General features: G+C 38.2%; 36 protein-coding genes, 1 long non-coding RNA gene and 2 pseudogenes across 49 annotated transcripts in view; 11 read left to right on the plus strand and 28 right to left on the minus strand.

Annotated features, from left to right (window-relative positions):
* Positions 1–3,283: 3,283 nt before the first annotated feature.
* LOC139949956 (MFS-type transporter SLC18B1-like) lies at positions 3,284–22,499 on the minus strand. Of its 3 annotated transcripts, XM_071948549.1 has the most exons (14): positions 21,866–22,036; positions 17,010–17,414; positions 16,344–16,439; positions 13,379–13,452; positions 13,020–13,167; positions 11,976–12,044; positions 11,391–11,478; positions 10,826–10,962; positions 10,209–10,307; positions 9,933–10,024; positions 8,524–8,619; positions 6,205–6,279; positions 5,470–5,613; positions 3,284–4,832 (listed from the first exon to the last, which is right to left on the minus strand). In XM_071948549.1, exons 2-14 carry the CDS (start codon positions 17,370–17,372, stop codon positions 4,802–4,804), a joined length of 1,512 nt encoding a protein of 503 aa, XP_071804650.1. In that variant the 5' UTR covers positions 17,373–17,414; positions 21,866–22,036; the 3' UTR covers positions 3,284–4,801. The 3 variants fall into 3 exon arrangements, with proteins under 3 accessions (XP_071804650.1, XP_071804649.1, XP_071804648.1); XM_071948548.1 differs by lacking the exons at positions 3,284–4,832; positions 5,470–5,613; positions 21,866–22,036 and adding an exon at positions 22,420–22,499 and having other exon boundaries at positions 6,279–6,509; XM_071948547.1 differs by lacking the exons at positions 3,284–4,832; positions 5,470–5,613 and having other exon boundaries at positions 6,279–6,509.
* Positions 22,500–27,227: 4,728 nt separating this feature from the next.
* On the minus strand, positions 27,228–46,283 carry LOC139949822 (MFS-type transporter SLC18B1-like). Of its 2 annotated transcripts, none has more exons than XM_071948363.1 (14): positions 46,196–46,283; positions 37,016–37,571; positions 36,639–36,734; positions 35,580–35,653; positions 34,985–35,132; positions 34,644–34,712; positions 33,629–33,716; positions 32,399–32,535; positions 31,990–32,088; positions 31,489–31,580; positions 31,015–31,110; positions 29,181–29,255; positions 28,745–28,888; positions 27,228–28,304 (listed from the first exon to the last, which is right to left on the minus strand). In XM_071948363.1, exons 2-14 carry the CDS (start codon positions 37,529–37,531, stop codon positions 28,238–28,240), a joined length of 1,701 nt encoding a protein of 566 aa, XP_071804464.1. In that variant the 5' UTR covers positions 37,532–37,571; positions 46,196–46,283; the 3' UTR covers positions 27,228–28,237. The 2 variants fall into 2 exon arrangements, with proteins under 2 accessions (XP_071804464.1, XP_071804465.1); XM_071948364.1 differs by lacking the exon at positions 46,196–46,283 and adding an exon at positions 42,396–42,472.
* Positions 46,284–61,803: 15,520 nt separating this feature from the next.
* On the minus strand, positions 61,804–89,079 carry LOC139949626 (uncharacterized). Of its 2 annotated transcripts, XM_071948064.1 has the most exons (14): positions 88,599–89,079; positions 84,799–84,927; positions 82,992–83,064; positions 78,850–79,002; positions 77,546–77,635; positions 76,220–76,403; positions 71,789–71,907; positions 70,116–70,362; positions 69,385–69,564; positions 67,555–67,951; positions 66,724–66,879; positions 65,492–65,557; positions 64,120–64,170; positions 61,804–63,933 (listed from the first exon to the last, which is right to left on the minus strand). In XM_071948064.1, exons 1-14 carry the CDS (start codon positions 88,882–88,884, stop codon positions 63,590–63,592), a joined length of 2,475 nt encoding a protein of 824 aa, XP_071804165.1. In that variant the 5' UTR covers positions 88,885–89,079; the 3' UTR covers positions 61,804–63,589. The 2 variants fall into 2 exon arrangements, with proteins under 2 accessions (XP_071804165.1, XP_071804166.1); XM_071948065.1 differs by lacking the exon at positions 65,492–65,557.
* A 3,039-nt stretch (positions 89,080–92,118) lies between these two features.
* LOC139950155 (A disintegrin and metalloproteinase with thrombospondin motifs 6-like) lies at positions 92,119–97,203 on the minus strand. Its single transcript, XM_071948779.1, has 7 exons — positions 97,167–97,203; positions 94,691–94,797; positions 94,489–94,575; positions 93,528–93,652; positions 93,230–93,373; positions 92,756–92,893; positions 92,119–92,179 (listed from the first exon to the last, which is right to left on the minus strand). The coding sequence occupies exons 1-7, from the start codon at positions 97,201–97,203 to the stop codon at positions 92,119–92,121; spliced, it is 699 nt and encodes a 232-aa protein (XP_071804880.1).
* LOC139949890 (uncharacterized) lies at positions 97,009–106,455 on the minus strand. Its single transcript, XM_071948455.1, has 3 exons — positions 106,369–106,455; positions 100,381–102,998; positions 97,009–99,841 (listed from the first exon to the last, which is right to left on the minus strand). Exons 1-3 carry the CDS (start codon positions 106,436–106,438, stop codon positions 98,264–98,266), a joined length of 4,266 nt encoding a protein of 1,421 aa, XP_071804556.1. The 5' UTR covers positions 106,439–106,455; the 3' UTR covers positions 97,009–98,263.
* Positions 105,860–119,851, minus strand: LOC139949891 (protein adenylyltransferase SelO-like). Its single transcript, XM_071948457.1, has 10 exons — positions 119,290–119,851; positions 116,170–116,417; positions 115,608–115,672; positions 114,511–114,666; positions 113,789–113,944; positions 112,907–113,049; positions 112,219–112,432; positions 110,840–110,966; positions 110,032–110,251; positions 105,860–108,389 (listed from the first exon to the last, which is right to left on the minus strand). The coding sequence occupies exons 1-10, from the start codon at positions 119,618–119,620 to the stop codon at positions 108,187–108,189; spliced, it is 1,863 nt and encodes a 620-aa protein (XP_071804558.1). The 5' UTR covers positions 119,621–119,851; the 3' UTR covers positions 105,860–108,186.
* A 3,193-nt stretch (positions 119,852–123,044) lies between these two features.
* Positions 123,045–132,890, plus strand: LOC139949912 (epoxide hydrolase 1-like). 2 transcript variants are annotated; one of them, XM_071948481.1, is made up of 9 exons: positions 123,045–123,196; positions 125,828–126,074; positions 126,427–126,538; positions 126,919–127,090; positions 127,492–127,606; positions 129,053–129,182; positions 130,102–130,298; positions 130,601–130,826; positions 131,278–132,890. In XM_071948481.1, the coding sequence occupies exons 2-9, from the start codon at positions 125,873–125,875 to the stop codon at positions 131,495–131,497; spliced, it is 1,374 nt and encodes a 457-aa protein (XP_071804582.1). In that variant the 5' UTR covers positions 123,045–123,196; positions 125,828–125,872; the 3' UTR covers positions 131,498–132,890. The 2 variants fall into 2 exon arrangements, with proteins under 2 accessions (XP_071804582.1, XP_071804583.1); XM_071948482.1 differs by having other exon boundaries at positions 123,054–123,205.
* A 9,217-nt stretch (positions 132,891–142,107) lies between these two features.
* LOC139949933 (epoxide hydrolase 1-like) lies at positions 142,108–239,522 on the plus strand. 3 transcript variants are annotated; one of them, XM_071948516.1, is made up of 9 exons: positions 142,108–142,466; positions 225,801–226,093; positions 226,937–227,048; positions 227,765–227,936; positions 228,987–229,101; positions 230,855–230,984; positions 233,391–233,587; positions 234,661–234,886; positions 235,942–239,522. In XM_071948516.1, exons 2-9 carry the CDS (start codon positions 225,877–225,879, stop codon positions 236,165–236,167), a joined length of 1,395 nt encoding a protein of 464 aa, XP_071804617.1. In that variant the 5' UTR covers positions 142,108–142,466; positions 225,801–225,876; the 3' UTR covers positions 236,168–239,522. The 3 variants fall into 3 exon arrangements, with proteins under 3 accessions (XP_071804617.1, XP_071804619.1, XP_071804618.1); XM_071948518.1 differs by having other exon boundaries at positions 142,108–142,462; XM_071948517.1 differs by lacking the exon at positions 142,108–142,466 and adding an exon at positions 145,870–145,902.
* Positions 162,626–163,609, minus strand: LOC139950156 (neuromedin-U receptor 2-like). Its single transcript, XM_071948780.1, has one exon. The coding sequence runs from the start codon at positions 163,607–163,609 to the stop codon at positions 162,626–162,628; it is 984 nt and encodes a 327-aa protein (XP_071804881.1).
* On the minus strand, positions 166,071–167,051 carry LOC139950157 (neuropeptides capa receptor-like; annotated as a pseudogene).
* On the minus strand, positions 168,410–169,393 carry LOC139950158 (neuromedin-U receptor 2-like). Its single transcript, XM_071948781.1, has one exon. It carries the CDS (start codon positions 169,391–169,393, stop codon positions 168,410–168,412), a length of 984 nt encoding a protein of 327 aa, XP_071804882.1.
* Positions 177,600–178,583, minus strand: LOC139949531 (neuromedin-U receptor 2-like). The gene has a single exon (XM_071947906.1). The coding sequence runs from the start codon at positions 178,581–178,583 to the stop codon at positions 177,600–177,602; it is 984 nt and encodes a 327-aa protein (XP_071804007.1).
* On the minus strand, positions 179,910–180,713 carry LOC139949532 (G-protein coupled receptor 15-like). The gene has a single exon (XM_071947907.1). It carries the CDS (start codon positions 180,711–180,713, stop codon positions 179,910–179,912), a length of 804 nt encoding a protein of 267 aa, XP_071804008.1.
* LOC139949533 (neuromedin-U receptor 2-like) lies at positions 187,218–188,192 on the minus strand. The gene has a single exon (XM_071947909.1). The coding sequence runs from the start codon at positions 188,190–188,192 to the stop codon at positions 187,218–187,220; it is 975 nt and encodes a 324-aa protein (XP_071804010.1).
* On the minus strand, positions 190,446–191,324 carry LOC139949534 (neuromedin-U receptor 2-like). Its single transcript, XM_071947910.1, has one exon. The coding sequence runs from the start codon at positions 191,322–191,324 to the stop codon at positions 190,446–190,448; it is 879 nt and encodes a 292-aa protein (XP_071804011.1).
* On the minus strand, positions 196,667–197,641 carry LOC139949535 (neuromedin-U receptor 2-like). The gene has a single exon (XM_071947911.1). It carries the CDS (start codon positions 197,639–197,641, stop codon positions 196,667–196,669), a length of 975 nt encoding a protein of 324 aa, XP_071804012.1.
* Positions 199,895–200,878, minus strand: LOC139949536 (neuromedin-U receptor 2-like). Its single transcript, XM_071947912.1, has one exon. It carries the CDS (start codon positions 200,876–200,878, stop codon positions 199,895–199,897), a length of 984 nt encoding a protein of 327 aa, XP_071804013.1.
* LOC139949537 (neuromedin-U receptor 2-like) lies at positions 206,514–207,212 on the minus strand. Its single transcript, XM_071947913.1, has one exon. It carries the CDS (start codon positions 207,210–207,212, stop codon positions 206,514–206,516), a length of 699 nt encoding a protein of 232 aa, XP_071804014.1.
* On the minus strand, positions 210,745–211,722 carry LOC139949538 (neuromedin-U receptor 2-like). Its single transcript, XM_071947914.1, has one exon. It carries the CDS (start codon positions 211,720–211,722, stop codon positions 210,745–210,747), a length of 978 nt encoding a protein of 325 aa, XP_071804015.1.
* Positions 214,068–217,040, minus strand: LOC139949539 (neuromedin-U receptor 2-like). Its single transcript, XM_071947915.1, has 2 exons — positions 216,296–217,040; positions 214,068–214,093 (listed from the first exon to the last, which is right to left on the minus strand). The coding sequence occupies exons 1-2, from the start codon at positions 217,038–217,040 to the stop codon at positions 214,068–214,070; spliced, it is 771 nt and encodes a 256-aa protein (XP_071804016.1).
* A 230-nt stretch (positions 239,523–239,752) lies between the features above and the next one.
* LOC139949810 (uncharacterized) lies at positions 239,753–248,115 on the minus strand. The gene is made up of 6 exons (XM_071948351.1): positions 248,080–248,115; positions 245,739–245,838; positions 244,907–245,266; positions 243,584–243,919; positions 240,638–242,931; positions 239,753–240,337 (listed from the first exon to the last, which is right to left on the minus strand). Exons 2-6 carry the CDS (start codon positions 245,818–245,820, stop codon positions 240,050–240,052), a joined length of 3,360 nt encoding a protein of 1,119 aa, XP_071804452.1. The 5' UTR covers positions 245,821–245,838; positions 248,080–248,115; the 3' UTR covers positions 239,753–240,049.
* LOC139949811 (uncharacterized) lies at positions 245,898–246,614 on the plus strand (annotated as a pseudogene).
* Positions 248,116–251,383: 3,268 nt separating the features above from the next.
* LOC139949788 (F-box only protein 9-like) lies at positions 251,384–268,896 on the plus strand. The gene is made up of 12 exons (XM_071948330.1): positions 251,384–251,524; positions 253,040–253,562; positions 254,933–255,033; positions 255,638–255,695; positions 256,085–256,196; positions 258,793–258,916; positions 260,172–260,335; positions 261,924–262,123; positions 262,773–262,891; positions 264,169–264,285; positions 264,623–264,702; positions 265,159–268,896. The coding sequence occupies exons 1-12, from the start codon at positions 251,522–251,524 to the stop codon at positions 265,262–265,264; spliced, it is 1,707 nt and encodes a 568-aa protein (XP_071804431.1). The 5' UTR covers positions 251,384–251,521; the 3' UTR covers positions 265,265–268,896.
* A 36-nt stretch (positions 268,897–268,932) lies between these two features.
* On the minus strand, positions 268,933–271,173 carry LOC139949789 (uncharacterized). The gene is made up of 3 exons (XM_071948331.1): positions 271,052–271,173; positions 269,864–270,036; positions 268,933–269,681 (listed from the first exon to the last, which is right to left on the minus strand). Exons 2-3 carry the CDS (start codon positions 269,976–269,978, stop codon positions 269,149–269,151), a joined length of 648 nt encoding a protein of 215 aa, XP_071804432.1. The 5' UTR covers positions 269,979–270,036; positions 271,052–271,173; the 3' UTR covers positions 268,933–269,148.
* A 1,508-nt stretch (positions 271,174–272,681) lies between these two features.
* On the plus strand, positions 272,682–279,633 carry LOC139949565 (uncharacterized). Its single transcript, XM_071947957.1, has 2 exons — positions 272,682–272,955; positions 275,908–279,633. The coding sequence occupies exons 1-2, from the start codon at positions 272,770–272,772 to the stop codon at positions 277,045–277,047; spliced, it is 1,326 nt and encodes a 441-aa protein (XP_071804058.1). The 5' UTR covers positions 272,682–272,769; the 3' UTR covers positions 277,048–279,633.
* A 5,932-nt stretch (positions 279,634–285,565) lies between these two features.
* Positions 285,566–304,323, minus strand: LOC139949844 (succinate dehydrogenase [ubiquinone] flavoprotein subunit, mitochondrial-like). Its single transcript, XM_071948389.1, has 15 exons — positions 304,170–304,323; positions 299,658–299,738; positions 299,137–299,298; positions 298,304–298,359; positions 297,447–297,534; positions 296,507–296,671; positions 295,703–295,851; positions 295,222–295,346; positions 294,312–294,676; positions 293,422–293,619; positions 292,694–292,786; positions 291,729–291,827; positions 290,049–290,192; positions 288,809–288,922; positions 285,566–287,505 (listed from the first exon to the last, which is right to left on the minus strand). The coding sequence occupies exons 1-15, from the start codon at positions 304,224–304,226 to the stop codon at positions 287,419–287,421; spliced, it is 1,983 nt and encodes a 660-aa protein (XP_071804490.1). The 5' UTR covers positions 304,227–304,323; the 3' UTR covers positions 285,566–287,418.
* A 3,515-nt stretch (positions 304,324–307,838) lies between these two features.
* Positions 307,839–331,158, plus strand: LOC139949464 (uncharacterized). 2 transcript variants are annotated; one of them, XM_071947811.1, is made up of 18 exons: positions 307,839–308,251; positions 308,974–309,175; positions 309,700–309,820; positions 312,715–312,893; positions 313,040–313,109; positions 313,755–313,879; positions 314,570–314,953; positions 315,917–316,027; positions 316,892–317,003; positions 317,554–317,583; positions 318,723–318,942; positions 320,557–320,659; positions 325,067–325,157; positions 325,785–325,885; positions 326,507–326,647; positions 326,923–327,078; positions 327,951–328,140; positions 328,713–331,158. In XM_071947811.1, the coding sequence occupies exons 2-18, from the start codon at positions 309,009–309,011 to the stop codon at positions 328,827–328,829; spliced, it is 2,418 nt and encodes an 805-aa protein (XP_071803912.1). In that variant the 5' UTR covers positions 307,839–308,251; positions 308,974–309,008; the 3' UTR covers positions 328,830–331,158. The 2 variants fall into 2 exon arrangements, with proteins under 2 accessions (XP_071803912.1, XP_071803913.1); XM_071947812.1 differs by lacking the exon at positions 317,554–317,583.
* Positions 321,811–324,553, minus strand: LOC139949466 (uncharacterized). The gene is made up of 2 exons (XR_011787549.1): positions 324,023–324,553; positions 321,811–323,365 (listed from the first exon to the last, which is right to left on the minus strand). It is a non-coding gene; the product is annotated as an uncharacterized lncRNA (long non-coding RNA).
* A 136-nt stretch (positions 331,159–331,294) lies between the features above and the next one.
* LOC139949465 (large ribosomal subunit protein uL5) lies at positions 331,295–335,837 on the minus strand. Its single transcript, XM_071947813.1, has 5 exons — positions 335,798–335,837; positions 334,495–334,654; positions 333,063–333,169; positions 332,299–332,541; positions 331,295–331,502 (listed from the first exon to the last, which is right to left on the minus strand). The coding sequence occupies exons 1-5, from the start codon at positions 335,801–335,803 to the stop codon at positions 331,473–331,475; spliced, it is 546 nt and encodes a 181-aa protein (XP_071803914.1). The 5' UTR covers positions 335,804–335,837; the 3' UTR covers positions 331,295–331,472.
* A 230-nt stretch (positions 335,838–336,067) lies between these two features.
* On the plus strand, positions 336,068–353,005 carry LOC139949468 (dynein regulatory complex protein 1-like). Its single transcript, XM_071947816.1, has 17 exons — positions 336,068–336,265; positions 338,308–338,398; positions 338,739–338,851; positions 339,592–339,775; positions 340,104–340,241; positions 341,911–342,120; positions 342,519–342,658; positions 343,354–343,488; positions 343,839–343,988; positions 344,497–344,743; positions 345,155–345,244; positions 347,400–347,546; positions 348,155–348,280; positions 349,104–349,273; positions 349,870–349,926; positions 350,536–350,631; positions 351,060–353,005. The coding sequence occupies exons 1-17, from the start codon at positions 336,132–336,134 to the stop codon at positions 351,220–351,222; spliced, it is 2,391 nt and encodes a 796-aa protein (XP_071803917.1). The 5' UTR covers positions 336,068–336,131; the 3' UTR covers positions 351,223–353,005.
* A 594-nt stretch (positions 353,006–353,599) lies between these two features.
* On the minus strand, positions 353,600–386,744 carry LOC139949467 (E3 ubiquitin-protein ligase RNF19A-like). Its single transcript, XM_071947815.1, has 10 exons — positions 386,555–386,744; positions 380,694–381,687; positions 378,108–378,298; positions 377,463–377,607; positions 375,908–376,070; positions 365,656–365,764; positions 363,133–363,294; positions 360,295–360,508; positions 358,642–358,772; positions 353,600–358,182 (listed from the first exon to the last, which is right to left on the minus strand). Exons 2-10 carry the CDS (start codon positions 381,233–381,235, stop codon positions 357,503–357,505), a joined length of 2,337 nt encoding a protein of 778 aa, XP_071803916.1. The 5' UTR covers positions 381,236–381,687; positions 386,555–386,744; the 3' UTR covers positions 353,600–357,502.
* Positions 386,745–387,827: 1,083 nt separating this feature from the next.
* LOC139949703 (uncharacterized) lies at positions 387,828–396,610 on the plus strand. Of its 2 annotated transcripts, none has more exons than XM_071948188.1 (6): positions 387,828–387,951; positions 388,805–389,385; positions 389,825–389,943; positions 390,253–390,404; positions 392,676–392,918; positions 395,365–396,610. In XM_071948188.1, the coding sequence occupies exons 2-6, from the start codon at positions 389,039–389,041 to the stop codon at positions 395,461–395,463; spliced, it is 960 nt and encodes a 319-aa protein (XP_071804289.1). In that variant the 5' UTR covers positions 387,828–387,951; positions 388,805–389,038; the 3' UTR covers positions 395,464–396,610. The 2 variants fall into 2 exon arrangements, with proteins under 2 accessions (XP_071804289.1, XP_071804290.1); XM_071948189.1 differs by having other exon boundaries at positions 387,841–387,947.
* A 7,450-nt stretch (positions 396,611–404,060) lies between these two features.
* LOC139949901 (uncharacterized) lies at positions 404,061–411,652 on the plus strand. The gene is made up of 7 exons (XM_071948472.1): positions 404,061–404,199; positions 404,910–405,034; positions 406,089–406,161; positions 407,046–407,124; positions 409,364–409,479; positions 409,985–410,012; positions 410,554–411,652. The coding sequence occupies exons 1-7, from the start codon at positions 404,126–404,128 to the stop codon at positions 410,626–410,628; spliced, it is 570 nt and encodes a 189-aa protein (XP_071804573.1). The 5' UTR covers positions 404,061–404,125; the 3' UTR covers positions 410,629–411,652.
* Positions 411,653–425,056: 13,404 nt separating this feature from the next.
* Positions 425,057–450,199, minus strand: LOC139949705 (proton-coupled zinc antiporter SLC30A2-like). 3 transcript variants are annotated; one of them, XM_071948194.1, is made up of 9 exons: positions 449,909–450,197; positions 447,872–448,018; positions 436,435–436,644; positions 435,564–435,710; positions 431,947–432,100; positions 430,984–431,167; positions 428,095–428,200; positions 427,504–427,638; positions 425,057–426,976 (listed from the first exon to the last, which is right to left on the minus strand). In XM_071948194.1, the coding sequence occupies exons 3-9, from the start codon at positions 436,628–436,630 to the stop codon at positions 426,813–426,815; spliced, it is 1,086 nt and encodes a 361-aa protein (XP_071804295.1). In that variant the 5' UTR covers positions 436,631–436,644; positions 447,872–448,018; positions 449,909–450,197; the 3' UTR covers positions 425,057–426,812. The 3 variants fall into 3 exon arrangements, with proteins under 3 accessions (XP_071804295.1, XP_071804294.1, XP_071804296.1); XM_071948193.1 differs by lacking the exon at positions 447,872–448,018 and having other exon boundaries at positions 449,909–450,199; XM_071948195.1 differs by lacking the exons at positions 447,872–448,018; positions 449,909–450,197 and adding an exon at positions 440,541–440,560.
* An 8,315-nt stretch (positions 450,200–458,514) lies between these two features.
* Positions 458,515–485,826, plus strand: LOC139949704 (nicotinate phosphoribosyltransferase-like). Of its 2 annotated transcripts, none has more exons than XM_071948192.1 (14): positions 458,515–458,646; positions 462,568–462,841; positions 463,080–463,290; positions 464,163–464,293; positions 465,091–465,206; positions 466,797–466,987; positions 468,059–468,199; positions 468,523–468,607; positions 470,593–470,673; positions 470,805–470,907; positions 472,885–472,970; positions 473,571–473,642; positions 475,682–475,789; positions 483,444–485,826. In XM_071948192.1, exons 2-14 carry the CDS (start codon positions 462,571–462,573, stop codon positions 483,519–483,521), a joined length of 1,674 nt encoding a protein of 557 aa, XP_071804293.1. In that variant the 5' UTR covers positions 458,515–458,646; positions 462,568–462,570; the 3' UTR covers positions 483,522–485,826. The 2 variants fall into 2 exon arrangements, with proteins under 2 accessions (XP_071804293.1, XP_071804291.1); XM_071948190.1 differs by lacking the exon at positions 458,515–458,646 and adding an exon at positions 458,715–458,858.
* A 372-nt stretch (positions 485,827–486,198) lies between these two features.
* Positions 486,199–547,193, plus strand: part of LOC139949559 (E3 ubiquitin-protein ligase UBR5-like) — a 75,261-nt gene continuing 14,266 nt past the window's right edge. The window contains exons 1-41 of the mRNA XM_071947949.1: positions 486,199–486,357; positions 491,946–491,990; positions 492,349–492,430; positions 492,956–493,032; positions 493,467–493,586; positions 494,102–494,348; positions 494,741–494,837; positions 495,037–495,171; positions 495,706–495,923; positions 497,203–497,325; positions 497,829–497,939; positions 499,286–499,443; positions 500,097–500,208; positions 500,748–501,075; positions 501,696–501,826; positions 502,824–502,946; positions 505,133–505,244; positions 506,391–506,545; positions 516,639–516,836; positions 517,885–517,966; positions 518,424–518,549; positions 519,035–519,176; positions 520,823–520,992; positions 522,213–522,441; positions 526,150–526,522; positions 527,204–527,295; positions 528,657–528,803; positions 530,474–530,583; positions 532,613–532,739; positions 533,065–533,197; positions 534,081–534,238; positions 534,851–535,016; positions 535,920–536,093; positions 536,916–537,033; positions 537,491–537,649; positions 537,900–538,181; positions 538,597–538,850; positions 539,263–540,289; positions 540,905–541,649; positions 541,983–542,199; positions 546,842–547,097. Of these exons, the coding sequence (XP_071804050.1) occupies positions 486,296–486,357; positions 491,946–491,990; positions 492,349–492,430; positions 492,956–493,032; positions 493,467–493,586; positions 494,102–494,348; positions 494,741–494,837; positions 495,037–495,171; positions 495,706–495,923; positions 497,203–497,325; positions 497,829–497,939; positions 499,286–499,443; positions 500,097–500,208; positions 500,748–501,075; positions 501,696–501,826; positions 502,824–502,946; positions 505,133–505,244; positions 506,391–506,545; positions 516,639–516,836; positions 517,885–517,966; positions 518,424–518,549; positions 519,035–519,176; positions 520,823–520,992; positions 522,213–522,441; positions 526,150–526,522; positions 527,204–527,295; positions 528,657–528,803; positions 530,474–530,583; positions 532,613–532,739; positions 533,065–533,197; positions 534,081–534,238; positions 534,851–535,016; positions 535,920–536,093; positions 536,916–537,033; positions 537,491–537,649; positions 537,900–538,181; positions 538,597–538,850; positions 539,263–540,289; positions 540,905–541,649; positions 541,983–542,199; positions 546,842–547,097 (7,921 nt within the window). The 5' untranslated portion in view covers positions 486,199–486,295. The remainder of the gene's footprint in view (positions 486,358–491,945; positions 491,991–492,348; positions 492,431–492,955; positions 493,033–493,466; positions 493,587–494,101; positions 494,349–494,740; positions 494,838–495,036; positions 495,172–495,705; positions 495,924–497,202; positions 497,326–497,828; positions 497,940–499,285; positions 499,444–500,096; positions 500,209–500,747; positions 501,076–501,695; positions 501,827–502,823; positions 502,947–505,132; positions 505,245–506,390; positions 506,546–516,638; positions 516,837–517,884; positions 517,967–518,423; positions 518,550–519,034; positions 519,177–520,822; positions 520,993–522,212; positions 522,442–526,149; positions 526,523–527,203; positions 527,296–528,656; positions 528,804–530,473; positions 530,584–532,612; positions 532,740–533,064; positions 533,198–534,080; positions 534,239–534,850; positions 535,017–535,919; positions 536,094–536,915; positions 537,034–537,490; positions 537,650–537,899; positions 538,182–538,596; positions 538,851–539,262; positions 540,290–540,904; positions 541,650–541,982; positions 542,200–546,841; positions 547,098–547,193) is intronic.
* Positions 506,616–508,739, minus strand: LOC139949561 (E3 ubiquitin-protein ligase TRIM13-like). Its single transcript, XM_071947952.1, has 2 exons — positions 508,543–508,739; positions 506,616–508,187 (listed from the first exon to the last, which is right to left on the minus strand). Exon 2 carries the CDS (start codon positions 508,179–508,181, stop codon positions 507,114–507,116), a length of 1,068 nt encoding a protein of 355 aa, XP_071804053.1. The 5' UTR covers positions 508,182–508,187; positions 508,543–508,739; the 3' UTR covers positions 506,616–507,113.
* On the minus strand, positions 508,758–512,870 carry LOC139949563 (E3 ubiquitin-protein ligase TRIM56-like). Its single transcript, XM_071947954.1, has 2 exons — positions 512,708–512,870; positions 508,758–512,111 (listed from the first exon to the last, which is right to left on the minus strand). The coding sequence occupies exon 2, from the start codon at positions 512,105–512,107 to the stop codon at positions 511,094–511,096; it is 1,014 nt and encodes a 337-aa protein (XP_071804055.1). The 5' UTR covers positions 512,108–512,111; positions 512,708–512,870; the 3' UTR covers positions 508,758–511,093.
* On the minus strand, positions 513,537–515,868 carry LOC139949562 (E3 ubiquitin-protein ligase TRIM50-like). Its single transcript, XM_071947953.1, has one exon. The coding sequence runs from the start codon at positions 515,753–515,755 to the stop codon at positions 514,691–514,693; it is 1,065 nt and encodes a 354-aa protein (XP_071804054.1). The 5' UTR covers positions 515,756–515,868; the 3' UTR covers positions 513,537–514,690.

Raw genomic sequence — 547,193 nt, forward strand, 5'->3', positions numbered from 1 at the left:
ATTTGGAGTAATTACCAATAGTGTCAAGTTGTTATAGCGCCTGATCACACCGTATCGAAGCCCTCAATGTAGTACTTTTTCTTCAGGGATGAGGAGCTGTACGTTAAGAAAACAATATTAATATATGCTGGACCCACTGGTTGCAATCTGAAGGCTGATCTTATTTTGGGTAAAAACTGGAGCACAATTTTGGAGCCCAATTCTTGTTCCAATGGTCTAATCAGATGAATAGATGTTCACAGGACCCACACACTAAAGATTGAAGTGTTCTGAAAATGTACACCTGTGAAAACGTTATAGCGAAAATCAAAGGGTTAAGTTTGTTTGTGCACAGAGTAAGATGATGTTTTTATGCAAACTATATTGGGTTCCTATGACTGTTCTTTCAACCCACACCTTTTTTGTCGACATCTAAATTTACCCATCAATAAATTACTACTTTAAAAGAGTGTTGTAGGGTTGTTCAACAAACATGAAATCAGCTTAATTGATCCACACTCGTTTGTAGAGCTGGGATCCCCCCCCCCCCCCAGCTCAGCTCCGAGGTTGACGCACCGGGTGAAGGAAGGTGCGCTGGCACACCAGCCACGATTATCGTTCGGAGCGGAGATAATTATGGGTAACCATTTCGGCTTGCTTGTTATAAGCTTGATTTGTAAGGACAGTATACACCTTTATGTTGTCGACTCATATTTCGTTTGGCAAAGTGCGGAAATTTAAAATGACTCGGGGACAGACGTTGAATTTAGGAAAATACTGACGCACTTTCAAAATGGTGACGCCGGGAAAGTTGATGACAAATTCATACTTAAAGCATCGTCGGTGAGTGACGTTTGTGGTTGTTACTGTGTCAACCTACGTTGATTAGATGGTGTTACCGCAAATCGTTACTATACGCATTTCAACCATGCAAAGTTTCACCTACAAACTAGATTAGTTTCCATCTGTAAGGATGCTTTTTGTGTCAGATCAGATGTTGTGGTGCATTGTGTGAAGCGTTTAAATCCCTAAAATTATTTTACTGCGCCTCATCAGGTTTGCTAGGGTGGTACACATCCCTTCCACCACTCTTTCGGGGGGGGGGGGGTGCAAATCTGTCAACGATGGAGCATGCGTGAGAGAAGCCTTTACGGCTCGGGGTATGGGCCCGATTAAGGGCCCGGGAAAATTGTGCATTTGAGATGCTCTGTGATGTAATCTAGGGCAAATTTTGAGAGGGGATATTGTGCCATCCTTAGCCCACAGTATTAATCCCCATATAGGGACACAGGGTTTCGTCTTACACAGTGCAAAACTTGGGCTTCATGATAAAGGTGGTCAAAAAGGTGGGGGGGGGGGGCATTTGATATTGTGTCCCCCACCCTCCAAAAGGTGGGGGCATGTCCCCCTGCCCCCCCCCCCCCCCCCGATTGACGCACATGCCCTGGAATGACGTCAAAGCTATTCCAACGTACCGGTGTGGCGGTCTCGGAGCTCCGGCGGTCTCAGAGCTCCAGATTACCAAATACGGTAGTATTAAGTCATGACGTGCCTGCGCACACGTCCAAGCGAAAGTAGTCGATTTTAGCGCCGTGCCGAGTACACTCCCGTAGTAGACTTAGGGGAGTCGTTTATTGTCCCACGCGGTGAGATAGTCGAGTTGCAGCGGTGCTCTCCGCGCGCGAACTGCTGGTTGCGCAACTACTGCGCTGCCCGACTCCAGGCAGCTCGTAGTAGTCGCGCAACCAGCAGTTCGCTGCAACTCGACTATTTCACCATAAACGTGGCACCATAAACGACTTGTCCACAAGGCTACTCTCGTAGCTGTCATGGCGGCGCCCATATCGTGTGGTGAACGAGTGGAGCGTATGCGACAGTACTGTGAAAAAAAGTAATCACGTTTATAATAAGTATTTGAGGGGTGGGAATTACAAAGAAGGTTCTTCTGAAAGCCAGAAAAGGGTTTTGGGTTGCCCCTCGGAAAAGCACTCGTACGATAACAAAACAGGTCTCGAAGATTTATTCGTCGAGGTAGGGGGTGGGGACGGGGTCTCACGCCCGCAACGACAGCATGCTACGTCATCCCGGAGAGCTTGACACGCCAGAGATCTGAGACCGTGATTACTGCGTGCCGAAATCTCCGGTGACGTCACCCGGAGCTCTGAGACCGCCGGAGCGATGAGGCCGCCACACCGGGCTACATTTATAGGTACATGTTTTGGGTCTACATTTAGGTCAGGCTACATAATTAGGGCTTGGGCTACATTTAGGTGCCGCACAAGCGTCAGTTCAACAGGGGGGTTTGGTAGAAAGATTCCAAACAGACTATCAGAATTGTAGCGATAATAATAACTACGGAGCTCCAGGAGTGCCATCCCACATATTGAGATACCGACATAATTTATCTCATCAAGACGACTTATTTCGTGGTATCAGTTAACTTACCGACATATTTTATCTAGCTAAGTCAACTCATTCAAAACAATCAGTCGACTAAGCAACATAGTTTATCTCACCAAGTCGACTTAGATAAAACAAAAAGTCGACTAGCTGACATAATTTGTCTCGCCAAGTCGACTTACTGAGTGTACTAAGTCGACTTACTGACATTATTTGTCTCGCCAAGTCGACTTAGATCAAACAAAAAGTCGACTAGCTGACATAATTTGTCTCGCCAAGTCGACTTAGATCAAACAATAAGTCAACTTGCTGACATAATTTATTTCAACAAGTCGACTTACTGAGAGAAATAAGTCGACTTACTGACATAAATATGTCGGTATCTCAATATGTGGGATGACACTCCTGGAGCTCCGTACAAATGTGTACAGTGGAAACTCTTTTTTGCTACGGATGCAAGACATCAAACAACTGACGATTAAACTGGTTTCAGTCCGCACACCGTACGTACACGCAGGTGATCCTACCTAAACTTGCATCAGTCCTTGAAGACTATTTTTTTTGCTTCGGGAACATCGCAGGCGTCAATTTTCAGAGAGTTTGTTTTAGACAGCAAACCTTTTATCCAGTTTTTCTGGGTTGCGTACCTGCGTTATCCCCCATACTTATATGCAGGTAAAGTGCACTAAAAAACAACTAAAAAACAATGGGGATCTGCTAAGATATCAGGGGAAGAAAATAATTATGTTTATCCCATGGCGGGATAGATTATGGTAACCAAGGACTTGTACAAGACTAAAACAAGCTGATACAATGGTGAATAGTTACACTTCAAGTGGGTCGAATTTATTGCTTCTGTTACACCGGTGTGGCAGGAGATTCTGCCCCCCCCCCCCCCCCCCCAATATGGAAACAGTGTACATACAACTTTTTATGAAAGTTTTAACAAAGTTGTTTACCGAAAAATGGAATTAACAATAAACAGGTTAAATCTGTTAACACAAACCAAGACCATTGTAAGAAAAATAACCGAGTTATTATTGTTTTGTTTGTCTAGACAAACTGTAGTATCCTGGTGTCATGTGTTTTCAGTGGGATAACAGGAAAATTGTTCACAATCAAAAACTTTTTTTTTTAAATCATCTATCCAATTTTTTAACAATAACATTACACTTTATGGTGTGTTGATTTTTTTTAAAGTTTTGGTTTTACGTTGCGAGAGACAGTCCGCCATTAACAGTGCATATGCATGCACGACATTGGAGCAACGTCATATGTTTTCTCACCTTTCATTGGTTGGTATTTTATTGAATATTCAGAAGCTAGTATGGCGTGCAAAATAAATCAAAAGTATTATTCAATTACTACTTAACAAATTTAATTACATTTTTGTGCTAAGGCATAATGGCTACTATATATTAGAATCCAGAGATATCATAAGGCATGAAAGTAAAACACCCCACCCCCCTTGAAACACACACACTTCATAACAATCCGTTTTCCCCCATTTCAGACCAGTAATGTTTGGTTTCAGGAGATAAGAAACCAATCTATGATTTTTTCTCTTTATATAGACTTAATATTTATTACGCTTATCGGAATTTATTACAGCATGCAGTAAATAAAAAATAAAAAATTGTGTAATTTTCACTTAAAATATTTTAATATCCCTACATTTGCACACCATAGAATCCAAAATAGTAACCACCTCACGTGATCCATCTAGTGACTAAAGCAGAATGAAACTCAATCTAGCAGATAGTAATTTTGTTTTGAACTTTCGAGGTTGGATGATGTTTCTTTGACTCATTTGAATGTTGGCAAAATAATGCACTAGTGATTAGTACCAAAATCAATCATTTTATAAATGTTTGAGCATAACCAACGACAGGAAACTTTATTCTCAGCATGATTAAGCCTGATGAAAATACAGACCGTGAGTAAACTGCATCGCTTCTGTCACCGGTGCAGCTTGCACAATCTCGCGGTAAACGGGAATCAAAGTTGGGGACCGAAAACATAATTATGAGGGTCGATAACGTGTGACGCTACGGTATAGATAATCGGTTGTTGTAAAGCGCATTTTTTACATCCGAAGGGCGTCTCAAAGCGCTTAAACGTAAAGTATTTTCTGCAAAGGTATGTGGGACTACAATTGAATTCTGATGATATCTACTCCTTGTACAAAGCCCCATGTGATGTTTTACGTGGCGTATGCTGCCAATCCAGCCAGGAACACTGGGTGAACCCCCTTCTCTTTTCGACAAGTGTACTGGGTTTATTTACGTGCGTTACATAACACACGGAACCAACGGCTTTAGATCCCATCCGAAGTGCCTGTCAACCTTCAGTCAAGCGACAAGACATGAACCTTCTTCACTCTAGACAAGAGTGTTGCCCGTCATTCAGCGAGGCTAATAATTTAAAGTTCTCCCTTTCGGGGTTCACGCCTCCTAAAAAAAAAAAATCAATTAACACAATAAACAAGAAATCCAGATATAGCATTGATTGTGAACAATTTCTTACGCAGATAGAATTCTTAGTACTTCAGTATCTCTTGAATCATTCTGGGTGTCTTTGGGGTGGGTTTGTAATGCCTACCCTACGAGGTCCTTACTAGCCACTTCTTTGTTTTCATGGGACCTCATTTCAACAGAAAGTGCAAAAGGTGTCCTCAACGTAGGCCGAGATACCGACTATTGTAGTGTCCGTCTATGAACATTTATTGGATCTGGACCAATACAAGCGAAATTAACACGAAAGAAAGGAGCTGACTTCATCGTGAAACTCACCTATTTTTGAACAAAATCCGTTCAAATAATGGACTGATTTGGGGGGGGGGGGGGACCAACACAATGTATGTGGTTTTTGCCCATCGTTATCACTGCTATGATTGGCCGCACAGTTGAAGTAAAATCTTAGCGATTTGTTAAATCCAAACACATGCAGCACAGAACCCTAGCGGGTTTTCCCGCTAGTTATTGATAAGCGATTTGACAAATCTTCAAAAATTTGGGTTCAGAATGCACCACAGTTTCGAACATTCTTCTGCAAACACCCATTTTCTCACAGACAATATTCAATACCTACCCCTTTCCACAGCGGAATTCCCACAGTCCAAAGAAACAGATCACGAGCATGGTTGCTATGTAAACACCGGCAAGGACGGTCCCAGCTTTGTTAAATCCAAGATGGTCGGTTAATAGACCTCCCATAGGTGCACCGACCGTTACTCTGCAAATAAATTAAAATAAATACAAAACATAATAACATAAATAAGCAAAGACGAGCATTTTGGTTTTACTATTATTTGAAACTTTTTATACGCCGGTATCCCGCTGCTGCAAAAGTGGCACTCATATGGCGCTGCTGAACGAAACTAACCAACAAGCAATGAAAGTAGCATCACAAAAATAGTAAATACACTGCACAAATTGCTTCTTTATGTACATGAGTTTTTAAACTGTTCTTAAATATACAAAGTTTTGCATATTAGTGCAAGTATACCGAGTTTGAAAGATTCACAGTTTCAGGTAGGGAGTTCCACAGCCTGGGTGCTGCGCTCTGAAAACTTCTCTCCCCTTTTTTGATGATTTGTCGTTTTTTCCTGAATGAGTTTGTGTTTTTGACTATTATTGTAAGCCACGATGTCCTGGGGTATTTATATCTGCACAAGGTCATGGGACATCACCTTGTAGATAAATGAGCCTTCTTGTTGGCAACATCAATCTTGTCTTAAGCTGACAGTGTTGTAGCAGAAGTTATCAATCAACACCTCCACTTCAAGGTGGACTATATCAAAATAATTTTATGTCAAATACTAACCCTATTGAGGTTGACGAGAGCCAGAGTCCTGATATAACACCCATGTCTCCTAAACCTTGGGGTAGTCCATACCATCTATATAGAATACGAGCAAACATTTAAATAGTTGTACCATTGAAAGCAACAGGTCTCGAGCCAGAGTCCTGATATAACACCCATGTCTCCTAAACCTTGGGGTAGTCCATACCATCTATATAGAATACGAGCAAACATTTAAATAGTTGTACCATTGAAAGCAACAGGTCTCGAGCCAGAGTCCTGATATAACACTCATGTCTCCTAAACCTTGGGGTAGTCCATACCATCTATATAGAATACGAGCAAACATTTAACTACATGTAGTTGTATCTGCTTAAGCACAGAAAGAAGCATAGCACAACAAAATATGCTTACCAGAATAACGTTATTTCAGCCCAAAAGGTAGTTAACACTTTTTGACTTGTTCATTTCTGCTGCGCACAAAATTGTTAATCAAGTAGTGTTCTGCCTAATAAGCACCTCTATAATATGAAGATGGGGCCTGATATTTCTTTCATCAGCAGATGTTAATTGGTTTATATAACAATCGGTTCGACAGAAACATTTTTAACTTGTCTCCCAGTATAATCTACATGGGGTGGCTCTATGTTTCTCTGTTGTCTATATACATAATATTTATCATCACTGTTTTGCTATTATTAATTTTGGTTTTTACCCATATACACCAATGTGTGTTAGCACTGTATACTCAGTACTTTCTCGAGTCCTGTGAAAAAAATATCACAGGTATGTTACCTTGGTAGTCTAGTTGGTAAGACACTGCTCTAGAATTGCAAGGGTCGTGGGTTCGAATCCCACCCGAGTATACAGTGCTACACACATCGGTGTACGGGTAAAAAAAAATTAATATTCTTTATCCCCGATGCAAATTTAACATCTATTATATTTTGCTATTACTATTATTATTATTATTATTATTATTATTATAATTTTTTTTTTCTTTTTTTTTTTTTCAATTTGACAACTGCTTTGGTTGTTATTAAATTTTCGTTCACAATACTAATCTGTTAATTAACTATTCCTGGGGATGGGAACAGATAACTGACAACAAAACAGTCCAATTGTAAACTTAGTTTGTTATTCCATTATGTTATTTGGAATTCGTAACAGCTTAAAGCAGAAAAAAAACAGAAAACAGTAGGCCTACCACTTGCAAAAGTTCGAGTGGTTAAATTATTACACGTGAATAAATGAATTGCATTTTGCGTCATCGACGGTCGATCCTAGACCGCCACTTTTGACGCGGGCAAGGCTATCGTTTGGGAGGTTTATCTGCACGATACGCGTGAACGTGAACGTCAGAAAAAAATCGTGTCGTTTCTAGGTAACGTGAACACTTTGGACTTTTTGCATGTACATACCCAACGTAAAAGTAGTAACTTTACGTATGCTAAAAACGTGAGATTTTAATAGCACAAATTTGACGTTCATGTTCACGTTCACGTTCACGCATTTTGCTCATTGCGCAACCACCCTATAGACTGTGCAAGTCTCGCGCGCGCCGGAGCGAGAAAACACGACAACTGAATAACTTATTTTTTTTATGAATCAAATCTTCGCTTAAATCTTTTTATGAATGCCGAATCTGAACAACAAAAATACCCATTAGAGCTTGTTTAAATTAGTTTTAGCTTTTTAAACAAATACACAATTATCGGTTAAAGTCTATGTATAGACAAAAGTAAAACTCTGGGACAAGGATGTTTGTTTGATCTTAAAGTTTTGAAACCCCTTTTGTAAATCTACGCCCAAATGTGAAACTACGGAAAGCTGGTTTATACGCGGACGCACGATGGTCCGCAAGGGCGTTAGATAAACGCGTGACGCAGTTTAAAGAGGAAGCCGACGCCTACGCGACCAATGAAAAGGCTTTCTACCCCGCGCAACCAAAACAAGCGTCTGCGTAAGTTTCGTGATCGGAGATGGGCACAAATTCTTAATTTTTTACTAATAACCTGACCTGAGGTCAAGTTTTAATATCGGTTTTTCTTCGTTATTATGTTGACTTTATTTTTACTTTTACATATATTGTTAATTAGTATTACATTTTTAACAACATATGTCATTTTTATGGTTATAAACTATATTAAACTAAAGTAATGGACGAAACAAAATCTCCCCAACGTAAAACTCCATAAGGTTGGGACCACAATGGTCCCGGAAGTTCAAATCTGCGCGAGACTTGCACAGTCTATTGGCTGAGGGTTTTGTGCGCAGCGCGAATCATCCAATATGGCGGGTGATGACGTCATGTGCAGTTCACCTATTGTTTGAACTTACTGTGATGTGATGAACATATCAACGAGTGTAGGCATGGCAACCATAGCCATGGAGACAGCACCAATCACTATTGATGCAACAATAATGTACTTGTGCCTGCGATAAAAAAAAACAAGTGGGCGTCATCATCGGAAGATGTGTTCGCTACATACCAGCAGCCGATTTCACGATACGCTATAATAGGATTAATCCTATATCGAGTTAGGACGAGACCCGTCCTAACTTAGGATAAGTTCAATGCGTCCCAACGTCCATCGATACGGAACTGAACTCGTCCTAAAGTCATAAGATTAATCTTAAGTTAGGGGGAGTATGGTGAAATCGACGGCTGGTCATGACTTCACAACAAACTACATGCTAATAAATTCATATGAAAGGCACTGGACACTATTGGTAATGCTCCAAAATACATGGTAGTGTAACAGCTTACTAGGTAACGAACAATGGAGAGCTGTTGATAGTTTAAAACATTGTGAGAAACGGCTCCATCTGAACATGGAGGTAAAAATAGTAACGTAGTTTTTGGGAAACAGTGTAATTTCTCACTCAATAATAATATTTTAAAAACTTCAGCTGAAGCCTTTTATTAGGCATTTGAAAGCAGACAAAGTAATGCAACAGGGTGTTCTTTCATTCATTATTCTCTTGTAATTCGACCAATTGATCCAACATTTTGACATGTTTGTTATTTTATGCATAATGTTGGAATACACCAAGTGAGAACACTGGCCTTTGACAACTACCAAACGTGTTCAGTGCATGAGAAACGAGGTTTCTCATAATGTACTCTCTGTATTTTGACATTACACTTCGCCAAGGTCATCAAAGGAACACGTTGTCTTATATTGGTCGAGTCTTTGAAGAGTTGGTCTTTGATGAGCAAAATCAGCTTCTTACCCAACATTTACCGCGGTACAGTTGCTGACTGTATAAGCGTGAGTAACCTCTTGTCATAAATGCATGGTTAGAAAGATGTTTTAAGAGTAGAACACAATGATCCACACAAATATGCCTCGAAAGTGCATGGTTTTCCTTATACGTCGAGGACTTACAGGGCACGCCATTTTGTGGAGTCAAGTTTTTGACTCCATAACATGGCCCACCGTGTTAGTTCCCAAAGTAAAAGAAAAATCACGCGATTTTAAGGCACATTTACGTGGATCATTGTGTTGTACTTTTAAAACATCTTTCTTACCAAATGCATGTTATAACAAACGGTTCTAAACGCTTTTTATAAACCAACTCGACCGATACAAGGCAACGTGTCCCTTTAATGAGGCGTTCGCCGAATGCAATTGTGTGGTTTGTCGGGCCAGGGAGAGACTCTTTCAATCGTTGTGTTGTTCCATCATAACTGTAACTGTTTATCGAAGCTAAGCAAGAAAAGAACCAGAAGAGGTAAAACTTACGGATTTATATTTAGAAGTGGAGAAGGCCCGAGGAAAAAGAAAAACATCGCACAGCCAAAAGATCCAATTGAAATCAAAATCCTGGTATTTTTCTGAAATAAAATAAAAATGCGTACCAAGTAATGATCGGCAGTATTAGAGCATGCTGCATCTTATCAAGAAATAACAATAAACCATTTATTAACTTATTCATGTATTCATTTATTCATTATTATTAACACCGAGGCCAATAGAATTCTTGAAATAACATCCGCTAAACAGCAAGTTCCACCCTACCTTTTTATCTGCGATGTAGCCCCAGAAAATAGAAGCAATGGCATACGATCCACCAAAGAGACCAAACATACAACTGATTTCAACCACATCAAACTGAAGCTGTAAAAGTAACAAACGGAAAAGTAGATATTGATTTTTGTTTAATCCTTTGCTCCCTTTTTCAACCTTAAATTGATATGTATTAATTATGTTTGTACAATTAATAATATATTTGAAGCATTCCATGGTGAGGTATCAATATATATTTGGTTTGCGTAACACCATGTGTGTATCTACTTGCCAGATAGAGTTTGTTCTTAGAGAACTGTCTTGTTTTATTCTACAACCGCGGAGCAGATTTATCGGATGTTCGGGAGACTTCTAAGTTCTGAAAAGAACTGTGTGCTTTTAACTACTACCCGGGCGGAAGGTATAGAAAATTGGCTGGGACTACTACTTTTTAGCTTATAGGATCGTAATTAACTGCACTATACCGCGGAGTCCGTTCTCTATACATGTAATTGTTTATGCATCTGCAGAAGGTCGGGAGACGCACGTGTATGTGCGCTGCGCGTTTGTTTTGCTCACAGCCAAACTGTCCCTTCTTAAATCGAGCACTAAAATCCAATTCAACTGACCTCTTCAAGATGAAGTGCTAGTGTAGGGTCCATGAACCCATATGTGGAATTCACAATCAGTGACACACCCAAAGCAAGCCACATGGCAGGAAGCGTCAAGACTTTCTTAAATGAACCCGTATTTCGAGACTCACAAGCTGGAAAAAAAAAAATGAGATTATTGTAGATAAACTATTAAATCCAGAGAAACAAGGATGTGTATAGAGAAATAATGGGATGAATGAAACAGAGACACAATGAGATGTTGAGAAACAATGACATGTAAAACAATGAGATGGTGTAGAGAAACAATGACATGTCGAGAAACAATGAGATATAGAAAAAAACAAAGAAAATTTACCAAAGGATGCGAGGCGCTTAAGGAGATCAGAAATGCCAAAGTGATGGTGACAACAGCTACAGATTGGAAAACAGGTAAGTTATGAGACCCTTTTTAAAGGACAGTTTATTCAAAGTACAAGTCGAGACAACTAATGTACAGAAATGCCAACAAACACAGGAAGAAACTACATTAAATATAAAGACAGAGTTTTGTTTATAAACAACACAACATACAATATCTTACCATACTGTGGCATTATGGCAACGTTGATTACAACAACCAGTAAATCAAAACCTCCACAAATAAAGAACGGAAGTCTAAAACCACCAGCCTGTTGAAAAAAACATTTAATATATCATATTAATAATAATAACAGGAATTTAGAAACGCTCCCCATAACTATATCACAGCGCTACAAAAAAAAAAAAAATGAAAATGCGCAATAAATAAACAACATCTTATCGGAAGAGCCACAGCTAATAAATCACATAACACCTAATGTGTGTTAGCACTGTATACTCAGTATACCTTCCCGAATCCGGTGAAAAAATTTGAGCTCAATTGGTATATCCAAGTCGCGAGAAAATGATGAAAGAAAAAAAAACACTTGTTGGACGAATTTGTGTGCTTAATTCAAATAGGAAAGTTTGTTAGTTTTTTTAGTGAGGAACTAACCTCTTGATCAAAATCTATGCTACTTCAGAGGGAGTTGTTCTCACAATGTTTTATACTATCAACATTTCTCCAATGCTTGTTACCAAGTCAGTTTTTAAGTTAATATTTGTTTTGAGTAATTACCAAAGTCTTTAAGATTTAAACGCTACTCACCTGATACAATAAACCCCCAATAGCTGGACCAGCTGCAAAACCTATCCCAACCATCACCTCATTTACACTCTGAGAAAAAAAAATCCCACATAATATATATATATATATTCACGACTATTAATTCTGAAAATAGGAACTTTGATTGGCTGTAATTTTCCCACTTCTTTCCGGATCCTTCCCTTTCCCCTCTCTTGTTCTATGCCTCTGTAGAAGGTCCGGTTTGGATGAAAGCTAAGGCCATCTACCCGTACTCCTACATGACTGTAATTGTATCTTCCACTAATTGCTATTTTATTCTCTTTTTGCGCTTAGCATTTTGCATAAGGCGCCTTACAAATGTATGTTTTATTATTATTATTAACAATAAACCCCAAAAAATGAATTGAGACAATTTCAAGATTAGTCTTCTTGAGATGACGTAGTCTGTTTGTGCAATATAAAACATGTTAGAATATATCCACTAAAATGTTTACTTTCAGAGTTTGTATACTTTTAAGGTTTGAAAATCTTGTCAGTGATAAGACCTTAAACAAGTTAACACTTAGGAAACAACTTCCTAACTTTAAAGCCATTATACACTTTCGGTAAACAGTATTGTCCAAGTCCCACACTTCGTGTATCACAATTTATAATTATATAATATAACAAACCTGTGAAAATTAAGGCTCAATCGATCATCGGAGTCGGGAGAAAATAACGGGAAAACCCACTCTTGTTTCCGCGCGTTTCGCCGTGTCATGACATGTGTTTAAAATAAATCCGTAATTCTCGCTATCGAGAATTTGTTCATTGTTTTAATTTTTCTCAAAAAGTAAAGCATTTCATGGATCAATATTTCAAGAGAAGTCTTTCACCATTACCTTCTGTAAACCCTGTAAAGTACTAAGTGAACATGTGTCAAAATTTTTACAAGAATACAACTTTGTTTTGCTCTTTAAAGTCTCACTTCTAGAATGTTCAGACTATCTTTAGGAAGGTCAATCACTACAAAATCTTCTTCTTAGTATTTCAATAGACCTACAAATACTTTCGACAAAACCTTACCACCACAGTTCCTTTATCATCCGGGAAGGTATGAGCCAAAATGGCCGATGCAGATGTAAAACTAGCAGCAAGTCCTAAACCTTCAACAACCCTTAGCAGGAAACAGAATGCTGTAAATGTAGCTAGTGTTGGCATATCACCAACCAAACTGTTAAAAGTAAGACAATTCATTCAAGATGAGTAAATTCCTAAATAATGGATAGAGTCATCCAAAAGGAAAGTTAACAGTTTTTGCCAATTTTAAATCAATCTATTTGCTCATTTTTCTTGATATGAATAATTTCTAAAATTGTCACTCCTTAACAAAACAATACGGCGAATGAAAATTAATACAAGCCACGGTCAGAAGTATAGCTTACCCAAACATCATGTTGGACCCACCCGCAAGAAAGGAGCCAGCTATGAACATGAAACGAGCTCCAACAACAGGTAGCTGGTAACAAAAATACCAACAAATATCATACATTTATAAAAATCGTATTAGAGTACAAACTTTCGGGTGTTTGATTGCAATATAATAGAGTGGGGGTTGTTTGGATGAAATAGGCACTTTAAAGGCAGTGGACACTATTGTTAAAGTCACCTGGAAATAGAATTTTTATTTTTTCAAACATAAAAGTAGATGTTTAGTAACAATAAAACAATTTTTTTAGTAATTGTTTGTCACGATTTATATGTTTAAAAATTAGTTAAAGTTGTTTGGGGGTTGACTCCGCCTACCCCTTTTGTGACGTCAATCGAGGCAGACTTTGTCTTGATGCGTAGTGTAAACACACGCGCAAATAACATGCAAGTCCAAGTCAATGAGTTCGTACGTTTTGAAAAAGTTGTTTTCTTGCATTTGTATTGCTGCTGGATGCAGCAAAACAACTACAGATGGGGTCAGTCTGCATGGTTGGTCAGACTCACAAGAGCAATAGTGCCTAGTTGTTCGGTCCGACGTCTTTTTCAGCACTGTGCAGCATTTTCTCTTCAATATCGCGCCTCGATTGACGTCAGGAACAGCGCCCTCTCGGGTCGGGGCCTACTCTTAAATTTGTAAATAAGATAAGAACTAATTTTTTAGAACCTTAGTTAACTGTTTATTCACATTCCACTCATCAAAACACATAATATATGAGTGAGAAAAGCTTTATTCCGACAAAATACCAATTCCAGGTGACTTTAATCGTCAAAGACACACTGCAAATCTCGTTGGTCAAAAATTGCCCAACTTGTTTGCCCAACGTTGGTTCAAATATCAATTGGCTACATAATTGGGCATAATTTAACCAACAGTGGTTGGGCAATAACGTTTATCCAATAGTTGGGCGAACAGTTTGACAAAACAAGTTTGTCAAATCATTTTACCCAGAAGTTGGGTAATATTTTTTTGACCATTAGTTGGGCAAGTTTGTTTACCAGTGACTATGTTGGTTAAAATGTTACCCAATAATGTAGTCAGTTGATATTTGAACCAAAGTTGGGCAACCGTGTTGGGCAAAGGTTGTTACCCAACAAAAGTAGCAATGATTGAGTATTTTTGTTGGTTACTCCTTTATTCAATTGTTGGTTAGGCCAAAAAAAAAAAAAATACGTTGATCGTCCGGTTTTTTTTTCAAAAAGAGGAAGATGAGGGCCCTTTTTTTTAAACGTAAAATGATGCAACAAAAACTTCAGTTCGGAAAGGGCATCTAATTTGCGGTACTCTTTCCACATTGGATTCATCTGATATGTGCAGTATTTAATGTTTTCAGCCAGCCATTCCTCTTCTCTTCTGCTTCAACTTCTGCTTTGTTGTATCTGCTGGAATATGGGCAGCGTAGTATTTGTCGATCTGATGAGGTAAATAAATTTAGCATGTCAGAAGTAACCTGGTAAAAGAGTCAGCAATCAACAGTGTTCACTGCTTTTTTCTTTCTTTTTTGCTTGTTTTAAATTATAATTTCCAAATTATATTGGCTTTATATAATTTTGACGAGATAACTGAGCCCGATCAAAAAGTCTGGAACACAACGGATTCAATCTAACCCTTGCCTTTGGATCGTTAACGACAACGGACTGTGCAGCCATTTCCCCAACACGGGAGTAAACATCAAACTATGCACGGTGGGATCCGTCCTACGTTACTTCTGAAAACTAAACTGTGTCCCTACACATGAATCAGTGTATTCTATGGGTATACCTTTAAATATTGGTTGTTGTTAGCATCTTACCTATAATGTTTCAGAGAAGCACTCCATTCCCCAATCTTGAAGAGTATTTTTGACAGTCAGCCACCATGATGTTGCTTGTGTGTGTATGTGTAGGCCTACTATTACTACTACATAATACAGTACGAACGTTGTACTTGCAATAATAAAATGCGCACCGGGAACTTTGCCCAACAACCAGAAAGCTTTGAGCACAACACCATCGGTTACTGTGGTAATTTTGACCAACTTCTCGGGCAACTCTTGCCCAACTACAATAATATACACATTGGACCAATCAGTTAACCAATAATTTGGTTAACTTTGCCCAAGCGTGTTGGGCAACGGTTTTGTTTAACCAACGTCCATTATTTGTGACCAACAAATTAGTAATGCATTTTCCCAACACATTTTTTGACCAACAAATTTGCAGTGCATAGTCCGCACAGTTGGTGTACCTCAACATATGCATAAAAAAAACTGTGAAAAGTTGAGCTCAATCGGTCGTCAAAGTTGCGAGATAAAAATGAAAGAAAAAAACACCCTCGTCACACGAATATGTGTGCTTTCAGATGCTTGATTTCGAGACCTCAAATTCTAAATCTGAGGTCTCGAAATCAAATTCATGGTAAATAACTTTTTTCTCGCAAAACTACATTACTTTTTGAGTAATTACCAATAGTGTCCACTGGCTTTAAGCCCTTGTACATGCTAGGCCCCTCCCATTATTACCATCCATTCTTTATAGCATGGGGCCCGCAGGTATATCAATCTTATCGCAGCCCAAAACACTTGGGTGCTAAAACAGAGTGGAATGTTTGGATGGATGTGGTACTGCCCACTGTCAGCGTCATTTGTTTCGAAAGGGAAGGGGATTGGTTAATAAGTTTGCATTACTTTTAATCAAAAGGAAACTTACAAATACACCAATTACGAACTCTTTCCGTGTTACTGCAACGATCTTCTATGCTAGAGTAGTAGTCCCAGCCAAGTTTCTACCTTCCACCCAGGTAGCAGTTTAAAAACAGGAATTTCTTTCTCAGAACTAAGAAGTCCCCGGAAAATCCGAACAATATACTGCGCGACATTTCTATAAAGAACAAACTTTACCTGGCAAGTAAGTGTTTATACTGCAAACATTATTGAAACTTACAAACTTTCCACAGATTGGTGAACCAATACTCGATGCGAGAGAATACGCCGTGAACACAAAACCAATCACTGATTGTGACATCCCTTTGGCCTCAGCCTGCAATTTAAAACAAAATCGAGATGGATTATTTTACTCTGAAGAGAGAACAGTGTTTGATCGGTCCAACTATTTTGCTAAAATACTGACTTTAGTCAGTTTAGTCCCAGTGTGTCTTTCAAGGCCGGGAAGTTCATTGCTTCAAATACTGTTTAGATGTCGGCCAGTAACTCAAATGAACACTTTGCCATGGATCGGACGAGTTGGTCTATAAAAAGCGTTTGCAACCGTTTGTTATAAAATGCATATGGTTAGAAAGATGTTGTACAGGTAGAATGCGATGAAAATTGCGTGGTTTTCGTTTTACATCGTCGACTAACACGGTTAAAGCCGTTTAAGGGAGTCATTATTTACTCCCAGAAATGGGAGTCATTTTTGACTCCCATAAATGGCCGACCGTGATAGTTCGCGACGTAAAAGGAAAACCGTGCGATTCCGAGTGATACTTGTGTGGATCATTATATTCTACTTTTAAAACATCTTTCTGACCATATGCATTTCGTAACAAAGACCAACTCGACCGATCCAAGGAAACGTGTCCCTTCATTGAAATGTTTTTTCTTTACAAACCTCTATTGGAAAGAAGGCAGCCAGGATGGAAAATGACATAGTATTTGCTAATGTTGCTAGGATAATCAGAACCATGGACAGTTTTTGGTGTGTCGTGAGCTTGGGTTTCTCATCTTCATCATTGTCCATAGACTCATCAATACTGTCCTCATAACTCGGATCACTGTCACATGATGTGGGCGGTCCTTCAACTTTAGCCTCCTGCCATTGGCTATTGGTTTCTAGTAACTTCGCATCATCATTTATTATAAGTGACGTTTCTTGGATACTGTGTGCTGATTGAATTTCGCTATGATTGTCAGGAAACGATGTTGCTAACATGGGAGTGACTTCCTCACTTCCATTTAGGGGTTCGGTTTCCATTTTGTTTGATGTCTTCTGATGCAACACGGTTCTTTTCGTTATCTGGTTACAAAAAAATATAAAATAACAAGGTAAAAATTATATAAATGTCGCTTACCCAACATTAAAGACAGACAACTAGTTTGTCAACAAAACTGTGATTGATTTGGTTGCTTCATTTCACCTGCTTCTTGGTTTACATTTATTCATCTTAATCTTCCGGCTTGAACTTGAATTCAATGCATTTCTTTCGACTTTTTTGTGCTATTGGACATATATTTCTAGTGCGATGTCTGTCAACGAAGACAGCCCTGGCGCAAAAACAAGAACTCTGAATGACGTAAGACAACCAACAGCTAGTTAGGTTTCCAAAGACAAATACGATAATTAAGGTCTATATAAATCCAAGGTTTGGCACTAGATTTAAATTTTGTTTCAAAAATAAGCATCAACTTCGAGTTTAAACCAAACGGGTTCAAGCTTCGGATCGCGTTTGTTAAGTCTTTGGAACGCCAGCTGAGCTGATGACGTATCGAAGGACAAATTCAATAATTATGTGGTTTAGGAGTTATGATTGTTTCAAATTTTTATCTTCATCTTCTGGTTCGAGCTGGAAGTAAAGGTAAAATTTGGGGTAACATTCTGCTTTCCTTTTTTTTTAATTGTTACCCACTTTTATAATTATTTATAGCTTGTAAAAATCAAACAGTATGGTTGAGGATTTTTTTAAATGTATTTTTATTTGTTTATATTATGTTTTTTTCCTTCCGGTTGATTATGGTGCAATTATCATGTTCGTAGCATGTGTGGTTCTTTGGATACGATAATTTTAATATAAAAATTCAATTTGATGTAATGACGTCATTGATGACGTCATAACATTCAAGAAAGTTGTTGTTGCTATACACACTAATAGCAAGTTTTACGTCTTTACAAGCTTTAATTTATGAGCTGTTTTCGGTCTCGTTTGAGATTTTTGATGTGACGTTTCTATGGCGAAATTTCTGGAATGCTCATGAGCTAAACATCATATTAATGTAAATCACAATCTTATGTAATTACATCAACTTACGGTTTCTTATCCGTGGATGATCGCAGAAGCTAAACCGGCACAAACCTTGGCAAAACCAAACCCACAAAACACACAGCAATACAAAATGCTGTGCCGGCGTCTCAGTCGACGGTCACAAGGCCCCCTTGCTACACACACATGTTCACACTCCACTCTTATACCCTACTCGATCCTACCCCAATATATTACATAATATAAGAAAAGAGGGCGTTAATGACATGTGAAACCACGGCTTATACTACCAAATAATAGCAAGAGATTACTAGACACTCTGATCTAAGATATTGTGATAGCAGTAGTGAACAACCTATCCACTAGTGTAGACACCTAGCAGTAGTGAACACAATCTATCCACTAGTGTAGACACTCTGATGTGAACAACCTATCCACTAGTGTAGACACCTAGCAGTAGTGAACAATCTATCAACTAGTGTAGACACTCTGATGATCTAAGAGATTATAATTGCAGTATTGAACAACCTATCCACTAGTGTAGACACCTAGCAGTAGTGAACAACCTATCCACTAGTGTAGACACTCTGATCTAAGATATTGTAATAGCAGTAGTGAACAACCTATCCACTAGTGTAGACACTCTGATCTAAGATATTGTAATAGCAGTAGTGAACAACCTATCCTCTAGTGTAGACACTCTGATCTAAGATATTGTAATAGCAGTAGTGAACAACCTATCCACTAGTGTAGACACTCTGATCTAAGATATTGTAATAGCAGTAGTGAACAACCTATCCACTAGTGTAGACACTCTGATCTAAGATATTGTAATAGCAGTAGTGAACAACCTATCCTCTAGTGTAGACACTCTGATCTAAGATATTGTAATAGCAGTAGTGAACAACCTATCCACTAGTGTAGACACTCTGATCTAAGATATTGTAATAGCAGTAGTGAACAACCTATCCACTAGTGTAGACACTCTGATCTAAGATATTGTAATAGCAGTAGTGAACAACCTATCCTCTAGTGTAGACACTCTGATCTAAGATATTGTAATAGCAGTAGTGAACAACCTATCCACTAGTGTAGACACTCTGATCTAAGATATTGTAATAGCAGTAGTGAACAACCTATCCTCTAGTGTAGACACTCTGATCTAAGATATTGTAATAGCAGTAGTGAACAACCTATCCACTAGTGTAGACACTCTGATCTAAGATATTGTAATAGCAGTAGTGAACAACCTATCCACTAGTGTAGACACTCTGATCTAAGATATTGTAATAGCAGTAGTGAACAACCTATCCTCTAGTGTAGACACTCTGATCTAAGATATTGTAATAGCAGTAGTGAACAACCTATCCACTAGTGTAGACACTCTGATCTAAGATATTGTAATAGCAGTAGTGAACAACCTATCCACTAGTGTAGACACTCTGATCTAAGATATTGTAATAGCAGTAGTGAACAACCTATCCACTAGTGTAGACACTCTGATCTAAGATATTGTAATAGCAGTAGTGAACAACCTATCCACTAGTGTAGACACTCTGATCTAAGATATTGTAATAGCAGTAGTGAACAACCTATCCACTAGTGTAGACACTCTGATCTAAGATATTGTAATAGCAGTAGTGAACAACCTATCCTCTAGTGTAGACACTCTGATCTAAGATATTGTAATAGCAGTAGTGAACAACCTATCCACTAGTGTAGACACTCTGATGATCTAAGAGATTGTAATAGCAGTAGTGAACAACCTATCCACTAGTGTAGACACTCTGATCTAAGATATTGTAATAGCAGTAGTGAACAACCTATCCACTAGTGTAGACACTCTGATCTAAGATATTGTAATAGCAGTAGTGAACAACCTATCCACTAGTGTAGACACTCTGATGATCTAAGAGATTATAATAGCAGTAGTGAACAACCTATCCACTAGTGTAGACACTCTGATGATCTAAGAGATTATAATAGCAGTAGTGAACAACCTATCCACTAGTGTAGACACTCTGATCTAAGATATTGTAATAGCAGTAGTGAACAACCTATCCACTAGTGTAGACACTCTGATCTAAGATATTGTAATAGCAGTAGTGAACAACCTATCCACTAGTGTAGACACTCTGATCTAAGATATTGTAATAGCAGTAGTGAACAACCTATCCACTAGTGTAGACACTCTGATCTAAGATATTGTAATAGCAGTAGTGAACAACCTATCCACTAGTGTAGACACTCTGATCTAAGATATTGTAATAGCAGTAGTGAACAACTTATCCACTAGTCTAGACACCTAGCAGTAGTGAACAACCTATCCACGTGTAGACACTCTGATCTAAGAGAGGGGTAAAAGAAACCCTATCGACAATAAGTATACGAATAGGAGGTCATTGTGACACATATAGCCACTGGATGTATGTATACAATTATCTTCAAGTTCAAAGAAGCTTTACTTTGTCGGGGTACTTACCTCATAGTCGGGGTTGCATTATGAAAAAAAAAAATAGCACACACAACTCGAAAGACTAGTGTCAAGAGAGTTGTAGGTCACGCAGGTATTAGTACATGTACATGAAAGCAAAGGGCATTTATTATAGTACCCATGACAGTGTACCTGCGACCTATGCGTTAATATAAGCGTATTTGCCGGGCTTTATCTGCAGGGGTTTGGTGTGGTTTTTCATGCGTGATCTCGGTTCCAAATGGCTTCTGAAAAGTATTGGAAATGTAGCAGAACATTGAAATGAAGAGCATATCTGTCGTTTTGTAATGTATGAAGAAAAAAAAATCGGTGCAACTCAAATTCTAAAAAGAGAAATTTGTACGTACAAAACGGCTTCAAAAAGAAAGAAACCAAGTCCCCAAAACACGGCAAATTTTCCCGTTATGAATGTAGGCAACAGTCCACAATAAGTATATAATATGGACAGATTATCTCATATTCTTCCCGGAAATGTTGAAAACGAGACCGGATCGTTCCATAGTCCAGTTAGGATACAGCGATTTCCACCGGTAGTCCAAAAATCAACCATTAATTAGCATGGTTTTCCTGCACGGAGTAGTGATGTCTTGTTCGGGAACTATGACCGAATGAATTCTGCTCATTTTGATTTTCTGTCAAATAACGTTGTATCTTTAAAGACACTGCACACTATTGGTAACTGTCAAAGCCCAGTCTTCGCACTTTGTGTATCTCAACATAATATGCATAAAATAACAAACCTCTGAAAATTTAAGCTCGATTGGTCGTCGGAGTTGCGAGATAACTATGAAAGAAAAGAAAAAACACCTTGTCACACAAAGTTGTGTGCTTTCAGATGCTTGATTTCGAGACCTCAAATTCTAAATTTGAGGTCTCGAAATCAAATTGTGAAACATTACTTCTTTCTCGAAAACTATGTCAGGAAAGTTGATGACAAATTCATACTTAAAGCATCGTCGGTGAGTGACGTTCGTGGTTGTTACTGTGTCAACCTACCTTGATTAGATGGTGTTACCGCAAATCGTTACTATACGCATTTCAACTATGCAAAGTTTCACCTACAAACTAGATTAGTTTCCATCTGTAAGGATGCTTTTTGTGTCCGATCAGATGTTGTTTCTCTTCCAAGTGTTGTGGTGCATTGTGTGAAGCGTTTTAAATCCCTAAAATTCTTTTACTGCGCCTCATCAGGTTTGCTAGGCTGACAATTTGAACGACTATTACGTATGCAATGATAAATCCCAGCTCACATACGTTTTTCAAAAGCTTTCTGCTTGATTGAGTATTTCCAAAGAGCAATAGCCCAATTCGATTGGGACAAGGAGCGACGTTTGTCAACATGCAACCACAGTGAAACAGCCGTGCCGTAAACGACAGTGTCGAACCTGTACATACCAAAATGTGCAGGCCGATTATCGCCCATTATTTTTCGAACTGTTTTTATATCAAAAGTTTGCACTTAACGTCGCTCCTTTGTCGAAGTTAACTGATATTGTTCTAATTCTTTGAGTTCGACACGGCGATTTGACAACGTTTAGCAAAATGCTTACCTGATGTTAACCGCTGTGACTCCCGTTTGTATCTCCCTTATTACAATCCAAAGGTTAATTGGGATGCTATGGGTGCTCGGGTGAGCCCCTGACAAGAGCTAAAGGAGCGATCACTTACCGCTCACGTAGTAAGGTCATGCACCTGGGGACAGCCCACAAGTGACCCACTCCACAAGCACTAGTGGCTGACCCGGGTGAGCCCCTGTGAGAGGGGCGTCAATCCGTCTTGAAAGGTGGGGGGACATCACATTTACAGCGTGAATTTGTTTAGCCCGTAGATGCTCTCTGGTGCAATCTAGTGAATCTGAGGGGTGATGTTCCCCCCACTCAGATGTTGGAATTTAATGCCTATTTCAAGCTATGATGCACCTATTCTTGCTATCATGGTTATTGTACCTAAAAGCAACTCAAATATAGCTTCGCTATATCAATATTGTTTCTGCATTCTAATGCTCAGACGGCGTTTCATCCCTATCATCACCAGACCTAAGATACAAGTTTTATGGGGGCAAATCTGTCAGAATGGAACAGAACAAGGGCCCGCTTAAGGGCCCGGGAAAATTTTGCATTCTAGATGCTCTGTGGTGCAATCTTAGGCCAATAAGAGGCATACAGAACAGCACAGAACATCTGTAAAATGTGAGCAGCAGTAGAACCTTTTTGGTTGACAGCATTTTCAAGTGCCGATCTATGAACCAAGTTTTAGGGGGAATGCTGTCAGGGGGAATGCTAAACTGCGCCAATAAAGTATCTAAACACTTACAAATGGTCAGATATATCGGAACCTGAAATAGTATGCCAAAAAATAATTATTCATTTCTATTCACCGTTAATTTCTGCACATTTTGACACATCTTATGTTGCGCTACGATGTTGTTTGGTGGATTTATGGGCACTTGAGTGGCTTAAGGTCGAATTTCAAAAGTTGCAAAAGCCCCTATTCAAGCTAAATCGTTGTATTGTGACGAGTAAGATCAGCGTTTCTTTTGCACGCCCGTTATAAATGATTTGTTTGTCGCGTTTTGGATAAATCGGTTGCGATGAACATCAGCAATAATTGTCAGTAACCAAGCAAAGGGGTCAAAGATGGGAGGCATACAACAAAATGGGTTAAGAGCCAGAATCCCTGATTATGGTAAGACAGGGAAAGGTGTTTCAAGATAACAGGAAAGATGGCCATAACAGGAAAGATGGCTCAACTGACCAAACAGGAAAGAGGACGGATCGTTGGTTTGATAGAAGCCGGTATGTCGATTCGAGCTGCAGCTCATCAAGTTGGAACGTCACCAGCGACGGTCAGTAAAATGGTGGAATGGCTACCAAGCTCAGGGAAATGTGGACAACCTGCCAAGGAGTGGCCGCCCGAGTGTGACTTCTGCAGCAGAAGAAAGTGAACAAGTCCATCAAGCCTGACACCACTCTCGAGGGATTGCGACGCATCCTGATCAGGAAATGGCAGGGGATTGACCAGGGACAGATCAGATGTCTCGTTTGGAGTATGAGAAGACGACTCATTGCCGTTAACAGTGATGGAGGACACACCAAGTATTGAGGACAGGATATCAGCAGTTTTAGAGTTAAAGATACGGCCATAAATTTCATGGTCAAGTAAACGAAACGAGTTTGTGTCTTTTGTCTTGATTTTGTCTGTGTGTGAGGCTTGTGTGAGTTCCCTTCTGGATCGAATTGGGGTGATTAGGGGCTTTTGCAACTTTTGAAATTCGACCTAAGCCACTCAAGTGTCCATAAATCCACCAAACAACATCATAGCGCAACACAAGATGTGTCAAAATGTGCAGAAATTAACGGTGAATAGAAATGAATAATTATTCTTTGGCATACTAATTCAGGTTCCGATAAATCTGACTATTTTTAAGTGTTTAGATACTTTATTGGCGCAGTTTATATTAATGCCCATATAGGGACACAGGGTTTCGTCTTACACAGTGCAAAACTTGGGCTTCATGATTAAGGTGGTCAGAAAGGTGGGGGACATTTTATATTGTGTCCCCCACCCTCCAAAAGGTGGGGACATGTCCCCCTGTTCCCCCCCACCCGATTGACGCCCATGCCCTGGAATGACGTCAAAGCTATTCCAACGTACCGGTGTGGCGGTCTCGGAGCTCCGGCGGTCTCAGAGCTCCAGATTACCAAATACGGTAGTATTACGTCATGCCGTGCCTGCGCACACCAAGCGAAAGTAGTCGATTTTAGCGCCGTGCCGAGTACACTCCCGTAGTAGTCGCGCAACCAGCCGTTCGCTGCAACTCGACTATTTCACCGCGTGGGACCATAAACGACTTGTCCACAAGGCTACTCTCGTAGCTGTCATGGCGGCGCCCATATCGTGTGGTGAACGAGTTGAGCGTATGCGACAGTATTGTGAAAAAAAGTAATCACGTTTATAATAAGTATTTGAGGGGTGGGAATTACAAAGAAGGTTCTTCTGAAAGCCAGAAAAGGGCTTTGGGTTGCCCCTCGGAAAAGCACTCGTACGATAACAAAACAGGTCTCGAAGATTTATTCGTGGCGGTAGGGGGGGGGGGACACGGGGTCTCACGCCCGCAACGACAGCATGCTACGTCATCACGGAGAGCTTGACACGCCAGAGATCTGAGACCGTGATTACTGCGTGCCGAAATCTCCGGTGACGTCACCCGGAGCTCTGAGACCGCCGGAGCGATGAGGCCGCCACACCGGGCTACATTTATAGGTACATGTTTTGGGGCTACATTTAGGTCAGGCTACATAATTAGGGCTCGGGCTACATTTAGGTGCCGCACAAGCGTCAGTCCAAACAGACTATCAGAATTGTAGCGATAATAATAACAGCTTTCAGTGTTTAATTTGTAAACGCAAAGATGCTGGTAAATATAAATACTGCCCCATACAATGAAGCGGGTAAGCCTGATTTAAGGTAATCGCAGCTTCAAATGGAATGTTGCCAATGCCCCTATTGAAAACACTGTTGTATTGGGATAAGACTTTGACAAAGCATATTATGTTATTGACCTAAATAACGACACATTGAGTTTGAATGGTTGTAGCGTCCAGGCACACATGAGGAAAAAAAAAAAAAAAACGAGAAATACTCAGTTCAAAGGGTGATAATTCAAAGAATAACCATCTTTCCCCCTCACAGCCTAGTGAAAGCTAAAATTGAATTTTCTCATTCATCAAATAAGACATATAATAATAATACACGGCCCGGAATCTAGCCAAACATGTTGAGAAGAGAAGAGGAAGACATCTTTTGCAATAGGTGTTCCGCTAAAACAATGTTTAGTTGTATTCTGCTTTCCCCTTAAAAATGTACATTGATTGTGGTATTCTTTTTTAATTTTAACACCCTCCCTCTGTCTCTCTCAAAACAAAAACATGTATGCCCCGGGGGAGTGTAGTGGTGTAAAGTATTATGCTGTAGACATTACATAATTGACAAATAATAAAGTCACCCAAGCGTGCCAGTGGCAACTGTGCAAGCGGGCCAGCCACCAGGTAGTCTTGAGTCAGCTGCTAAGAAGTACATGCATTGAATCCCTTTTGAAACAATGGGCCAGATAAATAAAAACTAGCATTTGCTTTTACTAGTCTTTTACTTAAATCCTTATAAATAAAAGTAAGGCTTAATATTGCTAGTAATTGGTCGAACTAGTAGGTAAAATCAATGCTTGAGGGACTCTTCTTATTGAGATGTAAATAAAACCGACATTTTACTATTACCTGATAGTTTCACAAAATACTGGGCCGTATAAAGGCCAGCATTAACAAAATGTCGATAAGTTTAAGATCAGGCATGAAAATTTGCTCAAATCTCTATAAATAACCTTTTACTGGAAAAACACCATTTACTTGAACGGATTAGTAAGTGGTCGGAGAAAAGCACAATAGCGGGGTATTCAGGAGTATAACAATAGAGGCATGGACTCGCAGATCAATAGCGATTAACTGAAATGCAGGCGGGGCAGTTTCCACTTAGTCAAGTTGTTGATGGCGGCAGTGGCTATGAGGAAACAGCCTCTCCACGCCAGCGCTCCAGAGATTGGTTCTTTTAGAGCAATTAAAGTACACAACAAATTTATAAGTAACATTTGAAGTTGGATCATTAGGCCAAGGGAAAAATAACCCTTAAATACTGACCCGATACCGAGCCATATATGCAACACTGTTGTGTAAGTAAAATCTCAAGCTCCTCATGCAGTAGCTTGTAAGAATACAAGTAATTGCTACAGTATGTTAGTAAAATGTCGTTTTTATTTATATGTCTATAAGTGAAAGGTAATCCAGCGAGCAAAATGTTCATGCCTGATCTTTTACTTTTCAGTCTTCTTGCTAATGCTGAACCTTTAACTTGATAAGTAATTGCTAGTTTTTATTTATCCGGCCCAATGCTCTACACTGTTCAGTTTAAGTTAATTTGTTATCAATGATGGTGCCCTGATGTTTATAGGATTGCGCACTTTCAATATTATAACATTTCCAACATTTACAGGAATAACAGTCTGTTGACCATTTTTCATCCTGAAGTAAAAAAAGAAGAAAAAAAAAGTTATTTTGTTTTAATAACTATAATAATACAGCAAGCCAGTTCTCTATTAGAACAAACTCTACCTGGCAAGTAGATACACACATGCCTCAAACCCTATATAATAATTATACAAATAATAATAATAATAATTGCCCCCTGCCCCCAGTCCCCTACCCCCTGCCCCCTACCCATGCCCCCCTGCCCCCTTTTAATGTTGGTTCTGATTGCCGGTCTTCTGCGTTACAGTCAACATTGAGCGGGGGGGGGGACATTGTTTATTGTCAGTGTGAAGGGGGACAGGGCATGGTTTTATAATAACGTTAGGAATGGGCAGCCCAAGCATTTTGGCCGGGATGATAGTTTGATGGTATTGTGATGAGATGGTGTTGGTCATTTACATGTAGGTCGGTGAGGTGCCATGTACTCTCAACGTACAATACTGAAAAGCCATTCGTCTTGCAAAGATGCATTTGGTAGACAAGTCCTTTTTAATAGAGTGAAAGACGGGTACTTTCAACTCAACTTAGAGTGAGGTCCGTTCCAATTACATTTAAAAACAGTGACACAGATCGACTTTCACTCTCAAAAGAGCGAACTCGTACTAGAGAGTCAAATTTTACATGTTTAAATTAAGAAAGTATTATTCATTCATTCTCAGTGACGATAGTGTGCATCTGTAGCATCTTGTAAATACTCCAAACATTATGGAGCAGAATATTTGAAAGCTTATACTATGACAGCAGATCAAGAATGCTACGAATGGCACTGGGAAGACAATAGAGAGCCAATAGAGAATAGAGAAGCTCCCTCACCTGACACATTAAAAAAAAATACACAAACTTATACCTGGAGTGTTTAATATCAAAAGTAGAGCGCATTATAATAGTTAGATTCCGCGGCACCACACACCTGCAACCTATACATCCCTATATTGTGAGATTGATTGCAGTATTGAGCCGGATCCAGATCCAATAATATGTCCAACTCCCAGCTGCTCTACGCTGCCCTACCAAAGAGTATCTGTCAAGATCAGGGAGCGAAGGATGAGGCTTGCTGGCCACTGTGTCCGCCATCCATAGAGCTAGCTGTGAGCCCCCTAGTTCTTTGGGAACCCGTTGTTGGAAACAGAAGCAACGGCATGAGGAGAAAACAATGCTAGATCAGCTGAAGAAGGACGCAACACAACAGGAAACACCTGAGCTTAGGACGCTGATGCTGGACCGGGATGCGTGGAAGACGACCATCAGAGTATCCCGAAAAGACGTCGATCGGCTGAAGACATCCTCCCGCTTAACTGGTGAGTAGCACTGTCTCTGATTCTACATCTACGTGTAGACGTGTCGGGGGTACACGCCTCCTAAACAGAAGAAAGTTAGATTTAGAACTAGTCAAAGATAATTTTATTATGGTGTGTTGGTGTAACAAGAATCAGTCCAAACTAAATAACAAAATAATAGTAATACAAAATACCGATAAGTAACAAACTTGTAAAACAGTTTGAACCCCACCCCCCAAAAAAAAAAAAAAAACCCAGATTGGAATAAGTTTATAGCCTCTTCCTGAATTTAAATAAGTGTCACTTTTGAGTAGGCTTGATGAGATTTTGAAGCAGTAGAGCAGTTGGTCTAGATAGCTGTAACAAATGAAAATCAAAACCAGTTCCAACATTCCTAAAGAAACACAACATTTATTTCGTTCGTAAAAAAACCCTGTAGTCTTCAACAGCTTCGTGTAGGAAACAAATTGTTTGAATAAGCAAAAATAATTAAGTGGGTTTATCTAGACAATGTTACTAACCCCTTTCCACAGCGGAATTCCCACAGTCCAAAGAAACATATCACGAGCATGGTTGCTATGTAAACACCGGCAAGGACTGTCCCTGCATTGTCAAATCCAAGATGGTCGGTTAATACGCCCCCTAGGGGTGGACCAAGCATTGTTCTGTCAAACAAATAAAGAGCATGGTTACCATGGAAACATCCAGCATATTATGTGTTCTAAAAACTGCTTGTAGGGCAAAACTTCACAAAAATTGCTAAAACATTGTACCTGCTACAGATATGCGAAAAGCGTCCCCTGGAACTATTTAGTATTTGTTTTACTCCAACAACAACCATCGAGGTACTCTAACTTGATTAGAAAACCATAACAACCAGTGGTTTTACCACCAAAGAAAAAAAGTTCGTCAACACAACACTCAGATTAAGTTAAATAATAATAATAATATACCTACCCTATTGAGAATGCTGAGAACCAAAGTCCTGATATAACACTTGTGTTTCCCAAACCTTGGGATAGTCCATACCATCTGGAATAGGGGAAAATATATTAAGAGATCAATTTTATAGTATTAACTAAGGACAACAAAAAAAGTAACTCGGCTATTGTAAAAGCACCTATAATTTGAAAATGGTTACTCGTATTCTACAAATGAAAGTACCAGGAGACGCAAAATCTAATACGGTGATTTTGACACCTCGTTTGTAATAGTCGGTCGAGTATTGTTGTCGCGGTGTGTGCTTAAAGGTGCAAAGTGCCAATTTCCATGGTTGCAGTAACTCCTTTTGACAAGAACAGTTTTTCAAAATTCCCGCTATTGCTTAACGCTTTAACGCTGAATCAGAGAAAAGATCAATCATGTCAATTGGAGTTAATGCAACAATGGAAGTGGGCACTTTTCATCTGTAAGCACATACCGCAACAACAATACTCGACCGATTGTAGCAAACAAGGCGTCAAAATCACCGTAATAAAATTGTCCGCCTCCTGGTATTTTCATTGTTAGAATATGAGTAACAGTTTTAAAATTATAGGTGCTTTAAAGGCAGTGGACACTATTGGTAATTACTCAAAAAAATAATTAGCATAAAACTTCACTTGGTAATGAGTAATGGGGAGGTTGATAGTATAAAACATTGTGAGAAACGGCTCCCTCTGAAGTGACGTAGTTTTCGAGAAAGAAGTAATTTTCCACGAATTTGATTTCGAGACCTCAAGTTTAGAAATTTAGGTCTCGAAATCAACCATCTTAAACGCACACAACTTCGTGTGACAAGGATGTTTTTTTCTTTTATAAATATCTCGCAACTTCGACGACCAAGTGAGGTCAAATTTTCACAGGTTTGTTTCTTTATGCATATGATAAGATACACCAAGTGAGAAGACTGATCTTTGTCAATTACCAATTGTGTCCTCTGCCTTTAAAAACAGCCGAGTTAGTTTGTTGTCTTTATGAAGAAGACTTATAGTTAGCTATAAGAAAGGATGTTTAGTTACATCTCAACCATTCTCTTACTAGGCTAACTGAGGTGGTTTTGAGTTTCTCTGTTGTCAATTGTATTTTTTTGCCAGACTTTTTAGTTTAATAACAATTCATGAAGTGTGAAGCCCGAATTAAATTGTACACCCTGATATACTTATCTGTCAGAAGTTTTTCACTTTCGGTTTTTCACTTTCGGTTTTTTATTTATTTATTTATTTATTTATTTATTTATTTATTTATTTGTTTATTTATTTATTTATTTATTTATTTATTTATTTATTTATTTTTTTTTGGGGGGTGATTATTTCCAAACTTGAAAGTATTGGACGCTATTGGTAATTTCAAAACTGGCATACAAAGTTATTTGGGAACGAGCAATGGGGAGCTATATAGAAACATTGTGAGAAGTGGCTCCCTCTGAAGTGACGTAGCTTTTTAGAAAAGAGATCGAGGTAAATTCTCAACCAAATAATAAAAGACCGCAGCTGAGCCTTTTTAAAGCATATATTTGGGCTGGCAAAGTAATGCAACAAAGGTGTCGCTCCTTTCATTATTCTCTTGTAACTTCAATTGAGCCGAAATTTAACAGGTTTGTCATGTTATGCAAATGTTGATATGGACCAAGTGAGACTAATGGACTATAACAATTGTCAAAGGTGTCCAGTACCTTTAATGACTCCTGACTTGAACTCTAAGCCAATTATAATACCAGTTTAAATGTTCAAATTTTCTAAAACAAATTGATTGCTGTGGAAAATGTAAATATATAACTTTACTTTTAAAACATTAACTATATTGAACTTACTCAGCCGTAATGAACATATCAACCAGTGTAGGTATAACAAGTAATGCAATGGAGGAGGCTCCCAGAGCTATTGCGATACTAGCGAGGTACTTCTGCCTGTATTAATAACAAAAAGTAGTGACACTAAATCAGTATAGCAAACAGAAAAAAACTAGTCTCTTTTACATCGCGTTAAAACATGGTAAAACTGTTTTTTTCTCTTCTCTGAAACACTCCAAGTTAAAATTATGAAAACGTGACTTCAAACATTCCTAAGAGTACGTATGTAAAAGCAAGTCAATTTATTCGACCTTTCTTGCATTAATCGTTAAGAAAAAAAATGGCTCAATGAGACTCACAAAATCTTCTAATGAACCAATCAGTGGATCTAGCTTGTGTGAAGTGGGCGTGGCTTACAATGAAACACGTCTTACTTACAAACAGGATTGAAAGGCAGCTTGAAAAGAAACATGATATAATAGTTATTACACTTACGGAGTTATATTTAGAAGTGGGGATGGTCCGATGAAAAGAAAAAATATCGCACAACCAAACGCTCCAAGTGCAAGCATGATCCTGGTTGATTTCTGAAATGATAATAAATGTTTATGATCACACATTATGGTACATACCATGGCGAACTGTAATAAAAGCATTGCATTGGACGATAGGCCTACTTATTTCAGGCATAGACATCTTTGGTAATTATTGTCAAATACTAGCTGAGGTCTCGAATTCCATTCGAATGTTATTTTTATGAGAAATTACCTCTTTCTCGAAAACTACATTACTTCGGAGTGAGCCGTTTATCGCATCGTTTTATAATATCAGCAGCTCTCCACTGCTCGCTAACAAGTAAGTTTTTATGCTAACAATTATTTTGAGTATTTACCAATCGTGTTAAGGGCCTTTAAGGGTAGTTCAGAAAAGAAATGAGCTGAATTGATCCACACATTTTGTAGTTATTGAACAAAGTATGAAGCTATAGTACCTTACCATTTTATCTGCAATGTAGCCCCACACGAAAGAACTTAATCCATACACTGCACCAAATACAGTGAAAATTAAGCTGATTTCAACCACATCAAAATGAAGCTGTAAAAGTAACAATGTGAAAGGTAGAGTACATTAATACATCAATGACTCTGAATCTACACTTAGAAAACACTTCCTATATATTCCTGTGCACACACAAATGCTGCAGTTTTACAGTGTAAACCCATTAACATAAAACAAAAATTTGAAAACAATATTTGTATTTTTGGGGGGTCAAACTGTCTGAAAAGTAGGCTAGCTTTGCAAAAAAAGAAAAAAAAATGTGGGATCAAAGGAACCCAATTTGACCTCTTTAGTTTAAAGTGATAGAGTGGGGTCAAGAAACACAAATGAGAATAACCCAACTGACCTCTTTAAGATGAAGTGACAAAGTGGGGTCAATAACCCCAACAGCAACTGACCCAAGTGTAGATACAATCAATGCAAGCCATATCGCTGGAAGGGTTAAGACTTGCGTTAATGAACCCATCTCCTCAGTTTTACATTCTGTATGAAAACAAAGAGAGAAATTAAGTAGAAAATCATTTAAAACAAAGTGAAAATGAAGTAGAAGTTTTGTTTCACCTTTAAAAACCTGGAAAGTGATGAGATGAGCTGCATTGGCTCGGTTTCCTAAGTCACTAAAATTGTATAGTGACATCACACCTTGCTTGGCAATTATTAGATCGATTCCAATAAAAACCTTTAGTGTATTTACACTGCCATTTAATCAACCGTTAAATGAAGCATTAGTTTTACTCAGTGTGCGATGACTTCTAGAAAATACACGGTGCATGCTCATAGGCTACATTTGGTTAGTTTTGTTAATAATTGTTCGATTCCATTGTTTGGTATGTTGTTGTGTGGCTTGGTGAAAATGGTTTATTCCAACACCAACCAGGGTCATCCGAGAGCTGCTGTTGGTAGGTGAACATAATAGCTCCACCCCTAAGACATAGAGTTTGAGTGTCATGGGCAGGGTTGTTTACTCGCTGGATTGTTTACAACATAGACTTGTCCACTGTATCAAGGATATACAACTGTCTGTCGTTTAGTAATCACAGAGTTTGACCCACCTTACCCAACCGATGCAAATCGTAATTGGTCAGCCACCTTTAGAAGACACTGGCCACTATTGGTAATTGTCAAAGGCCAGTCTTCTCACTTGGTGTATCTAAACATATGCATTAAATAACAAACCCTTGGAAGTTTGAGCTCAATTGGCCGTCGTAGTTGCGTGATAACAATGAAAGAAAAAAACACCCTTGTCACACGGAGTTGTGTGCTTTCAGATGCTTGATTTCGAGACCTCAAAATTTAAATTCTAATTTATATTCTAATTTAAATTCTAAGTTAAAATTGAATTCTGAGGTCTTGAAATCTAATTCGTGGAGAATTACTTCTTTCTCGAAAACTATACGTTACTTCAGAGGGAGCCGTTTCTCATCATGTTTTATACAATCAAGAGCTTCCCATTACTCGTCACCAAGTAAGGTTTTGTGCTAATATTTTTTTTGAGTTCGAACCGAAAGTGTCCATTGCCTTTAAGGAAACACTGTTTTTTTCCAAACTGTTTACGTGCCTAGTATAATGATCTTACCTGGCTGGGGCATTGTGAACAAGTTCAGGGCAACGATCAATAAATCAAAGCCTCCGAGAACATAAAAGGGAAGTCCAAAACCTCCGGCCTGTTGACGAAACATAATTTTGTTATCACATCTAAAGGCAATGAATCAAATAATAGCACAGTAGTAGCTAAACGCCCCTGTATAAAGTAATACAAAACTGCATTCTAAAGCAACAAATCAATACATTTGTCTTAAAGAAGATCCCAGAGCGTGGGTTCGAGTCCCAGTCGTGACACTGAAAAGCACTGGACAGTTGGTAATCGTCCAAGACCAGTATTCTTACTTGATGTATCTCAACATATGCATACAAATAAATAACAAATCTGTGAAAAATTTAACTCTTTGTCATCGAAGTTGCGAGAAAACAATGAATGGAAAAAACACCCTTGTCACACAAGTTGTGTGATTCAGTGCTTGATTTAGACCTCAGCTGAGGTCTCGAATCAGTTTAAATGTTTTAGTGAGAACTACAAACATAACGTTATTTCAGAGGGAGTCGTTTCTGAAAATATATATTTTTGTTTTACTATCAATAGTTCTCCATTACTCTTTGAATATACCAAGTAAGTTTTTTTGCTAACAATTATTTTGAGTAATTGTCAAAGACCAGTCTTCTCACTTGGTGTATCCCAACATATCCATGAAATAACAAACATGTCAAAGTTTGAGCTCAATTAGTCATCAAAGTTGCGAGGTAATAATGAAAGAAGACAAAAAAACCACCACATTGTCTTTCCATAGTCACACGAAGTTCAGATGCTTTATTTCGAGACCTCAAATTCTAAATCTGAGGTCTCGAAATCAAATTCGTGGAAAATTATGTCTTTTGGCAGGGGTCTGGCAGCTGGTTGTACACATTCTTAAGATGACAATTTTTATACTTTTGTAAAACCTTGACAGCCCCTGTCCAACTTACACTTATTGTGCATTATGTCTAAAGAGTAATAGTAAAGTAATACTCAATAATAATGCATGATGGTTACTCACATTGTATAACAAACCTCCAAGAGCTGGCCCAACTGCGAACCCTATCCCAATCATCATCTCATTAATACTCTGTGGAATAAAACAGTTTCCCAATCATCATCTCATTAATACTCTGTGGAATAAAACAGTTTCCCAATCATCATCTCATTAATACTCTGTGGAATAAGACAGTTTTCATTCAAGTTATATTTAGTTTGTCTTGTCCAGCTGAGACCACATAAACGACGGCCATTAAAGACCTCATGTCCAATAACATTATTTTGACAGTTTTCACAATTTTTGTTTTTTAAGTTAAAGCTGAATTTATTTTATAAGATAAGACTTGTTGACTAAAACCTTACCACAACCGTTCCCACATTATCAGGGAACGTATGAGCCAATATGGCGGATGATGACGTTATACTCGCAGCCGCTCCCAATCCTTCAACAATCCGTAGCAGGAAACAGTAGACTGTAAATGAAGTATCGGTCGGCATGTCGCCAAGCAAACTGTAAAAGTAAACAAAATCTCATCAAGTGAAGAGAAAAACATACCGTGATTTTAAATTCTGTATCTAATCTATTTACAGCGCCCGCATCGCCAGTAACAAGAAACGTTCACAACCGTTTATACACTGGTCATAATAAAAGGTATAAATGCCCCCAACGTGACGCGCTCTCCACCAAACTGTCTGAGGTATTTATGAACTGAAATTCATAACTTTACTGAATCTGTGATACCTAAATTTTAAAGTTCAATTGACAAACAGTTGACCTTTCGTATTAAATAGTGATTCCTCAAGAATTAAAACACGGATCAATTAAAATACAAAGGTCATTCTTTTATATATTTTTTTATATGATATGCATTAAATTGTACTTTTGTCATTTGTGGAAATGTTTTTGCGAACATAAATGTGAATTTAATTGAATTGATTTATAAAGATGAAAGCTTACCCAAAGAGAAAGTTGGATCCACCAGCCATAAAGGAGCCAGCCAGAAACATAAACCGAGCTCCAATTAAAGGTAGCTGTAAACAAACAGACAAAGAAGTATTATCCATTCTACCGATCTTATCAAAGTCTAATATTTCGGTTTTTGGTTGCCATGAATTCGAATACTAAAAGTAATCTACCCCGAAAACGTTCACTTCTGAGTATGGGGCTTGGCATCTTTTTACAGACCAGGCTTCTGCACGTTGGGTTGAATTATTCACTGGTTGGAGTGTGGTTCTTATCAGTTGTGTTGTCAGTGGAAATTGGTTGTATTTTGGAATCTAAGCATCCACCCTGAAACCCATTTCCCCAAAGTATGCCATAAGCAAGTGACACTAAGCTATCGGGACTACTTGCGATGTGTAAAAAAAAAAATCGTTGAGCAGAGAAAAGCAGAGATAATGGGTTTATATTTCTTATAAGATTTCTCTCGATATGTTTGGGAGATTGTTATGATTCAAAGTTGCTTTCATACTGATATTTAACACCTTTTCCAAATACTTTATGAATAAGAACATGTGAAATTTTGTAGATATTGTTTTCATTAACTTTCAATGAGATAAAAGAGAAAACAAAAATGTTGGAAACTTCTCATTCTAAAATTAGTGTGCAGTATTGTCATAGGCAAACTTTGGTACACTTCAACAGTGTGTTGATATTGTCGAGTGTGTTCGATTGATTTGATGTTGTACCCGAATCACCCACTTTCAGAATGATGGTGTATCAATAATATAATGGAGTATTTTGAAGGATGTGGTATTGTGGCCTTATACACTATTCCCTTTTTTCCAACATGAGGCAAACACATAAATCTTATCAGAGTCCGAATGTTTTAGTGTTGGGTTGCCATAGAGTAGGTTAGTTTGATGGATTAAGCTTCGTCCCCCAGCCCATTCATTCTGAGCAAATGAGGTCAAGCAAACCATTCACATCCTAAGGGGAGAGGGTAGAATCACCAAGGTGTGTTACGTGGTTCCTGGATTTGCAACATGTTTAAAAGAGGGTATAGAAGAAACTTACAAACTTTCCACAAATTGGTGAAAATACACTGGATGAGAGAGCATAAATGGTGAAAACCAGCCCGATAACTGTTTGTGACATTCCTTTGGTCTTGGCCTGCCAACAAAAAGAAAAAAAAAAGTGACCACAAGGTCAAACAAACAAGTGTCATGGTAAAAAATGGAGATGATCGGATGCAGCATTAAAGACAGTGGACACTATATATTGGTCATTGCTCGAAATAATTGTTAGCATAAAAACTTACTTGGTAACGAGTAATGGAGAACTGCTGATAGTTAATAATTACTTTGACAAACGGCTCCCTCTAAAGTGACGTAGTTTTTAAGAAAGAAGTATTTTCTAACAGATTAATCAGGACTTTTAAAAAACGCACTAACCTCTATTGGGAAGAAGGCAACCAGAATGGAGAACGACATGAAGTTTGCAATTGATGCTATGGCGATGGCAAAAAGGGTCAATTTTTGATCAAAAGTTATTTTAGGTTTTTTCTTTCCCTCGTTTCCGACAGGATCCGCAACAATGTCTTCATTGTTCTGATAACTGTCACGTGGGGTGGGCGGTCCTTCAACTTGAGGCTCATTCCATTGGCTGTTGGTTTCCTGTGCATTCTTGTCATCTGTCTTTGGGAGTGACGTTTCTTTGATACTGTTTGCTGATTGGCTCCTGCTATGTTTGACAGGTGACGTTTCTTTGATACTGTTTGCTGATTGGCTCCTGCTATGTTTGACAGGTGACGTTTCTTTGATACTGTTTGCTGATTGGCTCCTGCTATGTTTGACAGGTGACGTTTCTTTGATACTGTTTGCTGATTGGCTCCTGCTATGATTGACAGGTGATTCTGTTGCTAAGATGAGAGGAGTCTCTTCAGTCTGATTTGCAGATCCATTTTCCATTTTGTTTTCGTCTTTCAAACTCTGAATGTTGGAATCGCAACTTAAAATGAAACAAAAAGCTCGATTAACAATTATACACTCCTTCAGATGACTAAAACTATGATTGATTGACTGTTTAATTTATTTGGATAAAAATACAGCAAGAATAAGCAAAAAATACATACACAATCACAGGGGAAATAATTGATTGGTTGTTTGACTTTATTCGATTCTTTAATCTGATCTTTTAATTGATAAAATGAAATATTTGTATCTATATGTTTCTTTAAAAATGTGATTAATTGTTGAAATATCACTCTACTCCATCTCAGGAGTATGTACAAACGTTAAACAATTTATTAAAATTGCAGGTGGAAACATTCATAATTTGAACCAATCGAGATTTTTGTTCAGTTCATGTAATATTGACAAAAACATCCACAGTTCACTCAACACTAGTTCCATTTCAAGCAACGTATACATTGTACTGACTGGCGGGAAGTCTAATATCAGCCGTTTGAGCACACTGGAAACGGTCGTTCAGGTGCAATGGGTTTATTTCACTGTAATGGCCGCCAAGGTCAAACTTAGGTTCCGACAAGGTATAACAAAAGTGGTTTTCTAGCCTTTGAGTGGTAACAGAAGTGAAGGATATACTACGTTGACTGAAATATCAGCCATTGTCAGGGAGGGAGGGTTGGACCATTAGAGCATACATATTTTGCACACAAAGTTGAGGGGATCGACCACAGTACAGGGGAACCATGATCATAGAGGGTATTCACGTGAGGTGGTATTTCGGGGTTGTTTTAACCTAGTTCTGGTCAGCTGAATGTTTTGTGCGTTTAGCCACGAGACCGGGGCCTGACGAGTGGAGCGTGTGCCAAGCACCTTCTATCCGTATTCATAAATATTACCTTTATTTGGTCAAACATACATAAACTGTTATATCTTTGTCAGTTACAAAAATATGTTTATTACACATTAAAGTAATTCTTGGTTATTTTAACAAAACAATGACAAAACAAACCATAAAGGCCTTAAAAGTTCCCCAAACCGTAAAAGGTGATTACAAATCTGCCTGAGCAGCTCTTTGAAATTTGGCACATAAAGGTTGTCAGTCTCTAATGTAAAAATATACGGCAAAACGAACCTAAAAGGAGGCTAAAATGTTTTACAAAACAACCGGAATGTGATGGTCAGGATCAACAGAAGTGTATAAAAATACTGCAGCTCGATAAAGCCTGTTGATCCAGTCAGATATTAATAGGAGACCAAAAAGACACGTATAAAACACTTGCTATAATGTGCTTATGATATTGTGCTCAGGGTCTAGCTGAAGCTGTATACCTGTTTACATTAGCAGCTAGCTGATCATATTGAATCTAGTTTATTACTTACAGTGAACAGTTTCAGCCCGAACCAGATATGCGGTGGATCAACCATCCAGCAAGTTATTTCTTATCGCATGGGATTGATCGCTCGATGTATTAAAACTTTACTTCGACTTGAACTAGTCCTTCCAACATTTCACTCTACCTGTTGACACATATTGTACGCAATCCAATGTGCCTTCATTTGATTACAACTCCATTCGGATTAACTTGAGCTTTTACGAAACGGTTGTCCTCTAAATTATAAATGGCAATTCTACTGCTTTCTTTCTTTGTGTGGGATTTGAAGCATAGCCTGGATAGGTATCATTAACCCACACCTATGACGTTATGCAATTGTTCAATCGCTCCATTTTGCACGAATGGCGCCATGGGTACAACACCTGTGCAAACGGGTCAAACTTGCCCAATACCACCAGTCTTGCAAGATAATAGAGTTACAATGATTGAAGTCATAGACCTATTTTCGACACAGTTTAGAGCTACGCATGTATTACGAAATGATTGCAAAGACTTTACACAAGAACAGCTATCGTTATGAGATGTTTAAATTTTGTTTTAGTGAACTACAATCTATAAGCCGGTCAAAAAAAGAAGATAATTCAATTTCATTTTAACCAGTACTTTTTTAAATGAATATATAATTCTAAAATTTATCACATACATAAAATGGTAAATGAGTTAACTGCCTAAAAAAAAATAAGCTTGCAAAGATACTTCTTTCATCATTACAGATTAAAAGGAATTTAATTGAAATTGTAGATTAATCTAACTTTTACTTACTTACTTATACTTACGATTGATGGGAGAAATTGTTTAGGCTTATGCCTTTGTGACCCCATATCCTATCATTGATTCCTTCCAATAGGCATCGAGCTCTTTCTTGAATGTTGACACTGTTTTGGCATTTACTACTTTGTGTGGGAGACTGTTCCAATCATTAATTATTCGCTGTGAAAAGAAGTTCCTTCTGCATGCAATGTTTTTGTTGAGAGTCGGCTTGTACAATTTAAGAGAGTGGCCCCCTCGTACTGGTGTTTCTAGCTGTATTAAAGAATTTCTTGCAGTCGACTTTCTCTAGTCCCTTGAGCAGCTTAAATGTTTCAATAAGGTCACCTCTTAGTCGTCTTTGTTCTAGTGTGTATAAGTTCAGGGCTTGAAGCCTTTCTGTGTAAGGGAGGCTTTTCAACTGTGGCACCAACTTGGTAGCTCTCCTCTGTACCTTTTCTAAAACTTGCTTGTCTTTCTTTAATCCAGGGTTCCAGACTTGAACACAATACTCCATGTGGCCATATAGGTCTTGTACAGAATTGAAAAGCTGTTGACATCTATGTACTTAAAGGATCTTCTCACGACTCGAAGACTGTTCATACCCTTTAGCGCAGCTTTCGTACATTGTGTGCTCTGCTTGAAGTCATTGGATATAAACACTCCAAGGTCTTTCTCTGTGTCAGTTGTGCCCAAGGTTGTCTCGCCCATGTATGGTGGCCCTGAAGGGACATCGCACATCGCAAATATCTTTGCAAATATTTGCGATGTCGCAAATATCTTTGCAAATATCTTTGCAGATATTTGCGATGTCGCGCAAATATCTTTGCAAATATTTGCGATGTCGCAAATATCTTTGCAAATATCTTTGCAGATATTTGCGATGTCGCAAATATCTTTGCAAATATCTTTGCAGATATTTGCGATGTCGCGCAAGTATCTTTGCAAATATTTGCGATGTCGCAAATATCTTTGCAAATATCTTTGCAGATATTTGCGATGTCGCAAATATCTTTGCAAATATCTTTGCAGATATTTGCGATGTCGCAAATACTTTGTCGCATACTTTGCATATTTGTGGCGAGAAAATTTTCAAGAGCCTAAAGGGTTGTTTGGGTTCCAGCCTTCATTCCATTAACATGTACACACGGGTTGATAGTCGGATACAGTCCGCGCGTGTTTTTTTTTTAGCGTTGACGAATCGAAGGCTCAGACTTGACGCTTCAGGCTTGGGATTTTCAGGATGCGGGTCAGTGAGGCTCAGGCTTCACAATAAACAACATGGCGACGAAATTGTTTCGAACGCTTCGGCTTCACTGGCTTAGGCTTCATGTGGCCCGCGTGGTGGATCATGGGGGAAATAATCAAATAATCAATGCTTGAGTATGATCAAATAATCAATGCTTGAGTACATGTATGATCAAATAATCAATGCAGCCCTCAACATTATAAATTGCAAAAATATAGCATTTATCAAACCATTTGGGTGATCATTGTGCAATGTATTTAAACAAAATTTATTTTTAGCTCTTGGGATTTAATGTTGGCTTAGAGAGTTTACTTTCTCTTACCCCCCCCCCCCCCCTTAGATATAAAAATCAATTGGTTAAAGGCAGTGGACACTATTGGTAATTGTCAAAGACTAGCCTTCACAGTTGGTGTATCTCAACATGCATAAAATAACAAACCTGTAAAAATTTGAGCTCAATCGGTCATCGAAGTTGCAAGATAATAACGAAAGAAAAATACACCCTTGTCACACGAAGTCGTGTGCGTTTAGATTGTTGATTTCAAGACCTCAAATTCTAAATATGAGGTCTCGAAATCAAATTCGTGGAAAATTACTTCATTCTCGAAAACTATGACACTTTAGAGGGAGCCGTTTCTCACAATGTTCGATACCATCAACCTCTCCCCATTACTCGTCACCAATAAAGGTTTTATGCTAATAATTATTTTGAGTAATGACCAATAGTGTCCGCTGCCTTCAACGTTCAAGGGGGGATTGACTTGGAAGTCTCTCGAACTCCAGATCACCATCTCAAAAGTGTGTCGGGTTAGCCTTACTTAGCCTTGCTAAGGCAGTCAAATTGTCACTCCGAAAAAACGCCACTGTAAAAACCCACCCGTATACATTGCACACTGCGTAAAATTAACCACATCGCACGACACAACGCCCCTGTACACGGCCTCCGCATGCGGTTAGTGGTATGAGTGCGAATGACTTGTGCACAGGTGTGCTACGACGAGTGTTCAGCAATGTGACAGTGTATACGGGTGGGTCGTGCAGTGTGATTACACACTACGCACAGTGTATACGGTTGGGTTTAGACCGTCGTCTTTTTCGGAGTGAATAATGCCACAGCCTTGATATTTATAGTATTCATTTTGGTTTTTACCCATATACACCGATGTGGTGTTAGCACTCTATCAATACTTACCGGAGTAAAAACCAAACTGAATACTCGTAACCTGGTGCAATTTTAATATCATATGCAGGTTCGGCTGCTAAAATTTAGGATTCGAACTGCCTTAGCTACTGGGCAAGACTGGGCAAACTCGGTGGTCTAGTTTAGCATAAAACTGCTCTAGAATTGCAAGGGTATGGATTCGAATCCCACCTGAGTAATTTGCCTGTGATTTTTGTTTTCACAGAACTCGGGTAAGTACTGAGTATACAGTGCTTATATAGGTAAAAACCAATTATGTGATTCATACCGTACCTGACAGATATGGGCAGTGTTCAAGTATCCTTTTGGTTTGCCCCTATTAGACTTGAACCTCGGTCTGGTGGCTTTCCTCACACCAAAGTCACTCTTCCAACTCTACATTGTACTTGTAGGCCTACATGATAAAAAAACCAATGAAAGTTGATACAAGTAAGAATGTTGATGAATGCCAATCCTCTTCTACAAAAAAGTTGGAATCCTTAATCCACAAGCAAAAGGTATTCTTCTAGCAAAGTCCCCCCACCCCAACACCCAACCCATATAGCCCTTGATAAGTTGATGCAGGTGTACATGTATCATTATTCATTCATTCATGGCTGATATTTAAATTTATGTAATCATGTAACCTTTTTTAAGTTGCCAAGAAATGTATTTCCCATCAGAAAACTCAAATTAATGACTAATAGCTGGTACATCAGTCAGAAGTAAACAATATGAAATATTTTTATTTAAAAAGTAGGCCTACATTACAACAAAACATTTCTTGAAAGAAAGGGAACAAAGCGAAATATTATTCATAAGTTACAACAGTGTTCAATGTAATAATTATATAAAACAAAATCGGTTCAGCTTAAACGAAACCGCAATATTTATAACTAATATCACTATCCAGCTCTCGGCCTGGGGATTATATTTAAATATTTATAAACAACTTTCGTTTTTAATCAGCAGACAAGGAATTTGATGTCTGCCAACGAAAAATAAAACCATAAACATGTTAAGAAGACAGGCCCTACTTTCACAAATATTATCCTGTCAATTAATTCCCGAATGTAGCTTATCTTCATCAGTAAATGTTGAGAATAAAACCAAAAGACAATTTTCACGAATTAGATGCAGCACTAAGTTTATCGGCCACACGTCATTTTTAACGCGAAGTAAATTATCATAAAAAAAATTACATTTTATATCAAAACTTACCTTATATCATTGATGCAAATTGTTCGCTTTCTCATGGGTGATATATCAGGTGAAGACTATTGTTATTAATAGCAAAACGCCCTCAAAAGAGCAAAATTTGTCAATTTTATTGAACGGTAACCGAGGATTTTAATGGCTGCCGCAAGAAAAAGTTTTATCATCACGAATCTGACGTCATGAAGCCCTTTAGGCTCTTGAAAAATTTCTCGCCACAAATATGCAAACTATGCGACAAAGTATGCGACAAGGTATGCGATGAAATGTGCGACATCACAAATATTTGCAAAGATAATTGCGACATCGCAAATATTTGCAAAGATATTTGCCAAAGATATTTGCGACATCGCAAATAATATTTGCAAAGATATTTGCAAAGATATTTGCGACATCGCAAATATCTGCAAAGATATTTGCGACATCGCAAATATTTGCAAAGATATTTGCGACATCGCAAATAATTATTTGCAAAGATATTTGCGACATCGCAAATATTTGCAAAGATATTTGCGATGTGCGATGTCCCTTCAGGGCCACCATACCCATGTGATAGTTGCAGTGTGGATTGCCTGATCAAATATGCATAGATTTGCATTTATCAGCATTAAAACGTAGCAGCCATTTTTCTGACCATTTCTGGAGGTTGTCTAAGTCGTCCTAAATCTTTGCTGCATCTTCTACTTTATTTACAGTACTGTATAATTTGGTATCATCAGCAAACATGTTGATGTTACTTTTCACATGGTCAGGTAGGTCGTTGACATACAAAATGAATAAGATGGGTCCCAGTACCGACACCTGGGGGACTCCGCTCCGCTCATTACATCAGTTGAAGAGTGTTCCTCAAAGTTATATTGAAAGTATAATCACGTAACACAGGAAGCACACTTTGGTCCCAAAGGTTATGTTCAGTGTCAGTGTTATCTTTATTGGTCTTCCACCTTCACATTTACTTCGAGTCGGGAACAACAACCTACGCAGTCACTTTCGCTTCGATCCATGATGCCACTGTCGAAAGAACGAGCGTTTTCCCTGTACCGTGTTCACGCACCACCAGAGTGGTGTTCACTGGAGTGACTGCAAGCTTTCGTAATACAATTTGACTTTAAAATTAAACGATATCGCGCCATTCGTGCAAAATAATGGAGCGATTTTAACAATAGCATGACGTCACAGGTGTGGCATAATTAATGCCCTCTGTGATACGCTATTTGTGGGTACGAATGGCGTGCACCTCGGGTAATATCCTATACTTAAATACCCACTAAGTCGCAGGAGACTTTTTAAAGGCAGTGAACACTATTGGTAATTACTCAAAATAATTATTAGCATAAAACCTTTCTTGGTGATCAGTAGTGGGGAGAGGTTGATGGTATAAAACATTGTGAGAGACGGCTCCCTCTGAAGTGCCATAGTTTTCGAGAAAGAAGTAATTTTCCACGAATTAGATTTCGAGACCTCAGATTTAGAACTTGAGGTCTTTCAAAAGGTGTTCGCTTTCTTGAGATATCACAAAGAAAGCCGGCTCGAATAATATCAACACAGAAAGAATAATCCCATACACAATCTAAGAAGCGTTACCGCAGTAACGCTATCCAGATTCAAATGTAGAGCCATAAAAACTTGTATCGCCAGCTGCTGAAGGCTTCGAACAAAAGGCTTTTACTGCCTTGATTTTATGAGTCAATTACCAAAAAGCTTTTACCTTTCCTTAAAGGAACACGTTGCCTTGGATCGGTCGAGTTCGATTGTAACCGCTTGTTATAAAATGCATATTATGGTTAGAAAGATGTTTTAATAGTATAATACAATGATCCAAACACATTTGCCACGAATTTGTGTGGTTTTCCTTTTACTTCGCGAACTAACACGGTCGGCCATTTATTTGAGTCAAAATTTTGACTCTCATAAATGGCCGACCGTGTTTGTCGACGATGTAAAAGGAAATCCGGGCAATTTCGAGTGATACTTGTGTGGATCATTATATTCTACTTTTAAAATATCTTTCTAATCATGTGCATTTTATAACAAACGGATACATACGCTTTCAAAGACCAACTCGACCGATCCTAGGCAACGTGTTCCTTTAAGGATTAAGGCCGACGGGTAAAGCCTTGTAGTTCTAGAAGTAGGTTCCAGCCAGACAATCATTCCAGTACAACAAGGCAGAAGAATCCTGGGTACTTTCTACATACATCGGGCCGATTGGCAGTCGTGCAGTCACTTATTTCTTGTATTTTGACGAAAGAACCGAGAATGCAGCTGAAACAATCCTTATCATTCAGAGGACTGTTATATACTATTATTGTAAGAACCCAGAACAGCTGTACCTATTTTGGCAAGGACTGTATAGGGTTTTCTCAAGACCCGCAATCCAACTTCAAAGTCAGGAATTTCCAGGAACACCAAAAGTTGCTTTCTATTAGTCAAGACCCGATTAATATTTCAAGCCGAGGCTGGGGCTCGGTCGCGTAAAATGTACCGTGCGGGTTTGTTTGTTTGTCTGTATGTGTGTTTTGTTTGTTTGTTGGGGTGTTTGTTTGTTTGTTTGTTGGGGTGTTTGTTTGTTTGTTTGTTTGTTTGTTTGTTTGTTTGTTTGTTTGTTTTATTTCCATACATACAACAAATAATTTCAGTTAATAAAAAGATGGCGATGAAAATCCTAAACCAAGTTATTATTATACACAGTCATGTTGAGTCACATATTGAATAAATACATGTAAGAATGTCTTTCGAGAGAAAGACAAAACCTCCATAGTGGAACACCTAAGACTGCTGTCAAATTACAAATACAATACCAGTGACCTATAATAACACATAATCTAAGAATAAATGGTTTAATTCTAGGGCGGCTTAAGCCCAACACAGACACTCACCACCGTCGTACTCCGTACAGCCACCTTTATAATGAACCAGACACCCACCGTCTACTTCATTCCGTCTAGCTGCCCTACCACTTTGAGCATGAACATAATAATGATTCGGAGTTCATGACTTCAAGGCTCTTAAAGAATCAAAACGTGGTACAAAAGATCATGGGCGCCCATGTGATCAAGTCACCCTTGACCTCGCGTATAAGCTACTTATATCACTCGTCAAGTGTTTTATTATTTATCTGCAGCCTAGATTTATCAAGTTGGGTTTTGAATTTCTTGTTGCATTGTATTGTACATTAGTAGGGCAGTCACGCACACTTCTAGTATTGGTGCCAGACGTTGCTATTCACTACTGCGACCCCCGCTCCACTTCTCCGGGCCACGCACTATAATTATACGATAGCGGGGGCTGTTGAAAACAGTCAGATCACCCCAAGCACGACACTCTAAACTTAACCAAATCAACCAAAATGTCTTGCATCACGGCTAGCACAAAGTGGATCGTTGTTTTGAAACCAAATAAATCAAGCCAAAAAATAAAATATTTTAAGAGATTAATGTTGAAGAAAATAAATAGTCAGCCGTCGGGGAGTTCATGAACTGTGACAAACGCAATACCTACCTCCGGCAGAGGGACTATTTATAAATCTGGTTGTTCTAAAAGTCGAGGGTCGAGGGGGTCGTGGGTCGTGGGTCGTGGGGGTCGAGGGGGTCGAGGGGGTTTTAGAACAACCCCTATAAATCATACTGCCCTATAGTTTGTGTTAAACATTTTTGTGCACTAGTAGTCTTTATATAGCACCATGGCTAGACACAGAGAACTGTGTCAATGAGACTGTGAACACTGAGTTACACAGCTTTAATTTCTGAATAAAGATTTTTTGCATGTAGTTTGGGGAAGGGCACACATTGCGTATATTTAGAACTAAGAACGTTTTAGGAAAGGTATAGAAATGGAAACGCGGCATGCCGAAGTTCTTTCAGAGAGAATAACTGCAGAATCGGGTTGTTTTAATATGTAGACTTGTGGACAAGTCGTTAATGGTCTGCCGCGGTGAGATAGTCAAAGTTGTGGCAGTGCTCTCGTGAGATCACTGCTCTCGCGCGAACTGCTGGTTGCCGACTTCTACTCCACATTTAATGGGACGGTAGTCTCGCGGGGTCAACAGTCTCCCGATAATACTGCGGGAATCGCGGGGAGATTCGGAACGAGTCGGAATGCTATCACCGCGACAGACATTATTAACGACTTGTACACAAGTCTACTTTAAATGAAGATAAGATCATTAGCCATTCATATTCTTTTAATAATAACTTCTAATTAATAATAATATTTCATTGATATCTTTCTCCCGGCCGATGCAAATGTACTCATCAGCCATGTTTGAAAACTTTCTAAGCAACTTTGGGATCAAACGACTCTTCCGAATCATCCCAACTTTTTCCCCCATTGGAAAGAAAACAAAGTTGAAAACTGGTTATGAAAATTGAGCGAGACCCCAGGGGACCAATCATCCCAGTTATATTGATTTATTATTATTATTATTATTATTATTATTATTATTATTATTATTATTATTATTATTATTATTATTATTATTATTATTATTATTATTATTATTATTATTATTATTATTATTATTATTATTATTATTATTATTATTATTATTATTATTATTATTATTATTATTATTATTATTATTATTATTATTATTATTATTATTATTATTATTATTATTATTATTATTATTATTATTATTATTATTATTATTATTATTATTATTATTATTATTATTATTATTATTATTATTATTATTATTATTATTATTATTATTATTATTATTATTATTATTATTATTATTATTATTATTATTATTATTATTATTATTATTATTATTATTATTATTATTATTATTATTATTATTATTATTATTATTATTATTATTATTATTATTATTATTATTATTATTATTATTATTATTATTATTATTATTATTATTATTATTATTATTATTATTATTATTATTATTATTATTATTATTATTATTATTATTATTATTATTATTATTATTATTATTATTATTATTATTATTATTATTATTATTATTATTATTATTATTATTATTATTATTATTATTATTATTATTATTATTATTATTATTATTATTATTATTATTATTATTATTATTATTATTATTATTATTATTATTATTATTATTATTATTATTATTATTATTATTATTATTATTATTATTATTATTATTATTATTATTATTATTATTATTATTATTATTATTATTATTATTATTATTATTATTATTATTATTATTATTATTATTATTATTATTATTATTATTATTATTATTATTATTATTATTATTATTATTATTATTATTATTATTATTATTATTATTATTATTATTATTATTATTATTATTATTATTATTATTATTATTATTATTATTATTATTATTATTATTTTTATTATTATTATTATTTTTATTATTATTATTATTATTATTATTATTATTATTATTATTATTATTATTATTATTATTATTATTATTATTATTATTATTATTATTATTATTATTATTATTATTATTATTATTATTATTATTATTATTATTATTATTATTATTATTATTATTATTATTATTATTATTATTATTATTATTATTAATATTTATTCATTAGACATTTCAAGTATTATAACACCCAGAGTCCGTCCAGTGAATAGGAAATGAATGTAAAACAAAAAAAATCTTGAAAAAAATGTTTCCTCCTCGCGACAATGCTCATTTTATAGAATAAACATCATTTCCGACCCAAGAGTTTTAAGAGCTGGGGAAAGAGGCTACAACACAAGGCTCTGTGGGCTACTAGAGTGTATTGGCAAGAACAGCAGTTCCATGGGTCTGCTTACCGTTAGCAAAGAATCGGCGCTTACGGAAGCAGTGCATCCTGCGCTTACGTTAAACGCATTTGACAGGGAAGTAGCAGGGAGTTTTGGGCTGTGCAAATGTACTCCACGTTGTTTTCTAGGCTACTAGGCATTATTTGCTTACAAAACTAGCGCATACTAATTCGGCGCTTGCCTTGCAAGCGGAGAATGGTGATCGTAAGCGCATACTTCGGCGGTAAGCAGAGCCATGAATTTGGGCTCCAGCCAAAAAGCTCGGGCACAGATTACGTAACTGTATTTGCAGATTGATTCCAATGCAAATTGATGGCAAGTTATTGGGGCCCTTGGAATAAGACGGCGGTAACCATGCGTAACTGATAGAAGAGCAATTCAAAGGAGATTCCACATTTCTAAAGATTCCCCTTTTCTTTATTTCTACATTGTTGTGCAGATAAAGAGTTTCAGCCACGTTTTCAAAGTACTAAAATAGGCTGTGAACATGGCCATTTGTACATTGTTGAGGGCTTGAGGGCAAGTAAAGAGTTTTCTGCACCATTTCCAAGGCACTCAATGAGTGAAGAGCATGGCCATTGTGTAACTGGACCAGTGCAGACAGACTTCAGCGGCACTGGGATTCGGACGACGCATTTTTATGAACGTTGCAGGTAAATTTACCACATCTTGTGCTATGTTTTCTGATGTTTTTGTTTGTGCCCTACCTCTTTTTATTTGACTCTTTCTTCGAATCCCAACCGAGAAAGAACTCGAGAAAGTACTGAGTATATACAGTGCTAACACACATCGGTGTATGCGTAAAAAATAAAATAAAAATGTTCTTTATCCTCGTTGCAAATGTAACATCTATTATTAAATCATTTTGCTTAACAGGTTTCTGCCAAGAATCATTGCAAGAACTGCTAATAGTATGAGAGAACTGGCTGCTGCTTAACAACATTGTAAGAAATGTAACCATACCGAGTTGAGAATCTATGGATTGTGCGGAAGCAGTGTGTGTTGGTTGTCTATGGATCTTGACGTAGAGTCGCCAATGGATCAAGGTAGGGGCAAAATGCTTTATCCGACCTCCACTTTTCAAGGAAGCTAGAGTGCGATCCATTTCCTTGTTGAATTTTTGTCTTCATTTCCATAAAAAAAGCACTTGAGCAGCTGAATCAAACCTGTTCAGATAGACAAATTAACGAAACCTTATCAGATTGTAGATTAAAGAAACCTTTTCAGGTTGAACTTTCAATGGATAGGATGGTCTAACATCATTTTTAAAACAACAATACTTTCATTGATGCTTCTTCAAAGTGCTCCGCAAAGTATTAAACAGAGCATATTAAACAGAGTGTCTGGGTTGTCACAGGCAGCCTGATTTCCGAATGCAGTTAATTATAAAATAAAGGCACTGCGTTAACTGTTTACCTTTCTAGAAGAAACAAAAAATAAATAAAAATGTTGACACCAAAATAAATGAGGTCGGATACCGCAATTTTGTCAAAGGAGACAAGACTGAGAAGCAAGTGAGAAGACTGCAAAAGGTAGCGACGATCTAACCCGTTCTGTTGCAGAGTCCCACCCCTTTTGTAACGCCCCACTTTGTCCACTACAAGACGTTCGACCAACTTGTTGATGTTGTCCCAATGAATAGCTTTAAAGGTGACGTCACTCTTGTCTCAGGCTTTTTCCTGATGTGCATATTGGTCGAAGCCAATGATGCTTTTTAGTTCGAAAACTATACACTTTTCTGGAAATTTCTTTGGGGTTGAAATCTTGAAGTCATCAGTTGTCATAATTAATTGTAATTGTAGTAATTTAGTAGTTCAAGCATGAGGTTAAGTGCCAAATACCACTATGAATTACAAAATGATTACTTTGTGTATCCATCTAAAAATGTTAAAATTGTTGGAGTTAATATTAAGTAAAACATAAAATATAGTCGAATTAGTTAATTATGCACTTCCCCTAAGAATACAATACTATTGTGTGCCGTTTTGAATAGACGACACCCATAACCAGGCACTAAAGAACAACAATCTATTTTTATTTTGAAAAAAAAAAAAAAATTACAAATTCAACTTATTCCTGTCAATCAGTGTTCATTACTTTGATTATGTGTTTTGATATAGGAGTACTTAAAAACATAACTTAGACAAGCTAAGTTAATATTTACATACTCCAAATATCAACGTAGAATCAATGTAAGCGCATTTTAATCTAATTAATAAAGTCCTTGTAATTCTGATATTAATTATTATTACTATACAAAGCTCTATTGAAGTTAATTCATTGCTTCCAGTCAAAAGGTTTTCTGTGTGATCTACATTCAATTGATAATTAATGTTTTGATTAAGGAATTTTAAATACACAATTTAGACAGAGGTTAAATTCGTATTTACATGCTCCTCAGTCAGCATTAAATCAATTCTGAATGTAGCTGAATTTAGCATAAACAAAAACATGTCCTTTAATTATTCTTAATTGTGAGTAATTTCCGCCAGAGTCCATTTTGTTTGCGTTGCGACTAACGAAAAAAAAAGAGAAATATAAAGAAAGGAAAATGAAAAGAAAAAGGAAGAAAAGCTGGACAGAAGGGGAATGACAAATGAGAGCAAGTAAACTCCTTCTTGAAGAAGCAGAGAGAATCCGCCATGAGACAGTCGACACCAGTGATATTGACCAGACCAACAGCGGACGAGCTGCCAATTACAAGAAAGGATAATACACAATTAAAAATATTCATATAGCTTATAAAAAAATAATATGTATATGTACAAGGTAAAGAATTAAAATAGTAACATCTTAGAAATAATATTGGAGCATACATTGAATATTAAATAAAATAAAATTGGGAACAGAAACAAATAAGCATGAATCAAAATATACTTAAATTATATTATAAAAACATATGCCTATATACATTTAATTATAAAAGAGAATAAACTATAAAAGACAAGGGAAATAAAATAACAGAAAAATAATAATACGAATAATTATAATAGGTTTGTATGAAAGGTAACAGAGTACAGGTCTAGAGTAAGATAGTCTTGGCCTAGATTTATCTTACATCCACTCTTCTAACAGATCCTTGGCTACTAGCTTAAAGGCAGAACTTAAATGTCTAGAGTAAGATAGTCTTGGCCTAGATATATCTAACCTTCAACTCTTCTAACATAATGATTCTTGGCTACTAGCTTAAAGGCAGAACTTAAATGTCTAGAGTAAGATAGTCTTGGCCTAGATATTATCTAACCTTCAACTCTTTTAACATAATGATTCTTGTCAACTAGCTTAACGGTAAAACTTAAAGGTCTAGAGTAAGATAGTCTCGGCCTAGATATATCAAACCTTCAACTCTTCTATCATAATGATTCTTGGCAACTAGCTTGAAGGTAAAACTTAAAGGTCTAGAGTAGATAGTCTCGGCCTAGATATATCTAACCTTCAACTCTTTTAACATAATGATTCTTGGCAACTAGCTTGAAGGTAAAACTTAAAGGTCTAGAGTAGATAGTCTCGGCCTAGATATATCTAACCTTCAACTCTTCTAACATAATGATTCTTGGCAACTAGCTTGAAGGTAAAACTTAAAGGTCTAGAGTAAGATAGTCTCGGCCTAGATATATCTAACCTTCAACTCTTTTAACATAATGATTCTTGGCAACTAGCTTGGAGGTAAAACTTAAAGGTCTAGAGTAAGATAGTCTCGGCCTAGATACATCTAACCTTCAACTCTTCTAACATAATGATTCTTGGCAACTAGCTTGAAGGTAAAACTTAAAGGTCTAGAGTAAGATAGTCTCGGCCTAGACATATCTAACCTTCCACTCTTCTAACGGGTTGTTGGCAACTAGCTTGAAGGTACAACTTAGGCCTAAAGGTCTAGAGTAAGATAGTTTCGGCCTAGATATATCTAACGTACCCTCCACTCTTGTAGTAGGTTGTTGGCAACTAGCTTAAAGGCAGAACTTAAAGGTCTAGAGTAAGATAGTCTCGGCCTAGATATATCTAACGTACCCTCCACTCTTGTAGTAGGTTGTTGGCAACTAGCTTAAAGGTAAAACTTAAAGGTCTAGAGTAAGATAGTCTCGGCCTAGATATATCTAACCTTCCACTCTTCTAACGGGTTGTTGGCAACTAGCTTGAAGGTACAACTTAGGACTAAAGGTCTAGAGTAAGATAGTCTTGGCCTAGATATATCTAACCTTCCACTCTTCTAGCAGGTTCTTGGCAACTAGCTTGAAGGTAAAACTTAAAGGTCTAGAGTAAGATAGTCTTGGCCTAGCCTTCAACTCTTCTAGTAGGTTGTTGGCAACTTACTTGAAGGCAGAACTTAAAGGTCTAGAGTAAGATAGTCTTGGCCTAGATATATCTAACCTTCCACTCTTCTAGAAGGTTCTTGGCAACTAGCTTAAAGGTGAAACTTAAAGGTCTAAAGTAAGATAGCCTTGGCCTAGATCTTACCTTCAACTCTTCTAGTAGGTTCTTGGCAACTTACTTGAAGGCAGAATTTACAGGTCTAGAGTTAGATAGTCTTGGCCTAGATATATCTTACCTTCAACTCTTCTAGTAGATTCTTGGCAACTAGCCTAAAGGCAGAACTGGAGCCGATGAAGACAAGGCTTCCTTTGATGAGATTGATGCGTGACCCGAGGCCAGAAAGGTATAGTGTGTTTGCAGCTGAGTTGAGGTACAAGATCAGGTAAATCACCTGCAGCCGATTTCACGAAACTTTACGCAACTGCGTACAATTTCGTGAGATCTGCTGCAGGTAAGTGAAGGAAAACAAACTCTTTACTCCACAACCAATTTTCTTGCAGCTTCTCACAATCATTGTTCCCACGTATTTTATAATGTTGGTTTGTTTTTCTACAGTCTGCATCAGTCTACGTTTGGCAGTCGATTGTGCACTGGAACCCGGAGGCTCCACTCTCATAATGTAAATGATTGAAAAAACACTCCTTGAAGAGCCATTATGAAGGACAACTCTTTTTTGAGTGGTCTTCCACTCTTTTAGATTGAAGTTTGCATCTTTTTGAGTGATATTTCACTCTGTCCTGGAGTGAAACCCCTCTTAAAGAGTTAAATAACCACCATTTTTTTTGAAGAGCCATATGAGGGACAGCTCGGAATGTAAAGAGTGGTGTTTTTCACTCTTTTACATTAGAGAGTAGGTGACAGGTAAAGGTTGTCAAGGTAATTTCATAATAAATCCCAGTTTGACTTTCATGTGATTTCAAATGCTCACCTTTTAATATAATTTTCTTCTCCAATCATAAGCAGATTGTGTTTTCCTCTGAAGATGATGAGCAAGTTTGTGAACTGAACTACTTCTACATGCGGGGCTAGATATTGAGCATTTTGGAGGAAACTTTCTCCATTTGATGTCCCTGGTGAGAGAGCAGAGGTCAGAAAGTTCAAATATTTGCAGCAAAGGTCAAGTATCAGGTCAAGGTATCAGTGGTGGATTTCACAAAGAGTTAAGAATAGTCCTAACTTAGGGGTAGTCCTGGGAGAAATTCAAACTTAAGGCTAGTCCTAAGTTAGGACGAGTAACTCTTCCTAATTCGAGATGAGACAAGTCTTAACTCTTTTTGAAATCCACCCCTGGTAAGTGAACGCAAATAACATTTCACTCAAAGGCTAAAAAACACGAATTTGTTTCAAACCAGTTTAGCATTTTTTTTATTTTTTTTATTTTTTTATTTTATTTAAGCCGATGTATTAGGAACTTCCCTGGGACACCTATGCCAATTTTGTTTAAACAAAATAAAAGGTGACAAGTGGTTGACCTCAGTTGATCCTAATGGCCCGAATAATAAAGAAAAATAGTATAATAACGATTCTAAGAGCGCAATTACAGAAAGTAAGTTGCACTTATCGAACCCATTATTACACCTCAACACTAAGTAGGTTATTTCAATCTTTAAAACTACATCAGCTCCCTATACCACATTTGCTGTCAAGTATGTAGCGCACTGAGCTAAATCAATCACACGAACCAATTCTTCGCTGATTGGCACACATTGATCCCTGGTTGGCGAGAAGCAAATCGTATCTGTATGCAAGTGTCTTGCTTGTGAACACGCCATGACCGGGATTCGAACCCAGCCCGTGATGGTTTATCATCAATGAGTATAGTCCAATGCAGACCATTACAAACTCTTTATTTTTGTCTTTCTTTTTTTGCAGTGAGAATAATGCGTTTCTTCTGAAGTTGATGAACTAATCTTTGAACTGAAATATTCACCATAAATGATCTTACTGCAGGGACTGAGATCATGCACAAATAATTGGTTTGTATCAAGTCAGGTAAGATATGAATAGCAAGAATCTACATACCTAATGGGACAATCACATAATCTTCACGTTTTACAGGATCATGGACAAAATTTGATAACTTCCTCTGTGTTATGTTTGGGGAAAAAATATGAAAAAGCATCGGCCGTTTTCATTAACTGTTGATTTTCTCAAAACAATTTCTAAAACATTTGGATAATGTTCCAGTTGTGATTCAAGGACAGCATTCAAGCACACTAGCCATCGGAGTTAAAGGAGAAAATGTTTTACACTGTATCCATTACTGACAGATTAACTCTCAAAGAAAAGGGACCCGACTATTTCTCCTTTCAGCTTTAGGCCGTGTCCGAATTGGCGACTTTGGCTACAGCTACGGCTAGATCAGCGCGTCTGTCAGTGTTGAAGAATAGCAGACGCGCGCGCCCTAGCCGTAGCTGTAGCCGAAGTTGCCAAATCGGACACGGCCTCAGTTTGGTTACATTGGTCGCAATGGAAGAAAAATGGCTGCACGTTTTCAAAGTTAAAATACTATGACTAATAAAATATTAAGGCTATTCCTTGAAACTATAGGGTGCGTTCGATTAGCTTACCCGGGTCGACCCCGCGGTGATTAATCAAACGATCACCCACCCCTTGTTGTGGTGACGTCATGAATGCACCTGGGGCCAACCCCAAGTGACCCACGTCACAAGCAGGGTACGTGGGGCTGACTTTGACATGGAAGTTATTTTATTTTGTACAGACTTCTGTTTGAATAAATCTTGTTTACATCGTCTGATGCATAATTATATGGACGTTGGTAATTACTCAAAATAATTATAAGCATAAAACCTTACTTGGTAACGAGTAATGGGGAGAGGTTGATGGTATAACACATTGTGGGATGGCTCACTCTGAAGTAACGTAGTTTTCGAGAAAGAAGTAATTTTCCACGAATTTGATTTCAAGACCTCAGATTTAGAATGTGAGGTCTCGAAATCAAGCATCTGAAAGCACACAAGTTCATCTGACAAGGGTGTTTATTTATTTCACAGTTATCTCGCAACTTCGACGACCAATTGAGCTCAAATTTGCACAAATCGGGTTTGTTTAATGCATATGTTGAGATACACCAAATGAGAAGACTGGTCTTTGACAATGACCAATAGTGTCCAGTGTCTTTAAGACAGTTTATAAACCTATAACTTGTTGTGACAACATTTCTTTGTTTCTCCTGCAGCTCGAGACGCTTTGATATTGAGTCTTACAGTGCTGGAAGGAATGACGTAATGGGCTTGGCCCAATTTCAAAGAGCTGCTAAGCACACAAATCTGCTCAGCATGAAATTTCTTCCTTTAAAATAGGATTACTAACAAAATTTCAATTTGTTGTGTATTGCTTGTTATTCAGCTGTTGCTTGCTTATCCTGAAAATCACGTGGGAATTTGGTTGGTCATCTTGTTTTTATCATAGAAGAAATTTCATGCTTAGCAAAATCTTTGTGTTTGGCAGCTCTATGAAATTGGGCCCTGATCTGTTTAAGGAAACCTTACTCAAGGAAGACTTTCTCAAGTTTCGCTCGTTGATTCTCCACAACGACGAGGGACTGTCTCAAGTTTAGCCAAAGCCCAGTGTTATAGAGCTGCTTAAACAGACAAGTTGATTAACAATGGTTTGCTTAGCAGAACTGAGCAGATTTTTTTTTTTAATGTACACTTGACATTGTAGGTATGTTGGTAACCTTTTTCTGGTGAGCACAAGTTTGTTGTTTTTATTGTGCTTGAGCAGCTCTTTGAAAATGAGTCCAGATGATTCACTTCAAAATGTTTGTTACTCGAGTCCATTTAAAAAAATGCAGTTATACAGAAAAGTTATTAAATGATTGACTTTGATGATATTCAATTAAAACATCATCGATTTCTGTATGCAATGTACAAACCCAGTTATTGTTAATGTCCGATGACGTCATGTTACAAACCCAGTTATTGTTGATGTCCGATGACGTCATGTTACAACCCCAGTTATTGTTGATGTCCGATGACGTCATGTTACAAACCCAGTTATTGTTGATGTCCGATGACGTCATGTTACAACCCCAGTTATTGTTGATGTCCGATGACGTCATGTTACAAACCCAGTTATTGTTGATGTCCGATGACGTCATGTTACAAACCCAGTTATTGTTGATGTCCGATGACGTCATGTTACAAACCCAGGTATTGTTGATGTCCGATGACGTCATGTTACAACCCCAGTTGTTGTTGATGTCCGATGACGTCATGTGCCAAATTCGGCTCTAAGTTAGTGTAAAATATAATGACATTGTGCACCATTTTGCACCAGTTGGATTACAGAAACTTAAAATTAAATCCCACTTTCATATGAACTGCCTTACACGAGTATGTTGAACATTTGGAGTAATTAGAAATACAACTTAAAGGCACTGGACACCATTGGTAATTACTATACAAAAAAAAAATAAGCATTACAACTTATTTGGTAACATGCAATGAATAACTGTTGATACTACATTGTGAAAACGCGCTCTCTCTTTAAGTAATATATTTTTTGAGAAAGAGGTAATTTCTCAACAACACAACAAGACTTCAGGCTTTAAGCTGTTTATATTGGCATCTCAAAGCACACAGATTCTGTGCAACATCGGTGTTTGTTTGGTGACACACTGAGTCCAAAATAATAATTGGTTTAATAGTTTGTGCATATGTTGGGATACACCGAATGAAATCAATGGTCTAAGACAATTACCAAACATGTACAGTGCCTTTATATGATTCAACTTTTCTGAATGACAGCATAGCCAACATCATGCACGTAAATCCGGGGGCGTTGGTTCAAATTCCGTTAAGGGTAATTTTTTTTCAATCTAAAATAATTGTAACAATTTACCCAGTCAGTTTCCCTTGTGGTTTTAGATTTGATATCTGAATAGTAAATAGGAAATTTAAAAGTTTGGAATAGACAGAATGCCTGTTTTGAAAGAGCCCGAAAGCAAGCATTTATCACATTCACTTCCAGTATAATCTTAACCCAAGTTCTAACCCAAACCATTACCTAACCACACAAAATAAAACATTCACTCACCTCACCTTAGCACATCCACCAATCGACCTCTACAGTGCACAAAAGAACCAAACCTTTTTTCTTTTCATTGTTTTCTTTTTATAAAAAACAGGCCTTTTATTTACTCTAATGTTTAGAATGTATTTATTGTACGACAAAAAGAAATTTATTCAGATTTTGGTCAACAATTGATATTTTGATCAAATTAAATCCAGCGTTTTGTTCAAACTTTGGTCAAAGATTTATAAAGACCACAAGGGGTAGGGGTCCAGCGTTTTGGTCAAAAATTGATAACAAATCACAAGGGGGTAAGCCCGGCACTTTAATTAAATTCTGGTCAAAAATTTACAAAAACCACAAGAGGTGAGCCCAGTGCTTTTGTTAATTTTTGGTCAAAAATTGATAAAACCATCGTTTTGATCAAATTCTTGTCAAAAAATGATAAAACCCACAAGGGGTGAGTCAAGCCTATTGATCAAACTGTTGTCAAAAATGTATAAAATAACAAATGGTTAGACCGGCACTTTTATTAAATTCTGGTCAACAATTTATAAAAACAAAGGGGTAAGTGCAGCGTTTTAATCAAATTTTGTTCAAAATTATAAAATCACAAGCGGTAAGCCCAGCGCTTTAATAAAGAAAATTGTCAAAAATTGATAAAAACCACAAGGGTAAATCCGGTGTTTTGATCAAACTTTGGTCAAAAATTAATAAAAATCACTAGGGGTAAACCCAGCGCTTTTATCAAATTTTTGTGAAAAATTTCGGAAGACCACACGGCTTAATCCGGAGTTTTGATAAATTTTTTCTCAAACAAATTATTAAAAAAAAAACATAGGTAAGCCTTTTGAACATTTTTTTGTAAATAATTGATAAAGACCGCAGGGGGTAGGTTGAATTTTTTTTTTTTAACCACAAGAAATAAGCGTTTTAATCAGAGTTTTGTCAAGAATTGAAATTTTGATCAAAATTAATTTGTGTCAAACATTTATAAAAATCACAAAGGGTATGCCAAGCACTTTTAACAAATTTTAGTCAAAAGTTGAAAACCCCACAAAGGATGTCGAGTGTTTTGATCAAACTTTTGTTAAAAGTTAAAAAAAAAAAACACAAGGAGTAACTCCAGCGTTTTGATCAAATTTTGGTCGAAAATTTACAAAAATCAAAAGGAATAAGCGTTTTGAGCAAATTGTTGTCAAGAATTGAGTGTTTTCATCAATTTTGCTCAACAAGTTTAAAAATCAAAAGGGGGTAAGTCCAGCGTTTTGATCAAAGTTTGGTCAACAATTTTTAAAATCACAAGGGGTAAGTCCAGCGTTTTGATAAAATTTTGGTCAAAAATTTTAAAAATTACAAGGGGCAAGTCCAGCGTTTTTATCAAATTTTTGTCAAAAATTAGTAAAAACCACAAGGGGTAATCCCAGCGTTTTGATCAAATTTTCGTAAAAAAATTGATAAAAACCGCAAAGGGTAACGTCAGCGTTTTATTCAAATTTGTGTCAAAAACCACAAGGAATAAGCGTTTTGATCAAATTGTGGTCAAACATTTATATTTTTATCAAATTTTTATCAAGAATTTATATTTTTATCAAGATTAATTTTTTTCAAAAGTTTATAAATATCACATTGGGCCCCATTGTTTTGATCAAATTTTGGTCAAAAACTGATGAAAACTACAAAGAGTAAGTCCTGTGTTTTTATCAAATTTTTGTCAAAAATATGAAAATCACAAGGGGTAAGTCCAGCGTTTTGATCAAAATTATGCCAAACAATTATGAAAACCACAAGGAATAAGCTTTTTTATCAAATTTTGGTCGAAAATTTATAAATCGATCAAATATTTAAAAAAAATTGTATGTCAAAAGTTTTTAAAAATCACAAGGGGTATGCCCAATGTTTCGATAAATTTTGGTCAAAAATTGATAAAAATCACAAGGGGTAAGTCCAGTATTTTGATCAAATTTTCGTAAAAATATTTTAAAAACCCAGTGTTTTGATAAATTTTTGGTCAAAACTTTGTAAAACCGCAAGGGGCTGGGTCAGCGTTTTGATCAAATTTATGTCAAAAACCACAAGGAATAAGCGTTTCGATCAAAAATTTTGTCAAAAATTTATAAAAATTCAAAGGGGGTAAGGCCAGGTTTTTGATCAAATTTTTGTCAAACTTTAATAAAAACCACAAGGGTTAAGTCCAGCGTTTTGATCAAGTTTTGGTCAAAACTTGATAACAACCACAAGGGGTAAGTCCAGCGATTTTACAAAAACCAAATTGGGGGTAAGCCCAGTGTTTTGATCAAAATTATGCCAAACAATTATAAAAACCACAAGGAATAAGCGTTTTTATTAAATTTCGATCGAAAATTTATAATTCGATCGAATTTTTATAAAAAAATTGTATGTCAAAAGATTTTCAAAATCACAAGGGGTATGCCCAATGTTTCAATACAATTTTGGTAAAAAATTGATAAAACCACACGGGGTAAGTCAAGCGTTATTATCAAACTATGGTCAAAGATTTATAAAAATCACAAGGGGTAAGCCCAGTGTTTTGAAAACAATTTGGTTAATAACTGATAAAGACCGCAGAGGGAAAGTCCGGCGTTTTAATCAAACTTTTGCCAAAATAAAGCTATAAAAACAAGGAATTAGCGTTTTCAAATTTTTGTCAAGAATTTATTTTTTGATCAAAATTAATTTTTGGCAAAAATTGATAAAAATAACAAGGGGTAAGTCCAGCATTTTGATCAAAATTTTCGTAAAAAAAAGTTTATAAAAAAAAACAGCGTTTTGATCAATTTTTGGTCAAAAATTTTTAAAAACCGCAAGGGGTTGGGTTAGCGTTTTAATCAAATTTATTTCAAAAACCACAAGAAATGAGCGTTTTGATCAAACTTTGGTCAAGAATTGATGTTTTTATCCAAAAAAAATTTTGTCAAGAGTTTTCAAAACAATTTGGTTAATAATTGATAAAGACCGCAGGGGGAAAGTCCAGCGTTTTAATCAAACTTTTGCCCCAAAATTATAAAAAACACAAGGAATAAGCTTTTTGATCAAATTTTGGTCAAAAACCGATTCTGATCAAAATCTTTTTTTTTTTTCAAAAATTAATAAAAATCACAAGGGGTATGCCCAATGTTTTGATCAATTTTTCGCCAAAAATTGATAAACGGTCAGCGTCTTGTTAACTTTGTTGTCACAATTTCATACAAATAAGTCCAGCGTTTTGATCTATGAAATTGGGCCAGGCTATGAGGGATAGGGAGCCACTGAAATTCAGAAGGCAATTGACAGACAGAATTTTCTACACAGTGTCAACAAACAAGTAGACAGTGGATACAGATTTATGTTTTGTTCCCAGTATGGTCGAATTTATTGACAGTTCTTTTTTACAATATAAGGGGAAAATTACAATGTATATAGGGCGTACACGGAGTGATTTAGCCACATTTTATTTAACATTAAGAAAATATTTCCTTATTGATGGAAATTGCGCAAATATCATAAAAGTGATGCATACCTTCCTAATGGAATTGAACTGCACCGATATGGCTGAACAGTAAAGCTACATTGTATTCAGCCAAGTAAGAATTAAGTCCCAGATAGTATTTTAGCAATACATGTACGGCTATCCCACCATTATGTCAGCCAAGTAAGAATAAGTCCCAATAGCTGTTCATGTACATTACAGCCAGCCCAGCCAAGTCACATTTAGCTATGGCTTTCGCTACAATGATTAAAGCCAGCCGAGTAAGAAAGTCACAATTAAAAGAAAAATGAAAGAGAAAAAAATGAAATAAAATAATAATTAAATTAAAAGATATCCAAGAAAATTTCAAAAGCAAATGAATAAAAGTCGCTGATATTTTACATAAGAAGCAAACACGGAAATCAAATTTATTTAAATAAAAAAGGGTCAACATAGTCTTCGAAGGAATGGAACACATTATTATCAATAATCATTCAAACATTCAAAACAACAATTCAACAATTGAGTTTGTAGACATAACATGTACACTGGAGACCTCAATGAAACTAATCCAAGGGTTCGTTTTTTTTTTCACTTGGAATAAGTAATAAGTAATTTTAATTATAATGATTAACACAAAGACATATCATTTGCATTGACACTTCCTTTTATGACATGTTTTACCGACTAGTTATAATCCAGAAATATTTCCCCTCCTTAGTAGTTCATCTGAAATCCATCACTTCATTCTTAAAGATGAAACTTCAAGTCAATTTAAAAAGACAACTCCTAAAATATTGTATGTACATTCAAATAATAACACAACCAATGTGAAAGAGGCAATGACCAGGGGCTATGACCAGGTGCAATGACAAAGGGCAACGACAAAGAGCAACTACAAGGGGCATAAAAGAGGTGCAATGACCAGGGGTAATGGCCAGAGTGGGCAGCGACCAGGGGCCATGACAAACGGGAAATTGTCAGGGGCCATGGTCAAAAGAAATGACCAGGGGCAACTACCTGCATTGACATATGCCCTATACAACTCATGGTGCCATCATCTCATATCAAAGTAAGACCAAACCCCAGTAACAGGAAAAATAAGTCTGGCAACTTCACAGTACAATGAAAATATATGCTTAATAATGCTACTTACATAGATGGGGCAAAACTTATATTTATTATCATGGAGCAAGTTCAGGGGCCAATTTCATAGAGCTGCTTAAGCAAACAAATTGCTTAGGCACGAAAATAGCTTGCTTATTATTTACACATGTTACTGGCCCAAACTTCATGCCATATACATTGCTTGTGACTGGTAGCTGCTGTTTACTTCGCATAACAATTGAGTGGAGTCTTGGCAGATAATCTGATTTTAAAGGCAAGGATTTGTTGCTTACGCAAATTTTCTGCTAAAGCAGCTCTATGAAGTTGGGCCCTGGTGAGCCACTACACTTGACCTGAAACTGTGACGGGTAGTTCTGGAATTGATCATAGTCGACCATGCTCACGTGCTTGATTCGATTTAGTCAATATCCCTGTGCTCCATGGTTTCTGTTAGTTCAATCCGCCTGTAGTCACCATCCGACTTGCTCCACGATGCAAATGTCCATCTATTAAATCATGATAATGGCCTAAATAAAGTCTCGATATTGAGACTTTAACTAGATGGGGGAGGAGGTGGAGGAGGTTGTCCAAGACCAGGGATTTGAGAAAGAGGGGGTGGGGGTTGACCGTAAGGCATTATCCCAGGCATAGGGGGTGGCGGACCCTGTGGGATTGGAGGCTGAAACTGGGGGAGAGGGGCTCCTTGGGGAGGCATAGCCATTGGGGGCGGAGACTGCATTGGAGGAGGGGGAGGTGCCCATTGAAGGGGAGGGGGTGGCACACTCAGAGATGCCTGGGTACCAGTTACTGGAGTGGTAACCGTGGAAACTTGCTGCTGCTGTAGAAGTTGTTGCCATGGTAACATTGATGATCCAATATTGGCTGTTGTTAATGCCACTATAAATAAAAAGACAAAAGACAACATGAATGACGACGATGATCAGGCAATTTACAAACTATTGAACAGAACTACATGTAAAGACAGTGTACTAATCAGGAGGGTTTAAAAAAGTAAACTATCATTAATGCCATTGCAGACAAAAACAAATAAACACAAAATATCCTGAAACAGAAGTAGGTTACCTGCAGCTTGTTGCCATGGGAGACTTGCAGCCGAAACATTCACACCTCCATCTGAAATCGAAGGAGAACAGTTTCAAGATAACAGCAAAGTCTATCCATTAAAAGACTGGACTATCTGACTATCTACAATGACACCACCCTGCGGCTGTTGCTATGAGTGTATGAGTGTTGCTATAAGTGTTGCTAAGAGCCTCCTACTATACACATATTGACTGGCAATGAGTTAACTAGTGTATGTCTATTCCCCCAAGGGACTTTTAGTGACCGGAAGAGGGGCCTATTTCCCAAGGCCCAAGGAATTAGGTCCCTCTTCTGGTCACTCACAGGCCCAGGGGAACAGACGTACACTAGCTACCGAAGTATGCCATTTAATATGTGTTTTATAACACAGTTCGGTCTTACATGTGAAATAAGAACAGAAATCTGGAAAAAAAAGGAAGTTTTGTACTTGCTGTTCACGGTTAAAGTCAAGAGAGGGTGCTGTAGCCAGGCAATATTTTCAAAGACCAGCGCCCGGTGGGTACTATTCCCGCAACACATGCGCGCGCGATCACTAGACAATATTAGTTCATCCCAGGTGACCGTGTTTCAGCCAACCAGAATACAGAGCAAGCAAGAGGTGTGTTATAAATTGTAATATACATGTATTCCAACATGGCGATGTAGCCACAGACACAGATGATAATTCATTCACAGTCTTGCCATCTAGACCTGTGTCTGAGAATCAACAAATCTTTTATGATACATGATTGCTAGTCAATGGAGTAGAACAAGTAGAAATTTATTAATCGTTTAGAGCTAATTTCTTTGGGGAAAACAAATTAACAGTATAACTTGTCTTGAAAAATCATTTCAGCACATGTATGTTTGACTACAAATCCAACAAGGAAGCAATAAATAATCATTGGAAAACAACTTGAACAAAACATCATTAGTATCATTTTGATGAGTTTTGAAACAGCAGGCCTGGAATTACATCTTTGAAAGAGCCATTTTTTATTGCCATTACGGCAATTCTACAGGGAAAAAATCCTATATAAGGGAAACTTTTAATAGGCCAACACAAGAGCAACAGACACCAATGCCTCTGTGGCTTTTTTAGTAAGTCCAGGCCTGAAACAGAATAAAAGTTATCCATTAACTTGCAAAGAAATAACATTTAAACAAATTAAAGATACAGCAAATAAAACATAATCCAAAAAACAATAACATCTTGTTCATTTAGCTCCCTGTAACAGGAGATAATTTTAACAGGGAAATCTTCAATGCATTGAACAAAATGAGCAGATTCAGATTGGTAAGAAAAAGAAGTGTTGGGGAACAAGGCAATACTTTAGCGGCAGGCACATGCATTTCATTAAACATGAGATACCTTGTGTGAAGCGTTGCCATGGTGGCGTGGTGACAGAGCCGGTACTCGTGGCCACCGGTCTCCCACCTAGGAAAGACATTGTAAGCTCAATTAAACCGCTCTACTGGGTAATCATTAAGAATACACTTGAAGGATTTGGTTCCGTTTCTCCCAACATGGCTCAGGCATAACATTTATACCACAGTCCAAAACACAAGAGTTTGGTTTTTGAGTATTACAACAGCGGAGTGCTATGGCTGCTTTTGGATATTGCCAAAAGGGCTAGGGTTTGCGACAAAACTTACACTCCTCACAAAGCAAATAATATTGTTACACTTAAAGGAACACGTTGCCTTGGATCGGACGAGTTGGTCAAAACAAAAGCGTTTGTAACCGTTTTTTATAAAATGCATATGGTTGGAAAGATGTTTTAAAAGTAGAATACAATAATCCACACAAGTTTGCCTCGAAATTGCGTGGTTTTCCCTCTACTGTGCGAACTAACATGGTCGGCCATTTATGGGAGTCAAAATTTTGACCCCCATAAATGGCCGATGTGTTAGTCGACGAGGTAAAAGGAAAACCACGCAATTTCGAGGCATGTTTGTGTGGATCATTGTATTCTACTTTTACAACATCTTTCTACCCATATGCATTTTATAAAAAACGGTTACAAACGCTTTTCAAAGACCAACTCGACCGATCCAAGGCAACGTGTTCCTTTAAACGTATCATACAGAATTGATAAAACTGACAAATAGTTTTCCGTTGTATGTAACCAACCATACATGTATACACGCAAAGCTTTATCGGTAAACAATGTAAAAGTACAGTTGACTCTCCCTACAACAAGCAGAAATGAGATGTGGGACTTCAGAATCTTCTTTGTGATTTTGTTTACTTTTTATAGCATTTCTTTGTTTTCTTCGGTTGTTTGCCTGTAGTTGTGCTTGTCCCTTGTCTTTTGTTTTTTGATGTGTAAACAAGGGTCCCCATTTAGGTGGCCTGTGTGCCTGTTCAGGGTTTCCCTTTCGCACCAATGTCGTTTTTTATGTATTTGTGCAATGAAGGTAATAAAATAAATAAAATAAAATAATAAAATAAGAACCTATAACAACAGCGAGAGCCAACTGTACATGTAGGTCTTAAGTGTGAAAACAGTTCAGCATCAGATTAAACCTACAAGAATAACACAAGAGTACTACCAGTGCCAACTTGTTTCTCAATCGGTCCTATAAGCTTGGAAGTCTTACCTGCACTTGTCTGTATCTGCCAGGGTGCAGTCGATGGTAATGGGGGTGGTGGTGGGTCACTACTCGGGGGTGGTGGAGGGGGGGCAGCCAGGAGAGAGGTAGGGGGTGGAGGTACCGGCATAGCTAAGGCTTGCATGTTGGCCAATGATTGGAGAGCTGTAGCATCAAACAAAAACAAAGTTCAAACATCAAACTTAAGTTTAGAATCATGACTTCAACGGTCTTCCAGGAATGAAGTAGAACAGTCAAATTTAGCCATTTTTGAGCATTTTAAGACAAAAACGCAGGTCGCGTGATTGTTCTAACCAAAAAGTGGTACAAACAATCACGTGACCTTTCGGGCTAGTTTTACTTTCAGCCGTCTAAAAGTAACTTACTTAACCAAATTTAAATCTTTTTTTTTACAAAATTATTTACGAATAATTGACGAAAAAGATTATGTATTCAAATTATCGCTACAAAATGTCAATAATGGTGAAAAATCTAACGTAAGATTCACATTCAAAGAGTCCGTGTAACGGAAGCTTGTTATGGCCGCTTTGGTTTTTTTAAATCATTTTTCGCTAAATACGTGACATTTTGATGATTTTTTTTACAGCAACCATCTATAAAAACATTATTTATGATTCTACATCCCTAAATTGCGTAAACAATGAGCCGGTGTGTCCCTTTAAAAACATAGTGTGTACATAGTGTGTATGCTTTCATAATTTTCAATATGTACCTGGGTAGACTCTTCAGGCTACATAGTCAAACAATTTTTTTTTCTTCCAAAGGCAAACAGATCGTCAATCAGACTAAAGAAGGAAGAATATCATGCCTGTTACTTACATGGCGTCATGGTAACCGGTGTTTCAGCTGCAGAATGTTGTGAAGCTGGTGGAGGGGGTGGCATCGCCCATGGTGGGTTCCCTCCACCCATACCACCCATACCAGGAGGGGGCATTGGCACGTTCATCATATTAGGAGGAGGTTGCATCATAGGGGGCGGTAACAACCCAGGAGGAGGTTGGTTCATATTGAACTGACCTGGTGGGCCAGGAGGTGGGGGGCCAGGGAAGTTGTTTTGTGGATGGCCTGGACCTGGTGGTCCGCCACCACCACCACCCCCAGGGGGGCCACGGTGGTGTGGAGGAGGGGGCATACCAAGGAGACTAGGGGGCTTGTTCTGCATTGGGGGTCCATGGTGATCTTTGTTCATCCATGGAGGCTGGAAATTTGGACCCATCTGAAATACAATGAGAGAATGAAATGAAAAGATTATTTGTGTTCAAGTATTTCGAGCGATGTGGCTTGGATGTATCTTGTGGTCAAGTCCATAACATAATCAGGCTTGTAAACCTAAAGCTATCAATGATTAGACTGGCTGATTGTTCTCCCTTGGCAGTAGTCTGCTGGCTAATGCTCAAATGCCAATTAAAAGAAACGAGGACCAGTCACAACTGGTCCAAATGAATAGTGCAGTGTAGAAAAGCACCGAGTTTATTTGAAATAAGGAATAGTTTTCAGTCACAAAGTGAAGACTCAATATTTCAAACATACAAACCAGTGAATGCTATAATGACAAGAGAATTATTATTATTGGTTTATTAAAAATCAAATGTAGCAGCCAAAAGGCTGAATTGTGTTTAGGTTTACAATATAAAAATACATTCAAACATCAAAAACCAGAAAATATACAATACGAGATTATAAAAATAGAGAAGATGTGACTATAAAATTTAAAAACTGTAAGTATATACATTACAAATATTTACACAATGAACACAAGTTATCTACAGGCCAGAACAATTATTGGTGATTGAGCAGCTCAACTAGGGAAGGGATGCAACTGTTTTTGAAATGGTTAGTCCTACATTTAATTGTACAAAGTTTATTGGAATTTCTCAGGTTATTGTTTCTGATTTACCAAAATTAACGAAGAGCTGCTCAAGTCTAACATCCATGGCAGGGAGGCCAAGCTGAGAATAAATTTCAGCAAAAGACTTAGTTTCACAGTAATCGTAGGACAAGATAATACGAAGAGCCTTGCGCTGCAACTTTTCAAGGCATCCAAGTTGAGACTTCGTGAGGCTTGAATACCAGACTGGGCAAGCATATTCAATAGTTGGTCTAACATACATAATATATACACTCAACAAATCATCAATAGAAGTGCAGCACCGTTTTAATTGGCGCAGAAGGTACAATTTATAGTTGAAGGCTTTGCACATTGAACTTATCTGGGTATCCCATTTAAGATTACTTTGTAGATGAACCCCAAGAATTTTCATACAGCTTGTGTTAGTGATGGCTGAATTACCAATATGGAAACTAGGTGGTACAGCTGGGGTGCGTTGGAAACAAATACTCAAAGCTTGACACTTGGGAGGATTGATTTTCATGTTGTTAGTGTCAGCCCACTGTTGGAGACAGTCTAATTCGTTTTGCAAACCAATAGCATTCTCAGAGTTTTTAAAAGACTGGCTAAGGGTCATGTCATCTACATACTTATAGTGAGTAACCTCTTGATGATCAGTGACAAAATCATTAAACATGACCAAAAAGGCGATCGGTCCAATTTTGGTACCTTGTGGTTTCCCAGTTTGAAAGTGTCCCATTATACCGCACTGCCTGTGAACGAGAAGATAAAAAACTACAAATCCATGGAGAATGACTTACCAGAGGTGGTGGATGATGCGGATGGTTCTGATTGCCTTGACCACCAGGAGGTGTCGATAGTAGAGGTCTAGGTCCCATATGATGCATTACACCATGACCATGACTAGATGGTGGCATACCACCAACTTTAGGATCAGACATTGGTGGTCCTTCTCCTAACTCTGCCATTAAGGACATGTACTACACCACAAGAAAACAAAAGAAAGGTAAATAAACAGATGGAACCAAACTGTATATCATAGGAAAGATTACACAATTCCCTTAACTGTGATAAACATTTTGCCATGTTCCCTCTCTCTCTTAACAGTCATTGCTATCAATTACTAGAGCTTCTTCCATTTGGTATGGCCATAGATCTTTTTCACATGCTGCACCGCTTCTTTGGAATAGTCTTCCTGTGCATATTTGCCAGGCTAGTTCTTTACAATGTTTTAAGTCTCTGTTAAAAACCCATTTGTTTGCAGCTGCTTATTTGTAATCTGCCTATTTACAATTTGTATTTTTTTCTCATTGTATATTTTATTGCTCCTTTTTATGTGCTTAGAGGCTTTTTGCATCATGCACTTTACAAATATCTCTACTATTATTATTAATATACAGGCTTTCCAGGAGTTAGGCACTAACAGTGTTTGTGTGTACCACAAAAAAACCTGTATTTAGGCAAATATGAGTTGAGAAAATATTTTATTTGCTAAACATCTTTAAGATGCCTAATAACTGTAATTTCATACCTCAGAGTCCATCTTGGCTTTCTCTGCTGCACTAGGACCTTGCATCCTAGGAGGAGGTCCATTAGGTCCACCCATCGGTCCTCCACCCATGGGGCCACCAGGTCCTCCACCACCCATTGGATTCTGACGACAGTCCTGGGCAATATGGCCAGTACCTCCACATATTGAACACTGTATGGTGCCTGTGATGTTTTGCTTCTCTGGGCATTGCCATGTACGATGAGTCAGGGCACCACAGTTAGAACATCTTGAAATGAAAACAAATTGAGTTGTTCTTGAAACTTTGCCCTCCCTCAGATCAAATTCCAGTGTTTGATAACAGTAAAGAATGATATTTTAACCATGCATAATCACCAATGACCATGATTATAAATTAAAGAAGGTAAAATTTAGTTTTGTGATACACTCCTTTTCCAAGAGAAAGTATTATTAGATATGAGTTACTACATGTCTTATGAAGGTACAAACAAAAATAAAAAATAATGAGTTTCCAACATCACATGAAAATGTTATGCAACTGTTTTTATATCTTTCCAGGGCACTTTTTGTGCAAAATACGATGGTCTATACATTTATGTACAACAAGTTTGTTGTTCATTCCTGAATGTTTGTATTATTCAATCAAAACAACATGGAATTTTTATCTTTTGATTTTTGTTTTTGATGTCCGATTACACCATGTTGAAGGTTTGCTTTAAAAGTGTAGAATAAATGCGATTTATACCATTTTAACGTGAGGTTAGTAAAATGTAATTTCTTCCACACTTTCATGAAGACTTTATCTATTGTACACTGAGTGGATTACAACACTCAATTCGACCTTATAGAGCCTCTTTAAAGTTTGCAGCAACATTTATTACGTTTGAAAGGCAGTCACACTTAAGCAGACAAAAAAATCTACCTTTTAAACATAATGCATTACATTTGAGATTACATGATGCTGTTTAGCCAACAATTTTCTGTTATCACGAGCCTTTTTGCATGCCTCTGCTTCACGCAAAGAGCAAAGATCTGGCTTATGAAAACAGATAATTCTGTAAACTGTATTTCGCCCATTAGCAAGGAATTTTAGCAGGTGCGTGTCTGACTCCATGTAACTAGGCATTCTTCGCTGCCACAGCAAGCGCAGATTTTTAACACTTGCCCTGTAAGCAAAGAACGGTAACTGCAAACACAGAATTCGGCGGTATTCAGAGACATGAAATTGGGCCCTGGTCTTAATGCGCCTCATAGGCAGAAAATATAACTCAACATTCTGCTAAGCGAAATTTGCATGAAACCAATCAAGAACAATATACAATGGAAACATCTAGTTGGCAAACTGATTCTGCTTAAAAGGCACTGGACACTATTGGCAACTGCTCAAAACAATTGTTAGCATAAAAACTTACTTGGTAACTAGCAATGGAGAACTGTTGCTGGTATAAAACATAGTGACAAACGGCTCCCTTTGAATAATGTGGTTTTTGAGAAAAAATGTAAATTGTCTCGCTCTAATTACGAGTCTAATAATGAAAGACTTCAACCTGAGGCCCTTTTTAATGCATCTGGAAGCACACAAATTTGTGCGACAAGTTTTTTTTCTTTCATTAATACTGGTCTTTGACAATTACCAATGACATGGTAATGACATTCTTTGTGCTTAGCAAATTGAGCAAGATACTTAAACAAACCTTGTGGTATCCTCATCTCTTAGTGTACCATTAAGACGAGCCAATTCTCGCAGCTGCATCCGTCTCAGATCGTTCTGACCTTCTGGTGTCTCAATCCCCTGTTTGATTATTTCACGGATCTACAACACAATCACCACGACGACGACAACACAAAGACCGGGTAACAACACCAGAGGGCAGCAAACAACATCCACATAGGAGGAGGCGGGGGAGAATGGTGCGAGAAAAAGAAAAGAAAAAAGGGGCACTATATGAGTACGCAAGCACAAACATTGACTTTGTATTTTAATTGACACCCAAGTACCTTGAGATATCAGCATCGCGGAGCGTACCGTTTAGAGAAGCAAGCTCGCGCAGTTGTGATCGTTTGAGCTCGTTGTGACCTTCAGGTGCTTGGATGCCATTGAAGACAATTTGTCGTATCTAGTGAGATATGGTCGACAAGGGGCGGAGTTACTGCGGAGGCAAAGGGGTTAGTACACGGCTGGGGTTGTGTATTATAGGTCATTGTGTTTACAGTATGAAAGCAAATGAAGCTGTTTCTATTGATCTTCTAAGGATTGATCCAGAGAGTCGTAGAGAATTAAATGGTTCATATTGAACCAAATCACTTTTTGTTGTCATTCTATCATCAATCTGACTCGCAGAGAAAAATTTGGTTTACATTAATCAAGGCCATCTGACATCATCATTCCATAAATCTCACTCTTATGGCATTTTCATTTCAAGTGTACTACAGTGCAGAACAATGTTAAGGCAAGGCGTGTGTGCCGAGACTTGCGCCAGGGCCAAATTTCATAGAGCTGCTAAAGCAGAAAATATTGCTTACAAATTTTCTGCTAAGCAAAATTAGCAGGATACCAGTCAGAAACGGTGCATGTGACATGGTATTTACGCTGGTAAATGCAGTCTGGTAAACCTGATTTTATTGTGCTAAGCTATTGTTCATGCTTAAGCAGCTCTATGAAATTGAGCCAAATGTCTTTACATGCATTTTGACTTGCAGATTATGAGCAGACAGTAGCCGTGTGTGAGGTCAGTGCAAGAGGTCAATGCACTGAGCTGCACAAAATTGCTGGACGTATTCATTCCCTGCAATGTGATGAAAACATGGTGCAAACATACAATGATCTTGGCTTTAATAGAGGCATGATAGAAACAAGCAGTGATTTGGGCCTATAGAGGGGTTTCGCATGCGAACGGATACGGCTAGTGCGACAGACATGTCATCATTATGTCATCATACGCTACTCGCTAAACGCTATATGTGCAGACGACACTGATATCCTGCTTGCTACACGTAAGTAGGTTATGGATAGCTAACTGTATGCATATCCATTCGCGTGCTAATGAAAGTCAAGGTCACTTTTATTGAAGTTTAAGACCAGATTCAGGCATGCAACTGCCCGTTGAAAAAAAAAGAGGAAAATTTTCAAAGGCACAACACAAGTGCGGAGCGAGGCAGCCGAAACGCCACGGGACATGATACCCACAATGGTACCCTAGAAAATGTTGAGGTTTATTATGCTCTTAGGTGCATTGTTAGCATGTACTAGGCTTATTTTACATGATTGTAGCTGTACACTGTTAATGCCAGGCATATATTAGGCTAAAAAAAAAAAAATAAAAAAAAAAAGTGTTTTTTTTTTCTGGTTTTTTTTTTTTTCACGTAAAAAAAACCCCCAAAAACGCGGAATTCCGCGGGAACGCGGAAGAGTTGCATGCCTGCAGATTTGTGACTGCAATTCATCTCAACTTTGAACATCTCCAACAGCAGAACAAAGATTTCTTACATTAAAAAAAGCTTCTGTATAATAACAACTGACAAGATTAAGGAATGAAGAGTTTTAATAATGGAAAATAGTGAATCTGGATCAACGGGTCGACCAAGGCAGATAACGAATGACTCTGTGATGAAGCTGACGCTGAGCTAAGAAGACCATCTGGAACATATAGGTCACTGAATGTTTATGATCTGAGACAAACTATATGATGTTGAAACGATTGGCATCAGTCACCATCAGAAAAATTATTTTGCAAGAGCAGAAACATTCCTACTTCTGCAATGCATTCACAACGGCCAGGGATTGATCTAATGCCCCTGTAAGCTTGCACATAAACACCTACTGCTGTTAACATCAAATGCTTTTTTTAGCAACTGGTCTTTGTTCATTGATGACATGAGCATAGCTTTGCTGGGGTCAACTCTTGTTCCACGATATTCACATGATTTCTCTGTTATAACTATATTTAATAGTGACCTAAGTGCTATTTTTCTGCTTGATCTCGATGGTTCTGCCACAGCGCAAGCAAAATGCACATCGTAGGTAAAATAAATAGGAGGAGTTTCAACCTATAATTTGTTTCAGATCAACATACATAGAATTGTCCATTTAAACCTTCTGGGTCTGACTTATATTTGACACTGGCTGGCCAATTTATACAAATTTGAATTGAACAGTAAACAAAATATGCAGGATGAAAGTACAGCAGTGAAAATACAATACAGCGCTAAATAAAAACTGTGCAGAAATGTTTGTTAGTGTAGGGGGTTTAAAACCTACATGTAAGCAGTAAAATGGTTTCAAATGGTTGGTTAACTCACTAGACAATGGTACAAAGAGTGGGAGGGTTATAATGAGGAATAATTAGGGTATGTTCAGACAGCATACTATTAGTCTAACTTAAAGTTAGACCCGAACCGGTTTAACTTTTACGAGCAGCAGGGGGTGATCGTAAAAATAAAACCCCTTTGCGTTCAGACAGCATCGACTTAAACCCGATCCGGTTTATCTTTGGTTTTAAGAGGTCAAAGAAAACGTGACCCCGTTACTCTAACATCCTCCTGTTTATTGTCCTGTTCATTGGTCACCGTGTGTTTACGTAATGGTCGCCTGTTGAGAGTTAAACTGGATGTGGTCTTTTTTATTCTGTCCACACACAGTGTTAAAAGATACACCCGAAGCGGTCTAAAGATAACCCCCCTCCCTGGACGGTTTATCTTTTGTGGGTTGAACTCAATTCGGACTAACTTTAGATCCGTTTAGACACACTGAGTTGAACTCGATCGAGTTGAACCATGAGTTAAACCAACTTTAGTACCGTGTCTGAACGCACCCTTAGATGAGATTAGTACATGAGGTTAATTACATCAGTGCAAAGCTGCCAACATTTGTGTCTTGTCATCTGACAATTGTCTGAAAGATTTGGAACAACACTCAGGGAGATATTTAAAACTCCATTCAACGTAATAGGGAAAAGGTTTCAATCATCAGGAACATCTTAGAATGTGTTCATCAGAACATGGAAAGAGTGCTTTACTTTTAAGAAAACTTTCTGCAGAATCAGGGAGAGTTGCATCTCTATCAGTGTGACAACTCATCACATTTAAAGAATAAAGTGTAAGATGTGAATAAACATGCAATATGATATTCTTGCCTGTATAGAATGGAATGAGAGATCATGCACAACAATGGTGAACTTTGGATTAAATCAGTGCAGAGCAAACAGCCTTTTTGAGGTACAGTGGCCACTCTAGGAGTGCACTGTTTGGTTTGGGTGCAAACAGACAAATTTACCCAAATCTTACAGCGTTAAACAGGCATGCAGCTACCCGTTGAAAAAAAAAAAGGAACATTTTCAAAGGCACAACGCAAGTGCGGAGCGAGGCAGCCAAAACGCCACAGGACATGAGACCCACAATGGTACCCTAGAAAATGTTGAGGTTTATTATGCTCCGAGGTGCATTGTTAGCATGTACTAGGCTTATTTTACATTAAAATCAAAATGCCTGGTTATAGTAATGTGTCCAACATATCTCAAAATGGCTTCTGCATACTGGATCTGGATGGATACTACGTAACACTCCTGGTGGAGTCAAGCACGTAGAGTAACAAGGATAGTCAATTTGAGCCTATACTATTCCTACTTAATCCCAACCTAATGCAACCCTACTGCATGCTTTGTTTGATTCTGTTCGATTAGAACTGCACTAGTAAATTGACTAGCTTTTAGACTCAGACATACCAACATATAACCTATCAGCAATAACCTATCATTCTGAAAGTTTGTATACTCAGCGCCTCGAGTACCTTGTTTGGTAGATACGTTCGCTATATTAGACTTTGATACTATTATTATAATCAGAGTCCATCAGTTTTGGAGCTGAGTAATACCATATTACTATTATTATTTTGTTTCCCTTACAAATGTGTGCAAGCATTGTATAATCAGTACTTTCCCCCCTAGGGTGTGTACAAAAATTAACATGCATTTACGACTCAAGAGGGATTAACCCATCCGTACTTACTTGAGACAAGACTAGTCTTTACTCTTTATGAAATCCTGGAAATTTAAATACTGAACCACAGACACCCCTCTGGCTCATACTACAGCCAATCAACAACTGTACTTGAGTAACCCAAACCCTACCTGATCAACAGCTTTCTTAACAGCTTCTGATGTATTAGCAGTCACCAATGCATGAAGAGGTTCATCTTCACCAGGTAATGGCTGACCATCTTTACGTCCAACTTTCCCTTCCTTGACAGAACCCTTGCCTCTAATCATCACCTTAGTGCCTGTATCTTTCTCTAGCTTCTTCAAGGTGTTTCCACTGAAAAACATCAATAAGCAAAGCTCATATTTACAAAAAGCACCCTTAAAGGCAGTGGACACTATTGGTAATAGTCAAAGACTAGCCTTCACAGTTGGTGTATCTCAACATATGCATAAAATAACTAACCTGTGAAAATTTGAGCTCAATCGGTCATCAAAGTTGCGAGATAATAATGAAAGAAGAAAACACCCTTGTCATACGAAGTTGTGTGCGTTTAGATGGTTGATTTCGAGACCTCAAGTTCTAAACTTGAGGTCTCGAAATCAAATTAGTAGAAAATTACTTCTTTCTCGAAAACTATGGCACTTCAGGGGGAGCCGTTTCTCACAATGTTTTATACCATCAACCTCTCCCCATTACTCGTTACCAAGTAAGGTTCTATGCTAATAATTATTTTGAGTAATTACCAATGGTGTCCACTGCCTTTAAGCAATACAAGTATACAGTACCAGCTGAACTTCCCAATTGAGCAATCTCAGGAATAGTGCAAACTCAAGAATTGAGAAACTCCAGAAATGAGCAAACTAAATAATTAAGCAAACTCAAGAATTGAGCAAACTTAGGAATTGAACAAACTCAAGATTTGAACAGAATTAAGAACTGAGCCAACTCATAAATTGAACAAACTCAGGAATTGAGAAAAATCAAGGATTGAGAAACTCGAGAAATGAGCAAACTAAATAATTGAGCAAACTCAAGAGTTGAGCAAACTTAGGAACTGAACAAACTCAAGATTTGAACAGAATAAAGAACTGAGCCAACTCATAAATTGAACAGACTTAGGAATTGAGCAGTCTCAAGATTTGAGAAAAATCAAGGATTGAGCAAACTCAAATTTAAGCTAATTCTAAGTAATCACTGAGACTACTTGTGAGATTTGCGACTGGTCAACAGGTGTTTTAATTGGTATTTGGTCAACAGACCACTGTAAATGGTGAACACTGATGACATTTCAACCCCAGCCGAGTATTTCTCTTGTTGTTTTTGAGAAAGACTCTGCTAAGATCAAAACGTTACGTCATTAAGTAAGCAGTTTGCTTACTTAATTCTATTTTCTCAAATGACATCACACGCGTAACATCAATGTGGTTGAAAGTGAAGGCTAAGAGTTTTTAGACTGGAGCAGAAAGTGAGTTTACCGTGGTCCGATGAGGAGTCCAACAAAGTTGATATCTGGGTGATCATCTTGTGGAATCATGACTCGATCACTCACTCGCTGAATAGGTGGCCTGTCAAAAAAGAATAACAACAATAACTAGACATAATTGCATTTATGAACAGATATGGTTAGTGCGATGGACGTCATAATTATGAGGTCATACGCCAGTACTCGTTTTCCGCTATACGCGCAGACGACACTGATATCCTGCTTGCTACACAGAAGAAGGTTACGGATAGCTAAACGTATGAGTATCATTAACCTACCTACGCCCCTATTAATAATAACAGTGGCTTGTTATAAAGCACTCGTATCCATTACTCAGTGACGCTCAAGGCTCTTTAACATTCAGTATTTTCCTAAGGTGTATATGTAGGGCTACATTTATTGAAGTAAGACGACTACTCCATTGATATAGCATCATGTAATGGTTTACAAGGTGCTGTGGCACAATATGCAACAAATCAAACTGGGAACACCTGGGCGAACTCTTTGTCTTTTCGATATATGCACTGTGTTCTTTTACGTATGTTTTTCCACATCACATCGGATAAAGGCTTTTCTGCCCATCTGAAGGACTAAGCAATCATGGTTGTGTCTTGCTTAATGACACAAGTGTCACGACCGGGAAGCGAACCAATACTTTGCTGATCAGAAACAACATACATGTAGTCATCAATTTAAATGAAAGCTCAATCCCAGCTACTGACCTGTTTTTAACAGATATTTTGTGTCTACTAAAATAACTTTTCATGTTTCTATTTTTTTGGTAAATTCTGTGTATTTTAAAGGAACACATTGCCTTGGATCGGTCGAGTTGGTCTTTGAAAAGCGTTTGTAACCGTTTTTTTTGAAATGCATATGGGTAGAAAGATGTTGTAAAAGTAGAATACAATGATCCACACAAACATGCCTCGAAATTGCGTGGTTTTCCTTTTACCTCGTCGACTAACACGTCGGCCATTTATGGGGGTCAAAATTTTGACCCCCATAAATGGCCGACCATGTTAGTTTGCACAGTAGAAGGAAAACCACGCAATTTCAAGGCAAACTTGTGTGGATCATTGTATTCTACTTTTAAAACATCTTTCCAACCATATGCATTTTATAAAAAACGGTTACAAACGCTTTTGTTTTGACCAACTCGTCCGATCCAAGGCAACGTGTTCCTTTAATAAAGCGTTTGTTTTGAAAAAGTAAATAAAAAAAGACAGTCAATCAATCATTTAGTCTTAATAATGTCTTGTAATCATTCCTACATTATTGATATGACCCAATCCTTACTTGTAGTCGGCAGGAGGCTTATACTCTGGGTTGACCAACATAGCGTCTTGAATGAGTATATGACGTTGCTCTTCTAGCTTCTTGCGAGTACGATACTCACGAGTATTGAGCCTCTTTCCTTCATGGTTATACACTGGCTCAGGAGACGGAGACCTGAGAGATAGATAATAAGAAGAACTGAACGTCAGATTATGTGATTAATGTCTCAAGTCAAAGCTTAAAGCCTGGGGTGCGTTCCACTCGCGCAAACGACTCGCAACTGTTCGCGCAAACGTTTTTTATCTTTTGAACGATTGGTGCGTATACGCGATGTCAATATGGCGGCGCCCTGAAATGAAGATGGCACGCACCATACGTAGTTTTTTTTTTTTACTTTATTTTGCTGCAATAGTCCTCTTTTTGACATCATTACATCAACTAATTGACTTTGTTATTCCAAATCTGCATTATCATCCACCGAAAATACAATGTAATTATGTTTGTAACAAAGAAATAATACCATATGCTTGTCCGCCATTTTAAAAATCACTCGCCAACACCTCAGAAGAATGTTCGCCTAAAGTTGCCAACGTTCGCCAACGGTGGCGGCGAACAACTCGTTCCACTTGAAATTGTTGGCGAACGTGCGCAACTGTTGGCAACGTTTGCCCGAGTGGAACGCACCCCTGGTTCATACTTTCTGCGAATGCAAATGCGACACCAATGTTGACGTCAACAATTCGCAAGAATATTTCACAGCAGTTGAGCTGTGCTCGACTCTTGCGAGTATTCGCAGCGAAAACAGAGTTGTGACGTCAAACTCACGTCACATTTGCATCGCATTCACATGAAGTATGAACCTTGCTCCAGTCTTACTGCCACTTCTTACATCAATTGCCTGGTTCTACAGTTTATAAACAAAGGAAGACAGAAAGGCAAAAGAAGGCCTTCCGTTTCCAATCTTCCTCAATCCTTCACCAAATGTATTATTTCACAAATCGTTAAGACACAACACCCAAGCATATCTGTAATAAAGAGACCAGCCAATTGAGCTAGCTGGAAACTTGTCCCATCGCACCTCATTATATCCCACCAACCAACTACTACACTATCAGAAGTAGTTTAGATAACCAATAAATTGTTGCTTTACTTCCACAACATCAGAAGTTAAGAAACAAAAGCCACCTAAAGTTTCTTGAAGTCAATATTTGAATACTCAACAACAAACAAAAGCCAAAAGTTAGAATATTAATATCTGCCTTCTGTCTAAGAAGAGTAAGCCCATACCCTTAAAACAAATTAATATTTGTTTGTAAATAAACTCTTTGTCTGAGAACAGCGTGGCCACATTTCATGGCACTGTAGACTTTAAACCACAGTAGCTAAGCTGACACATTATACATGTAGTAGGACTATATTGCATTTTGTGCTTTGTGAACCATTCAGTGCAAAATTACATAAAGGCTGTAAGCATGAAAGCCTGCTTAACAGAAAATGGTTATCAGCCAAAATTGAAATTGGGCCCTGGTTAATAATACTACTTGTATGCATTCAAAATCACAGCAGTAACCCTTGAAGTAGAAACTGGTAATGGTAAGCATACATGTAAGAGAGTATTTTCAGTCCATGTTTTGGCCCTTGGTCTAATTTCGTACAGCTCCTAAGCAAAAAATATTTGCTTAGCATTTTTCCTTGCTAAGCAGACTATTTGCAGGGCATCGGTGTACAATAATGTTAATTTAAAGAAATTTTGGCGGGTAAGCGACTCTGCTAGGCATTGTTTAAACATGTTAAAGGTGCCCAGCCAATGTTTTTGCTTACCATCTTGATCATTTTTGAACCTGTTTCAGACGTCATTAGTCACTAAAAATAAATGTACGACTGATAAATATTGAACAAGATAAACCTACATGTACACTACTTATTAAGGCAATTTTCTTGTGCTTAAAAAAGTTCCACTTCACACTTTTTTTTAATGAATTTTGTTAAAAGATTTTTTAGCAACTTCTTTCACTCAAAGTGGGTTGCCTCAATGTAAAAAAAAATGTTACTGGAATTCAGGAGAAAAATGGGTTAGACTTTCTCTCCACTGTCCATGCCGCCCTTAAAAAAGAACGGTTAATTCTTGTATGGAGATAAAAATTAGTTATTTGAGTTTTTGGTGGAGTCTGCTCTGTTGCAAAAGCTGCAGAACCACACAAACCTTGGTGGAAAAAAAAGTCAATTAGGAACTCTGAATCGTGGAAAATATATCGTTAAATTGATGGGGAGAGAAGAAGGTGGTCATTAAACATCTGATGTTGTAATACCAACCTCTTTCTTTGTCTGGGGAAAACAATTTTGTGAGAGATTTATAGCTTTTGCTGTGGGGGAACAGACCTTAGATGCACATAGTAGTAAGTTACATGTATGCTTACAGGAATCTAACATTTTGATGAAACTTTCAACAAAAATTGCATCTGAAAAATTGAATCTTGGCAATTGTGTTAAAGGTTTTTTTCTGCAACAAGTGATAATATAGTGTGGATTTTGTGTTGTACCATGATATCATTTTCTTTGACATTTCTTTAAATAAATATATTTTCATCTTAAAGACACTGTACACTATTGGTAATTGTCAAAGACGAGTCTTCACAGTTGGTGTATCTTAAGTAGTGTATCTCAACATATGCATAAAAATAACAAACCTGTGAAAATTTGAGCTCAATCGGTGGTCGAAGTTGCGAGATAATAATAGCAGAAAAAACACCTTGTCACACGGAGTTGTGTGCTTTCAGATGCTTGATTTCGGGACCTCTAATTCTAAACTTGAGGTCTTAAAATCAAATTCGTGGAAAATTACTTCTTTCTCGAAAACTACTCCACTTCAGAGGGAGCCATTTCTCACAATGTTTTATACTACCAACCTCTCTCTATTACTTGATACCAAGTAAGGTTTTATGCTAATGATTATTTTGAGCAATTGCCAATAGTGTCCACTGCCTTTGTCTCTCTTTGGTGATACTCCTAAAACTATGACCATAAATTTGACTTGGTAAGAAGGCCTGCCGGTGTTCAATAATCATTTTCAATGACATTTCTTTTTAATAGAGGGCCAAAAATCTTACTTTGTAAGAAGGCCTGTAGGTGTTGATAATACATAACACTTTAGGAAAAGATTCCCTTCTAAGGTCTATGGAATGTGGTTTTAATGTTTCACGCAGAATGATCTGCTTGGACCCGACATAACTGCTTCAAAAAAAAAAAAGTTTACTTTAAAGCCATTGGACCCTTTCGGTTCAGGAAAAAAACAAAATGTTTACAGATTTACAAATAACTTACAGGGTTTACAGAAGGTAGTGGTGAAAGACTTCTCTTGAAATATTATTCCATTAAATGCTTTACTTTTTGAGAAAACAGCAAAACAATATCAATTCACGTTAACGAGAATTACGGATTTATTTTAAACACTTGTCATGACACGGCGAAACGCGCGGAAACAGGGGTGGGTTTTCCCGTTATTTTCTCCCGACTCCGATGACCGATTGAGCCTAAATTTTCACAGGTTTGTTATTTGATATATAAGTTGTGATACATGAAGTGTGGGCCTTGGACAACACTGTATCGAAAGGGTCCAATGGCTTTAAAGCCATTATAACGTGCAGAATTGAGGGTGGGTTTTCTCGCTATTTTCTCTCGACTCCGATGACCGGTTCAGCCTAAGTTTTCACAGGTTGTTATTTTATATATAAGTGGGCCTTTGGACAATACTGTTTACCGAAAGTGACCAATGGCTTTAAGTCAAATTAGCAGGGTTATCAAACAGAGAACAATTTCCCTAGTATAGCAAAGTAATACTGCTTTACAAAATGTTTCAGTTGCTACTAAAAACAAATAGTTTGCAACTCAATGTTATCATTTATTGTGCATCAAAACAAGTTCAATCTGCTCTGCATAGATTAATAGTGCAGGACAAGGTTGCTCCCTGTTACATGTACATTATATACTTTATAAAAACATTTTTCCAACAGAACTCTGAAAATATGGTCAAAGCTCTGTAATAAAAAACAAGTTAAGCAAATTGACTGATGCATTAAATTCAGCCAATAACCAACAACAAAAGGAATGACCGAATTAAAAGTTGAGAAGGAAAAACAAATTGGTTACGCTCTGGTTAGACAAACCTATCCTCTTGCGTTGGAATCCCAAGGTCACCTGATCGCAGCTGTCTGCCTATCTCTTCGATCTGCAAGTGCACTGTGGAGGTTTGAATAAGGTTAGAAAAGGGAAATACACAATCAAGTCATCAAAATGCAAACTTCATCATATATTTTGAATACAAAAAAAAAATTAAAAAAATTACTGGAGTTTAACTAGACGCAGATTTCTGCCCCCAAGGCTTTTTCAAAACTGTGGGGCATTCCAGACTAATTTTGCAAGTTTTGACAAAGCCTGCAATTTTTTGATTAGTTTCTCGGAATGTTCAACTTCCTTTTGGTTCATCATAGCCTTAGTGTGCAGTATGCAGTATTTGAAATGGTTTTCATGATGTGTTGAGTTAGCTCTTAACATAAAAATTAAACACAATATTTTGCGTGTTAATTAATTTATTCGTATTGAGGTTTGTTGCGGGGCTACGTTGTTTTACAATCAAGAACACTGGCATGATATGCTACATGTAGCTTGGGGAAAACCCAGGGAAGGGTTTGTTAGTATTTGAACCCAACTGTCTTCCCGCAAAAGACACATGTGTCTTAAGTTCAATGTGTCAATTCCACAACCAATAAATCTTCTTGGCAAGCACGTCAACAGAAAATCATGGCCCAAGAATAGGGCCCCATAAACCAAATGATGGAATTCATGGCATGTATTTCACTCACAAATCATCCTTTGCAATTGGAAGAAAGTAGGAACATTACTGTGAGGGAAAGTTATTCAAGTTGCTTAAAAGTTAAATTACCTTCTTCCATAAATGCACAGTGGAAAGAATTCATGACAATTATAAAAGAACTTATGGAAGATTTATTTTTTATAAACTGGGGACAAAGTTCAGCAGCTGTTATTAATTAACATATCAATATACAATTTAAAGTTATTTTGTGCTACAAATGATCTCAACGTGGACAAATGAGCAAATTTACCTTTAAAATATTCATTGCAAAATAAAATTATACAACATCGTGAATGCAGCACATCAAACATGTCAAACAGAAATTAAGAGTTTTATGAGAAGAAAATACAATATACAAGACACAAATGAAAATACTATGGCCAAGGTTTGACAAAAATTGCCGTTTACTCATTAAAGGGCTGGTCTTTTGAAGATGGTTAAGATGAGGTCAAGTGAGGTCAAGAGAGATCAAGTTAGGCCAATTAGGCCCCTTAGCCTCCTTGTAATTGTTGCACTCATCATGCCACACACTTTGATCTCTTAATGAATTGTGTGTATTCAGCAGAATGCCTGTAAAATGCCTGTTAGGTTAAGTGGTTAACGTTATTTTACAATATTGAAGCACAAACCTCAACATACATGTACATTTAAGATTGGCACAAACAGAAAACAATCTTATTTCACCACTTGTAGCATACAGATCAATTTACCTAAACCTTACTGCCTTCAACCTGTTAAAATCCAACTTCATTTTATAATTGAACTGAGGACTGCATCAGCAAACTGGTTACACATGGTATCACGCAACATGTATCCACAACCATGACAACACAGTCCCGGCCTGATACTTCAGAGGCAACGAAGGCGATTGCCTCCATGCCCGCCTTTGTACCCTTGAAAAGCTCAAGAAGACATTTACAATTTCCTCATAGGGTGCCTTTCACCAAGGAGAAAATGCATTAGTACCCTTGCCCTTTCGAAAAACAAAGCATACAGGCTGGACAGTCCAAGAGCTACTTAATGGTGTCAGATTTTGAGTGGGGAAGGATCCTAGTAGACCGCTGAGGGGAATTGATTGATGATTTTTCAGCGTTACTTACTTAAGACTTGTTTCTCTTGGTCTTTATTGAGTCCTGATGGAATAACAGATGCCACTCCAACTGTCTTGGTTTCCTCTCCACCCCAACGACTTCTCTTTCGCTTCTTGTCTGGAGGCCAATTGGATGAATCTACATTTGTATAGACATAGAAAACGATTGCTATAACCAACTCTTGTGTAAACTTTCTTGTTTTAATTTTCCCAGATTAAGGGCAAGAATCACTCATTTTTAATACGCAATTTAAAAACTAAGTAGCTAGACGACCCCAGTGCTTTAAGAATGCTTCATCTAACGTCTTCTTTTTTAAAGTGCAAACTGAATTATCGGCCTTGTCCAAATGGTAGAAAACTCGAGCAATTGGTAACAAAATTTGACACTTTAGAAAGGTTAAAAATTGGTTAGGAAGTTTCTGCACGTAACCTTTTTTAATGACCATGAAATTAAATTAGTGCAGATAAACCAGGTAGACAGTGATTGACACACAGCCACAGATAAATCATTAGGCCTGGGCGAATTATTCGAATATCCGGTTAATGGCAAATAGGTTTTCCTATCCGTAACCGCGAATGCCTTTTTTTTTCTTAACCGGATATCCGCATAGGGCGCGAGTACCTATTTATAAACTGGATAGTTCTGTAATTACAACCAAGTAACCGGATATTCTTTAATATCCGAATATCTGCGGACGTCGGGCGACAACTGATATGACATGTATAAATGTTTTGTCTGAATCCTTATGAAACTTCTATTAAGACAGCATAAAACAGCATAAATTAAGTATTTTACTATGCTCACCTCCGTGAAGAGTTAAAACAATGACATTTCTGACATATTTTGTTCAAGATTTCAAAAGTTTTCCTTCACGTAGAGTCAATCACGATCAAAAGAAAAAGCAAGTCGCCATCTTTAAATTAGATCCGGTCATTTTTATGAATGAACCGAGTGACACTGTCTAAAACTAATACCAATCCGCCCATAAGATCTCATTCACAAACAAACAGCGCCCTCTAGCGGCAATTTTTTTTAAATTTTTTTATTTATTTATTTTTTTTTTTTTATAGCGCCCTCAAGCGGCGAAAAAAAAATATTCGAAAATCCGGTTAATTTCGAAAAGTTGGCCAGCGGTATCCGAATAACAAAATTTCACTATTCGCCCAGCACTATAAATCATGCAAGCAAAGCAAAACAAGATGACTTGGGTATGATGGATTATGAAATGACTAGTTTGGGTATGTCAACTTTTGAGCAAGGACCTACACGTAAAGCAAGTACAAATCCACCAACACCGACGTATTTTGGCCTAGCCCCATAAATCGGTCCAATCCACTCCGTATCCTTGGCCCCAACACCACTGATATCAAAACTTTTCGCTTCCTTGAAAAACCATCTGCAACGTTCTGCATCATGAAACTTACCGATCTAATGCTTCAGAAGTTGCAGATAGCACTACACTTGGAATCGTTCAAATAGGTATAAATTTTGCGTGTGAATTTTCTCAACTAATGCTCTTTTACCGCTAATGCCGATATGCCGATTGTCCCCCGACCGTGCGCAGATTTTTTTCCCAGGACAAATGTGTAGAACCATCTGCACACGTTCGTCCTGGGAAGAAAAGATACCCAATCCGTGCTTCCTGTACAAGCATACGTCTGAAACAAACTAATCCATGGGGTCATGAGATTGAGAGCATGACCCGGCCTATGTCCCAAATACGTATAGGCACTTTCATCAAATTGATTTCACATGTACCAAAACACACACACACACAGCCCCGAAAAAAAAAAACAAAATGTATTAAATCAAAACTCACATTTTGTACAACTCACAACTATGAGACTTGACAGCAGGCAGGAGCATTCTCTCCTCGTGCTTACATTTCAAAATCTGATGAATAGTTTCAGAGATATTGTAAAAAATAGAGAGCAACGACAGAAACCAGATGCTTGGCCTCGCGTGCAGCGCCCATTCGTTTGTGCATGACGTCACCTTTGAGCCCCGTGGACAACGAATTTCGGAAATCTTCGGAAAGCGCCGAAGAAGCCCGAAGAAGTTTTTTTGCGATGAGGGAGCACATGTTTACACAAAATGAGATAACGATTACATCATCGTGTAGCCAATAACATTCTGCACATGGTACATCTAGTCGCATAGCTTTTACCATGAACACCTATTTTTGTCGGCGTTTTCCATTTTTTGAATCAAGATTTCTTCCAGAGATAATTATCAAAATTGAATGTGACTTTGTCAGTGCTAATTCCCATACTTTTAAGATTAACTTGTGAAAATTTGGTGTAATTTGATTATGTATTCTTCTACCTCCGAGAGGTTTTGTTCAACCATTTCTTGCAAAGTTGTCCTAACTACGCACGAATGTACATGTACGTCGCAGACTGCAAACCTCCCCATTGGTAGAGGGCGCTCGTCATATAGTGCGCCCTCTTTTGCCATAGGCTGTGCGTTAAACTTGGCCGTGGCCGATATGAAGAAAAACATAACAATTGAACTTGAACATAGGTACGTTTTTTGCACGATCCACGCTCATTAAAAACAGTATATCTCTGCAACCAAACATCTGATTTCAAAATTTTAAATTGATTTTTACTCCTTATAATACACCTTAACAGACCACATCTTGTCAGAGAAAAAATAACCTGCATTTAATTTCACTGAAACTGCCTACTACGTAGTTGAATATTTGGTTTATTATTGTTCACTGAAACTGAACCAAAGTTTAGGGCTAGGCCTAGACCCAGTAACTGGGGCGCTGTACTCCTTTTCAACAATTTTTGACTTTATCTGTCGTACTAGCGCCCCAGGGAATGGCACAGAATTTTAACGAATACCCAGTTTTTCGCGACACCCAGCCACAAAAAATGCCTCAAAATGACAAAAAGACCAAACAAACTAGCTCAAAAATCGCCTACTCTATTCTCGATACGTCTAGGATGTAACATCAGGCATTTAATTGTACTCACGATCATTTTTTAAACTCCAAATCGATGATTTTTAACTCCGCATCGTGGAGCGATTGACAAGTCTGCGATTTTCGGATGTGTATGGTAACGAAACATGGCGTCGCATTGTGGGTGGATGTCCATCAACGGCTGTTTAATGCTACACTTTTTAGAGGCGTTGCAGCGAATGCTATACATTGTACACGGGGATGGGTACAGGCGCTGCAGCTAGCGAGTGCCCACGTGCGTTCAATCATGGGCAACGTAACTTACACGGTGCCGGGTTGTTGGAAAATTATCAGAAAGGGGGTGAAAGGTTCTCAGAAAGGGAATATTGTCTGAAAGAGGGGATTTTTCTGGTCATCGCCCCCCAAAAAAAAAGAAAAAAAAAAAGAAAAAAAAGGGGGAAAAATATGATAAATAAATAAAAACCGCTGTACTTCATCTAGGCCTACGATTTTTGTGCATGGTTAAATTGCTTCTTATAATGTTTAGTGCTGCCAGTGTCACTGTAGAATTTTTTTTTATTTATTTATCATCTTTTTTCCCCTTTTTTTCGTTTTTTCCTTCTTTTTTTTTGGGGGGGGGGGGCGATGACCAGAAAAATCCAGACCAGCAGACTTCATCCAGAACCATCCAGCTTCATCCAGCAGACTTCAGACCAGAAAAATCCCCTCTTTCAGACAATATTCCCATTTATAATTTAAAAATTAAACAATTAGGCCCCTAGTTGACTATTTTTGGATTTTGTTCTTTCACTTGAAAATAATGCAAATATATGATAACTTAATTAAATAATGTCGTGTACACGACGAGAGCTCCTTCATCCTCCATCCAACAACCTACCCATGGACTTGGCTGCATTTCCTGCATTTGGTGGTGCGGGTCTCTTCCCCATGATGTTCGCCGTCACTCGTGCCGCTGCTTCCCTCGCAGCATTCAGCATGGCGCTTTCACCGCCACCACCGCCACCCATTGGAGCCATTGGCATCTGCTGCTGCATCGGCATCTGCATTGGCATCGACATTTGCATACCAATCGGTCCAGTTATACCACCTCCTGGCACCTTCTGCCCTCGCAAAATAGGATGAAGGGCTCCAAGGGGTATACTGTTTGCTCCTGTACCTGCCATGTTTGTTAATGTCTAGTTGATAAATGGAATTAAATGGTCGAAAAACGACTTCACAATTTCAGCTTTTGTGTGGCTGAATCAACAAAATGGCGGACGCATATGAACTGCGCTTGGTACCCGTACGTCCGTGCACAAAGGGCGTTTATTGTGCAGACTGGGACCAGCGACATCATTAATCTACCAAGTTCTCCCCGTTGGTCAACTCGACCATAGCACTTTGGACAAGTCGTCATGATCCAAGACGCGAACAAATAATATGGAAAGCCAAATGGGGAAAATTTGTTTTAACAAAAACAATTATTATGCTAATCAATGTATAAAAAGTCTCTGAGATTTGTTACAACAAAAACCAGTAGTTTGCAGAGACAAACTTCATGAAGTTCTCTTCATTGAAATTGTGATAAGATTGCCACTGATACGTCTTTATTTTTATATTATTATTTAAAAAAAATCGGGGCATTTATTCAATCAGCCCGGTTGCCACCATATAGGCCTACTACGTTTTGAGTGCCACTTACATTAGATGGCGTTATCACACCCTCACTTCAAACAATACCTATAGTCTTGGTTCCAAGACCATTGGTGTTGCGCGGTCACACACAACCAACGTTCCGATTATGCACGGCAAAAACTGTCCACGCTTGTAATGAACGAACGCTAGCGGGCGCTCTGTTTCTCTGATTTACGGATCTCACCATGTCCTGGGCCCAATTTCATAGAGCTGCTTAAGCAAAAATTTTTGCTTACGCAAAAAATACATTGCTTATTAAAATCAGATTACCGGCCAAGACTCCACTCAATTGTAATGCTAAGTAAACAACAGCTTAATACTAGCCATAAGTAATGTATAATATGGCAGGAAATTTTGGCCAGTAAAATGTGTAAAATAAGCGAGCTATTTTCGTGCTTAAGCATTTTTTTGCTTAAGCAGCTCTATGAAATTGGCCCCTGTGCTCTAAAGCAGATTGTGTGTTTCTTCCTCGGTAAATTTCATGCCTACCTGCCGGCTGTCGTGAAAGTTGTCTTAAGATTCAAGGTTTCCACTTTAATTTAGCACAACATTTATTTCTATACATCATCATCAGAAAAAAGTACCATGCACAGCCAAATGAAAAGTGTGGCTTACTGGCTTGTAAAGAAACCTACAAAACGAGAACTAAAACAAACCAACAACTTTATACAATAAACATTTATTAACTTTGGACTTGTTTTTACTATAGTTTTGCATGATTCTTCTCGTAATACATCGATTGCCGGGATCTTCGAATCAATCGCGATTTTAGTTTTTGTATAAATCACAAGGAAATCACATTAAAACCATTGGACACATTCGGTAAACAGTATTGTCCACAGGCCCACACTTTATCACAACTAATATATATAAACTAACAAATCTGTGAAAATTTAGCCTCAATCGGTCATCGGAGTCGGGAGAAAATAACGGGAAAACCCACCCTTGTTTCCCCACGTTTCGCCGTGTCATGACATGTGTTTAAAATAAATCCGTAATTCTCGATATCGAGAATTGATAATTGTTATAATGTTTTCTCAAAAACTAAAACATGGAACAATATTTCAAGAGAAGTCTTTCACCATTACCTTCGTAAACCCTGTAAGTTTTTTGTAAATCTGTGAACTTTTTGTATAATGGCTTTATGTAGATAATTTTAAAAAGGGTAGTTTTTTGTTTCGTTGTTGAGCTGTTTTTATAAGGTGTTGGATAGTTCAGTATTGTTTCATTCACGTAACTGAATGGTGACTTTCAGTAAAGCATTTCGCTAAACTGACGAAGTAAAACATCGTGCATAATGGGATTTTCCTTATTTTTGAGAAGGCCTACCTTTTTGTTCTTAAAATTGATTTGTCAAAGAAAAATCCAACCCGTTTCCTCATAATACGCAAAATTTATAATGTTTATTCCCGAAGAACGGACGCGTCAAGGTATACTTCTTATACTGACGTCGTATTATTTACGAAATGAAAAAAAAGAGATTATGAGGTGTTACTTCTTGCGAAACCTATAGAATTACCGAACCCATAGGCCTAAAATAAAAGTCATAACTACCTCAGACAGTTTCGCTATTCCTATTGGTGGAGAGCGCGTCACGTGGGTGTGTATAAACCTTTGTTTATGACCAGTAAGAGTGTTGAAACATGGGCGTGACACGCCAGCTTGCACCTGTGCTTATAAGACAGTTTATTCATTCACATTGGTCGAGAGCAACGGCCGGGCCAGCATGTGCCACATCACGCGATACATGCGACGTGCACAGCATTCCCTTATGAGGAGTTGTTTACCCGAGGGCCTTACCATTAATTCATAACTGGAGGGATGTTCTGTTGAAATAAATCATTGAACAATTATTATTTTTGCATTTATTTTACTTTTTGACAAAAGGTGTTCATGTTTCTTGACCGAAAAGGTATTTATGAATGGGAATTAAAGTGTGTTGAATCGGTCGTCTCGGTAAAATTATCAAGAACCAGGCCTCGTTCGGTTTAAACCACTAGCTGAAAACCTCTTCACCACACATTGATTCCCTTATTAATACGCAAATTATGTGGACTGCATTCCATTCATCGGCTACTATTTCCTATCCCACTGTTAATCATCACGCCTTTGAGATTTGATCTGCTTCCATTCACATGTATCAAAGAAAAAAGTAAAGGTCATGTTCAGATTTGGAATTTCCCATCGTTTCCTATGGTGTACCAGTCCTGATTTCTTAAAAACTAAACGAATAATGTTTGCATGTTTATTAAAGATGATATTTCAGGTTTTTGGCCGATTTGACCCCAAAATTTTGATTTAAAAGTCAATAGGTATTATGATTGGGGTCAAGAAAGTTACAAGCTTTCATTTGAGCCAAAAAAAGTCTGCCAATTATTAGTAGCAGTGAAATAAAGTGCACAGAGTTAGTTTTTGTCGGGTCCCGACAATATAGCACGAGACAAATTTTTATGTGTTTTAAGGGAAACGTTTTAAATTTTTGTAATGGTTCCTGATCATTAAATGTAAAAGTTAAACTACTTTTCGTTAGAGCGGGTGATACTCTTTGAAATACCATTCACTCAAAAAAGTAAATTTTTTAATGTTTTGGGCTAAAAATCTGACATAGCATCTTTAAAAGGAAATGTTAGCATTGAGCATTGTGATGTTTTTGTCTGAAATAAAGGGTTTGTAGTTGTCAGAATACAATATTAGATAATGTTGACTTGAACGCTTTGCTATGTTTAGTTTGTCACTGGAATCAGATTCACCCCCGGAACGTCTTTGAAACAAGTTACTGTTGAACTATGGGGAAAAAAAACATCAGACATCAGTTTAATAATATCAATGAATAGTGGCTTCTTATCATACAATTTATTGTGGAGCTATACGTTTTTGAAATAATATGATTACCAATTCCTTTACAATTAAGTATGGTTTATAATTAAGTGTGGCGCAAAAGCAGACTATCAAACCAGGAACACTTGGGTGAACCCCTGCACTTTTCGATAAGTGCACTGGGATTTTTACGTGCATTACAACACACGGGACCAACTGCTTTACATCCCATCCAAAGGACGAAGCAATAATGGTAAAGTGTTTTGCTTGGACTTTGTGTCACGACCGGACTCGAACCCCAACTCTGCCGCAGAAACACTTTACGCTCTCGTATCCGCTCAGCCCGGACATGCCAAATTGGAAAAGCTAAGTCACTTGTAGAGTCTTCTAAGTACCAATCTGTACTCGGCGGTAATAGAAAATTAATAGCAAGACAAGTTATCAAAATAACAAAATATACCACGAAAGTAAATACATGCATTATATATTACATTGTCTTACTGCACACCAACAGTGATACGACCTGTCTGATCAACTTAATACTTCAAGAAGTTGAGCAGATAACTCTTGCTGCATTCTGACCATCCTAACGTCTCCATATTGTCTTGCATGTGATAACACATCAAGAAACCTTCCTCTGGACATGTGTTGCCATGGTGACCATCTTGACGCATACCGAGACTGAACACGAAGTTGTTGTCGAGAAAGATGTTGAAGTTATGTGTGAAATTGTACGTTGGAACTTTTCACAGAATGTTTTAAGCGTATTTCACTAGTTTTGTTTTGATTTGTTTTGTTGTTGATGTTTTATGATCCGATAAGAAATCTTCTGCAAATCAATCTGAGCACTACCGGGGAAAGGTATTGTTGTAAACATTTCTTATTGCATATCAAAATGTCAGTAACGCTGTAAACAATTCAACAAAAAATGAATGTCTTAATAACTGCTATTGCCCCCACCTTCTCTATTTTTTTCGTCTATTCGGGTATTTACCATAATGATAACATGTTACTGACCTACGACCTATCCCATGAGCTGTGGCGTAGATGGCGTCCAGGTTCAGAAATTCCACCAATAAACCTTGCATCTCTCTCGTACATGCTCGACCAATCAGAGCTATTCCCTTGGTGCCGTTACCATGGTAACCGTAGATGTCCCGGCTGCAATTACAAAGACCATTCAGTAGTTCCTAATTGTTTTGGCCTTGATAGTATTCACGATCGTAGTGAGGCATAATTCAAGATTTCAAAAAATATAATAACTATTCGAGATTTGTTTTGTCAAAAGGTAGTTAATAACCAATACCCAACATACCCACTGAGAAGTGTTGCGATGTCATGGTGTCTGGGATCCGCCTCGGCGATTGGGTTAGTCATGTTTTGCCACTGGCAGAAATCAAACAATGTCTGGTAGGCATCCCCAGTGCTCACCAAATCACCCTTTACAATACAAAAGTCATATGCGGAAACTTAAAGGCAGTGGACACTATTGGTAATTACTCAAAATAATTATCAGCATAAAACCTCACTTGGTAATGAGTAATGGGGAGAGGTTGATAGTATAAAACTTTATGAGAAACGGCACCCTCTGAAGTGACGTAGTTTTCGAGAAAGAAGTAATTTTCCACGAATTTGATTTCGATACCTCAGATTTAGAACTTGAGGTCTCGAAATCAACCATCTAAACGCACACAACTGCGTGTGACAAGGGTATTTCTTTCTTTCATTTATCTCGCAACTCCGATGACCAATCGAGCTCAAATTTTTCACAGGTTTTTTATTTTATGTATATGTTGAGATAGACCACTTGAGAAGACTGGTCTTTGACAATTACTAATAGTGTCCATTGTCTTTAATAAGAATAGTAATAATGTGTGAATGTCTTTTGTGTGGGTGTGTGCTCTGAGAAGGTTTGGTCTCGACGTTTCCAACAGCATAAACCCTCCTCTGCGCGTCTTCTTCTTCTTCTTCTTTTTATTATTAAAATACCACGTTTGATTTAAGTAAAAATCTGTTGCATAAACCAACCAACACCATCAAGACACCAAGTTGTTATGCTTCATGAAAGTTTATCCGTGCGGAACCCACACACAAAAACCGACTCTTGGCGCGTGTACAATTATTCTTGAAGTGAACTCACTGAAATAACATTTCATTAAATAGCGGCACAAAAGTGGATGTATTATTAATACGCCTACGTTATCATTTAGGGCTATACATGTTCGCTGGTTGGATAGTTTTCCTGACTACTCCATTGATAAAAGATGACGTCATACCGTGTTAGTAGTGAATATCTTCATGTTTACAACGACCAGCTGTAGCATATCACCAATCAGACTCCGCAAAGAAAGCACGTGAGAAACCTGTAAGCCGTTCGTAAAATAAATATTAGTGACCAAAGAAAAAAAACTTCAAACTTCGAAGATTTTCGAAAGAACAACTTAAAAGAAAGCATTATGCAAACATTATTATTATCGCATTCATTAGCGACAAGAGACTGTTTGCAGTTACCCCGTAGGTCGTAGAGGGCACATCCTCAACGTCATTCAGATGAAATTGTATCCGGTCATCCGCAGCGTAGTAATCTATGGTTTCAATAAGTGAACAATTAGGTAATGATCAGTGTGACTTCCGTAAGTGAAATAATGGCAAAGAAAGATCTACGGTCCGATTCTCTGCCAAGCGAACATTTTGATTTGAATTTCGATTGTAAAGACCCGATCGAAGCATTATCTCATGTCTACCCACCATGTACAAACAGCACATCATAGTTTTTGTAATGTTGTGTAAAATTGATTGTATGTTTTCTGTAAACAGAACCAGCTGCTAATTCATCAAAATCTTAACAAACAACCACAACCAAACAATACTGTTGAAACTGTAGGACCGACCCCTGTGTCCCGCATGGGCAATCCTGGGGGCAAAGGGTGACACCAATCTTAGAAGGGTGGTGGACACTAAATATATCAAATGCCCCCTCCCCCACCCCCTCCTCAAAATTGGCGGCCCCAGATTGCATCACGGAGCACCTTACGGGCCCGGACCGACCCCACACGCCGTAAAGGCTATTAACGCGCATGATCCATCGTTGGCACATTTGCAGCTCCCCCTTGCACACCCCACCCCATTTTCGAAGGTTGGGGACACAATGTTCCCTTGACCACCTTTATCATGAAACTCATGTCTTGCACTGTGTAATTAAGACCAAATCCTGTGCCCCAAACACTGTGTCCCGTCATTGCCATCAGTCCAGTGGGGGGGGGGGGGGGGGGGACGACGGGACCACACACGATGTTCCCCATCCCCAGGGTTGTTATAAGGGCACGTACGTACGTCACCTCCATACCTTTAGTTCTCAATTATATACAGTGACTCGCTGTCTCTGTTCGTCATTACCATTCTGCGGCCTCTATGGCTAGTTCGAGCGATATATGGATACTCCGCACCCAATGTTGTTATTAACTCGGTTGCATTTTACACCACATTCAATTGAGACGTTTCTGAGATTGTTTTCTTTTCCCGCAAACCTTGCGTACAAACATTGATAACAATCCCTATCATAGGGGCCTACCCATCTTGTTCATCAAAATCCGAAAAGGAAGGCTTATTGTTCTGTTTCGTTTGCCATTGGGTCTCTAAATGGCCTAAGATTACACCACATAGCATCTAGAATACAAACAAATTTCGGGTCCTTACGCGGGCCCGGACCCATGTCGTAAAGGCTTCACACTCGCACGCTCACTCTTTGACAAATTTGCCCCCTCAAACTTGTGTCATAGATCCGCACCTGAACTTGATGCTGTTAACTCATAAGGTTCTACTGCTGCTCACACTTTAAAGGCATGTTCTGTTCCATTCTTTTTGCCTATTATTGTCCTGCAAAGTCTAGATTGCACCACATCATCTAGTTTGCAAATCCTGGGCCCTAAGGTCCGAAGACCGTATAGTGTACGCATCACCCGATGCCACATGTGGTAGTTATAGATGTACCCTGATAACATAATTACTACATTTTTAGCATCTTACCCTGATATCGAATTGTTCTCAAATTGCAGTAAGAGCCAGCTGAAGATCCTTCTTGGATATCGCTGCTCTGGAAGTGACCTTTGACCTTTCTTGACTCGTATATAACTCAGGATAGATGACCTCATAACCAGTTCCTAAAGCCCCGCCCTAACAAATAGTATTGTTGATAAATCGATAGTATAATGATGATTAATGATTGGTGAATCGGCAGTTTTGGTTAATCAAGTATCGTTTCATTTCTGAAGCAGTATGAGTCACAGCTAAACACTGTTTGAGCTATGATATTCTGGAAGAACTGAAATATTTTTTACACAATTTAAATCCACTGGTCAGGACACGTTTGGTAATTGTCATTCTCACTTGGTGTATCCAATCCCAACATGCATACAAGAAAATGTGAAAATCTGGGCTCAATTTGTCATCAATTTTGCATTAGATTTTTGAAAGAAAAGTTCCCCTGTGGCATTACTTTGTTTGCTTTCAGATGCATATCGAGTTATTACCAATAGTGTCAAGTGCCAATTAGTCCCTTTAAAACATTAGTTTGCTCATGCTATTTTTGATGAGATTTTAATTGTAGGCCAACGGCAACACTTCCCCATCATGACCAAACGAATGGTTTCGAACTGTATTTTAAAAATATTTAAGCTCCAAAATTGATTGTTATATGAAAGTTGTTTAACAACTAAAAGTGCAACTAATCATAATAAATATTCAAGTCTGAAATGAAGATAATTCACAGAAACTTTCTTTTTAATTAGCAGGTGGTTTTTCTTGTTTAAATACACATATGAACATACTTGCATTAATTAACCGCAACCATAAATAGGTAATCACACTGATTCTTATCTTGTTATCTTTAGTATACTATATAGACCAAAAAACACCACAATAACCATTTTATTTTAAGTTAACATGTTTAGCTTACGTTGTTCCGGTGAGTTCACTCTTTCCATCGCCTCCATCGTTATTATTCCAAAGAAGGAAAACAAAATGAGACATTTGAAAAATTTCATCATTGATGCCATCCCTATAGGAATATCGCACTGTTCGTTTTATAAAAGAATCATGTGATACTTTTCTGGCAGTCAGTATTAACTTGTTATAAAGACACCTAGGTGTTTAAAAGCCAACCATCTACAAACTCAATTAATTTGATAACTAGATTACATTGTTTTTTTAAAGTTGCTGGTTGCAAATTACCAGCTATTCAATTCTGGTTATAATTGCATTGACCGTGAGGAGACGAAAAATGGCTTTAAGATAACTGTTAACTAGTGCGAAGGATGTTTCCAAATAATAACATTATTAGAAAGGTCGGTTTTAATAACAACAGAAGAGCTGCCTCGGCCTTTCAACTAAATGCCAAAGACCAGTTCATGTTACAGTATCTGTTTCTGTTCAGTACTGCACACAAACTACATTAACGGGATATCAATGGTGCAGGCGCGTGGAGTACATGAAATAACAACATTTAAATGATTACTCAGTTTGGTTATACCTATATACACCGATACATTTATTTTAATAGCAATGTGTACTCAGTACTCTCGAGTTTATTATCATGTGGAAAAAACAGTCACGGGAATATCGGGTGGGATTCGAACCAACGACCTTTGCAATTTTGAGCAGTGTCACCCCACCCGAGTAGGCGCCTGATATACAGTGTTTTTCTGTTAACTAGAGCAATTTATAAAATCACCGGACGGTTTCCACTAAAACCACCTGGGCTCAATTTCATAGAGCTGCCTAGCGGGCGATTTTGTGCTTACCGCTCGAAAATAGATGACGTCACAATGCAAATTTATGGTAAACGCAGCCCAATTTTTCTGCTAACCTGTGAAAGCAATAGTTACTGCTACAGTAAGCACGAACATTTGCTTTCCGTTAAGCAGCGGTATGAAATGAGGCCAATATACCATAAGTTTAGAGAAATTTACTGATTGATTAATACACGTTCCAAGATAATTTATACTCAAATACTTCAAATACGTATGTGACTTGTGCGGGGTTGTGTGCAATGATCTAGTTTGATTTTAGCATTGATTGGCCTTTGATCTGACCAATGACGTCATGCCATCCCGATTCATCACGTGACTCATGAGTATTTCTTGGTTTTGGTCTTGGAGGGGGAGGTTGTTTCATAGAAGGCAACGTCTTCTGGGTTGGATTCATGTTAATATCCGTATTGTTATCAGGAGTCTCGACAAGGTTTGGGTTACCAGTGGGTGTGCTGGCAGAGTCTTCCCTCTTTGGAAAAGAGCTGAATAGAGGAAGAACAGGCATCGTGGAGCGAGACTCGATCATTGTGACTTCTAGCTTAGAATGATCTCCATTGATTGCTTCTTGCAGTTGTGGCTTCGGGTTCATCGAATGGGGCTTCGGGGTCAGAGAGGGCTTTGGGTTCAGAGGAGGCTTTGGGTTCAGAGAGGGCTTTGGTGTCAAAAGGGGTAGAGGATTTGTACAAGATGACTTTGCATGATTGATTGGATTGAGGTAAGATCTTTCCTTGGTCTGGGCATCTCCTGTCTTACATTGCAGTTTAATACGAGGGGTAATAGGCGGCTTATCTAAACGAACTTTGCAGTTCGGTTCTGTTTCGGGCTCTTTCTCTAAGTTATGTATTGGACGTCGAGATGGTAACTGTTTTAATGGGATTGTTGCATCTTCATCGACATTCTGAACAGCATGAACACAATGGTTATTTTTCTGTGGAACAGACGTCTTTGAGTGCCCGGGAATTTTGAATGGCAAAAGTGGAATCTTGGGAAGTTGTTTTCCTGTTTCTTTACCATGGGGATGGACTGCACTTTTGCTCTTTGTTTCATCTTCAGTTGACTTTGAAGACGTAGGACCGTCTTGTGTGTTGTCTGCTTGAAGACATCTTCCGGCTATCACTTCTTCATATGCTGAGGATGCACGATATCTGGAGGGACCAGCTAAGGAACCCGTAGGACCGTCGTTTGTCGTCCTTACATTTTCAGCTGTTTCCAAAGACGGAGTGGTAGGTTTTGGAGGACGAAGACTTAATTTATGCCAAAATCTTATCTTGTCATCTCCGTTTTTGAGACATCTTCCAGGTATCACCTCTTCATATTCTGATGATGCACGACAGGCGGGAGAAAACGGCAAGGAGCCTTGCACATCTTCCTTATTTACTGGTACTGGAGGTTTTGTTTGTATCTTGTCTGTGTTTTGCTCAGAGGGCTGAGTATACTTCTCTTTGAGGCGTCTTAGGGCCATCTTGAATCTTGAAGACGTCTCGGAAGATGCTTCATAGCTGCTGTTGTTCGACGTCGAAGTACTCTGATAATCATTGGAGCTTGAGACATCACTGAGAGCAATCCCCGCACTGATGGTAGAGGTTGTGGTTCTGCTCTTACCTCTGCTTGTCAAGACGCTTGTCTTATTCATCAATGAGTCACGGATCGGTATTAACATCTTCTTCCAAAGCTTCTTTACTTGATCATTGAAGGTGAAGGAAAGGAAGATGAAGAATCCTTGGAGTGAGTTAAGGATGATGAAGATATACCAAAGAGCTTCTGCTCCTGAGAAGGCCGCAGAGAAACCAAACACCCAAGTGAATCCCATCAGACTGGCCATCTAAGAAAAGATAATAAGAGTGCCTTTTAACCATATTGTTTGTATGTTACCCTCACACCGATGTGGGTGATCAAAACCCAGATTCAAATCAACGCCCATGGCCAATCTTACCAATATAGACGACCGAGATTGAGATTGTCGGGTAGCTATTTTTCAGCAATCCTATAATCTGCCCAATATCTGACCATCTTTTTAAAATGCAACTCAACGTGAACTTGTACTTTGCCTCGATTTTTTTTTAACACCACTTTTATTTGAGTACATACATTATTTTGAAAGGTTTACATTGAAGGTGCATTCAGTAAGCCAGAACCAGGAACAATGGGGCGAACCCATTTTCTTAACTGTACGTGTGACTTGGATCTTCTACATGCATTACACAACGCACCGGCCCAATGGCTTTACGTCCTATCAGAATGATGAAGTCCGTCTACTGTCTCTGAGAGGTTTTTTGGATAGCACGTTGGTTTTTTTCAAAAGAAACCTTATTTTTCAAAAGTCACTAAAAATGTAGGATTTGTGTGAGAACTGTTACTTACCCTGACGTAAATGAAGAGCTCTTTGCGTCTCCGTTTTAGAAATGACGTATCGCGACCTTGATTAAACTGTGCTGCTGATTTACGATGTGATGAACGGATTGCCCAGACGGTCCGTGTAAAGAGAATGATGTTGATGACAAGAAACAGCGCCATAGGAGCTCCAAATACGACCAGATTGATTGACCCAGACTGAATCCAACAGGGCGCATCGTTGTTATACACCACTGCAATATCGGTGCAAGAGCAGAAGTGAATGATCAAACAAACTATCACTATAACCAATGGGACACCAAGAGCATATGTACAGCTTAAGATGTTGATGTTGCTAGTAACAGCAATCTTGCTACTTGAAGGGGATGGGTTCTTGGTAGCGAAAGTATGCCATAACAAGAAGGCAAGCACGTTGGTCCAAGTAAGACTCGCCAGCCATAGGAAATGTCCTGTCACTGCAACGGCCATACAAGCTTTACCATTCGCTGCTGCAACACCACCGAGGAGTAAAAGAGTTTGGGCGGCAATGAGTGACGTCACCATCCCCATGATTGCTTTCCTGGTTCGGCCATGAAGACTTGGAAAAACGAGATAAGTGACGAGCGAAACGCTTCCAGCAGCAACTGAAATGATGAGACCAACCGTACTGAGAATGTTTTGAGCGTTGTTAAAGTTAAAAAACCGAGTTCCGTTTTGAGGTAGTTTAGAGGCGCAGATACTTATTTGCCCGTCTTCGGTTCTTGTGAACTCATCAGGTCCAAGAATCTCCTCTGTTTGAAGAAAGATCAAGCTGCCGTTTGCATAATTCTCAAAGTCTTCTGTATCTTCATCAACCAGTGAGAATTGTGATTCATTCAGCTTGATGAGGGCTGGGCATGAGTTATTAGGAGCCTTGCTACATAGACCGATCTCAAGGCTCAGTTTCGTGAAGACAGATCCAAGTTTGCTGTACTGGATACGTAGGTTGTATTCCTGTAGTTTGTACCATGCATTGTGACTAGCATCAAATGCCCATACCGTCTGGTTGTTCACTCTGACTTGTGTTTCATTTTCCAGAGGAAGCCAGTCCGCCTGAGAGCAGAGTGTGACTCCATAAGGAGTCCCCTCTTTCCCATTACAGTACTGGACGAGTTGTAGACTTTGAAGTCCACATTGAGACTCGTCTGCCTCTACTGACTCAAGTTTAGTCTCGATGTCTTTGACAAGATAACCAATTGCCTGCCGTCGTGAGATGCTGGTGTCAATCTCAGTGTTATTTGTTTGTAGTTTCTCATCACTCTTTAAAACTTCGTCCACCAAAATCTTGAAAGCAAATTGACTTGAGTTGCCTGAGTAAGGATCATCATCTTCCTGAACAGAGCTCAAGTTTACACCTAGAAGGTCACGAATGCATCGTTTCTTGTTCTCGTATCCTGTTTCTGTGTTGGGTGAGTTACTAGTCAGGTTTGTAGTCTCCGATGAAATCGTGATCATTAAGAGGATACCAGGGCCTTGGTGACTGTCACCTAAGCAACGAAACGAGTTATCTGAGGCCGGCTTTGACCCAAGACTAGAGATTGTCTGAGGCTTATTATTGAGAGGTTCACATCTCTGCTCAGTTGCTACATACTCAAGCCCCTCCTCACACTGTGGACTAAGGCAGGTTTGGCTGAAGGGGTCGAAAAAGTCACCCTCTGAACATTGATCTGGGCTCCCGTCGGTTGGATTGAAGTTGAGTATGACAGACAGTGAGGTGAGTGGATGGCCTCCGAAATACGGGAACATCGCTTCCGGTGCATTCGCTACCGGTGCCATCGCTACCGGTACCACCAGTGAATCATCAGAAGTTTGAGGAACTATTTGTTCTAACGTAGGGAATATCTGGTCACTACTCAATTGATAAGCCGATCTTGGACATTCTAGGGAGTAGTTGTGTGATGAACCTTTACACGCAGCAAAGCATGCTGGATTTCTGTACAGTGAACCATCATCATGGAACTTAACAACAGCCGTGAAGTTCTGACATGAAGATAGGAGGCTCTGGGAACGAGGATGATGTTGTTGACAGGTTGTAATAAGAGAAGGGATACATGGTCTTCGTGTTGCTGGACCGCTAACATCCACTGCTGGCAGCTCCAAATAGTGATAGCATTCATTCCAAACCTTCCTGAGGAATACTGCGTACGAGGTATTCTTGGAAATAGGATTCGGGCAGGTTGCTTTCAGTTCCCAGGGAACGAGGTTGCTTGTAGAGCGGCTATGACAGAGGGCGCAATAGATGTTTCTGAACGTGATACCACTTGCATCAGTTACCGGTATCAAAGTCAGCGGGTTGGTGTTATCTGTGGACTCACAGTTCTCGTGAGTTGGCGAGACTTCAGCAGCATATGGACAATGGCTCACCATCCATAAGTCACGTGTTACAGAGATGCACTCAAACTGTGGTTTCTCTAGAGAGTCCAATACATCAGAACTCTCTATAGAACATACCGAAGCAAAATCCAGGCAACAGTCGTCGAAAAACTCGCATGCCCAGTCGCATTGACATACGCTGTTCTTAATCCAACTGGTTCCACATCCAATGTTCTGGCAAAGATGGAAGTCTCGGCAAAGTGTAACCGTAACATTGTCAGCTACTTTAAAGTTCTCTGTGGGGAGAATAAGTAAACTTGTGTTAGGTATAGCAACATGCTGATGCGATCCATTAATAACATTGAATTTAAAGATTATCTAAAAGTCTCCTGACGAAGACTAGAGAAAGCTAGTCGAACCGTTGAGACCAGTTTAAGAACTGACTCATCGGTAGTGCAGATAATTACGATCCTGTAAGCTAAATTGGTAGTCCAAGCCAATTGTTCTATATACTTCCACTAGTTAAAAAACAGGACCCTTTTTAGAACTGAGAAGTCTCCCGAACATCCGATAAATCTGGTTTGCGGTAATAAAGAAAGACAGTTCTCTAAAGAACTGGCAAAATGGTGTTACCGCAAACCAAATATATATTATCTAAAAGGGCGAACTATAAACAAAACCGACTGTTTTGCAAATAAGGTGAGATTATCAGGACTAGTTTTACATGAATCATAATTGGATGAAACTTTAAATAGAAAAAATAGCTATGGGTTTGCTCAAGATCTAGGCTAAAGCCTTATATTAGTCATGTCTATATTATACCTACAAAAAAAATACGAAGTCTAAAAATGTATACGTCAAACACATTTGTAGTCAATAGTATTAGAAAAAACCAGTAGAGGCTGTTGTGTCTAAAAAGGAGTTATGTCTATGAAAGTTGTTCAATGTTTTAGCTCATTCAACTGAACCACTGATTAACTTTTTAAGTTTTATCTTCGCATATGAATCTACATGTAAGAAGCAAATTTTGATTTGAGTTTCGACTCAGTACATCATTGCAATCAGGAGTTATGACCATTTAAAACCCTGCAGTAAGAGAGCCAGCCATGGTTTGCATGACACAATTAGCGTGTTTTGTTAATTACTCCCCTCATGAATGAAGTAGAAAGCTTTTTTTTTCTTGACTTCCTCCATTATACGAATGAGAAACATAATGGATAATTTGAGTGGCCTAACTTATCAGGTTTATCTGCTACGTCCATATCAAGTGGCACAGTTCCAAGGTTCTGGGGGACTTCCCCATAGACTTAATGTTGCAAGAAAAAATACTCAGCATACATGACATGTACCAACGTACTGCTGGGGGCAATTAAAATGCCAGGCAAGCTTGTCTGTCAACAGATATTAATTAGGCTTGATGGTGCCAGCTGGCAGGTCTCATGGTCTCACCGAAGCTTCCAAACAGTTATTTACTGTGGTCATGGGGTGAAGATTTTCTTTGTCTTTTTGAATTGAGCGTCTGAAGAGAACACTAAGGTCTTGTGTTAACCCTCTTTTTCAGTCAAGAATGAACTTAGCAAAGCAATGGGATGCCATGAGTAACAGAACGTTTTTACTTGCCATCCTCCTTCCATCCTCCTTCCACCACCCGCCCCCAATCCATGCCCCAATAATGCAGCAATAAATCCCCGTGTGTTGGGGTACATAGAGTAATGGTGCATTAGTGTGCCATGTTTTTCATGGCCCGCTCATCTGGGCCCAATTTCATGGCTCTGCTTACCGCCGACTCCTGCGCCTACGATCACGATTCCCCGCTTACGGCGCCGAATTTCTGCGCTAGCCTTGTATTTGAAGGTAGATTGCCTAGAACGTGGAGTACGCACGCGCAGACGCCAAAATTCACTGCTAACCCGTGAAATAGGCTTGCCGTAAGCACAGAATTCACTGCTTCCGTAAGCGCCGATTCTGAGCTTACGGTATAGCAGAGCCATGAAATTGGGCCCCGATGTGTTTTTGTCTGCTTACGTGGAACGCAGGGTTCCCTTAAAGTCACCTGGAAGTGGTATTATTTTTTTCAAAATAAAGCTTTTTGTCACTAATGTGTTTTGATGAGTGGAATGTGAATAAACAGTTAACTAAGGTTTAAAAAAAAAATCAGTTCTTATGTTATTTACAAATTTAAGAGTAGACCCCGACCCGAGAGGGCGCTGTTCATGACGTCAATCGAGGCAGACTTTGCCTGTAATCCGTAAACACAATTGTAAAGTACATGTACGGACCAAGTCGTGAGTTTGTACGTTTACAAAAAAATGTACCAACTCACGACGTGTACGTACATGTACTTTGCACTTGTGTTTACTATACGCATTGCAGGCAAAGTCTGCCTCGATTGACGTCACAAAAGGGGTAGGCGGAGTCAGCCCTCCAAACAACTTCATATTTTTTTTTACATACAAATCGTGAAAAACAATTACTAAAAAAATTGTTTTATTGTTCGTAAAAATCTACTCTTGTGTTTGAAAGGAAAAAAAAATATATTTCCAGGTGACTTTAAGGTTTTCATTCAACTCATTCAACTTGAACCAGTTTTGCACACTTTGAGTCTTTTTTCGGAGTGAATAATTCCACTGCTTTGAGCAGTTATGACAATTTAAGGTTGTCAATGTCTCAGCATGTTCAACTGGAATATGACAGTGACAGAGAGGTTGAATTTTGTTTATAAATTATTTCAAAACTTTAAGATTTTAATTTTAATTTTTTTTTTTTCCACATTATGTCAATTTTTGAGCCTGAAAAATAAATTTTACATTTTTGTTTTATCCCAAAAACTTCAACATTTGTCTTGATACATTTTTTCTTTTAATTGTTTTTTTACTTCAAAAACTTGCACATTATTCGAAAACATAGTCGAACATTTCCAAAAATGACTCGGCAATAACAATCTCACTTGGGCTTGTTTATAAACCCCCCAAAATAACTAAACTCAAAGACTTGTAATAAACTTAAACCAAAAACTTTAACATTTCAACTGAACGCGGACAGACGGACTCCGGACGGAAATTGTTATTACATATTACATAGGCTCGCACTGCTCGAGTTTCGGACTAGTTTTTGCATCAGTTTGACAGATATTCCCGGTCATATTGACCATAAAAGATTCCGACCATCATGGCACCTGGGAATGAATATATAGCAGCGCTGCTTCTCAAGTTGCCCCATCGACAAACACTTTTGAAACTGTCCAGCCGATTTGTTTAAAATCCTCATATTTATTGCCTTACAAACATTTTAAAATGTGCTAATAATTTTATGTTTAAGTGTGATAACTTATCGTCGTCTTAATTGGTTGTGATCGCTACCATCTGACACATTTTAATAATATTAAATTCAATTCAAGATTCTAAACTTTCTAAGGTACGCAGGTTTGGTTAATATACCCATGGATGTCCAATAAGCTGAAGCGAAAGGCCTGGTAGCCTTGTGAACTTACCAGTAGCCCCAGAAGCGAAAGGCCTGGTAGCCTTGTGAACTTACCAGTAGCCCCAGAAGCGAAAGGCCTGGTAGCCTTGTGAACTTACCAGTAGCCCCAGAAGCGAAAGGCCTGGTAGCCTTGTGAACTTACCAGTAGCCCCAGAAGCGAAAGGCCTGGTAGCCTTGTGAACTTACCAGTAGCCCCAGAAGCGGATAATTCACGATAGAGACAAAGAGACACTACACATAACATCAGCAGTCTCATGATGTACTCATAAGTCGTCTTAGTAGGGCCAGGTGAGTAGGGCGATAATTAAAAAGTCTCCAAAAACACTCGAATATAGTGAAGAGGAGGAATACACATGTAGGCAGTTCATGGTTCAACTACTTCTTGTCTGTGACGCAGTAGTGTAAAACTTATTACTTCCGTCTCAGCCACACCAGGATAGTGTTTACCGTTTCGGTTGACTATGGGGGTTTAACACACTGGATATATCACTACGCAGCAAAGGCTTAAAGTAGCAAAACCTTCAAAATATTATGTATTGCAAACAAGAGTTGCATCAGAATGGCCCTGTTTTTTCCTTCAGAATATATTGATGTCCGTTTACGTGTACTAGACCCAAAACTTTCAAGAGAACAATCAACTGATCAATCAATCAATCATAATAGATTAGTCAATGTTGCACAAATTACAGTAATACAAAGTGAATAACTCAGAATACAAAATGAACCTTAAGGCAGTGGAAACTATTGGTAATTACTCAACATAACTTTTAGCATAAAAACTTACTTGGTAACGAGTAATGGAGAGCTGTTGATAGTATAAAACATTGTGAAAAACGGTTCCCTCTGAAGTAACGTAGTTTTGTAGAAGTAATTTTTGCCACAAATTTGATTTCGAGATCTCAGAATCAGATTTTAAGGTCTCGAAATCAAGCTTCTGAAAGCACACAACTTCGTCTGACAATATTTTTTTTTATCATTCATCTCGCAACTTCGATGACCAATCGAGCTCAAATTTTCACAGGTTTGTTATTTTATGAATTTGTTGAGATACACCAAGTGGGAAGACTGTCTTTGATAACTACCAATAGTGTCCAGTGTCTTTAAACAAATAGCAACATCTAGGGTCCGGGGAGAAGCAACATGTTTTGTTCCCCAGCCTATGGACGGAAATACACAAAAGACAGGACATAACGGGTGAAAGAAATAATTTGCCATTGTTATTTCCATATTTATACAAAAAGTACATACAGTATTTCAGCATTGATTTACAAAACGAGTTTTCAGTTTTTTTGTAAAAATAAAAATCAGACCCGATTTATTTTGTTTTCATGCTTCGAACCACTTCACCTCTTTCCATAACGCTGCTAATTTATGCTATGAACCGTCAAGAGCAAGGTTACACAGTGCGATCATAAGCCATAACAATGAACAGGGACTTTCCCAGAGTTTTCTTGCATAACTAAACAAATGAAATAAAACATGCTTGACTAAAGAAGCTGTTTACGGTGCACTGCTGAGCATTATGTGTTGCCTCCGAAATAAAAGCATACCCTTGACATGGTTGTTGACTCAAAATACTCCATACAAACAAATTATAGTGCAGCAGAGTTCGTTGCTATATGCAGACATACATGTACACGGCCTCAAGGCCATCAAGGTATGGGTTACAATTTATTTTTCCAGGGGAAGTTAAACCACTAGCTTGAACAAGCAGACTGGCCCACTGTGGAGGTCGTTGACTCGGAGCAAACAGCGCCCTCTCTGCTTCATCCTGTCCTTTATAAGGGGTTTGGAAGCTTAGCATGTAGTGATTCTAGTGTTGAGTTATCTTTTTGTCTTAATAAAATCACTAGCTTGAACAGCTGACCTGGATCTTACTGGCTCACTGCGGAGGTCGTTCAGCAAACAGCACCCTCTCTGTTTCATCCTGTCCTTTATAAGGAGTCTGGAAGCTTAGCATGTAGTGATTCTAGTGTTGAGTTATCTTCTTGTCTTAATAAACCACTAGCTTGAACAGCTGACCCGGATCTTACTGGCCCACTGTGGAGGTCGTTGAGCAAACAGCGCCCTCTCTGCTTCGTCCTGTACTTTATATGGAGTCTTGAGAACAGTTTGAAGTAAGTGAAGTTTTGAATAATCTCCTCCTTCTGCTTTCTGGATGGCTTCATGTGCCATCCAGTTCCTTAGGATGTAGCGTGGATTCACAGCTGTGTTTAAAGGGAGAATACAAAATAATAAGATGTATTTCACAATAAGAAAAAGAAATTAACCCTCCTTGGGTTCTTGGGACACTTTCTTGAAGAACCAGAAGAATCTTCAATGAATTGTGAATTAGTTCATCGAGTCTTCCAACTTTCGAGTTTACTTTTAACATTTGACTCATATGTACACAAGTACATGTACATTTCGAGTGTGTACCATCTAAGGTTGACTATCTTGACTCGAACCCAAGCTGGTCGACCATTGGTTGACTATTGTGGTCGACCATTTGGAACCCCAGCCTCAAGACCATGGTTTCTTCCATGGTCCCGATAGCCCGTTCCATGCTAACATTATGTAAAGTGCTGAAAGGAACCAGTGACAATACAGCGAACATGTAGAAGGCATGGGAGTGTTGATTATCTAGGTACCGATGGTTGACTAGACTTCCAAACGAGTCGTTCGAGTGAGTGCATTATTGCGCATTACCATGCTGGTCAGTGGTCAATTGCAGTTCCACTAAAGGTGGGCCCCCAAAATCTTAATATAGGTTTTCTCGGTCAATTTCGGAAAATGAGCAGCCAATTTAACCACCAGCCTATCCTATTTCGCACGAAATCGAATGCTTCTGAAAAGGGTCAATCGATTTCTTTTTAAGACCATTCAAATGTACTTTTATGTCATTCGATTTAACAAAATAATCATTCAATTTAACAATTCATCGAAGTTGCATTCAAATTCGCCGGATTTTTTTTTGAGACGTGCGTTTAGTCATTCAATTTCATTTTGGGGCAGTCAATTCTGGAATTTGTGCAATCTTAAAAACGCTTGGTTAACTTATGTTTCCTTACGAATGTTAAGGCATGCGGTTCATTTTTCTGGCACTCTTGAACATAATATGCCAAGATGTCTGGCACGCCAACAGATTGGTGGTTCGCGATAATTTACAAACAAAAACATTACCATAAAAAACACATTCAAACACATTCAAATCAGGTCTTGCTCAGTAATCTCTCCCGAAAAAAAATAAATAAGACAAACAAACTTATGGGGCCCCAGGTAAAGTCTACTGGAAACATAAAATAAAGAAAATAAGGTTCGCTTGATTTAAACGTGAAGGTACGAAAAAGTTGCCTTTTAGAGTTTATCTGTTTATTCGTATTTCTTTAGTCGTATATTTATTTGAATCCTCGTTTAGGGAACTTGTTTACCTCTTTACGAAATTGAAAATGATTAAATCAGCAAAATCTCTAGTCGAAACAGCTTTGCTAAATTGAATGATGATTATGGTCATAAAAAAAGAATGAGTGCTAGGAATTTGAATGCCTCAAAACGAAATTGAATGACCGAATTCTGAATTTGAAACGCAGTAAAAACCGGAGAGGCAAAATAGGTTTAATTTGAACGCCTGAAAATTAAATTGGCTGCTCATTTTCCAAAATTGACAGAGAAAACCTATAGCATCAAAGTAAAGCATATCCAATTCCCAAACTTGAAAAAAAAAATTGAGCTAAAAAATGTAAGATGTGTTCACAACTGTAAACACATCACCTGATGAAAGCGGTGTCCATTTTAAAATAGTTTCCAAAAGAATTTTAAAAGTATAGAATTTTTTGTTAAAGCGTAGTTTCATTACAAACAAATATTTACCATTCATGATTTCTTCTCTATTTGTAAGTCTAGTCTCTCCTCCAGCCCTCCTAGCACGATCAGTATAGTCTTGTATCCAGTCTGAAAATCTCTCATGTTGTTGTAGATCTTTTAAGGCCCACAATGACTCCGGAATCTCGTTCTTGGAAAGGTTGTCAAGTGACAGCGCCCCCAACTGGTGGAATGTCATTGTGAAGTCTGCACTGGTGTCTTGCATGAGCTGCAGAGTGAAATGAAAGTCAGTTGCTGTTAGATGAAAGATAGGAACATTAAAAGGATCATTACAGGATAGCAAGGTTAATGGATTCAAATTTCACTCATTAAGTAAAATGCTTGTGACATTTGTTTACAGTTCTAGGGAAAGTACTGAGTTTACAGTGCTTACACACATCGATTTAAGGGACAAATTTTCAAAGGTAAAACCAAAAGTAATATTATTTATCCTGATGCAAATTTAACTTGTGCTATAACACACAAAAAACACCAGATCTTCAAGTAGCAAACAACACATTTATACAGAAAGAGGGATAAGTGATGTGGTGGTCAAGCAGATCAGAAATAACTCTGTTGGTGCTTCTTTTAATGTATCATGCCAGCCATTAATGTGTACATGTCTTTCTATATATTATTTTGGGGGAGGAAGAGGGGAGGGGTAAGGGTAGATGTACCCCCCCCCCCCCCCCCCCCCCCCCGCCGGTGTTTATGGTACATATCAACTTGTCTACAATTATTACAAGTAACAAAAAAGGGTGTTTTGGGAGATGAATTCTTCCGAGATCATCTCAATGTTATCTCATGGAATCCTTACCTTCAGAAAGAAACCAATGATGTATTCATCCACTTCTTCAACTCCAGTTAATCCAAGTTTTTTACGAAAGAGTTGCATAAAACAAATCTTGTAGATTCCTTGATATCCTTCTAGAATGTAACCCAGTCTAGAGAAGAGAAGATGAGGTTACTGACAGGTTTTTTGTGTATTGATCAAGGTTCTAGCGAGATCAGTTTTAGCAGTGGGCATTAAATCAAATTTAATTTCACCAGAGTGAGCAGATCAACACAATTATTCATACGAAGAAAAACTATAAGTAAATAGTAAACTTGCGGGTACAACCATTCTGCTCGTCTTTAGGAGAAGACATATACGAGCAGAACCTCTGTTCAAAACGTCAAGACCACACCGGCTCTTCTCAGAGCCAACACTCACACAAAAGAGATTTTCACATGGTCGTACCTGCAAGTTTACTATTTTTTTATAGTTTCCTGCACACCATGCTAAGCTTCAAACAATACTTACAATTATTCATGTTTAACCATGGGGCCATATTGACTATTGTCTGTTTGTGTTATGGGGCCATGCAGTAAGTTGACTGGCCTTTTGACTCGGTTCTTTCTCCGTGATATTTGATACTCCTTAAATCATTAGCTGTGTCTCAGATCAATGCGCAGTGGACAATATTTTATAAAATCTGTGCTGGGCAGCACAATGAATTTTGCTCAGAATGCTGGGCAAACATTAAGAGTCCTGGGCAAGCCCGCCCGCCCAGCACCTACAAAAAACATCTTATTTTGAGAATTATTTACTCAAAATAAGAATGTTTTTCTTGTTTCAAGAATACCATTTTTAGCAGTGTACCACCATGGCTACAACACTGGATTGATCTCTTGCACCCACGTCACAAACGGCCTTGCCTTGCTCACCATTTGGGGATCAACCAGGTAGCGTGTAAATACCACATCAACTTTTATTTGCACTACACTGTGTTAGATGAATAGGGTCAATATTGAGTTTAATCATTAATGTAACAAGCCAGTTGCGTGTTAGATTTTAATATTGTTTGGTACAGTGACAGGCTTGATAATAAGTTACTGTTTAAATTTGAACTTCCTTAGACTATAGAGACAGTTGCTTTGTCAAATAATTTGATACAAGCTTTAAGTTGCATACTTGTGTAAGAGACAGACAACACCAATACACAATTCTGAATAGATGTGTATAGCACAATGGTTCCAGGGTTTGCTCATCTGGAGGCTGCTATACAAAAGCTTGCCCCAAACCATTTGACATAGCAACTGTCTCTATAGTCTGAGGAATTCAAATGTAAGCGGTAACTTGTGACTAAGCAAGTCATTGTACAAGTCTTTACATAAGTCTAACTAAATATTTCCAAGCATAATTGTTTAACTCACTGTGATGACTGTTGCTTAGTAACCAGTGGTAACAGCGCAATTCTGAGTTTATTTAAATTGAAGTAAGCAACATCTGGTTGTTTCTCATAGCTGTAAAGTGCTTCATCGTCTGATGTGTTGGGAACAAACTCTGGTATGTAGGAGTCCAGAAATCCAAATGGACCATAGTCGATGGTTAGAGAAAGTAAACTGAAGTTATCCGTGTTCATAACTCCTGGAAAATGAAGTTAAATTCTGTAAAATGACATTGTATCATTTATGACATATGAGCATATTCGGACTTTGAGAATTGTGTTTTTGAGAAATGCAGAGAGTTTAGTTTTTAAAGGCAAGGGCACTAACTGCAAATACTCAAATATTTGTTAGCATCATAGAGATAAAGCTCTATGGTTAGCATACAAACTTTAGTGAGCAATGGAAAGCTGTTGAATGAATAAAACATTATGATGAGAAACCAAGCATCTGAAAGCACACAACTTTGTGTACAAGGGTGGTTTTTTCTTTCATTAATAATATCCCAACTTCGATGACCGATAATGTTCAAATTTTCACAGGTTCATTATTTTATCCATTGATCTCAACTTTCTACAGGTCTGTCAGTTTATGTACATGTATAATGTTGGATTACATAAAGTCATTACAATAAAGTCATTTGTATCTTAAACCACTCCGCCTTATGTAATCTTACCGTGTGCAAATCCAACAGACATCCATTTTGCAATCATACTAGCAGTCTCTGACACAACCTCAGAAAAGAAAGCTAAGTATCGATCAGCATCACTCATGTCTACTTCAGCAAAGTATTGCGCAATCAAAAAATCTGTTAACTTCCTAAAGAAAAACAATAAAGGACAAAGAACTGGTAAATCACTATAAAAAAAAAGATATAAAAAAAATAGGATACGTTTTAGGTGTGGGAAGAAAAACCCAATGGGTAACAATCAGGTAAAACCTGAAAAAACTAAACCAACAGGCAAAACTCAGGTCTGATGATGTGGGAATCGAAGTGAGTAAATCACTCAAAATTTATATATTTATTTTATTTATCAATTTCAGCGCAAGCGCTCATAACAGGTTGGTGACTTTGAAACAAGAAGAAATGCTTATTTTGGTTGCATGAATGTGGGAAGAAAACCCCAAACTTGGAAAACCCATGCAGGGCCCAATTTCATAGAGTTGCTCAAGCAGAAAATAATGCTAAGCAAAAATGATCAAAAAATAACTCCAATAACGGGGTGAATTGGAAACTAGGAGAATTGTTTAGTTTTAGATGTGAGAAAACCACGAAAACCCCAATGGGGGACAACCAGGTACATGTAAGATCTGAATATCAAATCAACAGACAAAACCCCTGTCCGTTGTCAACATAAAATAAGATGTTTTTTTGCATTTTAAATTTACAAAACAAAAAAGGGTCTATATTTTGGCATTTAACATTTTTTTTCAGTGTTAGTCTGTTTTGTTTTGTTTATCCACAATGATTTTTCCAACAAACGATTCATTTACTTGATTGCATCACAATTATCTTACATGTAAACTATTCCTTGTTTAAAACCAATTGAAGACTTACCTGAGAAGAGCAATCTCTTGATTCTTTGCCAAAATCTCTAAGGAACCAATACGGAACCAAGATGGCGCCAGTCTCAAGACAACTGCTGCCTTCTCTTGCTTGGGATGACCATCATAGAACTGATCTCTCCAGACAGGATCCGAACTTACAGATAGACTGAGTCAAGAAAAAACAAAAATTGAGTTGATAGTGTATTAGTTAAATGCCCAAGTCCATATCTCACTAAAGTTATTGAATAGGTTTTTGTATTTTATTTGTAGGGTGTCGTGGCCGAGCAGACAAGAGCCGTGACCGCAAACTTTGGTACTTCTGTACAGCAGTGTATGTTCAAGTCCCGGTCATGACACTTGTGTCCTCGAGCAAGACACTTAAATATAATTGCTTCTCTCCACCAAGGGGTAAATGGGAACCTGTGAGGGCAGACTGAGTAGCTCATATTTGTTGCACAGGTTGTATACTCGCCAGGGAGCTGAGATGGCCCAACGACCAGCAGTAATCATGTTAAAGGCACTTTGGCGTCATCTGCGCGTGCGCCGGCTTTGATGACAGTTGTCCATCAATTTTTACTACAGTTCTTGGGATGAATCTGCGTTGCGCTGAAAACCACAACGTCTGGCTGAAAAGTAACCGTCGCAGAACCATCCGTCATCGAAAACTCTCTAACGATGATTTGTACCTACACAACACTAGATATCAACCATTTGGAACTTAGGTACATGTACCTTACTGCTCGAGACGTTGGAATCCCAAGATGGTACATGGCTTCCGAACATAAGAATTCTCTGATTGATGATCTGAGAACTGCTCTACCATCACCACGTCTTGAATATGGAGTAAGTCCAGAACCCTTTAACTGTAACTCCCATCTCTCACCTTTACTGTAGAAATAATAAGTAAAGAGCTTTTATAAACAACATTTATTATTAAAATTTGTTAATTACAAAACTTGTTTATAGCGGCCAGCAGGTTTAATTACAAGGGAAACAAATAAACATTATATCAATGTATTTACTGTATGCGAGCATTTGAATTACCCTTTATTGGATCTAATAAAGATTGATTGAATTGAAATGAATTAAATATAAATTGGCCATTAAAGGCAGTGGACGCTATTGGTAATTACTCAAAATAATTATTAGCATAAAACCTTTCTTGGTGACGAGTATTGGGGAGAGGTTGGTATAAAACATTGTGAGAAACTGCTCCCTCTGATGAAGTGCCATAGTTTTCGAGAAAGAAGACATTTTCAAAGAATTTGATTTCGAGACCTCAGATTTAGAACTTGAGGTCTCGAAATCAACCATCTAAATGCACACAACTTCGTGTGACAAGGGTGTTTTCTTCGTTCAATTATTATCTTGCAACTTTGATGACCGATTGAGCTCAAATTTTCACAGGTTTGTTATTTTAATACACTAACTGTGAAGGCTAGTCTTTGACAATTACCAATAGTGTCCACTGCCTCTAATATTGTAATATAGACACTAACAAATAACTGCTCCAGAAGAGACTTCTCTAAACACATCATGCTCAATACTCAAACAAGCTTCTTGAAAGGGTTTCAAAAAGCCTTGGAATAAAACATGTTACAAAACTATTGAACAGCAAGTTTACGCCTACCCCTATAATGGTCTCAGTATCAATGAGGGTGCCCCCCCCCATAAAAGAAAAATAATAATAATAACAATAATAATAATAATAATAATAAATAAATAAATAAATAATACCATACTTGATCCTCATAGGATTGTGAAAACCTTGAGCAGCTTTTAAAAGAATTTGCAAAATGAATGTTAGAACCCATTTTTTCTAACTTTACCTATTGACATATTCTCCCAGCAATACTGCTCTACCATCCCCAAGCTGTCCTGACCAACTTCCAAACTGTAAGAAAAGCATGTCAAGGTCAAGAACAATTCGTTACAGAGACCGTGCTTTCGCCAAAGCTGCTCCTGCCCTATGGAACAAGCTCCCTGTCTCACTGAGCCAAAAAAAAAATCACTCAACAACTTCAAGAGGCAACTAAAAAAACACTTGTTCACTTAGACTTTCATTGGGTTTCATATTATAAGTTAAATTATGTTTATTCTTCATTTTCTATGGTATGTTTTTATTTTGTGTAGGCGCCTTGATCGGTTTTCTGGAGAAGTGCGCATTATAAATCCATATTATCATAATTATTATCAATAAATATCAATTTGTTGTGTAAACTTTTCAGCGACAAAGGCCAGAAGGCCAATCAAAGCAAAAGAGAATACTTCATGTACTGTATGCAAGAAGGCAGCTGAGACAAAAATATACACCCTAAGGAGTTCTTCAGAAAGGGCACACACATTGTTCATAAAAACAGTGAGGAAAGTGTAAACTTGAACTATACTGACCTGGTGACCTCCATAACGATGAGACAGCGGAACAGAGTTAGATAGGAAAGTGTTTCCAGTCACAAAGGCTGTGAAGAATTCTGAGTTGCAAGCATCTGGATGTAGATCTAAGATGCCGCTAGCTACTTCTTCAGACAATGCGATAATATGTGATCTTGTTTTCATTGGACTTGGGAAAACTTTAGAGAAGACGACATTGCTCACTTGGCGAATGTAGTTCTCCTCAATGTCATCTAATGGGAATGTTTCTAATAACAAAATATAGTATAAAAGTGTGAGACAAAAACAAGTTAGAGGTCAGGTGGCGGAGATCTAGTTTCATAGTTGCGATAACGTACATGTAACCCAGGTAACCCTCATCCCAACATCATAGGAAGGAGGGTGACAATATTACAACTTGTTTCATAAAGCACGTGGTAAGTTGCTTTTAAAACCAGAACTGGGTCTAATTTGATCACTCTGGTAATGTCAAAGTCACAGCGTAATCAAAAAATGCCTTTAATAATAATAATAATAATAATAATAATAATAATAATAATAATAATAATAATAATAATAATAATAATAATAATAATAATAATAATAATAATAATAATAATAATAATAAGGCTTGTAATGCACACATATCCACCCTGCTGGGTGTTCAAGGCGCAGTAAACCAAAACAAAACAAAACAAAAACACAACACAAAGAAAAACAGACACAACAAAATTAGTCATTGAAATTTGAAAACCTGTGACATAAGATAAGTTTTGAGAAGAGACTTGAATTTTGCGGTACAAAGACAAGATCGAAGATTAAGTGGTAGAGAGTTCCAGATGCGTGGCGCGGCTACAGAAAAAGACCTTTTACCCCATGAGTGTCGAGACTTGGGTTCAATGAGGAGAAGCATGGAACTTGATCGAAGATTCCTTGATGGAGTGTAAACTTGAAGCAGTTCAGAAATATAGTGGGGAGCCTTGCCATTTAGAGCTTTGTGGACAATGAGCATCAGCTTGAAGATGATTCGTTGAGAGATAGGGAGCCAGTGTAGTTGTTTCAGAATGGGGGTGATAGAACAGGATTTTCTAGACAGTGTCACAATGCGGGCAGCAGTATTTTGGAGCCGTTGAAGTCGGGAAATCTGGTTGTTAGGAAGACTGTAGAGAAGAGCATTGCCGTTGTCAAGACGAGAAGTAACAAATGCGTGAATGACCTTTTCAGTGGCACTTTTGTCAAAGTACTTGCGAATCTTTCCTATATTCCTGATGTGATATGATGATAAACGAACAATGTTGTTGATGTGTGGCTGTAGTGTCATCGATGAATCAAAAATAACCCCTAAGTTCCGAGCTTTCAGCGAGGGAGCTATCCGAGCATCACCGATGGAGATGTATGGCACTGAAACCTTAGTTAACTGTTGACGTGACCCAAATAAAAGGAACTCTGTCTTATCATCATTTAACTTCAGGAAGTTTTGTTGTGTCCAACATCGAATCTCTTGGATGCATTTCTCAAGTCTTGCAATAGATGCATTGGCGTTTTCTTGAGAAGATTTAAACGTGATGTATAGCTGAGTGTCGTCTGCGTACACATGGTAATTCAGATTAAATTTGAGGATGATGTCACGAGTCGGTAAAGTGTACAGCGTAAACCACTGCGGGCCGAGTACCGACCCCTGTGGCACAGAGTAGTTCAAAACAACAGGGTCGGATATTGCAGTGCCAATACATACATGCTGAGTTCTGTTGTGGAGATACGATTTGCACCATGCTAGGGCTGTGTCCTCTATGCCAAGGTGATTCTGGAGCCGAGAGAGAAGGATGTTATGATCAACAGTGTCAAAAGCAGCACTCAAGTCTAGCAGGACTAGTGCTGTAAGGTTACCATTGTCCATTGCAGAGAGAATATCGTTGCTCACACTGACTAGTGCAGCCTCGGTCCCATGGAAAGGCTTGTATGCTGACTGGAACACGTTGGACAGGTTGAAAGTATGAATGTGATCAGAAATACGTGATGACACTACTCGTTCGATGACTTTTCCAAGATATTTTAAGTTTGCAACCGGTCTGTAGTTTTTGAATATCTCCTTGTCCAGGTTTGGTTTCTTGATGAGCGGCCTGATGTAGGAAACTTTGAGGCTATCGGGGAAACAACCAGAACTGAGAGATTCGTTTACAAGCTTAGTGATGTCGGGTACAAATATATCAATGTTTTGCTTTATCATGGATGTTGATACTGGATCCAGCTCACAGGATTTTGAAAGAGATTTCATAATAACCCGTTGAATCTCAGCAACAGTGGCAGGCTCAAACACAGATAGTCTACACTTTGAGTGGAGTAGTGTGGAGTATGCACGCATACAAACCGAAATTGGGCCCTGGTTACTATAAAGTTTACATTAAGTTTACATTAATGTTACAACTGGAGACATCACAATAAATCATCTAAAACTAATATTATCTTCAAGTACGCGCTAATCCTCCAATCAGATTGGCAGAATGGAGTGGTGATAAAAAACTATATTGCACGGCTAATATCACTACCATGCATGCGTCTTGTGTGTTCTATGTCACGCGCCAAGTTTGCTTGAAGATAAATATGTTATCACACGCGCGCTCGTGGAAATACGGAAAATATAGCGCGTCTGCGTTCCATATCCAACTCGGCCTTCGGCCTCGTTGGATATGGGACGCAGAAGCGCTATATTTTTCCGTATTCCACTCGTGCTTGTGTGATAACTTATAATATTATGAGATTGGGCTCAAGGCCTAAGAAAGTTTCATATAGTTAATTCCATATAACTTTAAGTTTTTCCTTCGCATAATTACTGACTTGAGTAATTTGCTTAGTACACAACATAGAATTATAGAAGTATTGCGGGGGGGGGGGGGGGGGGGGCTAACATGAACATACAATTACAAGAAAACACTGACTCATTTACAGACTGATCTGCTAATTAAAATTTTATCATTTTTTATATTGATAATCTAAGTAAAGGGATTGGACTTTTATTTGGACAACTTATTATTATTTATTATTAAATTAGTTATTTTTTTTATTATTTAAGGGCACACTAAAAAAAATAGTTGTTTTGCATGCAATGCAAAAGACTGATAGTTGCAAACACCAACTTCTTACCAATAAGGAGCTGTCTTTCATCGAAGTGCCAATCACTAAATGTTGACACAAGAGCTACCCTTTGTTGTTGATTGGCTCTGCTGATATCATCGATGTCGTCTTCGTCGTGGTTTGCGTTTCTTGAAGACGATAGTTCACACGGTGTTTTTGAACTTGTTCCATGTGATACTTTCGTGTTTGGCTCATTTCTAGAATATTTGTCCTTTCCGTGTAAGTACTCATCGGTTTTACAATCCTCATGACGCGTACTTGTTACTGAAAATGCAATAAATATAACCCAAAAACACGTTTGTTTTGTGGCACAGTTTGTTGATTTCATGGGCGCCGCCATTTTAAACTAGTCTGACTAGTTCATACATGCTCAGAGAAAATCGAGCAGTCTGGATACAAGACATTTTAATTATTCAAGTCCAGATGAGGGCGCAATTTTCTCCGAGATCTGCCCGAAATGTGCGTTCGTTGAACCATGGAGGACTAACTTTATCCCGATCAAGTTAAGTTAAACAATTAACTGTCATCACAAATTAATGTCAGACCCAATCGTATTTTTGTAATAATTGCTGGTGCGTTCATTCGCTCCCCGGCCCGTCCGTGTCGACCCCGCGGTGATCATTTTTGGTGAGCCTCCGACAAGAGCTAGCTAACCGAACAATCACTCACCCTCTCGTGGTGACGTCGGCCCTGGATTCCGGAATGATCAAAGCTATTCAAATGTATCGGGGGCAGGCCTGGGGGTCGACCCAGGGAAGCTAATCGAACGCACCCTATAAGAACGCGCAACAATGTTGATCGCATGGTCCCCGCACGGTCCCGTTCGACCGTTCAAACCGCCCGACCCAAGTATTTTTGTAATGACCTTTTGAATGCTCTTTTCAGCTGACATTTTTTTGCAAAGTTTATAGGTTTTGAAAGATGTTTAAAAAAAGTTTTGATCTATGTTGGAAAAAAGAGAACAAATCTTCAAAATGTTTACTTTTTTGAGCTAGTTTTGTGTTCCTCACCTGCATGGTGCTGTTGCCAACGTGTTTAAAAAGTTGCCACTCTGCCAACGCGTAGCTTCTTAGTTGGTTTGCGATAACAAACTTTATCCAATTTGTGAAACTACCTGACTGATTACGGGTTGGATAAACATTGATTTGAGGTTATTACCGTGACGCAAAAACAACTTTTATGCATCGATGTAAAACATAAAAAAACATAACGCTATTACAACATCGCAGACTAATATTGGATCAATATTGGTTTTATCCAACGTTGCAGGCCTACATACTTCAAAAACATTACATTGACACAACGTTTGCAGACTGATGTTGAATCAACATTTATTCTTGGTTGTTATTATCCCGATGCAAAAACAATCTTTATCCAACGTTGTACTTACGACCAAAACATTACGTTGATACAACGTTAGCAGACTAATGTTGGATCTACGTCGATTTTTGGTTGTTATTATCCCGACGCAAAAACAACCTTTATCCAACGTTGTACTTACGTCAAAAACATTACATTGCTACAACGTTGGCAGACTGATGTTGGATCAACGTTGAGTTTTGGTTTATATTGTCGCAACCTTTATTCAACGTTTATGCAACGTCATAGAACAACCTAAAATCAACGTCGCAAATGTGACGTTGAAACAACGTTGCTTTATGGTACTTCAACGTTAACGCCAAATCAACCAATATCATACGTTGAAATAACGTTGTGTGCCCACTGGGAGGCCTATTATCGGCCTTCACTGAATGTCATCCATAGGAGTTAAATTTGTTTGACAAAACAAAACGTCAATCAAACCCTCTGTTTTAGTGATTGTGATGATTTCCATGTCAATTTGACCTTGTCAACAACACTATTAAAACAAGTTAAGTGTTAAAATCCATAATGTTGTTGGATATATTATGTGGCCTCAATTAAGTTAATTCGGCCTTTTTGATCGGTCGTGATGACTTTTGAAATGTTTTTCATAAACCACTGCCGAACCATCTAACCCTGACATGTCTATAAACTCACGGGCAGGCACACACTGTGCTCTCTCATATGGGGCGCCGTTTGTCCATTAATTGTTTGACACTTTTAAGGCATGTTTTTACCATGGTTTACAGAAATTAGATGTAAACCATAGAAACTGTTGCCAAATCCTGTTATGGTTTACATACCAGTAAAGTATTTGTTGTGTATAAGTTTATGGTTTACAAACCATGAACATACAAAAAACATTTACAAATCGTGGTTCATAAACCAAGAAAATTTACGCATCTTAAAAACATGGTTAATAAACCATAAAAACTGAAGCATGGTTTACAAACCATGAACATACAAAAAACATTTACAAATCGTGGTTCATAAACCAAGAAAATTTGCGCATCTTAAAAACATGGTTAATAAACCATAAAAACTGAAGCATCAAATTCATGGTTTACAAATCATGGTTTATAAACCATGAAAATTGAGACATCTAAAATACATGGTTTATAAACCATGAAAATTTACACATCTCAAACACGTTGTTTGTAAACCATAAAAAAATGTGCACTTACAAATTATGGTTTATAAATCATAAAAAATGTGCATTCACAAATCACGGTTTATACACCATAAAAAAATGTGCACTCACAAATCATGGTTTACAAACCATAAAATATGTGCACACGTTTATGGTTTGTAAACCATGATTTCTAAGTGCACGTTTTTTATGGTTTATAAACCATGATTTGTGAGTGCACACTTTTATGGTTTGTAAACCATGATTTCTGAGTGCACATATTTTATGGTTTGTAAACCATGATTTGTGAGTGCACATTTTTTTATGGTCTATAAACCATGATTTGTGAATGCACATTTTTTATGGTTTATAAACCATGATTTGTAAGTGCACATTTTTTTATGGTTTACAAACAACGTTTTTGAGATGTGTAAATTTTCATGGTTTATAAACCATGGTTTTTAAGAAGTCTCGATTTTCATGGTTTATAAACCATGTTTTTTAAGAAGTCTCGATTTTCATGGTTTATAAACCATGATCACAAACCATGATTTTATGGTTCTTTTTTTATGGTTTATTAACCATGATTTGTAAACCACGATTTTTATTCTTCAACTTTCATGGTTTGTAAACCATGATTTGTAAACCATGAATTTGATGCTTCAGTTTTTATGGTTTATTAACCATGTTTTTAAGATGCGTAAATTTTCTTGGTTTATGAACCACGATTTGTAAATATTTTTTGTATGTTCATGGTTTGTAAACCATAAACTTATACACAACCAATACTTTACTGGTATGTAAACCGTTAAAGGATTTGGCAACAGTTTGTATGGTTTACATCTAATTGCTGTAAACCATGGTAAGAACATGCCTTAAAAGTGTCAAACAATTAATGGACAAACGGCGCCCCATACTCTCACGGGGTCAGCTTTTTTCGAAAATGCGAGCGGCATGTGTAGTAGTGCTACACACATCGTATTGTGTGTATTGGAGTAATAGCGAAGGCCACTTCACTTTCGGCTGTGTGAAATCCAGCCATTGTAGCATATATCGAATTATAGTCAAATGCTGCGCTGAGTGGCAAAAAAATCTTTTGTTTGCCACCCATTCATGATATGATGACGAAATTGTTAAATAAACACAATGAGCGCAGCTGTTGAAATTCACTGGTGCAACTCCTACCTTCTAATACAAAAAATACACATGCTTCGGTTATCAGTTGGGCTAGATTTTGCTGGTAGATGTAAGCTGGCTGGGGGTCAAAGGTTCTTTGAAAGAAAAAATACTGAGTAGACTACAGTCGGTGTCCCGTAGAATCCCCAGTCATTGTGAATGGTGGTAGTCTCTAATGCACTGCACCCGGTGAGACCACACTACTGTCAAGCGTCTGTGAGCTCTCTTAAAAAAGCTGCCGATCAAAACGTGTGTGCGGTAGGGTTTTATTATACAATCTCTTGATTCACTCGTGGCCCCATAGTACTAGATGTAAAATTGTTATAATACTATTACTATTTAAGTAGCATAATTTTTAGGAATAGGAACGATATTATACTAGGGGTCAATGGATGGATATGGTATGTTCTTTTAGCGTATATAGCAACTGACTTAAGTTGAACGAACTTAAATATTCAAGGACAGGGCGCTTACATGTACCATGATGCGACACTTCTCATGAAGTTTCAATTGCCTCTTACTCGGGGGGATCCTAAGGAACACGTTTGCCTTGGATCGGATGAGTTGGTGTATAAAAAGCGTTTGTAACCGTTGGTTATGAAATGCATGGTTAAAAAATGTTGTAAAAGTAGAAAAAAAATGATCCACCGGTTGCTTCGAAACTGCGTGGTTTTCATTTTACTTTGCGAACTAACACGGTCGGCCATTTATGGGAGTCAAAAATTTGACTACCATAAATGGCCACTTATAGTCGACGAGGTTAAAGAAAAACCGTGCATTTTCGAGGCATGTTTGTGTGGATCATTGTTTTCTACTTTTATGACATCTTTCTCACTTCATTTCAGGTCAATAATACGTTTATTCCATATTATTTTTGTTGAAAAAAAAAAACAATTGTGAGAATTTTACTATCCATATGCATTTTAACACAAACAGTTACTGATACGCTTGTCAAAGACCAACTCGAATAATCCAGGGACGTATTAAGGGTGCTTGATTGGTGGAATGCACAAAGGCAAAGTGCTACCATAACTATTATTTGGAGAACTGTGCTGAAGACAAGACAACTGGAACTTTAAAAAATTGGTGATTTTAAGCCAGTTTCTTCTTCCGGGTCAACTTGAGCCGAAACGAGTCAACAAAACAGGACTCGGAATCCGGGTCAAATGTAACCCAAGTGTTTTTCGTGTGTATGTCTGCCTATAACGACATATGCAATCATGTGATGATTGGTACAGCAAGGCTATGTTCTTTTTTGTCCTGACCAGCGAGGGATTGTATGGTGTGAGAACTATAAGGTCCCGACAATGTGTACTTAGTTTGTGTGTAAAGTAAACGAAAACACAGATAGCATTCTCTCTTGCTTGTTTTCATTGTGTCTGGTTTTTTTGCATGATCATCAGACAGCAAATAACACATTTTACAGAAAACGATCTTTGAGTTGGAAGTTATTTACAGACATCTATTTGAATAGGTCTTGCTTATGTCGCATGATGCGTTTAAAGGTAAAAACAAATTGCGGAGGAAATGTTAGTTGTAATTAGGCTATAAAATCAATTCATTCTTAGGTTTAGAGATCATTTTAAACTTTAGGTATTCAAACAAACTATCTATGGTTGTAACATTTTATGCCAAAATTGAATTGTATAACATTTCTGAATCTACAAAAATACAAATCTACAAATCGACCTAATGTAGAGTCTTCCTCTTGGCCTTTGATCAAGAAAGACCCCGCTATGGTCGAAACGACAGGTCATTTAATACTGTTTATAAACGCCAGGTCATTTAATACTGTTTATAAACGCCAGGTCATTTAATACTGTTTATAAACGCCAGGTCATTTAATACTGTTTATAAACGCCAGGTCATTTAATACTGTTTATAAACGCCAGGTCATTTAATACTGTTTATAAACGCCAGGTCATTTAATACTGTTTATAAACGCCAGGTCATTTAATACTGTTTATAAACGCCAGGTCATTTAATACTGTTTATAAACGCCAGGTCATTTAATACTGTTTATAAACGCCAGGTCATTTAATACTGTTTATAAACGCCAGGTCATTTAATATTGTTTATAACATCGGGCCTTTATTGGTAAGCAGTCAGCTATTATTCGATTTTCTTCACTTCTGAAATTCTTAATGACTTTAACATCTTTTGACACAATGGGCGCTACCGTGATTTTATCAAATCTCCTTCATATCATCAACAAAGATGGACTGCGATAATGATTTAATTATTAATTTATTGAGTGGTTTTGTGATTTATGAATCCACTGTTCCCCACCCCTATAGGACCAATGAAACATGACAAACGTCGACAATAAAAGAGATAACAAACTAAATGTCTATAAATTTTAGCCAAACAGTATTGTACCTCAAAGTTATATTGAACTAATTAGGGAGTTATAACTTTAAATGAATACAAAACATTACGTCCAAGTTCGTTATATATGTTAAAAAGTTTTGGGGCTAAGACACTGGACACGTTTGGTAATTGTCAAAGACCAGTCTTCTCACTTGGTCTCAACAAATGCACAAAATAACAAACCTGTGAAAAATTGAGCTCAATTGGTCGTTGAAGTTGCGAGATGATAAAGAAAGAAAAAAACACACTTGTCACACGAAGTTGCGTGCTTTCAGATGCTTGATTTCGAGACCTCAAAATCTAATTCTGAGGTATCGGAATCAAATTCGTGGAAATTACTTCTTTCTCGAAAAATACGTTACTTCAGAGGGAGCCGTTTCTCACAATGTTTTATACTATCAACAGCTCCCCATCTTTACCAAGTAAGGTTTTGTGCTAATAACTATTTTGAGTAATTACCAATAGTGTACACTGCCTTTAAGTGATATTTTATTTTTTATAATACTTCAGATCTGTTTTGGTTTGGAAAGATAGTCTTCCACAACAACAACGACAATGGGATGGAAATTAGCAGTCAGTGCTCTACTGATTGGTGTATTAGTTGCCTACATGAGTGGCATCTTCAGCTCACCACCAAGTCCCCCTGAGATAGGGGATGGGTGGTGGGGACGAGGTGAAAGACCAAAGACCAAAGAGGATACATCCATCAGAAAGTTCAAGATCAATGTTACTGATGAAGACATGGACGATTTGAAAGGTGAGTTAGGGTCAAGTCACACTGCAGCGGTAACGAAAACTACGCACAGAGAACTCATTCTATTGGTTGAATTGCTCCGCACAGAATACGCACATCCACTCATTCAACCAATCGAGGGCGTGCATTTTTAACGTTCTCATTTTTTGTTCTCGTTTTTGTTCTCGTTTTTGTTCTCGTTATCGGGGCCTGTGTGACCGGGCCTTTATAATGATGAACAATCTATGCTTTGTACTGTATCGAGCTCATCTTGGCATATGTTTTAGTAGAGCAAAATAATTACCTGACGTTTCGACCCTGGCAGATCTTTCTTTTTACCTCAAACTGTTTCTGTTGCCCTTCTATCCTTATTCAGATCGTTTGAGAAAGACCCGATGGTTTGAGAGTGTTGAAGAAACCAAGTTTCATTTTGGTATCAAACCAGAATACATGAAGTCAATCCAGGAATACTGGCTCAACGAATACGAGTAAGTTTAATATCTTCAATCAATCAAGAACAGTTATTTATAAGCCGTAGATTGAAAACCTCTTCCGTATGACAATGGTATAAGCCTGGGAGGCCTTTACCCCTCCCCCACCCCCTCCCCTTATGCATTATTGTTCATGTAATTCTGCTGCTGGCAGCGAATTGAATAGAATTTTAATAAACCATTGGATTGAATTGAATTATGTTGGGATACACCAAGTGTATACTGGTCTTTGACAATTATTACCAAAGGTGTCCAGTGATAACAAGACAAGTAGTACTTGCACCTTGTTGGCATACAGGGGGAAATCAATTCTCGCTCAAAAACATGGTATAAGACACAATTTAAATAACTTAATTGTTCTATTTTCAAACAAACAGTTGGCGTAAACAAGAGAAGGTTCTGAACAAGTATCCACAGTTTAAGACAAATATTGAAGGAATTGATATCCACTTTGTACGAGCCACACCCAGTAAGCTGAAACCTGGACAGAAAGCAAAACCCATACTGATGGTGCATGGATGGCCAGGATCATTCTACGAGTTCAGTAAAGTATGTTGCTCATCGTTTCTAATCAGATATGTATTTTACGACCACAGAGTGTGCATATTTCGCGTAAAATCGTTAAGTTTTAACGTAATTTCACGCCCAACATGCAGATTCACAAGTGTTTGTTTTAAAACAGCATCATCTGTCAAAATTAGTTCTTAGAAACATTCTAAATAAAATCTTTCGGCAAATCATTGACACATGATTAAAAACAGCATATTGTTTATTTTTGTATACTATTTGACTTGTAAGTATAATGGTCGAAGTAGTCGAAATAAATGAGACGCCGCCACCAATTCACCACAACGAGGGCGCCCTTGCAATCAATCTCCGTTACACGTCACATCACTGGGATTCTTGTTATATGTTATTGTGTATCATTCTTGTATTTTGTTGCATCTTAGATCATTCCAATGTTAATCGACCCGACTAATCATGGTGGAACGGATGCGGACGTATTTGAAGTCATCTGCCCGTCTCTTCCCGGTTATGGCTTCTCTGAGGCTGCGCATAAGAAAGGTTCAATGTTGCATCTTATCTGGTCTCAGTTATTTAAAGGGAACGCAGGATTGGGCAATTTATAAGTTTAATATAAATACTTACATGCTTCGAAAAAATGTGGCTTTCCTTTTATATACTTTGTAAAGTAACACGAAGTCACTTGATAGGGCTAACACTGCTCCCCGAAATGGCGGACCGTGTTTTCAGCCGTGTACGGAACGGCGACATCGGCTACAGCTACGTCTAGATCGTGCGTGTTTGCCTAAAACTAACACTGGCAGATGCGCAAGATCTATAGCTGTCGCTCTAAGCCGAAGTCATTCTGCACACGACCTAAGTCACAAGTAAGAAGAGAATGACTTTAATTCGACCATACCAACTGTGTGGATCATAAATTAAATTCTACTTTAAAAAAAAGACCTTTCCAACCATTAATTCACCAGCGTGTTGTTATCATCACTGTAACGTGTCCCTTTAAAATCTATTAGACGCTTTATATAAGCCATCTGAGACAAATTTATTTATTCCAATTCTCGGTAATAATGGAAATGCAAATGCCATTTGAATATTGTTATGTAATGTGCCCTATAGACGATGTGACCTGTGTTTACATTCAAACCGCCCTCTGTTAACAAAACACTGCATACGTCATGTTTCGCCGGGCACTGAGTTGCGTAGTCATAGTAAGACTGCATACACTTTCTAGCTGGCTGCCAAAACACAAAGGTTTTGCCCGGCGGTATGCGCGCGAATCATGTTATGGTTTTCGTGTGACTTTAGAGGTCACATCGTCTATAGGATTATCAGTTCTCGTTGATGGGTGGTTTGTAGATAGCTTTTTGATAAGGGAAATATCCAAAACGGGAATATTGTTTGTGTCATTCAGACCTAATTCATCAAACAAGTTATTTCAAATTGATTTGTCTTAACGATCCCATTCCTCTAAAACCAGCTAAAGAGATCCAGAGACTTCAATAAAGGGGGTATAGCCTACTATATATACACTGCATCTTATGAAGCACCAAATTTTGCAATGCACAGAAGTATATGGAATAGATTTCCATGTTTTTATCTGCTTAGATTTATGACTTGGGATTCAACGAGGACAAAATTAGTAGAATTGTTTGAACCAACAACCTCAGTTTTACTTGCGGCGTCATACCAACTGAGCTATCTACCCCCTTTGTTGGCGCGGTCTCTGTTGTCTGTCGCTGTTCTGCGTCCCTGTGCAGTTGATTTTCTGATATCTGCCCTGGGGTGGATTTCACAAAGGTAGTCCTAACTTAGGACTAGTCCTAGGCAATGCTAAGAGATAGGACCAGTCCTAAGTTAGGACCAGTAACTCATCCTAACTAAGGACTGGTCCTATCACTTAGTATTGCCTAGGACTAGTCCTAAGTTAGGACTACCTTTGTGAAATCGACCCCAGATTTAAAGAGTTTTATTTTATATGTTGCACATTAGGTCTGAACGCGAAGGAAATAGGACGTATATTCCACAAGTTGATGACTCGATTGGAGTTTGACAATTACTACATTCAAGGAGGTGACTGGGGCGGTCTTATTGTTGACCTGATGGCTGGTATGTTTCCAAGGTAACGAGTAAACAAATACTTATCTAGTTCAAGTTATGTTGGTTAAGTCATGTGAGTGTGGGTTCGAATCCCGATCCTACTGTCCCGGCCGTTGCTCTCGACCAATAGGAATGAAGAAACTGTCTTATAAGCACAGGTGCAAGCTCGCGTGTCACGCCCATGTTTCAACACTTTTTACTGGTCATTATCAAAGGTTTAAACACCCCCACGTGACGGGCTCTCCACCAATAGGAATGGCAAAACTGTCTTAGGTATTTATGAATAATACTTAAACAAAACAGCCGTGTTAGATAAAACACTCCAGGGAATGTGCAAAAACTATAGGGTGTTTCATTGAATCTTCTTGGTATATTTAATTATTGACAACACCAACATGGAATTATTTATTCCCGTTACTGTAATTATCGTTGGTGAAATTAACACCATGTCGATGTTGTCACATATTATCAATTTAACACCCCATTTTTGCAGTGTGGTAGCATTAACTGCTCCTTTCGGTGCAACAACTACTTCATTAGATGCAATGAAGGGGACAAGCCAAGTCCATTATTATACAAGAAAGTAACGGGTGAACGAATCCGATTAACAAGAGAGGTGACAATGTTGAAGAAAAAAACCCAGAACAAATGTTGACCAGTGTGAAATTAAGATGGACTAGTGAAAAACTTATTGCCCCAATTTCATAAAGGACTACTTGATGTAAGCACAAACTGTGCTTACAAGAATTACCATCCAAACTGTACATTTTGTTACTGGTATCCTGCTCATTTCTGCTAAGCAGAACATTCTTAAGCAACATTTCCAGCTTAAGCAGCTCTATGAAATTGGGCCTGGTCCTGCTGGCTAGTAATACACTAAGGACGTTAAAGTCAAACCTTAATGATGAGTGTTTTGTTTCATTTCTTTCTTTTATTAATAGTCATATCCGAGGAATGCATAGTAACTTCATCACAGTGCAGCCGAGTTTGAGTCAGATGATTCTAGGCAAGATATTTCCCTCTATCGTGCTAGATGATGAAGCATACGCAAGGGCTTTGCCAAGTTTTGAAAGTCTTGGTTTTTGGTTGCAGGAGACGGGATACATGCATATCCAGGCCACCAAACCTGATACTGTTGGTAAGAAGTTTAAACCATTCAAAATTTAATTTTGGTTTTACTATAACGGTCGGCCATTTATGGGAGTCAAAATTTTGACTTCCATAAATGGCCGACCGTGTTATATGACGAGGTAAAAAGAACACCACGCAATTTCAAGGCATATTTGTGTAGATCATTGTATTCTACTTTTACGTCATCTTTCTAACCATGCACTTTATAACAAACGGTCACAAAACGCTTTTCAAAGACCAACTCGACCGATCCAAGGCAACGTGTTCCTTTAAATCATTCACACAGTTTTAACATTGACCTATATTCAGGACACGCCCTCACCGACTCCCCAGTTGGCCTCGCTGCTTACATCATTGAGAAGTTTTCTGTTTGGACCAATTACGATTGGATTGACTTAGACGACGGTGGACTGGATGGCTATTGGTCCAAAGATGATCTGCTAAATAACGTCATGATCTATTGGGTGTCAGGATGCATTACGTCATCATTGCGTCTGTACAAAGAGACCATTTCCAAGTCTTTTGAATTGGCCAAGTGAGTTGATATGATTTTTTAAAAGGAATTAAACAAAATACATCAATAAATAGTTTACTGCATGATGGGGGCTGTGTCGTCATGGTCAAAGCAGGCTTTTGGTTGTATAAGGATTAATATGTACTCCCTTCACATACCATAATAACAATAAAAAAGGCCGATTGTGAGACTTCTGAACGCTAGGTGGCAGCAGACTTACTAGGTAAACTGTCATTGTATGAGTAATTCTGAGCATGTACACATCCAAGAACAATGGATTAACATGGAAAGTCTGCTGCCACCTAGCGTCCCAAACATCTACCGTTCAGCTTCTGATAGTTCGGGGTGTTTATAAGATGGAGTTTACATTTGCATGGAAGACCGTAGCTCAGATTATTTATTGAGTCTGATAGGCTGTAATCGATGTAGACTAAAATGGAAATAATGTTCTTATACTTTTATTTATTTGCAGTTTCATAAACACAGTTCCCGTTGGTTTAGCGGATATACCCAATGAGTTGGGTAGATGTCAGCGTAATTGGGCGGCAACTCACTACACTGATATCGTTTCGTATAAGACGTACGTTCGAGGTGGTCACTTTACTGCCCTGGAGGTGCCGGAACTACTTGCCGAAGACATCCGGCAGTTTGTTCAGCAAGTGGAGATGCGTCCGCCGAAACAGACAGAGTAGCAAGGCCAATAGTACTTCACGTGAAATTAGTTTAGTTTGCTTTCACATTGTACTGAGCAAGGTTGCTGTAATTGAATAACAAATAATGTAATGCTCACTAGACATTGGAGTGTGAAACTTTTCAGTGACCAATACAAGTATCACTATTGATTTAATTGAAGTTGAATATTTCTGCTATAGGTATGGATCCCGTGTGACTTTCATTCAATCTAGCATACCTTGCTGAACGATGGTCACAGTTTTCACTCCCTAAAAGGCGGCGTACACCCGCATGTATAAGGTATTTGCGTACATATGCAAAACACATCATTTCCAACGGTAGTCAGAATTTCCGCCAGTCTTTGGGGCACAGGAGGCGGATGCATTTATTTATGTTGAACTAGTGGTAGCAATGGTGGTGGCGGTATGAGGGGCGGCGGAAGAGCGAGTAAACACAACCAATCAATTGCCAAGTCATCTATGACCAATCTATTGACTGCTAAACATACACTAAGGCGTACACCATTTCAATTACATCATCAATTCAGTTCAAGATCTTCCTTCCATTCTTAAACGTTTCTATCTTAACATGTTTAACCACGGGGTTGGGCTAAAATTATCAATAAGTAAATCCACTTAGCCCCCCCCCCCACATTTACCAATAATTGGGCTGTACGTGTAGTTCTGCAATTGAATTATATATTACAGTGCAAAGTTCATTGTTCATTATTTAGAACTGGGCGTACGCCAAGTGGAGTAATTAGTAACCATGTGACATTTATCAGATGGCGGCCTGCTGCACACTCATGGACGTTATGTTTAGGTTTCCGTACGTCCCTTACGTTTACGTTATGGTACAGAACAACTGAGACGAAAGCTGTTTTCTTGACATGTTTCAACTCATGCCTCAAAAACTGCAGTACCTCGGCAAGTAGTATTTAAAGGGAAACATTCGACCACCACTATCTTCAAACCGCGTAAGTTTAATGTAAATCTGTGGACATTGTGTTTTGTGTCATACAAAAAGTACCCGCAGCCTTTAATGGAAGAATGTAAGATTTGTAATTTTATGATGATTGCACCTTCAGTTTTAATCCACTTTCTTTCTCTTTTTTTTTATGGGAGGGAACACGACGCTTGTTCGTCTGATACTTTCTTTATAAAACGGCAATTCTCATAAAAAGTCATGACTGAAGTAAATTTAGTTTCTTTCTAGAATTTCCTGCTACATTGAAGGATACTCTATTTTAACATTGTCAATTTATGTTGAGACTCATCTGCACAGTTTCAGGTGGAGAGAATATTTCTATATATTAATGACAGTAAATTGGATGTAAAATTATTTTCTACATATTTGGACCAAACAAAACTTTTTGATTTTTAAAAGATAAAAATAAAAGAACATTACTCTGAATATCTATTGGTTTTGTTTGTGTTATAAGTCAACAACATGGGCGCTTTAATATGGTACGTAGAAAGATGGATCGAGTCCCAATGGAAATATAGTTTGAATACTTTAGATCAGTAGAAAAGGTTGAATATCAACTGAATAATTGATAATTGGGCACAACGCGTCAATCAATTGATCATCCCAGCTTGAGGGCAGTGGAAACTATAGGTAAATACTCTAAATAATTTTTAGCATAAAACCTTACGTGGTAACGAGTAATGGGAAGTAACGTAGTTTTCCGGAATGAAGTAATATTCCAGGAATTTGATTTCGAGACCTCTGAATCTGAAAGCACACCCGTGTGACAAGGGTATTTTTGTTCTTCCATTATTACCTCGTAACTTCGACGACCAATCGAGTTAAAATTTTCACGGGTGTCATATATTATTTTATGCATATGAGATACACCAAGTGAGAAGACTGGTCTTTGACAATTACCTATAGTGCCCATAACAGTGTCTTTAAATCTTCAGCGGCCCCTTGTATTTTGTGTAGTGTTGCTCCACAACATGACAATATTAAAAGAACCGCTTATGTAAACTGCACTGGGGAGCTGTTGATGTAGAACATTGTTATAGGATCGACCTCTTTAAAGGAGTTTAGCTTCAGAGAAAGAGGGAATTGTTCAACACAAACTCAAATTATTTTCGAAAGACAAAAGTGCGGCAATTAAAATAAGTCGGTGACACACGTCGAGTTTATTTATAATAATAGTTTTGCAGCACTTTAAGCATTTCAAAATGACAACGCTGGAAAACCATTGCTAAAGAATAATGTATTACATTAACTTGCTTAGTCACTATGTACAACTTGCATTTGAATTCCTCGGGTGCTATCCAATGGATTGGGGGGGGGGGCAAGCCTTTGCATAGCAACCATCAGATGAACAAACCCTGCATGGTACTACTGTGCCATACATATCCATTCAAAATGGTGTGTGGGTGTTCACCTCTTCCGTAAAACGCAAAAGCTTGCCCGTAGTCCTGTGTCATAGCAACTGTCTTGATAATCTGAGGAATTCAAATTTGAGTGGTTACTTGTGACCAAGCACGTCCTTGTATCAGACAGACAATATTTAAAGACCCTGGACACCTCTGGTAATTGTCAAAGACTAGTATTCTCACTTGGTGCATCTCAACATGCACAAAATAACAAACCTGGGAAAATTTGAACTCAATTGATTGTTGGGAGATAGTAAATTAAGAAAAACACCCTTGTTAACACGAAGTTGTGTGCTTTCAGATGCTTGATTTCGGGACCTAATAATCTAATTCTGTGATCTCGAAATCAAATTCAAATAAAATTATTTTAATGGAAAATTACTTCTTTATCCAAAACTACGTAACTTTAGAGGGAGCAATTTCTCACAATGTTTGATACTATGCTCTCCATTGCTTGTTACCAAGTAAGCTTTCATGCTTACAATTATTTTGATTATTTAGTGTCCATACAGTGCCTTTAAATATAACTCCCAAAATGACGTGTACGTGATCTTCGCAATATTGAGCTTACGATTGAGGTCGCCCATTTATGTAGCAGAGCTTTAATTCCCCTCATTGGTATTTTTCAAGGCAATACATGTACATCTGTTTTAAAGTCATCAAGCGGGGTACCATGAGATTACCAAAGATCAGTTACAAACGCTTAATTTCAAGTTGCTTACAAACGTGGCTTCCCAGACCAAGTTGGTAAGTTTTCATAGGTAGATAACCTCGACTCATAATACTCACTAAATATAAAGACCACATCAGCCTAGTCCTTGCATTGGCTGCCCATTGAATCTCGTATCATTATTTAAAATATTGTTGTTTGTCTTTCACTGTGTCCACGGTTCCGCACCTGAATATAATATCAGTCTCATTCAGCGCTATGTTCCCTCCAGGCGTCTTCGTTCTTTGGATTCCGGCTTATTTGCTGTGCCCAAAACGTGCACTAACTGGGGGGACAAGTCCTTTGCGCACGCTGGACCATTCCTGTGGAATCAGTTGCCAAAACACATTCGGGATAGTGGCACCGTGGACACTTTTAAAGACAAATTGAAATTTCATTTGTTTCAAACAGCTTTTCAGTAGTTTATTTCTTTTGTTTTCCCAATGTTCCCTCTTCCCTGTGTTGATTTGTTTCTGTTTTCTTCTTTTCATGCGCTTTGAGCACCTTTTTAGGTGGATACATGCGCAATATAAATTGTCCTTTTTATTATTATTATTATTATACGACCGAGGGGCTTCTATAAACCACGTTTCAGTAATAATATCAGTATGTATTTGTTATACTTTCTGTGAATGGTTCATTGAAAGTACAAACTCTAGTCATGTATAATTTATGTGACAACAGGAAAAATCCTTGGATATTTTTTTTCTTTTTCCACTTTGTTGTGAACGTCAATTTGGTTAATGGTTCTTTTGACTAATTTGGTTAATGGTTCTTTTGACTGTTCAGTTGACGAAACCCACTTTAAGGGAACATTACAAAATTGGTTTTTGCTAATAAAACAGTTGCTGGCAGTGATCACTTTATGTAATCCACCATAATATACAAAAACTGACAAACTTGTAGAAGTTTGAGATCGATCGGCCATCTGGGTCACGAGAGAAAAGTGAAGAACCGATTACAAGTTTTGCATTGCATCGATGCCAAAATAAAATGAATAAAACGCTCACTGAGCGATTAACTCCGAACGCGAAGTTAGATTATTTATTTCTCATAAAAAATGACATTTCAGACAGAAATATTTCAAGGGATGTTTTCAACTATCATAATCACTAGACCATGGAGGAATAAATTATTCCTAATTATTCTAATTTATTCCTCCATGATTAGACCGTATAACTTTTACGTAAATCTGTGATCTTCACAATTTTTGTTTCTTACCAATTCTGTAACGTTCCTTTAAAATTAAACCAATAATACAGGTTTCTTGCTGTAGAGCACCTGTCCAATCTTTTCACTGTGCTTTACTCAGCGTAGACCCATTTCTATAATTGGTGCTGAAAATGGGGCACAATGCTACTGTAGTCAATTCCTTGCTACCAGAATTAATTATGCCAAAGTATGTGGCCAGGTGTACGGTTTTTTTTTGTTCTCACTTCTTTTATTCTCACTGATGCATGACATAGATAACTTCACAGCCGCTTGACGATCAGCTCTTGTCCAACACGTACAACTGTATTCATTTATTCATGGAGGAAGGAACAAAAGGAACTCGAACGACCCGCAAAACCGCAGAGTAACAAAAGAATACCCTGGTTGAATCATTGGAGACAAGAATTGTGAATATACACGTTTTCATTTACCGTTTGTGGTGTTTCACTGAAACATCATGGCATATTTTTGCATTTTTTGTGATTTTCCGGTCACTAGCGGTGGTTCAAAATTTGGAGTATTAGCACACGAGGGTGGTTGGTATTCAATTGTGTTTTTCGATTTGGTGGGCACAAGTGTACACAATAAATTTTTATCAGGTCTCAAAAAAGTTTTTTTTCTGTGTTACATCCGTACGACATACGACACCATAGTTGAGTGAAGAACCAAGTGCGCACGCGCAAACTCACATACGCCAGGTCGCCCATTGTCTGTATAAGGTATGTGGGTGATTACGAGGTGTCGTTAAACGACCGCGGTACCACGGGTTCGACTTTTGAAGTCCCTTCGTTCGAGCTCCATCTCTTCTTCCTCCATGGTTAAAGGCAGTGGACACTTATTACTCAAAATAATAATTAGCATAAAGCCTTACTTGGTAACGAGTAATGGGGAGAGGTTGATTGTATAAAGCATTCTGAGAAACGGCTCCCTCTGCAAGTGACGTAGTTTTCGAGAAAGAAGTAGTTTTCCACGAATTTGATTTCGAGACCTCAAGTTTAGAATATGAGGTCTCGAAATCAAACATCAGAGAGCACACAACGTTGTGTGACAAGGGTGTTTTTTCTTTCATTGTTATCTCGCAAATTCGACAACCGATTGAGCTCAAATTTTCACAGGTTTGTTATTTTATGCATAATGTTGACAATTACCAATAGTGCCCACTGTCTTTTAAGGAACGTGGTAGCCCTCTATGTAATCCACCACACATAAACTGACAAACATGAAGACATTTGATTTCGATGGCCATCTGGGTCACAAGAAAATAGTGAAAAAACGATTTGGCATGACATCTCAAAGGGATAATTTCGACTATCATCATCATTAGACCATAAAGTAAGAATAGAACGTGTAATTTTTATTTAAATCTGCGATCTTAGACGAATTTTCGTATTATTACCATTATTCTGTGTTCAGTTAAAGTATATATGAACATAATAATGTGACTGTCTGCCCCCGTAATGAACATCTTTTTGGAACTCCTTGCCTGGTGCATGCTTCCAGACATCCTACCTATCCAAAATACGAGTATACAAAATGTACAACAAATTTTCTTATAATGTTGTCATTGCATGTTGACAAACATTGCCTCGCTATAAATAGGGTATTAAATCGTATGCAAAAGCTAAACGCTTTTTATAATGTTAGGTTAGAGGCATGTAATGTTTCCCATTCACACGAGGACTCTACCTATATGAAAATGAGTACATCGCAAGAACATTTCCCTTGCCACTAAAACTACCCCAAATGTAGTGACCCCGTTAGAGTCATGGGTCACTGTAGACCCATTAACATGGGCGCTCTACTGTTTGGTTTCGATATTTGTCACTGTAGACCCATTAACATGGGCGCTGTACTGTTTGGTTTCGATATTTGCCTATCTCGATCGAACAGCTCCCCATCAGTAAGTAGTTCTAGGATCACTGATAAAACAACACTCCATTCTCTGCAGTAGTGTTACGTTTTCTGCATTGGAACGGTTTTATCGGGATAAGGATCGTTACCACATCCATAATCGTATTGGATTCGTTATAAACTACAAATTACAAAAATTATGACATCAAAAATAGAAAAGCAAAACATGACTTATCTTACAAACATTGTAACCGATGTTACACAAAAAGAAAAAGTTAATATTAAAAAAGGGCAGATACATAGCTATATAATTATAAATAAGGATCTCATTATTCTACACAGGAGACGTGAGTCCGGTTTTCAACTCTTCACTCCCGCCAAGCTTATGGATGATGAACACAACGTGGGACCAGAACCTGACTGGGACCGAGCCAGACTACTCGGACATGCAGCCTAACTTTGATGACCTTAGCGTTATAGCAATAATCATGTTTGTGGTCATCTTCATTGGTCTGATAGGAAATAGTGCTGTTATATACATAGTGGTTTGCCATCGTGATATACACACTATTACAAACTACTTCTTTGCTAACTTAGCATTGGTGGATTTTATGTTTCTGCTGATCCACGCATTAACGACATCACTGGACAACATTGGTATTAAACTGTCTCTTTGGCTTAATTGCTGGCCTACATTCTATCTTCGATATGTAAGTATTAATGAAGTTCCATATCGTATTACAATTTTGATTAGTCTTCCTCATGATCTTTCTCACTGACGTCATATTTCTATATGTAGCATTGAGCAAGTTCGGGTGAGCGACTGCACCTGACCAGACACTGTGACGTAGCTCTCGAGTTGACAAAAGTCGACCATGCCCAAGTGCTGGTTCGCTATAGACCTTTATTACGGTGTGATCATCTTGATTTAACTCCATTCCAACTTTTTGTAACAAAGCTGAGGCTGGACGCAATACTTGTCTGAATGTTACAATGAATGTTAGCATTTGGAAACGGGGAACATGACCAAGATGGTGACAGCGTGCTAAAGTTCTATACACCTTTCATATTGGTGATAAAAAAGGACTTGGTTTGCAGCCGGCCGAATGTTAGTAAAACACTCAATCATACTCACAGATGTTTCAGCCAACTTCAACATTTTTTTGCAATTCAATTCAATTAGATATAATACATTCCATAATCAGTTGTTTTGCTTTCAACCAATTCAAACATAATGTCTAAATATTTTGCAACCTTGTTACAAACAGTAGCGATGTGTTTTTGATTTGCATTTATGGCTCTCCATAGTTTTCCAACCAGGGTTGGCAAGAACTCCGCTGTGACGATGCAAAAGAAAAGTCCATGTCAATCATCCTGTGATATGCTTAGTCTAGTTGGTCTAGTCGCAACCCGAACTTGCTCAGTGTTGGAGGTCTGTCATGTTTGAGTTCGATGCACCTGTATGAACAATACGCACGTGTAATGCCAACCAGCATTGCATTTTGCCACGTTGCGTTTACGTTGCGTTTTATACGCCTTGTGGTACGTGCTGTCAGCATAGAGCTTTATAGACCGTGACGTCATCAAACCTAGTCCATCTTAAACAGCCAATAAGGGATGATCTCAATATTCCAACTTTTACCTTTTTATGGCCAAAAAGACATCGTAGATACCGGTTAATAACCATTTTACTCTCAAAGTTTGCATTTAGTAATAAATAACACGAGTCAAAAATGCACCTGGTCGCGCGGCTTTTTCAGCCGAGAGTAAAAAACGGCTTATCAAATTATAATGACCCCTTGACGCTAGTGACGATTTTCCCCTAATTGGGTTTGAACACAGTTCTCCAGCTTTGGCAAACTGAGGGCGCTATTTTCCACATCAAATAGCCGCCACTGACGTCACGTTTCCTTGATCGCGCGGGTTACGTTTGTTTGACCCTGCGTTTTTCAGAAATTTGGCTTGGAGCGTTCTGGAAAAAACCCTCATTTTTACCATGTTTTAACGTGAGGTAAGAGACTCGTTATATTTTTTGTTTCCTATGGACTGCAACTACTATAGAAAACTGTACTATCTATATATTTGAGATCATCCTTTAGTATTGGCTGTTTAAAGGTAAACCGATGATGAAACAATGGAAATCGCACATATTTGTACGCCCAAGATTGGCCATGACCTCTAGACTAGGGTGCCCTACTCAAATGGTGTCACTTGCATCCACCCAGCTCACATGTTAACGTTGGCCCAACGTTCACGTTGGCAAACTTACACATATGTGGATGGGCCAACTTTGTCAAGTGACGTTGCGATGACGTTCCTTTTTCCATCGGGCCAACTTCGAGGACGTTGGGCCAGCGTTAGACCAACGTTGGTCCATCCCCGTAATGATGTCGGCCTTTTTGGGGGATGGTGACGTTTCTTTGCACGTCTCACGTTTTCTAGACGCTTGAGTTATACGTTGGGAAACGCAATATTTGTTGTCTGGGCAAACGTCGGCAGCTGATGTTATTGGCTTATTTTCAAACATTACCCCAACACTTGCCCAACGTACAAATAATCCAAAACAATTTTTATAAGGAGGCATCAATTTACATACATTACATATCAGCATTTGTATGAGGCGCCTTTCCCCAAGATTACAAAGCGCTTACAGAAGATGCAACAAAGAAGTCCAAACTCAAGATGTTCCAAATGTAAAGATTCCTGCTCATCTTTCTCTTTAATCCTCTTTGTCTATAGGTTGTTGGTGAAGTGACTTGTCTAACCTTGGCGTTATTGTCGTATGATAGATGGCGTGTGGTAGCCTATCCATTAGAAACGAGGAAACACGTTAACAGACGCAAAAACACCTTCTTCATTTGCATCCTCATTACATGGATTGGTAAGTGTCTGTATAAACTATAATGGCTTGCGGGCTGTGACTGGATTTGGCTATAAAGGCTTAATGTTTTATGAATATGCCTTGAGCCAATTACAGTCACAGTCAAAGTAAATCCCCTTGACTTTGACACTGCGAAAAACGGTATTAACGCCATGTTTTCATGTAGATATAAACAAAATAATGAATAAAAATTACACAATATGCTGTTAAAATAACACTAATTTCGTTAAAACCAATGGACCCTTCCCATGAAATATGCTAATCGTATTTACTCATGCGTACAGACCCTGTTGGTTGGCAAACGCCATAGAGTTGTGCACTAAGCAGACGCGCAATCGCGTCTGCGTCACGCACCCATTAGCCGTGTACAAAACAGCGCGATGTTCCCTTCAAACGTTAGTGCGCACGCGCTGTGTGCAATTTACATATTTCATGGGAAGGGTCTATTATTACATTGGTTTTATTTTACACCCTATGATTTGATTCTTGGATTGGTATCTAATACTTAATTTATGACAACAGCCATGGTGTTGCAGTGTAGAATCACAGGGATTATTCTAATATCGCCTGACATTCTTTTTGCAAAAGTAGTTTTCTCTGTCAGCAAACATACATGATTATTTAATATAAACCTCATGAGAAGGATGTGAAAGTAGAGCTCCATTATTCAAAGTGTACTATTTCATCAAGGACTATTGTTGTGTGTCTCATGGTTTTCTTTCGTTCTGTGTTTGGTATTACTGCGCCTTGAACATCCAGCAAGGTGGATATGTGCGCATTAAAATGTATAATATCATTATACAGTATAGTGGGCAACGATTAATAATTAATATACTGAATTGCGCTATATAAGCATTTCTTATTATTATTATGTTTAAAAAGAGGGTCCCAGGTCTCAAAACTTGTTAGATATTATTTTTCACTTGTACTGAAGTCATAAAACTTTGCCACCATTTTCACACTCCCATAAAAATGTCTGATTTGAAAACAAAATTACTGTCAAAATGCGGAAAAGGCGACCGTGAGTTCCAATCTACGTTTGAGTTGCTAACTACATGTTTATATGTACATGTACACGTATGATGAGCTGTTACATACGGAGGTCCAGTAGTACCATCCCACATACAGACGTATTGGTGAAAAAATTAAGTCGGTAACTGAACATGGATAGCACTGCTGGAGCTCCGTGGCAATAGCACGCACATTTTATTTTGAGCATTCTGTTGGACATAATTTTGTTATTTCCTTGTCCCTAATATTCCTTAGAGCACACCAGTTAGATTTCCCCTCTTCGGAAATCTTTAATTTTGTTTTCCCTTTTTGGTTTTGTTCTTGCGGTCCCCATGTAGTGATAAATCAAATTTTATATTAGAATCGACATATACACATACTTGGGTTATGACAAGCTTGTCTGATAGTGATCGATGTCATACTCTGCTACTACGAATTCACTGTATAATGGGCAAAGTACGCAATGTGGTGTCGGTGTCACCGATCTCAGCTCTCGGCTCTCAGCTCAGTGGATTTCAAATTGGAGTAATTAACGGAGTCTGGGCTCGCACTGCGTACATTATGTAAAGTGCAATACCTCCCCAAAAGTGTAGTTGCTTGGAGCATGCATGTTTGATACATCCAAGGTCAGATGGTAAGACGGACTTTGCAAGCAAGTACACATGTTATAGTAGGATGTATGCTAGTCTTGGTGCAAGATGTTTCTCGTTTCACGCACACCACGGCCAATTCACCGACAGCGCCCGCACCGACTCAAACGTCTTGCACCAAGACAAGGTGTATGCCCGCTATATGTGAGTGGAGATTCAATTGCCCGAAGCTAAATAAGTAGTTGCAGTGACCCACAGGAGATCCTTGGCCATCCTTGCTCTATGTACATTGACACATAACGACGGTGGACTAAGTGGGTGAGACTGTGCGACTTCAATCGGTAGGTAAGCAAAGACTAAGATATGACTTTATTCTATTTTAACATTTTGACTTTTAGCAATCAGTTGAAATGTCTATGAACTTGCAGACACAGTTTTCTGACTTCTTATGTTTTTACACTTTAATAATACGCAATGTTTTGCTCCGCCTGGGGTGTTGGTCAATGCTTCAACACAGAGGCGTATATGAGTGGACTGTGGGGGTCTTTAGGTATTATGTTTGTTTTTGCACAATACAAATACATATAAATAAATGGAACCTATTTACCTGGAATTGCCTCCTTTTCTGTAGATTTACGTTTCGTGTAAATTATTGTGTTTTGCCTTTAGATTTGTTAATTGTGTTGAGCTATAGGCTAGACTTCTGATAAGGCTACGTTATTATTATTACTACTTCAACAAGTATCGTCATTAAATATGTTGGCACATATTCAATTTACAGGTCTGTAGCAAAAAAGGTTGAATTGCAACGATTTTTGACAGATGTCTCGAAACGAAAAGCATAAACATTTTCTGATATTACCATGGACAAAACACAAGCATGAACAAAATGGTGTAAAAACCTTTTATCAAAGGTCACGATGCAGGTTAAGGTACACACATGGAGGTAGACATTCCCCCATGTCTTGGCCCAGCGTCTAAAAATTAGTGTAAACCCTACCCAGTGTACCGTAGTACCCAATAAAAAGGTACGGAAAGCTTAAAATGTATCAAATTAAAATAAAAGCACTATTATACCCGACACGTAGACCTACCCCTCCCCCCCCCCCCCCCCCCCATCACGATGGCCCCTCGACCTAGCCTATCAAGTATTGGTTATGTCGCTGGTAAAACGGGATGGGGTCATAGTTAATGTTGAGCGGGGCACAAATAATAACATGACCAGCAGTTAGCTTTATAGGTGGTTATTCATCAAGCGTCAAGCAACATACGTTAAACGTGTTTGTGTATGTCTAGTGTTATGCATAATGCACTTAATGTTACCGCCTATGTCTGGGGCCCTCAGAAGGTTTAGCGACTATCTGACTGCAATCCACAGTAACCTACATTCTTGTGTTCGTTCAAGCTCTTTGTCCATTGTTTGAGCCATCGATGAGTTGTCGAAATCAATTGACCAATTTAGTTCTATCTTGCCCTTAAATTCTAGTGTCCCCTCATTACCCATTGTAGCTTTTGTTTATGTGTATGCTGGTGTATGTAGGCTTAATCTACTTGTGCACTATTCTGATGCATTTAGGGTTGAGGGACCTGTGGGAAAAGTGTTGCGTGCGAACTGGACATTAAATCCAAAATAGAAATATTTACATTGTTAATTACGCGCGCAACATTAGCATTTTACAGTCTGTAATATCGAGATATCTCTATAATTAAATGAGGAGATATCTCTTCTTCTTCTTTTTTCATGGAGAAATTATTACCTCTAATATTAAAAGATTAATATTAAGACTGATGCTATAATTTGGACTAGACTAAAACTAGCTTGACTGACATTATTATTGTTTCCTGTGTTCATCTTTTTAAGTCAAAAGATTGAGGTACTTATCATTGTATTGCCTCTCCCATACCTGCTGCAAGCGTATGGTGGCACTCAACGTCACTAATCAGTTCACCTTCAACATACAGTTCCCTATTATTGTGGTTTGCATGTAATGACTGACATGTATTACATAATTCAACTGCATTTAATTGCCGTGGTAGACAGTTTTTAACAGGGCTAAGATTATCTGGGGGCGGGCGGGGCCTATGCCACCAATTATAATAATGAATCTGGCAGTGAGGTTAATAATTAATGTTACTTGCTCTACGAAGAAATTACCAACGGTTTCTTCACTGCGTTTCCCTTTAAAATGTGATGTAAATTATGTATAGTGTTCCAGACACAGTAGGCTAATTGCTTGCAGTTGTACACGTCCAAACTGGCATATTGAATAGTAATTAGAGAGAAATAAGTTGCAGTTTGTCGTTTGTAGAGATCGTTGGATGACACAGACTGTGTCAATCAATGAAGATTTTGTAATAATTATTTTTTTAGGGGGGGGGGGTGGGGCATTATCAGAAACTGGACAGCATCGTCTTATGTTCTAACGGCACTTTTCGAAATTGTGGAGCCTGACAAATACATAGCAGATTGAAAGGTTTTAAACTGAGCTCCAGACACATTTAATGAGTAAATGTGGACAGTTCTCACTGAGATTTGACATCATGAAAACCCAATTAAGGCGTAACTTGGTCACTAAAATCGAACAGGCTGTATCACTTTAAAGGCAGTGGACACTATTGGTAATTACCCAAAATAATTATTAGCATAAAACCTTACTTGGTGACGAGAAATGGGTAGAGGTTGATGGTATAAAACATTGTGAGAAACGGCACCCTCTGAAGTGACACAGTTTTCGAGAAAGACGTAATTTTCCACGAATTTGATTTCGAGACTTCAGATTTAAAACTTGAGGTCACGAAATGTACCACGCACACGTACAACTTCGTGTGACAAGGGTGTTTTTCTGTCATTATCTCGCAAGTTCGATGTTTGTTATTTTATGCATATGTTGAGATACAACCAAGTGTGAAGACTAGTTTTTGACAATTACCAATAGTGTCCACTGCCTTTAATCAGACAGTAATTACTGAACCAATTACAATGGTAGTGTACGGATTATAACTTCGATTATATATTAATAATTGTTTATTTTGATTTGTCCTTTGATTTTTACTTTTCACAGAACAAATTCGACCTTAAAGGCAGTGAACACAATTGGTAAATACTCAACACAGTTATTAGCATAAAACCTCACTTTGTCATGAGTTAAGGGGAGAGGTTGATAGTATAAAACTCTGTGTGAAACGGCCGCCCTCTGAAGTGACGTAGTTTTCGGGAACGAAGTAGTTTTCCCACGAATTCGAGACCTCAGATTTAGAATTTGAAGTCACGAAATCAAGCATCTGAAAGCACACAACTTTGTGTGACCAGGGTGTTTTATCTTTCATTATTATCTCGCAACTTCGATGACCAATTGAGCTCAAAACTTCACAGACCCGTTTATTATTTTATGCATGTTGAGATACACCAACAAGTGAGAAGACTGGTCTTTGACAATAATTACCAATAGTGTCCACTGTCTTTAACTTTTGTTGTGATCGTTAGTAGAAATTCGACTCAATATGACGTAAAAGGGCAATTAATTGTTTACACATCAATTGGTTAGATAATGCTGAAACAATCATGGAAATTGGTGCAAAAACAGCCGTCAACATCAGTGATGACTAAAACCCATAAAACCTCGCGAAAACTTCGTTACGCCACCTATCTTGTGCACAAAATAATTACCAGAGTTCACACATGCGCACAAAGTAAACTTTGCCACAGAACGTAGTTTGTATCCACACACACAGTACACCCAGTACACGTGTGAAGTTCACAGCCAGCACAATCTTTAATCAGGTGAGGCTACCAAACTTTCTCCGTTGTTTTAAACTTTTCATTTAATCATTTTAATTCATTCATATCAATCCATGCTTATGCTCATTACATCCGCAAACATCCATAGGTACTTTAAGGAATTTCATTGCTTAAAATGTGTAAAAATACAGTCTGAAAATTTGTGTGGGTCTCAAAATTGAAGTCGACGTTATGTTGCAGTACACTCGTGCACGCGTAGTCGTGTACTTGTAAATGTGCATGTAGGAGTTTATGTTCGTTGCTATAATGGACGGATGTATGTAAGACAATCAGTGTTAGAAATGAATAGTGTGTTTGTTGTGGGAAAATGTTGAGTTGGGCGCTTAATGATGTAGTTTTAACTTTGTGTGACTGTACTCATAATCCCCGTTGACCAAGTTATTCTGTGTCACTGCCATTAGGACCTACCAGAGTCTAGAGTTAATTGAGATTGTATAAGAAGACGAGGCTCAAACTGTATTAAAGTTAGTATGAGCAGAACTCTTTAATCCTGGTGACTTCACAACTCTCAATTCCTTCAAGGTCGCATTGAGAGGGGAAGGAACCGTCTAGCATTCTATTTAGTTAACCTGTACTACATACATCCTGTGAATATATTCTGTACATGAGAGTTGGAGAGCGGGCATAACCTCGCAGTGCGATCTTCACACCATAGCCGTATAAAGTCTTTAAGTCTGCATTGTACTTGGAAGATGTATTGCACTAATGCACTGCAGTTAATCCTATATTATACCAATGGATAAAATGAGTAGAATATCGGTAGGGTTTTCATGGCAGGTGTCTTGAATTATGCAACTCATGTGAATTTGTTTACATGTAAATGGCCGTAGTAGTTGGTGGTTCGAATGTACTGTTCTGTATTCCTCACTACTTCCTGCACAAACCTTCAACAGATCAATGTGTAGTTTAACCATATTGATTTTATTGTGACATCGCATGTTGTGAAATCAACCCCCCCCCCTAGAAATATTTGTTATTCGATGGAAACGAACTGCAAAATACAATTACACTTCGAAACGTTGGACAATCTTGTTAGCATGAGCAGTCAATGAACCACAGCGTTGTTGCAACCAACAAGTTCTCGATTTTAGCATCGAGAGAAAGCAGAGAAAAAAAAAACCTTCGTGATAAAAGGTTATAAGTACTCCTATTTTTCATTTCTTTTAAAAACTTTCTTTCTCAATTTTAAGCAAAACCTTGTCTAGATGTCAAATCCGTATCAATGTAGCGCTATCTGCTTGCAGAATACAAACATCATATTATGATTTAAGAAGAAATTCGATACACAGAATATTTTCATCGTGAATTGTGGTTTTAATGCGTTAGAGTTTTACGGTTTATAGTTTACAATGAATGAAATCATTCAATAATTTATTACCAAGATTTAAGTAACATTAAGGGTGAATCTATCATAGAGTTCTTTAACAATTACAAGTCTCTAACCCTTGGCAGCACTGCCCCTTGACTCTGGAATGATTTCCTAATACAGTGCTAGTCTTGATTAGTGACGTTCATTTTGTTAACGTAGTCACCGATATACTGTCCACGATTTACTGTCCACGGCACAAATTACTGGAGAATAAATAGTTTCACACAAGCATCCGACTTTTTCTTCCGTTCGTTTCACTGAAGTATAATTGTCAATCGACAGTTTCCTTTGCGTTTTTGTTGAACACTGCAAGATCTGTGGAGATGCAAAGGTTGGGTATAGTAGAGGTCAAACAAGGCAGTGATCCAAAGTATGGTCATCTTCCTCATCAGAATGGTTGGGCAAGTCTTGTAGCCCAATCTGACCAGATCGTCTTGTGATTGTACAGTTCTTCTCCGGAAGACGATCGGAGCATCTGGTCGAAACGTCGAGTTGAAACCAACAGTTCTTGTTCAGAACCACCACAATTCCTTTGGAGTATATCATGTTGTTACCGCTAACTTTATATTATAGTGTCCAGTTTGTGTTTTGAGGCAGTCGAGTCTTTTCCATCGAGCCTATGGGCCTTTTAGGCTAGAGGCTATATGCTTTCATCATCAGTGGGGTTATTCCCATTACAGGTAGAGGATGGTCCTCCTCAAGCTTTTCCATACAGAGTTCGATTCTGGTTTCTTCCGGAGATTTTGTTAGGTGTTGGACATGTTTTTTTTTTTTTTTTTGAAGACTTCTTGATTTTAGCCGTGCGGCTGGATGATGACATCCATGGATGGTTGGTTGGTATCGTTCACCACCATTAACGCTGCTTCGATCCCGATGTATTTTAGCCTTGCCCAGTCCCTCAGCGTGTCAGCCTCCCAAACACCTGTTGTTGCGCTCTCTACCGGTGACTAATCTAACCAAACAGCGTGACCAATCAAGACTAACACAGTGCATCAGCTACTCCTCTTCCGTGAAGCTTTTAAGAACTCTGAAAACTCAACTTTTTCAAAACTAAGCTAGGCCTACACGATGAATTGATTAATTATGTAGGCTCTGATCAGAACTGTGTTACATCCTTGAAGAGTACGATCGAGCGCAACTCTTCGTCAGTCTTCAAGTTTAACTTTTTTCAAATTGACGTAACAATTCTAATAATATTTAGAATGGTACGTCATCGAACGTTTTATGGTCAGTCTGTACAATTGTGTACTTGTAGTTTTTATAAGGGATGTTAAATTTGCATCAGGGGTAAAGAATACTAATGTTGGTTATACCCCATACATCGATGTGTGTTAGCACTGTATACTCAACTTCCCCGAGTCCTGTGAAAAAATATCACAGACATGTAATTTTAAGTTCATTCCCTATTTTGTTTGGTATTCAATCAAAACAACATAATAATTGTATTAAATTGTCAAAATGTACTCTTCGTTAGTATTCAAATGTAATATTTTTCAAAATCCAAAAACGTTCTATTGACGTAACATTTCTAATAATATTTATAGAATGGTACGTCATCGAACGTTTTATGGTCACTAAGTACATTTTAGTACATTTGATTTAAGTTCATTCCCTATTTGATATGGTATTCAACCAAAACAACATAGATTTTGACCTTTAGACAGGCAAGAACATTCCCCAAGGAAATGAACAGACCAATGTCCGATGACGTCCCGTTTGGAATTTCACTCTGAAAGACCTTCAAATTAAACTACAGTACACATTTTTTTGTTTTCATTTTGGTTAGAGACTTCAATTTTAACATCAGCTTATGAGAACTCTATCTTGGAAAATGAATGATCACAAAGTGGAACTTGACCTGAGAGCATTTCTTATAAAACGCTTGATATTCACTTTGGAAATTAATGGCAATGCAAACTGTTGCTTGGATGTCTACAGCAGCTCTAGATAGTATAAAGCATGTTGAGAAACACCTCACTTCTAGAAGTGTGATTATGTTAAAAGATATCAGCTTGATGTCTACAGCAGCTCTAGATAGTATAAAGCATGTTGAGAAACACCTCACTTCTAGAAGTGTGATTATGTTAAAAGATATCAACTTGATGTCTACAGCAGCTCTAGATAGTATAAAGCATGTTGAGAAACACTTCACTTCTAGAAGTGTGATTATGTTAAAAGATATCAACTTGATGTCTACAGCAGCTCTAGATAGTATAAAGCATGTTGAGAAACACCTCACTTCTAGAAGTGTGATTATGTTAAAAGATATCAACTTGATGTCTACAGCAGCTCTAGATAGTATAAAGCATGTTGAGAAACACCTCACTTCTAGAAGTGTGATTATTTTAAAAGATGTCAGCTTGATGTATACAGCAGCTTTTAGATAGTATAAAGCATCTTGAGAAACACCTCACTTCTAGAAGTGTGATTATGTTAAAAGATATCAGCTTGATGTCTACAGCAGCTTTTAGATAGTATAAAGCATCTTGAGAAACACCTCACTTCTAGAAGTGTGGTTATTTTAAAAGATGTCAGCTTGATGTATACAGCAGCTTTTAGATAGTATAAAGCATCTTGAGAAACACCTCACTTCTAGAAGTGTGATTATGTTAAAAGATATCAGCTTGATGTCTACAGCAGCTCTAGATAGTATAAAGCATCTTGAGAAACACCTCACTTCTAGAAGTGTGATTATGTTAAAAGATATCAGCTTGATGTCTACAGCAGCTCTAGGTAGTATAAAGCATCTTGAGAAACACCTCACTTCTAGAAGTGTGATTATGTTAAAAGATATCAGCTTGATGTCTACAGCAGCTTTAGATAGTATAAAGCATCTTGAGAAACACCTCACTTCTAGAAGTGTGATTATGTTAATAGATATCAGCTTGATGTCTACAGCAGCTCTAGATAGTATAAAGCATCTTGAGAAACACCTCACTTCTAGAAGTGTGATTATGTTAATAGATATCAGCTTGATGTCTACAGCAGCTTTAGATAGTATAAAGCATCTTGAGAAACACCTCACTTCTAGAAGTGTGATTATGTTAAAAGATATCAGCTTGATATGCACCAACATTTGAATCTGAGAAGCGCTACCGCATAACGTTTCTCAGTTTGTGTATTCCTATAAGGGATTCTTCCTGCGTGGACATCACTCTGGACTTTCGGCGATATCACAAAATCCGTGACAAACTTTTTACAGATTAGTTTGATGGTCTACATCTACATTTATATAGGATTATAGCAACCGAACTGTTCTAACAACCAGTAGTTATATATTCTATATTTTCAAATACTACTATATGTGGCTAGCCGGCTTAATAAATAGCAATCGTGGGTCCGATTTTATTTCTTAAAATTGTATGAACGATGACAATAATGTTTACCGGGTACCAACCGGCTGGTATCTAACGCGGGATAGTTACAATAGCTTTATTCCATAGCTTGACATGGCAACACTATATACATAAACTGACAAACCTGTAGAAGTTTGATCAGATAATGAAAACCGAGTACACATTTTGCATGACATCGATTTAAAAACAAATGAATAAAACGCTCAATGAGCGATAAACTTTAACTCCAAACAGGAAGATAGGTTTACATATTATTTCTAATCAAATGCGTTTAGGCAGAAATATTTTAAGGGATATTTATAATATCATTATCATCATTAAACTATGTAAGTTTTATGAAATCTGTGATCTTAGAGGGTTTTTTTCTTACCAATTCTGTAATGTCCCTTTAATGTATAATAATTAATATTTGTTGTGCATTACCTAAACAATTTTAAATAATAAGTGACTTTTTAACATGCCGAGATATTGTCTGGAGATATTTGGGTTCATTAATTACCCAGTATATTGATCTATTATTCCCTTAACTATTTATATTATTAATGGCTTCTTACATAACGCTCATCCGTCACCCTGTCACGCTCAAGACGCTTCAACGTTTGGTAATTTTCTGCAAGGTGTGTTAGAATGGTATCTACTCCGTTCAGTCAAAACACCATGTTATGATTGACAAGGTGCTGTGGCACAATGTGACAATTTTAGGGGCGTGGAAACACTCCCACTTTATCTCAAGGGAGCAAACAGGCAAAATTCAGTTTTACCTATTATAATTTGTGTGGTTTTTTTTTCCAAATAATTTTGAAAATCTTAAAGCTGTTTCACATATATAAAATTCATTTTTTAACTTTGATGTTTGTTTGTAGTTGCTGGGTACCTCTGAAAAAAACAGTGTTTCACTGAGAGGTCTCCCCAGGGTAAAGAAGAAATGCGTAAAATAAATAAATAAATCACATCTTTGACCTGATCCAGCTATTATATTATGTGGAACGGTCCATTCTAGGAAATTAATTAATTTTAGCCCCTAGACATCAGACATTGAAGATTTGTCGAGTTTTGTTGCTTAAAAGTGCAAGTAAATAATCAGTGATGTTTAATGTTGTATATGAAGAAAAATATCTTTATATACAAATGTTATCGAGTGCCAAAATGGTAGCTATAAACGATTATCATAGTATTTACTTGGTACAGATGAACTTGCTTTACCAAGAGCAGTTTTTACCGAGTGCCAAATGGCCGGTATGAACGATGTTCAAAGTACAGATGAACTTGAATAAACAATGAATGTAGTTTTACCGAGTGCCAAATGGCCGGTATGAACGATGTTCAAAGTACAGATGAACTTGAATAAACAATGAATGTAGTTTTACCGAGTGCCAAATGGCCGGTATGAACGATGTTCAAAGTACAGATGTACTTTAATAAACAATGAATGTAGTTTTACCGAGTGCCAAGTGGCTGGTATGAACGATGTTCATAGTAAAGATGAACTTGCGTTAACAATGGTAGTTTTTACCAATGGCCCAAACGGTTGGTATGAAATATGTTCAAAGTACAGATGAACTTGAAAAAACAATGAATGTAGTTTTACCGAGTGCCATAGCTGGTATCAGCGATGTACATAATAGTGTAGATGAACTTGCGTTAACAATGGTAGTTTTTACCGAGTGCCAATTGGCTGATATCAATGAGGTTCACTTCATAGTGAAGATGAACTTATATTAACAATGGTAGTTTTTACCGAGGTTTTTTTTTTTTTTGCCGGGTGCAATTCTAGGATTGTTTTTGCTTAGAGCAAATACATTTATATCAGCGACATTTTATATTTGTTTTACTTACTTCCGACGATGTACATATTAGTTTTTAACATAAGTGATTATAAACTTATATCAACATTGATATTTTAAATAATGCGTTCGATAAGCTTTCCTCGGTTGAACCTAGTATGGTCATCGGGTTTAGCCTCTTATAGCAACCGATCTAACTCCCTTTTCCCGCAACCAATGCATCTTGGGACAACCGACCGGAACCATTCCAAAGTGCGCGATAATTCCGAAACTTGCAGATTCACGAACATTGCAACGTAAATTGTTGTAATTTCAACGTTGCTGCAAAAGCATCAACGGAAACGAAAAACTTTAATAATCACAATTCGCTGGTGTAGGGGTGAAAATGTATGTCAAACTTACTCAAAGACCTCCGCTGAGTTAAAAACAAGAAACGTATCGTTGTGACGTCATGCACCTTTGTCAAGTCATCTTCTCCAAGTAGGGTACTTGGGTAAGATCCGAGTGAGCCCCAACAATGACGTAAATTCTACTCCAACCCACTGGGGTCAGACCATTGACCCGGGGAGCTTATCGAATGCACCATTATAGTTTTACATTAACGACTATAATATTAACGACGATATTGAATATGTAGTTTTACCAAGCGCAGACCACACAGTTTTTAATTGGTGCAGATAACTTTTTTTTTTTTTTTTCTTTTTTTTCAATAATATTTAATTTTACGATGTGCATTGTAAGTTTTGTCTGAAGCTTTGCATGTTGTGGGGAATAAGAAGAAATTATACATAAATAGTAAACTTGAATAAACGGTAAACTTGCGAGTACAACCATGTATTAATAGTTATTTTAGAATGAGATGTAAATTGTTTTACTCTTTGCTGATAAACATAATAACTTAACAGCACTTTATCACACCGATGGTGTCTCAAAGCGCTCAGTATTTATCTAACAAGTTATGTGGAGCTACAGTTTTGAAAGATGAGAACTATACTAGTTCTTTGCCCCACCATGCAATGGTTAACAATATATTATAACACCCCTTGCAAGTATTCTGCCTGCTCATTGGTTTAAAGCGCGTCACATGACATGTCTTAGTTTTGCCAGACGACGGCCGTGTGATAGTGCGTCGGTTTGCCATGCGCTAGTCCGACAGACTAGCACATGGCGTGCAGTACCCAGACGTCCTGTGCGTGTACGTGGGTTATAAATTAATAGTCTGTAACCACTTCGAATTGCACGACACTACATGCAACACAGTAAATAAAAGTGTATGCAATCTGTATTCGCGTCGTCCGTGGATTGTAGCATTCAGGTCTGTAACTTAATAATAACAGTACAGTATTTAGAAATGTTTGGGGTGTTATAAAAGAAATATTGACTGTTTTTACTCGTGCAATGGTTAAAAACTATGACTCCCGAGGTGATCCCCGTAGCGTTCTATTTTCCCTCGGCTTCGCCTCGGGAAAATAGAACGCTCCGGGGATCACCTCGGGAGTCATAGTTTTAACCATAGCACTCGAAGCAGTCAATATTTGTATACTAGCACAACATGCAATGGTTAAGTGTTCTGCTTGAGAAACAGGTGCCACGACCAGGACTCGAACCCACACTCTGCTGATTACAAACACCAGAGCTTGAGTCCGATGTTCTCATTTGCTCGGACACGACACGCCACCGACGCTAACAAGTGCAAACGATGTACATAGTTTTTACCTCATGCAGATAAACAGCTGTCACACTGATAATTAATATAAAGTTTTGCTAAACGCAGACATTGTACATGTGCATAGTTTCCAGTTTGTGCAGATAAACGTATATCAATGATGTAAATGAACTTATTCTTCAAGTAGGCTTGAATAATTGTTCTGGTTGGCCAATATAGTTTTGCCAAGTGCAGGCGACGTATACGGTTTTTACTCGGTGCAGATAAACTTACATCATCAGTGATATTTATTATATAGTTTTACAGAGTGCTGACGTTGTACGTATTGTACATGGACTTGTATCAACGATGTTTATAATACACTTGGTGAAGAATATATCAACATTGATGTTTATGATTAAGTTTAACAAAGTGTACACGATGTACACATCTTATACTTGGTGAAGATAGACTTATATTAACATTGGTGGTATGAAATAGTTCCACAAAGTGTACACCATGTACACATCTTATACTTGGTGAAGATATACTTATATTAACATTGATGTTTATGAAATAGTTTCACAAAGTGTACACCCTGTACACATCCTATACTTGGTGAAGATATACTTATATTAACATTGATGTTTATGAAATAGTTTCACAAAGTGTACACCCTGTACACATCCTATACTTGGTGAAGATATACTTATATTAACATTGATGTTTATGAAGTAGTTTCACAAAGTGTACACCCTGTACACATCCTATACTTGGTGAAGATATACTTATATTAACATTGATGTTTATGAAATAGTTCCACAAAGTGTACACCATGTACACATCTTATACTTGGTGAAGATATACTTATATTAACGTTGATGTTTATAAAATAGTTTGACAAAGTGAACACGATGCACACATCTTATCCTTGGTGAAGATATACTTATATTAACATTGATATTTATGACATAGTTTCACAAAGTGTACACCATGTACACATCCTATACTTGGTGAAGATATACTTATATTAACATTGGTGTTATGAAATAGTTTCACAAAGTGTACACCCTGTACACATCCTATACTTGGTGAAGATATACTCATATTAACATTGATGTTTATGAAATAGTTTGACAAAGTGAACACGATGCACACATCTTATCCTTGGTGAAGATATACTTATATTAACATTGATATTTATGACATAGTTTCACAAGGTGTACACCCTGTACACATCTTATACTTGGTGAAGATATACTTATATTAACATTGATGTTTATGAAATAGTTTCACAAAGTGTACACCATGTACACATCTTATACTTGGTGAAGATATACTTATATTAACATTGATAATTATGACATAGTTTCACAAGGTGTACACCCTGTACACATCTTATACTTGGTGAAGATATACTTATATTAACATTGATGTTTATGACATAGTTTCACAAGGTGTACACCCTGTACACATCTTATACTTGGTGAAGATATACTTATATTAACATTGATGTTTATGACATAGTTTCACAAGGTGTACACCCTGTACACATCTTATACTTGGTGAAGATATACTTATATTAACATTGATGTTTATGAAAAGTTTCACAAAGTGTACACCCTGTACACATCCTATACTTGGTGAAGATATACTTATATTAACATTGATGTTTATGAAAAGTTTCACAAGGTGTACACGATGTACACATTATATCCTTGGTGAAGATATACTTTGGTGTTTCTGAAATAGTTTCACCAAGTGCAGACGATGTGCACGTTTATGCTTAGTGAAGACGTACTTATATTAATATTAATGTTTATGAATTAAGCTCACAAAGTGTAGCAATGTACACATTTAAACTTGGTAAAGTAATACTTTGGTGTTTATGAAATAGTGCAGACGATGTGCACATTTTATACTTGGTGAAGATATACTTTATAAAATAGCTAGTTCAGACGATGTACATATTTTTAACGTGGTGAATGGAGACAAATTAATATCAATGATATTATTTAAGTTTTAAGTTTTACCAAGTGCAGACATTATTCCTAGTTTTACTTTGTGCAGATAACCTTAAAATATAAACGATGATATTAAAAAAAAAATTGTCAAGTGCAGACGATGAACACTTTTTTAATTTGCTGTAAACTTATATCATCGATGATGACATCAAACAGTTTTACCCAGTGTAGTTTTGCAGATAAAATTACCTCAATGATCAGAAGGTGTTGATTTAGATTTTTTTTTTCTTTTTTTTCTATTTTTTTTTATGACTTATTTGGAGCAAAAGCCAAATTAGAAAGTAACCAACGTGGTCATCTGGTAGGCCAATCAATTGGCTGCTGAGTAGAAAGGTAGCATTCTATGTGTATAAACATAACGATTACCAGTTGATTGACCCAGCAGAGGTTTTCCTACACGCGAAATACAGTAAATCACATTCAATACAAGAATTATATAAAATAACCACCTGTGAACCCAACTACATGGAGAAAATCACATAACACAGAGAGACTTGGCAAGGCTTGAAATGGAATCGTACGAAGTAACAAAAACCTGCTTGTCACCTGATCTCACTGCACTGTTCTCCAGCAGTTTTAGGAACCACACCACTAGGAACAGTATTCACAAGTGCTCTAATAAGACAGGGAACTAGGTTCAACTGCTTACAAACCAACCAAGAACACTGTGTGGAGCTCCTTACTGCAGATAAACTTATAATGATCAACGATTGTATGTCAAGTATAGTTTTACCGAGTGCACGCCTTGTAAATAATCTACCTAATAGCTTTTACTCGGGTGCAGATAGAAAATACCAGCTGTATGTAGTACTATTGTTTGTTGGTTTTTAGTGCATATAAGATGTTTTTTCTTTCTCCATGGATGTACATAGTTTTTACTTTGTGCAAATCAACTATACACCAATTATGATTACATTTCTACATCCATGGTTTAAGTGACTGCAGTCGACACGTACCATCATATCAACGTGGAAATTTAACAATAACCGGTAGTTTTTGCAGGCTGCAAAATAAGTCGATGTATATATGTGCAGCTAAACCTATCACTTGTAATATTTAGTATAGTTTTCAGCAAGTGCAGTTGAATAAGTAACTTAATTTAATAAGTAATTTAAACAAAGGGGGACGTAGTCTGTTATCCCGAGTGCCAGAGTAACAACAGTTGTTATAGGTTTGTTTTTGTTTTTTTGTTTTTTTTTTCTTTTCTTTGGGGGGGGGGGGGGGGGGTATCAATGCAAAGTTTCAATTATGCAAACAACAGTCTTGGCCTGACGTTTGCATAGCAACCGGTAGTTTTTACAGATTGCAAAATAGCTTGAATCATCAATGTATATAGTTTTACTAAGTGCAGCTAAACTTATCACTTATGATATTTAGTATAGTTTTCACCAAGTGCAGTTGAATAAGAGATTAAAACGATGGCACGTATAGTAGTCGGTTAAACCGAGCACCAAAGTAACAACTTTGGTTATAGAGGTTTTTTTTTTTTCCTTATCATAGTCCTTCTCAAAGGCTTAATGACAACACAACCAACGTGAACAGTAAGTGTAACATAAGCAGTGAAGTGGAAATATATGGGTGGAGCTAGAAATTACACCGACAAAAGCCAGGGTTAAACGATGAATAGCCAGAGCTGAAGAGCAGGCAGCAATCCCTTCATCTTGGGGAGTGTCTGTGTATAGAGAAGACACATCAGAAGTACCGATGATGGCTGTGTTTGGTACCTGCCTCTGTATACCTTTGATTTCAATATCAAATAAGTAAGGTATTCAGTGACATCCCATACAGTCAACATAAGATAACATTTTAGAAATTGCTGACTGAAACATTCAATGCACCTTTTTCTTGAATCAGCTATAATTTTTAAATTCTGCCTTGAACGTCTTGTTGAACTTGGTTGGACCTGTTACAGCGTGTACTACATGGGCATATGATGGCAATACAGGCTCTACGTAACTGTGTGTATTTGAATCCATATACAATTGGATTTATGGCAGAGTTGGATGTAATCAATATGGAAGCGATTTTAGAAAGGAATTGCGATAAAAGGTAACGACCACCAACGTAATTGGTGTAAACTATCAAGAGCCTTAACATTTGACCTGGCAGAATAAAAATGAAGAAGGCTCCTATCACGAAGCTGAGAGCTTGGGTGACTTTCTTGTGAGCTCGATACAGCTCTTGAGGTGGCCCCTGGACTCCTTGCTCTTCAAGATGTCGCGCTCCCGACTTTAAGTTGACCAAGATCTTGATGTACATGAAAGCCAGTACAATACAAGGCAATACAAACGTCGCGAATGTTTTCACTACTTGTTGTACAAGCAAACCTGGGTACCTGTCGTTTGTTGGTATTGTGCAGTTATCGGATGCGTACAGGATGATGTAGGCTATTGGTGACGGCAACTCACACAGAAGCGGTAACACCCAGGTAGAACACAACATAATGATGATCTTTCTTCTTGTCAAGAAACTCGAATGCTGGAATGGGTGAATGATCCCAATGTAACGTTCGAATGTTGCTAAAGTCAGACTCAATATTGAGCAAGAGAACAAACTTCTCTTCAAACAGTCAATGATGAAAAGGCAGTTGAAGTTGTAGATAAATGATGGATTGCAGTAGCCGTATACACCGATTTTGGAACGTAAATTAAGTCCAATGAAAAGTTCAAAGAAAGCCAAAACTGAAACGCAGGCGTCCACCGAAGAAAGGTTAAAAAGCAGGCAGTTGGTTACATTATGCATTGATTTAGTTTTTGCAATTGTGAAACACACAAGAAGATTCCCGATTACACCAACGCAACCCTCGGCCAGCTGTACATAACTTAGCTTTGAATTAATTTGTTCCATAGTTTCAAGTCAGTCGTACAGAGTCCCTTCTTGAGAATAAGTTATTGATGAAGCTTTGAAAATAGACGAAACATCTGCTTTCTTCAACATCTGTTGAGATTGAGAGTCATACAGAGAGCCTGGCAGGCCTTTATACAGATTCCTCCCCTAGATATGGTATGTACAGCCAGTACTGGTAACCTAACCACACTTTGTTTAGTTGACGTAATACTTAATTTATAAATATCAATTTTGAAAAACGCGTATCAAAAGAAGGTATAAAGGGAGTTTCAGAATCTTATTTATGAATAATTTGCTCATGGAAAACATGCAATTGCGAAATAGAAAAACAGGATAGCGTGTGGTCAATGACTAATTTCTTCGTCGCGCCCTTGTAAATAATATTGTTTGAGTTCGTTATTAGTTTTGGATCTACATTAATTGTTTTTGTATGTGAAGTTGCGGTCGAGTGGTATTATGTATTATATGCAAGAATAATATTTCCATTGTGATACATCGGAATCCCCCTTATTATTTTTATTATGAGCTTCCAGTCATTGGATCTAAAAATTACTCTCACAGTGGGTTTATGAGCACTAAAGCTGGACATAGCCAATCTTTCTCATACAAACAAAGTTTAACGTCTACGATTATGAATTTCGCAAAAAAATTATTAAAATTTATAAAGTTGCGATTCAGTTAGTAGACTATTGTGAAATGAACGGTAAGCTAGGTAGCTAATCAAACCTTGTGGTTCCAATCGATTAATAATAAAAAAAGTTTGGGGCTAATTATCCTTACTCGCAGCTAAGAGCTGAATTGCGAAGGTCGCGGGTTACAACGTGTTCAAGAAGCTGGCATGAAAGGGCGCCTTTGGCTGCCAGCCACATCAACCCATTATGACCACGTAGCACAGCCAAAGATCGAAAGCCAACCATCATGCTCTACAGCCACCAAACCAATGTGAAAAATAGGGGTTTTTTTACCCCCTTTTCGTTCTTTCACATTTTGTAAGGTATGAACGAAAGCCTTAGAGACAATGTTTGGTATATACTCGCAAACTAACTTTCCCATGCTGGGACTTTTTTCTCGCAGCAAACAACAACCGACAAGAACCACACGAAAGCCATACAGGGCATAATGGCGGGGTGCTGGGAATTATTCGTAAAGCACAATTTACGGCAATCGCGTTTTGGGTACACTTCAAACTGACTTGCATCTACGATAATAATTATAATAGTGTTCATCTCGTGTAGAATAGCTAGTACCAACTATTTGTTCATTGTTTATTGCGCTTTTTTTGTGACTGCCTGTTGTAACTGTTGATCTTAGTGGTGCTTTGTAAGACTTGTCGTGCAATGCAATTTTTTCTTTTTGGAGATCGTTAAAGTTTTCTTACAGTTTTTACTTTGTAAACAATAAACCTTTCTCAACGATGGTAATCGAAACAGTTTTAATGTGTGAATATTATGAATGGTGTCAATGATGATCTACAGTTTTTTACGTGGCACAGATTGTGTTGTATCAAATATGACATTTAATACAGTTTTACCAAGTGAATACATTGTAGAAAGCTGTCTAAACTTGGTGCAGACACAATTATATCAACGATGATATTTAATTTATATAGTTTTAAAAAGTGCTCGTTTTACTAAGTGCTCGTTAACCATGTGAGGTAGTTCACCTAGGAGACAGAAACTCGGGTGGTTGGAACTCTTAGCCTTGGCAGCCCACCTATAGAAGAAGGAAACCTCTGATTTAAAACCCTAGTGCCTCCAGAACTGTATGGGGTATCAACAGTAACCGAACACAGTCATCAGCGCTGGGCAGCAGCAGTGCGCTCGGACAGCAGTTTATCACTGGCATCACTGCGGAATGGGAGAGACTCGGACACCACCCATTCTATGTCAGAAAAACCACTAATAACATAGAAAAGTATGGGATAGTGTTAAATCCTGGTATCTTACCAGAGTTAATCACTTCAAGGATCTACAAGAATCAACTTTTCTGGTTTGGCCACAATGGGAATGAAAAACAACAGACTTCCAAAATGCATCCTACTTCAAACAGCAACTGAGAAACAATAGACGGGGTAGGACTCGGAAGAGCTTTGAAAATTACATCATCATTCTTCAGGGACGAAATTCAATCTATCAGAGACGGCCTCTCTTCTGCCACATCTGTTGCAGTTCCACGACCCGTCCTTGGACTCGTCCTTTAATTCCTATAGCTTGCGACGTAGAAATGGGTGGGATTATTTCATGTGGACCATGGAAAGGCAAGGTATCGCCGTTTTAGTTCTGCTTGACCTCAGTGCCGCTTTTGGCACGATTGAACACAATGTGTTACTTGCTCGGATGGAAGACCTACAGGTCTATTCCACTGAAGTGGTTCACATCATACCTGTCTGGAAGAACGCAACGTCTTCATATCAACAATCAGTTCTCGCAACCACGTGAGCTTCTGTCTGGTGATCCACAAGGGTAAGTCCTTGGGCCCCTGCTGTTTTTGATAAACACTCTTCCTCTTGAACAGATCATTCGTAAACATGGCTTGGATACACATGTACACATACGACACTCAGATTTACACTTATCTGCCCTGTCAAGTTTTCTGAGGTCCTCCAAAATGTGTCAAAAGTCGAAGACTGCATAACTAAGGTACAGGCCTGGATGTCAACTAGTTTTCTCAAACTCAACGCTGACAAGACCAAGGTAATGGCGATCGGTTTCAGAGCACAACTCGCAAAGTTCAATCTCCGATCAGTTAAAGTTGCAGGAGTCGACGTCTTAGTCGAAACCAAGCCAGTCAGAAATCTTGGAGTCATGTTTGACCCTGCAATGACCATGTCCGCGCAAGTTTCAAGCATCATCAGGGCTGCCAACTTCTACCTCACTGACATCGGCTGGGCCCGCAGACTACTGACTGTCGACGCAACCAAGCTTGCAGTGCACACTTTGGTCACTTCAAGACTCGACTACAGTCTTCTGATTGGAATCAGCCAAAAATAATCTCAAAAGGAGGCTAAACAATGATTAACGGACTGCAGCCATCATTCTCATGTTTAAGGCCTTTCATCAACAAGCCCCTCATTACATCATAGACATTCTGCAAGCTGGTGCTGAACGGAGACTCCTTCGGTCAAACAGCTCATGTTCACAATACTTTAGTGCCAAGAACAAGTCATATCACTTTTTGCTGATACAGTGGAGTCGATACACGTAGTTAATACTTAGTGCAAATCTTGTATCAACGATGGTATTTTGATATCTAGTTTACCGAATGCAGACAGTGTACATGGTCTTTACTTGGTGCGGATAAACTTTATTCAACATTGATATTTAGTACCACTGGCAGTCAATATAAATAGTTTGTACGTAAGCGATCATCTAAACAATGATATTGAATAGCAACTGGTAGTATTTACAAATTGCCAAATGTTTGATATCCATAGTTTTAGGTATAGTTTTCACCAAGTTCAGTTCAATAAAAGTAATTTAAACAAGGTTATGTACAGTAGTCTGTTATACCGAGCGCCAGAGTAACAACTTTGGTTATAGAGTTTTTTGGTGTGTTTTTTTAATGCCTGGTTTAAACGATGCAAACAAATAGTTAATTTCGACCCTCAAGACAATATTTAGGAAAACCATTTTGTGTTTTCGGAAACACATTCAATATTCAGTTCCTTGAGTATACTCATTTTAAATTCTGCCTGGGACGTGTTGTTGGACTTGGTTAGACCTGTTACAGCGTGTACTACATGGGCATAGGACGGCAATACAGGCGCTACGTAGCTGCGTGTATTTCAATCCATATACAACTGGATTTATGGCAGAGTTACATGAAATGAATATAGAGGTGATTTTATCAAGGCATTCCGATAAATCGTAATTATCACCAAAATAATTAGTGTAAATTATTAAGAATTTTGTGATTTGACCTGGCAGAATGAGAATGAAGAAGGCTGCTACGACAAAGCCGAGAGCTTGAGTGACTTTCTTGTGGGCTCGATGAAGCTCTTGAGGTGGCCCCTGGACTCCTTGCTCTTCAAGATGTCGAGCTCCTGATTTCAAATTGATCATGATCTTGATGTACATAAAAGCCAGTACAATACAAGGCAATACAAACGTCGCGATTGTTTTCACTACTTGTTGTACAAGCAAACCAGGGTACCTGTCGTTTGTTGGTATTATGCAGTTATCGGATGCGTACAGGATGATGTAGGTTATGGTTGACGGCAACTCACACAGAAGCGGTAACACCCAGGTAAAACACAGCAAAATAATGATCTTTCTTCTTGTCAAGAAACTCGAATGCTGGAATGGGTGAATTATCCCAATGTAGCGTTCGAATGTTGCTAAAGTCAGACTCAGTATTGAGCATGTATATAAACTTCTGACAAAGTAGCCGTACATGAAATGGCTGTTGAAGTTGAAGATGAATGATGGAGTGCAATATCCGAATATACCGATTTTGGAACGGAAATGAAGTCCAATGTAAAGCTCCAAGAAAGCCACGAGTGACACGCATGCGTCTGCCGAAGCCAAGTTGAAGAGAAGGCCGTTCGTTACATTATGCATTGATTTAGTTTTTGCAATTGTCAAACACACTAGAAGATTCCCGATTACACCAACGGAACCCTGTACCGTCATGACATACTGTAACACGACAAGGGCTTGTTCCATCGTGGCAAATGAATTTCAAATCTGCCGTGTAAGTTAAAATTATAACGGCCCAGTGCAGGAATCTAATTTCTGTTTGTGGAATGGGTGGAGTAACTCGAAGTCCCTGGTTGAGATTTAGTATTGGTAAAGATTTGGAACAAGATGAAACATCTGCTTTCTTCAAACTCTGAAGAGATTGAGAGTCATACAGAGAGCCTGGTCAGGCCTTTATACAGATTCTTCCCTAGATATGGTATGTACTGGTATCCTCAACACACGTTACATCGTTAGTTGACGTACTATAAATAGCAATTTTGAAAATTGCGTATCAAAAGAAGGTATAAAGGGAGCTTCAGATTCCTAACAATGAATAATAATGAAAAATGGAATTGCAAACTAGAAGAACAAGATGGCGTAATCAATGACTAATTTTGTTAATGTCTTGGTAAATAATCTTGTTAGAGTACGTATTAATTTTGGATCTACATTAATTGTTTTTGTATGCAAAGTTACAGTCGAGTAGTATTATAAATTACATGCAAGAATAAGGTTTGGATTGTATTACATCAGAATCGCTGCAAGGTGTAAATGATCCAAAATTGATTCTAATGGCCTGACGTTTCGATCCTAGCAGAGTTTTTATTGAATGCTACATGGCAAACAGACATGAACAGGGGGAACTATTAGTATAACATCAGCAGTGAAGTGGATTTGGATGGAGTTAGAAATAACACAGGAAAAGCCGGGGTAAACGATGAAAAGCCAGAGCTGAGGGGCAGGCAGCAATCCCTTCATCTTGGAAGTGTTGGTTTATAGAGAAGTTACACCAAAAGTACCGATGATGGCTGTGTTTGTGACCTGCTCCCGTATACTTGACATTTCAATAATATCGATACGGCGTTGACACCCCGTACAGTCAACAGGAAATAAGGTATCATTTTATATGTTTCATACTGAAATATTTACTGTACCATTCCTTGAATCGACTTTGTTTAAATTCTGCCTTGGCAGCTTGTTGAACTTGGTTGGACCTGTTACAGCGTGTACTACATGGGCATATGATGGCAATACAGGCTCTACGTAGCTGTGTGTATTTGAAACCATATACAAATGGATTTATGGCAGAGTTTGATGTTGTCAATATGGAAGCGATTTTACTTTCAGATAAATCGTAATTACCACCAAACGTGTCAGTGTAAACTATTAAGAGCCTTAAGATTTGACCTGGCAGAATGAGAATAGAGAAGGCTCCTATCACGAAACTAAGAGCTTGTGTGACTTTCTTTTGAGCTCGATAAAGCTCTTGAAGTGGCCCCTGGACTCCTTACTCTTCAAGATGTCGAGCTCCTGACTTCAAATTGATCATGATCTTGATGTACATGAAAGCCAATAAAATGCATGGCAATACAAACGTCGCGAATGATTTCACTACTTGTTGTACAAGCAAACCTGGGTACTTGTCGTTTGTTGGTATTGTGCAGTTATCGGATACGTACAGGATGATGTAGGTTATGGTTGACGGCAACTCGCACAGAAGCGGTAACACCCAGGTAGAACACAACATAATGATGATCTTTCTTCTTGTCAAGAAACTCGAGCATGTATAAAAACATCTCTTAAAGAAGTCGATGCTGAAATTGGAGGTGAAGTTGAAGATGAATGATGGAGTGCAGTATCCGAATATACCCATTTTGGAACGGAAACTAAGTCCAATGAAAAGTTCCAGGAAGGCCATAACTGAAACGCATGCGTCTACCGAAGCGAGGTTGAAGAGCAGGCAGTTGGTTACATTATGCATTGATTTAGTTTTTGCAATTGTGAAACGCACAAGAAGATTCCCGATTACACCAACGCAACCCTCGGCCAGCTGTACATAACTTAGCTTTGAATTAATTTGTTCCATAGTTTCAAGTCAGTCGTACAGAGTCCCTTCTTGAGAATAAGTTATTGATGAAGCTTTGAAAATAGACGAAACATCTGCTTTCTTCAACATCTGTTGAGATTGAGAGTCATACAGAGAGCCTGGCAGGCCTTTATACAGATTCCTCCCCTAGATATGGTATTTACAGGTAACCTAACCACGCGTTGCATAGTTGACGTAATACTACATTTATAAATATCAATTTGAAAGAAGGTATAACGGGAGCTTCAGATCCTTGACAATAAATAATTTGCTGATGGAAAAAAATAAAAATTGCAAACTAGAAGAACATACAGAAAAAAGCCAGGTTTAAACGATGAATAGCCATAGCTGAGGAGAAGGCTGCAATCCCTTCATCTAGGGGAATGTTTGTGTATAGAGAAGTGACACCAAAAATACCGATGATGGGTGTGATGGGAACCTGCTTCTGTATACCATAGATTTCAATCAATAAGTAAGGTCTGCGGTGACATCCCGTAAAGTCAACAATAACTAAGATAGCATTTTAGCATTTTCTGAATGAAACATTCACTGTACAGTTCCTTGAATCAACTATATTTTTTAAATTCTGCCTTGGACGTCTTGTTGAACTTGGTTGGACCTGGTACAGCGTGTACTACATGGGCATATGATGGCAATACAGGCTCTACGTAGCTGGGTGTATTTGAAACCATATACAATTGGATTTATGGCAGAGTTGGATGTTATCAATATGGAAGCGATTTTACTGAGGGTTTCAGATAAATCGTAATTACCACCAAACGTGTCAGTGTAAACTATTAAGAGCCTTAAGATTTGACCTGGCAGAATGAGAATAAAGAAGGCTCCTATCACGAAGCTAAGAGCTTAAGTGACTTTCTTGTGAGCTCGATAAAGCTCTTGAGGTGGCCCCTGGACTCCTTGCTCTTCAAGATGTCGAGCTCCCGACTTCAAGTTGATCATGATCTTGATGTACATGAAAGCCAGTACAATGCAAGGCATTACAAACGTCGCGATTGTTTTCACTACTCCTTGTATGAGCAAACCAGGGTACTTGTCATTTGTTGGTATTGTGCAGTTATCGGATACGTACAGCATTGTGAAGGCTACTACAAACGGTATCTCAGCAAGAAAGGGAGCGACCCAAACGGAACACAGCAAAATAATGATCTTTCTTCGTGTCAAGAAACTTGAATGCTGGAATGGGTGAATGATCCCAATGTAACGTTCCAATGTTGCTAAAGTCAGACTCAGTATTGAGCATGTAAACAAACTTTTCTCGAAGCACTTGATCATGAAATAGCTGTTGAAGTTGTGGATGAATGATGGAGTGCAGTATCCGTATACACCGATTTTGGAACGAAAATAAAGTCCAACGAATGGTTCCAAGAAAGCCATAACTGAAACGCAAACGTCTACCAAAGCCAGGTTAAAAAGCAAGCAGTTGGTTACATTATGCATTGATTTAGTTTTTGCAATTGTCAAACACACTAGAAGGTTCCCGATAAGACCAACGCAACCCTCAGCCAGCTGTACATATTGTAGCTTGGGATTAAGTTCCATAGTTTCAAATCTGTTCTAAAAAGTCCCTGGTTGAGATTTAGTATTGGTGAAGATTTTGAACAAGACGAAACATCTGCTTTCCTCAAACTTTGAAGAGATTTAGAGTCAAGCAGAGAGCCTGGTCGGGCCTTTATACAGATTCCTCCCCTTGGTGTGGTATGAACAGGCAACATAACCACGCGTTGGATCATTGGTTGACGTTATACCAAACTTATTAACAGCAATTATAATGAAAACCCTGTATCAAAACAAGTTATAAAGGTAGTTTTAGAATCTTAATCATGAATAATTTGCCGATAAAAAAAAAGCAAAACAGAAGTACAAGAAAGTGTGACCAGTGACTAATTCGTAATGTCTTGATAAATAATCTTGTTAGAGTACATTAATAATTTTTGTCTATATTAATTGTTTTTCTATGTAAAGTTACTGTCGAGTATTATTATAATTTTGTTTCTTGGTTAAAGCTTACCGTTAAATATTACCTGTTAAGTATTCAGTAATTTTAGCATACATAGGTAAATATATTTAAAATTATAAAGTCTGGTGAATGTCGGGTTTAATTTTCCTACCAAACCTTTACTGAAAACGAGCCGATCGTGTTGTTTCCTCCATTGTATTAAATCGGATCCCCTATAAAGTAACTGTTTACACTTTCTCCCATTCCCATCTCATTTAACCCCCTCTCCCTGATGTAAGAACAAAGGCCACTTAACAGGAAATAATATGCGATAATATTCATGGCCTAATGACTATAGTTACAAGGTTAATTACAAGAGACCACACGAACGCCATAATGCATATTGAAAGGGTTGCTTGCACAACATGGAAACCACAACAGTTAGCTATAATCGCGTTTTGGGAACGATCCAAAATAACCGGCATCAAGACTGGTAATAAAGGTAGTTTTTATCGTGTTCAGAGTACCTGGTATCAACTATTTACATATTTTTTACTTAGTAAGGCCTCATATTTGAATAATTATATCAACCATGACAGTAAAAATCATGTTCATAGTGATAAATCATGTTCATAGTGATAAATCATGTTCATAGTGATAAATCATGTTCATAGTGATAAATCATGTTCATAGTGATAAATCATGTTCATAGTGGTAAATCATGTTCATAGTGATAAATGTGATAATTGATAAGATATTGAAGGAGTGTCTACGAAAACGGCTTCACCATTTTGATTTATGTGGAATAATGAATACTTTTTTTACATCAATGTTTCTACAAGGTAGTTAATGTTATACTACTATAAAAACTCTTAACCCAATGTAGTCAGCAATTACTCTGAGGTCATTTCAGAATTTTTGACTGAAACATTCCATGTACAGTTCCTTGACTCGACTATTTTTAAGTTGTGACTTGAACGTCTTGTTGAACTTGGTTGGACCTGTTACAGCGTGTACTACATGGGCATATGAGGGCAATACAGGCTCTACGTAGCTGCGTGTATTTGAATCCATATACAATTGGATTTATGGCAGAGTTCGTCGTTATCATTGTGGCAGATATTTTTGCGCAAAGATTTGCTAAACGGTAATTACCACCAAATGTGTTTGTGTAAGTTACAGTGAGTTTTAAGATTTGACCTGGCAGAATGAGAATGAAGAAGGCTGCTACGACAAAGCCGAGAGCTTGAGTGACTTTCTTGTGGGCTCGATAAAGCTCTTGAGGTGGCCCCTGGACTCCTTGCTCTTCAAGATGTTGAGCTCCTGACTTCAAATTGATCATGATCTTGATGTACATGAAAGCCAATAAAATGCAAGGCAATGCAAACGTCGCGAATGATTTCACTACTTGTTGTACAAGCAAACCTGGGTACTTGTCGTTTGTTGGTATTGTGCAGTTATCGGATACGTACAGGATGATAAAGGCTACTGTAAACGGTATCTCAGTAAGAAAAGAAATCACCCAGACGGAACACAGCAAAATAATGATCTTTCTTCTTGTCAAGAAACTCGAATGCTGGAATGGGTGAATGATCCCAATGTAACGTTCGAATGTTGCTAAAGTCAGACTCAGTATTGAGCATGTAAAAGAACTTCTCTCAAAGCATTTGATGATGAAATGGCAGACGAAGTTGTAAATGAATGATGGGGTGCAATAACCGACTAACCCGATTCCGGGAAGGAAATAACGTCCAATGACAAGTTCCAAGGAGGCAATAACTGAAACGCAGGCGTCTACCGAAGCCAGGTTAAAAAGCAGGCAGTTTGTTACATTATGCATTGATTTAGTTTTTGCAATTGTCAAACACACTAGAAGATTCCCGATTACACCAACGCAACCCTGTGCCGTCATTACAGATGATAGCTTGGCATTCATTTCTTCCATAGTGACAAGTAAAAATCAACTCTGTTGTGATATTTAAACTTCAGACTACGGCCCAGTGCAGGAAACTATCAGCTTGTAGATTGTGTGGAGTAATAAAGTCCTTGGTTAAGATTTAGTATTGATGAAGGTTTTAAAATAAACGAAACATCTGCTTCCTTCAAACTCTGTTGAGATTTAGAGTCAACCAGAGAGCCTGGTCAGGCCTTTATACAGATTCCTCCCCTAGATATGGTATGTACAGGCAACGTAACCACATGTTGCATCGTCAGTTGACGCAATACCACATTACCATAAATAGCATTAGTGTAGCAAAAAGGTACCAAGGGAGTTACAGGATCCGATCAAAAAAATAATTTACGAAAGGACAACAATTAAATGTCAAAAACAAAAAAAAATTCCCTCTCAGTATGATCAATGACTAATTTTTAATGTATTGTGTGTTTACTAGTTTTTCTATGATATTTAATCTACTTTTAATTGCGTTTTGGGGGGAAAATCCAAGTTGAATTGAACAATAGCATTAATATAAGGATTATCGGCATGACTATTCCAAATACTTAATTTCGTCTGGGTTAAAACTTGCCGTGTTCTACTAATTGTTTAGTAACGACATGTTTGTGCATATTAATTGGTGGCTATTGTTGGAAGTCTGTTGAATGCTCGGTCTTATTCTTCTTCAAAACCTTTACTGAAACAACCCGCTCATGATGTTTCCACTGTATGAAATCGGATCCCCTTCAACGTAATTTGTTGACTTTCCCCATTTCGCCTCTCCTTTAAACCCCATCCACGCCAGCCAACCCCTCTTTTTAAGAACGAAGAACGCTTCAGAAAATGTCTGAAAACAAAGGCATATTCAGACGGACAGTTCAAAAAACAACATCAAAAGAGTCAGATTACAAAAAGCCACACCAAAGCCAACATGCATAATTATAGGATATAGAATGGGGTGCTCGAAAGATTGGTAAACTACATTAGCTAGATGCATGCAGTCGCATTTTGGGAACGATCCAAATTAACATGTATATCAAGGAACGTAGTTTTTATAGAGTGTAAAATAGCTGGTATCAAAGTAACCTTGTTGTTGTTTACTTAAGTAGGGCCCAATAGTTGAATGTTAATACCAACCATGACATTTGTTTAAGTGATACATTTGCTGACTGATCAATCCGTGTATTTTCTGCTAGACCGCTATATCAGTTTGCTTTATGTAACACAATCAACACTACTTTGAAGGCAATGTTCCTACAAGGCTGTTGATCTTACCAGGATTCGAACCTCCCCCCATGAAAAAAAACAATAGTTATGATATCATTTCAGAATGTTCTTCTTGAAACATTCTGTTTACACTTCCTTGAAGCGTTTTGACTTATCTCTACGTAGCTGGGTGTATTTGAATCCATATACAATTGGATTTATGGCAGAGTTCGTCATTATCACTGTGGATGAGACTTTATTGACAAAACCTGATAATGTTATATCACCACCAAACTGTCCAGTGTAAACTATAACGAACTTCAAGATTTGACCTGGCAGAATAAGAATGAAGAAGGCTCCTATCACGAAGCTAAGAGCTTGGGTGACTTTCTTGTGAGCTCGATAAAGCTCTTGCGGTGGCCCCTGGACTCCTTGCTCTTCAAGATGTCGAGCTCCCGACTTCAAATTGATCATGATCTTGATGTACAATGTACATGAAAGCCAGTACAATACAAGGCAATACAAACGTCGCGAATGATTTCACTACTTCTTGTACAAGCAAACCAGGGTACTTGTCGTTTGTTGGTATTGTGCAGTTATCGGATACGTACAGGATGATAAAGGCTACTGTAAACGGTATCTCAGTAAGAAAAGAAACCACCCAGACGGAACACAGCAAAATAATGATCTTTCTTCTTGTAAAGAAACTTGAATGCTGGAATGTGTGAACGATCCCAATGTAGCGTTCGAATGTTGCTAAAGTCAGACTCAGTACTGAGCATGTAAAAACACTTCTCACGAACCATGTCATGATGAAATGGCTGGCAAAGTTGTAGACGAATGATGGAGTGCAGTATCCATATGCAGTGATTTTGGAACCAAAATGACGTCCTAGGTATGGCTGTAAGAAAGCCATGAGTGAAACGAAAGCGTCTACCAAAGCCAGGTTGAAGAGAAGGCCGTTCGTTACATTGTGCATTGATTTAGTTTTTGCAATTGTCAAACACACAAGAAGATTTCCAACTATACCAACGGAACCCTGTGCCATCATTACATACGGTTGCACGACGATAGCTTGTTCCATAGTGAACCCAAAATGTTGTACTTCAGAAAAAGGCCAAGTGCAGGAAACTTACTACTGGTAGATTGTGTGGAGTAATACAAAGTCACCAGTCGAGATTTAGTAGTGATGAAGATTTTGAACAAGACGAATCATAATAATAATAATAGTAAACCGTTCTTTTAAAGCGCATTACACACGGAGTCCCAATGTGCTGTACAAAGTCAGAAAGAAAAAACAGACACAACTAGTTGGAGTTTAACAAGTGAGTTTTGAGAAGGCGTTTGAATTTATCCAGAGTTTTAGCGTCTTTGATGTTGCGGGGGAGTTTGTTCCAAAGAGTAGGAGAAGACGTAGAAAATGCACGCTGGCCGTAAGACTTAGTAGAAGCGGATGAACAGGCAAGTAGAGATTGTGATTGAGAGCGGAGATTTCGAGAAGGCTGGTATTTGTGAACAAGTTCTTGCAAGTATGTAGGTGCGTGGCCATGGATACAGCTGTATGTCAGAAGAAGGGTTTTGTAAGCAATCCGTTGTCTAACCGGAAGCCAGTGCAAGTCCGAGAAAATAGGTGAAATGTGGTCACACGTTTTGGATCGTGTGACCAATCTGGCTGCTGAGTTCTGAACTCGCTGAAGTTTGGAGATTCCGGAGTCAGGTAGACCGAGAAAAAGACTATTACAAAAATTAAGGCGGGATGTAATGAAGGCGTGAACCAGTTTTTCCGTGGTGGATTTGTCAAGAAGATTGCGAATTTGTCCAATTTTGTGTAATGCGAGGTACGAGGATTTGCAGATATTTTTCACATGGATGTCCGTTCGAAGATCGTTCTGAAAAGTGACACCGAGATCTCGTACTCTCTGAACCGGTTCTATTGGAAAACTGCCAATTGAGATAGGTGAAAGTGTGGTAGAGCTTCTGAAGCGAGATGTAATGTGAATGACCTCGGTCTTCTGTTCATTCAATTTTAGTTTGTTGGCGACAGACCATGCTCGTACGTCATTAAGGCAGTGTTCTAGCTGTGAGATGGTAGTTGGGCGATCTTGCTCGTTAGTGATGACGTATACCTGGGTGTCGTCGGCGTACAACATTCTATTGATATCATGGTCCTCGATGATGTCTTCGAGGGGGGATGTGTAGAGAGTGAAACATAACGGTCCCAAAACAGATCCTTGAGGAACACCGCAGAATGGCACTTGAGGGTTCGAAAGAGCACCATTAATGACGACACTCTGGGTGCGATTTTCTAGATAGGATTCAAACCAACCGATAGCGTGACCGGACACGCCGTATCTGTTCGTAAGACGCTGAAGCATGATGTTATGGTCGATCGTGTCGAAGGCAGATGAATAATCAAGGAGGACAAGAATAGCTTCTTGCCCCTTATCGGCTGCCAGGAGTAGGTCGTTTTGAACACGTAGAAGGGCAGTCTCAACACTATGATGTTTTCTGTAAGCGGACTGGAAGTGTCCATGAAGATTGTTGTCGGTGAGGTAATTTTGAAGTTGGGCAGCGGCTGCACGTTCTATTGTCTTTGAAAGAAACGACAGGTTTGCAATGGGCCTGTAGTTCTTGAGTTGTTCTGTGTCCAGGTTAGGTTTCTTAAGCAAGGGAGTGATGTGGGCATGTTTCATTGCTTCTGGGAAATGACCATGCAGCAGAGAATGATTGACGATATTCGTGATGATAGGAACGAGCTCGTCTAAACACATCTTCAAAATCCATGTGGGAATCGGATCAAGCCTGGATGTAGAAGAGGGGGAAGCAGCAATGATGTTTCTCACTGAGTTCTGTGAAAGTGGTTCAAACTGATGAACGGTAGTCATGCATGAGTCGAATACTGGTTTAGAAACTACGAGCTCAGGAGTTTCGTCAAGTTCTGTAGTTATGTTCCGCGTTTTCTGGACGAAGAACTTAGAGAAACGTTCAACAAGAGGTTCAGATGACAAATCGGCCGACGGGAGGGTTTTTGAAGAGGCTGGTGTGCATAATTTGTCAACCTTGCGAAAAAGTTGGCGGGAGTCACAGTCCTTCAGTTGGTTCCTGTGATATTCCGATTTAGTCTCGGTTATAAGTTGATTGTAGTGATAGCTCTGCTCTTTAAGTAGTTGTTTGTGCAGTTGTCTCTTTGCTTTGCGAATATCTTCATTGTACCAGGGAGCATGAGGGCATGATGAAATGGTACGCCAGATTTGAGGGGCATGCTTGTCCAGAAGATCTCCCAGACTGCTTTCTTCAAACTCGGAAGAGATTAAGAGTCAAGCAGAGAGCCTGGTCAGGCCTTTATACGGATTCCTCCCCTAGATTTGGTATGTACAAGCAACCTTACCACGCGTTGCATCGTTGGCTGACGTAATGCCAAATTAATTCAAAAGGTATGATAAGATATGATATTGATGTTCATGATATTCATTAAAAGGGTATTTTGAAAATTGTGAAGCATAACTAGATGTCAAGGGAGTTTAGGATCCGAGCAACAAATAATTTGCAATGTTGAGTACATTAATGGCATTGATGTATCGTAGTTATGTTTAATTGGAAAGTCAAGTTGAATGAACAATTTAAATCGTAGGCATACATATTCGGCTCGAATAATCGGCATGAATGTTCGGCATGGATACTCGTCTTGAATAATCTGCATGATCATTCAGTACAAATGATTGGCTTGAATATTCGGTTTTGTTTAGTCATTACGATAGAGGAAAGAAGAGCCAAAAGCCGAACCCATGGTACCGCGGTCGTTTAACGACACCTCGCATTCACACATACCTTACACAAACAATGGGCGACCTGGCGTCGTTGAGTTTGCGCGTGCGCGCTTGGTTCTTCACGCAACTATGGTATCTTATGTCGTATGGATACAATAAAGAAGAAAAAAACTGTTTTGAGATCTGATAAAAAAATATGTACGCGTTCGCCCACCAAAACGAAAAACACAATTGAATACCAACCACTCTTGTGTGCTTATACCCAAATTTTGAACCACCTCTAGTGACGGAAAGTCGCTAAAAATTTAAAAATATGCTATGATATTTCCATGTGAACACAACAAGCAGTAAATGAAGAAGTCAATCACAACTCACCTTTTACACTTCCGATTTTCATGTGGAAAAAAAAAACTACAGAACCGGCAAAAAATAACGCCTCAATCCCGCGAGTCACTCCCTTCAGGTACGGATCATCGTCGGATAGCATGGCTCGTTATAACAGACTGCACTCAGGCCAGGGAAATGCAAAGGGACCAACAAGAAATGGGTTCTCCAAGTGTGGACTAGGACCCCAGACTATGTACCACCTATTGAACGGTGGCTTGCTGCATATAACCCATATAGGGTGTAGGAACTTGCAGAGACCAATGACAATGTACTCCAAGTCGCCCAACATTGGCAAGAAGTTGTGTGATGACACGGAATGTTGATCTATCACTCCCAGGAACTTACAAAACTCAATGTTCCATCGGTGTCATAGCTTCCTAGTGGTCCATCTAGCGATCCAGAAAGTAAAAGCTTGCTTTAGGGAGTGTATACTTTCTTGAAGATTAACGCAACGACAGAGTTCCAAGACGAACATTCCTTTTGTTGTTACTTTCCACCTCTTACTCCCCCCCCCCCGTCGTAAATTGACCAGTTCTAACCATCATCTTCTTCAATTTCCAGATCAACGTCCTGGACAAGAATTGTGTTTGTGATTTTTAGGTTATCCTTGGATAATTGTGTGTAGTGCTGTTTTCTTTCTTGTGTTCTATTTTGGTCAGTCATATTGTATTGTCATATCTAAATGTGTTTGTATTTTGATTTTTTTATACGAATAAACTCAATCAATCAATCAAAAAACCGGTCATAGATGTCTACAGATGCCCCCCCCCCCCACCCACCAAGCCCCCAATCTCAGGGATCTCATTATCTGCTCAGACGTCCCTCGCATTATTGATACTGGTAATCTCGATATACCACAGGGTACTTTCAAATGTTCAAACATTTCCAACTGCATCGTCTGTAGACAACACATCAGAGACTCGGACTCCTTCACCAGCAACACCGATGGTACCAACCATAAGACAAAGCAGTCATGGACCTCACTAATCTCATGTATCTCATATCTTGTTAATTAATCTAAGGTTGCAACCAGAACTACACCGAAAAGGCGTTTCTACGGCCATAGATCAACATTGAACACTTTAAAGCTGAATACAGCTGTAAGACATCAATTCAATCTTCACAATCACTCTACTTCTGACATGATGGTACAGGGCAAATAAGGCACTAGGTAAACACACAGAGACTTTTCGTCTATAGAGAGAACCAGTGGATATTAGGCGCCTTTAGACCGTTCAACCCCGTGGTCTGAACATCAAGAAAAGGAACGGCTATAAAAACCTTTTATGTTTGCCCAATTTTTGTACACATAGATGTCCCAATGTTTACCCTGCCGCATTTATTAGTAATAACTTTTTTTTCCCTCTTCCCACATTATTTTGATATTGTCTTTCGTGTTTCCATCTTCTTGTGGTCAAACCAGTCCCTTTTTCCTCCCCCGTCTTTGTCTCTCTTTGCATTGCTAACCCCCTTTGCTTATTGCTGCTTTCCTTTGGACTCTCTCTTCCTCTTTCTAGTCATGTATTCTCACTTGATTGCTTGTTACACTTATACCTGTTTATGTTTGTTGTGTGATCATTTAGCCTTTGGGGAAGACTTTGCGAGGGTCAAAACGTCACAAGTCATTAAACTCTTTTGGTTTCTACCTCTCTCTTTTTCATTTATACCCTGAAGCCCTTTTGGTTGATAAGCAGTTTGCAACAGTTTATTTTATGTTCTAGCTTTTACTGAGTACAGATAATCTTGTATCAGTGGTGGTAGTTAGTTTTTACCGACATTAAAGTAGCTGGTTTTGACGATGTGTAAACTGTGTGCTTAGCAAATGCAGATAAAAAGAATTGTATCGTAGTAATATTCAATTGAGTTTCAACAAAGTGAACAAAATAGATCGTATTGCTGTCAAATGGCTGACATAACGGTGTACCTTAATGGTACCTAGTGCAGATTAACTATGTCAATGAATAGCGTTACAAAAACATATCCATAATGATGTAATGGCTGACCAATAAGTCTGTATTTCTTTTGATAAACAGCTTCATCAATTTGATTTCTGTGAGAAAAATTAATGCTACTTCGGGGGCAATGTTTCAACAGGGCAGTCTATCTTGCCAGAATTCGAACCCTTATATGTAAGGTATACGTTTGGTAATAACTCTGAAAATAAAACAAAATAAAGGAAAAAGTTCAACTTGAAAATTATTGTCTTTCCAAACTGAAAGATAGCATGAACAGCTGAAAATACGTTATCTTTCAATTTACAATAACATTTTCCAGCTATGAAAAATCACTTTAGTTTATTGTTAGCTGAGCAAACTGACGTTATACTCGATAATATTGCAAGAACTAAAAGATGCCTATATATTTTGTAAAACAATCATAAAATGTGACCAACCGTCTATTACGGAATTAGATAGATTAACTAGGGTTGTTACTAGTGAGAAATCCAGTTCATTGAAACTGTGTTACATAACCAATTGGGGAAGAAGTTTAAGTCAAGGAATAGACTCTTTAAGTGTAGATTCGTGAATACAATGTACTCGCCCTCGGCTCGTACATTCTATTCACGAATCTACACTTTCTCGTCCATTCTCCTTAACATAACATAAGGAAAAATTTACCTACCTGGAAATATTCACTCCGGACTTTCGGCGATATCTTCAAATTGTGAACAAACACATTATGAAATAAATGTTGAAAGTTAAACGGTTACTGTTTACAACATTTATACATGATTTAACCGATCAGTCGTTTCTAAAATCCAAATGCAAACCTTGATTTAAAATTACTATGAGAGCATTTCAGAATTAACTTTGTGGCAGAAACATTCAGTGTACAGCTCTTTGAATCGACTATTTTTAAGTTGTGCCTTGGACGTCTTGTTGAACTTGGTTGGACCTGTTAAAGCGTTTACTACAAGGGCATATGATGGCAATACAGGCTCTACGTAGCTGCGTGTATTTGAATCCATATACAATTGGATTTATGGCAGAGTTCGTCGTTATCACCATGGCAGAGATTCGAGCGCAAAAGCTTGCTAAACCGTAGTTTCCACCAAATGTGTTTGTGTACGTTATAGTGAGTTTCAAGATTTGACCTGGCAGAATGAGAATGAAGAAGGCTGCTACGACAAAGCCGAGAGCTTGGGTGACTTTCTTGTGAGCTCGATACAGCTCTTGAGGTGGCCCCTGGACTCCTTGCTCTTCAAGATGTTGAGCTCCTGACTTCAAATTGATCATGATCTTGATGTACATGAAAGCCAGTACAATACAAGGCAATGCAAACGTCGCGAATGATTTCACTACTTCTTGTACAAGCAAACCTGGGTACTTGTCGTTTGTTGGTATTGTGCAGTTATCGGATGCGTACAGGATGATAAAGGCTACTGTAAACGGTATCTCAGTAAGAAAAGAAATCACCCAGACGGAACACAGCAAAATAATGATCTTTCTTCTTGTCAAGAAACTCGAATGCTGGAATGGGTGAATGATCCCAATGTAACGTTCGAATGTTGCTAAAGTCAGACTCAGTATTGAGCATGTAAAAAAACTTCTCTCAAAGCATTTGATGATGAAATGGCAGACGAAGTTGTAGATGAATGATGGAGTGCAGTAACCGACGAACCCGATTCCGGGAAGGAAATAACGTCCAATGACAAGTTCCAAGGAGGCAATAACTGAAACGCAGGCGTCTACCGAAGCCAGGTTAAAAAGCAGGCAGTTTGTTACATTATGCATTGATTTAGTTTTTGCAATTGTCAAACACACTAGAAGATTCCCGATTACACCAACGGAACCCTGTGCCGTCATTACAGATGATAGCTTGGTATTCATTTCTTCCATAGTGACAAGTAAAAATCAACTCTGTTGTGATATTTAAACTTCAGACTACGGCCCAGTGCAGGAAACTATCAGCTTGTAGATTGTGTGGAGTAATAAAGTCCTTGGTTAAGATTTAGTATTGATGAAGGTTTTAAAATAAACGAAACATCTGCTTCCTTCAAACTCTGTTGAGATTTAGAGTCAACCATGGAGCCTGGTCAGGCCTTTATACAGATTCCTCCCCTAGATATGGTATATACAGGCAACGTAACCACATGTTGCATCGTCAGTTGACGCAATACTACATTACCATAAATAGCATTAGTGTAGCAAAAAGGTACCAAGGGAGTTACAGGATCCGATCAAAAAAATAATTTACGAAAGGACAACAATTAAATGGCAAAAACAAAAAAAAATTCCCTCTCAGTATGATCAATGACTAATTTTTAATGTATTGTGTGTTTACTAGTTTTTCTATGATATTTGATCTACTTTTAATTGCGTTTTGGGGGGAAAATCCAAGTTGAATTGAACAATAGCATTAATATAAGGATTATCGGCATGACTAGTCCAAATACTTAATTTTGTCTGGGTTAAAACTTGCCGTGTTCTACTAATTGTTTAGTAACGACATGTTTGTGCATATTAATTGGTGGCTATTGTTGGAAGTCTGTTGAATGCTCGGTCTTATTCTTCTTCAAAACCTTTACTAAAACAACCCGCTCATGATGTTTCCACTGTATGAAATCGGATCCCCTTCAACGTAATTTGTTGACTTTCCCCATTTCGCCTCTCCTTTAAACCCCATCCACGCCAGCCAACCCCTCTTTTTAAGAACGAAGAACGCTTCAGAAAATGTCTGAAAACAAAGGCATATTCTGACGGACAGTTCAAAAAACAACATCAAAAGAGTCATATTACAAAAAGCCACACCAAAGCCAACATGCATAATTATAGGATATAGAATGGGGTGCTGGAAAGATTGCTAAACTACATTAGCTAGATGCATGCAGTCGCATTTTGGGAACGATCCAAATTAACATGTATATCAAGGAACGTAGTTTTTATAGAGTGTAAATTAGCTGGTATCAAAGTAACCTTGTTGTTGAATGTTTATACCAACCATGACATTTGTTTAAGTGATACATTTGCTGACTGATAAACCCGTGTATTTTCTGCTAGACCGCTATATCAGTTTGATTTATGTAACACACTGAACACTACTTTGAAGGCAATGTTCCTACAAGGCTGTCAGTGTTGATCTTACCAGGATTCGAACCTTCCCCCCCCATGAAAAAAACAATAGTTATGATATCATTTCAGAATGTTCTTCTTGAAACATTCTGTTTACACTTCCTTGAAGCGTTTTGACTTAAATCTTAAAATTGTGCCTTGGACGTCTTGTTGAACTTGGTTGGACCTGTTACAGCGTGTACTACATGGGCATATGAGGGCAATACAGGCTCTACGTAGCTGCGTGTATTTGAATCCATATACAATTGGATTTATGGCAGAGTTCGTCATTATCACTGTGGATGAGACTTTATTGACAAAACCTGATAATGTTATATCACCACCAAACTGTCCAGTGTAAACTATAACGAACTTCAAGATTTGACCTGGTAGAATGAGAATGAAAAAGGCTCCTATCACGAAGCTAAGAGCTTGGGTGACTTTCTTGTGAGCTCGATACAGCTCTTGAGGTGGCCCATGGACTCCTTGCTCTTCAAGATGTCGAGCTCCTGACTTCAAATTGATCATGATCTTGATGTACATGAAAGCCAGTACAATACAAGGCAATACAAACGTCGCGATTGTTTTCACTACTTCTTGTATGAGCAAACCAGGGTACTTGTCGTTTGTTGGTATTGTGCAGTTATCGGATACGTACAGCATTGTGAAGGCTACTACAAACGGTATCTCAGCAAGAAATGGAGCGATCCAAACGGAACACAGCAAAATAATGATTTTTCTTCTTGTCAAGAAACTCGAATGCTGGAATGGGTGAATGATCCCAATGTAGCGTTCGAATGTTGCTAAAGTCAGACTCAGTATTGAGCATGTAAAAAAACTTCTCTCGAAGCACTTGATGATGAAAAAGCTGGTGAAGTTGTAGATGTATGATGGTATGCAGTAACCGACCACACCCATTTTGGAACCGAAATAATTGCCAATGGATGTTTCCGAACAAGCCATAAATGAAACACAGGCGTCTGCGAAAGCCAGATTGAAAAGCAGGCAGTTGGTTACATTATGCATTGATTTAGTTTTTGCAATTGTCAAACACACTAGAAGATTCCCGATAACTCCATTACATATCGTATGACGATGGTAGCTGGGTCCATAGTGAATTTCAATAGAGTTGCAAACTTCCGACAATAGCCCAGTGCACGAAACTAACTGCTTGTAGATTGTCAGGAGTAATATTAGTATAAGTCCCTGTTAAGATTGAGTTATTTGATGAAGATTTGAAAAAAGATAAAACAACTGCTTTCTTCAAACTCTGTTGAGATTGAGAGTCAACCAGAAAGCCTGATCGGGCCTTTATACAGATTCCTCCCCTAGATATGGTGTGTACTGGTATGCTCACCACACGTTGCATCGTTGGTTAACGTAAAAGTAATACCAAATTTATAAATAGCAATATTGAAGCATGTTCGCTAAAGACGGTACCAGGGGACTTACATGACTCATGTACAAGCAACCTAACCACGTGTTTCATCGTTAGATGACGTGATACCAAACTGATTTAATAGTAATGTTGAACTTGTGAAACGTAAGTTGGTGTCAAGGGAATTTCAGGGTCCGAGCAACAAACAATTTGCGACTTTGAGTACATTAATGCAACTGATGTACCTTAACTGTGTTTTTTGGAGTGGTTTTTTTTAAGTCAAGTTGAAGAAACAATTTTGAATGATAGGCATGAATCTTCGGCAAGAATGATCGGCATGAATATTCGACATGATTATTTGGCATGAATGTTCGGCATGAACACTCGGCTTGAATATTCTGCATGATCATTCAGTACGAACGATCGGCGTGAATATTTGGCTTGAATATTCGGTTTTGTTATGTGTTTTTTTGTATAGTTATCACCGATATCTTGATCGAATAATTTCACTCAGGAAGAATAATCCCGGACAGAAACACAGTTCGAGAAACGTTATTGCAGTAACATCACGATCCCTCATGCAGCCAGCTAGTTCATCTGTAGTGTCCATCCCTGTATCATCTTTCGTTGTCTTCACAATGTTCTTAACTGGCCTCCCATTGCTGGTTCTCCATGCTTTGGACCTGATCTACTTCGAGTGATGGGTCTTTTAGCTCAGTTCCAGTGCCATTTTAAGCATATTGGTGTAGCACCTATGGAGTGACTTTGTCTGTGCGTCTCTTTGACAGGTATGACCTCCAGATTGTCTTCTTATCCATAGCCATCCTTCAATACCCCCAGCGTCTGAAATCTTGCAGAAGTTGCCTTACTTCTCCCCGACTCCATTGTAGCCAGTAAAACTCTAGCAAGACAGACTGCACCCATTGCCGATTGACACCCACAATTCAATCAACCCTCGCGAGTCACTCCCTTCAGGTACGGATCATCCTCGGATAACATGGCTCGTTATAACAGACTGCACTCAGGCCAGGGAAATGCAAAGGGAACAACAAGAAATGGGTTCTCCAAGTGTGGACTAGGACCCCAGACTATGTACCACCTATTGAACGGTGGCTTGCTGCATATAACACATATAGGGTGTAGGAACTTGCAGAGACCAATGACAATGTACTCCAAGTTGGCCAACATGGGCAAGAAGTTGTGTGATGACACGGAATGTTGATCCATCACTCGCACAAGCTGATCAACTACATGAGTTATCACCATCTTCATGAGCCTATGCAGTCTGCATGTAAGCGCTTTCACAGCATCGAAACAGCACTCACTCTGGTTCATAAACGACATCATGTAGACCATGGAAATGCCAAGGTATCACCATTTTAGTTCTGCTTGACCTCAGTACACCTTTTGGCATGATCGACCACAATGTGTTACCAGCTCGGGTGGAAGAACTGCTGGGAGTGTAGGATGTTCCACTGAAGTGGTTCACATCATACCTGTCTGGAAAAACCCAACGTTTTCATATAAACAATCAGTTCTCGCAACGTCATGAGCTGATGTCTGGTGTTCCACAAGGGTCATCCTTGGTCCCCTGCTGTTTTTGATCCTGGAGTCATGTTTGGCCATGCGATGACCATGTCCGCACAAGTTTCAAGCATCATCAAGGCTGCCAACTTCACTGACATCACTGACATCGGCTGGGCCCGCAGACTACTGACTGTCGACGCAACCAAGCTTGCAGTGCACACTTTGGTCACTTCAAGACTCGACTGATTGGAGTAAGCCAAAATCTCAAAAGGAGGCTAAATATAGATTAACGAACTGCAGCTAGACTCATCACAAAGAAACGCAAGTTCGACTCTATCACCCCGGAACTCATCAAACTACACTGGCTCCCAATCCAACAAAGGATCGACTTCAAGGTCATCGTTCTCATGTGCAAGGCCTTACATCAACAAGCCTCTCATTACATCATGAACATTCTGCAAGTTGGTGCTGAACGGAGACTTCTTTTGTCATCAAATAGCTCATGTTCACCATACTTTGTAGTGCCAAGAACAAGTCACATCACTTTTGCTGATAGAGCCTTCTCGGTTAATGGACCCAAGCTCTGAAATCAACTTCCAAATCACACCAGGGACACAACATTCGACACATTCAAGGCACTTCTGAAAGCCCACTTGTTTCAGAAGGCCACCATCGGTGACTTTTTATTTCTTCTGTGCCTCAGCGCCTTTGAGCAATCTTTTTTTCGGCGCTAAACCAATTATTTATGATTGATTGATACAAAAACTCACACGCTCATCTCACGAACTAAATTTCCAAATCCTCCAAACAAACAAGGACGGCTACAAACAACCTCTCTACCCACGCACTTCCCCAAATGGAACAAATTACCACGAGAAGCAAAAATGGCCCAAGATTTCCCAGAACTTAAGATCATGCTAGAAAAGGGAACAATTTAGCAATACATGTAGGACTGCACGCCAACAGCCACATCTGAGGCGGTTTGTGCAGTAAAAATATCAAGATCAAGAAGGTCAAACGTCAAATCATTTAACTATTTTTTATTTTATGTTTGCATATACTCTGAGGCCATTTTGGTTGATAAGCCGTTTGCAACAACTTATTCTATGTTCAATCTTTCATTTAGTACAGATAATTATGTATCAGTGGTGATAAGTAGTTTTTACCTAGTTTAAAGCAGCTGGTATTGACGATGTATAAACTATTTACTGAGTAATTCAGATAAATAAATTTGCATTACAGTAGTATTCAAATAAGTGTTACAAAGTGAACAAAAATGAGATCGTATTGCTGTCAAACGGTGACATTAACGATGTACCTAGTTGGTACCTAGTGCAGATTAACTATATAGACGACTGGCGTTAAAATCATTTTAATATTGTTATTGGCTTTATTCTGCTAAACAGCTTCATCATTTTGATTTCTGTGAGAAATGTAATGTTACATTTGGGGCAATGTTTCAACAGGGCAGTTTCTTGGCAGTGTCGTGGCCGAGCCGTTAATAGCAACGATTTCAAACTCTGGTGTTTCTGATCAGCAGAGTGTGGGTACGAATCCCCAGCCGTGACACTTGTGTCCTTAAGCAATACACTTAAGCATTGCTTCGTCCTTCGGATGGGACGTCAAGCCCATGGTCCAATGTGATGTGTAAAGCATGTAAAAGAACCCAGTGCACTTATCGAAAAGAGAAGGGGTTCACCCCGGTGTACCTGGCTGTGGCTGCTGTATGCGCCGTAGCACCTTGTAAACCCTTATAAGGTGCTAACTAATTGGGTTTGAGAATCCATCACTGCAATAACTTATCTGTATGAAAGTTTGTATTAATATACTTAGAGCCTTGAGTACCTTGTTTGGTAGAAACGTTCGCTATAAGACTTCGATATTATTTATATTACCATGACTTCGAATCCCTTTAGGGAAGAAAGACGTTTCATTGGAAATAACTCTAAAAGTAAATGCCAGTACAATTTTTGGTATCAAGCATACGGCAGTTTTCGATAGTACAGGGCATTTTGAGAAACATCTCACTGCGAAGCATATAACCCATATAGGGTGTACTTGCAGAGACCAATGACAATGTACTCCAAGTTGCCCAACATTGGCAAGAAGTTGTGTGATGACACGGAATGTTGATCTATCACTCCCAGGAACTTACGAAACTCAATGTTCCATCGGTGTCATAGCTTCAGAAAGTAAAAGCTTGCTTTAGGGAGTGTATACTTTCTTGAAGATTAACGCAACGACAGAGTTCCAAGACGAACATTCCTTTTGTTGTTATTTTCCACCTCTTACTCCCCCCCCCCCCCCCCCCGTCGTAAATTGACCAGTTCTAACCATCATATTCTTCAATTTTCAGATCAACGTCCTGGACAAGAATTGTGTTTGTGATTTTTAGGTTATCCTTGGATAACTGTGTGTAGTGTTGTTTTCTTTCTTGTGTTCTATTTTGGTCCGTCATATTGTATTGTCATATCTAAATGTGTTTGTATTTTCATTTTTTTATACGAATAAACTCAATCAATCAATCAAAAAACCGGTCATAGATGTCTACAGATGCCCCCCCCCCACCAAGCCCCCAATCTCAGGGATCTCATTATCTGCTCAGACGTCCCTCGCATTATTGATACTGTTAATCTCGATATACCACAGGGTACTTTCAAATGTTCAAACATTTCCAACTGCATCGTCTGTAGACAACACATCAGAGACTCGGACTCCTTCACCAGCAACACCGATGGTACCAACCATAAGACAAAGCAGTCATGGACTTCACTAATCTCATGTATCTCATATCTTGTTAATTAATCTAAGGTTGCAACCAGAACTACACCGAAAAGGCGTTTCTACGGCCATAGATCAACATTGAACACTTTAAAGCTGAATACAGCTGTAAGACATCAATTCAATCTTCACAATCACTCTACTTCTGACATGATGGTACAGGGCAAATAAGGCACTAGGTAAACACACAGAGACTTTTCGTCTATAGAGAGAACCAGTGGATAATAGGCGCCTTTAGACCGTTCAACCCCGTGGTCTGAACATCAAGAAAAGGAACGGCTATAAAAACCTTTTATGTTTGCCCAATTTTTGTACACATAGATGTCCCAATGTTTACCCTGCCGCATTTATTAGTAATAACTTTTTTTCCCTCTTCCCACATTATTTTGATATTGTCTTTCGTGTTTCCATCTTCTTGTGGTCAAACCAGTCCCTTTTTCCTCCCCCGTCTTTGTCTCTCTTTGCATTGCTAACCCCCTTTGCTTATTGCTGCTTTCCTTTGGACACTCTCTTCCTCTTTCTAAGTCATGTATTCTCACTTGATTGCTTGTGACACTTATACCTGTTTATGTTTTTTGTGTTATCATTTAGCCTTTGGGGAAGACTTTACTGAGTACAGATAATCTTGTATCAGTGGTGGTAGTTAGTTTTTACCGACATTAAAGTAGCTGGTTTTGACGATGTGTAAACTGTGTGCTTAGTAAATGCAGATAAAAAGAATTGTATCGTAGTAATATTCAATTGAGTTTCAACAAAGTGAACAAAATAGATCGTATTGCTGTCAAATGGCTGACATAACGGTGTGCCTTAATGGTACCTAGTGCAGATTAACTATGTCAATGAATAGCGTTACAAAAACATATCCATAATGATGTAATGGCTGACCAATAAGTCTGTATTTCTTTTGATAAACAGCTTCATCAATTTGATTTCTGTGAGAAAAATTAATGCTACTTCGGGGGCAATGTTTCAACAGGGCAGTCTATCTTGCCAGAATTCGAACCCTTATAAGTAAGGTATACGTTTGGTAATAACTCTGAAAATTAAATAAAATAAAGGAAATAGTTCAACTTGAAAATTATTGTCTTTCCAAACTGAAAGATAGCATGAACAGCTGAAAATACGTTATCTTTCAATTTACAATAACATTTTCCAGCTATGAAAAATCACTTTAGTTTATTGTTAGCTGAGCAAACTGACGTTATACTCGATAATATTGCAAGAACTAAAAGATGCCTATATATTTTGTAAAACAATCATAAAATGTGACCAACTGTCTATTACGGAATTAGATAGATTAACTAGGGTTGTTACTAGTGAGAAATCCAGTTCATTGAAACTGTGTTACATAACCAATTGGGGAAGAAGTTTAAGTCAAGGAATAGACTCTTAAGTGTAGATTCGTGAATACAATGTACTCGCCCTCGGCTCGTACATTCTATTCACGAATCTACACTTTCTCGTCCATTCTCCTTAACATAACATAAGGAAAATTTTACCTACCTGGAAATATTCACTCCGGACTTTCGGCGATATCTCTAAATTGTGAACAAACACATTATGAAATAAATGTTGAAAGTTAAACGGTTACTGTTTACAACATTTATACATGATTTAACCGATCAGTCGTTTCTAAAATCCAAATGCAAACCTTGATTTAAAATTACTATGAGAGCATTTCAGAATTAACTTTGTGGCAGAAACATTCAGTGTACAGCTCTTTGAATCGACTATTTTTAAGTTGTGCCTTGGACGTCTTGTTGAACTTGGTTGGACCTGTTACAGCGTTTACTACAAGGGCATATGATGGCAATACAGGCTCTACGTAGCTGTGTGTATTTGAATCCATATACAATTGGATTTATGGCAGAGTTCGTCGTTATCACCATGGCAGAGATTCGAGCGCAAAAGCTTGCTAAACCGTAGTTTCCACCAAATGTGTTTGTGTAAGTTATAGTGAGTTTCAAGATTTGACCTGGCAGAATGAGAATGAAGAAGGCTGCTACGACAAAGCCGAGAGCTTGGGTGACTTTCTTGTGAGCTCGATACAGCTCTTGAGGTGGCCCCTGGACTCCTTGCTCTTCAAGATGTCGAGCTCCTGACTTCAAATTGATCATGATCTTGATGTACATGAAAGCCAGTACAATGCAAGGCAATACAAACGTCGCGAATGATTTCACTACTTCTTGTACAAGCAAACCTGGGTACTTGTCGTTTGTTGGTATTGTGCAGTTACCGGATACGTACAGGATGGTAAAGGCTACTGTCATCGGTATCTCAGTGAGAAAAGAAACCACCCAAACGGAACACAGCAAAATAATGATCTTTCTTCTTGTAAAGAAACTTGAATGCTGGAATGGGTGAATGATCCCAATGTAGCGTTCCAATGTTGCTAAAGTCAGACTCAGTATTGAGCATGTAAAAAAACTTCTCTCGAAGCATTTGATGATGAAATGGCACGCGAAGTTGTAGATGAATGATGGAGCGCAGTATCCGAATATCATAAATTTGGAGAGGAAATGTTCTCCAATAATTTTTTCCAAGAAGGCCATTAATGAAACACAGGCGTCCACCGAAGCCAAGTTAAAGAGCAGGCAGTTGGTTACATTATGCATTGATTTAGTTTTTGCAATTGTCAAACACACTAGAAGATTCCCGATTACACCAACGGAACCCTGCGCCGTCATTACAGATGATAGCTTGGCATTCATTTCTTCTATAGTGACAAGTAACAATCAACTCTGTTGTGATATTTAAACTTCAGACAAAGGCCCAAATGAAGTAAACTAACTGCTTGTAGATTATGTAGAGTAACACGAAGTCCCTGGTTGAGATTTGGTGTTAACAAAGATTGGAACAAGATGAAACATCTGCTTTCTTCAAACTCTGTTGAGATTGAGACTCAACCAGAGCGCCTGGCAGGCCTTTATACAGATTCCTCCCATCGAAATGGTATGTACTGGTAACATAACCACGCGTTGCATCGTTTATTGACGACCAAACTAATAATATCAAACTCATTAAAAAGGCATATTGAATCATGTGAAACAAAAGTAGGTGTCAAGGGAGTTTCAGAATCCGAGCAACAAATCATTTGCGATTAGGGAGTACATTAGGAATGGTCGGCTTAAATGTTAGGAAGATTATGCTGCACGAATGATCGGCGTGAATACTCGGCTGAAGTATCCTGGCCGGGATGTCGACAGGGCCTCGCAAAGTCTTCCGGAAAGTCAACGAGACAACACAACAAACGTAAACAGGTATGATATAAGTGTAACAAGCAATGAAGTGAGAATACATTAATAGAAAGAGGAAGAGGAAGAGAGAGTCAAAAGGAAAGCAGCATAGTGTGTCAAACGTTGACTTTTTATTTCTTCTGTGCCTCAGCGCCTTTGAGCAATCTTATTAGGCGCTACACCAATTATTTATGATTGATTGATACAAAAACTCACACGCTCATCTCACGAACTAAATTTCCAAATTCTCCAAACAAACAAGGACGGCTACAAACAACCTCTCTACCCACGCACTTCCCCAAATGGAACAAATTACCACCAGATGCAAAAATGGCCCAAGATTTCCCAGAACTTAAGATCATGCTAGAAAAAGGGAACAATTTAGCAATACATGTAGGACTGCACGCCAACAGCCACATCTGAGGCGGTTTGTGCAGTGAAAAATATCAAGATCAAGAAGGTCAAACGTCAAATCATTTAACTATTTTTTATTTTATGTTTGCATATACCCTGAGGCCATTTTGGTTGATAAGCCGTTTGCAACACAACTTGTTCTATGTTCAATCTTTCATTTAGTACAGATAATTATGTATCAGTGGTGATAAGTAGTTTTTACCTAGTTTAAAGCAGCTGGTATTGACGATGTATAAACTATTTACTGAGTAATGCAGATAAACAAATTTGCATCACAGTAGTATTCAAATAAGTTTTACAAAGTGAACAAAAATGAGATCGTATTGCTGTCAAACGGTGACATTAACGATGTACCTAGTTGGTACCTAGTACAGATTAAATATATAGACGACTGACGTTAAAATCATTTTAATATTGTTATTGGCTTTATTCTGCTAAACAGCTTCATCATTTTGATTTCTGTGAGAAATGTAATGATACTTTTGGGGCAATGTTTCAACAGGGCAGTGTCGTGGCCGAGCCGTTAAGAGCAACGATTTCAAACTCTGGTGTTTCTGATCAGCAGAGTGTGGGTACGAATCCCCAGCCGTGACACTTGTGTCCTTAAGCAATACACTTAAGCATTGCTTCGTCTTTCGGATGGGACGTCAAGCCAATGGTCCAATGTGATGTGTAAAGCATACAAAAGAACCCAGTGCACTTATCGAAAAGAGAAGGGGTTCACCCCGGTGTTCCTGGCTGTGGCTGCTGTATGCGCCGTAGCACCTTGTAAACCCTTATAAGGTGCTAACTAATTGGGTTTGAGAATCCATCACTGCAATAACTTATCTGTATGAAAGTTTGTATTAATATACTTAGAGCCTTGAGTACCTTGTTTGGTAGAAACGTTCGCTATAAGACTTCGATATTATTTATATTACCATGACTTCGAATCCCTTTAGGGAAGAAAGACGTTTCATTGGAAATAACTCTAAAAGTAAATGCCAATACAATTTTTGGGTATCAAGCATACGGCAGTTTTCGATAGTACAGGGCATTTTGAGAAACATCTCACTGCGAAGTATTTTGGTTTACGTAGGAAGATATCAGTCTGTATGATCCAAAATCTGAATCGAGGATGCGTACCGCTGGAACGTTTCTCAAACTATAACATAATAGCATTTTATTTTTTATTCATGATTAAAACAATTAGTCGCTTCTAAAAACAAAAGGTATACCTTGTCTTTAACCATACGATGTCAACAATATTTATGAGACCATTTCAGAATTTTCGGACAGGAATATTCCGTGTACAGTTCATTGAATCGACTTATTTTAAGTTGTGACTTGAACGTCTTGTTGAACTTGGTTGGACCTGTTACAGCGTGTACTACAAGGGCATATGATGGCAATACAGGCTCTTCGTAGCTGCGTGTATTTGAATCCATACACAATTGGATTTATGGCAGAGTTCGTCATTATCACTGTGGATGAGACTCTAGCGACAAAAGCTGATAATGCTAGATCACCACCAAACTGTCCAGTGTAAACTACAACGAGCTTCAAGATTTGACCTGGCAAAATGAGAATGAAGAAGGCTCCTATCACGAAGCTTAGAGCTTGGGTGACTTTCTTGTGAGCTCGATACAGCTCTTGCGGTGGCCCGTGGACTCCTTGCTCTTCAAGATGTTGAGCTCCTGACTTCAAATTGATCATGATCTTGATGTACATGAAAGCCAGTACAATGCAAGGCAATACAAACGTCGCGAATGATTTCACTACTTCTTGTACAAGCAAACCAGGGTACTTGTCGTTTGTTGGTAATGTGCAGTTATCGGATGCGTACAGGATGATAAAGGCTACTGTAAACGGTATCTCAGTGAGAAAAGAAACCACCCAGACGGAACACAGCAAAATAATGATCTTTCTTCTTGTAAAGAAACTTGAATGCTGGAATGGGTGAACGATCCCAATGTAGCGTTCCAATGTTGCTAAAGTCAGACTCAGTATTGAGCAAGTAAAAAAACTTCTCACGAACCATGCCATGATGAATAGGCAGACGAAGTTGTAGACGAATGATGGAGTGCAGTATCCATATGCAGTGATTTTGGAACTAAAATGATGTCCTAGGTATGGCTGTAAGGAAGCCATGAGTGAAACGAAAGCGTCTACCGAAGCCAGGTTGAAGAGAAGGCCGTTCGTTACATTATGCATTGATTTAGTTTTTGCAATTGTCAAACACACAAGAAGATTTCCAACTATACCAACGGAACCCTGTGCCGTCATTACATACGGTTGCACGACGATAGCTTGTTCCATAGTGAACCCAGAATGTTTTACTTCAGAAAAAGGCCAAGTGCAGGAAACTTACTACTGGTAGATTGTGTGGAGTAATACAAAGTCACAAGTTGAGATTCAGTAGTGATAAAGATTTTATACAAGACGAATCATCTGCTTTCTTCAAACTCGGAAGAGATTAAGAGTCAAGCAGAGAGCCTGGTCAGGCCTTTATACGGATTCCTCCCCTAGATTTGGTATGTACAAGCAACCTTACCACGCGTTGCATCGTTGGCTGACGTAATGCCAAATTAATTCAAAAGGTATGATAAGAAATGATATTGATGTTCATGATATTCATTAAAAGGGTATATTGAAAATTGTGAAGCAAAAGTAGATGTCAAGGGAGTTTCAGAATCTGAGCAACAACTAATTTGCGATGTTGAGTACATTAATGGCATTAATGTATCGTAGTTATGTTTAATTGGAAAATCAAGTTGAATGAACAATTTAAATCGTAGGCATACATATTCGGCTCGAATAATCGGCATGAATGTTCGGCATGAATACTCGGCTTGAATATTCTGCATGATCATTCAGTACGAGTGATCGGCTTGAATATTCGGTTTTGTTTAGTCATTACGATAGAGGAAGGAAGAGAAGGAGCTCGAACGAAGGGACTTCGAAAGCCGAACCCGTGGTACCGCGGTCGTTTAACGACACCTCACAATCACACGTACCTTACACAAACAATAGGCGACCTGGCGTCGTTGAGTTGGCGCGTGCGCACTTGGTTCTTCACGCAACTATGGTATCGTATGTCGTATGGATAAAATAAAGAAGAAAAATCTGTTTTGAGATCTGATTAGAAATGTGTACGCTGTCGCCCACCAAAACGAAAAACACAATTGAACCCCAACCACTCTTGTGTGCTAATACCTAAATTTTGAACCACCGCTAGTGACAGGAAAGTCGCTAAAAATGTAAAAATATGCTATGATATTTCCATGAAAACACCACAAGCAGTAAATGAAGAAGTCAATCACAACTCACCTTTTACACTTCCGATTTTCATGTGGAAAAACCCCTACAGAACCGGCAAAAAATAACGCCATCAATCCTCGCGAGTCACTCCCGTCAGGTACGGATCATCGTCGGATAACATGGCTCGTTATTACAGACTGAACTCAGGCCAGGGAAATGCAAAGGGAACAACAATAAATGGGTTCTCCAAGTGTGGACTAGGACCCCAGACTATGTACCACCTTTTGAACTGTGGCTTGCTGCATATAACCCTTATAGGGTGTAGGAACTTGCAGAGACCAATGACAATGTACTCCAAGTTGGCCAACATGGGCAAGAAGTTGTGTGATGACACGGAATGTTGATCTATCACTCCCAGGAACTTACGAAACGCAATGTTCCATCGGTGTCGTAGCTTCCTAGTGGTCCATCTAGCGATCCAGAAAGTAAAAGCTTGCTTTAGGGAGTGTATACTTTCTTGAAGACTAACGCAACGACAGAGTTCCAAGACGAACATTCCTTTTGTTGTTACTTTCCACCTCTTACTCCCCCCCCCCCCGTCGTAAATTGACCAGTTCTAACCATCATATTCTTCAATTTTCAGATCAACGTCCTGGACAAGAATTGTGTTTGATTTTTAGGTTATCCTTGGATAATTGTGTGTAGAATTATTTTCTTTCTTGTGTTCTATTTTGGTCAGTCATATTGTATTGTCATTTCTAAATGTGTTTGTATTTTGATTTGTTTTTTATACGAATAAACTCAATCAATCAATCAAACAACCGATAATAGATGCCTACAGATGCCCCCCCCCCCCCCCAAGCCCCCAGTCTCAGGGATCTCATTATCTGATAGTGATGGATTAACAGATGATGATGACCATGAAAATGAAGGAGGGGAGGAGGAGGAGGAGGAGGAGTTTCTTGAAGACGATAGTGATGAATCAACAGATGATAAGATTTATGAAAGCGAAGAAGTTGAGGAGGAGGAGGAGGAGGAGGAGGGATTCTGTGAAGACGATAGTGACGAATCAACTGATGATGACGATTTGAGGATGAAGAGAAGTCGGAGAAGGAAGATGACGATAGTAATTTATCAACAGACGATAGTGCTTATGAAAATGAAGAGGAGGACAGCGGGAGACGTCCAACGAAAACACTTAACTTTTCGATAAAGAATGCTACACTTATTATGTTTAAATGATGAAAGGTTTTTTCAATCCTACACGCCCAAGATTGTATTGTTTGAATAATAATTTCAGAACAGTATTATCAACGGAAATTTGTTAAAGCATAATATTATATCAACTGTAAATACTATGAGGGCTTTAATAAGTGAACTCGTCACACATAAAAAATAAAAATTAAATAAATTAATAAACAAAATTTAAAACAAATAACAAAACAAATATGCTGTTAATGTCTTTCCTTAAGTTTTCAAAATAGGCAGGCGCGGGTCGCTGGGGTCCAACCAATCACCTCCATGCGAACGCAGTTCAGTCGACAGATTTCAAAGTTCTTGTCATAAATGGGGGGGGGGGGGGTTATCATGTACAATTAATTTATGTATTGTGACGGTTATAAGCAGATGTTAATGGAGTGTTCTATACCGAATAAATGTGTTGTTGTTTTTTGGTCCAAAAAGTGATAACCTTTGTGTTTGTTTTTGTGTATACTTGTTTTCTCTGCAGTCCCTCTTGGCAAAGGTAAACAGACCCTGTCCGAGCGATGGTGGTACATGAAGTGGGCCTGGAGTTATATAAAACAAAGATAGCTCTACGGTATGGGGAACAAGAACTGACACGTTTGGCTGGTAGACCAATCAGTTGTGACGTCATATATTGACTACCAGATGGGTTAGTAATCAAGGGTCATCGCGTGTTGTGTACACGAAGTGAAGGCCACGGGCAATAATGGTTACAGATTAGGATAATATTAGATTCTATTGTCACACTTTACTCAATTACTATTAATTTAACGTTTAATCTTCACATAAAACGGGGGGGAGGGGGGTATGACAATTTTCAGAAACCTAGGATATACGCGGCAATTTAATAAGTCCGTACAGAGCATAGTATGGTACGTACACATAATTGGGTTTTCCGCTCGGGTCTTTGTTTGCCGGTCCGACAACTGAGGGCAAGTTCGAACACGATGAAAACGTAGCAGACGACAACAGAACTACTGGACTCGTACACTCTTGGTCGAGAGGTGTTATTTACGCTAGTTCTTTGGGTCGAAAAATGTGAAATTCATACTTGATTGAATTACTTAAAATTAAAAATAATAATAATAATATATCCAAGTTCATCAATGTGTCGTCTTACTGTGATGTCTTACACTTTGACCTCCCCGCTTGCTGTCTGTGCTTGTAAAAGAAGGGTATAAAAGGGGGGGGGGGTCTTCGTCACACCCCCATCAAGCATTCTACATACAACAACCCAAACGAGCCATGATCCACAAGACCTGTGGATCATGATCCACCTTAAAAAACAGGAGGTCAAATATGCCTTACATACTACATATCTCATATCTTGTAAATTAATCTAAGGTTGCAACAAGAACTACACCAGAGGCGTTTCTACGGCCATAGATCAACATTGAACACTTTAAAGCTGAATACAGCTGTAAGACATCAATTCAATCTTCACAATCACTCTACTTCTGACATGATGGTACAGGGCAAATAAGGCACTAGGTAAACACACAGAGACTTTTCGTCTGTAGAGAGAACCAGTGGATAATAGGCGCCTTCAGACCGTTCAACCCCATGGTCTGAACATCCAGAAAAGGAACGGCTAAAAACCTTTTATGTTTGCCCAATTTTTTTACACACAGATGTCCCAATGTTTACCCTGCCGCATTTACTAGTAATAACTTTTTCCCCCTCTTTCCACATTATTTTGATATTGTCTTTCGTGTTTCCATCTTCTTGTGGTCAAACTAGTCCCCTTTTCCTCCCCCGTCTTTGTCTCTCTATGCATTGTTAACCCCCCTTTGCTTATTGCTGCTTTCCTTTGGACTCTCTCTTCCTCTTTCTAGTCATGTATTCTCACTTGATTGCTTGTTACTCTTCTGTTTATGTTTGTTGTGTTATCATTTAGCCTTTGGGGAAGACTTTACTGAGTACAGATAATCTTGTATCAGTGGTGGTAGTTAGTTTTTACCGAAATTAAAGTAGCTGGTTTTGACGATGTGTAAACTGTGTGCTTAGTAAATGCAGATAAAAAGAATTGTATCGTAGTAATATTCAATTGAGTTTCAACAAAGTGAACAAAATAGATCGTATTGCTGTCAAATGGCTGACATAACGGTGTGCCTTAATGGTACCTAGTGCAGATTAACTATGTCAATGAATAGCGTTACAAAAACATATCCATAATGATGTAATGGCTGACCAATAAGTCTGTATTTCTTTTGATAAACAGCTTCATCAATTTGATTTATGTGAGAAAAATTAATGCTACTTCGGGGACAATGTTTCAACAGGGCAGTCTATCTTGCCAGAATTCGAACCCTTATAAGTAAGGTATACGTTTGGTAATAACTCTGAAAATTAAATAAAATAAAGGAAATAGTTCAACTTGAAAATTATTGTCTTTCCAAACTGAAAGATAGCATGAACAGCTGAAAATACGTTATCTTTCAATTTACAATAACATTTTCCAGCTATGAAAAATCACTTTAGTAGCACAATTTATTGTTAGCTGAGCAAACTGACGTTATACTCGATAATATTGCAAGAACTAAAAGATGCCTATATATTTTGTAAAACAATCATAAAATGTGACCAACCGTCTATTACGGAATTAGATAGATTAACTAGGGTTGTTACTAGTGAGAAATCCAGTTCATTGGAGCTGTGTTACATAACCAATTGGGGAAGAAGTTTAAGTCAAGGAATAGACTCTTAAGTGTAGATTCGTGAATACAATGTACTCGCCCTCGGCTCGTACATTCTATTCACGAATCTACACTTTCTCGTCCATTCTCCTTAACATAACATAAGGAAAATTTTACCTACCTGGAAATATTCACTCCGGACTTTCGGCGATATCTCTAAATTGTGAACAAACACATTATGAAATAAATGTTGAAAGTTAAACGGTTACTGTTTACAACATTTATACATGATTTAACCGATCAGTCGTTTCTAAAATCCAAATGCAAACCTTGATTTAAAATTACTATGAGAGCATTTCAGAATTAACTTTGTGGCAGAAACATTCAGTGTACAGCTCTTTGAATCGACTATTTTTAAGTTGTGCCTTGGACGTCTTGTTGAACTTGGTTGGACCTGTTACAGCGTTTACTACAAGGGCATATGATGGCAATACAGGCTCTACGTAGCTGTGTGTATTTGAATCCATATACAATTGGATTTATGGCAGAGTTCGTCGTTATCACCGTGGCAGAGATTCGAGCGCAAAAGCTTGCTAAACCGTAGTTTCCACCAAATGTGTTTGTGTAAGTTATAGTGAGTTTCAAGATTTGACCTGGCAGAATGAGAATGAAGAAGGCTGCTACGACAAAGCCGAGAGCTTGGGTGACTTTCTTGTGAGCTCGATACAGCTCTTGAGGTGGCCCCTGGACTCCTTGCTCTTCAAGATGTCGAGCTCCTGACTTCAAATTGATCATGATCTTGATGTACATGAAAGCCAGTACAATGCAAGGCAATACAAACGTCGCGAATGATTTCACTACTTCTTGTACAAGCAAACCGGGGTACTTGTCGTTTGTTGGTATTGTGCAGTTACCGGATACGTACAGGATGGTAAAGGCTACTGTCAACGGTATCTCAGTGAGAAAAGAAACCACCCAAACGGAACACAGCAAAATAATGATCTTTCTTCTTGTAAAGAAACTTGAATGCTGGAATGGGTGAATGATCCCAATGTAGCGTTCCAATGTTGCTAAAGTCAGACTCAGTATTGAGCATGTAAAAAAACTTCTCTCGAAGCATTTGATGATGAAATGGCACGCGAAGTTGTAGATGAATGATGGAGCGCAGTATCCGAATATCATAAATTTGGAGAGGAAATGTTCTCCAATAATTTTTTCCAAGAAGGCCATTAATGAAACACAGGCGTCCACCGAAGCCAGGTTAAAGAGCAGGCAGTTGGTTACATTATGCATTGATTTAGTTTTTGCAATTGTCAAACACACTAGAAGATTCCCGATTACACCAACGGAACCCTGCGCCGTCATTACAGATGATAGCTTGGCATTCATTTCTTCTATAGTGACAAGTAACAATCAACTCTGTTGTGATATTTAAACTTCAGACAAAGGCCCAAATGAAGTAAACTAACTGCTTGTAGATTATGTAGAGTAACACGAAGTCCCTGGTTGAGATTTGGTATTAACAAAGATTGGAACAAGATGAAACATCTGCTTTCTTCAAACTCTGTTGAGATTGAGACTCAACCAGAGCGCCTGGCAGGCCTTTATACAGATTCCTCCCATCGAAATGGTATGTACTGGTAACATAACCACGCGTTGCATCGTTTATTGACGACCAAACTAATAATATCAAACTCATTAAAAAGGCATATTGAATCATGTGAAACAAAAGTAGGTGTCAAGGGAGTTTCAGAATCCGAGCAACAAATCATTTGCGATTAGGGAGTACATTAGGAATGGTCGGCTTAAATGTTAGGAAGATTATGCTGCACGAATGATCGGCGTGAATACTCGGCTGAAGTATCCTGGCCGGGATGTCGACAGGGCCTCGCAAAGTCTTCCGGAAAGTCAACGAGACAACACAACAAACGTAAACAGGTATGATATAAGTGTAACAAGCAATGAAGTGAGAATACATTAATAGAAAGAGGAAGAGGAAGAGAGAGTCAAAAGGAAAGCAGCATAGTGTGTCAAACGTTGACTTTTTATTTCTTCTGTGCCTCAGCGCCTTTGAGCAATCTTATTAGGCGCTACACCAATTATTTATGATTGATTGATACAAAAACTCACACGCTCATCTCACGAACTAAATTTCCAAATCCTCCAAACAAACAAGGACGGCTACAAACAACCTCTCTACCCACGCACTTCCCCAAATGGAACAAATTAACACGAGAAGCAAAAATGGCCCAAGATTTCCCAGAACTTAAGATCATGCTAGAAAAAGGGAACAATTTAGCAATACATGTAGGACTGCACGCCAACAGCCACATCTGAGGCGGTTTGTGCAGTGAAAAATATCAAGATCAAGAAGGTCAAACGTCAAATCATTTAACTATTTTTTATTTTATGTTTGCATATACCCTGAGGCCATTTTGGTTGATAAGCCGTTTGCAACACAACTTGTTCTATGTTCAATCTTTCATTTAGTACAGATAATTATGTATCAGTGGTGATAAGTAGTTTTTGCCTAGTTTAAAGCAGCTGGTATTGACGATGTGTAAACTATTTACTGAGTAATGCAGATAAACAAATTTGCATCACAGTAGTATTCAAATAAGTTTTACAAAGTGAACAAAAATGAGATCGTATTGCTGTCAAACGGTGACATTAACGATGTACCTAGTTGGTACCTAGTACAGATTAAATATATAGACGACTGACGTTAAAATCATTTTAATATTGTTATTGGCTTTATTCTGCTAAACAGCTTCATCATTTTGATTTCTGTGAGAAATGTAATGTTACTTTTGGGGCAATTTTTCAACAGGGCAGTGTCGTGGCCGAGCCGTTAAGAGCAACGATTTCAAACTCTGGTGTTTCTGATCAGCAGAGTGTGGGTACGAATCCCCAGCCGTGACACTTGTGTCCTTAAGCAATACACTTAAGCATTGCTTCGTCTTTCGGATGGGACGTCAAGCCAATGGTCCAATGTGATGTGTAAAGCATACAAAAGAACCCAGTGCACTTATCGAAAAGAGAAGGGGTTCACCCCGGTGTTCCTGGCTGTGGCTGCTGTATGCGCTGTAGCACCTTGTAAACCCTTATAAGGTGCTAACTAATTGGGTTTGAGAATCCATCACTGCAATAACTTATCTGTATGAAAGTTTGTATTAATATACTTAGAGCCTTGAGTACCTTGTTTGGTAGAAACGTTCGCTATAAGACTTCGATATTATTTATATTACCATGACTTCGAATCCCTTTAGGGAAGAAAGACGTTTCATTGGAAATAACTCTAAAAGTAAATGCCAATACAATTTTTGGGTATCAAGCATACGGCAGTTTTCGATAGTACAGGGCATTTTGAGAAACATCTCACTGCGAAGTATTTTGGTTTACGTAGGAAGATATCAGTCTGTATGATCCAAAATCTGAATCGAGGATGCGTACCGCTGGAACGTTTCTCAAACTATAACATAATAGCATTTTATTTTTTATTCATGATTAAAACAATTAGTCGCTTCTAAAAACAAAAGGTATACCTTGTCTTTAACCATACGATGTCAACAATATTTATGAGACCATTTCAGAATTTTCGGACAGGAACATTCCGTGTACAGTTCATTGAATCGACTTATTTTAAGTTGTGACTTGAACGTCTTGTTGAACTTGGTTGGACCTGTTACAGCGTGTACTACAAGGGCATATGATGGCAATACAGGCTCTTCGTAGCTGCGTGTATTTGAATCCATACACAATTGGATTTATGGCAGAGTTCGTCATTATCACTGTGGATGAGACTCTAGCGACAAAAGCTGATAATGCTAGATCACCACCAAACTGTCCAGTGTAAACTACAACGAGCTTCAAGATTTGACCTGGCAAAATGAGAATGAAGAAGGCTCCTATCACGAAGCTAAGAGCTTGGGTGACTTTCTTGTGAGCTCGATACAGCTCTTGCGGTGGCCCGTGGACTCCTTGCTCTTCAAGATGTTGAGCTCCTGACTTCAAATTGATCATGATCTTGATGTACATGAAAGCCAGTACAATGCAAGGCAATACAAACGTCGCGAATGATTTCACTACTTCTTGTACAAGCAAACCAGGGTACTTGTCGTTTGTTGGTAATGTGCAGTTATCGGATGCGTACAGGATGATAAAGGCTACTGTAAACGGTATCTCAGTGAGAAAAGAAACCACCCAGACGGAACACAGCAAAATAATGATCTTTCTTCTTGTAAAGAAACTTGAATGCTGGAATGGGTGAATGATCCCAATGTAGCGTTCGAATGTTGCTAAAGTCAGACTCAGTATTGAGCAAGTAAAAAAACTTCTCACGAACCATGCCATGATGAAATGGCAGACGAAGTTGTAGACGAATGATGGAGTGCAGTATCCATATGCAGTGATTTTGGAACCAAAATGATGTCCTAGGTATGGCTGTAAGAAAGCCATGAGTGAAACGAAAGCGTCTACCGAAGCCAGGTTGAAGAGAAGGCCGTTCGTTACATTATGCATTGATTTAGTTTTTGCAATTGTCAAACACACAAGAAGATTTCCAACTATACCAACGGAACCCTGTGCCATCATTACATACGGTTGCACGACGATAGCTTGTTCCATAGTGAACCCAAAATGTTGTACTTCAGAAAAAGGCCAAGTGCAGGAAACTTACTACTTGTAGATTGTGTGGAGTAATACAAAGTCACAAGTTGAGATTTAGTAGTGATAAAGATTTTGAACAAGACGAATCATCTGCTTTCTTCAAACTCGGAAGAGATTAAGAGTCAAGCAGAGAGCCTGGTCAGGCCTTTATACGGATTCCTCCCCTAGATTTGGTATGTACAAGCAACCTTACCACGCGTTGCATCGTTGGCTGACGTAATGCCAAATTAATTCAAAAGGTATGATAAGATATGATATTGATGTTCATGATATTCATTAAAAGGGTATATTGAAACGTGTGAAGCAAAAGTAGATGTCAAGGGAGTTTCAGAATCTGAGCAACAACTAATTTGCGATGTTGAGTACATTAATGGCATTGATGTATCGTAGTTATGTTTAATTGGAAAGTCAAGTTGAATGAACAATTTAAATCGTAGGCATACATATTCGGCTCGAATAATCGGCATGAATGTTCGGCATGAATACTCGGCTTGAATATTCTGCATGATCATTCAGTACGAGTGATCGGCTTGAATATTCGGTTTTGTTTAGTCATAACGATAGAGGAAGGAAGAGAATGAGCTCGAACGAAGGGACTTCGAAAGCCGAACCCGTGGTACCGCGGTCGTTTAACGACACCTCACATTCACACGTACCTTACACAAACAATAGGCGACCTGGCGTCGTTGAGTTGGCGCGTGCGCACTTGGTTCTTCACGCAACTATGGTATCGTAAGTCGTATGGATATAATAAAGAAGAAAAAAACTGTTTTGAGATCTGATTAGAAATGTGTACGCTGTCGCCCACCAAAACGAAAAACAAAATTGAACCCCAACCACTCTTGTGTGCTAATACCTAAATTTTGAACCACCGCTAGTGACAGGAAAGTCGCTAAAAATGAAAAAATATGCTATGATATTTCCATGAAAACACCACAAGCAGTAAATGAAGAAGTCAATCACAACTCACCTTTTACACTTCCGATTTTCATGTGGAAAAACCCCTACAGAACCGGCAAAAAATAACGCCATCAATCCTCGCAAGTCACTCCCTTCAGGTACGGATCATCGTCGGATAACATGGCTCGTTATAACAGACTGCACTCAGGCCAGGGAAATCCAAAGGGACCAACAAGAAATGGGTTCTCCAAGTGTGGACTAGGACCCCAGACTATGTACCACCTATTGAACGGTGGCTTGCTGCATATAACCCATATAGGGTGTACTTGCAGAGACCAATGACAATGTACTCCAAGTTGCCCAACATTGGCAAGAAGTTGTGTGATGACACGGAATGTTGATCCATCACTCGCAGGAACTTACGAAACGCAATGTTCCATCGGTGTCGTAGCTTCCTAGTGGTCCATCTAGCGATCCAGAAAGTAAAAGCTTGCTTTGGGGAGTGTATACTTTCTTGAAGACTAACGCAACGACAGAGTTCCAAGACGAACATTCCTTTTGTTGTTACTTTCCACCTCTTACTCCCCCCCCCCCCCCGTCGTAAATTGACCAGTTCTAACCATCATATTCTTCAATTTTCAGATCAACGTCCTGGACAAGAATTGTGTTTGTGATTTTTAGGTTATCCTTGGATAATTGTTTGTAGAACTATTTTCTTTCTTGTGATCTATTTTGGTCAGTCATATTGTATTGTCATTTCTAAATGTGTTTGTATTTTGATTTTTTTTTTATACGAATAAACTCAATCAATCAATCAAACAACCGATAATAGATGCCTACAAATGCCCCCCCCCTAATCCCCCAGTCTCAGGGATCTCATTATCTGATAGTGATGGATTAACAGATGATGATGACCATGAAAATGAAGGAGGGGAGGAGGAGGAGGAGGAGGAGGAGTTTCTTGAAGACGATAGTGATGAATCAACAGATGATAAGATTTATGAAAGCGAAGAAGTTGAGGAGGAGGAGGAGGAGGGATTCTGTGAAGACGATAGTGACGAATCAACTGATGATGACGATTTGAGGATGAAGAGAAGTCGGAGAAGGAAGATGACGATAGTAATTTATCAACAGACGATAGTGCTTATGAAAATGAAGAGGAGGACAGCGGGAGACGTCCAACGAAAACACTTAACTTTCGATAAAGAATGCTAAACTTATTATGTTTAAATGATGAAAGGTTTTTTCAATCCTACACGCCCAAGATTGTATTGTTTGAATAATAATACAGAACAGTATTATCAACGGAAATTTGTTAAAGCATAATATTATATCAACTGTAAACACTATGAGGGCTTTAATAAGTGAACTCGTCACACATAAAAAAATAAAAATTAAATAAATTAATAAACAAAATTTAAAACAAATAACAAAACAAATATGCTGTTAATGTCCTTCCTTAAGTTTTCAAAATAGGCAGGCGCGGGTCGCTGGGGTCCAACCAATCACCTCCATGCGAACGCAGTTCAGTCGACAGATTTCAAAGTTCTTGTCGTAAATGGGGGGGGGGTTATCATGTACAATTAATTTATGTATTGTGACGGTTATAAGCAGATGTTAATGGAGTGTTCTATACCGAATAAATGTATTGTTGTTTTTGGGTCCAAAAAGTGATAACCTTTGTGTTTGTTTTTGTGTATAATTGTTTTCTCTGCAGTCCCTCTTGGCAAAGGTAAACAGACCCTGTCCGAGCGATCGTGGTACATGATGTGGGCCTGGAGTTATATAAAACAAAGATAGCTCTACGGTATGGGGAACAAGAACTGACACGTTTGGCTGGTAGACCAATCAGTTGTGACGTCATATATTGACTACCAGATGGGTTGGTGATCAAGGGTCATCGCGTGTTGTGTTCACGAAGTGAAGGCCACGGGCAATAATGGTTACAGATTAGGATAATATTAGATTCTATTGTCACACTTTACTCAATTACTATTAATTTAACGTTTAATCTTCACATAAAACGGGGGGGAGGGGGGGTATGACCATTTTCAGAAACCTAGGATATACGCGGCAATTTAATAAGTCCGTACAGAGCATAGTATGGTACGTACACATAATTGGGTTTTCCGCTCGGGTCTTTGTTTGCCGGTCCGACAACTGAGGGCAAGTTCGAACACGATGAAAACGTAGCAGACGACAACAGAACTACTGGACTCGTACACTCTTGGTCGAGAGGTGTTATTTACGCTAGTTCTTTGGGTCGAAAAATGTGAAATTCATACTTGATTGAATTATTTAAAATTAAAAATATAATAATAATATATCCAAGTTCATCAATGTGTCGTCTTACTGTGATGTCTTACACTTTGACCTCCCCGCTTGCTGTCTGTGCTTGTAAAAGAAGGGTATAAAAGGGGGGGGGGGTCTTCGTCACACCCCCATCAAGCATTCTACATACAACGACCCAAACGAGCCATGATCCACAAGACCTGTGGATCATGATCCACCTTAAAAAACAGGAGGTCAAATATGCCTTACATACTACATATCTCATATCTTGTAAATTAATCTAAGGTTGCAACAAGAACTACACCAAAGAGGCGTTTCTACGGCCATAGATCAACATTGAACACTTTAAAGCTGAATACAGCTGTAAGACATCAATTCAATCTTCACAATCACTCTACTTCTGACATGATGGTACAGGGCAAATAAGGCACTAGGTAAACACACAGAGACTTTTCGTCTGTAGAGAGAACCAGTGGATAATAGGCGCCTTCAGACCGTTCAACCCCATGGTCTGAACATCCAGAAAAGGAACGGCTAAAAACCTTTTATGTTTGCCCAATTTTTTTACACACAGATGTCCCAATGTTTACCCTGCCGCATTTACTAGTAATAACTTTTTCCCCCTCTTTCCACATTATTTTGATATTGTCTTTCGTGTTTCCATCTTCTTGTGGTCAAACTAGTCCCCTTTTCCTCCCCCGTCTTTGTCTCTCTATGCATTGTTAACCCCCCTTTGCTTATTGCTGCTTTCCTTTGGACTCTCTCTTCCTCTTTCTAGTCATGTATTCTCACTTGATTGCTTGTTACTCTTCTGTTTATGTTTGTTGTGTTGTCATGTAGCCTTTGGGGAAGACTTTGCGAGGGTCGAAACGTCAAGTCATTAAACCCTTTTGGTTTCTACCTCTCTTTTTTTCATTTATACCCTGAAGCCCTTTTGGTTGATAAGCAGTTTGCAACAGCTTATTTTATGTTCTAGCTTTTACTGAGTACAGATAATCTTGTATCAGTGGTGGTAGTTAGTTTTTACCGAAATTAAAGTAGCTGGTTTTGACGATGTGTAAACTGTGTGCTTAGCAAATGCAGATAAAAAGAATTGTATCGTAGTAATATTCAATTGAGTTTCAACAAAGTGAACAAATAATAGGTCGTTTTGCTGTCAAATGGTTGACATAACGGTGTACCTTAATGGTACCTAGTGCAGATTAACTATGTCAATGAATAGCGTTACAAAAACATATCCATAATGATGTAATGGCTGACCAATAAGTCTGTATTTCTTTTGATAAACAGGTTCATCAATTTGATTTATGTGAGAAAAATTAATGCTACTTCGGGGGCAACGTTTCAACAGGGCAGTCTATCTTGCCAGAATTCGAACCCTTATAAGTAAGGTATACGTTTGGTAATAACTCTGAAAATTAAATAAAATAAAGTAAATAGTTCAACTTGAAAATTATTGTCTTTCCAAACTGAAAGATAGCATGAACAGCTGAAAATACGTTATCTTTCAATTTACAATAACATTTTCCAGCTATGAAAAATCACTTTAGTAGCACAATTTATTGTTAGCTGAGCAAACTGACGTTATACTCGATAATATTGCAAGCACTAAAAGATGCCTATATATTTTGTAAAACAATCATGAAATGTGACCAACCGTCTATTACGGAATAAGATAGATTAACTAGGGTTGTTACTAGTGAGAAATCCAGTTCATTGAAACTGTGTTACATAACCAATTGGGGAAGAAGTTTAAGTCAAGGAATAGACTCTTTAAGTGTAGATTCGTGAATACAATGTACTCGCCTTCGGCTCGTACATTCTATTCACGAATCTACACTTTCTCGTCCATTCTCCTTAACATAACATAAGGAACAATTTACCTACCTGGAAATATTCACTCCGGACTTTCGGCGATATCTCCAAATGATGAACAAACACATAATGAAATAAATGTTGAAAGTTAAACGGTTACTGTTTACAACATTTATACATGATTTAACCGATCAGTCGTTTGTAAAATCCAAATGCATACCTTGATTTAAAATTACTATGAGAGCATTTCAGAATTAACTTTGTGGCAGAAACATTCAGTGTACAGCTCTTTGAATCGACTATTTTTAAATTGTGCCTTGGACGTCTTGTTGAACTTGGTTGGACCTGTTACAGCGTGTACTACAAGGGCATATGATGGCAATACAGGCTCTACGTAGCTGCGTGTATTTGAATCCATATACAAATGGATTTATAGCAGAGTCCGTCGTTATCACCGTGGCAGAGATTCGAGCAGAGATGCTAAACGGTAGTTTCCACCAAATGTGTTGGTGTAAGTTATAGTGAGTTTCAAGATTTGACCTGGCAGAACGAGAATGAAGAAGGCTGCTACGACAAAGCCGAGAGCTTAGGTGACTTTCTTATGAGCTCGATACAGCTCTTGAGGTGGCCCCTGGACTCCTTGCTCTTCAAGATGTCGAGCTCCTGACTTCAAATTGATCATGATCTTGATGTACATGAAAGCCAGTACAATACAAGGCAATACAAACGTCGCGAATGACTTCACTACTTCTTGTACAAGCAAACCAGGGTACTTGTCGTTTGTTGGTATTGTGCAGTTACCGGATACGTACAGGATGGTAAAAGCTACTGTCAACGGTATCTCAGTAAGAAAAGAAACCACCCAGACGGAACACAGCAAAATAATGATCTTTCTTCTTGTAAAGAAACTCGAATGCTGGAATGGGTGAATGATCCCAATGTAGCGTTCGAATGTTGCTAAAGTCAGACTCAATATTGAGCAAGTAAAAAAACTTCTCTCAAAGCATTTGATGATGAAATGGCAGACGAAGTTGTAAATGAATGATGGAGCGCAGTATCCGACTATCCTAAATTTGGAGAGGAAATGTTCTCCAACAATTTTTTCCAAGAAGGCCATTAATGAAACACAGGCGTCCACCGAAGCCAGGTTAAAGAGCAGGCAGTTGGTTACATTATGCATTGATTTAGTTTTTGCAATTGTCAAACACACTAGAAGATTCCCGATTACACCAACGGAACCCTGCGCCGTCATAAGAGATGATAGCTTGGCATGCAATTCTTCCATAGTGACAAGTAACAATCAACTCTGTTGTGATATTTAAACTTCAGACAAAGGCCCAAATGAAGGAAACTAACTGCTTGTAGATTATGTAGAGTAACACGAAGTCCCTGGTTGAGATTTGGTATTAACAAAGATTGGAACAAGAAGAAACATCTACTTTCTTCAAACTCTGTTGAGATTGAGACTCAACCAGAGCGCCTGGCAGGCCTTATACAGATTCCTCCCATCGAAATGGTATGTACTGGTAACATAACCACGCGTTGCATCGTTTATTGACGACCAAACTAATAATATCAAACTCATTAAAAAGGCATATTGAATCATGTGAAACAAAAGTAGGTGTCAAGGGAGTTTCAGGATCCGAGCAACAAATAATTTGCCATTAGGGAGTACATAAGTGCCATTGATCTACATTAACTGTTTTGTCAAGTTGATTAAACAATTAAAATGATGGAATTGAATATTTGGCAGGAATGGTCTGCTTAAATATTAGGAAGATTATACTGCACGAATGATCGGCGTGAATACTCGGCTGAAGTATCCTGGCCGGGATGTCGACGGGCCTCGCAAAGTCTTCCGGAAAGTCAACGTGACAACACAACACACGTAAACAGGTATAAGTGTAACAAGCAATGAAGTGAGAATACATTAATAGAAAGAGGAAGAGGAAGAGAGAGTCAAAAGGAAAGCAACATAGTGTGTCAAACATGCTGAATCAACTAAACTGGGAGGAACTGTTCGCAGAAACAAATCACGTGTAATATCTACAAAGAAGTTCTTGGTCTAACTCCAATCAATATCAGTCACCTGTAAGTTAAACAACATCCACACATACTCTTCAAATCCAGATCATGTCTGTCCTGAGGACAGAGCGTTTCTCTTTCTTCAGTGATTAAAAATTCAGTCTATCAGAGGCTCTTCCTTGGATTCCTTCACCACAACTTGCCACAAAGAAGCGGGTGGGATTATTTCAAAGTCTACCTTGCCCATCTATCTGGACACTCTTCTACCTATCAGTAGTTTGGTTAACTCATCTCTCAAATCAGGTGTGAGTTCTATCTTGTCATAAATTTGAAGAAACCAGCTTTAGATCACAACAATCTTAAGAACTACTGCCTTGTCACGTCAGCAACCTGACCTTTGTATTCAAAGTTCTTGAACGAGTTGTCGCCAGGCAGCTGACCAACTACATGAGTGATCACCATCTTCATGAGCCTATGCAGTCTGCCTATAAGCGATTTCACAGCATCGAAACAGCACTCCTTCGGGTTCATAAACGACATCATGTGGACCATGGAAAAGCAAAGTATCACCATTTTAGTTCTGCTTGACCTCAGTACCGCTTTTGACACGATCGACCACAATGTGTTACCAGCTCGAGTGGAAGAACTGCTGGGAGTGTAGGATGTTCCATTGAAGTGTTTCACATCATACCTGTCTGGAAGAACCCAACGTTTTCATATCAACAATCAGTTCTCGCAACCTCATGAGCTGATGTCTGGTGTTCCACAAGGGTCAGTCCTTAATTGATCCCTGCTGTTTTTGATCCTGGAGTCATGTTTGGCCATATGATGACCATGTCCACACAAGTTTCAAGCATCATCAGGGCTGCCAACTTCTACCTCACTGACATCGGCTGGGCCCGCAGACTACTGACTGTCGACGCAACCAAGCTTGCAGTGCACACTTTGGTCACTTCAAGACTCGACTGATTGGAGTAAGCCAAAATCTCAAAAGGAGGCTAAATATAGATTAACGAACTGCAGCTAGACTCATCACAAAGAAACGCAAGTTCGACTCTATCACCCCGGAACTCATCAAACTACACTGGCTCCCACTCCAACAAAGGATCGACTTCAAGGTCATCGTTCTCATGTTCAAGGCCTTACATCCACAAGCCCCTCATTACATCATGAACATTCTGGAAGTTGGTGCTAAACGGAGACTTCTTTTGTCATCAAATAGCTCATGTTCACCATACTTTGTAGTGCCAAGCACAAGTCACATCACTTTTCCTGATAGAGCCTTCTCGGTTAATGGACCCAACCTCTGAAATCAACTTCCAAATCACACCAAGGACGGTTACAACAAGGACGGCTACAAACAATCTTTCTACCCACGCACTTTCCCCAAATGGAACAAGTAACCACCAGGAGCAAAACTGGCCCAAGATTTCCCAGAAACTAAGATCATGCTAGAAAAGTGCAAAATTTAGAGGGTCAAACGTCAAGTAATTAAACTATTTAGGTTTTTACTGGTTCGTGAGCAGTTTGCAACAGCTTATTCTATGTTCAATCTTTCATTTAGTACAGATAATTATGTATCAGTGGTGATAAGTAGTTTTTACCTAGTTTAAAGCAGCTGGTATTGACGATGTGTAAACTATTTACTGAGTAATTCAGATAAATAAATTTGCATCACAGTAGTATTCAAATAAGTTTTACAAAGTGCACATAATAGATCGTATTGCTGCTAAACGGTGACATTAACGATGTACCTAGTTGGTACCTAGTGCAGATTAATTATTTCAACAAATGACGTTAAAATAATTTTAATGTTGACATTGGCTGACTGGTGAGTCTGTATGTTTTTTTCTGCTAAACAGCTTCATCAATTTGATTTCTGTGAGAAAATTAATGCTACTGCGGGGGCAATGTTTCAACATGGCAGTTTCTTGGAAGTGTCGTGGCCGAGCCGTTAAGAGCAACGAGTTCTAACTCTGGTGTTTCTGATCAGCAGAGTGTGGGTACGAATCCCCAGCCGTGACACTTGTGTCCTTAAGCAATACACTTAACCATTGCTTCGTCCTTCGGATGGGACATAAAGCCATTGGTTCCATATGTTGTGTAACACTTGTCAAAGAACCCAGTGCACTTATCGACAAGAAAAGGGGTTCGCCCCGGTGTTCTTGGCTGTGGCTGCTGAATGCGCAATAGCACCTTGTAAACCCTTATCAGATGCTCAACAATTGGGTCTGAGAATCCATCACTGCGATAACCTATCTTTCTACCTTGAGTACCTTGTTTGGTAGACACGTGCGCTATAAGACTTACTTAGGGACGAAATACATTTGGAAATAACTCTAAAAGTTAATGCCAATACAAACTTTTGGTATCAAGCATACGTCAGCTTTCGATAGTACAGGGCATTTTGAGAAACATCTCACTGCGAAGTCTTTTGGTTTACGTAGGAAGATATCAGTCTGTATGATCCAAAATCTGAATCGGGGATGCGTACCGCTGAAACGTTTCTCAAACTATAACATAACCAATATTCTACCTGCCTGCAAATATTCTTTCCGGATTTTCAGCGATATCTAAACAATTTAAACACCTTTTGAGATGAAAAGTTGACAGTTAAAAGTTTTGTAAACAACTACATGTTTTATACATGATTAAAACAGTTAGTCGCTTCTAAAAACAAAAGGTATACCTTGTCTTTAACCATAAGATGTCAACACTATTTATGAGACCATTTCAGAAGTTTCGGACAGGAACATTCCGTGTACAGTTCATTGAATCGACTTATTTTAAGTTCAGACTTGAACGTCTTGTTGAACTTGGTTGGACCTGTTGCAGCGTGTACTACAAGGGCATATGAGGGCAATACAGGCTCTACGTAGCTGCGTGTATTTGAATCCATACACAATTGGATTTATGGCAGAGTTCGTCATTATTACTGTGGATGAGAATTCAGAGACAAAAACTGCTAATTTTAGATAACCACCAAACTGTCCAGTGTAAACTATAACGAGCTTCAAGATTTGACCTGGCAGAATGAGAATGAAGAAGGCTGCTACGACGAAGCCGAGAGCTTGGGTGACTTTCTTGTGAGCTCGATAAAGCTCTTGAGGTGGCCCCTGGACTCCTTGCTCTTCAAGATGTCGAGCTCCTGACTTCAAATTGATCATGATCTTGATGTACATGAAAGCCAGTACAATGCAAGGCAATACAAACGTCGCGAATGATTTCACTACTTCTTGTACAAGCAAACCTGGGTACTTGTCGTTTGTTGGTATTGTGCAGTTATCGGAAACGTACAGGATGATAAAGGCTACTGTAAACGGTGTCTCAGTAAGAAAAGAAATCACCCAGACGGAACACAGCAAAATTATGATCTTTCTTCTTGTAAAGAAACTTGAATGCTGGAATGGGTGAATGATCCCAATGTAGCGTTCCAATGTTGCTAAAGTCAGACTCAGTATTGAGCATGTAAAAAAACTTCTCACGAACCATGTCATGATGAAATTGCAGGCAAAGTTGTAGACGACTGATGGAGTGCAGTATCCATGTGCAGTGATTTTGGAACCAAAATGACGTCCTAGGTATGGCTGTAAGAAACCCATGAGTGAAACGAAAGCGTCTACCGAAGCCAGGTTGAAGAGAAGGCCGTTCGTTACATTGTGCATTGATTTAGTTTTTGCAATTGTCAAACACACTAGAAGATTTCCAACTATACCAACGGAACCCGGTGCCATCATTACATACTGTTGCACGACGATAGCTTGTTCCATGGTGAACCCAGAATGTTTACTTCAGAAAAAGGCCAAGTGCAGGAAACTTACTACTTGTAGATTGTGTGGAGTAATACAAAGTCACAAGTTGAGATTTAGTAGTGATAAAGATTTTGAACAAGACGAATCATCTGCTTTCTTCAAACTCGGAAGAGATTAAGAGTCAAGCAGAGAGCCTGGTCAGGCCTTTATACGGATTCCTCCCAAGATTCAGTATGTACAAGCAACCTTACCACGCGTTGCATCGTTGGCTGACGTAATGCCAAATTAATTCAAAAGGTATGATAAGATATGATATTGATGTTCATGATATTCATTAAAAGGGTATATTGAAAATTGTGAAGCAAAAGTAGATGTCAAGGGAGTTTCAGAATCTGAGCAACAACTAATTTGCGATGTTGAGTACATTAATGACATTAATGTATCGTAGTTATGTTTAATTGGAAAGTTAAGTTAAATAAACAATTTCAATCGTAGGCGTAATTATTCGGCTCGAATAATCGGCATGAATGTTTGGCATGGATACTCGGCTTGAATAATCTGCAGAGGAAGGAGCTCGAACGAAGGGACTTCAAAAGCCGAACCCATAGTAACGCGGTCGTTTAAAGGGACACACCGGCCGAATTTGGCTTCTTGGGCTACAAAATAGACTAAGATATGACTTCAACGGTCTTCCAGGAATGAAGAAGAACAGTCCTTAAAAAATCATCAAATTTAGCCGTTTTTGAGCATTTTATAGACAAAAACGCAGGTCGCGTGATTGCTCTAACCAAAAAGTGGTAAAAACAATCACGTGACCTTCCGGGCTAGTTTTACTTTCAGCCGTCTAAAAGTAACTTACTTAACCAAATTGAAATAGTTTTTTTACAACATTATTAACGAATAATTGACGAAAAAGATCATGTATTCAAATTATCGCTACAACATGTAAATAATGGTGAAAAATCCAACGTAAGATTCACATTCAAAGAGTCCGTGTAACGGAAGCTTGTTATATGGCCGTCCCCCCCCCCCCCCCCATTTTTCGCTAAATTCGTGACATTTTGATGATTCTTTTTTACAGCAACCATCTATAAAAACATTATTTATGATTCTACCCCTAAATTGCGTAAATGGTGAGCCGGTGTGTCCCTTTAACGACACCTCGCATTCACACATACCTTACACAAACAATATGCGACCTGGCGTCGTTGAGTTTGCGCGTGCGCACTTGGATCTTCACGCAACTATGGTATCGTATGTCGTATGGATAAAATAAAGAAGAAAAATCTGTTTTGAGATCTAATAAAAAATGTGTACGCTGTCGCCCACCAAAACGAAAAACACAATTGAATCCCCTTCACTCTTGTGTGCTAATACCCACATTTTGAACCACCGCTAGTGACAGGAAAGTCGCTAAAAATGTAAAAATATGCTATGATATTTACATGAAAACACCACAAGCAGTAAATGAAGAAGTCCATCACAACTCACCTTTTACACTTCCGATTTTCATGTGGAAAAACCCCTACAGAACCGGCAAAAAATAACGCCATCAATCCTCGCGAGTCACTCCCTTCAGGTACGGATCATCGTCAGATAACATGGCTCGTTATAACAGACTGAACTCAGGCCAGGGAAATGCAAAGGGAACAACAAGAAATGGGTTCTCCAAGTGTGGACTAGGACCCCAGACTATGTACCACCTTTTGAACTGTGGCTTGCTGCATATAACACATATAGGGTGTAGGAACTTGCAGAGACCAATGACAATGTACTCCAAGTTGCCCAACATTGGCAAGAAGTTGTGTGATGACACGGAATGTTGATCCATCACTCACACAAGCTGATCAACTACATGAGTTATCACCATCTTCATGAGCCTATGCAGTCTGCATGTAAGCGCTTTCACAGCATCGAAACAGCACTCACTCTGGTTCATAAACGACATCATGTAGACCATGGAAATGCCAAAGTATCACCATTTTAGTTCTGCTTGACCTCAGTACCGCTTTTGACACGATCGACCACAATGTGTTACCAGCTCGAGTGGAGAAAAAATGCTGGGAGTGTAGGATGTTCCACTGAAGTGGTTCATATCATACCTGTCTTGAAGAACCCAACGTTTTCATATCAACAATCAGTTCTCGCAATATCATGAGCTGATGTCTGGTGTTCCACAAGGGTCAGTCCTTGATTGATCCCTGCTGTTTTTGATCCTGGAGTCATGTTTGGCCATATGGTGACCATGTCCGCACAAGTTTCAAGCATCATCAAGGCTGCCAACTTCACTGACATCACTGACATCGGCTGGGCCCGCACACTACTGACTGTCGACGCAACCAAGCTTGCAGTGCACACTTTGGTCACTTCAAGACTCGACTACAGTCTTCTGATTGGAGAAAGCCAAAATCTCAAAAGGAGGCTAAATATAGGTTAACGAACTGCAGCTAGACTCATCACAAAGAAACGCAAGTTCGACTCTATCACCCCGGAACTCATCAAACTACACTGGCTCCCAATCCAACAAAGGATCGACTTCAAAGTCATCGTTCTCATGTTCAAGGCCTTACATCCACAAGCCCCTCATTACATCATGAACATTCTGCAAGTTGGTGCTGAACGGAGCCTTTTTTTCAAATAGCTCATGTTCACCATACTTCGACACTTTCAAGGCACTTCTGAAAGCCCACTTGTTTCAGGAGGCCTACCATCGGTGACTTTGTATTTCTTCTGTCCCTCAGCGCCTTTGAGCAATCTTTTTTAGGCGCTAAACCAATTATTTATGATTGATTGATACAAAAACTCACACGCTCATCTCACGAACTAAATTTTCAAATCCTCCAAACAAACAAGGACGACTACAAACAACCTGTCTACCCAGGCACTTTCCCGAAAGGGAACAAATTACCACCAGAAGCAAAAATGGCCCAAGATTTCCCAGAACTTAAGATCATGCTAGAAAAAGGGAACAATATTTACCAATACATGTAGGACTGCACGCCAACAGCCACATCTGAGGCGGTTTGTGCAGTGAAAAATATCAAGATCAAGAAGGTCAAACGTCAAATCATTTAACTATTTTTTATTTTATGTTTACATATACTCTGAGGCTATTTTGGTTGATAAGCCGTTTGCAACAACTTATTCTATGTTCAATCTTTCATCTTTTAGTTTAAAGCAGCTGGTATTGACGATGTGTAAACTATTTACTGAGTAATGCACATAAATAAATTTGCATTACAGTAGTATTCAAATAAGTGTTACAAAGTGAACAAAAATGAGATCGTATTGCTGTCAAACGGTGACATTAACGATGTACCTAGTTGGTACCTATAGTGCAGATTAACTATATAGACGACTGACGTTAAAATCATTTTAATATTGCTATTGGCTGACTTGTAAGTCTGTATGCTTTTTTCTGCTAAACAGCTTCATCAATTTGATTTCTGTTAGAAAATTAATGCTACTGCGGGGGCAATGTTTCAACATGGCAGTTTCTTGGAAGTGTCGTGGCCGAGCCGTTAAGAGCAACGAGTTCTAACTTTGGTGTTTCTGATCAGCAGAGTGTGGGTTCGAATCCAAGCCGTGACACTTGTGTCCTTAAGCAAGACACTTTACCATTGCTTCGTCCTTCGGATGGGACATAAAGCCATTGGTCTCATGTGTTGTGTAACACTTGTCAAAGAACCCAGTGCACTTATCGACAAGAAAAGGGGTTCGCCCCGGTGTTCTTGGCTGTGGCTGCTGTATGCGCCGTAGCACCTTGTAAACCCTTATCAGATGCTCAACAACTGGGTCCGAGAATCCATCACTGCGATAACCTATCTTTCTAACTTGAGTACATTGTTTGGTAGATACGTGCGCTATAAGACTTACTTAGGGAAGAAATACGTTTGGAAATAACTCTAAAAGTTAATGCCAATACAAACTTTTGGTATCAAGCATACGTCAGCTTTCGATAGTACAGGGCATTTTGAGAAACATCTCACTGCGAAGTCTTTTGGTTTACGTAGGAAGATATCAGTCTGTATGATCCAAAATCTGAATCGGGGATGCGTACCGCTGGAACGTTTCTCAAACTATAACATAACCAATATTCTACCTGCCTGCATATATTCTCTCCGGATTTTCAGCGATATCTAAACAATTTAAACGCCTTTTGAGAAGAAAAGTTGACAGTTAAAAGTTTTGTAAACAACTACATGTTTTATACATGATTAAAACAGTTAGTCGCTTCTAAAAACAAAAGGTATACCTTGTCTTGAACCATAAGATGTCAATTATATTTATGAGACCATTTCAGACTTTTCGGGCAGAAACATTCCATGTACAGTTCATTGAATCGACTATTTTTAAGTTGTGCCTTGAACGTTTTGTTGAACTTGGTTGGACCTGTTACAGCGTGTACTACATGGGCATATGATGGCAATACAGGCTCTACGTAGCTGTGTGTATTTGAAACCATACACTATTGGGTTTATGGCAGAGTTTGTCGTAGTCGCTGTGGACGAGATTTTAGCGAGCAAATCTGATAAAACATAATTACCACCGAAGTAATTAGTGTAAACTATTAAAAGCTTTAAGATTTTACCTGGCAGAATGAGAATGAAGAAGGCTGCTACGACGAAACTGAGCGCTTGGGTGACTTTCTTGTGGGCTCGATAAAGCTCTTGAGGTGGCCCCTGGACTCCTTGCTCTTCAAGATGTCGAGCTCCTGATTTCAAATTGATCATGATCTTGATGTACATGAAAGCCAGTACAATACAAGGCAATACAAACGTCGCGAATGATTTCACTACTCCTTGTACAAGCAAACCAGGGTACTTGTCATTTGTTGGTATTGTGCAGTTATCGGATACGTACAGCATTGTGAAGGCTACTACAAACGGTATCTCAGCAAGAAAGGAAGCGACCCAAACGGAACACAGCAAAATAATGATCTTTCTTCTTGTCAAGAAACTTGAATGCTGGAATGGGTGAATGATCCCAATGTAACGTTCGAATGTTGCTAAGGTCAGACTCAGTATTGAGCATGTGAACAAACTCCCCTCGAAGCATTTGAGTATGAAATGGCAGGCGAAGTTGTAGATGAATGATGGAGTGCAGTAACCGACCAAACCCATCCTGGAACCGAAAAAACCGGCAAGGGATGTTTCCGAACAAGCCATAAATGAAACACAGGCGTCGGCGAAAGCCAAGTTGAAAAGCAGGCAGTTGGTTACATTATGCATTGATTTAGTTTTTGCAATTGTCAAACACACTAGAAGATTCCCGATAACTCCAATGAAACCCTCTGCCACCATTACATATGGTAGCACGACGGTAGGTGGTACCATACTGAACTTCAAGTGAGTTGTAAAATTTCAGACAACGGCCCAGTGCAGGAAACTAACTGCTTGTATATTGTGTGGAGTCCCTGCGTGAGATTTGGTATTTGATGAACACTTTGAACAGGACGAAACATCTGCTTTCTTTAAACTCTGAAGAGATTTAGAGTCAACCAGAGCGCCTGGTCAGGCCTTTGTATTCCTCCGCTAGATATGATATGTACAGGCAACATCACCACGCGTTGCATCGTTAGAAGACGTGATACCGAACTTATTAAAAAGCAATAATGAAAATTGTGAAACTTAAGTAAATGTCAAGGGAGTTTCAGAGTCTGAGCAACAAATAATTGAAAAGTCCAGTTGAATAAACAAGTTGAATGACAGGCATGAATACTCGGCATGGGTGTCCGGTTTGATTATTCATCGTTAGTTGACGTTTTTATAACAAACTTATTATTGAATAACAATATTGAAAATTGTGAAAAATAAGTAGGTGTCAAAGAATTTTAGGATCCGAGCAAGCAATAATTTCAGATTTTGAGTAGACTTATGTCATTTGATCTACCGTAATTGTTTTGGTGGAAAAGTCAAGTTGAATAAACAATATGAACGATAGGCCTGACCACCGCAGGATGATACGGCAAGAACGATCGGCATAAAAATGGACAGAATGTCCGGCATGAATGTTTATCAGACATGTCCGGCTTGAATATTCGGCATAACATTTTCATGAGTAGTCTCATGAATCTTCATCGATGGTACAGATCGCGCTAGGTTAATGGTCAACGAGTGGTTGTTCATTGCCGTGCGTATGCCATGCGCACAAGGTTAAATTGCGAATGACTCTTGTCATGTCATCTCAGGACGACTGGCAACTGAACGCACGTTATCATTTTGTAACTGGTCCACTATACAATTGTTGCACGCTGTGACGGGGTCCATGGCGTTTTGTACACCCGAGCTGGAAAATGGCACCCGAGGCGAAGCCGATGGGGCAATTTTCCACGATGCTGTAAAAAAACCTTTAGACCCCAAATCACAGCGTGCAACAATTGTTTTGTTATACCTTAATAACATGATTATTCCTCTTTTTAAATGTGTATTGTCATCTTCAAACATTATAACGACGGAGTATGCATAGTTTAATAAGCAGACGAGCAGTTGTTAAAATCAGGAACCATTCTTCACTGTTCCCTCGAACCCGTGGCCGCTTCTACTAAGCGCTGGAAATCAACCAACGGTGGAAACGATCAAGTCGATGTACACCGGTTAAAATCACTAGTGTTACCCGCCGCGCTGTGCAGCCATGGTCCATGCGTATTTGTTACACGGCACGTGACTGGTTCTCGTCCAATCAAACTTCACAATATGTATAACCGAGGTATAACACTCTTCACTGTACTATGAAACTTGCTAATGACTAGACAAAGATCGGGCAAACTTAGTTAAACTATGGTCAATGATAGTCCTTCTGCGAACTTGGCCAAGAATTTACGGCATGAATAATCAGCATGAATATTTGGCATGAATGTTCGGCTTGAGTACTGAGTGTGATTCTTCGGCGTGAGAACTTAGCAATAATGTTCGGTGTAAGGATTTGGCAGGAAGAATCGGCATAAATTATTGTCAAGAATGTTCAGCATGAATATTCGGCAAGAATGAATGACTTCTAATCTGGGAGAAAGTGTTTCTCTCCGGGTGATAACCTTAGCGATGGTGCCAATGTAAGTAATAATAATAATAACAAAAACATAAATAACAATTTAAGAACAAAAAAACAAAGGCTAAAAAGAACAAATCTAAGTAATTAATCATTAACAAACCTAAGAAATTAAAAACCAGCAATACAATTATAAAAACACACTAAAAAGTCTGGAAATGAACCATCCCTAAAACCTGGACCAGCCAGAAGCAAATTTAAGCAAACAAACTACAATATAGAGTAAACTTAAACCAAACTGCAACTAAAACCTGGAAGGCAGAACCAAATTTAATACTCAAGTGGGTCTAAGGATTTTGAAGGAAGCAAATACATTGCAATAATAATTAAATTAAAACGTAAACTTAACAGTAACCAAAACCTGGAAGGCAGTACAATCATTTTTAAGAAACAAGTGGGTTTTCAAACGGGTTTTGAAGGAAGCAATTGATGTGGACGAGGTAATTTCAGTCGGCAGGCAGTTCCAAAGTGAAGTGGCAGAGGGTGTATTGAACGGCCTCCCCCTCAACAGTGTACTGGTCCTGTATGGATGGGCTAACTTTCCCCTTTCTTTTCCTCACTTCCTCCTTTCCAACCGTACCTTCATCTCCTTCGTAATCATTCTCCATTGCTGGAAGCGGTTGACCACCACCTCAACAGTGTACTGGTCATGTATGGTACGGCTAACTCTCCCCTTTGCTTCATTCCTCACGTCCTCCCTTCCAACCGTACCTTCATCTCCTTCGTAATCATTCTCCAGTGTCTGGAAGCGGTTGACCACCACCTCAACAGAGTACTGGTCCTGTATGGTTGGGCTAACTTTCCCTTTTCTTTTCCTCACTTCCTCCTTTCCAACCGTACCTTCATCTCCTTCGTAATCATTCTCCATTGCTGGAAGCGGTTGACCATCACCTTGCCTCCACAGTGTACTGGTCATGTATGGTTAGGCTAACCCTCCCCTTTGCTTCATTCATCACGTCCTCTTTTCTAACCGTACCTTCATCTCCTTCGTAATCATTCCCCAGTTTACTGGTCCTGTAGCTCAGGTCGGGAAGTAAAGCACTTTCAGTCAAAGTCTTGTCTTTGGAGCTGGTTGAAAGTCGATAGCATCACCAACTTCTTTCTTTCAAGAAGGGGGCGCAGTGGACATGATACTGTAGTCAGACTTATCCCTATCGGAGAGGTTTAAGGACCTGTCGTCATACTGCCTCAAAGGGCCAGGATCTCGGTCAGTTGCTGATCTCCGGCAGACTTCTGCCGCTGAAAGCTGTAAAGGAATTAATATATATTCTTTTGCCTCAATATGCTTTTCATTGCCAAAACTAGTCATGGGGCGCCGCTTACTCCACCGTAATTTTCTTTACCATGCTATGACAAATAAATGTATGATAAATAGATCCATGCATGTTCCCCAATCTCTAATCATCTTACCGGAAGCATCACGGTACACACATGGCTCGTACAAGGGTTAAAAATGATTTACTGGTGAGGATGAATTTCCAATATGTTATTCTGCTTGTCCTTTTAGACCTGAGTGCAGCGTTCGATACTGTTGATCAATTGACACGTCTTCAGTCTAAATGTGGAGTCACTGACAAGGCCCTTGATTGGTTTTCGTCATATTTGTCAGATATAAGTCAACGTGTAACCATTCAAGGTACCTTATCAACTGTAGTGTTCCTCAGGGATCCTGCTTAGGACCATTTCTATTTTTTGTCTATGCCACTAAATTGTTTGACATCGTAGAGCATGATCTGCCTGATATCCATTGCTATGCCGATGACACTCAGCTGTATCTATCTTTTAGACCCGACGACGACAAATCTTGTCAAGCTGCTGTGACTATAATCACAGATTTCATTAGGGACATCAGGTAATAGTTGAAGTCACCTGGAAATAGAATTTTTTTCTTTCAAACATGAGAGTATATATGCTTACGAACAATAAAACAATTTTTTAGTAATTGTTTGTCACAATTTATATATTTAAAAAATATATAAAGTTGTTTGGGGGGCTGACTCCGCCTACCCCTTTTGTGACGTCAGTCGAGGCAGACTTTGTCTGCAATGCGTATAGTAAACACACGTGCATGTACATGTACGTCCAAGTCGTGAGTTGGTACGTTTCTAAAAGTTATTTTCTGCATTCAGCAGCAATACACCTGGTCGGCATTGCCGGAAAAAAAAAAAAAAAATCTTTTTTTGAAACATACAAACTCACGACTTGGTCCGTACATGTACTTTGCAATTGTGTTTACTCTACGCATTACAGGCAAAGTCTGCCTCGATTGACGTCACGAACAGCGCCCTCTCGGGTCGGGGTCTACTCTAAAATTTGTAAATAACACAAGAACTGATTTTTTAAAACCTTAGTTAACTGTTTATTCACATTCCACTCATCAAAAACATATATTAGTGACAAAAGCTTTATTTTGAAAAAAAAAATCCACTTCCAGGTGACTTTAAGGTTTAAGGGTTGCAATCATTTATCCGGGGTTTTCAATTTTAGATGAGGCTAAAAGCTTAGTTTCAAGAACCAACCTACTCAAACTTGAAGTGTAAAAAGGGTTGAGTTTTCAGTTAATGTATTCGGTTCGATTTCATCAAGCACCCTAGGGACTATATATTGTTTCGAGTATATTATTCAACTGTCTTTGTATGCCGTGAGGAGTTTATTCAGTTACATGCAGTCCAACGATAATTGGATCACGTTGGATTCAACCACGTGCATTCTGTGCTGACTGCGCATGATAAATGCGTACTTGCTTCATCCAAGCCATGTTTTACCAATGCATTGTGAGCCATCGATCACGCGCATTTAGTGATTCTGAAATTTTTAAAGGACCTGGGCCCAATATCATGGCTCTGCTTACCGTAAGCACAGAATCGGCGCTTACGGAAGCAGGGAATTCTGTGCTTACGGCAAGCGTATTTCACGGGTAAGCAGCTAATTTTGACTTCTGCGCGTGCGTACTCCACGTTACTAGGCATTCTATGCTTACAAGGCTAGCGCAGAATTTCGGCGCTTGTAAGTAAGCTGGGCATCGGTGATCGTAAGCGCAAAATTCGGAGGTAAGCAGAGCCATGAAATTGGGCCCTGGACGCGTTTGGTTATTAATCAAAATAATGATACTTAAAAACTTACTTGGTAACGAGTCGAGCTGTTGATAGTATAAAGCATTGTGAGAAACAGCTCCCTCTGAAGTAAGGTAGTTTTTGACAAAGAGGTGAATTCTCACTCAAAGAAAGACTTCTGGCTTGACGCCTTCCTCAGTCATCCTAAAACACATAACTTTTGTGTAACAAGGTTGTTTATTGTTTCATTTTTTTATTGCAACTTCGACGATCAATTTTTCGCAGATCCTGTTATTGGATGCATATGTTGGGATACACCAAGTGAGAGTACTGGTCTTTGTGACAGTTACAAAAACTGTCCAGTTTCTTTAGGTAAGAATGTCCACGCCTAGTTCAAAATAAAGCGGTGATAATCTCAAGCTTTAAAAATCAACTGAATAACCTGCTACTGTATTACAATCATCGCCAGATCGTCATCGGTACATACAATTGTCACTGAGATTTTTTTTCCATTATTTATTTTGAGCTGCCCTGAAAGGTGTGTTAAAATTTAAATTTTACTTTATATAAGTTTCACGTTGGGTTTAAATTGTTCGTGTGTTTTTGTGTTTTTTTTTCTTCATATTAAGCTTTATGTAATTTGACATCTGATGACGTCATCACGACGTCATTGATCAAGTAGCGCATTTGTGTAAATGTTCATGTATATGCCAAGTTTAGAAGTTCAATTCAGTTTCAATCTTGAGTTATGCTGAGGAGCAGAGTTTCAAGGCTTTACAAGATTGTATCTTTCGTAAGTTGCTAAAGTCAAACTTAGTATTACTGAGCTTGCTTAAAACCATTAGACACTTTCGGTCAACAGTGTTGTCCAAAGGCCCAAACTTCGTGTATCACAACTTAAATATGAAGTAACAAACCTGTGAAAAATTAGGCTCAATGGGTCATCGGAGTCGGGATAACGGAAAATAACGGAAAAACCCACGCTTGTTTCCGCACGTTTCGCCGCCTCATGACATGTGTTTAAAATAAATCCGTAATTCTCGATATCGAGAATTGATAATTGTTGTAATGTTTTCTCTAAAAGTAAAGCGTTTCATGGAGTAATATTCCATGAGAAGTTTTTCACCGTTACCATCTGTAAACCCTGTTTTAAATCTGTGAACTTTTTTCTTTTTTCTGTTCCGAACGTGTCCAATGGCTTTTAAAAAAACTCCTTCCCTCGAAACATTTGATAAGCTGTTAAATGAAGATGAAAGTTGGGTTGAAGTCTTCGAAACTACCGATATACCAGTGAATGGTAGCAATAATTAAAGCCAATTACGCAGGAATCTACCGAAGCCAGGTTAAAAAGCAGGCAGTTGGTTACATCATGCATTGATTAAGGTGTTTGCGATTGTCAAACATGTGGAGATTTCCGATAACACTAACGGAAACCTAGGGCCAAGTCAAAGTTTGTTCTTAATCTTGTTCATGGTTGCATGAGTGATATTCAAGTTTATCTTCAAGTACGCGCTAATCCTCCAATCAGATTGGCAGAATGGAGTGGTGATAAAAACCTTTATAACACCCCTTGCAAGTATTCTGCCTGCTCATTGGTTTAGAGCGCGTCACATGACATGTCTTAGTTTTGCTAGACGACGGCCGTGTGATAGTGCGTCGGTTTGCCATGCGCTAGTCCGAAGACTAGCACATGGCGTGCAGTACCCAGACGTCCGTTGCGTGTACGAGGATGATAAATTAATAGTCTGAGTCTGTAACCATTTCGGATTACACGACACTACATGCAACACAGTAAGTAAAAGTGTCTGCAATCTGTATTCGCGTCGTCCGTGGATTGTAGCATTCAGGTCTGTAACTTAACAATAATAGTACAGTATTTAGAAATGTTTGGGGTGTTATAAAACAAATATTGACTGCTTTTACTCGTGCAATGGTTAAAAACTATGACTCCCTCGGTGATCCCCGTAGCGTTCTATTTTCCCTCGGCTTCGCCTCGGGAAAATAGAACGCTCCGGGGATCACCTCGGGAGTCATAGTTTTAACCATAGCACTCGAAGCAGTCAATATTTGTATAATATTGCACGGCTAATATCACTACCATGCGTCTGGTGTGTTCTATGTCACGCGCAAAGTTTGCTTGAAGATAAATACGTTATCACACGCGCGCTCGTGGAAATACGGAAAATATAGCGCGTTGGATATGGGACGCAGAAGCGCTATATTTTTCCGTATTCCACTCGCGCTTGTGAGATAACTTATAATATATCGAGCAATATAGTATCCCTGTTTAAAAAAAAATAGATGAAAAATCTGCTTTGAAGAGATTTAGAGTCAACCAGAGAGCCTGGTCAGGCCTTTATACAGATTCCTCCCCTTGATATGGTATGTACAGGTAGCCTGACCACTTACTTGGTGGGAATAGTCTCGAATGATAAATTTTGAGTTTCGATTTGAGCTTGTGGTACCATGAGGTGCTCACGAACTTCAAGATTTGAGCCGGTTTACTTTCTGGCAGAGCAAATCTCAGTCTTTTATACACAATTCCCAGCGGAAAACGTTAATCAAGTTTATTTGAATTTAACATCCAAACTGTGGATTTTTTTTTTTTAAGGAGAGTATAATGTGAGATTTATTATGTTAAAAGATATAAATACAAAGAATCGCACTTTAATTGATTGATTATACTCTTTGTAATTCGCCGTGTACTGAAGTAAACAACTGTGTTAGGTTTATAATCTCATATCATCTATACTGTGTATTAAATTTGTGCATGTAACATTATGTTGATTATTAAATTATGGAAAAAGTAATTGTGATAGACAGGGTGAAATTGGAGACAAACTCGAATGGAAGGCCCACTCTGCTTTTACATATGAAAGTTAATTATTGAGGATACCGGTAAAGTTTACTTTAAAGATCCCTTAAAATAGTTTGAAGAAGTCCGTTCAGTGTCGTTCTCCGGATAGTTTATTTAAACCCAAGTATTCAACTTTAGAAAACAAAAAGAGAAATTGTTGTTTTGTTGTTTTTTTTTTTTTTTTTTTTTTTTTTTTTTTTTTTTTTTTTGGTACAGTGTTGTCAATAAACTAAAGGCAGTACGATTGGATGATTGGAACATACGCCACAGACTAGAGCGGGCGTTGCGCACATCTTTCTGGATGCGTCTAAGGCCCGTTTTTGTGATATGGGACTTGTCTACTTTTATGGTTAATCATGTTGGTTCAACAAAAGGTGTACTATTTTGCTAGGAAGCAGCTATGGGCACGAGGTTGTGTGTTACCACTTCCACTTCCGTGCATTTTTGGTGTTTGTCATCTCGTCATACGATCTCTCGGTTAACGATCCCTTCTATGCTAACGTATAACCATTTGGCGTGACTATTTATTCTGGTGATATTGTAATTTCCTATTTGTAATGCAACGTGTTTCATGGTTTAAAAGAAACCAAAGTCAGTGCATAGGGTCATTCCTTATAAGGTGTACTATTTTGCTAGGAAGCAGCTATGGGCACGAGGTTGTGTGTTACCACTTCCACTTCCGTGCATTTTTGGTGTTTGTCATCTCGTCATACGATCTCTCGGTTAACGATCCCTTCTATGCTAACGTATAACCATTTGGCGTGACTATTTATTCTGGTGATATTGTAATTTCCTGTTTGTAATGCAACGTGTTTCATGGTTTAAAAGAAACCAAAGTCAGTGCATAGGGTCATTCCTTATAAGGTGTACTATTTTGCTAGGAAGCAGCTATGGGCACGAGGTTGTGTGTTACCACTTCCACTTCCGTGCATTTTTGGTGTTTGTCATCTCGTCATACGATCTCTCGGTTAACGATCCCTTCTATGCTAACGTATAACCATTTGGCGTGACTATTTATTCTGGTGATATTGTAATTTCCTGTTTGTAATGCAACGTGTTTCATGGTTTAAAAGAAACCAAAGTCAGTGCATAGGGTCATTCCTTATAATAATGATTGAAATCTGTTTTCTGATTTGCAGAAGTTGAATTCGATTGACCAGTTTGAATCTAAGGACACGTTTTCAAGACAGACTCGTCCATTACACGCTGATTAACATGGCTTTAATGCTAGTAGCAGTCGGGGTGTTGTCTGCCGGGATTCTGATTGTGTATTTGAATGGTACTTTCAGACGTTCTTCCGGTCCCCCCCGTAACATAGTGCCAGTGTTAGATGGGTGGTGGGGACGAGGCAAAAAACCAGAGGAGGAGGAAGATGCGGCAATTAGGGAATTCAAGCTGGAGATATCTGATGAAGAATTGGAAGATCTTAATGGTGAGAGTCCTTCCTAGTTCAATGTACTTGTTTGTATTGTTGAATCACAGAGGCGTGTTGTTAACAAGACTGGAGAGCTGCGACATACTTAACTCCAGTGTTCATACTCGTTTTAGTCAAGCATAGTTTTAAAGGCAGTGGACACTATTGGTAATTACTCAAAATAATTATCAGCATAAAACCTTTCTTGGTGACGAGTAATGTGGAGAGGTTGATGGTATAAAATACTGTGAGAAACGGCTCCCTCTGAAGTGCCATAGTTTTCGAGAAAGAAGTAATTTTCCACGAATTTGATTTCGAGACCTCATAGAACTTGAGGTCTCGAAATCAACCATCTAAAAGCACACAACTTCGTGTGACAAGGATTATTTTTCTTTCATTATTATCTCGCAACTTCGTTGACCGATTGAGCTCAAATTTTCACAGGTTTGTTATTTTATGCATATGTTGAGATACACCAACTGTGAAGGCTAGTCTTTGACAATTGCCAATAGTGTCCAATGCCTTTAACCCAGTGACAATTTGGGCTTCATCTTTGCTTGAGTAAAATAAAGTGAAAAACCAAGCTCGGAAACCAGCATGTTAACAACATGTCCTTGTTGTGACAACCAATATCAGTTGCCTTGCGTTTTTCACATTCAGTTTTATTCAAAATATTACTTCATTTCAGAGGGAAATATGTCACAGAAGAATGGTTCTAGTATAAACTTCATAGTCTGTTTGAATTTAACAGCTGATGTTAATAGACGTTTTTAGAGTATAAGGTTCCATTTTTCTGTCGAATTTTATCGGCTTTCTGGGAAAAAAATGGAAGAGCAAACAAATATCTTGTTTTCTTGTTAGATCGTTTGAGAAAGGCCCGATGGTTTGAGAGTGTTGAAGAAACCAAGTTTCATTTTGGTATCAAACCAGAATACATGAAGTCAATCCAGGAATACTGGCTCAACGAATACGAGTAAGTACGATTTGAAACTGCCTCTAGCTACCGGGCAATAGTTGGTAAGACACTGCTCTGGAATTGCAAAGGTCGTGGGTTCGAATCCCACCCGAGTAACATGGGATATTTTTTTAAGGGAGTCAGGAAAGTACAACACACATCGGTGTATTTGAAAAAACCCAAAAATATAATATTTTTTATCCCCGATGCAAATTTTACATCTCTTATATTGAAGTATAATTATTTAGGCGGGGTTTGCTTTCGGTTCTGAAAAGAACCGATGGTTGAAAACTCAACGTTTCGATTCATACGCTCCGATTGTCTTCAGAATGTTAGGGCTAAGTCTAAAAGTGAAAAATAAGCAAAGATGTTATATGGAAATAAAGTCAGATTATGTGTTTTTTTCTTCTAATTTTGTCGATTCGATTTCTTGTAAAATTTTTGGTTCTGTTTTGGGGTTGTTCACTTCTTTAAAGACTAGCATGAACAACAACGAACATTTGGTGAGGTTCAATAGCAATGTTTTCTACCAATAAAGATATTGAGTTCCTATCACATTTAACAAGTTTGAATCGTTTAAAGGGCAGATATTTTGAACGCCCTCCTACGGTTCTTTTAAGAAAGTTTCGCAAAAAAACAACTGTTACGTCAGTGAAGTTAGGTCATAATTGTTATTTTCAGACGATCTGCATGACCCTATGCGTTACGATATAATTATTTGTGTTCGTTTTAAGTTGGCGTAAACAAGAGAAGCGTCTGAACAAGTATCCACAGTTTAAGACAAATATTGAAGGAATTGATATCCACTTTGTACGAGCCACACCCAGTAAGCTGAAACCTGGACAGAAAGCAAAACCAATAATGATGGTGCATGGATGGCCAGGATCGTTCTACGAGTTCTTTAAGGTAAAGGGCTTTATAAGAAAACATGTTCAGTCTCCAATTTAACATGCTAGATTTTTAGTATTTTTAAAAGCTTTTCTTGGTATGGACAAATAGGAAGAAGTTATTTATAAATAGCAAACTTGCGGGTACAACCATATTTAAATCTCTTTAGTGTGAGTGTTGGCTTTGACAAGAGCCGGTGTGTTTTTCTCCTGAAGACGAGCAGAGTATACTGTTCGAAAACGGCATTTTTAGAGTTAACACTCACACAAAATCAAGAGATTTACACATGGTTGTACACGCAATTTCACTTGCTTATGGTTTCATTCTGTGCTAGTGTTTCATGTTCTCATGTGAATGTGGAGACAATCACTGCGGTTTAATTCCAGTAATGTTAGCAGTTGAGTAATTTGTGCTTACCAGCCATATTCAATTCAGTCTCCTAGACATACAGGGCAGGTCACTGTCTCTACTCCACACGAGAGTGGGTGTCAGGAGTTTGTCATTTGTTAGTAGGAATCACAACGAACGAAGTATAGATTGTTAATCATACATAAAAAATTCTAAAATGGCCAATTATTTATCACTAAGACCTGGTTCATACTTCTTGTGAAGCAAATGTTCTTGTGTCACAATTTGAAGGGGACCACGTGCCGATTATTGCGTCACCAAAATTCGCTTCGAAAGTGTGAACAATAATACATTATTTATTTTAAATAACAAATTCTTAATATCGGGATCCTTTACTTAATGGGACATGACAGTGTGAGGATCACCAGTGACATTGTGATCACTCCTAAACAAAATAACAAATCAATACACACACCGAAAATATTGCTTTCTTGCATGCATAGTGCATACCCAAAGTTGACTTTGCACTGTGATTTTTAAAGAGTCATTAATAAATATAATTTAAAAAAAATAATAATAAATGAAATCTTATTGCTACGTATAGAACATACAGTTGCTCATTCTAGCACTTAATTACACCCCCATGTGATGACCAGTCTTTGAGAAACTAGAGTGCCTAAACTCACTAAATGAGTTTTTTATTTATATTTGACAACTCAGATTATTCCAATGTTAATCGACCCGACTAATCATGGAGGGACTGATGCGGACGTATTTGAAGTCATCTGCCCATCTCTTCCCGGGTACGGCTTCTCTGAGGCTGCGCATAAACAAGGTTGGTAGATAAAGTCAAAGGTTATTAATTCCAAACAGAAATAAGTCCTTCAAACAAACAGCCAATTAGAACCCACACGCGCAACACGGGAAGACGTTCAAATTCGAATCAAAAAAGGGTATCCTCTACAAACTAAATTCATGATTTTTTTAGTAACGGGGAGTACGCGCGCGCACAAGTATTGACGTTAATGCGGAATTCCACTCTTCCGTAAGCGTTAATTCTTCGCTTACGGTAAGCAGAGCCATGCAATATAGGCCATGTGATCAATCTTAGTGCTCTGTAGTCACTGTTGACCTTAGCGTTTCTGATCCATATCCGGACAGGCACCAGTTGTTGTAGTGTTGACAACCTATACTTATCAAAAACCAGGATCAAAAACAGCTTTCTGTTGGTCAATTTACTAAGCCTTGTTCGAAGAGCCCTACTCGCTCGCAATGTAAGTAAGCCTTCTACTGCGAATCAACTGCTTGTCATCAGCTCTCTCTTTGCTTAAAGGATTTGGGTATTTTTTGTAACACAAAACACACTGTCCACAAGGTTACATTAAACTTACACCGTTTGAAGATAATAATAGTAGAAAGCGTACCTTAAAATATTAGTTGCTGCTGAGGTGCTCTAGTTTTTTGAGAAATGAGTAAAACACTGTCGTGAAACTACGTTTTGACATGCTAAAATAAGCCGTCTCATGATCACTGAGACGAAAATTGTTTTCATGACATTGTTTTACTCATTTCTCAAACATTCCAGCACCTCAGCAAGTAATATTTTCAGGGCTGTGTTGCCTTGGATCGGACGAGTTGGTCTATAAAAAGCGTTTGAAACCGTTTGTTATGAAATGTATTTGGTTAGAAAGATGTTTTAAAAGTAGAATATAATGATCCACACAAGTATCTCTCAAAATTGCACGGTTTTCTTTTTACGTCGCGAACTATCACGGTCGGCCATTTATGGAATTTTGACTCCCATAAATGGCCGACCGTGTGATTGGACGAGGTGAGAAAAAAACACGCAATTTCGAGGCATAATTGTGTAGATCATCGTATTCTACTTTTACATCATCTTTCTAAACATATGCGTTTTATAATAAACGGTCACAAAAACGCTTTTCAAAGACCAACTCGACCGATCCAAAGCAACGTGTTCCTTTAATGTAAATCTGTGAACATTATGGGTTTTTTCTTACAAAAAGTACAAAGATCCTTTGAGATTTATAGCTGTTTGTTATGTTCTGTTATTATTTCGTTGGCATTGATCTGTATAAATAACTCATTACTGGTACGTTTTGCATTATCGGTTTGTTTTGTTTTGTTTCTTTGTCTTTGCTTATTCGTACTATTTCAGGGGCTGCTACCAACATGACTCGGCTTATTTGAACAGCCTCCTTACTCAAAGCTTAGAGTTTTAAGAACAATTGCAATATCATTATCATTGGCCATGCTTCCACTTTGCTTGTATTGTACTTTCATATTGTCCAATGATTCTGTCTTATCTTATTATGAGTACGGAAATAGATATTAGATTGAATTCAATTCAATTCAATTATAGAAGGTTGTATGGTAATACGCATTGACGTTCTGCAAATGCTATACATATATTATTGATTCATATAATTATTTAGAAGATAAACTACTTTCATATTATTTTTATTTTATTCTTATCACAGCATCCAACAGCGCAAGCGCCAATTAAAGGGTTGTATAAAGATTTGTATCGTGTTTAAAATGTAAACACGTATATTATAATGCCCTAGGTCTGAACGTGAGGGAGATTGGCCGTATTTTCCACAAGTTGATGCTTCGATTGGGGTTTGAAAGTTACTATCTTCAAGGAGGTGATTGGGGGTCTATGGTGATTGATCAGACGGCTGGAATGTTCCCAAAGTAAGACACTTATTTGTCTCATTTACTCATTCACTTAATCACTCAATCACTCACTCACTCATTCACTCACTCAATCAGTCGACCCAAGTTGTCACATTGCCGCATGTTTGAGTAGTCGGGCTTGATGTCTGCCAGGCCACATAACTCTATCCTGCCGTTCAACCGATTAGCCCATCCTTACTCCTGCGCGTCCTCAATCAGGGTCTTGAGCATGGAGTTGCTGGGTCTTCCAGGACCCCGCTTGCTTTGGGATGATGGACACCCACACGATGACTATTATTGTTGTCAAGACAGCATGTTTACTCTCATGTGAACTCATAAAACCGATTTAATGAAACTGGAAGGAAATGGATATTTGTACCACATCCTCGGTTGAATGGAAAGATTTGAGTTCACACATAGTTCACTTTGATCATTTGCTGTTTAAAACACCATGAGTCGGGAAGGTAAAGTGCATTCTGCTCTACCAGCCAGGCTCCTAAGGGGTCTTGTCAAAACTCATCCTGGACAGACCACAGGACGAGGCTCGTCCGATGTCACATTTTTGTCGGACGGGCCACAGGATGGGAGTTCATATGGAACAAGGTTCCACACGATGAAATGTGTATTCCCGTCCGATACGCAGTGCCCAAGGCACCCCACTGAGCGCTCTGCGGTTTCACTGGCTCATTAAACACTAACTAAACAAACCTGGGGTTTGCGGTTTGGGGCAAGTCTGGACTGACTGTTTGGAGGTCACTGTAGGAAAGATTATACTAGCATAGCTCATGTAAACCGTTAACAGTCATTGAAGCCCAGTGTGAAACCGCAAACTGGCCCTCGGGAGACCCCCTGCTTGTTTTCCAGTAGATAGCAATCTAAACGCTCTGCGGTTTGTAAAACAAATGATCTCTGGTGAAGGCCAGTCACTGCGAGCTCGTCCTATAGCCCGTCCGATAAAGTAATCACTACAAGGGCATTGAACATGGGACAGAAACCTGGTCCTGGACGGGCGCCCGTCCGTTGGCTGTCCAGGATGAGTTTTGACAAGGTCCCTAAGTGGATGATACCCATGCCTACACCCATCTGGCTGTCAAGGGGGTAACCCTGTTTCAGCCCCAGGAGTAGGTAGCAACGTTTCTCTGGTGTCAGTTGATTTAGTTGACAGCCCAAAATCAGTTAAGTGTAGCCCTCACATTAAAGTGGCCTTTTGGCCGTGTGACGTGAAGCGATATCTCATGAACAAGGTCACGTTATATAACCTCTTTCCTATCGTGTCACTTCCCGCTGCAGTAGAAAACCGGAACAGATTGAAACTAAAAACAGAATTTTCAGGAAGTATTTGGACTCAGATTTCACTCTGTGGTCTTGGTCTTTTTGATAAGCTTATATACCTACTGACTCAATCGAGCTTAGGCCATTATACGGTATTGGTCAAAGTACAACAAACATCATTATTATAACAAGATACTTTTTTGTGAAATCTTTTCGAAGAATATTTCATATTTGACAAAAAGTGTATATGAAACTTTAAAGAAAACACAACAGCTTATAAATTTAAGGCCAACTTGCAGATATGACATGACAATGTGCTGGCTTACTAATTAGGAATTGTGAAAATGTTTTATTATTTTATCCTGGCCAACACAACGGATTGAAGGCAGTGGACACTATTGGTAATTACTCAAAATAATTATTAGCATAAAACCTTTCTTGGTGACGGGTAATGTGGAGACGTTGATGGTATAAAACATTGTGAGAAACAGCTCCCTCTGAAGTGCCATAGTTTCCGAGAAAGAAGTAATTTTCCACGAATTTGATTTCGAGACCTCAGATTTAGAACTTGAGGTCTCGAAATCAACCATCTAAACGCACACAACTTCTTGTGAGAAGGGTGGTTTTTTCTTATTATTATCTCGCAACTTCGTTGACCGATTGAGCTCAAATTTTCACAGGGTTGTTAATTTATGCATATGTTGAGATACACCAACTGTGAAGGCTAGTCTTTGACAATTACAAATAGTGTCCACTATGCCACAGAACTTACAACAATTATCGGAAAGATGCAATCATATATGAATGTGTCAATAAAAGGGCCTTTTGGAATGTATGTTTAATATCCGATTTTTTTTTAAATGATTGACTTGAATAAAAAAGTAAGACGTCTTGAGATCCGGACGATGGACCAATACGTCAGGTCAAAGCTCGGCATGTACAATAATAAAAGACACATGTAAACAGTGAAATAACGCATTTTAGCCAGGTGGAACAAAACATACAATATGATTTAATATTGCATTTTAGGCAGGTGGTCCAGCTAGCTAGGTAAACAACATTTTATTAATACTGATCAATTCAGTTCTTATTTTGCTGTCAATTTAAAGTAGCATTTCGGGTTTTTTTTTTTTTTTTTTTTTTTTTAATTAGACACGTGCGTGGAATGCACAGTAATTTTTCTTCACAACTCGCTCCATTGAGTCAGGTGGTACTCGGCAAGCTGGTCCCGTCTCTTGTCCTAGATGACGAATCGTATGGTAAATTTCTTCCAAGTTGGAGTCGTATTGTTTTCGGGTTGAAGGAGTTTGGGTATCTACATTTGAATGCAACTAAACCAGACACTATCGGTAAGTCTATTCATGAACCTAATACTTCCATCGGACAATAATATTTTACAGTTTGAATTGTAGACTTTTGGAAGGTACTTTTTCACAGTTCTCGCCAGTTGTGTGCTTGCTCAGGCCAACGTTCGCAATACAGAGCATGTGTGCGCATAGCCTTGCTCAAGGCAGTCGCATTATTCGCTCCGAAAAGACGCCGCTGTAAACCCACCCGTATACCCTGTGCGTGGTGCGTGCGATCACACCGCATGACCCACCCGTATACACACTGTCACATCGTACGAATACTGTGCACACAAGTCATCCGCACTCGTACCACTAACTGCATGCGGAGGCCGTCAGGCCGACAGCCTTGTCGGGTCTGTAACTTCCGGGTTTAATGTGTTGTATTGAAAAATTTCCACATGTGGAAAAAATTAGGGGGGCTCTCGGATATGCTAGTATGCAGTCCATGAATATGTATATCTTTCGTCAGACCTATCAGACAACACAGGATGTGAGGCAAATGAATTATTCATTTTGACGTCCAATCACGCACGCCCATCATGCTCGCTGAGCGTCCGTGGTGGTGGTGTGTGACGTAGACATGTCTCGTCTTTCGCGGGCATTATGGTAATGAGCTGACCGTGGGAACTCTTCGCTTATTATAATGAGGTCTGTGGCTTCAACACAGACCCTAGAAGGCTGTCGCCTGACGGCCTCCGCATGCGGATAGTGTACGGGGGCATCGTGTCGTGCGATGTTACGCACAGTGAATACGGGTGGGTTTTTATACAGCGGCGGTCTTTTTTCGGAGTGAATATATCGACTTCCTTGAGCAAGGCTAGTGTGCGCACGCTCATAGCTGCACAAAACGGACCTTAATCTGCCACCAGCGTCTCAAAAGTCTCCCATTGGTAAACGAATGAATGTTTGATCTGACGTCATTGCTATTTATATTGTTAGATAATACGGATAATCGGTTGGGGTTGGGGTTGGTTTTGTTCACGTGGGCAAGCCGCAAATTAGTGTGTGTGTGTGTGTGTGTGCGCTACAAACGCCTGTATAGATGACATTTCATGTTTACATTTGACTTTCAGGACACGCCCTCACCGACTCCCCAGTTGGGCTCGCTGCTTACATCATTGAGAAGTTTTCTGTTTGGACCAATTACGATTGGATTGACTTGGACGACGGCGGACTGGATGGCTATTGGTCCAAAGATGATCTGCTAAATAACGTCATGATCTATTGGGTGTCAGGATGCATTACGTCATCATTGCGTCTGTACAAAGAGACCATTCCAAAATCGTCTGAGCTTAAAAAGTAAGTAAAGTATTTTGTTCTGATTTGCCATTGCTGAGATTGGAAACGTGTGGGTGACGCGCTACACACTACTCTCAGCCAATAGACCTTTATCACATGTGGGTGACGCGCTGCACACTACTCTCAGCCAATAGACCTTTATCACATGTGGGTGACGCGCTGCACACTACTCTCAGCCAATAGACCTTTATCACGTGTGGGTGACACGCTGCACACTACTCTCAGCCAATAGACCTTTATCACATGTGGGTGACGCGCTGCACACTACTCTCAGCCAATAGACCTTTATCACGGGTGGGTGACACGCTGCACACTACTCTCAGCCAATAGACCTTTATCACGTGTGGGTGACGCGCTGCACACTACTCTCAGCCAATAGACCTTTATCACGTGTGGGTGACGCGCTGCACACTACTCTCAGCCAATAGACCTTTATCACGTGTGGGTGACGCGCTGCACACTACTCTCATCAGCCAATAGACCTTTATCATCTTGCAGCCATCTTGAATTTCTCCCATTGAAATCAACATTTCCAAACTGAGGCTGGAAGAACAAAATAGTCTGGTTCTTATTTGCAAAAAGATGATTAGCATTCATTACTGTAATCTGATACGTGGAACGTGACCAATATGGAGGCAGCATGATAAAAGTCTAGAATATGTCTCCATTGACCTCAGTAAGGGCGTTTCTGAGCTTGTGACGTCATTTTCAATGAGTGTCGTAGAAACATCTACACTTTCTAAGTAACATTGATGAGCCAATTTCCCACACCTATTTAAAGTGTCTTCGAACAAAGTGTCGCAGTTCGAGCTGTTTGCTATACGCTTGTCGAAGTTCAAATCAAGATCAAATGAATTTACGCATAGTTAAAATTACCGTAATAAATCGAAGTAATCTTCTTTTAGGCCTGCCCACACAGAGAATATTCCAATATATTTTGTTCAAATGTGCTGAACAATAAATGTTGATAAAAATACAAGAAAATAGACAATACAAAATGCAATAATATGATGGTAGAACAATCCACTTTGATATGTTTCTTTATTTCTTTGCAGGTTCATAAACACCGTTCCAACTGGTTTGGCTGATCTTCCAAATGATCTTAACCGAAGCCAACGTAACTGGGCAGCCCGTCACTTCAGCAACATTATCACCTATCGAACCTACCCAACCGGCGGCCATTTTGCAGCATTAGAAGTCCCTGAGTTACTTGCAGAGGACGTCAGAAATTTTGTGCAAAAGGTAGAAGAACTTTACCCAGAAGTAATGTCGTCGGAGTAATAATTAAATGTGATTCAAAATATCGTGATTCTATGATAGAAAGGTTTGAAGCAAAATTAATGATCGTTTAGAGTGTATCCAATGGGGTTGGAAAAGGTTAACCGAGGCAATACTCATTATTTGTCAACAGATTTTGATTGTTTTCAATGTTAAAATAAATTTTTCAAATTCGTCATGCATTAGTTTCCAAGAGACATGACATTGATCATTATCTGACTGCGCCTTTTGGAACCAGTTTTTAATATAAGATTGTTTGAACGTGAAACCATAGAGGAAGGGTGAAACATGGCATACCAAACGGAAAGGCTCGTGGGGTCAAGGTCGTAAAGGGAAAGGTTGGTGGGGTCACCGACTAAGGGAAAGGCTCGTGAAGTTAGCTCGCGGGCCAAGGGAAATGCCCGTGGAGTCGAGCTCGTACCCAAGGGAAATGCCCGTGGAGTCGAGCTCGTACCCAAGGGAAAGGCTGGTAGTGGGGTCGAGCTTGTACCGAAGGGAAGTGCCCGTGGAGTCGAGTCCGTACCCAATTAGAGAAAGACCCCTGGGCTCAAGTTTGTTTTCTGTGTTTTACTTTAGAAGGAGCCCTCAAACTATACTGGTACAGATACTGCTTTTCAGAACCATTGGGTACGATCAATTTATACGATAAACTTGCAGTGACGTAAGCTTTATATGTGTTTGATTGGTCCGAGTTGACGTTTGACAGCTGCACATGCGGTCACCTGCATATGAATATAGGTGAAAGGTAAAGATGAACGGGAATTGGCCGATTATTTCTGTTATACTGACTGGAGCGGATTGGCGGCCATTTTGAAACACCAAAAAGATGCACATAGCGGGTAATCAAACTACAATGTATTTTTTACTTTAAAGAGTGCATTTTCTCACATAAACATATTGTTTTTCCCAGTACTTTTTTATATGCACACACTGTTGGTATATGACATTAGAAACAAATAAACAATCGCGAAAAATAGACAGCATGTCTTTCCACTAACATGGTAGAATCTATTATTGCAGTTTTTTCCCGCACAAGCAGTTATTTTGCTAAATAATTTCGGCTAAAAAAAATAGGATTGTATGCAGATATTTGCAGTTTTGGGTGTTTCAAAATGGCGTCCTTGGTGACTTCATTGAACGCACTCAACCCGCTATGAGATCAGTGGGATCGACTTACGCTATAGAGGCCACTCTCTGGCGTTATTTACGAGCCTCGAAGTGTGACGTCAGATGTTCAGTCTACCCCCTCAACCCACCACATCCCCCAAGCAAATTCATTTTACATCCCATACCTCTTGCCAGTGTGTATTTTAGGTGCACCATCACGGGTTTCAATGGTTCCTTGAAATCTATCCAAGATGGAAAATTGTTGCTCTTGGAAAAGTACTTTGTAATGTAAAAAAATGATCACGTAATGAAGTATAAACATCGTCCCTATTTGTTATGATTACACAAACTTATTTAATTTGATTTGTATGGTATACTTATACAATCATATATTATTCTAATCCATTTTAAATGAAACATTTTCTGAGTGTGCATTCTTCGTCCATTTTAAAGTGTTCACGTTGATTTAGGTTGACCTGTTATTATATTTGTAATAATACTTAATATAATGACTTGTGCTCAACTCTTGCGAAACAATAATTTGCTTCGAAAATAGCCTTTTGACGTCAGCATTTGGTATCGCATTCGCAGGAAGTATGAACCGGGCTGTAATGTGTGTAGATATAAAGCAACACAGATTGACGTTGTGCCGCTTATTAGAACTGCCGGTGGGGCATGTGACTCTGTGCCGCCCCCCCCCCCCCCCCACACACACACCACCACCCACCAATACAGCGAACTATGTACAAACTACTAATCTGATCGCGCGCTCTTTTGAATCCTCCTCCTATAGCCCGTGTTTCCCGATTTGGGTACAGAATCTCCGGTGGATATAATTCACTGGATACCAAAGTCCAGTGGAAATCTTCTTTTTTTGTGGGCTGGATGAGAAGGATTCAATAGAGGGCGCTATCAGAAGAAGTTTGTTCAAAGATCGCCGTATGTGGAACAGAATCTCCTACCACAACGTCCAGGCCTCCATATGCTTGCAGTTTTTATGACTGTGGCCTTTCAATTAAAGTTATGCAGACTGTTTTAAAATACTAAAGTTTAGCTGTGCACTTATTTATTTTAAGGCATTGGATACTATAGGTAATTACTCAAAATAATTATTAGCATAAAACCTTTCTTGGTCACGAGTAATGGGGAGAGGTTGATGGTATAAAACATTGTGAGAAACGGCTCCCTCTGAAGTGCCATAGTTTTCGAGAAAAAAGTAATTTTCCACGAATTTGATTTCGATACCTCAGATTTAGAATTTGATCGAAATCAACCATCTAACAACTTCGTGTGACAAGGGTGTTTTTTTCTTTCATTATTATCTCACAAATTCAAATACTCACAGGTTTGTTATTTTATGCATATGTTGAGATACACCAACTGTGAAGGCTAGTCTTTGACAATTACCAATAGTGTCCACTGCCTTTAAAACAAGCCCACTGTTATACGATCATGTACAAACATGTTTTTCAAATAAAATGTAAACTAATTATATAACAATACATGTAATCAGTACTCGCATTATTGTTCTCTGCTATACATTGTCGGTAATGAAATAACTATATAACTATGGTACATTATAACTGCATGCATCTTTAACTGTAATAACCATATATATTATCTTAATTAATTTAACATTTTGCCTGGGGAAGGAGCAAAACTAATGAAAATATTAACAATATGATGTCAAGAAGATTACTTGTTTCGGTGAACTTTTGCTTTTTGGACTAAACAAATTGTAAAAGGAGGTGATTACCATTTTCAAAAACTATTATTGTATGCCTTTCAAGGTTCTTCCCGATGGCACTGAAATCATAACAGTATCAGCTTTTTTTGAAGGTAGCTATTTTTTATAAAACTTGTGAATATCACCGAATTGTTGAATTGATTCACTGCAGCGGGCTGCATGCATATAACCATGATTAGAAGTTCATTCTTTCACTCATTCATTCAAAATGGTTTGTCGAAAATGCTTCTATTTAAAATGGGAAAATGGTTCGATAAGATCTCGCATCGCAGCAAAAGGCTCAATTGCAATTGGTTCACAGTAAAAAAAATAATAATAATGAAACGCCTGCATTAGAATTTTTAGAACTAATATCGGCAAATGCCAAATTATCATGAGAATGCTTTCGGACGCAGATGAATCTTTCATTCCTGACAGTTGAATGAAAAAATAATCATGACGAAATAAGCAACACTCACAATCACTTATAACAGTTCTCTAGTGTAGACATGTATTAAAAACATCTCGTCCACCCCCCCCCCCCCCCCCCCCCCCGCAGGCAGTCTCACAGGCTGCGCAGTCCTGCACCATGCGCATGTGCTGTATGCAGTATGTTTTCCCAATGGTGTTGGTTTGGGTGAGAGTCCAATCAAACTAATCAACGTTGGTGGCGTTACCCCCCCCCCACCCCCACTCCCCCCCCCCCCCCATCCTCCGGCCGTTTTGAACAAACTGACAATAAAATCAAGTTTAATGTAACCAAAGAATCCATTGTTGTTAGTGGCTTTTTACAGGCACCGGATACTGTTGGTAATTACTCAAAAGTAACGTAGTTTTCGAGAAAAAAAAGTAATTCTCCACAATTTTGATTTCAATACCTCAGAATTAGATTTTGAGCATCTGAAAGCACACAACTTCGTGTGACAACGGTGTTTTTCGACGACCCAAAAAAATGAGCTCAAATTTTCACAAGCTTGTTGTTTTATGCATATGTTGAGATACACCAAATGAGAAGACTGGTCTTTGACAATTACCAAAGCTGTCCAGTGTCTTTAAAGACGTGTTGTGTCTGTGTTGACGGAAGGGCCCGTCTTTGAATGACTCTGTGTCCCACTGACAACCAACTGATTAGTCTTCTTTCGTCTCGTCTGACGTTGCTTCTTTGAACGACTGTAATGCTCATTAAGAAGGTTATGTACCCGCTTTGTAAAGCAGAAACTGAGGAAGATCAAAACGCCTTGTGAAGAGTTTAAGATGACAAAGATGAAGATGACTGCGTATCCGTCTATGATTTGGATTAAGAATCCTAGTATCCAAGAGAGTCCCATTAGAACGCACAGCTGGAAAAGACAAAAGAAGATAAAATAATAGCAACATTAAAATTATAGGAGTGGCAAGATGGAGCTAAGCCGTATGACTGATTTTGAAAGGGCACATGCTGCAAAATTAAAGGCAAGGTATTTTTTGAACGGTTAGATTGCTTTAATCCTATTAATATAAATACAATAAAACACAGTGAAAATGTCATGTCAAAAGGTGGTAGCGTTTATGAAAGTCGCGGAACCTCCGTTACTGTGGTATTTTGGAATGACGGTTTGATTGCTATGTAAAAATAAAATTGTAAAACAAAAAGTCTTTACCCTGATGTAAACAAGGAGCTCCACTTTGACCTCTTGAAGTCGCGTCTCACTTCTTGCTGCACGAGTAGAGCTTCGAGTTCTTCTCAGAAAAACTACGGTGTATACGAAGAAACATATACTGAGAGCAAGTGTTAAGGCGACTGGGATACCAAATGCGTATAAGTTAACTAATGGACTTACTATGTAACACCTGGTCTGGTCTACGTATATTGGACCGGCACTGGTACACTGACAGAAGTGTAGTGTGATACATATAGCAACAATTACCAGTGGTACACCCCAGGCAAATAGCATATATAGAAGTAGTGGTTTCGTTGGTGACTCGTGGGTCTTATTGACCACTTTACTGCTGAGAGTTCGTGCAACATTGCACGACAAAACAGCCATCCACATGAACGCTGCCAGCCATGTGAAGTGGATTAGGGGGGCCGCGATGAGACACAGCGTTGGTACATCGAGTAATTGCCCCGAGAGTAAGAGGAGGAGATTTGCTATAGAGAGCGCACCCACAAGGTTCATGATGGACAGACCTGCCAAGTTGCGCAGTGGTGGTAGTAGGGAGTAAACGAGGAATGTTACAGCAAGAGCAATGACTGACAGAGTATAGAGTATATAGCTAAGGTATATCAATGCGAGGGCCGTAGCATTCTGTGGTTGTGGACCGGTCAGATAGTCAGCACAAATAACTGCACTTCCATCTGCAAGAAGAACGTACGCGTCGTGAGGTATAGAAACATCAGCTGGGATATACTTTAACACTATTTCATTCCCTTCTGCTGACAGCACAAACTCAGTTGAATTAAACGCCACGAATGAAGTGCATGTTAGTTTGATTTCAAGACAAGCCTCATCAATCCCATAGACATGGTAGTCATTCATTAAATTGTAATCAAACTGTCTAATACGAAATACGTCATTCCTGGTGACATAACCATGGAAAAGGTCAAGTCCACTGGTGTTAAAATCTTTACAAGTCTGCGCGGGAAGAATACTTTGTAGTTCTAAAAACAGAACAAACTGAGAAATATTACAAATACTAGATTTGTAACTCAAGATGACGCTCTGAATGCTATCCACGACTGTTTTGTTTCCTGCTAGAAAATTCACGGTAAGCAACTCTACTGTTGATGAGTTATTTAGTGTTGCGTCCCAAAAGACGATACCAAAAGTATCAACAAGAAATAACCGTAGACAATCCACCAAACCAACGTTGACTGTATTATTCGGGTTGAATGCAAACTCCTGACCTGCTACAGGTGCTGACGTTGAGGGCACTGTCTTTTCAACACACTCGTTTCCTTGGATTTCAAACCCAGAATTACAAGTCAACGCTCTGCAGCTACTGAGAAAAGGATCAAAGATCTCTCCCGTTGTACAGGAAACGATGTTATCGCTTAAAGTGTTATCGCTCTTAAAGTTAAAGAGCAAATCAAGAGTTAGAATGCCAGTAAAACTCTCACACGTTTCAAAACACCTTGACCATGGATCCGTGACGTCACATCTATCTACGCACAAGAAATAGTCACATGACTCTCTGAGTGTGAGAGTGACGTTATTGCACATTGCGCAATAAGGATTGCGATAATTGGTTATGGTTGAACCAATGACAGGCCGGTAAGCTAGAGGTCCAACATAGCTCAGACAACCCTGTTCCGTTTCGCTTTCACTAAACTCATCCAAACAAGTATTTATGGTAGGTGCTGAACACCTCCGAACTTCCCCTTCTATACGACCTGGAACTTGAACCATAAAGTCACCAGTAAATAAACCTGGAAGTTCAGTGTCATTAAAGTTTGGAACATAAGATTTTGCACCATACACGTTATAGGCTGCATGGACGGACCATGGTAGCATGTTATCATACGATTCTCCATTGCATATAGCACAGTATATATTCCTGTATTGATGTAGCGAGTCATTATTGTACACTGGTAGAGAGCCAATGATATCCTCTCCATTCCATGGCATTTTACATAAGTCTCTTATTCCGCTCTCTAACCAAGATTCTGGGCAAACACTGATTAAATAATACCCAACATGTTTTCCATAAAGGCTCGGCAACGCAACGCATTGGTACCACTCCACAGGGAGACCTTGTAGTGACGTAGGTGGGGGAAGTCCTTCCGGGTTACAGTTTATCTGGTAGTCATAGCAACAATCACCAAGAGCCTGGCAAAGTTGATCACAATGACATCCGATCCTAGGAGTGTTGTTTTCAATGGTTTGCGCACACTCAGTACCACAAACATCATTGATTCCACATAGTCCAACACGGAATCCAAACTCACTGGTTTCTATGGAAACATAATAATAATCAACATCTTAAGATCAGATTTATATATTTAAGAGTAAAGTTAAGAACTTGTTTAAAATGAAATAAAATAAATTAAATTCACTTCAATTCAATTCAATTCACTTTATTATTCCCTATGGGATATTCAAACAAAACGTATTCAGAGTTAATTTCTGTGAGATTTGATATCTAACATTGTCAAGTTCCATGACCCAGTTTTGGCCGATTTTATATTTTGAATTTTGTTCGTTATTTTTCACTTTATAAATACTATTTATTAAATTATTATTATTTTTATTTTTTGTCTCAATGAACTAAGACAGATCTTAGACCAGTTTTCACGAGGAGACATTGTTTTCTAAAGTCGGGGTGTGGTTTTTGGGGGCAAATCTGTATTTGCATAATGTCGTCACAAGACCATAAGCGCGCCCTCACTGTGGTAAATGAAAACCTATCATTGGCTAATAGTTGTGTGTGGAAAGACACGCTAGTCTGAACATCTGACGTCACACTGTGAGGCTCGTGAAAGCAAGTAGGTCCAACCTGTTTTTATCCTTGCGGATGAGATCAGGGTACCAGTCTACATGCACGCGTGCTATGTCCATTGTTTGACTGCATTGCATTGCATTGACAGTCAGTGATCTAGTTCTTACCTGTTCCACATGATATTCTTGGTATTATGCTGCATGTTGAACGCACCAAGCCCAACCCACACTCTATAAGATTAGTTTCATTTCCCACACATCCAACCTCGGATATGATCACTCTATCGGGAACATCTATAGGGTCTAGAGTGGAGACGTAGATGTTCTTGGTCTCAACAGCAAATGAGAAACCAAGATGGCGGCAGGCAGATTCAGTATCTCTATGATCCCATAGGTTACCAGCACACACAGAGCTCCATTGTTGACTGTTTGTACAACGTGCTTGCAGTGTGCCCGTAAATGAAGATATCGGGTTGGCCAGACGTAGCTCCAAATCACCGGGATCTATATATGACGACGATAAGTGAGAGCAAATTTCAATAACAATTCTAATATTTAATTACATTTACGATATTGAAATCTGTACAGACGTATCCTATCCACGTTTGCTTGGGCACTGGCCTGGTGACCAGTCTGTTTTCTTTGTCTTTTTCTTCCACTCTGTGCTTTTTAACATGTGTTCTGCGCCTTTGATCATTTTGTATGTGAGGGGCGCAATATAAATTTTAAATATTATTATTATTATTAGCCGACTGTATTATTAGCCGAAGCCCGAAGTCAAATTGTTTCTGTTATAGTACTGGATGAACCCCAAAGTGCCAAGAAGTCTGAGTGTTTTGCATGTAGTCTGCAACATTCATCTAGATGTGATCAGTTTTTTAAATCTAAGTATAAATTATTGGCGTAATTTGATACAAAAGACCTAAAGGAGAGGTATTGCAATTGTACTCATCTGAGTGTTAAAGGCAGTGGTAATTGGTAATTACTCAAAATAATTAATAGCATGTAACCTTTCTGACTACGAGTAATGGGGAGAGGTTGATGGTATAAAACATTGTGAGAAACAGCTCCCTCTGAAGAGACACAGTTTTCGAGAAAGAAGTAATTTTCCATGAATTTGATTTCGCGACCTCAGAATTAGAATTTGAGGTCTCGAAATCAAGCATCTGAAAGCGCACATTTTTTTCTTCTTTCATTATTATCTCGCAACTTCGACGACCGACTGAGCTCAAATTTTCACAGGTTGGTTATTTTATGCATTTTTATGTTGAGATACAATATCTGTGAAGACTAGCCTTTGACAATTACCAATAGTTGCCAGTGTCTTTAAAGTCATTTTAAACATTTTCGAGAAACAAAAGTGAGTTACCTACCTCTTCAGTAGACCAGTCAGAATATGAACATTTATTCATGAACGTTTATTAATGCTACTTAATTTTGCATCCAAAACTTCGAAAAGGAAAACTAATCCTGATATTTATATTTGAATACCTGATGTACAGCGCAACCAAACATCCTGACTGTGAGTGCATGTACTTCCGCCGAACCCTATCAGAGTGCAGTCTATCTCGTATGGTACTCTAGCTCCAATACAAGCACCAAAATTAACATCTTCAATTGGGCCCAAATCTGTACTTGGGTTGGTACTATCAAACTCAGCCGCAATGCCGAAATCACAAGCGACTTTGTATCCCATTCGAGCGCAGAGTGCAAAGGCGATAGTTGTATCTACGTCATCACTGCAGATAGTTGACCATGAGGCGTCCGGCTCCACTAAGTGTTTTACCTGTAAGCGGCCTTCAGTTGGGCTGCTGCCTCCAATTAGGCGGAACTCATCCGCTAATATCGAACCTGTTGATGTACATTTATTACTCTTCGATTACATAAAACATAAATGAACATTAAAAACATTTTTTTCAGCTGACAACCCTCAAACGTCTCTAAAATGCAATGCTGTGACGTCACAAAATTACGATTATAATTTTAAGTGGTTTAGAAGTTGCTTTGACTGCAGCCACAATGTGTAAACCGGTCTCTTGGAAAATAAAGTGAGACGGGTAAACAACTGAACAGCAACATTATTTATTCTATGTGTTTTGTCTGCATTACTCGAATGTTACAAGAACAGTTTCAGTGCAAACCGCCTGTCTGCAAGAGGCCTACCAAGAAAACTAGAAACGTTTGTAGCGAGTTGCTTTAATTTGTTTAAATAGAGTGATGTCCTCTGCTACTTGTAGGGTTTATCGCAGTTCAAAATGCAAAAAGGGTGATTTTACATGCTTATAATAGTCATTCATTGAATTACAAACTATGGTTAACTTACCTTGTGTTATTGTCGGTGGTATGACCTGAAGATCACATGACCTGGCTATCACCAGAATCAGAAAAATAATCCACTCAAACATTGTGACGAAAAGAATGTTCTGTTAGAAAAACAATTGGCAACAAAAACATTTAGGTACAAAGTGAGATCCAATATTATTCTATTCTATACACCAACATTCCCCAAGATGAAGGGATTGCTGCCTGCTCTTCAGCTCTGACTAAGAGTGGTCACACATCACCGCCCATTTCAGACATTGTATCCCTCATGCAACATGTTCTAACAAAAACAACTTTTCTTGCATGGGTAAGAATTTCCTACAGGTACAGGGCACTGCAATGGGCACACGTATGGCACCATCAATGGCGTGCCTTTTCATGAGCCATCTTGAACAGCGCATGTTGGCATCAGCACCTTGCCGTCCCTGGGTCTGGTGGCGCTATATCGATGACATCTTTTTCATCTGGACAAGCGATGAAGCAAGCCTCAAAGCTTTCATCAATCACATAAATTCCTTCCACAGGACCATCGAATTCACGAGCGAATACTCAACCAACTGTCTGGATGTCAAGGTTCTCAAGACGGATGAGGGTTTAATCACAGATCTCTTCGTTAAACCCACAGATAAACACCAATACCTACATTCCACTAGCTGTCACCCCCGACACTGCAAAACCAGCATAGCCTACAGTCAGGCCCTCAGACTCCGTCGAATCTGTTCTAATGATTCTGATTTTATCCACCACTCACAGGAACTTAAGAACCACCTTGTTTCCAGGGGTCATAGCTCTCTAGCAGTCCTCATCGAGCTATCCAGAAAGTCAAGGCTCGTTCTAGGGAGTCAGTACTTTCCAAAGGACCCAAGAAACAACAGAGTCCTACGAGGAGTTCCTTTTGTTGTCACTTTCCACCCCTCACTTCCTCTCATTCGTATTATAACCAGTTCTAGCCATCATATTCTTTACACACCCCCACCCCCTTTTTGTCCCCCTATTCATTGTTTACCCCCTGCTTTTTTCTGTATGCTTTCTAACCCCATTCATGTATTTCCACTTCACTGCTTATGTTTCACTTACCTATTCATGTTTGTTGTGTTGTCATTTAGCCTTCGAGAAAGACTCTGCTAGGGTCGAAACGTCAGGCCATTAACTATTTTTTGCATTACTCAATTAATTGAACATTAAAGATGTATGTCAGATTTTTGGCCGATTTGACCAAAAAGTTTTTTTGATGGGGGTCGAGAAAGTTACAAGCTTTCATTTGAGCCATTGCTCGAAAAAGTCCGCCAATTATTAGTAGCAGTGAAATAAAGTGCTCAAAATTAGTTTTTGTCGGTATCCCGACAATATATCACGTGACCAATTCTTGTGTGTTATATAAGAAACGTTTTAAATTTTTGTCAGGGTTCCTGATCATTACAAGTAAAAGTGAAACTTTTTTTCGTTAGAGCGGGTGATACTCTTTGAAATACCATTCACTCAAAAAATCAATTTTTTAATGTTTGAGGCCAAAAATCTGACATAGCATCTTTAACATTATTTTTATTGAATATTACGTAAAATTTATGTTTTCGATTACTACCAGAAACGCAATCCTTAACATATTTACCTTTTGTAAGCGATCGTAATTTGAATTAAAATATTGCCTTGATGTAATGGGTGATTTCAGGTTACGCGACATCAATATGGCGTGTTCACGGCAACACACTGCTCTGACGAATCGCCCTTATCCATTTGGACGTTTTGATTTCGCACCTACTACCTGTTGTATCAAGTGACTGGACTTCGCTGTGTCCAGTGTGTTTATAATTGACATAGCTAGGTCATGGTTGGGAAACGAGTCAGGGCATAATCAGCATAAAATAATATTTCATGACAAGAAGACTATTCAGTTTTCATTCAATCAATCATGAGGATTTCTTTGTGTTAATATCCGCCGACTGGTATCGGTAAACACCGCTGCCTGGCTAAGCCCATGTAACCTCCTTAAGGCCTCACTACTATGACTGCTATGTTTTGAAAGGATTTAATTTGAACATTTATCGTTTATGCATTGCTATATTTTATATCTGTTGTATAAATCATAACTACTTGGTGGTTCATAACTTAATATTTGAAGGGGGGGGGAAGTCGACATTGTAGTGGCGCCCATTATATACTTCGAGAAAACCCGTAACAAAAAAACGTCATCTTACTTTTAAAGATCACTACTGCAATGCGATAGAAAACGTGACAAAGTGTAATAAGAATATCACATATCACTTTAAAGAGAACGAGGTCCTCTTCCGAACGATATACAATTTGTTGTATAAATGGGTTTAAAACATAATTGCCAGGCTTACCTTAACTGACGGAGTAATGACGTTTGACGGATTAACGACTCTGTCTTTCGGGAGTAAACTAACTTATAGCGAATTTGACAACATGAACAACCCATAGTGGTTTTGTTGCAATTGCTGGTATGTGTTGACAGTTCACACTGAGTAATCAGTTGGCCTTGGTAACTATTTCCGTTCACGGCCCAATGAGTTTTGTTCTATTTCTACTAGTGTATACACCACTGCACTTATAGGTCTATGTACGCAGTCCATTTACGTCAATAAAGGTCAAGGTGATTATTAAGGCCCATCTTCTGTTTACCCAGATGTAGCATCACTACACATTCTATTATTATTTGTCTCAGATGTGTTGATTTCCCCGTAGTTTATATTGTTTCATTTTTAATATGAAAATAGCAAATAAACAATATGCGTGTTTCTTTTGCTTTGTTTTGGGGTAATTTTTTTGTGGTAATGTCAATCAAAATGTTCGTCATTATAGGGCCTGCATTTAAAAATCAAGTGTTATAGGAACACGTTGCCCTGGATCGGTCGAGTTGGTCTTTGAAAAGCGATTTTAACCGTTTTTTATAAAATGCATATGATTAGAGAGATATTTCAAAAGTAGAATACAATGATCCACACAAGTATCACTCAAAATTGCGTGTTTCTCCTTTTACCTCGTTTACTAACACGGTCGGCCATTTATGGTTTTGACTCCCATATTAGCCGGCCGTGTTAGTTCAATACGTAAAAGGAAAACCGTGCAATTTCGAGTAATACCTGTGTAGATCATTGTATTTTACTGTTAAAACATCTTTCTAACCATATTAATTTTATAATAAACGGTTACAAACGCTTCTCAAAGGCCAACTCGTCCGATCCCAGGCAACGTGTTCCTTTAACAATGCCAACTACTTTTTCGACTAAATTTGTACTTTCTGTAAGGGTAGCCTATATCATAATAGCCTTTATATCATGTAGTGATTTCACACCATGTTTACAAAAATAACCAATAACAAAAATAAGAGCTGGCTTTGAAAGAAGGCTATATCTTACACTGGGACGTATATTTATTTTTACAAAAACAAGCTAAAAAAAACGAGGCAAATCTCAAAACTTGTTGACTCATTTATGTGGCAATTACTACGAATATAGAATATCCCATTGAAGTGTGGTATCACGCCCTGCCATGAAGTCTACAATGTCGTTATTTTTAACCTTCGGAGCATGCAACCGACAAATGGGTAGTCTTGGCCCAAGACGATGGTGCTTGATTCTGGATAGTGTACTACGCGCGGTTGAATCGCCAAAGCGCGCCCGCCACGGTATGATTTAGTTACGTGGACGGCTCGAAATCTAGATAGCTTGCAGAGTGTAGTCTAGATTTCGAGCCGTCCATGTAACTAAATCATACCGTGGCGGGCGCGCTTTGGCGATTCAACCCATCAACCGCGCGTAGTACACTATCCAGAATCAAGCACCATCGTCTTGGGCCAAGACTAACAAATGGGGCGCGCAACTTGGACCAGCTTCATTTACAATTTTTTAACCACAAAAGATTATAGAGCGCCGCAAGATGCGGAACTCGGGCTGGAATGTGAAATCCCTCTGGACGCCATTTCGGCAAGTAACTCTTTTTATACAACAGTAGATCAGTGCAGACAATGACCATCCTATCAATGGGAAACAAAACATTCACTTGCTGGAATGGCGCCCATGCGTATTTCACGTTCCAACAATAGATAAAGCTTCAGTTCCGCATCTTGCGCCTTGTTGCGGCGCTCTATAATCTTTGCCACAACCTGTGTGGATTGATCAGCATCACACTCCACATCACACTTCCCCAAACTATTTCCTGTCTTCCTCGATCAGTAGACCATGAACCATGAAGGCATCCATGCATGAAACAAGTGTCAGCCACAGGGAGAAACCCCGTAGGATTCCGGTGTGGCGGTTTCAATCTTCCGCCGAGTTCAGTTTTCAGGACTCAGTACGGCACTAAAAATTTACTACTTTCGCTTGCAGCTGTGCGCAGGCGTCGCATGACGTAATGTTACCGTATTTGGTCATTCGGAAAACTGAACACGGCGGAAAGTTGAAACCGCCACACCGGCCAGTGAATGACCACTGCACATAAACTATGGGGCGCCGTCTGTCAATTAATTGTTTGGCATTTTAAGGCATGTTTTTACCATGGTTTATAGCAATTAGATGTAAACCATAGAAAGTGTTGCCAAATCCTTTTTATGGTTTACATACCAGTAGTATTTTGTGTGTGTAAGTTTATGGTTAACAAACCATGAACATGCAACAAACATTTATAAATCATGGTTCATAAACCATGGAAATTTTAGGCATCTTTAAAACATGGTTTATAAACCAGAAAAAAATGAAGCATCAAATTCATGGTTTACAAATCATGGTTTATAAACCATGAAAATTGGGTCATCTTAAAAACATGGTTTATATACCATAAAAATTTAAGCATGAAAATCATGGTTTATAAACCATAAAAATAGAAGCACGAAAATCATGGTTTAAAAATTATGGTTTATAACTTTCTATGGTTTACATCTAATTGCTATAAACCATGGTAAAAACATGCCTTAAAAATGCCAAACAATTAATTGACAGACGGCGCCCCATAATAAACAATACCATTTAATGTCATATGACAACACCGATTTACACTGCTCTCTCCTCTAAGTACCTTGAGACAAGTCGCCTACAGAATATTAGCGTTTCATGGTTTCACGGTGTAGCGAAACGTCTCTCTGTGGGGAGAGATGGGCTCCGACCGCCCCCCCCCCGCCCTGCCCCCCCCCCCCCCCACCCCCGGTCGCTACTTTTTTGTCCCCAACGACATTGCAATGATTTGGTAAAAGAGCAGGCCAATTTCAGTTATCTGACGTATTTTGACGGAAAGAGCCAATTTTGACGGAACTAGGAAACAAAATAATGCAATGTCGTTTGGGGGAAAAACATTTGCCCCGGCCTCACGTCTACGGTACATTTTAACAAGTATTCGTGATAGCAGAAGTGTCAGGTCTCTCTATCCCTACAAAGATAAACGACTTGTTTACAAGACTATTGTAATGTTCATCTTCGTTCTCATTATTAGGATCTTCTCATATCGTACCCTGCATAAGGGCTTCTGATGTCGGAGTTACCCTTATGGGAACGAGGGATGTCGGAGTTACCCTTATGGGAACGAGGATACAAACAAGCCAAGTTTAGTCAGGTCCCATGAAAATAATGCTTTAAAGAAGCACATCAATCAGTTGGGTACTATACTGCCTAAACAGTAGGTGTTATTATTGTCGTTTTGATGTCGTGTGCGTGATAAGAAGTGTGAGAAATATGGCTGCATTTTTGAGGTTTTTAGAGTTCTCCAACTGCATTGTCTGTTTTTCTGACAGAGATTGTACGGCTTGAAGTGGTCACGAGAGACCGCACGTTACAAATGGTGGGTGTTAAAGTCAAAATATTTACCTAAACTGGGAGTCGAACTTGAAAAATTAACAGCTTTGAGTTGACTTTGAATTAATTGACTTGATTGACTTGACTGTGTTCAATACTACAGATAACAGAGGGCGCTAGACTGGTATGGTAAATGGGGGTGTCATTACTTTTCCTTGACCCCTTGCCAAACTATAAAATAAAAATAATAAAGCGAAGTGTACCAAAACTTTTATTACCCAATTAACACTCACTGGCATACAATATGAATTAAACAATCGGATAACTTTCCGTATCCGTATTATTATATGATGTATGGCATGTATGGCGCCACCAGGGAGCTGTTTCTAACGATGTTCTGTTGTATACCACCAACCTCTCTCCATTACTTGTCACCAAGAAAGGTTTTATGCTAATAATTATGTTGAGTAATTACCAATAGTGTCCACTGCCTTTATTAAGACCAAGAGAGGCGTATGTTATTAACATTGTTATAAACAAGGCCAGGGGAATGTACTTGTGTAATTCTAGGCTTGCTGCGTTCCAAAGAAATTTTGTTTTGAAAATCGTGTCAGATTGTTTTGTTGCAAAGAAACTTAAGACTTGTATTGCTGTTATACCTTGATTTTTTTTATCTCTTTTGAGAAATAATTTTGTATGTCTTATCTTATGTCTTATTATGTCCATGACAAGCACCAAACTAACTACAAGTGCTGTACTCTTTAAAAGGAAATTGACAAACATGGTTTGTGGCCGCTTGTCAATGTCAGGTGTAATCCTTGATCCATTAAAATTAAAATCTGTAGTCAAGAATGACCACACAATCTGGAAAAGGGGAACTTTAGGGGGACTCTAGTACATTCCTTCTTTGAAGCTTAGCATTAGTACAAAACAGGTGTAAGGGACAATTCTACGAGGAAAATGTAAATTTTGTAGTGGAACTTTGCAAAGGGCACCACAGCAAAAACAATTGATGTCTGTGTCGTGGGTAATGATGAGGGTACCTTCTTACATGTAATATACAATGTGTATGATAATGATGTTGCAATTCAATTCTATTTAATTAAAAAAGCTTGAATAATCCTCGGTAGGTAATTACATCAGTTGGCCAGCTCCATATAAAAACATTAACAAATATGGCTATAAATATTGACAAAATACAATTATTTATAAAGTATAAAGATTATCTGACAAAATGAGCAAGCAGGTGTAAAAAATTGTTGAAACCACAGCAAAGTGAGTAGATATAAAAAAGACATTAATTGAACGACATTATTATGAACCACAAAACAAATTATAGGCCTACTACAGTGTAAACAGATAAGCAGTGGCGAACCAGACCTCCAAATAGCTGGATTCATAACTTCATTTAGTTAACACTATTAATTTGCCATTCTCCACAGATATTTTGCTTGTTTCACTCCCATGCTTATTGACATGAGTACTAGGTTTTATTTTGTACAAGTTTCATTTCCTTAAAAATGTATTTTGTCTCCTTTACCCTAACTGTGAATGCATTTAGGCTCAGGAAGAGCATTTCATCTGCCGAGAAACATTTCAGGAGGATCATGAAGAAGATGAGATTGATCTTCCTGATGATGAGACAAACCTGGAGAAACAACTGTCTAGTTTCCGTCAGCAGTGGAAAGAAGAACTAGCCGGTAGTCTGGACACAGTGACCAACGGTCAACCAAAGAAGAATGAAGAGGAAAATAAAGGGGTAGACCAGGTGGCTAGTGGTCAACCTAGGTTGAATGAAAAGCAAGGTCAGAGAAAAACCACTGGTCAGTCATTGGGAACCAGTGGTCATCAGGTAGAGAAAGAGCTGAAGATTGTCGGTGGTCAAGAAGAGCAGACCAGCACTGATAATAGATCTGCCAAATTGACAGCCAGCAGTTATCAGAGATCAGAGAAGGTAACAGCAGATGATGGCAGTCAACAGGTCTGCAGTGATGCGCAAGGTTCTATTACAGACAAGGTAGCCAGTCTTCAGGCTTCAGGTTCAAGTAATCTTTCCTTGCAGACCCCAGAGAGTCCAGTGAATGGTGAGTGGATTCAGAATATTTCCGTTCTTAATAGCACATATCACTGTGAGGTACCTACTTTCAGTATTTTCCTCCAAGGTATGTGGAGCTACGTGTTGAAGTTCGAGACCTACTCCTTTTACAGTACAAGGTGTTGTGGCACAATATGCTGCCAATCACACCAGGAACATCAAGACAAACCCTTTTCTTGTAACGATAAGTGCACTGGGTTCTTTTATGTGCATTACACAATACACGGGACCAGCGGCCTTGCGTCCCATCTGAAGGACAAAGCAACACTGGTTAAGTGTCCTGCTTAAAGGCACTGGACACTTTTCGTAATTACTCAAAATAATTGTGTAATGTTGCATAAAAACTTACTCGGCAACAAGCAATGGAGAGCTGTTGATGGTAAAAAACATTGTGAGAATCGGGCTCCTCTGGAGTAGCATTGTTTTCATAAATAAAAAAAGGTAATTTTTCACTAAAATATTAAAATACTTCAGGCCTGAAGACTTTTTTATGCATCTGAATACTGGTCTTTGACAATTACCAATAGTGTCCAGTGTCTTTAAGGACACAAGTGTCACAACCAGGACTCTGCTGATCAGAAACACCAGGGGCGGATTGCACCAAGCGGTCTTAAACCGGTCTATGCGCTATAGCCGGCCAACTTGAGACGCGCTTAAGACAGGTTTTAAATTAAGACCGATTGCAATAGCGCGGTCTTTAATTATAGCCAGTCTTAAATCTTAAGTCTGCTGTTAGCTGGCTGTAATCAGTGTTAGTTTTGTTTTTTTAAAGATGGCGCTGCATTTGTTAGTTGTAGACGATTTGATGCGACGAGCTCTACGAAGAGACCGAATATTTAGAGACAGGCTGCACCCATTAGAGGCATATCTGCATATGGTGATGATACATTGTATCGTAATGTTCCCAAGAGTGAAAATTATTGGATATCTGATGATGTTAACCTGAGCAATAAGAACAATGCCGTAGCGACAGTGCTGCAGATGTGCTAAGTATTATGGGACATTTGTTCGTATTTCATTACTTTCGCCGACTTATCTAAGACCGGCTTATTGCAACAGTCTTAATGACTGACTACATGTAAGCTAAGACCGTCTAAGGCAGATAGCCGGCTATAACTGACTGGTCTTAGACTGCTGACTAAGACCGTTTTATTGCAATCCGCCCCAGATCTTGAGTCCAGCACTCTTCCGCTCGGCCACACTAGCTACCAGTTTAATACTACCTTTAACAAGTCTTGACAGGTGTACATTTGTTTATCTTTACAGATAGCTCTTGATACCTTTTGTTGTATCATTGTCAACCTTGATACCCGGTGTTTGTGGGAGATTTTCTAACCCACTTGTGTCTTCTTGTTGTAGATGAATCTCCGTCAACCAAAACTAGGAGAGAAAGCGAGATGTCAGTAGCTGACATCGAGAAAGAGGATGACGATAGTGATCGAGAAAACATTGAGGCCAAGGTACATAAAATCTGTTCCGGTCAAGGACTTGTATTATTATGTTGATTGACAAGAATTAAGTATACACGGACATGGACAGGAATAGGACAACACAAACAAATAAACAATTGTGACATGGAAACATTTTTCTCTAGGTTCTCTGATTCTTCTCTTACTCTCTTCCTCAAATATACTCAGTAATCACAGGTACAATGTACTTACATTATTATATTGTATCTTGATGGGAAAATAAGTCGACCGTTTCCGTTGAGACCCAGATCAGCACTGACCGCCCTCTCCAGATCTTGTGGGAATCCAAGCCTGTGATTCCAGGATTGGCGCACAAGGTGCCTGGACTCCCAGGGGCTGGAGATGTTTTGCGGTCAGTGCTGCCTGTGAACTCCATGACCTTACAGTCAACCCTGCTCGTTACAAAACCTTGTCCTCTATCTTTATTCTTGATTGTGTTATTTCAAACCTTAGGATTCACATCACTGGTGAAGGACCTCCCTGAGGAACAGAAACTTCCAAAAGATGATCAAAAAGTCAATGACAATGTTGATGAGACACTTTGGCCAAGTCAAGATCTGTCTTTCAAGTTACATTTATATAATTTTTCTTTCAGGCAAAGGCTCTGTTCATCCAAGGTGTACATGCAGAGAGAAAAGGCAAACTGACAGAAGGTAATATATTCTTATTTGATATAAATGTGACGTGTCCTGGCCGAGCGTTCAATCCCACAGGACTCAAGCTCTTGTGTTTCTGATCAATCAGTAGAGTTTGGGTTTGAGTTCCTTTCTTGCCACTTTCTTGCCACGATTGGACGTCAAGCTGTTGGTCCAGCATGTAAAAGAACACAGTTACAGTTAACATTAAGAGAAGGGGTTCAAAAACTTCTAAAACGTCTAGAAATATTTTTAAGGACTTTCCGACGTCCATAGATAAAGAACTGTAAAAAACTAATTCTAATTAATGATGGTATTTTTCTGCTAATGAAATTAAGTGGATGAGACCTCACTTATGTTTTTTCAAACAGAGTTCTATGTAATTCTAACCCATGATCTTATTTCAGCCATCTGTAAATATCGTCACGCTATTCAGCTCATGCCTGATGTGGAGTCTAAGATCACTGATTATACCATCAACCGAGCCATGCAAGATGAAGATGATGATATTCAAGATGGGTAAGCCGAAATTAGGGTTTCCCTTAACCCTAACCCTAACTAACCATCAACCCTAACCATCAACCGAGCCATGCAAGATGAAGATGATGATATTCAAGATGGGTAAGCCGAAAATAGGGTTTCCCTTAACCCTAACCCTAACTAACCATCAACCCTAACCCTCAACCGAGCCATGCAAGATGAAGATGATGATATTCAAGACGGGTAAGCCAGATTAAGGGTTTACCTTAACCATGACCATAACCCTAACCCTAACCATCAACCCTAACCATCAATCGTTACCATCAGTCATGCCATGCAAGAGGAAGATGATGATATTCAAGACGGGTAAGGCGGATTAAGGGTTATCCCTAACCCTAACCTTAACCGTCTACCCTAACCATATACATTTACCCTAACCATAACCCTAACCATCAACCCTAATCATTAACCATGCCATGCAAGATGAAGATGATGATAATCAAGACGGGTAAGCCAGATTAAGGGTTTACCTTAACCTTGACCATAACCCTAACCATCAACCCTAACCATAAACTGTGCCATATAAGATGAAGATGATGATATTTAAGATAGGCCTGGGCGAATTATTCGAATATCCGGTTAATGGCGAATAGGTTTTCCTATCCGTAACCGCGAATGCCTTTTTTTTCTTAACCGGATATCCGCATAGGGCGCGAATACCTATTTACAAACCGGATAATTCTGTAATTACAACCGAGTAACCGGATATTCTTTAATATCCGAATATCCACGGACGTCGGGCGACAACTGATATGAATGTTTTGTCTGAATTCTTATGAGACTTCTATTAAAAGACAGCATAAAACAGCATAAATTAAGTATTTAACTATGCTTACCTCCGTGAAGAGTTAAAACAATGACATTTCACACGTAATTTGTTCAAAGATTACAAAAGTTTTCCTTCACGTAGAGTCAATCACGATCAAAACAAAAAGCAAATCGTCATCTTTAAATTAGATCCGGTCATTTTTATGAATGAACCGAGTGACACTGTCTAAAACTAATATCAATCCGCCCATATGATCTCATTCACAACGAACAGCGCCCTCTAGCGGCAACATTTTTTAAATAGTGCCCTCTTGCGGCGAAAAAGCTATTCGAATATCCGGTAATTTCAGATAGTCAGTTTGTATTCTGCTGTGTAGATTTGGTAGGGTTTTTTCAAACTCGATTTAGGAATTTTGGATACTTCTTAGTTCTGAAATTTATTGTCCTGTCCATTGATTACTACCTGAGTGAGCGGTAGGAAATCGGCTGGGTTGCTTCTCTTGCTTAGTGGATTAAGGAGACTTCTCGTTATTAACTTACCTACCACAGGGTGAGTTCCTAATGGGAGACTTTTTGAAAACACTGCCACTAGAGGGCAGCAGACCTACCAGGTAAGGGTGCACAACTCCTATAGCAAACAATGGTAAATGCTAAAAATTCAAAAATACTCAAAAAATATTTAGAAGTCTCTCAGCCTCTTGAAAAATAAATCACATACATTGTCATATAACTAAACTAGTGCTGGGCGAATAGTGAATTTTTGTTATTCGGATACCGCTGGCCAACTATCCGAAATTAACCGGATATTCGAATAGTTTTTTTTGCCGCTAGAGGGCGCTATTAAAAAAAAAAAAAATTAAAAATATTTTTTTTTTGCCGCTAGAGGGCGCTGTTCGTTTGTGAATGAGATCTTATGGGCGGATTGATATTAGTTTTAGACAGTGTCACTCGGTTCATTCATAAAAATGACCGGATCTAATTTAAAGATGGCGATTTGCTTTTTCTTTTGATCGTGATTGACTCTACGTGAAGGAAAACTTTTGTAATCTTTGAACAAATTACGTCAGAAATGTCATTGTTTTAACTCTTCACGGAGGTGAGCATAGTTAAATACTTAATATATGCTGTTTTATGCTGTCTTAATAGAAGTTTCATAAGAATTCAGACAAAATATTCATATCAGTTGTCGCCCGACGTCCGCGGATATTCGGATATTAAAGAATATCCGGTTACTCGGTTGTAATTACAGAATTATCCGGTTTGTAAATAGGTATTCGCGCCCTATGCGGATATCCGGTTAAGAAAAAAAAGGCATTCGCGGTTACGGATAGGAAAACCTATTCGCCATTAACCGGATATTCGAATAATTCGCCCAGGCCTAAACTAAACTTCAGATTTCTTCCAATTTTTGGTAGGTCAGCATTTTGGAATTTTTGCTAATTACCCTAGAAGAAACACTCCCAAAAACTCACACACACCACTTGTTATCCTTGGGGAACTTGCGTCCAGTACGTCCTGTTCCAGAACAGTTTGGTTTATGCTGGCATTGTGTTATGAAAAACAAAATACAGTTTGGCTAAATCTAAATACAAAATCAAAAACAAGCAAAACACAAGGTATTTGCTGTCAGTGACCGTCACTCATGCTTCTCCTATTCCTAAGTTGTTGACATTACCTGGTGAAGAGCGCCCTCTCTTGGTGATTGGCAGATAGTACCTAAAGTTTCCTATTGGACTCAACATTTTGCAACCTGCTCTAGCGATCGTCAAGAGAAAGTCAAATTGGATTATTTGTTTGCATTTTTCAGGTACCAAGATGATGACAGTGATAACGATACTCAAGATGATGGAATTGAGGACTTGGTATCGGAATTAAAGTCACTGACTACAAATGATATCAAGTCTCACTGTGATCCTAAGTTCCCTCAGTCGGTAAGAGCTAAATCCTTCTTCAATAGTTCCCTTGCAATAAGTCGCCACTCGCCAAAAAAAAACGCCGTCAATGAGGGCCAAAAAGTGCACTTACTGCAGCCTAAAACATAACATAACATAACATAACAACTAAAATTTATAAGGCGCAATTTAGCGCACTAGAAAGAAATTAACTTGGAAAAAGGTGAGTCTTAAGGACTTTACAAAAAGCAGAAAGAGTAGTGGATTCTTTAATGGCAGTTGGAAGATTGTTCCAAATTGTGAATTTTGTTTGCTCAGGGAACACTCAAGCGAGTGATGTCAAGTGTGGACAGTAAAGTGGTAATATAATGAGGTGTAGTTTTGTTAGAGCATTTATAAACGAGAATCTTAAAATGGATTCGTTCTCTAATTGGTAGCCAATGAAGTTCCCTAAGTGATGGGGTAATCTCTCAAGGGTGTGGAACATATTAAACGAGCTGCACTATTTTGTAATCTTTGAACTCTGTCCAATTCATATGACGTTGCACCAAATAAAAGGAGATTGCCATAGTCAATACAAGAGAGGACGAAAGGCGCCCTCGAGACCAAAAAAAGCACATTGACTGAGGCCAAAGGAAGCAAATCATTGGAAAATAGCAGTTCTTTGTGAAGAACACATTCACTTGACCTCAGCTTCCTGTAGCGTTTGCGTTATGCAGGGGGTCCATATCACAAGTCTTGGGTTGTTCATGGGAAATACAAAGGGAAAAACTTACACTGACAGCGGCTGTCAGGGTTTCCTTTAACTTCTTTTAGTGACTGGTCACTACCAGCACTAGCGTAATAGATAGTTTCTGTGCTATGTAAATGTATTTATGCTTATTGTTACCAGTTAGATTGTAATTTCACAAGTCCATCAGCTTTTTTACCTGTCCTAATGGTAAAGTATAATACTTGCATACAAATTTACTCAGTAATAATTAACTGAGAACTGGTTATAGTATAAAACGAGAAACGACTCTCTATGAAGAAACAAAGTTTTTGAGAAAGAGGTAATTTCTCATTAAAATGAATCAGAGAAAGACTTCTTAAAGCACATGTATTTGTGCAACAAGGGTGTTTTTTCTTTCTTTATTTTTTTGCAACTTCTAAGACGAATTTAGCCCAAGTATTCACATGTTTGTTATTTATGCACTATATGTTTGGATGTAAATAGTAAGAATACTGGTCCTTGACAATTCCCAACAGTGTCCAGTGCCTTCAAAAGTAAGCCCTGTTATTTTACATCTTTCAGAGTACACACATCTCATCACTGCCGATTGAGCTTCTTCTGTACATCTTTCGTTGGGTGGTGTCCAGTGACTTGGATTTGAGATCCCTGGAAGTACTTTCCTCTGTGTGTCGTGGATTTTATGTCTGTGCAAGAGACCCATCCCTGTGGCACAGAGCTTGTCTTAGGTAAGAGAAGAACTCTTCCTGAAGCAACAGGCAATGTTTGGAGTACAAGTAAAGGATTCATGGGGCATAGAGCTTGTCTTAGGTAAGAGGTTCCCCAACTAGAAGACCCTTCCTGATGCCACAGGCAATGTTTGGAGTACAAGTAAAGGATTCATGGGGCATAGAGCTTGTCTTAGGTAAGAGGTTCCCCAACTAGAAGACCCTTCCTGATGCAACAGGCAATGTTTAGAGTACAAGTAAAGGATTCATGGGGCATAGAGCTTGTCATAGGTAAGAGGTTCCCCAACTAGAAGACCATTCCTGATGCAACAGGCAATGTTTAGAGTAAGAGTAAAGGATTCATGGGGCAGAGAGCTTGTCTTAGGTAAGAGGTATCCCAACTAGAAGACCCTTCCTGATGCAACAAGCAATGTTTGGAGTACAAGTAATGGATTCATGGGGCATAGAGCTTGTCTTAGGTAAGAGGTTCCCCAACTAGAAGACCCTTCCTAATGCAACAGGCAATGTTTAGAGTACGAGTAATGGATTCATGGGGCAAAGAGCTTGTCTTAGGTAAGAGGTTCCCCAACTAGAAGACCCTTCCTGATGCAACAGGCAATGTTTAGAGTACGAGTAAAGGATTCATGGGGCAAAGAGCTTGTCTTAGGTAAGAGGTTCCCCAACTAGAAGACCCTTCCTAATGCAACAGGCAATGTTTAGAGTACGAGTAAAGGATTCATGGGGCAAAGAGCTTGTCTTAGGTAAGAGGTTCCCCAACTAGAAGACCCTTCCTGATGCAACAGGCAATGTTTAGAGTACGAGTAAAGGATTCATAGGGCAAAGAGCTTGTCTTAGGTAAGAGGTTCCCCACCAGTAGAAGACCCTTCCTAATGCAACAGGCAATGTTTAGAGTACGAGTAAATGATTCATGGGGCACAGAGCTTGTCTTAGGTAAGAGGTTCCCCACCAGAAGACCCTTCCTGATGCAACAGGCAATGTTTGGAGTACAAGTAAAGGATTCATGGGGCATAGAGCTTGTCTTAGGTAAGAGGTTCCCCAACTAGAAGACCCTTCCTGATGCAACAGGCAATGTGTAGAGTACGAGTAAATGATTCATGGGGCATAGAGCTTGTCTTAGGTAAGAGGTTCCCTAACTAGAAGACCCTTCCTGATGCAACAGGCAATGTTTAGAGTACGAGTAAATGATTCATGGGGCACAGAGCTTGTCTTAGGTAAGAGGTTCCCCACCAGTAGAAGACCCTTCCTAATACAACAGGCAATGTTTGGAGTACGAGTAAAGGATTCATGGGGCACAGAGCTTGTCTTAGGTAAGAGGTTACCTAACTAGAAGACCCTTCCTGATGCAACAGGCAATGTTTAGAGTACGAGTAAATGATTCATGGGGCACAGAGCTTGTCTTAGGTAAGAGGTTCCCCACCAGTAGAAGACCCTTCCTAATGCAACAGGCAATGTTTGGAGTACGAGTAAAGGATTCATGGGGCACAGAGCTTGTCTTAGGTAAGAGGTTCCCTAACTAGAAGCCCCTTCCTGATGCAACAGGCAACGTTTCACAAAGTACCTATTAATCCTTTTTCGTTTTTATTTGTAGTCTCTGGGGTCGGAATTGCTGCAAGACCAAAGACTACAGCAGCTGGCGGCAGATGTATCTGGAGCGCCCTCACCCTAACTTCAACGGTGTGTACATCACTAAGAATACGTACTTCAGACAAGGTGAAACAGACCTTGATGGGTTGTATCGACCTTGGCACATGGTGGAATATTATCGCTATGTCAGGATGTTTCCTGATGGTAAGTCATTAGCTGTGAATGAATTGAGGATCTGTGGCTAAAGGTAATGGCTACTGGGGCGGTAGTGATATATAAAGGATGGATGAGATCTAGCCAATAGCCAAAGCAGTAATAAGAGACATAGCCAAAGCTATAGATTTCATCATAGCAAACAAAATTCCCTTGAATATGTCAACATTTGTTATATTTTCTTTGTATCACTCTTGTTATATTGATTTTTTCCTTGGTGTTTCTTTGAGTGGTCGGGTTGGTGTAGCAGTATCTATCCTCACCTTTAATATCTAGGACCCCTGTTCAAACCCCTGTTCAGATCACGTCGGGGGCACTTTTCAGTCCCTACCTGACTGCATGGGTTTTCCCTGGATTATTTCTGTACGGTTTTTCTCTCACATCTAAAACTGAAACTTTCTTCCTTGTCTTCTCTCAATTGGGTTCTTGGCTAGTACAGTAATTTAGTTTGCTGTTCTGAGAGTCCTTGGCTTCACAACCAGAATAAATTAAATGAAATAAAAACCTTCTTCCCCCTAACCCCCCCCCCCCTTCTTTGTCATTTCCTTGTTTTGTCTATGTGCATTTCAGATGAATACTCATTTTAAAATCACTTGGCATTTTGTGAAATCTTAAGCCCTGACTTGATGTTTCATTACAGGTGTAATAATGATGTACAGTGCACCAGATGAGCCTAAACTGGTTGTCAGTAAAATCAAGAATAAGAATTCATCTCTGCCAGGCATTCTGATTGGACAGTATGGGATTGTAGATGACATGGTAAGCTCTATCAGGCATTCTGATTGGACAGTATGGGATTGTAGATGACATGATAAGCTCTGTCAGGCATTCTGATTGGACAGTTTAGGATTGTAGATGACATGGTAAGCTCTATCAGGCATTCAGATTGGACAGTATGGGATTGTAGATGACATGATAAGCTCTGTCAGGCATTCTGATTGGACAGTTTAGGATTGTAGATGACATGGTAAGCTCTATCAGGCATTCTGATTGGACAGTATGGGATTGTGGATGACATGGTAAGCTCTATCAGGCATTCTGATTGGACAGTATGGGATTGTAGATGACATGATAAGCACTATCAGGCATTCTGATTGGACAGTATGGGATTGTAGATGACATGGTAAGCTCTATCAGGCATTCTGATTGGACAGTATGGGATTGTAGATGACATGGTAAGCTGTATCAGGCATTCTGATTGGACAGTATGAGATTGTAGATGACATGATAAGCTCTACCAGGCATTCTGATTGGACAGTATGGGGTTTTAGTTGACTTAGTAACAGTGTTGTTGACTCGATTCAGTGACTTGGACTTGAGTCAAACTCAAGTCGCCATTTTTACTGACCTACTTGTGACTAGACTTGACATGTGCACAAACTACTTGAGAGTTGTGAATGGACTTGATTTTACGTCAATGCAATTATTGTTTAAAATGAATGTTGTAAAATCGAGTCTTCTGTATCAAAGATGCAAGTGGCGATACCAATGTTTTCGAGTGCTCTTGTTATAAGGCTGAATCTTAAATTTACCAGGATAACAGATTTTGTTATTGTGTTTAAGTTTGGCCTGATTTGACTGGCCAAAACTTGACTTAAAGGCAGTGGTGGACACTATTGGTAATTTGTCAAAATAATTATTAGCATAAAACTTTTCTTTGTGAAGAGTAATGGGGAGAGGTTGATGGTATAAAACATTGTGAGAAACGGCTCCCTCTGAAGTGCCATAGTTTTCGAGAAAGAAGTGATTTTCCACGAATTTGATTTCGAGACCTCGGATTCAGAACTTGAGGTCTCGAAATCAACCATCTAAACGCACACAACTTCGTGTGACAAGGGTGTTTTTTTCTTTCATTATTATCTCGCAAGTTTGATGATCGATTGAGCTCAAATTTTCACAGGTTTGATATTTTATGCATATGTTGAGATACACCAACTGTGACGGTTAGTCTTCGACAATTACCAATAGTGTCCACTGCCTTAAAGACTTGACTTGAGCAAAGTCTGTGATAAAGTGAAATTCTTTTGATGTTTCAGGTTACAGCAATACTTCGTAGAGAGAATACCATGGACTATGAATCTGGATTCAATCGCTACATCAGGTTCAAACGCAACAAGAATGTGAAAAATGACATCAGCTACACATTCCACTTGGTGAGTTATGAGAAAATGGTTATGACAGACATGATATTCTAATTCCTACTTAAATCTGAATTCCAAATTTTTGTTTGCCCTTGTGGAAAATCAGACAAATTGTGATTAAATAGCCTAAAAGGTCCATTGAAGGCTTCAACTTGTGTACATTTAGGTCAGCCCTCTTGTACTCCATCAAAGATTCCCACTGTTTTCCAAGGACCAAATAAAAAGTCTGTTATGAACAATGTAAACAAGATCATGTTTGAAGAAAAGAATAAAGGAGCATGAAGGAATGTTGGTTCTATGAAGAACCAGGTTTTGTGAGTAAACATTTGTTCCCTTTGTTTTTATACAGGAATTTAGTGTGCGATCTGCCGGCCATCATCCAAACTGCAAGTTAGAATGGAAGAGCTATCGGTGTCAAACCCACCACAGGTATCTATAAATGCGTTTTATTTATTTATTTCCTCAAAACCTTCAAAAATTGAGAAGATAAAAAGATAAAAGTACATCATTTTACAGTAAAAGGTTCAAAAACATGTAAATTAAAGAAACAGGATAACCCTGACACTCTCCGACGACCCCCAGACCATCTATGTTGATTTGGACGTAACGTTGCATCCCATTCCGATTAGCAAACCTAAGAATATTTTCTTCTTGTACAGAAGTGCCCCCCACTGCTCCCCCCCCCCCCCAAAAAAAAAAAAAAAATAGGAGTAGGTGGCAACTCGCCCCAGTCTGGTGGCAGTTGGGTCACCAGCCCAAATCAGTTAAGGGTAGCCCTCTTGTGATGTCAGGCGATCTATCATAAAACAACTCTTTTAAATTGTTATTATTTGTACTATTACTATGTTGCTGTCTTGCTAAAATTGTACTTGTTTCCCCCAACAGACCCACTGGTAATACCAGCGTTGCCGACTTTGAAGTAGATGGCTATAAACCACTCATATTCAGCCGAGTAAAGAGCTACACTGTCAACACAGACAAACCCATGTAGACTTTACAACAAGGAGTGTGTCAAGCTATGAGTTGTAGGGGCAGAGAGACGACCATGCTGAATCTACTCTACATAAGAAGTTTGTAAATGGCATAGGGGTTTAATCTAATTGTGATTTTCCTACTCTAAAAAATTTGTGCTATATCATCTTTGTGTATAAAGACTGTCAAACAAAGTTATAGCAAGAAAGTTTAAGAAAGAACAAATCCACACAGCCAAGTACAATGTAGGTAGATACACATGATGTTACCGCCAGCTGAATATACATTGATATTTTGTTCCTATTATTTAGTACAACTTTTCTTTATGCTGCTACTACCTTGTTTTTCTTCTCAACTAGCAACCAAATTAAGGCTCGAAGAAAAAAAATAGTCTGGTCCCTTTTCATGAAATGAGAAGTAGACATGCCAGTAAATGCCAGTTTTCCTTTGTCTGTACAGGAAACCTGACACACTGCATGTAGTGGTGAGGTTTATAATCTGCATAGAATCACCATATCAGTGAGTAACCAGAATACTGCGCATTTGTTCTTGCATTGTTGCAGAATATACTCGTTGGTAGAATTTCCATATCACTTGGCTTTGCCTCATGAAATAGAGTAGTCCAGATTTCACTTTATATTATGTGACAATACACACCCTAGATCCAATGGGCGTGTTCGATTAGCTTCCCCGGGTTGATCCCGGTCTGCCCCGGTACGTTCAAATAGCTTTTGCATCATTCCAGGGGCTCACCCGGGTCAGCCCCCAGTGCCCTGCTGGTGGAGTGGGTCACTTTTGGGCTGGCCCCAGGTGCATGACGTCATCATGAGAGGGTAGGTGATCCTACGATTAGCGCTTGTCATGGGCTCACCCGAGTGAGCACCGCAGATCGACACAGGGAAGCTAATCCAACGCACCCAATATATTGGCAGGATTTCATTCTAAACTCGGAGATAATTTTGCTTTGGTAATTTGTTAATTCTAGGAAATATTTTCGGAGACGTTTCATGGACTGAGAAAAGAGCCACTTAATTTTTTTTTTTTTTTTTTAAGTGAACTATTATCAGAAACTAATGACTGCTTTTAAGTTCATGGTTAGGTCATTGCAGATTTAAATAATAGTGTTAACATTGGATGTTCAAAGCGCACCCTTTAAGCAAAGGTTTTTTTAGATTCAATTCAAGTACTAACATTATTATTCAGGTTTAGATCATTGCTACTATTATATCAAATTCTTATACAGCATATTTCACAATAACTGTCTCAATAAGCTTTTAGTGCCCTGGTCATTGTTTTTAAACTAATCAGTTTGGGTTTTGAATGAACTTTTATCAGAGATTTTAGTTGTCAAATCATGATGCTCATGTGATAAATTGAACATTTTTTTTTTTAATTCTTATAGCAATTTCTAAAATAATTATTAAGTGCACAAGTTAGAAAGAAACAACTATTTTAAGAATAAATAAGTGACTTTGAAGCTTTTCCAGTTGTGGCTCAGAAGAAAAACTATTGTAGTAGTAAACTTGCGTAACTGTACAAGAATGTTTTTAATGATTCTGGGAGAATTGTGTGAACTAAGAACCGTTGTGGTCTTGACATTTATATCCTGCTCATCTTTAGGAAAATGCGAGACTGCTTCTACTGCTGATGATGCTTTGGTATTGAGTAGGGCTGAAAACTGTGCATCAGCCAAAATTCAATTAGGTTTACATTTTTGTGCCCCACTCATTTTGTGGTTAGCAGCTAAGCAGTATTTTCTGCTTAACACTTTAATTAAATTCTAAAGGCACAGTTCTTGTGGGCAAATATTTTTACTGGATTGTACTAGATTGCACTTCTTGATGACAACAGTCGAGTAAAGACATTATTTCTAACAGTGTAATCATGCACAATAATATTGTACTTTAAAGCTGTCTTACTTAGGGGACTGGATGCTAACAATACTAGTGGATAAATACACAGAACATTGTAGTGTTATTAATTTGTTTTTATTGGAAAATGGAAGTTAGTTACTCTTTAAAGCCATTATACACTTTCGGTAAACAGTATTGTCCAAGTCCCACACTTCGTGTATCACAACTTATATATAAAATAACAATCCTGTGGAAATTTAGGCTCAATCGGACATCGGAGTCGGGAGAAAATAACGGGAAAACCCACTCCTGTTTTCGCGCGTTTCGCCGTGTCATGACATGTGTTTATAACAAATCCGTAATTCTTGTTAACGAGAATTTATATTGTTTTACCGTTTTCTCAAAAAGTAAAGCATTTCATGGACTAATATTTCAAGAGAAGTCTTTCACCATTACCATCTGTAAACCCTGTAAATTATTTGTAAATCTGTGAACTTTTTTTTTTTTTCTGTACCGAAAGGGTCCAATGGCTTTAATAGTAAGTCCATTATGATGCATTGTTCATTTTAGCTAAGTAGAAACTTGTTGAGTATCAATTTGATTGCCTAATGAGCATCTCTATAAGATTGGACCTTGATTGAATAAATTGTTAAATTTAAAGAGACATTTCAATCCTGTTAAAAAAAACAAAATTGCAGAGCACACTGGCGCTTCTAAAATTAAACTTTTATAAAATTGTTGACATGTAATAATGTTTTCAGTAATATAATGTTTACGGTTACGATCAAAACATGTATTAACTGCAATCAAAATATAAATTTCAGGCAAGATTAAAGTATGGAAGTGTATATAATGAAATAAAAATGTAAAAAAAAACAAGATTGATGTGATTTTGTACTTTGCAAAAGTTTAAACAGAGCTAGCGGCCATAGTTAAATGGTTATTGTTCAAGCTTACATCCTCACTTTGCAAAGGGTACTTTCATTGAGAAATCTTAAGTCTATAGACATGATAGATGGGAAATACACCGATCCATTAGGCTCTGCCCACGTCGCAAGTGTGAGCAAGAACACGTGAGCCTCTCCAATGGTATTCTGCACAACTTGGCGCGCGCGCCAAGTATACGTGCACGCATGTCAGACTTTATAGTGTCGGACTTTTGGTTGTGCAATGGGTTGTGATTGGTCAATACGCAATGGGGCGGAGCTGAACGGACCAGAACAAGGGCAACAGATTGTGACAACTGTGTAATTCCAGTCCACTGCATTATCAAGCACCAGTCTCACCAATCCTCAGTCAAATTCATCTAACTTGTTGGATTAATGTTTTTATAAAATTTATTTTCACCCAAGGTTTTTTATTATTTTGTTCAGGTGTATCAAAACCCTTGCATATAAATCTGAATTCATAAATACCTCGGACAGTTTCGCTATTCCTATTGGTGGAGAGCGCGTCACGTGGGTGTGTATAAATGTGACGCGCGAGCTTGCACCTGTTCTTTTAAGACAGTTCATTCCTATTGGTCGAGAGCAACGGCTGAAACAGTTGTGCCACATCACGCGAGACGCGCACATCATTCCCTTATTAGGAGTTGTTTACCTTGTTTAAGTGAGGGCGGCGGAGGGCTTTACCATTTCATAGCTGGAGGGGTGTTGTGTTGAAAGAAATCATTGAATCATTATAATTTCTGCATTTATTTTACTTTTTTACCAAAACGTGTCGACGTTTTTGACCGAAAAGGTATTTATGAATGGGAATCAAAGTGTGTTGAATCGGTTTTCAACTAGTGGTTTAAACCCGCCGAGGCCTGGTTCTTGATAATTTACCTCGACTTTGTCTCGGTAAAATTATCAAGAACCAGGCCTCGTTGGGATTAAACCACTAGTTGATAACCTCTTCACGACACATTGATTCCCTTATTTAACTTATTCTTACTAATGCATAAGAATATCTTACTAAAAAATAAAAGATGTTTTCCTTATTTCATGCCATCTAAAATCAAGAAAAGGTCAAGCACACAATAAAGTATTGCCTTCTTTAAGTAGTGCAGTTATGTTTCATCCAGTTTCTTCACTCGGTCATAAATATTCTTATATTTCATAAGTTGAATTTGAGCTTTCCAGAAGTCCATGTAAACCCACATTAAACATCCTTGTTTTCCTCCGTCATGATTTACATCTCCACAATGTTTATCATTCCTTAGAATATCCTGCATTCCTTTATACAAACCTAGTTCCTTATCATAAGACTTAGAGTATGTTAAATCTTTCAGCTCTTTCTCAACTGGAAAGCGGTTCTCCCGACTTGTGAACATATTGCAGAAAATCTGTTGTCGCTCTTTGAGTAAGGGTCGGAGGTCATCTAACTCTAGCATCATCCTCTCAGTGATGAGTTCTTCTTGTCTCTGAATGTCCTCAATGGCAAGTTTCCTTTGGAACGATGTCATTCTATCACCAGTTTGCTCCAATGGCCCCCTTGGTGTGGCAGCGTTGTTTACTTGAGTTTCTGCCTCCTTTTTGTATTGCTCTTGCTTCTCAGAAAGTTGAGATAATTGAATGGATACCCGTCGCTCAGCTAACCAACCTGATAAAAGAATCAAAAGATAATCAAGGCACTGTACTCAATGTGGTTCTCTCCCACATAATCACTACTGGTATTACTTCCATTGTAATAGATTTCTAAATCTTGAACAAAATCTTTAATTAAAATCTTTAAAAAGAAGCAGACTGTATTCAAAATTATTTTATATATTGGTAATCATTTACCAATAAAAAAAGTGGATGCAGGAAGTAGAAGTGGCATGAGCTGTGAGGCAATGCGACTGATCCTCCTTGCGATTGGCTCTTCAGTTGGGGGGATGTTCAGATTATTCTCCTCCATGTTTGGTGCATAACATTCAGGCTCTTCCTCTTATTAAGTTAGAAGTCATCACCAAATCCTGATCAGAAAAAAAAAATTGAAGAAAAACATGATGGTTGGTTATGGGTAGGCCTAATTGCTTCTAGTTCTACCATAGAGTATAAAGTACTCTATGGTTCTACAGAGCTCCTCTCACAAGGTAGCCAAGTTATACTCCTAGAAAATAAGGCTCCCCTCGATTCCTAGAAGTAGCCAAGTTATACTTCTAGAAACTATAAGGGTCCCCCGTAATTTCTAGAAGTAGCCAAGTTATATCTTCTAGAAACTGTAGCTCCCCCGTAGTTTCTAGAAGTAACCAAGTTATACTTCTAGAAATTATATGGCTCCCCTCCAGTTTCTAGAAGTACTAACAAAGTTATACTTCTAGAAACTATAAGGCTCCCCTCAAGTTTCTAGAAGTAGCCAAGTTATTCTAGAAACTATAACATAAGGCTCCCCCGTAATTTCTAGAAGTAGCCAAGTTATATCTTCTAGAAACTGTAATTGGCTCCCCCGTAGTTTCTAGAAAGTAACCAAGTTATACTTCTAGAAACTGTAACGCTCCCCATAGTTTCTAGAATGGTAGTAGTAGAAAAGTAGCCAATTAATTTTTATAGTTCTTTCTGGAAATGGTTGAAATTGAAAAAAATAAAAAATAAAAAAATAAAAACATTGATTGGACCACAAAATTTGTGTTTGTATTATATATTGTGGTGAATATAACATCTCCACCTACATCTACGATGGTACTCAGCAAAGTACCCCGCCCGGCCCCATCCTCACACACACCGCCCACTTCCTAGCTAGAATAAACGAACTGACTGAAGTGTAGTTGCGATAACGTAACCCTCCTGCCGACGGCGTAGCCGGAGTGTTACGTTATCGCAACTAACTGAAGTGAGAGTGGGATGATTGAGGTTCGATCACTTGTCGTCAGGGCAGCGGAACGAAACTCTATTAAAGTTCCGACATAGAATTTCAAGCCTTCTAACACGATCCAAATAATCAATAATAATACAAGATATAAACAAGTTCAAAGATGTAAAAAAATTCACCAGTCCCGACGATAAACAAACGCCCCGTGGGTACATTCTGTTACCCCTTCGACTGCTGCATACCCCCTCTGTCGGCCCCCCCCCCATCCAATCAATTATCTATCCGCTAAAACGACACTTTTAATTGGTTATTTTGCCCAGCATTCTTACTTTTGAGCCAATGGGAACGGACTAGACAGTTTATGTGGAATGATACCAGCCCAAAGCTAGCCGCATATTGGGCCCTAATCCTTCGCGATCCATGTACATGTACTATGTAGTACAAGGTAGCGAGGTGTGTGTGTCATGGAGGAATAAATTCCTTGGCATTTTTATGGCGTTCCCCAAGTGCCGTCTTTTTACACACACACAAAACTACTGTTGATTCTTTTTTGCCGTCGCATTTTTTGCCTTAGGTTGCATTTTTTTTCTGTCGCAATAATGTTTGAAAAATGAAAACATTTTTGAAATTAAAATTTAATTTCAAAATTTGTGTTAATAATACATGACACCCGTACCCATAGAGCTATATAAAAGAACTTAGAGCTATATAAAAGAAAGGTCTTATAATATAGCTCTATGGATGACACCCTATCTCTCATTGCAATCAATGGTTTCCCTTTGAATTTCTATATTAAAGGGACACACCGGCCGAATTGGGCTATTTGGGCTACAAAATAGACTAAGATATGACTTCAATGGTCTTCCAGGAATGAAGAAGCAGTCCTTAAAAAAAATCATCAAATTTAGCCGTTTTTGAGCATTTTAAGACAAAAACGCAGGTCGCGTGATTGTTCTAACCAAAAAGTGGTACAAACAATCACGTGACCTTCCGGGCTAGTTTTACTTTCAGCCGTCTAAAAGTAACTTTTACTTAACCAAATTTAAATATTTTTTTACATGATTATTTACGAATAATAGACGAAAAAGATCATGTATTCAAGTTATCGCTACAAAATGTTAATAATGGTGAAAAATCTAACGTAAGATTCACATTCAAAGAGTCCGTGTAACGGAAGCTTGTTATATGGCCGCATTGTTTTTTTAAAATCATTTTTCGCTAAATACGTGACATTTTGATGATTTTTTTTACAGCAACTATCTAAAAAAACAATATTTATGATTCTACACCCCTAAATTGCGTAAACGGTGAGCCGGTGTGTCCCTTTAATGGATGTACACGTAGACCCACAATTAAATTTGTCCACTGTTCTTACATGGAGGTCCTCCATGGTTCTTACAATTAATGTGTGTTCGCAATATATATCTTGCTAATTAATTGCTGCATGTCTTTCTTGTTCGTTCCACTTTTTATTTCCTTCATTTCTTTAATTCTCTGTAAAAGTTTTGTTTAAGTTTCGATATCTCTCAGTTTGTATAGCTTCCTTTAAGTTTGCCACTACCTATTGCTTCGCTTCATCCATTGGTTTGGTGGGAGGCAGAAATTTCATCGCCTTGTACTGCATGGATATTGTTTTCCTGAATACGCAACCAAACGGCGGATGGGAATTATGGCCCAATATTCGGCTAGCTTCGGGGATGGTTCTCGAAATAAAGTCTAGTCCGCGCCTCTTCCTCTATATTGCGTAATGTCACTCGTTTACATTAAACGTCAATAGATGCTGGGCTACCAGACTCTTCGAGATATCTCGAGAACAAACTAGAAAAGTTTTTTGTCGAATAAAGTGCACTGGCCAGCTTGATTTTTCTCATAAAAGGTTATTGAAATCTAGTCCATCATGTCAAAGCATCGTATTTTTTCAGAGAGTCCGTTTAGTAGTTCTAATCGACCAATAACTATTGACGATCCGTTACCAGACGGCTGGGAAATGTTGATTGATCCAGAATCTCAATTTCCATTTTTCGTTGATCATCGAAATCACAGGACGAGTTGGAAAGATCCAAGGCGCGCCAAAGCGCTACAGGTAAATATCTACTCTAGTACTCTTTTTCTATTTTGAACAGAACTTTTAAGGGAACGGAAAAGTTTGATAATTAAAGGAGCTTCCTTATAAATACGACCATTGTTTTGTTCTTCTTCCTTTATAGTGCTGTTTTGTTAAGTTGTAAAAAAAATGGACTAATGTAATGGTGACGTGTATTAATTATTAAAATAAATGGGGAGTGGTTGATAGGCTACATTTACAAAATATTGTTTTGTGAGAAACGGCTCCCTCTGAACTGAAGTGCCAGAGTTTTCAAGAAAGAAGTGTTTTATTTTGGTTTCCACAAATTTGATTTCGAGACACCTCAGATTTAGAATTTGAGGTCTCGAAATCAAGCATCTGAATGCACACACTTCGTGTGACAAGGTAGTGACAGCTTTACACTGTTGGATGTCAATAAATAAATAAAATAAATAATATAGGTAACCCTCCTGCCGATGGCGGAGCCGGAGGTTTACGAAGCTTACTCGAGTGAAAAAGGCAAAATAGTTTAGTAAACAGATTTGCTCAATTTTTTACCACTTTCAAAAATCATGACACAAATTCTATGAACGCGAACTTAATCCTCAATGTCTCATGAATAACACTCAAAAACACAATTGTGAAAATATTTTGGAAAAATTGACAAAAACTTACCAGATCCCGGAGCGAAACAGTCACAAATTTCCCAGGTACCAGCCAATTCTATTGACGACCTGCCAAGCCGCGGCCAAGTTGGACTCATGTAGATTGACAGTGAGAGTCAGTTGGTGATGTGGAAATGGTCACTAGCAAGACGTCTGCTGTATCTGAGCTTCTAAAAGAAGGCTTTTACTGCTGTGAGAATAAGCCTTACGTGAGAAAGACACAAAGTGTGAAATATGGAAAAAAATTCCGTTTCCAAACTAAACCAGAGGCTGCGTTCAAAGTTATGAACAGCTCCAAAGTTAGGTGTGCTGTGTGTGTGAGACGCTGATCAGCAGGTAACTAATACAACCGCCTAAAAAGTCATCTAAGGGCTAAAGGACGCAAATTCTATGAGTTAAATTTCAAAGGCACTCCTTCAATTGAATTAACAGATTGCTATCAAGAAAGCTGAACAATATGCAGCAAGCAGCTCTCAATATAAAGTGCTCACCAATGCCGTGGCTTACCACTTGGCACGCGATATGAAGCCAATTTACACTGTTGAGGAGCCTGGCTTTGTACAAATGCTCAAGAAAATCGACAGCCGGTACGTCCTGCCTTCCCAGGAAACATTCTCTTCATCGATTATTCCAGACATGTACGAGGAGCTGCGTTCCGCCACCGTCGGCCCATTTACTGAGTTTGCCAAGGCATACGCATTGACAACACATCTATGGACGGCCCAAAACATGACACAATTTCTCAGCGTCACTTTCCATACGATAGATAATGACTGGGATTTGAAATCTACACCCTTGAGAATATCGAGTGCCTCCATCCCCACACAGCTGACTGTATCGCTTCGAGCTTACAGAGCGTCCTTGACGATTGGAATCTGAAATCGTCACACTTGTCGGCCATTACTACGGACAATACAGAGAATATGACAAAGGCTGTCAAAGACCTTGAATGGGGCACTGCCTGAATTTGGTTGTGAGGGCTGGCCTGGATACTCATAGCCATGTTCATACAGCGCTGGCAAGGTGTACAAAACTGGTGGAACTGGTGCACTGGAGTGCAAATGCCAGTAATTCACTAACTCAAAAACAAGAAATGCTCGACTTGCCTCGTAACAAGCTTATGGATGTTAAGAGGGTGGAATTCAACCCTGGATATGCTTGCCCGCATTGTGGAGCAACAGCAGGCCATATGTGCTATGCTCCTTGAACTCTAGCATCAAGAACTCACCATGCTCTCCACTGATGAACTCATAACTATCGAGCAACTTGTTAAGCCGGGTTCATACTTCCTGCGAATGCGAATGCGAAAATTTGACGTCCAGCCCTCCTTTCGCAGCGATATTTGCAAGTGAGTTGAACAAAGTTGAACTGCTGCGAATTATTCGTTGTGAATTTGTGACGTCAACATTCGTATCGCATTCGCATTCGCAGGAAGTATGAACCGGGCTTAACTCTTCTAATGAGGATATGACTGAATTCTTCAGCGGATCGCATGTCACAGTTTCTGCTTTTTTTCCTACTTTACATCGCTTAGAACAAAGTTTTAAAAAGGCAGAGGATGACACACAGGCAGTGGCTGCTTCGAAGCAGGCAATGCACAAGAAACTAACCGATATTTACCACCTTCACTGCGTGGAGGAAACTCTTCAGCTTTGCAGCTTTTTTGATCCCGGCTTTATAACTTTACCCTTTCTAGAAGACGAAAGCACTGTGATGGCAAGGATAATCCGGTGTGCTCGAGTGACAATCTGGTAAAACCCCTTTTACAAAATGGTTGGTCTGGTTCTTGCTCTATGGTCCAACCATGTGGCTATTTTCTGGGCCCAATGTCATGGGTCTGCTTACCATAAGCATAGAATTGGTGCTTGTTGAAGCAGGGAATCTTACCATAAGCATAGAATTGGTGCTTGTTGAAGCAGGGAATTCTGTGAACAAGGAATTTTGGCTCCAGGTTTCTAGGTGTTCTACGTTACTATAGGCATTTTATGTTTGTGGTGCTTGCACGTACATGTAAGCGAAGGCAGTAAGCAGAGCCATGAAATGGCCCTGGTGTTTTGGGGTATAAATGTTGTTTGTAACACTGGTTCCAACTGTTATAGAGGTATGTAAATGGATGAGTGCTTGTTGTCAATGTTCCATTTTTTTCTTTCTACCATGTCTACTGCTGATGTGTGGAACTGTTGAATCATGGAAACATTTTTCTCACAGACTTTTCTTTAATTTAATGTTTTTTGTTTTTTTTTTAACTGAAGTACATACATGTGTATTCACCATTTTGTTTTTGTTTTCATTTCATTTTTCTCAGGCCTTTATGGATTCAGCTATTGGAGGAGACAATTTCTTCAAAAGTTCATTTGAAAGTCAGAATCCATTTTTTCAAAGTCGGTTGGATCCAGGATGGGGTTCCAGTCAGCCAGCGGGATTTAGTCGTAGCCCCATGGGAAGCCCCTCAATGCAACGTCATTCTAATATCAGACGCTCTACAAGCCCTCAGCCTGCTGGGCGGTCTACCCCAACGCTAGACAGTCAGATGAATAGAATGCATGCCCAAGATGCTGCTCGAGCCTTCATGGAGGGTAGCATGCCTGGGCAACAGCAACAGGTGTATTCATCAAGTCCAAGAAGAAACGATGGATTCTCATCTCGTCAGCATGCCCCTGATCAAGGCAGACGAGCCCATCATGAAGAGAGTTATTCTAAACCAGAACGTGACTATAGTTCAGAAGGAGAGAGAGTTTACAATATACCAATCAGAGTAGAAGGGAGAGATTATTTAAACAGGCCGTCAAATTCACGACCTGGTGTATATCAAGAGCCGGGTCATAGTAGAGAGGAGTACTCAAGATCTCCGCCTCAAGGAATTCCTAAATCTGTCCCTGGTAACAATTATGAGCGTGATCCCCAAAGACATTCCAGGCAGGAGTATCGATACCAACAAGATCAGCCGCAGTCTCAATCAGAGCCGCGTCAAGACCCTCAGGTAACACCTCCAACGAATGTACAGCAACAAAGCAGCAACCAAGATACTAAGAGTCAAGAAGTAAAAGGTTCTCAAGAGAAGCAAGGCCAGAAATCACCATCTAAGAAGCCAACCACTGAGAAGAAAACTGACGGATTGGAGGAGAGGGGTGAAACGAAACAACCGACGGAGAATGTAAAAGATCCTCCAGAAGAATCCAAACCAGATCCTCCTCAAATTATGCGCATCCAAAACATCCTTAAGAAAATCTTGGCAATCTGTCAAGAAGTTGAGGACTTCCATGGTCGTCGTGGCACCAAGGATTACCTTCGGATTGAGGAGATGTTGATGAGACAAATGATTGAGTTGGATAATATTGACACTATGGGAGACGAACGTATCCGTGGTCAACGCAGAATGGCTGTTGTGACGGCACAGACTTTGTTATCAAGACTAGAGAAGAAGGCACTACCTGCTGATTTTTAGTTTAGGTCTTTGGTTTTCACTTTTGAGCAATAAGAATTGGTTTTGAAACTTCATAATAATGGTCTGGTTTTTTGCTAACTCTTTTTTTATCAACTACGCTCTATTTAATATTTTAATAAGTGATCAAAACTTTGATTTGCAACCTTATATAGAAGGTACATCTTTGTTTTAGTGAAGGGAAATAAACAACTTCATCACTCAGAAGTCATTTATTTCGATCTCCTACACTGTACCCACTGCTGATATTTTACTGACATTGTATAAACAATAATACGACAATCGCCTTGATGCCTGAGAAATGTTCTTGAAAGTACAAATAAATGGTAAATTCCCCTTGAGGTGCCCAGGCCCACTTTTAGAATTTCCTCATGGCACCTTCAACAATTGTCGTGGTGCCGTGTGACAAATTTTTAAAAACTCTCATAGAGTACCAATTACCTGAGAAAAATTGCCTTGGCCCTACAAGACCAAAGTTCAAGGCCTGGTGCCCTTTTCAATGTATAAAACTATCTTGCTCTTACAACATGTACAATAACCTTGGTTTGCTGTTGATCTACACAAGTTACTAAATCTACAACAAAAAGTGCACAAAGTTGTCTCATGTTTCGACCCCAGCAGAGTCTTTCTCAAAGGCTAAAAAAAGTTCATAATATTATTGTTTTTGCTGTTGACAATATCACTAAACATGCTAAATGCAATAGATATGTTCTCTACTTGCATCAAGTAAAATGCACATCATTGACTCAAAGGTTTTTACTGTAGTTAGAAATGTTAAATATATTCAAAGGTTTGTTAAAAGTTGTCGGCACAAAGTGTGACAAGTATGTATTTAATAGTTCAAGTGTCAATATAAAAAGAAGTACTGTTAGACTTGTCGAGGGTGAACCCAATATTGCAGATTAGAAGCACGGCGCACTTGTATGGTAGTTCTAAATTGCATCAACACTTTACAAAATAAATGTGTTTAAAGATAATGTGCTTCCTTCATCTGTAAAGAGTTTTATAGTGTCTGTAACAATACATGAATGGTGTTTTGGGGTTTTACAAGACTACAAAGTTGAGATGGGTGGAAAACACCAACTACATATAGGGTATCAAGAAACCGACCACCCTCGGTCAGTTACCCGGCAAAATTCCATCAACTACACCGAGCATCTGTCACTTTAAAAAAAAAAGCTGGATGTCGACCAGCGAAACTGTCAGCAGTAGCAATGTGTTTTCTGATCGTCTTGACTTTGTGGTCTTATTAATTAAGAGAGCAAAACAAATCCTTGGTGTGCTTTCTTCACTCAAAAGTTAAGCTCATTGAGCTGAATCATGCACATCATAGCAGTTGACTTAAAACAGATAATAATTAAAAAAGTGTTCTTCATTTACATAAACAATCAATACAGTTATTGTTTTCTGGTTAAATCTCAAATCTCTGCAAACTAAAATTGGAAGTATTGTAAAAGTTTTGTTTTGAAAAGATGAAACACTAAGCTTTAATGTGATCAATGGAGATGAGGTGATAAAAGCTTTATAGATTATGTAGAATTTGAAAATAGAGGAAGAATCGATGGTTGATGTTTTTACGCACTTTTCACATTTTGCTTTAAAATTTTGTATTGGATTATGATTTAAAATTCATTATTTTACCATCCAGTATAAAATATCCAACTGTTTACAAAACTCAGCATTGATAATCAGTTGTCAAATAATCATTGGGTTTTCCTCATAAACCCTTGGGTAAATTGTTCAAGGAATTGATTGTAACAAATTGATTGCCGATTCCCAGGTTGTATAATAAACTTGGGCGTGATCCCTGGCTACACGGCAGTTACAGGTTTAACAGCTTTGTCTTGGCACCCCAGAACAAAGATTGACAAATAGAGAGACAGCCAACATTTGGCTCAGCGCCTGCTTATTAATTCAGAGGTTTTAGGTTCAAGTGCTGCTCTCGCCATTTTTTCTTTATTCTATCAAGAATTATTTAAAATTTACCCATTCAGAATTTATTGTGACACAACCTGTAACGTAAAGAATAGAGACAGTAAAGGTTCACTGCTCAGTTGTCAAATGTACAGTCTATGAATTCTAAGGAAATAAGTTTATAAGTCAAAAGAGTGTATAACTTATTTTTGAAATATTAAGATGTTATTTATTCTATGACAAAGTGAAAATAATGTTTGTATGAATTAGGGCTCCAGGAATACAGGGAGGAATACAGTGTTATCGATTCAGTGGCATTAACGTATCATGGTATAGCATTAAAGGTAATTACATTGAGCTGTTTATATACTTTGTAGGCTGAACTTGTCAATCTTGATTTGGGTTTAACAAAACTTGTACTTGAGAGGATGGTTATTTCTTCAGAGTGTACACTTACGTTTTTCAGATCGTACCCCTCCACCTTGAAGTCATTGGCTGTCCATGATCCTTGGGGATGAGGTTGACGATCAGAAAAAACTACTGGTATTCTCTGAAGAAGTGGCACTAAATGTAATTGAGTTTGAACCAGGGACTTTAATAAAGATGATTGGATGTGCACATTATTATTAATGGTTTATTTAATCTGAATAAAAAACAACCAAAAGGTCGACAACATTCAAATTTACAAAGGTTTTACATTTACAGTCCATTACATCCATTTCTTAAGTACATTTAGTTTTCACAATGAAAGACTGAATTGTGCACACTTGTACTTCACTGTAGTATTATATTGTCCAAAGTGATTTCTGCAGTTTGAAATTAACAGTATTTTTAGGGCATGTCATGTTGGATAGATTCTTACAGGTGAATATTGTCTTATTTTGAATAATGCTTGAACTCTTCAAGTTACCGGAACACGTTGCCTTGGATCGGTCAAGTTGGTCTTTGAAAAGCGTTTGTTATAAACTGCATATGGGTGGAAAGATGTTTTAAAAGTAGAATACAATGATCCACACAAACATGCCTCGAAATTGCACGGTTTTCCTTTTATCTCGTCGACTAACACGGTCGGCCATTTATGAGAGTCAAATTTTCGACTCCCATAAATGTCCGACTGTGTTAGTTCACAAAATAAAAGGAAAACCACGCAATTTCGAGGCAAACTTGTGTGGATCGTTGTATTCTACTTCTAAAACATCTTTCCAACCATAGGCAGTTTATAACAAACGGTTACAAACGCTTTTTTATAGACCATGTCGTTCGATCCTAGGCAACGTGTTCCTTTAACTTCTATCACCATACATGCCGTAAGTCTTCCTGCAACCATCATAATTCCTGCCATGAATTTTCAACATCTAATCCCACAGATATGAATATTCAATATTCAATCATGTGGACTGATAAGCTGAATAACTCAAGATCATATTTCTACATGAGTCAAGTCAGTTCTAATTCTTTGTAAAATTATTCTGAATTAATTGATAGAATGTAAGACCAGAGGCCGATTTTACAAAGAGTTAGGATAAATCTTAATCGTGTATCAATTCATATTTTATTAAGGTGTGCATGATTTTACAATACAAATCACTATGGTGATACTGAATTTTAAAAATCAACCCCTGAGTCTGATTTCACATAGAGCTGAGATGGATAATATTGTTACTACAGTGTATTATAAATTAAGATCAATATGATGGCTCAGTCCTCACTGACCTTGAGCCTTCAGAAGTTATAAGATTAATTATTCACCTGTGCTGATATTATTCAGTAGCATAATGACAGTGTGTGAAACTTATAATAACATGTTAACTAAAGTCAAGGCCATGATACGAACAGCTGGTTTCAGAACCTTCAGAAAAAAAAGTATTCCTATTAAAGTTTTTTAATAATCTTTGGAGAAATAAACAAGTATTTAGTAAGACAGTGTTTTTAAAATGTCTCCTGCGCTACCAAAGTGTTTCTCCAAATTGCCTGTAAAATCAGCTCAATGGATAAGACCTTCCGTCAAATGGAAGATTGTGCAAATGAATTTGAGTTTATGTACAGTTTATGTATGCATGCATTGTATTCATGAAAAAAGATCTTTTTTTAAGGTTACATTTTTTAAATTAAACTATAAAGTTTGTCCAAATATATTTTTGTACAATATTGCTTGTACATTTGTGTATTTATGATAATTTAAGTTATAGGTTTGGAAACTATGTCTGCATGTAGGCGGCCTACTGTGGATGTCATTTTTTTCATAAAGTTTAACAAAACTGCGTGTGTACACGAGGCTCTGCTGAAATTCTGTAAGTTTTTCTTTTTATTTGAAAATGAGATCTAACAAATTGTATTCATGCCTTTTTCATTTACAATGTACAGTGCATTTACATTACTAGTTGATCTATGCAATTGGTAGAAGTGTGTGGTCAACTTGTACAGATTATAAATATGTAACTAAATAGATTTAAAGCATGCATGTCAAAAATGTTGACTAATCTGTAATTCAAGCCAGTGCCTATATTGTGTTACACAACCCATTTTGTTCAGCTGCATAAAGTAGGTTATGAACACACTACAGTGTTCCTGTATGTACTGTACATGTCATAATGGATGACTAGTGCATCGTTGATCATGATGATGATGATGATGATTTAAAGGGCGAGGCAACTTTTACATGCAACTTGTTGGCAACCAAGATCACTTCATACTACATGCCTGAATTACGTGCAGTTCACAGAGGCAACAGCCTCTGTTGCACCTACGTGTTACTTTAGGCCCAATTTTATAGATCTGCGTAACGGCTGATGCGATTTCCATTTTATAGCGCTGATCGGAAGCACACGCGAAAGCGTGCTAACCTTCCGGTGGTTACTGCACAAAAATGAATGACGTCACAATGCAAATCCATAGTGAACGCGCAATATGGCCTGCCTAAGTATTTTAAGCTATGAAATATGCTTACACCTTAATATTGATGCTACAGTAAGCATGAAATTTGCTTACCGTTAAGCAGCGCTATGAGATTGGGCCCTGGTCTTGCACTTGGTGCTGCTTCAAAAGTCTCCCATAAACTTTCAAATTTTCCTATGGAACTGCCCGTTGCAAAATGAAAATGGCCTTGCCCTCTCAAAGATGAAATTCAGGCCTGCCACATGAGTAATTAGTGCAATCAATGTTTTTTAAATCAACAAGAAAAGTATCTGAACATTGAGATGTGAATGCCTTTTCTTCTTGGCCATTGCCTGGGACTGGTTGCCTGTAAATTGCCTTGTGTGACATGACCCTAAAGCCTGTTCATGTGAATGCGATACAATTTTTGATGTCACAAATTAATTGCAATGAATAATTCACGTAAGTTGACTTGTGCTCAACTCCTGCCAAACATTCATTTTGAAAACAGCCCTGTAATATTCAAATTTGTATCGCATTTAAACAGCAAGGAAGTATGAACCGAGCTTATGTCTATGAAGAATTATCTTTTTAAGGTCAGACAATGTCCTTCAATTCCAGCTGCTCTAAACTTATCTTAAATGTTATCTTTGTATTCTTGAGCTCTTACTGTATGGTGGGATGAGCAATGAAGGTTGAATGGTTATGCCTTCAAAATGTGGTGATTAATTGATGATGGTTTTCACATCAAATTAAAATACATTATTTATCTGAGTGTTAAAAGGAGACAGTCTAAGCTGTCTTTGAGAATGTAAAAACAATGACTTCTTGGGAGGTGTTTTTGATTAAAAAACAAACAACTCATAATCCCCTTATATACATTTACAGAAATTTGATTGCAGTTACAGATTTAAAAAAGGATTTAGAATAAAATAAGAAAGAGACTTGAATAGGAGTTCACACAGCATAATATAAATAATATTGTAAAGGGGCAGTTTACTTTAATGCTGAATTTTATGACATAAATGCAAACTGCAAGTCTCTTGAAACAATCACAAACTAATGTTGTGTACATTGACATTTCAAACTTTGACAATATTGGAATTATATAACTTTGTATGTTTTCTTTTGAATTTATGATGGCCAGTAACTTAAATGTGCCGATTGCGTGAAATTAAAGAGTTTACATTTTTGTCTTGTGACTGTGGCAGGACTCATTACATTATTCTGTTATTACACATACAATGTAGTTGTCACACAAGCAGATGGAATACAGAATAATAGCGCTTCTGGGTCCCATATCCAACATGGTTGAATCCCTGGATGGGACACAGAGGCAATATATTTTGGCATCCCTGAGCATGTGAGGTTTATCTTTAAACAGCTTAAACTCTTTATACGTGAAGTTAACGTGAGGTTGACAATCCACCAGTTTGAATGATGGATTTAAGTTTTGCTTGAAGATAATGCCTTACAAGTTTATGATGCATGTTCTGACCAGTGTGGGTGAGAACTATAGTAGTGTATCAAGTATGCAACTACCTTGCTGAAGAATGAGCCTTCTGATTCTAAGTTGTAGGTTACTTCCGATGTAAAGACATTTGTTATTTGCAATATTCAGCATTTGGGCAATGTTTTTTTCTATGCCAGAAATCCTCTTTCATGGGCCTTTGAAGTGCACAATTTTATACACTGTAATTTGTTAGTATATAAGCATGGAATGTTCCAGTAAACAGTGCCATAAAATGGAGGCCCAGATATCTAGCAAATTGTTCTGCACTTTATAATTAAAGCATATTTCACAGGGTAGACGGGAATGTGTGCTTTGTGCATTGTGTGTGTACTTCATTCACAACGTTCCACAGACCCATGACAATAGGCCCTGGTAACCATGGTAACTTTTAGTGCATTATTATTGCTAGTATGTATTCAGTATTTGAATAATAAAGTACATGTATTCCTGAAAGTACATGTAGTGTTCAACTCAGAATGGTGGAGTCATTTCAGTGAGTTATTTTGGCTTTATTACAATGTATTGTATACAGATATCATAGGGCCTTGTCACACGATGCAACTGTTGTCAGGCAACTTGGAGGCAACCAACTGCAGCGCATGCTACAGGACCACTCTGGTAGCACATGACACATTTTTTGAACATTGTCTTACGATCAACAAGAAAAATACGTGAACATTGAAATGTGAATGCCTTTCCTTCTTGGAGATTGCCTGGAACTGGTTGCTTGTAAATTGCCTCGTCTGACATGGCCCTTAGAAATAACATTGCAATTTAACATCTATTAAATCGTTTTCAGTACTCGCTGCTAAACATCAGATTCAAACTGCCTGAAGCAACCAGGCAATCTCAGTGGTTTAGTTGGTATCACACTGCTCTAGAATTGCATAGGTCGTGGGTTCGAATCCCAACCGAGTATTATGCCTGTGACTTTTTTTCACAGAACTTGGGTACGTACCGTGTGTACAGTGCTATAACACATCAGTGTTTATGGGTAAAAATAGAAAATTAATATCTTAGAAGTGGTTTACAATACTTCAGTGACTCAGGGATGGTTTGTATTCACTCGTCCAATTCAATTAAGACATTTTAATTCTGGGGGTAACATTCTAAAGAACTGCCCTCATCATTCATTATCAATCATGTTCCCTGTCTGCTTATAATGATAACTGCATCTGTGAACAGACTAATAAACCATTGAGGCCCAGCTGTGACTTTGTCGCTGCTTGCTACATGTTTAAGTAAACCCTTACCTTATCTGTCATGGTATTTCATGTAGAGGATTTCTGAAGATGGGCGTTTGAACCAGTATCATAATTTCAAACACTCTCAACCCTTACCCTATCCCTTAGTCTAACCCCATGTCCTATCCCTTGTGACCCTAATCTTAACCCTAACTCTATCTATAATTCTATTCATTAACCTATCCCTGTCCCTACAACCCTATTCCTAACCCTAAACCTTACTGCGGTCTCGAAATCAAGCATCTGAAAGCAAACAACTTTGTGTGACCATGGTGTGACAAGGTTATTTTTTCTTTCATTAATATCTTGCAACTTCGACGACCGATTGAGCTCAAATTTTCACAGGTTTGTTATTCTATGCATATATTGAGATACACCAACTGTGAAGACTAGTCTTTGACATTACTAATAGTGTCTAGTGTCTTTAACCAAGTCAAAATCCTTTAAAAAAATCCATAACATTCCAACTGTGGTCAACATGGTAAATGTACAATAACAGGTTTTCCCAGTGGGTTGTAGGGTGGGGGGGTAGAAGTAAACAACGACACTGAACTTGTATATTTTTTTTCTTTCTTTCTAGTTTATTACAACCAGTAAAATTCAGTTACATTAATAACTAAGCTTTAGAATTACTTGTAAATACTATTGACCATTCCTTTAAAACCAATATTCCTACATGTATAATTCGTGTTAAGTATTCACCATTTTACTCAACGTTGGTGAAAGCATCTTATAAGAAGCACCTGGATTCATCCTGTAGAGGCTGTCCAGCTCAAGCTCTCTGACGACAGGAGCTGGAATCAACTTGTGAGAATATTTTAACTTGTTTGTTGTCTGTTTGGTAAATTCTTTCCCTCAAACATTCTAAAGAAATTCAAATTTTATACAAAATGTGTTTACACACAGTAACAACATCACACAATTCTAGTATTATTTAACTGTAATCTACATTAAATGAAGTGGGTTTTTGTTTGTAGTAGGTTTACAGTTGGTGAACGCCCTTGATCCAGTACAACGTTTTGTATACATGTAATACAGTTTTGCAAACATTCTATCACAGAGAATTACAGAGTAAGGAAAATTTCCTTAATACAGCCTGGTTACCAGCCACTGTAATGCAATGTATTCTGCATTCAACTGGTTCCCTGCTTGATTTAATGTTCTTTCAATAGGTATTGGCTACAACATCATTTACGATAAACAGCAATTTATCCTAAAAACAATGTCATTATTCATACAAATAAATCTGAAATTGCTATAATTATACAAAATCTACTTTGGGTCATGATAATCATCAAACTTCTTGATTTTTTCATTTTTAATTGATGTTAAAATTGCATCAAGAATAGAGAATACTATTTTGTTTCACCCATGCAACATTTTATGTAAAGCACTGTAAACTCAGTACCATGGATTGTTTTCAATGGACTTGGGAAGGTATTGAGAACACAGTGCTTATCCCTGTTAGGATAAAACAAAGAAATGTTTTGATTTTTGTTTTTAGAGTAAGATAGATGTACAGTTAGATGTCAGTCAGGTTTGAAAAATTATCAACAACAATTAGGTATTTACAGAAAGTTCTAAAATGATAAGCTTGACCATTTCCAATATTTAAACGTAGAATTTTAAGAACAGAAGAAAGTTGAGGGTATTGTAAAACAAAGTTTGAAAATAAGATTGATATCTTTAAATGTATTTGCAAAGAAACATAAACCATAATTGTATACACAGACAGAAATAACGATGCTTTATGCTGCAAATAAATTAAATGATAATTTTAAAGCTTTGCAAAGTATGGATTGGTTGCTTTGTTTACTGTTCAAGTTTGAATTCATAATCCACCCCCCTTTATACTGTGTTAGTCTCAGCTAGGCTCACCTGTAAGTGTATGATTTTGTAAATGCCACATGTTAAAGCAATGGGAATTAAAGTTCAGAAACATGTGCAAGAACAGCCTGCAAGACTTACACGATCTAGAGCAAGTCACAAATGATTCCTAAAATGTTGCTTAGAAATGTTATATCTGAACATCTTTTTATGAAACTTCCTTTCCTATAGCAGTCATCTACATCTAAGTTTAGTGTTTTAAACCAAAGAAAGATGGCATTTTAATTACAAAACTCTCCCGCATAAAAACCAAATTTAATATTTTGATTTTCACAATATTGACAAATTTGCATTCCCCATATCTACAACAGAAACTAATTCCCTTGCATTGGAAGTTTGCATCTCCACAACCATCCTTAGTAATTCATTGCAATTCTATTAGTCTAGGATCTTTCAATAATACGTAAAAACTTGTTCAAGTGAAAATAAAACACAATATGGTGAGTAAACAAGCCACTTTTAATCAAACATAAAACCAGGACAATATTTTGCTTATGGCGGTTCTGTGGTGAGTAATTCTTTTCTGCAAACACTTTTTGAGACAAGTTTACTTGAAACAGTAATAGTATTGATATAATTATTCATTTTGTAGCCGACCAACCAACCTGAAGGACACTTGGGCAGATCCCAAAAACATGATGTCCTGGCCTGAACCTTAAACTCCTACATTACCCTAGACTAGGCCGCCCTGGGCCCAATGTCATAAAACCTGTAAGCACAAAGAAGTGCTTACCACAGAACAATTTTGCTTAGCAGAAACTTGGTACCAGCTAAATTCCCCATCATTACACTGTTTCAACTGGTGCCCCACTCAATGCTTAACAGCTTAATGAAATTGGGCTCTGGCCTAAGCCCCCCTCCCCCCCCCCCCCCTGGTCTGGGGTCTGATATTGAAGTTGGCTACCCCATTTAAGCATGAACAAGAAGATCTGCAAATATCATTTAGTATGAGCGAACGGCTGGTGGGACTGTAGAGCAATCTTGTTGGTCCAGGGTCTTGTCTATAACTGGTCTGTACACCAAGTCAACCTACAGATACAACAAGAAGACAATATTAAACCTAGTTTACTTTACTTTACAAGTGGAAACAAGTTGGAGTATTGTTGTTAGCTGGTCAGAAGGCCTAGATCTGATTTTAGGATTACAGGCATTGTCTACAACAGCCTACATGTGTGTTGTCTGAAAGACTTAACGAACAATCCAACCCAGAAAATTGATGTTTGATTAAGACAAGAGGTTTTGTAAAGTACATTGCAAACAAAGACTCAAAATGCATAACAGGAAGTTCTTAAAGGAACACGTTGCCTTGGATCGGACGAGTTGGTCTATAAAAGGGTTTGAAACCGTTTGTTATGAAATGTATATGGTTAGAAAGATGTTTTAAAAGTAGAATATAATGATCCACACAAGTATCTCTCAAAATTGCACGGTTTTCTTTTAACGTCGCGAACTATCACGGTCGGCCATTTATGGGGGTCAAAATTTTGACTCCCATAAATGGCCGACCGTGTTATTGGATGAGGTAAAAAGAAAACCACGCAATTTCGAGGCATATTTGTGTAGATCATTGTATTCTACTTTTACATCATCTTTCTAACCATATGCATTTTATAATAAAGTGTCAAAAAACGCTTTTCAAAGACCAACTAGACCGATCCAAGGCAACGTGTTCCTTTAAAACATTGGCTAAAATGAGCTTAACTGAAATTTCTTGTCAATAGAAATCTTTAAAGTTTTCTTTGGTACGTGTGTTTACTGTTACCGAGTTTTGGGATCTGACAACTTTTTAACCAATAATGATGATAAATATACCAAAAGGAACTGAATGCACAACTGAATAACATGGATTGATGATAAATTTGCATCGGCGATAAAGAATATTCATTGTGGTTGTACCCATATATACACTCAGCACTTTCCCTGAGTTTTGTGAACAAAAATCACAGGCATGTAACTCGGGTGGGATTCAAACCCACGACCCTTGCAATTCTAGTGCAGTGTCATACCAACACGACCACATAGATTGCCCGGTAGCTAGAGGCAATACACGCTGCAAAAACATTGAATATTTGCTGTATTAATTGATTGATTATTGGATAGGATGGCTCCTTACCTTTCCTGTATCGACATTCATATTACTGAGTGTGTGTTTTTTCCAGTGTTCTCATTTCAACTGATTGATTGATTGATTATTTGCTTAATTGATTGATTGATTATTGAATAGAACGGCTCCTTACCTTTCCTGTATCGACATTCATATTACTGAGTGTGTGTTTACTCCAGTGTTCTTAACTGATTGATTGATTGCTTATTGAGTAGGACGACTTCTTACCTTTCCTGTATCCACATTCATATTACTGAGGGTGTGTTTTCTCCAGTGTTCTTCATATGTTTTAGGTGTCTGTCCTTCAACTGGTTTGCTGTAATCATATTCATCAATACGAGTCTAAAGGAAAGAAATGAAATCATTTTTATCAACACAAAACAAGTGAAGATGAAAGAATAAAATCGGCCTCGTCAATGTTTTATGCAAAATAATAAATCTCAGCACAATCTCATTGTACTTTAATACAAGTGAAGATGAAAGAATAAAATTAGCTTCGTAAATGCTTCATGGAAAATAATAATTTCCAGAACAATTTCATCATACTACAATGCTAGTCTAGATACAAATAAAATCAGCTTTGTCAGCGAGGTGTAGACATCTTTTCTTCCTAGCGCATCTCTCATCTTATCATACTCATCAATATGAGTGAAGATGAAAAAAATCAAATTAGCTTCGTCAACGCTTCATGCAAATAATAAGTCTCAGAAGGATTTCACCAAACTACAACAAGAGTCTAGATACAAATAAAATCAGCTTTGTCAGCAAGGTGTAGATTTCTTTTCTTCCTAGATCTTCAATTTGTGTATGTTTAAAAATGTTCATACCCTTCACAAAAGTGAGCAGTGCTCACCCAGTCATTTTCGACCCTCTAGGTCTCATATGAAAGTTGAGACCATAAGCTATCCATACATATAAACCTTTTCCCACAGAATCAAATATTTTATTATTCGGCAGCCATTTCAAAAGTGTATTTTTTTTTAGACACTCGGCAGTATGCTATTTTCTTTCCCATAATCACAATTGTAATGGGTCAAAAACTAATGAGGTCATAGCCCATGCACGTCTCAATGCGCATATTTGCGCAATGGATTCTAGGTTTAATGTAGTATAGTTACTTGTAAACTAAAACCAGGCATAATATTATGGCCTTGGGAAAACATAGGACTGTTTTATTGAGTACAAGGGCTGACTCTATGTACATGGTGTGTAGGCTTTCATAGACACTTCAGGTTATTTAATCACAATTTTACAGGTTTTTCCTAAGGGCGAAAAATCAGATATCAGACTGAAGAAGGATAAATGCCTGTACAACACAGCATCCATATTGAGACCTTGATTTTTGTTAATAGTGTTTTTTTATTTCCCAAGATGTACTGCGGTATACGTTTAAGAGATTTACCGTTTAAGATGGGACCAGTGTGTCACTCCTCACCCCTAAGCATATTCTACTTCTACAGACTCTTACCTTGAAATCTTCCCTTGCATGAGCTCCTCTGCTTTCCTTCCTTGCTTCAGCGCTGACCATCGTCTGGACAGAGTTCAACATCAAGTTCTGTAACTCCAAGGCCTCTATTAGATCTGTGTTCCACACAATACCACGATCGTACAACTAGACAACAATAAACAAAGAAAATTGTTAGATCAGTGTTTCACACAATACCACGTTCGTACAACTAGATAACAAAAAACAAAGAAAATTGTTAGATCTGTGTTTCACACAATACCACGATCGTACTAGACAGCAATTAACAAAGAAGATAGTTAGATCAGTGTTCCACACAATACCACGATCGTACAACTAGACAACAAAAAACAAAGAAAATTGTTAAATCAGTGTTCCACACAATACCACGATCGTACAACTAGACAGCAATTAACAAAGAAGATAGTTAGGTCAGTGTTCCACACAATACCACAATCGTACAACTAGACGACAAAGAATTAAAGAAGAATTTGAAGCTTTGCATGGTGTGAGTATTAATAGCTGAGGTTTTCTGTAGCATTATATGATTGTGAAATTCTCTTCTGAGTGATGTTGGTTCTGAAAAAACTGGTGGTTGACAACTCAACGTTTTGATCAGTCCGATCAAAGCGAGTTTAGTTATCAACCACTAGCCTTGCTCAAGGCAGTCGCATGCTTCGCTCCGAAAAGACGCAGCTGTAAACCCACCCGCCGTATACCCTGTGCATGGTGTGTGCGATCACACCGAATGACCCACCCGTATACACACTGTCACATCGCACGAATACTGTTCACACAAGTCATCGCACTCGTACACCACTAACCGCATGCGGAGGCCGTCAGGCCGACAGCCTTGTCGGATCTGTATCTTCCCTTTTTAATGTGTTGTATTGAAAAAATTCCAATAGTGGACGAAATTGGGGGGGCTCTAGGATATGCTAGTATGCAGCTCATGAATATGTATATCGTTCATCAGACCTATCAGACAACACAGGATGTGAGGCAAATGAATTATTCATTTTGACGTCCAATCACGCACTTCCCTTATCACGACCTTTGGACCCTATCATGCGTCCGTGGTGGTGGTGTGTGAGGTAAACATGTCTCGTCTTTCGCGGGCATTATGGTAATGAGCTGACCGTGGGAACTCTTCGCTTATTATAGTAATGAGGTCAGTGGCTTCAACACAGACCCTACAAGGCTGTCGGCCTGACGGCCTCCGCATGCGGATAGTTTACGGGGGCATCGTGTCGTGCGATGTTACGCACAGTGAATACGGGTGGGTTTTACGCACAGTGAATACGGGTGGGTTTTTATACAGCGGCGGTCTTTTTTCGGAGTGAATAATTCGACTGCCTTGAGCAAGGCTAATCAACCACCGGTTCTTTGCAGAACCAACATGACTCGAAGAGAGACTTCCACATTGTGCTACCACAAACCTCACCTAAAGAATTATAAACAAAGTCAGTGTTCTAAGCAATACAATGATTGTACAACGATCCAACAAAGTATTTACACAGGAGAGTTAGCAGAAACTGATTTTTATACCACATTCATAGATACATGTAGGTTGTACGACGTTCTTTATGATACCTCATTGGATGTTTCTATATCAATTTGTAGCAAACTAATCACTGTGAGTACAGGGTTGCAAGACACAAGAATGTAGTGTGAATGTAATACCTTCATATCTTGCATAGTGTCGTACGCATCACTAATAAGATCAACTCCTTCCTTGAGAGTCTCTCCAGTTCGGAATACTGCAGCATTGTTCTGCATTATCTGCAATTAATTAGGAGAAAAAAAACAATACCTCAAAACACAAATCGTTGTAATTAGGAGAAAAAACAATACCTCAAAACACAAATCGTTGTAATTAGGAGAAAAAAAACAATACCTCAAAACACAAATCGTTGTAATTAGGAGAAAAAACAATACCTCAAAACACAAATCATTGTAATCAGGGCATTGCAAATTGGAGAAAACAGTAGAATAAATAACATCAACCATGACTTAGTGCAACACGCCCTCGCTTTAGTGAAGATGTAACGATGTTGATGACACTAAACCAAGATGCTCTTTTAGAGCCAACTCTTCCCAAGATGGTATAAGTACTAGGTACAAACTGTTACTAATAGCCAAAGATGTAACATAAAGGTATTAACAGGATTGGTGGAGCTCACAAAATTAAATACTCACAGACAGTGTTTATGTTTTTTCTTGGGAAGAACCGCATAAATAAAATAACAAACCTGTGAAAATTGTAATTTTATATTACAAGAAACTTACTCTCTGCATGTTTAGTTTAACTATCAAGCAAGTGAGGGGTTTGTTTATTATGAATTATTCATGAAACTTACTCTCTGCATGTTGAGTCTGACTATCAAGCAAGTGAGGGGGTTTGTTTATTATGAATTATTCATGAAACTTACTCTCTGCATGTTGAGTCTGACTATCAAGCAAGTGAGGGGGTTTGTTTATTATGAATTATTCATAAAACTTACTCTCTGCATGTTGAGTCTGACTATCAAGCAAGTGAGGGGGTTTGTTTATTATGAATTATTCATAAAACTTACTCTCTGCATGTTGAGTCTGACTATCAAGCAAGTGAGGGGGTTTGTTTATTATGAATTATTCATGAAACTTACTCTCTGCATGTTGAGTCTAATATCAGCAACCTTCATGCTACCATCGGCGTAGCGGAGTTTATCAATGTTAGCTACAGAGGCTTCACCAGCATCCTACAATAAAACACAGAAAATTACATGAATAATTATGGGAAGGTCGTTGGTTCGAATCCCACCCAAGATTTGCCTGTGGATTTTTGGGAAAGCTCACTGAGTACCAATTGCTTAATACACACATCGGTGTGGGTAACAAGAGAATAAAACTAACATCTATAAACTTATTATGTCATTTTATCTTCCAGTACGCACTAATCCTGGAGGGTGGTATAAAAACATATATACTACTTCCTCTGTTTTTATTGCACAGTGGGTATTGCAAGTGTCAATGCGTCACGCTCCGTATATGGACAGTGCAAAAAATACATTCTAAACTTTGTGCGTGTGCATGCTGTTCATCGCAAAATAACGCTCTGAAATTTAAGCTTTGTGCGTTGCACGTGAGACTGGAAGATAAATTTGTTATAACACGTGCGCTCAAAGAATACCAAAAAAGTATAGCGCGTCTGCGTCCCATATCCAACTCGACCTTCGGCTTCATTGGATATGGGACGCAGAAGCGCTGTATTTTTCCGTATTCCACTCACGCTTGTGTGATAACTTATTATATAAAAAGCAATCTGTATATTATCATCAGCACTGAGAACTTAACTGAGGTTCGAGAGAGTCTGAGATGATTTTTCTCAACTTACCGGTTTAATGTCTGGCAGAGCTTCCCCTGGTTTATTGATCTCTGTAATGGTATGAGCACAGGCTCGACCAAACACCACAAGATCAAGAAGAGAGTTAGCTCCTAGTCGATTAGCTCCATGAACTGAAGCACAAGCTGCTTCACCACAAGCATATAGACCTGGGACTACATGATCCTCCTCATTCTCATACTTAATCACCTGTAAATAAACAAAGACAATTTAGTCCTCAGCACCAAGATCTAGAAGAGAGTTAGCTCCTAGTCGATTAGCTCCATGAACTGAAGCACAAGCTGCTTCACCACAAGCATATAGACCTGGGACTACATGATCCTCCTCATTCTCATACTTAACCACCTGTAAATAAACAAAGACAATTTAGTCCTCAGCACCATGATCTAGAAGAGAGTTAGCTCCTAGTCGATTAGCTCCATGAACTGAAGCACAAGCTGCTTCACCACAAGCATATAGACCTGGGACTACATGATCCTCCTCATTCTCATACTTAACCACCTGTAAATAAACAAAGACAATTTAGTCCTCAACACCAAGATCAAGAAGAGAGTTAGCTCCTAGATTGCAAATTTTTTTGTCAATCAGTAGTGTTTAAAGCTTTGCATGGTGTGGAGAAATAAGAAGGAACTATAAATAAATAGTAAACTGGCGGGTACAACCATGTGTACATCTCCTGAAGGCAGAAGGCAGAGTATACTGTTTGAAACGTCAAGACCAAAATGGCTCTTCTCAGAGCCAACACTCACTCATAAGAGATTTACACATGGTTGTACCTGCAAGTTTACTATTTATTTATAGTTCCTTCTTGTTTGTCAATCAGTTTAGGAGTGTTCAGTTTTATCAACATCACAAAGAGAAACTATCATTTAACTCCCTACCTGACCCCTGAAGTTGGTTGGTACTCCGCCCATGTTATAATGCACAGTTGGCAATACAGGTACGGGATCCCTGGTAACATCAACACCAGCAAAGATCTGAGCAGTTTCTGAGATTCCTGGAAGACGACTCGCTAACTGCTCAGGAGGAAGATGAGAAAGCTGGAGGTAAACATGATCCTTCTGAGGACCACAACCACGCCCTTCTCGAATCTCAATCGTCATTGAACGAGAGACAACATCACGAGATGCAAGATCTTTGGCTGTAGGAGCGTAACGTTCCATAAAACGTTCTCCTTCACTGTTAAGAAGGTAAGCTCCTTCACCACGGCAACCCTCGGTGATCAGACAACCAGCACCATAGATACCTTACGGAAAATCAGAATAACTTGAGTTAAAGTTTGATATGATTTGCAGTTTAAATTTGAAAGCTACAATTAACTCAATTAATAAAGTACAAGTGCATGCACAATATTATAATCTTTATTCAAACCGGAGGGAAACGATTCAAGGGGAGACTAAATCACAATTATTATGGTTAATAATCTGTTTCAGCTGTTGTTTAGTCTAGTTGGTTAGACATCTGCTCTCGATTGGTAAAGGTTGTGGGTTTGAATACAACTAGAGTATTATACGTATGTGATTTTGTTAACAGAACTCAAGAAAGTACTGAGTAGCGAGTATACAGTGTCGTTGTAAGGGTAAAAAAATAATAATAATATTTGAATTTAACAACTCAAACTAATAGCAGATTCATCTCAATAGGCCTTTTTTGAGATCTGGCGGACACAATAATACGACACAATTAGGTATATGGGTAAATTAGTCTGTAGACACCCAGATCACACGGTGTACTCCTAAAGTGTCGTACCATACCTCAAAAAGGCTAATGGAATGTGGTAAACCTTCTAACCTGTTGGATGGAACTGAACAAACTCCATATCTTCATTAGCGAGGCCAGCTCTGGTTAACATAGCAGTCCCATCACCAGTACAAGTATGAGCTGAGGTACAACTGAAATAGGCTCGGCCATAACCCCTGAAAATAAACACAAACAAATAATATAATGAATTCCATATCTTCATTAGCGAGGCCAGCTCTGGTTAACATAGCAGTCCCATCACCAGTACAGGTATGAGCTGAGGTACAACTGAAATAGGCTCGGCCATAACCCCTGAAAATAAGCAACACCTTGTAAGGGTTAACAAGGTGCTTTGGCACATTCAGCGACTACAAGAAACAACGAGGCAAAAGTGTAAAGGTTCTTTAACTTGCATTACAAAACACACAGGATCTCTGGCTTTCTGACCCAAGTGAAAGACAAAACAATAATGGTTGCTTTATCCCCAGTAGCTAAAATGGTATTCTTAGTCTACATACTCAGCTAGACTTACCCAGTAGCTAAGATGGTATTCTTAGATCTGATTCGATGAATAGTTCCATCTTCAAGACACAGAGCAGTCACCCCTCGGCATTCTCCGTCTTCCATTATCAAATCCAAGGCAAAATATTCAATGAAGTAGTTGCAATCATAGCGGAGGGACTGTAATCAAATGAGAAACAATTTGTTGAAAAGAAAAACTAAATAGATTTAGAACCTTATGTCCAGGCATTGACTATTTGATAGGTCAAAGAACTGTCAATCTTTAACATCCCCTACTCATAAAAGACCAACCACATGTTTTTTGTTTATGTTGTACTGAAGACTTCACAAGTAAAGTTTGCATGGGATTAACAAACCACCAGAAAATCCAACGTTTGGGCCGTTGGGTTAGGATTTGTACCATATTATATTATTTAGAGTTACCCTTGCACCGATGTATATTTTAAATCATATTACTCGAATGCGATATTAAGCATATTACTCGAATGGGATTCAAGTTTGCCAAGTATCAAGAGATAGTTTGAACAGTATGTTTAAGCAGTGGGTGCCAAAACAACTGAACATCTGTTATATCGTTGCGGTACCCACTGCCAAAACATATAGGATTCGAAATGCATCTAGCTACCGGACAATCTCGGTAGTCTAGTTGATAAGACACTGCTCTAGAATTGCAAGGGTCATGGGTTCAAATCCTCCCCCATCCCCCAAATAAGTGTTTGATTTTATAAAAGTGAGGATCATTCATCTCAAGAATTTCAATAATTTGATTAATGTCTATGCTTGTTTTTTCCACTAGGAGGAAATATTGACCAACCTGTCCATATAGAGTATGAAGAAGTGAATGTCCAGTTCTATCAGCCACAGCACAGCATCGATGGGCTTGACCACCTTTACCATAATCATAACTCTGACCACCAAACGCCCTCTGGTAGATCTTACCCTCCTCAGTACGACTGAAGGGCATGCCGTAATTCTCAAGCTGTTGACAAATTAGAATTATTAGTTTAAACAAAAGTGTATGATTACTGGTTCTTTCCAAATCAGTTAAAACACTTAACTGCATCCATTTCATGGTGTTTCAAAACACTTCTTTGGGATTGAATGCTAAGAATGTACTCCATAGTGCGAATTGATATACATGTACTGTCAGCTCATTTCAAAGCCAACACAGCTCATGAGAAAAATTTCAATGATGCTACCTCGAACTTCTATAGATTTTGAGGTGTTAAACCGTCAGTGCTTTAAAATACCGTGAGAAATACCATGCCACTACCACACAGCACACCTCTAGAGATTTAGAGTTGTCAAACTGCCAGCTCATGTCAGAGCCATTACGATTCATAAGAGGTAATTCCACAGTGGTACCACAAACCTCCCTAGAATTGTGACTTGTTACACCACCAGCTCTTATCAGAGCCAACACAACTTTAAAGACATTTTCAAAGTGCAACCTCAATACTCTCTCAGAGATGTTCCTGAACCTCTAAATTGTTCAGAATTGAATTGCAAATAATCTTGTCAGTGCAAAAGCGTCCACTAAAAACACTTATAATGTGCAAGCTTGAAATTGTTCAAACATTGTATCTTGCCAAAAATAGCCTGTTTGTACACACAAAAACAAGTACACGCCGAGATACAACCTTTTTTCACACAGTATTTCATGCCAGGTACATTGTTTTTGCCAAGTCCAGATAGAATGTTTTGCACTATTAAATGCAGTGATATGTTAACATTATTTGTTTATGTTAAATTACCTCAATAACAGCCTTAGGTGCCTCCTCTGTCATGTAGTGGATGGCATCTTGATCTCCCAACCAATCAGATCCCTTCACTGTGTCATACCTACAGAAATATGCAAATAAGTAAATACATGCAAAGTGATTTCTACAACTCTTAACCAATCAGATCCCTTCACTGTGTCATACCTACAGAAATATGCAAATATGTAAATACATGCAAAGTGATTTCTACAACTCCTGACCAATCAAGTCATACTCTTGAGTTTGGGAATGGCTCAAATTTTACAATACAATAGTTTGGAAAATATTTCAGGTCAGGCTTAGTATTTCATCTTTGAGAGGGTAGGCCATAGTCATAATTGCAAAGGCCAGCTCTACTGAAATATTTAAAAGTCTGTGGGAAACTTCCAAATCAAGGGACACTAAGGCCTAGAGCAGGGAAAACAGAGGCCATGGCTTCCTGGTAATTCCAGGCCTGTAAGATGGATCTATAGGATAAGTTTCCTGTCATTTAAAAAATACAAATAGTTAGCGGCCTGGCGTTTTGACCCGCGCAGAGTCAATCTCAAAGGTTACTTTCTAATTACACAAAACAACTGCAACTTGGAATACCCAACTACTACGTGTACATGTAATATCTACAATGTAGTATATGACAAAGATAATGTATTCACTCCAATGCAAGGTCTACAGATCTATTTAGACAATTTTCCAGATTGCAAAACTTGTTCAGTTGTTATCCTCTGGTTTCAATCATTATGTTGTAGACTAATAGTTTGGTTAATTGTGTTTTACACTTATGGCCAATGGCCAAATTACAGTAAAAATTACAATTTGTACATATTCAAATGTCATTCAATAACTCAACTTACATGTGCCATCTCCAGTTATCTGGTTCCATATTACCAAGAGCTGCATTTATACCACCCTGTAACAAACAAATAATGATAATGAATTTTTAAACTAGGGTGCTTATAAATCAAACTAGGTTTCAAAACATCACTTAAATTCAATTCAATTCAAACATCACTTAAATTAGGTTTTGTCTAGATCTCGAAAATACCCTGGGAAAAAAAACTATGATTTTGAATTGTGTACAATAAATGACGGAAAGTTTGTTTATACATGTGAAACAAGGAGAATTAACATTTCAGGCTGTGACCTACATGTGTAACTTGGTATATAAGGGAGCATGTCAAATGTCAGGCCTGTTCCCGGCACCTATGAATATTCCTGTCTAAGTGCCTGCAATCCAGTAGATGACCAGAATGGTCCATTGGACTAGGACATTGTATCAAACTACGTTAACATGAGACAGTATTACATGTGTGTTTGCTTTTTGACGTTACAATGTAATGTTCCGGCAGAATGTTCAAAGATTAATCAAACGATCCACTTAAAATGTGCACATTCTGACTTTTGAGATGCTCCGAACAGCATAGCTGTGGAAGTCTACATCTGGGCCCAGTTTCACAAATCCTGTCAGCACAAAACTTGCTCAGCACAGAAAAGTATTGCTTAATAGAAACAGGTTACCAGCCAAAATTACATGAAGTTTACATTGTTGTGACTGGTGCCTCACTTTATTTTTATTAGCAAAGAAATTGGTCTGGACCACAGCAGTATTTTCTGCTGAGCAGCTTTATGAAACTGGGCCTGATGATGCAGATGAATCAATATCCTTTTTAACAAATTAGAATCTTACCTGAGCAGCTACAGTGTGGGATCTTGTAGGAAACAGCTTAGAGATACAAGCAGTCTTGAATCCTTCATGAGCGAGACCAAACGCAGCCCTTAAGCCAGCTCCTCCTGCTCCAACCACAACAGCATCAAATGTATGGTCAACTACTGGGTAGTCCCTGGAAATCTAATCAACAAAAATACATCCTCCTTTGTTTCATTTTATTTATTAAATTTGCTGGTGAAGATAAATAGTACATTTATCAAATTGATACAAATTACAAGAAAAACAACAACAGAACAGCAATGTAGATGTTTAGCACTGTGATGGATTTCAGAAGAAGACAAATATGATTACTAGGTTGATCTTTCGATGTTTCATTAGAAATTAATATTTACACTCAAAAAACATCTTGATGTTTGACTTAAAATCAATTCTTCAAAACAAAGTGGTCTCTACATTACAGACTGTGAAAAAAATTTCACTGACATGTTACAAATTAGACCAAAAAAAAAACAGAGAAAAACTCAAATAAGTTTACTTACAGATCCTGTTTTAGCATCCCCTCCTGTCTGTCTTCCCTCTACTGTAAAATGGAACGGCCTTGCACCAAGTGGAGATGTGATCTGATGGTAAAAGAGCCATTGTTTTGTTTTAAATAACTTTGTAAATTGTGGTGACCATGAGAGTAAAAACCAAACTAAACCCATGGAGCAATAAGCTAGTTTATTGCTCTTCTGTGCAAAACTAACTAAAAAAAGATACTTAAAAAATTAAATTATAGAGAGGACTGCATATTACAATGGGGAAAATGTACAATACTGTGTAGGGCTGGAATAAATGCTCATAATGTTTGGAGGACCAGAAAATAATGTGCAACAAGATCAGAAGCATTTTGAGAAAAAAAAACTTTCTGGCATTCGCCAGCGCTTATCATGCGTTTAACTGTTTTTTATTGAACAAGCACAAAATTAACAGCAAAGAGAAGATTTATCTCAAGTTTCTACAGGGGTTTCAATTGAACTTCTTTTGTTAGTAATAAAAATCATTTCAGAATATTCTTGCTTTATGGAGAGAGAACAATCTTTAGAAAAGGGGGCATTATGAGTAATCAATGCAGAACATGTCAGTTAAGGATGGTTTTGAACTCTCATTCAGTCATTACCTACACTCATGTTCACATCATCCCAAGATTGTAGATGAAAGACCTGGTAATTTGGTGTCAGGACACTTTGTACCATGACACCCTTCTTACAAGACACTTCATACCTTCTCACAAGACACTTCTTACTTCTGCATGGTTTATGATTATTTTGTGCTTTGTGATCAGATGAATATACAATAATGGCAAATCAAAACAATTCTTATTTTTTTGTTGGGACCAAGGAGCCATTTTGACGATTGCGTGATTGTTTGACTAAAAAAAAAAAATTAAATACATGCGGAAGATGTTGTCCTTGGCGGACATTAACTTATAAAAAATATTAATATCAATTAAACCACAAGGGAAACTGACTGGGTAAATTTTGAAATGATTTTTGGGGTTGAACAAAGAATTGACTAGAGTGGGATTCGAACCAATGACCTACGGATTAACGTGCAGGCGCTGAGGCTATGGTCTTCAAGCAAAATCATGATAAACATGAATATATTATGACGAAATTGGGGTGGACCGACACAAGTGTAATCTGTGTGTTTCGTAAGGGGTCATGAACTTCTATTGAGTAAGTAGGTCGGAGTACGGTGGGAGAGGTCAATGGCGCGAGTGGCGGGTCTTTTTGACCACTCCAGTAGCAGCGGGCTTGTAGCAGGGCAGAGGCAGGCAGGCAACTGCCAATCCTGTGGTGGTTGGGCGGTGCCTGTGTGCATGCAGCGTCTGCATGCCACGGCTTGTTTCTCGGGCGAGGCCCGGGAAGCCAGTCAGTGTGATTTTGGTAAGCGATGGAGTAAGAAGTGTTATCTCAATCGGGAGTTGTGTGGCGGGCTGTGGAATACGGGATGGAAGTTTTGGTGCTGCGGTAAGTCCAACGGGACACGCTGCTGCCTCCGACCTAGCCCCATAAATCTGCACACATTCGTCCTGGGAAGAAAACATACTCAATCCGCGCTTCGTGTACAAACATATGGACACGCGTCTGGGAACTACAAAGAATGGTTCCCCAATCCGTGCTTTGTGTACAAACATACGGACACGCGTCTGGGAACTACAAAGAATAGTTCCCAGACGCGTGTCCGTATGTTTATATACACGAAGCGCGGATTGGGTATCTTTTCTTCCCGGGACGAACGTGTGCAGACGATTCCACACATTTGTCCTGGGAAAAAAATCTGCACACGGTCGGGGGACCATCGGCATATCGGCATGAGCGGTAAAAGAGCATTAGTCAGTTAGTTGAGAAAATTCACACGCAAAATTTACTTGATTTTTACTCAAAATCTGTGATACCTATGTGAACGATTCCAAGTATAGTGCTATCTGCAACTTCTGAAGTATTAGATAGGTAAGTTTCATGATGCGGAGAGTTTCAGATGGTTTTCCGAAAGGTTTTGATATCAGTGGTGCTGGGGCCAAGGATACGAAGTGGATTGGACCGATTTATGGGGCTACCTTCGACCCAACTTCTCCCTATTCCCTTTTTAAAATTTTATTTGTTTCACTTTTCAATACACGCTAAGAGCAAGCTTAAGAGTTAGGTGAACACATTCAGCCGGTTTATACTGCCAAGTGGCTCGTAGATAAGGCGCCAGAATTTTTTATTTCTTAGCTGCATGAGGAAAGGGTGTGGAGTGTGGCTAAAGATTCAGCTAGCCTTGGCCACACAAGTGGAGCTAAAAATATTGTGAATGAAATGAAGACAACTGCTGGCTGTAGAGTAATACACAGAGTCTCACAGAACACTTGCAGTCACTGCAGATATTTCTTCTACGTATCCTCCTCTTACCAGTTTTCACACTATTATGCCTTTTTCTTTGAATTGGGAAAAAAATAATGATGCCATATATCAACCGATGCCCTAATTATCTTCATTTGTTAATATGAAGTATGCAAACATATATTAAAACTTGATGGACATTGAAATGTTCACACTACACACCGATCTTCGATGACTTCAACTGACCCCATTTGTTTCGAGTTTTTCCTGTTTTCACGGCAAACAAGGAATTATGGTTTCCCGGTGAAGCCATACATGGAAGAATCATCTGCAGTGACTACAAGTGTTCTTTGAGACTCTGTGTATGACTCTATAGCCAGCAGTTGTCTTCATTTTATTCAAAATATTTTTAATGAAATTTTAAAAATTACCATGGTAATTTTCAAAAAATAACAAAAATAAATAATTTAATAAAAAGTGTGAATAATTATTGGCTTTCAAATCTGATTTTTATTTTTTTATTTTTTGTTTTTTTCCTTAAAATTTATAATAAAGCGTATAAATAAACAGTGATAATTGAATCAACAAGCTGATGTTTAAATTTTAATATTTATTATAATATTGATATGAGGGTTAAAAAAATAAAAATCTCCAAAAATATTAGAAAATGATATAAGGCACATGGCTTCTTTAAGCCTCTGTATTGTTTTTTTTCAGAATGCTCAGCAAAATATTCAGTCACATGATTTTATCATCATGAATTGTGAATTGAAATAGTGTTTGATGAAATTTTTTGGGTGGGCAAATATTTTTATATGGCCTCAACATTATGACATATTTTTGTACCTTGTAGAAATGACTAAAATACCAAACTTTTTGCATTTACAAGTGCAAATAACCAGTGGAGCCTTACGTGTTTCTAAGTTTTGATCAAGGGAGAGGAGACTCTTTGCTTGGCAAATAAAACCACAATTATTTTTATCTAGAGACTGTTTACATCGCGCACAGAGAGGTAAAAGATTTGCCACGATTTTAGGGACACCTCGAAAACAGGACCTCCTACGATATGGCTTCACCGGGAAACCATTCTTTCTCGTTTGCCTTGAAAACAGGAAAAACTCAAAACAAATGGGACCAGTTGAAGTCACTGAAGATCGGCGTGTGGAGTGAAAATTGCAATGTCCATCATCAAGTTTTAATTTATGTTTGCATACTTAATATGAATGTCGGACACTTCGTACCTTTGCCACTTCGTACCTTCGGGACACTTCGTACCGTAACCAAATTGGTCACTTCGTACCGTGGGCGGGGTACGAAGTGACCATCAGCTGAGTCACTTCGTACCTTCAGCCGAGTCACTTCGTACCTCCATTAAAATGTGTATTCCTCAATAATTTAATGTTCGTAGAGACAAAAAATTAATAACAGGCTATTTAATGAATTATAATTTTGTTTGAGTATGTGAATGTCATTTTTAATGTGAAACTAATATTTTGTATAAGTTAATTACCGCCAAGGACAACATCTTCCGCCAATATTTTTTACAAATATTTTAAAGTTAAACCATCATGCAATCGTCAAAATGGCTCCTTGGTGTCCCAACAAATAGTAACAGTTGGTTTGTTTTGCTTTTATTTCATAATCATCCGATCACAAAGCACAAAAAAAAATCATAAACGATGCAGAAATCACAAATTAGTACGAAGGTAGGAAGTGTCTCGTGAGAAGGTACGAAGTGACTCGTGAGAAGGTACGAAGTGACTCGTGAGAAGGTACGAAGTGTCTTGTAAGAAGGTACGAAGTGTCTTGTAAGAAGGTACGAAGTGTCCAAGGTACGAAGTGTCCAAAGTCACTTCGTACATTGAAAAGGTACGAAGTGTCCAGGGTACAAAGTGGCAAAGGTACGAAGTGTCATGACACCGCTACAAATGAAGACAATTAGGGCATCGGTTGATATATCGCATCATTATTTTTTTCCCAATTCAGAGAAAAAAGCATAATACCGTGAAAACTGGTAAGAGGAGAATATAATTTATTATATTTATAAAACTAAAAACAACAAAAATTATAAAAAGTTATAGGCCTAATAGTAATAATAATCACTTATAAAAATCATATAATGATATAGCGTCGATTAAAACTGACTAAAATTTAACGAAGCAATTCACATGGAGCAATACTTACCGATTTTGCAATTAACTTTGCAAAGGAGCGACGGGGTAACTTCAAAAGCGAAGCCATTCTTTTCAATACAATTTAGGCATAAATAAATAGATTCACTCTAAAACTAACTGCTTACGTGATGATTCCGTTCTGACTTTCTGTGTACGACCGATTTGTGCACAACTCAACCGTGCAACAAAACCTAGGCTGGTGCCGTAACCTTTGTCCTTACTATTGGGCGTAATCACATAGTGGTAAGACAAGGACTATGACTTTCTTACATAAAAATAAAAAAGACTGTATAGAGGGCGCTATTTCACCTTTTCATTACGTAAGTAAAAGTTTTTCAACTGATTTTTAATCAGTTGTGAAAAACTGTCATCGCAGGGGAAATGATCCAAAAGTATGTCCATCCTATGGCGGATGGCCACTTAACGTATCGCCATCGTGCCAACCGTTCTAGTTCGTTAATACCTTAGTAATTGTTTGCCTATGAGGTGGAAAGGGACATCCGTAAAGATGAGGTTTGCCTTTGTGGGCAGGAGATTGTGGTGTCCCCCCCCCACCCCCGCGCCCAGCCGGAGACTGTTCGGTCCCCCATGGTAAACTTTTGAATCGTCCTCCTCTGCCCAACTATTTCTATCTCCATGATATTATCTCCAATAGGGGGACAAATATCCGGCACAGAAGTTCATCTTTATCAGAGTCACCCACAAAAAAATGGTCAACAATACGTAATGCATTTTGCGATTTCGGCCTACCGAGCGACTTTGCATAACTTTTTAGTCACATTTCCGATCCAAAACAATAATATATAATAATAAAAACTTCCAAAATACTTTTTACCGCTTTTACCTCTTTTGATCAACCACGAAAACTCTCATAACTCAAACATTTTGTTTCTCTGTCGCTTTTCCTATTACACAGGTGACATCTACGGTGGGTCTGGGATTAAAAAAAAAACATAGATAAAACTTAAAAAGCGCAAACTCTGGAAGTGTCCCTCAGCCACGGCTTAACAAGCCACCTGGAAACAATACATGATGAAGTATTGGTAACTTCTCTTATGCCCTTTGCTAAGGGAATAAAAGGGTAGCGGCTAGTTCTTTCACGGCCGTTTAAAACAGGCAGGGTCGAATTGCCGTGTGATAAAGGCCCGAGCCGAAGGCCGTGAAAGAACTAGTAGCTACAAAAAGGCCTTTTATTCCCATTCATATTACCTTTTTGGTTATAAGGCGTAATAAAGTAAGAAACTCTGTAAAACTTTACGTTTCCGACGTGCTTGATGAGCTCTGTATGTTTCTACCTCCATGGCATGTACGTCCCGTGTGTTGCATGCCTATTTCCGACCGTTGGTGGAAGACGTTCTGGTTTTCCTTTCACACACAGCGCGGCCAACTCACCGACACAGCGCCTGCATCGCCCGTAACAAGAAACGTCTTGCATCAAGACTAGCGCGGAGTATCCGCTCACAATCGGTTGTAAACACTGGTCATTATCAAAGGTTTTAAACACCCACACGTGACGCACTCTCCACCAATAGGAATAGCGAAACTGTCTGAGGTATTTATGAATTAAATTTAATAACATGTTACAACAAAAGATGTGCTATAGTCATCTGCAGTACAAGGCTAGAATGGCTCCTCATTATCGGGCACGCCCTTCAGGCATCATTGCTTCTGACATTGCTTCTGTATGTTTGTCTGCTGTGTAGACCTACTTCGTAATGCAGGTAAAAACATTTCCCTGAGACACTGTTTTATTGTAACACTTATCAAAGTTTATAATCTAAGCCAAAATAATAACAAGTAATCTCTTAAAATAGTCAGGCATTTACGACGTATTGAAGTATACGAAATTTTCAAGAGATTATAATCACTCAAAACAATTATTAAGTAAGCTCTTCAAGAGATTATAATCAATTAAAACAATATTAAGTAAGCTCTTCAAGAGATTATCATCACTTATACGTGCATTTTGAACAAAATCGATTCAGTGAGTTGATTTCCACTCGCACTTGGAATAACTTTTATCGATCAGTCGATGGGGACGAGGTCGTAGTGGACCAAGCATCTCCATAAATTCGCAGCGGCTTAGCGGGGGGGGGGGGGAGGAGATAATTACTTATTTTTATTGCAACAATTATTCAGCTCCCCCGACCCCCACCCCCCCCCCCCCCCGATTAAAAAAAGATCCCTTTCACCCTCTTTTCCCTTGAGTAGGGTGGGGGGCCGGCTACTTGAACATTGTGAGTGTGGAAACACATGAAAAGGCGACAGGCGTTAAATTGAACATTGAAACTGGAAGTTTCAATCCCAAAAGTGCAGGTTTCAAACTAATTTTTGGGATGGGGGAAAGGGGGCACAAAGTGGGGCGTGTTTCTCACTCTTTTAGACTGAACGCGGGGGATGGTCGTGTAAGGGGAAAAATACATTTCATCCGGCAAAGAAAAAATTAATTATTGCGAATCGGCCTTTTTCCCCTTCATGCACTTTGTAGGTTTGCAGTTTGCACCTTTATAGCGGACATCTCTTTGTAATTGATGCCATACTTAGTGTCATCTCGACAACAAACTGAACAAACCTTGTGCTTGAACGGCACAGAACACATTAATAACTATTGGTAATAATCATTGTCAAACAAACAAGTTTAACTAGTTTGTCTCTTTGTGTATCCCAACATTATGCATGTTAAAAAGAAAATGTTGGCTCAATATTGGTTATGAGAGTATTATTGCAACAAAAACCGTCATTGTTTAGTTTGTGTGCTTTCAGCAGATGCATTAATGCTTCAGAGTGAAAAAAAGTGACCAAAAACTACGTCAAGTGAGGGAGCCGTGACCCAAAGTGTTTTATGATACACAATTATTACACCAACAAAAAATAATAGTGTCCATGTGAACTTTTTTGCATTTTTTTGCGGGACTTTTGTATTATTTATTCGATTTTTGTATTATTAAAGTTTGGTTATTTTTGTTTGTAGTTTTTGTTTTGTATTGAGGCGGAGCTGGCGTACCCCTCCCCGATTCGATTTATACGGGGCTTGAAGCAGAAAGTTGATACATGGGCCGGCTGGCGATAGATGATGATTAAAGAAAAGGGCGCTTAAATTTCAGACGAAGCTTGTTCACTCAGTCCGCCAAATAAGCCCGGACAGAATCTCCTGCCACATCGCATTATGTTCTAAATTCATCATGTCTTCGCCATCAAACCACCCAATCATGTAGACAGCTTCTTTACACCCCCCCCCCCCCCCCCCCTCCCCCAACGATCCGCCGACCTTCGAGTAGAAATAATCCGATTTGGGCCAGAGGATCAGCAGATGGTCGTATGTTCCTGATCCCGGATGCCATTCCTCCTTCCCGGATCTGTCACACACACTAGCACTCTACAGTTATTATTTGCAGTAACCAAGGAACGCTTTGGCTGGTAGATTAAACTTACTGCACCCCTCTGGAAAACTATGTATCCTCAAGTAACCATTACAAAACAGTAATAAACAGTGAAGTTATGTTTGATTGTATGCTACCGAATATTACTCACATAAATATTGTGATTTATTTTTGAGAAAATGTATTGACTCATACAAAACATATGATTTTATTCACATAGATGTAAGTTGTGCGCTTCATAGAAGGCACAGCCAACGTCCCAAATGCTTTTCAAGTAATCCATCGAGTCGCGAGCGTAAACTTCACTACACACGATTCTAAACATTGAAGACATATTGATTTATTATTGACGTCGATAAGAATGAATCCATGAAATGCACATCAAGAAGGATGATGAGTTTATTTTTCTCAACACTGTTCACTGTGACATTGTGAAAAACTTTGGACTTGTCTGGTGAAAACCGAGTTTGAAGCTCCAGAATATTGAAGTGTTTTCACCGTGACTGTGGCCTTATTTACGCCGTACATTTTGTCGTTCCACCCGCCCAGCTCTTCAGGTCGACTTGGTCAGCTCACCAGTGCCCCGTTGGACCGACGTGTGGGAATTTCGTTGCGACTAGCGAGGTTGTTTTTTTTGCATCGTTTACCAACTCTGGATCCTCAAAATGGTGTACCTGAAGCTGACTGCTTAGGATGCTTTGAATTTGATCGTGTGAGTAATTTTATCTTAGGATAAATAAAAAAGATCACATCAGTAATGACACTGACAGTTAATTACTTAATTTGACAAGTCATGACCATAAAAATGTACAGCATGGTAAAATGTAATTTTTATTTATTTTTACCTTAAAAAAAAAAGTTTCCTTGTTTAAATAATAAAGATGGTAAAATGGTTCGGTACCATTCGCCCCTTGATCGGAAATCAAAATTATGAAAAACTCAAATCCCTAAAGATCGCCTGGAAGTTAGACCTGGTAGTGGTAGTCAGTGCCACTGCTTCACTGCAAACGGAGTCCAACCTGGGCTACCATGGAAGGCATCTCCATGCTGGTTGTCCGTTAGTGAATGCTGCTGCCAGAGCAGAGATGTGATTTGTGCCCGCTGTCTCGCTGAATATGGAGGGATTCAGTGGGATTGTGGAAATACTGTGACATTATTTGTTTGCGTTTTCTCAACGAGTAGACATTTGAAAAGTTGTGATAACGTCCTCCTCCCGACGGCGAAGCTGAACCTTTCCGGCTTTGCCTTCGGGAGGAGGGTTACATTGTCGTAACAAACAAATGAACTTTTTATTGTATATTTCTTGATAATTTTGCATTTATAAATCAGCATTATGAAGAAAAAAAACTAACGAATATCATGCATCGATTAAGATTTTTTTCTACCTTGCAACTGAATAATTATTATTGTAATAATTTTGTGGTTATTTTCCAGTTGGAGGTGTGGATTTAACTTGACTGAACTTGAAGATGTGCCCAGCAAAGACACGTGACCCAAGGTCATATATCCAGCCCATTCCACTAGCTCTACCTTCAAATCAAGGGGAACAAATCTTGGCTCGCTCTGACACTCAATACAAGACAAATCGTACCTCAACAACTAATGATGAAATATTTAAGGCTAACTATGCAAGAAGGTATGTTCTAATAGATGTTAAATTTGCATCGGGGATAAAGAATATTAATTTTAATATATAGAATAAGGTATGTTCTGTACATCAGGTTCAAGCCAAAATTACATCTATTTTGTACATTTGTAATGTTTAGAAAAAAATTACACATTCATTCAAAAAATGCTAATCAAAATTCTCCAACAAAAGAATATTATACAGCCCTAAATGTTGTGCTTTCTTAGGCAATTAATTTGTGGAAATGTTTTCAAATAAATTATAAATAAACAAAAAATGTAAAGAAACTTGTCTGACAAGCATAAATGACGAGAATCTCCAAGCTTGGAACAATTGTCAATGATTATGTTTGTACAGGTAATACTGTTTCAACCACGTGATAAGTGTTACAAGGGAACATTGTATTTTCAATGCATTTATGCATCAATTGTACAAATTTAAGACTAAACAATTGTTATTTGTTAATGCACATTGGATGCTATTTCTTCAAGTGAACTTGTTCACCGAATTACTTATATTATTTCTTTTCTCAGGCTTCATCAGATAGGTGAGCAAGGGTACCGGTCTGTAAATCACAAACCTTATCAACTACTGGGAGAACCGCTTTATCTGGAAGAGAAGAAATTAATTCTACATTCACTTGGACAAAATGGGGTAAGTTTCGCACTGTCAAGACTTTCAAAATGTTGCAGAAAAAAAGAGTTGTTGAAGTATTGGGGTGATTATCATTATACATGTTATAATGCGATGATCCTAACTAGTCGGTTACCCTCCATCCTTTTTGAGGTGAGGATGGTGCGTTACAGTCATCGCAACTACATGTAGTAACTTACGCCCAAATGCACGTTATACCATTTTAACTACGATTAGACTGGCATCAATTATTTCTCAGTTGTTGAATGCCAAGGAAACCGGAAAACACCAGCCTGATCAGCCATAATTGACTCGGGACAGACTTTTACCTTTTTAATGGCACTGGACACTATTGGTAATTAGGCCTACTCAAAAAAATAACATAAATACTTACTTGGTAACAAGCAATTGGGAGCTGTTAATAGTGTAAAACACATCGTGAAAAAAGGCTCCCTCTGAAGTACTCAGCATAGTTTTTGAGAATGAGGTAACTTCTCACTCAAAAAATGAAATAATTAAACTGAAGCCTTTCACTATGAATCTTAAAGCACACAAAGTAATGCAACAAGGATGTTTTTCTTTCATTCTTCTCTTGCAAGTTTGATGACCAATTTAACCCAAATTTTCACAGATTTGTTATTTTATGCAAATGTTAGGATACACCAAGTGAGAATACTGGTCTGAGACAATGACTTAATGTGTCTGTCCAGTACCTTTGACATTGAAACTATGATAGATTGTACACTAGAGGAAGCACTCTTAATTTGAATTTAATTTTGAATACTGACTAGAAATATCTCCCCCGCCACTCAAAAAAATATAAAAATAAAATTAACATCCACGAAATTTAAAAAAAAAAAAATATCTGACAAATTTCCCAGCAGCAAATGGCATATGGTGTAATAATTAACCTACTTGATATTGGTATTGATATTGGAATATCTGAAGTGGGCATTCAGTAGCTCCGTGGTGGCTGGTTTATAAGTAGGCCAAGAGGCTAGAACCGTAGCAACAGTTGCACTTTGACTTTGTGGCAAATATTGGTTTTAATCTCACTTTAAAACTCAACTAATTTTTGTCTGCTTATTACAGAAAATAATTTATTACACTAAATCGATTTCAAAAAAATAAAACACAATTATGGAGATGTTTTTCTATGTAAATAAATTGCAAAAAGTGGCACTGCATTGCAATCAGTATCTTGTTGCCACCAACCTGAATTGTCGAACAATACTTTAGTTTTGATAGTAAAAAACAATTACCATGGTTTCATATTAACATTGTTTTTGGGAGGGGAGGGCTGGCTGGGCTAGAATTTGTAGTTTAGTATAAAGGCCAAACAGTTGAGTCTCTCACTAGAAAATTCAGGCACGATAAAATCTCCTTTTATCTGATTTCCAATTTGGTGGCCCTTTGTAAAAATTAGAAAAATTGTGATCAAAGATCCTGAAAATCTATTATAATAATTAAAGCATATTCCGTGTATACATGTGGGTCTGGCTTTGTACTCGATAAAATGTTCAACTTTTTCCCAGGGATTAAATCACCTAAAAATGAACCCCCTGTTTTTCTTTAAAGAAGAATGCTGGCGCCTCTTATTGTCCAATTGAGTCTAGAGATCTGTAGATTATTTGCATTTCTGCTTGGAATGAACAAACACTGCAGAATGCTTCGTCATTCAGAATGTTAATAAAGCACTCTCTATTGGAAACGCTGGATCTATGTTTGCTTAGTTGTGTACTTAGTGGAATCCGGCAAGCTATAATTCCAAATCCCATCTGAATAGATGCACAATGCGCCTTTGATTAGTGACCACCTGAGAGATTTAAAAGTAAATAATTGTAAGAACAGATTTCAAAAAATTCCTACGATTGACCAGATTTTTCAATGCATGAAGTTTTTTTCGTTCAACAGCTAATCCCTGCATACATTTTTTATACTTTTTTTATGACTGCCTGTATTCATGTATGTATGTTGTTTTTAGCCAAAGATATAAAGGAAAAACCCATTTTTGCTTTACTTGTTTTGCACAGACATGCCCTCACACTGCGAACTGAGAAGAACGGTTGTCCATTTCATGATTGGTTGGAGAAAATGTTTTGATCTGGGGTGCTGCCATTGCGGAAAAACATTTTACTTCTAAAAGAAACATTTGGACGAAGCAAAAGTAGCAAAAGGACTCCAGTCACTGATGTGAAAGTCTTTTATTGGTTTTTAATCTTATTCTGACAAACACAATTTTGTTGTGCTTAGCTGCAGCTGTTCTTTGAAATTGGGAACTGTACTTGGTGTAGTTTAATTTTGAAGGAAGCTTTTAGTTTCCGGCTATTGCTGTGAAGTTGATGAAAACTCAAGATGACCCTCAATGGAATAAAGTGCCCAATACAAGAAAATGTATTATTTCCAGCCAAAGTAATCTGGTTTTTGTTTATTAATAGAAACTTGATGTGGGATGGTAGGCAAAGATAGTTCACCCCAAGTATCCCTTTTCAACTGTACACACGGTGTAAACATAAAACTGTGTACATTGTACGGGACTTTAAATTTAAATGTTTTATTATAAAATACTCACAATCGCTATCTACTTTTATAAACTAGTATTTTTTTGTTCTTAAGGGGCTATTACTTTGGTTTATTTGAATTTCTAGGGTAGTATTTTTCATTCAACTTGGAGGCAACCAACTGCACTGAAATATGGCAAAAGGAACACAAGATACATTATAAAGCAGCACAAGATACATCCTTCTTGCTGTAAATTAAGATCCCTAAGAAAATAATGAGAAGCGATTATTTTTTTCATGTGAATAAGTTTTCCCATTGGAAATGCCCGGAACTGGTCCCATTTAATGTACATGTGGTCACATGACCTTTAATTGCACAGTAACTAATTCTTGTTATAATCTTGCTATCTTTAGGCCCAGTTTGAAGAGTCTTCAGGGAGTGGTTCTGATGAGGAAGGAGATGATGAGAAAGAAAAGAAGAAAGATTCCTCCTTGATGCAACAACCCGAACAAAAACCTCCTCCAAGAAAATTTGTCTTTCGTCGGAATCATAAGAACAAGAAATCATTGAGTAAAGAAATTGTATCTGCAAGGTATGGTCTTTTCAGTTTTCAAAGGTGCATTGACAAACTTTTATCACGGTTCAAGGCGACAACTATTTTGCAGCTGAGTTTTTTTAATTTAATTTACAAACTTAAATGACACAGTTCCTTTCATCATGTTTTATTATTTTGTACAGGAAAATGGTAAACTGGGTCAAACTCGGACATGGTGTATTTACAACAATAAGAAAAGAGGATGAAGACAGGGTATGTAATTGTCAAATGTAACACTAAACAAAACTGAAGGGAAATTGACTGGGTAAATTGTAAAATTTAGGGATGCCAAGAATAGTTGACTAGATCGGGATTTGAACCTGCTGCAACCTTTGGATTAATAATCTGGTGCTTTACCAGCTGAGTAACCCCTATGTTGACGGTCTCCCTCCATCTTTGCAAGTTGTTTTTGGGGCTGCCTGTCAGCGGCCATACAACCTGTAACTATTGCAGCCAGGATCACATCCAAGCAGGTTTATTTACAACCAGAGAACCAGTAGGAGAGGGATCCATTCAAGGGTTACAACGGTTGAAATGACTGATAAAAACAGTTTTTTCAACAAAGCCAAAATAAGACAAAATGTTCATGTTATGTAGTTGGTAACATTTGTCTACTAAAGAAAACATTGATGTGCTCAGCATTTAATATTAAGCTTGGAGAAACAAGTGTAACAATACCATTCATCTTGAGTTGAATAACAGATTTACTTCAAGCAATACCCAGAGTTTGAACAGCACAAAACACTTTGTGCAATAATGGGCCAAGCAATATTATACACCTCTTGTTGCTATGGGTCAAGGATTCAAGTTTGATTATAAGTTGGTTAGCGTGATGCTGTTTTTGCTTGTTTTGTTCAGATGAACGCAGAGGAAAATCAAAAATTACAAGAAGCAGAACGAAGAAGAAGAGAATGGCAACCTCCAAATGTAGATAGTTCAGATGGAGATACTGATGATGAATTAGCAAGGGATGAAGATCTAAGGTTAGGAAAACAGACAGAGAGACGGACAAACAAACTAATAATAATCTAATAGACTGATTTTGTCATATTGATAACTCAGATACATGTAGATAGAGATAATGAGTTGGTTGGCAAGGGATGAAGATCTAAGGTTAGGAAAACAAACGGAGAGACGGACAGACAGACTATAGACTGGTAATGTCATCTTGATAACTCATCAGAAATAGATAGAGAGATCATGAGTTGGTAAGGGATGAAGATCTAAGGTTAGGAAAACAGACAGACAGAGAGACGGACAAACAGACTATAGACTGGTTACGTCATGAGTTGGTAAGGGATGAAGATCTAAGGTTAGGAAAACAGACAGACAGAGAAACGGACGAACAGGAGAACAGACAGAGAGACGGACAAACAGACTATAGACTGGTTACGTCATCTTGATAACTCAGACAAACATGTAGATAGAGATAATGAGTTGACAAGGAAAAAAGATCCAAGGTTAGGTTAGGAAAACAAACAGAGAGACTCAGATATTGAACGAGCATTCCAAAAATTTGGATTTAAGTATGAACAAGAGACAAACACACAGATCTTAAAAACAGACAAACACAAAGATCTTTGAAGCAAACTTCTTTAACTCAAATTTGCATTTGGATTAATTTAAATCTTAATTCATGAATCTCATTAATAAGGAAGTGTCTTGACTTGCAGCATCTTCTTAACGCATTCAACCAATGATGGAAAGAAAGAGGTGTCTTTCTCCCGTCCTGAGACGCACCTGTACACTCCAGCCAGCATCGTTGTCCCTCCAGCTAGCACCGTTGTCCCTCCAGCCAGCACCCTTCCTCCATCCAGCACTGCCCTTCCTCCAACTGATCATCCTGATGTTACTGATGAGCACACAGATCCAATCTCAGCACTAGGTGTGGTCAGTGAGCAGAGTGGCACTGCTACTCCGGCTAAATCCATCTTAAGTTGCTCCTCACCGGTTATCAGAAGAAGACGAAAGAAGAAGAGTAGTGAACCACCGAGGCCGTATACACCAATAAGATCCAATATTAATGTGGAGAATGATGATGGAAGTAAAGCTAATAGGTAGGAAATATGAGATGAAAAAACATTGTTAATAGTGAACCACCGAGGCCTTATACACCAATCAGATCCAATATTAATGTGGAGAATGATGATGGAAGTAAAGCTAATAGGTAGGAAATATGAGATGAAAGAACATTGTTAATAGTGAACCACCGAGGCCTTATACACCAATCAGATCCAATATTAATGTGGAGAATGATGATGGAAGTAAAGCTAATAGGTAGGAGGCAAAATAAGATTTAAAACTTTAGTTTTATGGATTAGCATTTTGACTCTGCTGAAGATAAGCATAATTTTCTGTCTGAAATGTTGAGACCACAGCAGCTCTTTTAAGCCCCCTCCCAAAAGACATTTACACATGGTTGTCATGGTTGTACCCACAAGTGTACTAGTTATAGATAGTTCCTGTTTTCCACAACATGCAAAGCTTCAGTCATCACTTATTTAGATTGTCATTTATGTTTTACTCTCTTGCTTCAAAATTCATTGTACCAATTTTTCTGATTGATAACTCAGTTACAGACCACCTCAGCTTCTCAGCAAACCAACTTTGATTACCTTACAATTTGTATGCATCTTCATCAGTTTATACAGTTTGTCAAGTGTGCTTTCAGGCAATAGACCGATCCAGTAGGCTCCGCCCACGACGCACATGTGAGCCAAGAACATGTGGGGCTCTCCAACGCCTTTCTGCACAACTCTGCTGCGCGCGCCAAGATACGCGCACGCATGTCGGACCTTATTTGTCGGAACCTTCGTTACATTGTGATTGGTCAATACGTAATGGGGCGGAGCTTAGTGGATCGGTCTATTGCTGTGGTGCCCTTTGCAAAGTTCCAATCCAAATCCTTGAGATGCCCCTTACCAGAGCAAAATTGGTTTGCCCGTTCAAGAGTGGAGTTCAAGGCCTGTGCTTAACATTTTGATTGATTCAAATAACAGTCTTTTATGTTGTTTTGACAGGGATGCTATATTTCGTCAGCTGTGTGCAGTGAACTGGATCTTAGAAGCAATGATGACTGAACCACCTGCTGCTATGGAACCAATTACTAAATGCTGGACCATTAAATACAAGTAAGATAGTCCTCTTGATTAGAGCATAACTGACCTAAACGTTGAGTTGTCAACCACTGGTTCTTTTCAGGACCAATACTGCTCAAATGAGGTTTTCACATGGTGTTGTCGCAAACCTCTCTTAGTTATACTTCCACCATGCAAAGATTCAAATCCTACTAAGTAAATTATTGGACTTGGAAAGCAGTTAAGTATTAAGCTCTATGGTGGAACGCACCTCTGCTCAGCAAATATCTATCAATTACACCATTTTGGGAGTTGGTTCCTGTGTACACTTTTACTCCCAAAGTTGGGAACTGGATAGTTATGTGTAAGTACACTGTGTGTTGTACAATGGTTCAATATTGTACTTCTTAGTTTGTTTCAGTGACTAAACAGCACATTACCAGTTGGATTGAAATTTAGATTTCATATTATATAGTGATGTTTTGTATCACTGAACTAGTCAGCTGGACCTCTTGGAGAGATTGTGATTGGTCTTCATGGTGTTTTACCACAAAGTAGCATTTAGTCAGTTGGCCAATGTTGAGGGAAAATGCTAGGATCTATGGTATACAGCTGCATTTTCAAAAAAATTGATGCCTAGTCAAATGAACAAACTTAATCTCAACTTTAGATATTTGTTCAGAAATACATTATTTTAATTTGCCAACATAAGCTTTTGAAATGTAAATACTGAAGATGATTTGGATTTTCAATTTGCCCTGATTGTGGATAATAAGACCAGATTAAAAGGTTTTACCCAGGATTTGGTGAAGGGGTTTTCAAATTGTTCACTTAATGCAAATAACAGATAAAACAGGCACCCAGACACCCCCTGGCTAACACTGCGCTAGTATAAATGGCTTCTTTATACTTTTTCAGAGATTTACGGCAAAACACTTTTTGTAAGACGACTGTGAAAGAAAGGAAACGTGAGAAGCTTGTTGATACAAGATGGAATTCCTTTGTCAGTAATCCAGGAGCTGGTCATCTGGTAAGCTTTCTAGAAAACTTCAATGTCTCTTCTTATTTTCCTAAACACCTTTTTCTAAACAATTTTCTCTCAAAGAGACTTTTATTTCAGTGTTCTTTAGTTATTAACATAATTTTTTTACTCAAGTGTCAGACATAAACTAGAAACTGGAAAGCATAAACGCAGACCTTTGAAAGCTTTTGTTTTTAAAACATTTTTCACCAATTGCGTGATATTTTGATGATTTTTTTTACAACATTCATCTAAAAAGTATTTTCTATATTATTGTCTATGATTCCACATCACTAAATTATGTTAACGGTTAGCCAATTTTGTCTATTTAACTGACGTTCTTACTTTTAAAAATGAGGTACTGTTTTATGAATACTTTGTATTGTATTTATTTTGAAAACGCCAAATGTTTGATTCAGTGATTTACCAATGGGTAAGTTCCTTCTAGCTTTGGTTTATTCTCTGTCCGTCAATTGCTGCTTATACGGTTCATTGTAGATCGATTGAGTATTTTGTATTGATGTTTATTTGCTACTTGTTTTAAATGTTAATGCTTAAGACGGAAAGTTTGCCAAGTCTGGGTGGACAGGTAATAAATATAATGAAGAATAGACAGTTACACAATTACATGTGTTTAGCGGTGTTGTGTAGTTGTCTATCATTGTGTGCTGATTCTGCTGTGATATTTTGCTTTAATACAAGTTTGATACTACATGTATTTACAATGTGAAGTGTAAGAATGTGGAAATAAGAAGTTACTTGACATGTCTTGAGACGTTTTATTCTTCTAACCAAATAAAAATGTCATTATATATGCACTTTTGTTTTTAAGAGTGTTTATACTTATGTGAAAACGGAGCCAATTTTTGTGATGCAACAATTGGTACACGCTGTTTTTCCAATTTTGACGCAAGAAGATTGGCTTTGCTTCCGCTGTGGTGTAAAGTACAATTTATGACTCAGCTTTGGGCCTAGTAAGACCATAGAGAAAGACCTCAAATGTCTCTGCATGTGCTTCTTGAAGAACAATGATTTCAGAAACTTCTCCAGAGTTTGAAGCTGTGATTGGTATTCAGTAGAATCCAGAAACATGTAGTTTGTGTTATTACTAAAACATACTATTGTTGCTTATTGTTTTGACAGTAGTTAGCACGTTTCATACTTCACGCGGAAGCGAATGCAAAGCGAACTATTGGGATACAATAAAGTACGCTTAATTTTCGCAATGTGTGTGAAGTGTGAACCGTGTTTTAAGCTTTTAAATTCAGCACTTTCACTATTTGATTTGTTGGATGTTGCACTTTAAATTTAAAGGGGTGGATTTCACCAAGAGTTAAGACTAGTCTTTTATCTCGAGTTAGGACGAGTTACTCGTCCTTAACTTAGGACCAGCCATACGTTTTTTTATATCTCCTAGGAATAGTCCTATCTTTTTGTGAAATTGACTCCACAGGCATGCCAGGTAAGTTTCCATTGTGTACGCCATTCTGAGAATGCTCACATTTTCAAGAACGATGGATTTATCTGGTAAACTGCTATTACCTAGAGTCCCCAAAAGTCTCCCATTGCAATTACATTAACTTATTTGGCACATGACAATTAAAAAAGGACTAACAGTATAACATAATTATGTCCATTTTTGTAACTCTGTAAAAAGTTTGATACTTACAGCTGTACAATGTATGAGCTACATGTTTATGTGGTGTTAATTTTTCTACCATTTTTCAGAAAACTCGCAATAGTACCAAAACCTCGCAGTTTGGTCCGAACCTGACTGCCTCAATGTCCTATGGTCGAGGTACACGTCGTACGTCAGTCCAAGCATCCAGTGTGACTGCTCTACAAAAGACTGCATCTAATGTTGGATCAGTCAATCCTCTGAGTTCTGATAGTACACCAAGAAAAGAAGATGACGTGTCAGCTAGGAAGGAAGTAACGCCAGGAAAAGGTAAACTGGGTTTAATTCTTTGTTTGTTGTTTTCTTATTTGATTAAACATCCAACATCACTAGCCCCAATAACAGGATGGCTAGAAAACAAGAAGAAATGTTCAGTTTTAGATATGGGAGGAAAACCCCTGATGGGGGTAAACCCACACAATTAGGTAGGAACTGAAAACCCAATCCACATGCAAGACTCCGGTCTGAGTTGTGATTCGAAGAGGAAAGGTAAGAAAAGAAACCACTGAGCCAACCTGATCCCAGATCATTCTAAGGACATGAATGGGTAGAGACCTGAGCCCAACATGTCATGGGAGGATCGGAAAACCCCGATGGGGGAAAAGCCACACAATCAGGTAGGAACTGAAAACCCAATCCACATGCAAGACTCCGGTCTGAGGTGGGATTCGAAGAGGAAAGATAAGAAAAGAAACCACAGAGCCAACCTGATCCCAGATCATTCTAAGGAGATAAACGGGGGTAGAGACGGATGAGCCCAACATGTCATGGTTCTTGTCCAATTCTATGCCCAAGGGCATTGTGGTTAAGTCTTCACAAAACTCCTTCAAGAAAAAATGGCAATCATCAATCTGAGAAAAGTTTTCAGATCGAAGCACCAAGGCTATGGATCCTTACCTGAAACTGTTTAACTTTTAAACTCACATGGCTTATTCAGGAATACTTTAAAAACATATCTGTATAAAGAAGAGTTTTGTTGACTCCGTTTTCACTTATGTGATGCTACTTTTATTGATTGTTTTCAATTTGTTTTTACAGAGTAGTGCGCTAAGTAGCCTTGCTCAAGACAGTCGCATTATTTGCTCCGAAAAGACGCAGCTGTAAACCCACCCGCCGTATACCCTGTGCATGGTGTGTGCGATCACACCGAATGACCCACCCGTATACACACTGTCACATCGCACGAATACTGTTCACACAAGTCATCGCACTCGTACACCACTAACCGCATGCGGAGGCCGTCAGGCCGACAGCCTTGTCGGGTCTGTATCTTCCCGTTTTAATGTGTTGTATTGAAAAAATTCCAATAGTGGACGAAATTGGGGGGGCTCTAGGATATGCTAGTATGCAGCTCATGAATATGTATATCGTTCGTCAGACCTATCAGACAACACAGGATGTGAGGCAAATGAATTATTCATTTTGACGTCCAATCACGCACTTCCCTTATCACGACCTTTGGACCCTATCATGCGTCCGTGGTGGTGGTGTGTGAGGTAAACATGTCTCGTCTTTCGCGGGCATTATGGTAATGAGCTGACCGTGGGAACTCTTCGCTTATTATAGTAATGAGGTCAGTGGCTTCAACACAGATCCTACAAGGCTGTCGGCCTGACGGCCTCCGCATGCGGATAGTGTACGGGGGCATCGTGTCGTGCGATGTTACGCACAGTGAATACGGGTGGGTTTTATGCACAGTGAATACGGGTGGGTTTTTATACAGCGGCGGTCTTTTTTCAGAGTGAATAATTCGACTGCCTTGAGCAAGGCTATGCGCTAAGCACCACTTAAGGTCGATACCGGCACTTCTCAGATGTCCATTATTAGTATGATTATAATGAAATACAAAAACATTTAAAGATAAACTCATTTTCTATTTCATAGGTACATTGAAACTACTTGATGATATATATGAAAGTGCATCAATGGTCAGTAAGGTTGAAGAGATAGATGATGCAGCATCGAGACGGGGTGCTAGACGAGAGAGGTAACTATAATTCATTAAGAATTCATCTCTAGATCCAGTTTAAACTCCTTTTCAAAAAAATGTTTTTTTTGTAGTTGAATGAGCCACCAAATGACCGAGCTTACTATAATTTAACATTCTGAACTTCTAAGTTTTTTGTGTTGAGAATGTGATTCAGACTTTTGAGAAATCATTGCTACACACTGGAAGCTCCCAGGGATGAGGGGAGGGGATGGGAGTAATCTTCTTGTTAGTCTTGGCCCAAGACGATGGTGCTTGATTCTGGATAGTGTACTACGCGCGGTTGAATCGCCAAAGCGCGCCCGCCACGGTATGATTTAGTTACGTGGACGGCTCGAAATCTAGACTACACTCTGCAAGCTACCATCGTCTTGGCAATCATGCAGCGCTGCGTGCACTGTGGGCGTTGCCGTATTATGTTAATAAGGCCGTTGTCGAGGTTGTGTAATGCATATTCAACATGTGAACAACATGGCAGCGCCCAGCAGCATGAAATGAAGTCGGGCCACGGTCGGACGTACGGGACGAACGAGTGATACTATAATATGGTTTGCCTAGCCATACCATGGAGGAATTCCTCCATGGCCATACTTAACGAACGCAATGCAGGGATTTAAATTCTACATCCCCTTTTCCCAGAAAACCAATTAATAACTATTGTCGTTATTCTGAAGAATAGCTGACTACAGAATGTCTGAGAGAAAACTGACTAAGGAGGAATTAAGTAACAAAATGCTTCGTTACGTGTCGTGTTTGTTTTATGGTTTTATACTTCCCGAATGATTTGTCGTGGGCAGATCACATGAACCACAGACAGACGAACTACCCTCAGTGCATATATTACACCATGGAGGTACCTACATGATTATACTCACATGGAGGTAGAAACCTCCATGATACTACCGTATATAGTAGTTTTACTACAGCAAACACTATTCACTGTACAAGTACAATTTATTGTCGTTCTGAGGCATCGACTTATATGACTTTGCACATGTATTAAACTTTAGGGCTACTAATTGTGTCACAATCACATGAATACCTAATAGTCAGTACGTTATAATTAACAATGATGTATTGTGTCTTAAAACAATTGATACAGTTTAATTCAAATTATTTCTAAATAAAGGCCAACACAAATTACTTGTTCATAAAATTGATTTCTTTCTTTATTGCCAAACACAAATTCTTCACAGAACAGTGGCTATTAAAATGATCAGGTTTGTAACAGGCTATAACAACGATACCCCACAATTAAAGCCTGAGCGACTAGTGAAATTTGCTTCTCAACTATTCGTGCCTCAAATAGTCGCAACTTCAACACACTAGTCATTTTTCATGCCCCAAAATGCATTGCGACGTATTATTTGCTGCAGGTGCAATAGAGTAAAACTCACGCTGAAAGGATTTAAGGATTGTGTCACTTTATGTCTAGGGCTGGGCGACTAGTGCGACACAGTGTCAAACTTGTCGCACAGTCGAGATTATTAAAATCACAAGTCGTGTTGCGACTACTTTTTTTAATTCCTAATTGAATAATCGTGTACTCCAAAAATAGTAACAACTTCCTGTTTGGTGAACTGTCTATTGTATCGCTCACGACTATTCATGGCAACATAATTTACTTACGAAACACAGTCAGTGACACCAGTGACAATCCTTCAATCCTCTAAGCACGAAATTTACCATATTGCCCCTGCGGCAAACAAGTCATGACTAGTGTCGTAGTCATGACTTTTTGAGGTGTGACTAGTTGAGTAGTAACTTACACAAGTGGCCCAGGCTTACTGATGTCTGGTTGTGTTTCATAGGTAAATTATGTTGCCATGAAAAGTCGTGACTGTGAGCGACACAATTTTTTCAGCAAGCAGGAATAGGAGCAACTATTTTAGTTGTTGTGGTGGCTTGATTTACTGAGTAGGTGAATAATGGCAGTCGCAACTCGACTAAGCAATAACTAGTTGCGATTTCGACATCAATCGTAGTGCGTACCACTAATCGCCAATCACAGGCTTTCCCACAGCAGCATTTAAAGTGCACAGGTATCACAGCAGTTATACACAATACTGTTTGTACTATGTACCTGTATGAGCGGCTGAGCCTACGACCACTCTTCTACATTGTGGGGTGCAATGCAGTTTTCATCTGATTCTCTGTGTCTTAGATAGTTTATGGCAGTTGAAAGAGCATGTTGCTCATCTCGCCCAACTCTTCCACTTAGTTGTACATTTTCATCTTGGTGTTCAAAATAATGACAAACATCAACCCCAGTCCAAAAGCATCGGTTGCTAAGAGTATGCACACAGTTCCCACAGTGTTGAAAAAGCTATGTAAACTCATCTTGAAAGTCAATCTCTGTATTGGTATGGTATGATACATGTCGACAATAAATTGTGATACAGTGGTGGAACTTTGCAGCAAAATGTAGAGTACAGTTCTTCACATACGACAGTTAATATGATGTTCCATCTTTTCCTTTTCTCTTCTTGAGACTTCCTCTGCAAAACAGCAAAATATCTCTTCCACAATTATATACGCTTGAATCTTGATTCTGTCACAGATTTGTCTCTCTTGAATCAAGAACTCCATTCCTTAATTGCAGAGCAGTCGACTACCCATTCATCTGACAAGACGAGGCCTAAAAAGTATCAGTACTCCAAGGTGGGCATGCAGCAGTTCTCTAAAAGCCTTTCCTGGAAATGTGCCCTATCAGAAGAATGAAACAAATACAAATCATAGAATAAGTTCAGTGATTATATTGGGTCTTATTGTGCTAAACTTTTTCTGCATCAAACTTAATGTAAAATGTACATCTGTTTTGATTATAAATATTAAACCGTTGACCAGCGAGGGTTACGATTTACGATCATCAATCAACCCAACTATAGCAATTGCAAACAAGTGTTAATTGCTTGTGCACAGAAGAAAAATGCAAGTTAAAAAAAAAAAAGTCAGCCAATGAGATGAGCCATTTTCAAATCGAGGGATATGAATCTGTGTGCATTGAAGTGTTGGTGACTCAAGTCAGACAAATCCAATCTCACATAAAGCTGGGCTATGTTCGTTCCAAACCGAAACAAAACCAAGGAGTAGGCTCATACTTCCTTCGAATGCGAATGCGAAGTGTATTTTGGTGAAGCAATACTTTTACGAGCTGCCCTTCCATAAGTGAGACACAAGAAAATTGTGCTTCGCATCATGAAATAGCACTGCTATTTAGCAGGAAGGAGGTCTACCTACATAAATAACAACAAGTTTTGAAGTATTCAAACATGACAAACAATGACTACTTACAAATGTATGACTTTACGTTTTCTAATTCCATACAGATTCGATCAATATAAACAGATTCTCTCCACTCACCACTTTGTGACACTGACAGTTACATAATGACTTGGGATCCATGACTTGCTCAGTTGCAAACGTTGGTCGTATGTGGTATCATGCTCTAGTTCAGAGTTCCCTATAGTTTATTCACACCCGGACATCCTACCTCCATGGTCCAACTGCTGCCTGCATGCAGCAGACGAAGCACACGAGAACTGACGGAGTTTATCGCAAAACCAGACCGTCCGCAGAGAGGGCACTAGCTGGTATATTTTGACATAGTCGTTCATTAATTGCCATCTAGATAGCAGATCAATATAGCTTCGGCTCACTTGTTCATCTTTAACATTCATAATCGTGAATATTTCCTATTTTCTTACGATTTTTCCTCCACGACAAACACGGAGCTGCCAATGCCGTGTAATCATAACATGAATGACCCCGGGGTCAACTAAACATTATGTTAATTTATTACAACGATCGCACGCTGATTGGTTCTACAGAAAGCTGTAGAAGAAAACAATGAAAAAGTTAACACAGCGCTGCAGGATTGCCAAGACGATGGTAGCTTGCAGAGTGTAGTCTAGATTTCGAGCCGTCCACGTAACTAAATCATACCGTGGCGGGCGCGCTTTGGAGATTCAACCGCGCGTAGTACACTATCCAGAATCAAGCACCATCGTCTTGGGCCAAGACTATCTTCTTGTCCAAAGGGATACCATAGACAATTTTCATTTTTCTGAATAATATTTTAAACACTGTGGTTAAGTCACAGGGATTTTTTCCTCTAGACAAATAGAACACAATCAATCAATCAACTAATCAATCAATCAAAACAATGTATATATCGCCTGTTTTTATATCAAGATGCTTTGACACGAAAGACATACGTGTACATATATAAATCATGTTACTGACACAGAAAAATGGCGTATAGAAAAAATTAGCCTCTTCTTGAAAATATTCACATTTGGGGAAGTTTTTGATGTTTTTTAAAGAGGTTGTTGCATTACAATAGTGGCAAACTTTGAACATGCACACTAACCATAGGTTAATCTCCACATTCTTGTTGTTATTTAGGTCTCCCTCTGTTGCTAGTGATCGTAGTGGTGCTTTAAGTACAGGGTCATCAGGTCAACGAACTACGGTCAGCAAAACACCTACACTATCAGTAAGTGGCGTTTTCTATCATGTAATAGTCCTACAACTTAACTATGAATGCTGACGGTCTGAAAGAAATTGTAGAAATGGTACAGATAAAGTTAAGCTTTGCAGTGAAATTGGTGTTAAATTTTATTATAAAGCATGCTTTCTACTATTCGGAGTGACTGATCTCTGTTTTTTAACTTATCGCTAAGGGACAGAGTTTGTGATTTTGACAGTGGTTTCTAAATGCGCCACAGCATCTACCTTTTTAGAAGATGCAACGTTAAATGGGTGTCATCATTCTGAATATAGCACTGCTCTATAAACAACAATTCTTTTAGATAAACTTCCTATCAAGGGAAATTAGCAAACTTCCACTCCACAAGGGGATATAAACTCTAAGAAGCTGGCAACAGCCAATCTCTCTCATAATGTATGATTATGAATTGCACAAATCAAGAAATTATTAGTCATCAAGAAATTGTGATCGATCCTGTTGAAAAATTATAATGAGCACCGTATGCCCAGTGCTATAGTTCATTGAATGTCGGTCAGTACTGTTGATTTTTGTGTCTTCAGAATTAAAAGTTGATGTTGTGAGAAGACATGGATAATATAATTTCTAATCTTCTATTTTTGTTTTCATTAACAGAAGAAACACCTTGAAGAGAGAGATAAGAAAGTGATTAAACCGGCTGAAAAACAGATTCATACCTGGGTGGCATCGACCAATAGGAAGCTAAGAACTATGAGGTAGGTATAGTGGTTTGTAGGTCGGTATAGTGGTTGGTAGAAACTAAAGTGGGGATTCTAGGAATCCAGATTAAAGAATAAGAATGTTAGTTTGGAAAACTCTGGGTACAAACACGAATAATACAAACTCCAAACCCTTGTGCCTCAACTCTCAAACTTAGTTTAGCATAAATGCAGTCTACTCTTAGAAAAGGAGTGGAACAAAAGCATTTCTCTTGCTCAGCTTTAAAAAATGTAGAAATCAAAACAACTGGTTCATTTTGAAAAAGACATTCATCTTGTTTGATTATTTGATCAACCTATTGGAAGGTTACAGGAAACCTGCTGACAAACTTCAGTCCTTTGCAATCCAATGAACGACATAATTAGGGAATGTTGAATAATCTTCCAAAGAACATAAACAAAATCTCCCAAGCCATCTTTAAACTTCCCTATAAACCTTTCTTTTTGAGAGTTTATTGTACAGCACTATGGGCAACGTTGGATTGACGCCTTATAAATTTTTACAATTGACTGATTTGATTGATTGATTGATGCGTCATATTAATTGACATGTCCAGAGTTACCTCATTAGTTTCAAAAGCCAAATTCTCATGAGACATCTCTGTTTCTTATTGACAGTGCACCACCTAAGACAGAGTTCAAACCCATCTTCCCGAGTCAAAAACACGTTCATCTACCATCTGAGTTACGAAGTCGCTTCGCTGACGTCACTGAAGACAAAGCCCTTATGCTTCATGATAAACTAGAAGTCTTAGAGAAGTAAGTACTTTTATAAACCATGTCAAACTAAACCATAGATTATTAAGTTCATGCATAGAAAAGACTTTTTGTTGTTGTGTGGATTTGGTGGTCTAGTGTGGTAAAACATCTCGGCTCTGTCAATGCAAAGGTCGTGGGTTCGAATCCCACTCGATTGATTTGCCTGTGGATTTGTTTCGTCAGAACTCTGGGAAAGTACCGAGTTTACAGTGCTAACAACAAAAACAAATTATGGATTTGACTTTCCAACACTCACAATTTGTTAACATTCACAGGAAGAAACTTTGGCGAAGTGAAGAGAAGTTCCGAGCGATTCGGACCAATCTTCACATCAGTTCTCAACTAGACAGAATGAAAGAAGCAGCAAGAGATAATGAAGAGTCAGCTGAAGAAAAGATGAGGAAGAAACGAGTAGAGGAAGAAAGTAAATGGTAAGGAATCAATGAATAGAAAGAAATGTCGGCAATAAAAGCCTGCAGTATCCATAGATCACAAGAATCTTTAAGGCAGTGGGCATTTTACTGTTGGCTAGTCATTTACACCAAACGTTTCAACTATTTCAACTATTTCCTGGCATTTGTCGTGGTGTAATTTTACCCCCAATCATCAATTTTATCATTGGAATTCATATCTGATGACAGAAACGTTAATTCTGAGTTCTTGGTCGTTAAAGGATTTGGTTACTTTTTTAAACACAAAACATTATGTCCACAGATTTACATTAAACTTACCCAGTTTGAAGATAATGATGGAAGAAAGCTTCCCTCAAAATATTACTTGCTTCATAAGAAATAGTAAAACAATGTCACAAAAAGACTTTTCGTCTCAGTCAGTGAGACAAAAATTATTTTGCATGTAAAAATGTATCAATTGGTTGATGCGTTTTTACATGCTAAAACTAAGACTAAATAATTTTGGTGACAGTGTTTTACTATTAAAGTTCTCAAAAACTCTAAGGGAAGCTTTCTACTATCATTATTTACAAACTGTTTAAGTTTCATGTAAATCTGTGGACATTCTGTAAAAAGTACCCAGACCCTTTAAAGTTTGTTTTGTAAAAAGCCTAGTCCAATTAATAATCTTTCTTGTACTTGTAACAATTTCCACCCTGTTACTTTGTCGAAGTTTGATCAGAAAAACTAGCTGTTTTCCCCCTCCCTTTGATTTTTGAACTAGGTGTTTGCTATGTAAGCACTCACTACACACTCATTTACCTTTCTAGAATAAAATCGAAATGATGTTCATTTTGTACGAGTTGATCTTTAGGTACTTTTCTCAATAGATTCTTGATTAATTCCTTCAGGTTTCAGGAGCTAACATCTCGACTACCTTCCTATGTATTTGCTGATCGAGCCTGTACGGCCATCTTGGAGAAACTACAAAGCATGGGGATTATAGAGAGTCGTAAAATCACACCACAGAAGTTTCTGAATGTACTAACGGGTTTGAAGCCATGGGAACTGTGTCTGCCAGACGTCAGTGCAGCTGTAGAGGTAGGGGTTTATTGTATTAAGAATATCACATAACCAGGGGAATACTTGGTCCTTGGGAGCAAATGTTTGAACATTTTATGAAGGAAAATGTGCCGTCCTACATGTACACAAGTGTAGGCTTTAAGAGATGTGTCAGGCTATTTCTAAAAATCACCCTTTTTCCCTGATTTTATCAAGGGCAGACCAAAAAATAGAAAAATCAGAGTAGGAGGAATATGCCGGCACAATTATCAAGTTGTTTTTGTTCAGTGTTGGGGGTTACCCAATCAGTAAGGAGATGAGATTTCAAATGTTACTTATCACTTGATAAGAATAATTAGCAGAGTTCTTATAAAGTTCCCAATTTTTTAGACAGTAGACACTAGAACAAGACACTACTGAACAAATACAGAATCAGCAATTAATAAGTTATGAACTCTGAACAGTTTCTTAATATTCCACATTGAGTCAGACTGGCGGACTTCTAGAGTTTGTTTGATCGGTTGGGGACTGTTATAACCAAAGGCGCCCTGACCAAACATTATCTATGAGTTGAAACTTTAACTTCAAATTGTTTCTCTTTATTTCTGCAGTTTATTCGTGAGAGAGTGACGTTGATGTCAGTGGAGGATTTTGAGGCGTGGTATCAACATGAGATTCCTGGAATCATGAGATCACAAAGTGCTCCACCAAACACCTTCCCATCATGAGCAGATATACACTGGATGAACGTGTGATGTTACGAGGTGTGGTGCTAGCACAAGGTCATAGGGAGCTTGCCTTGGCCATTATTTGTCATTACTAAACTCTGATGAACTTGGATCATAAGTGACTACGCACACAATTTGGATGAGGATTTTACACAAGCGGCTGAATTAGATTAGTTGTATTATCTTTGTGTAAACACTCGATGTTGGTGCTAAACAGCGAGTCGCACTTTACTCTGAAATAATGCTTGTAAATTGCTCCGTTGTGTGACATGGCCTTTAAATTGGCTGACATTACCAGTTAGCATTCAAAACAATACTGGTAAAGAAATCAGGGATTGACGAGACTGACCTTTGCATTATTTGTTCAATTTGGTCAGAAAAATGATGTTATTACAGTGAGGATTCTTTGAATTCATACCTCGTTTGACTGTGCCAATAGCAAAGTATGTACATGTATTATAAGCTGTGTATTAGGCCTATTCTTTGCAACTTTTGCATTTAGGTTCTGTGCTATTCTTCAAATCATATCAGGTAAATTTTCAAGAACAAAGTATGTATTATGTGCTGTGTATTTAGGACTACTGTTTATATAAATGGGACTTGCATTTTGGTTTGGTGCCATTCTTTGAATTTCATCAGTCAATTGTACCAAGAACAGAGCATGTATTTATGTGCCGTTTTCAATATTGTGAATTATGTGCTATTGTATGAATCATACCGGTAAATTGTGCCAAGAACAAAGCATTTTGTGTGGTTTGTAAACAAAATATGACTCCTCTCATTGGTTCTGTGCAGTCCTTACTTCCAGAAGGATTTTGTTAAAACCTTACCCCCATTTAGCAACAATTGAATGCAAAAAATCCTGTTCTATCACCCCCATTCTGAAACAACTACACTGGCTCCCCATCTCTCAACGAATCATCTTCAAGCTGATGCTCATTGTCCACAAAGCTCTCAATGGCAAGGCTCCCCACTATATTTCTGAACTGCTTCAAGTTTACACTCCATCAAGGAATCTTCGATCAAGTTCCATGCTTCTCCTCACTGAACCCAAGTCTCGACACTCATGGGGTGACAGGTCTTTTTCTTCAGCCACGCCATGCATCTGGAACTCTCTACCACTTAATCTTCGATCTTGTCTTTGTACCACAAAATTCAAGTCTCTTCTCAAAACTTATCTTATGTCTGTGTTGTGTTTTGTTTTTGTTTTGTTTTTGGTTTTACTGCGCCTTGAACACCCAGCAGGGTGGATATGTGCGCATTACAAGTCTTATTATTATTATTTATTATTATTAAAATCTTGTGGGCTTAATGAAGTTGGTACTTAACATTCAGGTCATCATTCCTTCCAGCATTTTTAGTCAGCAAATTATTTAAATGCAACTGTGTTTTGTGTGCTCTGAAAGCCGCTATTGAGTAGTGAATTAAGATTGAGTGGAGTGTGTAGCTTCATGTCCCAAATTATTGGACATTACAATTGTTTTGTCACAGGAAAAATGTACACGTACAGTTTGTATACATGTACACGTACAGTTTGTATACATGTACATGTATATATATATATATATATATATAAAATAGCAATAGGTTCAGAAGTTTGTTAAAAAGATAACATTGTCTGCTTGTATTGCCTTAAACAGTCACATCACTGAACAATTAAAGGAACATTACAGAATTGGTTTTGCGAAAAAAAAAAGTTGCTGGCAGTGTAAGCACTATATGTAATCCACCATATACACCATAAACTGACAAACCTGTAGAAGTTTGAGCTCGATCGGCAATCTGGGTCATGAGAAAAGAGCGAAAAACTGATTGCAAATTTTGCATTGCATCGATGCCAATACAAAAATGAATAAAACGCTCACTGAGCAATAAACTCCAAATGCAAAATTAGATTATTTATTTTTCATCAAATATGAAAATTTTATGTAAGTCTGTGATCTTCACGGTTTTGGTTTCTTACCAATTCTATAACGTTCCTTTTAACAGTTTTTTATTGTCTTATACTGTATTATATTTTTTTGCAGACCAATAAACTTTAAGTATGCTTTTAAACAAACATTGCTTTGTAAAAATATCTGAATTATTGAGTCTTATATTTCTGCCTGAAAAAAAAATCCCTTTTTGTTTTACTCGCCATGTCAATTCTAACACATATCAAGCTTGTCAAACCTTTTTTTTTAACTTAAAAACATTCCCTCTTTGGGATTTTACAACCAGTAAAGGGACTTGACTTGCCTGCTGCTGTTTTCCATGCATTTGGCGACTGCTTGTTCCGAACCCTAAGCATGTTTCGATCGAAATCATTTCTGCAGAATTTTAGCAGTAGCAACATGACAATGTATCATTGTTAAACCTTTTCAATTCAGATGACTTTACCTCATATCTAATGATCTGAATGGCGCATAAGGGAATGCCAGGAATTGGAATCACTCTGTAAAAACTTCACACAAAAACAAAACGAGTTGACTGTCAACTGGCTACAAGTTGCATTTATTGTCAAATCGAAGCAGAAGTCATTACACTGTTAACTTATTAATGGTTGGTTTTATACAAATGTCCCCTTCCTGTGTGATGTAGAATGTAGGTCTAGTCTGGTACCTAGCAGTGTGCTACCTTGATCATGGTGATAATGTTATGTGTTTACTTTCCTGGGAGAAGGATACCATCGTACTGAAAGAAAAAAAACAAGGTGAAATTAATTACAGATTGAGCAAATTTTACAAAACCCAAGCTTTAGGCATATCTGAAGTTGTGGCTACTGCTTGGGCTACAACTGTTGGTAAGGGTGTTGATACTTCAAGCATGATGACACAACACTATAACTGTAGCCCTAGCTGTAACTGACAATTCAGACACAATTCAGACCTTTATGCCATAGACCTTATTTATCACAAATACCATTGCGCAAGCTCAGACTGTTGAATAAGGTGCATTGTGGGATGGACATGGATCAAATTTACTCACCAGCTAGACCACAATGCACCTAATTCCAAGCTTTACGCCCGCGCCCCAGTATTTGCAAAAAGGTCAATGGCACCAGAGTTGTGAGGACTTATTAAGTGGCATATTAACATAATTCTACAGAGATTTAGTCCATGTTCCTCAATTATAGACTGCAAATGGATCTGTTAAACCTATCTTTATTTTTCTTCACACATTAAATTAAAGTACCAGGGCAGGCATGTATGCTTTGTTTTTGAAAGGGTCAAGGGAACCAAGGCATTTTCTCCTTGGTAAAGAAAGGGCAAACCATGAAGAAATTGTCAAATTTCTACTGGCACTTTTCAAGGTCACAAAGGCAATGCCAGGGGGCATGGAGGCAATCACCTTTGTTGCCTCCAGTAAGTATTATTAGGCCTGCAAGGGTGGTTATAAAAATTTGGAAATAACAGTGAAAATAAAATAATGAAAACAAAGAGAGGGAGAGGGAAAACAAACAAAAACAAAAGAAAGAAAAGAGGCCAACCTTCTGTTGGAACCACTTCATGGCTTCTTCCTTGTCGACTCGATGCTTAGCTCCGACACGTCCCTGCTTGCGTCTCTTGTGTCTAACGTTGAATCCTGGTCGTCCAAGCACTACGTAGAAGTCCATACCGTAGATACCAATGCTAGGGTCATACTTGATACCAAGATCAATGTGTTCCTGGATGCCAAAACCAAAGTTGCCAGTACGGGAGAAATTGCCCTTCCTCAACTCGTACTCACGCACCTGATGTAAGAAAAGATAATTCTTAATAAACTATTTGGTCTGGTAAGAAAAGAGAAATCATCAGAAAGGATGCAGAATCTTGAAAGTCAAGCCAATATTACGAAACTCAAACATTCACAAAGAAGATTTACGATTGGACAGCTGTGGGCCTAATAGTGACCAGGTACACACTTTGTGCTTCTCCTTAAACAAAAATAGCTCTCTGATGAACAAAGTTTGCCTACATTAGCCCAAAAACTTTGTCTAGTCCAAGATTGTTGATCATTTTCAAAACATCCAGCAAAGTTTGCCTGAACTGAAGCTTTTGAACAATCATGACGACGTGTTGAAATGAAAAGCTCATCTAACAGGCCTTGGACTTCACTCTAGTAAAGGGAACTTTATGAGGGAAATGTGAATTTGTATTCAAGTTTTTAAAGGGCACCACAGCAAAAGCACAGGGCACCACAGCAAAAGCACAGGGCACCAGCACCACAGCAATAGCTGTGGGTGCCATGGGTCAATTCAAGGCTTGATCTTACCTTAAGTCCCTTCTCTAGGATCTCTTCAGCCTTGGAGCCTCTGACGGTGCAGTGAACGGCAATCTTCTCATTCCTACGGATACCGAAAGATCTCACGGTGTAACGGGCTGAAATAAAAGGATATAGCAGGAAGAGTTATGTCAAAGAAGACAAGATTCATAGGCAACTTGGAGTCTACACTACTGTCTATGCATGAAAAACAATATGGGAGTAGCGAAGAGACATTTTTATCCCTAGAAAATTTATGAAAACTCAAGACCTTAGACTTGGCTGTTGAAGAGGCACAGCAGTATTCCCTTGATAAGGGGTACTTCAATGAGGAAAAGTAAATTTGTATTGGAACTTTGCAAAGGCCAGAAATTGCCTTTTTTTCTTTGTTAATTGCCTCATGTGATATTTTCAAGTATGATAGAGTTCAGGAAACTCGAACCATCAACAAAACGTTAGTTCACCCGTTTTGAAATTACCATCAATCACAACTCATAAATTGGACCACAGTACAGAATGCCATGCTGCAAGTCCTGTGGGAAACTCACAAACCTTATTCTGTTGAGGAGAATCTATACTTGCTTTTATTTGTTTGATCTTTTTGTCATAATTTAGTTTATTTATTTTCCAATATTATCTTACTCAGGCACAAAGATAAAACGGTTTAAAGCACAAGTAATTTAAAGCTTAACAACTTACATGAACCCAGTTATAAAAGAAGTATGTAATGTTTCTCCTCAAAAGTAACACTGATACCACGAAGAGACATCAGTGGGTTGCACGAGGAGAGTTTATTATAGCACATTATTCATTAAAACAGGATCACAATCACAAATATATCATGGCCTGAACCAATGTGCAAAAACAAAGTATCAATGAAACAGTTAATGTTAGATTCCGTTTGTTTGTTTTTTTAGATGATTTTCCCATCAGGGAAACTCAACAAACTCCTTATTGGGAAAAACGCCAAGCTGGCATTTTCATAAACACTGCTTTTACGTTTCAAGATGATCAGAGCATACTGATTGAAATGCTCAGCTAGCTGACACACCACTTGCTCTTTTTAGAACCAAAACTCCTAAGAGATTACATAGAGTAAATGTCACCATTAAGCCCAGTTAATACTTCATGCAAATGTCAAGCAAATGTTTACATCAACACTCAATATTCACAGTGAATCTTTCCCAAAGAGGTGAGCACATCAAAGGCACAGGGCACAACTGCAAAGGAGAAATGTTTGGGACGCTAGGTGGCAGCAGACTTACCAGGTAAATCCATTGTTCTTGGTAATTTGCGCATGCTCAGAACCACGCAAACAATGGAACTTTACCTGGTTAGTCTGCTGCCACCTACCTAATGTTTCAAGGTCTCCTAGCCGTGGGCTATTTCGAGGCATGCCTTTGCATGAAGTAAGAACCAGACTTTTATTTCAAGATCCACAAACCTTTTGAGAAGACAGGGGTCTGTCCAGTCAGTTGTTCCAGAACCTTAGCAGCTCTAGTCAGTCTATCACCGCTCTCACCAACGCAGATATTCAGGCATAGTTTGCGAATGCGCAGCTCACGCATCACATTCTGCTTCTCCTTCTTCTCCTCACCTTGAGTCTGAATTCAAAACAAATTCAAACTGTTAATTAAAGTGAATTTTGTTCCTATCCAATACTTTTCAATAATCATACCAAAATAACCTGAACTGAAGAAACAACTTTATCTGTAAATTTATTTATTTCAATTGGGTTGCCAAATTGAAATAAAGTCATGTTTTTATTGCAGGAAATGCCTAATATGGATTTTGACCCATCTGAGAAAGCCATCAGTTAAATATACACTGCCTTTTCATTCAAGAGTGGTCTGTTCTTTTGTGACTGAAAATTAATTGTGCCATATTTGTGTGTTGGGCGCAACCTTTTCAGTTTTTTTTGCAAACTCCGTTTCTTTGCATGAAAATTTGCCCAGAATAGCTCCAGCGCAAAATTTGAACACCGCACGTTTCTTTGTCGTTCAACCATAATTCTTCCTACTTGTTGTGTGCATCTCGTTTTGATTTTTGTCCAAAGATTATGACAACAAATTGCTGCTGTTTACCCCATGAAAAATACAGTTCATTTCAATTTCGTGCCACGCAGACGACTCACAATTTTTGATCGTGTGACCTGTGGGTGGGCGGATTTAATTACAAATTCTGTGCGCGCAAATACTTTAAATTGGCTTCCGCATATAAGAAAAGGATTTCAAAGATTGCGCCCAACATCTGCAATCCAAAATTGTCTTCAATAATGATAGAAAGTTTGAACAGCAGACATGATTTTAAAAAACGTAAAAAAATTAATAAAATTAAAAATAAATACAGCCCTCCTTTCCCTCTCTAGCCTACGACAAACAATATCCCTGCTATTGCTATTCCCTTGTCCTAAAATCCCATATATGATAAAATGAAGCTATATTTATATTATTTACAAGTAACGTATCAAGTCGTTTTATTATAAGGAAGATCCATGTGATATCAAAATAAAAATAAGAGCTCATCCACATATGAAGTACACAGACAAGCAGCCAAAATGGTTACGTTCAAAACGTAGTAAAATACACAATAATGAAGAGTCACTACATCAACATTGAAACAAAAATAACAGATATATATCGATGGAATATGGTGTGTTCTTTCTAGCTTTTCATTTTTCCTATAGAACTTGACAAAATGTAGATTATGATAGATTTATTTTCCGTAGTTTTCCAAACTTTACTCACCGCCATGTTGGCTGTGCAAAAGAACGCATTGCATGCTGGGAAATTTATATTTCGACATTAGGCTTTTAACACATATAAAAACAAGGAATATATCGCAAGTATTTACATATAAATATAAACATTTACATACAATATTTATAATTTTCGCAAAATATTAAATATAAGTGCATTAAACACAGCAAATAATTTAAAATGATTTGTTAATAATTTGATAAAATGTTAAATTTTTATAAAGAGGCTGTCATGTAAACATACATAATTCACGTTAGCAACCTGAGGAATTAGAGTTTTGGGCACGGAAAGTGAATTCCGATTGTTTATTCCAAGACATTTTATGATAATTGAGTTAAAAATGAACGGTCACGATGAGGAAGAAGATACCGGCCCCTCGGTTGACTCCACGGACCCCGAAGAGCGTATTGCTGCACGCAGAATCAGGATATCAAAACGTGTGGAAATGGCAAGAAGGTGAGAAAACTTGTCACAATTCTTGAGATTGTTCATCATTCATGTTGTTGATGATAGAGGGCGCTGTTTAATGCCTAATGGCTCTTCTTTTATTCAAAATCTTTCTTCATAAATTAAGTCCATATAATGTTGCTTACATATTAATTAATAATGCACAACATGAAAAAATAATGCAATTTGAGTATTTTTACATAAAATAAAATTTAAAATCTAATTTTCTTATTCAAAAAGAGAAGCGTGTTTTTACAACTCACATCAGTCGTCAGATTTTTCCACGTCTACTCTAGACGAAGGCCGTGTCCGTTTGGACATGGCCTACGATTGAGAAGTTGAAATAACACTCACTACTCTGCTCTCCTGCTCTGGACTGATGATTCATCTCAGCCACTAGTATCAGTATCACTTGAATTTGACGCATTGACCATAATAGAGGGCGCTTTTTCCAGACACAGACAGCTAGCTAGGGCTCTATGCGTAGGCAGGGTTTGACTTAACATGTGCTACGCTGGTTGCTGTCGGTTGGCAATGACCACTACCTGGCGATGCTGACAAGCACGAAAGAAAATAAAGTCACTTCGACCTGTACAATAATCTAAATGCTCCATAATTTATATGAAAATAAAGTCACTTGGACCTGTACAATAATCTAAATGCTCCATAATTTATATGAAAATTTCATACCGGACCTCCCTTTTTCTTTTCATAAAGTGGCTGTCTAAAATGTAGTTGCGATAACGTAACCCTCCTGCCGACGGCGGAGCCGGAGGGTTACGAGTCACTTCAATCAAAAAAGGGCGAAATGGTCAAACACGTACAATTTCAACAGCTAGTCAACAGATTTGCTCAATTTTTACCACTTTCGAAAATCATGACATAAATTCTATGAACACGACCTTAATCCTCAATATCTAATGAATAACATTCAACACACTATTGAGAAAGTATTTTGAAATAAAGTATAAAAACTTACCAGATCCCGGAGTGAAACAGTCACAAATTTCCCAGGTTCTATTTTGAACCTGTCGCTTCGCCATTTTGTGACTTCCCGATGTTCATTGCTGTTGGACTAAACCATTCTGTAAAAGGGGTGTTATAAGGCAGCGCGGCAGTGCGTGTGCGCTGTCCGTTTACTATGCCCGGTGTTCACTCACTTAAAGCACTGCCGCACTGCAGCACCCCTTGTAACACCCCTTTTACAGAATGGTTTAGTCAAACTCGGCTGCGGCTCGGTCGGCAGGTCGTCAATTCAATTGGCTGGTACCTGCGGTTGGGTTCAGCGCTTGGGGTCAGCGCATGGTAACCAGCGACAGGTTCAAAAATAGAACCTGGGAAATTTGTGACTGTTTCGCTCCCGGAATCTGGTAAGTTTTTGTCCTTTTTTTCAAAATATTTTCTCAATTGTGTTTTTGAATGTTATTCATTAGACATTGAGGATTAAAGCCATTGGACCCTTTCGGTACAGAAAAAAAAAAAAAAGTTCACAGATTTACAAATAATTTACAGGGTTTACAGAAGGTAATGGTGAAAGACTTCTCTTGAAATATTAGTCCATGAAATGCTTTACTTTTTGAGAAAACGGTAAAACAATATAAATTCTCGTTAACGAGAATTACGGATTTGTTATTAACACATGTCATGACACGGCGAAACGCGCGAAAACAGGAGTGGGTTTTCCCGTTATTTTCTCCCGACTCCGATGTCCGATTGAGCCTAAATTTCCACAGGATTGTTATTTTATATATAAGTTGTGATACACGAAGTGTGGGACTTGGACAATACTGTTTACCGAAAGTGTATAATGGCTTTAAGTTCGTGTTCATAGAATTTGTGTCATTATTTTTTAAAGTGGTAAAAAATGAGCAAATCTGTTGACTAAAATATTTCGCCGTTTTTCGATTGAAGTGACTCGTAACCCTCCGGCTACGTTATCGCAACTATCTAAAATGTTACCATTATTGTTCATTTTCATTCACTCTTTTTTACTCAACCAAAAACAGTGTTACAATTTAATAGATGCCCATTATCTTTTCTTGTATCTTTAGGGAAGCAATGGGAGAAGATCCCAACTCCTTAAAGAAAGAAGACAAGGAAGAACAGAGCAAGAGCAAACGTCAAATAGAAGATAGTAGACAGGTAAGATAAGGATCAGATGAAGATGACTGATTTGTGAGTTAGTAGAATAAAGTCTTGTAAAATGACTTGCTTTAGTTTAGTCACAAGTTACATTTGAATTCCTCATACTATTGTGACAGTTGCTATCTCAAATGGTTTGGGGTTTGCTTCTGTATAGCAACCTCCAGATGAGCAAACCCTGGTACCATTGTGCCACACACATTTTATCTTATTTTTTGTATTTTTCCCCGTTAAATGTCATCTAAAAAGGATTGTCAAAGATATCTACCACAGATTGCCTCTTGAGATTTATTCAATATTCACAGTGACAACTAGAATATTTGTTCTGTTTTTATCTTAGCGTCTGACGAAACTAAAGACAGATGGTACGGAGCTAGTGTCCAATGTAAGAGTAGCAGCGGATGCAAGAGAGGCACACAGACGGACAGATGAAGAAGAAATACAAAGACAAAGGTAACCTTGACAACAGCAGAGATTTTGAACAAAGAGCTATTCAAATAGCTTTATTCCACATACTGCAACTTTTTGAAACCCCTTGCCTGGTGCCTCCATCCTACGATCTAGAACGATTTAAGAGGAATATCAATTACTACCTTCAGCTTTGCTGAGTTATTTTTATCTTAAATGTTGTATTCCCTTAGTATAGAGACTGGCTTTTAGCCTTGTGGGCAAACGTACAAAATAAGCACAAAAAAAGCAGGGGCTTCTTACATGTCTTATTAGGGTTTGAGGAAAGTACTTGAAACAAAATTGACTCAATAGAAAGAAAAGACAGTACTCTTTGTTAACCCAATTCACCTGACCTAACTCAAAAGTCTTGGCAGCGCCATTTTAGGAGTCAGTTCCCTTGTGTAGAGGAATAAAAAGGACTCACAATGCCTCCATCTTATCTTAAAGCAAAGATTCAACTGAAGATTCATAATACTTTTTGTAATGATAAAAAAAGCATGACACTTGGCTTTCAGTACAGGGGTCAATTTCACAAAGATAGTTCTAACTTAGGCATAGTCCTAGGAGTTATTGAAAACTTAAGGCTAGTCTTAAATTAGGTCGAGCAAATCAAACTAACTCGCGATAAGACATAGTCGTAACTCTTTGTGAAATCAACCCCAGGCATAGAACAACAAAAGCAACAAAATGCATTATGGCTGTGCAAGGTTTTTCTGAGCTGTTTTTTATCTTCATGTTTTCAGGAATGAGAAGCTTGAAGCAGAGGCTAAGGCAGGTCTAGAACGCTTTGAAGAGATCACTAAGAAATGGGAACAAGCCAACACACGAGATCTTCCAATGGAACTTCATGATTTACTGAAACAACAAAAGTCTCTCTCCGAGGCCATGATTGATGAAAAGAATAAACTTATTAACGACTTCCAGATGGTAAGATTCATTAACAGAATAATGAAGAATTCATTTCTTGAAAACCTTGACAAATTCTATCATTTTTTATTTGGGATAAGAGAACAATCAAAGGGTCCTCTCATCCCAAGTTTGGTTAACTTACATGTACATCTATGGTAATTAGGCACCATACCAATTATTGTGTTGAAATATTCAAGACAATTAAATTTCATAAAATGAAGGCACAATTTTTATCTATTATCCACTTTCTACAAGTGCCCTTTCTTTACACTGTGTTTACCTATAGAAGTGAAATAAGACTTCCATTTGTGATTTGTTGTGGTGCTTGGTTTGTTTCTTGTCTCAGGAATTGAAGAGTAAAGATGACCAGTATGTCAAGGACTTGAAGAAAGAAGCTGAAGACATTGATCTTATGATTGATAGAATGGAAGAGCAGATTAAGAACTTGACTAAGGCTTATCGAGATGAGCTCACTCAGATTGAGGTAATCATTAACATTCTCAATCTGAATTATATTAACATTCTCAATCTGAATTATATTAACATTCTCAATCTGAATTATATTAGCATTCTTAATCTGAATTATATAGTCAGCAAAACATCCCAATGCAAACATCGCACCAACTTTTTGTAGAGAAGGCAATGAAGAACTTCTAGTTTTAGATGTATGAAAAAAACCTATAGGGAAAACCCTCACAGTCAGGTACACGTAGGGACTGATTAACCCCAATCCACATGCAAGGCTCTGGTCCGGGTATCGAACCGGGGTCCACAGAGGTGAAAGGCAGTGACAGAAACCACTGAGCCAACCTGACTATCCATGTAATCCACTATTCTTTATCACAGGAAATCCTACTGATTTGTTTGTAAGCATTAATCAAGATGATTTTACCCTAACTTTGGTGATGGTAGATTGTGTGTTAAAATCTTAGCCAGGCTGGATGGTTATGTCCATCAACAAGCTAGAATATTGCAGGCCATTAAAGTCACCTGGAAGTGGTATTTTTTCATAATAAAGCTTTTGTCACTAATATATGTGTTTTGATGAGTGGAATGTGAATAAACAGTTAACTAAGGTTTTAAACAATCAGTTCTTTTGTTATTTACAAATTTAAGAGTAGACCCCGACCCGAGAGGGCGCTGTTCATGACGTCAATCGAGGCAGACTTTGCCTGTAATGCGTAGAGTAAACACAATTGCAAAGTACATGTACGGACCAAGTCGTGAGTTTGTACGTTTCAAAAAAAATTTTTTCCAGCAATGCCGACCAGGTGTATTGCTGCTGAATGCAGAAAAACACTTTTTGAAATGTACCAACTCACGACTTGGACGTACATGTACTTTGCACGTGTGTTTACTATACGCATTGCAGGCAAAGTCTGCCTCGATTGACGTCACAAAAGGGGTAGGCGGAGTCAGCCCCCAAAACAACTTTATATATTTTTTAAACATATAAATCGTGACAAACAATTTCTAAAAAAATTGTTTTATTGTTCGTAAGCATATACTCTTATGTTTGAAAGAAAAAAAATTCTATTTCCAGGTGACTTTAAAGCCATTGGACACTTTCTGAACAGAACAAAAAATTAAAAGTTCAGGTTTACAAATAACAGGGTTTACAGAAGGTAATGGTGAAACACTTCTCTTGAAACAATATACCATAAAATGCTTTACTTTTTGAGAAAACATTAAAACAAACATCAATTCTCGATATCAAGAATAACGGTTTTCCCGTTATTTTTTCCCGACTCCGATGACCAAGTGAGCCTAAATTTTCACAGGTTATACACGAAGTGTGGGCCTTTGGACAATACTGTTTACCAATGTTGTGCGATTGCTTTAAAGTGCGCAGTTTTGTTCCTTCACACAATATTTATTAAGCAACATTCTTGCGGGCCTTTCTCTATGATTCTTGTTACCAGGCATGCAACCTCTCCTCGGATGAGCTGATTTCCTCTTTTTTTTAATCTCAGTTTTACCATTCAAAATTGAAAAATACTATACAAAATCATTGACGTTTTGTTATTTCCTCTTTTTTGGTGAAGTTACAGTTGCATGCCTGTTAGTTACGTTGATACAGCTTTCTGTTTCTCCTTGAAGACACTGTGTTGCTTTTGTTTAAGACATTTTATTGCTTTCCTTTTGGAATTCAGAAATCATTTGAGACTGAGAGATTTGAACTCCTTGAAGGTAACCGGCGTAAATGGGATCAATCCATGATTGGACGTGGTGATCAAGAATTGGAATACATGAAACAGAGAGAAAGACGAGTTGAAGAATTTGAGAAACAACTTCAACATCTACGGATACAAGACGCTGATGAGTACAATATGGTGAAGATTAAACTGGAGACCGATGTACAGGTACAAGCATTTATCAATATAGAATACACTCATGCATTCAGGGAATCATTTGGAGGAATTAGGGTTCCAATGGAGGTACTTTAATACCTTGATTGTTGATCATTATGATTATATCAACATTGTCAGAAGAGGGGTCCCATCAAGGTCTACACCTCAAATGCCCCTTTTGAGAGTTTGTCTAAGTGCTTTAAACGAGTTGTTCCATTGTGGTTTACAAATATGTATTTATCAGATCATTTATTCTCATAAAGTGACTTTCCCATGGGGCTACCAAACCCTCCTTAGATCAACATTCCAGTTCAGATTGCACTTTTTAAATTTTGATGACATAATTAACAAAGCATGAACGATAGCTTATTATCATAAGTTGATTACAAATTGGTGTTTGTTTTGACCAGGTTTTAGAGCAGCAGCTTCAGCAAATGAAGGCAACCTATCAACTGAATCAAGAAAAACTGGAGTACAACTTTCAAGTCTTAAAGAAACGGGATGAAGAAAACACCATCACAAAGTCACAGCAGAAGCGCAAGATTACTAGGTCAGTGTGCGGCAACTGTCTTTGTTTTATTAATTTTGTGTTTTTACTCATATACACCGATGTGTGTTAGCACTGTATACTCAGTACTTATAGTTCTGTGAAAAAAAATCACAAGCATATTATACTCGAGTGGGATAGGAACCCACAACCTTTACATCTAGAACAGTATCATACCAACTAGACCATCGAAATTGCCCAGTAGTTAGAGGCAGTACAAATCCTATGTTTTAGCAGCGGGTACTGCAAACAATTTAATATCTTCGTTATGTTTTTGTTTTCTTGTGACTATTGGACTAGTTTCTAAAAACTTGGCTGAGTGGTATTTTTCTTTATACTTTTTTAAGATAAGACAAAGGCTACACATGGCGGAAAAATACTATGTAACTAAGGTTTGTGGTGACACCATGTAAGAAATCTCTTTTGAGTAGTGGTGGCTCTGAGAAAAGCCAGTTTCTGCTCCTTGTTTCGATCAGTGTGCCCTGACTGTCTTCTGGAGAATGCTGGATTCTGCTGTGTGTTTGTGAGCTTATGTACAGTTGGCTGTGTTTCAGTGTTGAGTGGGTTTTCTGTAGCTTATTATTACTTCTCTTAACTATGATTTTTAGTCCACCCTTGGACTGTAGCCTAAAACTTCAATTGGTTTCTCATTTCTAATCTGATCTATACATTCTAAATGTCTGCTTTTCTCATTACAGACTTCAAGATGTGATGAACAATCTGAAGGTAAAGTTGGCCAAACAGGAGAAGCAATATCGAGAGGAAAACCAGGGACTAGCGGACGATTATAAACGCATCACAGAGCAGTTTAAAGAATTACAAAAGAAATCAAAGTAAGGAAGAGCTTGTATATTGGATTTTGTGGTAACACAATGTGTGTATATCTAAGTTGCTGTGTGGATTTTATTCCTTGAGAACTTGTCTTGCTATTTATTCTACTGCCTCGGAGTAGCTTTTGAATTTAGGAGACTGCTTAGTTCTGATCGAGGGGATTTCTCGTTATTAACCTTAAGGAAGAGCTTGATTATGAAGTAATGGATAGTTCTTTTTTTGAACTGGTTTAATTTTGAGATTTGTTTGTTTTTACCCCAGGTCACAATTCAAAATGAATTATCTCATGAATCAGACAATTCATCATGTTATTAGTTTGCTTTGTATTATTTACTTTCTTTGTTTTTATCAGACACTTTCAAGCAACCGATACAAGAAAGTTTCATGACATTTGGTGCATGAATGAGGACCAGGTCAAGATGCTGGCAACAAGTTGCTTAGAACAAGATCGTATCATCACTGAACAACAACTGGGTCTACAGTGGAAAGCGCCGGATAATATGTAAGCAAAGAAAACTCCTAAAAATAAATATGAAAGAAACATAACTAGTAATTTTGTATTGATGTACCATGAAATTGGGGCCTAGTATGACGGCACGAACACAATTGGTAATTGGCAAAGATCAGTATTCTCACTTGGTATATCCCAACATATGCATAAATTGACAAATTGTTGAAAATTTAGTTTCAATTGGTTATCGTAGTTGCAAGAAATAAATAAAATAAAAACACCCTTGTTGCACAAGTTTGAGGACTTTCAGATGCCTGAGAAAGGTTTGAGATCTGAATTTTTGTCTTAGATTCAAATATTTTTGTGAGAAATTACCTCTTCCCCAAAAACTACATTGCTTCATAGGGAGCCATGTCTCACAAAGTTTTAAACTATTAACAGCTCTCCATTGTTCGTTACCAAGTAAGTTTTTATGCTATAAAAACATAATTATTTTGAGTAAATACCAAACGTGTCCAGTTCTTTTAAGTTTTAAACCTTTTGAGTCTGATATTAACAGGTGGTTCTTGGACAATGATGGACCAATCATCAGCAAGAAGAGTCAAGAGAAAACGACTGTCACCTCTGCCCATGAAGTGTTAAAAGAAATAATGTCAACAGATGGCAGCGTGAAGGAAGATGAAGGGAGTGAGAATGGTTCAAGGAACAGCCAAGATGTGACTGGAGATGAAGAAGATGTTGTGGAGAAACCTAAAGTATCTGTGAAGACGATAAAAAGAGTCTTGGAATTACTGTGTGATGAATCAGTGAGTAGTTTCAGTTCAAGTAAAGGGAAACTGACTGGGTAAATTGTTGGAATTACTGTGTGATGAATCAGTGAGTAGTTTCAGTTTGAGTAATAATCCACAAGGGAAACTGACTGGGTACGTTTGAATAATTTGGAGTTGAACAAAGAAGAAAAACTGACTACAGCGGAACTTGAAACAATGATCTTCAGCACTGTACTAACTGAGCTATCTAGCCCTATGTTGGTGGTCTCCCTATTATGTCAAAAGGTATCCATTATTTTTTGCTTAGTAACAGATTATCTGCTAAGCAGCTCTCTTTATGTGATGTATTCAATTTTATATCTATTTTCAGTACTTCTCAAATGAAGTGTATTAATATTTGATATGTACATGAGTGAATTAATAATTTCTTGTCTTCATTTATTGCAGGGTTTCTTAGTAGAATCCAAACTAAACACACTCCTGGCTCCACTAGAGAAAGATGAACGAAGTCTAATGAAACTAGATGCCATCTTTGGGGTAAGATATCTTCATTCCATGTCACTTTGGGTAATGTTAGCGTTAAGTGCAGGGTTTCTTAGTAGAATCCAAACTAAACACACTCCTGGCTCCACTAGAGAAAGATGAACGAAGTCTAATGAAACTAGATGCCATCTTTGGGGTAAGATATCTTCATTCCATGTCACTTTGGGTAATGTTAGCGTTAAGTGCAGGGTTTCTTAGTAGAATCCAAACTAAACACACTCCTGGCTCCACTAGAGAAAGATGAACGAAGTCTAATGAAACTAGATGCCATCTTTGGGGTAAGATATCTTCATTCCATGTCACTTTGGGTAATGTTAGCGTTAAGTGCAGGGTTTCTTAGTAGAATCCAAACTAAACACACTCCTGGCTCCACTAGAGAAAGATGAACGAAGTCTAATGAAACTAGATGCCATCTTTGGGGTAAGATATCTTTATTCCTTGTCACTTTGGGTAACGTTAGCGTTAAGTGCAAGTATCTTGCTCAAGAATACATGTGTTAAGACTGGGACTCAAACCCCCACCCTGCTGATCAGAAACACTAGAGCTTGAGTCCAATGCACTTGACCACAACACGCCTGCACATACACATTATAACTTGGAGACAGTAACTATAATCTCCAATGATATCATTTCTTTCCTCCACACATACACATTATAACTTGGAGACAGTAACTATAATCTCCAATGATATCATTTCTTTCCTCCGCACATACACATTATAACTTGGAGACAGTAACTATAATCTCCAATGATATCCTTTCTTTCCTCCGCACATACACATTATAACTTGGAGACAGTAACTATAATCTCCAATGGTATCATTTCTTTCCTCCCCACATACACATTATAACTTGGAGACAGTAACTATAATCTCCAATGGTATCATTTCTTTCCTCCACACATACACATTATAACTTTGTGACAGTAACTATAATCTCCAACATTGTCCAATGGTATCATTTCTTTCCTCCCCACATACACATTATAACTTGGAGATAGTAACTATAATCTCCAATGGTATCATTTCTTTCCTCCGCACATACACAGTATAACTTGGAGACAGTAACTATAATCTCCAATGGTATCATTTCTTTCCTCCACACATACACATTATAACTTGGAGACAGTAACTATAATCTCCAACATTGTCCAATGGTATCATTTCTTTCCTCCCCACATACACATTATAACTTGGAGATAGTAACTATAATCTCCAATGGTATCATTTCTTTCCTCCGCACATACACAGTATAACTTGGAGACAGTAACTATAATCTCCAATGGTATCATTTCTTTCCTCCACACATACACATTATAACTTGGAGACAGTAACTATAATCTCCAACATTGTCCAATGGTATCATTTCTTTCCTCCCCACATACACATTATAACTTGGAGATAGTAACTATAATCTCCAATGGTATCATTTCTTTCCTCCGCACATACACAGTATAACTTGGAGACAGTAACTATAATCTCCAATGGTATCATTTCTTTCCTCCACACATACACATTATAACTTGGAGACAGTAACTATAATCTCCCATGGTATCATTTCTTTCCTCCGCACATACACATTATAACTTGGAGACAGTAACTATAATCTCCAATGATATCATTTCTTTCCTCCACACATACACATTATAACTTGGAGACAGTAACTATAATCTCCAATGATATCATTTCTTTCCTCCCCACATACACATTATAACTTGGAGACAGTAACTATAACCTCCAATGGTATCATTTCTTTCCTCCCCACATACACATTATAACTTGGAGATAGTAACTATAATCTCCAATGATATCATTTCTTTCCTCCACACATACACATTATAACTTGGAGACAGTAACTATAATCTCCAATGATATCATTTCTTTCCTCCGCACATACACATTATAACTTGGAGACAGTAACTATAATCTCCAATGGTATCATTTCTTTCCTCCACACATACACATTATAACTTGGAGACAGTAACTATAATCTCCAATGGTATCATTTCTTCCCTCCACACATACACATTATAACTTGGAGACAGTAACTATAATCTCCAATGATATCATTTCTTTCCTCCACACAGGCACATTATAACTTGGAGACAGTAACTATAATCTCCAATGATATCATTTCTTTCCTCCGTACAGGCTTTAGGTGTAGACACTGAGGAAGATGTACATAAATTGACAACTTACTTCATTATGCATCAACAAGCTACTGAAGTCACTAATGCTGAGACGGCTGCTAATGAGGAAATGCTGGATGCACCATTCACTGTGGATACAGATAAACAGGTATGTTGTTGTTCTCTCCTTAAAGCGTTACTGCTGTCCTGGAGATGGTGGGTTGTAATTATGTATCTGTTCAGGATGAGCTTGTGTTGTTAGAGTGTTGCTTCTCAGATGGTGTTGTTGTCAATTGTTTATCCTTCTTTCTTTTTATTTTCTCAAATAATAATGAACTTGTGGCATGCTTTGTTTCTCTTTCAAGATATTTGCAAGAAAACATAATTTAGAAAAATAATATTAGGGATCTGGCTGGTTAAGTGGTTTCTTTGGATGCCTTTTACCTCGGTGGACTCCAGTTCAAATCCTACCTTAGATCTCATATGGATTGGGTTTTCATCCACAGCTCATTAAATATTTCTTCTCATTTCCTATTCATCATTAGACTAATATTGCACTGTTGGATGTTTGGTGAGGGGGTCGGATTGGTTTCATGATTTCACTAATATTGCATTGTTGGATGGTTTGTGAGGGGGTCGGATTGATTTCATGATTTCACTGTTTAATTTTTTTAGTCATCTCTTTATTGAATTAAACGTTATTTTATTTTATTGTTCCTGCTCATATCAAGTAATCCTGGTACAATGGTGTTAATTATTAAGAACTCTTTTCTTCAGATGACAGTTGCAGTAGATGGCGTTGCAGATCCCCAGGGTATGACACAACACAGAGCATCACAGGTGACACAACCCAAAGCACAAGGGATGAGGCAGGCACCAGATGGGTCTGAGACTGGAGAACAGGTAGTTGCTGTAGAATGTCTTTATAATAATCTAACAGTCTTATACCGGGCATGGTTAGGTATTGCTTAAATGGCTCATTCCTTACCACTTGCTACTTAACCGTGATTTTTATTTTTTTTAAAAGCTTGAAATAGAAAGGGAAGAACAAGATAAAAAGTGAGCTACATGTACCTCATGTTTCAAGTGTATGAATCTAAGCTGCCAATGGGTGATCAAGAATCCTGTTATGAAATGTGGGCCCATGGCTCGATTTCACACAAAAAACTGCAATTCACTCTAAATTCCTATTAAAGGGAAGGTACACGTTTGGTAATTACTCAAAACAAGTATTAACTTAAAAACTGACTTGGTAACGAGCATTGGAGAGCTGTTGATAGTATAAAACATTGTGAGAAACGGCTCCCTCTGAAGTGGCATAGATTTTGAGAAAGAGGTAATTTCTCACTAAAATAATAAAAGACCTCTAGCCAGAAGTCTTTTATTCCTATCCGAAAGCACACAAATTCGTCCAACAAGGGTGTTTTTTCTCTCATCATTTTTTCGCAACTTCGATGACCAATTGAGCTCAAATTTTCATTAGCTTGTTATTCTGTGCTTGTGTTGGGATACACCAAGTGCTAAGACTGGTCTTTGACAATTACCAATGTGTTCAGTGCCTTTTAGTAAGCAAAGTGCGATGTCACAATACAAATCACTAAGGCAAAATGACAACTCATCTTAAGATGATTCCTAGCGCTTTGTGAAATCTGCTTAAGTATATTCTTACAATTGTGTGTTTGTCAAGTTGTAATCCAAGATGTATGTTGTCTTGAATTGTTTCTAGGATGAGTTTGCTGAAGGAGATGAAGCTGAGATATTACATGTAACTGGACGTCTTGAAGATGCTGCTGGTTCTATACGTTCAACACGATCTGATGCAACTGAACTTATTCATCCTAATGATGTAGTTAAAGCTATCAGGCACTTTGTTGATCAGAACACTAAACCAACTAAGTAAGTATCAAAATGAAAACATCGGCCCAATTTCTTAAAGCTGTTTCAGAAATAACTGCTTGGCAAATTTCTTTGCTAAGCAAAAATTGAGTGGGGCACAGTCACAACAACATAAACTTAATGTAGTTTGGCTGGTAATAACCTGTTCTCTTCTCTGCTTAGCAAGTTTTTTGCTTACAAGCTTTATAAAATTGGACCCTGATTAGTTATCACACAAGCACGAGCGAGGTACAGAAATATACAGTAATGGCATTTCTCTGTCCCATATCCAAAGAAGCCAAAGGCCAAGGTGGGTATGGGATGCAGAGGCACTTTGTTTTTTCTGTATTCCATGTGGGCATGTTTTATTACGGATTTAGCTTGTAGAACAGCATGATAGAACAGGGTTTGATGCGGACCCTACTAAATAAGTTCATATCACACTCTTGTTGTTTAACCAACTGGAATCGAGTTTGCTTGAAGTTAAACGTGTTTGTCACACTATGCACTTGTATTTGTATCAAGCTTGGAATACCAATGGAGATGCCTCACCCTAAACACACTTGAAGATTTCAAACTAACTTTGCTCATTTTTGTCATGACTTTCTTTTTTGTAGAGAAAAAGTGAAGTTTCAGACGTTCCGAATCATCTCAGGAGAGGAAAGAGATGACAGGTGAGCTCAGAAAATAAAAGAAGAAAACAAAATAGACACATCTTGAAGATGTTGATATTACCAAAGGCTGGCAGGACCAGTGAGCGTTGCTTCATTTATCAAGTCTTGAGGTGTAATTTTTTAACTTTGGAAAAAATTCTGCTATTGTCTTTTATTTGTTTTTGAGTATTTTACCCCTTTATATTGCCTTTGATGAGTGTGCATTACTTATCTGTAATACGCAATGTTGTAAGTTTGAAACAATTTGTCTGCTTTTATCTTGCCTTGTTTTTCTACACAGAGCTTTGAGTCTGTTTTGCGGCAAACACTGGGCTTTATAAGTTTTATTAATATTATTATTATTATTATTATTATTATTATTATTATTATTATTATTATTATTATTATTATTATTATTATTATTATTATTATTATTATTATTATTATTATTATTATTATTATTATTATTATTATTATTATTATTATTATTATTATTATTATTATTATTATTATTATTATTATTATGGTACTATTTAAAACTGCAGAGCCTTTGATGGAATCACACCATGAGTTAAATTACTGTAATGAGTTCTGTCATGTTTGTACGTTTTTTGTTTTTATTGTTTGTAGTGAGGATGCAGAGTTCTGGGCAAGCTTCCCATCGGTTCTCTCTGGGAAACAGGAGAAAGTATGGAGAGCTCTCGTAGATGGATTGGAAAAATACAGGTAATAAATCTCTCTATTTGGAGAAAGTTTTACTACAAACTTTTAATAATCATTCAGATAGATAATTGTATTATAATTGAACACATCTTAAATTAATGGCTGCTTTATGGGCGTAAGTTTTGCATCAGGGATAAAGAATTATACAAGTAGTTTGTTTTTTTGGTGTAAGGGTAAAAACAAATTATATGCTTAATGGACCGTCTGCACCTGATGTCATTTGAGTAGGGCACCCTCGGCTTTAGCTCATCACTGCCCAAGCTGTGTGCTGCACTTTCAAAGATGTGCATTGTCATTGTTGCATCAATGTTTTACCTCTAAGATGTACTTGTATTTGTTGTGTTGTCATTTAGCCTCCGAGAAAGACTAAATATTTTGTAGGAGTTTAAATCCTTTTAAATCTGTTTCCAATTTGTTTCTTTTCTTGACAGTGATGTCCTGAATCAACGTTCTAAGCTGATCACAGAAACAGACTCTCTCCGTCAGCAGAATGCAGAATTGAGAATGCTTCTTCATCAGTACATTAATTCCAAAGTCAATCAGGAGCTAGAGATTCCTCCAACTAGAGTACTAAATCTTGATGTACCACAATAATCTTAGTACCTTCCAGCAGACCTTCTAGGACCCACACTCTTCTAGAGTACTAAATCTTGATGTACCACAGCAATCTTAGTACTTTCTAGCAGATCATCTAGGACTAACACTCTGGGTTTACGTGAATAATGTGTTGGGTTACAGTTTATATCATGGTCTAAACACCAATGGGACTCACTCTGATTGTATCAGGGTACTGTTCCATACAACAGGTGAAGCAAGCGCCCAACAGGCAGCTCAGTGCTCTAAACTCCCAAGGGAGCTGAGAAACATTAATGGGATTAATTGGCCCTATGACCAGGGCACTAATGTAAAGCGCATTGATACGGTTATTGTGAAATGCACTATATAAGAATTTGTTATTATTATTATTATCAAGCGGTGAGCTTCAGAAGTTATTTTGGACACCATGGCCCAATTTAATGGCAGTGCTAACCACAGAATTATGTTCTTACAGTGCCATGAAATGAGCCATAAACACAGAATTCCGCAGTTTCAGTTTCATGAAATTGGACCCAGTTCTCCCACCTTAATCCTCATGTGTTTTATATTGTTTGGCTTGTTTATACTATCAATTGATCATGCCCAATTTCATGGCTCTGCTTACCGTAAGCAAAGAATGGGTGTTGCGGAAGCAGGGAATTCCAGGCTTACTTCACGGATTAGCAGGGAATTTTTGCTTGTGTGCGTGTGTACTCCACGTTACTAGGCATTCTTTGCTGACACAGCTAGCGCAGAATTTGGGGGTTGCACAGTAAGTTGGTAAGCACAGAATTCAGCAGTAAGCAGAGCCATGAAAGCGGGCTCTGCTCTAATTCCACCTGTTTGATACATTATCCAGATTTTATATGTACATACTATATCTGATGTAAATAGAGTAACATGTATACAAATATGCCGTCCTGTTTGACACTTTGTAGTTGTAAAGTAAAATACTTTTAACTGGGAAATACATGTTCTTGTTATCAGTGTATAATTTTAAGCAAACATTTTGTTTGATGTTAATACAGCTTGTGTTGTAAACCTTGCACTTGCATACAAAGGAAATGATGTACATTGTAGTGAACTTATTCTTCTCATTGTTATATTTTTATATATTTCTGGTGTTGAAACCAAGGATGCCTCGTAAGTTTACTTCAAAAACTTGAAAACAAATATTCATGGCATTATTATGAATGTAGACCAAATCATAAAAGATGAGTCATAGGATTTTTAGATTGATATTTGAATTCAATGTATCTCTTCCCAAACAACAAAAGGATATTGGCATCATTAAACAAAGTATCGCACCCGTTTTATATAATGGTACAATGTTTTAAATATTGCAAATAATAAATTTTTGTTATTCAAAATAAATTTGAGATTATGACTTTAGCTTCTCTTTCATGTTACTCTATGCCTTAATAGTCAGAGCCCACATTTACATGATGAGAACTGGCACTCATCAATGCTATAGAACACAGGGGACATGACAATGGTGGTTTCAGCGAGACTCAAAAGACAACTTAGACAGTTGTCTTTTAGACAGTGGAAGATGCATACAAGTAGATTGAAAACAGTTTTTAAAACTGTTGTACTTCCCTGGAGGACTCCAGAGCCAATTTAAAAAAGCACTTGGGTTCATCTTAAGATGACCTGTCAGTATTACCATAGAAATTTGTATTGTGACATCACACTTTGCTTTTTAGCAACTACGATTGATTTGCAGTAAAGATCAACCTTAGTTGGAAGAAGTTTTCAGTGTCCAAATTTAAAATAAATATGACTAAAAACAGAAATCAAAGACACAGCAACTCCTGGTTATAACACTGCGCTTGTTTTTGCTTGTTTTTTTTAATGTGCTTAACATACAGTAACACATTATGCAAATTACAAATAACCTGTATAAAGCAAAACAGTTAAATGACAACGTAAAGAATAAGCAAACAAAAAATTGGATTTTAAAGCAAAAAACTAAATTTACAAATAAATGTCAACTGAAATTAATTTACAAAAAAATAGAGCACTGGATATAGACAATATTAACTATAAAGTGGTTATAAGCTTACCACAGCATCATAGAATGGGTAAATAAATTACACATAAATACATGGAGAATTATAAACATCGATTCATTTTTGAAATACAAAATAAAGGCATTTTTGTGCAGGAACAAAATATATAAAAAGGAAAGCATTTTAGTTGTCTGCAGGTTGTTTGTGCTATGCTTTGACCCTCGACCTTTTCAATGTGAATCAAACATAATTTAGAACTTCTCCTTTTTGGTTAAAAGAAAATAATATCCAAAAGATGTTGTCATATTCAGATAGATATTGAGCCAGGATCGGCTGGAATTAAGAAAAATATTTATTATAAAGTTCCTGCAATATTTGTTAAGAAAGCTACGTAACTATGTAAAGATATCGAGTTTCTAAAACTGTCATTGCATGAAGTACATCTCACAATGTCAACAATTTATCAAATATAGAGGGCAGTTTTTGTGATAAATGGGAATCTTTCTCTTAAATTGCAGATTTCTTAGTTCTCTACCATTGTTTAGGTCCAAATCAACATTTTCTGTTGATCGGCTGAATCAGATTGGTCAATTTGTACGTATCCAAATCTATTTCTCAGCTACAGTTTTCAAACCTTGGTACAGTTCCACAGAGATGTTTACCCCAGAATTCTGCACCTATTGCACCCTGTATTTCCATGGCTCGATGCAAGGCATAAAAGAAGAAGTGAAATACTGTACACACAGAAAAGGGCTTCCTTTGTGTTTCTTTTCATGTTAATATTTGTCAGCAGTTATAAACAGAAACCAATATAAATAGTCTGCCTTAAATGAATTTAGTCTAGCCTTGAAATCTAGACCTTTTGCCAACTATTGTTGACCTTCCGCTGGGTCATTGAACTCACTCAATTCTCACCACAGAATGTACACATAAAGAACAAATAAAAGCTTTCTCAGCACTATTTATCAACATAAAAACTACTTTTTGTACAACTATTTTTACAATCATACAGTACTGTGTTATTAACATCAAGGGGTTGTCTTTAAGAAGTTAATTTACATCATATTTAATGTCACCATTTTATAATCTGGTCTTTTGTTTGTACATGAAGCATAGCATCAGAAGCATAGCTTCCACTATAGGCAAATATATTACAAAAAACCCATTGTCATTGAATTGAACCGAAGGTTACAAATTATGATGGATTTGGCATTTAATGCTTAATCTTTATTCAGGTTAAGAACCTACTTTTGCTGAACATAACAATACAAGCAAAATGCACCCACATTGCAAAAGATAGAGACCTTATGACATCGGGGAAAACATTTACATGTCTAAACCTCACGTCAAAATGGTGCTAAAAGACATTTGTTTTGATACTCTAGAGTTAAATTTAAAACACATGGTCTTTACATTTCAAAGAGGAATTAGTGTGCGGTCCAAAGGTCTTGATTGAATATCAGGACAAAGAAAAATGACATCATTGGTTTTCCAAAAACTAAACTGGACAGATTTCAAAATACAGTTGCATTTTACATCTTTTAAACATGAGGTTAAAGACTTGCATTAATCGTAAGGACCCTACCTATTGACAAATGAGTGCATCACCAAACTGAATTTGACCTTGGGAACCCCCCTTTAAGGTCCACAGCTTTCATGCGCCACGAAGTAACCCATAGCACCCACAGCAATTACCATGGCGACCTGTTCCTTTTGCTTTGTTGCCCTGTGCAAGGTTCCAATACAAAGTTATAACTACCTCGTACAGGTGCCCCTTACCAGAGGGAAGTTGCTGTGCCCCTTCAAGAGCCACGTTCAAGGCCTGGAAACCTGTCCACTCAGAAGACAATTTGTCAAGGTTTACGATCAAACCCATGCAAGCCACACCTTCAATTAGAATTCCATGCATTTGGGTTGGGTCACAGCTCCAGCAAATCCTGAAAAAGTACCTACTATATTTGGCATTATCCTGATATAAAAATACACATTGCATTGAGCCAGCAATGGACACTAGAAAACTGTTCATGCACAAATACATTGTATAAAGACATGTACGGAGACAATAACACCAACACGTACACTAACAATCACAAATGCTGGGCTTTTTCAAACCTCAACTCGAGCTCCAGTTTGGGCTTAAGCTCTGGTTTTGGGCTCCATCATCAATTATGGAACAGTGTACGATTTGCACACAGTGTTTGCAACATCAAATGAAGCCCAGAGCGGAGCCTATTTGGAAAAAGCCGCAGTAAATTAACATTCAATTAGTTGCCAACCTATGGGTCAAGTTTAATTTATTTGTACAGTAATAAGTCAAGGCACAAGACTTTCTTGTGGGATAAGGTAATGAGGAAGTCAATTGAGTTTGTATTTAAATAGTACACTTGATGTCTTATAATAAGGAGAAGGTACAACAAGAGTCAACACTTCAAACAAAGTCTATCCTAGTCACTCGTTGTTCCATCCAGTAGAAACTCCAACTAACAGAAGGTTTCCAGAGAAAAAATATCAATCATTTTCCAAACAAAATGGAAATGTTTTGGACGGAATGTTAATCTCAGGATGGTTGATATTTGTAGCAGTAAGTCATGCTGACCGGCAGATTTAACATGAGTTATTTTGTAACTCGGTTGTTGAGTTGCTGTACCTTTTCTTTATAAAGACGATATTTACAAAAGTAAGTTTAGACCTTCATCACACTGCTAACTTCTTTGTCATGTTCCCTGCGTTCACTAGCAACAATGAATACAAAATATCATTGTACTGCAACGGGACACCAGACTATAATGCCTCCCAGCCTCATTCTGGTTACAATGGCCCTTATCAAAACCACAGTTTCATTCAACTTGGGCTCCTTATTCAAACCTAGGCCCAATTTCATGGCTCTGTTTGACGTAAGCAAAGAATTGGCTCTTACAGACTGACAGAAGCAGGAAACTCAGCGCTTACGTCAAACGAATTTCGCGGGTTAGCAATTAATTTTGCTTACAAGTGCACGAGCATACTCCACATTACTAGACTTTCTTTGCTTACACGGATAGCACAGAAATTTGGCACTTGCACAATAAGCGATGAATGGTGATAGTAAGCATGGCATTCAGTGGTAAGCAGAGCCGTGAAATTGGGCCATGTCTGGTGTCTAAGACAGAGCCAAAGTAATAGCTTAAGCCATAGTTGCCAAAACAGCCATTGATTGAAATGAGAGAATTTTACAAAATGGCTACACCATGCTGTGACCATCATGGCCTTGTTCCCTGTACACCAAGTCACAATTATAGTTCTGAGTGTCATTACTTAGACTACTTTTCTGTTCCAGCCTCTGTATGACATGAATGAGAGATTCACAAGATGGCCGCTGCATGAGTTAGGTCTACAACAATTAATTTATACAACATTTACAATGATAAATATACTGTCACTTTTACTATAAAAACAAAAAAATATACAAAATTATAATTCATTTAAAGAAATTAACATTTGATTATTGTTGTTACACCTATACAAGTTTGTTCTACTCTGTGACACTCATAATAGTAAAAGGTAGCAGGATCCGAGTACTTAGCGACTATTAGCAGCATTACCCCTCGGATACAAAATACATTCCAAAAGATGCTTAGCAAAGTTAGCATCTCTAAAGATACATTTCAGAAGATGCTTAGCAAAGTTAGCATCTCTAAAGATACATTTCAGAAGATGCTTAGCAAAGTTAGCATCTCTAAAGATACATTTCAGAAGATGCTTAGCAAAGTTAGCATCTCTAAAGATACATTTCAGAAAATGCTTAGCAAAGTTAGCATCTCTAAAGATACATTTCAGAAGATGCTTAGCAAAGTTAGCATCTCTACAGATTGATCCTTCTACATCATTCAAATGATAAAGGCACTTTACTAACTTTTAACATGGAAGAGGTGTTTTTCAGGGTTGTGCAGGGGTAATGTTACATCATGTTTTGAATCCATGCTTTGACGGCTCAGGGAAAATGTCTGGATGTCTTCATAAAGACCAAATTGACTTTAAGAGAACTGCTAGAAAAATTAACTTGAAGATGGGTTTTACCCATAACACAGACCTAATGGTCTACATCAAACAATTAAGTACATGGCTTGGCTTTGTAGCCAGGGGAAACTCTGCTAATAAGATGAAAGGTTTTATAGATTCATAAAGGTACTGGGCAGTAGTTTGTACAAAGCACCCAGATTTATCTCAAGTTGAGTTGTTTCATATTGCCATAGTAATTTGCATTACTCTTGCATGATCCAGAATGAATCTACAACCTACAGATACATTTATAGATCTGTTGATCTAACACCAACATTAAGAGAAGGCATACTTCTTGGGCTATCCAATGTGGTAAGATGAGAAGTTCTATCACTGTCTAGACGTAGGGACTGAGGTCGATCAACTTCAACCTCTGTTAAAGAAACGGCTGGTTGCAGTTCACCCAGCTGATGGAGCTGAGATGAAGACGATTCAAAAATCTCTCCTGAGCAACTTTTACTTTTCAAGTCTACACTTTGAGATGTAGAGGCAGAGAAGTTCCCTTCACAGCTACACTCTGATGGGCATTCACTATCTGCAATCACTGCGCTTAACTCTGAGTTGATTGAATCGTTGATGCTGACTGTATCCATGTTACTGCATGGTGCTTCAGAGATTCTATCGCTGATTTTGACGCTATTCTTCTTGCCACTACGACTTCTACTCTTTGTATTCTTGGTTTTACGCATGACGCTAGTTGGATTGATGGTACTAACACTGCTCTTTAATTCCCAGATATCTTCACTCGGTCCATTGCGTCTTTCCTCTTGAGTGCCATTGACACCTGTAGGACTACTAGATGTGTGAGTCGGTATGCTGTGCTCTGCACTGCTGTTACTCCCACTGCTTAATCTAGATTTGTAACCAGGTCTCTCAATGTCCAGCTGTACTTCCAGAGAGTCATTCCCGAGTGAAGTAATGTTGTTTTCTAAAGAAAAGATAACAGTCCAGTTAGAATCAGATGTTTCATAATGTCTACATGGAGTTGCCTTCATTTTTACCAGGGTGGGTGTAGGTTAGACGACTTTCCACAAGCTTAGTTTGTGACTTTTTGTAAAAACAAAATTCATATGATAAGGATCTAAGTGTGAATTAAGTCAAACAAATATTGCACGCAATTCTTTTGTGCATTGACAAAAATATCACTTTGTGATTAGATCTTGCCTTTCATTGCACAAGTTGATGCTGAACTCAGATGTCACCTTGTGATGATATTCTGTGACATGCACCTACATCTTCCAATACTTGTATACTGATATTAAGCAAAAATGTACTTGTCTTGACTAAGCACATAGAGTACATGTTGGCATGCTTTAATCAAATAAACTCTTGGTATTCATCATGTTCATGCACTGAACTACATAGTTAAATTACTGAGAATTTGTACCTGTGTCTATTTGCAGGGTACCAGCTAAAGCAGCTACACTGCAGTTACCGCATAGACTAATGGAAGCTGATTCACTGCTAAGGCTAGTAGCACTTTGGTTGCTATTGACAACCTCTGCATGAACATTCAACCTAAAAGAGAACAAACAAACAAACAAACAAACAATCAATAATAAAAACATTGCTTCTGAGGTCTCATAATCAGGGATAAGATTCATTCCTAAGTAAAAACAGTCTGAAACTACGCTCTTAAATTATAGCAGTTTAACTAAAATGATGGCATTTACACCTTCTAACCCTGGAGTTACAGATTCTAAGAAGCTTTTGGCAACAGTATCCTCAGCACTAGAGACGTAGACCAAAAGCACTAGAGACGTAGACCAAAAGCACTAGAGACGTAGACCAAAAGCACTAGAGAGGTAGACCAAAAGCACTAGAGACGTAGACCAAAAGCACTAGAGAGGTAGACCAAAAGCACTAGAGACGTAGACCAAAAGCACTAGAGAGGTAGACCAAAAGCACTAGAGACGTAGACCAAAAGCACTAGAGAGGTAGACCAAAAACACTAGAGAGGTAGACCAAAAGCACTAGAGAGGTAGACCAAAAACACTAGAGAGGTAGACCAAAAGCACTAGAGACGTAGACCAAAAGCACTAGAGAGGTAGACCAAAAGCACTAGAGAGGTAGACCAAAAGCACTAGAGAGGTAGACCAAAAGCACTAGAGAGGTAGACCAAAAACACTAGAGAGGTAGACCAAAAGCACTAGAGAGGTAGACCAAAAGCACTAGAGAGGTAGACCAAAAGCACTAGAGAGGTAGACCAAAAGCACTAGAGAGGTAGACCAAAAGCACTAGAGAGGTAGACCAAAAACACTAGAGAGGTAGACCAAAAGCACTAGAGAGGTAGACCAAAAGCACTAGAGAGGTAGACCAAAAGCACTAGAGACGTAGACCAAAAGCACTAGAGAGGTAGACCAAAAGCACTAGAGAGGAAGACCAAAAGTTCAGGTTTTATTTCTAAAAATAACATCTGTTTTTGTCACCAAGCAGATACAGAAAAGTCTGAATTCGGATACTTATTGTTTAATGCCTGTGAAACTTTGCTCTATATTTTAGGAAATTTACTGAAATGGCTGTGCTTCCCATTTGCAGTAACCCCTGAAGTCATAGATTTCAAGGAGCTTCTGTAAACACTTTTCTCAACACTAGAGAACCAGATCCAATAGCAGGTTGTATCTATAAATAACAGCTATTTTTGTCACCAAAATACAAAAACAAGTATGAATTCAGATAAGAATTTCTCATCCCAATGAAGCACACAGTAAGATAAATGGCATCAAGGATAAAGAAAGGAATTTGTAGATCGAACATTGAATGAGTACCTACATCCTTACCGTCACTGTTGTCTAGTGGTTAGACTGCAGGACTTGCAATCACAAGGTTGTGGGTTCAAATCCCCCAAGCTTACAGCCGATTTCACAATGACTAGAATAAATATTGTTGTCTAGTTACTTTACCAAACATTTTTGATTTGTGCAATTCATAATCACCCATGTTTGTATGAGAGAGATTGGCTGTTTTTATCCCCTTGTGGGAGTTTGCCGTGTACCCTTGACATGCTTGATGGGAAGATCCTTCCCTGGTTGCCACTTACCTATGAGAGTGAAGTACTAATGGTCCAACACCACCACTACCAGACAGGCTACCAGTTAAACTAGCTCCAGCTATAGCCCTTGTGCTTGCATTATCACTGACTGTATCATCACCTATGACTCCAGCAACCTCTAAATGACTAGAACTCTCTCTAGTCATTGATGCTTCACCAATGCTTGCATTCACAACTGCACTGTTCACATCAGGGTTTATCTCTGAAATATAAATGTATGAAAATGAATCAGGTTGGATTCAAACCCCAACATTTTATAATCTACATGTAGGCCAGGGGTGGATTTCACAACGGGTAAATACTAACCTTATCTCGAGTTAGGATGAGTAACTTAGGACTAGCCTTAAGTTTTTATCATCTTCTAGGACTAGTCATAAGTTAGGACTAGTCCTAGGGGTGGACTTTACAACAAGTAAAGACTAACCTTATCTTGAGTTAGGATGAGTAACTTAGGACTAGCCTTAAGTTTTTATCATCTTCTAGGACTAGTCATAAGTTAGGACTAGTCCTAGGGGTGGACTTTACAACGAGTAAAGACTAACCTTATCTCGAGTTAGGATGAGTAACTTAGGACTAGCCTTAAGTTTTTATCATCTTCTAGGACTAGTCATAAGTTAGGACTAGTCCTGGGGGTGGACTTTACAACGAGTAAAGACTAACCTTATCTTGAGTTAGGATGAGTAACTTAGGACTAGCCTTAAGTTTTTATCATCTTCTAGGACTAGTCATAAGTTAGGACTAGTCCTAGGGGTGGACTTCACAACGAGTAAAGACTAACCTTATCTCGAGTTAGGATGAGTAACTTAGGACTAGCCTTAAGTTTTTATCATCTTCTAGGACTAGTCATAAGTTAGGACTACCTGGGGGTGGACTTTACAGCGAGTAAAGACTAACCTTATCTCGAGTTAGGATGAGTAACTTAGGACTAGCCTTAAGTTTTTATCATCTTCTAGGACTAGTCATAAGTTAGGACTAGTCCTAGGGGTGGACTTTACAACGAGTAAAGACTAACCTTATCTCGAGTTAGGATGAGTAACTTAGGACTAGCCTTAAGTTTTTATCATCTTCTAGGACTAGTCATAAGTTAGGACTAGTCCTGGGGGTGGACTTTACAACGAGTAAAGACTAACCTTATCTTGAGTTAGGATGAGTAACTTAGGACTAGCCTTAAGTTTTTATCATCTTCTAGGACTAGTCATAAGTTAGGACTAGTCCTAGGGGTGGACTTCACAACGAGTAAAGACTAACCTTATCTCGAGTTAGGATGAGTAACTTAGGACTAGCCTTAAGTTTTTATCATCTTCTAGGACTAGTCATAAGTTAGGACTACCTGGGGGTGGACTTTACAGCGAGTAAAGACTAACCTTATCTCGAGTTAGGATGAGTAACTTAGGACTAGCCTTAAGTTTTTATCATCTTCTAGGACTAGTCATAAGTTAGGACTAGTCCTAGGGGTGGACTTTACAACGAGTAAAGACTAACCTTATCTTGAGTTAGGATGAGTAACTTAGGACTAGCCTTACGTTTTTATCATCTTCTAGGACTAGTCATAAGTTAGGACTAGTCCTAGGGGTGGACTTTACAACGAGTAAAGACTAACCTTATCTCGAGTTAGGATAAGTAACTCACATGTAGAACTAGCCTTAGTAAGGACTATCTTTGTGAAATCAACCCCTGATGTCTTACCACTAGACCAACAAGCCTTTCCCTTTATAAGAAATCAGTTTTAATTGTATACAAATCAGAATGCACCTTGTAAACAGTAAGTAGTGCATTGCTGTAAAGCTAAACTTGTAACTATTCTTTATTCCTACCGCAATAATTACAGTAGTAGAATTAACCGCTATCACTAACAAGTTACCGTACAATGCACACATGCTGTGCAATGGTTAACAATAAAGTGCAACGGTTAACATTAAAGCACAATGGTTTAGCATAAAATATACATTTCTTACTCAAGATATAAATTAAATATTTACTTAAAAGTTCATAATGAATTCACCAAAAAACATATAAAACAAGGTAAAGACAATAACATGACAATAATAATAATATTAAAGGTAAAAATGGAACAAATGTTATGTTTCAGACATGTTCAGGTTTTATAACCCGAACACACTAGTGTTACTGACTTGTTTTATTATAAGTTATCACACAAGCGCGAGTGGAATATGGAAAAATATAGCGCTTCTGCGTCCCATATCCAACGAGGCCGAAGGCCACGTTGGATTTGTTGGATATGATCAGTTCACTGGTGTAGTCATTAGTACAACATCACACACAAAAGCAGGCAAGTTTTCAGGAGTTTGGGGTTATTTTAGATAAAATTAAATCACATAAAGATGATTAGACACTGATAGAGATTGAAGAGATGATCTCATCAGATCTGAACCTCTGACTCTGACAAACTGGATTGCTCGCATTAATACTGGTTCAATACTTCCTGCCATTGTGAATGCAAAGTGTATTTGAATGTCACATGGCTGTTTCGCAGCAAGTGTTTCACAAGAGTTGAACACAGTTCAACTGTTGCAAATTATTTGTTGTGAATTTGTGACGTCAAAATTTGTATTGCATTCGCATTCACAGATCTATAGACTGTGCTTTACATAAGAGTTTCCCAGGGCCAGTTCCACAAAAAGAGTTAAGGTTGATCTTAACTGCCAATCAATCTTACTTGCAAGCAAAGTGTGATGCCATAGGCCTAATACAAATTAATATGGTAATACTGACAACTAATCTCTAATGAATGAATCTTAGATGAAATCAAGCCCTAGATTGACTTTTCTATATTTTTCTACTCTGTTGACAATTCTTTATCCTTACCTGATGTATTACCAGGAGTAATTGCACCCACATCATTGTCATCTTCAAAGTCAATTCTAACTCCTCCTTTATCTCCAGTTGTTACACCACATCCTCCACTACGACATAAAGACACTGGTACAACGCCATAAACATACGCAAGAAGAATAGGCACTCCGATACCTGTAGGTTATACACATACATAATAGCAATAATTAGTTTCTGATTTCAATACGCTCTTGGAGTCAAGATAAGTGCTTTGCGTATACGCGTTTAGTGCTTCAGACGAGAGAACGTACATTGTAGCCTCAAGCCGAATCCAAAGCCCAAGTATTTGGAAAAGGGCCTAGGACTCACAGAACCCTAACTAGATTAGTTATCACACAGGTGCGGATTAAATACAACAAATATAGCCAATTGAGAGGGCAAGGCCATTTTGGTTTTGCAAAGGGCACTTTAACTGGAAAAGCTTAAAGTCAATGCGAAACTTTTGTAGGGGCACCACAGCCAAGCCAAGGGGCAACAGAGGGCATGGTCCTGGTGGCCAGTGTGTTATTCTAGATCTGGGTTAATAGAGACACACTTCATTAAATTATTCAGAAAATCAGTTTTAAATATTTGAGGTACCGTATTTTCCTGCGGATAAGACGCGTCTTATCTGACTTTTTAGACCCCAAAAACATCGATGCGTCTTATCTTTCGGTGCGCCTTGTCTGCTGACGATTGAATTTTTTTTGATGATCACTGCGTGAAATAAAAAATATCTTCATGTCCAGTTCAAATCAACGATCTTTGTGTGAAGAATCCTTACTCAATAATGCGGTCGAACAAGGCTATTCAGACACTGAGACCGTATTTTCGTTCGAACAATGCCGCAATCCCCCAGACGGTCCAATTATTCCAACTGAACAATGCTGCAACGTGTTTATTCCCCATGACCGTGCTTTCATTCCATTAATGCCGCAATGCATCTAGCTTTCGGAACATTAACAGACGTCGGTGGCGTACAAACGTTTTTCTGTGTGGCCGGGTATTCGTTCCGAAAACGATTGACAGTCAATAACTTCATACAAACGTCATTCACCCAACCGCTATTGTGTGGTAAATTTTGAGGGTTTTTATTGTAGAGAACAACGATCTCAGAAGTGTGCTTTAGGCTGAATATTTATTGCCTCTTTTTAGACGTTTGCTTTTAAAAAGTATTATGAGAACGTAGCATTATCTTACTAGGATATGATTTGTCTTTGTTTGTAATGCCAAATAAAATAATATAACACTAGCCAAACAAAAATAGGGAAGAATTTATTTTATTGAATTATTTTATTGCTTCAAAACTTCGGGTAGGAACGGTTGTAAAAATCATGGTTGCCCTTGCATGAAACTTGCCTGCAAAATCAACGCTGTCCAAGTTCAGACTCGAAAATTTCTCAAAATGACACAGAAAATTAGCCCCAAAACGCAACCGTTCCGAGGTCTGTAACACGCAACACACAAGCAGATATCACGCCTATAGTCGTTGTTACTGTGCGTGTGACAATAAATACAAGAAAAACTGAACGCTAGAGGGCGTTTTGGAACGATGTAATAGCGTGAGGTTAAACGCCCTCTATTGGTAAAAATTACGCGAACGAGCAATAAACGCATTGAGACAAGACTCGACGTGTCTGGGCTAGACTGCGCCCCTGTCTTTATCCGCAAGGATAAAGACCGCAAGGATAAAGACGGGTCCCTGCCGCCGCTAGACCCAGTGATTCCCATTGGATACACTGAACGTGCAGTGACATAGATGCCCAAATAGTCACTGCTCTCAAGTCCGCAATGGAATTTGACTGCGTGTCTATACGTACGTTCAGGCTATGTCTGGGCATGCTTGGGATCCGCACAGTCACGTGGGAATTTTGGCGCATTTCCAGGCAGCGCAAATGCGAGGGCGTAGCGCAACCCGTCGGCGAACATCGCTCAATACGGTGCCCACATGTCTCCAACATCTGTTGTGCAATCTCGAGATTGAGCAGCGCAATCCACAGTGTACATGTGCATATTAATTTTGCATGCAGCGACATCCCGGCCGTACGATACATTACTACAAACACACGCTACGTCCGTCTGTCGTTGCAATGTATCTGTATCAGCAAGGATCCTCGTTGTGGGACGTCGGATGTCCAGGGAGGCATTGTGTTCATGTTGCAAATAAAATTAACTTCAGACAGTGCGTGGACCATGGTTTCTGCCCGCCTATTGGGCCAAACTTTATGTTATTAACAATATACAGCGTTGGCTGATTGGATAAAGGTCGGTATACGTAGGTTCTCAATGGCAACAAATTACGTCTTTGTGTCAATGTACCGACACCGGGTGGCGCCAGGTGTTCTTTTGTGTGCAGTTAAAAGTGCGCCTTGTGCGGCGGTGCGCCTTGTCTGCTGACGTTTGAAGTTTTTATGGTCATTTTAGCGTCCTGCGCCTTGTCCGCCGAGCTCTTATCCGCAGGAAAATACGGTACATGTAATCTGAGCAAGCATAGAGTTGTCTGGTTAAAGCTCTTACCAACTGTTAATGCTGCTATTACAGGGGAGACTAGTACAGACATGGTAACACTGCCAGCAATTGCCAAGTTACGATGATGTCTTGATGTTCCAGAGTACTTGCCATGAACCTAGGAAATAAACAGAAAAACATTTATATTACACAGGTTCATGTACACTCTTAAACTTCATATTAAAACCTGAAGTACATTAAACTTATGAAGATACAAGAAAGGTTAGTCTTGCATTTGAGAGTTCAAAAACAGAGCCTAACTGCTTTAAAAAGAATGTGTAGAAAATGCAAAGAGGAAAATGCAGTACATGAAAGATTTCAACCTCCCTAATAATTAAAAAAGAAAAGAAAAAAAAGTGTGGATGACCATTTGATTTGTGTGTACATACACCAGCGACTAGACAAACGATAACTGAAGACTTAATGTTGAACAGATTGAGTTAAACCATCTTCCTAAGCTACTCTTAACCATCAGCCAAAGGATATTAACAAATCTTTACCAGTCCCTGCCTTGAGTGGAATTATTTCTTTTGATTTTGTTTCTTCTTTTAATGAAACCCTGACTAAACAACTTAAAGACAACAAACGTCATTTTCATTCTCTTTTGAAAAAATGATGTCTTCACCCTGAATAGAGCAGACTATGCAAACCAAGGCAGTAAGCAATTGGCTAGTAACCAACCATGCTCTATCTCTCAAGGGAAATAAAGTGATTAGCATTGCAGGTGCAACCAGCATCCCTACTGCATCTTACAATAATGGACAACCCACAGGACTTCAACAACCCTCAAAAAATGACATTCCAAAAATGTTCCAAGACATAATTTGATAATTTGTTATTCGATTTGCACCAGTTTTGTAAAGAAAGACGTCATCCAACGTCAACTGCTTAATGAGGACATCTTGATGATGTGCTTGGAAGGTCTTAAGATGACGTGATTGATGCTCAACAACTCAAGATGTTTTTCTCCTCCTCATATTCAACTGTGTCTGATTCTAAAAAGGTTCATCCCAATTAGTAGTATACAGAAGTAATCACTCCCACGGTGATGTTTGTGCAATTTGACTCTTACATCATTTTGACTCTTAGTTTTACATCATTTGTTGATGATTATAAATACAGACTTCACATCATGAAGTCTGTGCATACGTAAGGCCTATTAAGGCCTACGTGCATTTGTGCCATTACAGTGTGTGTGTATTGTCATTAATGTAAAGTCCCTGCAACTCAATGGTCTTATAAATTAATGGCCTTAATGAGCCTGTACAACTTTCTTAAGAAATTAGTTTGTTAAGATGTAACATGATGTATACATATATACTGGTAAAACTAGTTGTTAATTCAGAACATAATATTTTCAACAAGTGACAAGTGTCCATTTAGGTTACAAGGGCATGAGACTTGTTCCTTAAAGGAACACGTTGCCTTGGATCGGTCGAGTTGGTCTTTGAAAAACGTTCTGTAACCGTTTGTTATAAAATCGATATGGTTAGAAAGATGTTGTAAAAGTAGAATACAATGATCTACACAAATATGCCTTGAAATTGCTTGGTTTTCTTTTTACCTCGTCGACTAACACGGTCGGCCATTTATGGGAGTCAAGTTTTTGACTCCCATAAATGGTCGACCGTGTTAGTTCGCGACGTAAAATGAAAACCAAGTGATACTTGTGTGGATCATTATATTCTACTTTTAAAACATCTTTCTAACCATATGCATTTCATAACGAACGGTTTCAAACGCTTTTTATAGACCAACTCGTCCGATCCAAGGCAACGTGTTCCTTTAATGTACACACAATGACATATGGACATGGACATGGTGATATAAAGTCTATGGCCGTGTACATGTGTCAACAAGTGACAAGTGTCCATTTAGGTTACAAGGGCATGAGACTTGTTCCTTAATGTACACACAATGACATATGGACATGGACATGGTGATATAAAGTCTATGGACATATGTACAAGGACATTGTACATACATTGATGACATTTTTACTAATGACAATGTATGAACGCGCAAGGCACGGGCGGACGTGGATGTATTTTTATATAGTAGGCCTATGCATAACAAAGACATGATGACATGTATTATTAAGGACATGAAGAACTTGTGGTAATGTACAGCATGGAGGTAGAAATTAAGGACAAGCATGGGCATGGTGACATCCATCACTGTACATGGTGCTAATGATGACAATTATCTCCATGAAAACATACAAAGAGACATGGTCCAATATTGGCTATTTGCAGTCACTACACACACGTCATGTGTACAAACGGTTATGACGTACATTAAAAGGTTAATAATCAACAGTTATTTTCAATTACATGCTAATGATGAAGGCTTAAACTCTAACATAGCAGACTATAAGTACTTGTACATGTTGACATTATATTGTGAGCACTTTTTTTAATAACCCTGACCACAATGAAGTAAATATCTAGATTACGTAATCTCAAACTGACTTATGTTGATAATATGTATGTAGGGAAGTAGTAAAAATGTTAGCTTCAGTTACATGTACTATACAATACAATTACAATCAAACTTGCCTCATTGCTCACATAAAAACACGGTCACCTGTGTTATTACACACTCAGTTAAGTGTGTTTATTTACATGAGACATGTTTGAAAGAAAAGAGCAGAGCCCAATCCCAGAGTCAAATCATTCTTAAGGCAAAGTTAATAATTTCCTGGCTCTACCTGTTGGTTCATACAAAAGAAACATAACAAGTCCACTTCCTCAATTTCGAATCATATTTCCTATAAATAGCACTAATGGATCCCCAAAATGTTTTTATTGACTACAATTACTAATTTATTACAAATCCACATCAAACAGCATAATTATGATAAATAGGAAACAAGAAGACATTTAGTTTCAGATGTGGGAGGAAAACTGCAATTAGGAAAACCCACACATTCAGGTCAACAACATGCGATGTACGAGCTTTGGTCTGTAATGGCTTTTGAACCAGGGTCAATCGAGGTGAAAGGCAGGGAAATGCTGAGCCAACTTGATCCCATTGCTACATGTACATGCATATAGACATTTAGTAAGATACACCATGGAGGAAGAAATAGTACCTCCATGGATACACACACTAACCATAGTGCATCATTTCTAAACAAGCAAAGAAATCACAAACCACTTTGGGTTTTCACTTTCTCCGCTTATCTCAGAAACTTGATGGTCAAATGGAAGAATTGACATTTAGTATTCAAATTAGACGCATCCTATTTAAAGCTCAGCCACAAAAGGCAATTGGCTCATCCCAAATTTAGCTGAACCAAAGAATCCATATACATGTACATGTAGCTAGACTCAGTCGAAATAGAAATTTAATTTCTTACTGGAAAATAAAAAGCCTGCATCGATTCACTTGGAGAGTTCGATATGTTTGGTTAATACAGCACCGCTTGAAACCCTATACTGTATCACTATCGGATGTCTTCATACATTACATATCAAAGTAGTACACAAAGTATGCACAGGTTGTAAGCTTAAACCCTTAAGATTCAGCTAAAACAGCCAAGACAAAAACCAGAAGGAGAGAAAACAGCCAAGAAGACAAAAACCACAAGGCATTCAAGGAGAGAAGACGGTGATATCTTGTCAGTATTTCAATTCCATCTGATCCATCATCTCACGTTACCACCAATCCTCTCTCATCTCTAGTCCACATCTTTCAAGGAACAGCTCATGTAGATACTTGATCTATATTTGCTTAGATTTTGAATAAATAGTCTTGTCATCTGTGGTGAAGATGAGAAAGTTGATTATGTGAGACACTTTGCCTGTCCATGTGTTCCCTTGAGATGTGTGCTACTGTGTTGTTCTGTGACGTGCATTTTACTCTTCGCTTGTCCCCAGCGCCATCAAGTCTCTAGAGTATAGAAAATTCCTAAAATAACCTCAAATTCCCCGGAAATGGAGTGTGGATGACAGCAGTTGCGCATTTTGCATTCAATTTGTCAAATGACGTAGCTAACAAAATGGCCTGAACACAACTGAAATGTCTGCGTTATTTAGGCATGATGCACTCATTGATGCTATGGTAGATGTCAAATACTAAGTTTCCATGGAAATACATTTTGAATTATATGTTTTGTGTATGCATTGATTTTAGAGAGTTACAGGTGTTGGAAACTTGTTTGCTTCTGAAAGCTCAATGTGCAGCTCTAGGGAGATGCTTCACATGTACTGGATAACAGATTGTCTGACCGTACACAAGTACAGCAGGGCTTAATTCCCTACAGCTGCTTTTAAACGCAGAGAATTCTGCTTATAATTTTTTTAGCCTTAAACTTTTAAGCCCCAAAAAACCTCAAAGCCTTGTGGTAAACTACATGTACTCAAATATAATTTTTTTGCTTAGCGAAAATAAGCAGGAAACCAGTGGCAAATAGAACACATGGTATTTTGGCTGCTTCTGGTTGTAAGCAAAATTGTTTGGTGCTTGGCAACTTTTTTGTGTTCTATGAAATTGCGCAGGGTGACAAATTACACATTTAATTGTGTTGTGTCTGTAACACACAGTACTCTAGAAGCTAAGCTAAAAAAGAACACAGGATTTATCATGCATTGATTTTCAAAAACAAACATTGATTTTTTGTTTGAATTATGAATTAAATGGGCTTATTAATTTGGGTTGTTGGGTTAGCGTACTAGTATGGATCTTTAAGGCAGTGGACACTATTGGTAATTGTCAAAGACTAGCCTTCACAGTTGGTGTATCTCAACATATATGCATAAAATAACAAACCTGTGAAAATTTGAGCTCAATCAGTCATCAAACTTGCCAGATAATAATGAAAGAAAAAACACACTTGTCACACAAAGTTGTGTGCGTTCAGATGGTTGATTTCGAGACCTCAAGTTCTAAATCTGAGGTCTCGAAATCAAATTTGTGGAAAATTACTTCTTTCCCGAAAACTATGGCACTTCAGAGGGAGCCATTTCTCACAACGTTTTAAACTATCAACCTCTCCCCATTACTCGTAATCAAGAAAGGTTTTATGCTAATAATTATTTTGAGTAATTAATAATAATAATGAACCATTTTTGTAGAGCGAATATCACAATAACAAAGAAGTCCCTATGCGCTTTGAGATGAAAACAAAAGAGAAGTAAAAGTTAATAGAGGTGTGATGTAGTCTTAAAGGCAGTGGCAATTGCCCTAGCGGTAGCCTGTACTATTGGCATTGGCCCAATATGTCCCCAGACAATCTATACACAGTGAAACAAGAACTCATGACAAATTGAGATTAAATCAATTGATAAATAATGAAACAAATAGTCTCATATACAATATATGATAAATAATGAAACAAAAAGTCTCATGTACATCAATGTAAACAGTTACTAAACAGATGTATCTGGAATGATTAGTTACAATGAATACATCAGTTATGGACATTGGACACTATTGGTAATTGCCAAAGACCTGTCTTCTCACTTGGTGTAGCTCAACATATCCACAAAATAACAAACCAGTGACAATTTGAGCTCAATTGGTTGTCGAAGTTGCGAGATAATAATGAAAGAAAAACACCCTTGTCACCCAAAGTTGTGTGCTTTCAGCTGCTTGATTTTGAGACCTCAAAGTTACTTCTTTCGCGAAAACTATGTTACTTCAGTAGGAGCCGTTTCTCAGAAATTGTTATACTGTCAACAGCTCCCCATTTCTTGATACCAAGTAAGGTTTTATGCTAATAATTATTTTGAGTAATTGCCAAATAGTGTCCACTGCCTTTAAGTGGAGAAGTCATCAAATAAACAAAGAAAATCAGACCATAGAGTAGATGAAGGAAAAATCCATGCTCAGACCCATATCAAACACAGAAGTGAGGACTAACAACAAATAAATAATGCACAGAAATCAACTGTGACAATCCTACAAGAGATCAAACACAGAAGTTAAGTTCCAGACAGTAAGGGAATAATACTTTGAAATCAGCTACATGTATTATCAAAAGAAATCAAACAGTAATGTAAATGACGTTAGTAACATCCAATAAATAATTCATTGAAATCAAGTGTTATAATCACAGATCAAACCCAGTAGTGGTGACTTAACAGCAATGCAGAGTTCAATTAGGTACTATGTATAAAGCTATCACTAACTCTAACCTTTGATCATAATTATTGCCCTTAACGACGGTTGATGCACATTAGTTAATGATCTGTACGTTTTAAAATTGTACGAACCCAGAAAATAAGAATTTCATTCATTTTGAATATCAATCATTGATAACCTTTTTGTCACTAAAATGGGACCACCTAATTTTACAATCATCATGGAGTTGGAGAAAAGATCCCAAGATGCATTTACACAAATGTATTCAACTCATTGAATCCTTAAAACATACAGGACATTACAGCATGCATGTATCTAGGTATAGGTATAGTATACAGTAGGCACAATCACATTGACATCAGGACGCAGTTATGTATTCCACCTAGTATCACATAAACAGCCTTGAAGGTGGTAGGACTTTGTTTATTTGTTTTGTCAATCACTGAAGCTTTTCTGTTGTTATAATTCTGTATGTCCAACCCAAAGTTACACAATGTAGCTATCAATGTTACAGACAATGCATGAGAATTGTGTTCATCGAGTGTCTACATTTAAGTGTGTGGGTTGCTCTATACCCATGTTTGATTTCACCAAGTGTTGGGAGTCATTTCAGCCAAGAAATCAATCTTAAAATGCTAAGAAGAAAGCAAAAAAGGAGCAGAATAACTTTCAACCCCACCTAACCCCAAAACCATAAATCACAACTGCAATCAGATACAAGAGTGGTGCAAAATTTTACATGTTCAATATTGTAGAGATACTCATTTAGAGATCATCACTACATGGTGTTACCGCAAACCTTTTCATATCGTATTTCCACCATGCAAAGTTTCAAATCTTACTTGTGTTCTACATCTGCACTAAGTTTCCAATCATACAATAACAAATGCTTTCTTATGTAGCACTTTATCACACCCTATGGCCATGTGTTAGAGCCTTACTCTATGGTTAAAGGGCTCACATAATTTGTGTTTTAACAATAACAGGATAGTCAGGGCTGTGTTGTGAATTATGAGACCCATTGTAGCACCTTCTAATGGTATTACAATAGGTTCTGTGGCGCATTCAACCTGACAGCAAAGTGGCATAGAACCCAATTACACAATTTGTGTAACTTATCAACTCCTGCCCACAAACGATGGTACAGGCTACAAAGACTGGTTTTATGGTTGTGTGTTGCACTTTCACTTCTCTCTTTATAGTTTAACAGACTGAATCCGAGTCTACACATTGTGTACAATGTTTGAATACATTATACTTCCAAGTTTACCGGCGATGCTACAGGCTACAAAGACTGGTTTTATGGTTGGGTTGTACTTTCACTTCTCTCTTTATAGTTTAACAGACTGAATCCGAGTCTACACATTGTGTACAGTGATTGAATATATTACACTTCTAAGTTTACAACGTATGACTCTTCATTCCCGATCGCTGAGTGTTATTTAATCCATTATGAAATCTCCTTCAAAATCCTGTGAGCTGGATCCAGTGTCAACATCCATGATAAAGCAAAACATTGATATTTTTGTACCCTACATCACTAAGCTTGTAAACGAATCCCTCAGTTCCGGTTGTTTCCCCGATAGCCTCAAAGTTTCCTACATCAGGCCGCTCATCAAGAAACCAAACCTGGACAAGGAGATATTCAAAAACTACAGACCGGTTGCAAACTTAAAATATCTTGGAAAAGTCATCGAACGAGTAGTTTCATCACGTATTTCTGATCACATTCATACTTTCAACCTGTCCGACGTGTTCCAGTCAGCATACAAGCCTTTCCATGGGACCGAGGCTGCACTAGTCCGTGTGAGCAACGATATTCTCTCTGCAATGGACAATGGTAACCTAACAGCACTAGTCCTGCTAGACTTGAGTGCTGCTTTTGACACTGTCGATCACAACATCCTTCTCTCTCGGCTCCAGAATCACCTTGGCATAGAGGACACAGCCCTAGCATGGTGCAAATCGTATCTCTACAATAGAACTCAGCATGTATGTATTGGCACCGCGATATCCGACCCTGTTGTTTTGAACTACTCTGTGCCACAGGGGTCGGTACTCGGCCCGCAGTGGTTTACGCTATACACTTTACCGATTCGTGACATCATCCTGAAATTTAATCTGAATTACCATGTGTACGCAGACGACACTCAGCTATACATCACGTTTAAATCTTCTCAAGAAAACGCCAATGCATCTATTGCAAGACTTGAGAAATGCATCCAAGAGATTCGACGTTGGACACAACAAAACTTCCTGAAGTTAAATGATGATAAGACAGAGTTCCTTCTATTTGGGTCACGTCAACAGTTAACTAAGGTTTCAGTGCCATACATCTCCATCGGTGATGCTCGGATAGCTCCCTCGCTGAAAGCTCGGAACTTAGGTGTTATTTTTGATTCATCGATGACACTTCAGCCACACATCAACAACATTGTTCGTTTATCATCATATCACATCAGGAATATAGGTAAGATTCGCAAGTACTTGGACAAAAGTGCCACTGAAAAGGTCATTCACGCATTTGTTACTTCTCGTCTTGACAACGGCAATGCTCTTCTCTACAGTCTTCCTAACAACCAGATTTCCCGACTTCAACGGCTCCAAAATACTGCTGCCCGCATTGTGACACTGTCTAGAAAATCCTGTTCTATCACCCCCATTCTGAAACAACTACACTGGCTCCCTATCTCTCAACGAATCATCTTCAAGCTGATGCTCATTGTCCACAAAGCTCTTAATGGCAAGGCTCCCCACTATATTTCTGAACTGCTTCAAGTTTACACTCCATCAAGGAATCTTCGATCAAGTTCTATGCTTCTCCTCATTGAACCCAAGTCTCGACACTCATGGGGTGACAGGTCTTTTTCTTCAGCCGCGCCACGCATCTGGAACTCTCTACCACTTAATCTTCGATCTTGTCTTTGTACTGCAAAATTCAAGTCTCTTCTCAAAACTTATCTTATGTCACAGGTTTTCAATGACTAATTTTGTTGTGTCTGTTTTTTTCTTTGTGTTGTGTTTTTGTTTTTGTTTTGTTTTTGGTTTTACTGCGCCTTGAACACCCAGCAGGGTGGATATGTGCGCATTACAAGTCTTATTATTATTATTATTATTATTATTATTATTATCCTTTCACCAAACCCATGTTTTAAATTTGGTAAATTTCACCAAATGTCACAATAACTACATGGGGTAACAACAGCTTTCAAACCAATGAATATAATTGCTGCTCTGTGGACTGTTGCCAGCCAGAGTAAGTTTATCCATGAGTAAAGGCACCACGCTGTGTAACTTCAAACACTGATCATTACTTACACCATGCTGTGTAACTTCAAACACTGATCATTGCACACATGTGAACATGGACTCCGATGTCAAGTCCTTGATAATGTAGACGATACAAACATTAAGAGAAATAACTGATAACTTGGGATAATAAGAATGTTTTTTTTTCATGGATAACAGATTACTTACATCCCAAACTCCTGGTATAAATCTCCTTTTTACAAGCTACAGGTACTACCTTCACCTAAAAGTATGTACATTATAGTGGGTCTTCATTTATTAATTCTGGTCGTGAAGCCAAGGACTCTCACAAAAATGAATATACTAGCCAAGAACATCATCGGAAAGAAGACATAGAAGGAAGTTTCAGTTTAGATATGGGAGGGAAACCCAAGAGAAATATTCTGACATAATAATAATAATATCGAAGTCTTATATAGCGCACGTATCTCCCAAACAAGGTACTCAAGGCGCTGAGTATATACAAACTTTCAGAAAGATTTGAGACCCAATTAGTTAGCCTCTTATAAGGGTTTACAAGGTGCTACGGCGCATTAAGCAGCCACAGCCAGGAACACCGGGGCGAACCCCTTCTCTTTTCAATAAGTGCACTTGGTTCTTTTACATGCGAAGTCCCTCACAGTCAGGTAGGGACTGAAAACACAATCCGTGTGGTGCCCCCGGTGGGATTTGAACTGGGGTCCTAAAGAGAAGGCGAGTGGTGCCCCCGGTGGGATTTGAACTAGGGTCCTAAAGATGGAAGGAAAGGAAAGATACCACTCTGCCAACCTGACAGTCCTAATGATGGAACCTCAACCATGAGGAACTCTCTGCAAAAAACAGGAACATCCAAAACGATCAATAAGTAATTAAAACTGGTACAAACCTTTCTTCCTACGTAGACTGGTATTCCAATGATGATAGCAGGTATGGCTATTCCAGCAATGAGTGCTATACCCACTGGAGCACCAACTAATGTACCTAACTGCCAAAGGATCTTCTTCTTGCGACTCCATGGCTTCTTACCCCAGAAAGTACATCCAGAGGGACTAAGGGCAAAAACAAGAACAGCTAGATGAAAACTGGCACTGTGTACATGAGATTCAACAGGTCTACATGTGTTATTCTTTACAATGTTGTATTATCAAAGGTCACAATTAAGAAAGCCTTGATTAGGCCAGGGTGACTAGTAAATTACACAACAATGAAATGATCATTTCAAGTAATAAACAAAAATGTAAACTGACTGGGTACATTTTGTAAGGTTCAAGTCTCGCTCTAGTAAGACTTTGTCTTTTGTCTTTGTCCAAATTAAAATTCTTTGAAATACAAGTTTAAATGCCTAAATGACACTCCTGTAAATGTTCTTTAAAAATTAAGGGCTTTTGTCCCAAGAATTTGAAAATACATTGTAGGCAACTCCAATGCAAAGGTAAATCTAATTTTGAAAAAAACAGAAAAAAAAACGTAATTTCAAATTTGCGAAACTAAAATTATGTAGATTTAATATTGAAACTTTCTGTATGCCTCAATGAACATTGGGTATGCATTACATTCATCATATTGACTGATATGTATTCATCACAGACATAGAGTGAATGATATTCAATTTCATTATTCAGCTGAATTTGTTGCATGCTTGGATGATTATAGCATTAATTTCTTTTATCGTTTTAACCCTGTTACTTAGTAACACTGAGTCATAATAAACAGTATAAAGCCACACTGCCAATTTAATTCAATCAAGGTTGCATAGAATATATTACATTCAACAATGTGTTTAATTTCAATACATGGTGATCACTGTAGGTTTGACATACATGTATGGAATGATGGCTGCTTTTCTGTACACATTAAAGGTAAATTGTAGGGTTATACTTATGCTCCAAATTTTGTCTCATTGCATGACTTAGAACAGTCAGTGTGTGTAGAGACCTTGAATCAAGATTACTTACTTGAGGTTACGTAGTCTTACATCGGACTACAGTCATTGCATGGCTTACAGCATTTGTTATTATGGCTTAAGTACAAGTAGAACATTCAGTGACCAGTCTGTAATAACAGCTTGAATGAAGGCTACTCACTAGACCATAATGAAGTCTAACATCAAGGCATCAGACTACAATTTGTCCTCATTGCGTTGCTTAAAAGTAGAACATTCAGTGACCAATCTGTAATAACAGCTTGAATGAAGGCTACTCACTAGACCATAATGAAGTCTAACATCAAGGCATCAGACTACAATTTGTCCTCATTGTGTTGCTTAAAAGTAGAACATTCAGTGACCAATCTGTAATAACAGCTTGAATGAAGGCTACTCACTAGACCATAATGAAGTCTAACATCAAGGCATCAGACTACAATTTGTCCTCATTGTGTTGCTTAAAAGTAGAACATTCAGTGACCAATCTGTAATAACAGCTTGAATGAAGGCTACTCACCTGAGGTAATGTAGATCAGATATCTCTTTCATGCAGAGCCAGCAGAACTCTGCACCACATACTGCACATGACATATGATTACATGATCCATCATCCATCTTGATTATTAGAGCAGTACATCGTGGACATGGCTTGATCTGATCAGCTGTATGGATTATCAATAATAAAGCATATTATATTATAGATTTGAAGTTGAACAAAGGCAAATCTACTATAGAGCGGGATTTGAACCAACGACCTTTGGATTCAACATGCAGGTGCTCTACCAACTGAGCTATCTAGCGCCATGTTGGCAGTCTCCCTATATGTAGTGTACATGTAGTGTACATGTATAATATGTACACTTTCTGGCTAATAAACAAAACCATTGCATGAAATGTATAAATGTATAAAAACTTGGGGTTAAACAAAGACAAATTGACCAGAGTGGACTTGAACCTGTGACCTCTGGATTGAACTCTACCAAACTGAACTACATTATCTCCAATATAATGTGTCTGAACTCTACCAACTGAACTACATTACATGTTTCTCCAATATCTTTGTTTGAGGGTGACAGTGAGGAGTTAAAGTTACAACTGTATACTCTGACCAATATGTTAACAAAATTTCCTTTCCGTTTTAGGGAGTCAAACTACTACTTACATGATGCAGAACCCTGGCTGTAAGAGCGTGATGATTTCCTTGCGAGTCCCTGTCGTTGTTGTCTTGCAGCATCACATGTTTGATCGGGATGCCACATCTGCTTACAATGGTAACAGAAGAATGTACTGCAGCCTGGTCTCTGACACGCTAACTGTGGACAGTTGGCACACCCAGCAGCAATCACCGCAAACCTAGAAAAGATTCAAGTTAACAAATAAGAATGCTTCTTCTATTTCAAGGTGGACCCAGTTTTATAGAGCTACTTAAAAATTTAAAAAGTTTAGCACACAAAATTATGCTAAACCAGAATAAGCTTACCAGCCTGATATTATGTCCTAAATGCACAATATGTAACTAGCATCCTGCTCATTCTGCTTAGCAGAGAATTGTTTTAAGCAAGACTTTCCGCTTACATGTAAGTGACTACATGTACATGTACATGTATATGAAATTTGGGTATAGTGTGTAACAATGGAGGCCATTGCCCTAATGGACCCTTCCCATGATATATGCTAATTACATTCACGCATGCGTAAAGACCCTGTTGGTTGGCAAACGCCATAGAGTTGTGCACTAAACAGACGCACAATCGCATCTGCATCACGCACCCATTAGCTGTGTACAAAACAGCGCGATGTTCCCTCATTTTGCCAACCAAAACGTTAGTGCGCACGTGCTACATGCAATTTACATATTTCATGGGAAGGGTCTATTGCCTTTTACCAATGAAAAAAAGCCTAGCCCCTAACAAAACTGAAATATTCAGGGTGATGTTCCCAGACATTACACAGTGTAGAGGCTAATGTCCTCTGTTGTACTCTACTTGGTCTTAGGGCCCCTTCAAAAGTTCCCCATAGATTTTCCAATAGAAGTGCCCTTTGAAAATAGAGAATGGCCTTGCCCTCTTAAAGATTAACTTCTAGGCCTACATTCTGTCGCAATCCACTGGGACTTTTCATACCAGTCATGCCATTGCATGCTGGTACTCCAAAGCATTCAATTCTATCCTTACGTACACATAACCTGTGTGTCATGCCTTGTTATGGGATTTTGTTACGCAGACTGCTATCAGAAGAGTACTGTGTAAATAGGGAAATCATCACGTGTGTACAGGTGATGTACTGTACAATACACACTGACACACGTATGAGTAATTAGCCAAAGTGAGTAACTTTAATTTTTGTCCAACGTCTCTAATTACATAATTATACACTAATGACGGTGATTATCTCTGTACACGTATAGCTTCCTGTACGTAAAATAAATTTATTTTAAGCATTTAAGCTTCTCATTTAAAGCCATTGGACCCTTTCGGTTCAGAAAAAAAAAAAAAGTTCACAGATTTACAAATAACTTACAGGGTTTACAGAAGGCAATGGTGAAAGACTTCTCTTGAAATATTATTCCATGAAATGCTTTACTTTTTGAGAAAACAGCAAAACAATATAAATTCTCGTTAACGAGAATTACGGATTTATTTTAAACACATGTCATGACACGGCGAAACGCACGGAAACAAGGGTGGGTTTTTCCGTTGTTTTCTCCCGACTCCGATGACCGATTGAGCCTAAATTTTCACAGGTTTGTTATTTGATATAGAAGTTGTGGTACACAAAGTGTGGGCCTTGGGCAACACTGTTTACCGAAAGGGTCCAATGGCTTTAATAGATCAGGAGTTCACATTGTAGTGTATGAATTGGCACACTGATTTCATCCACACTGCACTGTGTGGCTCATTACAATGGCTGTACATGTACATGTATGTACATGTACATGAGTCAACACATAGTCAGTCACACTCACTGAGTGGATTCCAACATGGACATCAGTCACTCCCACCTTTCAATTTACAGAAAGCTGATTAATATTAGAAAAATACAGCACTACACACAGGTTCTGCATAGACTGACCATTATAAATTCTTTGTATTTTAAGGATTGTAAATACTCTCGTTGTATGTCTAATGCCTACACATATAGTTAAATGTGCTAATACCATTATGTGTACATTGTGCAGTCATTGTACAGCCAAACATAGCCTAAATGCATCACGTAACACACATAATACACACTTATGCAGTGCATAAAAAAAGGTCAAATCATTTTCACTGCAGTAAATGTACATACATAGAGAATCATGAGCCTAATACATGATGGTCATTTACAGTGCTGGTAGTTCATGTATGTACACACACTTACACATTATATACATGTATACCTTAGCGACCCATCATTTTGTATGCCTGTCATGCCTGTACAACTAAATTGTACATTGTTAGACATTACTTTGAAAATACACTCAGTGACACAACCCTTTGAACATTTTAAAGACAATTTAGTCACTTCACGATGCTCAATTGTATGATTTTCAGATAAGAAACATCAACATCTATGCTGTAATTTGTTCCATTACAGGCATGACAGAATGGTAAAATATTGTATTTCTTTTTTCAATTTTCAATAATCTTTATGTTTTCAAGAAAACCACAAAATGTTCAACATATCTCATCAATTACCAATACTAAAAAATATTTCGCATGTTTATAACTCCTTCAAGCTTACGTGGTATATGTTGTAAATTACTCACCCACAATCAGGTGCTGGGCACCATCTGCAGTCAGGATCCATCATCAAGAGACGTCTTAAAGTGAATTCCTCATACTTATTCATTAACATCTCGTCCTGTAGGACCAACTTGATGTCATTAGGATGTAACGGTTCAGCACATTCTGGACATGCAATGTTGACTCTACTCTCTGTGATTTCAATCTTTAAGTACTGTCGCAGGCACTCTCTACAAGAGCGATGTTCACATGTCATAATGTCTGGGAACTGATCCTTCTGACGATCCATAAGACATAAAGGACACTCCATGGTGCCAGAAAACTTACTTGAAGATCCTCGTAGGTGGGAGTTGTTACGCATTGAGACAACACGACGATGTGATTTGGAGGATGGAGACGTGCTACTGTGACTTGCCGCATCTTGTAGACTTCCTCGTCGTTGTTTGGATGAACGTTGGAGGAAGCGGGGGATAAAGCTGCTCTGTTTCTTGCGCTTTACCGAGTCTGAGGTTGCTTGGGATGTAGCAGACTGGATAGAACGAGTATCAATCTCAGGACCCTTCATGTTCAGGATTGAGTGGGACAACTTCTTAAGGTCCCCCCAATTGGGATTATAATTAACGCTATCTACTGTTGTATACTTCTTCAATGGGACATGCAAGATTTCCTTTGTTGTTTATTTCAGTGCAGGCAGTCACTTTAAAGTTTTGAAAAATATGCCCCCAAAAATCAACTAAAAGAAAACAGCAGGACTATAACAATAGTATGATTTTTCACAACAAGAACAATGGTCTAACAGTCATGTTAATTAATTTTGTGTTGTCCAAACTCCAGAGTGAAATGAAGAGACTGATGTTTGCCCTCCTACTTGGGCCGATCGCTGAAGATGAATTCAAATCAAACAGCTTTCACTACAGCTCTGGATAAACTGTATAGTGTGTAGTACATACGTCATTCCACTCTTTGATTCAGGGCCATTTCAATTCACTCTAGTGTGTAGTTCCAAGTATGACTGTCCTGTAGTGGCAAAATAAAAAATACACAAATCAATCAATCAGAGTCTGGAAACAGGGGCTTATATTACCATCAATATTTCATACACCTATACATCTATATAATATTTCAATTAAAATTATAAATTTGCTTTCAGAAGCTCTTGGGAAAGTGTGGCTTCTAAATGAATTTTGAAAGAGCATTTTTTACAATCAGGGTTCTCGCATGGATTTTTCAAAACTGTTGGGCATGAACAGTTTACGAAGGAGATTGAAGGTTCTTTTAGAGCTTGTTCAACTCATTGACTCAGGTCTTGTAAAATAAATTCTGGTCTACAATAACAATTTTTCAGCAAAAACCTCTGCAGTTTGATTAGACCCCACCCCCCTGCAAATTCAAGCATTGGTGTATATTTACGCACTGTCGAGCATTCAATTTAGTACAAGCATTATTTTAAGAACGATCTCTTGACTGATGACTGATGTCACAGGTTTTCAAGGACTAATTTTGTTGTGTCTGTTTTTCTTTGTTTTGTTTTTGCTTTGTTTTTTGTTTTTACAAAGCCTTGAACACCAAGCAGGGTGGATATGTGCGCATTACAAGTCTTATTATTATCATTATTATTGATGAGTCACACACCATTTAGTCAAAATTCCTTAAAAATGTATTTATGTACTGTCGAACACGTTATTTCAGATGATCACACAAATCATGAACACTGTCTGCGACTATTACAGTATGTCAGCTCTACCAATCGTGTATAAAACCTTAACATCAAACTAGAAACGTGACAACCTCGCCCGTCCTTATTACATATTTCTCAGTTGTCATTTGAGATATTACTATGAAAGGCAAACACAATTAGTTTGTGGTTTGCTGATATTGAGTATGTGATAAAGTCATTAATGAAAGATGAGCAACCAAATATAGCACAAGTGTATTTTCTGTGAATTACAAACAAAATAATGCACTTATAATGATTTTTAAGTAGGATGCAATTGACTAAAGATAAGAAGATGGTTGCTCATAGGCCCATTCTTTACTTAGTAAGTACCCATTTGAGTTTTCAGTGTTTCATTATAAATTGTTTATCATTGTTTTACATAGCATGTATGGTGGCCTGACAACATCATCCCACTGACTGCAAACAAATCCCTCAACAAATTGTACAGGATTTTCAATAATCGATCTTTTGGTTTTATGACTTGTTCATATCATGGTGTATGGAGCAATGGAATGAAATTCCTCTTGGCAACGAGACCACGTAATAATCACTTGTTTCAGAGCTCAGTAACCCTGAGCTGTGGAGAAGAAGGAATAAGCTTTCCACTGATCATTGATTTTAGTGCCATGATATCAACAGGTCACAATATAACCGCAAATATCTATAATTTTATGTCACATGACATAACTTTTGCTCTCCATACACTGGGGTTGGTTGGCTTGGCCAAACAATACAAACACTTCTTTGTGGGTTACAAAAACAATAATTGGGTTTAACTAACTGTATGTATTACAAGACATAGGGCCTACATGTTACATGTATGTTGTAGAATTAGGGATCTTTGATAGCTCCAACTCTATGGTTAGATTTTGGACAGTTTCTAAAATCCACTTTTGTACACTACTCAATTTCAACGCGAATGATTTACAGTGCTCTCCTTGGTCTACTAAACACAGAGGATCACTCTAATTACCAACTAATTACTCTGGCTGTTTAGTTCAGTATTGAAAACCATTCCTATTGAATACATTATAATTTATGGGCTTGTGAAGAAGCTGATGGATGATAAACTACAAATGTACAGTACATGTTACAAGGCCGACTGTCACCGAGGCATTTTCTCATCTCCTTGGTCATGTTGCTATTAAAGGGGGACCCTATGAGAAAATGTTAAATTTTTTAAATAAAGGGAACATTACTATAACAGAATTGGTTTTGCTAGCAAAACAGTTGCTGGCAGTATAAGCACTTTATGTAATCCACCACATAGGCCCTACATAAACTAACAAACCTGTAGAAGTTTGAGCATGCCCGGCCATCTCCGTCACGAGAGTATAGTGAAAACCCGATTAAAAATTTTGCATTGCATTGATGCCATAATAAAAATGAATGAAACGCTCACTGAGCGATAAACTCCAAACGCGAAATTAAATTATTTATTTCTCATCAAATATGAATTTTCAGAGAAGAAATATTTCAACGGATGTTTTCTACTATCATCATCATTAGACCATGTAAGTTTTATGTAAATCTGTGATCTTCACTATTCTTTTCTTACCAATTCTGTAACCTTCCTTTAAGTAATTTATTTTTTGTTTTCATTTAAAACGAAAAAGCTGTTTTGTTTCTTAAAACAGTGAGTCAAATAACTCAGGAACCCCAGCCAAGACAAGACTTAATTACACGTCAAATGATCAATAAAGCATTTTTTCTAAATGAAAATAATTCAAAATGCTAGCAAAAACCTAAATTCAATTTCACGATAAAGTTTAGAATTTGCTGTAAAAGTGAGTTAGTTTTTTTATTTAATTTTATTACAAACAAGCTTGAACTGTTTTATTTCTTACAACACATGATTAAATTACACCAACCACTCTTATGGAGATAAATAGCGCAAATGCCAAAAAGTGACATCACTGACTGGCTGTCTCATGTATCATCACATTAAAGTTCCCAACTAATGCCATGAAAGGTCCATAAAACAGCAACTCTGACTAAAACTACAAATTTACAGCAAAGTGAAAAGAAAATTTCAATCAAGGGATTTAAATATTTTTCCAATAGAAAATAATGTTTTTTTTGCAGAGATTTTCCTCCAGTTGTCACTCATACAATAGGCTAGCTCATTTGTGGAGGGAAGCACACCCAGAGCGAAAGCTCCGCCCACTCAGGTTCAAAAGGTCTTAACTGATGAGTTGTCTGAACGGTCGAGCTGTCTCAATTCAATTCTTCAGCGGAAAAAAATACGAAAACAATATCCCAGTGATCGCATAAACTGATAATTACCGTCGAGTATTTGTCCCTTTTTTGTCTGGTTCCGGCCCCACAGCCCCTTAAATACAACAAGCGATAAAACACAACGGAGCCAGACTGTGCAGAAAAGAGTGTACATGTAGAAGGTATGCTGTACGAGGAGAATTGTTAAGTTTGTGTTCTAGCTGCATAATGGCACCTGTGCGTGTTTTAAACAAACTATACCGGAAACCAGAGCATGCCTCATGGTGTCATGCAGGGAATGGACGTTCTTTTTCGCCTAGCGAGCAGAAGCGCCAACGAAATCATATCTTTTCCTTGTTGGTAGAAAAAAAATTAAAAATTTAAAAAACGGAGCATGACGGGGAAATTTTAAGTGCGATAGATCAAGCCGAAAATGAGTAAATATAAACCCTATTAAACTACGGTCTTTGTTTTCTTTAAAGACACACACTATTGTCAAAGACTTGAACTCAATTGGTCGTCGAAGTTGGGAGATAATAATGAAAGAAAAAACACCCTTGTCACATGGACCGAGTTGTGCACTTTCAGATGCTTGATTTGACTTCGAGACCTCAAATTCTAAATCTGAGGTCTCAAAATCAAATTTGCTGAAAATTACTTCGTCCTCGAAAACTACGTCACTTCAGAGGGAGCCGTTTCTTCCAATATTTTATATTATGTCAGCAGCTCACCATTACTCATAACCAAGTAAGGTTTTATGCTAATAATCATTTTGAGTAATTACCAATAGTGCCCACTGCCTTTTATAGGAAAAACTTGATGTATCAAGTATATTCGATATTGAATTTTTGATCGGTTATTAAATAAAAACGACATTGCCGGATGTTAGTATTTGTGTCATGGTTTTCGAAAGTGGTAATAATGGAGCAAATCTGTTGACTAGCTGTCAAAATTCTACGTTTTTTGTTTACCATTTCGCTCGTTCATTTTGAGTATACGTCAAAATGCATCATTCATAACCCTCTGACTTCACCATTAGGAAGAGAGTAACGTTATCGCAACTACCAAAAATAACTAGGTTAATCTGAATCTGGATTTAATTTAATTACGTAGGCCAACAAACAACACAACAAAGCATCCAAAAAAGTTGCAAAAATAAACATCACAACCAACTCACTAACATTACAATACATCGCACATACCGACTAAAACAAAACAATGTCAGCAAAAGTTATAAAATAAACCCATAAGGTTTATCGCGAATAGCAAAATATCAAGAGAGGGCGCTGTTAAACCCACACAAAGGTATAGGCGTTGCGTGCGCGAGTCGTATTAACTGCATAGTAACCGCCCCATATTCCTTCCCACAATGCAGTGCGTTTCTGAATCGCGATAAACCTTATGCATGAACATGATGAATTCAGAATTGTTTTAATTTGATTGTATTTTGTATATTTTGTTTACTTGATGCTAATTATTATTAATGTTATAAATATAATAAGTAAATAAAATATATGTTATTAAAAAGGTATTTTTATTACTACTAGAACTGATCCAATCAAAAATGGCGTGTTTTTATATACACAAAAAAGTGACAAATAGGCCATACTGTACTAGTTAGTATAGTACATGGATGTAAATTGTACTTAATTTATTAATTATTGAACCATCTTGTTTAGTCATACATTAAGTAATATATAGTATAATAAGTAGTTTGTTGTACTTAATAAAATAATGAGAACGGTCGATGACCAACAACAACATGTGTACTGTACTGACCGGCCTAACGTAGTTTATAATTTAGTTTAAGTTTAGAAATCAAATGAAATAGAATACTGCCCGATCATCATGATCATGGCGACGAGCACGACGGTCAACTTCTTCACAAAATGTTTGCCAAAACAGAAGCAGTCAACAAACTAAAGCAATATAATCAATGTCGATACTTACTTATCAAGCTTTTGATGTCACATGGTTGTCTTCTTGATGTTGTAAATAAATGTTACGGTAAATTCTTTCACTAGTTCTACGACAACACAACAAGTAATATCTGCTTTTGATGGATGGCAACGTACATGAAGTGCGCGTGTTGCACTTAAAAAGAAGCAGGAACAAACCGTATGTACGGACGTGTACATGCGCGGCCCGTATGTGATTTTGCGCTTCCACTATCGGATGACGTCATAAATTCCTGTTTGTTTACTGATGAATAATAAACACGATATTTTTTTAAAAATAAATATCCTTAAACTACTGTTTCTTTAATATAAATATGTTTAAATGTTCACTGTGTAGGTTCTACTGGGTTTTATATTTATGATAACCTAGAAGTGATAATGATACTTTATTAAATTGTGTTTTTTTACGTGGTGTCCTTATACCTATTGAAAAGGTTGTGTTCGTCACCACTTCGATATTTTCCGGGAAATTCCGGAAATAAATCTTACAAGAGGATGGCGCCCTCTAGTGGTAACAACTCTACATCACCAAATTTGGGTCATGCGCCAAACCGGGTTCAGAGCAAATCACTAAAGAACGTCAACAAGCGTCGATGTCCATCATGCATGCTGCCTAGGAGCCGCCAAACCTAATTTGTCTGGGATTTATTTTATTTGAGCACAGAGCATTGGTTTTTTTAGTGATAAAGTAATCCACATAAAATTGTTTCCTTCAAAGTATTCCTTGTATGAAAAATGAATCGCTTATTTCGCAATATTTGCCTATAGTGACCTTACTGTTGAATTGACTGTTCACCATGGGTGGACAATCAACAACAAAAATGTGACGCATTAAGCAAAGCGATGGGGAAAAATGTGATTGGAAAAACAAATTATCAACAAAATCAAAAATACACCTGTCTTTGAAATCCTGTTCACCAAATATTCCGACTGGACTACAGTACTATAACGTTCGCACGCGCAGCAGGCATGCCTTGTGATTGCCGCATTAATTGTTATGCTGAAAAAGAATACGAACAATAGGGGTTTCAAAATATGTACAAAATGATTTCCTAAAACTCTTGATTTTGTTGGAAACTTGCAAGGCAAAGTATAAAATGACCAGTATACATCATTTCCTTCCTCTTCAACAATGACTGTACCTTGCCAGCCTGAGAAAATGCTCTGGAAGGTCACTGTGTATCTTGAGTGACGGTAGTTGACAGTATTTGACTTCAACTTGTAATTGGCGTTGCGAGCGTAAACATGTGTTTATTTTCTAACCGCGCGGGGGCCCGGCCGGCCGGGTACACACTGTCTCTGTACACGCAACATTCATGACATTAAATACAATTGAATGTGTTGTGTGTTTACGGTTTCTGATCAGATCACGTAGACTCCAGTCAGTAGGTGATTATTTCTCATCTTTAGTATTTGTAGAAACTAATATAATATTGGGTTAATAATGCTGTACCTCATCTAAAATAAAGTCTACTCTAAACCGCCCCTTGATTTGATAATTGATTGAATTGAGTGTTGTTCTTCACCTTCTTTACTTCTTCAGGTTCAGTAACTTGGCACTTGCCTTGTCATTAGCCTTGTCATATGCTTGTATATTGTAAGTTGTATTTGTAAAGTTGTTGTGTGGTATTTGTAAATGTAAGGAGCCGATCAATAATTTTAATTATATATCAAATCAATCAATCATTACTTATTTATTTTTATTATAATTTAGACATTATTATTGATACAAATCTACTTCAGCTAGGCCTACTTCTAGAAACTAAATATTATATTTATAAAATTGTAGGCCTAACTTTATAAATAAGGCTCCCCTGGCCTGGGCCTGGGGAGCCAAGTTATAGTTTCTAGAAGTAATCTTTAGGGAGCCTTTAGTCTGTAGTTGTAAAATTGAAGTAATCAAGACTCAAGACAAGAGCAAGACAAATAAACCAACAAACAAGTAATCCAGATCAAGACTAGCCCACCTTGTTGAGCTGTTAATTGCTCTCTTTTAACATCGGAATCATAACTATATTATTATAATTACCTCACACCAATGTGGCAACGTAGGCCCTTCCCTACTTATTATTAAAAAAGGGAATATAAAAACAGGCAATGGTTGAATGGAGGTAACCATGGTAACATTGATATCACTATAAAGTTTCCAAATGTTCTGTTCTTGTGAAAACATTGTTTTCACCTTCCCTGATACTGAATATTAATAACTTTTTATTACTTTTGCATAATTTCTTTTATACAGTTTTTTTAGCACACTTATCAAGAGGAAATCTGCACTTGCTTCTAATGAAGATGTACAAGTAATCTACTGCTCTTCAAACGAGGGTTGTTGGGTCATGACCAACACATTGGATATAGGTACTGCCTAACATAGCTTGGCACCAAATACAATGAAAAGAAACATTACTCAAATGAGACAAAAGACACAATACATCAGCACGCTTCCATTAAAAGGTATCAGTGGCCAATAAAAACAATGATCCCACGGATTGTTCGTCGTCGTAAAGCGTGGCTCTTCTGCATCGTTGCTATAGGAACAGTATGCTTCCTCTTTCAGTTCTTAGGGATTCACTTTCTGAGTTCCAACGATCGTAAAATAGAACAGTCATGGTATAAAAACAATAAGCCAAAGGCTCATATTAAACCAGCAATAATTGGAGTGAGACCCAAGGAGGCATCTTTGTATTCTCCAGACTCAGATGGAAACTTCTGGTGTTTAGATCTTACAACTAAGATTCCATTCTATAAAGTTAATGATGAGTATTGTGACTGCGTTGGTGATGGATCCGATGAACCAGGAACAGATGCTTGTCCTAATGGAAGGTAATATAACTACATGGACTATAACTCCCTCCTCTTCTCCCCCCTCGTCTCACTGGTTGTCCCCGCCCTTCTAACTTTACCCTTATTGTCCCAAATACTTCAACATGTACTATTATTACATTAACCAATTGCCAAACTTAAGGATTCGGGGCTGAAGCCAGTAGGCCCAAATTATTATTACAACTGCTTATTAACTTTGAAAGAATTGTTATCTCAGGTCTGGAATTACACACAAGCCATGGAGGCCATGTCTACGTTGCCCCTGGTCTTGGCATTGGTGCCCCTTCAACAGTTTTTCATAGACTTTAAGATTTCCTCATGGGAGTGGCCAAAATGAAAATAGCCTTGCCCTTTCAAAGATGAACTTCTAGGCCTGCGACTCTGATGAACTCATAACAACTAGCATTTAAAAGCTTTGTAAATTTTTGAAAATTTTCAGGTTTTATTGTTTCCAAGACCAGAAGTTTATCCCATCTGGCAGAGTGAATGATGGCATATGTGACTGTTGTGATGGAAGTGAAGAATGGAACCAGTCTGCAAGCATAAGGAAGGTCAAAGGTTAGTTTGGGTCAAAGGTCATTTGCCTCTTATCTATTGTTGATGTCTTTATACCCAGGTCGTATGATGTTTTCATTTACTGATATGACCAACCCCTCTTAGGAGTACAATTGCTATTGGTGATTAGTTTTACCATTTGAAGAGGATGAAAACAAGTCATAGTCTTAAAATGGTTCTCTGGATTACAGCCTACAGCTACTTAACACTTCATGTTTTACACAATTTTTGTCAGTCTGAACTTCAATGATTAATTTTGACGTAAATTAGTAAAGCAATGCCTCTAAACCCAATTGAGTTGTTTTATTTTAGATCTTCCACACAGTAATCAAGTCAAGGTAGCTCCTTGTGAGAATGCTTGTAAGGGAAGTGTCAAGTTTGTTGCTGAACAGGAGAAGATGAGGCAGATAGGAGCCAGACTAAAGCAACAGTATATAATAGCAGGCAAAAACCACAAGGGAGAGGTTAGTTATGCGCAAACCCCTGAGGGCTATCTTTATCTAATCAAGAGGGGTGCATTTACGCAGTCGTAACCAACAACTGTTTTGGTTAAATTGACCATTGGCTGAACACTGTCAAATGACCAAAACTGTTATTCGTTACAGCTGCAAAAATGCACCCTCGATCAAGTCACTTTTTGTTGTATAGTGTAGATTTGGTACACAGTTTGCTGTGATATTTTTGCTAGTTGAGCACAGCTTGGAAGATACCCTTCCCTTTTTGATAGATGTGCTTTAATGTTTTACACAATGCATCACAGAGTATGAAGTTGAAGCCTTTATGTTTTGTTTTCCAAACAGATGGTTCATAGCATTTTAAAGGGAAGGTACACATTTGGTAATTACTCAAAACAAATATTAACTTAAAAACTGACTTGGTAACGGTCATTGGAGAGCTGTTGATAGTACAAAACATTATGGGAAACGACTCCCTCTGAAGTAACATAGTTTTTGAGAAAGAGGTAATTTCTCACTAAAATAATAAAAGACTTTTAGCTAGAAGTCTTTTATTCCTATCTGAAAGCACACAACTTCATCCCTCAAGGGTTATTTCTTTCATAATTTTCTCGCAACTTTGATGACCGATTGAGCCCAAATTTTCACAGGCTTATTATTTATGCATATGATGGGATACACCAAGTGAGAAGACTGGTCTTTGACAATTACATGTACCAATAGTAGACCTTCCCTTTAATAAAATAAATGCATAATGTTTGATTCACACTCTCTCTCCCTGAAGATACAGCCCTGGGGAGGCTCAGGGAAATGTTTTACCCTCACAGTTACCCCTGCGCACTGTCACATTGGGTCTCTTTTCCATGGGTTCCAGTTGCAGGTTTCAAGAAAACCACGGAAAGGAAGTGTCAACACCCCTGGGTGTTGACACTTATCCCTATTCCAAAGAGGTGTTGACACTTACCCCTACTCCAGAGGGGTGTTGACACTTACCCCTACTCCATAGGGGTGTTGACACTTACCCCCACTCCCGAGGGGTGTTGACACTTACCCCTACTCCAGAGGGGTGTTGACACTTACCCCTACTCCAGAGGGGTGTTGACACTTACCCCCACTCCAGAGGGGTGTTGACACTTACCCCTACTCCAGAGGGGTGTTGACACTTACCCCTACTCCATAGGGGTGTTGACACTTACCCCCACTCCCGAGGGGTGTTGACACTTACCCCTACTCCAGAGGGGTGTTGACACTTACCCCTACTCCAGAGGGGAGTTGACACTTACCCCCACTCCAGAGGGGTGTTGACACTTACCCCCACTCCCGAGGGGTGTTGACACTTACCCCTACTCCAGAGGGGTGTTGACACTAACCCCTACTTCAGAGCATGGGTGGCTATTCTCAGGGTATGCCCATGGCAGATGCAATTGTGTCCGCCATGCAATACTGTCCGCTCCCGACGCTGTTGCATATGCAATCGTGTTCGGGGCTGTGCAAAAACCATTCGGCTGACATGTACATGACTGTACATGTACTGTGCGCGCGTAAGCGAGCCTGCATGCACTTAACCTACGTATATACAGCATGAATATTCATGTATTTTATGACATTCACGACATGCACTTAGATTGTTAAAAAAAAAAAAAAAAATGGTGAACGTGTTCCGTCGACCAAAAGCATTTACTTTTTTACTGCCAGGACGGTTTTGAACGGGGGCGGACACAACTGCATATGCAATGTGTCCGGGTGGACACAATTGTTTTATGCAGCAGCGTCCGGCGGTCATTATTGCATATGCAATAATGTCCTCCGGATAGTATTGCATAGAGGACATAATTGCATGCGATACCCATTTGCCGGAGCAGATTGGTGGTAAAGCGATCATAGTGTGAAAAGGCCGACAGTTATTCACAGGGGTGGGGGGGGGCAACCCTGGGGAATAGAGTACTGCGAAAAGGCCTGTATTGTGTTCTTGTACTTTTCTGTTTTTATCCCCTTTGCATTGTAGCATAGAATAACTAGTTAACACCTACATGTGGGTAATTTAACAATTTCATCGTTAAACAGCAGCATGGCCATGATTTGTTCACATGCCCCCCAGCCAGCTAATTCCCCAGGCACACCCGTGCCTACGACACTGCCTTTAAACTGGGACACGTGCTAAGCATGGATGTATGGTAGTGTTTCGTTGAAGCTGTCAAAGTTAAGGCAAAACCTTGGGAAGTAGTTTGGAGGATATGTGAAGCTAATGATGTTGATTTGTTTTTATTTTTCGTTTGATAGATATATGGCAGTAATGGAGAATACTACAAACTCAGTAAAAATTGTTTAACTCGATACATCAACTACGCTCACTATACAGTCTGTCCTTTTGAAAAAATCATCCAAGAGCAAAATGGACATTCCTTCACAATTGGCAGATCACCGTCTTGGGATAAAGATGCACAAGATGACCAGGTTGATATATTACTGATGGAAGATGGGGACAGAAAGGGATGTCCGGCTGGAACAAGAAGAAAAACTTATGTGAGTATTGTCTTTGTTATTGTGGAGCATTGTTTGTTTCATTTATTTTTATTTGGGACAAAACTATCAAGTAATAAACCACAAAGGAAAATGTCCAGTCATTTTCCCTTGTGGTTTATTTTTTGATACTTAATATTAATATTTATTAATATTAATATTATTTTTAATATTAAGTATCAAGTAATAAACCACAAAGGAAAATGTCCAGTCATTTTCCCTTGTGGTTTATTTTTTGATACTTAATATTAAAAAGCCGCATCCCCTTCAGGTGATTCACCGGCTGCTGCTTCCCAGGTTATATTGTAAACTTGGGTACACCGCAGCTTACGGTTATATGGCTTGTTACTGGCTACCCCAGATAAAGATATTGACTAATAGGGAGAATGCAAACAAAGGCTTAGATAGCTTTAGTTGGTAGAGTGCTGGTACTTTAATCTAGAGGTCGTTGGTTCAAGTCCATTTCCAGTTAATTTTTCTTTGTTCAAACCCAAAACTTGGACGTAAATACATACATTAAAGACCATACAAAATACCCCCCTTCAGCCATCTACATTTAAAAGATCATGTATTAATTAGTACCTTACCATATTTCTAGATTTTAACACTCATCTTGTATTTGAGAAAAAAAAGAAATTTGTGACGAAAAATTACCACGCAACATAAGGGCTTCCCCAAACACGAGCGCCTTTCACTGATGATGGCAGCAAACATATTGTCAAAAATAGTAACGTGTCTGGACGTGTGGTTTCTTCGGGGTTTCTTGGGGTTTATTCGCTGCCGTCTGCACATGACCTGCTAGTGCACAGCAATGGTCTGGTTGCGGACTCATGCTGGCAAAGCTTCTCATTGAACATATATAGTCTGGTTTCATACACACAGCTTGCGGAAGTGAAGGTCGCCACACAACTGTACTGCACTTTTTAGCGGAACAAAACACAGATCGTTTTCTTAATTGCCATGATAAATACACTTCATGAAACCATAGAGAAAGGACAGTGGAACTATTTTCATGTTTGCAAAATTTCACGGTGTCTGTTTTACAAGTTTATTCGTAAGATTCTAAGAAAAAGGTGAGGTAAATGTACCATTCTGTATTGTCCTGCTGCCAGTGTTCAAGATCTTCGGCATTTATTATCATGTGTCTTCGGGCCCGCAGGTCGTCGTCGTCAGCCAATTCTGGCTCAAACTGATAGGGTTCCAACCCCCAAATTTCTTCGGATTCCACTTCAGAGTCATCCTCATCGAATGGAGATGATTAATAATACAACTGTTCACAGCTTGCTTTTAATACTTCTTCATAATCGAGTTCGCTTTCAGACGTTGTTGGCCTTATGTTTTACTGTGGCTGTGTGTTGATGTTGTGTGTGCATGGTGTGTGGTGCGTGATCGTCACATGTCCACCATGTACTACACGGCTTATCTGGGGCGCAGTAAACAGTCGTTTGGTTATCTTCCACGTCCAGTGACATCACCTTCAGAGCCTTTCTTAAAATGCACCTGACGGCTTTTGTTTGAGTTTTGGCTGCGCGCAGGCAGACCCAAAGCACTTTTTCATTATGTTTGTTCGGGAACATAACAATTATTACATGACTAAATTTGGGTTATTTCTACTAATAAGTATACAATGTTTTTTTTAATGGTGAAAGTTTTTCGTACCATTTTGTATGGTCTTAACTGACATGGGTGATGACACTGGGAGAGGTGCTATATAAATGTTGATTCATAAATACCTCAGACAGTTTCGCTATTCCTATTGGTGGAGAGCGCGTCACATGGGTGTGTATAAACCTTTGTTTATGACCGGTAAAATGTGTTAATTAATGGGCATGACACGCGACCTTGCACCTGTTCTTTTAAGACAGTTTCTTCATTCTTGTTGGTCGAGAGCAACGGCTGAAACGCGCGACACGCACAGCATTCCCTTATAAGGAGTTGTTTACCCAAGAGTGGAGGAGGACTTTACCATTTCATAGCTGGAGGGGTGTTGTGTTGAAAGAAATCATTTACAAATTATAATTTTTGCATTTATTTTACTTTTTGACCGAAAAGGTATTTATGAATGGGAATCAAATTGTGTTGAATCGGTTTTCAACTAGTGGTTTAAACCCGCCGAGGCGGCGAGGCCTGGTTCTTGATAATTTACCTCGACTTCGTCTCGGTAAAATTATCAAGAACCAGGCCCCGTTGGGATTAAACCACTAGTTGAAAACCTCTTCACCACACATTGATTCCCTGATCAATAATACAATAATCAGTGGCATTCCAGGGTGGCCAAAACAGGGTTCAAATGACTGACGATGTTGAACAGACCTTGAGCCTTCTTTAAATTCATTCATTTATGTCATTCAATCCCAAGCAAGTTGCATAGTTGCAGCTGCGTTATTTATATCTTGTTCTTAACTTACCCCATCTAATGTTATCTGTTTGATTGTGTATTGCTTCTTAGATTTACTTTGCCTGTGGATTGACAGATGACATCATTAGTGTGAAGGAAACAGATCAATGTGTTTATTCAGTGAGATGCAGCACTCCAGCAGCATGCTAATCTACGTTTATTAGACGCGTCAATGACTAGAATACTGCAGAATGTTCCAGACTTATGAGGCTCTCCATTGTACTGCCTTCTTCTTCATTGATCTCATCATAACTGGCCCTTCATGGTTTTCTTGATGGAATGCCAAGCTGATCTTTCTTGGGCTTCGCTGCTTGCTTTATGAAGTGACATGAAATTTTACTGGTGTTTGATTTTCTTAGGAAACTTTTAAAGGGGCACCATGGTCGAGACCAGGGACAACAGAGGCCTTGGCTTTGATAGCCTTCGTAATTTCCAAGTTGTTCAGAAGTCAACTGGCTCATATATTGGGATTGGACACTGAAACAGAAGTCTGGAGGACTAGACCAGATTTGCCCTTGCAGTAATAATAATAATAATGGCGCCAGTTAGGGCCAGTTTGAATCTTTGTGAGTTCTGCAAGCAATTTAATTTATGCATTTCTTGCAACAGAGACAGAAAACTAAGGAATTTTTTGAGTGAAATGTGAAACTATGCATGAGAGTGATTTGTCTTTCATAAAATATATGTATAATTAGGAGTAATGTATCATGAATACCAGTACTAAAATCATAGAGTGTTTTTTTATATCTTATTCTAACAATAACAACAAAGTTGTGTAAAGTGGGAAATAGATGGGGCTGGTTGAATGTAGTTGTACATAAATATGTTGTTTACAAGGAAAGTAGATTATTGGTAGTAGCATCTCTTCCAACTTCTGAAATGATACTTGCTTCTAGCTGACCTGGGCCATATTGATAAAGCCTGTAAGCACAAAAACTGTTGAGCACAACAAAAACTTTTGTCTAGCAAAAAAAGATTACTAGTGAGAACACCTTACAGTTACAATTGCTGCAATTGGTACCCCTGTCATTTCTTGTGAAATAAAAACTATACAGTTTTAACCTGTCACATCTTGCTTAGCCATCTATAAGCAGACATTTCTGCTTAACAGCTTTTTAGAATTGGGCCCTGCTGTTGGGTGAAAGCACTGCCCTAATAAAAACATTTTCTTATTTTGTGGTTCATAGCAAAACACAATAGTAGTGGGTGTGGTGTTAAAGGAACACATTGCCTTGAATCGGACGAGTTGGTCAAAACAAAAGCGTTTGTAACCGTTTTTTATAAAATGCATATGGTTGGAAAGATGTTTTAAAAGTAGAATACAATAATCCACACAAGTTTGCCTCGAAATTGCGTGGTTTTCCTTCTACTGTGCGAACTAACATGGTCGGCCATTTATGGGAGTCAAAATTTTGACCCTCATAAATGGCCGACGTGTTAGTCGACAAGGTAAAAGGAAAACCACGCAATTTCGAGGCATGTTTGTGTGGATCATTGTATTCTACTTTTACAACATCTTTCTACCCATATGCATTTTATAAAAAACGGTTACAAACGCTTTTCAAAGACCAACTCGACCGATCCAAGGCAACGTGTTCCTTTAAGGGGTTACCATGACGAGACACATTGGAGAAATTGATCAACTTTACATTCTAGTATTTATCTTGGCGATCTTGGATTAGTTATGTGAATTGACATAAAATTATCAATAGAGGGCGCTTTAGGATTCATTCAAAGCTGTGAATAGTAGTGACATTTAAACATAATCATGTTTAATTGCTATCAAATTGTTTGCAACATCAGTTGTGAACAATGTTTATCTTATATGGTATTTAAAATGTTTCCAATACTTGAGCTGGTAAAACTTAACAAAAACATTACTTTACAGAAACTGTTTACCAGCAAAACACCATGAAGTGTATACTGCACATGTACTGTTTGTCACCTGTTTGCATCAAATATATTTGCTTAGCAGAAAAAGTGTGTTCATCACCACTATGCTGTGAGCCCATTCCATTAAGCTTTTAAGCTTTAAAAGGTGCTTACCAATCGTATATCTAAGCAGGGGGCCAGGCACCAACAAAATACATACAAGTATTTTGGTTAGTGAAGATTATTCTGTACTAAGCAATGTGTTGTGCTCAACAGCTTTACAAAATCTGAGGTTAAATTTAATAGGTCTCTGCTTGTGCTCTTACAAGGGTATTAGACATGATTGATAGAGCTGGCAAAATAGTACCAGACTATTCATGGTTTGTGTTCATGTGAGATTAACCACATACAGTGGTAGTGCCAGACTATTCATGGTTTGTGTTCATGTGAGATTAACCACATACAGTGGTAGTGCCAGACTATTCATGGTTTGTGTTCATGTGAGATTAACTACATACAATGAAATAAACCTGTGAAAATCTGGGCTTAATCCATCAGGCGATTCGGGGGGGGGGAATGCCATGCAGAATTTACAGAACATGCAAACACATTGTCCTTAATGTTGGTTGATAATACGGTTTTGCAGGTTTTCAGATATTTTTTTCTTGAGAGGGATATATTATACACACGAAAACATTTCTAGTTTGAACTCCATAATCAGTAACCTTTCAGACTAAATTTAAACAATATTTGTTATCCATACCAATCATGTTTAATATTTTTAATATTCTTGTACTTGATGAAATTTCGCCAGGGTAGTTTTTATACCTAGATAGAAGTTTTGTATTTTTAGGGGCGTTCAGATTATTAAATAATCTTGACACATTTTTCATCGAGAAGTTTTCTTACAATGATTCAAGGTAGGGTAAACTTAAATTGGTAATTGTCTGTTCTCTGATTAAGTTACCTCTTCCTCTAAAACTACACTATTTCCAAGGTGGTCGTTTTTATTAAAATGCTCTCTAGTGCTATTTACCAAGTACTTTATGGTTATAAACTTGGAGAAAATTTACCAAAATTACACCTTTTAAAGAATTACAAATAAGGACATGAATTATGTTACGCAGTTTGAGAATACTAAAGTTTATTTTGTGTGAAGCAGGAAAAAGTTTAGATGAAGTGGTGCTATTTCTTCTGTTCGGATCAGAAATGTCAAACTTAAAATAAAAAAATGAGGAAGGTCATTATATTTGGTGTTAACTTTCAAATGATATTATTTTTGAAGAGGGAAACAAAACAAGAAAGGATGTACCATACCATTCCTGAGCACAATAATGCGTGTACAGTCATGCAACTTTTCAGGTGATTAGCTGATTTCCTCTTTTTCTTTTCTAAACAGTGCCATATAATAACTGAAAAACATGCTGTACAAAGTTAAGGTGTGATTGGCCATTTCCTCTTTTCTTTCAATTATAAAGTTGAATATGTCTGTATATATGTACCAACTCTTTTTTAACTGAAACATAATTTGTAGGCTGCTGACAAACTTGATTTTCTGTGTTTAAAACTCATATAGTATAAGGTACATACATACACTTCTACTATAAACTTTGAAATCACGATTTTGTTAAAAAATATTACTTGATGATAAATAAAATAAGTATAACTAATTTGTGAGAAGTCTCATTCTTTTTACACCATGTATTTTTATTTGTTTACGGGAAGGGGGCTGTTTTCATTTATATAAATTTGATTAACATGGGAACTCTTTATCGGATCATTATTTTATGTTGTGTGAAAATGAGAAGTAGATGGGGTGGTGAGTTAATAAGCCTTTTTTGGCTGTGTACCAATCTCTTTTTCTGTGTTTTTGCTTTTTCTACAGGGCCCCCAGGGAGAACAGTGTTTTTACACTGATGGGGCAACCCCTGTATAAATAATACCGGTACTTAATAAATAATAAACAATAAATGTTAGGAATATTTATCAGCGGGAAAATATATATAATATGAGAAAGTTTAACTTGACTATTCTACCCCTCATCTTACTTCCATAAATCGCTCATATACATTCTACCTGCCATGGTACTAGGGTATATAGTTCGGATGATGACCCCGAAAAGAAACTGTGTTGTTAATTCAAAAGCCTACTTTTAAAAAAGATTATCCTAGTCCCCGGCAGTTTTTTGTAGCCGATCAGACAAAAGCGCGATTTCAGACTTAAAGGAACACGTTGCCTTGGATCGAACGAGTTGGTCTATAAAAAGCGTTTGAAACCGTTTGTTATGAAATGTATATGGTTAGAAAGATGTTTACAAAGTAGAATATAATTATCCACACAAGTATCACTCAAAATTGCACGGTTTTCTTTTTACGTCGCGAACTATCACGGTCGGCCATTTATGGGAGTCAACATTTTGACTCCCATAAATGGCCGACCGTGTTTGTCGACGAGGTAAAAAGAAAACCACGCAATTTCGAGGCATATTTGTGTAGATCATTGTATTCTACTTTTACATCATCTTTCTAACCATATGCATTTTATAACAAACGGTCACAAAACGCTTTTCAAAGACCAACTCGACCGATCCAAGCCAACGTGTTCCTTTAAAATCAAGTAGGCTCCCTATAAGCCCGCGATTTATGTCTTTACTTTACTCTTTGAAGTATCGAAAAGGGGCTTTCCACACAGACAGGCGAGGCGTCAAATCAACTAAGTCCTTGACTCAAAGATAGACAGTTTAAATCCCTTTACAAAATGGCAAACTTTTCATCTTTGGAAGTTTAAGCAAGTTCACTGCTTTCCACTTTCCAAATTCTTGGAAGCTATACAACTACTAGTCTTGGCCCAAGACGATGGTGCTTGATTCTGGATAGTGTACTACGCGCGGTTGAATCGCCAAAGCGCGCCCGCCACGGTATGATTTAGTTACGTGGACGGCTCGAAATCTAGACTACACTCTGCAAGCTACCATCGTCTTGGCAATCCTGCAGCGCTGCGTGCACTGTGGGCGTTGCCGTATTATGTAAATAAGGCCGTTGTCAAGGTTGTGTAATGCATATTCAATATGTGAACAACATGGAAGCGCCCAGCAGCATGAAATGAAGTCGGGCCCATAGATATAGAATAGAATACCTAGATCGGCCGCGCGTACATACGCGGGTTCTGGCATGGGGGCCGCCATTGCCTATCTCCTGTGTACATTTTCTGTGCGTTGCCGTCAGCACGTGACTTTTTGCCGTCAGCACGTGACATTTAGCGCTTCAAAGGCCTATCTCCCGTGTTCATTTTCGCGCGTAACCTTTCGAACGTTAAATTTTTACCGCGTCCATGGCGAACAAAAACGTTTGCTCACAGGCAATGGCGCGTTTGTACGCGCGGCCGATCTAGTTATTTTAATTCTATATCTATGGTCGGGCCACGGTCGGACGTACGACGTACGGACGGGACGAACGAGTGATACTATAGTATGGTTTGCCTAGCCATACTAAACGAACGCAATGCAGGGATTTAAATTCTACATCCCCTTTTCCCAGAAAACCAAATAATAATTACTGTCGTTATTCTGAAGAATAGCTGACTACAGAATGTCTGAGAGAAAACTGACTAAGGAGGAATTAAGAAACAAAATGCTTGCATCTTCGTTACGTGTCGTGTTTGTTTTATGGTTTTATACTTCCCGAATGATTTGTCGTGGGCAGATCACATGAACCACAGACAGACGAACTACCCGCAGTGCATATATTATACCATGGAGGTACCTCCATGATTATACTCACATGGAGGTAGAAACCTCCATGATACTACCGTATATAGTAGTTTTACAACAGCAAACACTATTCACTGTACATGTACAATTTATTGTCGTTCAGGCATCGACTCATATGACTTTGCACATGTATTAAACTTTAGGGCTACTAATTGTGTCACAATCACATGAATACCTAATAGTCAGTATGTTATAATTAACAATGATGTATTGTGTCTAAAAACAATTGATACAGTTTAATTAAAATTATTTCTAAATAAAGGCCAACACAAATTACTTGTTCATAAAATTGATTTCTTTATTGCCAAACACAAATTCTTCACAGAACAGTGGCTATTAAAATGATCAGGTTTGTAAACAGGCTATAACAACGATACCCCACACAATTGAAGCCTATGAGCGACTAGTGAAATTTGCTTCTCAACTATTCGTGCCTCAAATAGTCGCAACTTCAACACACTAGGCATTTTTCATGCCCCAAAATGCATTGCAAGTATTATTTGCTGCAGGTGCAATAGAGTAAAACTCACGCTGAAAGGATTTAAGGATTGTGTCACTTTATGTCTAGGGCTGGGCGACTAGTGCGACACAATGTCAAACTTGTCGCACAGTCGAGATTATTAAAATCACTAGTCGTGTTGCGACTACTTTTTTTAATTCCTAATTGAATAATCGTGTACTACAAAAATAGTAACAACTTCCTGTTTGGTGAACTGTCTATTGTATCGCTCACGACTATTCATGGCAACATAATTTACTTACGAAACACAGTCAGTGACACCAGTGACAATCCTTCAATCCTCTAAGAACGAAATTTACCATATTGCCCCTGCGGCAAACAAGTCGTGACTAGTGTCGTAGTCATGACTTTTTGAGGTGTGACTAGTCGAGTAGTAACTTACACTAGTGGCCCAGGCTTACTGATGTCTGGTTGTGTTTCATAGGTAAATTATGTTGTCATGAAAAGTCGTGACTGTGAGCGACACAATTTTTTCAGCAAGCAGGAAAAGTCGCAACTATTTTAGTTGTTGTGGTGGCTGGATTTACGGAGTAGGTGAATAATGGCAGTCGCAACTCGACTAAGCAATAACTAGTTGCGATTTCGACATCAATCGTAGTGCGTACCACCATGGTACCACTAGTCGCCAATCACAGGCTTTCCCACAGCAGCATTTAAAGTGCACAGGTATCACAGCAGTTATACACAATACTGTTTGTACTATGTACTTGTGTGAGCGGCTGAGCCTACGACCACTCTTCTACATTGTGGGGTGCAATGCAGTTTTCATCTGATTCTCTGTGTCTTAGATAGTTTATGGCAGTTGAAAGACCATGTTGCTCATCTCGCCCAACTCTTCCACTTAGTTGTACATTTTCATCTTGGTGTTCAAAATAATGACAAACATCAACCCCAGTCCAAAAGCATCGGTTGCTAAGAGTATGCACACAGTTCCCACAGTGTTGAAAAAGCTATGTAAACTCATCTTGAAAGTCAATCTCTGTATTGGTATGGTATGATACATGTCGACATTAAATTGTGATACAGTGGTGGAACTTTGCAGCAAAATGTAGAGTACAGTTCTTCACATACGTCTTTCTTGATTGACAGTTAATATGATGTTCCATCTTTTCCTTTTCTCTTGAGACTTCCTCTGCAAAACAGCAAAATATCTCTTCCACAATTATATACGCTTGAATCTTGATTCTGTCACAGATTTGTCTCTCTTGAATCAAGAACTCCATTCCTTAATTGCAGAGCAGTCGACTACCCATTCATCTGACAAGACGAGGCCTAAAAAGTATCAGTACTCCAAGGTGGGCATGCAGCAGTTCTCTAAAAGCAGACTCCTTTCCTGGAAATGTGCCCTATCAGAAGAATGAAACAAATACAAATCATAGAATAAGTTCAGTGATTATATTGGGTCTCATTGTGCTAAACTTTTTCTGCATCAAGCTTAATGTAAAATGTATATCTGTTTTGATTATTAATATTAAACCGTTGACCAGCGAGGGTTACGATCATCAATCAACCCAACTATAGCAATTGCAAACAAGTGTTAATTGCTTGTGCACAGAAGAAAAATGTAAGTTAAAAAAAAAAAATGTCAGCCAATGAGCCATTTTCAAATCGAGGGATATGTATCTGTGTGCATTGAAGTGTTGGTGACTCGAGTCAGACAAATCCAATCTCACATAAAGCTGGGCTATGTTCGTTCCAAATCGAAACAAAACCAAGGAGTAGGCTCATACTTCCTTTGAATGCGAATGCGAAGTGGATTTTGGTGAGGCAATACTTTTACGAGCTGCCCTTCCATAAGTGAGACACAAGAAAATTGTGCTTCGCATGATGAAATAGCACTGCTATTTAGCAGGAAGGAGGTCTACCTGCATAATAAATAACAAGTTTTGAAGTATTCAAACATGACAAACAATGACTACTTACATTACAAATGTATGACTTTACGTTTTCTTTACAAAACCAGACCGTCCGCAGAGAGGGCACTAGCTGGTATATTTTGCAAAGTCGTTCATTAATTGCCATCTAGATAGCAGATCAATATAGCTTCGGCTCACTTGTTCATCTTTAGCATTCATAATCGTGAATATTTCCTATTTTCTTACGATTTTTCCTCCACGACAAACACGGAGCTGCCAATGCCGTGTAATCATAACATGAATGACCCCGGGGTCAACTTATACATTATGTTAATTTATTACAACGATCGCACGCTGATTGGTCCTACACAAAGCTGTAGAAGAAAACAATTAAAAAAGTTAACACAGCGCTGCAGGATTGCCAAGACGATGGTAGCTTGCAGAGTGTAGTCTAGATTTCGAGCCGTCCACGTAACTAAATCATACCGTGGCGGGCGCGCTTTGGCGATTCAACCGCGCGTAGTACACTATCCAGAATCAAGCACCATCGTCTTGGGCCAAGACTATACAACTACAAGTTATACAAGTAGAAGTCACGTGGCTACCAGGAGGTTATACAAGCAAAAGTCACGTGACTAACCAGCTGACGTTTTCCCACTTTCATCTGTAGACTGGTTCCATAACACGAACTCATGTTAAACGTCGCAACCTGTCGAGTACCAGTTAAGAACTGCGTTGTAAACACGAGCACGTGATAAACGTGTATAAATAGCTGTCGCTGCAAGGCTCGGCTCAATGTGTGTTTGTCTTTACAGCAGCGCAGATGACTGTTCTAGTAGCCGACTAGTCTATTTTCCTCCAAACCAGCCGTAAGTATTCAGGGTTTTTTGGTAGAAAATATGTATTTCAAAGTAGACACTTAGGACGTATCAGGGATTCAAAGATGGTCCAGCTTGGAAATTTTATGGACAGTCCTAATTGAAATTTGATGATGTATCGTACGTACTACTCTCCTGAGTCTGACTGTACTAACTAAGTACTACGACATCATCAAATTTCTACGATTCGTAGCGTCATACGTTATCGACCCTCATATGTTTTCGAACCCCAACTTTGATTCCCGTTTACCGCGAGATTGTGCAAGCTGCACCGGTGGCAGAAGCTATGCAGTTTACTCACGCCGTGAGATAGCCCTGGTAGGACGTCAGTCAGTGCCACTGCACTGCATGCAGCGGAGGAGTCCAACCTTGGCTAGGGTTAGTGAGTGACACAATTGGTTACCAAACAGGCAGCCTGGTAGCTGGGACTCTTTTTTGTAGCAGCCATGGCGACACAATTATTGGTGTATAGTTGAAAACAGTATCGCAAATCCACTAATGATTTATGACACTAGTCGCTCAGGCCTTTTTTATTGCTCTCTTTTAACATAGGTCTTTTCATAGTCTACATTTTGATAAAATCAATGTTAAAAGAGAACATGTGGTAGTCTTATTTTCACAGTAAGAAGGTGTACAGTTTTGTTGTTATTTAGTCAGTTATCATTTGATACTCATTGTTTGTCACATGTTATTTATTTTAGAATACAAGCCAGATCAACCATGAAGGGTTTTGCTATTTTCTGTCTGTTGATTGCGTCATCATCTGCTCATATTTGTCTTCTTAATCCGAACCAGAGGGGATCTCTGGAAGGACTCAATAAAGAAGGTCTGTAATTCTTCTTCTTCTTCTACGGGCCGTCTTGTCAGACTCTTTGGGGGAGGGGATTAGCAACTTTAAGGAGAGGGCAGCATGGAATTTTGTTAATGAGAGTTTTAAGTGCATTTGTGTTGGGCTTTGGGCTTACAAATTGTTGTCACTGCCTCCTTTTTTATGGTGGTTTATTGGTGGTTTTTGCAAGGTTCTGGACGGGCTTTTGTTTTTTAGTTGTGTGATATTAATAGAGTTTTAGTGCAATCTCCTTTTTGTAATTTTGTATAATTATATTTTATTGTTGGTGGCAGGGGTCTGGTTTTACACATCTCAAGATGACAGTTTCAAATACTTTTGGATTTATAACATTTGACAGCCACTGTCCAACTTGTAATAATTGTGTATTATGTCTAAAGATTTAAAAAATAAAATTAACATAAATAAAGTAAATGAATAGACCTTGAAAATGTGCGTACAGATAATAATTGTGTATTATGTCTAAAGATTTAAAAAATAAATCAACATGAATAAAGTAAATGAATAGACCTTGCACATGTGCGCTGCGTACTCATAATAATTGTGTATAATTATGTCTAAAGATTTGAAATAAAATAAACATTTAAATAAAGTAAATCAATAGACTTTGCACATAATACGCTGCATACCCATCTGTGCATTTCATCAGCAGTTTACCTGTAAGATGGTGACCTGATGATGTCAATACACAAGTTCTATAATTGTAATGTCACCTCTATCCATGCCACATTTTGCTTGTGTCATTTCCATTAGGTCACCGCAAATTTGAATATTTTTATTGTGAGTTTTATATCATGGGCTAGTAATTATTAGATAAAGGTTTGTTCTTCGCAAAGACATTTATACTAAAAATGTTTGTGTTTTAAGTAATTATTATTTTTCAGTTGTCAAGGATTTCCTTTAATTTGTAACAAGAGGCTCTACAGTTTTTACACAGATATCTTGAACTTTGTGGTTTACAAAATTCAATTTCTTCAAAGATTTATCTGATTCAAACATTCCAATTTATTGTTGCTGTTCTATTTGTTTACAGAGGCTGATGTTTGTGGTTATGTGACTGAACCATGTGGGGGACAGGATCAAGAAAAACCCGTAATTGGAATCAGGTAAATATGTAACATCATTATATACTTTTATCTTCTTCAATAGTGTTTTTAAAATGTAATTTTGTGATTGTAAAATCTAGAGAGCTCGAGGTACACTACAAATTCCGCTGTTTTTGGTTTTTAACTTTTAAATGTTGGCTGAATAAATAATTCTAATTCCAATTCCAATACTTCTAATCTAATCATGACATCATTCTTTACCATTGTTTAATAGATTCAAGCTACTGGGCAATCTTGGTGGTGTAGTGGGTCAAGACACTGCTCTAGAATTGCAAGGGTCATGGGTTCAAATCCCACCTGAGTAATATGCCTATTCACAAGACTAGGGAAAGTGTCGAGTATACAGTTCTAACACACATTGGTGGATATTGGTAAAACAAAAATGAATATTCTTTACCAAGGTGTTATTGTATTAAATGTGTACCTTCGAAGCAATCCTTAAATGAAACGCTGAACTAAAAGTAATAGAAAATTGTTTATTATTGCATCGTTGCAGAAGTAGTAAACTTGAAAATGAATGTTATTGATTTGGGCATGGTTGAACTAAGAATAAGGATTGATCTTATGGGTGGATTTTACAAAGAGTTAAGACTAGTCTTGTCTCGAGTTACATGTACATGTACAGTAGGACGCCTAACTTAGGATAGGACTAGCCTTCAGCTTTTAATATCTCATTGTGATAAGACTAGTCCTAAGTTAGGCTTGTCCTAATTCTTTATGAAATCAACCACAGGTAATAAATGTATGTTAGAATATTATATGCTCCTTGGTGCAATTGAGCACATTGCAAAAGTGTTTTACTCATTTTGATTAAATTTGGACGATCATTGTTAAAAATAGTCCAATATTTCTTAATTCCTTCTTTTTTTATTTTCAAATTTTAGGAAAGGTTCAGACTACACTGTTGTCTTTCAGAAAAACAAGAGTCATTTTACGACGTATTCCAATGGGACATCCACCAAGGTAAAGCATGAACTCTTCAAATTAATTTGATGTTTTGGTATAAATTTATGGACGTCTCACCAGTCACATGTAGTAAAAACATAGTGCTTGAAAAGTAGATTAATGGCTTAGTCACGTAAAAGTCTGTCTCTTGAAAAGGAGCTTAATGGCTTTGTCGCATAAAAGTCTGTTTCTTGAGAAGGAGATTAAGTTGCTGTTTAATAAAAAAAATATGAATATGTTCCCAGACAAAGTGTAGACAGTTATGCAAGGTTGCACAATTGCCTTGATATGATGTATTCTGTACACAGGATAAAGCCTGAGGCTTCTGCCATTGTTAAAGCATGTATGGCACATTCTAAGGGTCTTTAGGTATTATAATGAATTTCCTCCATGGTAGGACCAATAAAAATTTATTTGAATTGAATTGAATTGAATAACCACCTCATGGAGGCATCACACTACATAAGCTCCTCATTCCAAGGGTCTTTAGGTATTAACCACATCCTAAGGGCATCACACAACATATACATGTATAAGCTCCTCAATTCAAATACTACTACTGGGTCAATTTTCAAGAACACTCACAATATATCCAAGAGTTTCTCAGTCCGTTGAAAACAAACCTTTTATACTAAACCTTGTGTAGCTATTTGCTTTTGAGCGAAATGCCATCATACAAAATATAATAATCCTCAGTAGATTAACTGTGAAAATGTCCCTACTCCTTTTAGCAAAAAAAAAGATTCATTTTTAGAGGGCTAGTCTACATCCAAAGCTCCAGGCTGAAAGCCAACAATCCCAGGGGCTCAATAACTAATAATGTTTCAGCAACAATTCATAAAAGACTTGAACTAAAAATCTTTGATTTACAGAATAAGTTGAGGGTTTAGATGGCCTACATTTGGTGTTGTTCACCTGCAACTGTGACATCTTGGAACAAGTTCACCTCATTGTGCAAAATATTCAAGCGTGTGTTTCTATGACAAACTTCATCATAATTGTGGTAAATGTGGTGTTTTGTCTTGTTGGCGAGGGTGCAAACTGTTTCTTTAAAATTATTATTATTTTTTATTTTTTAGTGTGCATTTTAAAAATTGTATTATTATGTCATATCTATGTTTAACTTTTGTAAAGATTCTGTAAGTTGACCTCCACGTCAAGAGTTTAGTGTCAATCTAATAACATTCATTGCTATGAGGTTTAATACAGTATGATTACCACATAAACTCAACAGGATGCTGTTACTGTTTGCCTGATATGTTGCAGGGGGTGTGTCGCCCCCTCCCCCATCCCATACTTTAAACACACTACTTTCCTCTTGTACCTAGAAGAACCCCCTCAAACCCTCAAAAGAATTCTTGTGATTCCATGCACACAATGAAGACGTAATAAGAGGGGAGAGAGGGAGGGAGAGTTAATGCCACATTTGGAGCACCAAATGTGTTGTTGATATTCTTTCCTAATGTCATCTTTGTATCTGGTGTTATTATTTCTTTCATAAGAGATGGTTAAATGGTTATTTTTTCCCTCTGTCTTCCCCATTATGCTCTTCCCCCTGCTAATGCTTTTGTCATAACTTGTATGTTATTTTATCATGAATTTATTTCTGTTAATCCTTGGTGTTCTGGTTTGCTCATTCTGGATAGTTTGGAGGTCATCACCATGGTAACACCGCAGACACACCAGTACATTGCATTGGTCAAATCTCTTCCTTTACTCCAGATCTGTTTTCATTAATTATCTCACCTTTCTGCTTTTATTGACTTCTTTTACATGACTTTTACTTAACATTTGCAGCACTATTTGTTACATGGACTTATACTATAGTGTATAGTAATGCTTGTTTAGGGTTTTCTAGGGATAAGATTTTCCTCAGAGTTCTTCAGAAGTGCCTTGAAAAAGGGCCCTACTTATAACTGAATTATAAAAGTCAAAAGTGGCAGAGAGTTAATTCAGCTGCATGCATACATCTGAGGCTGTGCACAGGAATGATTGCTATTTTGTTGATGTATGCAAATTTAACTGGTCAAAACATGGTCAAATGTGAATAATTTATGCAATGTTAATTCATTTAGAAGTGATTTCTGTACTACACCAAACTATTAAAATGCCTAGCTAATGCTAGTACTTTTTATTTAGGCCTACATTAATGCATACATTCACTGCCAAGTAAAAGGGGTGGGAAAACATCACACAAAAATGTACACCTTGTTACATTTGAGATAATCATTGATTGTTTTCTCTTGTATTATTGTAGGGATATTTTGAGATTGGTTTCTGGACTAAACAGCAATGTAAGGTTCTACTGAGGATCCCTGACACAGATACCCCATCTTTGTACGTCTATGAGGCTACTGTTACAATGCCTGATGGGTAAGATATACCAGCGAGGTGGCCTTGCCCGAGACTATCAGTGCTCATAATAATTGTAATGTCTTAAGAATAGAATAATTAAAAAAGAATACAAATAGATAAAAAGATTATTTGATACTGTCACAATGCGTGGGGGTAAGATATCCAGCAAGATGTTAAGAGTCTTTAATTGAAACTTCTAGATAGCTGGAATTGATCTTACGTAATTTGGAAGATCACGTTGTGTTTAATGGTTATTGGTTAGTTAATTATTATTCTTATTGATTGATTGGATTGTTTCACAAATAAAAACTTCAAGGCCTTAAGGAGGCTGAATTGAATTTTATTTTTTACATCATTAAGACATCATTAGTTATACACTTTTGTTGTCAGGATTTGACTGGTACAAATGTATCTGGTGCAAGTTCTTGTCAATTAAAACAGTTAAATTGAAGATAATTGAGACATAAAGAAGAGATAAATGTTTTTTTAATAAATAACTCCTGCCATGTTTTTATCTTGACAGGCCTGTTGGACTTCCAGCCATCTTACAGGTAAGTCCCTCAATGATTGGCTTAACAGTCCAAACACTGATAAGCTTCAAATATAGAAATAAAACCATTTCTATAAAGTGTTTTCTAAAGTTGTGTGGTTGCTGTTGTTTTTCGGTCTTTGTTTGTTTTTGATCTTTGTTTGATCTGTTGTTAATCTTTATTGTTTTATCAAACAATTTGAGTATTACTTTCCATCTTTGTTTTGTTGAGTGTGTAAGGCTATACAAGCTTTGGCTTCTATAGGTCATGCTTCCATGCAGTTTCAGTCTCTGTTGACTATTCAATTTGCTTGTTTTGTTTTGATTTATATATAGATTAAATATTGATTGATTGATCATTGGTTAAAGTTCTTTTTCTCAAGGAAGAAATCTTCAAACCATGAACTGTAATTATTGAAGTCAAGTTCTTGACGTATGTGGGTGGTACCAACCCACATATGTTTTTTACTTTTGCAGTTATACACCAATTCTTTTTTAATCTAATCTCATCATACAATCTTCTTAACTTAAGTTTCTAATCAATTATGCCCTTGAACTCACAGGTGACTTATGCGACCGACAATCCAGATGCTCCACCCAAGTTCTACCAATGCAGTGACGTCAAGTTGATTCTATAGATCAACCCAGACCAAAAGCAGGAAGTCTGTATTACAGGGTGAGGCAAAATGAAGTTGAGTGAGATTTATGATTGAAAAACAAAAACAACATTCAACTGACACTCAAAACGCCAGTGAAGCATATATCAAACAAGCATCCTTTCCTGCTTTTCTGAAGAAAGAGAATGAAACACATTGATTGTTTCTAAGAGAAAGTTATGTCTGTTTTGTTTTACTGAAAGCACTCATTGTTTGTAGCTGTCCATGGAATGTTATTGACTGAATCTACATTTGAGTACACAGTTAATATGCTTACTTTACATTTTGTTTTGTTAAGTATTCCGTAGACAGCTTGCAAAATGAGTACCTTTATTAAAATAGACATAACTGCTTTTAGGAATGATACATTTTAAAATTGTGTTCTTCTTCTAATAAGCAGGAGAGAGTGCTTGTTAAATGTGTGCTTTGCTGGACCTTTCCGTGACACTTGTTTTTTGTTTTGTTTTTAAAAGCATTCCCGATCCCGGTCAACTTCTTTTTGACACACCCTGTATAGAGGCACACGTAGCAACTTCTTCATTAGGGGTTGGGTTTGGGATGGGATTTAATTTCTTCCTAGTAAGAAGGTAGGGGTGGTGCTGGTAGCTGGTGTAAAGCAATTAGTTTATAAAATCATCAGAAGAAATTTACATGACAAGTTTTGTTCTTCAATTGCTTGGGTTTAGTTGCTGTATCTGTACAGTAATGATCATGTGGAGCGTTGGTGTTTGGGTTGAGTGGATTGGGTTAGACAATATAAGTCTCTAAAAGTTCAGAGAAAATAGATTTTGAGACAACTTGGTTTATGAAACCAAATTTATCTTTTATAAATGTATTGATATAAAATTCTTGAAAATACAAATGTTCAAGGTCATTTGTCATAAACACAATTTGAATTTGTACACATGGTATACAATACTTATATTTTAGGAAACCTGTTTGCCAATTACACCCGAACAGAATCATGCATACGTTAAACTCATTGAACTTTGAACCAACTTTGTTTTGTTTTTTTAAACAAAAAACAAAAAGCAAACAAAAAAAAGCATGAGACTTGAGGTCTGTAAATATAGTAATTGATTGGAACAATCGCTTGAAGCAGTGATAATTTCACAAGTAGTTTCTAACCTGTTTAGTTTATGTGGTTTTCTCTGTAGTTTTCGGTGTTGTTAAACTCCTATCCTTGCCAGTTAACCCTAGGGTTGGTATCATATTCCTTATTATCATGCTTGAAGTTTGAAGCTGAGTGTGTAGCTCTAAGTCTAAGTTTTGGACCTCTGAACTTGCTTGGTCGTTACTCAAGGTCTGGATCTGTAATGCTAGTCTTGGATGGTTAGAACACATCTTCAATATTTGAATACATGTAGGCCTTAAAAAACCATACATTGGTTAAAAACCACATTGTAAGCCATTATATGTTAATGTTTAGCTGTAAAGTGGTCTGCTCACTATAAACTAGGGCCGCATAATTTATAAGTTTTTTTTTAAGGAAAGAGTTCTAAGAATATTTGTAAGATTCGTCATCAGGTTTTTATATTAACTACATGTAGTCTGAAATGTGTTTTGTAACTGACATGTCTGTGTCTATATTTGAAGAGCGTGACGGTACTATGGTTTTGTTTCTTTGCACGGTATCTTCTATAAATAAAATGAGCAACCCATTTTTATATCCTTGGTCATTGTGACTATAACTATGAAACCATGTTTGAAGATCGTGACGGTAATAAGGGTTGCTTGTATGTTTGTTTCACTAAATGGTTTCTTCTGCACAATCCATTAATGTGAACCAAGAAGGTTCCCGCTTTATTGGCACGCGAATACACCGAGTGTTTGTTCTTTAACACATAATTGCGGAAGTGTTTTCAGGACATGGCATCGCCAACGCTTCGCTAGGGGATTTACTGTTTCACAGTGGCGATTTACAGTTTCGCCTGAGAGTTATTATTACTGTTTCGCAAGGGGGATTTTACTTGTATACATTATTAGGCTTAGTCCCGTTGTCAATGCCCGTGTAGTTATCAAATCTACACTCGTGTAGTCTGGCCGTCAGTGATTGTGACTTAAATCGCCCGGGCGAAAAAGTAAATTTAGTATATGAATTTGTTTTTCTCATCATGACATAAATACACTGGAATTTGATAAAATATATAGGGTTGCGTGAAGTTACTCATTTGCACCATTGTCTTAAATGTGTTTCCTGTTATTCTTATACAGTTTTATATGCCGTTGTACTTTCTTGGGTTAAATGTTCAAATGAAAGAGCGATCACGCTGTTGTTGGGTTTTAGGGATGACATGGTTTAAACAAATATATATCATTATATTCAGTGTATTGGTTGAGAGAACACCAACACCCGTTAATCCAATTGTAGACGGTGGTAAAGTGATGGGAACTGTTTTTACGTGAATTCCTTTTGGGCATTTCTACGATGTGTAATAATATAGTTTGGAATATTAACGCATTCTGGCCTTTTGGATGAGTTTTATTTGGAGTAAAATGGTTTTTGTGTCACCACACAATAAGCTTCATGTCTCAAGGTACCATCAGTACAAGCGTACTGTCCTGCCAAATGAGTTGGTATGATATGCCACACTGGTTAGAAATCAATCGTGTGTATGTCTAACAATTCGACTCTCAAAAAGATCGTCTTGATTAGGCGACTTTTTGAGAGTGAATGCTACGGGGCTGGTGTGCGGTGGGGACCCGCTGCCCTCTAACTCAAACCCAATGGATCCCACTGTATTGATGTAAATTTGCTGTTTTCTCGGCGTTAGACATTCAGCTGAAACTTTCTTAAGAGTCAGTTCAGGTAAATAGTTGACATAGTTGCTCACGGTCAAAAATTTTTTTTTTTTTTTATACTTTGTGGGTGGAAGGGCCTTGGGGTGCAAGTAAACAAAATTGCATTTTCAATTCTATATATAGCCCGTTGCCATGGTTACGGCTCATTTTAATTTTTTGCCATTTTAAGTCGATTTTGGGGTCTGTAAAACTGGTTTTTAGCTCATATTTACAACTCCACCCCACCAAAATGCAATATTAATTCAAAAAACCTTTTATATCACTACAAAGCATCATCCTTGGCCTTCCTTGAGAAAAAAAATATTGCTTTAAATATCACCCTTGTGCTATTTTTGCATCATGCATTACAGTATGTTTTTAGAACTTGCGAAATTTTTACCCTATTTTTGGACCCCAAAATGTCAACTTGCCAGGGGTCTCAGAAAATTTTCTTTCCATATCTGGTGTCAAAAACTTGGGCAATTGTATCCTGTTGGGCCAGTACTGCCTCAAAACTAGACTTTTTTCCCCAATACATGAAAAATGCCTTTTTAAGGGTCTTTTCACATAATATCGACATACGTGTCCATGGTAAAAGAAAAGGAATATTTTGTTTATACTTTGTGGATGGTAGGGACTTGGGGTGCAAATAAACAACATTAACATTTCAAATCATAATATAACACGTTGCCATGGTAACAGTTCGTTTGTGTTTAGGCCACTTTGGGCCGATATTGGGGAATGAAAAACTGTTTTTTTTAAGTTAATATTTACAACTCCACCCCACCAAAAAACAAAAATATTTCATAAAACCTTTTACATCACTGCAAAGTATCATCCTTGGCTTTACTTGAGACAAAAAAATATTGCTATAAATTTCCCCCTTGTGCTATTTTTAGAACGTGCATTACAGTATGTTTTTAGAGCTTGCAAAATCAACATTTTTACCATATTTTTTGCCCTCAAAATTTCATTTTTTTCAGGGGTCTCAGAATATTTTCCTTTCGGTTTTGATCAGGCCATAATTTGTCTTTTTATTTTTGGTTAGAAAAACTCGGGCAATTGTATCCTGATGTAACAGAACTGTCTCAAAAAATAGACCCTTTTTTCCGAAAACATAGAGAAATGCATTTTGAAATGTTTGCTTCATTTTGAATTTATAACATGAAGAAGTTAGCTATAATTCCATCAATCTGGCAGCTTTTTATAAGCACTTTGTAGGTTTAGTGCATTACCAAACATTGATCAGGACTTGTTGATGACCTAAATCTTATAATTTGCCCCACCCCGGCCCTGGCCCAATCATATTTCTTGACATTGCATAAAATAAAATAACAGTTTTGTGAACAGCGCCTCTTTTTTGAAAGTCACATTTTTTAATTCCCCTTGCACATCAAGAAAGTTTGTACTGTCTTTAATGTTTTATTGGTTCTCGGAATATTTCCCTTTTTGTTTTGATTGGGCTATCATTATGGTTTGCATGTCTACTGGGGAGAAACACTTTGGTTTATTGTATCCTGTTGTGACACTTCTGCCTCAAAAATGGTAATTTTTCCAAAAACAATAAAAATGCATTTTGAAGTTATCCCTTAGTTTGAATTGATAAAAAACAAAAACGAGCATGCTTGTTTAAAGTTTCCATGCTCTTTAAGCCACTGAGTTCTTGTTTTGTCATAACTACTTTACCTAGTTGTACAGGTATGATTCACATTGCAAGAAGAGAAGTAGTGCGGTGAGCAAGCTTTACTGTTCTTGTCTTTACATGGCCTTATAACAGTCTTCTTGGTCCCCTGCCCGCTACCAAACTAAACATTTTCATCCCAATCAGAACAAAGAGGCTCTAAAAGTGAGTAAGTACTGTATCCAAAGTATCTAACCATTTGGCCGCTGTACCGCCCAGCCGCATTATAGCGATACACTGTATGCGGTACGAGGAAACCTCGCTAGCTTGTGTTTGTAGAAAAAAAGAACATCAAAAGAAAACTCGATAGTCATTAGTAGGTCTACGCATTTGTTAATATATCTAGTTGTAATAGATTGTTATTAATTCTCCCTTCACAGTTGACTTGTCGAAGCTAATGATGATGAACTAATTTAGCTCTTACGAAAAATAAAACGCTCATTAGTAAACAGGAAACTGTTCATCATTTATGATATTGTCAAAAATTAACGCCTTCGCATTTAATCAGTATGAGCATTGAGCCAGAAAAAAAGCCTTGAAAAGCTATTGTGTTCATTTTATCCGTGCACAAAAATATTCGCCATAAAAATTACCGTAGCCGTTTAACGAGAGGCATTTATTGGTCCCATGAGAACTTTTATACAAATATTACCGAAAGGGTTAAAAATTGTGCATACACATTAAGCCATGGCTATCTTTTAAAATTTGAACTATGATTCCAATAATTTACTGCAAGACTCTTGAGAAATTGGATTTCAGCAAACTCGGGCGGTGCAGGGACTAAAGGGCTAAATGGCCATTCACCTGCTTTGGCCTTCTGTAAGCAGTTCCCCCATCTATGGTGGGGTTCCTTTCAATTGTACTGTTGCAAACAATAAAAGAGTTGGTTTATTTAACGTGATAAACAATTCAATGTTTTTTGTTGATCGTTCTCAGAGACATATATAATAATTATTAATTAGTAAGATAGTGAATGGAACAACTATCAAACTAGCCTGAATAGACTTTTGTCACTGCAAATGCATCTTACTTATTTATGTTCAGCAGGTGCAAGTTTTTACAACTTCTTTCAATGTTGTTTCATTAAAGGAACACGTTGCCTTGGATCGGTCGAGTTGGTATTTGAAAAGCGTTTGTAAACGTTTATTAAAAAATGCATATGATTAGAAAGATATTTTAAGAGTAGAATATAATGATCCACACAAGTATCACTCAAAAACATCTTTCTAACCATGCATTTTAAAACAAACCGTTACAAACGCATTTCAAAGACCAACTTAACCGATCCCAGGCAACGTGTTTCTTTTAAATAATCTCTTACGCTCATCTTGCAAATCGTTAGTATCATTGTTTTTAATGAGATCTTGGCAAACTTTTCCAACACTTTTAAGCGGGCTTTTTAATTTCCCACGTTTGTGTTGGACATGATTGGATGCTCCAAACCATCTGCCGCAAGCACAGAAACTACATTGTTTATGATCTCTATCTCTAAGAAAAGTTTTACATTTGGTAGCAGGCAGGGACCAAGGAGAGTAGGCCCTGTATTAAAGACAACTTGTAAAGAATGCTCATCGCACTCTACTTGCAATGGGAATCATACCTGTACAATAGGTAAAGTAGCCAAATCAAGAACTCTCAGTGGCAAAGCATTGGTTATGGTTTGGTTGGATACTATTATGTTTAAATAAAAACTTTGTATTCATTACTCAAAGGGCATGGAAACAGTGCCAGATTTTTAACAAGCATGCATTGTTTTTGGAAAAATTACTATACTTAAGGCATGATCAGTCACAACAGGATACAATAAACACAGTTTTTTCTAACCAGAAGACATGAAAACACCAATAACAACCGAAAGGGAACACTTTCACAAAAAGAGGCGCTATTCACAAAACATTGTTTTATGCAATGTCAAGAAATATGATTGGGGCTGGGCCGGGCAAATTGTAAAATTAAGGTTATCAACAGTTCCTGATCAATGTTGGGTAATCCACTAAGTGCTAAGGAAAAGCTGCAAGATTGATAGAATTATTACTTTTTAATGTTAGAACTTCAATATGAAGAAAAAACAATTCAAAATGCATTTTTTTGTTTGAGGAAAAAAGTATATTTTTGAGACAGTACTGTTAACATCAGGATACACTTGCCAAGTTTTTCTTACCAGAAATAAAAAAGACAAATTTTGGCCCTGATCAAAACCGAAAGGAAAATATTCTGAGACCCCTGAAAAAAATGAAATTTTGAGGGCCAAAAATATGGTAAAAATGTTGATTTTGCAAGTTCTAAAAACATGCTCTAATGCACGTTCTAAACATAGCACAAGGGTGAAATTTTTAGCAATATTTGTTTGTCTCAAGTAAAGCCAAGGATGATACTTTGTAGTGATGTAAAAGGTTTTATGAAATAATTTTGTTTTTTGGTGGGGTGGAGTTGTAAATATTAACTAAAAAATAAAAAAACAGTTTTTCATACCCCAAGATCTGCCTAAAGTGGCCTAAACACACATGAACTGTTACCATGGCAACGTGTTATATTATGATTTGAAATGTAAATGTTGTTTATTTGGACCCCAAGTCCCTACCATCCTACCATCTACACAAAAATGAAAAATATTCTTCTTTTTTTTTACCGGTGACACGTATTTCGATATTATGTGAAAAGACCCTTAAGAAGGCATTTTTCATGTTTTGGGGAAAAAAGTCTAGTTTTGAGGCAGTACTGTCACAACAGGATACAATTGCCCAAGTTTTTGACACCAGATATTGAAAGACCACTGTTGGCCCTAATCACAGCCGAAAGGGAAATTTTCTGAGACCCCTGGCAAGTTGACATTTTGGGGTCCAAAAATAGGGTAAAAATGTTGATTTTGCAAATTCTAAAAATATACTGTAATGCATAATGCAAAAATAGCACAAGGGTGATATTTAAAGCAATAAATTTTTTCCTCAAGGAAGGCCAAGGATGATACTTTGTAGTGATATAAAAGGTTTTTTGAAATAATGTTGCATTTGGGTTGGGTGGAGTTGTAAATAATGAGCTAAAAACCAGTTTTTCAGACCCCAAAATCGGCCTAAAATGGCCAAAAAACAAAATGAGCCGTAACCATGGCACGGGCTATATATAGAATTGAAAATGCAATTTTGTTTACTTGCACCCCAAGGCCCTTCCACCCAGAAAGTATAAAAAAAATTCATTTTTTGACCGTGAGCAAGGATGTCAACTATTTACCTGAACCGACTCTTAAGTGACTTTTGTTGTAAATGTCTGGATAGTTTGATAAAACCAGTTGTCATTGTCAAGACGGGGGGGGGGGGGGGGGGGGGGGTGGGGACCAGCATATCATATGTCTCCCCCCCCCCCACACTTTTTGATTGACTGTCATTAGAAAATATGCAACAAAGTATAAAATATACATAATTTTCTTGATATTATTACAATGTTCCCAAAATACATAGGCCCTATAAATCAAAATGTTTTAAAATGGTGTGAAAGAGAGGGGTTGCGTTGAGCCATTGCGCCGGACGGGAATTTGAAGGTAAAATATCTTAAAATGAAAGAAAAAGAAAGGACACAAAAACATAAAGAATTCTCGAAATTTTACCCAATAATTTTTCGCGTAGTTGTTACAATTAAAAAAGACTGCATACGATGTTTGAATTTGATAGAATCTCCGTTTTACATGAGGGAAACGAGGCCTAAACTCCATCGGATGATGTTATTGTTAATTATCACCCCCTGTGACACGCCTCATTGTCAAAAATTGTTTTTAAAAATGGGAGACATGTAACACAGAATCTAAACGTAAAGGTAATGGTATGTGTGAAAATAATGCAGGGTATTTTTAAAACTTGCTCGCCTGCCCCCCCCCCCCCCCCCCACTTTTCAGTAGCGATCGACGCCCTTTGTACTGACAGATTAGTCTATATGATGAGCCAGGAGACTCGCCATATTATGATTTACCCACTGCGAGATGACACAAACCATTGAACTTTTAAAACCCCTTTCACATCACCATGACGTCAGTCATTCAGATTTGCAGGACAATTATTAATAGCATAGGATTTCTAAGTGATAATGCAACACTGGCGTGAGAGATGAGTTTATTATTGCTCTTAGATGTGTTCTGATTTGGAGGATGGGTGCTCATGTATTGACTGTCCCCTATCATTGCAAATTCAATCAATTAAAAAAGGCTAGTTTCGATGAAACCTGCCCCATCGTTCCCACTTGAACATGAGTTGCAGAAGAATATACTTTAAACCCATCTATCATTCAAAATTGATTCCATTTGGTCTTTTATTTCTAATTCCTCATTTTAAGGAGGAGACTTTGTCACTCTTTATTAACTGGCGGCGAATACTGGAGGCACTTATAAACCTTGGATGCTCTCTTTATAAAAGAGGCCTACATTTTGATATTATAAACTATTTCATTTCAATGGACAAGACATATGACTCGTCAATATGCCCTCCATTAAATTATTTGGATGATGGCGCTATCATCATGCATGAAGCTATGGCTTAATCTTCCCTGGGCGGAAATTGCCTTCAGTTGTCGTGAAAGCACTTATAGCATTGCCTTGTCACGGTCGGTCAACTGTGGATTCAGTCATTATTTATTACCATTTACTCCATCGGCCCTCAACCACCGCATCCTTATACTGATCACGGAGTCAGGAGCATCCTCCATGCTTTAATAAGCAGCCCCATTTGCTCCATCAACCCCCAACCACCACGTCCTTAAAAGTTTGATGATGGAGGAGGAAGGAACACCCTCCATTTTCGTGGTGTTTCAAGCTTGATGGTGCTCCACACATAGATAAACCCGACAGACACGGTGTTCTAATGTGTCATAGTTCTTCATGAGATATTCGACGATGTTTCCTTTGGCATTGAAGTGTCAATTTAGGCAACCGTGTTTAGCAATCCTACTATTTTGTTGATGGCCATTAGTGGTATCCGTACCGGAAGGCAGGACCTAATTTTGCTAATGGGTCGTGAGGCCGTGTTACGTAAAGTGTGGCTGAGAGACGCTGGGACATTGGCATTATACCCATAGCGATCGGTGCTTTATGGTTATCCTCAATAAGCACGTGCTCTATTCAGACCATCCACTGACTATTATCGCACTGAGGCGCACTTCTTGTACATCAAAGGCGGATAACGGACCTGCTCCAAAGTCTGGACAAAATAATGTTCCTCAATCCTCGATTGTTTTTATGGGAATACATTTCAGGAGAAGTGCTACCCCGCACATTAATGCTCTACTAAATAGTTTCCTCACTGCAACACGTTGATGGATGATTGCCTTCTTTTTTCAAGAAGCAATATTTATCTATAACGGATGCCGTTGAAGGTTCATCTGCTCAGTTTACTTCAATAGTGATGCGATTGTAGCGTTTTCTCCATGGAGGATAACACTACAATGAATGGATTTAGCAACATAGTAAGAGTCTTCCACTGCACTGGAACGGTACTCGCAGTTCTACTTGGCATCATTGGTAACTTCCTTGTTATTGTTGCCATAGCAACCACACCCAAACTCCGCACATCTCACAATGTTCTACTTGTTAATCTCAGTCTGGTGGATCTCTTACTGTCACTTTTCTTTGTTTCTGCCTATTCAATCGGGGTTATTGCTGAAGGCTGGCCCCTCAGCCAAGCTGCATGTCGGTATACCGTTCAATTCTCCCTGGTCCTGGGACAGGTGTCACTGATCACACTGGTCGTTGTAGCGACTAATAGATATCTACTCATAGCCAAACCAGCCGACATGTATCACAGATACTGCGGATTAAACAAGATTGTATTAATTATAGTCTTCATGTGGCTACAGTCATTCGCTGTGTTTCTTATCGCAGAGTTTATACTCAAGATAGATATTCGTTACCAGTCGGAATTTGCCACATGTGCCTTAAACCCTAGAGACACAATTTCACATCAATATATTGCGGTTGTGATATGCTGTATGGTGCTGACTGTACTAATTGTAATGCCTCTACAATATATCCGGACATTTCTAGCTGTACGTTCGAGTAAACGGCGTGTGCAGCCTGCATTAGGACTACGCCTTCCAGACCAACAGATGCGGCTAGGACCACGCCCTCCAGACCAAGAGATGCGGCTAGGACCACGCCCCTCAGACCTAGAGATGCGGCTAGGACCACGCCCTCCAGATCAAGAGATGCGGGTAGGACCACGCCCTTCAGTAGAGGTGAGACGTTCAATGGGACGTCCAACCCTCCAAGTTCGTATCCGATCATGTGACGCACTCGCTATCAGCAAAGAAGAGATACGGATTATAAAGATGTCAATTCTGCTGACATTAGTCTATGTGCTGTCATACACTCCAATCTCAACCATTTATATGTTTGGTGTTTATTACCCAATCCTATTTCGAGGGGGTAGTTTGGGAATCTTTATTCTAACGATAGTTCCAGCAATTAATCCATTTGTATATGCCTGGATGAATAAAAACATAAGGGAAGCTTTGTATCGCGTTGTCAGATCATGTAAAAGACAAAGACTAAGAGCTGTTCCGGCAGGACAACTCTTGATTTGATAAAAATTATATATTATTTAGACAAGAATAATTATTTCATGGTGCCTCGCGCAAATCATTCTTTGGCTGAGTACTTCAAGCTTTTTGAAACCTCGATGGACTCGAGCTTGGACTCAGTGAACACTTTTGCAGCAGTGTACATTATAAACGGTGCTTCTAGCATCAAACGAAGCAATAACCACGGACGGCGATTAAGCCGAAGTCTTGACGCTTTATAGGTAGCCTTGCTCAAGGCAGTCGAATTATTCACTCCGAAAAAAGACCGCCGCTGTATAAAAACCCACCCGTATTCACTGTGCGTAAAACCCACCCGTATTCACTGTGCGTAACATCGCACGACACGATGCCCACTATCCGCATGCGGAGGCCGTCAGGCCGACAGCCTTGTAGGATCTGTGTTGAAGCCACTGACCTCATTACTATAATAAGCGAAGAGTTCCCACGGTCAGCTCATTACCATAATGCCCGCGAAAGACGAGACATGTTTACCTCACACACCACCACCACGGACGCATGATAGGGTCCAAAGGTCGTGATAAAGGAAGTGCGTGATTGGACGTCAAAATGAATAATTCATTTGCCTCACATCCTGTGTTGTCTGATAGGTCTGACGAACGATATACATATTCATGAGCTGCATACTAGCATATCCTCGAGCCCCCCCCCCCCCCCCAATTTCGTCCACTATTGGAATTTTTTCAATACAACACATTAAAACGGGAAGATACAGATCCGACAAGGCTGTCGGCCTGACGGCCTCCGCATGCGGTTAGTGGTGTACGAGTGCGATGACTTGTGTGAACAGTATTCGTGCGATGTGACAGTGTGTATACGGGTGGGTCATTCGGTGTGATCGCACACACCATGCACAGGGTATACGGCGGGTGGGTTTAAAGCTGCGTCTTTTCAGAGCGAATAATGCGACTGCCTTGAGCAAGGCTACTTTATAGGCGATGTGGCCTTTTATTACGAAGAAACGCTCATTATGTATAAACAAAATATGTGATATCAAATCTAAAACGAAGTTAGCCATTTCCTAATCACAGTTGATTTGTATATTGTAACCTACTTGTTAAAATGTGATTGAAATCTCAACGTTATACTGATGATGGGAAAAGCTAGCTGATACCAACACCACTTTAATTTAACCACGTGATGATAATAACATGCCTACTATCAAAAACCATAAAACTACTGCCATGCCAATTAATCAGTCCTCATTATTGACATGACATGTAAAAGCATGTAACAACTATTGTGTTAAGTTAATTACCGTAAGCTTTTAACGACAGGCACTTAATGTTCACGTGAGACGTCGATATTGCTTCACTATCAATGCAATGACAGCTAGCAATAAAAAAAACTTGACTATGCGCAGAGGTGTTCAGTGCACCGTTTGCCGTATTGGGGCGGGGAGCAGTGAGGGGTTCTGCACTGTTAACTGCCAATTACTTTCTTGAGTAGAAGACTACGTTGCAACGCTTTTTGAAATACTTCTCCAATGGGGGTGGTATAACGGCGTTATACAGAAATTCTGGCTTTCTTTCCTCTTTTAAAATAATCCTCCAATATGGAAGACATTGTGCATAACGGTGTTATGGTAACATAGTATCACCTCGAGACAGAAGTCGGCAGTGTAAAAAAAAAAATTACTTCGGCGTAAAGACAAGAAAAGGTAATGATTAAATTAAAATTCATATTAATTTTCGGTTCAGTGAGACGAACATTATTTTAGCATTTAAAAACGTATTAACCAGTTATGGTAAAATACCTTACGTTTTTACATGCTAAAACTGAGACTTTTTCGTGACGCTGTTTAACTATTTCTCAAAAACTACAGCACCTCAGCAAGTAATATTTTAACCATTTAGCCACCGGACCGCCCAGCCGCCTATCGATATACTGTATGTGGTAGGAGGAAACCTTGCTAGCTTGTGTTTGAAGAAAAAAAAACTAATGAAGCTAATGATGATGAAATTATTTAGCTCTTACCCCAACAAAACGCTCATTAATAAACACAAAGGAAACTGTACTTATTCATCATTCATGATAATAATTGTCGAAAACTCACGCCTTAGCATTTAATCAGTATAATAATTGAGTCAGATAAAAGCCTTGAAAAGCTATTGTGTCCGTTTTATCCTTACAAACAAATATTCGCCATAAAAATTACCGTAGCCGTTTAACGAGAGACATTTATTGTTCTTATGCGAACTTGTACTTTTATACAAATATCAAGGTTCAAATTGTGCATAAAGTTTAAGCTGTGGCTATCTTTTAAAATTTGAACTACGATTCCAGTAATTAACTGCAAGAATCTTGAAATATTAGTTTTCAGCAAACTCGGGCGGTGCAGGGACTACAGGGTTAAAGGAAGCTTTCTACTATCATTATCTTCAAACTGTTTAAGTTTAATGTAAATCTTTGGACATTGTGTTTGGTGTTACAAAAAGTACCCAGACTTGGGTGTGTATTTTAATGTTACATTGTTTGCCTTTGAAAACAGGAGATGGGTCATAAATTGTCCTTTTATAAAACACACGCGTCAGCCAAACTTTCTGTAGGAAATAATCCCATCCCGAGCAAGTGCGGGTTGATCTTTTATGATCACTGGAGTATGAATGGATGAATGAATGAATGAATGAATGAATGAATGAATGAATGAATGAATAATGAATGAATGAATGAATGAATGAATGAATGAATGAATGAATGAATGAATGAATGAAATGAAAAATTGAAGAATGGTGGAGGTCCAGTCAAAAGAAAATTGAAGAATGGTGGAGGTCCAGTCAAAAGAGGGCGCTAACAAAAGAAGTTTGCATGCAGTTTGTCGTAAGGGGGCGGGGGACAAAATATCCGGGGGTGTGGGCATGCCACCGGCACATGCATGCCCATTATGGGTAGGGCGCCCTCACAGCTTGAGCTTATGAAGGTTATTCATGGCACAATGTTTCTAACTTTTCTATTAATTTACCTCTGAACAATTCGTCGTGATGACGTTATTGCATCGTGCCGGGGTGTTCTATAGGGAATTATGACCGCTAGAGAATCTGTCCCTCATGCGAAATTAAGGCAGGTTGGTTCTAAAGATGCCGCTGTACCAGTGTGCATGCGGCTCTGATACATAACCGATTCGGGTGGGGCAGGGGGAGGGGGTGGGGGCACACACATCATAGGGAAATCTGTCTCCCGGAGATGCTGTCCTCCATTATGGGAAATTAACATGTGCTTAAAAGAGGTCGGTCCAACAGAGGTTGCTATCAGCTGAAGATAATACACAGTTTGGCTTACGGGTTGGGGGGGGGGCACTGGCCTCATTTTACAGCAGAAACAAGAAAATACTTCGATACATATCAATGTTTTTTATACAAAACTTTATGTACTCAAGAAGTCAAGCTACTGTCAGTGGAATGGAACCATTAATGCGTATGTATACGCGCCTTTAACATTATCAAAGCGCTTCACAGAAACCTAGAACAAAAACAACTTTAACAAACATTAACAAAAACATGATATTCGTGCTTTGATACTTCTAAATGTTTAACCATTACTAAGTCAATGGTCTTGTCTCGTATTTCAATGTTTCGTTGGCACACCCCCTGAAATAGGCCTTGCCAGACCATTTATCCAGCCTTCCAAACGCCAAGCACAGCCATGTTTATTGGTTTATTTCATTAAAAAAAAAACATTAAAAAAGGAATGTACAGTATAATTTGACAACTGATGTGTTGAATTGCACATGTTCAATAATTAAAAGTAGCTAAAATGTTAAACAGGTTAAACACACAATTAAAAACAAACACACCCAACAATCATCCAACACTAAACAAAATAGAATGAGATTTAACAAAGTATCTGATCACCAGTTTTGGCATTAACATACAGTGTAGTCCATATCTTCCCAATAAATGTATTGCATATGACGTCATGACCGCCATCTTTGATGAAAAACAACGGAACACTATACGCATGTACGCGCAGAGCGAAAAGTGACGTGGACGTCAGAAAATTGCTTTTAGCATACGTGAAGTTACAGGGTCCCACGTCATGGTACATACGTACAGACATCGTATTACGCGAACATGAAATAAGCCCAAAGTGGTGACGTCACCTAGACGTTCACGTACTTGATCGCGTAGCGTACAGCTAAACCTCCCTCTAGCCTTCACGCATGCACGTTTCAGAAATGACGGACAATGGCCCCTTGCGTGTATGACGCAATCGAGTCAAACAATGGACGGGAGGCACCAACTCTCGGCCCTCAATTGGGGGAGGGGGGGGGGTCTTGTGACCTATATATATACACACAACGGGTCTATTAATGGTACTTCATTATGGTTGGACCAGCTCCTAATGAGAATTTTCAGCCATAGGCCTCCCAGCTTTCAAGAGAATCAACAGACAAGAAAAGTTTAAACGGGAACAAATCCGTTTACAGCATTCACTTTTGAGCACTAACATCTTTTGATAAAGGACCTATGTGTTTCATGCAGCTACACATTTAAGCTTCAAGATATGTGAAGCTCGGGGAATTTAAAACACTCTTTTAACTTAAAAGTTGCGTGTAGTAAGTCGAAAGAGTATTGAGGCATCGTGCAGATTTTTGTTTTAAAGGGAAGGTACACGTTTGGTTATTGTCAAAATTTGTGTGCCTTCAAATAGGAATAAAAGACTTCTAGCTATAGCTCTTCAATGCTCGTTACAAAGTCAGTTTCTAAGTTAATAATTGTTTTGAGTAATTACCAAACGTGTACCTTCGCTTTGTACGACGCGTCGTACAAAGCGAAGGTACACGTTTGGTAATTACTCAAAACAAGTTTATAACGAACCGTCGCGATGGTTCGTTATAAACTTTTGTGCAGGCCTAACACTTTTTCAGAATTTCAATCTTAACATTTATCGAGTGAGATGAGGGTCTCGAAGAAGAAGGTAAATAATTAAATATGGTTTAACTTTTTAAAAATTTAAGGAAATACTTTTATTCATGTAGCATTTTGTTAATTTGGAACAACGATTTAAAGTTTTTTCTTCTTCTCATATTCCCTTTTTATTAATGGAGAAAGACTAAAATTACAAAGTAACATGATGCTGGTTATTTAATAAAAGCCAAGCAAGATTCTCTTGAGGGCACTGTCTCTGTTTAGTCTGATGGGTTTGGTGTTCTGGCGCATACAAATGCCATTCCGTCATCACTGTACTCTATTTGAATGGTTGAGTTGAGCACTCCGAACGTTGTCTCAATGATGTGACGCGCTTCTTTCAATATCCCACGTGCGTTAACTGGTGCCCCGTCGTAAAGAGTGGCTGAAACAGTAACACAAGAAAAACAAATTATTTAACCTTCAAACATTATAAATGCGTGATCTGCAAGAGAAAACGAACAGAACTGTTGGTTTTAATCTTTATACACCGATGTGTGGTCCTCCTTTGTCGACTTCTGTGAAAACAAATCACATTGCACTCGGGTGGGATTCGAACCTCGACCGTTGCAGTGCCTACCAACTAGACCACCGAGATTGTCCGGTAGTTAACAACTGAAGGTAGTTCCGATAGCCCCTTTATTGGCGGTAGCCGAATAGCTTGTCACCTGTTCAATTAGTGAAAACCTACACTGCACTACATTATTGTCAGCAATCAGCACTCATTTTGTTTTCTTCCCTTCAAAAGACTTATTTTAAAAACTATTGTAGTATGAATGCCAAGTCGACCTAGCTTGTGGCTTCCCATCCAACAAACAAATGTTTGTAACATAAAAGAACAAACGGCAGTTATCACAAATCAGTACACATTCTTTTGTTAATTACTGACTAAATTAATAAAAAACATTTTACCAATGACAAGATGTGCACTCATGACATTTACTCCAGTTGTCAGCGCCCAAATCCGCAATGAATGAACGCCCTCAACGCCATCTATTTCGACCAATTGGCGACGAACATCAGAGTAATCAAGAGAAGACGGCTTAGCTATTTATTAAGAGAAAGAAAATTAATCAACCAGTTACAGTTGATGACGTTTTGTCACAATTGGTGTTTTCGACCGGTGCTACGTTGTGTTAACCTCACAACCTGAACCCATGCCGATAGCGGACAGAACTACGAATGAAGTCGATCGCTTTAATAGAATCACCAACAGAGGGGGGAGGGGGGGGGGGAGGGGGGGGGGGGGGGGCAAGATCCCTAACCCTGCTCACAATCCCCCCTTCCCTCCAAACACTTGCACTCCACTCCACCCCACCCGTACCAGGAGCAAAACATATATAATCTGGATATACCACTTATCTCATTGCACTTTGAGTGAAAAACTATTGGATGTATAAGCTTGCAAAGAAACTGTATGTGTTTAAGGCTTATGATCTGACTTCCAGCTATTGTTTCTGTGGAATTTGGAAACATTCTGTATGGCTCCCTCTGGCGACCTACCTTCCATAAGAACCATTATGATGTCACGAAACAATCTGCATGTTGTCAGAAACACAAGAACGCTGAATACTATGGTTAAGATTGGATCAATGATGGTCAAATCTGGCTGTAAATGAAGGCAACATTAATTTGTTAATTCACAATTAAGTCTGTATTAACAATACACAAAACTTACTCATACCCCCCACCCCCCCCCCCCCCCCACCCACCTCACAACGAACTCGTTTTCACTATTATACGTTACGGAAAATGTAGTCTTGGTGCAAGCCGTTGTGATCCATACTATCTCACTCAACTATCGCCCTCGATCGCCGCGCATATTATTACTATCGTCTTGCAACAAGACTACATTCAGAACGTAGTGAGAACGAGTTCGGTTTGATGGACATTTTTATAATAATTATACTAACACAATCATGGTTTACGCTTTTGGTGTAAAGTCAAAAACTACTCGTGCAAAACGTTGTTTCCCAAGAATGGTTCTAGGAATTTATCACTAAAATGTGAAGATGGATTGGTTGTTTGTTTAAGTTTAAACATGGAGAAATAAAGAACAACATGATTGAGCAAGTTCGGATGGTGACTATAGACTTGACTATAGACTAGACTCCTCCATGACTAGACTAACCAGTAACCATAGAGCACAGCAGATTGACTATCGAACCATGCACTTGAGCATGATCGATATGGTCAATTCGAAAGCTATACGTCACATTTACGTATGGGTATGTTCAGACAGCGTACTAACTTAGACCCGAACCGGTCTAACTTTTACGAGCAGCGGGGGGTGGTCGTAAAAATAAAAACCCATTGCGTTCAGACAGCACAGAGTTAAACCCGATCCGGTTTATCTTCGGTTTTAAGAGGTCAAAGTAGACGCGACCCCGTTGCTCTAACATCCGGTTTTATTCATCAGATTCACGCACCGAGTATGCCGAGATACCGAGTGCCCCATGCCCTGGATGATCAGACAGGGCACAATTATTGGATACAAATGGCTCAATCGAACGCGGTAACAGTTTTACCGTTAGGAGGATATGGGCACTTAAAACAAACATGAACACGACTCGAAATTATTTTTTTAAACAAACAAAATATTGATACAAACCGCCGAGAAAACTCACCAAAATATTGTCCATATTCCATGAAACAGAACACGTTTCATTTTTGTGTTTTGTTTTATACCACTGTTTCCGATTTAATAAATACTTTTAGTTTGTACTTCAATCGATTGGAAGTTGCGATCTCTCAAAAGCTGGTGCCGCGATTTTTATTCCGATTCGTTCATAAACACAACTACACACGTGCAAGTTACGTAAATACATCTATACTTTGCAGTATTCTCCCAACTTCCCAACAACGTGGTGATATTGCTGGCGTAGGGAATTTCCCCTACACACAGCCTCGCGCCCACTGCAGTTCATTCTCCTAGATTGAAAGTACAGCACGCTAGTAACGGTGACGGCAATAGAAAGGCTCATCCACGGGATCGGTGATGATAACTATGGGATATCAGAGAGTGATCACTATGGGATGGCAGCGCTGTACATGTGAGAAGCATTACAAAATTAGCCTTGCTCAAGGCAGTCGAATTATTCACTCCGAAAAAAGACCGCCGCTGTGTAAAAACCCACCCGTATTCACTGTGCGTAAAACCCACCCGTATTCACTGTGCGTAACATCGCACGACACGATGCCCCCGTACACTATCCGCATGCGGAGGCCGTCAGGTCGCGGCCGACAGCCTTGTAGGATCTGTGTCGAAGCCACTGACCTCATTACTATAATAAGCGAAGAGTTCCCACGGTCAGCTCATTACCATAATGCCCGCGAAAGACGAGACATGTTTACCTCACACACCACCACCACGGACGCATGATAGGGTCCAAAGGTCGTGATAAGGGAAGTGCGTGATTGGACGTCAAAATGAATAATTCATTTGCCTCACATCCTGTGTTGTCTGATAGGTCTGACGAACGATGTAAATATTCATGAGCTGCATACTAGCATATCCTAGAGCCCCCCCCAATTTCGTCCACTATTGGAATTTTTTCAATACAACACATTAAAACGGGAAGATACAGATCCGACAAGGCTGTCGGCCTGACGGCCTCCGCATGCGGTTAATGGTGTACGAGTGCGATGGCTTGTGTGAACAGTATTCGTGCGATGTGACAGTGTATACGGGTGGGTCATTCGGTGTGATCGCACACACCATGCACAGGGTATACGGCGGGTGGGTTTACAGCTGCGTCTTTTCGGAGCGAATAATGCGACTGCCTTGAGCAAGGCTATTACAAAATATGCTTCTTCGCTGCGCTCGTAGTATACGCATGAAAAACAGTTTCAATTTATTGGAGGACACTCAACAAAAAAAGCTTGGAAAATATAATTTTGTTTCAGAATTTAATAAATCATGGGCGTGGGCCTGTGTTAAACTGCATACACCGATGTGATCGAGAGGGTTTCGCCAACTCGGTAAGCGGCAAGAAAGTAATATAAATACTCGGTGCTTTTCAGCATCAGAGGCAACAGAAACCGTATACAAGCACTCCGGGTCCTGGGCGTGTGCATTGAACCACACAATGGGTCGTCCGTTGTGAGTTAAAACCGAATGTCATTCTGTCCACACGCAGTGTTAAAAGATAAACCCGAACCGGTTTAGACTTAGACCGCCTCGCTGGACGGTTTAAGTTTTGGGGTTTAAACCCGATCCGGTCTAACTTTATTTGCGTTCACACGCACAAAAGTTAAACCCGAACCGGTCTAAGTGGACTTAGACCAACTTTAGTACGGCGTGTGAACGACCCCATACTCGCTTACCAAAACTTCCTCATTGTTAGTTTCAAAGAGAAAAAGAAATCAGTTAAAATGTCTTGTTTTATTTACCCTGAAATAAATAACAATTGCTCCAATAAGAATACTGAGACTCTGAATGATGTCACCGATGACGTGAAGAGTTGCTGCTCGAAGATTAACATTCTCATGATCATGATCATGTGCACCAATAACGGGTAAACTAGGGGAGCAGGGATTGTTTTCATCACAACGTAAATGCAGCACTAAACCCAAGCTGTGGAAATAAAAGTGATTTATTTGTCGTTATACTTTATACATGATAATCTCGATTCAGTAATAAATGCCAATTAACTCGGTGTACCACATAACAATACGCTTTGCGGTGCCAGATGCTCTTTTAATAAATAAATTGCTTAAATTTGTAACCATTGGTACTGAGCATGTGTAGTTTTCTTAAGCATAATCTGGTTATATTAAGTGACGTTTTGTGTGCTATTAGCTTTCTTATTATAAAGCATTGTTGTTGGACGTCAAATTGTTCGTTATGTTTTAGCCATCTAAAGCCCATCTGAATAGTACATTTTTACAATAATATGTTCTTTTATAAATTTATCTGTTTTATTTAGTCTATTATTTCTTTATATCATGTTCCAATCTCAAGTTTGGATTGCATTGCTAGGGAAGTACTCTTTTGTTAATCCTGGCCAGCTTGAAATGGGTTGTCTCTGTCCCTAATTGTAGTTCCCTGCTTTTCCCTCCCTCACCATGTCTTTCTATTCTCTCCTAATCTACCCTACTCTCTCATCTATTCTTCACATTTTTCTTGTTGTATCCAAACCTTATGTCAGTCTTCTTCATAAAGGTCCAGTGCTTTAGTTGCCATTACTAAGCATGTATGCCTTCATGTAGTTCTGTTCAACATATTTTATGTTATATTTTTTTCCTATTACTATTTTCTTATTTGCAATTACATGTATTGTTATTGTTTTTTGTGAGATGGCCGAATAAATAAACAATAATATAGGTTTGATAAGAAATGAACAGTTGACTTACATGATGTTGACACCTAGAGCAATTGATGCTGTAATGATCATAATGTCGGCATCTATCTCAAGATGTTCACTCATCGACCGTTTGATGCCCAAGAAAATGAGTACACCCGTCAGTACCCATATAAGAAGCACGGAGAAAAGGGCGCCAATGATTTCTGTAACAAAATAATAATTATCAACATAAACCACAAGGGAAACTGACTGGGTAAATTTTGAAATGATTTTTGGGGTTGAACAAAGAATTGACTAGAGTGGGATTCGAACCAACGACCTCCGGCACGTTAATCCGGATGTCGTTGGTTCGAATCCCACTCTAGTCAATTCTTTGTTCAACCCCAAAAATCAAAATAATAATTAGTATTGAACAGTCGTTGAAAATATATGAAAAGATATCGCCAAGAAATTAAAATTCAAATTCTCTGTATTTTTAAAAAAATTGAATTGATGATTTTTGCCTATTATACCCATCAGTGCTTTCGTGAGTCCAAATCCAGTTGAGCTATTTTATTATTATAAAGTATATTGAACTTCTGAGTGTAATAAAAAAGTATTTCACCTTGAGTTATTAGCTTATTTTGATTGTTACTTGTCTAGATTAATGGCTTAGTCTTCGTGTAATAAATGATACGCGTTGTCTCTATTGCATGATTGTAGTATTTCACACATCAGGGAACTTGACTGTTGAAGTTTTTCATTACGTATAGAGATGTGTAGAAAGGATACAAGGATACAAATCATCTTTATAAGTTGAGAAACGGTTTTTTTCACAATCGATATTCGTCTAGGGTTTTATATTTGGGAATCATTGAACCGTGAGGCAAACATAATATGAAATGGTGCATTGTAGAGGAAAGACACCAGTACTTTAAGAGACAAACATAATATGAAATGGTGCATTGTAGAGGAAAGACACCCAGTACTTTAAGAGGCAAACATAATATGAAATGGTGCATTGTAGAGAAAAGACACCCAGTACTTTAAGAGACAAACATAATATGAAATGGTGCGTTGTAGAGGAAAGAAACCCAGTACTTTAAGAGACAAACATAATATGAAATGGTGCATTGTAGAGGAAAGACACCCAGTACTTTAAGAGGCAAACATAATATGAAATGGTGAATTGTAGAGGAAAGACACCCAGTACTTTAAGAGACAAACATAATATGAAATGGTGCATTGTAGAGGAAAGACACCCAGTAGTTCAAGAGACAAACATAATATGAAATGGTGCATTGTAGAGGAAAGACACCCAGTACTTTAAGAGACAAACATAATATGAAATGGTGAATTGTAGAGGAAAGACACCCAGTAGTTCAAGAGACAAACATAATATGAAATGGTGCGTTGTAGAGGAAAGACACCCAGTACTTTAAAGGAACACGTTGCCTTGGATCGGACGAGTTGGTCAAAACAAAAGCGTTTGTAACCGTTTTTTATAAAATGCATATGGTTGGAAAGATGTTTTAAAAGTAGAATACAATGATCCACACAAGTTTGCCTCGAAATTGCGTGGTTTTCCTTCTACTGTGCGAACTAACATGGTCGGCCATTTATGGGAGTCAAAATTTTGACCCCCATAAATGGCCGACGTGTTAGTCGACGAGGTAAAAGGAAAACCACGCAATTTCGAGGCATGTTTGTGTGGATCATTGTATTCTACTTTTACAACATCTTTCTACCCATATGCATTTTATAAAAAACGGTTACAAACGCTTTTCAAAGACCAACTCGACCGATCCAAGGCAACGTGTTCCTTTAAGAGACAAACATAATATGAAATGGTGAATTGTAGAGGAAAGACACCCAGTAGTTCAAGAGACAAACATAATATGAAATGGTGCATTGTAGAGGAAAGACACCCAGTACTTTAAGAGACAAACATAATATGAAATGGTGCGTTGTAGAGGAAAGACACCCAGTAGTTAAAGAGACAAACATAATATGAAATGGTGCGTTGTAGAGGAAAGACACCCAGTAAGTAAAGAGACAAACATAATATGAAATGGTGAATTGTAGAGGAAAGACACCCAGTACTTTAAGAGACAAACATAATATGAAATGGTGCGTTGTAGAGGAAAGACACCCAGTAGTTAAAGAGACAAACATAATATGAAATGGTGCGTTGTAGAGGAAAGACACCCAGTAGTTAAAGAGACAAACATAATATGAAATGGTGAATTGTAGAGGAAAGACACCCAGTACTTTAAGAGACAAACATAATATGAAATGGTGCGTTGTAGAGAAAAGACACCCAGTACTTTAAGAGACAAACATAATATGAAATGGTGCGTTGTAGAGGAAAGACACCCAGTACTTTAAGAGACAAACATAATATGAAATGGTGCATTGTAGAGGAAAGACACCCAGTACTTTAAGAGACAAACATAATATGAAATGGTGAATTGTAGAGGAAAGACACCCAGTAGTTCAAGAGACAATTATAATATGAAATGGTGCATTGTAGAGGAAAGACACCCAGTACTTTAAGAGGCAAACATAATATGAAATGGTGAATTGTAGAGGAAAGACACCCAGTACTTTAAGAGGCAAACATAATATGAAATGGTGAATTGTAGAGGAAAGACACCCAGTACTTTAAGAGGCAAACATGATATGAAATGGTGCGTTGTAGAGGAAAGACACCCAGTACTTTAAGAGACAAACATAATATGAAATGGTGCATTGTAGAGGAAAGACACCCAGTACTTTAAGAGACAAACATAATATGAAATGGTGCATTGTATAGAGGAAAGACATCCAGTACTTTAAGAGGCAAACATAACATGAAATGGTGCATTGTAGAGGAAAGACACCCAGTACTTTAAGAGACAAACATAATATGAAATGGTGAATTGTAGAGGAAAGACACCCAGTAGTTCAAGAGACAAACATAATATGAAATGGTGCATTGTAGAGGAAAGACCCAGTACTTTAAGAGACAAACATAATATGAAATGGTGCATTGTAGAGGAAAGACACCCAGTACTTTAAGAGGCAAACATAATATGAAATGGTGAATTGTAGAGGAAAGACACCCAGTACTTTAAGTTCAAGCCCACACACTCAATGATATTCGAGAGATCGTCCTTCATCCATGGAGGTAACATCTACACTTTATAGTTTACTCTCAGACAGACTTGAACTATTTCCCACATAGTTTCAACATTTTGATTTATCAATAATAGTTAACACTTATTTGTTTATCTATAATTTGGTCACATTTTATAACTTATTTGCAAAATATATAGGCCTACTTTATACTGTTTGCAACATAATCGAGTACAATGTCAGTTTGCTCCGTTGTTTTTACTAAAGTGAATGTTTTTTACAGGGAAATGTTTTTGTAAGTTGAAAGATAGCATGTTTTTAGCTGGTTGCACATCATGTTATCTTTTCAGTTTGGAGAGACAGTAATTTTCAAGTTGAACTATAGTTACTTTAGTTAAAAACGAATCGACATTATCTATTAGTTCAACTTGAAAATAACTGTCTTTCAAAACTAAAAAGATCACATGATTTGCAACAAAACACATGCTATCTGAAAACATGTTGAAATGAAGTGTAGATTCATACAAATCCACAGTTGAGTGACGTCACACGTACTTTCATTGGACTTACCTGCTCTGTACCAGCCATGAGTCAGCTTCTTACTCGGTTTCTTCCTTGCTAAGCAAATAGCAAGAAGTGCAACGACAAATGAAACAAAGTCCGTCATCATATGAGCAGCATCAGTCATTACTGCAAGACTACCAGCGATATAACCTCCTGCTCGGGAAACAACAACAACAACAACAACATTGTCGGATGGTTTATAAATGGAGTGTTGTGAACGAGCAGCTTACCGGGCTCAAGTTCAGAGCCCACCATAGAGCTTCTTAAGCAGATCATACTGCTCAACAACTCACTGACAAGCAGAACTGAGCAGGATACCAATCACAAAATGGTACATAATGTGACATGGTAGGTCTGGTAACCTTATTTTAGTAAGCATAATTTTGTTGTGCTTAGCGTATGTGCCTAAGCAGCTCTATGAAGTTGTGCCAAGTTTTATCGCCAGCATGCAAAGTGTATGGTTCGAATCCCGGTCGTGCCACGTATGAACCTGGGTAACACATCAAAATAACCTTAACTTCGAATGGGACGTAAAGCTGTAGGTTCCGTGTGTTATACGCTCGTAAAAGAACACATAATTTCAGACCCGGGCTCTGATTGTTGTTCATGCATGGTTCTCAAAAGTTTCCCAAATCTACTTTAATATATTAGTGCATGTGTCTATAGGCTAATCTAGACACATTGGTGAATCTATTATACCACCAAGAAAATTAGCTGGATTGTTATTTTGCAGCCAAGCATGCTATAATAGTCCTGTTGAAATTGTGAGAAATAAGAGTTAATATGGAAACATTAGGCCTACTTCTGACCCGGCGTACATTACCGAGAACAATTGCCCATTTTGTCGTGTTTTTGATTGATTGATTTATTTGCGTACCTGTTATTTCAGCGATCATAACTACGAAACATAATGCTGCAGCAATCAAAAGTCGCCTTCTAGTGTGTAGAAGCATCTCATGACGTGTCATATGAGCGTAATCTTCACGCGATGTCCCATCTATGCTACCGTAGCCCGGTTCTTGGTCTGGTGCCGATGCCATAAGCATTTCATCTTTGCCTTTCTTGGCGCCCATGGCGTCACAGCTGTCTGTAATCAACAAGATGTTTAAATTATAATTCTAAATATAAAACAATATTTGAAATGCTGTGCAAGTTTTCAATCATGCTTTATTTTGCCTTATACTGAAATAGATGAGAAAATAAAATTTGCTGTTGCAAACAACTTACCAACCAAATGGACCGATGGTATAAATGCAAAAAATAGTTAATGGTCTGACGTTTCGACCCTAAATGAGAACACAACAAACATGAACAGGTAACTAAGTGAAACATAAGCAGTGATGTGGAAATACATTATGTATTTATATATATATAAACTGTACGCAGGAACACTGGAACAGTATTAGCGAGTGAACGCTGAATAAAATTAATATCCTATCAGTCTATAATACAGAGTTCTCCCGGACAAACGATGACCACGTCACGAAGCCGTATGATACTGTAGGTGGAACATGAATACATGATGAATGAAAGTATATAGAAATAAGCAAGGGGTAAACCATGAATAGGGGACAAGGGGGGGGGGTAAAGGAAGGGGACTCTGGCTTGACCACAAGAAGATGGAAACACAAAGGACAATATCAAGGGTGGGAAGAGGTGGGGGAAAAAGTAATTAATTAAGGCGCGGGCTAAAAGAGGGATATCTGTGGGGGAAAGGGAGACGGCAAAACAAAAGGTTTATTAGCCGTTTCCTTCTTGGATGTTCAGATCATGGGTTGAATGGTCCGAAGGCGTCTAATCCAGAGTGGCATAGAAACGCCTCTTGAGTGTAGTTCTTGTTTCACCTATATATTGAACACCACAGACTCTGCAAGATATGAGATAAATGAGATTAGTGGTGGTGCAGGTGACATGACCCCTTGTGGTACCACCGTTAATGCTGGTGAGGGAGTCCGATTCCCTCATGTGTTGTCTACAGACGATGCATTTGGTCATGTTGGAAAACCTTAAAGTCACCTGGAACTAGTGTTTTGTCAAAATAAAGCTTTTGTCACTAAAATATGTGTTTTGATGAGTGGAATATGAATAAAAAACTAACTAAGGTTTAAAAAAAAAAATTATTTCCCATGTTATTTACAAATTTGAAAATAAGCCCGACCCGAGAGGGCACTGTTCGTGACGTCAATCGAGGTGCGATGAATCGCATGCAGTGCCAACACAAGATAGTCACGCTTGGCGCAAGCTAAAACATATTCCCTAAAAGTTGAAACAATACCTGATTTGTTTCAAGTCAGGCAAAATGCTCCTTTAGGTTCGTTACGTCTTTCAGTCAGGTACCTTCTTCGACTTCCCCACTAGCTGGAAAAATTGTTGGGATGGCGTCATGCTTTAGACAAGAACTTTTCTCTTCATGTAACAATGTGCAGTGTGTTCCGGATTCTCGAAGCACGACGGCTAGAAGTGTTTGCTACACAGCGCTGGAAAAGACGTCGGACCAAACCATCTTGCAAACTGACCCCATCTGTAGTTGTTTTGCTGCATCCAGCAGCAATACACCTGGTCGACATTGCCGGAAAAATGCAAGAAAAAAACCCTTTTTCGAAACGTACAAACTCACGACTAGGACTTGAATGTACTTGCACGTACGTTCGTTCGATGTTCGATCGAGGCAAAGTCTGCCTCCATTGACGTCACAAAAGGGGTAGGCGGAGTCAGCCCCACACAACTTTATTAATTTTTTCAAACATATAAGAACAATTACTCAAACAATTATTTTATTGTTCAGAAACATATACTCAAATGTTTGAAGAAAAAAATTATATTTCCAGGTGAATTTAAAGTTCCCTGTGGTCGAGGGGGATTAAACATTATCATAAATGGGAGGGACTTCTGCTCGGACAATGAGATCCCTGAGACTTGGTGGGCGTCTGTTATTTCTACATCCATGGTTATAGGCAGCTATGGGTTCTTCCTGCACAGCACGTTGAAGTCAATCTGATGTGTGAAGAATATGATGGTTAAAACTGGTTATTTTTATTTTAAACTAAAATAGTTACAAAATGTGGCTGAACTTTACTTGTGAACAAGTCGTTAATGGTTTGTCGCGGTGATAATCGAGGCGTGGTGCCTGCATGGAAAATATTCTATTGAGTTTTTTGGGCTTGTCTTTCTGTACAGTATTTCTATCTTGTGTTCTATTGGTTTATCTTTTGTCTCTGCCCCTGTTGTTGTATGTAGATATTTTGACATGTTCTTGCTGTATTTTTATCCAATTAAAGGGACACACCGGCTCACCGTTTACGCAATTTAGGGGTGTAGAATCATGAATAATGTTTTTATAGATGGTTGCTGTAAAAAAAATCATCAAAATGTCACGAATTTAGCGAAAAATGATTTTAAAAAACCAAAGCGGCCATAACAAGCTTCCGTTACACGGACTCTTTGAATGTGAATCTTACGTTAGATTTTTCACCATTATTTACATTTTGTAGCGATAATTTGAATACATGATCTTTTTCGTCAATTATTCGTAAATAATTTTGTAAAAAAAAAGATTTAAATTTGGTTAAGTAAGTTACTTTTAGACGGCTGAAAGTAAAACTAGCCCGGAAGGTCACGTGATTGTTTGTACCACTTTTTGGTTAGAACAATCACGCGACCTGCGTTTTTGTCTTAAAATGCTCAAAAACGGCTAAATTTGATGATTTTTTTTAAGGACTGTTCTTCTTCATTCCTGGAAGACCGTTGAAGTCATATCTTAGTCTATTTTGTAGCCAAAATAGCCCAATTCGGCCGGTGTGTCCCTTTAAGTTTCAATAAATCAATCAATCAGTCTCGGCAATCGAATACACTGCTCTCGCGAGATACTTCTCTCGCGCGAAGCTGTGCTGTCGACTACTCCCCGTCTGCACAGCGCGAGAGCGGTAGTCGCGACAGACATCTAACGACTTGTCCACAAGTCTATGGCTGGAGTAACTTTCATAAGACTCTTCCTCTGTACACATATACACTGCAGTATAATACGAAAGTGTAAGGCCGCCAGGGCTAATATTGATATACCAAAAGTTTGTCTATAGGAAGAAAACCATTGTCTTAAAAAGTCTCTTTCCTTAAATTTCTGCTACACTCTTAAAACCTTCTAGGTCAGAATTAACCCAAATGTTACCGGGGCCTGACAATGGGTCAGCGGGCCTGACCCATTTCAGGGTCAGATATAACCCGGAATCTATATCAAAATATCCATAAATTAGTCACAGTCCCCGGTGACTGAGAATCCGGATCAATTTCAACTCGGGAGTTATTTATACAGAATGTATCTGCAGGTGAGATCACGTTGAAGTTAGTTTGGTCTTCACTTTCTACCGCGCTCTACTCATCCTAGCTGATCTTAATCTAACAGTACACGCATGGATGCTTAAAGTAATTGCCTATCCCTCAGACCAATTGTGTCTTTAGATCACTCAACATATGATTACAATTTAGGAATTAAAAAGCTTTTTAGCAGAGACAAAGTTACTTTCAAATATCTCAATAATTTACGTCATGACTTCAAGAGATGTTCAGACAACTAGGGTTTATTGTTCTGTTACGAAACAGGCTACACATAATATCTCACACCAAAAACAACAACAACAACACGCAGAAAAGTATAAAGAAAGAAAGAAAACATGTGTCAATTTGTTTTCAAGATATACATTCAGGGACACTTTGTTTTAAACGGATATTAATTAATACTAATTAATGTTGGGGTATGGTTACACCGTTTGAAATCTTCATAAAAATTGCTAAAAGTATTTTCGTTTTTGAAATAGCTGAAGGTTACCAGATCGTATCATGAAAATGTATCGAATGTATTAATATGAATAATGGTCTCAACAGAGTAATGTCCTTCTTTTGATCAGCCATGCGTAAATTTCACCTCGGATAATCTTCTATACTAATAATGTTGTGATGTTTATTTTTCAAGCTGTTTTAATTCCTTACCACGTGACTGTATGATTCACCTGGACATGCGCAGCCATCCATTGGTTTTAGTCCGTCTCTTTTATTGCATTCTTACTGGAACAGAACGGACATCCAGGGGTTGGTTTCACAAAGAGTTATAAGTCTTATCGCGAGTTAGGCTCGTCCTCTAAGACTAGCCATAAGTGTTTTTTAATATCTCATAATGTAGGACTACAGTTCCAAGTTAGGACTAGTTTAAACTCTACTGAAATCAGCCCCGGGCCTATTCGGCCCTTCCATGGCAAAACATTTATTTATAAAAAGAAAATTTCTTGACAATTTGATGAGTGAGCTTTTCCTTATTTTAAAGTTTCCAAGTCATAAACAAGTGTGAGTAGAACATGTCCTATCTCCGCCCCCTTTTATGAAATTTGACCGTCTCATTGAAGGCAGTGGACACTATTGGTAATTGTCAAAGACTAGCCTTCACAGTTTGTGTATCTCAACATATGCATAACATAACACTTTTGAGCCCAATCGGTCATCGAAAATGCGAGATATGAATGGTAAAAATAAAACCTTGTCACACGAAGTTGTATGCGTTTGGATGGTTGATTTCGAGACCTCAAGTTCTAAACCTGAGGTCTCGAAAACAAATACGTGGAAAATTACTTCTTTCTCGAAAACTATGGCACTTCATAGGGAGCCGATTCTCACAATGTTTTATACCATCAACAGCTCCCCGTTACTCGTCACCGAGAAAAGTTTTATACTTATAATTATTTTGAGTAATTTCCAGGTGTCCACTGCCTTTAATTAAATCAAACACCAAACAAAATAGTCAACATTGTGATGAATGGGAAATAAAATAATATTTAGTGCTGTTTTAGATGTGGGTGGAAAACCCCATAAGGAAAACCCACGCAATCAGTTAGGGACTGAAAAACCCAATCAATATGCAAGGCTCCGGTATGAGGTAGGATTCGAACCGGGGTCCTGGAGGTGGAAGGCAGGGAAATAAACTACTGGACAATCATTCGCCAAATAAACACAACCAAAAAATGATTATGTTTTGCCAGGCATCTAGATCACAATTCATACACGTCGTGTTTATGCAAATTTTGATTTTAAAGCTGCAGTTATTTGCCGGGTCTTTATATTGTTATAATTCTCGTCTTAAAGGAACACGTTGCCTTGGATCGGACGAGTTGGTCTATAAAAAGCGTTTGTAACCGTTTGTTATGAAATGCATATGGTTAGAAAGATGTTTTAAAAGTGAATATAATTATCAACACAAGTATCACTCAACATTTTACGGTTTCATTGTATACGTTTCGAACTAACACGACGTAAATTTGACTCCCATAAATGGCCGACAGTGTTAGTCGACGAGGTAAAAAGAAAACTACGCAATTTCGAGGCATATTTGTGTAGATCATTGTGTTCTACTTTTACAACATCTTTCTAACCACAAATTTTATAACAAACGGTTACAGAACGCTTTTCAAGGACCAACTCGACCGATCCAAGGCAACGTGTTCCTTTAAATTGCTAGATCATATTAGTTTATTTTCGTCTTAAATTGCTAGTTCATGCAAAATGTGAACACGGCAAGTACAGCTGTACGGCAGTGAACGTCAATAGACCATGTTACCTTTGTTTACAGTAAGTGTGACCTTATAAATTCGTTGGCTGTTCTGGCAGGCAAGATACTGCACTGGTCATATAGGAAAGTTAACATTTTGCGTCATGTTTTCCACATAAATCCAAAAATAATTATTAAAGTAAAAGCTGTACAAGTTTTGAGATGTGCCCCTTTCATCATATCGAAAATTTACAAGTTAGACAGTGCAATCTCCATAAAATAACATGTATATTCTCGATATCGAGAATTGATAACTGTTTTAATAATATTTCAAGGGAAGTCTTTCACCATTACCTTCTGTAAACCACGTAAGTTATTTGTAAAACAGTGTACTTTTAATGTTTGTTCTGTTCAGAAAGTTTCCAATGGCTTTAAAGGGAAACTCAAATGAAGAAAATATATTGTTGTTGCAAAGTTGACATTTTTTAAACCCCTGTTTGCTATGTTTACAAACATCAATTGCTCTTTATTTTGCCGTTCAATTTATTACTGATACTTGCTCAATTATTTATCACGAGTACGTTGAGAAGTCTTTAGTTGTTTCCCCATATAATTTAAACCAAAAAGGCATATCATCAATAACATTGCCCTATTGTTCTTCTAAACTACAGCACATCGTACTATAATACTGGGAGTAATCCGCCATTTTTGTACAGTCATCTGTAACCACCTGTTTTATCCGCATCGTCATTATCATGTCGGAGTCATCCATTTTGAAAAAATAAATATATAAATTGACTATATTATTATAGTACAGTCACTCAATGCGTCAACTCGAGTCACCTTTACATGACAAAGTCAAGATGACAATGAGATGAAAATTTAATTGTTCCAGTCCATCAAGGTCGTCATAAATTAACTGATCAATTATTGGTATTAACGAGACTTACAATACAACTCCATTCATTGTGAGTGTTGCCCATTAATTATGTCAAAAAGACTTACCGGTGAGTATAGGTGCTGTCATTTTTAACATCGACTGTTTCCGTTTTGACGTTTAGAAATGGACAGTTTCTCAATTGTATTTAGAATATTAACATTTCGTAATATGAGTGCTTCACACAATAACGTTATGCCCCAATAAGAGAGGCTTGATTTAAAGTTTTATCATCTATAAGGCCAAGTGCAAAAAACACCAGTTGATCGTCCGGCTTTTCTAAAAATGGGAGGATGGGGGAATTTTTTTGTTTTAATTCTTCTTTCAAAGATGTCCGCCAAGTATTCTAATTATAACTGGCCACCAATTCTTCAGTTTAAGTTCACCGCTTACTTTTAGTTACAAGTTCTTAAAGTAATTTTATGAGAGAAACATGTAGGCCTACACTAAAACAACTGTGTTGTTGAAGAAGAAAATAGTGTAAAATAAGAAATAATAATAAAAAGGTTGTGGCATCAAAAAAAGGATGAGGGAGGGGACGATCAACTGGTATTTTTTGTATTTTATTAGGCAAAGTAATTATTTTAAAGGTTGTAAAAAATAATGATACGATTAGTAACATTCCGGTGTTTTTTAAAGTATTTTTTAAGAAAGGGATTACAGACTTTGAGGTGAAGTGAGCTTGTGACCTAATAATAATCATGCATTTATAATGCGCCATCTATCTAGTACATTACCCTCCCGAGGCGCAGAACAAAAACAAATCATAAGCAACAAAAGATAAATATACACAAAAAATACGTGATATTAAATAAATGAGTTTTCAGCAAGTTTGTAAACAAATAACTACATCATCTAATGGTATCAGATAAAGTGTTCCAAAGCGGAAAGTGCACGATCGCAACACGAAGGAGAAGTTCTGGAGGAATAATTAAAGGGTCTTAGCAAAAGAACGAAGAGTGCGTGACAAGAAGTTTTGCAATGAAAAGAAGTTTAGCCGATTTGAGATTTAAATGCAATTGGTATATTTTGATTTGAATTCGTCGTCAAATGTGAAGTGAAGTTACTACAATAAGTGTAATGATCATGTTTTAAGATTTCGTTAAAACACGAGCGGCAGCATTTTGGAGCCTACAAGTTGTAGTTTGTTGAGCTGGGGTGTTCAGTAACTCCGTACAATAGTGAATTAGCATTGCTAAGGTGAGAAGCGACCAAAGAATACATGATCGATAATAGTTTCATTTGATAAGGTTTTTCTAACGGTAGGCCTTTTTACAGTTCTTGCAAGTAAAAGAAAAGTTGATTGGTATAGATCCTGCTGACATGTTTATCCATGGCAAGGGTGTTATACAATCCATTTAAATTAAAATGCTCAGACGAATAAACAAAAACCATTGTCCTGCTTTCTTTATAAGACACCTGTTCAATGCTATGTATTTGAGTTATAAAGTGACAACTATGGTTGTACAATCACCCAGTGAATAGAGTGACCTATTTTAACGTTACTTCGTTGACCTTGCATTGTTCGTAAAATGTGGTGTCGAGAATTGGGCTGTGTTGTTATATCGAGGTATACAATAGTTTCCAAAAACTGTTTTTATGACGAATCCTGTATATAGAAGTGAACATGGTGTAATGCTGTAATCGATACATGCACTACATGGCAGTTTCTCATGCCAGTCATTTTACATCATTTTAACAATGAGGATTCTGAAGCTTGAAAGACTTACTTGGTAGGCCTATTATTTATCCATGCCGGTAAAAAATAGTGTATTAGTCCATTTTCTTTCCAAAATGATGATCAATGCATATTTCTCTGTCCCCTTTTCCAAAACATGATACTATTTCGAGCATTTTTAACATTGAAGAATAAATATAAAGACCCGAGATCACAAAGTGTTGTCCAGGTCTACCGCAGTACATCACTTCGAATTTTACTACAACATGGTATTAAGACCGCAATGGGTTAACAGCATTGGGTTCGATTTCATCGAAACGGGTCAACTCGTACCCATGTCAACTCTGACCCTAATTCGATTTCATAAAGCTGTTAGCTTAGCACAACTTAATTGATTATCAAATAAAACAATGATGTTATAAGCAGAGACAGGTTTTCAACTAAAACAAAGAGTTTACTGATATTGTTTGGAGCAGACTCCATACTAAGGAAATATTTGACAATCGCTCATATTCGCCGTAGAGCAGTGTCCGACATCCGTCCAAAGTCACTTCGTACATTGAAAAGGTACGAAGTGTCCAGGGTACAAAGTGGCAAAGGTACGAAGTGTCATGACACCTTTAACTTACGCACGCTTTACCAACGTTACCAATGCTTACGAAAATCGACGGCGAATTACCGTCTTCGCAACATTCGCTAAAATTTAGAAAGCGGTTTCTAATTGACCGATCTTCGTAAGATGGAAACAATTTGTGAACGTTCCGAGTTTGCTACCAACGCCTACGAAGACACGGCAAATGTTGCAAAGTTTGAGCGATTGTCCGAATTCCTTTCGTTAGCATATTCGCTGGCATATTCGCCGAATATGAGAGCAACATAATTTGACCGATCTTCGTAAGAAGGTGGAGAATGACGTGTGAACGTACCGAATTTGTTACCAACGCTTACGAAGCCACGGCAAATGTTGCGAAGTTTGAGCGATTGTAGTCGTAAGCACATTCGCTAGCATATTCTCCACAGTATGAGAGTAGCAGTTACATTTATTTCCATACTTCTTGAAAACAGTACAAAGTAATTTTTTAAGGAGTAATCAATTAAAAAAATGCTATTTAACCAGGCAGAGAAAAATACTGTTAAAGATATCACGGATTTTAACATTGCAGAAAACGTATAATGAACTTACTTATGTTATATAGAAGAGTTTGCGGTAACACCATGTAATAACAATCTCTAAATGAGTTGGGGTGGTTCTGAAAAGAACCGTTGGGTAAACCGAACGGTTCTTTTCAGAACCACCCCAACTCATTTAGAGATTGCCCAACGGTTCTTTTCAGAACCACCCCAACTCATTTAGAGATTGTTATTACATGGTGTTACCGCAAACTCTTCTATATCTTATCTCCACCATGCAAAGTTTCAAATCCTATTTACTTATGTTAGATAGGCGCAGCGGTTATGTAATGATCACGCTCTGATTTTCTCAAATCTTACGTGTGTTGGTGTTTCTGATTGGTAAAATATTTCAACTGCTGCCACCTAAAAACTTCCTGTTCACACGGGGGTAACTGTTTGTCTTCTTGAGTAATAGCAAAGATTATAGAGCGCCATTTCAAAGTTTCAAATCCTATTTACTTATGTTAGATAGGCGCAGCGGTTATGTAATGATCACGCTCTGATTTTCTCAAATCTTACGTGTGTTGGTGTTTCTGATTGGTAAAATATTTCAACTGCTGCCACCTAAAAACTTCCTGTTCACACGGGGGTAACTGTTTGTCTTCTTGAGTAATAGCAAAGATTATAGAGCGCCATTTCAGCATGTGAATGTTTTGTTTTCCATTGATAGGAATGGTCATTGTCTGCACTGATCTGCACAGGTCTATTGTTGTATCAAAATAGTTACTTGCCAAAATAGTTACAGATCTCACGCCCCTCCCCCCGTCATAACTCCGACTCTGTGATATTCTTGGCCATTCTTTGATATTTAACGTTTACTTTTTGTACCTTCCTCTTGTAAGTTTCTGTTATGTATTTTGTAGTTTTAGTATTTTTATAATGAATCCAACAGTGTGTGGTTGCAAATAAAATGAACCTTACCTAACCCATGCCTTACCTTACCTCATATACCGTATGAAACATTCATTAATATCTGCCACTGGAATGCCAGATCCATCCGGAATAAAACTACCACATGTTTAGAGTACACATTGGAGCATGACTTGGATGCTGTATTTATTACTGAGACATTTTTTGGTAATAATGATGAGGTTACAATGGGCGAATTAACACCTCCAGGATATTCCTTCCTCAACATATCAAGAGCCACAAGTAATTATGGTGGCTTAGGAGTCATTTTTAGATATGCCTTGAAACTGCAAACTGTATCATCAAATTATAGTGCCACAACATTTGAGCATGCATTCATATCCGACAAACAAAGGAAGGTTATCCCCTAGAATGTTTACTTGTATTCGGCTGTTGTTTGCTTATCCTCAAAATCACATGGAAATTTGGTTGGTAATCCTGTTTTTATCAAGGAAGAAATTTCATGGTAAGAAATTTGTTTGTGTTTAGCAGCTCTTTTAGCAGCTCTATGAAATTGGGCCCAGATCGTCCGATCGTTAGTCCTTTCTAGATTAGACTATGCAAACGCAGTGTTATTTGGATCCCACGCATCTGACATATTACTACGCCTTCAAAAAATACAAAATTGGGCTGCTCCATCATCTTCTGTGCTACCAAGCGAGATCATGCTACGCCATTCATTAAAGAACTCCACTGGCTTACCATCAAAAACAGGATCAAATATCAAAACAGTAAACACATTACCTGGGGATGGTTTGTACACTTGAACGATACTTAACAAAAATATTAGCTCAAAAGATTGTGAATATTAAGCGTCATTTTAATTTGATATTAAAGACATTCTTTGAATACCATCACATTCTGCATTTTGAGAATCGCAATTCTATACTATTATAGTATAAGCAAACACAATTGCCCCACATTACTGCAATTAATGTGGTTTATTAAAGACTCTTGATATTGCAAATTCTCTTGATATCGCAACCAACTCTGTACTTTATAGGGTTATTTTGACCATACCATATACAAAGGATATTTCTATAATGGCTAATCGTAACTTTAAGGCAACTAAATGAAAAAAATCCTACCTGTTTCTATGAGATGCTGTGGAACACTCCAAACAAGAGCGGCTTTAATTACCTCCTAACACAATGCTCTTTGCAAGTTGTTCAGGTTTGCAACCCCTTGAGTCAGGTGGCACTATTTGTAAAATGAAGTCAATTTGTCGCAAACGCCTATCAGTGGAACAAGATCAAGTACATCCTCATTTGCATCAAAATACGCTCATGAATATTCATAATGGTAACACCAACCAATCAAAATGGAGTTGTATGGCTTGGTTTTACACGTTGGTGATGTTTTCGGTTGTATGAATCATTATAGCTGAACTAAACTGTGGATGGTTGATTAGCGTTTAGAATGTATACTCAAGGTTATAGTTAAGCTATAAGGCGTCACTTACAATCCCTCAAGTGATGTCAATTAAGCATATCTTACGAGTATACATTAATGTTCAGTATAATTATACTGAATAACGAGATGGTGTAAATTATTTATAAACAGGAAAGTGGCGACATCTAAAGGAGCATTTTGAAAATATAGTGATGTCGTTTCTGTTGTATGTTTTCCTTCCTTGTGTACTGCTTTGTCTTAGACAAGTCTATATTATGGCAGAAGATATTAGGCAATATAGGTTTAAATAACAAAATAGAGTAGTTTTCCCGATGCTTTATATAGGGAGGAATTACCACTTATTTTAATTTTTGACTTGTTAGTTTATTGAATGTTTTTCTTCTGAACAACACGATGGACTGAAGTAATATTATACCAGTCTTGTAAATCATGTTAAACAGATCCACATATCTATTTCGTTTGTCATTTTTCTAATAATTTGTCCACTGCATAAAAGACTGCTTGAAAATGACGTCAATGGTCACCATATCTGATATAAAACAATGGAAAGTGCACACGGCGCGTACGCGCTGCGCACGACTTAAAAAAGATCATGGTGGCCATTTCAAGCGGTCTATGCAATACCACTAACGGCTTATCAAATTTGACCGAGTGTCTTTATATAATTTACACATTAAAACAGTATTTTGTTGATTAGCAGAAGTACACACAGACGTTCATGTTCACATTTAACATTCAAGGTCAATGTATACAAAGAAAACTCACATTAAAGTTTCGGAATTTTTCATGCATTGAATTAATGATTTGTATTACCAATAGCAAAATGAAAATAATCGGCGGCACTTTACTATTAGTGTAGGGATAAACTTAACAAAAGGTGGTCAAGCTGTAATTTGTTTACGCTTCCCCAGCAACGCCGAAAACCCAATTATGATAATTATGATGTCATACCTAAACAGGTAAAAGAGATATGCAAATGACACTGGAAATTTGACACGGTGCTTGAGCTAGTGCAATTGAAAGAATAAATAATTGATCTTCACAAGGTATTATCCGTTCTACTTGACTAGTTCCGCATTTGTAGCCTCCAAGCAGATACACATCGGGGGCGATTGGCTTAATTTACCGGCAGAGTTAACGAGCTTGTCTATGAGCATTAAAGCAACACAGACTATAGAGCCGCGGTTAGCCGGTATAGATGGGTTTATAGTAATCATGTGATAAGTGGTAGCGGATCTTGTCAATATCGTGGGGCCATTTTGCCACTCGCCCAGTATTGTTAGTGTCGTTTCTTGGGCATAGTGAGCCAACTAAAAAAAAATTATGAAAGGTTACCATGGATACATGTTATCGCTCTTCAATAGTATAGGATATTTATCACTCACATAATTCAAAATGGAAGCCCAAAAAGGATTGTTTCTATGGGAATGTCTATATTCAGTACACCTGGCGGGAATAATAATATAACAACATCCATAACCTTAGTGTACCTTTGTGTCTTATATGACAATATGCTAATCATGTAGAGAGTTTAACACTGAGGTTAGGAGGGGGGTTGAGGGTCAATGAACAAACAAACATCTCCATTTAGATGCAGTCCGGGTAACTGAAACATTAAAAATATAATACTTCATCGGTAGTTGAGTTGAATCATTTATAAAGTGTGTGATTAGAACGCTAGGTCTATTAAAAATGGTCTAAACCATACTCACCGTCATGCACCTTCGATGACCGCAGTTCCGGCCTCGCTATGAGTTTCATGAATGCATGAGAATATGATAGGAAACGTGCTCTGTTCTGCATCCCATAATCTAAAACCCATTATCTGCAACCAATTCTGCCCTGAAATATGAACATCTGAGAGTGCGAGTCTGTGGTGAGTGTATTTGAGAGGCCAGCTGGTATCAGAGAGATCTCAATGACAAGGAGGACACCTCAAGACAACCCCCACAAGTTGCAACGTCACGTCTGTATGAATGACATTATTGGAGAAATTACTTTATCGCATCCTGGCTGATGGTTTCTACCTCAAGCTCCTATTCTAAATTATGTAAATAGAGGCTAACTATATACCATTGCAAGTTTGTGCACCATTGCAAGCTAGTGTTGTGCACCATTGCAAACTGGTGTTTGTGTTGTAAAACAGACCCGCACAAGTTGCTGGTGGGGGGGGGGGGGGGGGGCAGTGACGCAATGAGTACATATAGTTTCCTGCCTATAAAGCGCGTCTGATTGGTTGTAAAAACATAAATCTGAGTAAAACGTTGTATGTAGCAAAGAAACTTTGCTGACTTATGTTGTTTGTTTGTGTGATTGTTTGATGGGGGTGTTGGGTGTTTGTTGGGGTACTTTTTGTTGTCTGTTTGTTTGTGATGTTATCTATTTGTGCGAAAATTCAGTAACTAGATAACAACACTATAGTCACTTTGAAATCAGGGGTTAGCTTGGGGGATTCGAACCCACAAACTTGTAATTGCATGCCCTGCAGTCCAACCCCCTTCTAACGTAGTTACAATTTCATCGTCATCATCATCATCATCATCATCATCATCATCATCATCACCATCATCATCATCATCATCATCATCATCATCATCATCATCATCATCATCATCATCATCATCATCATCATCATCATCATCATCATCATCATCATCATCATCATCGTCATCATCGTCATCATCGTCATCATCATCATCATCATCATCATCATCGTCATCTTAACGATTTTTTTTTATACATATTGTATTTGCTAGTTTTCCTGATTCTGTTTACTTATAGTATATTTCTGTATTTGTGTGAACGTTATTGTCTTGTATCTTGGCCGTATTAATAATATTATAACACACCTCTTGCTTGTTCAGTATTCTGGTTGGCTGAAACACGGTCACGTGGGATGAACTCATATAGTCTAGTGTTCGCGCGCGCGTGTTTGCGGGAACTAGTACCCGAGCGGGCACTAGTCTTTGAAAATAGTGCCCGGTTACAGCGCCCTCTCTTGACTTGAACCGTGAACTGCAACTACAAAACTTCCTGTCTTTTCCAAATTTCTGTTCTTATTTGACATTTAAGACCAAGCTGTGATATAAAACACATGTTGACTGACATAATTCGGTAACTAGTGTACGTCTATTCCCCCTCGGGCCTGTTAGTGACCAGAAGAGGGGCCTATTTCCCTCTTCTGGTCACTCAAAGTCCCTCGGGGGAATAGACGTACACTAGTTACCTCATTGCCTATCAATATGTGTATAATAATAACAATAATAATAATAATCATCATCATCATCATTATCATCATCATCATCTTATCAGTTTAGTAGCATCATGCATTTCTGCACCGGCTGCCTGTAAATGGTGCATGATATGGGAATAAGTATTAGTTTTGAATTGAATTGATTTGAAATGAGAATAAAGTCCTCATCGAAGCGATCCATCACGCAATTTTTTGTTAAATAGACCGTCTTTCAGCTAATTCTGCCTCCTCTACAGACCACCCATGAGTGCCCAGTCTGGAGAGATCCAGAGAATGTGTGGTCTATGGAGGAGCAACGGCGCACCCAGGACTATGGTTTTCTTTCTTTTTTCTTTTTTTCCCCATTTTTTTTTTTTGGGGGGGGGCTCGAACCAATTTATCGGGTGGGGTCCAGGGGCCGGCCTTGGAGCTCTGAGCTTTATGGCGTTTTGGGGGTGAAAAACAAGCCTCTTTAAGCATAAATTTAGAAGAAAAACATAATTTTTAAGCACTTCTGATTCATATAAATGTACCGTCTATAATTACGAACTGCAAAAATCAGTCAATAAATCAGCAAAGGTTTTTGTTTTAATTAGTACAGCTGCGGACGTGGTTGAAAAGAGAACATTATAGGCGGTGCTACCTACTTTTCATCACTGGGCGGAAAATTCCATGAATAAGGAGGCGGCAAACCCAGCACCTACAGATAAACCTTTGTTTTGCGAAATTGGTGTCGCATAATAATAATATTTATGAGATTAGTGTTCAAAAATGAAATTATAACTTTAACCAGGGTATAAATGTGATGTGTAATTTGTTAAGGGTGTTTGCAGACCTTTTAATCCCTGAACATAGCCGACTAAAATGAAAAACGTGGAAAAGAAGCAACGCGTGGTGATCAACATTCGATCGAGTCGGCCGGTATCTGGTTTCATTCAGTGAAAACATCGCGGGTTAAAAAAAAACATTACTATCCGGCATTGAATGCCGGAGCGACCAAGAACGACGTGAGATATATTTTATCCTGGACAACGGGTTTCAAATGCTTAATATGGTATTGTTGCAAGTTTACACAATTACAAGGGAGTTGTATAGATCATTGCATAAGATGTGTTCAAAATCTGTCACCTAGGGGGAAAAAATGCGGATGGCAAAGGAAGAAAAGAAAATACTTCCACCGGAAATAAAACCCAAAAACTACACACGCATTTGCGACTTTTCTCCCTCGGCTCTTTTTTCCTTTCCCCTTCCTCCCCTCCCCCATTGTTATTAATCGTTCTTCTTCTTCCCTTCCCTCTTTCTCCCTCAAGCCCCCGAGCCACCCCCCCCTTGGGTGCGCCGTTGTGGAGGAGGCAGAATCAGATCTTGACAACTTCTCACCAGTCACAGTCAGCCGGTGCACAAATGCACGATATAGGCCTATATACACTTTTCAAGGAGACTTGGACTGCTGAGAACTTGCAATTAAAAATTTATGACGAATCGTTTGAAGAGTTAATTATCTTCATAAAAGTGCTATTAAAATTATACTTTTATTATACTTAACAAAGCTTACCAGCATGTTTCGCGAATTTGTGTAGGCCCTACGTGGTTAATTTTCGTCGGATATACCATTTTAAAGGTAAAAGGCAGCTTTTTAAAATAATATTTCGTTTTTATTCAACAAAGGTCTATCATTAGGCCCAATTTGCAAATTTTTAAAACTGTTGTCACCAAAATGTTTGAGTAGTGGGCCATTATATTAAACGGAAAGGACGATCTGGATGCAATACTATAATATTACATTAAGTTTAGGTCAAATTAATGCTCTTATTAAAATAACTGGCACGGTATCGTCAAAACTTACATTGCTCATCAAATCTAAACACAAAATGGTGCATTTTGTAATAAGTTTCAGATGAACTGGAACTTTGCGGCCAGTATCGAGTTATCGCAAGATCCCTAATTGTTTTTTGATAATAAATTCTTCGTAACGCGTGAGTAAAATTGTTCGCAAATTAATAACGTAAAAAGTTCGCGAATGTGCTGGCAAGCTATACGTTAAGTAATAAAAAATATCACTCAATAGCGTTTTTTATGATGCTAATTACTCTTTAGGATTATTTTCAAACGTCGCCATTTGACAGTGTCAGATAGATAATTATAGACGTCAGAAAGGAACAGTTTTCTTTATCAGACACAAATTCAACCAGCATTGTAACTCGTTTTTTTTTTTTTTAAATCTCATTATTGATACAGTGTATTTTCACAGTTTTATTGTGCAATATAAAACTGTAGCGACAATTGTAGGGCGTAGATGCTCCAGGTGCAATCTATAGGCCTTTTTACAGACATCTTTCGACCCTTTAAATTCTGTAAAAGTTATACACTGCAGTAATAATGCAGTACAAGTTTGTCCACAAAATATTGTTGGGCCTTTTTTTGCTAGCGCTGTGATGATAGTTAGTTATTTTCAACATAAGCCTACTAGACTGATAGTGATAACACAAACTTTCTACACATACTTGGCCTTTCTCTTGGATTGTGTTTGCAAAGCATATCACCTATAAAGCCTTATTTAAATAATCAACAACAAATAATTAAATTAGTCATTTAAATAAACTTTATTGATTGAAATTAAAGACTTTTTATTAAAACAATAATAATTGTGGTTTTCATTTCAATTTCAGAATTCTTGTGCATGTCATTTGGATGGTATTGTATTTTTATCTCACAATAGTTGCAGTTTTGCACGATAGGTCTGACCATATGGCTTTCACATAGTTGTTTGTTAAAAAAATATGTCAATATAAACCACAAGGGAAAATAATCATTTAAAAAAATATGTGTTAGTTAATTTAAAGTACCACACGAGTGTCTGTAATCAATCAACAAAGAGTTATTCACCATAACTAATGTGTTGCTTGTTTACTTGTGGAAATTAAACATGTTCTTTAGTATTTTGTATATTGTTTTATTGTACTGTACGTTTGTGTAATGTTCTGTTTATTCGCGTTGTGTATTATTAAATGAATGGTAACGACACAGAAACATTAACAACTTAAAAACTGGGTAGGGGTATGCCAAAGGGAAGTTGTAAACGACTTCGAAAACAAAACAACAATCAGTGACGAAAGATAGTGCCACTATCTTGGTAGTATTTCCACTGGGCAAAAACAATATAAAATAAATGCCTGGAGGTGACAAATCAAATACTGATAACAAACTAGTTGTTGAACGGTACCGGCATTTGTGAGAAACCGAATAATTAAATAATTTGTTTCATGCTAAACTTCATTACATTTTTTTCTTCAGTTTGGTTCAATTAACTTATTCATTACTGCTGTATTTTTTTTGTTATAACCCATAAAACTGCATTTCGTTTTTGTATAATGATTTTTTTTATCATTGGACGGCAATACAAATCATGGTGGCAAAACACCAATCCTTTGAGACGAATCTTAGTGTTTTGTAAAAGCGTACACTTTTAACAAGTCTTTTTCACGTTTCTCATTATTAATTTGTCAATCCCATATTGTATTTCATTTTCCAGTTTCGCACGGGTCCCGGGGTGGTTCTTTTCCAGACCCGTTTATATTCTTTTTTTTTAACGTTCAGTTAATTACTGAGTCCGGTCCAATCCCGTAAGTTTGTTTTCCTTTCTCGACCGTGATATCCCCGGCCCGTTAATGTGGTTGCCGTTGCCCCGTCCCCTGTCTCACCATGCCAACTTCTTATAACTGGGTTTATGTGGTGGGGCGTGTCTTGACGCCCATGGTGCCACACTGAAAAACACCCAGCGTGTATCACCCATAAATGTAATAAAAAACATAAATGTAATAACAACCATAAACGTAATAAAAATCAACCATAAATGTAATAAAAATTAACCATAATGTAATAACCCATCAACCATAAATGTAATAAAAATCAACCATAAATGTAATAACCCAATCAACCATAAATGTAATAACCCAATCAACCATAAATGTAATTAAAATCAACCATAGATGTAATGAAAGCCGTTACAAACAAAAACCCTCTGATTCAACAAAAAACCAAACACGAAAGCAATAAAATGAAAAATAAACTGTTTGGAAAAGAAGAGTGAAATCATACATGTAGCCTGCAGAGAAATGTTCGTGAATAGGGAAGAGAGTGTAGCCACGAAGACAGTTCTGATTGATATTTTCCCAGGACATGGGTGCATCAAACAACTTTGTTAGTGTATGTAAAGGCCTTAAAGTCACCTGGAAGTGGTATTTTTTCAAAAAAAAAGCTTTTGTCACTAGTATATGTGTTTTGATGAGTGGAATGTGAATAAACAGTTAACTAAGGTTTGAAAAAATCAGTTCTTATGTTATTTACAAATTTAAGAGTAGACCCCGACCCGAGAGGGCGCTGTTCGTGACGTCAATCGAGGCAGACTTTGCCTGTAATGCGTAGAGTATAAACACAATTGCAAAGTACATATACATATATCGTGAGTTTGTACGTTTCCAAAAAAAAGAATATTTTTGTACCAACTCACGACTTGGACGTACATGTACTTTGCACGTGTGTTTACTATACGCATTGCAGGCAAAGTCTGACGTCACAAAAGGGGTAGGCGGAGTCAGCCCCCAAACAACTTTATATTTTTTAAACATATAAATCGTGACAAACAATTACTAAAAAATTGTTTTATTGTTCGTAAGCATTATACTCTTATATTTGAAAGAAAGAAAAAATTATATTTCCAGGTGACTTTAAGACAAACAGAAAAAGTAAAACCGGTACATACTCACAGTGTTTCAGATCTGTTATAGTTAAAGACAGTGGACACTATTGGTAATTGTCGAAGACTAGTCTTCACAGTTGGTGTATCTCAACATATGCATAAAAATAACAAACCTGTGAAAATTTGAGCTCAATCGGTCGTCGAATTTGCGAGATAATAATGAAAGAAGAAAAAAACACCCTTGTCACACGAAGTTGTGTGCTTTCAGATGTTTTATTTCGAGACCTCAAATTCTAAACTAACTTGAGGTCTCGAAATCAAATTCGTGGAAAATTACTTCTTTCTCGAAAACTACGTCACTTCAGAGGGAGCTGTTTCATTGTAAAATGAAGAGCACGTTTATGGGACAGGCTATTCTATGGTGGCCCTGAAGGGACATCGCATATCGCAAACGTGTGCGCATACGTATGCAATGTCGTGAAACAATTCGCGAATATGTGCGCACACGTCTGCGAATATTATTTGCGATGTCGTGAATTTTATTGCATACCATGTTGCATACCTTTGAATAAAATGTCTAATGATCTGGGGGGTTTCTTTCCAACAGTGAGATAAGCGGTAGTCATTGCAGCAGTAGTCTTTGTTGTGAGGCAAGCGAGGCGTGTGGTCGTCCTTGACCTGGTGCCAAGTTCCTGGGTATACACATGCTTTACAGAGGGAGCCTGCTGTAGCGCCACAGTACTCCCTAGATCGGTAACAAATTATCCACAACTATGACATCATCCTAATGGTATGCAACATGGTATGCAATAAAATTCACGACATTGCAAAACAAATCGCACTCGTGTGCGCACATATTCACGATTTGGTTCACGAAATTGCATACGTGTGCGCACATATTCGCGATTTGTTTCACGACATTGCATACGTGTGCGCACATATTCGCGATTTGTTTCACGACATTGCATACGTGTGCGCACATATTCGCGAATTGTTTCACGACATTGCATACGTGTGCGCACATATTCGCGAACTGTTTCACGATATTGTATACGTCTGCGCATATATTCGCGATTTGTTTCACGACATTGCATACGTGTGCGCACACGTTTGCGTTATGCGATGTCCCTTCGGGGCCACCATACTATTCTGAAACCTTTGGAGGCGTGTTTGTGTTTTAAACGAAAAAAAAATTAATTTGGAATGGAGAGAGGGAAGGGCGTTGGGTGAGTGCAGGTAGGGGGTTGGGGGGGGGGGTGTGGTGAGGATTAACAACATACATCTTCCATGGAGTTTCCCATATGTACGGTATGTCTAAAAACATTCCAAGTTAGCTGTTGTACCTTCTCATAACGTGTGAGATGTCATATCTGTAATAGTAATTATTACGTAAAATTGAATGCCGGCATGTTATTATGTATGTGGAGTGCAAGGCGTTATATTAGTTATTACGCAACGATCTGTTTTATGACTTGGGAGGTCGGATGGTTGGGTTTTAATGGAGGGGGGGGGGGGGGGGTTGGAAGAACATACAGAGTAAATTATTGCCAAGCCACAGGTTTGCTCAAACAGTCTCCGGCCAATTATTGTGTAAACTTGCCGGAAATTTTAAAGTATTTCCGGCGGCGGCCAAAAGGAGGCTGGGGAGCAAAAAAGTGTATGTAATCGATGGCCAACGGGTATAGGGTATTTAACCATGCCTGGAACACTTCTAATTATTTTATAATGAGATTACAAGACCTCTGTGTGGGAAGTGGGGTGTCCATAGGTTATGGTCATATACCTATCTTTTGGTACAAGAAAAAAATTTGTTTTTGCTAAGGAAGGGTTAGTCCAAGTACAAGGCTATTGCTTAATGTCTTACCCGTTTCACTTGAGTAACGGTTTTTATTACATTTATGGTTGATTTTTATAACATTGATGGTTGATGGGTTTATTACATTTATGGTTGATTTTTATTACATTTATGGTTGTTATTACATTTATGGTTGATTTTTACTACATTTGTGGTTGTTATTGCATTTATGGTTTTTATTACATTTATGGGTGATACAGCATTGCCATTGCTCTTCTTGTCGTCTTGTCAGTCCTGCCTTCAAGCTCCCCCCCCCCCCCCCCTCTTTGTGGGATGGGTGGTTTTTAACCGTGGGGTGGGTTCGGGACATTCTTTGTGGCAGGACGGCTTTGTAGAGGTGCTGGGCGGCACCTGTTCCTTCTCGCCACTCACTGTTTTGGTATTTTTTTTAAAGCTATTTTGGTTCTTTATGTATCGATTTGTATATTTATGCCGGTGTAAAGTCTAATAATAAAACCAGTATCTTTGATAAAACTAAAACTAAACATAATGTAACAGCCCCCTCTATTGAACTGGGCTTTATTTCTGTCACTCCCCATCCATCCCATCCCGTGAGTGTTTTGTATGTCAGTATCTGCAAGGTGTTCGTTTTGTGATGGTCCGTGTACGTTCGTTCCCTGCAAGAGAGAGTGAATGCCTTTGAAATTGACTGGAACTGTTGAAGGTAAATGTCACAATAATCTATTGTAATGTTGGATGTTGATTCGTGTTTGGCTCAATTGCAGAATACCCCGCAACTCTCATAAGCACCACCTCGTAGCCGGCCGGCGGCTCCAGCTACGCAGTCACGGAACAGTGACCGAAGTGATCGTTCGGTGCGCGTGTGTACTGTAGCATGAAGTATGGTGTGTACGTATGGTGGTCGACTTGCCACAGGTATCATACGTTACTAATACTATTCTAAATGTCAACTACTTTGTTGTGTTGTGCTGCTGCTGGTGCACTGCTGGTTTTGTTTGTTAGGTTTGTTTGTTTGTTGTGAAGTGTTTGTACATATCCTGGTGTCATGTGTTTTCAGTAGGATAACAGGAAAATTGTTCACTTAATCAAAAACTAAATAGTTTTTTTTCAAATCATCTATCCAATTTTTTTAACAATAACACTTTCACTTCATGGTGTGTTGAAATTTTTAAAGTTTTGGTTTTACGTTGCGAGAGACAGTCCGCCATTAACAGTGCAAATGCATGCACGACATTGGAGCAACGCCATATGTTTTCACACCTTTCATTGGTTGGTATTTTATTGAATATTCACAAGCTAGTATGGCGTGCAAAATAAATCCAAAATATTATTCAATTACTACTTAACAAATTTAATTACATTTTTGTCCTGAGGCATTATGGCTACTTTATTAGAATCCAGAGATATCATAAGGCATGAAAGTAAAACACCCCAGCCCCCCTTGATGCACTCACACTTCATAACAATCCGTTTTCCCCTATTTCAGACCGGTAATTTTTGGTTTCAGGAGATACGAAACCAATCTATGATAGTTTCTCTTTAATGTAGACTTAATATTTATTACGCTTATCAGAATTTATTACAGTATGCACAAGTAAATAAAAAAAAAAATTGTTGTCATTTTCACTTAAAATATTTTAATATTTTCCCCACATTTGCACACCATAGAATCCCAAATAGTAACCACCTCACGTGATCCATCTAGTGACTAAAGCAGAATGAAACTCAATCTAGCAGATAGTAATTTTGTTTTGTACTTTCGAGGTTGGATGATGTTTCTTTGACTCATTTGAATGTTGGCATAATAATGCACTAGTGATTAGTACCAAAAATCAATCATTTAAAATAATGTTTGAGCACAACCAAGACAGGAAACTTTATTCTCAGCATGATTAAGCCTGATGAAAATACAGACCGTGAGTAAACTGCATAGCTTCTGTCACCGGTGCAGCTTGCACATTTTCGCGATAAACGGGAATCAAAGTTGGGGACCGGAAACATATGAGGGTCGATAACGTATGACGCTACGATACTACTATTGCTTCATCATGTAGTACATGGAGATGGAGGTAGAAAGAGAATGGGTGACTGCTCTATATTCCGACATCCCTATGGTGCGACACCCCTATGTTCCGATGCCCCTATGTTCCGACACCCATGTTCCGACGCCCCTATGTTCCGACACCCCTATGTTCCGACACCCCTATGTTCCGATGCCCCTATGTTCCGACACGCCTATATTCCGACACCCCTGTGTTCGGACACCTTTTTCCAATGACCCAACACCCCTATCCTATGTTCCGACGCCCCTATGGTGCGACACCCCTATCTTGCATCTTGCATTGTTGTACTCGCCCATAAGCATTGCTGCTGTCCTGGAGAGGGTGGGTTGCAATTTCCATTTGTGCTCTGTGCTTGTGCTTTCAAGATAGTGCTTATGAGATGGTGATAATGTCAATTTGTCCTAAGAGGGATTGGTAGCTCCATCCTTCTTATAGCATCCCTCTATGTTTCGACACGCCTATAATCGGACACCTTTATATTCCAACGACCCAACACCCCTATCCTATGTTCCGACGCCCCTATGGTGCGACACCCCTATGTTCCGACGCCCCTATGTTCTGACACCCCTATGTTCCGGCGCCCCTATATTCCGACACCCCTATGTTCCGACACCCCTATGTTCCGACGCCCTTATGTTCCGACACGCCTATATTCCGACACCCCTGTGTTCGGACACCTTTATCCAACGACCCAACACCCCTATCCTATGTTCCGACGCCCCTATGGTGCGACACCCCTATCTTGCATCTTGCATTGTTGTACTCTCCCATAAGCATTGCTGCTGTCCTGGAGAGGGTGGGTTGCAATTTCTATTTGTGCTCTGTGCTTGTGCTTTCAAGATAGCTAGTGCTTATAAGATGGTGATAATGTCAATTTGTCCTAAGAGGGATTGGTAGCTCCATCCCTCTTATAGCATCCCCCTATGTTCCGACACCCCTATGTTCCGACACCCCTATGTTCCGACACCCCTATGTTCCGACACCCCTATGTTCTGACACGCCTATATTCCGACACCCTGAGTTCCGAAACCCCTTTGTTCCGACACGCCTATATTCCGACACCCCTATGTTCTGACACGCCTATATTCCGACACCCTGAGTTCCGAAACCCCTTTGTTCCGACACGCCTATATTCCGACACCCCTATGTTCCGACACCCCTATGTTCCGACACCCCTACGTTCCGACGCCCCTATGTTCCGACACGCCTATATTCCGACACCCCTATGTTCGGACACCTTTATTTTCCAACGACCCAACACCCCTATCCTATGTTCCGACACCCCATATATGTTCCGACAACCTGCACCAATATTTTGTGTATGTGTTAGCCATTTTATAAGAAAAATGTTGTGACTTAAAGAAACTACACCTGACCGCAATTTAGTCCATAAACAGTATACCGGTAACCTATCTTTATACGTAGTCCCCCGAGTTTAATTAATTGTATGAAAAGTGTTATTCTGATATTAAAACATCTATGCAACTTTGGTTTATTTAGAAGAGGACTGAGTAATGGAGGGGGTAGTAGGACTTAATTGTTTACTATTAATTGTTAACATATTTAACTAATATTATTAGTATTATTTTTTTCTCGGGGTGGGGGGGGGGGTAAATTACACATCGACGCAATAAATGCAGGGGAGGGTTGGAATTGTTATAAATTGAAGGCTCATGAAATGTTATCAACACGGACACACATCTAACAATAGCAAAGTATCGAGTATGTTATTGCCAGCTAACTCAGGGAGCCATAACTCGTGTTTATAACCACACGAAAAATGAAATGCATGCCTCAACAAGCAACACAATCATGTGTGATTCGATTATCTTAATTTGATTCCATCACTTTTAAAAACAGTACAAATTCAACTTATGAATGTTCAACCTATTCCCGGCCGAAATTCGCTGGGAAACCTGGCTGTAATACAAGTTGTGTTTTGTATAGTAATAATGTGCAAAAATAACTTTGTCGAAACATAGGGGTGTTGGAATATAGGGATGTCGGAACATAGGGGTGTCGGAATATAGGTAAAATTGTCGGAACATAGGGGGGTCAGAATATAGGGGTGTCGGAATATAGGGGTGTCGGAACATAGGGGTGTTGGAATATAGGCTGAGTTATCGGAACATAGGGGTGTCGGAACATAGGGGTGTCGGACTATAGGGGTGTCGGAACATAGGTGTGTTGGAATGTGTAACAGTGAGATGAGGTTTGTTCCCTATCGTTTCCCCTATCGATAGCCAATCAAAACTGCAGATTTTCACTGTGAGGTTTACAATAATAAATACGATTAGGCTAAGATGTTTGCCATGCTTGAGATCTAATAAGGCTATGTGGGATGTAGCCTAACTCAAGGAGTTAAACCTCTCAAAACTTACTCTCCCATATCCCCCAGAATCAAATTATTAGCAACTATCACTTCAATCAATCAATAAAAAACCTCTTGAGACATTGCATGACTACAACTACGGACAGTAGGCCTGTTTAATAAAAGATTCGCTTATTGTTGACATTTTGAGTACATGTACATAACATAAATTATTTTATTATTCTCACAGAAGATGGCAGCACCAGTAGACAATGTGCCGAATGTAAACAACAATGCGGCCATCTTGGAATCAGGCAATGAGTCCAATGGTGTTATACAAGCCTTACTTACTGATCAATACCAGATCACTATGGCATATGCCTACTGGAAAAGCAGCAAACAAGATTGCAGAGCTGTTTTTGATCTCTTCTTCCGTAAGAATCCATTCCGAGGAGAATTCACCATCTTTGCTGGTCTTGGAGAATGTTTGAAATTCTTGAAGGGTTTCAAATTCACAGACTCGGGTAAGGAATTTGTGATCAAGGTATTTGATAAATAAGACAATTACACCATTTTGGTGCCTACAGTCTCAAATCTAACAAAAGCTAAATAACTGAATCTAGTTTTTTTCTGTTATTGTGGTTTATTGTCTGCAGCATTATGAATTCTTTGAATCAGATTATAAAGTAATTGTCATACAACTTGTCATTTTAATATTTCAAAAGAATGCAATTCAGATAAATATTTTCTGATCCTGTCTAGATATTGTGTATTTGCGCACCGTTCTACCGCCCTCTATCGAGGTTGAATTTCTGGACTATTTGAAGTCGCTTGATTGCTCCCGTATTGAACTGTATGCAATCCCAGAAGGCTCTGTAGTGTTTCCAAGGGAACCATTATTACGTATTGAAGGACCGCTGCCATTGGTTCAACTCTTAGAAACCACTCTACTCAATCTGGTCAACTATGCAAGGTACAATTCTAACATTCAGCTGGAGTTAAAACTTAAAAGGGAGGGTTACATCTGGTAATCACTATTAAAATTAACTCACACAGTGTAGAACCTTGTCATATGAAAGTTTGCACAATATCCTCAAGATAGACACTATAAACCTGTCATCCACCACCAACACCTTGAAAGTCCACCACCAACACCTTGAAAGTCCACCACCAACACCTTGAAAGTCCACCCCCAACACCTTGAAAGTCCACCACCAACACCTTGAAAGTCCACCACCAACACCTTGAAAGTCCACCACCAACACCTTGAAAGTCCACCACCAACACCTTGAAAGTCCACCACCAACACCTTGAAAGTCCACCACCAACACCTTGAAGGTTCTAAAAACACCAAACGGCTTGGATGACTCCATGCACCCAACTTTGCCCGCCATGTCACAAATTTACCTCGTTTGGACCGTCTAATATCCTCCATGTTTGGACAAACAAGCAGGGAATGAATGACATTTTTTAAAATTAATATTCCAAAGCAACCTAGCAAAGACACAGGGCTTTGATTTTTGACCACCCCCTGCGCACTAGGGGGCCAAATCAGGGGAAATCACCTTTTTTTTTATGGGGGTGGTGATGATGGTTTGTTGCACAACTGCCTAGTGCACAACTCTATGACTTTTGCCTAGTTATTTGAATAAAGGATCGACTATAACTCTGCTCTGCAAAACCAACATAGCTTTGCATGGTTCAATATGGGTTTACATTACTAGTGTCTGGAGCTTTTACTCATTATTTACCTTGTGCAATCAGATAGTTTTTTTTGCCATTTAGGACTTTTAACAATAACTAACTTTGAAGTAACCATTTGTGTTCTTTTGTGCTTGTAAATAGTTTAGTAGCTACAAATGCAGCCCGTTTCCGACTAGCAGCAGGACCCAACAAACAGCTTCTTGAGTTTGGACTGAGACGAGCGCAGGGACCAGACGGAGGTCTCTCTGCTAGTAAATACAGCTATATGGGAGGTATGATCACACTGAGTTTAATCCAACCTACTCTATAGTCTACTCCACTCTGGTGTGGCCTTTCATCCTTTTGTTCTTACTTCTAGCACCCTGAGCAAAGATATTGACTAATAGGGAAACCGCCAACATAGGGCTAGCTACCTCAGTTGGTAGAGCACTAGTAGGTTAATCTGGAGGTTGTCGGTTCAAGTCCCGTTCCAGCCAGTTTTGCTTTGTTCAAACCCAAGCTAGTTTCAAACAGTTACTGAAGAAAACCTCTCCTAATGGCCTTATCATTTGAGAGCAAACTGACATTCTAAAACCATTTTGACTGTGTTTGTACACAGAACTAACAGTGTGCTGTGTAGATCATGCGATCACAACATATTCTATTGCAGTTTGGCAGATTACTGTTGTTATAATTATTATCATTAATGTTATATATTTCTGGTAATGAAATCAAGGATGCTTCATAAGTGAACTCAATCACTGTATTGTAGCTTGCAAGCCTGAGGAAGCACAAGCACTTACCCCTTATACATGTACGTGCAGTAGCCTACCAATCCTATCACAGAGTACCTATGGCTTAATGTCCCATTCAAATTAAGATAAAGGACTCAATTAGCACGAACAGGACTCAAACCCACACTCTGCTGATCAGAAACATCAGAGCTTGAGCTCTGAACCTCTCAGCCACAACATGCTGTCTGTCATTCAAACCACAGCAGATGATATTGCATGGTTGTAGGGACTAATCAATCAATCAATTAACAGTTGATCATTAAATCCATTATTTGGTCTGTTTTTGTTGCTTGTAGGTTTTGACGGAACCAGTAATGTCTTAGCAGGGAAGTTGTTTAACATTCCATTGAAAGGAACCAATGCTCATTCATTAATCATGGCATTTAGTCGCTTTGATGACTTGAAAAAGAAGGTGAGAATCAGCAGAGATACTTCCCTAATATTCAAATTATAGGTCGACAGGCCTCAAACTTCGCTCTTGAAGGGGCACAGCAATTTTCCTGGATTTGTACCTTGCAAAGGACACCACAGCAAAGGCACAGGGCACCATTGCAATGGCTATGGCTTATTGCAAAGTACACCACATCAAAGGCACAGGGCATCATTGCAATGGCTATGGCTTATTGCAAAGTACACCACATCAAAGGCACAGGGCACCATTGCAATGGCTATGGCTTATTGCAAAGTACACCACAGCAAAGGCACAGGGCACCATTGCAATGGCTATGGCTTATTGCAAAGTACACCACATCAAAGGCACAGGGCATCATTGCAATGGCTATGGCTTATTGCAAAGTACACCACAGCAAAGGCACAGGGCCACATTGCAATGGCTATGGCTTATTGCAAAGTACACCACAGCAAAGGCACAGGGCCACATTGCAATGGCTATGGCTTATTGCAAAGTACACCACAGCAAAGGCACAGGGCACCATTGCAATGGCTATGACTTATTGCAAAGTACACCACAGCAAAGGCACAGGGCACCATTGCAATGGCTATGGCTTATTGCCAAGTACACCACAGCAAAGGCACAGGGCACCATTGCAATGGCTATGGCTTATTGCAAAGTACACCACAGCAAAGGCACAGGGCCACATTGCAATGGCTATGGCTTATTGCAAAGTACACCACAGCAAAGGCACAGGGCACCATTGCAATGGCTATGACTTATTGCAAAGTACACCACAGCAAAGGCACAGGGCACCATTGCAATGGCTATGGCTTATTGCCAAGTACACCACAGCAAAGGCACAGGGCACCATTGCAATGGCTATGGCTTATTGCAAAGGACACCACAGCAAAGGCACAGGGCACCATTGCAATGGCTATGGCTTTGGGTGCAGTGGTTTATTTTAAGGCCTGGGTCAATACCAGCAAATGCAAAACAAAAAACAAACAAGGAAAGGTAAACATTGCAAAGAATGTTTGGATTTGAAAGCTATGGTGTCATTATCTTTATATCAGTATCAATCCTCCATAGAAATGTTGATATCCCAAGTTTTGTCAAATTGGGAAAAAAAATAAAAACAATTCAGCTAGGTTACTACATTTAAAAAATTTTAATTTTTCTATTGATTGATCTTGGTGCATCTCAACATATGCATTAAATAACAAACCTGTGAAAATTTGAGCTGAGTTGCGAGATAACTACATGTATGAAAGAAAAAAACACCCTTTGTCACACGAAGTTGTGTGCTTTCAGATGTTTTATTTCAAGCCCTCAAAATCTAATTCTGAGGTCTTGAAATGAATTCGTGGAAAATAACTTCTTTCTCAAAAACTACGTCACTTCAGAGGGAGCCGTTTCTCACAATGTTTTATACTATCAACAGCTCCCCATTACTCGATACCAAGTAAGGTTTTATGCTAATAATTATTTTGATTAATTACCAATAATGTTCACTGCCTTTAAATTGAATTTCTTAATCTAAATTATTGATCTAACTTTAGACCATTAAGTTTGTTTGATAGATAGATTTGATATTTTGTGACTTTCCAGATGATCCAGCCTAAAGATAAATCTAAGGAGTGTGTTGATCTTGCTGCAATCTCAATGACATATCTGACTAAAGTATGTAAGCTATTTAACATCACAGCGACTCATCAAGGAGAGCTAGCGGCCTTCATTGCTTTTGCACTTGCATTCCCGCAATCATTCCTCATCCTGGTTGACACTTATGATGTTCTTAAGTGAGTCAAATTTATCTTTAATGCATTTTATCCCAGAAACATTTTAACAAATACTCATCCCTGCCAACCACAATAAACTTTGAAGTCTCACACATATCCAAAACAAGAAAACAACTATCATCATGACAATATTTTGTATAAAAGAACACTCTGTTACAATTATATTCATAGAAAATTCTTGAAAATTAAAATACACATAGCCATTTACTATAAATACAATTTTAATTTATTCTGTAATACAAATATTCCGTTAAAATTAACATTGAAACAACATTCATAAATAACTCGGACAGTTTCCCTATTCCTATTGGTGGAGAGCGCGTCACGTGGGGGTGTTTAAACAGTTGCTAATGACCAGCTGGAGCTCTGTTTATAACAGGTTGTTTTCAGATGTTACAGGTGATGCGGGCGCTGTCGGTGAGTTGGCCGCGCTGTGTGTGAAAGGGGAACGTCCTGCACCAAGACTTTACGCACACGAACGGATCTGAAAATTGTTGTCTCAGTTAAGTCATAACAATGCAACACACGGACGTACAGAGCTCAAGCACGTCGGAAACAGATCAGTTTTACAGAGTTTCTTACTTAATAATGCTTTTTAACCAAAAAGGCATTTATGAATGGGAATAAAAGAGTAGTGACTCGTTCTTAAACGGCCGTTTAAAACCTTGCAGGGTCGTTGCCGTGCGATAAAGGCCCTCGCTTTTGGCTCAGGCTTTTCTCACAGCTGCAATGACCCTGCCGGTTTTAAACGGCCGTTTAAGAACTCGTCGCTACCCTTTTATTCCCTTATTTAAACTTGGGACCAGGATACTTATTTTTGTAGAAACACCATTTGCTGATCACGCCATAATTTGTGCATCCATTACATCTGTTTTTGTTGTTGTTTTCTTAAAGCAAATCCATAAGAGGAAGCCTTGATTTTATCATCTTGGGATAAGAACCCTCTTGACTTATGTATGGTTAACTTCCCTGCAAGACTGAGAAACAAATCAAGAAACTGTGCTTTATCAGTAATGTCTATCAGCGTAAGGCACACATTTGGTTAATAAATTGGCTATTTCTTTATTTCAGAAGCGGTATTGCTAATTTTTGTGCAGTTGCCTTAGCTCTAAATGAGGTAGGATATCAATCTGTTGGAATAAGAATTGACAGCGGTGACTTAGCGTATCAATCTGTGCAGATAAGAGACACCTTCAAGACAGTTGGCAATGAGTGAGTAGTTAGTGTCGATTCAATTTGTGTGTCAATAACACTATCAACAAGAAATGATAGCAGTGACTTAGCGTATCAATCTGTGAAGATAAGATACACCTTCAAGACAGTTTGCAATCTTTTAAAATCCTTTTTAGATTCCCAACATTTTTTACTTCTGCTCATGAGAAATTTTTATCAGTAAAATGCTTGGAGTATTAAACAAGATTGAACACATTGTAAATGAAGTTAATTAAAGCAATAGTTATGAATGGCCTGACCTTTCGACCCTAGCAGAGTCTTTCTCGAAGGCTAATCTTGAAGGTTAATTGATTAATTTACAGGTTTGGATTGCCCTGGTTCAAAGACCAAACAATTGTTGCTAGTAATGACATCAATGAAGACACTCTACTGTCTCTCAAACAACAGGTTAGTAACCCATAAAGACTAATCCCATGGATTCACAGTGCATTAATACAGCATGACCCATTCCATATACTTCAGTAAACAGTAATCTTATAAGATTCAGTCACGTCTTGTTGTCAGTAATGAAACATTACATTCTACTCCATAAAACAAGTCTACTGATATAGTATTATTACAATCCTACAGAGACTAGTTCTATGGAAACGTCTATTCACAGTGCATTAATACAGCGTGACTTCAATACATCACTAGATCTTTCCATATACTTCAGTAAACAGTAATCTTATAAGATTCAGTCACGTCTTGTTGTCAGTAATGAAACATTACATTCTACTCCATAAAACAAGTCTACTGATATAGTATTATTACAATCCTACAGAGACTAGTTCTATGGAAACGTCTATTCACAGTGCATTAATACAGCGTGACTTCAATACATCACTAGATCTTTCCATATACTTCAGTAAACAGTAATCTTATAAGATTCAGTCACGTCTTGTTGTCAGTAATGAAACATTACATCCTACTCCATAAAACAAGTCTACTGATATAGTATTATTACAATCCTACAGAGACTAGTTCTATGGAAACGTCTATTCACAGTGCATTAATACAGCGTGACTTCAAAACATCACTAGATCTTTCTATATACTTCAGTAAACAGTAATCTTATAAGACTCAGTCACGTCTTGTTGTCAGTAATGAAACATTACATTCTATTCCATAAAACAAGTCTACTGATACAGTATTATTACAATCCTATAGAGACCATGGAATTTAATCCCAAGGAGTAGCCTCCAGCAAACAAACCTAAATTTGAGTCACCTTTGTAAGGAATGTGATTGGTGACTCTCATAAAAAAAGAAGTAAAAAAAGGAAATGATACAATCTAAGAAGGATCCCCAAAACAATATCTTCATCGTGGTTGAAAGATCCAGCTATGATGATTTTGTCATAATTGTACCGTATTTTCCTGCGGATAAGATGCTCGGCGGACAAGGCGCAGGACGCTAAAATGACCCCAAAAAATTCAAACGTCAGCAGACAAGGCGCACCGCCGCACAAGGCGCACGTTTAACCGCACACAAAAGAACACCTGGCGCCACCCGGTGTCGGTACATTGACACAAAGACGTAATTTGTTGCCTTTGAGAACATACGTATACCGACCTTTATCCAATCAGCCAACGCTGTATATTGTAAATAACATAAAGTTCGGCCCAATCAGCGGGCAGAAACCATGCTCCACGCACTGTCTGAAGTTAATTTTATTTGCAACATGAACACAATGCCTCCTTGGACATCCGACGTCCCACAACGAGGATCCTTGCTGATACAGATACATTGCAACGACAGACAGACGTAGCGTGGGTGTGTAGTAATGTATCCTCTGGCCGGGATGTCGCTGCATATATAATTGTAACACACTCATTTGTCAGAGCATATAAATAGAAATTGAATGCTGTTTCCTTTCTCTGCATGTAACGTTGGTTTTTGTTTTGACTAATATTAGGGGAACTCAATTGATGCTTTGTAATGTTGGTTTTTGTTTTGACTACTATTAGGGGAACTCTATTGATGCTTTGTAACGTTGGATTTTTGTTTTGACTAATATTAGGGGATTTGTATTGATGCTTTGTAACGTTGGATTTTTGTTTTGACTTATATTAGGGGAACTCTATTGATGCTTTGTAACGTTGGATTTTTGTTTTGACTAATATTAGGGGAACTCTATTGATGCTTTGTAACGTTGGATTTTTGTTTTGACTAATATTAGGGGAACTCAATTGATGCTTTGTAATGTTGGTTTTTTGTTTTGACTACTATTAGGGGAACTCTATTGATGCTTTGTAACGTTGGATTTTTGTTTTGACTAATATTAGGGGAACTCTATTGATGCTTTGTAACGTTGGATTTTTGTTTTGACTAATATTAGGGGAACTCTATTGATGCTTTGTAACGTTGGATTTTTGTTTTGACTTATATTAGGGGAACTCAATTGATGCCTTTGGTATTGGTACTCATCTTGTGACATGCCAGAGACAACCTGCACTCGGCTGTGTGTTTAAGGTAAAGTATAAATATGTTACAAGTTTAATGAATTGGGCGTTCCATACTTATAGTTATGACTGGAACCATCCGGTCATAACCAGATTTGTCTGGTTCTAACTAGATATTTATGTCTTATTGATTGTCTACAGTTGGTTCAAATTGATGACACACCTCGTATTAAACTGAGTCATGACATTGAAAAAGTCACTTTACCTGGTAGGAAGCAGATCTTTAGACTCTATGGAGCTGATGGTGAGTATCCTCATGCGCTGCCACATGATTTATTTTAAATATTAATAAATCCAACAAATAAATGTAAAAACAAAATCATGGCAAAGAAAAGCTGTGAACAGGTAAATAACTTCCCCATCCTCTACGATTTCAATCTTATTGTCATCATCATCATCATCATCATCATTTAGGCTGTGTTCATCCAGTGTAAGATGTAGCCCTCCTCTTGTAAATGCCATTCATTTATATTTCTTGTAGTTCTGGTCCATGTTGTTCCTCCATAATACCCTGATGTCATCTCTCCATCTTCATCTCAACCTACCTCTTTTCTTTTTCCAGTGTAAGATGTATGCCCTCCTCGTGTAAATGCCATTCATTTCTATGTCTTGCAGTTCTGGTCCATGTTGTTCCTCCATAATACCCTGATGTCATCTCTCCATCTTCTTCGCTGTCTACCTCTTTTCCTTTTCCAGTGTAAGATGTATGCCCTCCTCATGTAAATGCCATTCATTTCTATTTCTTGTAGTTCTGATCCATGTTGTTCCTCCATAATACCCTGATGTCATCTCTCCATCTTCTTCTCTGTCTACCTCTTTTCCTTTTCCAGTGTAAGATGTAGCCCTTCTCATGTAAACGCCATTCATTTCTATATCTTGCAGTTCTGATCCATGTTGTTCCTCCATAATACCCTGATGTCATCTCTCCATCTTCTTCTCTGTCTACCTCTTTTCCTTTTCCAGTGTAAGATGTAGCCCTTCTCATGTAAACGCCATTCATTTCTATATCTTGCAGTTCTGATCCATGTTGTTCCTCCATAATACCCTGATGTCATCTCTCCATCTTCTTCTCTGTCTACCTCTTTTCCTTTTCCAGTGTAAGATGTATGCCCTCCTCATGTAAATGCCATTCATTTCTATATCTTGCAGTTCTGATCCATGTTGTTCCTCCATAATACCCTGATGTCATCTCTCCATCTTCTTCTCTGTCTACCTCTTTTCCTTTTCCAGTGTAAGATGTATGCCCTCCTCATGTAAATGCCATTCATTTCTATTTCTTGTAGTTCTGATCCATGTTGTTCCTCCATAATACCCTGATGTCATCTCTCCATCTTCTTCGCTGTCTACCTCTTTTCCTTTTCCAGTGTAAGATGTATGCCCTCCTCGTGTAAATGCCATTCATTTCAATTTCTTGTAGTTCTGATCCATGTTGTTCCTGCATAATACCCTGATGTCATCTCTCCATCTTCTTCTCTGTCTACCTCTTTTCCTTTTCCAGTGTAAGATGTAGCCTTCCTCGTGTAAATACCATTCATTTCTATTTCTTGCAGTTCTGGGCCATGTTGTTCCTCCATAATACCCTGATGTCATCTCTCCATCTTCTTCTCTGTCTACCTCTTTTCATTTTCCATGTCCTTGGTTGTCAATCCATTACTGGTGTTGTCCATCTATTGTCATTTATTTGTGCATTGTGTCCAGCCCATCTCCATTTAACTTGTTTTGTTGTCCTTTTGATTGTCTCTTACTCCAGTTTTCTTTCATTGAATCATATCTCTAATTGAGATGTAGCATTTGCTTCTCCATTGCTCTTTGTGTTATGCAGAGTTTTTGTACAAGGTTCTTATGATTGGCCAGTAATTGATATCTCTTCCATGTATTTTCTCAACCTTTCAGGTTTTGCTTCTCCATTGCTCTTTGTGTTGTGCAGAGTTTTTGTACAAGGTTCTTATGATTGGCCAGTAATTGATATCTCTTCCATGTATTTTCTCAACCTTTCAGGTTTTGCTTCTCCATTGCTCTTTGTGTTGTGCAGAGTTTTTGTACAAGGTTCTTATGATTGGCCGGTAATTGGTATCTCTAACATGTATTTTCTCAACCTTTCAGGTTTTGCTTCTCCATTGCTCTTTGTGTTGTGCAGAGTTTTTGTACAAGGTTCTTGTACAAGGTTCTTATGATTGGCCAGTAATTGATATCTCTTCCATGTATTTTCTCAACCTGTCAGGTTTTGCTATTGCTGACTTAATGGCTCAAGTTCATGAACCTTCGCCTGCCCTTCATGAAGAAGTGTTATGTCGTCATCCATTTGAGGTATGTAGGCTTCAAACACACTGTCCGAAACTGTCCCAGGAAAAAGTAAAAGTCCAGCGGCCCAGGTGACTTCCTTCCTACCCTTTGCACCTAGTTCTGTTAATAAGCTGGACAGTACTTTTTAGAAGTAAGAAGTCTCCTGAGTTCTAAAAAATCTACACCCTGTTGGTTGTTGAGAAGTCTCTTGTATTTAAAAAAATTTACTCTGCGGTAACAAAAACTAAAAGAATATTGATGAAGGTTTCAATTAGAACTGGTTATTACATGGAAAGGTTTGCGGTAACACCATGTATTAAATATCTCTAAATGAGTTGGGGTGGTTCTGAAAAGAATTGTTGGTTTCAACTCAACTTTTTGATCAATATGCTCTGATCGTCTCCTGCGTTTCGATCAGTATGCTCTGATCGTCGCCTGCTTTCTCCAGAAGACGATCAGAGCATACTGATTGAAATGTCGAGTTGAAACCACCCCAACTCATGTAGAGATATTCATTACACGGTGTTAAGGCAAACCTTTCCATATCGTATTTCCACCATGCAAAATATAACTGGTTACTCGGTGCATTAGACACGCATGATCAACGGATTTTGTGTTTTTCAGGAGCTAACCAGAGTTAATGTACAGCCATCAAGAGTGGAACATCTGCATAAGATCTTTATGAAAGACGGACAGGTATGATATCAATAATCACAATCCCTCTTCCCCACTCCTTCTGGTTGATTAGCAGTTTGCAACAGTTAATTCCATTTTCTCAAGATATTACTCTGCTATAGTATGAATAGTATGATGTTGTTTGATTTGACCCTGACGTTGATGTTTGTAAAGACACTGTATACATGATACTTTCCTCTGATGCAAATTGAACATCTATTATATATTTGTATCATGTTATTATAGTTGAGGCACTTTGGCTTCATGCACCAGTGAGGTTAACCATCATTAATGAGTGGTTCATCTACCATGAACTTGTTCATTCAATGGAACAAATGGGAAATGTATGGTGGCCCTGACGGGACACAGCCAGTCGTGAATATTTTTGCGACGTCGTGAATATTTTTGCGACGTCGTGAATTTATTCACGACAAGTCGCGAATATTTTTGCAACGTCGTGAATATTTTTGCGACGTCGTGAATTTATTCACGACAAGTCGCGAATTTTTTCACGACTAGTCGCGAATTTTTTCACGACAAGTCGCGAATTTTTTTACGACTAGTCGCGAATTTTTTCATGACTAGTCGCGAACATTTTCATGACGTCGTGAATATTTCTGCGACTAGTCGCGAATATTTTGTCAGTAGCTTGAGTGTGTAATTACTGTATTCACGTTGACGGCTTAGTAAGACTAAGCTGAAAGCTGTCCCGTACGATGATGGATCCGGAGGAGAATTCCGACTCTTGCAAATCGATGGTGGGTTATTTAAACAAAAGTAACGTTAACGTATGGTCCTTACGGTAGGCCTACGAGGCCTGACGTTATAGTTTTACTAGTACTTTAGTAGGAGTAGGCTATCCTATGCTAGGCAATAAACGTTGGCACTTTCACTCTTCAGATAAAACATAACGTTATATGTCACCCGAGGTAAATTTTACAAACAACCCAATGATAAGTTTAATTATAATGTGTTGACAATTTTAGCAAATAAATTTGACAGTTTTTACCTGAAATGTTAGAGCAATTTGCGTTGTTATTTCCAACTTGAAACGCGAGTTCGTTCCGTCACGGCAGGGTGCAATGCATCACGTAATCCCCCACCAAGTTTAACTGAAAGATTAATCCTTTGGCATTCAGAATTATTTGGGTTTGGAGTAATTCAACCTTGAAAACCCCCGAAATATTGATGAAAGTCAGACACTGTTTTTTCGAACTTCGATAACAATTCTACTGGATAAAACATGGGCCCCATACACATAGCTGAGTGGCTACAATCTTCATAGCTTGGCTCTCTACGCGTGCCGTGTAAGAATTACACACTCAAGCTACTGAAAAAATATTTACGACTAGTCGCGAATTTATTCACGACTAGTCGCAGAATTATTCACGACGTCGTAAAAAATATTTGCAACTAGTCGTGAAAATATTCGCGACTAGTCGTGAAAATATTCGCGACGTCGCGAAAATATTCGCGACTTGTCGTGAATAAATATACGACGTCGCGAAAATATTTGCGACTAGTCGTGAAAATATTCGCGACGTCGCGAAAATATTCGCGACTTGTCGTGAATAAATATACGACGTCGCGAAAATATTCACGACTGGCTGTGTCCCTTCAGGGCCACCATAGAAATGTGTTTGTGTAATCACTGTTCCTCATGATGAATACAACTAGTAATAAACCTTATTGGAAAGAGACAAACGATAAAACATCTCATTTTGACATTTTGGAAATACACTCTTGAGAAAAATCATCTGCTTGGATTAGTCATCCAAATATTTATCCAATATCTGGATATTTATTTGCAAAAAATAGTTAGTGGCCTGACGTTTCAGCCCTAGCAGAGCCTTTCTCGAAGGCTAAAAACCTAACCCTAACCCTAACCCTTTTTAGCCTTCGAGAAAGACTCTGCTAGGGTCGAAACGTCGGGCCACTAACTATTTTTTGCATTTACACCATCGGTCCATTTGGTTGATAAGTTGTTTGCAACAGCTAATTCTATTTTCTCAAGATATTTATCTGAATATTTTATTGTTGTTGTTTTTGTCTAATGCCAGATCTGCCAACCCTTACCAACTCTTACTGAGATCCGAGCTTATGTCCAGCGTGGAATCCGTTCAATCAGACCAGATATCAAAAGAGAACTTAACCCTACACCGTACAAGGTAAGATCTAACACAGCACCTTACACCAAACATTATCCCCATTTCCATTTTGACTTCCCACCATGAAAAGTTTCAAATCCTAATTATCGGTATTTATTATTTTTTCTATTTCAACTGATTGCTGTGTTTGATTGACTGAAACTTTGCATTGTTAAAACATACATCAGTTATGCAAATGTTATCTTTTGGGAAAAATCTTTCGTTGCTCTGACTGAGAAGAGCCAAGATTCTTGAGATCTCCAGCAATCAGGAGAAAGCTAGTGATATAGGGACTTTGTGTGTATGAAGTAGAGACAGGTTCTGAGTAGACTTCTGATGATGGATCTTCATTATGACACCCCTGATTGACTGATTGATTGATTGATTGATTGATTGATTGATTGATTGACTTTTTTTTGACTTTTCAAAGCAAACACTTTATTCATACACAAAATATACAGAATTTACAAAAACATGGAAACTAAAAAGTTACATTAAATAGACAATAAATAACTGTAACAAAAAAAGATCAGTAGCTGGGATTGAAATAACACCCAAATTAACACTTAAGCAAATACATTAGCATGGCATGGGAAACAAGGAATAAAAACATAATTACAGAGTCCATTCAATGGCATTATCGGTGATCTTGAACATGTTGCAGAGACCCCATTTCTTGAGGAAAAGGGGAACATTGTTCTGGAGCTGGTAGTAGCGGTACTCTATTATGATTTTACTTTTAATACGGTATTTCCAGGTGTGAAGGCAGTCTTTGAAATTGGAGTGAACATATAACCAGTAAACACTAGCTTTGAAGCTAATGTAACGGCGTAAAAAGGCCCACTAATAGAAAATTCCCTGGTTCTAACGAAAAGTCGCAAATCTACTTAAAAACTGGGACGGAAAACAAAATCTTGCTCTTAAACAGTGATTTATTTACTTAACTCCAATAATAGTAACAGCCAAAAAAACAGAACTCAAAATTAATTTGCCAAGAAATAAAACAACACGTGACTGTGACTTTCTCAAACAAGATTAATTGGTTCTCAAAAAAAAATGCTTTAAGATAAAAAAAAAAAAAAAACAACTTGAAAAAACACTTATGCAATAAAAAACCCTTGAAAGCCTGATTCGAATTGGAGTAAAAACAACCCCAAAACAACAATAAAAAACCAACGAGAAAAACCGAAAAACCCACACAGCACTAAACAGTGAATTGCTCTAAAAATACAGAATTAACATAGACCTGTAAAATACAAAAGAAGAGATACAAACAAGTGATTAAATATAGTTACTGGGAAACAACTTAATTAACAGTTATACATACAGATATAAAATGCATTCAACCAATTAAGCCTTGTCAGCAGACAACACTTAATCTAGCCACAAGGAAATCCCAACCAAACATGTGGTGTTTACCTAATTACAAGAAACAAGAAAACTCTGTCAACTTAAACTGAACAATCTGTTACCAGGCAGAACTTAATACACTCTAGAGCCTCTTTTATCTGCACCCAACTCACATAAAGAAAAACATTAAAAAACTTCTTTCCTATAAAACAATAAAAGACTTTACTCTTATACTAAATAGCCTGGCACTTGCCTCTGATAGCAAAACAAAAAGGGTTACTTTAGTTATTACACATAGCCAAAGGCTAGCTTAATGTCCAGCCTCAACTGACCATATAGCTCACTAATCTGCAGGGCATGGAAGTAATTAGCCCACCAGATGGATGGAATGTAAACAAGCCCACACAGGGTCTACTGGGGCTACATAGGAGTTTTTTTCCCACAGTGATCAATGAGTGCACAGATTTTATAAAACACAACAGTAGCTTTTAAAAACAATAATGGAAGTTTGATCACAACACTGTTGGCCAGTATTTTCAAACGAAACATCTGACAAATACAAAAAAAATAAAATATAAATGATAACTCAATACACCGACATCAAAGAAGAAACAAATTAATGTGTGAATTTCACATCCAAACAATGGGGGAAAATAAGCAAAGACCAAAATACTAAAACTCAAACAAAAACCAAACTAGCCATGATAATTTCTCCTGAACCATTTCATAATGAAAATCTACTACAGCAAATCTTAAAATTAAATAAGCTCCTCTGCAAACACTTCAAAATCCCCCAAAAAGTTAGTTTCACCCCAGAAAGGAAAACTTAAAAGGTTGTGAATTGTTCATAAAACAATAAAAAACAACACCTGAATTTTTGTGAAGTAATAGTAGACATCATTAAAGATCCATTTTATACAATGCAAAAATAAGTAAATTCAATATAAAGACAAGAAACTCACCAGATTATTGAGCAGATTACACGGATGGGCAGGAGTGTCCAGAAAAGTACATGCTTTGTCTTAGCTGCCTAACTGCTCACTGACCTCATGGCTTTGGTCTACACCGCCAAGACAATGCTTTAGCCACAATTAAGTCAGGGCACAAATGTAAATAATAGTCTGGTGCAATCTCTACCAAAAAATAGCTTTAGGGCAAGGAAGTTATTCTGGGAATGTACTCTCATCAACAGGTGGAATTAATCAAGTTATACATGTAATGGCTCTGAAGCAAAAACTTTCGAAGTAACAATCCACCACTCTACACTAACAATTAAATAATTGGCTAAATCAACGTTTTCTCTCGGTCGGCCCCTGCTGTGGTGGATGAGGCACCAGTATGTTTCGAAAGTGAGTGTCATTGTGGGAAGTAGTTGTGTGATGCATCGATGCAGAAGGTTGAGTGCTGGTTGAATTGATGGGCAGTGGAAGAAGAGATGTAGCAGAGTTCCTTTTTCTGATGGTCCACACCAGCCGCACGTTTTTGGTAGACTGCGGTCGATATAGTGGAGAACTTCCTGCGATGGTAGAATTTTATGCAGTAACCGGTACTGTACATCACCCTCTTTCTTGGAGATGGGTGATTTGTATACATTTTTCCACGGTATTGTAGTGTTTATTTGCAGGATGTCCCTGCGCCAAGGGGTTCGGGGGTTGTCCGGCAGAGTATTGAGTTCTTTGTTGAAGACTGTTTACAGGTGTTTGGAGGGAAAGTTGGATTCACTTTTGATGTCGTAAATTTTGATGTCAGGTGTTGGAAAGTTCAAATGGAGAAAAGACTCAGTTCCTTCGTCTGGAGTCGTTGTAGCACCCCTTTTGTCGAAGAGTTTGGGGAAGAGATCTCGCAAGGTTTGTCTTATGTGTGACAATTCTGTTGCAAGTGTTCTTGAAGAAAGTGGGCGTAGTCCCATCCGATGCTGTTTTTGAACGTCTTCAGCTGAGATCCACTTTCCGTTCTTGTCGAGTAGTTGACTGATTAGTGTGACACCACATGACAGGAGCCGACCAGAGAGAAGTTCTTTGTTACCATGGCTACATAAAATCAAACTATTAATCGGCATATTCACAACATAATTAACAGAGGCAGGTGGTACGCTTGTGGTGGCTTTCGATGTATCCAAGCTTTGAGAATTTCTGCTTGGAAAACGGGGAGACTGGTAAGATATTTCACTTCAAGATTGGTATAAAAGAGTTGAAAATCGTGACCTAGATTACGATACATGTGACAATAGCGGATAAGAAAATAAAAGGCAGGGTGTTTATTTTTACAAAACAAACGCTGAAGAACAGAAAATCTATAAGTCACACGGGATTTAAAACAGACAAGACCAAGTCCCCCTTTCAATGGGGACTGGAAAAGCACTTTTCTACCGAGCATATGACGTTTTTGAGACCAATCAAAATTGATGAGAGTTTCCTGGAGTTCATCTAATACTTGTTCTGGTAGAGGGAGAACAGCGAGAAAATGCAGCAATTTCGAGGCAGCTATCTGATTGGCTATAATGATTTTGCCTTTGAAAGACATGGTCCTTGCTAGACCACTCCACCTCGAAAGAGCGTTATTCAGTTTTTCTTTGCACAATTTCCAGTTTTTTTGTCTAGAAGTTTCTGTGTTTCCCAGATGAACTCCAAGAAATCTGACATCACTGTTGTTCCAGAGAAAATTGAGTGGTTGGTCTTGTCTGTCTATCCGTGCTCCGACCCACAACCCTTTACATTTATTAAGATTAAGACAAGCAGACGATGCCTGACTGTAAATAGTGTAAATATCATTCAATACTTGAAATCCTTTGTTGGATGAAACAAAAACTGTGACGTCATCTGCATAAGCAGAAACAGTCAGGATCCTGTCGGAACCCGGAAGTGACATACCATAATTTTGCAAGTTACGTCTGATGGTATGAAGAAGGGGTTCGATAGCAATGGAATATAACAACCCTGAGAGGGGGCATCCTTGACGAATACCTCTCTCAAATGGGAGTGGGGCTGTTAGCGTGGACTGGACTTTGACTGTGCTTTGGACATCCGTGTAAAGAAGACGGATGAGGGAAACAAAATGCTCACCAAAACCCATTGTTTGCAGCGTCTTGAGTAAGTAGTCATGGTCAATGCTATCGAACGCCTTCTTTTGGTCCAAATTACACAAGGCAAGAGGCAGGTCAGAGTGGTTGGCGTACATGATGCTGTCTCTTATGACATTGATGTTGTCATAAATGGAGCGCTCTGGAACTGCATAACATTGATCGAGGTGAACGACGTCGCCGATGACATTTTTCAGCCTGTTGGCCAAAGCTTTGGCGAGAATTTTATAGTCAGTGTTTAGGAGGGAGACTGGTCTCCAGTTGGAGATTTCCTGAAGGTCCCCCTGCTTGGGCAGGAGAGTAATGACAGCTCTCCTGCACGTTGTGGGAAGGGATTGGTACTGAATGCTTTTCTGCAGGACTTGAAAAAGATCGTTTTTCAACATAGGCCAAAAACAGAGGTAAAATTCACTGGTGAGGCCATCTAGACCAGGGGTTTTGTTTTTATTGAGTTGTTTGACGGCTTGATCCAATTCTTCAATTGAGATTGGTAGATCACATGTTTCAGAATCGGCGGGATCAAGGGTGGGTATGTTCTTGAGAAGGTAATTCTGCGCAGTTTGGGAAGTGGGAACATGAGAATAGAGGTCTTTGTAAAAGGAATGGACATGCTGGCGTATTTCACTCGGATCTTCTGTGACAATGCCATTGCTTAATCGCATTCCGTGGTGGGTTTTGGCAGAGGAGTTTTGTTTTTCCAGATTGAAAAAGAACGTTGAGCATGAGTCACCCTCGCTTTCGAGTTGAAAGTGCGAGCGAACCATGGCTCCTTGAGCTTCCTGTTTGTATATGTTATTGAGAGCTTTTCTCTGATCGAGAAGGAATTGTTTCATATCTGGGCTGAGATCGGGGGAGGATTGAAGGTCATCAATGTCATTCTGAAGTTTTGAATCAGAGCACGTTTTTCATTGGCACATTTTTTACCATAGGTCTGAGTGATGTTTTTGATATGGGCTTTGCCCATGTCCCACCAAGTACAAATATCAGGGTAAGAGGGGAGTTTAGTTTGCCAATTAGTCCAGAACAGGGAGATGATGTGTTTGTAGTTTTCGTCTTGGAGGAGAGTGTTGTTAAAGTGCCGTAGGCGCTTCCCTTGGGACGATGTGAGCTAGATTTACAGGCAACACTGACTGCACTGTGATCTGACAGGCTGCAAGGGATTATGTTGCATTTAGAAACAGTGGGAGCCAAATGCGAAGGTAGATATATGCGATCAAGCCTCGCTTTCGACATAGTCCCCGCAGCTATATTGTTAGTACGGAACCAGGTGTATTTCCTTTGTTCTGAGTTGCGTTCTCGCCAAATATCGCAAAGAGTGTTTTTGTTGACCAGATTCGACAGGGTGGTGGCTATTTTGTGCCTTTTCTCGTGAGTGATAGCAAGGCGGTCAAGAGAGGGATTGTGATTGTTGGTTTTCTGCGTGCTTTTACACATTTCAGAAATGCTGTCATTTGTTTTTGCGAGAGGGGGCCTGTGGGGATGGACAAGTCTCCTTCTTCGCACTCCAACTCACTGGGTTGCGAGTTGGTTTCGGATAGGATGGATGCCGTGTCGTCTGTTTCGATGTCACTCATATCCACGCTCTCCTGTGTTGCATCTGGGGGTAGTTGAGATTGATGGGAGACGTCGCTAGCGTTGCCATCATCACCATCAAGAGCTTGAGTGAGGGATGGTGTGTCTGTGAGGTCATCATTTGGTGGTTTTAGTGTCTTTTTCGGAGGAGAGTCGGACTTCAGTTTGGTAAGTCCTTGACTGGGTGGAGACGGGGTCTTCTTTTTCCGTTTTCTTAGGACTTCCGAGAACGTCTCCCTTGATGGTCCAGGAGGAGATCCCCAGATGGAGACAAAAGCAGATTGATCTGTAGCTTTTGGGATCGGCGGAGTCACCGATGCTGGAGTAGTGGGTGGGTCTGGATTGGGTGAGGGGGTTGGTGGTTGGGAGGGGCTTGGGGGATTTGTGTGGTTAGAGTTGAGGGGGCGGGGTATGGGTGGGATTGGAGAGGGCTTGGGGTTGGGTTTGGTTGAGGGTTGGGTGAGGGATGAGGGTTGGGTGGGGGATGGGGGTGAGGAGGGGGGTCGTACCCCTGCTTCGTCTTGAGCTTTTGGTTCTTCGTTGTCATTAGTAGCTTGGTTTTGACGGTTTCTAGCTGATTTCGGTGGGTGTTTTGGGTCAGATTTGTTTATGTGCATGAAGATGGGTTTGGGGTTGATGGGGTTTTCGTCCTGTGATCTGTCATCTTCGCTGTCGTCTGATGCTGCGGTTTTCTGTTTCTTGCAGTTTTTCCGTGTGTGTCCATGTTCCCCACAGGCAAAACATTTAACAAAATCTGTGGAAAGGAAAACCCTGTAGTTTCCCCCTCCGTAAGCGATGTTAATATGACCAGGGATATTGATATTTGGCTCTATGAAAACATGCACTTTGCGGCGGAATGATAGAACATGAGCCAAGTTTTCCTTCATTCCAATGGGTATGGATCTGATGGGTGAAACAATGTTACAGAAATCGCTAATGTTTTCTTCTAGAATATGGTCAGGAATTTCAGGATACACATTGGAAAAAACTAATCGTGTCGTTTGACGTACAAGCGGTGAAATATAAATCAAAGAATTGTTGACAACCATACCTTGTGTAACAGCTTCTTCGGCGTGTTTTCTATCGTTAAAATACATGGCTACACGATTTCCTGCTATTCGGGATGCATAGAGGATCGTCTCGGGTGGTAGGGTTTTAGCCATTTCATTGACATAAGTTGAAATCGGAACATTCTCTCTCACATCAAAGACTATGCCATTGTTGCGGCTCATTTTAGAATGTTGGCTATTGGTATACAAGGAATGTCCATTGTTGGTCCGGGGCTGGTATGCCCTCGCTCTCCCACCCCGGCTCATGGTGCCGTTGGGGTAGTGAGGGCGAGATCACCCGATGCCACAACCAAAAATGCAAGAAAACTACACCAAAATATATAAGAAAAATCCCCAGGATAGTCCTGAGGGTTCTACAACATAATTACAATATATGGTAATAATTACGATACATACAGTAGGTCCGAAGACGCTCAAAAACCAAAATTTAGCCAGCCACGATGTACGAGCGTACCACCAGTAGGTTGATTGATTGATTGATTGATTGATTGAATGATGAATGTGTAAACAGGTGTTGCAATTGTTTGATGGACGGCCCTTTTTATTACTGGCTTGTAGGGGAGTGGATTCTTATAAATTGTTATCTATCTGTTTGTTTTCTCAGGTCTCTGTAAGCAGCAATCTGTATAACTTTCTCCATGATTTATGGCAGGAGAGCTTACCTATTGGTCTGCTAAGATGATGCAACACACTACTTACATCAGATACTAAAGCTTGTAGCTGCTACTACCCAAAGTGGAGTTACATTGTAACATTTTGTGTGCAGCACAGATTATACAAGTATCATTAGTGAGTGTACACTGCTATAAAGTTTACTTCTGTGTGATTCCATCTATCAAGCTAAATGAGTTGTTTGAAATATCAGTATGGAGAACAGAACACACCAAAACATGCTGACGGGTTTAAATTTACAAAATATTTGTTTTTGTAAATTTAAAAGCCATTTTTTTACAACTTATTTTATGTTGGCAACTTCCTACTTTATAAATAACATCAAAAAGGGGTTAAAACTAGCATTGAAAGAAAATGTGCCAATTTATTTTCAATTTATTTTCAATTTGTTTTCAATTTACAACTCAACATAAAACCCCTTTTTCTCAGTTGTATTCTCTTGCTTGGTGTTTCTACTCTCACAACTTAAAATTGATCTAAAGGTTGTATAAGCGTATGTTTTGAACAGTGTAAAAAAGAGCCAAAGTAATGATCAGCTGCCGATAATTTATTTTCATAGGTTTTAGTTTCAAGTTTTTAATAATTCAAAGATTGTAGATCATGTGATTTGTTTGAGTTTACTAAACTAAAAAGTACTGCATTTTATTCCTGAATTGAGAGTTGAATTTTGGTGGAGGAAATGATTAAATTACATCAGTACTGAAGAATTTGAAAAGTCAGTCTTCTTAAGTTGATCATTGCAAAAGGCGAAAGTAATACAAATACATTTACAAGAGATACACTTAAAAATAAGAAGAAAAGAAAAGAAAACATGCAATGTTTGAATGGTGCATAGATTCTGTGTTGTATAATGCAACCAGTTATTAAAGTGCCTTGGTCTTTTCTGCTCCTTGCTTTATTAAAGGCAGTGGACACTATTGGTAAATACTTAAAATATTTATTAGCATAAATCCTTTCTTGGTAACGAGTAATGGGAAGAGGTTGACAGTATAAAACATTGTGAGAAACAGCTCCCTCTGAAGTAACGTAGTTTTCGAGAAAGAAGTAGTTTTCCACGAATTTGATTTTGAGTCCTCAAGTTTATAATTTGAGGTCTCGAAATCAAGCATCTGAAAGCACACAACTTCGTGTGGCAAAATAAGTTTTTTTTCTTTCTTTCATTAATATCCCGCAACTTCGACGACTGATTGAGCTCAAATTTTCACAGGTTTGTTATTCTATGCATATGTTGAGATCCACCAACTGTGAAGACTAGTCTTTTACAATTACCAATAGTGTCCAGTGTCTTTAACAGCTTTTATATTTTATTGTAACTTTGTGACCTTTATAAAAGGTGCTTTATATATAAATATGAATAATCTTAATAGTATAGCTTTATTGATTTAAAAAAATGTTGATAAAGAGATGTTTAATTTGTATTTTTGTAATGAAAACATATCTAGCATGTTAAGACCTATGAGTCCTATTTTTGAATTATAATTCTATGAATTTAAAAATTCAACTTAATCTACCAGTAGGTTTTAAAGGAATAATGTTTTCAAGTTTTATCTGCTCAGTGCACATATCATGTTAGAACATTACTTTGTTCTGACAAGAATCTGCTGGTACTTTTTTAAAGGTTTAAAATGTCAATATTGTTTGAAGTAGTCAAATAGGAAGTACTAAGTTTAAGACAATCATTTTTTATGATTATAAACTTTTATAAAGAATGGAGGAACTTATGAACAAAGTGAAAGTACTTGTAAGAAAGTGAAGGTTTCGTTGGAAAACTCTTTCCCTTGACCAATGCTACTAAAAGAAATAACTAACTAAAGGCTAATAAGAAGTTTACAGTATGATTTGTGTTTAACAGATCACGCAGGTTATGAACAGATGATCTCTATCAAATCTAGGCTGGTTAAATTGAAGTAAACATGCGTATCTGTGACTATATATTATCTCGAGAAGGTAACGCATATTCTAAAATTGCATGGCTCGATTTTTACAGAAATTTTCTTTTTTAATGGTTGTTTTTCTCAACAATTTTTTTTTTTGACAGATGGTGCCGGCTGTTTTACATCCTTCAATTCACATAGTTGCATAACAAAGCACACCTTTGTAACATGCACAATTGTTGGTAAAAGGTCGGACGTTAAATAAGATTCTGATAATTCATTGGCAGATATTTTAATTCAACACCTAGGCTTACCTGGACTTTAAATTTAATTTATCATAACATCTCAGCTGCCCCAAAATACCTAGTGTTTAAAAAATATCTTTTTTTTTTAATTGTAACTTTTTAGTACTTTACAAAGAGTACTTTTAATTAAAGTTAAAAATACTGAAATGACTGCTTTGTATTTGTGTGTGTCATTGTTCTGTTGCTTGCTTAAATTTTTGTTTCGCTTTGAAATTGTCCCCAAAAGATTAATTAACATAAGAAAAGAAATATTCATTGTTTTGTAATTAGCCGATTAGCCGCCTGTATTTTGTTCACAAGTTGTGCACGTGTTCAGAGCAGCGGACTTCAACAAATTATTTTTTCCTGAGGAATAAAGGATTTTTTCAACAGTCGGGTACGAGGATTTTAGAGAACGAGGTGATAAAGAAGCAGCCGGTCATTCAATGGTACCCGCACTGATGAAAAGTTAACTCGGATGTCTGTGACATCACGGTTACCAGTGTAATATGTCTAAGTATCATGAACTGTGTGAGTTAAGGGGCCTTCGTGCCTGTAATTTTAAGAGTTAGATTTCTTCATAATTTCATCTCTAAACCACCATAAATGGTACAACTTCTGTCGAAATGGCTTCGATACACTTTGTTGTACATCCACTCCCAGGCTCAGAGGAAGAGCTCAACGATAGGTAAGGGAAAAATGTGTTTACCCGGCGGTAGCCTGCCGCCGTCTAAAAAGTATTGTCAGACTCAGACTGCATTGACATTGTTCGATAGACAGACTGTTCACAGTTTCATTTCACGAGACTTCACTTGATACTATTTCTACCTCGATAGTTGAATTGAATGTGAAAAATGCAGGGGTTTAAAAATAAAAATAAGAGACCAAAGTCATAGATTTACTTACAGTTTTTCGAGTTAAGTTTGTCTTCCATTCTTCCTTCCAGTTTCGCGAGCCTGCCCGGATGGAATTACACAATTATTTTTAGCCCCACTTGTGTGTCGCCAAGGGCAGGCTAGCTGAATCTTTAGCCATACGTCCATACCATTTCCTTATGCAGCTAAGAAATAACAAAAATTGTTGAATTCTGGCGCCTCCCCTACGAGCCACTCGACTCGACAGTTTAAACCGGCTGAATTGTGTTCATCTAGCTCTTAAAACTTGCTTTGTGTTTTGAATAGTCAAATCAAATTTTCAAAAGAAATTTTTAACAACTTTTGCTACCTTTTTTCCGACTCTAATTTCTTTGATTTGTACACGGCGCAGCCATCTTGGAATATGCCAATCAGCATGAAGCATAGGCCTGCCGAGGTGTGGGCCTGGAGGGCGCGACTACAAATCAACGGCTTAATGTGAATTAAGCTACTTTTTACGCAATTGCGCTACGTAGTTCACGAAAAAGTACCCAAGCTTAATTCACATAAAATAGCCGTTGATTTGTATTCGCGCTCCACACATTCCGCCCAAAGCTCGGCTGGCCGATGACGTCATGGAAGGAGATGTTCGAAAAGATAGGAAACATTCAAAAGACGGTGGAGCCACAAACGTTTGGCTGGGGTGATTGTATTCCTAGAAGTTAGAGCTATATGAAATGAGATTCGTTCTGCCATTGTCTCTTGTTCCTGTAGACGATAGCAAAAAGAACCTCCAAGTTCTAGGAGTAGGGTGATCGTATTTTTATTCAAAATCAGAATTTCAGTTACTGTGTCTATTCAGTATAAACACAGGCTGTCAAAATAAATGGTTGAACAAGAAAAAAGAGGAAGGAAAACATTTTTTTCTTTTCATGATCTCCCAAGCCGAGCAACTTGGCATTGAGTTTAAAGCTAATGATAAGAAAGAAATCCTTGGTGTCTTTGCCTTCAAATTGAAGCTCCAAGTTCCGGGTAATTCAAACAAAGAGTCGGCCTTAGACCTGTAAGTGCAGGTTCAAAACCAAACTTAAAATTGGTTGATCGTCCCCCCTTCTGACCGTTCGAAACCCCCTGACCCCATTTTTATTTTTTATTATTTTTTTAAATCATTTTTAAAAAAACAATCTTTTTGGGCTGATACTTTTTCCAAAATGTATAGGTTTGAAAAAGTGTTCATTCATGTTGGCAAAGCAAGAACACTTACTCTAATATTTGCTTTGGCTACACTGCTTTTTAGCTTTTCAAAAATGTTTACAAAAATGTCATCTAGGAGAAATTGGTTTGAAGAAACAACTGAAAACATCAAAAATGCACAGACCCTATGTTTTACAGTGACTGTAAGGATTTCTTTATTCTTTATTTCATATTGGACCATGTCAACAAAGCTGTTAAAAAATAAATAATAAAATCTGCCCTCCCTCCTCCCATCCACAAAAAAAAGGACGATCAACAATTTTTTGTTGATATATCTATGGCCTTAATGTACATGCAGGTGGACAAAAGAAGCCTCACATAATTTGAAGAGACAAAAAAGAAATGAAAGCAAAATTAACTATGGAAACAGCAAAAAGGACAATGATTAATGAATAGGCGTGAAATGAAACTGAAAGTGGATTGCCATTTTTTTCTTCATTCACATAAAATTATATTAAGATTGTGGGTCTGTCACAGATAAATGAATAAATTAGCCTCCCAAATGCTCTTGGGGAGAAAGCAAATATAGAATGGATATTCTTCTACGGCGCCGGTACTAAGCACATTTGCACATTACTGTGCATAATATGTCCAGTTGTTACATAACGTTTAACTTTCCACCAGTTAGATATAAGCTTGGGCGATATCACGATATTATCGAATATCGCGATATTAATTTGGAAACGATTTCGATATCGGATGGATTTGGTTTTAATCGAAATATCGATATATCGCGATATATCGTGATATATCGAGATATATCGATATATCGATTAAATATCGCGATGTATTTGCTAGCTGAGACATCTTGCACCCCATAGGTTTGAAGTAAAACCAGAAGAATAGGTCATTAGAACACCTCTCTTATGCTATGACTGTCTCTCTACAACTTTCACCTGGAGTTTTAAGACTGATGATGTCAAATTTCATTAATTGCGATTATATCGAATATCGCGATATATTGTCGGCGATATATCGTGAATAAAATAAATCGATATCGCCCAAGCTTAGTTAGATACATGTAAATGTTGATCTTTTAGGCAGTTTCTGGAGTAATTACAGGTACCACATTTCTTTAGACTTCTCTAGGCTTCATTTTGGACTGGTCCAGTTTAGAAGGAATTGACATTTGTTAATATGAACATAAAATATGAAGCGTATCTTTGCATGCATTTACCAGGACATGTTTTAATGTGCAAGCAAGTCTTTCTACCACATAATTGATTTATGTCTCCTGTTATAGAAAAAGTATTCTTTGATTAAATTTAGATTTATTATTTGCTAAGCTTGGGCGATATCGATTTATTTTATTCACGATATATCGCCGACAATATATCGCAATATTCGATATAATCGCGATTAATTAAATTTGACATCATCAGTCTTCAAACTCCAAGTGAAAGTTGTAGAAGAGACAGTCATGGCATAAGAGAGGTGTTCTAATGACCTATTATTCTGGTTTTACTCCAAACCTATGGGGTGCAAGATGTCTCAGCTAGCAAATACATCACGATATTTAATCGATATCGCGATATATCGCAATTATCGCGATATATCGATATTTCGATTAAAACCAAATCCATCCGATATCGAAATCGTTTCCAAATTAATATCGTGATATTCGATAATATCGTGATATCGCCCAAGCTTATTATTTGCTATAGATCATTTTTAAATATAGACCATGGGTGATGTGGAGGTTAACGTCCATCGATGTCAGTTGTTTTTATAACCGATATATCGAAAATTCAATATCGAGTATACTCGATATATCGAGTTTTTCCCTGTCAGGACTAGGCCTGGGCGAATTATTCGAATATCCGGTTAATGGCGAATAGGTTTTCCTATCCGTAACCGCGAATGCCTTTTTTTTCTTAACCGGATATCCGCATAGGGCGCAAATACCTATTCACAAACCGGATAATTCTGTAATTACAACCGAGTAACCGGATATTCTTTAATATCCGAATATCCGCGGACGTCGGGCGACAACTGATATGAATGTTTTGTCTGAATCCTTATGAAACTTCTATTAAGACAGCATAAAACAGCATATATTAAGTATTTAACTATGCTTACCTCCGTAAAGAGTTAAAACAATGACATTTCTGACGTAATTTGTTCAAAGATTACAAAAGTTTTCCTTCAAGTAGAGTCAATCACGATCAAAAGAAAAAGCAAATCGCCATCTTTAAATTAGATCCGGTCATTTTTATGAATGAACCGAGTGACACTGTCTAAAACTAATATCAATCCGCCCATAAGATCTCATTCACAAACGAACAGCGCCCTCTAGAGGCGCTGTTCGTTTTTTTTTTTTTTTTAAATAGGCGCTGTTTTTTTTTTTTTTTTTAAATAGCGCCCTCTAGCGGCGAAAAAAACTATTCGAATATCCGGTTAATTTCGGATAGTTGGCCAGCGGTATCCGAATAACAAAATTTCACTATTCGCCCAGCACTAGTCAGGACTCAGGATGAAGCCAACTATAAACAGTTCTTTAAAACGACAGTTTAATAGAGTTTATATTTCTTTTCGATATTAATCTTGATCCTTCACGCTTAAAATTGTCCCGCCATGCTCCGTTTTTAGCTGTTTCGTAGCGAAGCGCAGCGAAACAGCTCTTGTTTTTGTTAAAGTTTTTTTTATTATTTTTTTTATTTGTCTGTTTCAGTACTCGCAATTTTTTGCATAGTTCCTAAAGAGCAATTGCAATTAAACTTTCAGGGATCGAAGGTTATGGTGCAATGATGATCCTAAAGCAATGATGTCATGATGACGTCATCACCGGTCACGTGACGTCATCTTAAAGGTGTTTTATGTTAAATGTTTGAAAATTTATAACAAATCAGCCACATGAGACCGTAGGTTTCTGTTTGCGGGATTGGGGAGGGATAAATTAGGTCTTCATTTTGTTTTGTGTGCGTGACCTCACATGACCTCTACTTCCGGTCGAAACCGGAAGTGGCCCTCTAATTCAAAATTGGCAAAAGATATGAAGTTGCTTTTAACGATGTTAGTGCCTGGCAAGAGTGGGCAGTTAAAAAAAAATATTGATGACGTCACAAATTGCAACAGCGCCCTCCAGCGGCAGGTTGAAAACTCTTCAAAATGGACTTTTTGAAGATGTCTGTGGTGAAGTTTTTTGTAATCACTTTAAATTTTACACACATGCTTACGGTCAGGCAGCCATCATATGTGTGAAGTTTCAGATTTATGGCGTCATCGGGGGTCACGTGACTTTGCCTCAAAGGTGCACTTTTTGAACTAATATAACTCCCTAAGTAATTATGCGATCATGTTGAAACTTGGTAAGTTGTTGGATATTGACAAGTTCTTGTGAAATGTGAAATGACGTCATGATGACGTGACGTCATCATATGATTTTTTATGATTTTTTCAATTTTTGCACCTTTAACACATAAATTGCTATCTGAATATGGTTTAATCCAAATTATTTTTTTATTTATGCCACATTGGGCAAATTGCTTTGAATACCCAACAAATTTAAAACTCGGTTGAGAAATTTGAATTTTTTTTTGACGAAACAGCTCTGCATTTGTGCACAAATGCAATTTAGCTCTAGTTTATGTCTTTCTTTTTTCTATCGACGAAGAAAAGACGTGAACACAAACTTTACAATTCTCCTCGTTCAGCATGCATGTACACTGTAAATGCACAGTCTGGCTCTATGAGATTTTACACAATTTTCCTCGTACAGCATACCTTACTACACTATTTTCTACAAAGTCTGGCTCCTTTGTGTTTTATTGCTGGTTGTATAAGGGGATGCGGGTGCCGGAACCAGATGAACGTGAACAAGGGACAAAACTCGATGGCATTCTTCAGTTTACGCGATCAATGGGACATTATTTTCTGTATTTTATTCCGCTGAAGAATTGCATGCCTGTTTTTTGCATGGAGGTAGGGTTTTGTGACATCAAAATTTTGGATTAGTCAAAATTTTCGATATTTCGAGACTTAAAAAAGTGACGCTGGCGATTTCAATGTCAAAAAAATATTGAGTTTTTGAATATTTTCAAGTCCTAAATCTGTCAGTTTGTCATGTTTAGGACATAAAATGTGCGCTTCTTTCTCAAGGTTGTAGGCACAAATTTATATCAAATTACTTCAAACTGCCATTGACTGTTCCTTTATTTATTTCTTAAAGGTTGAGAGAGCTTTCAGAGAAGATCCGTCGTCAACCAGCTGCAAGGTAGGAGGCTTGTTCAAGACTAAACATTCCAATTAATTTGTTAAACCATCTCAGGCTAAGCTTAACAAAATGTGATAAGCTGGATCTTTTACCAGAGATTTAAAGAAAATTGTAATTTTAGGCAATACATGTACATGTATCTGTATCTTAAGTGCCTTCTTTAAAGACCTAATTTAAAGTCAAGATTGTGTTTCATAATAGGTAGCATTGATCTTTGAAGTTTGTGACTCAGAGAGAGATGTTGGAATAGTGAAGAGTGACTCACATACTGACAATAAGAACTATTCCCATAGGGGTTCCATGGTGTGCTGTGCAAGTGACATGATGATATTCTACATATTTTCTCTTCTCCCTATAGCATTACTGGAGTTCCGTCACTCAAACATTTAGTTGTGAATTCAGTGGTTGTTGGTCCAAACCATGCAGCATTTCTTCTGGAGGTAAGTCAATTATTATAGTAATATGTTCCTATATTCTCTTCATCATTAACTCTACTCTAAAAAAAGTTCAATATCATATTTATTTTCTAATTCATTTGGTGTTGACTCAAAAATCGACTAATATTAATAGGAACACACATTCAGTTGTTTAGTTTTGTGTAGCATTTTATTCTTTATGAGTCTTGTATGGATTACTAATTTAACAACCAATCAATCTGAAGACATTTAAATAGCCCCATAATCAGCAGAAAATAATCAAAGGCAATAAAGACAGTTACATGAAATAATTTACAATACACTTGTTGAAAAAGAGAGCAATTGAGCAGTTTCTTAAAAGTATGAATGGTCTGAGCATCCTTGATGTGATTTGGAAGAGTGTTTCATTTTTTTGGTCCTCAGCAGAGAATGAGTAGTTCAACATTTCATTTTCACTTAGCTTTGTACCTGCTTTCAGACAAGATAAATATCATCTACAGAATAAAATTCACATATAATGATATGTAACTTTATCACTTTTGTTTGTAGGATGGTCGTATATGTCGTCTACATTTCCACATCAACCCAGACAAGATTGAAGCTGGTAAAGTGGAGCCTCCAAAAAGGTTAGTCTTGGTCATAAAGACAAAGTACACAATTTGCAATTATTAGTTGTAATGTCAAAGCTCACTTATATGGAAAAAACACAGCCATGATTTTACTCAGTTGGGTTTTGAACCCACAACCTATGCAGATATCTGACCACTAGACCACTGAGACGACTAGACCACTGTCTAGTTGATAAGACATCTGCTCTAGAATGGCAAAGGTCATTGGTTCGAATCCGACCCAAGTATGCCTGTGGATTTTTTTAACAGGACTCTGGAAAGAACCGAGTATACAGTGCTTTTCACACATCAGTAAACCAAACCCATCAGCAAACCCAAGCATTGCTGATGACTGCTCTCCATTGGTTTCTTCACCCCATGATTGTTGGTATGTCTTATTGTATAGCGTACGGCTTGAGTTTTATAATTACTGGTTTTGTTTACTTCCTCAGCTCAAAAACAAAGACTACCACTTCCTCAGCAGCTCGTAATTTATCATCAGCAAACCGAGGGTTGACTAATCCATGGCTACTTAATTCCGGTGAACAACCGTCCAGTTCATCAACAACAGCGTAAGTAGATTTACCTCACACGCCTAATCTAGTTTTTATTTTTCTGAGAATAAATTATTGCCTTGGGCATTGGGCTTACTGTTGTCCTTTTGTGGAACAAATCTTAATAGTCCTTGATACAAGAGACACATTAGAACCGGTTGTAAATGACTGAGCTACTTAAACCTAGATTTGGGTCTGCCCATTACAGTCTAAATTGTCTCAGTATAAAGTAATGTTTGAACACTTATTATAGAAATGTGCACTCATACAAGTCAAATTGATGAGGGTTGAGAGACAATTTCATAAAGCTGTTTAGCAGAAAATGCGGCTTAGCAAATTTCTTTGCTGAGCCAAAAATGAGTGGAGCAACAGGCCCAACATTGTAAACTTTATGTAATAATGGCTGATAACCTGTTTCTGCTTAGCAAGATTTTCATGTGCTTGGCATTGTTTTGACCTTGCAGGTTTGAGTTTTGAGAAAATGAACAGTTAACTGTTCCCGAGGTTCTAAATCCATTATTGTCTTCCAACAGTAAATGGATCACTAGTAGCCGACCAGCAGCCAGTCGTACCACAATGAGTGCAGCTACAACTGCCTCTGCAACATCTCGCAATCGAGGTCGTATTATGCGAACTCAATCACGAGGTCGTGGTGGGGTCATTGTAGGGTCACGACCTGTGGTACCAGCTGCTGTTGTTCCAGAGGAGTTAGTGTCTCAGGCTCAGATGGTCCTCCAGGGAAAGAGCAGAGGTGTGATCATTAGAGAGCTACAGCGTACGGTGAGTCAAGTTGGTTAATCAAGGATCAATATTGCTTGAAACTTGGCATTCTGCCATACTTGTTTTTAATGTTGACTTACCAGTTTATGGGTGTAAAACTTTGTTTTAATGAAGAAGAATTCAAGCCTAATGGCTGAAGCATTTTTATGTAAGTGTTGATGTGCCTGTATAACAGTTGCTGGACCCTAAGATGTGACTCCCTTTCCATGCCATTTGGAAGCCTCATGTAATGTCAGACCATTGAGGATCATTAATAATGGTGTAATTCTTGCATTGGGAATGTTGATGTTTTCCCTTGAAATCACAACTTTTAACAGGGTGGGTTTACTTAAGTGACAAGATATAGGCTTTGTTAATTTCAGTAGGAATAATCTTAAATCATGTTTTGACAGAATCTTGATGTTAACCTTGCTGTTAATAACCTACTGAGTCGAGATGATGAGGATGGCGATGATCAAGAAGAAGGAGATAGCTACATCTCAGGTGGAGGTAAGTCCAGGAACAAGGCTAAGATTGTTACTTCCCAATTCCCAGCCACGCTTATTAAAGATCAACTTGAATAAAATTGAGATATTTTTTTATAGAAAGGTGAAAGATGTGTTAGTTAAATGTAACTCAATATGAATTATTTCATTACGGAAAAAAATACACATTTTAATGATATGTCATTGTTGTTTTGTGTCTTCAGATGACTTGATGTCGTTATTAGATGGAGGTATTCATTCTGATCATCCAAGTGTCATCATTGATGCAGATGCAATGTTCTCTGAAGATTTTCTTGGCATTTCATCTCGAGCTAGATCGAGAGCGTCTTCAAGTAGAGGTAAGTCTTAGACATCGGACGACGTTGATTGATAGATATTCTCATAACCATACTTAAAGCCATTGGACACTTTCGGTACAGAAAAAAAATTAAAAGTTCACAGATTTACAAATAACTTACAGGGTTTACAAAAGGTAATGGTGAAAGACTTCTCTTGAAATGATATTCCATGAAATGCTTTACTTTTTGAGAAAACATTAAAACAATATCAATTCTCGATATCGAAAATTAGGGATTTATTTTAAACATGTCATGGCAAGGCGAAACGTGCGGAAACAAGGGTGGGTTTCCCCGTTATTTTCTCCCGACTCCGATGACCGATTGAGCCTAAATTTTCACAGGTTTGTTATTTTATATAGAAGTTGTGATGTACAAAGTGTGGGCCTTGGACAAAACTGTTTACTGATTTATTGGTTTGATTGAATCAGATCGTGACAGGGAATCCAATGAGCGTGATCCTTTATTACGTGCTAGAGAAAGTTATTACTAATGAGGAGTCTCTAAATGCCTGATTTATTGGATTGATTGAATCAGATCGTGACAGGGAATCCAATGAGCGTGATCCTTTGTTACGTGCTAGAGATAGACGTTGGTTGGATAGTGCTCTACGCGATGCAGCTAGTAGTGCAGGTAGTTATAAGACTGCTGGAGTAGATGCTACAGCTAACCAGGAGACAAAGAAAGGTATCCCACCTCAACATAGCCAGAGTCCATTAGCTGTTGGTGATGAGCTAGAATGGTGGCCAGAAAAGGTTGGTTTAAGATATTGTGCCGTGCCCATTTGTTTTCCCTTCCTTTCATTTCCTTAATTTTTCTTGAGTCATTGTGTATCATTAAACTGCTGTGATCTAAATAATATAGCGGTATACAAATGCCTTTTTGTACTGTATTGTACTGTTTTGTATTGTATTGTATTGTATTGTATTGTATTGTAAGATCTACTCTGTAGCACAAAACCAATGATCATTGCGCTTCGCACATTATTACCCTAGGTCACTGGTCTATATATTTCATTCCTTAAACCATCTCAGCTCCCTGTGGAGTATACAGCCTGTGCTGGTAAAGGTGTAGTGTACTAAGCTAAATGAGTCGCAAGAGCCATCTCTGCCCTTATGGGTACCCATTCACCTTCGGTGAAGAAAAGCAATTTAGTCTTGCTCAATGTCTTGCTCGGGATTTGAACCCACATTCAGTTGACTCGGCAACCAGAACTCGAGTCCAATGCACTAAACTGCTTGGCCATAACACGCTACAAGATGACTTGTCTTTCATCTTCAAAGACATTTTATATACTGATCTTCCTGATTATCTTAAACAGAAACCCTTCCATCTTATACTTGGTGAAGACACTCTGTTGTTCATCATTGAAATTACACTGTGTAGACTTTGTCCAATTTTCCTGACTGAATTAGTTTAAGGCCGTGTCGGAAACGGCGACTTCGACTACAGCTACAGCTAGATCAGTGGTCTGTCAGTTTTGAAGAATAGGCAGACGTGCAACCTCGCTACCATGGGCAGCGCACTATATCACCCGCTAGCTCTGCGTACGTCTCTAACCCCTGGGAGGGAAACTCCGATCCGTGTCTTTGATTGGCTATCATATATACGCTCAAAATATGAAACGCTGTGCGTCTTCAAAAAGATCTATACACCGAAACACGTGCGTATAAAGATGTACGTATTCACGTTTTTTGTCACGCAACACTGAATGCCAAGGCAAGTTTATGACTTTTATTACACACAGCGCATCCAGCGTGTGCGAGTCTAACACCCAACACAGAACGGATCAACCACAGGACTAATTGTAATATCCCTTATATTTGGATATTTTGGAGTTACACTTCCAGGGGTTATGATCGAGCAAGGCATGCTGGGAAAAAATGGCGCGGCGAGATCGATCACCCCTGGGAACGAGGTTGGCAGACGTGCTGTTCTACCTGTAGCTGTAGCTGAAGTCGCTGTTTCGGACTCGGCCTAAGACTCAAGATAAAATATGTATTGCTAATTGGTTGATTCCATTTCTTTGTACAGGGGGGAGATGGATGCCGATTCACCCATATTTCTGCTATGTACAGTGAGCTACTTGCAGTGGGTGTGAATGGTCAACTCTACCAGTGGAAATGGAATGATCCAGAACCATACAGAAAACCAGAAGTAAGGACAGTTCAGCTCTTTCGTCTTAGTTGTCAAAGTCGTTTAACTTTTGTTGCTGTGGTGTGCTGTTTGGCAGTAGTAGGCTACACAGCTAATAGGCATGCTGTAATAACAAGTTTGCTCATCCCAAAAAACAGCGACCATTATATTTTCTTTGGCAAAAGTATTGCCCTCTTATTCTTGATTTACAAATGGGCAATGTAGCATAATTACATTGTGTTTTTTTTTCATCATTTTCATTTCATCAAGAGCAAAGAACACTCTACTAAAGACTCATATTCAAAATTTCATATTTGCTTAGATACTCGCAAATAAAGACTAATGCCATCTTTAAAAAGATCTTTTTGTATAGAAAGCAGGTGATTACAGGATGAAAAACATTGGTTTCTTCCGATATTTGTCCCTTCTATTTATTGTGAGAAGAATTAATTTGGGGTCGGTTTAGAACAGTTGATCAGGTTTATTTAGAATAAAGAGATTGATTTCTTGATTTTCATTTTCAGAACTTAAACATGCAGCATCCTAAAGCAGCAACGTTAGGTCTACTTGGTGAGAAGGTGGTTCAGATTACTGCATGTTATGAGAAAGCTGTACTTGTCACTGAGTCAGGAAAGGTAGGTACCTTCTGATTGATTAGTAATAAATGCCTTGGACAGTTTACAGACTCGGCTCGGTCCGTTAACAGCGCCAGCCACCATACCGGTCATTGCCACGCAGTAAAGACCTGCTTAAGCACAAAATTATGCTAAAGCAAAAAAAATCATGCTTAGTAAAATCAGATTACCGACCAAGACTCCACTCAATTGTTATGCTTAGTAAACAACAGCTAAATACCAGTCACAAGCAATGTATATGGCATGACATTTTGGCCAGTAGAATGTGTAAAACAAGCGAGCTATTTTCATGCTCAAGCAAATTTTTTGCTTGAGCAGCTCTATGAAATTGGCCCCTGGTCCTCGCACTGTTATACCCTGAGTAATGTCTGAAATAAATGACTCATCTATTGTTTCAATACAGTGATGTCTGTACTCTAGAGGTTCGGGCCCAATTTCATAAAGCTGTTGCATGTCGCAGTCGTAACTGTTAGTGGTTAGGGGTTCTGGTTGGTAATTGTTTTTTTTGTGCTAACATGCTTTATTAAATTGGGCCTGGATATTGACTGGATGAGTAACTTGCCTTACTTTATGAAGTTGTGTAGGTGCATCCATGTATGGCATGTCTGGGTACAACTATGTAAAAACTTGCACATCTGTATTTCATACCTGCCAACTGCTCTGGGTCAATTGTAATTTTCCCAATTCTAAGTTTTAAAACCACCCAAAAAATAGAAGGATTTAATTTCTGAAAGCTGGAGGGAAAAAGGGTGCTATTCCACCGACAATTGGAGAAATTTAATGCAAGGATGCACCATTTAGTTCAGGTTGTGCCACCATTTTGTAACAATCAGATGGTTGACTTGAGATAGAGAAACTTTCTTCTGAGATGCAAATAATATTACTTGATTTGTTAAAGCAAGATGGGTAGGAATAATCCCCCAAAAGAGTTACAGAATTTTTGCAAGAAATACATTCAACAATTTCTAGGTGTAATGAGATGAAGAAAGAGACATAATTTGACTTTTTGCAAGATCTGTCAAGGTGACTTGTGGATTGACTTGAGGTGTTCCTATTTCTGACTTTCAATGTTGGCAGGTTTGATATTTGTACATTAGTGCTGTCAGGGTTTATATAAAGTGGGTATAGGTTCAGTATAATAGGATTTGTATATTTTCATTATAGAAAGGTTTGCGGTAACACCACCATGTATTGGCAGTGTTACCTCAAACCTTTCTATATCGTATTTCCACCATGCAAAGTTTCAAATCCTACTTATATTTTCATTGTCGCATTTTAACAACAATATGACATACAGAGTGCCATCAAGACTTCTTGGGTTAAGTTAGTTTTGTTTGTAAACACAGATTGCTACTCTATTGGATGAGACCCTTTCCCCTATTGCATCACGCTTGGAGCATGCTGCTACATACTTCAATGAGTTACATGGAGAGAAGATCAACTCTGTCTATACCTGTCCACTCTACACCTGTGCCTGGCTGGAAAATGGAACTCTATTCTGGTGGTAAGAATTATCTGCACATATTGTATTCAATTCCATTCAGTTTTTGGTGGTAAGAAATATCTGCAAATATTGAATTCTGCAGATATTGAATACACTAAATAATTACACACAATCAGAAATCAGCTGAATATAAATTAGATCCATTAAAAATAACATCTTATCAGAGGCTAATAAACATCTGGGCGGATCATTCAGTAGACGGGACAGTGTATGGTATGAAGGAGTTGAGGTATCTGTTTGACTGCATCGACTGCCATCTCCTAAAACTCCTGAGTCAGATGGAAAATTTGTTAGAACGGTCGATGTACCTCATGAGAGTAAAATTTCTGTTCAAAGACTTACCAGAAGTTTGAAATTTTGGTTGGTCGTTTCTCACATGAGTGATTCTAAATGATAGGTTTGTTCTTCGATTAATCTTTAATTCGGTGAAGTTTGTGGTAGCACCATGTGTAAATCTCTTTTGAGTAGTGTTCAGCGTTATCCTGAAGACGATCAGAGCATTACTGACCAAAACTTTGAGATGCAACCACTGGTTCTTTTCAGAACCAACACAACTCAAAAGAGATTTAGTGCTACCGCAAACCTCTCATAAAAAGTTTCATATCCTACTTGATGAATCTTGTCTAAATCTGTATTTATTTATTGCTACTCAGGGGAGTTTTACCTCTATCAATCAGAAAGAAAGTTTTAGAGAGAGCTCGTGAACGATCAAGAGCTAAGAAAAGAGAAGCTACTAACCCGGGCAGTATCACTGTAGGATCTCAGGTAAGGTTTTCAGTATAATAAAACAATTGGTTTCAGTTTGTGGTTGGTTAAACGTCTTAATTATTTACCACCTCCTCTTTGAAATGGTTTCAATTGACTTTCACTATTATCAGATTCATTTTGTGCCTACAGTTGGTTTTGCAATATGCTTAGCAGGGCAGCCTCATTGCACACATTGGCTCCTTCTTAAAGACCCAGCTGAATTGTCTGTAAGACGCTAATTTCACTACAAGCAATTCTTCTGTAAAATTAATAGGTTCAGGATCAGTGACGCTTTTTTGTTGCCAAAATGTACATACTTATAAGTTCCTTTTAGGGCAATTCGAAATAATCCTGTATTCCTAAAATGTGTCTAGTGCACATTTACTGTTTTTATTTTTTGTCGTTTTTTTTGTCCAGTTTTATCTTTTTGGCTTGATGTACAAAATGTCTGCAATCAAGCCCTTGGGCTGCCATTTGACAATTTTTAATGAAGGAACCAACAATGAATGAATAAATAAATGAGTGACTAATGTGGTGATGCCATATATTTTGTACAGGTGTGTCTACGAAGCTGCCCTATGTATCACTCTGGTGCCTTAGCTTTTAATACTAAGAGCTACCCACCCAAGGTCGGCCAGCTCATGGATACAGCTTGGAACCTTTCTGATACATGTCGCTTTCGTATCCGTCGTAATTCTCTGGATCGTTCAGACTCCAAGTCAGACATAAAAGAGGATTCTAAAGGAGATGGGAGAGGAGAAGTAAAGAATGATGTAATGAGAGTAGAGAGTAAGATTGAAGTTAAAGGTGATATGGGACCTCCTCCTTCACCAGGGTCTACTAGTAGTGGAGAGATTATTGTAGTATCAAGTCCTGCTGCTCAACGTGAGTACTCTATCTAGTTATAAAGTGTACTATGGAAATGACTTTTATTTGGCGTACATTTTCTGTGGTATGTTGTACGAGAATTGACAGCACACTTTGAGCTTGTATTTGATTTCTCAGTTTCTTCCCTCTGATTTGAAGATTGTCTCAAAAGAAGCAAAGCCATCACCAACGGGAGAGAGAACTAGTCCTCTATGTGTCCCAACAATTAGTTTTGTGGTTCTGGTGATGCATTGAGTCTGTTAACCTCCTGTATTGTAACATCTGAGCGGTTCTGGGTCTAGAATAACAGGAACTCGGACGCACAAGCTCATTCAGGAATATTTACATCCTTTCAAGCTTATCTCTGTTTTAGTCATTTTAATGATTTAACTGACATAAGAAATATATATAAAATCTTCTATGATTATTATATGTCAAGGGATAATCTTTGCTACCCATTTTTAAATTTTAACAGCTATCATAATAATGATCATTGTAAAGCACTATGATCATGTTCTTTGGAATAGCGCTATACAAGCACTGTATACTATTATAATGCTATGACACCTTTGTAACTCTAATAAACCCTGCTTTACTATTGTTTAACCCAATGCAAATCACTTGTTATATTTTGTTAGGACGTGGTACAAAGCGCCCTCTATCATCTCCAGTGAGAGAAGTTGAGAAACCTGATATTGAGGTTTGGGCATTGACTGATGTTGTATTTGTGGAGGATATACGCTCTGTTCCTATTGGTAGAGTATTGAAGGTAAGCGACTCATTAACCAGCAATCCAGTTTTACACCAGATCACAGACCTAAGGCCAGTGATTTTAGTGTGAATTTATGTCAGACGGTCTTTTGTTTTTCAATTAAATAATAGAAAGAAATTTTTGTTCAAATGTTGACTTTTGGTCTAATAAGTTACCTTTCAATGCTATGAGAAATGAAGTACACTTGTAAACCTTCTCTTGTCTCAGTTTTTTTTTTCTTCGATTTAAAAGCAATCAAATGCACGTTAAAATGTCCGCAAAGTTTGTTTTCTCATTTAGGATCTGATCTTTAAAAAAATCTGGTCCATTAAATATGTTGAGTTACAACCCTTGTGGCCTTGTGGATTTCCCCCAAATTTCAGCCCTGCTTAAATGATCTCTTTCGTTGAATCACTTGGCATGACAATTTTTTCTGAAACAACACTTGACAATGTGGCAATAAGCTGTCATTGTTTTAAAGACTGAACAATAAATTTTAACTGCAATACTTGGGAGGCGTGCGATTTACTTAGCAATAAAAAATAAATGACAATCTACATAATCAAGAGACACCTCAGTTAGTTCAGCTTTGCTTGTTACACTACCTGAGAGTCAATTGCACTTTCTCCAGAAGTGTTTAAGATGGTAACTGTCATATATTTATTTATTTTTATTTAGTTATTTATTGATAACCAACAACTGTTAATCATCACTAACAGGCATCATCAAGTAAGAAATAATAAAAAAGAAATAAGAAACCACTGAAAATATTCATTAGAATTATAAAATACAAGCTACAAGATCTTAAAACAGTTCAAAACATCAGCAGTGGATAGATTTTTCTGTTTAGTTGATTGTTTATTTTGTTTTGTTTTAAAGGCTAGCTAATATTCCTCTCAGAACAACAAGAAACGTATTGGACTAAACGGTTTTCAATATTGGAGTACCACTTTGATGTATTTTGTAGTTGATGAGATACAAGTTCTAATACTGGGATTGTTCCATGGTTTCCTAGGTGGATGGAGCCTATGTTGCTGTGAAGTTTCCATCTCTAGAACCAGTACCGGATGTAACCAGTGACTGTGATGTGCCCTCATTACTTCAAGATTGTCGTCTTCTACGTAAAGATGAACTTCAGGTAAAACAATAGTGTTCTCCCGTAGTCCGCTGGCTAAAAATAAGGGAATATAAGGGTAGAGAATAGTTCTTTCACGTCCGTTTAAAACAGGCAGGGGCGAATTGCCGTGTGATAAAGGCCCGAGCCTTCTAACACTGTCGTATAAAGTATGGACTAGAGGAAAAAGCTGGTAGATTGGTGAAATGACAAGATAACTGGTCCTGCTGGCTAGCCACTTAAAAAGTTAAGGGCAAACCCTGCACACTTCACAAAAATGGTTCTTGGGTTTATTTTCCTTTGTATACAGTCATACAGTCATTTGAGTGACATTACTTCTCAAAGTTATTCTGTCATGAATGCGTTTGTTTCATAACAAATAACACTTGTTATTATTAGGGACTACCGATGAGATAACAATGGATGGTTTATCTCATAAAGTATTGCATGTGGAACTTTAAAGAGTTTTATGTTTGAAATGATTGTATTTTGGTTATATGTAGCAACTGGAGAAGGAATAAGGTGATCTTACAGTACAGTCCCAAACCCATGACTTAATCAAGCGTTGAATTTCAACGCTTGCTGTGCAGGCCTGTGAAATCTCCGCTTTAAAGCGGATTTCCGCTCTTTTGAATTTTTCCCGTCCGCATTTTTCTTGGGTTCCGCTTTTTTCCTGTTCCTTGTTTTTCTTGCGGGCTCCGCTTTTTTCCCGTTCCGTTTTTTATCTTCTTTTTTTTTGACATCCGAAATAGATCATCAAGCAGCACGAACCTGGAATCGGGAAGCACTTTAAATGCGATTTGATTTTGACATGTGAGTCGGGGGCTAGACCCAGTAAAATGCTCCGTGTTGGTCTTTCATTGGAGCCGTTGTTAATTTTTCGTTTAGCGCGATGTCTATTTTACATGTACTTCAATGTCATTGTTCCATTGCGCCTATAGAGGGCGCTTTACTAAAAAGCCAACACCTTGAGACAAGCTTAGGCACACATGTTTTTCCACCACGCGACGTACGTTGTAATGTGTACGATGTGCATTTTTTGGAGACAAGTAAAATATAATAGGTCAGTTGACGACGAGGACTCATTGCGCTTGTGGATTTATTTCTTAAAGACAGTGGACACAATTGGTAATTGTCAAAGACTAGTCTTCACAGTTGGTGTATCGCAACATAATATGCATAAAATAACAAACCAGTGAAAATTTGAGCTCAATTGGTCGTCGAATTTGCGAGATAATAATGAAAGAAAAAAAACACCCTTGTCACACGAAGTTGTGTGCGTTTAGATGCTTGATTTCGAGACCTCAAGTTCTAAATCTGAGGTCTCGAAATCAAATTCGTGGAAAATTACTCCTTTCTCGAAAACTACGTCACTTCAGAGGGAGCTGTTTCTCACAATGTTTTATACCATCAACCTCTCCCCATTACTCGTAACCAAGTAAGGTTTTATGATGATAATTATTTTGAGTAATTACCAATAGTGTCCACTGCCTTTAAGGAATGCTACAAAAATATATTGAAAATAAGGATGCACAACACACTGTTACATGTAAGAATTGTGGCCTATGTTTCTTTGAATGTGTTGTTTACGCTTCAGTTTTTAATTAAAGCCTTTTATTACGTTCGTAGTGCTGGCCTAAAATCCGGACAACAATTTTCTGCTTTTTTTTTCATGACCCGCTGACAGGCGTGGCTGTGTAAGCAAAGAATGCCTAGTAATGTTGAGCACGCAGGTGCACAAGCAAAAACTCCCTAGTAACCCGTCAAATATGCTTGACGCAAGTGCAGCGATACCTGCTTCTGTCAGCACCAATTCTTACAGTAAGCACCTTTGCTTACAGTAAGCAGAGCCATGAAATTGGGCCCTGATTACGTGGGTTTTCCTTGAAATATTTTTCTGGGGTTTAGCTATCTCACGTTAAAGTGAAACTTCCTTCATTGTCTTCTCTCCATGGGGATCTTGGCTAGTACAGTGATTAAGTTCGCTTTTCTTAGAGTCCTTGGCTTCAAAACCAGAATTAACAATAAGAATGCGTTCATGTGCTTTTGTTTTACTATATGCCTAGATAGATTGTGAAAGGTGGGGTTGCTCCTAAGGTACCTGATTGCTTCCAGCGTCTTCCTAAAAAAGTTTCCTTGCCTAAAAACCAGAATTAACAAATGACATTAAATGAGAATGTTTTCATGTGTTTTTGTTCATAACTGGATAGATTGTGAAAGGTGGTGTTGCTCCTAAGGTACCAGATTGCTTCCAGCGTCTTCCTAAGAAACTTTCCTTGCCTGAAAACAGCAAGATTCTGGCAGTATCTGTTGATTTTCAAGGTAAGTCATTGGTTCATTTACAGTTTGGAAGAAAGTTTGTATTGTCAATGTTATTGTCAATGTAAATACAGCCTACTTGCCTTTTTCTAGACCGGTAGGTCTGTCCTTGCAAATATTGACAAGCTGGGTCTGCATTGTTTTACTTGGATCTTTCAAGTTTGTTTTAAATAAGGGAATCAATGTGTGGTGAAGAGGTTTTCAACTTGTGGTTTAATCCCAACGAGGCCTGGTTCTTGATAATTTTACCGAGACGAAGTCGGAAGTAAATTATCAAGAACCAGGCCTCGGCGTGTTTAAACCACTAGTTGAAAACCAATTCAACACACTTTGATTCCCATTCATAAATACCTTTTTGGTTAAAAGGCGTAATAAAGTAAGAAACTCTGTAAAACTTATCCGTTTCCGAGTGCTTGAGCTCTGTATGTTTCCACCTCCATGGTAGGTTCAGTATACATGTTACATGCACTAGACGACATTCGTACGCGTGTGTTTTCCGGTTCCGTTAGTGCGCATGCCCGTATAGTCTTGGTGCATATTCGCTGGTTTTCCTTTCACGCACAGCGCGGCCAACTCACCGACAGCACCTGCATCGCCTGTAACAAGAAATGTCTTGCATCAAGACTAGCGCGAAGTCTCCGCTCACAATCGGTTATAAACACTGGTCATTATCAACGGTTTAAACACCTCCACGTGACACGCTCTCCACCAATTTGCCATTAATAATATAATAATAACAAGTTCTTATATAGCGCATTTCACAATAAACTGTATCAATGCGCTTTACAATTAGGAATAGCGAAACTGTCTGAGGTATTTATGAATCCATTTTAAACATTGTTAATGTGACCTTTTTCCCTTTGCAATGGGGGGAAATGGAGTTGGGAACATCTAGTACAATGCATTGTGTAAGCCTTTTTGTAGGTATGGTGGACACTATAGGAGTGCACTGTTCAGTTTGGGTGTATACAGACATATATGTATGTACCCAAATTGAACAGTGTTAGAGTAATGTGTCTGCCATATCTCAAAATGGCTTATGGAAGCTTCAAGAATGGAAATATAAATAGCAATGGATTGACTTGAAGAAGATATCAACAGACAGATCAAAGTTTTATATTTATTGAAGTTGTTTATTGTTATTAACAGGAGTACATGTATTGGTCAATGTTCGATCTAGTCTACTGTATCAATTATATGAGTTGATGTCAAGTAGACCAAGTCAAGAAAGTCCCTTCCCAACAAAGACTCGATCCTTCCTTGGCAAATCACCTGATCTGATTCGTATTCACACTGGACGAGAGGTAAGTTGGCTTTCCTGGCCTGCATGCATATTGAATTATAGAGTTGTGCTTCTAAATTTATTTTCCTAAATGGTAAAATGAACATGTGGCTACGTTGTTCTGTTTCTACTGATTGAAATCTGTACTACTGATGAGCAGACCTGCAAATGTTGCAAATATCAACTTTACAGGATCAATTAGGATTAAAATTAGAACACTGTGGCCAGTCTTCAAAGTCACAAAACCACAGTCACTAGAAAATGTATAACAACTTGTAGAGAATTATGAATTGAACAAAGAAAAATTGACTAGTGCAGGATATGAACCAGCAACCTATGGATTAATGTGCTGGCTCTCTACCACCCACCGTGACATACTATAAAATGCAGACATGCAATATAGGAACATGCACACTGAAAGATTATATCATGATTGTGTACAAAGATTTTAAAAAGTACAATCTGACGATGGTTTATTGAAATGGATCAGAAATCTGTAAAACAATTTGTGTTCTGCTGGCAGGAGTTTGCATTATCATACAAAGATCAACAATGTACACATAGTTAGAACACGCCCAGTTAATTGTGTTTTATTTGATTGTTTCAGTTCTGGGTTTCCCCATAATTATCTTGCCTTCGTTGTCAATATAGCAGTCGGTTTCAGTGATGTGGATTTCATACAAGTGTTTCACTGTGAAGCCAAATTTCAGTTTGGATTTCAGTTTGATTTCCAAGATGGTTGGAACAGGCATGCTAGGAAATTCCTTTTGTATGACGTCTTTAAGACGTAGTGCTAATTCCTCTCTGGTCTCCAGTAAATCATACATACATGCTTCTGTCACCTTCTTAAGTACATTGAAATATGCTTGAGCAGCCCACTCTACCTTGGAATTTGCAGAGGAAAGAAGTAAGGAAAATTTCTTCACTCTGTCTTCTCTGAATTCTTCAAGAAGTGTCTCAAAGTCAGGTGTAACTACAGCATCTACAGTGTTATTCATCTTATCCCGTTCATTCTCAATAAGACTCTTGATAGCAGTAAGATGACACACTCTATCTAGTGATTGTGTAAGAAGTTCCACTAGTTCTGTTCTACAAGTCTTCTCTGCTTCATCTAGCTCTAGATGAATGTGGTCTAGGTCTCTGTGTGTTGTTGCTGTACATACTTCACAGATTAAGACTGAGTATGTCATGCAGTACAAGCAGTAGTCTTGGTTTGGATGCCTTTGACATTGCGTCTTTGGTTGAGAGGGGACCTTCTCTACTGAATCCTGATTGAGATTATCAGCTTGTAAGCCATTGGATTCCTTGCTATGAGATCTAGCATCATAGTGACTACAAGCTGCTTTGGGCTCATCATTCATTAGATTCTGCTGGTATAGGATGTCAGCTTGAAGTGATTTCAGTGTGAAATTACGCTTCAGACCATCTGCCCCCATCTCATTTAGTGAAGTCATTTTTCGGCAAATTGGACATTTTAATTGAGAGGAAAGCTCACCATCTTCCAGTGTTTTAGTTTCTAGATTTTTCAGACATGTGAGGCAATAAGAATGGTTACAGTCTAAGATTCTTGGATCTGTAAATGTACTGAGACATATTGTACATGTAAGATGGTTCTGTGTTAACTTAGTCATTACATCATGAAGCTTGGAAGATGCCATTTTCTCCTGTAAGAGAAGAATACAAGAAGGTGGTGGTTATATTGGATGTATCATTATTCAGATCTGGAATTATACGGAGGCCGCAGAGACCATGGCTTCCGTTGCCCTAGTCTTGGCCTTGGTGCCCCTTCAAATATTTTCCATAGACGTTGGGATTTTCCTCCAGAAGTGCCTTTTCAAAGATGAACAGTCCTGTCATTTGATTTGATTCAACAATTCTTGTAATTATCTTTATCATGATAGCAAAACAAGAAACTTTCTGGTCATGCTGTTTGATTAAGCACTTGGCGTAACAACACAACACAACACAACACAACACATATTCATAGAGTTTTGAATCTAACAAACTACAAAAACTCACCTTAAATATACAGTTCTGGTCTGCATCTGGTCTATTTGATATGTGTCACATGAAGTGATGGTTACACCAAACATGCATTTTTAAAGATATCTTTGTTAAATGTGTAGCTGGTATAATTTTAAGCTTCAAGACATAGTGGACCTTGAACTGACCTTATGATTTGATGTACATTGGGGCGTTAATGTTTAACTTGTTAACAATGGAGTGTCTACCTACTGTATGTGCCGAGTAAAGGAAAATACCCTCCCCATCCCCACCATTATGTATTTAGTCATTTGAAAGATTTCATCTTGATTAAGTGGAAACAACAACAAAAGACAAATTCTTGTTTAGAGAAGACTGTATTTTAAAGGTTGTTTTTTCTTTGCCTAGTTAGATTTTAAGCTGATAAATAAAATCACCTGACAGTTTTTATTTACACAGTTACTACTAGTAGCATTTATTAATGGTTATCTTTAGTTTGTATGAAGTGAAGATCAGACATTCTACAGGGTTAACAGTCAAGTACATGTGGTCCAATGTGTTGTGTACAAGTTACTTCTACTAAAATTATTGAGACTCTTGTTCATCTATTGCTTCATCTTGATAAAAACCATGGATTTGAATATTGAACCATACAATAGAAGGTCTGTACATCGCATTGAGCGGTGCTCTAGAAGTGAAAATAATCTATAGTACATGATCAAAGCTAGCTGGATGTGTTACTTATTCAAATTTTGAAAGCATGTACTCTGTACTTTCTTTAATAGTTAATGTCTTAATGTTTCAATTGTAGCAGAGTCTTTCTTGAAGGCTACAGAGAAGGCTGCAGAGAAAGACTCTGCTAGGGTCGGAACCTCGGCCCATTAACTATTTTTTGCATTTTATACCATCCAGGTTACTTTTGGTTGGTGAGCAGTTTGCAACAGCAAATTTTTTTTTTCCTCCATTAATTATTATTAGTAAAAAATGTTGCATTAGTGTCCACAGTGTAATACTAATAATCAATAATCATACAGTTATATTAAGTACAGCTGTCACATTTCCACTAGGTTACACATGTGTACTTGTATATTGGAAGTACTTAGGGCCTACAGTATTAACGTTTCTAGCTCTAAGGCAAGTAGGCCTACATGACTCCTAAATACATGATATAGCTTAGAATATTTAAGCTTAACAGTTAAGCAAGTCTAGTTCTTGCACTGTTACAAATATACATTCACAAATATTCTTCACAATGGAAACCAGTGAGTGAGAGAGAGTGAGAAAAACTGTCATTTATAAATAAGCTTAGCTTTGAACTGATTCTAAAACTGATTTTGGTTCTTGACAGTTTTAATATAATATTATTATGATACATGTAAATGTACATAGTAGAGTTCCAGAGTACAGTTTATGGTTGTGAGAATGAACAATGTCTTTTTAACAGTACATGTAAGTACACTTTGTCAAAATGATATTTACAGACTAAAGTACAGCTTTGTTTTCTAGCTTCCCTTACAAGTCACAAGATCATCGGTGCATATGTACATGTACTTAACCACAAGAGGGCGCTGGACCTCTCACACACTGTACACTAATAGTCATGTCGGTAGTACAAAGCTTACAATGTATGTCATACAATAACAAAACAGTCATAATTTAAATAATATAAATAGAACTTTTTATAGAGCCTTACATCTAAAGCATGATTCCCAAAGTGCTTAATACACAAATGTGAGTAGTAATGGAATACTGAAAGAATAAAACCAATTTAAAAGGGGCTACTTGTAATTTAAGCACTTTACACCAAGATTAGGAATACAGGCTATTTTAGCAAATATGGAATAAAATAACTTACTTAAGCAAATAATATTCAGAAAAAATGACATCAGCAAATTATTTGTAATAGGAACTCAGCCATGAGTAAAATTGTGTATCTCTTAATACACGTAAGTAGGAAGTAGGCCTTACATCAGTTTAATGCAAAATTTACAGCAATACACTACAAACATTTATAAACGGATCAAGCCAAAGACTAAGCTAAAACCAACAACACAGATTAGCATATTTAACTACAAAATGCTAAATAAGAAGTTGTTGCTTGAGATGTAATAGAAAATTCAGTCTTGGTTGGTTTTGATCTATCTAACAGGACAAAGGATTAATTAAAAGTCTTCAATAAATACAGTTTAAACCAAAGTATATTTCTACCAAGTATGTTGCTGACTTCAAAATACTGTTAATTGTGTTCAAGCATTTATAACTGAAACATACATTGTGAAACTATGTACATGTTTCAATTATACTCAGACGCTACTAGCATTTCCCCCTTTTTGATGGCAATCACCTTTTTTGGTAAAAATCTGGAATTTTCCCCCTCTAAACTGAAAACCTCATCAGAAATGAGGACTGATTGAATCTGTATTATTTTACAACGTGTCTCTAAAGAATTTGTACACTTTTATTATTTTTAAACCAAATAATACACCCAAAGACATTTGTAGTTTTCAGTATGTAGGTTGTTTTATCAGTTTGGGAAACTGAAGCCTACGTTTAGACAAGTACTGATTAGAGTGTATAGATGGATTAACTATTCTTGAAATTCTTTGTAAATAATATCATTGATTCGAACTTCCAACACCTCACTCATTTGAAGTAGTTTATACTTGCTTGGCTCTTTCATTTGGTCTTTGATTTTGTCTAATATGTGAGTAGCCCATTCAACCTTGGCACTTATTTTGTTGAGTTTTTCCAAAAAGTAGATTTTTTTTTTATGCTGGACCTCAGACAATGTTTGAAGATATTCATGGGGATCATCATAATTCGACTCGTATTTTAGCCTGATATGTGTCATCTCATGTTCAATCTTAGCGTTTACTTCTTCCATTTTGTACTCAAGGAGACTCCTTTCTCGGATGAAATCTTCTACTCGGATGTCTGCCTTCGAGATGAGTTCCCTAAGCTCTTCTTTCAGATCGCTTGTTGCTTGATCAATGTCAATGTGTACATGGTCCATGCTTCTATGAGTAGTGGCTGCACACATAGCACATAGAAGAACTTGACATGATTGACAGTAGATGCAGTAGTCTAAGTCTTTATGCTTAGGGCATTTTGGTGCTTTCTCATTGGATGTCAAAGTACCAATCTCATGATCACCATGTGATGATTCTTGATCAAACCAACAATCCTGACAGAATCTCATATCACAATCACTACATTGAATGACTGTAACGCATTCATCGTTACATTGACCACAAACAAGTGCCCCTTGTTGAACTCGCAGGAGTTTCTGCTGTTGAGTCACGTCATCTGCAAGGGACTTCAGAATGAAGTTCTGCTTTAGGCCAGATAAATCTCTACCACTCAGGGGTGTTTGTTTCCTACAACTTGGACAATTGATTCCTCTCTGACCGCTATGAGACTCACTTCGTCTTAAATCATTCAGACATGATTGACAGAATGTGTGATGACAGTCAAGGAATGTTGGTTCTGTAAATGTATTTAGACAGATGATACACTTAAGATAATCTTGACTTATCTTGTCTAAGATGGATTCTGCTGTTATTGGGTATGACGCATTCTTTTTGAAGTCAACCTGATCCATATTTCTGTAAAGAAATGCACACATTTTTTAGTATTTAATCATTCATGGCTTGAGTTGTTGGTACATTTTTTGTTTACATTGACACCATTATGAATAGCAATGGATAAAAACTAATAATCTTTGCCAATCTTTCATATGCAACAAGGTGAGACTTTAAGTTCTAGCCTTTCTTTTTACTTATACAGTTACACTACACAGTGCATACACCTTAACTAGTAAAACCATATGTATGATTGATGGCTTAACGTAAACAAAAAATATCATTTGAATTCTCATTACGACCTGCAGTGTTAATGATACTTGCTCTGTACATACCCTATGTATGCATTATGCAAGCTCAACAAACACTCGCAGTCCATGTCAGTCATCATGAGCACCCCCCCCCCCCCCCCCGATCCTCTTTTAGAATTTCCTGGTACAATATTCCAAACACACAACAAAGACACAATAGAAGTGATGGGGGGGGGGTGTACCCACCACGCCCCATGTTCTAAGCACCAAATGTAATTTTTCTAAGTTGTGCTGAACTTGATTGATTGGAAATGTTTGTACATTGTAAACGTTGGTTAGATGCAATAAATGTATACATTATGTACTTGCCTTTGATGTTGTGATGAGTACCCAGTAGGATGGAGAACATTTATGAGAACAGCTCAACACATCTCTTAATACAATGTCACTGTCTGATACTGTCTGACACTGTCTGCCAATGCTGAGAAACTGGTGGGCAGTGTTCACATGGTAGCAGAATATTGCATGATGAAATGCGTGCACACAGACTGTGTGAGTGTGATTGTGCAAGAACACGACATTAGGGTTGCACAGAGATGGGAATTCCCCCTTATGTACACACATGACCTAGACAGGCCCAGACAGACACAATAGCCCATGCAGACTGGGAATTCCCCCTGAACACACATGACCTGGACGAAAACCAGACAACTCGTCCGTCGGACAACTCGCCCGTTCGGACAACTCGACGGATGATTTATTCAACCATCAGACAACTCGACTTGGGGTCAAGACAAGTTGATAGATGGCCTAGTCGGGAGGAGGGTTACGTTATCACAACTACGGATGGCCGTGACCGTCGCGGAGGGGGGGGGGGAGTTGTACTGACTAGTGACATGGCACATGCACAGAAGATTAGCTTTCAGATTAAAGATTTCTATCCTTCTTTACAAACATGAATTTTCATGTCACTCAATTCCATCTGATGATTAAAATAATGTTAAAAAGAGTTTTTCTGAGAAGTTTATAAAAATCAAAAATTAATAGGGGCGTGTTTTATTGTCTCATCCCATACTATATAATGACACAGAAACAAAGAATTTTGTTCAAATTAATGGGAAATTTTTAGCTTTAAAATTAAAGTTTTTACTTAAATACTGAAATCAAAAACAACATGTAAAATTCAAAATCGGTTTGACTGTCTTCTCTGGTTTATTCACAAGTTGTCACCGTATGCATAAATGTAGGAGAATTCATGTCATGTTGAAGAGATCTTAACACTGAATGCATTATTCACAATATTAATAATGGGCACAATGAATAACTCTTTTGTACTGACATTTTGGCAAATAGTGATTTTAGGCTTTTCAGGAACACTGATTTGATAATAACATGTGGTTGGGCAACCTCATTAATCAATCTAGATTAATTCAGTACACTACCATTGGTTAACATTTACATGTATGTGAAGACGTCTTTATGGATGAACTTGTACTGGACATTTCAATTCAGGGAGAATTCCCTTTATTGCAGCATTGTGAAATATGAAGGTAAAAGGGAAATTCCCAGTCTGGTGTAGACTAGACTTTACCCATTGTAGTTTCATGGACACTTATTATGGACACTTGTATGGACAAGCATTGTAAACAAAAAATTGTAAGAGTACACACGTACATAACATATTTTGTACAGGTACATACATGTATGGTGTAACTGTATTGATTGGAGATTATTACCAAGATTAGTAATTTGTTCTCATAGAAACCAATGTGTAATTGATGTTCAATAGGAATCCTTGAATGAGGCTTTAATGTACATGTACATTGAACATGGTATGGCAGCAGATGTTCAGATGCTATTTTTAAATATTTTTAACAGAACAACTACTGTTGATTGTAAATCAGACACAAAAAGGCATAAGTAATTGCATTGATGTTGTGGCAAGGCCATTTGCCCTGTACTACTATTGACCCAAATCACCTTGACGTCATCATCAGAATAATCTTGAATGTGCCACTTTGGTGGTCAATGTCATTGGCGTTATTGTCATGCCTATGGTCATGATGGTTTGTGTAAAATTCAAGTACAAACAAAACAATCACTTTTGCCCATTCAAGATTACATGTACTTCATCATTTAGTAAACTAAGTCAGATGGTGGTCCACATTTAACAAGTTTTAACTTGTTAAATGTACATGATTGGTTTTGTATGCAAAAAGAAAGTATTCCTTCTTAAGATAATCGCAATTACTCATCTGCTGGAGATTTGTATCAAATAGTCACTGTTTACATTTAGGCTGCATGTAGTACTATTCCTAATGCAAGACTTTGATCTATAGTACATCATAAAATCTACTTGTATCCCAACACTTTAATGTCATAAAGCAGTCCTTGAGAATCTCGTCCAAGCCCATCAGTGCAAGAGTCTTTCTTCTTTATGATAACTTGAGCAGATGTATCTGATCTGCAAATACAAACTTTGGCAGATACTAGTTTAGGAAATGTCAGTGTTTTGTTGATGACTGTTTCTGCAGTGGTGATGAGATGCTCCATTTGTTTCAACAGGTGGTATTTATTTGCTTCAGTCGCTGCGTTGCTAAGTTTAGTACTGACATGGTTGATCCAATCAATTATGGCATCAGCAGTTGACAATACATCGTTATAGTCTAGCTCCCTCGCTTGTTCAAACTGTTGAAGGTGATGTGTGACTACATTGACATAGAATTGATCTAGTTTTGTTTCCTTGAGTGATCTGATGGTGTTAAATATCATATTGACCACCATGTAACGTTCTCCATCAATTAGACTCCTCTCCACTATGACCTCTTGGTGGCGCTCTTCACATTTGGAACGAACCTCCAGCAGCTGCTCTCTAGCAGCACTTTCTGCTTCATCAATGGGCACATAATCATGCTCCTTACCCCTATGGTCTATGGCTGCACACATTGCACATATCATAAACCTACAGGTTTTACAGTAGAAGGAGATATTAAGGTTCTGGTGTTGGTCGCATTGTGGAACTTTCTCTTCTTGGTTGATGACATTTACCAAATGACTAGTGTGGGCTGTTCCCAGGTCACTTTTCTGTTCATTAGTAGGCTCGGTGAACATGGTGAACATTAGAACTTCATCTCGTTCTTGAAAGCACTTCTTCTCTTTCTCCACATCATCAACAAGAGACGCAAGCTGAAAGTTTCTACTTAGCTGGTGTGTAGTCTTTCTCCTCATGGATGTTTTTCTTCTACATATTGGGCAGATAATTTGTTCATTATCCAGCAAGTTGACAATGCAGGATCTGCAGAATGTATGATTACATTGGAGGAGACAAGGATCTTGAAATGTATCGAGACAAATAGAACACTTGAGATGGGCTCTGCTGATCTTATCCAAAAGGACTTCTACTGTTACTTCAGACATGTTGGGTTCTTTGGCAATGGAGCCTCACTGTGCAGGAATCTCTCTCTTAATGTGTTTGTTGTTGTTGAGGAAGCAGCACAGAAATCCAAATCATTTTTGTGAATACAAAGACAGTGCCTGCATTTATGTACGAAAAACCATGAGATAAAATTGCGCAATACACACATTGCACAACATGACTTAAATATAGGCATGACAAAATTTACTGATTGACTTACTAAGAATCACAGATGTACCGGTAGTTGGGAATTCCCAATGATCACAAAGTCAGCTCTGTTGTTGTATTTAGTTAATGATTCACTGGACTGTCAAGTTGGAGTATCAAGTAATAGCCAAGTAGTTCAAGTCATAAGTCTGAACATGTGAGCCATTACATTATGTGGGTAGGGAAATCCCAATATCAAGTCCTACATGTCTAATTTTCCAATGCGCTATATAAAATCAAATATTATTATTATTATACATGATGTACAATTTATGAACCTAAGCTGGAATCTTAATCATGATAATGGGGTTTTCCAACTCTTTGTCTTTGTAATCCAACTAGTGTGGGGATGCACAAGGTTCATATGTGTAATGTACATGTACAGCATATTGTTCATGTTCTTCAGTTCTGGCCTGTATTCTACATTTGTACATGTACCTTTCTTTACATTTTTACATCTCGTTTATTAATATGTCTTATTGTGCTATTTTTTTGTTGATATGTACAGTGTACACAAACAGCTAACATGGCTTATGAGATATTCGATGATAATCTTTCATGTTTACATCTCGTTTATTAATATGTCATTGTCTAGTGCTATTTTCATATCGATATGCACAGTCTAACAAACAGCTAATGAGATATTTGATTTGAATCTTCATTTTTAAATTTTTGCAGGATTCTGTTACACTCCTTCAAGATGGGAATGGCGCCCTCTATCCATTAGCTAAGAATGCTCTAGGTGGAATACGAGATCCTGTATGGTTTGAGCTTCCTCCAGCACGCTGCCTTGCATTAGGAACACATACACTCAGTCATGGGTCATTTGGCACCAACGTCAAAAGCAAAGCTGCTGTACTGGTCTTGGCCATGGAGGTTTGTACATTTATATTTCAATCAGAAGGTCTGAGTTTACAGTGCTTAAAGGGGCTGTAGCGTCATGATTAAAACGGGCCTTTGGCTGTATAGGGAATGATGAACTCTCACCCAGTTACTAACGCATGCACCCTCCGTCTGTATCATATCTACATAATGGAGAGCTTGCACATGAATGTTGTATTGAGTGAGGGTCTATGATTCCATGTACAGCCAAAGGTCTGTTTTGATAATGACGACACTGCTCCTTTAATGCACATTGGTGTATGAATGGTGTATGGGCAAAACACAAAGTTATATTCTTTATCCAGGATGCAATATTAAATCTGATTTTTGTTTTTAGTAATTGCATTAGGTTGTTAAGAAAAACACATGAAAAAAAAGCAAACAAATGCTGTGAAGGGTCGAGCAGTTATTAACCTTCTTGCATTATTTCTTCATAATTTATTCTTTATTACAATTACAGTATGTTTGTATAGCTGCTCACTAATAATAATAATAATAATATTAAATAACGCTTATTAAATAACGCTTATTAAATATTAAATAAGCACCTTACATCCATGACTGGACCTCAAGGCGCTGTACAAATTAAAATAGCTCCAAACAAGATGCAGAATTAACCAAAGAGCATAAAAGATTTCGAAAAATATAAACCACAAAAATGGACCAGCCAATAATTAAAATCACTGATGGACAAGTGCAAAGCACAACTCAATACCCAGTTTAGCACAGTTTAGCATTATTACATCATCCATCAAAGCATATTATCTGAACCCACATAAAGGAAACAATTTGCTGACTGTTATTTATTGACCAAACCAACAGGAGATGAGCCACTTATTACATTACAAATAGTTGTACATTTGTATTGTACCTAGTCTAAATGTTGAACTCTATCCCCATCAACATCAGGATGCTCCTTCTAAAGCCATTTTCAGGAAACGTCTTTAAATATTGTTCTTGTAACCCTTGTCTTAAAGGCGCTTTGTTATTATCATTATTATTCTTAATAATGAAAGTTGTGATACTTGTTGTATTTTTACAGACCCAAGGGTTGATGCCACATATTCTACGATGTGATTATGAAGCTGTATCTCATTACCTCAGTAATCTGGAACTAGAGACAAGTAAGATTTAGAATAAAACCACCCATGATCTACTTCTCTAGTCTGAGATTTCTGTACCTGATGAAAGCTCCTTGAAATGTATAACTTCAGGGGTTACCAAAGATGAACATGTATACCATCAATTTAATGTACCTCCTACCTGTCCTAAGATCTGGATTCTAGATTCAGACTTTATTTGACTCTCACCCCTGTTTCATAGAACACTGTGTGGAATCTCATCTCATTCATCATGGCAACCAAGACTAACCATCATTTCAGGGTACCTCCTAAGATCTGGATTCTAGATTCAGACTTGATTTGACTCTCACCCCTGTCTCATAGAACACTATATGTGGAATCTCATCTCATTCATCATGGCAACCAAGACTAATTAGTATTTCTTTTACCATGTGGGTAGTGACATATTTCTGATAAATACTTCTTTATTACCTGACAATATAAACGTTGATGTTTTCAGATCCTGTGATTAAGGAACATAAACTACAGGCTGTACTTGCTGAGCGTTGTGATGGTAATCGGAATATCTTCCATGCCTGTATTAGTAACTGTGTTCCTATCTCTAATACTGAGACACCAGTAGCAGGTATAGTATTTTTAGCCCCCCCTTTGTAGACCATTATATCCTGTGATGTCACAGGCACAATCCTGCTGGCACAATTTGTACACAGCTCAAAGGCAGAAAACATAAACTCTTACATTTGTTTTAACTTTTGCTGTGGGGAATGTTTGCACATACTTGTCCAGCTGTTATTTTATCAATTCTTTATTTTAATGTAGTTTAACTTCTCATGTGATAAACTTATGACCAGTGTTGTAGGTTGCTGACCAGGACTGCCCTGGAATGCACAATATCAATATTTTTTTATGAACAAAATTACATGATCTATATTCTTGAACCCATCACATGATAATTTGCCTACTTTGTTTTTGAAATTTTATTTACCGCAAACCTTTCTATATCGAATTTCGTAAAGTTTCGAATCCTACTTGACATTTTATTTGTTCAAGATATTTAAGATTTGTCATATGTCTTTATTATACAAAGCATTTGATTGTTATTTGATTTAGACACTGCACCACCGACTTCAGGAAGTCTCTCTGCCGAGACACTGACCAGCCGAGCTCAGATTATTCGTAATGCTCTAACTACCTTAAGTAATGCCATCGCTGGAGCTGCTATGGCAAATTCAAGCTCTGCTGCATCAAGAAGGTATGTCAAGAAAGATGTGTACTGGGTCATGATTATTTAGATGTTAAGCCTTCCTACTAGTGTGGTATGCTTGTCAGATTATTCGTAATGCTCTAACTACCTTAAGTAATGCCATCGCTGGAGCTGCTATGGCAAACTCAAGCTCTGCTGCATCAAGAAGGTATGTCAAGAAGGATGTATACTGGGTCATGATTATTTAGATGTTAAGCCTTCCTACTAGTGTGGTATGCTTGTCAGAATATTTGTAATGCTCTAACTACCTTAAGTAATGCCATCGCTGGAGCTGCTATGGCAAACTCAAGCTCTGCTGCATCAAGAAGGTATGTCAAGAAAGATGTGTACTGGGTCATGATTATTTAGATGTTAAGCCTTCCTACTAGTGTGGTATGCTTGTCAGATTATTCGTAATGCTCTAACTACCTTAAGTAATGCCATCGCTGGAGCTGCTATGGCAAACTCAAGCTCTGCTGCATCAAGAAGGTATGTCAAGAAGGATGTATACTGGGTCATGATTATTTAGATGTTAAGCCTTCCTACTAGTGTGGTATGCTTGTCAGAATATTTGTAATGCTCTAACTACCTTAAGTAATGCCATCGCTGGAGCTGCTATGGCAAACTCAAGCTCTGCTACATCAAGAAGGTATGTCAAGAAGGATGTATACTGGGTCATGATTATTTAGATGTTAAGCCTACCTACTAGTGTGGTATGCTTGTCAGAATATTCGTAATGCTCTAAATACCTTAAGTAATGCCATCGCTGGAGCTGCTATGGCAAACGCAAGCTCTGCTACATCAAGAAGGTATGTCAAGAAGGATGTATACTGGGTCAAGAGGTGGTATGCTTGTTTATGGTGTGTCATGGTCAAGCGGTTTAGAGCATTAAGTTCAAGTTCTGGTGGTGGTTAAGTCAGTGAAGTGTGTCTTTGAGGTCCGGTCATGACACTTGTGTCCTTGAGCAAGATGTTTAGCCTACGTACTAGTGTGGTATGCTTCTTTACATGCTTTACGGTGCTTTATTTTTGTCCTTGTAATGTTGTTGCATCTCTTCACCCAGGGGTATAAATGGGTACCTGTGAGGGTAGAGGTTTGTATTGTTATTGAAAGAAACTTTGTAGCACCATGGCAGCTCGGGCTAAATACTCCCCAAACAGCTGAGACAGATTAAAGCAATGTTATTGGCCAGGGCACAAGCCCATTGATATGGTTATTGTTAAATGCGCTTTATATAAAATTATAATTTTTGCATTTATGTGAGGTTTTGACTATAAGTGTAGATGTTTTTTGACCGAAAAGGTATTTATCAAAGTGTTTTGAACTGGTTTTCAACTAGTGGTTTAAACTGGCCGAGGTCTGGTTCTTGATAACTTACCTCGACTTTGTCTCGGTAAATTTATCATGAATCAGGCCTCGTTGGGATTAACTTGTTGAAAACCTCTTCACCACATATTGATCCCTTAGTTATAACTAATAACATTTGATCATTTTCTGTTTTTTAGTATGAATCTAAAGGAAATGTAGGGACGTGCATAAAATAAAGATAAATTAACATTTGATCATTCTTTGTTGTACAGTATGAATCTCAGGGAGATGATGGGATGTGCATAAAATAAAGATAAATTAACATTTGATCATTCTTTGTTGTACAGTATGAATCTAAGAGAGATGATGGGACGTGCAGCTAGTGCAGCAAGGACTGCTAGGGTCGCTAGTAGCAGTTTATCAGCAGAAGATTTAAGAGATTCTTCACCACCACCTATTGCAGGAAACGCTATTCCAACACTCAGCTGGCCACCTGAACCGTCTGGGTTGTACGGAAGTAAGATGACATTCTTTAATATAACTTGAACATGCATCTTCAAGACATGCAAGAAAGACACTGTCTTCATGCTCCTTGTATTGGTCATAGTTTCATTTGAACTTGAATTTCATTTTCTTGATTTTTAAATATCAATGAAATGCAAAATGACTCTGGCAGTAACATGAGAATAGCCTTGAGATGTTTTTGATGTTTTCTGTGGTTATCTAGGCTCAACCTTCATCTTCAAGACATACAAAAAGACTCTGTCCTGCTTGTATTGATTGTAGTATCATTTTAGATATAAATCTGGAGCTACCTTAAGGGAGGACTGTAGAATTTAAAGGGCAGTAATTTGAGGTTAGTCTCGGGGTTTGCCTGAGGTTTTCAGGCTTTATCTGGTGTTCAACATGAATTACTGCTTGTTTACATCTGCATTCCTCCCTTGTACACCAAATATTTAATAATAATAATAATAATAATAATAGTGGCTTCTTATATAGGGCTCAGGTCCGTCACGCATTGACGATCATGGCGCTTCAACATTATTAACCCTGGTCACTGGGCCTTAAATAATTCCTTAAACCATCTCAGCTCCCTGGGGAGCATACAGCCTGTTCCGCCAAATATGTAGCGCAATCAAGGCTAATCAATCACAAGAATCAACTCTGCCCTCACAGGTACCCATTTACCCCTGGGTGGAGAGAAGCAATTATAGTGAAGTGTCTTGCTCAGGGACACAAGTGTCACGACCGGGATTCAAACCCCCACTCTGCTGAACAGAATCACCAGAGCTTGAATTCGGTGCTCTTATCCGCTCAGCCACGACACCCCATTTGGGACACAATTGTGTTTGCAATATGTAGCAATTTTACTCTCTAAATAATATTACTCAATAACATGTTCCTGTTTGTTCTCAATGATCATATGCCATGCCTACTATTTTTTTTTTTTGTAGTTTACTCAACATGTGTAAACATGAATACTAGCTTTTGCTCATTTTGTAGTGTTGATACTCAATTCAACTTTAGGATGGATATGTATGTAGTAGGTTAGCTTTGTGGTGGCACACTGAGTAAATCTCCTGTGAGCAGTGCCTTTTCAAAACCAACACTCTACTCAAAAGAGATTTACACATGGTGCGACTGCAAGCCTCACCTAATAACACTCACACCTTGCAAAGTTTTAAATCCTACTGATTATTTATTGATAATTAATTTGATGATTAACTTGTTACCCAGATCAAGAGGAGGATAATCTAAGCCTAGGTACAAGTGCTGCAGCTACTGCTGGTTCAACTAGCTCACTAGCAAGTAATGCTTCATCCCTTGCATCAATGACCATCCCTACAGCTTACTCAGCCGTCCGTCTTACACCAGAGGAGAGAAAGAGAAATGCTCATAGTATTCTCAGGTTACTTTGTAGTACGCCGGCTTTAGTCACTTGTATTATTGACTTCCTATCAGCAGAGTAAGTTATGTTTGTAGAAGGTTCTTGTCCAGTGTTTGTCTGTCTGGCCATCATTCATAGTATTCTTAGGTTACTTTGTAGTATGCCGGCTTTAGTCACTTGTATTATTGACTTCCTATCAGCAGAGTAAGTTATGATTATAGAAGGTTCTTGTCTAGTGTTTGTCTGTCTGGCCATCATTCATAGTATTCTCAGGTTACTTTGTAGTATGCCGGCTTTAGTCACTTGTATTATTGACTTCCTATCAGCAGAGTAAGTTATGTTTGTAGAAGGTTCTTGTCCAGTGTTTGTCTGTCTGGCCATCATTCATAGTATTCTTAGGTTACTTTGTAGTATGCCGGCTTTAGTCACTTGTATTATTGACTTCCTATCAGCAGAGTAAGTTATGATTATAGAAGGTTCTTGTCTAGTGTTTGTCTGTCTGGCCATCATTCATAGTATTCTGAGGTTACTTTGTAGTACGCCGGCTTTAGTCACTTGTATTATTGACTTCCTATCAGCAGAGTAAGTTATGATTATAGAAGGTTCTTGTCTAGTGTTTGTCTGTCTGGCCATCATTCATAGTATTCTGAGGTTACTTTGTAGTACGCCGGCTTTAGTCACTTGTATTATTGACTTCCTATCAGCAGAGTAAGTTATGATTATAGAAGGTTCTTGTCTAGTGTTTGTCTGTCTGGCCATCATTCATAGTATTCTCAGGTTACTTTGTAGTGTGCCGGCTTTAGTCACTTGTATTATTGACTTCCTATCAGCAGAGTAAGTTATGATTATAGAAGGTTCTTGTCTAGTGTTTGTCTGTCTGGCCATCATTCATAGTATTCTCAGGTTACTTTGTAGTACGCCGGCTTTAGTCACTTGTATTATTGACTTCCTATCAGCAGAGTAAGTTATGATTATAGAAGGTTCTTGTCTAGTGTTTGTCTGTCTGGCCATCATTCATAGTATTCTCAGGTTACTTTGTAGTATGCCGGCTTTAGTCACTTGTATTATTGACTTCCTATCAGCAGAGTAAGTTATGATTATAGAAGGTTCTTGTCTAGTGTTTGTCTGTCTGGCCATCATTCATAGTATTCTGAGGTTACTTTGTAGTACGCCGGCTTTAGTCACTTGTATTATTGACTTCCTATCAGCAGAGTAAGTTATGATTATAGAAGGTTCTTGTCTAGTGTTTGTCTGTCTGGCCATCATTCATAGTATTCTGAGGTTACTTTGTAGTACGCCGGCTTTAGTCACTTGTATTATTGACTTCCTATCAGCAGAGTAAGTTATGATTATAGAAGGTTCTTGTCTAGTGTTTGTCTGTCTGGCCATCATTCATAGTATTCTCAGGTTACTTTGTAGTGTGCCGGCTTTAGTCACTTGTATTATTGACTTCCTATCAGCAGAGTAAGTTATGATTATAGAAGGTTCTTGTCTAGTGTTTGTCTGTCTGGCCATCATTCATAGTATTCTCAGGTTACTTTGTAGTACGCCGGCTTTAGTCACTTGTATTATTGACTTCCTATCAGCAGAGTAAGTTATGATTATAGAAGGTTCTTGTCTAGTGTTTGTCTGTCTGGCCATCATTCATAGTATTCTCAGGTTACTTTGTAGTATGCCGGCTTTAGTCACTTGTATTATTGACTTCCTATCAGCAGAGTAAGTTATGATTATAGAAGGTTCTTGTCTAGTGTTTGTCTGTCTGGCCATCATTCATAGTATTCTCAGGTTACTTTGTAGTACGCCGGCTTTAGTCACTTGTATTATTGACTTCCTATCAGCAGAGTAAGTTATGATTGTAGAAGGTTCTTGTCTAGTGTTTGTCTGTCTGGCCATCATTCATAGTATTCTCGGGTTACTTTGTAGTACGCCGGCTTTAGTCACTTGTATTGTTGACTTCCTATCAGCAGAGTAAGTTATGATTATAGAAGGTTCTTGTCTAGTGTTTGTCTGTCTGGCCATCATTCATAGTATTCTCAGGTTACTTTGTAGTATGCCGGCTTTAGTCACTTGTATTATTGACTTCCTATCAGCAGAGTAAGTTATGATTATAGAAGGTTCTTGTCTAGTGTTTGTCTGTCTGGCCATCATTCATAGTATTCTGAGGTTACTTTGTAGTACGCCGGCTTTAGTCACTTGTATTATTGACTTCCTATCAGCAGAGTAAGTTATGATTATAGAAGGTTCTTGTCTAGTGTTTGTCTGTCTGGCCATCATTCATAGTATTCTGAGGTTACTTTGTAGTACGCCGGCTTTAGTCACTTGTATTATTGACTTCCTATCAGCAGAGTAAGTTATGATTATAGAAGGTTCTTGTCTAGTGTTTGTCTGTCTGGCCATCATTCATAGTATTCTGAGGTTACTTTGTAGTACGCCGGCTTTAGTCACTTGTATTATTGACTTCCTATCAGCAGAGTAAGTTATGATTATAGAAGGTTCTTGTCTAGTGTTTGTCTGTCTGGCCATCATTCATAGTATTCTCAGGTTACTTTGTAGTGTGCCGGCTTTAGTCACTTGTATTATTGACTTCCTATCAGCAGAGTAAGTTATGATTATAGAAGGTTCTTGTCTAGTGTTTGTCTGTCTGGCCATCATTCATAGTATTCTGAGGTTACTTTGTAGTACGCCGGCTTTAGTCACTTGTATTATTGACTTCCTATCAGCAGAGTAAGTTATGATTATAGAAGGTTCTTGTCTAGTGTTTGTCTGTCTGGCCATCATTCATAGTATTCTCAGGTTACTTTGTAGTATGCCGGCTTTAGTCACTTGTATTATTGACTTCCTATCAGCAGAGTAAGTTATGATTATAGAAGGTTCTTGTCTAGTGTTTGTCTGTCTGGCCATCATTCATAGTATTCTCAGGTTACTTTGTAGTACGCCGGCTTTAGTCACTTGTATTATTGACTTCCTATCAGCAGAGTAAGTTATGATTGTAGAAGGTTCTTGTCTAGTGTTTGTCTGTCTGGCCATCATTCATAGTATTCTCGGGTTACTTTGTAGTACGCCGGCTTTAGTCACTTGTATTGTTGACTTCCTATCAGCAGAGTAAGTTATGATTGTAAGATACAATAGAGCTGCAAACTCTCCCTGATTTTGCAGAAAGTTCCCTAAAAATCTACCAATCTCCCCTGTCCATGTTTTGATTATTGGACAAAATCTCCCTGAATGCATGATGCAAATGTTGGCAGCGAATACAAGGCAATCTTGTTCTTGTCCAGTGTTTGTCCATCTGTCTGTCAGTCATTTCATCTAAAAGCATTGGCTTCAAGAAGACACTCCCATTTGTTGCCCCTCTTCCAATACATTAACTTTCTTGTATTTAAGTGTCTATTCTACATAATATTGTTAACAATTCTTCACTTGGTACTGTATGTTAGTCAATGTGAGAGTGACATGACTAAATTTGTCTTTGTTGTTAGACATTTATGTGGTCTTACATTTTGTGCCACCTGCAAGCTTAATACTATTGGTTTTGCCTTTAAACAAATTATATCAACTGTTATTCTGAAAACCTGTACAATTCTGTAGTCCTTGTATTCAAAGAAAAGTTCCCCACGTTTTCTATTAGGAAAGTACTTAGTACATGTAGTATACAATGCTAACACACATCGGTGCACATGGGTAAAACCAAAATGAATATTCTTTATCCTTAATGCAAATTTAACATCTATTAAACCAGATATCCTGCCTTTATTACAATGACATGAGTGTTGATTTGTATTCCATCAGGGATGCTCGTGGAGATACCCCCTTCATGGCTGCCGTTGCCTGCCAGGCTTACTCAGCAGCTCTCTCTATCTTAGATGCAATAGAAGAAATCTCTCATAAACCTAAATGTGCTAAGCCTACCCCAGCAGCAGCAGCAGCAACAGCAGCAGCAGCAGCAACCCCAGCACAGTCACAACCTCGACCCCATGCTTCTAAGACTAAGGGAACTACATCAAGCAATACACAGAGTGGTGCTACTGAAGAGTTTAGTCAGGAGGTATTTAATCGGATGTTTTATCCCCCTGGTAGTGATCCTGATTCATCACCTCTGTATGTATTATGTTGTAATGATACATGTAGCTTCACTTGGACTGGAACCGAACATATCAACCAGGTAGGCTCATTCATTTTATAAAGATCTCATGTACATTTTTGATATTGCTGGACAACGAATTGTGTCTTTTTTTTGTTTTGGTTTTTCTTTACATTGTGTGCAGTTGTAATGTTTAGGAATTTTCTCTGTTTTTTTGTGTATTTTTTATATTTTTTATACTTATTGAGAAATGACGTCATGTAATTTTGAGCTTTGGATTTAATGAAGTTGTATCTAATCTAATCTATTTATTCAGTAATTATAGAAACTGATTTGTGGTTATCTATCAAGAATATATGTGGACCCTTGGATAGTTGTGATAAAATCTCTGTAAATTATCTATCCCAAAAGTAGAAAGTGGAACTGCATGGTGGGAGTATAATCAGGTGAAGTGTGTGGGTAGCACCATGAATAAATATCTTCTGAGTGGTGTTGGTTCTGAAAAGAAAGGATGGTTCACAACTCAACGTCCTCTTCAGGAATTTAAATCAGTACGCTCTTATCGCCTGATTCTCCTGAAATGATAAGAGATATACTGATCGCAACATTGAGTTGTCAACCGACGGTTCTTTTCAGAACCAACACTACTCAAGAGAGATTGATTATCCCAAAAGTTTAGATGTATTGAATTTTATGTTTGTTATATTTTCTGCAATTGTGGTTGTAGAGCTTAGGAGTTATTTTTGATCATTTGAATTTCAGGACATTTTTGAATGCCGTACTTGTGGTCTGACTGGTACCCTGTGTTGTTGTACTGAATGTGCTAGAGTTTGTCATAAGGGACATGACTGCAAGTAAGTCAATCATTATAGACCTTTCTTTTGTTGATAAACAAACCGCCTTGGTTGGCATGGTCGGCCGAATGTTAGTAAAACACTAAATCTTAAAAACAGATGTTTTAACAAAACTCAGCATTTTCTGCAAACTTTCAATTAAATAAGATACCTCTCATAATTATTTGTTTTGTTTTTAACAAAATCAACAAATTTGGTTACATTGTTACAAAAAATAGCGATCTTTTCTTAATTTGCACTTACGGCTTTCCATAGTTTTCCAATCTGGGTTGGCAAAAACTCGGGCTGTGACGTTGCAAAAGAAAGGTCTATTTATATTAAATTCATATCAAATCAATGCGCCATATTTTTGACTTTGTGAGGGCGCTCTCAAACATATTTGTATCACCCTAAACACCTCCGGGGGTCTATTCATTCATACCCTAAACAGTTTTTAAAGACTGAAACACATTACCACCACAAACATCATACCCATCACGGCATAGACTGTGCAAGTCTCGCGCAGATTTGAACTTCCGGGCCCATTGTGGTCCCAACCTTATGGAGTTTTACGTTGGGGGGATTTTGTTTCGTCCATTACTTTAGTTTAATATAGTTTATAACCATAAAAATGACATACATGTTGTTAAAAATATAATACTAATTAACAACATATGTAAAAGTAAAAATAAAGTCAACATAATAATGAAGAAAAACCGATATTTAAACTTGACCTCAGGTCAGGTTATTTGTAAAAAATTAAGAATTGTGCCCATCTCCGATCACGAAACTTACGCAGACGCTTGTTTTGGTTGCGCAGGGTTGAAAGCCTTTTCATTGGTCGCGTAGGCGTTGGCTTCCTCTTTAAAATGCGTCACGCGTTTATCTAACGCCCTTGCGACCATCGTGCGTCCGCGTATAAACCAGCTTTCCGTAGTTTCACATTTGGGCGTAGATTTACACAAGGGGTTTCAAAACATTTAAGATCAAACAAACATCCTTGTCCCAGAGTTTTACTTTTGTCTATACATAGACTTTAACCGATAATTGTGTATTTGTTTATAAAGCTAAAACTAATTTAAACAAGCTCTATTTGGTATTTTTGTTGTTCAGATTCGGCATTAAGAAAAAAAATTAAGCGAAGATTTGATTCATAAAAAAATTAAGTTATTCAGTTGTCGTGTTTTCTCGCTCTGGGGCGCGCGAGACTTGCACAGTCTATTAAGACCTAAAGGAGCTGTTATAATCCACCTCTAAAGCAACTTAAAACTACAGCACAACAAAAGTGACAGAACGCCCATTAAAATCGTGCAGGACAAATCGTATACCCGCAAGTGATAAAAATACTTTTTAATTTTGAATTTGTTGTTTGTGTTACTAAGGTTGAAGCGTACTTCACCTACAGCATACTGTGACTGTTGGGAGAAATGTGAATGTAAATCATTGATTGCTGGATCTCAACAAACTCGGACTGAGTTATTGTATCGCCTTGTTAATGACACACACCTTGCCACATTACCAAACAGCAAGTAAGTCTCATCTAATTATATATTGATGTGTTGTAGTATGGCTTTTGCACTGATCTCAAATTGTGTTGACATATATGTGCATGTAATTATTGGGTGTGGGTTTACATTCAGGTTATGAAATGTGTGTCCTTGATCAAGTCACCTGTCATGTTTATATCAGGCCTGTGAAATCTCCGCTTTAAAGTGGATTTCTGCTCTTTTTAATTTTCCCAGTCCGCATTTTTCTTGGGTTCTGCTTTTTTCCCGTTCCTTGTTTTTCTTGTGAGCTCCGCTTTTTCCCGTTCCGTTTTTATCTTCTTTTTTTACATCCGAAATAGCACGTACCTGAAATCGGGAAGCATTTTAATTGCGATTTGATTTTGACATGTGAGTCGGGGGCTAGACCCAGTAAAATGCTCCGTCTTGGTCTTTCATTGGAGCCGTTGTTGTTAATTTTTCGTTTAGCGCGATGTCTATTTTACATGTACTTCAATGTCATTATTCAATTGCACCAACAGAGGGCGTTTTACTAAAAAGCCAACACCTTGAGACAAGATTAGGCACACATGGTTTTCCCCCATGCGACGTCCGTACGTTGTGTGTACAGTGTGTATTTTTTTGCGACAAGTAAAATATATGCATAATATGGCAGTCGACGACGAGGACTCATCACGCTTGTGGATTTATTCCCTAAAAGGAATGCTACAAAAATTGTTACATGTAAGAATTGTGGCCTACTGTTTCTGTGAATGTGTTGTCTACGCTTCAGTTTTTAATTAAAGCCTTTTATTACGTTCGTAATTTTGGCCCAAAATCCGGACAACAATTTTCCGCTTTTTTTTTTATGACCCGCTCGCAGGCCTGTTATATGTAACTGCTTTCATTCAATCAGATTTACACACTTATTACATGTATTATATGTAACTGCTTCTCTTTACACATATTAGTCTATAATTATTTGACAGCACAGGCTGTATACTCCTAGGGAGCCTTAGATGGAATGAAATTAATGGCCCAGTGACCAGGTCATAGAGTTTATGTACCCCATTGTTGTACCATGAGCAACAATATACAATTGTTGCCAGCGTGACGGGGTCCATGGCGTTTTGCCTCGGGTGCCATTTCCCCTCGAGGGTGTACAAACCCATGGACCCCAGTTACAGCGTGCAACAATTGTTTTGTTATACCTTGGTAACATGATTATTCCTCTTCTCAGAGTTATGTTGTCATCTTCAAACACTATAACGACGGAGTATGCATAGTTTAATACGCAGTCGAACAGTTGTTCAAATAAGAAACCATTCTTCACTGTTCCCTCGAATCCGCGGCCGTTTCGTACTAAGCGCTGGAAATCGACCAACGGCGGGAACGATCAAGTTGATGTACACTGGTTAACATCACTCATGTTACCCGCCGTGACAGCAGCCGTGGTACATGCGTATTTGTTGCATGGCACGTGATTGGTTCTTGACCAATCAAACTTCACACAATTTGTTACCGAGGTATAACAACATTATATGATACACGTTACTGTTATGACTTTCTAATCTGTAAACCAACATAATCAAAACACTAGTATGTTTTCTTTTTGTTTTATCAATGCATCTTGTCAAACATGTAGAAGAGAACCAACTTACATGATCAAAACACTCTAATTTTCTCTTTCTCTCTTTTGTTTAATAATCTTGTAGGAGAGAGAACATCTTGTTGTTCTTAGTTCAGTCTGTTGCCCGTCAGACTTCTGAGCAGAGACAGTATGGACAGTCTAGGAGCAGACTCTCTAGAAAGAACAATGATTCAGGTAGGCTTTGCTTTCATATCCAAATTACTAGACGCTAAGCCTCACTCTTAGTTCCTGCCAATGCCAATTACTAGATACTAAGCCTCACTCTTAGTTCCTGCCAATGCAAATTACTAGATGCTAAGCCTCACTCTTAGTTCCTGCCAATGCCAATTACTAGATGCTAAGCTTCACTCTTACTTCCTGCCAATGCAAATTACTAGACGCTAAGCCTCACTCTTAGTTCCTGCCAATGCAAATTACTAGATTCTAAGCCTCACTCTTACTTCCTGCCAATGCAAATTACTAGATACTAAGCCTCACTCTTGGTTCCTACCAATGCAAATTACTAGATGCTAAGCCTCACTCTTACTTCCTGCCAATGCCAATTACTAGATACTAAGCCTCACTCTTAGTTCCTGCCAATGCAAATTACTAGATGCTAAGCCTCACTCTTAGTTCCTGCCAATGCCAATTACTAGATGCTAAGCCTCACTCTTACTTCCTGCCAATGCAAATTACTAGACGCTAAGCCTCACTCTTAGTTCCTGCCAATGCCAATAACTAGATGCTAAGCCTCACTCTTACTTCCTGCCAATGCCAATTACTAGATGCTAAGCCTCACTCTTAGTTCCTGCCAATGCAAATTACTAGATACTAAGCCTCACTCTTACTTCCTGCCAATGCAAATTACTAGATACTAAGCCTCACTCTTGGTTCCTACCAATTCAAATTACTAGATGCTAAGCCTCACTCTTAGTTCCTGCCAATGCAAATTACTAGATGCTAAGCCTCACTCTTACTTCCTGCCAATGCAAATTACTAGATACTAAGCCTCACTCTTAGTTTCTGCCAATGCAAATTACTAGATGCTAAGCCTCACTCTTAGTTTCTGCCAATGCAAATTACTAGATGCTAAGCCTCACTCTTACTTCCTGCTAATGCAAATTACTAGATGCTAAGCCTCACTCTTACTTCCTGCCAATGCAAATTACTAGATGCTAAGCCTCACTCTTAGTTCCTGCCAATGCAAATTACTAGATACTAAGCCTCACTCTTACTTCCTGCCAATGCAAATTACTAGATACTAAGCCTCACTCTTGGTTCCTACCAATGCAAATTACTAGATGCTAAGCCTCACTCTTAGTTCCTGCCAATGCAAATTACTAGATGCTAAGCCTCACTCTTACTTCCTGCCAATGCAAATTACTAGATACTAAGCCTCACTCTTAGTTTCTGCCAATGCAAATTACTAGATGCTAAGCCTCACTCTTAGTTTCTGCCAATGCAAATTACTAGATGCTAAGCCTCACTCTTAGTTCCTGCTAATGCAAATTACTAGATACTAAGCCTCACTCTTACTTCCTGCCAATGCAAATTACTAGATGCTAAGCCTCACTCTTAGTTCCTGCCAATGCAAATTACTAGATACTAAGCCTCACTCTTACTTCCTGCCAATGCAAATTACTAGATGCTAAGCCTCACTCTTAGTTTCTGCCAATGCAAATTACTAGATGCTAAGCCTCACTCTTAGTTCCTGCTAATGCAAATTACTAGATACTAAGCCTCACTCTTACTTCCTGCCAATGCAAATTACTAGATGCTAAGCCTCACTCTTAGTTCCTGCCAATGCAAATTACTAGATACTAAGCCTCACTCTTAGTTCCTGCCAATGCAAATTACTAGATACTTAGCCTCACTCTTACTTCCTGCCAATGCAAATTATTAGTTGCTAAGCCTCACTCTTGGTTCCTACCAATGCAAATTACTAGATGCTAAGCCTCACTCTTAGTTTCTGCCAATCCAAAAGCAATATGAATTTTGACTTTACAAGTTTACAACAAATAATTTGCAACATTTACCCACAGCTCAAATTCTGTGTATTATTCGCTGCTAAAATAAAGAAGAGGTAAAAAATCACTTTGTATTTGCGGGAAGTATGAAACAGGCTTTAGTGTGGGGTCATGTTAGTAATTCAAGTCCTGTGTCAGATTGTTTATAGAAATCAATTATGACTTGGTCAACTTGAATCGTGTTTCTGTTTCCTCAGATGCTGAAATGCCAGACCACAACTTGGAGCCACCACGTTTTTGTCGGCAGGCACTAGAGACTACTCTGCAGAATTGGCAGGCAATTAGGGCCATGATTAGAAGTGGCTGTGCAAGTGATCTTAGCACGTAAGTTACAACTATAATATGCTCTCTACAATCTTCACTCACTGTGATGTGATACTTTGGTCCATGCTGTGTTTATGATACATGTTTCTAATCACTGCTGACTGTTGAGCTAAGTGTAAAATAAACCAGTATCGCTTTTCACAAACTGACCTCAACAATTGGCAGAAGCCTGTTTAAGTTTGCGAGTCATTAGTGGTTTAAGACATCCTTTTCTACATCAAGGACTTATATGAGACTTGACAACCTGGTAGTTATCTTCAGAGCAAACCAGTTAGTCTTGACTGCTTGTTATTTTATTTAACATTTGTTTGTATTTGTTTTGCAGGAGTTGTGCCCCTGGTTGTGCTAATCAGCCCCACACCCCTGTAGCAGAAGAAGAAGTATATATGAATAGTCAATCAGAGACTATGCGACTTGATTGGTTCACTCATACACTCATTGTCAAGTGTACCAGTGCGGTAAGCTGTAACCCTAAACCAAACTCTCAACCTGAATAGTCAATCAGAGACTATGCGACTTGATTGGTTCACTCATACACTCATTGTTAAGTGTACCAGTGCGGTAAGCTGTAACCCTAAACCAAACTCTAAACCTGAATAGTCAATCAGAGACTATGCGACTTGATTGGTTCACTCATACACTCATTGTCAAGTGTACCAGTGCAGTAAGCTGTAACCCTAAACCAAACTCTAAACCTGAATAGTCAATCAGAGACTATGCGACTTGATTGGTTCACTCATATACTCATTGTCAAGTGTACCAGTGCGGTAAGCTGTAACCCTAAACCAAACTTTCAATCTGAATAGTCAATCAGAGACTATGCGACTTGATTGGTTCACTCATACACTCATTGTCAAGTGTACCAGTGTGGTAAGCAGTAACCCTAAACCAAACTCTCAACCTGAATAGTCAATCAGAGACTATGCGACTTGATTGGTTCACTCATACACTCATTGTCAAGTGTACCAGTGTGGTAAGCAGTAACCCTAAACCAAACTCTCAACCTGAATAGTCAATCAGAATCTATGCGACTTGATTGGTTCACTCATACACTCATTGTCAAGTGTACCAGTGTGGTAAGCAGTAACCCTAAACCAAACTCTAAACCTGAATAGTCAATCAGAGACTATGCGACTTGATTGGTTCACTCATACACTCATTGTTAAGTGTACCGTTGCGGTAAGCTGTAACCCATAGAAGTACAGTGCAAACCAAGTTTTACATTGTCTTAACAGATCAGTATGACTAATACTTTTTTCTTCGGAGAAAGACCCCAAGTTTGTCATTTTTTCCCCATTAATTCATGTAGTTTTTTAAATTGCCTTTTTAAAATTCCTTCAGGACTTGGACACTTTGTTGACAACGTTGATTAAGAAGCTGATGTCAACAACAGTCCCGTCTCAGAAGACAGATGTAACTGATGTTGTTCGCCGTTTTGTTCGCTCAGTGGCGAGGGTCTTTGTTGTTTTGACAATTGAAATGTCTCCTGGAAAGAAATGGTAAGCTGATCCTTCTTTTGTGTCGTTTCCATATCTATAAAATGAAAATGAGTGAGAACAGATCCTCCCTTGCACTATTAAAACTGGATTTAAAGCTTTATTATACTTTGGATAAATACATCTCCATCACCAACGATTCCACTGTTAATTTTCAAAAAAAATGGGACTCTTTCAAACTATTGGTTCAAGGTTAACTTTGTAATTTGTTTATTTCTTTGCTGTTAATATTACGTATTTTCAGCGTATCTGTAATATGAGGAGTGGTCTTAAGTGTGAATAAAAAATTCCTCCGTGGAAAAAAAAAAAAATGGTAAGCATTTGTTACTTCAAAATGTACGACTTTTTCATTAGTTACAAGTGCAAAGAAGGTTGTTAACTTGGGGCAATTTTTTGCTTATTTCTTGTAGCCGTCTTGCAATCATGTTCACCAAGTTCATCATCAAGTCTTTCTTTGTGTTGCTAAATTCTCACTTTTATAACATTTTTACTTGACCAAATATCACACTTTTAAGCTGTGTTATGTTGTAAGCATGTATTCATGATATAAAACGACTTCATTTGCGTTGTAAGCATGTATTCATTATATAAAATGACTTCATTTACCTTTATTAGCTGTGAAGCTGTGTTACGTTGTAAGCGTGTATTCCAAGCCTTGATTCATCAATCGGTTGGAGAGCTTTGTGAAGTTGCTGAGTCACTTATTGCTCCAGTCAGAATGGGTATAACGAGACCAACAGCTCCCTTCCCGCTCTTCAGTAGTCATACTGATGCTGTTCAGGTAAACAAGAAAGTAGACAACTTTACTAGAACATAGGTCTTTATACAACAAACCCAACCCTGACCCGAACTCTGACCCTAACCCTGACCCTAACCCTAACCAGGATTTCTTGGATTAGCCTCTTGGGCTTGCCAGCTTTACATTAAACTAATGTCCATGAGTCCATTCTCCTGAAGACGAGCAGAGTATACTGTTTGAAGCGTCGAGACCGAACCAGCTCTTTTCAGAGCCATTACTCCAACAAACAGATTTAATACATGGTTGTACCCGCAAGTTTACTATTTATATAAATTTCACTTAGCTTTGTGATTTGTGTACGATATTGATCTAAGAATATATGCAGTTTCACCCAGGCTGATTCTAAAATGTTACTTTGTCAAGCCCTGGGCTCTGTTGAGTCCTCAAGACTAGTGACTGAAACAAACTTTGCAATTAACTTTGTGTTTGTCTTGAAGAATAGTGACTGAAACAAACTTTGCAATTAACTTTGTGTTTGTCTTGAAGACTAGTGACTGAAACAAACTTTGCAATTAACTTTGTGTTTGTCTTCTAGGCTAGTGACTGAAACAAACTTTGCAATTAACTTTGTGTTTGTCTTGAAGAATAGTGACTGAAACAAACTCTGTATTTAACTTTGGATGTGTTAAAGAGATGATAAGTTTGAGCTTGAGTTGCTATCCATTGTTGATTATTGATGTATAAGTAAAGACCCCTAGTGTTAAATGGTTAAACAACAAATGTATCTGAATGGATTTTATACTGTAAAGCCATTGAACTATTTATTGAATGTTCTTAACAACTGTGAATGATCTTATGTGTAATATGCTTCATTTCTCAAGAAACATCTCTGTAAGAACTATGTCAAGCAATGTTTGTGATTTGTCTTAACTTGTATTTTGACAGGGAAGTGAAGAGTTATTTTTCTCTGAGCCATTACCTCGTCAGAGTAGTTTCCGATCCGAGTCAGTGAGTAATATGGGATCCAGATCTATGGGTAGTCTCCATCGTCATCGATCAGTAACGAGTCGTCTTGGTGATGATGAAGAAGAACCTGATATTGGTGGAGATGATATGGAGGTCAGTTAGTCTAATACATTCAACACATTCTGATGCATCTAAAAACACCTGTTTGACTAATTCATATTTTAATTTGAATTGTTTTGATAATATTGTTTTATAAATTGAGATTCTTGATTATTATATAATGCCTTGATTAGCACTGTGTTCCTTAATGCCTTGATCAGCACTGTGTTCCTTAATGCCTTGATCAGCACTGTGTTCTTTAATGCCTTGATCAGCACTGTGTTCCTTAATGCCTTGATCAGCACTGTGTTCCTTAATGCCTTGATCAGCACTGTGTTCTTTAATGCCTTGATCAGCACTGTGTTCCTTAATGCCTTGATCAGCACTGTGTTCTTTAATGCCTTGATCAGCACTGTGTTCCTTAATGCCTTGATCAGCACTGTGTTCTTTAATGCCTTGATCAGCACTGTGTTCCGTAATGCCTTGATCAGCACTGTGTTTCTTAATGCCTTGATCAGCGCTGTGTTCCTTAATGCCTTGATCAGCACTGTGTTCCTTAATGCCTTGATCAGCACTGTGTTCCGTAATGCCTTGATCAGCACTGTGTTCCGTAATGCCTTGATCAGCACTGTGTTCCTTAATGCCTTGATCAGCACTGTGTTCCTTAATGCCTTGATCAGCACTGTGTTCCTCGTAGGGCACTTTATTAATAATTTATTATTCTTATCTTTTTAAATTTAGTTTGTTACAAACATTTAAATTCAATGATTAGGTTTTAGTTTTCCTGCAGTCTTTAAATCAATTTGTCCTCGTTGTTTTGATGTCTGCTCTTGGTCTACTTTATAACATGATATATTTGTTGACTGTATTTGAAAGGTTGACCCTGTGGAAGGTGAGGTCATAGATGTCCCTCGTGACCCCCGACATCGAGACCCAACGGATGGAGACGGTCATCCTGATGGAGAACAACGAGATGATCAGAATGAAGATGATGGTAAGATATACATTCTGTAATCATTAAGAAATGTGTTCCAAGGCCTGCCATTTTCTTTTGCAGTTTTCCTGTTTACTATGTCTGAGACAACATGCCTCTGAGCAACAGTGATTTTATTTACTTCTGTTGTCCCTAACCCACATAGTATTGTTTTGACCTTTTGTTCATGGTATTTTTCTTTCTTGTGTCCTTCCCAGATTTAATTCTTGTACTTGCTTGCTCCACTCTTAAACTCATTTTATATTATTCTAGCTGCCCTTGTGTCATCAAAGTTTTGGTATTTTGCTGTTTTGTCTGTTTTAGGGCGGGCCTGTGTTAATACAATTATGTTTGCTTTGTTGTTTCTGTTTCGGTGTGATAGTTCTTCTTTGTATTGTATTTTTCCCTTGTTTTGTTGAGGTCGAGTGAAAAATATTAATAATAAAAATAATATTGATGGTATATTTTCAACATTTAGGAAATGAGAGTGACATGGATCTGGATCTTCTAGCAGAAAGTGACAGTGATAGTGATAGTAACCATAGTAACCAAGACGGAGATAATGCTAGTCAGGATCAAGATGTGACTAGTGGTAGACGTAGCGCAGTCACTGCTGCTACTGCAGGTTCTGATGCAGGTAGGATCTTCGCTCCATTGATTCATCATAAGACCAGTTATCAATATTTATCTTAGCAGTTGTGTCATTAAACTTTGCTTAGCAATTAAGATTGATTTGTGGTTAAGATCTTAGCTCTTTGTGAGATCAGTCCCATCATCTGTTTGAAGGAGAGTGGTTAAATTTGTTCCAATGAGTTAAATTAATTACTGCATGGAAGTAAAATGGTATTAATCCTGTTGTGTTTTTATGTCTTTTCTTTATGTTGAAGGAGGAGGATCTGTGGCTGTCTTCTATTCTGAAGATGAATCTTCATCTAATCTTGATGATGCTGAAGGAGAAGAAGATGAAGATAGTGAGAATGAGATTGAAGAAGATGAAGAGATGGATGATCAATCCTTTGGTAATGATAATTTAGATCGTCCAGGGACTAGTCGTCAAGGTGGTGCTCGTACTAGTCAGCCTCAACATCCTATGCAATGGGCATTCCGTCATCAAGCTGCTAGGAGTAATGAAACGTCTACTACAACACCAGCAACTACTTCTAATACACGTAAGTCTTCAAAATGCAGTCAATAATAATGTGTATTTAGTCGAGGCACCTTTTAAAGTCAAGTAGGCCATTCAAAGTGCCTTACAATATTATTGTTAGGTTAGCATGAAATAGTAATTGGCTATTATACATGTTATACACATGGACTATCCACAATTGGACAGGTTTCAGCCAGTTGACAATTGGACTGGAGTTAACAGTTGGATGGCAATTTGCAATTGGGCTGGAATTAGCAGCTGGATTGATATTCGCCATTGAATAGGAATCTGTATTTGGTCTGGGGTTAACCATTAAATTGATATTCAAAACAAACAAGAGTTCCCATGGGACCAGAATCTGCAATTGGACTTGAGTTTCCAATTGGGCATTAATTGGTATGGCATGTTAAATCTGTATTTGTCATGTGTTTCTACAGGTGGATTGATCTACATTGATGCATCCAACCAGCGCCGTATGGCAATTAGTGCTGCTACTGCATTAGCAAATAGTAATAATACAAGCACTAGTAGTGAATCAGCACCTTCTACTACAGCCAGCCGTTTAGCTCGTGCCTATGGGATTGTTGTACGTCAGATTACTGAGTTATTAACAATGCTGTTCCCTTACCATGGACCAGACAGTTTACGAGAATCTGTAGAAGTCACTCCTGATGAAGCTAATGACCTACATGTAAATACAATCTTATATTCATTCTTATAAATACAGATCCTTCAAATTCCTTTAAACCATTTGTTGTTATTTCCCCTACTTAGTAATGATGGTGTATAAATCTGTTATTTTTATTTACAAATTGTTGCATTACAAAGTCAGTATGCCCTTAGCCTTCTGTTTCTTGATTGGTCAAAGTGTAGTTGAGTCATTCCATATCAATTTTAGTTTTGATTGTTGCTGTAATTCCCCCATTACAGACAATGTGTTCATATTGTTTGTGGTGGTGGTTTTACCCATGCCTCAAATCATACTCTAGTCATTAACTCATGTTTCATCTTGATGAAGTAGGCCTATTCTCTTTCAAATGAGTTTGACTTTGTACATAAAACGTTAATGTTGAGATTTGTGTTTTTATTTGTTGTGATTGTAGATGATAATGGAGATTAGTCTGAAGCCAACATGGGATTGGTTAGTGTGTATAATGAACAGCACTGAAGCTCAACTACGTTATGGTAAAGCACTTACTTCATCTACTGATCCTGGGCATCCAACTCATCCTAACCATGCACAATACATGCGTAGCTTAAGAGGTGCGGCACGTGAAGCAGCAACTAGAGAAGAGTTGTCATTCCAGAGAAGTCTAGAGAATCGTCGTAGTGCTGCTCATACTGGCAATAATGAAGAACATTCAGCCATGATGGATTTCCTCAACTATACCCTATCATTAATGAGGTCTCATAATGGAGAGCATGCAAGTTGGCTACCAGTATTAGACATCTCAGCATTAAAGCATGTTGCTTATGTTCTAGATGCTATGATTTATTACATGCGTTGTGCTGAACAGGATGGTGCATCAGCTGATCCTGATCGTATCCAACGTTCAGCATGGAATCTTGTTTCTCAAGAATATGAGATTGAAGAAGCTGCTGATGAAGATGTTACTGATGCTAGTGTAGTTCTAGATACAGAGAGTGTTGATGAAGATGGTAGTGTGACTGGTTCTACGTCTGGACAACGTCATCCTTTCTTTGTACGATCTGATTCTACAACCTTTCTTGGATGTCAGCCTCCTGATCCTTTTAGTACCCCTCTTTCTGAAGCCTTACCTCTTGCTGATAGACCTCAGCTTCTACAACCAGATGCTACAAGAGAGCAGCTGTTTGGAGTTCCTCATCAGGTGGTACCAGGTTCCTCTGACACACCAACTATAACATCTCATAATGCTTCAGTGACTGTTGAGCGTCAGTATCTAGAAGTCATTCCAACTAGGATGAGTGTATCCCAACGTAACCCTCAGGTCAGTGCAGATTTAGATGACACTGAAGAGGTCGAAGAAGATGGGATTCATTCTGGAGGTCATGGTGATACATTAGTAGCTGGAGAACCTCAACGTATGTCTGATGTTACAATGGAAGATGCTTCAGGGTCAAGGACAGAAAGCTCTAGTGATCCTTCAGGTAAATAGGTTGTTGATGTTTGTTAATTGTGCAAAAAAAAAAGTTAATGGCCTGATGTTTTGCCCTTAACAGGGTGTTTTTGTTTTTTTTGTTTTTTTGTCATCAAGAAAAACTCTGCTAGGGTCAGAACATCAACTATTTTTGGCATATATCTGATAAGTCCTTTTGGTTGGTAAGCAGTTTGCACCAGCTAATTCTATTTTCTCATTTAACAATAGTATCAGAATCATAGACATACGCCTGGTTCAAACTTCATGCGAATGAGATATGAATTTGGACAACCCATAGCTGTTCTCGCGGCATATGTTCGCAGCAGTTGAAAACATCTCAACTGATATGCATTATTCGATGCGAATTTGTGACGTCAACTTTTGTTTAGCAAATGCAGGAAGTACGAACTGGGCTTTACAGATAAATTCAGTCCCATGTAGGAAACAGGTAGCCTTCCATATTGCTAGCTTTCTTGATAATTTTGTATCTTTCTTTGATAGATGAAGGAGTTAAGTATCATGCATGGCATAACCAAAAAATAATTAATGATGCTGTACATGGTATGGTATTCAACAACTTGATTATAATTTCCAATTTACATACAATGATATTGTGATATTTCAGGTGCCAGTCTTGCAAGTTTATCCACCGTTTTAATGAATCAAAGCCAAGGGTTATCTACTGATCAGACACTCTCATCCCAAGGAACATCTTCTGATCCTAGTTCTTCAAGTCGAGGGTTACTTGAATCTACCGGAGCATCTTCCCTAGAGTCAAGGAATGAAAGTGATGTTAGTCGTGGTGTGATTAGAGCTGGATCATTCCAAAACACTCAGTATTCAACGCTAAGTGATGTATTGGATGAACCTAATACTCCAGCTGCAGACAACAGAGAACTGTTAAATGCCATAGCAACAATCTCACCACAAGAAGTATCTGTCATTCGTACAACAGGAATGGCACAACGTCCACCGCCCTATGATGATCTTAGCCATGGTGTTAGATTAGGGGAAGATTTACCTGGTCCAAGTAGAGCGTCCATGAATGCTGATATAGGATCAGAATCTACTACTACCACTCAACCACCACAGATTGAGGAAGGACTAGATGCTTCTAATCCTCAACTCAGTTTAATCCCACCTTCTCAAGCCACACCTATGTCTACTCTTAGTCCATCTGGAAGGGCTATGTCTACCCTTAGTCCATCTGGGAGAGCTGGTGCTGATGATCTATCATCTAGAGCTAAATCTAAAGAGAGCGGTAATGAAGTGGATTCTAGAGGATTAGCAATGGATCCAGGAAGTAGTACGTCTGCTCCTGTAGATCTAGGAGGATTACTGTCAGCTGGCTCAACTAGACCAGTAGATCGGTATGTATCTTTTGCCTTCAATGAAATGTTCAGAATCAGTTAAGATTGTCATTATACGTGTACAAAATTCGCTTAAACCTTTTATACAGGATTGCTTAGGATAACAAATATTGTTTGATTTTAGTCTGAAAGTTTAGAATCATTTTTTTCTGTGAAATATTTCCCTCTGAAATGAAGTTGAGGAAACTATCTGAAAACTATATGATGAGCTTTTAGAATGAACTGTTATATTTTTTTTATCTATCAGTCAATCAACTCTTTAACTAAAACCAAACTTGGAAATGTCCTTCTGCTTGGTGTTTACATTTGCTGTGTTTCCTTTTCTCTTGTCAGACTGAAGAGTGTTCTAAATCCCTTGGGATCAGCAGATAATCTCCTGGGGAGATGGAGATTATGTTTGGAGCTCTTTGGTCGTGTCTTCTTGGAGGATGTTGGAGCAGAACCTGGATCTGTCTTAGGAGAGCTTCGTCCGTTTGAAGTTAAGGAGTTAAGATTCCGCAGAGAAATGGAGAAGCTTCGTAATAACAGAAATGGAGATCTATCTTTAGAGGTATGTACCTAGTTATGTAGTCTCTACATACAGAAATGGAGATCTATCTTTAGAGGTATGTACCTAGTTATGTAGTCTCTACATACAGAAATGGAGATCTATCTTTAGAGGTATGTACCTAGTAACTAGTACCTAGTTATGTAGTCTATACATAGTAGGTATAAAACAACATGTTAGATGGAAATATTATAGTTCTACATCAAGCGTGGAATTATGCAGAGGCCACAGAGGTCAAAGCCTCTATTGCCCATGGTCTTGGCCTTGGTGCCCCTTCCTTTTAGACCTTTAGGTTTTCCAATAGATCTGCCCTTTGCAAAATAAAAAAGGCCTTGCCCTCTCAAAGACAAAATCCCAGGCTACTACATCCTAGGAGTTGGCATCTTACAATTTATAAAAGAGTATGCACTTTATGTATTGATAATGCATGCAAAATAGTAGCTTCATTGACAAAAGAAATAGTGTTTCAGTTTGTTCAGCAATTAGAATGTCCTTTGATGTTTCTCATACACTGGTTCAGGTAAAGCACAGTAAGAATTCCATCTAAATATTTACAGTCGACTCCCGTTATACCGAGGTCCGCCGGACTGGCCCATTTTCCTTCTATTATCCGAATCTCGTCTTAAATGCAGCATTCTAAATATAGATACATACGTCATCATTGTGCATGCACACAACTAGGTACTTGCATATACATGACATAATGGCCGCACGTGTGTACACAGATCAGCCATTCCATGGTATTTGCGCTTCATAGTAAAAAAATTAAAATGGTTATCAGTGAAGTTTTTACATTTATTTTGAAACAAGAACACCTAGTGCTTCTATTTCTAAAAAGACTTTATAAAAATATTCTTTATTGTTTTTGTGACAGCCTTGGGAGTAAAGGGTAAAAAGTGTACACTGAAGTCTGAAAAATCCTTGAAATTCAGGTTTTGAAAAAAAAATCATGAAACAATAGGTGTTCAGATTTAATCATTATGTATAAACAACAAAGAGTCATTAGTAAGGACAGCCAAAATTAAATATACCTTTTTGAACTATTGACTTTTGAAAAATGGTAGTTAATTTTTACCCTCGTTTTACTGTCACGCGAGTCACAAAAAAAATGATTATAGTATTTTTTCTGTTATAGACCCTCAACATTTTTTTTCTTCTCTCTCATAATAGTGGTCTTTTCAAAGGGTCTTTCAAGAATTTATTAGTTTTTTTTTACCTAGGCATTCTACTTTTAAAAAAAACCACCCTCGAGTTTGTCACGCGAGTCACGGCAAATGCACTTAATGCACATGGTTGGCAAAAGCTACCAAAGTATTCTGGGGATGATGTCTACATGGAATGTTAAAAAAGCACCCCAGCCCACTGGAACATACTACTATGCCCCTGAATTTATAAATTTATGTTAGAAAAAGGAATTATTACAGTGTACAATTATGACTTGGCACACTGTCAGCAGATCATGTTGAACTACATGTACCATGTGTACACTGCATACTGCACTGTACAATGTATTCACATCTGCATAATTTAATTAATACAAGGAATGATAAACTTAAAACAAGAACGAACAAAAATATTTGATGAAACTGGGTATTTTAAGACAGTATTCTTAAGTTAGATTTGGAGGGGGGCATCAATAAAGAAATTACTTAACAGATGTACATGTACTCAGCCTAACACAGTCTAATGCCATTAGAACTTGACACCAAAATTGGTTGTTTCTTATCAACCTACTCTGCCAAGCGTAGTGAGAAAAAAGTCCTTCCCCCAATCACAAAAACAATATAATAATTACTAGTAAGGGTTCTCTCTATGAGTTTGAGTGGTTCTGAAAAGAACTGGTGGTTTCACAACTCTACGTTTCGACCAGACAGTGTTGTTGAACCACCAATTCTTTTCAGAACCGTCCCAACATTACCATGTTTAAGTCAAAGCCTCTTCAGATTCTTAATTTTCCTTTAAATGTTGCTTCAGGTGTTTCTTCCTTTGACGAAAAGATTCAATTTCAAGTTCTAAGTGTTCTGAATGAAATAAATTGTTCTTGTTATGCAGTATCCTGTTTAGCTATTGTATATTTTCTCACTTGTCACGCGAGTCACAAACTTCTGTCACGCGAGTCACATTGCATTTAACAAATTTTCAATTTTTTAAAAACTTTTTATTTTGTACTTTTAATTGTAAAGTATAGTGCTTCTCTTGTACTTAAAAAAAAAGTGATCCGGGACTAAAAAGTTTCTCTGAGTTCTCACGAATGGGCAACGGCATACAGGGATGCAACACCTTTCATTTTTTGGCAGTCACGCGAGTCACATTTTTGGAACACCTATAAAAACATGATACCTACACAATTTGTGTTCGTTTTTTATTTTTTATTATAGGGCTCTTTACTAAGTTTATATAAATTGAGTTACATGAGAGCCATGTTTTATATTTTGGAGTATAGATCTTTCAAAAGTTGAAAAACCAGTGAGATTGTCACGCGAGTCACAATGGAATGGCTGAGATGCATGGCAGAGCTGCAATTGACTATACAACTGTGTGCATAGAGTAGTATGTGCGATGTACTGCACAAACAAGCACAACGCGGGGATTATAAAACTGTTTTAACTAAGTTGGTTTAGTTTTAAATTCAATTTTAAAATCAATTTACATTTTACAAGATTGAAAAAAAAGTTAAGATTTTAACTTGCGTTCACGTTTTGGGAAGTTTCTCTTGCAAAACTTTGGTCGCCGGCAGTTTATTGCCAATGCAATAAATAGAGTCTTGGTTTTCATTGGTAACCACCTGTTTAATGCTGGATGGTTCATTGCTGCTGCGAGATACCAGGGAAAATCTTACTGCTGCAATGCATATAGACTGTGCAAGTCTCGCGCGTGCCGGAGCGAGAAAACACGACAACTGAATAACTTAATTTTTTTATGAATCAAATCTTCGCTTAATTTTTTTTCTTAATGCCGAATCTGAACAACAAAAATACCAAAATAGAGCTTGTTTAAATTAGTTTTAGCTTTATAAACAAATACACAATTATCGTTAAAGTCTATGTATAGACAAAAGTAAAACTCTGGGACAAGGATGTTTACTTGATCTTAAATGTTTTGAAACCCCTTTTGTAAATCTACGCCCAAATGTGAAACTATGGAAAGCTGGTTTATACGCGAACGCACGATGGTCGCAAGGGCGTAAGATAAACGCGTGACGCATTTTAAAGAGGAAGCCGACGCCTACGCGACCAATGAAAAGGCTTTCAACCCCGCGCAACCAAAACAAGCGTCTGCGTAAGTTTCGTGATCGGAGATGGGCACAATTCTTAATTTTTTACAAATAACCTGACCTGAGGTCAAGTTTAAATATCGGTTTTTCTTCGTTATTATGTTGACTTTATTTTTACTTTTACATATGTTGTTAATTAGTATTATATTTTTAACAACATATGTCATTTTTATGGTTATAAACTATATTAAACTAAAGTAATGGACGAAACAAAATCCCCCCAACGTAAAACTCCATAAGGTTGGGACCACAATGGTCCCGGAAGTTCAAATCTGCGCGAGACTTGCACAGTCTATTGCACACGCTGTGAAAATTTTCAGTCAATAAAATAAAAGCTGGATTTTCATTGGTAACCACTAGTGTAATAATAGAAGGTTCATTGCTAACGCGAGATACCAGGGAAGATCGTGCTGTTCTGTGCATGTGTGTGCATGTGCAATACACTCGTCGCAGCAACAAAAAATAGAATCTTGATTTTCATTGGTAAACACCTGTGTCATGTTAGATGGTTCATTGCCAATGTGGGATACCAGGTAAAATCTTGCTTTTGCATTCAATAATATTGATCACGCAACTAGTTTTGCTTGTAAGTTGCGGGTGTTTTTTTTCTTCTGAAAATTTATAATGCGCTTATAAACTCAGTGGATCAGTATCTTTTCGTAAGATTTCTCCAATGTTTGAACCATGCAAACCTCCTAATCCCACCATTGTCCGGAGTTTGGAATTAACAACCTTGCTTGCTGACTTGTGAATCTCGATTTCGGATTAGTGTTGCTAGCGGTAGCGTCCATTTAACACCTCTATTGTATGTCTTAAAAGCCACAAATATCAACTCTACCAGCTGTACAGGTATTTCCTTTGTTGGTTTTTGAACTGTTCTTGTTATAGAAGGGTTTTAAACAATGTTTTGCTGGTAATGGGTCTCCTAAATTACCTCGTTATAACCGTGTTCTCGCTACTACCGTGCCTGATAATCAGTATTTTAATGCATTGAAGCACGCATGGGGCCGTTCGGGACCGGCAAAAAACCTCGTATCAACCGGAACCTCGTAACATGCGAGCTCATAATAACGGGAGTCAACTGTACTAAACTAGAATTCTGAAAGTTTTTCGAGATGGAAATGTTCTTGTCAAATTAACTACTTCTTTATACAACTTTGAATAAGAATAACACTTTTGGTTCTGTCATCACATATAAAGATCTATTTCTCGTCTACTTAAATTTAGTGTAATTTCCAACTTTGGTTTTCATCATTGCAGTTCTTTACCATTTCCATAATGTTTAAATCAGTCTACTTTTCTTCCTTTGTCCTTGCATGTTGCTTAGTATCAGTGTTTTTCATTGTCATTAATTGACTCTCTGATTTATAGCAAGTGGAACGCAAACGAGAGCTACTGATCCAGCAGACTGTACGTCAACTGAATTCCTTCTATAACCGTCGTAGTAGCGCTACTACTGGGCCCCCAATGGCTGTCCAGCGTGTTAAGGTGACCTTTAAGGATGAACCTGGTGAAGGTAGTGGTGTAGCTAGAAGCTTCTACACAGCTATTGCTGAGGCTTTTATGTCAGGAGAGAAGCTACCTAGTCTAGATGATTCTCAAGGAAGTTATAAAGGACCACAGTACAGTGAGTACCTAAAAAACGTTTAACTTTTATTAAAATAAAGGGAATCAATGCGTGGTGAAAAGGTTTTCAACTAGTGGTTTAAGCCCAACAAGGCCT

The sequence above is a fragment of the Asterias amurensis genome, chromosome 17 (assembly GCF_032118995.1).
Source record: "Asterias amurensis chromosome 17, ASM3211899v1".
Classification (NCBI taxonomy): domain Eukaryota; kingdom Metazoa; phylum Echinodermata; class Asteroidea; order Forcipulatida; family Asteriidae; genus Asterias; species Asterias amurensis.

Coding starts and splice junctions, on each gene's coding strand:
- LOC139949890 (XM_071948455.1), bottom strand. CDS start 106,438: ATGAGACTGCTGATGTTATGTGTAGTGTCTCTTTGTCTCTATCGTGAA. Junction 102,999..106,368: donor ATCCGCTTCTGGGGCTACTG/GTAAGTTCACAA, acceptor TTCTCCCCACAG/AGAACTTTAAAGTAGCTGAC. Junction 99,842..100,380: donor AGCTCTTCATTTACGTCAGG/GTAAGTAACAGT, acceptor ATCTTTTCTTAG/ATGGCCAGTCTGATGGGATT.
- LOC139949891 (XM_071948457.1), bottom strand. CDS start 119,620: ATGGCGGCGCCCATGAAATCAACAAACTGTGCCACAAAACAAACGTGT. Junction 110,252..110,839: donor TCATTGGTTTCTTTCTGAAG/GTAAGGATTCCA, acceptor TTCACTCTGCAG/CTCATGCAAGACACCAGTGC. Junction 108,390..110,031: donor TAGAGAAGAAATCATGAATG/GTAAATATTTGT, acceptor CTTTAAACACAG/CTGTGAATCCACGCTACATC.
- LOC139949536 (XM_071947912.1), bottom strand. CDS start 200,878: ATGGAACAAGCTATCGTCGTGCAACCGTATGTAATGATGGCACAGGGT.
- LOC139949703 (XM_071948188.1), top strand. CDS start 389,039: ATGATCCCACGGATTGTTCGTCGTCGTAAAGCGTGGCTCTTCTGCATC. Junction 389,944..390,252: donor AAGCATAAGGAAGGTCAAAG/GTTAGTTTGGGT, acceptor GTTTTATTTTAG/ATCTTCCACACAGTAATCAA. Junction 392,919..395,364: donor GAACAAGAAGAAAAACTTAT/GTGAGTATTGTC, acceptor ATTGCTTCTTAG/ATTTACTTTGCCTGTGGATT.
- LOC139949465 (XM_071947813.1), bottom strand. Junction 332,542..333,062: donor TCCTAGAGAAGGGACTTAAG/GTAAGATCAAGC, acceptor TTCTTACATCAG/GTGCGTGAGTACGAGTTGAG. Junction 331,503..332,298: donor TGAAGTGGTTCCAACAGAAG/GTTGGCCTCTTT, acceptor TTTTTCTTTCAG/TACGATGGTATCCTTCTCCC.
- LOC139949810 (XM_071948351.1), bottom strand. CDS start 245,820: ATGTTTGAGTGGATTATTTTTCTGATTCTGGTGATAGCCAGGTCATGT. Junction 243,920..244,906: donor TTGGTTGCGCTGTACATCAG/GTATTCAAATAT, acceptor CGTCATATATAG/ATCCCGGTGATTTGGAGCTA. Junction 240,338..240,637: donor AGCTCCTTGTTTACATCAGG/GTAAAGACTTTT, acceptor TGTCTTTTCCAG/CTGTGCGTTCTAATGGGACT.
- LOC139949565 (XM_071947957.1), top strand. CDS start 272,770: ATGTCAAAGCATCGTATTTTTTCAGAGAGTCCGTTTAGTAGTTCTAAT. Junction 272,956..275,907: donor GGCGCGCCAAAGCGCTACAG/GTAAATATCTAC, acceptor CATTTTTCTCAG/GCCTTTATGGATTCAGCTAT.
- LOC139949531 (XM_071947906.1), bottom strand. CDS start 178,583: ATGGAAGAAATGAATACCAAGCTATCATCTGTAATGACGGCACAGGGT.
- LOC139949563 (XM_071947954.1), bottom strand. CDS start 512,107: ATGGATCAGGTTGACTTCAAAAAGAATGCGTCATACCCAATAACAGCA.
- LOC139949464 (XM_071947811.1), top strand. CDS start 309,009: ATGTGCCCAGCAAAGACACGTGACCCAAGGTCATATATCCAGCCCATT. Junction 314,954..315,916: donor GATGGAAGTAAAGCTAATAG/GTAGGAAATATG, acceptor TTGTTTTGACAG/GGATGCTATATTTCGTCAGC. Junction 326,648..326,922: donor AAACTAGAAGTCTTAGAGAA/GTAAGTACTTTT, acceptor TAACATTCACAG/GAAGAAACTTTGGCGAAGTG.
- LOC139950156 (XM_071948780.1), bottom strand. CDS start 163,609: ATGGAACAAGCCCTTGTCGTGTTACAGTATGTCATGACGGTACAGGGT.
- LOC139949535 (XM_071947911.1), bottom strand. CDS start 197,641: ATGAATGCCAAGCTATCATCTGTAATGACGGCGCAGGGTTCCGTTGGT.
- LOC139949956 (XM_071948549.1), bottom strand. CDS start 17,372: ATGGAAACCGAACCCCTAAATGGAAGTGAGGAAGTCACTCCCATGTTA. Junction 12,045..13,019: donor ATGATAAAGGAACTGTGGTG/GTAAGGTTTTGT, acceptor TTTTTTTCTCAG/AGTGTAAATGAGGTGATGGT. Junction 5,614..6,204: donor CTCTCGTCAACCTCAATAGG/GTTAGTATTTGA, acceptor ATTTATTTGCAG/AGTAACGGTCGGTGCACCTA.
- LOC139949537 (XM_071947913.1), bottom strand. CDS start 207,212: ATGGAAGAATTGCATGCCAAGCTATCATCTCTTATGACGGCGCAGGGT.
- LOC139949933 (XM_071948516.1), top strand. CDS start 225,877: ATGGCTTTAATGCTAGTAGCAGTCGGGGTGTTGTCTGCCGGGATTCTG. Junction 226,094..226,936: donor AGAATTGGAAGATCTTAATG/GTGAGAGTCCTT, acceptor TTTTCTTGTTAG/ATCGTTTGAGAAAGGCCCGA. Junction 230,985..233,390: donor ACGGCTGGAATGTTCCCAAA/GTAAGACACTTA, acceptor TTTTTTAATTAG/ACACGTGCGTGGAATGCACA.
- LOC139949789 (XM_071948331.1), bottom strand. CDS start 269,978: ATGGAGGAGAATAATCTGAACATCCCCCCAACTGAAGAGCCAATCGCA. Junction 269,682..269,863: donor TGCATCCACTTTTTTTATTG/GTAAATGATTAC, acceptor TTCTTTTATCAG/GTTGGTTAGCTGAGCGACGG.
- LOC139949533 (XM_071947909.1), bottom strand. CDS start 188,192: ATGAATGCCAAGCTATCATCTGTAATGACGGCGCAGGGTTCCGTTGGT.
- LOC139949562 (XM_071947953.1), bottom strand. CDS start 515,755: ATGTCTGAAGTAACAGTAGAAGTCCTTTTGGATAAGATCAGCAGAGCC.
- LOC139950155 (XM_071948779.1), bottom strand. CDS start 97,203: ATGGAGGCGATGGAAAGAGTGAACTCACCGGAACAAC. Junction 94,576..94,690: donor GTCTCTTGTCGCTAATGAAT/GCGATAATAATA, acceptor AACGGCTTACAG/GTTTCTCACGTGCTTTCTTT. Junction 92,894..93,229: donor GCTCATGGGATAGGTCGTAG/GTCAGTAACATG, acceptor CTTCGTGTTCAG/TCTCGGTATGCGTCAAGATG.
- LOC139949822 (XM_071948363.1), bottom strand. CDS start 37,531: ATGGAAAATGGATCTGCAAATCAGACTGAAGAGACTCCTCTCATCTTA. Junction 33,717..34,643: donor TTGGAGGTTTGTTATACAAT/GTGAGTAACCAT, acceptor TTTCGTCAACAG/GCCGGAGGTTTTGGACTTCC. Junction 28,305..28,744: donor GAATTCCGCTGTGGAAAGGG/GTTAGTAACATT, acceptor TCTTCTGTTTAG/GAGGCGTGTACCCCCGACAC.
- LOC139949626 (XM_071948064.1), bottom strand. CDS start 88,884: ATGGCAGGTACAGGAGCAAACAGTATACCCCTTGGAGCCCTTCATCCT. Junction 83,065..84,798: donor CCAAGAGAAACAAGTCTTAA/GTAAGTAACGCT, acceptor AAACCTCCACAG/TGCACTTGCAGATCGAAGAG. Junction 66,880..67,554: donor ACCGGTTACCATGACGCCAT/GTAAGTAACAGG, acceptor TTGATGCTACAG/CTCTCCAATCATTGGCCAAC.
- LOC139949532 (XM_071947907.1), bottom strand. CDS start 180,713: ATGGGTGTGGTCGGTTACTGCATACCATCATACATCTACAACTTCACC.
- LOC139949844 (XM_071948389.1), bottom strand. CDS start 304,226: ATGGCTTCGCTTTTGAAGTTACCCCGTCGCTCCTTTGCAAAGTTAATT. Junction 299,739..304,169: donor CAAAGTTAATTGCAAAATCG/GTAAGTATTGCT, acceptor TTTTACCATCAG/ATCACATCTCCACTTGGTGC. Junction 291,828..292,693: donor TTAGACTCAACATGCAGAGA/GTAAGTTTCATG, acceptor AATTAATTGCAG/ATAATGCAGAACAATGCTGC.
- LOC139949912 (XM_071948481.1), top strand. CDS start 125,873: ATGGGATGGAAATTAGCAGTCAGTGCTCTACTGATTGGTGTATTAGTT. Junction 126,075..126,426: donor AGACATGGACGATTTGAAAG/GTGAGTTAGGGT, acceptor ATCCTTATTCAG/ATCGTTTGAGAAAGACCCGA. Junction 129,183..130,101: donor ATGGCTGGTATGTTTCCAAG/GTAACGAGTAAA, acceptor TTTTATTAATAG/TCATATCCGAGGAATGCATA.
- LOC139949538 (XM_071947914.1), bottom strand. CDS start 211,722: ATGGAACAAGCTATCGTCGTGCAACAGTATGTAATGATGGCACCGGGT.
- LOC139949561 (XM_071947952.1), bottom strand. CDS start 508,181: ATGGCATCTTCCAAGCTTCATGATGTAATGACTAAGTTAACACAGAAC.
- LOC139949539 (XM_071947915.1), bottom strand. CDS start 217,040: ATGGTACCACCTACCGTCGTGCTACCATATGTAATGGTGGCAGAGGGT. Junction 214,094..216,295: donor CTTCATTCTCATTCTGCCAG/GTAAAATCTTAA, acceptor TTCTCCAATCAG/AAGACTGTAGTCGAGTCTTG.
- LOC139949705 (XM_071948193.1), bottom strand. CDS start 449,999: ATGCAGAACAGAGCACGTTTCCTATCATATTCTCATGCATTCATGAAA. Junction 432,101..435,563: donor TCATGGCTGGTACAGAGCAG/GTAAGTCCAATG, acceptor ATTTTGTTACAG/AAATCATTGGCGCCCTTTTC. Junction 427,639..428,094: donor CATAATGGTTCTTATGGAAG/GTAGGTCGCCAG, acceptor CTTAATAAATAG/CTAAGCCGTCTTCTCTTGAT.
- LOC139949788 (XM_071948330.1), top strand. Junction 255,034..255,637: donor GAGAAAACATTGAGGCCAAG/GTACATAAAATC, acceptor TTTTTCTTTCAG/GCAAAGGCTCTGTTCATCCA. Junction 260,336..261,923: donor TGGCACAGAGCTTGTCTTAG/GTAAGAGAAGAA, acceptor TTTTATTTGTAG/TCTCTGGGGTCGGAATTGCT.
- LOC139949901 (XM_071948472.1), top strand. CDS start 404,126: ATGTGTGTTTGTCTTTACAGCAGCGCAGATGACTGTTCTAGTAGCCGA. Junction 404,200..404,909: donor TATTTTCCTCCAAACCAGCC/GTAAGTATTCAG, acceptor TATTTATTTTAG/AATACAAGCCAGATCAACCA. Junction 409,480..409,984: donor ACTGTTACAATGCCTGATGG/GTAAGATATACC, acceptor TTATCTTGACAG/GCCTGTTGGACTTCCAGCCA.
- LOC139950158 (XM_071948781.1), bottom strand. CDS start 169,393: ATGGAAGAAATGAATGCCAAGCTATCATCTGTAATGACGGCACAGGGT.
- LOC139949467 (XM_071947815.1), bottom strand. CDS start 381,235: ATGAAGGGTCCTGAGATTGATACTCGTTCTATCCAGTCTGCTACATCC. Junction 360,509..363,132: donor TACTCCTGGTAATACATCAG/GTAAGGATAAAG, acceptor TTTATATTTCAG/AGATAAACCCTGATGTGAAC. Junction 358,773..360,294: donor TTAGTACTTCACTCTCATAG/GTAAGTGGCAAC, acceptor GTTCTCTTTTAG/GTTGAATGTTCATGCAGAGG.
- LOC139949534 (XM_071947910.1), bottom strand. CDS start 191,324: ATGCATAATGTAACGAACGGCCTTCTCTTCAACCTGGCTTCGGTAGAC.
- LOC139949468 (XM_071947816.1), top strand. CDS start 336,132: ATGATAATTGAGTTAAAAATGAACGGTCACGATGAGGAAGAAGATACC. Junction 343,489..343,838: donor GAATTACAAAAGAAATCAAA/GTAAGGAAGAGC, acceptor TGTTTTTATCAG/ACACTTTCAAGCAACCGATA. Junction 349,927..350,535: donor GGAGAGGAAAGAGATGACAG/GTGAGCTCAGAA, acceptor TATTGTTTGTAG/TGAGGATGCAGAGTTCTGGG.
- LOC139949704 (XM_071948190.1), top strand. CDS start 458,838: ATGGTGGTCGACTTGCCACAG. Junction 468,608..470,592: donor TACTGTCTCTCAAACAACAG/GTTAGTAACCCA, acceptor GACTTATATTAG/GGGAACTCAATTGATGCCTT. Junction 475,790..483,443: donor TTAACCCTACACCGTACAAG/GTAAGATCTAAC, acceptor TTGTTTTCTCAG/GTCTCTGTAAGCAGCAATCT.